General features: G+C 41.2%; 1 protein-coding gene and 2 long non-coding RNA genes across 5 annotated transcripts; 1 reads left to right on the forward strand and 2 right to left on the reverse strand.

The window, feature by feature from the left end:
• Nucleotides 1-37,100: 37,100 nt before the first annotated feature.
• Vav3 (vav guanine nucleotide exchange factor 3) lies at nucleotides 37,101-370,383 on the reverse strand. 2 transcript variants are annotated; one of them, XM_060392875.1, is made up of 28 exons: nucleotides 369,826-370,305; nucleotides 300,395-300,511; nucleotides 230,509-230,567; nucleotides 227,469-227,534; nucleotides 222,644-222,752; nucleotides 220,499-220,591; nucleotides 217,567-217,635; nucleotides 216,146-216,249; nucleotides 213,937-214,036; nucleotides 209,349-209,444; nucleotides 205,973-206,041; nucleotides 204,068-204,154; nucleotides 197,888-197,973; nucleotides 196,252-196,384; nucleotides 195,456-195,565; nucleotides 160,708-160,809; nucleotides 160,261-160,361; nucleotides 148,947-148,972; nucleotides 144,223-144,268; nucleotides 96,483-96,619; nucleotides 78,818-78,883; nucleotides 73,124-73,158; nucleotides 66,526-66,642; nucleotides 65,870-65,957; nucleotides 59,273-59,402; nucleotides 41,949-42,032; nucleotides 39,732-39,883; nucleotides 37,101-39,224 (listed from the first exon to the last, which is right to left on the reverse strand). In XM_060392875.1, the coding sequence occupies exons 1-28, from the start codon at nucleotides 370,027-370,029 to the stop codon at nucleotides 39,183-39,185; spliced, it is 2,628 nt and encodes an 875-aa protein (XP_060248858.1). In that variant the 5' UTR covers nucleotides 370,030-370,305; the 3' UTR covers nucleotides 37,101-39,182. The 2 variants fall into 2 exon arrangements, with proteins under 2 accessions (XP_060248858.1, XP_060248859.1); XM_060392876.1 differs by lacking the exon at nucleotides 41,949-42,032 and having other exon boundaries at nucleotides 369,826-370,383.
• LOC132656926 (uncharacterized) lies at nucleotides 368,278-369,273 on the forward strand. The gene is made up of 3 exons (XR_009594746.1): nucleotides 368,278-368,493; nucleotides 368,593-368,738; nucleotides 368,870-369,273. It is a non-coding gene; the product is annotated as an uncharacterized LOC132656926 (long non-coding RNA).
• Nucleotides 370,384-379,930: 9,547 nt separating the features above from the next.
• Nucleotides 379,931-479,215, reverse strand: LOC132657061 (uncharacterized). Of its 2 annotated transcripts, none has more exons than XR_009594903.1 (6): nucleotides 479,040-479,215; nucleotides 408,145-408,248; nucleotides 407,923-407,991; nucleotides 398,854-398,933; nucleotides 397,996-398,074; nucleotides 379,931-380,236 (listed from the first exon to the last, which is right to left on the reverse strand). It is a non-coding gene; the product is annotated as an uncharacterized LOC132657061 (long non-coding RNA). The 2 variants fall into 2 exon arrangements; XR_009594904.1 differs by lacking the exon at nucleotides 479,040-479,215 and adding an exon at nucleotides 444,734-444,825.
• Nucleotides 479,216-530,948: the final 51,733 nt, after the last annotated feature.

The raw sequence follows: 530,948 nt of genomic DNA on the forward strand, positions 1-530,948 counted from the left end.
CTTCACAAGCCAGCCCAAAGACTTAGTTGATTACAGATTCATTTAAACTGACACCCATCCAGATTAACCGTTACGGTCACCTGTGACTTGCATGCTGCTCCTGGGAACTCTAGCCTCAGTTCTTTCAAGGATTACAATGAATTAACATTAGCAGCAGAAGCTAATGACAATTAATTCATGCGTACAGTAATAAATCACTTTTTATTTTTCCTCCTTTCTGGCTATACAGCCTAGGCCTGCAAAATCATAGCAGACATGTGGCTTTCATATGTAGCCCTGTGGCTCGAGCCACGTGTTGTGCCCCACCACCAAGCCTCACACCTGGAGCCTGTTGTGGTCATTACATTCCTACAGGGATGAAGTGACAGGCAGGATTAAATGATTGCTCAGAGGAATCTGGTGTTGTGTGACAGAGTTTCACTCTCTCCACCCCAGGGATTATTCACAGCAAATTCCTCTACCACCCATTCTGCCCTCAAAATGGCTACAACATCTGGATTTCTGATACAGATATAAATAAAAAACTGTCTCTGGTTTTCTTTAGCTGTTTAAAAAAAAGTAAAGAAAGAAAGAAAAAGAAGAGAAAAGATTAAGGTATAAGTTTCTTGTTGTTTTTTTTTTAATTTTATTTTTCTTTATTAATTACACTTTACTCACTTTGTATCCCCCCCCATGGTTTCCTTTCTCCTCCCGTCCCAATCCCTCCCTTCCTCCACCCTCTGCATACATGCCCCTCCCCAAGTCCACTGATAGGGGAGGACTTCTTTTCCTTCCTTCTGATCCTAGTCAATTAGGTCTCATCAGGAGTGGCTGCCTTGTCCTCTTCTGTGATCTGGTAATGCTGCTTCCCCCTCAGGGGGAGGTAATTAAAGAGCAGGCCAATCAGTTCATGTCAGAGACAGTCCCTGTTCCTATTACAATGGAACCCACTTGGATACTGAACTGCCATGGGCTACATCTGTGCAGGGGTCTTAGGTTATCTCCATGCATAGTCCTTGTTTGGAATAGCAGTCTCAGGAAAGACCCCTGTGCTCAGATATTTTGGATCTGTTGCTCTCCTTATGGAGTTCCTGTCCTCTCCAGATCTTACTGTTTCCCACTTCTTTCCTAAGATTCCCTGCACTCTGCCCAAAGGTTGTCCATAAGTCTCAGCATCTACATTGATAGTCTGCAGGGCAGAGCTTTTCAGAGGTCCTCTGTGTCAGGCTCCTGACTTGTTCCCTCTTTTCTCCTTCTGATGTCCAGCCACTTTGCCTTTCTGGATTTTAGCAAGAGTCCTCCCTCTTGATTAGTTTCTTTAGGTGTACAGATTTTAGTAGGTTTATCCTATATTATATGTCTATATGAGTGAGTATATACCGTGTGCATCTTTCTGCTTGAGAAACACTTAAAGAAATGTTCAACCTCATTAGCCATCAGGGAATGCAAATCAAAACAACCCTAAGATTTCACCTTACACCCATCAGAATGGCTAAGATCTTGACCTCCCCTCCCCCCACAAGGGAGGAGCAGTCCTGTTAGGCCACAGAGGAGGGTTTTGCAGCCAGTCCTGAAGATACCTGATAAAACAAGATCGGATGAATGGGGAGGAGGTTCCCCCTATCAGTGGACTTGGAAAGGGGCACGGTGGAGATGAGGGAGGGAGGGTGGGATTGGGAGGGAATGAGGGAGCGGGATACAGCTGGGATACAGAGTTAATAAAATGTAACTGATAAGAAAAAAATAAAATTAAAAAAAAACACCTCAAGAGACAACACATGCTGGAGAGGTTGTGGAGAAAGGGGAACCCTCCTCCACTGGGAATGTAATCTTGTACAACCACTCTGGAAAGCAATTTGGTGCTTTCTTAGACAACTAGGAATAATGCTTCCTCAAGATCCAGCTATACCACTCCTAGGCATATATCCAAAAGTTTCTCAAGTACACAATAAGGACATTTGCTCAACCATGTTTATAGCAGCCTTATTTGTACTAGCCAGAAGCTGGAAACAGCCCAGATACCCCTCAGTGGAGGAGTGGATGCACAAAATGTGGTATATCTACACAATGGAATATTACTCAGCAATAAAAAACAAGGAAATCATGAAATTTGCAGGTAAATGGTGAGATCTGGAAAAGATCATCCTGAAGGTATAAGTTTCTTAACTTTATGAGAAAATATTTGATATTATTTACTTGATTTTTTCTTCTGTTTTTGAGATTATAACAAAACAATATCGTTTTCCCCTTCCCTTTCCTCCCTCCAAGCCCTCCCATACACCTTTTCTCTCTTTTCAAATCCATGTTCTCCTTTTTTATTAATTGTTATTACATGCACATAGGCACAGGCATATTAATGTATTCCATATTAATGTATATCCTGCTCAGCTTGTATAATGTTGTGTATATGTATATTTTCAGGTCTGACCAGTTGGTAGCAGATAAACATTAAAACTAGTAAGCTGGGCATGGTGACTGAGGCTTGTAGGACTTTTATAAGTTTGAGGCTAACCTGGGCTATACTGTCTGAGTCTAAAATTTCAAAGAGAGAGAGAGAGAGAACGAATTGTACAGTAGAACACCACGTTCACATCTATGATCATTTCTCTGGTAAAATAAATTAAATATCCTCATGGATGTAAATGACAAAATAAAAAAAAATCTAACAAAACAGAAAATTGCTACAAAAGTACATACTAAAACAAATGCTTCCAATAAGAAAATAATAATAAAGACACCAAAAGAATGTGAGGAAGAGATTAAGTAGGAAGCAAAGTCTCTGAAGCACCCTGCCTGCACATCAAAGATACCATCCCCTGGAGCAGTGGGTCTCAACCTATGGATTGCAATCACTTTGGCACATCCCTATCTCTGAAAATATTCATATTAAGACTCACAACAGTAGCAAAGTTATAGCTATGAAGTAGGGAAAAGAAAATTATAATTGGAGGTCACCGCAACACAAGGAGAACCATCACAACATGAGGAACTCTATTAAAGGGTCACAGCATTAGGAAGGCTGAGGACCACTGTTCTGGAGGCTCAAGGATTGCTTTCTACAGTTTCCCTTCTGGGGATGCTACACATTAACCTACAAGGGGGCAATGTGTCCTACTTTTTTTTTTTCCTCAGCACTGCTTCCAAAGAGGATTCCACCCAAAATCTGAGTGAGTTCTGTTACAGAACATTTGATCTCATTGTGAACCCTGGAGACTGTGAACTATAAATACAATGTGTCTCTAATTGTGGTAGGGCTCAATCTTTGATTCTAGAGCTTTTTGTTTAGTGTAAACACGGAGTTGTGGTGTGGCTCAGCACTAGCACACACCTTTAATCCAATGAACTTTCTATTTACTGGAAACAAGTACTTGTGGTGTGGCTGGGCCTTAGCACCTTCAATCCAAGAGCTTTCTATAAAGAATAAATAAAGTTAACCCTAAATCAAGAGATGGAGCAAGCAACCAGCTGGTGTGGATTACACAGATAGGAGGACATTGAGGAGGAAGTTATGTAAGACAGCATGGAATAGAAGAAGGAGCTTTTTCCTCTGGGACCTCAGCCTAGTAGGAAGACCTTTTTCCTTCTATAACTTTGGAAGAGTAGGAAGGTCAGCTGGGTGCTTTCTCTGCCTCTGAGCATCTGGCTCCTGAGTCTTTATTGGTAAAAATCAAGTGGTTTGGGATTTTGTTTTTAAAACCACATTCTTTCTTTCTTTTTCTAAGTAGATAAGATCAAAGATGTCACCTTTTTCCTTCCTGGAGGAAAAATATGAATCTGTGGGTAGCCATTTGTTCGATTCTTTTGTTGGGTCAAGCATTTTGATAAGTCATTGTGCCTAAGGCAAGGTGCAAGAGAGGAATGAACAAATAATGAAAAAGGGCTTGTTTTGTTTTCAAATACTCAGTAGCCAGAGCAGACTTCTGAGATGGATTGCATGGGGGTCTTTCGTAAGAGCCCTCCACCCAGTATTATTAGTAGAATACACAAAGATACCAAATGTGTAAATGTTCAAATGCTACATCTGGTGACCTGGTTTTTCTACCACTCTCTAATCCAGCAAATTCCACTAGAACTGTCTTCAATGACAAAATAGTTTCTTTCCAAGTAGTGCTGTTTCTTATGGGAGCTACATGCCATACCTGATTTCTGAATTCTTGAAATGTCACCAAGTTACACTTGAAGCATGTGACAAAGAAATAAAATTTTAAGACCTTTTTACTTATTTAATTACTTTCATGCTTAATAGAAACATTATTAATACATAATTAAAACATGGTTCATGTCTGCTGGCTGACAAGCTGGAGACTAGGGAAACAGTGTACTGGCCCAGGGGACTTTTGAGCATCCTGTATCAGTGGCACATCCCTTACTCACTAGGCTCTTGGCGTCTCAACAGAAGTGACTCTTCAGACCCTCCAATTTATATCTGAGGACCCCTTTTTAACATGGAGATGGTATTTTTAAACATACCTCTAAAAGAGTGATACATAGAAATCATTCCTACCTATGGGGTATAGTGCAAAATTTCAATGCTTGTATAGATGTAATGATCATATCAGAGTAACTGACTTATCCATCTCTTTAGGTATTTCTTTGTGTTGGGAGTAGTCAAAATCCTTTATACTTGTTACTTTGAAACATTCAGCTAAGTTTTCAGCCAGAGTCACCCTCGTGTGTCATATAGAACATTAGAAGCTATTCCCTAACTACCCTCTGAGATGCATTTCAATAGCACTCTAATTTCTCCTTTGAGATATTTTCACAGCTGGAATTTAGAAATTATATGCACAGCTCACTCATTACTTATTTTGTTTAATAAACAGAGTTTACTGAGAATATCCCCTGTGTCCCAGACACAGTTTCAGGCACTCAGGATGTATGTGTCAGTACAGAGAGCAGGTGCACTCTCTTCTCTCTGGTGTTCCAGAAACTGTAGGGAACTAGGGCATATGCCAGGGAGGAAGTAAATATGTGATGTACTAAACCATACGACCTTAGCAAGAAACCAAAGAGGCAGCATGAGGCTACGGAGTGAGGAAAGTGCTGTTTTAGATAGTTGGGGAGTCATTGTCGCGGGTGTTTGAGCCGAAATCCAGAGCAAACTATGGGATGAGAGTCCATAATGCCTCGAGGAGGAAGAAGTTCTGTGCAAGGGGCCTCAGAAAACACAAAGCACATTTAGAGACTCATGCAAGTGTGAGGGAACAGGTTGGACATGTCCTCTGTGCTGCATGAACATGGCCTCCATCAGAGTAAACTCTGAACCCCTACTTTGTGATTCTGTAGACGTAGTCCCCGACTCTAGACCCCAACATGCCAACTGAGCAATGTGACACTTGCCGAAGAATAGAAACTGACTAAAGGACTGCCAGTGTGAGAGACGACCTCATTCCCTGGCTTATCCAGGTCAGCTGCCTTCTATCTCTCTATGGACCAGCTGAGTGAAACCTGAACCCAAACCAGGGAAGACTTCAGTCTTCTGTGAAAGAATCCCCCTGTGAAATTTGACAGAATTAGTAACCAGAATGAGGCTTCCCTTGGAGGATATATGAGTTGTTGGGTTGAAAAATAACACAAGGTCAACTAGTCCAGATGCCACCAACTGCCTGAAAATTTCCAACCCTGCTTTAGACTGTCATTCTACCTCATAGGTTGCTCCATATTCTATGTGGAAGCCGATGCCAATGAGAGGAATGGTGCAGAAAACTCCTCACTTTCCCATTGCTTCCTGGGGCAGAGTTAAAGTAGACAGAGAGCAGCGTTGAGGAGGTGGATTAAGACATTCCCAAACAAAGTCCAATGCTTACACATCTCTCTCTATAGGAAAGTCTTCTGGGGAGACCAAAGTTTCTTCTTCTTTTTTTTAAGTTTTTAAGTTTATTTTTATTTTTTATAATTTATTCATTTTATATTCCAATTGTAGCCCCTCCCTTGTCTCTTCTAGGTCCTAATCTCCCTCCCTTCCTCTTTAATTTTTTTCTTTTTATTTATTTTTTATTAATTACAGTTTATTCACTTTGTACCTCAATGGTTGCCCTTCCCTCATTCCTTCCCAATCCCACCCCCTCTCCCTCTTATCCACCCATGCCTCTTCCCCAGACAAGTGATAGAGGAGGTCCTCCTCCCCTTTCCTCTGACCCTAGCCTATCAAGTCTCATCAGGAGTGGCTGCATTGTCTTCCTCTGTGGCCTGGTAAGGCTACTCCCCCACTAGGGGGAGATGATCAAAAAGTTCATGTCAAAGACAGTCCCTGACTATTTCTGACAGGAACTCAATGGCAGGCTCTTTGACCCCACCCCATGGGAGGAGCAGTCCTGCTAGGCCACAGAGGAGGACTTTGCAGCCAGTCCTGAAGATACCTGATAAAACAAGGTCAGATGAAAGGGGAGGAGGTCCTTCCCAATCAGTGGACTTGGAAAGGGACAGGGAGAAGATGAGGAAGGGAGGGAGGATTTGGGAGGGAATGAGGGAGCGGGATACAGATTTAATAAAATGTAACTAATAATAAAAATAAAAATAAATTAAAAACAGAAACAAAAAGACAATCCCTGTTCCCATTACCAGGGAGCCCACTTGGACAATGAGCTGTCATAGGCTACATCTGTGCAGGGGTTCTAGGTTATCTCCATGACTGGTTCTTGTTTGGAGTATCAGTCTCAGAAAAGACCCCTGTGTCCAGGTGTTTTTTTCTTTTTCCTCTCTCCTTGTAGAGCTCCTGTCCCCTCCAGCCAGGTCTTTCTACCTCCACCTTCTTTCATAAAATCCCCTGCACTCTGCCCAAAGTTTGGCAGCCTCTGATTGGATACCCTGCAGGCTAAAGTCTTTCAGAGTCCCTCCATGGTAGGTTCCTGTCCTGTTTCCTGTTTTCTCCCTCTTCCAATGTCCATTCCATTTGCCTTTCTGAATGAGAATTGACAATCTTACCCAGGGTCCTCTTTCTTGATTAGCTTCTTTAGGTTTTAGTATGTTTATGCTATATGTCTAATATCCACTAAAAAGTGAGCATATACCATGTGTATCTTTCTGCTTCTGGGATACCTCATTCAGAATGATCTTTTCTAGACCCCACCATTTGCATTATTTCATGATTACTTTGTTTTTAATTGCTGAGTAGTATTCCATTGTGTAAATGTACAACAATTTCTGTATCCATTCCTCCCTTGATGGACATCTGGGTTGTTTCCAGCTTCTGGCTATTACAAATAAAGCTGCTAGGAACATGGTTGAAAAAATGGCCTTGTTGTATACTTGAGCATCTTTTGGATACTTGCATAGGAGTGGTATAGCTGAATCTTGAGGTAGCACTATTCCTAATTGTCTGAGAAAGCACCACATTGATTTCCAAAGTGGTTGTACAAATTTACATTCCCACCAGCAATGGAGTAGGGTTCCTCTTTCTCCACATTCTCTCCAGCATGTGTTGTCACTTGAGCTTGCTTCTTCTTTTTTTTTTTTTTTTTTTTATCTTAGTCATCCTGGTGAGTGTAAGATGAAATCTCAGGGTTGTTTTGATTTGCATTTCCCTGATAGTTAAGGATGTTGAGCATTTCTTTAAGTGTTTCTCTGCCATTCAATATTCCTCTATTGAAAATTCTCTGTTTAACTCTGTACCTCATTTTTTAATTACATTACTTGATTTGTTGTTTTCATTATAGACCTTGAAAGAAAAATTCTCTACTTCATATGGAATAACAAGAAACCCAGAATTGCTAAAACAATCCTCTACAATAAAAGATCTTCTGGAGGTATCTCCATCCCTGATCCCAAGCTGTACTATAGAGCAACAGTAGTAAAAACTGCATGGTACTGGCATAGAAACCAGCTGGTGGATCAATGGAATTGAATAGAAGACCAGAAATAAACCCACACACTTATGGACACCTGATTTTTGACAAAGATGCCAAAACCATACAATGGAAAAAAGACAGCATCTTCAACAAATGGAGCTGGTCTAACTGGATATCTACGTGTAGAAAAATGCAAATAGATCCATACTTCTCACCCTGCACAAAACTAAAGTCCAAGTGGGTGAAAGACCTCAACATAAAACCAGACACACTAAATCGGTTAGAAGAAAAAGTGAGGAAGAGCCTTGATCTCATTGGCACAGGAGACAACTTCCTGAACAGAACACCAACAGCACAGGCTCTAAGATCAACAATCAATAAATGGGACCTCATGAAACTGAAAACCTTCTGTAGAGCAAAGGACACCATCATCAGAACAAAACGACCGCCTACAGACTGGGAAATATAAAAAACTAAAGAAGTTAAACAGCAACCAAAGTTTCCATCCAGACGGCGACCTTAATAAACCAACTTTGAAACATTCGGTGGAGGAATGCTAACTCTTTGCTGTTAGAACCAGAAGGAACAAAATAACCCTAGAGCCCAACCTCCGGATGTGACTTACACAAAGTGAAGGGAGTCTCAGCCGGGGTAGACATCACTCCTACAGGATCCATAGCGCTTGTCTCAAGGTTGCAGTATCTCCACTTCTCCATGTTTCTTGCCTCAGAGGCTACAACATACACGTGCCCCAGCCTCTCTTCTCAGTCCCCGTCTCTCTCTCTCTCTCTCTCTGTGTCTCTCTTTCTCGCTCTCTTTCTCTCTCTCCCCCCCCACCCCAGTTTTCTTTCCTTTGTATTGTGACACCATTTCCCACTTCCTCTCACCTCTCTGTTCAGAATCCTTGCCTGCATGTCTCATAAGCGCAAATGTTCTCTGTCATGTCATCTCCTCCTGCCCCTTTCCCCTGGTGACCTTCATCGCCTGCATGAAGCACAAAGTTAGAAATGTCCATCTCTAGCCCCAGCGGTATTGTCTGGCGCAATCCAGATCCATCCATCCTTTCCACCTGGCTACCGCATAAGCATCTCCTCTCAACTGAACTAATTATACATCTTGCTTGACCTGTATTCCTTACCTCATTCACATGGACATTAATCCTTAAAACACTCAAACCCTAGATTGCTCTGTCTCCCTGTATTGATGCTTCTCATTCTTGCCTACCATGCAGAAGTCCTGGAAGGAACAGAGTGTTCGGTTGCATAGAGGTTTGATAGAACCAGACACACTTGTCAAGCTTGGGGGAACCAGCAGTAAAATAAAGAGCAAACACTGATGTCAGGAGACAAAGCTTTGCCCTCACAGGTCAGATTGTCAGGACTTAAGTCAATGTACTGTCTTCAGCCCTTTTCCTAGCCAACTGCTTTTGCGTTTACCAATCCAGCTCAGATTCGCTGATTTTCTTCCACAGCTACTCTCTTTCCAATAACTGCAGGCATGTCAGTTCCACACCACAATCCCAGCACTTTATTTTCTCCACACCTGCACCTGGCCTGCTGCTTGCTCATGTAAGACATTTCCTAACCAAGCACATCGGCGCTGCTATAAACCCACAGTCCCCTGACTCAGCCATCTCCTCGCCACTGCCAGTTAACATTGCTGTCTCTATGGTCATATAATTTTACATTGCTCCCTCATACCCACTGTGAATCTTCCCCATCCGTTCTCCCATTAACCTCTCAGCTCTACCTACACTCCCATCATCACTTGCCACTTTGCAAAGAAAGCAGAGACTGTCCAATTGGAACAGCTTAAAACCATTCTCACAGATCTGTAAACTCATCTTCCCTGATCCCATCTTGTACAAATGGGAAAGATGTCCTTTTTTTCCTACCCAAGACCAATGGCTTCATGCTTACTCATTCAACAGCTAATTGCTGAATGTCTACACCAGCATTACAAACCAGCCTCGCCCCTGACTCCTTAAAGTGTTTCAGGACAATTAAACCTCACTTACCTGTTTTAAGTGCTGTAGACTTATCCTCACAGAAACCAGATCAAACCATCTGCCCACCAGGAGCTGTAATTTCAGAGGAATAAATGAGAATAAGCAAGATTGTGTGAAATAGATATTACACCGCAGAACAGTTGACTGATGCTGTGTGCTAAAAGTACTGAGAGTTTAGGGATGCCAACGGGAGAGCTTCACTGGAAATGTGGTGTTTCAGTGAAGGACTGCTTAGAATGAGGAGGAAAGCCAAGGTGATTCCCAGGAAAAGAGAGGAAGCTGCAGGCTTAGTTTTTGGTACCAGGAACTCACCTGCCCTGGAGGGAGAGAAGACTGAATTCAACATGGACCCACCATACCCAGAATATTGGCGATTACCACGTTAGAAGGACCTTGATTCAATGCCAGTGAAACAGGCATGTAATAAGGAGAGGACTAGCACTGACTATGTCAACGGGGGCACGCTTCAGTGATCTTGAGTTCCAGCATTCCGGACCGTGTCCTGTCAATCACACGTGCATAATACACACTTTCTTCTCTGAACAGCATGTTTTATTTCTGGTCTTGCATCCTTTTCTTCATGTGTGCTGTTGAGAGTCTGAGCATGTTGAAGAGCTGGAGTTAGGTGAGGAGTTAGAGGAGCACTCTAACATGGAGGATGACCCTTGCTCTGAGGTCAGGAGAGAAGAAAGTCTTCCCTCACTTAGGCCGTGTAACACATTTATTCATGTGCCATTTGATTACACCTCTGGTGGAAATAATCCTCGGGCTTAGTGTCCTGGTTAATAGAACGCCAGGTGTCACACTAAAGCTGTGGAGATGCTCTGGGAGCTGCCTGAGTAACGAAGGTCGTCTTCACCCTGTTGTCACTAGGCTTCAAATACATTTATTGTTCTGTTTCTCAGCTGTGCAAGTCCAATCCTGCCTTAAGCCCTAGCCATTCTCTTTTGGTAAGTTCTTTCTCTCTGACCTTTATGCTGCTGATAATCTGTTTGCCACCACTCCCCGACCACTGCTTGCTCTGAAGATGCTTAAGCCCACTTAAGTCTCACTTTCCTGAGAAACAATGCAGCCATCTATATCTATCTCTTCACTCCCTGGCAGTGTGTTTCTGTCTTCACAACAAATGTTCACAAAGAGCATCTGCTTCTGATTCCATTTCCTCACCTCTCCTTCTCTTCCAATAATTGTCACAACTGTCCTGTTCTCCCCCCACACACACACACCCATGAAGCTATCCTCACCATCAGCCTCCATATTGCCGCTTCCCATATTTGCTTTTAGTCTCTTACTAATAATTACAACAATTGGCTGAACTCTTCTCTGTACAGTCCTCTCTCTTGTTTTCCTTGTCACAGTGTTTGCTGCCCACCTCCACAACAGGCTTTTATTACTGATTCAAGTAAACTAGTCGATGCTGGACATAGCAAATGTTCTGCCTCAGACATTATTCTCTCAGTTTGTTGCCAGTGACTATATCTACCTCAAGGTTTTCAGTAACGTCTATGTGTAAACTAAAGATCTTGGTCTATGCTCTGATGCACTCGGATGTCACCAAAGGGGTCTGCAGGCACACATGCCACCCTCTATCTGTCACCTCTCTCTGCCTTCACTCTTAATAATTTGGCATTACAGATATTTTTGAGGCACCCCTCCTGACATAGGGAGAATGCAGCAGATGACCTTTGACTTTTCTCATTCTTTAACCCCTCACATCCACCCACATGTTACTTAAGTAGGACCTGGATGCACTCTCTAGTCTAGACTGTCCTAGTCTATGACTGGCATTGCTCTCCTGCGCTCTACTAAACATCTCTTACTGCACCTCCTTGCCTCCATCTTGACCTCCTCCATCCTTTATCCCTCTGCAGTCAGAGGAGAGTTTGTAAGGCGTACACAGGAATATGGTACTAATCTGTTTAAAGTCCTTTGGTGGTTCCCCAGGATTAAGGTTGAAGCACTCTTTCTCCAGATATATGCCTATAGTTGCCTCATCTTTCCCACTTCTACTGTGGTGAAAATGTGCATAAGCCTATGTCACTCGCCTACTTAAGAAACTTCCATCACACCTGAACCTCAGCAGGGCTTAATTGCATTCTCACATTTCGAAGACTCTATTCTCTAGCTCAGATCAACATTTTTAGTTTCTCAGAGCCTTCAACTTTTTCTCATCTCTATAGCTAATTAATTTAAATACTTTTCCATTAGATATTAAGATCAATAAGGTGGTAGTGAGTCCTGTTTTTTTTTGTTTTGTTTTGGTTTGGTTTTTGTTTGTTTGTTTGTTTGTTTGTTTTTGTTTTTGTGTACATCTGTAAGCCTACCGAGTAGCATATTGCTACATGTTTGGGGGATGCATGATTCACTTATAAAAAAAGTGCTCTTGAATGTCTGTCTCAGGTTCTATTCTTGTTACTGATGATACAAAATAATAACTCCTTTTTAGAAAAGGGACAAGACCTCTTCCTAATTTAAGAAATTAGGTCCTGCAGAGACAAACAGAGGAAAAGGGCTAAAATGTTAAAATATATAATGAATTTAATATATTTGGCACAATTTAAAATGGTACATTTTGTGCTCTTCTGCCAAGATAAATGGTGGTGGGAATGGAAAGCCATGTGCAAAGAAGAGGGTGGAGTTTTAAAGGAGTTCTCAGGAAAAATCTAAGAGAATTTTAGGAAAGATCTAGGTGAAAATAGAGAAGATAAAAAAAAAGAAAACCTAGGTAGAAACTTGGAGTAAGAGACCCCCAGCAAAGTGGGAAGCTTCAAGGTTCCTAGATAGGCATGCACCTTGATTCCTTAGTGTTGATGGGCCAGGTGGAGGCATATGTGTCTAGAGAAGGAGCCAGTAAGAGGTCAGTGCAAAGGGAAGATACATAAATGATGCACACGGGGCCTGGCATGTCTATGGAGCTTCATTAGGACAATGGAAGCTATTGGAGGGTTTCAGTGCAGGGACCTGAGTTTTAGCAATCTCTCTCAGATTATTCTGTTGTGATTACACTAAACAGAAGAAAATATAAGAGACAAAGGACCAGAGTAGGCCTCTGTAGTGATGCAGCTGACAGATAGTATTAGTTTCAAGCAGGGTGGTGGCAGAAAGACTTAATGAGCAGCAGACATTGAAGGGAGAGATGACAGCACTTATGGATAGATGGGACCTTGTAATCTTTCTTTAGAGGAGTCAGTCATAAGATTCAAAAGATGGGGGTTTGAGCCAATGGGTAGGAAGAATGGACATTAAGTGAGATGAAGAAAACCATAGAAGAGCTAGGCTTGGCTATACTAATTTAGGCAGTGTACTATAGTGAAGACATCTCATGGTGATCAGAGTTGCATTTTTAAATTAAGTTATCAGTTGTCAAAATGGATGATACATTTTAGGATTAGCCTCTTTCCTTTCTGACACAAGATTTTGGCTTCATTCCAAATCTCATAGATGCCATAAAATTTGGCCTACGAGGATATTTTACAGGAGTCTTGGAGCCAGATCTTTAGAACTGCTGCTGTCTAGATATTTACTCTGAGCATGTTTTTCCAAAATTCTAATAAGCAAAACACTCCTGGTTGTGCAGAAGGCTTGGAGCTACTTCTTTCCTCTAAAGCCTCCCAAACTCATAAGTATTAGACAAGGTTTTCTTGGACAGAGCATGTGCCAGGTCCTCTGATAAACCATCTGCTAGGAATCTGTCCCTCTATAACATTGAGCCAAGAGCTCCAGATGGGGCTGTGAAAGGACTCCAGTCTGGATGAAGAAGGCAAAGGGATAACTATGGGCATGCATTCAAATCATTGTGCTTGGGCCACCAAGGCCTTCGTCAGATAATATCCTTTCAGACTTTCTCAAAGTAGCAGAATATCTATTACCTAAGGATCTCTAAGCCCATGTAAGTCCCTAAAACAAATTCTGTGGGTAAATTGAGGGCAAATGTCCCCTTACAAGTAAAGTTTTGAAAAAAAAATTGCAAAATGCCAACCTAAAAAGAGACAAAAGCTTTACCTTAAGTCTACAATGAGTTGAAAACTTCTTCCCTCAAAATAACTTGCTTGCTAAGGGAAAAGATATGCAAATTTCTCAGACTCAGAAGTGCATCTGAGGAAAACAGCCAAGTTCTACAGACAGTCCATCACCCACCTTCAAGGTTTTAGGAGGCATCTTGGGTCGATTAAGAATCTTAATGCCTCAATTTGGGAAGATTCATTCTCTCCTCCAGGTGCCCACAGAGCCAAGGCTCTGGGTGAGTGCTCATGGCATCCTGGACCGTGCTTCATTTACTGTGTCCTTACTTGAATACAGCATAGTAATTCCTTATGTTCAGCACAAGAGTGATCAACAGATGAGCATCTGGGTTTCTTTGTCCTTAATCAGCTGAGAGGATCAATGTCTGATAAGTTCTCTGAGCCCTTTCTCACCAACACCAAAATGGGAAGAAACTTTCACAAAGGGGCACTTTGGTGACAATAATACACACTAGAAAGGTATGGTCAACATAGAAATTCCTTCATCTAGAATAGGTAGATAATGCTAGAAAAGTACAGAGGAAGTAATTTTTTAAGGGTATGAAAAGAATTTACTGTAAATGTTTAAAAGGTATTTAGAGTATGAGTCTCTGGGAAGTTCCCTGTGTTCAAATTTTCTTGTTCTGTTGCTCTCCTTGTGGAGTTCCTGTCCTCTCCAGCACTTGCTATTTCCCACTTCTTACATAAAATTCCATTCACTCTGCCCAACAGGGAACTTCCCAGAGACTCATACTCCAACCAAGGACTATTCATGGAGATAACCTAGAACCCCTGCACAGATGTAGCCCATGGCAGTTCGGTGTCCAAGTGGGTTACATAGTAATGGAAAGAGGGACTGCCTCTGACATAATCTGATTGGCCTGCTCTTTGATCACCTTCCCCTGAGGGGGGAGCAGCATTACCAGGCCACAGAAGATGACAATGCAGCCACTTCTGATGAGAACTGATAGTCTAAGATCAGAAAGAAGGAGAGGAGAACCTCCCCTATCAGTGGACTTGGGGAGGAGCATGCATGCAGAAAGGGGAGGAAGGGTGGGATCTGGAGGGGAGGAGGGAGGGGCTTATGGGGGGATACAAAATGAATAAAGTGTAATTAATAATAATAAGAAGAAAAAGAAAAAGAAAAAAAGGTATTTAGAAAGAATAGAGATATTCCAGAGATAATAAAAGTTCATACTACTTGAAGTTAGCTCTAGATTATGGAATTCTTTTTTTTTCCTCTCCCCCTCCCGTCCTGATCCCACCCTCCCTCCCCCTTCTTCACTAATATATATATATACACTATTATATATATACATATATATATGTATGTATATATACATATACATATGTATATATATATGCATATGCATGTGTATATGTATATATATTTCTTATGTTCATATATATGTATATGATTCTAAGAATCAGAACTCAGGTACTTATTCATGTATAGCAATTTCTCTTACCCCTTGACCCACCAAAATTACCAATTCCCCTCACATTCTGGAAATACTGGAAATTCTGACCTGCACCTAAATGTAAAAATAAATAATTGAAGAAAGGAAGGAAGGAAGGAAGGAAGGAAGGAAGGAAGGAAGGAAGAAAGAAAGAAAGAAAGAAAGAAAGAAAGAAAGAAAGAAAGAAAGAAAGAAAGAGTGCACTGAGAGAGAAAAACGTTGTGACTAGGCATGTTACTCATCATGATGTACATTAATAACGTGTCTGTGATTGTGGATGGCAGCAAAGCATCAGGTCACAGCAGAGTCAGCTCCTCTCAGGGCCACATGATAGTTGTGTGATCCTAAGATCACAAGACAGTTCTTTGTGCCTCAATCTCATCTCCAAATTGGGCCGCCATAGTTCATACTCTAAAACATAGTAAAGAGTAAATGACTCAATATACACAAAGCACTCTTCCCGGTGCCTGGAACAGAGTGAGCGTAGCATACCTGTCGCTACTATAGACTTATCAGCTCATTGCCATACTCGCAGGGTTCACTGTGCTTAGATTTCAGTATCTGTCACCAGGAAGCCAACTGTCACACATAGGCAGGACAGACGATCACAGAGCTCAGGTCGGACACATTTTAATCCCGATTGTGCTAGGGGAAATGGCCTGGGAGGACTTTCTGATTGTAGGATAAAGTGTGATTCCCCACGTACTTTTTTTGTCTCATGTAAAAACTGAAATTTAGTAGTAACATGCCCACCAAAAGAAGTAAAATTCAAACAATTTCGGCATCAGAAGTCAGGTAAAAACATGAATTGCTGTACTAGTTTCTTCCTAATTTGCCGATGTTCAGGATAAATACAGCAATTTTGTTTTCTTTTTTTTATTTTAATGTTTTATTAGTCTCAGCTACATGAAATTGCACATTTGTGGTCCAAATAAGATATAATATCAGCACTTTCCATAGAGGTCAGTTTATGATATGCCCTGGATCTTGGTGTTCTGAGACCCACGCTTTAATTGTTTTTTTTTCCATGCTTTATGCTCTGTAGGAAATTTATTAAAGGGCACATTTTAAAAGATGTATGCAAAATAAAGACATTTCGGGGCTGACCTTGGGTTGCATGAAGATTGAGTTTGCATAAAAACTCACAACGATTTTGTCTTGCCTATACATAACACTGCTAAGAATTGGACATGCCTCTTTTAGCCTCTCTTTTAAATTAACAGGGGTCTGAAGGGTGAATTTACTTACCCATAGTCACAGTTAGAAAGTATCAGAGTCAAAAATAGCTCTCCAGTCCCTCAGCCCCTATTCAGTTTCGCTTGTGTGAAAATCAAATCTCTATTGTCTGGAATCTTGTCAGGTTTTGTTCATAAGGAAGCCACAGGCATGGTGTCAAAGACCTCAGGTGTGAGCAGGTGGGATTTGAATTGAATGCTGAGATGCACTTTGCTAGAGTCTTTAACTTAGAGGCTTGACTCTGAGCAGAAGCCATGTCAAAAGTACTCATCTGTGTCTAAGACTGCTCAGACCCCCCTGATGAGTTACAACTACTGTCACAGACAAGAAATATGGAAGAAGAGGGCAGGAGGAGCATCTGCAGTGCCCACATGCAAGGTGCCTGGTGCCCACAGTCTTACAAAGAAGCACACAGGTTCAGAGATGTGGGCATCCGCAAAGACATGGTGAGTTGACATCATCATTGGGAGGTAGGCTTTCTTCTGGTCATCTTCCACGTTTTCCACCACTGTGTTGTGCTGGGAGAACCTAATGAGAGAAAACTTGAGCCCCAGGAAAACTCAGAGTTTGTGAAAGTCAATCCTCGTAAGAAGCATTATGGAAAAACAGCTTGCCCTGATTGGTCTAAGCCTGAGTATCTGAACCAATAACTGTGGAGCAAAAGAAAAAGCAGGTTTATCCAGATGGGCATACACAAATCAACCACTAATTCTGAAGCAGAAGATGATGCTCAATTCTCTCTAGCTAGCCACCAGAGGTCGGGACCCCTTCAGATGCCAATATCTACAACATCAAGGATCTAACAAAAAATTATATAATATTTGCATGTGTCCAATGAACATTATTCCACACACTTTAAAAGACTTCCTAAATTACTTGTAATACCAAATGCAATATGAATGCTATGTGGGTAGTTGTACTGTTTGATTTAGGGATAATAACAAGAAGAAAAGTTTGTACCTGGTCTGAACATATTCCTTTACAAATATATAACTTTATGATAATGCCCTTATATAACTTAATCATTCAACAACAAACATTTACTAAATATGTATTTTTTTTAAATTAACAGTTCATTAAAATTGGCCACTAATTTGGAGGGCCAGCAATGAATGAATGAATCAAGTGTCTAATATCCTAACAAAAGGTGAATTCATTTAGAAGGTAAAAGTGAAAAATAGTGGCTAGATGATTAGACAACAAATATATAAGGCAGTGTCTTATGTTTGGTTGTGCAAGAGTTTACTCAACAACTTCTCAGCTGACGGATATTTAGGTTCATCCTGAGTTTTCAGACTGACGTTCCCTTGCAATGAACATGTCTATGACTGTGTGTTTGTGTACATCCATGAATATGTTCCCAGGGTAATTTTTTAATGCTGTGTGGCAGAGTCCGGGTTCGTGGACGCTTGAATGGTCTTGATAAAATTTATTCAAAAAGTTTATTTCTAATGATTCATACCTTTGTCATCTTGTTAGGTATGCACCCATGAGAGTGTGTCTGTGTTTGTGAGTGTGTGTGTGTGTGTGTCTGTGTATGCAGAGATATACACACATATACATCTATGCTCCTTATTTATAAATATATGCTATATACATATATGATTTATATGCTAAACTATACTATGTAAGCTTCTCAGATAACATTTTATAGCAATGTTCTTAGAACACATGAAGAGATACAGCATGTTTGAATGTCTAAAATGCTGTTATTTTTACATTTCATGATATTATGGCACACAATACAAACTCCATCAGTGAAACACGAGGCTACCAAGGTACTTCCCTCAGGTCCCAGAAACGTAAGCTTTCTTTCCTACACAGGAAGAAAATCCTCTGTAGGTAGAAACTTTGAGAAATGAAGTTTTTAACAGATGTTGATATCTTTATTTACCTATGAGACTATATGAATTGCTGCACACTGTGCGCATGGAGGAGCTCCGGGAGGCTGAGGGTGCTTTGGACTCGTTAGAACTGGAGTCACTGGCAATTGTGTACCACCATGTTGGTACTGGGAACCAAATCCTGGTTCTCTACAAGAGTGCTATGGACACTTAACTGCTGAGCTATCTTTTCAGCCCCAAATTGTTTGATATTTTTTACCCGGGATCTTCCTCGTTCTGAAGGGGATCGTTATGGCAATTCATGGCAAGAATTTTATTCCACAGCTTAGAATAGTGAAAAGACCAAGAAGGAACAACAAGGCACTAAAGCAGACATCAGCAGATACTAATCAAGTGGGTTGATCAAGGACAAACAAATTACCCCAGAGGTGTTGTGACAGAACAATGACCTACCATTTCCACTGACAGACAAGAATCCAGGGATCTAGTTCTTAGCTATGGGAAATCCCAGCCTGCCATTGCCAACAGATGGGCAGGGAAATGAAGCTGAGCTTCTGCCTACCCTGTGCCAGAGGGAAATCTTGTTAATTCCCAGCACAAATCATTCCACATGGACTTTTTGCATTATTGAATGCCATTTCTCTGATTAAAATGGCTTGTTTTTCTCATTAGACTCATTTGATATTTAGAATGCTGTGACATTCAATGAAAACGCTAAAGTTGAATGAGGAAGAGGCAATATTCAATTTAATTTATTTAAGAAGTCCAGGAGTCTCTGTGTAGGCATTAACAAATTTTATGTGCTCTTCAATTAATTTTCCTAATGACAATGGGTTTATTTTTTTATTTAGTGTTTGTTTAACTTGATGACTCTTGATAAGAGCAGTGACTTTGGATTCATAGAATACTGTGGCTGCATTTTTAAAAACCTATGCCCTTATATTCTTTTTTAAATTAATTAATTCAATTTACATCTCGGTCATAGACCCCTCTCACCTCTACTCCCAGTCCCACCCTCCATCTCGAATCCTATCTCCCCTATTCCTCAGAATAGGGAAGCCCCCTACCCAGACACCCCAGCTCATCTATTTCACATGAGGACTGAGTTCTTCTTTCTCCCCTGTGTCCTTGTAGGGAAGTTCCATCAGGGGGAAGAGATAAAAAAGCAGGTAACATCATCTATGTCAAAGATATTCTCCACTCCCCTAACTAGTGGGCCAACACGAAGCCTAAGATGCCCGTCAGACTTGTCTTCTTGGGGTCTGTGCATTGTGGTATGTCTAGCTTGTACCATATGACTAAAATCTCCTTATAAGTGAGTATATACATGTGTGTTCTTCTTGGTCTGTTGCTACCTCACTCGGGATGATCTTTTCTAGTTCTATCCATTTGCCTGCAAATTTCAAAATTTCCTTGTTTATTCTTAAAAGGATAAAAATACAAATTAGATGTTAAACTTTCAAGCCATGTGATATTTTTTTCCCTTGTGTGGGCATCTACTATCTCTCTAACCTTCATGTGTAACTTGAACAGAGCCTGAATGGGCCCTGCAGAGTGATCTGTTTCGCCTCAGACACACTAACTGCAGTGAAGATGCCACTAATAATGACAGCTTTATCTTCCGTCTATACCTAGATCCAAGGTCTAGAGCAGGCATTTTCTGTTGGCCCCTAGATCCACTCTCTGTCTTTCCCAAGTCTGCTTTAAGCCCCAGGTGTGTAGGCTGCACCAACCAGAGTCCCATACCCTATAGCTAATGATTAAGTGTGGGAGGAAGGGAGGCAAGGAAGTCAGAGCCAAAGACTCTTGGTTTCAAAGTCTCTGGGGTTACAAGTTGGCAGTGAGCCACCTCAAGTTTCTCTTACAGCCCTCCATGCAGTCCCCTTGCTCCTGTGCCGATATTTGTCCTCCACTCTTCCTTGCCCAGGAGGCCTTACCAGGGTTCATTGTTTTTACCTGGCTCTGACTAAGCATCTGTGAACAATTCCTTTGTCAACTCTGCATTAGTTTTGGGATCTCACCAATGCAGTTCATGTATGTCTATCAAACAGCATGAAATGTAATCCCATAGATCACACACACACACATGCACACACACCACTCTTTCCCCATAATTCTAGCTCAAAATATAAACACTTGGCTACTTGGTAATTTATCTGTGTTTATTTTAAAAATTCTGGGATTTCATTTCAGAGATGTTTATTTCTTTTACAAGATATAATTGGTCATTATTTGCTGTCCTTTATAGTTCTAATCCAAGAGATGGATAATGAGATTTTGATAAACAGGTTACTCTCCAGCAAGGCAAAAGGTGATATGGAGGAAATGTCAAATAACCACAAATGCTGGTTTGATGTTGGAGAACAAGTAACTCGCCAGTACAGTGCATAAAGTATGTACAGTGCATAAAGTATAGTTAGTGTCACCAGCAAGAATTTTGTTTTTACCTTTACCTCTGTACAGTAACCATGTGAGAAGTATTGACTGAGGCTGTTGGCACATTTCACTCTGGCATCCAATAAAACACTGAATATTTTGCTGCTCTCTCCAATGTCCAGCAACATTGGAAACTACTGTGAAAACATAGGGGTATTTGGGGCTACGGGTATTGGAGTTAGTGAAGGTTATGAATGTTTTTATGGATAATTTCAGTGGCTCTGAGTGTGTCAGTCAGAGGAAGAGAGTCACCATGAATACTAGGAACTAGGGGACTTGTTTTTAGGAATTAGATTCCAAGACACAGCAGAAGTAAAGGGCTGGGAGAGAAGTTGGAAATGACTCCTAATCAGCCTGTGGCATTAATAAGGACTGACAGATTTCCGGAAGGTGTTTGCTGCCTCTGTGACCACCACCTCTAAAGACCCACAGAGTAATACTGGATCTAGGTACTGCCTTTGGTCCACAAACCAATTAGCAGAAAGAAGAGCTAGAAGTAAAGGCAAGTGGGGAAAAGCTAGAACTTGCTGGGCTCCTCTGTGTCAGTTATCTTACTAGCAGACCAAGCCCAGGGGAAATAGCCATTGCTTTCTTTCTAGCTTCCAGATCTCATGCAGGTTTCTTACATTTTCGCTTGGATCCTGAAAAGGCATGGAGAAAAGAATTCTGGGAAATGTGTTGCTTAAAGTAACCAAAGCCTAATGCATCATGGGTTGTTGGGTTAAGCAGGGATCTCTAGAGAAACAGAACTGATATAATGTATAAACCTATCTCATAAAAGAGGATTTATTGAATTGGCTTTCACAGTAAGTCCTGTATAGTCCAGCTGTCTGCATGCTGGATACACACAGAACCCTGCAGCTGTTTCAGATCGCAAAGCTCAATGCCTTTGCAGCCCTCATCTGGTGATGAAGGCCTGGCCCATTCTGAAAAGATGGTACTCACTCTGGTGTTAGTGAAGATAGCGGCGGCAGCAGCAAGCACCCTGGCTCAGGGAGATTCCAAGGAAGGAGAGCAATACCACATTCTCTTTCTATGTGGGGTTCCTGTTGGAAAGTGACCCAGACTCTGAGGATAGGCCTTACACTTCACATAATCTTCTCTGGATTTCATCTCTTCTAGATAATGCCAGAACCTGTCAAGCTGACAACCAAGAGCAACCATCACACTCTGATTCTCTTTGCCATCTTACTGTTGTCTTACATTTGTGTTTATTTTCTTACATTTTCCTTTTTTGTTTTATGCCTGTTTTTTTACATAATTACATTATTTCCCCCTTTCCATTCCTCCCTCCGTCTCATCCAAAAATTCCCTTTTCACTCTTTCTATATCTCCACAACTCTCAATTTGATAGTTCCTTCTTCCCCAATAATTATCATTACACATACGCACATGCATGCGCGCACACACACACACACACACACACATACACATACACACATACACACACAGAGAGAGAGAGAGAGAGAGAGAGAGAGAGAGAGGGAAAGGGATGAATACAAACTGCTGAGCCTTTTTGCTTGTTTTCTGGTTTTCAGGGCTGACCATTTTGTATTGGACAGCCAGTCAGGCAGCCCATCCCAGGGCAAGGCTAATTCTTCTTTCTTAGTAGTCATCAGTTTCCTGTAGTTCCTTGTCCAGGGCTGTGACCCCATAAGATTTTCCCCTTTCTAGCTATTAAAATTGCAATTGTTCAGATCTTGTTTATGCAACTATTTCTAAAAAAGACTTTCACAGAAGATCTCCTGGTATTCTGTTTTTTAGCATATTTAACACCTAAAGATAATAGCAAAACCAGGCTTATATGGAACATGATAAAATTATTTGAAAATATATAATCACTTCTTCTTAAAGATACAAAAAAATCTTATATATACTTTTATCCAACTTTTATTTACACATTTCTATCTGAATTACATGCTGTTTTGATTTTTTTGTGACTGAAATTCTGACATGTAAGATGTACTAATTGCTTTTATGTTACAGTAACAACAACAACAAAAACTTGACAGAAGCTAATTAAGAGAAGAAAGATCTATTTAAGGCCAGAGTTTCATGAATTTTAGCCCATCACTGCAGGTCTAGCATAATGGATTTGCTAAGTTCATGGCAGTTATGGCCTGTGGCAGAGATGATTCACTCAGCAGTTTTAGATATTAAAAAATGGATAGAAGTAAGCAGGCGTAAGGCTCTTACACTCAACCTCCACTTTACTTACGGTCTGCTACTAAAAGCTTAGTGAACTCCTCACTACCCACCAATCCAAAGTCAGGCATGTGAAAACAAGGGCCACCATCTAGGGTGCCAGGCTTCCAAACACAAACTTGTAAGGGAAATTTTACATTCGAACTTTCTTCCTATCATTCCTATAGGATCACAGCCATCTCAGGATGTGAAATGCCTTTAGTCCCCAAAGTATTAATAATGCCCCGATTGTTCAATGTCTTCTCTGAGACTAAAGAAAAGTACTTATCCACAGACACTTGTATTCCTTTCACAGTTACACACTTCTAGCACACAGCTGTACATGACAAATATCTCCCATTCCAAAGGGATGGCTACGAGGATAGCAAAGGAAAGCAAGACTGAAACCCAATACATCGCACTTTTAGGTCTTGCAACTCCATGTACGGGATCTAGATAATATTGTGTCAAGATGTGAACTTAAATGAGCTTAATCAGCCCCATTTTTGCGGCCCTACCACTTGTAGCACATATGGACTCTCTTTTCTCTTGTGCTGGATCTACTTAATATCTGGAGCAAATGCTGTATCGTGACAAAGATGCCAAATTTCTTTTATGCCCAATGTCATGAGGACTCCACTACAGCTTAAGCTCTACCTTCAAAGCCTTACACGTGGTTTGCTTAGGACACCCATGCAAAGAATTTATTTCTGATGCACATTGCCTGGACACACAGGTATTTTTCTAGAATCTGGTATAGGCCATTCTTATATAGAATGTCTAAAAATCTGTCACCAAGTGGACAGTGCCAAGTCCTGCCACCAACTTAAGAAATAGCCATGGGCCCATGGAGAAAAAGTGCCTGTCGTGAATCCTGACCTGTGTTTTGTCTTTAAGACACACATGGTAACGGAGAAAACCAACTCTCTCTAACTGGACCTCCACAAGAGCACAGGGGCATTTTACTAATAAATAAATAAATAAATAGATAGATAGATAGATAGATAGATAGATAGATAAATAAATAAATCTATATTACAAAATGATTTTATACATATCCATATATATATGCATATATGTATATATTCATATATGTGCAGTAATGTTTCAAAGATGTAGGCAGATCCCATTGGATCATGGTTTCGGTGACTTCTGAAGCTTGCATAGCCACACCTATGAAACAATTTCTTAGTTGGACCTATTTGAGATGTGAACATATCTTTCTTTTTTTAATTCTTATTTTTTATATTAATTACAGTTTATTCACTTTGTATCCCAGCTGTAGCCCCCTCCCTTACTCCCTCTCAATCCCACTCTCCATCCCTCATCTCCTCCCATGCCCCTCTCCAAGTCCACTGATAGGGGAGGTCCTCCTCCCCTTCCATCTGACCCTAGTCTATCAGGTCTCATCAGAACTGGCTGCATTGTCTTACTCTGTTGCCTGGCAAGGCTGCTCCCCACTCAGAGGGAGGTTGTTAAAGGGCTAGCCACTGAGTTCATGTCAGAGACAGTCCCTGTTCCCCTTACTCCCTAGGAACCCACTTGGATACTGAGCTACCGGGCTACATCTGAGCAGGGGTTCTAGGTTATCTCCATGAATGGTCCTTGGTTGGAGTATCAGATTCAGAAAAGACCCCTGTGCCCAGATATTTTGGTTCTGTTGCTCTCCTTGTGGAGCTCCTTTCCTCTCCAGGTCTTACTATCTCCCCCTTCTTTCCCAAGATTCCCTGCACTCTGTCCAAAGTTTGGTTATGAGCCTTAGCATCTGCTTTGATACCTTATTGGGTAGAGTCTTTCAGAGTCCCTCTGTGATAGGCTACTTTCCTGTTGCCTGTTTTCTCCTTCTTTCAGTGTCCATCCCATTTGTCTTTCTGAGTGAGGATTGAGCATCTTACCCAGGGTCCTCCATCTTGTTTAGCTTCTTTAGATATACAGATTTTTGTAGGTTTATCCTATATTATATGTCTAGTATCCACTTATAAGTGAGTATATACCATGTGTGTCTTTCTGTTTCTGGGATACCTCACCCAGGATGATCTTTTCTAGTTCCCACCATTTGCCTGAAAATTTCATGATTTCCTTGTTTTTAATTGCTGAGTAGTATTCCAGCGTGTAAGTGTACCACAATTTCCCTCCATTGATGGTGGAAATGTAAACTTGTACAACCACGTTGGAAATCAATTTGACTCTTTCTCAGACAATTAGGAATGGTGCTTCCTCAAGATCCAGCTATACCACTCCTAGGCATATATCCAACATATGCTCACGTATACAAGGACATTTGTTCAACCATGTTCGTAGCAGCTTTATTTGTAATAGACAGAAGCTGGAAACAACCCAGATGTCCCTCAATGGAGGAATGGATACAGAAATTGTGAACCTATCTTTTTAAACAAAAGACTTTCCAATGAGTTTGTATTTTTATACTCAGGACCTTTTTGTGAGTGGAGTCTTACCTTCAAGGAATTTGTTTCTATTGTTGTACCATAAAGTGTAGCATTTCCCTTCAACGGCACCGAGTTCTTTAATAATTACTGTCACTTTGTCCACATATTTACGTACACTACTTCTCTGGTCAAAGTCATGTTTTTAAGATCCTGTTCTCCTTCTGTCCACATTTTTCACTGTAAGCTGGGTAAAGCGGTGTATTAGTGACTTCTCTGATGCTACAGTAAAATATGATAATAAAAATTATCCTACAGACGAACTAAAGAGCATATTTTGTCTTAGGGTTTCAGAGGGATAGAGTCCATCGTGGCAGGAAACTAGGGCAACTTTGAGTCAGGAAGAACATGGCAACACAAGTAGGAAGCAGGCTGACCACACTTTCATCCACACACAGGAAGCAGAGAGAAAAACAAACAAAAAAACAGTGAGAGGGGTGTTGCTCTCTAACCTCAAAGCCCACCCCTAGTGGTGCATTTTAAGACCCCACCTTCTAAGTGTTCTGTAACATTCTCAAAGCGCACCATCAGCTGGGGGCTGAGTACTCACATGCCTGAGCCCGTGAGGGATATTTTTGATCCAAAGCACCACAAGCAGTAAGCAATACCCTTGACACAAGCCTGAGTGCTTTCCTGAAATTTCTTCTAACAAATAAGCTAGTCCATTATTCTTTGAAAAAAAAATTCATGTGTATAGGTGTGTCTTCTGCCTCTTTGTTTGCACATTATGCATGTACCTAGTGTCTGTGGAGGCCAGAAGGCAGTATGGCCTGGACAGTGATGACCTAGTATAGGAGTACAGGGAATTAAACTTGAGTCCTTTTGAGGAGGAGCCACTCTGCCTATCCATTGAGCCAGTTCTCTAACCAGTCCATTACTCCTGAGTTCAGTCTCGCTCAAAACATCAGGATAAAGTTAAAGTATAGCCGTATTATTTTCCATAACGTAACAAGAATTTCCTAGAGGCCATCTTCAAGGGGAGGCCTTGCTCCTGTCTGAAACTGCATAACTATGGTCTGAAGTGAAAGTTTCTGGTTTCTTCAAAGACTCAGTTTTGTCATGTGATGTCGTACTGCAAGCTGGGCATGTGATGTTTTGCAGGAGGTCGGTTTGTGAGGGGTCATGTGATGTTGTGCTGTGAGCTCTCTCATGTGAAGGATGTGACTTTGGCCAGCTGAGAACATCCGTGGGTGGACTTTGAGGAGAGGAGATACATAGAGGCTCATTGAAGCTTCGCTTTTTGGATAGACATTGCTGCTCTGATCTTCGTGTTTCAACAGTTGACTTTGCAGAGAGAAATGTTCCAGAGAACTCCTCTGGGCAATCCAACGGAGGCTTGCAGCTTTCACTGACTTGTGTTGATTCGTGTTGCTGCTTGGTGTTGGCCTTTGGACTGGACTGCTGGTATCCTGATGACTGAGTTTGATAGTCCCCTAAAGACCCATCAACCCTAATTATCAGGAAGTAGATAAAAAGATCTACAGCTCTCTTCCCTAATCTTCAATCTAAGATTGGAAGGGAGGTTTTAGAAGGTGTTTAAGGTGTTTAAGAACCCTAAACAAAGTAGATTTGGTGAAAAATCTAAGCCTGCAATGGTCTTTACTATCCATATTTACTATCCACATTTCTATTTGAGCTCTTGCCTTTCAAAATTCCCCAAAACCTTCTGTTAAATAGACCATGAAGCATCCTAAAGCTTTTCTAGTGTGCATCTCCAAACTTATCCAAACTCCTGCCATGAGCCATTTTTCAATGCCAAACAACTACACTTGGGCTTTTCACAATAATATTTCACTTCTTGATACCAACTTTCTGTAATTTTTGACAGAAACAACTTTAGGCTCATGGTTTCAGAGAAATTTCAGTATATCATGACAGGCATGCTGTCACCTTCTGATGCTTACCTCTAGCAGTCTCCTTTCATTGACAGGCTCTGCCTCCACTGGAAAAATAATACCTATTAGCTGATGACTTCGAATATACGGACTACATAGAGGGCAGCATTGGCAGCCATATGGAACATTAATGAGTGTCTAGATTTACCAGGTCATCTGCTTTCACTTACAGTAATACAAGTAAATTATATCCACACAGACCATTGCTATACCTATTTTGTTAGAAAATTAATTTCTTTGTTAGAAATAATCCCCTATGGACTAGGGATAAGATATTCTGTAAGTCTATTAGATGGTGATTGGGGCAGAAAAGACAAATCCATATCATTCCACACAGAATAATCCCTGACTTCTATGATGGAAATGACCCAGTGTAATCAAAAAGACGGCTGGTTGTCATTAGGAATGATGTCATTTCAGCACTTAAGGAAGATCCCTCCTATTTATAGGTTGGGCAAAAGTCAGAGACCCTGGTTAGATCAGCCCTGAAGGATAGATTTTTCACGTGGCAGAGGTCATACATGGCAACCTAAATAATCAAACTCTTGTCATAAAACTAGAGACACTATTATTTTTTATTTAATAAATGTATTACAAAATTAAAACTTTATATAATTGTGGGAAATTCTCCAGAACATTTAAAACAGGAAGTGTTGAAGGAAAAGAAATGATGTCACTAGTCAGTTCTTCAGAAACACTGGATTTCAGGAAAACACACGTGGCTACTAAGACTGAAAAAAGAACTTTTGATAAGGCTATTGTAGACTGTGACTTCTGGACTCTTTTACCTCTATAGGTCTATAACTAAATATCTGGTTCTGAATCCAAGAGTCAAGTAAATTAGCCATACGAAAGAGCTAGACAAAGAGGAGAGAGAGAGAGAGAGAGAAAGAAAGAGAGAAGTGACAAGCTAGAATCATCTTGGTACTTTTAATCCTGTCCACTTCCCATGCACTTGGCTGTGAGAACTGAGACTACTGCTTTTCTTCAGTTTTCCCAAAACCTATTTTAGCAGCTCTACTTAGGAGTGATAAAGCTGATGCAATTTTGGGAACGTAATTCTGTCTACCAAATTAATATGGCTCAGTACAGCACCACCTCAGAGAAAGAAGTTTGCTCCATTCCAAAAATCAATATATTGTGCCAGTGACATTCTAGAATCTCAATCCAAAGAGCCCCAAACAGCTTTAATGAAGCCGAAAGGATAGTGACAGTGAAGAGCAGAAGATATTTATTTTGAACACTAGCGTTATAATTATAGCATGCTAATGCTGTGGAGAGAAATAAGAAGGGCCCATGAGGGAACAGGACAAATGAGAAGTGACTTAGGGCAAAAAAGAGTTTGTTGCTAAGGAATGCCATCAAAACTGGGAACGGGAAAACACAGAAAATGTTTCAGAAAAAAAAAAAAAGAGCAGGTGGTCCCACCGCAAATGTTCTGTCAGGAGCTCACTACATTTTCTACAACTTACTATTGGAGTTGGAATTCACTACAAAGATTTTAATTTGTATTTCTCCAGTAAAGCTCACCATCAATCTGATAATTGCCAAATGCAGTGAGTGGTTAATCACAGCTCACCCCTCACTTATCTTCAGCATCCCATGACCAAATGAACATTCCCAGCTTCTTGAGAAACTATCTCCACTTGCCTTTTAAAATACCATCGTCTGCCTCTGATGTAATGTGTCTTATGAGAGTAAGTGCTTTGGATTTCTTAATGTTATTTTTTTTCTAGAATGTCATGGCAAGAAGGGACATGAGAGAGCAAAGCAGCTCATATTATGGTTCCATGTGTGCCTGTGCTGAGGGCTTGCTCCTCTTTCCTCTTTCATTCCATTCAGGTTCCCAAGCTACAGAATGGTAAAGCCTAGATTCAGGTCAAAGACACCCTTTTTAATTCTCTCTGAAAATGCCTTCCCTCACAGACACATCTGGATGTACACTTTAATAATCTCCTAGGTGCTTCCCAACTCAGTGAAGTTCACAGGCAAGATTGAACATCTCTAAAGGGTGGCAAACAGCAGCTAGTGTGATGAGAAAAAAAATAAGAACAAGATATTTTGGAAGCTAGGTGAAGCATTTTCTAGAAGGAAAGAGATCATCAGCAATTTAAATGCTGCTGAGAGATGACCTTTGGATGTGACTGTGTGAAAGCTTCTGAAGAAGGTTTTACAGAATATTGAAATCAAAAGTCAGAGGGGAGCAAATCTGAGTGACAACAAAAGAGCAGAAATCAATGATAGCAACTTAGGCAAGCTGTTTGGGGGAGTTTGATTTAGAGAGGATAAAAGTAAACCGTGGAGAGGACCAAGGGGGCTGTTCTTTTGTTTTAAGAAAGATATTTGTGTCCTATGGAAGATTTTGAGATAGAAATCAAGTTTTAATTGAAAAATAGAGAGAGGACAGTTTGCCATGATGTCCTGGAGCTCAGAGGGAATAGTTTTCACGAATAAGAGAAGTGGTGGTGGGCTTTGCAGAGCAAAGACACAGTTCCCATAGCAACGGCTGAGGATGCCAGAGCAGATATAAGTGGATGAGTAGGTGTGATGGGGAAAGTTGGTAGACAGTCTACTCTAATTTTTCTCCATTGCTGAAATATTGCTAATCTATTCTAAATAGTGAAGTACTCCAGAGCTGTCATTGGCTTGTATCTCCTCCTATAATCATTTGCTGAAAAAAATTCACTTAGTCCCATGACTTCAAACATACAGTACCCTAACTTCTCTTCTCAAAACTATTCAAGCTTTCTGACATTTGAACTTAATTTTGAACAGACAAATCAAGCTTAATATGTGTATAATGGATCGGTTTATTTATCATCTCCTACTTTCAGTCAGATGCTCACAACTAACTGTATGCATATAGCATCACTGCATATAGAAAGTATCATAAACCAAAAATGTTGGCATCATTTATACATTCTTTTTGGTCTCATACTTTTGAATGCACTGTTTGAATAAAAGTTAACACTGGATCCTCAGAGAACATGTTGAATGAACAAATAACAAAATTTCCAATGTATCTTTATCTTATAAATCTATATTTAAGTCATAGGCAAGACAATAATATAATATAATATAATATAATATAATATAATATAATATAATATAATATAATAATATAATATAATATAATATAATATAATATAATATAATATGAAGCATTGGAATTTCTTACCTGGGCTGTGCAGTAGCGATTATTCTGTTACCCTGGTTACAGTCTTGTCTCCCATAAGTGAAGCTTCCACTGAGTAAGAAGCTGATGATACTCTGAGTAAGCAGATAAAATCCTGTTTCTTTCTCCATTGTTGTAACATTTTTTTATTATTCTGCATCAAGATGCCCTAGTGACCATTGGCTGTCAACTTGATGCTACCCAGAATCCCCTGAAAAGAGCAATTCTATTTTCAGGTTGTTTTTTGAGTGTGTCTCTGAGAATTGCCATGATTGCTAACTGACACAGGAGAACCCGGGTCACTGCAGGTAGCACCATCCCTAGGCATTGGCCTAGGGGAGATCTAGATGAACTAGAGTGAGATGGACGAGATGGTGATGTTAAGAAGAAAGCAATTCAAACCTTCCGCTATTCAAAACTGCCCACTGAGTTTCATGGGTTCCACAGTTATTTGTCCCAGCTACAAATATGGTCCCGTATGAATGAACCATGGCTCAATTAGTGAGTGTCCTGATATTCAATGATAGCATGTGAAAACAGCTGGCACAAGATTACTGACATTGGTGCTCTGGTTCTAGGACCATGGGAACGGCCTCAGAGAGGGTTGGAATTCGTCTCCCAGCCTCCTGGCTTGTTAGCGGAAGAAGCAAGACTAGCCGAGACCTGGTTTGCTGTATTCCTCACCTCGGTACACTTTTCACCTCCTTGTTAGCTGTAGTGCAGAACTGCAGCAGAAAAATCCCAAGAATTTTGAAGCTAATGGTTTTAAAAATAGCTGCCCATGTGATCATAAAAGTTCATAAACAACAACAAAAACAAAAAGGAAATACTATCTACCTGAAACAGAGGAAAGGTTTCACTTCTGCTCTTGCATGATTTGAACTGTATTTGGAGCTGTGCAGAGAAGTCTCAAGAGAGAACATCAGATTTGCTTCAGGCCATTTCTGTTCATCAGCTTTGAATTGATGTTAAGAAGCTTAATGCATCATTCCAGTGTTCTATCTGTCCCTCCTGGATATCCATTCTATGTCCTATTCCGGGCAGAACCTTAAAAATGAGACAGAAAACTGAACCTAAATCAGACAATGAGTAGACCAGGTAAGCTGAATAAAGACAAAAGAAACATATTTTCAACACTACTTTGTATTCATTGCTTCAGATATTATTAATGCACATTTTCCCCCTTCAAACTACTAAAAGCAACAATATCTAATCATTAAGTGTAATAAATGCTGAGGGCAAAACCACCTTTCTGCAAAACCGCAGCACACTTTTTCTTCCTTCGAAGTATTTTGCAGGCCTAATTTGCACAGAATTTAGGAGTGTTTCATTAATTCATTTAAATAAAGTGCTTGTTCCTAATGAGCTCACTCACACAAAAGTACCCAGGAGCTTTCCCCCTGCTGGCAAGAGGGTGTGTGATCCTGACACTGACACATAAGGTGCAAAAAAAAAAAAAAAAAAAAAAAAAAAAAACAAAAAACAGGTAATTCTCTAGGGGGGTGAAGCTGGCCTGAAAAGCTGGCTAACACATAGGTAGAGCAGCACTGTCTCCAGGAGAGCTGGTTTTACCTACCAAAACTCAGTCTTTGGTCATACCCGCGGGGCAGAGTCAGACTGACAGATGCTCCACTTGTATTCTAATAGGTGAAACCTCTCTGAGGCTCACTCTCCTCTTCCCAGGCTGTTTGGCCCTTTTAATATCTATTAAAATAGCTGCATTTAAAAGTCTTTAATAATCTGAAAAAAATAAGGAAGAGAATAATTGTAAACTGTGCTCTGCTCACCAAATTTTTATGTCCAAGTGCTAACTCCTGGGTTCTCAGAATCTGACCTGCTTTTTTCACAGTCCATTTTGATGAGCCAGAATGGAGTAGCATCGGACTCTAATTCTCTGTGAGTTTATACCTGTATAAGAAGTGGGGGTTTGATCTCTCTCTTTCCCTCCTTCCTTCTTTGTCTCTCTCTCACACACTCTCTCTCTCCTTCCTTTTCTCTCTTTCTCACACACACACACAGAAAGAGAGAGGGGGGGGTAAAAATTAGATTTGTGCTGCAACAAGCCAAGAAACTCTAGGAGCAGGCTCTGCTCGTGTGCCTTTAGTGGGAGAATGGCTCTGTGCTAGGGAATCTGAACCTCGGATTTTAGCCTCTGGAACTTTCGGATGATGAGTTTCTATAGCTACTGAGGAGGCCCTAAAAATGCACGTGTTTAGGGGAAGGCATCAGTGCTGCTGTCACAAGTCTAGCTACACTTCCGCTGTGGATTTTCTGAAATGCAAATTAGTTCAGCTCATTCACAGCCTTATTAAGTCCCTCTCATGGTTCCTATTACTCTCCTCATGGCGGTAGCTACCATTGCCACTACTCCTCCGACCCCACAGAAAGATCTTAGACATTACCTTTTAGTCTTTTCTTTCTCATCCTCTCTAGCTGCTCTGGGCCCCCGAGGGTCTCCAAATGCTAAGCACTAGGATCTTTGTATTTTCCCTTTACCACTTAAATTAGGTTTCTGCAGGGGTTGGGGAGAAACACTCATGGAGACATCTGTGTTCCCCTATACCATATGACACTCTTCTCCTCCACCCTAACAGTAATACTCAGCATTGTCTCCCGTTATGTATTTTTCTGGTCTATTCCTGCTTACCCCTGTTTGTAATCGATAAAGGGATATAAGCTCCTCAAATATAGGAATTGTGTCAGGTTTGTGGCTGTGTCCTGAAACCTAGAACTGTACCGTACACAGAAGGAGCTCAAAGGTATATCTTTTGGATAAATGAGAGGAGGAATAAGTGATCATCCAGAACCTTATAGTTGAAACTTAAACTTATCAGAGCTTATAGTTTTGAATTTTCAATGCTCCCTTCCAAGGCATGCCCAGCGAATGTTTCCACTTTCCTTTCATGAATATGACAGAGCCCACTTCTTATCGATGGAGACATTTTCCTTCTTCCTACATTCTGAACCCCAAGAAGGGAATTTCCTAAGTGAGAAAGAACCAAAGGAGGGAGTCTTCCTGGGGAGACCTCCCCACCCTGACTCATCCTTGTACCTCTACAGAAACCGGTGTCAGGTGGGAGCACTATTCAGTAAATACAGATGGAAGAAGTTCTCAAGGGGCTGCTTTTTACTAAGATCTAACACATGTAACATATTATATACATAAATATATATATATATATATATTTTTTCAAAATAACCCATGTCTTTCTGCCAAATGTTCCCTTAGATTTTATGATGTTTTTGGCTTGCCTGTCCGCTGCAGACAGCCACCATGCAGGCCTCCGAGAATCCCGAGGTTGTCTTTGTGTACTCCTTCCCAGGAGAGGGAGCTGGATTTAACAACCCAGTGTGGAAGCGATCGATGTCACTTCTGAGAATAACGTAAGAATAGGAGCTGCCATCCGGTGCGCCCTCGCTCTTTTCCTCTCGGATGCTTATTTTAGAAGGAAGCTGCCGCAGTATGGGGCAGCAGGTCCACACAAGAGAACATGGGGACCTGTCCCCCACTCCCCACCCTGCCGTTCTACCTGCGCTGGGAAGTAACCGAAGCTCTGGCTAATATCTTGATTGAAGTGTCATTGGAGATCTTGAGCTGAAAAAAAATCAGCTAATCTACTCCCTGGTCCCTGACCCGCGGAAATGCCACAGTAGTAAATGGTGTCCTCAGCTGTGAAGTTTTGGGGTAATTTGTTACATAGCTGTAGATAACTAACACACCATGCTCTAGTAGAGCATTTGATTTGCACTCCACTTGTGCATAATTTTTAAGGCATTACTGATGGGAAGTTAACTCAAGATGTTTCCTCCAAAGGCCAAAAACACATTAAGAGAGAACTTTTGTTTCCTTATCTAAGTTAACAATTTGTAACACTTAGGTTTTGTGTTTATATTTAAAATAGTAGCCAAATTGCAATTAAAAAAAACTCATTTCCTTTTCGTCTGCCAGACCGTTCTCTTAACCATTTTACACATATGATCTTACCAGCTCTCTGTAGCCAGCTGCTGCTGTCATCCTATTATAACATGAGAGACACGGAGGATGGATAGTGTAACTGTTGCCAGCCTAGACAGTGGTAGAGGCAGCCAGCCCGGGTCTAAACTTAAACCCCTCACCACTCATTTGCTGGATCTTAGACGAAGAGATGGGTCAGATGAAAGAATGAGACATTCCAAAGCCTTAATAAAAAGCTTCAATGTCAGAAGATTCAGTTAACTAGAACTAGAGATTTTATTATTCAAAGATGATTAGATCAATCTTTCCTGGACTATCAGAATGATTATTTGAGATAACACACAATAAATGGCTGGTACACAAGGATTACCTTTTTCTTCTGAGAAGAGGTCACTCAGATCACTAACAAATCCATAAGAAATCTTTGATCAGACCCAGGAGTTGTGCTAGGGACTAGTCATATTCATCAACACATTCTGGCAGCAAAAGAGCCAAGAACTGTGATTCTGACAAAGTTGCACCTGATCTAGGATCCGGGCAGCTTCTACAGGGTGATTCTCCGAAGAAAAGCCAGAGGAACTGTAGAATCAACAGGGTGAGTCTCAGAAGAAAAGCCAGCAGAATCAACTAAAATAGTGGTTCTCAACCTTGTTAATGCTTCGACCCTTCAATATTGTTCTTCATGTTGTGGTGAACCGTAACCATAAAATTATGTTTGTTGCTACTCCATGACTCTAATTTTGCTATTGTTATGAATTGTAATGCAAAAATGTGTGCTTTCTAACGGTCTTAGGCAACTCCTGTGACAGGGTCAATCAGCTCCCAAAGAGTCATGACCTACAGGTTGAGAACCACTGAACTAGAAAATCAATCAAAACTATCTCAGAGGACTTTAGGGAATATTTATAAGACTTATAGTCAGGAAATCTAGTCTGAGCCTTTACTTTGCTAGGACCTTTTATCATCATGACATGGGCAGGCCAGATTCCAGCTTGGACACTGGGTTATTTTGGAGTTTGTCTTGCTCAGGACTCCTGAGATAGGATATGGGGTGACTTTGTATGCATTTTAACTTGGCGTGGGCAGTTCTTGCCATCTGGCTAAGCACCTGCAAAATTAATTGCAGTCATACTATGCTTAAAAATTCTGGAACTTTCTGACTAAGTCAGAATCTAGAGTGCTTCAAAGGAACTTCGTTTTTGTTTTTCTTTTTTTCTTTTTGTCAACCCGGCCCCCTCTCCCAAACCTCATCTAATCAATGGCGCCTAACGAGAGAGAGAGGATTCTTTGGGACCTCCATTTTGGCATTTGTTCGTTACTTAGAAGCACCACCTTCCAGAGCCTGCCAGACTAGACAGGTGTGTCACATTTTCATCAGAGTCCAAGCAATCCCACAAAAGCTAGCTTCAGTGTAACCTGAAGTGCCTCATGGATTGAGTTTAAATGAGTCTGAGCTGACTGAATACTCTGTCTTCTTAGTTAAAATCATGTGGTGCTGTTAAATGGCACTTCTGAGCTTGTTTGTGGTTTTGCATATTAATCTCCCTGAACATATATCTTTTAGCCTGCCTATCATTTGAATGCTGAAAATTAAGCCATGGGTAAGAAACAAAGCCTTCACTCTCCATTGTCCTCAGAACAAAAGCGGCAAGCTCATAATTTGGCATCTGTGTACATGTTTTGTGGCTCATGAAGCAAAAGAGAGAGCAAGATTTTTTTGAATACCTACTATGCAGCAGGGTTCATACAAATAGAAAATTTTCATATTCTGTTTCTTCTTCAGCTGTCATATAAGTTGATATTTATCATAAATGAAGAAACATGTACTCTGGAGAGTCAGTGGCACAGCTAGAACTTGAACACAGATCTAATTGAAATAGAAACTGTCTTCTTGGAACACCAGCTGATTCAGTTCTCTTCCCAGAGCGACTCACTTGGAACCTACAAACTTTCTACTTCAATCTAATAAGTAAACCTGAATTATGTTTAAGGAATTAAAAAGTTAACACAGTAACTACCCAAATGTCTACTTGATAATGACAGTGATGATGATGACCAAACTTGGCTCTGTCTGGATAAGATGGAGTTTTAGGGACTAGAAGGAGCAGACTAATTCTGAATTCTCTACACATTTTCAACCATCTAGGTCACTGCTTAGTATCAAATAGCTTTTTCTTGGCAATGACACTCTAATTTTTTTTTCTTTATAAAGTTTGGAAGGATGGGGCAGCCATTTTACTGACAATAGCCAAATGGTCCATGTCTTGTCACATGCTCACCAGCTGGAATGTTGTAACCTGATAAGGTACTTCAATTTCCTCATCTGAAATAGAGATGATTTGGGATAATGAGGTAGTTTTTATTGCACACAAAGGCGTCAGAATACCATGTAGAATACCAGCATATGGAATAGATGCTACTGGCAAATACAAAGTTTATCTTAGAAGTTCCCTGTATAAGATGACTTTGATAACAATTTTGAGCTAACCCCAACCAAAATCAGGGTTAGCACGTCTTGAAATAACGAGGTTGTGTATGTGGTACAAGACCATTCAAAGAAAAGAACCTTCAACCCCCAAGAAATCAGAGACTATTTTCACAGACTGCAAAAGACCTCGGGGTCCATCCTTAACATCACACAAGTGCACATACATACATACACACAAAAATAAATAAATAAAAAGAGAGACATCCTCTTAATGCAAGTAGTAACTATTTTATTGACATATTTACAAATATTACAAAGTAAACCACCATTCTAACTCACCATATTACACGGGGGCTACAAACAGGCACGACAAAGTCCATGGAAAACACTTACGTCTGTCTTTGGTATTAGAAATCTACACAGATCGTGACATTTAAAATCTTCAATACAAAGTATTAAATGTAGACAAAGTTCTCATTGGTAATGTCATGAAATGAGGCTCTTTATGTCCCCTGCTATGAAACTCTGAGGCCAATGAAATGCAACAGGAAGACCACATACCACTTGTGAGGCAGGGAGTCTATTGACCGAAATGAACAATACATGCTACAATACTGTACACAGGAGTGTTTCAATCTGTGGGAAGCTGTACTCTCCATAGCAACCCTTGCTGACAGTAACAGACAAAACATCCCCAAGACACAGATAAGACCTTACAGGTAGGAATCCATCCCAAGAGCAGAGCTTGCCAGCACAAGCTGACTGTACAGACATTTTATAAAATACATTTTCATGACCACATACACATATACAAAAGCTCAATGGTTCTGAAACACAATCACAGTTTACATAATTCTGAGGTAAAGGTCTCGAGTCTATTTAAAGGAGAAGTCCTCGCCCCCATGCATTGGGTCTCCTTGAGGGAGATGTGTCCACCAAACAAATTCTGGCACTCCTGTGAGCTGAGAGAGAACAAGCTGTCACAGCCCCCTCATGTCAGAGGTGACCAAAAATTTCTAGGTCATTTCTAAGATAAAAATACTTTTTTTTCTTTTGCCCAAGCATGAATATTTTTCTGAATCTTGTCATAGCACAGCTACTGCTATGAAAGAAAGAGTCCACCATGGAAGAGGCAAGTTAGTATCTTAACTTGACTGCCTCAAGTAGGAACTCCATACATCCCAGGAGGAAGATACTTAGACTCCTCACAGAGCACAGTGGAGGCTTGGTGAAAGAAACACACTGCAGAATGGATCTCCCGACTGAATAAGACATAGCTAAACGGCTTCAGAAGGAAAAATAGAGGAGCCTAGAGAACACAGAAGTCCCAGAAAGGTATTGAGGGCTAAGTGTGCTTGTCTTCCCAAATCCTCGAAAAAGCTCTTTTGTGCTACTATTAAAAAAAAAAGTGGAAATCAGCAAATATCCCCTGGGTCTTTCGAGGGGTAAGGAAAAATTTGTGTTAATAGCTATGACAGCTATATAATGACGTCCTATGCGTTACAGCCCTTCATCTGTCTCTGCAAACACCTCTACCTCTCTGGGATTCCTGGCAACTAAGCATGGTCTGCCTGGCCATAATTCTCTTGTCAAGCGTGACATTTCCAAAACACCCTATGAAATCATGAAAGTTGTGAGGCTTTAATACAAAGACACTTCCTTTCATGTGCTTTTCTTTTTCTTCTTTATAAAGAAGTGTGGAAATATAATCAGGACATCAAATGAATAATTAAAACCCTCTCTGTAATTTATCACTTATGATGCAAACCTGAGCATGAGCCTCTTTTATTTTATCATGAGTAACATCTGGGGATAAAAGTGTTTGCCAGGCAATGAGTCACCTGTTGAACAATTTAAGACGAGAAATGCTAGATCTTTCCAGCAAGCTGGATCTGTCCCAGATGGCAGAACTCTACTTTTTCTTCATGCTGGGAAAAAGCAAAATTAAACTTCTGTTTCTTTGTATCATCAAAAACTGTGAGAACAAAGTATATATGATGGAACATTTCCTAATGGCTGGCATCCATGGTGTCTGACCCAACGAAGTAAGAGAAAGATGATCCGATGTGTTTGCAGGGCTCTTTGGGGAAGAAAAGTGGTTGGTTTTTCCTGGTTCCTGTCAATGACAGACTGGCAGGCTGTTTCTTGCACTGCTCTAGGCAAGCCATTAATCTGTCAGTACCAGCATCTTTAGAAATCCCAGCATTAAGACTTAGGAGGAGAAAAAGGAGAATGTTCAACAGCCAGAAATGCTGCTTTTAAAACACTTCAGTTAACTCATAATGCGGTGCAGGCTTCTGTCGCTCTCTTCTTTGCAATTTCGGTGCAGGGTGAAAGACTGGGTTGTGTTTTACTCATCCTCTTCCACATATGTGGATGGAAACCAGCCCACCTAGGAGAGAAAAGCAACGGACATTTTAACCCCTCTGCTGTTTCAAAGGGTTCTATAGGCAGAGCAGTCCTCATGTTCTTAACACTCTAAGCTGGGGCTTTCTGCCCTCTGTAGGCAAGGAAGGTTGGCTTAACAGCTGGGATAGGCCATATAGAGACAGTGATAGCAACTATGGAATGAAATAAGCTTAAACAGGTTTCTCTGTAGAACAGAGGCACTCTACCCCATTCTTTCCGAGTGGGATCAGGAGCTTTGGGAAATGCGTGGTGCTTACATAAACTGCATGCCCTGGAACTTAACCACTGAAAAAAACCTGAAATGCTCTTCAACTTTTCCCATGCGCCAGTCCCTATTGTATTGACCCAACCCACTTCAAACAGCAACACATGCTCCCAGCCCCTAGCACCCAGACCACTGGGGGGGACAGGTCTACAGCACTACGGCTGCCAGTGACTGTCCAGTCCTCTCCTTCGTGAAGAGCAGACACGCGTATATGGAAAAGCTCACCCTGCCATTTACTTCTCCTCTCCACCAGCCGTTTGCACTCATCTTTGTGTAAATCTTCACCATGTCCCCTTTCAACAGGGAGAGCTCCCGCATGTCTCTTGCGCAGAAGTCATACCGAGCGATGGCAATGCCCAGTACTTTGGGACTTAGCACTGTAAAGAAACAATGCGGAGTCTGAGTCGGTGTGCCGTTGGTTGCAGCCAGCCATCAGAAGAGACCGCTGCCAGTGGTGCTATCAAATGCAGAGCCGTGACTTGGTTACAGATCTGTGATAATGACAGCGTGAGTTTGAAAGCAGCACAGTTGCTGTTTCAACCCAATCAGGTGTGATCAAGTTCATTCCTGACAGTAAAACAACCACTGTTATGCTTTCGACATTCTTCATACAAGCTTTTGTAAAACCAAAGCCAAACTAGCTAGCAACTTAAATGAGTATGTCAGTGAACGAGACAAGCTTCACCTAAACTGACAACTGAGGGCGCTGTACCCTGTGTCTCGCTGGAACCTCTGGGGTGAAGCTCTGTGATTTTCACCTGGTAACTTCTTTGGCCAAACTCAGAGCAAGTGAATTCTTGGCTCTGATTAAAGTCTGTCAAACCAACGTCATCCCTTCTGAGTAAGGGGCACTCCCCCCAACCCAGCCAAGCTTTTTGTTAGTTTAAACCGTCTTTGGATGAACTCAGTTATTGTTTCACATAAAATTTTATATATGTGAAGATGTGAAAGGGTTTTCATTGAAAGAATGCACAAACCTCTTCTTTTCAATAGAAACACTGACATCCAATCAGTGTTTATTGCAATGTCTAACCAAAATCCAGGCACAAAGGTATCATATCTTTTTGTTCCATTTTCTTTGTCTAAATATCCCTGGTGGCAGGAGAGGAGCCATCCCTGTCTGAAAGGGAAACTCCATTCAGGCTGCACATGTTTGTTGATCTCTAGCGCTTCGTTACAGGCTTGGTGGTAACTTTCACCTGTTGCTCTGTGGGGTCATAAAGCGTTTTCAATTATATGTTGCAGTGATTCTGAGAATCGCTCACCCGAGACTAGTGGGACTTTATAAATCTTAAATGGCAAAGAAGTTAAGTGTAAAAGAAAGCAACACACGGAAGCGCCATCCATCTGTATTATAACAGTTCCCAGTGCTCAGGTAGCTCATAACGACCCATGCTACCCTGGAAAGGTCCATCCACTTGGCAACAGGGGCCTCAGGCCTATCATTCATGGTGTTACAGTGACAGCCCCTTTTAAAGTCTCCAGGTGTCCATCATAAGATAAATGAACGGCAATAGTGTAGATTTCAGAACCGTAAAGGGAGGAAAAATAGGTCATTTTATTTTACCATTCAGGACACAAACCACTTTAATGGTTTCCTTACTGAAAATGGTCCCATTGCCAAGGCACTGTTCTTAAAGTCAGGGCACATAAAAACACCCCTGTGATGGAGAAGCCCAATTGTAGACCTAACGGTGCGACCTTGCACAGGCCTCTCTCAAGCTCTCTAGGCCACATTTTTCTCATCCATAAAATGAAAGGTTTATACTAGCTGGCTTCCAAGGTCTATTTCAGAATTCTATGTTCTATTGGGACTTACAGGTTAATTCTTAAAAAAAAAAAAAAAACAAAAAAAAAACAAAAAACACAAGAAGATGTACTTTATCTAGCCTCGGTGCCACATAGTCATTTAACTCTCCAGGTAATGGCGGAAATTCAGATCAAAATGCCTGGGCACCAGCTGAAGAGCTGGAGAATTGGTGGACACGGGGCATCATTTCAAGAAGAGCATACTGAATCATATTCTTCTCTTTGGAGGGAAGTTGAGATTTGGGGGTTCTTTTTATTTGCCTCATGGAAATGCACAAACACTGATTTTTCTCGACTATGACTCCTAGTCCTCAGAGAAGATGAATGATTTTTCAGAGCAGTTCATCTCTCTTTCCCATTCCCTCACTCATCTCCAACCTCTCCACACTGACACATGATAAAATATAAAATGTCATGTTGAAATTTATGGCATTAACACACACACAGAGACATGGAATGTCATGGCAAACAATGACTTTATGGCAGGGAAAAGTGAATTGCATGGTGGTAATGGAATGCTAGGGATTGAGTTTGAGGAGGTGTATTTACATGGGAAGCCATATGCAGAAGCCAAAATGTTGTATTTTCACACAAAAGTAAGTTATAGAGACATATAAAAGCAGTAAGCAGTACCTGACCAGAAAGGAGTGGAAGAAGGGGGGACAAAGCTGTAGTCTGGAGGAGTTACAAAAGAAAAGCCACAGAACAGAGGAGGGGCTTAGAGAGGGAAAGAAAAAGAAGCAAAAGAGCATGTAAGAGTTGGCACAAAAATCTCTCAATACAATGACTTTGTTGTTTGTAATCACAAGAAAAATGTCACATCCAACTTGGAATATCAAGCTGTGCTTTTACCCACTGTTCTCTTGTCACCACTTCTAAATGAGAAACATGCCAGACTTTTACAATTTGACTGACTCTAGCTCTGCAATTCAGAGCTGTCTATCATTTTACAGGCAAATAGCAAACTCACTCCATGTTCCCACCCAAGCCCCATCCATCCAAGGATGGCCTGATTCCCATTTTCTCACAATAACAGGAAGGAAAATTTATTAGTATAATTTATTAGTATAAATATGTTCCTAATCAAAAACAATATGAATATGTAACAGCTTACAAAAACAGTACAGGTAAGAGGTTATAGAAAGAACTGTGCCAATGAAACATAATGAAACCATGGAAAATCCAAGACATTTGTTAAGTTAAATTCAGACAATTTGTTAAGACTCTCCCTTATTCCTAATCAAACATGCATATCTCAGCTTATTTTTAATAGGGAAAATACAATTAGAAATGAAAATAACCCTGGATGTTCTCTTAAAAGCTCAAGTTGTAGAGAGGTACAGCAAAGATACTGGTACTTATCCACTCATTTTTTTTTTCACTCTATAGCTTTAATAATAAGAGTTGATTGTATTCATTATCAAATGGTCCTGAACTGTTATTACCACTGCTCAATAAATTAAGTATATCAATTATTTAACACATTTAACGATTTAACTAAAAGAAAGACATTAGTGCTCTCTTTTGCATCTGTGAAAGTCTGGATTCACATGACTTTTGGCCCTTATTCTTAATCTCAGCTGTAAAGTTCCCTTCAATAAGCATCAGGGTTCACATATCTCTAACATTTAACCTGTTGATTCTGTGGTGCCATTAACAACGGACAAGGAAGACGTGGGTTATAAACTTTATCCCAGTATTTGTTCTCTCTTTCATTCATCTGTAGAAAGTTGATTCCAACCATGTTCAGCCAGCGAGAAGAGTTCATTTCTTCAACTTCCTTAAATTTTGGTAAACTATACAGTGAGGTCCTGACCAAAGCTATTAAAGCAAAACTATCATGAAGGAACTTCTGGGGTCTTTCCTTTTAGCCCTTTATTCTACCTTGTTTCCTGGCATGCAAAAGCTGCCATTTGGTGCATTAAAAAGGGAAAATATTACCTCGAGGAAGACAGAATGATCTTGAAGGAACCTGAATTACTAAGATTTCACAGAGCACAGGTACCCCATCCTTTGATCTAGCTTTGAGCTATTCCTATGTTTTTATACCATGGACAAATGGAGCAACTTTTCTGATTAATCCAATAGTTTTGGGTTTTCTATAACTTGTACCTAGACCTAACCTAAAACACTAAAACACGGTCATCAAAGATGTAATAAGAATGGGCTGAGCAAACTTGGATGGGCCTGTATGTTTTCCCATATATCTCTTCTTAGGTAGTTGTCCGATGCCACACTGCTATCTGAAAGTGGGTTCTCTGGCATCTTAACAGCAGCAGCGACCTGCTAAGTAATTATCAGACTCCAGCCAAGCAAACTGACTGAGGGAATTGTGAGGAGGTCAGCTGTTTGTGAAATCATTGACTGTGGTGCCTTCACACACAGGGGGACGTATGTCTGACTCTTTTCTGTCATGAATAGGGTCACATATCTGTTGTTGCTGTTGTCGTTTTATTCCATCTGCTCACTCAGTTTAAAAAAAAAAAACAGTTACATGCCATCACAGCTAATTTTATAATATGACAAGTCCATTTACTACTGTGCAATAGATATGACAAATTCCACTCTCTCCTTCCTGTGTGTGTGTGTGTGTGTAAGGTGAGGAGGGATGAGGTATGGGTGTGCATGAACACAGAAGACAGGGTTTTGTCTTGTCCTATCACTCTCTACCTTGCTTCCTGAGACAGGGACTCTCACTGAACCTGGGGCAAAGGTACCAGTCAGGCAGCACATCCCATCAGTCCTGCTGTCTTCTGTCCCCAACAGTATGTGGTATGTAGGCTTACATGTGACCAGGTGCACATCGTAGATTTTTAGTAGGTGCTGAGAATCTGAACTCAGGTCCTCATGCTTACATAGCAAGTGCTTTTACCCACCGGGCAGTCTCCCAGCTCCATGTTTTCACTTTCTTGATGTCATGATGTAGCCACTGCCAGACTGAAGAGAGGATGACGTTTCTAACAAAGTAATTAGCCACGACTAACCTCACGCATGGCAAAACGTTTGGTGTCAAGATTCCTAGATTCCTACCTCATGTTTTCGAGAACGTAAATTAGAAGTCATGTTTTACACGCTGCACTGACAGGTAATAGGATTTTTGTCCTTGGACTGTTTTCTATTTGACACTTCTCTGGTCTAATTATATTCATAAAAAATAAAAGACTGTGTTTCTAAAAAAAAAAAAGTCTAATGAAGGTAATGTAAGCTAAGAATCTGAAATATCACAGGAGATAACTTATCTCTAAGGGAAGAAATGAGAAATCAATGAATACCATTAGGTGTCATTTAAATAACTTCAACTTCAACGGTAGGTAGATAAATTAGACATATAACCAGACTACAATGAAAGAAGAGAAAATGACTGAATTTAGGTAACGCTTTACTAAGGAATGTTGAGTCTATGTCAACAGCACTGTGGGGGTTACCCCTTTCTCTTATCTAACCTTAAGTACCTTAAAATTATTTTCATTCCAATCAAACAGCTAGAATTCAAAATTTCTTAACTTTGTTCTAAAGTGGTATAATTCTAAGGCACTGGAGAGGTGGCACAGTATAGCTAAGAGCTCTTGCTGCCCTTGTGGAAAACCCAAGTTTGGTTCCTGGCAGACATGTTGAGTGGCTCAAAACTGCTTATCGTTCCAGCTTCTAGGGGACCTGACACTGTCTTCTGGTCTCCATAGGTGCCAGCAACCACACATAAAAACCAACAGACAAATATATACATGATAAAAGTAAAATAAATATTTAAATGAAATAAAATGATATGTCCCAGCTAAATGAACCCAGTCCTATTTCAGATAACTGGGTTCAGCCCATCTGCTGGCCTTGTCACACTCATTCACTGCCCTGATTAACAAAACAAGTTCTCGCATAGACTTTGGCTCTCTTAGTTCGAGCCTTGACTTCAAATGTTTTCAATATCATTTCTATCAAGAACAGCATCATCTCAGATTTCACTTGTTGGGAACTAAACTTACCATCTTCCTCCTTGTAATTCTGCTGGCTAGTTTTATGCCAAATTGACACAGCTGGTTAGAGTCCTTTTAGAAAAAGGAACCCTATTTAAGAAAATGCACCTACCAGACGGGCCTATGGGCAAGACTGTGGTATATTTTTTTGATTGATGACTGATATAAGAGAGCTCAGCTCCCTGTAGATGGTACCACTCAAGGTGGTAGTTCTGAGTGCTTTATGAAAGAAGGCTGAGAAAGCCATGAGGAGCAAGTCAGTAAGCAGTGTTCCTCCAGCCTTTCTGCCAGTTCCTGCCTCCAGGTTCTTATCTTGAGTTCTTGTCCTTACCTCCCTCAGTGATGATAGACTACAAACTGAAAGGGGAAATGAACCCTTTCTTCCCCAGGTTACTTTTGATCATGGTGTCTTACTCCAGCAATAAAACAATCCTAATTAAAAAAATCTAACACAACCTACCTTTTTCTGTCCATGATTCCATTTTTTCTGACAGCCTTGAAAAAATCATACAGTTAGGCTTTTTCTGTCCAACCTCCAATTCAAGTATCTTCTTTTGCAATATCAGGTTAATTATTCCTTCCATAGAACTCAGCTCAGCTATCCCAGTCCATTTACATACACCATTCTAACTGTAAACAGCACCCATCTTGCCTGTTGTTTTCAACTTATTTTCTTTTCTTTTCTAAACGTTGCCTCTCAGCTACTTACCCTAAATGTAGGTTCTCTCATCCATTTGTTAAATTTTGAAGTTTAAACTCTTGGATGGAGTCACATGACAATTTATAAGTTCGTTCCTCTCCTTCTTCTAACCAACTCTTTCAGAAAGTTCACCGGTGAATTCTTTTTTCTAGACCAGCTTTGTACTTCTCCATGGCTTTCAGCTACATTTCCAACTGAGGACTTTGGTTTATTCTAGAATACTCCTATTCCTAGGCTCCCTTACTCAAAAGCCTAGATTAGACCCTAGATTCCCTGAATCTGTGATAACCAACTCAGATGCTGTCTTCCCTTTCTTGTCATCTCCTAGCCTTCTTGTGGGCATCCAGTCATGCCACAGCACTTCCATGCATATGTAGCTCCACTTAGATGCTGTTACTGAAAGACAAAGCCCACTTCTGCATCTCCCATAGGAGAGACCACAGTGCTATACAACAGCGTCCACCTAACAGTCAAGTATCTGTGGGAGCTAATGGAATAGCTGAGTATCCCATTCTGTAGTTCTGTATGTCTCCCCTTCCTGTTGGCTCAGCTCATCTTTCACTCAACTGCTCAATAAGACTTCCAAGAAAAAGTTGACAAGAAATAAAGGAAGGAAAGTTAAATACACTCAGGCTCTGCTCCCCAGGCTCTGTGAGGACTTTAACCCAGCAGCAGCATTCCAACAATAACTAACTCTTCTGTGATGCTGAGCAGTTCTTAAACTCCATAGGTCTCATCACATTAAACATACTGTTTGCCTGAGGACTCTTTTTAAAGTAAAAGGTTAATCAGTTTTTTTTCTGCCACTGAAATATACATCTCTCAGCCAAGCATTTTAAGGGTTGATAGGGATGATTTCCACTTCTCTATGCACTGTAGCATGATTTATCTCTCCCACTCTTCTTATATGTCAATTTTCTTTGCCTCTAGGACCTTGATTCTTGTGCATAGAACATTCAAAATCAGCATTTGAATGTTTTGGTACCTACCAAAGATAATATGCCAAGGTAAGAAAGTATGTGTTCACTTCAACTCAGGCATCTGATAATATATTTTGTTGAGTGGTTTAAATTATAAAATAGGTTTATCTCCATACTAGAAATATATACATCTATGTCTACTTACATACACAGATAAAAAAATTCTTCATTAAATTGCCCTGTCAGACAGTATTAAGATGCCTCAGTACAGGAATCACTGTCAGTTGCATGTTCTCAAACAGATTAGGAAAGGCCCAGGAAAGTGACATCCAAATAAGAGTGTTGATGGCTGTCATCTCCTGGACTCTCATTTCACTGCTTAATACCACAAGCAACCTTCCTGCCTACACTATTTTCAGAGCTTCCACAGCAGTCTCTCTGTCACTCACAGCAGTACGCATGCACACAATTTTAAATCAACAAGGAGTCCCTTTTCAGTGACATGCTCATTTGCTACGCACAAGCTTAAGATAAAGTATAATCTCTTTCTTTATTAAACCACTTTCATCTTCACATCAGAATGAAGGACACATTGGTGAGACCTCTGAGGCAGGTTATTGGACACATGTATGACACCTAACTCTTACTGGGATACCATTCAGGGAGCGCACTGCTAGCCAAACAAATGATTCATGGTTCAGTAGCATAATGCTTTCAGTTACAAAAGATGAAGTGTATACCAATACTACTTATCAACTGTTCCAGGTTAAATAAACACTGAATTGCTAGCATTCTCTCGTAAAAAAAAAAAATCTGTTGAATAAATTGGGAATGGAAAACCTGTGCCGAGCACAATAACCAAGTGGTAAATCATTAGTGGATGATTAGTGTATGATTGCAGTTCTGAGGCTTGACTGTGAAGAAAAAGGCACAGAACACAGAACTATTTTAATTTAAAGGAAAACAAACATACAAACAGGAACAGATTAACAAGAGGACTAGAAAAGAGTTTAAGAGATCAAGTCACCTTTTAAACTTTTAAAAAATTAATTAATTATTTATTACAATTTATTCAGTTTGTATCCCAGCTGTAGCCCCCTCCTGTTCCTCCCAGTCTTACCCTCCCTCCCTCTTCTCCTATGTCCCTTCCCTAATCCACTGATAGAAGATGACCTCCTCCATTTCAACCTGACCCTAGCCTATCAAATTTCATCAGGACTGGCTGCATCATCTTCCTCTGTGTCCTGGCAAGGCTGCATCCTTTCCCCCTCCCCAGAGGGAAGTGATTAAAGAGCCAGCCACTGAGTTCATAACAGAGACAGTCCCTGCTCCCCTTAGTAGGGAACCCACTTGGAAAGTGAGTAAGGGATCTAGGTCCTCTCCATGCATGGTCCTTGGTTGAGTATGGGTCTCTGCAAGCCCCCTGGGCCCAGCATTTTTGGCTCTGTTGGTCTCCTTGTGGAGTTCCTGTCCCCTCCAGGTCTTTCTATCTCCCTCTTCTTCCATAAGATTTCCTGCACTCTGCCAAAGTTTGGCTCTGAGTCTCAGTAGCTCCTTTGATACCCTGATGGGCAGAGTCTTTCAGAGGCTCCCTGTGTTAGGTTCCTGTTCTACTCCTGTTCCTTGTCTTCTCCTACTTCTGATGTCTATCCTGTTTGCCCTTCTGAGTGAGGTTTCAGCCTCTTCTCTAGGGTCCTCTTTGGTATTTATCTTCTTTAGGACTACAGATTTTACTTTGTTTATCCTAACTTTTTCAAGAACTGCTTTACGGCATTGTCGGCTACCTCGGTCAAACTATGACTGCTCATGAGTCAGCCAAACTGTATTCAATTTATAAAATCATTGAAGTTAGAAACTAAAAACAATTAATACTTTAAAAATTACCCAAAAGGGTAATTTTTAACTAATTTTTAAGCTAACACCTATTTATCTATTATCTATTTTACAGATCCTTTTCATAAGTGTTTGTTAATTATTGCTTGTTGCTTGAAACATGATCTAGCACTTTTAGTTTTAACCAGAACATAGATTCACATTAATTTACATAACAAAAATTTTTAGCAAGCTTTAAGCCAGTGTATTTATCAAAATACTGATCTGTGCTGACTGACCAGCAATGGCCAAGAGGGCTTCCTGAAGCCCTGAATTTAAGTGACATGCTTTGATGAACTGGAAATATTTTTAAATATTTTTTTATTTTGCCAAGAGAGTGTACAGATGGCCTGATGGCAGAAAACATGCTGAGAATTAGATGGATGTTTAATTTAAATTTGTTATCCTTACCCTAATTTTATTTTAGAACACAAACACTGTTTTGTAGACTTCCAATAATATACAATGACATATAATCAAAAACCTGTTTCTTTACCTTTCCACAAGAAAACAAACCAAAAACCTCCTGCTTAGTTAGTTACATGTTTTAGATCTTATTGCTAAAAAAAAAAAAAAAAAAAAAAGGATAACTCACATTTTGTTTCATTTAATTGAATGCTGACATGTGATAAGTGAAAAAAGTCTCTGTGGACACAACATTCAAAGAAGCAACAAAGAAAAGTTATGTCTAGGGTTGTTGAAAGAACTGAACAGGTGCCTGGTACTGAGTGCTCCACCATGAAAGCATAGTTATTAAGAAGAAAGGCTCTTTCCTATTATTACGAAAACTTAGGACAGTTCACCTTGGGAATTCAGGTTATTTATGAATGCATAGTTTATAGGGATTTAATTCTAGATCTGTTTTCTAAAAAAATATACTGGCTGACATTTATTAAATTAAGGTACAAGGACTACACTAAGATACTTAAGAAGATAAAATCAAACATGCGGAACCACTGACTTCAGAGGGGCTTATAAATTATTGAAGAAACAGACTCATATGGAAATTTCATACAGATATGAAAAGACTCCACATCAGAGAGTGAGATCTATAACAGATGCCAGGCTTCACTGATGCCAGAAGACAAAATAAAACCCTCCAATCTCCTAGCTATTTAGATTCAAAATCCTGTCACACTCAAGTCTTCTCTTTTTAAAATTTATTTATTTATTTTATTGATTACAATTTATTTACTTTGTATCTCAGCTGTAAGCCCTCTCCCAATCCTACCCTCCCTTCCTCTTCTCCTTCCATGCCCCTCCCCCAGCCCATTGATAGGGGAGGTCTTCCTTCCCTTCTCTCTTACCCTAGCCTATCAGGTCTCTTCAGGACTGGCTGCATTGTCTTCCTCTGTGGCCTGATAAGGTTGCTTCCCGCTCAGAGGGAGGTGATCAACGAGCTAGCCACTGAGTTCATGTCAGAGACAGCCCTGCTCCCCTTACTAGGGAACCTACTCTCAGCTGCCATCAGAAGAGGGAAAAAATAGGGAACAGGACAGGAGCCTACCACAGAGGGCCTCTGAAAGACTCTTAATAATTCATTTCATACCCAATGACTCACTTTTGACTAGATGATCTTCAAAATCTGTCACACAAATGGCTAAAGTTTGGTCCAAGTCACTACTACTTTCACCTCGATGCTGGCCTAATGAACCTCCTGGTGTTTTCATCTTCTTTTGTTTACTGAGTCCTTTCTTCCTGTGGTCTTTCCTCATCACAGAAACCAGAACAATCTTGTAAAAACTTAGAGTCGGTCTCTGGTCTCTCTCTCTCTTTTGTTTAAGTTTTTCCAAAGGCTTCCCACTTTCTTCAAAGGTCAAACTTGAAGCACCAAAGGATGTCACAGGGTCTGGCCTCACCTACTTCTTGTACCTTTTTCCAAATAGTCTGCCTCTTGCCCCTGGTAACATTGCTTACATCAGCATGTTCTTCCTGTGTACCATCTGTTCCCTCTCTTACCCTCCTGAGTGCATTTATACAAGTGTGATCTTCACAGTGACGCCTGCCCTGGCATTCTATAAGTCCATGAACACAGATCACGGCCCCATGTAACGAGAAAGAAAACAGCTTACTGTAGGAACAACATACAATTTAAAAACAGCTGGCTGACACTGATTAAATTATGAAGGTAATTAGGTAAGTAGAGAGAACATAATCTCCTAACCTCCCATTGTTCTCAATGACTCTTAGGTCAGCACAAATGATCTATGTTCTCTGTGACTATAGCAGCCTGCTCTACAGACAGATAGTGTGTGAGGACATTTATAGGAACATATTATGAAGAGATTCTTCTGGTCATATGAATGGCCTTTTTAGAAAGGAGGACTTTAGAGCACATGGTTGGTGTCAGCCTGGTTGACAGGTAGAATGAGAACTGCTAATCTATCTTCCTGCTTCACAGCTAAGGGGACCCTACTTCTACTCATCATACAACAAGCGCAGCTACAATCCCAAACCATTCTCTAACATGTTGAGCACCATTGCCTTGCTATGTTATTTTTCTAGAGCGCTTCTCAATTTCTAAGACCATATAATTATTTTCCAACCCATTATCTGCCTTTCCTACTAGCACATAAACTGCACAAGGGCAGATGTTCATCTGTTCCGCTCATATCCCCAGCAATTTAGATAGTGTTTGCCCTGCAGCCGAGTCTTGAAGAGGAGTGGATGGATGAATGACCTATGGAGGAAGATACTGGGCAAGATGTAGTAACTAAAGAAAAGACAAAATAAGTTCTTGGGTTAATTGAAGTCTGCAGCACTGCACTCTTTAAGAACAGATGGGGAGAAAGGGTAGGGGAAATTAATTAGAAAATAGTGACATGGTGTTGGGACATGTTTTTTGTTTGTTTGATTTTTTCCCCTTGGTTTTCTTTGTTTATAAATAGGCCTACTATGAAGCCCTAGCTAGCATGAAATTGGTAATATAGACCAAGCTGACCTCAAACTGCACTGGCAGTCTTCCAGCCTTGGTTTACAAAGTGCTGAGACTATAAGCACACCCCTCCATTTCCAGTGAATAATGACTTTTGCACTGGGGAAAATGAGTAAAGAGGTCATGTGATATCAAAACGCACTGTGCAAAGTTCTGACAAACTGGAGTGTATTCTCACAATAGCGGCTAGGATGGTTAAATATTTGGTAGTCACTCAAGTGATAAGGGGTAAAATAAGTATTTAAAAAAGGGAGGAGAAAGGTATACAGTAAGGAGAGGAAAACTGCATACTTAAAGAAAAGGTTATGATAGTTATTGTAAATGCATTAATTACTATATAGTATGTTCTGAGGTTATTATAGTACAATGAAGTGTGTGTGTGTGTGTGTGTGTGTACATTATGTACTGGCATAGAGTGTTGAAAAAAAATAGCTATGGTAGCTATACTGAGCCATAGTTACAGCTATGTAAGGAAAAGACTTAGTTTTGTTCAAAATACAAGGTAATGTGTTGTGTGGTAGTTAGAAATGAAGCGACCTCAGTGTTCGAGCAGAGACTGATAACCACCTTCTAAGAATGTAATAAAAGATAATTGTTTTAAAGGCTCCCCGCAGAGCTGACGAGGCTGGCAAGTTTGAGGTGCCTAGATACTGGAAGAGTTCTCCAGCATTCATACTTACTGTTAAGGCATTTAGGCTGGCTATATAGTGTAACCCCCAATAGGTGTGTGTACTACAGAATTGGCTGTAAATAAATAAATGCTAAATTTGGGGAAAAAAAGTGAATGAAAGAAAAAGGGAACAAAAGGATGGCTTGGCTGATGGTGTACTCAAGTTCTGAATGCTGTTAGGACAGAAGAAAGGTGCAGCGTTAATGCTTGCCATGTGCAAACTGAGAAATCCATAGCATAAGCATATCAGAGAAATATATCAGGCCAAAAAAGCTCTCAGCCTTTTCTTGCACAGCTAGAACCCTGATGGAATTTTTAGAAAGAAAAATGAAAATTTTCTCAACTCAGATAAATGTGTAAATGTGTACATTCTCCAGGCAAGAATGACTAGAGAAGTAAATCCTTGAATCAGGGCTAACACACGATTGCAATGCATTCAGTATGGGATGGTTACACGTATTAACTGCATTGAGGTCAGTTTTTAATTGAGAAATAAGACTTCTAGGAGAGGAAACTGCTAAGATAAGAAGTGGTAAGAACATAAATAATGCTTTTTGAGCCACGAAATATTAAAAGACAGCTTTGAATGGGGTTATCTAAATTTGCAGAATCTAGGTTTGCAAGCCATGTTCTTATGGGGTCCCGGAAGCAATTATTTATGCTTGGAGCCATCATGCTCAGAACAAAAATGCCTTAGAGAAGGCAGTGAAGCTCTTGAAGTGTATAGGTATAAAGGGGAGCCTAGTATGGCTTTGTCACAATGATGCACAGCCATGGTTGACCAGTTGCCTGAGAACTGAAAGCCTGTGGCTATCACGGGTGTGTGAGAGGGGGAAATACAAAAAATTCAGGAAGATATTAACAATTAACTTGTCCAATAGTGTATACAGTGAACTAAAGCCCAGGAAGTAGGACCAAAGTGCCAAGAGAAAGTAGAATGGTTTCACCAATGATTTAAAATTTGTCAAATGAAGCTAACACAAAACTTTCACACTGGGCAACAGCATAGGATGTACGGAAGTGGTGTCAGGAACAGCAGTAGTGATTGCTGGAGCCAAAGCACCCAACACTGCCCACGTGCCAGACGGTCCTCCAAGCTTCACACCTACTGAGTCTTTTAAGGCTCAGCATCAGAATTAAACACCAAGATGCAGAACTGTGTGGTGAGATCAACTAGAGAACTCTACAGAAACTAGGTATATCCTCTAAAGGAGTAGTAAACTTGCATCCTTCTGCGGAGACCTGTTTGATAGGGGCAACCTTTCACAGTGATTTTTTTTTCAGGGCTAAAGGCTTATGGAATATTCCACTAGAGATATCAATGTATATATAAAAGATATCAATGTATAAATCAATTGTGAATTTCACGTTTTGTCAATTGACAAATTACTGAGTATCAGTCAAGATTCTCTGATTCTTACATTCTGTACAGAGTATGTAAGGCCGTGTTTCAGACACACGGCTCTAGTGCTGCTTGGAAATCTGCCTTGCTTCACCGTGCTTTCTCTCAAGAGCAGGGTGCATTCCATGCTGGCAATACTGTAACACGCTGAAAGCACTTCATTGATTTGCAGCCTGGTTCTCCCAGAATGCCCATCTGCTTCATTTGTCCTGTCAGCACCAATAATGCAAAGTCTCTCTATTATCCCTTGAACAAACAAAAATTGAAATTGGTCTGAAAAATTTTAGAAAAGAGTTAAAATCAACACTATAGGATTGGCATGGGTCTAACAGTCTACCCATTGCCTACATAAAAATATTTCCAGTCTAGTCCTGCAGAATACTTTAAAGAATGAGAGGTCTTTGTAGATGCTATGGATCTGAAGTAGAGACCACATCTAGGCTGGACCCTATATCTAACTGTAACTGCTTTTCTAAATGAAAAGAGGGGGACACATAGAAAGGAGAGATGAAGATCCAGATCCAGCAGGATGGCGTGGCCCATCTACAAGTCAATGAATGCCAAGTATTACTCAGCTATTTAGAGCCTGAAGACACACAGACAATACTTTGACACTTGGCCTCTAGAACCCTTAGTAATATCTGTTGTTGTTTTTTTAAGTCACTATGTGGTAATTTTTATGGCAGTCCTGAGAAACTGATGGTAAATAAATCAAATATGAGATTAAAACTAATATTAAGGTTATCAAAATAAAGTTAGTTATCAAACACAAAATGATGACAAAAGACTGAGCATAAAAGAAAGCAATCCTAAAATGAGGGTGGGTGAATTCGGTCATGTTGAATCGCAAAGGCAGAAAGCTAAACAATTTCAAGTGTATACTTGAGTTTAAATGAATGTTATCTCTTACTATACTGTACTATAACTAATAAATGCTAGTGGATTGTCAGGTTATTTCAGGAATAAGGCAATAATAATATATAATGTTGAGACTAATAAATAAAAATGGCGGTAATGTCATTTACAGTGTTTTGCACTTAAACATCTTCACAACGCCACCTTGCTGTGGAGTTGTTAAAGCACACCACCACACATGATGCCACCCTCACACATGCTTTAACTTTATCTCAAATGACATTCTTCAAAAAAGTCTTGCTCCATACCGACAGGCTGAATAACCCATCTGTGACCGTGAGCTTGTATTCTTCGGCTGCAGGAGGCTTGTCAAATTCTCTATGATCTTATTTGTCTGTCGTGTGTTCCTGCCTTCCAGCTTTCCCTATTTACGGCTGTAGCTCCAGCATCTAGTGCAGGCTTGGCACATGGGAGTGATGGAATGAATAAACAGATGTAAGGAGCCCACAGCAAGACTTTTATTGTGAACCACTTGGTGCACAGGTGTTCTATGTGTCCCCAAGTTAGTGACCAGGCTCCTCTGCACCTGGAGCTGATGAAGAAGAGGATGCTACCACCTTCCTGTGACTCCTTTGAACATGGCCAGCAGATAGGGTTATCTGCACATTAACCATTTTTTTAACTCTAAAAATAATCCAGACTTAGGAAAGACACGAGAACAGCAAAACAATTCTCATATACTTCATCCACAGTACCTAAATATTAATGTCTCACAATGTTTGCTTTGCCGGTCTATGCTTGTTTTTGAGCCACCTGAGTACACACTGAAGAAATAATCCATTTTTACTGTCAAATACTTCAGTATGTTTTTCCTACAAAGACATTCAGTGTTCTAGCCAAAGTATAATTTTCGAAAGCAGAGGGTTGTGTTGAAATAACCTGGCTAGTTACTCTACAGAATAGATGCAAACTTAACTAATTGACCTCCTCATGTCCTTCATAGTAACATAAATACATACAAGATACATATATAAATACAAACAAAATGTTGTATGTTACTATATATGCGTGTGTTGTCTACCTAGTAAGAGCTCTATCCATCCTATGAAAGTATCATATCTCTGCATTTGCATTTGATCTGAAAAACATCATTAGACTTGCTCCTAATTACTTTGACATTTTCTCAAACCCAGACTGATTCTTTGTTAATGCCTTTCAATTCCTGTTTACCTGATGCGTCCTCGTGATCAGACTGAGATTACGCAGCTGCAGAGCAGGGATACTACCAAAGTGGTCCAAATAGATATCTACTTATCCCATTTTTGTAGACATTAACTTTGATCACTTGACCAAGATGTTGGTAATTTTATTTAATATTTGAGACGTTAGCATAAGAGATACTTCACCTTATATAACTGTGGTCACTAATTTTTAAAAATAGTGCAACTCTATTCTGGTTCCGACTTAATTTTGTGTGTGTATGTGTGTACATATATGTGTGTATACATATATGTACATATGTATATGTGTATATAAATACTTGTATACATATCTATTCATTATATATATATGTGTGTGTGTGTGAATTGGAGAAATGTTTACAGTTTGATTTGAGATCACAAATAGGAATTCCTACACTTCTAATTCCTGTAATGATCCAACAGAATTTTACTACACTTCCTCCTCTCATGCATAGAAAGAAATAAAATTAGGATGTGATTTCTTAAAGAACATAATATAATATCCAATCTCAATCCTTGGATGGGAAAGCGGAGGCTCAAACTGGTTAATTTGCCTAAGAGAACAGAACAGACCTGAAAATAACCAAACATTTATTGTTTACTGTAGAGTGAAAAAAAGTCACTTTAGTATCTTTCAAACATACAGGTATAGAGATACAACTAAAGGAACCAAAGGCAGACTGCTTAGGGCTATTTTCGATAATTATGGGATTTTTATACAGAGCCATACAATCTCTTCCACCAAACCACTGCAGTTTCTATGGAGGAAAACCAGTTCTCCGAGCTCTCTCTCCTCTCTTCTCTCCCTCCCCTTTCTATTTTTCTCCTCTTTTGGAAACATTAAAGTTAATAAGAAGACAACAAAAACAGTAGCATTTTGACACCCTGATAGATAGTCCAGAGACCGCAGAAGATGGCTTCATAGCCTGCATAATGTTCTCTGCCTGATTCTACAGACTCATGTTTAATTACAATCAGTACCTTTCTGCATATTAATTTTCATCTGCACACACTGTCTCAGCCATAATCTCATCATATTTTACGTACTTCAAAAATGAGCTAAGTCATTCTTTTCCAGGGTGACTATACAGCTTATAACCACTGCTATTACTAGTCAACCAGTTTCAACAGTGGACCTCACTTCTCTGCTCTCTGGAGAACACAAGAAGGTTCTGAACCTCCCCATTCCTTGCTCTGCATTCTACATCTGCCTTGAAAGTAATGAAGACAAGGGATCTCTGTCTAAATCTTTACCTTGGTGAAAGTTAGGTTTAGGTAGTGAGCAGCCATGAGATCAGAGCTGAAGACTAACAGTACCCTCGACCAGCCACTGTGCACAGAATGTGCAGCCTCTCGCTTCCTGCCTCCTAGGAACCACAAGATGTTTAAAAAAATACATGTCATGTTTTCATTAAGGGTTAACCCTAAATCAAGGCTTAATGTAATGTTAGTGAGACAAACTTATAAACCATCAAAGCATAAATCAGGCTGCCCTGTGGAGTTCAACTGTTAATTTATTCAACCCTTTGACATCTAGTGTGTAGTGTCAGAGTTGTTAGCAGCAGTGTTTGGGAGCCTCTTTGGAGGAGTTAGGTCAGTAGAGGAGGACTTTCACTTTTAGAGTCTGGCTCCACTTCATGCTGACTGCCTGATTCCTGTCAAGGTAGAGTAGGCAAGGGTCCCAGAACTGCCCTAGTCTCCCAGGACCATCTGCTGCCGTTCCTAACCTGTGAAGGACCGTATACCCTTAAACTGTAAGCCAACTAACTTTCGCTTTCTTAAGTTGCTTCTTGCCATATAATTTAGTCATAGAATCAAAGAAAGTTATGGATACAGTGTGATCATGGCCTACCAAATTCTGGATGCGTCTCCTCTGTTCCCCAATCCTCCCTAAGGCTCTGGAGAACCAAGTAAACTATTCAAAAATGACTCTACACACAGATGACCACTTCTACAGTTTGTGTTATGTTCACCCACTCGAAAGACAGAGAACAAGAAAAAGGTTTAAACTTAACGTTTATCTGAAAGGAGGTGTCATGTAACAAGAGCTCAGAAGTCACAATTTGAATAGGGTTTTTAACAAATTTTTAGGAAAACTACTTTTTTAAAGATAAACATCCATTTTGAACGATTAAAAAGCATGACCCGAATGAGAATCTAAGATCATTGGAAAATCTGGAGCAAAAAAAAAAAAAATAGATAAAATTGATAAAACAGATGAAATTGTAAAGGTATGTAAGTATTTAAGACAAAGTATGTTCCTGCTCCTCTCACTGCAAGGGTCTGGACATATGTCAATGATCACTGAGACAACCATAACACTTCACAAAAAGATTAACAAAAAGCAACTCTCAGCTAATGTGTCAAATGGCTTCCATATTGTTCTGAAGTTCACAGAACTGTACTAATGTTGAAAACCTGTGCATCACCTGTCTCCCTTTAGTGTAAGCTTTAAGGGAAGAAAAAAAAAAATTCAAGTTACATTCGACTGGTGTAAGCCCCTTTTGGAATTACCTCTTGATCTTCCAGTTGTGTTTAACTCAGGATTCTGACAGCGGTAAAAATAAATAAATAAATAGATAGATAGATAGATAGATAGATAGATAGATAGATAGATAGATAAATAAATAAAAAGTCATTTCTTCCCTCAGAGTAGTTTTTTTTTTTAAATAGATTTCTTAACAAAAGGAATAAAACTGCATTTGCCTTACATTTTTTTATTACAATGTTCTCGTTGTAGGCTGGCTCTATGTACAGGAACTTTACACAACCTGAAATGCTGTATGGCAGAGTTTATGACTTGGATTCACTGAATCTGGGATGCACTTTTTTTTTTTTGTCTGTGTGTTCGTTTGTAGTTGTCCTTTGTGATTATTTACAGTTCAATACACATTCTTCAAGAAAGTGGGCGATGTGTAGTTTAAAAAATACTAACAAAGTAGGTTAATCTTTTCAAAATGCTGGTTTGTAATAGGAACACTACCAGAGTTAGGAAACTAGACACAGTGGAACAGCTCGCTTGGATGCTATTCCTCAAACAGCATTACAGACACAAATGTGTATGAATTAAAGAGAGTTGGCTGATATACAATCCACTGAAAAGTACAAAACTTCACACATTAACATATCACTTTCACTCTGATGGCTGTTTTAACCCAGATATGTTTTTAATTTATCACAGAAACCTGTAACTAGAGATGCTCATGGACCCCTTTGTCCTTCTGACTCTGCTTAGCTTAGAAAAAGTGTCTGTTCGATGCATTAGCATATGAATTGGCTATATTTCAAAGTTCAGAATGAAGATATTGAATGTTATTTTGCTTCAACCCCTTAATATAAAAATATAAATTAAAAAATTATTTAAGAAATATGTTCTCTCAATTACAGTACTCACAGCTGTTGCCTGATCTATTAGGCCTCTGTCCGGCGGCATGTTCTGGCTCCTTGTATGGAAACTGTAGCGTCGTATCTAAGGTCCTGAACCCTTCTTTAAGAGAGTGGTGCTTGTAGTACTCCACAAGCTCCTTTAAGAGAGTGCATCAAACAGAAGTTTTGTTACTTTTGTTCTCAAATAAACTCCTTAATACATAATTATACATGACACAATGATGACCATTCTGAGTCTGACATTTCCACATATACAAAAGTATGGGAAAGAGCTATGCCTGCTGTCTGGATGGGCCTGATTCCCACCCCAGCCCCAGACACTGTCCTGTTTACTGGAGACATTTATCCATGTTGGTTGCTCTCTACTGTTCTTCAGGCATGCAAAGCATCCTGTCTGTCTTCAGATGCGGTCCTGAAAAGAAGCCATGCTAAACCTCTATCTCAGAGTAGTAATTATTGCTGTTGTTAGTGAGAGACGTGTCTTTCAGAGGAAAAATGAAAGGAACAGCTGTTTGCTTGACTCTGTAACAATTTCTACTTCCCCCCATTTTCTTTCAACTTGTCAGAAAAACAAACTTAATACTAAATGTACTTTTATACACACACACACACACACACACACACACACACACGAGCTGTTAAAGTCTGAGCACTGGTCAGCATCATGCCTGGTTTACACTGATGAAGGGTTAGAACACATCTCAGCTTCAGTGTCACCCAGTATCTACAGAAGGCAGCATGGTGGTTCTTCCTAATCGCTGTTTAGAAATAATTTGTCTTAAATATCTGGAAGCCTAATATAAGCTTCTACTATATTTCAAACTAAATCTCCAGGAAAATATTTTTCTGCGTATCACGGCTTCAGATTCTACACAAATCTGAATTCCTCTACTATGAACTGAAGTGGAGTTCTTCATCATGAAAGTGTTATCAGTGGCTGAACGTGGCAGATATAAAGTCTCTAATAAATAGTTGAAATGAAAATAAAAGCAAATTAATTTAAACAAAGCAGTCGATGCTTCTGCTGCAGCACCGTTTAAAAAGGATGGAAGAGCAACTCATTTCTTAAAAAAAAAAAAAAAGATAACATTGTCAATTGATCCGATACATCTCCTTGGTGGTGAGGTTAAAATTTTCTACAAGAAATCAATCAGGCCAGAACCCAACACAACATGAAGAAAAGGATCATCAATGATTTATCCTTTTCTGTCTAGCTCCGAAGTGCAGTGTACTGCATTGTGTTGGGGGTGCCAGGGGTCAGAAAAATGCTGAAGACAAGGTTCCTACTCTCCAGGAGTTCTTATCCCAGATAGGAAAGTGAAGGGCTATACGACTTCAAGGGCACAAAGAACTCTCTTTACCGTGTTCAAATGGGAAACAAAGGGAGACTTCAAGATGGAGGTGGCTCTGCTTAGGTCAAAGACCAGATTAAAAAACAACAACAAAAAAAAAACAACCCTCAATTGGTAGCAACGGGGAAGGGATTGTTTCAGGTGGGTATCTAGGGCTGAGAACAGAGACAAAGGTGACAAAGTGAAAATCCCCACCCTGGACTAGGGAGATTGCTCAGCAGATAGGGGCATTTGTTATAGAAGCATGAGAGTGAAAAGCTGAGCTGAAATTGCAGCCATCCATGTAGAAATCAGGCTATTGCCACACATGCGGCATGCCTGGGGTGGTGGAGACAGAGGGAATGCTGGGAGGTGCTGGCTGCCAGCCTAGCGCCAGGGTCTATTTGTGAATAGGGTGGCTAGAGAGGCAGAACATATAATCTGTATCTTGCTGTGGACTCTACATATTTGCACCTGTGCATAGAGCACGGACAATTTAATACACACACACACACACACACACACACACACACACACACACAACCTGTCATATTAATAAACTGAAGCAGCCTGATTTATCTAAATCACTGGAGAAAGCACATGAAGATTTTTTTCTTCAATTCCCACATTCGGAAAAGGTGGGCCATAAAACATTTCACACAGGTCACAGGTCAGGCTCGGTACATGGTAAAAATCAGGACAGCTAGCACTATTCTCTGCAGCAAGCCCTTACGTGGCTTCTCACATCTTAACCTAAGAGCCTCATGAGCTGTTGCTCAACCCACGGGTGCGTGGAACTTGGTAAAGTTAACCAAGTTGTATGCAGTCCGTATTACTACCCAGAGTGAGTCCTTTTAGCTGCATCAAGTTATTAAAAAAAGAGCGCTTGGCAAAGGTAAGTACAGAAAAGGGAGGCAGACAAAAGTCACTTTCCGTGACATACCAAGAACTCTGTTTTCTTAAACTTAAGATGCTACAGTCTTAGCAAAGGTTAATTCTATAATTTAAAAGTGTGTGTGTGTGTGTGTGTGTGTGTGTGTGTGTGTGTGTGTGTTTCTTCCTTGAGCCCAGAGAATGTGAGTGCTTGATGAAAGAATGATATTTGGAATCTTGACAAAAACAAGGGGCAAAAGAAACAAAACACCAAGGGCTGGAGAGATGACTCAGCGATTAAGAGCACTGACTGTTGTTCCTGAGGACCTGGGTTCAATTCCCAGTATGCACATGGCAGTTCACATCTGTCTGTAACTCCAAGATCTGACATCATCACACAAACACATGTGCAAGTAAAATACCAGTGAACATGAAACAAAAAATATATACATATATACAAAGAAAAGAAAGAAAGAAACACTAAGTAGAACATTGTGTCTTGGAGTTGGCTACCTATGTTAGAATATGGCATTTGTAATATACCTATTTTTTATATGGTTTGCCAAGAGTAGCTTGGAAGTTAAACTGTGCTTAATAAATATAATAATTTTCTTTTTGATGATATAATAAAAAGTTTAAGGAAAGCTGTTTGTATATGGCTTCAATGATACCAAGGAGCTGTTCTTTTAGTCTTGACACTTTAATTAAGATGCGCTATTTTCTTTGACAATATAAATATAAATCTGAAACAAATTGTGTAGTTCAATAGCTTTGAACTTCAATTTAACTTCATGAGAGAGAATATGAATTTTATAAATTTTGTTATAAATCATTATTATTAAGATTAATGTGAAGTTGGCTATAAACTATTGAATTATTGAACAGGAAAAAAAGGTTTTGTTGGTCATTTAGTATTTTTACAGAAGAGAAAAAAAAACCCACACTTTTAAGAACCAGGATCAGGCAATTTAGTAAACTGCAGATGGTCTTTAATACCTGGCTAAGCATGGAAGTATTTTAGTTACATTTTTCAGTCTTAGGCAGGTAAATCTTCCTAACATGCTCCTGAGTAGAATTAAGGAGCACCACTGTGGATCTTTTCCAATTCATGGCTTTATGCTCTCTGTATTTTAGTCTAATCCACCCCTGCTTTAGCAGTCATTGACTTTCAGGTACAACACGCAAATAAGATGACTCTAAACAAAAGAAATCTCTAAGCTTCCCTTATCTCAGCTGACACAGTGGTGTCAACAATCCAACCCTGAGAAATAATGAGTATGGGCCAGTCATTCCAATTACCAAGGAAACAGGCAATGGAGATAGCTTACAAACAGCATTTGGATATGGCTTGTCTGGCATACATGAAAACCAGGACAAAATTAATGCCTTGTAATCTGGAATCGGAAAGTCATTTAGGATTGGAACTTAATGACTGAGAAAAACAAAGATTTTGATTAACCAAGCTATTGGAATCCAAGGGAAGAAGTTCAGCTCCCAAGCATCAAATACAGCCTTCTCTGTGACTCCAGCTAATTTAAAAGAAGCTTTAGAGTCAGCTTGTGTTCTGTATCCTGCCTGATAAAAATTTTATTCATGGTATACAGTGATTCATATGCAGAAGAACACAATGTAATGCAGATCTTGAGATACTGAACACTCCTAAGAAATGGCTCAAGTCTCTACCCCAGCACTTACTAGGGTGGGAATAAGATGTGTCTGCTAGAGGTTGTCTGACTCTTATTTTTTTAAGACACCTCCTACATCTTGGAACCTCTTCTCATCTTCCAAAGGAATCTGTTACCTTAATACGAATCACCTCTCCTTGGCAAGTATCCACATGGCATTTTTTCCCAGATTAGGTCTGCAGGACACCACTATCTTGAGTTCTCTGGTGCACACGTATTTCCTAACTTGTGAACTACTTTTGGATCAATTGAGTCATTTATTTTGAAGCACCTTAACACTGACTGAGGTCTTTCAAAAGAAGGGTACATATCCTTCTTTGTGAATTTTACCTTAAACATTGTTCTTAATTCTATTAAACTGTTTTATTAGATTACAAGTCTCTCTTTTGGAAGAGTAATAGATTTTTATTTCAATTAAGCATTTAATTTAAAAAAAATATGAATGATGCATACATTTGGTATATCACTACTTCTCTGTTTATTGAATTTACTGAATAAATATCTTCAAAAATTAAAAATAAAGATTTGCAATAAATGTATTTAACACATGAACAGAAAGCAGGGCTAACTCTAACTAGCTCAGCAGCTTCTTCAGCAACTAAAAGCTATTTATTTACTAACCCTGGAAAAAGGCCTTTGTTTCTGACTTAAGGTTTTCTGTTCTTTGTGTTCATTCTTTCTTTACACAAATATCCTTAAGCTGCTTTCTTTTCTTTTTCATTTATGCAGCTCTGCTCATAATTCTTAATCACCTGCATATAATCTGGACTTCCCTATAAAAGATCTCCAGGTGTGGAAGGAAAAAAAAAATGAAAGAAGAAATTAACCCAGGCATGTGTATGTGAGACACAGATTTGTGTCACTTACTTGAACTCCCGACCTGTACCTTTACCTCTTTTTTGAGGAGACCAATGGATAAACTGTAGTGGTCTTCTTGCTACAAATTATTTAAATTGGAGTGCTTGGTGGCTTTAGTATAACCATGGCCTTACAAGAACTATAGCTCATGACAGTGCCACTGGCCTTTTGCATCCCTAACCTTCCCTGCTACAGGATTTCCCTGGGCTGAATCAAGGTGATAGGAGGTTGAATTGATTGGCCCCTTCCAGTGGCCATTTCTTTCATCCTTCTTGTTTGCCTTCTCTGATGGGAGTTTCTTTCACTACTTTCAATGTCAGGAGGGCGAGTAGTCATCTTTGGCCCTGCAGCATTTTTTTAAGGGTCACGTCAACTATAACACTGTGAAGAACCCTCATTACCGTCCAAGAAAGTTTGTTAGCTGAAAACTCCAGCTGCCATGTCTTGCAGAGATGTGGAATGCCCCATGCATGCTTTCATCATGTTGGAGCTCTGCCTGTCACTCATTATCTGTGTACCTACTTGTCACATCCTTCCCAGGTTTTTATTATATGAAGAACCTCTTCTGGTCAAGCTCTCTCTCTTTTTTCTCGCACAGGCTAAGGTGTAACAAAATGTAAGTTACTTCCAGCAGGGAGAATGCCTGGATCTTGGTCACCAATTTTGACAAGAGATTCCATTTTCCAAGAACTGGCCACACTGCCAGACCTTTGCTTTTTATTCCAAATATGTCATTCATGTCTACAGATTTCCTCCTATTTCCTCTTCTCTCAGCTCAAGATGTTTTTACTCCTTTAAAACACTCATCCCTATCTTAAAATGGTTTTTAGGCAATCAAGCTGGCTGGGTTTGTAAGTCTTCTTATGCTCAATTTTTAACTCATTTGTATTCCTAAGTGGTTTCTGTTATATGACAGGAAGGTATAGTATGTATCATTTGATTCATAGTTGCATCAGTGAGGTGCCTCTCTCAAAGCTAATCCAAGTTCCTAGCAGCTACAAATGTATCCTTCCTTAGTTCAAGAAACTACCTAAGTGAAAAAAGTAAATCTGAAGCCACACCTAAGAAGATGAGATTTCTTTACTGTTAACAATGTATGTATAATGATATGTATGTATTGTCTGTATGACATATGTTTAATATGCCTACTAATAAAATTATTGAGATACTTATAAATTATCAGAATTAATGACTACACTTGAACCACAAGATATGCTTCTCATTTCAATATAAAATTTCTATGTGATATCAACTGTTGTGTGTGGCAAAAATATAAAATTACTGATGCCTAATTATCTAATGTAATGAATGAGAACCATCATTATACAGACAATTTGTCATAGCATAAAATATAAATAAAATTTCAAATTGACTTTATATTATAATTTGTATGAAATCCATGTAAATGTAAGAGGTATTTTATTAGTTAAAACTTTTCTGACTCATAATTTATAATGACACAAAGTAGCTGAGTGGGGAGACAGAGGATGTAAAAAGAGGAAGGACATAGTAAAGATTTGTCATTTACCACTGAGACAACACCCATACTCAAACACCCACTCGAACAACTGAAAGTTATACTTGAGTTGGCTGTTGTTCTGAGATTCATGAGTGGTGCAGATTCTAAAATATTATATAAAACCTAGACGCCTCATTTACAATGAGCAATACCATCTGGGCAATGTAAAACTTCACTTAAAATTTTCAACCTAGAAAGTGAGGATTTTACAAAAGCCTACACTATAATGCTCTTTAAATAATTTTCAATGGGTAACATTGCTAAGAAACTATAGAGTTAAACTAACTTAACAGCAGAAAATGGGAATTAGAGATTGAAAAGAAATAATCAATGCTCACCATTAAGCTTTTAAATTTTCTATTTTCAGCAATGTGAAAAAAGCCATCTCTTGTTAAAATCTTGATGTGTTTTGCTTCATTATTGTACCTGTGGGCAATGAATAACTTATGAATATAAATGTGTTTTTAATCAGTAGAAATCAATAATTACCAGGGGGCATGCCCCAATAACACTACAGGAATTAATTCCGAAGACAAAAATATATACTTATGTCAATACAATGGTGACAGCTAATTAACAAAATGTATTTATTAGATGGGTGGAAGATACAACCAATGTTTGAAGTGAGGGAAGATTTGGATCTGACTAATCATCATGCTCAATATCCTTAGTAAGTTCAGCTTGAGAACACACACACAACAAAAACAACCAGTCTAGTGATTTGTGTTCTTAGAATCTACTAGAAATACACACACATCAAGTAAACAAAATATAATGTTATGAAAGAAATCTGTTATGCCAATTAGCAGCCTATGACACCCATTACTGCTTTCCTCACAGATATTTTCCAGTATTAATGAACTGTCTGGAGAAATGCATTATTTCCCCTGCAATTAGGACCTTGGTTTTCAACTTCAGTGTTATGTGTGTCACATGGTGTACACAATTATGAACACAGGGAATCTATTTCTACAAAAGCACTTGTCTTACTTACTTAATGCTGATTGCGTATTCTCCAGACTCTTTGCTCCTGTGCCTCACAAGGTAAGTACTATTCACCCTGTTAATAAGCTCCGTTTCTGCCTGCAATCTTTCCATTGGGCCAGCATACCTGTACAAACACAGAAAGACAGAAAAAAATTAGATAAATGTACCTGAAAACAGAGTCTAAATATGAGTACTTGTCATGGTTTAATGTGTGTGCTAATTACACTGCTTTAAATAATAATTTGGAAAATCTCTTTAATGTGTCTAAACACAAATATGGTAAAATATTAACATCAGCAAAATGAACAGTGCCTCAAGAACCAGTGAGCACCAGTAAATATGAAATAAACACAAGGAATAAAGACAAAGAGAAGAATCAGAAGGTACTAGATCAGAAAGATATTTAGGATGGTTGTGGGGTGGTTAAGAACAAACAGAGAGAAGAGTTATGGAGACATGCCCCTATGAGACACAGATGGATGACAGACAAACAGGCAGATACACACACACACACACACACACACACACACACTCACACACATAGAGTTCACTATTCCTATATATACTATCAAATCTCTTTTGAGGATCTACTAAAAATGACTGATATGATTTAAATTATTTTAAAATAATTTTTACTTAGATGTGAAATCAATTATCTTAGTTCATAATTTTGACAAATTTCTAAAGAAGTAAGCAATAATAAAGGACTCATTTTTAAAAGCAGGTACAACTGGAGTTCAAGTTTTCCTAAACTATATAGTCCTTAAGCACAGCTAAACTCCATCAAAACAATAACCACCATAGTAAAATACCTAAACTCTGGATTAAATTATTCCTGCATGACCCTTCACATACCACATAGCGGCAAGGTATATAAAAAAATCTGGAGCAATAGAAATTAAAAGGAAACTACATTTGACCAGTTTTTTTTTCAAGCTATTCATGAATTACATTCCAGAAAAGTATCTGACTCACACAATGATCATAAACACAGTATAAATATATGCCCTTAATCTACACTATTTATTTAAAATGTACACAGTAGACATTTCACAAAAGTTGGTAGAGGTGGACACAGCCACTCCTGTACCATGTCTAAAGAGAAGTTAGTGGCATTTTGTACCAATGACACCCTTTTTTAAGGCACTTGTGATCACTTATGACCTACTAGATTCTAGTAAGTCTGCTTCATGCTTAACTCATATGCCTCATCTCTTCCAACACCTTCATCTCTACTTTCTAACCTACTATATCTAGAGATTGTCAGCTTCCTTATGATGGTAAGGTCCTCTTAGACTGTGCTCTGGGAGGAATACACACTTCCATCAACACAGTTGATTTCTTTTTCAGGTTTAGAGACTCTTCCTGACTATCCATGTAAGGATCTGTCCTGCATCTCACGTAACTCTCACTCCATCATTCTGATCACACTGTACTGCTGTCTGGCAATCACCACAAATGGTGTATGTGTGTGTGTGTGTGTGTGTGTGTAAAAGCATAGTTTAAAAAGGGAATCTGCACTAAAATGAAAAGGCAGTAGTCTACCATGTGAGCATTCTGCTTCAAGGCCTGCATCAAATATTTAACCTGTTTTTTCATACATAGATATTTTAAATAACTGTGTTTATGCTACAATTCATTAACTTCTCTAACTCTGGGCATAAGGAATGAAAGCCACCTTTCTCCTGACGTGCACCCATGTTGTCACAGACTATTGTCTTTCTGTAACTTCTGCAAGCACAAGGCATCACTGGACCCATTTTTGAGCAGTGCAAGAGTTTTAAAGTATTTGACTTTTTTTTTTTTAGAAATAATTTTTATTTAATTGTTTTGTTGGAGCTTTTCTTCTTTTAGCTATTTATTTATTTTATGTACACCTGCATGCCAGAAGAGGGCATGCGACCACATTATAGATGGTTTTGAGCAACTATGTGGTTTCTGGGGATTGAACTCAGGACCTCTGGAAGAGCAGGCAGTGCTCTTAACGTCTGAGCCATCTCTCCAGCCCCAGTATTTGACTTGTAAAAAGGTAAGCACAGGAGTTTGTTTGGGCTGTTTTCTATCTATCTATCACAGTTCTTTCTAAATTCTCTACATAAACTCTCTAACAATATATTTGCAATGTTATATACTCTACTTGTAAATTTCTCACTCTTAATGCAATAGCTTCTGAGTTCCACACTCTCTCAAACTGCCTGATTCTTTCTGCCCTTTTTCTTCTCCATTCCCAGTTTCTACATTTTCATTTTCTTTGGATTAACAATTCTTCCTTAGGTTTCCTATAAACTGAATATTAACATATAATTTTTGAAGGAAAATTATAACTTATGGAAATATTTAATTTTACCCACCACTTAATTTGTAGAGTAGTTGGGTAGAGAATTCTAGGTGAAAAAAATGATTTTGCCTCTTAAATATAAAATTGTATTACATCATTATCTTTCAGCTTTTCATTCAATTTCATTTTAATTTCTGACTCATTGGATGTGACTGGATTTTTTGTTCCTTGGAGACTTCCAGATTCTGTATTTTCTATATTAGAAAATTTTAATGATAATGTAATTTCTTTTTGTTGGTTTGTTTGGTTTAGCTTCTCTGTGTGGTAATGTACGTTATTACACTTTCAGCAGCATCTCCAAATTGTAGACATGGCTTTCAACTCCAGGAAATTTTGTATTATTTCTTTATTTGTATTATTTTCTATTATTTAATTGGTGCCCTTGGACATTTTTTTTTTCTTTCTGGAGTTCTTATGAGTTGAATACTAGCAAATATTCATGTCAATTATCTAATTTAAAAAAAAACATTTCTCCCATGTTATTTCTTTCTTTAATGTTTTTGAAAATTGTTCTCAACCTTATTTTCCCAAGTTCCTTTACTACTTAATGTATAAAAGATTTCCAATTCCCAGATCATTCTTCTTAACAAAACATTTGTTATAAACTTCAAAGTTTCCCCCAAATGCCTGCTTTGTCTTTATTGCTTATTCACGCATAAAGACACAGAATCTAGGAATGACTAAAGGTCCTGTGTGTACAGGTCCAAAAGTACACCACTGGGTAGAAGTCTGCTAATTTGGCAGAAATCTTGTAATTGGGCTGGGGCACATCCAAATGTTAGGGGTTTAGTTTTTTACTGAGTTGATTCAGTCTCTTTAGAGTTCTCTAGACTCATTTCTGCATTCAAGGAAAGGGCACAATGTGAGAGAAAATGTTACCATGTCAGATCTAAGCTATATGAAGAAGATAGGGTTTTTAGCCTTAGACAGAAAGACTTTCCTAAATATGAGTGGTTTTCAGAATGGCATCTCCCCAGTCTCTGCTGGGCCTGGCCTTTCCAAGTCGAAGCCTTGTATGTTTCTGTTTTCCCGTGTAATACACATAACAGCACTGTCTCTTGGCAAAATGTAAAAAGACAGGTTGTTTAACTATTGGGAAAAGGCAACAGGGGCTTTGGCATCTACCATATTCAGACTTTCAAAGAGCTCCCAGTCTTCAGCGTCAGATCTCATCCCAGCATTTCATACATTTCATGCATAAAACATGGGCAATTGAAGACAGTCTTGTTGATTTTCTATTTCATTGCACGGTCTGTAGAAGTCATATTCACTTGATGGTATCAAACTACTTTTAAGATAAAAAAAATTAACAGATAATCTAAATGGATGAAATTGAGTCTCATATTCCTAAAACTCAAAGTTTTCATGAGTAGTTGATAATTTTGTTCCTATGTTGAAGATATTTCACATGAAACCACTTACTTGATTTGAATGAACTGTCTAGGTTGCTCAAGGAAAGAAACCGTAATTTAAAACTTTTACTCTGAAATGTCTTTGTTAATTCTTCTATCTAAGGAGTTTCCATTGTCTTGCCATCTGGATTTTTTTTTCAACCATTAGGAATAATGCTATTCTAACGGGTTATACCTTCAACAGAATTTCATGTCCTGGGAAGACTGCCTTAGCAAAAGAAGTAAGTACAAACCAGCCTATCCTCTTGTGTCCAGACAGTTTTCAAATTATTTAATAAAATCCATGTACTTGGTGACACTTGTACTTATTTTGAAAATTATTAAGCTTTTAATTATGAAATTTACTTGCATGGAAAAATCCTTAATTTCTATCATTAATATGCTTTTAACTACCACAGTAACAAAAACATTGGAAATTATCCTCAGAGATGTTAAAATGTAGCAAAGATTCCCAATCTGATTACAATTTCCTTGGCAAACTCAGTGTAACTACCACAGTAACAAAAACATTGGAAATTATCCTCAGAGATGTTAAAATGTAGCAAAGATTCCCAATCTGATTACAATTTCCTTGGCAAACTCAGTGCTGAAGCCAAGAAGAATAGAACAGAGAGTACAGATAATATGACAAGAAAGGCAGATGTGACAGCTGAGAAGTAGCAAGAGATCTGAAGATAATTCCATACACTTAAAAGAGCCTCTCAACCTCGCCTGGGCAGCAGGGTAGAGCTAGCCCTGGTAGTTTGGAGTGGGAGAGCTGCTGACGAGCTAGCCTGGGGCCATGAGAGTGGGAGAGCCACTGAGCTGACCATCTCAGATACCTCTTAGGCCTAGATCCAGGGCTGTGAATTGGCTTACCCCAACATCTACCCCATTGATGAACTTCTGGAGTGCCTGAAAGGGCTGTTCCTATACATCCTGTGTCATGGATCTATACAACCAGCCTATAGATCCTATGGTCCTATAGATCCATGACACAGGATCTATAGAATCTCCATGACACAGGACAGCGGGATATCTAGGTAGAGTCCCAGTGAAGTTTCAGTATGCATAGAGAAGGGGAAGCAAGAGTTCTCATACCAGACCAACAAGTCATTGAAACGAACATTTGCAATCAAAGAATTGTAAACAAAAGGGAATACTGTGGGACACAGCGACACACTACAGCTTCCCCAATAATTTTTTTTTCTTGGTAGGGGGCGGTTGCAATGGTGGTGAGTGGTTCAAGGGGAGGAAGAGATGACTGGGATTGGGATAGATGATGTGAAATTTACAAAGAACCAATGAAAAGTTTTTTTTTTTTAATGTCCTGGCCCTTTCTACAAATTGGCTATAGAACAAGGTAATCAGGAAAAAATATGCATCGCATTTATTAGATATTTAAATGCTATCCATATCCTGCAAACTGCTATATGCCCTCAAGATACCACATTCATGCACATATTCAAATGATGTATTTGAGAGCACAGACAAATACCAGAGAAAAGAGATTCATTCATCTTCAGAAAAGTCAAACACAAACCCAGGGAAACACACACAAATTGGTAAAATGCCCAGGCTTTGTATTTTGAGGGGTAAGACAGCAATGTACAAAGGGTACCATGTGTAGTTTTGATTTACATGCATGCGACTGGTTGCATGGCTTTACCTTTTCCTATCTCCTCAATAATGATGACAGTAATATCTTCAATGTAGGAATTTGGGGAAACTTTTTGTTACATGTAAAAATACATTCATCCAAGCCAAATGGAAAATGGTTTACAACGTCACATTTAATGTGAAATAAAGTATGTAATGTGGTAAGCGCATATAAAATATTCAGCATACATTACTTGTTATGGTATGATAAAGTCCTAACTACTCTGCTTTCTATGTGTAGCTTTAAAGTTGAACTAAAAATGAGAGAAAGAGAGAGAGGGGGAGAGAAACTATCCATCACTGTCTGTTGCCAACTTTGATTTTGCTAGTAAATATGCTCCATCTAGACCTGTTATATTTCTCCTAGATGAAACATCCCCTCCAGGAGGGAGTGAGGGGCTCCGGGGGCTCATGAAGTAAACTAAAGGTCACGCTTCTGGGAGAACAGGCCCCTTTCTAGCAGTCTGAGAAGGCACAGAAGGCATCGGGGAGGGAGCCTGGAGAGCTGAAGTGCAGAGAAGAGGTTCTTGGGCCCTTAAGCTGGCTCCAGGGTTCTCGGCTTTCCTTTCGGAAGAGGCCACCTGGGTTGAGGAGGGATTTTCCCCAATACTATTGCTTTTAAGTCATCCCTGTTGCTTGTAACTCCTCCTTTGAAATACTGGTAATGAAGTTCACTGAGCCGGACAGTGGTGGCTCAATCATTTCTCTGGCCTGTTATGGCCCATCCATGTCTGTGACGAGTAGATCTGTGTGCGCATACATCGTCCCAGGCAAAATATATCACAAAACAATATCCAAATCACACACAAATATATCTTATTTTCACACTTTACACTGGAAACGACAATTTTATATACTATCCTTTGGAAGTCATTCTTAATTTTAGGTGACATAATTTTTTTTTTCCCTCTCTGCTTCATGAGATTTATCTTCGCAAAATGTGAGATACATCAGCATATATCCCATTTCTTTCCGAGGCTCTTATAGACATTTATAGTCAAGTGCACGCACACCCACACACATACGAACACCATTAACTCATAATGATACAGACTAGCCAGCAACATACAAATTCATTTTCCTGTTTTGTTACATGCGAAAACACCTTTAGCCAGGACAAAAGGAAGAGAGCATGCCTTAAAACCACACATTGAAGGTGTCCTCGAGCTAGGAATATGGTATTTCAACTTAGCAACATAAACATTTTTAATACTTACCAGGGTTGGCAAGAATAATCTACTGGTTTAGGTACCTAGGACATAAAAAGGCAAAAATAGATTAAGTTTACTTAAGGGTAGCTTTCAGAAATCAATCATTAATTCAGTTCAGCTGAGTCAGCCCTATAAAAACCCTTAAATAGCACAGTCCCAGAACTATCTGCTGGTGAGTTTACATAGAATGAATCATAGTATATGTCAGATAAGTAGAAAATAGTTCATTCTGCTTTATTTCATTCTTTCATGCATTTCTCTACGATACCTTCAAGGGAAGAGATAGCAAAAAAAATATGATCTAGAAACTTTCAACATTTACTACAAGACAGTTTAGTCTGGCATAGATAACTAAAATAAAAATAGTATTAAGGAAACCAAGTAGCACTTCCCTTCCTTAAGACAGAAAAAAAAACCCCAAAACAAACAAACAAACAAACAAACAAAGACCTGTGAAATAAACAGTAATCACTAGATGTAGATGCTATTTTGTAATGCAAATTCTAAACTCTGATTTGAAAATCTTCCAACAAGAAAACATTTTATTCATTAAAACATCATGGAAAATATCCACAATTGCACAAGTGAAAAATATTACATTTTATGTGCAAATAAAGAAAGCATCTTCTAGCTGATGTCAACTAGAAAATGAAAAAAGCCAAAGAATGTATAGCAGTTGTAAGAAAAATAACCAATAAAGCACATACCACAGAAAAAGTGACTATTTACAAGCTATTGAGGAAAAAGTAGAATATAGATAGCCTGTTTTGAGTTTTAAAAACCGACATGAATCAGCCAACTTTTTGACAGACACATCCCAGGATGTTCCTGGGCCTTTTAAACTGGATGAGAGGGGGAAGGAAGGAAGAGAGGAGTTGGTAAGATCTCTCACGCCTTCTACCTGTGGTCTCTCCTTTGGCTGGTAAAGAATGGATATCCAAGAAATGAGAAGTGACATGTAATTTCACAACAAACCACTGAGGATATCCCATCCCAAAATTCCCTAGAAGAGCTTTGGCTTGTTCAGTGAACATATTCTGTCACGTGAGCTCTGCTGTTCCACTCTGTTCCGATTGCTGTAATGAAACATTGGTCCAAAGCAACTAAGGGAGGAAAGCATATTTATCTTCTATTCCCACATCATAATCCGTTACTTAGGAAAGTCGAGGCAGGCGCTCAAGGTGGAATGTTGAAGCAGAAACCAAGGAGTACTGCTGCCTGCTGGCTTGCTTTCTGACTCATGCTTAGCTAGGTTTTTGTTTGTTGGTTTGTTTTTTGGCTTTTTGTTTTGTTTTGTTTTGATACAGCTCATACTCACCTACCTAGATGGTGCTGCCCACAGAGGGCTGAACCCTCTCACATCCCTCATCAACCAAGACAATCTCCCACACAAAAGGCCACAGGCCAAGCTGAGCTGAGAAATTTTTAATTGAAGTTCTCTCTTCCCAGATTACTATAGGTTGTACCTATCTGACAATAATACAACCACCTTCTCACCTCAGATTCCTATAACCAGGATGGGATCCTATGGTTTCCCATACCTCATGTTCCTCCTAATTTCTCTTTACTATACTTTAAGACTTTGTTTTAACAGCCATTTCATTGCTTCACACTTAAGGCAGTAAATCACTTCTGGAAACCTTTTTATCCTTTCAGAATATGGTTCCTATAGTCCTCTAATGACATCGTCTTCCTTTATCATAGATGCTAAATTTCTTCTTTGGACAAGAAAGGCTTTTAAAAACTATTAGGACTACGTGTATGTATGACATATCTTCCTAACCAAGAAGTGTTTTGTAAAATTAGATGACACATTGATTAGGAGTTAAATTTCTAAGCCTACAGTGGTTTTCCTGTCACTTGTCTTGTTTTTGAACATACTATTTCTTTTTTATTGTTTCTGATATTGAAGTTTCATGTTTTAGAATCTCCATGTAGTTCTTTTATAATACTTCCAAGTTCTATTCTGAGGTTTCCTGTCTACTCATTCATTATGGATGAATACGTGTCCTGAACACAGTTACAATAGCCAATTTCTAAGTCTCTTTATACATTGATGTTGTAGATGAATGATATGCAGTCCTTCAGACTAAAGTTGTGGGTCCTTATATTCCCACAAAGCATGTTTCTTGTCTCAAGGCAGGAAGTTAACCTGGTTAAACTCTTAGCTTCAGATGGTCTTCTGTTATGAGCAGTGGATGATTTCTCAGTTAACTTCTTTTAGCCCCAGCTGAGGGGCTTACCAGCCTCACTATTCAACCAGGGATTTAGAGTTTATACACAGAACTTGGGGTTTCTCCTTTCTGGAACCCCATCCTTTCTGTTTTCTCTCACAACCACTATGGTGCCTCAAGTTCCAGATTCCAATTCTTTAAGGCAGAGAACTTCATACTTCGCAGCTTAAGTTTAGCCATGCCGAATGCTGTCTGTATTCAAACCAAGAAACGCAATAGCATTCCTATTTACACATCTCAGCCTTCTTGCTAGCTAGTAGCCTCGGGAAGCTTTTCATTCCTGGTTAGTATTTAACAATTTTTTTCATTATATTGGTTACCTGGGAATTACCAAAATGGTAGTTTACCCTGACTATCAGCAGGAGACGTGTGTTGCTTCCAGTTACCACCGTGGTTAGTATTGACTCCAATGATCAACACTTTTTGCAGTCATTTGTCTTTTCTCTCAGGTTGGGTTTAATGTCATCTTTAATATACCTAGTTTTTGATTAATTTTAAGTTATTCATCTTGATTTTGTTCTTTTTCTTTTTTCTTTTTGGTTTTTGTTGTTGTTGTTGTTGTTGTTATTGTTTTGTTTCTTTTTCATTAGAGACAGGGTTTTTTGTTGACAGGCTGGCTTTGAACTCACAGAGATCTGCCTGCCTCTGCCTCCAGGTGCTGGGATTAGAGGCGTGTGCAACATGCCCAGCTAGTTTTAAAATCACTTGTATCATCAATTCTGGAAAGTTCTTGGCCATGATTTATTTGAATATTCTCTACAGTTATCTTTAATCTCTTCTAGTTGATACGTTTGAATCTTATCATTTCATTCTGTTACAGAATCCATTGCCTCATCTCTCTGGACTCACTTTAGAAACTTCTTCAGATTTCTCTTCCAATTTTCCTCAGCCATGTCTGACAGGCCATCTAACATACCCATTAAGGCCTTTGCTTCAATTACTAGATCTGAGTCTTTTTTTAGACAAAAATCACATAGTATTGTAATCTCCTCTTACCTCCTTTTTAGTTTCCGGTTATATTAAAAATAGAATTTTGATTTAAGTATCTTCTCCTGTATCTTCTTCATGAATCTAACTCTTTTGTTTCTGTTAACCTTAGCCTGGGGTAGTCTGTTTCCTCATTAACTGCATGATTCTAACTGGTGGATTTATAACCCCCGGGACTTTTACCTGTAATGACCTTTTGAGGGCTATCTGTAAAGAGACTAAAACCAGACAAAATATGTATTTTTACTTGGGGAACAACTGTTTTAAATTATATGTCTTGCTAAGGATTATTTAGGTCACAGAGCTGGTGTGACTTCCAGCCCTACATTTGGATAACTTTTACACTTAAGTTTAGAAATCATTAAGGGTGATCATTCTCTCTCTCTCCTCTCTCTCTCTCTCTCTCTCTCTGTAATCTGTCCCAGAGTCGAGAGCAACAGAAGTAGCTCTTCTGTGCAGTTGAGTTTTACTGGAACATGCCCTAAAAACTGCCAGATTCACATTTATCTAAGTTTGCCTTATGTCCAAGCTTTGTCTCCAATCACTCTATTGCCGTATATTGTATATTAACTACCTCATCTACGTCCGGCCTTTTGTTCTCCAACCTGGATATTCCCACTAGAATGCCTCAGAACATTTGAAGAGACAGGAATAATGTACATAGAAAAACACTTTCAGCTTAGAATAGAATTCAGAGCACTACTCAAGGACCCCTGATTAACAGTGTTGGCCAGCGTCAAAGGGATACAGTGTTCAAGCTCATGCAACACCTTCCCCTCTTCAGTCTGTCTAATTCCTTTCATTCAGCTTGTTCTATAGCTAAAAATAAATCTATTATTTCATTACCTAAGCAGCTCACTTTAGTAGCTATTTATTTATTAACTTTGCGTTATAAGAGCACTCAGATTTACGTGGTTGTTTTACTCCTGAGTATGTATTGCTGTAGAATTCTTCAGTATCTTAAAATATCTGAATATGGTTTTCCTTCTAGGCATTTCTGGTAGGATTCTATAGCTTATTTAATATGCTAATTGCAAGCATCAAGGGAGCCACATTTACTTTTTCATCCTTTTGTTCATCCATTCAACACATGTAAATACATTTTAAAGCCAGACTATCTTGAAACCAAAACTCCTAAAACCCATGCAAGATGTTGTAAACAGAAAGTAGTGCTTTGTGTATCAAATGCTTATTAGGGTTCCCAAATGTCTGAATGTTAAAATCTAATTGCCACTTGCTGTTATGTAAACATTGCTGCTTATATTTGTACCTGTGAGATCCAAACTATCTCTTTGTAACAAATAGAACAGCAAATCTTTTTTTTTAATTCTATTTGCTTTTCAAAAATAATTAAGCTTGGATAAATGGTGTAAGATTACATTCTCAAATTAAAGGTGACAGATATTACACTTGTAATATCAAAAAGAATGTGCAGTTGAGAAATATAGAAGTCATGGGAGTATAACAAGAAAGACGTTTTAAGAATTTTGAGGGTATCTTCCCTTAAGTAATCATATTATTAAAGACATTTCATCACTTTGAATTCAGTAACTTTAAAATTGTGGGAAAATCATGATGTTAAAATAATGCTACTCCACTTATAAATGAATCAATACCACAAAGCATCAAGGAATACATTTTATATGTTATTTACCCATATTATTTGAGTAGTAGTCATTGTGGTAGTTTAAATGAAAATGGCCCACAGGCCCATAGGGAGTCACACTTCTAGGAGGTGTGGCCTTACTGGAGGAAATGTGCCTTGGTCTCTGCCTGTTGCTTGCCTGTCCAGATGAAGAACTCTCAGCTCATTCTCCAGCACCATCTCTGCCTGTGTGCTTCCTGCCATGATGATAATGGACTAGACTTCTGGAACTATAAGCCAGCCCCAATCACATGTTTCCTTTATAAGAGTTGCCATGGTCATGGTGTCCCTTCACAGCAATAAAACCATCACGAAGACAGTCATTCATTCCCCTTGGATCCATTTTCAGAAATTTTCATTATGATATTAAATAAACAGAAAAGACATTCTAAAGCATAGAAAATGTATTCAGAGACCCAGTTGAAGAATTTGTCAACTTTTCATTCTCTACAATACTTTCAAAGACACCGGCTTACGTGCAATGACTTTCTGTAACCTGAGTGACCAGGAATAAGTTAGACCGTTTAGCCTCAGTGAAAAAGACAAACTTGCCTAGTACATCCACTCTGTGGCTTTGGGTTACTTCTCCTAAAGACTTTTCAACAAGTTTGTAAATTCCAAGTTATGTTTCTATCTTGCATGTATCTCCCTAACATTTGAAGTATTTTAGCACAGATTAAAGTATATTCTGTGAGATCTCATGCAAGACTTGGCCTCCTATGAAAATATTAACAAAACCTATGAGCAGTCAACATCCTTTGCATCTTCTTGCACAATTAATCATAACATAAAAGGCAAAATAAAGCGAGAAGGAAGTGAAAAGTGAGAACTTACACACGGAGATGGTTTGACAGCATCACTGGGGAAAAATCCAACCTCTCCTGAAGCTAAGTTTCGTCCCTAAGTAAGAACAAAGAAACCATCACTGAGAACAAAATAATAGTGGCATGCTGTGGTTTATACAGTGTTGTTCAACTTAGAATCATCAGGTTGTTCACATTTTGCATTTAGTACTCAACACTAATTCATGGGCCCAGAAGAGGAAGCAAAGGCAGAGATGTTTTGTTTTGTTTTCTCCACTGTTGAAATTTCCATGTGGTTTTAGGTTATGATTATAAAATAACTAATATACTTGTCAACATTCGATTGTGAGACCTTTATATCTTTCAATAGTATGTGGAGAAGAAGCCTAAATAAAGTTTGATGCTTATGAAGTTCTCATTACATATCACAAAGTGTTCTCAGTTTTCATTAACTCTTGAATCAATCTTTTATGGTAGAGTCAATTACTATCTTCAGTTTTGTAGAAGACAGAAATGAAGCATACAGAAAGTAGAGAATGTCCCTGTGATCGTGATCGCAAAGATAACAAATAGCAGACCCAGAATTCAAACCCGGGCGTTCTAACTATAGCTCTCCACAACCTCTCTATACAAAGGAAAGGCTCATCAAAGAAGGGTCCTCCTATGACATCTAAATATTATCATAGGTGGTGTTATTTTACCAAAAGAAGTATGTACTTGTAAACTGCCTCAACACGAAAAACTGCTCATGAATTTGGGGATGAAAACACCATTAGAGAATTGGTACCATGGTATGAGAAACTCACCCATGGCCCCTTCATATCCTCTTAGCAACATACAAAGTAGTAGCACAAATTTAGCAGAATGGACAGCTATTATCAATACTGCATATTCACCTCCATGACTAGACCATGAGTTCTTCGATGTTTGCCAAAAGGTCTTAGTCATTTTTGTATAATACGATGTTGGGTGCATAGCAGGTATTCAATAAATATTTGTTAATTAAAGTATCTTTCTCTCAATCTGATAGTCCCAGACTATGAGCTCAAATTATGTCACATACAGTAAAATATACCACACTGCATCTTTTAGGTGCAGCTGCTGAAAAGGCATCATTCTGTTTCTATGCAAAGATATTCCTTCAGTGAAATTCTCTGACTTTTTTATGACATTTTAATAATGGCTGTGTGTTTGAGAATTTGTATACGTGGAGTGTGCAATGTCACAAAACAGAAAGGGTGGAAGTAAGACCATTGAATTGTATAGTTTATCAAGATATATTGACAACTACATTGTAAAATGATTTCCATTTTAAAACCAAGTGGGCTCTAAGAAATGCATGAATGGAAACAAGTCATCCTGGTTATTGAGGAAGAGACCAGAGCTTCATAGAGAACATCCTACATGAGGAAAACATAATTTTCCACACTAGCTTAGGACATCTTTAGGGTAAATAGTAACAAGTAATAATTAAGTCAGGAAAAAAGGTCTAAGTTGTGATTATTCTGGGTCTCAGTGATAGCAAACACATGTAGAGATCACATCAAGAGCCATACTGTTGGCCCACCATTCCCTTGTCTCAAACTTTTGTCCACTACTGTGCCAGAACCAAAAAGGAGTTTGCAGTTGAACTCTCTTCCTGCCAAGATGTCTCCTGGTGTACCGACTGAAGTCTTGCACAAGGCTGAGGGCCACATAGTAACATGTGAGACCAAGACTGTTGAAGGAAGTTCATGGACACATAGGACAACATGACCTGCCAGATGTTCAACAGTACAGCTGTGAAAAGAGATGGCTGACGAGCACTCCTGGAATAGATGCCCACACACAGTAACAAGATTCCATTTCCGAGTTTTGACTGACACGCTGAAAAATGCACTCATGTTAAAGAACATGAGTAACAAAAAGCAAAGCTCAAAGGCTGGCTAAGAAAGAGGATGCATAATGGGGTATAGACAGATCTTCCAGAAGTGAAGATAATTTTCTCTGCTGAAGAGAACTGTGTCCTTTTTAATCTCAGGTTATCTGGTGTCTGGGGTTTCTTTGCAGGGCTGCGGGGGTGGAGGGCTATATGTGCATATGTCCGAGATGTTCTTTTGATCAGAGAACCCGCTAAGCTAAGTCTGGGTGTTTTTGTGGAAAAAAAAAAAAACACCACAGTTTATTCTTTCTTACCTCACCTCAAGGACAGCACCAAAGTAGGTTTCACTGAACAGATTACCAATGATCAGTGTCAACTGTTTAAAGTTTTAAAAAATGTCTCCTAATGAAATACCCAAGACAGGTTTGATAGTACATGCCTTTAATCCCAGCAGTCTAGGAGGCATAGATATGCAGATCCTTGTGAGTTTGAGGCCAGCCTGGTCTACAAAGCAAGTCCAGGACAGCCAAGGCTACAAACCCTGTCTCAAAAAAGAAAAAAACAAACCAAACCAAACAACAAACAAACAAACAAGAAATACCCCAGTAGGGCAGTTACATCCCATCCGTGTAAGGGTCACACATGTTCCTTCAGACAGAGAGGGAAGAGGCATGGCAGCCTGTCTGAACAAAGGCGTGAAGTCAGAGCTCCTCTCTCACCCTGTAAGAAATTAGGCTTCGTTTTGGGAGGTAACTAGTGCTATATTCAAGGATTCCCATTTATTACGGAAACGGCAATTCTGAGACATTTGGAGGCTTCAAAACAAAGCAGCGTGTAGGCGGGATGTCTTAGGCTCCTTGGTGGATGTGTGTGGGATGCACATGGGTAATTCATTAATACTAATGGGTGGAGCAGCTGTCAATCCCCTACACACGGGTGGAAGTGCAGGCTGTAACTATGAAATAAACTATCCGAGAAGGCAATGATTCAGTGCACTTGATGGGATGATCTATCTGTGAGGGTTTACTAACCTTGATAAAAGACATATTTCTGAATTTTCTTATTTTATTCTTAGGTGAGCATTTTATTCTGCGTCAAATAATCAGCTTGTCATCTTTTTCTTATGTCTATTACAAAATGCCAGACATAAGGAATAATCTTTTAGTTATCTTCCTGTCTGGTATTTGTTCTGTAAGTTCTGTCAGTCGGGACAAGGTCAACTTGAAAACGCTCCTACTTTGTACTATGTCACTTGATAGGTACTATGCTGTCTCTGTATGCATTCATTCTGCAGGGACTCTTGCATCATACGATGGGACTTTTGTAAACTTAACATTACTAGCTGAGTCTCTTTATGGAATTCTTTCTCTGGAAAGAACCAGAGAAAATAGGTCATGAACTGCATATGGTGAGGAGAGAAGCAGCTCTATGACTCATTAAATAAACTGAAGCAGATGCAGGGAAAATATTAAAGTATAATTTATACGATAATAATGCTCTTTTTTGAAAAGCAGGTTGCTTCTGCAGAAAATATATTGAACTAAAATTATTGACAACTTCCCTGATATCCCTGAATATCACAAATGCAAATGCATAGTCAGGCTCTTACTTATTCCTAACTGACCCTAGGCTTTAACTATTCCTCATTTTTCTTCAAAAGACTCTACAGTGGATCATAATGAATTTAAACTATTTTAGATTTGCCAGTAGAAATAAACCTATAATCTACCTGTAGAGAGAAAAACATTAATGCATGCCAGGATGCCATAGCTAAAACTGCATTTTAAGCCCACAGACAAAAAAGGCTTAACATGACAGAGGATGTCCTCCAAAAATCTTAATCGTAAATTGCTTGGCTTCGAACTTTGTGGGGGGAAAAAAAAGAAGAACAAATTGCTTTAAGAAAAATATGCCATCTCTTCCCCGCGGCTCGTTTATCCCCCTAATACTATCTGGATTGGAGCTCCTGGAAGAGCTCGGAATGATTTCAAACAGATTTGGAAAGCCAAATGTAAAAAGTCTAGTTAATGGTTATTCATGAAAGGTGAGAAAATCTCCCCCATTACAGCACCCTGAATACTCAGAACGTATGCTTGATGGTGCTATAAGATGACTGGGCAGTTTATCTCACACGGCTGGTGGCCAGGGCAACTACCACTCTGCCCCGTCATGTTGCCGTGACCAGAGATAAACGGTTTCAGTACCAAAAGACAAGAATGTGTAGCAAGGCCATGACTTATTGGAATAAAGGTCAATAAACAGGGATTAATTTATTGGATAGACAGGTAGGTAGGAGATAGGCATCAGGTAGATTAGACAGATGAATAAAATAAATGTGAGCATTATTCTTATAGCCATTCTGATGGGCTTTGTAAAGACAAGTAATGAAACAAGTGGGCCAATCATGGGGGAGTGATCAGAAGGGAGACCAGTCGGAAACTGGCATTCACTAAAGTGTGACTCGTGGTTGCAGCCGTGGCCTCGTTCTACCTGTCATAATCTGTGGGACACATGTCCTGGCTAGTTCTTAAAATGCATACAAAGGTGGTGTCATAGGAAGGAGACACCAGAATAGCTTCCTTTGTTTCCTAGTCTGCTATAAAAAGCTGTGCCACTGTAGGCAAGTCAGCGGTGAGCAATATTGATGACAAGATTTCTCCTAAGTGCCACATCAGGTTGTTTCAAGGACTGAAGAATTAATATGCATGGAAATCATTTGAAGATGCTGTGTAGTTATTTTTCTCTTTCATCCACAATACTGTTTTTCAATTATTCTCGAATTATTCTTTTAAAATTTCACTGAAAATTGACCATCCGCGTGTTATTAAATAGAAATACCTGAATCTTTACATAACGCCATTATGTCCCCCTGTATTCAGGCAAATACAATAATTGACAAATAACCTGCACTTTTATCATCATTTTGATTTCAATGGCTAGTCTACATTCTGGAGAGTCCATTGCTTTACACAAAGTCTTCTTGTAAGCAAACACATTCTTTCATCATCCACTGTCTACTAAAGAGAGAGTGTAGATATTTTCCTTTCAATGAACACCAAGAGTTGTCAAATGCCACTGTGTATAGACAAATACTGAATGGTCACTGTGAAGACTACCAAAGGGCACATGTACACACACACACACACACACACAAACACACAAAGAACAAAACTGCCCACTTTATAGTTTTATATTCAAAAGGGTATGATACTTAATTTTGGCTAGTGTATGAATTTCAAAAGCTCATACAGTGAAATAAAGACTTGAAATTTCTATCTCTGGTGTTGCTCACTTCTAAAGAGCAATTTTCACTTACAGTTCTGCCAAACTTCATCCTTGGACATCATTATAGTTATTTTCAATTTTACATAAGATGATCATTGGGTCCAGTGATCAAAATATATGACAAAGTCCACAATTGTAAATGATAATTTTTTTCTCATTTATACAAAATTGTTTGTCTTCACTGCATCTCTGGAATTTTGGCTGGTGGAAGTGAAAGAATAAGAGCACTTAAAATCAAAAGTTGTAAAATGTATGCTGAGAAAAATAAACTACTGGAAAGCCAGAAGCTGCGTTTCTATACTTGCTAGATGTGAGACAAGCGTGATGGTGGCATATTCTCCCTGTTTTGTTTGAGGAATGTCTACAGAGAGCCTCTGTATTTCTCCAACAAGAAAGGGAGCTCCACCTCCATCACTTGTACCTTGAGGTTTTCCTCCTGACTCTTACTGGATATGTGGTACATGGAGGAATCCTGACTCTCTCACAACAGTGTTTTATTTCTGGTGAAATAAACAAGAAGTTCCTTTGATGGAAGAAAACTATTCGGCCAGCTAAATCCAATAATCACACAGATGGGCCAGAACTCAAGCTCTTGCTCAATCCAAAATCTGCAAAGAAGAGCAAGGTTCGGCTGCAGTTTGGAAAACAGCCTACTTGGAGAGAAGCTATATAACACCCAAATTCATCTAGGCTCAACAAAGAAAGGCCCAAAGAAATCTGTTGTTGTTTATTTTTTCTTTCTTTCTTTTTAATTGTTACCAACAAGAAACATGATTTCTTTTTTTTTTTTTGTAACCTTGGTGTATCTAATCAGAAGTAAGCATAAAGGACATGTCCTAAGTGCTGGTTTTACATGTTAAATGTTCATGCAACACTGGGTGTTTTTAAAGAAATTATTTTCTACTGCGAGCAGAATTGGCGCTTTAATGAAAAGTATGACATTCCAATGTGTACATTGCATTGTGCCGGGCATGCGCCAAGTATAAAGGAAGAGACACGCTCACTTTTTAAGACATGGTCACATTCGATAACGTCATTTTTTCACTTTTGGTATATTTTCATAGATTTCTATAGGCTTTTAGATCACAAAACCTTATGAAGTAATAATTTGTTGTGATGAGGGCATCTGAAGCCTGGTGTTCTGATCCTGGCCTTTTGAGCTTAAGTCACTCAAGTCTTTCGTAGTTTCAATATCCTCCTCTACGAAGCAAGAGAATTGCCCAAAATATTCCCAAGGTCCCCCACACTAGGCACCTTCTATAAGTTCAACAATTTCCTAATCAGTTACTGTGGCCCCAGAGTACCATGATCCAAATAATGGCAGGCATCAGTAATTTAACTGGACAGCATTTATGGATAGGAGATAAAGATTTCCTCCCCAACTTTCCATTTGAATACGTATGAAGTAACTGTTTACTAAAGCATATGGGATTGGCTTCCTTGGAATTAGATATGATCACTAATTCTTCAGAATATGAGTCATAAAATACTGAATTCAATATATTATGAATTCATAAATCATCTGCTCTAATACTTGAAGGGGATGTACATGTTCAGGCTCTACTGAACTTATGGTACGCAATCAACAGCCATGCCAGAGGCATTCCGGACTGATAGTCCACCGAATGTACTTTTTAATTGACACAGTCTTTCAGCAATTGTGTCAAAATGTAGCTTACTTGGCAGTAAAATAACATAAGAAAAGGACAGCAGTTTTTTTTTTTTAACTTTATCCCTAAAACGTTCTCTTTGACTTTCAAAAAATGAAAAAAAAGGGGGGGGTAGGACTAAACACCTGAATTTCTACTTTGGTTTAAGTAGCCTCCTCAAAGTCCAGGATAACCTATGCTTCGCCCTGCAGCAAATTCAGCAATGCAAGTAAGAAAACTAACCAACAGTATCCATCTCCAGAGTTAACAATTAGGGCCTCACCCACTGTGTCAGGCTTTGCCAATTCCCATAATACAGTCTGTACACTTGGAAACACGCCCACAAGCCCCGTTTATGATCTATTCAATCAAAGCCAGTTGGCAATTACCCAGGGAAAGTGTTTCTTACAAGCCTTTACTAATGTCTATTATCTTCTGTAATCATCTCTCCAGGGCCTTCCTTGCTCCATTACAGTCATATGCTGCCTATTTCTCCTTTCCTGTAATTAGGGACCATGATGCTCTCAAGGTCAAAATACTCGATATTTTGAGGCAAATACCTGTCAAAATAAAGGTCTGATGATTATAGGATATACTGACCAACTAAGAATAGCTTCATATCCACACACTCACAAGTTCAATTTTGCATTGATGGCTTCTCCTCGTTTTAGACAAGGGCTCGGAGACAGTGGAGAAGCACAGGTGAACCGAGGGACTTCTTAACATGGGCTCCCACCCTTGACAGGGGTGCTGTATAATCAGAACTAGGTCTTTGGCGTTGTGAAGAAATGTCTTGATGACAGGAATCTGACTTGGGAAAAATACCTGTCAGTCCTCACAGAGACTGAGACCCTGACTCTTGGCTGATAACCTCAAAGAACTGAGATGGCTTTATTTTGGATTTAGGAATCTGTTTTAACAACAGAGCTCTGATAACGTTTATAAATGATTCTTTAATGTTTCTATTTGCCTCTGACTAGGACACAGATGAACACCTGAATTTTAGATCAAGAGAGAAAACACACCGTTTTAGGAAATGCTCTTGGAGTTAACATTCCTGTGTGTTTTAGAACTATTTGGAATGTGTGGTCTTAATCCTTTGCACTAACTTCCACAGTTGCAAGGAGGGAGATTCAACTTCTCCCTTCTCCCTGCACCTCTCTCATCCCTCCCGACTACAGACTGTGGTAAATTCTCATTAAGCCAACTTCTTTTTCTGTAAACTATCGGCTTTGTACCATGCCACCTTGAGCTTGAATTCTGAGACATCTTAGGTCTTCCACAACCAAAGCAGCTCTGTGGAGAGAGCGCCTAGTCTCCACCCACATTGCACTTACAGCAGCCATTCCCTTCAGAATTTATCATTTTCACTTTGTATAGTTATGAGGAAAAAAGTTAAAAACCAATTCAGAAATCAAGTGTAGGAATAAAGTGAGTCTGTCAAAAACAGAAGATAAAATTGCCATAGTTGCCTAATATACAGTCTTGAAATCAAAAACAAACAAACAAAAAACAACAAAAAAAAAAGTAAGAAAGAGGAAACCATAATTCTCAAAATGATTTTGCCTTTACCCACTTCATGGAGAGGTCCATGAACTAATCAGGATGTGTGTGAAAACACTTTCATTCTTGAAAATAAAGATCATGGAAATGAATGATTTGTAGCTGTAAAGTATCATGACTATTTTCTACATTATTTAATTTTCATTGTGAATAAAATCACATATTTTTGTCACCGATTGCAGTTCCACACTTATAATTGCCTTTTGGTTCCAATTAGCTCACAAAATTCCCCCACTGGTACATTGGGTTATTCATAAATGACAATGGAGCAAAGAAAGGCCCATGATCTAGGACACAGGATGCTTATTGTTTCAAGATCTTTCAGCCTAAGAAGAAAACACATGGGAGCACTCTATTGTAGTAGAAACACAAGATGGTACATTTGCTTGCCTTTTCTCTTTTTCCCCTCCCTCTCTCCCTCCCTCCCTCCAGCCTCCTCTGCTCTCTGATATGTATAATCTGTGTATTTTCTATGAAAACCCTTTCTTATATGAAAAAGGCACTCCAGCATGAATGAGTTTCTGCCTTCCTGCCTTTACATATTATATTACTTAAAAGCAACAGGTTAGCTGCCACCAGTCAGATGGCGCAAACAGAAATGTTCTGTATGTTGTGAGACAATAGCCGTGCCTTACACCTGCACCAGGAAATGTAGCCTTAAGTGTCCAATTCCCTACTTGCTATTCATTTCATTTGAAGACAATTTTATATGGCTTTCAAGGAAAAGAAAAGACAAAGGAAGAAAGAAGACGCTGCCAAAATGAATCCCTTAGAAGGGAAAGCGGAGTGCATTTTCACAGCTCAATTGACAATTCATTGTTTGAAAGAAGTTATAATGAAAATGCAGAGAGCCACTTACTTCAATAGAAATTACTGTTGTGATAATAACAATGCAGAGGAGGCTAATATCTATTCAAAGAAAGAGAGTCCCTGATACATCCTGGAGAGTAATTTGTATGCTTTGGACATGATGTGTGTTGAAAACATGACAGTCTACAATAAAATCTGGCTTTCTGCATTAATGAGTGAAGTGACACACTTGAAAGGGAAAGTAGTTTAGAAAGTGAAATTTCTTGAAAATGTTCAAATAGGCCAAAGCTCTTAACCAGTACAAAAGTCCTTTTAAAAAATTCAAATCCAAATTCATTGTAGTAAGTACTTCAGATTTTAATCTACAGGCTAAACTCTGTGTGTTTTTAAAAAACAAAATTTACAAAAACCTCTTAGCAGAAATCCTCAAAATAATGCATCCCCTATTATGATCATTTGGATCATGAGGATTAGAAACTGGTGGTACTGTTTCTGGTCCTTCCAATATAAAACACAAAGCAAAAGCCACTGTAGGCAATTTTTATGCACTTGGATGGATGACTAAACAGACAGATGGACAGTCTGATGGATAGTGCTTGGTGACAACAATATGATATCACTGATTTATTTTACAGTGACTATTGCTATCCCCTACTTTTCCTTTAATAAAACTGGAGCCCTTACATGTTTAAGGCCATCACACTGGTAGATGACAGTCAATAAAACTCAGCAAAAGGAGCTCTGATTTCCTAAAATCTAGCATAGGAAAAAAAACATAAAACACTTAACTCACTTCTCTAGTGCTAATTATGTATAATCACAAACGAGCTGGGGTGAGGTACCAGAAGAGGTACATGAAGCTGTATTCTTTTTTTGTTGTTGTTGAAACTATATTCTTAAAGCAATTAGAAAATGCAATCCCTTAGAGGAACTCACATGTTGAAGGGAGCAAACTACAAAATATATGTTTTCTTTAAGCATGAAAATGAACAAAATATGTACATGGAGACCCTGTAAACATACCTACAAATACAGGACTTCAAATCAATCAAAAAAATATTCCTTATAACTGAGAACCAACAAGGGAGAAATACTCTAGTGTTTTGATTTTTAAATAAAACATAAAATTAAATTGGCCAGTTTTCTGCTGTGAACCTTCCATATGTCCAGTCTATAAAAGAAAAGTGTATTTAATCATGCCAGCCTCCTTGAAGACTTTGTAACATCTTTAACATTGTTTTGAAATACAGAAAACAAATATGTGAATTTCAGTATGAGGTCTGGGACAAGCATTTCTTTATTAAATGCTGACAATCTGAAAACACTCCCCTTATTTAGTCTTTTTCATAGCCAAAAGAATTGAGTTTGTTGGAACACCTTGGGCTTTTGGCAATGTATAAAAGGTTGGTTTTCAATCAATGAGCACATAAAGAGCTGGAGATTTACCATGGAATCTTACCAAGATGATCATCTACTCAGTGGCTCACATAAGATTTATTTGGGACTTAATGCAAGCCTGGGTTCAAACCAAGCCCACTGTATCCTAATTTTTGAAAAAGGGCTGCCTTTTGGTATTATAAAGTGGCACAGGTTCTTTTCATAAGTTTTATGAACACGACTGTTGTCTGCCCACCTTAAGTGACACACAGAATTAAGCTACATAGAATTTAAAAGACTGTATCCAAGCCACACAGCAATTTAGCCATTAGTAAATGACTTTATTCCAGGATTTCTCACTCTGCTACTGCTCCAATAAGTCCAGCTAAATATCCTTTAAATGATTTAGAGGCAGTCATAAGACAATGGTGGCACATGTTATGTCTGAGCCAGAAACACTAGGTGAATTTTTAACATATGCCTGACAATGGAAACTTATTACTAGTTGGCAGCAAGCATGAAAGAGTTCTCTAAAATTAGAGGATATAATGTTAGGCCAGTGAGAGTTCACACAGGGGCACAAGGGTTCCTGAACAGTGAATGCAGAGCTAGCGCTCAGTGCACAACTACTATCTGAAATAAACGTGCTAACCATTCTCCTCTGTTCTAAGCCTAACTGCTCTTCTTCCTAACCATAAGATCTGAATTCCACTAAGAAAGAAAAAGCCATAGACACATTTTGTCATTCGTGTCTCTCCTCATTTAGCCTATGATTCTCTTGAGTATTTCCAATGCCTTTTTAGCACGACACAAGAAAATCTTCGCACATCCAGACAGCTGAAGAGAAAATGAGAATTAAAAGCAATTTTCTTCTTGTATAGAAATAACAGACAGCAGCACAATATAGTTCAATGAGTTGGAGGTCACCGAGTCTGAATAGTCATTATTTTCAAATAAATAAATAAATAAATAAATAAATAAAATGTAAACATTATGAAAAATATTGAAAGCATCACCTAAACATACTATGCTGCAAAAACTAGTGAATTAAAAAAAATAAAAAGTATAATTCAGCTTTATGTGTCTAAGAAAAGTAGGGAAAAGAGAGGTTGGTTATAAAACATTACACCTACAATTCTCTCTTCAACAGAGTTAAATGCCTGTGAGTACATACTGTGCAGGCTCCTAGGTGTCCTGCTGAGCCATCCCCATGATCTTCACCATGGTCACAAACATACCACAGTTGAGGCACCACTTACATGCCTCAATAGCTCCAATATTTTGTGCTTAGCTTCACTATTTTCTATTGATGTTTCTGGATGAGGAATTTGCCTGGCTTTTAGCATCCACAAGGGTGGCTTACAAAGTAAGTTTATTCTTAGCACTGCTCAGACAAATCCCACAGTGTTTTCCGTCTGTGGTCCACTCTGACCTGGGTGTTCTCTGGAGAATTCTCTCTCCTGGTATTCAATTAGCATAATCTCCTTTCCTGTGTCTGAACTCCATGCTTAAACCAATGAAAGCACCAGCTCTGGATATAAAGCTCAAGGCCTGGCAGCTTCTGCCTTTGCATCCTCAATAGGCAGCTGCAAAATGTGAAATCTGATCCTGAGACCAGTGTGGTGAACAGAAGTCTAAAAAGTTCCCAAGGACGTATTTATGGTCTACACCTCCACAAACTTCCTGACGGGGTCCCATCCCAAGTCTTTACCATGGTATTCTAGCCACTGTTCAATATAAAATCCAGCAGAAGAGCCATCTTATTAACCTAGGACATTGTAAGAACCCACAAAACATTTTTTTATTGAAAATGGACTGAAATACTGTCAGAGACCTCATGACACTGAAGAAAATACATGTCAATTAGCATAAAGAAGTTTGCAGCCGTAAACATAAGCATCATCAAGCTTATTAGGGGAGCAGGAGCTTATTCAGTGGTAAGAAGACCTCAGAAGACACAGCACAGTATAAAAATTAAGAGCTTAGACTTGGGGTCAAGAATTTCTAGATATGGTTTCCAGTTCTGCCCAGTAACTACAAAACTTTAGCCAAGCTACTCAAATTTCAAGTGGCTCTGACTGACGATGTATAAAATGAGAATTACAACAGCAATTATTTTTTTCAGAATTTTCACTACTAATACGTGTTACTATATGTAAAATACACTTATATATCTACTTTGTATTAAAAAACTGTATAATTAGCATGAGTTGTTTGCTTATCCTTGTTACTACTATAATTTTTTAAAATGCCAAGTTCTGCCTGATAATAGAGATGGAAGCAAAAAGGCAAGACAGGATAACAAAACTATCACAAATGGGGCTTTTAGTAAAATGTCACAGAGTAGCACATGGAGATTGTTCTAGTTTTATGTTGCTGTGATAAAAAGCAAAAAGCAACTTGGGAACTTCAGTTTCCAATGATAGGTTACAGTCTATCACTGTAGGAAAGTCAAAGAGCTAGTCATATCACATCTACAATCAAGAACAGTGAAAACTGAATGTAGGCATGCTTACTTATTTTTTTATATTGAACTATCTGAGTTCTTCACTCTTAGACAGTTCAGAAACCCGCTGACTAGGGAATGATACTTCCTACGGTAGGCTGGGTTCCCATATATAAATTAACATAATGAAGACAATCCCCCAAAGTCATGCCCACAGGCCAGCTCAATCTCGACCATCCTCCATGGCGACTCTCTTCCCAGGTGATTCCGCGTTGTGGCAAGTTGGTAATTACAGGTAATCATCACAAGGATGATGAGGGTTACACGGTTAAATATGAGAATGGTGAGATAAGAAGTCAGAAAAATGGCAAGGTCATAGCATTGGTTCTGTGATTCATAAACACCTCTGTTAGGAAAAAGAAATATAAGCACTGTTTGCCAAGAAGGAAAACACTGAAAGACACCACTAGATTATGTAATCCTACCTGAATTTTGCAGGGTTATGGAAGATGGCTGTAGGAAACAAATTCTACAAGTGAAGATGGCAATTAAAAATAATCCCAGATATCACATGACATAAAAGTTAGGGCAAGTGTCATGATTCCGGAGAAAATTTTAGAGTGGAGATGGAGAAGAAGAAATACATTGCGGGTGACTGAGAAGCGGAACTAATGACCAAGAGTCATAAAGGAGAAAGTGAGAGGAGAGTTAGAATCTACAAAAATGCCAGACGTAAGTGTAGGAGGGTAATAAATTGGGTGTTTATGTTACTAGTCAATATGGATATATAACATTTGAGCAATATTACCAATTATTTTGACCTAAATGACATTTGTATGATATTCCACTGCTTATAAACAAAATAAACGTTCTTTGTAAACCCACGCAGAACATTTATCAAGACTGATAATTTCCTGGACCATAAGACAATTCTTAACTAATTTAAAGTGATCAAGTCATACAATCTGTATTCTTTTGAGAAATGAAAATAAATTAGAAATTAAGAACATACCAAACAAAACTGTTTAACTTGACTTTAATATAAACAGAAAGATCACTCATCTGTATAATTTTTTAGATACCAATGAGAGAGATCAATGTTTTTTAATCAAAGACATTAAGAACATATAGAAAATTCCTTAATACTTGGAAACCAAATAGCATATTTCCTAAATTCCCAGAAAAGGAAATGAAAGGGCAATTAGAAAGTATTCTGAGCAGACTGAAAGTAAAAACAAAGCATAGCAGAATCTAAGGAGGCAGCAAAAATAGTATTAAGAACCTGCAGTGCTATCTGCCTGTTAGAAAATGAAGCAAAATAAAATATGTGAATCAATAAATATGTGTTATCTTAAAAGGCTAAAAGCAAAAAAAGTTTTCAAACTGTTAATTAACCAAAAGCAAGGAGAAGAAAGTAAGAATAATGTTAGGAACAGAAATAAATGATCTAAGGAAAAAAAAGAGTGAGAGAGAGAGAGAAAAAAAAGCAAAGAAACCATAACCTGATTCTATGTTGAGAATAGCCGACATTATAGTCATCACGAGTGTCAGAATGAACCAAGGAGAGAATCCAAGGAAGAATGGATGGGGATAGTGGGGTAAAGGAAGTGACTCTATAAATACTAGACCAACAATTAATATTGTGAACATCAGGCCATTATATTTAATGACAGTTAAAATGCACACATTCTTAGAAAAAGACTAACTACCTTAACTCACGGAAGAATCATCAGGTAGAAGCATACACCTTTTTACTGATAAAGAAATTTACTTTGCACTTTGAAGAGACTGTCCTCCTTCCAGGGTTACGTCACACTCAGTGGTAAAGAACCGGATGCATTTCCCTCAGATCAGCAACACAGGAAAGATACACACTCTTTTCACTTCCACTTCACTCTTTACAGATGTTATAGCCAGTGCCACAAGGTAAGAAGAATAATTTAAAGGTATGTAGATCAGGAAAGACCAAGAAAACATAATTGTTTGCATAAAACCTCTCATGGGATATGGTGGGAAAAAAAACTCTAAGAACAACTGATATTAAGCATAGTTACAGAATAAAAACTCAACGTAGAAAAAAATTCACTGTAAACTGGAGAGATGACTTTGTGCATAAAAGCATGTGTTGTGCATGCATGAGGCTCTAAGCTCACATCCTCATAAACCACACAGAAAGCAGGGCATGGCCATGCAGATCTGTAACTCCAACACTGTGGGAGGTGGAGACAAGAGGACTGATGTGACTCAGTGGTTGGCAGCCTAGCTCCAGGTTCAGTGAAACATCTTGTCTCAAGGGAATAGAGCAAAGTGTGACAGGACAGGGCACTTACTGTTTTCCTAGGGCCTTCACTAGCATGAAGAGGTCCAAAGGCCTGCATGCACATGTGCACAATAAGCTAAATACATTCAATATGCTAAGTGAAAATATAGATTATATACATACTTCCATACAAAAAGAAAATATATATAATTATAAAATGCATAGTATTTTTTTTAATTACAAATTTATCAAGTCTCAAAGCAGAACCATGGTTGCCTTAGAGTAGTAAACAGGAGATCATCATTGGCGAACATAAAACCTACTTTAGACCATTGATCATAGTAATACACACACACACACACACACACACACACACACACACACTTCCAAATTATACATTGTAAGTACATAGGGTTTATCATATACCTCAAAGCTGCTGTTCTTTTTTCTAAGTGGCACTACTGATAAAAGTTAAGCATAGACTTCATACAGTACTAGTCTATGACTAGAACAAGAACAGAAGTGACTGAGTACAGACTACTTCCCCAGTGAGTTTGGCTTTGAGTGTAAGAGACAAAGAGGGGCTCACTCCTCATTCAGAAGGGCAAATACGATAGACAATGGAAGCAGGACAAGACAGGAAATGGGGCAGGAGCCTTCCACACCACAGACAGCCTCTGAAGGCTATACTGATCGAGGTATCGAAGCAGATGCTGAGACTCATAGCCAAACTTTGGACAGAGTGTAGGGAATCTTATGAAATAAGGGGGAGATATAAAGACCTGGAGGAGACAGGAGCTCCACAAGGAGAGGAACAGAACCAAAAAATCTGGACCCAGGGGTCTTTTTTGAGACTGATACTCCAACCAAGGACTATGCATGGAGATAACCTAGAACCCCTGTACTGATGTAGCCCATGGCAGCTCAGTGTCCCAGTGGGTTCCCTAGTAAGGGGAACAGGGGCTGTCTCTGGCATGAACTCAGTGGCTGACTCTCTGATCACCTCCCCCTGAATGGGGAGCAGCCTTACCAGGCCACAGAGAAGGACAATGCAGCCAGTCCTGATGAGACCTGATAGGCTAAGGTCAGATGGAAGTAGGAGAGGACCTCCCCTATGAGAGGGCTGGGGGAGGGGCATGAGAGGAGAAGAGGGAGAGAGGGCAGGATCAGGAAGGGCTGAGGGACAGGGCTACAGCCAGGGTACAAAGTGAATAAATTGCAATAAATAATAATAATTAAAAATTAAAAAAGAGACAAAGAGAATGAGGGAATGAGGGAAGCTGACAGAACAAACTGGACAAAAGGTCGAGTTCTATGTGTTTTTGAAACTCAAGGAGTGTGTACATATAAACATGCTATAGAAGAGAAGGAAGTTGAAAATTTAGGATAGAAAATTTAAGAAGAAAAGAGTCTGAATAAGGGGGACATTGTAGGTACAAATGAAAATGTTTTGTGTCTAGGTGGAAGGATGTAAGAGTCAACAGACTTAATTTGCTCCCCGCACCCCTTCCTATTGTGGGGAGGATGAGGAATGAGAAAAAGAAAAACTCAGGAAAAAGTGCTGGATTTTCAGGAAAGCAGTTGATTACAGTAGTTGAAATGGTGGTCAGGATAGTGTTATATCTAAGAACTTTATGAAGTGACAAGAGGACAGACAGACTTTCCTGTGCACAGTAGGCTATTTTGTCCTATGGCCCTTCTTTGCTTCCTTTCCCTTTAGCCAGGATCAAATTTCACTCACATGCCATTCTTCCTACTGAACCTCACCCCTTCCCCATTACCTTAAATATACAATACTTAATATATTCTTCAACTTTATTGGTAAATATCTCTATACCTATTAAAAAAGACACAGATTCTCTTAATGAATCATAACATTCTGCTACCCAGGTACATAAAATTTTAGCTCTATACCATATTTATCACAACAAAAATGATGGACTTATTAGGAAAAAGAGATTTCATCACCAGCTAATATCAATGAAATCAACTACCTTTTACATTTCATATATTTTATGAATAAATGTGTAGAGAGCCTCTAAGTCTTACAGGTACTGTGGGTGTGCAAAAAGTCAAATAGGGCCCCAAATGGCCACTGGCAAGTCAGGCAGGTATTTTCCAAGGATTGAACTCTTAATATATTAAACCATGCATATGAGATCATACCCATAGGTACGAGGTTTGGGAAAACGTTCCAGCCAAGTATGAATTTTTAATAAAAATGGTAATTATGACTCACAGCACTGACACTTTTTTTCTTTGGTGTTACAGCACTCACGGCCATGTTGACAGTGTAAACACAGGGAAGTTTAATAAACACTAACACCCACCATGCCATATAAGGTTTCTGAAGCTGAAGTATGTAATCAGTATCTACAGGCAAGAGTGTTGTGTATTCAATATTCAATCAGCCATTTGATCAAGACAGTCGTTGTCTGACGGTACCTGCCAGAAGGCGCTGTGTGCATCTCCTCTCAGGAGTTCAACAGTGTCCCCTGCCTGGAGATGCAGTGGAGGTCCTTCATGAAGAGCTGGGGGCGGGGTGCCAGCGTAGTTCCTAATGACCTGCATCCTCGGCAAACCTGAAAACAAACAACACACTATTTACCACAGATAAGGCGGTGGTGTGTGCAGGCTGCATGTGCTCTCACAAAAGGAAAAGTGGAGCCCATTATTAGCATTAAAATGTTTAATACCACCAGTCTCAGGAGGACATCTGAAGCAACCCAGATAGAATGCTGCTCAACTTCCTCATCACCTGAGATGGGGAGAGAATAAGACACTGATCCCCTGATCCCTCATACACCTTTCCTTCCCTCACTGTCAGTCTCTTTTTAGTTGAAAAAAAAAATTTTCTCTTTCAGCTGATGCCTGCTTCATAAACAACACATCACGTTTTGGAAAAGAATCAATTTTTTCATCAGCTCTACCCTTTCTGCCTGTTACTTTCCTCTTGGGTATTGGCTGATTTCATCACGAAGGAGGCTTACCCTTTCTGTGTGTGTATCACACTGCCCAGTAGAAGGTTCCTCTCTTAAGGTTATCTTTGTAATTCAAAAGCAAAAAGGTGATGGATGTGTGACTACAATTCTTGAGACATTTATATAGAGAAAGTGTCTGGGATCAAATTTAGGCTTGCAAAACAGATCCAACAAATGGAACATGTCTAAGCCAATAGCATCAACAATATTAAAAACACAGATCCATCCCTGTCTTGCATTTCTTTCAATGCGCAATGAGGGCGTCGGTTCAATATTTCATTTTAGAGAACAGGCAGCTTCAATTACATTGGGGCCTAATTGCACCGATACTTCTCACAAATGTATGACCTCACAGTCACTTTTTCATTTATAGATGAAGCTGCTCCCTCATAGAAGAGAAATTGCTCAGAGACATGACCATCTCTTACCCATTTAGGGGCATGAGCTATTGCTTATTACACTTGAGAAGTGTTTATTCCAACAATGGTGTGACGGGATGAAAGCACTGCACTCAGTATTTGGAGAACTAGTGACTATCATTCGGTTCTAGATATACCAGATACTTGTAAAATGCTGCATGAAATGCTCTAGCAAGGAGTTTATAGAGATCTCAAAATCCTTTGCAGTCATCACCTACTACTCAGTCAGAGCAGGGGATAAAAACATACGTTATTTTAAATGAAACAAAACAAAAGTGTTACTCGGGGCATCCTTATCAATCCAGTCAATGGAAAGCAAAGGGTTGAAATTCACTTGCCCTTCACTCCAGTTCAGTTGCTATGGCTGTGGAGGTAAAATATAAGTTGCTGCATCTCCTCTTGGCTTCAGTGCCACAGAGCCCCCGAAGGGATGGTGACTTTAACCCTGCATCTTCATGAAGAGTTTTCCTACCAGAAGTCATAAGGAAGCACACTAACACAAACAGCATATTTTATTATCCTTCCCCAAAAAATAGCATCCCAAGGTGAAACACTCATCAAACTTGTTTCCCACATGCTAACTGCCTTGAGAACTAAGAGTGTTTATTTTACAGTCTGTTAAATTGCTACTACCCAAAATGAAATCTGCCCCTCCTGTACACCTAACCAATGTCAAAAACTCAGCATGTGAAGAAGGACTTAGGAGAATGCAGAATTCTTCACATGCCGTCTGGCTCCCATGTTTTGGCTCAGATTTGTACTTAGTCTGTTTTCATTGAGAATCATCAATGCTTGGATAAGATCTAATTTAGTAGATTCCCTGGACAGTTTTGATTTTATACCATTTAAAAAAACATGCTAAAGGCAGGAAAGAATAGGTTTTAAGTCTGAAATAGCATCTGACCTTAAATAGCAAGGCCATAGAAGAGCTGTGACCTTCACTATACTATCTGTGTGACACCTAATGATAATGAGAGTTCTCTTACTGTCAACATGCCCAAGGTAGTCATTCTCAAGAAGAAATGATTAAAAATGCATCGATATTTAAGGAAACACATTAACTCTGATGTCAGTTCACTAAGTATACATTAGAGATTATAATATAAAAATGTCCAGTCTGCACACATGGCTATGAGAAGTCGGGTCCAAAGTGACGCTGCCTCGGGTCTATTTATATAGATTGGACTGCCATAACACATGTAAAAGAATAAGATCTAAAATAGGAAATAATACACAGGTGAACATGGGCTGACTACGAAAAATCTATGTTGCAAAGCGGCAATGAAGCACTTGGCCTGTATATAGTGTTATCTGTTCTTGTTTATTACTAATTCTATCTTGTCAACTATAACTTTCTTAAGGGAAGCTGATCTAACTGAACACTAACAGAGACACACTGCTCAGCTTGTTTCTAAAACGAAAATGTGTGGTTGAAATGAAAATGATAGGTTGGCCAGAAGAAGGCTCAGCCCATGTTATGTTCAAAAGGATGTTGTAACTAGTCTCAACGCATTCACAAACTAACTGGCAAATATAGGGTTCTTCAACTGACATGCTTTTTCTATGGGAATAAATTGCAACCATATGATAAACTAGAATTGTGTATTTTGTCATTCCCGGAATAATCTGTGGCTATTTGTTTCAAATGGTTAATACTTATCATTTCACCATTGTCTACTGTTAGAGCCATGGAACTACGGAGATCAAAGGATAAAAGAATGAAATGAGGGCAGATTGATGTAATAAAAATGGTCATTTTGTCCTTTACTTCTGATGCTAGCACAGGACAGGCATTCAACATTGGTATGAAGAATGACTGCTTTACAAAAGATCCCTTTATATTCCTTCCTTTAACAAAAGAAAGAAAGAAAGAAAGAAAGAAAGAAAGAAAGAAAGAAAGAAAGAAAGAAAGAAAGAAAGAGCAAAAAGTTCTAGTAACATTACCAGGAACATAATCACAGTAATTGAGATTAGAAATCATACTAAAAAGGAAAAGAGGAATGGGTTAAATTTTCACATCAGCACTCTACTATCAATTTAATACTTAGCACAATCTACTTCCACAGCAGGCACCACAATCTATAAATGAGATTAAGAACAGAGAGTAAATTACATTTACAGGTACTCACACTAAGATTAGGCATTGGCTATTGACTTAATGGAGGACCTTCTCACCTTAGAGCCTGCTGGACAGGCTCCAAACTCTCTTTAAAACTGACCAAAACAGAACACACCGTACACATCCCCATGGCATCTCCATCATTGTGGCATACAGTTTTTCAACAAGATTGTCTTATTGAAAGCTCTATCTCCCTGTTTGACTTATCTCCATTGACCTGCCTCCTTCCATCTGTAATTATGCTGAAGAAAGAAAATTTGTTTTGTAGATTAGTCTTTTAAATTCATTCAACCTAAAACCCCTGAAGCCTGAAAAAATAAAATGAAGGGCATCTGAGGCAGGCTCCCATCCTGTTCCCTCTCTTCTACTGCTTCCGGTATCTATCCTGTTTTCCCTTCTGAATGAGAATTAAGTATCTTCCCTAGGGTTCTCCTTGTTGTTTAGCTTCTTTAGGTCTGTAGATTTTATTATGTTTATCCTATTTTATATTATATGGCTATATGGCTAATATCCACTTATAAGTGAGTATATACCATGTGTGTCTTTCTGCTTCTGGGATACTTCACTCAGGATGATCTTTTCTAGTTCCATCCATTTGCCTGCAAATTTCATGATTTCCTTCCTTTTAACAGCTGAGTAGTATTCTGTTGAGTAAATGTACCACAGTTTCTGTATCCAGCAGGGGATCAAAGCAGATGCAGAGATTCACATCCAAGCTCTGGATAAAGCACAGGGAGCCTTATGGAAGAAATAGTGTACAGAAGGACGGGGGGGGGAAAACAGGAGCCCCACAAAGAGACCAAGAAAGAAAGAAAAAAAAAAAATATATATATATATATATATATATGTGGTCCCAGATACAACTGCAGAGACTGATGAATCAACCAAAGACCATACAAAGAGAGAACATAGACCCCCTGCTCAGATGTAGCCCATAGACAGCTCAGTCTCCATGTGGGTCCTCTAGTAAGGGGAGAAGAGAGTCTCTGACATTAACTGGGTTGCCTGCTCCTCGATCGATCACTTTTCCTTGGTGGTGCTTCCTAGCCAGCCCACAGAGGAAGAGGATTCAGGCAGTCCTGATGGGACCTGATGGGCTAGGGTCAGACAGTAGGGGAAAAGGAATTTCCCTATCAGTGGACTAGGGAAGAGGGTTAGGGGAGGAAGACAAAGACGGAGAAAGCACGGGAACAGGAAGAGATGAGGAAGGAGGTTATAACTGGGATACAAAGTGAATACATTGTATAATAATAATAATAATAATAATAATAATAATATAATAAAAAATTATTTCCCCATGTGCACTATATATCAAGGGCTTCTGAAATACAACAAAACAAAGAAACAGTAACTGTAAGAGAAGAAACAGATTTTTTTCCTCATTGCTAATAACCAGAAACAAATAGTCAATGTTTTTAAATGACCCAAATTATACACTTCACTGCACTATAAATCAACAACATACTCCAGAAAGCCACTTCTTTGTGGATTCAGTTTCTGCTCTCTTTCTGCTCCAGGATTACTAAAAGTGGAAACATTGGTGCAATCACAGGAACTCACACGAAGGTTTAAGGCTTCACACTACAACTTCCCTCAGGCACTGACAGCCAGGTAACCATGTGCAACTTTAACACATACATCTGGGCCATCTTGGAAATTCCCAAAACTTCATAGAATCAGCTATCTCTATCTAAAGGAGTATTATGAAATTGGCACAGCCAAAGTTAGAACTCCTGCCAAATATTTATTTTGGCTTGCTTTATTTACTCCCTACCACAAATTGTTACATTAAAAAAAGAAACCAACCAAACAAACAAACAAAAAAAAAAACACCCTAAATTTCTCTCTTTAAGCACACTTGTAATTGTGCTGTTTTATGACAAAAGCAAAAAAAACCCAAAAAACAAAACAACAACAACAAAAAAACACTCAACCCATCCTTATGCATGGGGAGATTTAGACATGAAAGAAATGGCATCATTATAATGGTCAAATTCCCTTTGACAACCATAAAGTTCTAGTTAAACAAAACTCATACAAGTACATGAAACACATAGGCTACACTAATAACACCAGCAGTGGCAGCAATAACAACCACAAAATGCAAGTGTCTTAAAGCAGAACCTGAAACTTCTTTCAAAATTGATTTCATCAAGAACTCTAAAGCGCTTTTTAAAAAATGTTAATTCTCAGTAGAGGCTTATTGGAAACCTGTTAGATAAAACCTATTTCATTGGCAATTTTCACTTAAACCCTCAAACTTCAGTGAATGCAAACGATACTAATCCATAGTGAAGAGTGGAGAGATGACCACCATCTAGGTTAGTATCCATTCACCATGCTGACAGCCCTGCCCAAAGGCAATGGCCTTCCCCAGGGCAATAACTTACAGGAGGATGCTGCCTAGTAGAGAAACAGGCTGCCAGTAATGTGCTAGCCTTTCACCAGTGAGGCCTAATTTAAAATATAAAGGTAGTCACATTTTTAAAAAAGTAATTAGTCATACAAGGTATCAGAGGATGTGCTTGGTGAATCCTGGGAAACTGATCACAGGTATATCCAACTCGCTCATTCATCAACAGTGTTTGAGTACCACTCAGTGCTGGGCAAGGAGGTTTTGACACAGAGCAAGAACAACATCCATGTCCTTATCCAGCCTGTGGTTCCTCTGTGGAACACACCAAGACTGTGGCTGAATACAAAAGCAACAGTGCACTAGGTCATGGATTCCCTGGTTGGGGTCGGGGACTTTCAAAGGCTATCCACAGAAGTTTTAGAGGAAAAAAAAAATCATGTTTTGAATAGTAAGTCCTAGGTAGGATCCTGAGATGTGTGTTTGGTTTTTTTGCTATTAGCTTCTTGGCTAGGACTTCTAAACGCTAGCTGGGCTTTGAAATCTCTTTCTTGTGGATACATGTCTGAAGCACATGACCAACTCACCATGATGAAACTTGCTTTTGAGACAATTACAGTGAGGTAAGTGGTGACTGGCATGATTCCAACAAAGATCTCTTTAAATCAGCATACAGGGCGCTGGTGAAATAGTTCAGTTGGTGAGAAAACTCTGTGCAAGCATGGGGACCTGCATGTGGGTCCCAAGCACCCAGATAAAGACACTGGGCATGGCTTCAAACCTGTAACAACAGCCCAGGGGCATGCAGTAAACGGGGATCACCAGGGCTTGCTGGCTACCCAACCTAACCACAACACAGCAGGTTCAGTGAGAGAGCCTGTCTTAGGAAAATAAAGCAGAGGAGTAAAGCAGAATACTTGATACCCTTCTCTGGGCTCTGCCCACCCACCTTCCACATACACAAACACCAAACACACAGGGGGGGGGGGAGGGGGGAGGGGAAAGTGGGAGGGGAAGAGAGAAAGAGAGGGAGATAGGAAGAGAGAGACAGGTCATACACACAGAAAAGATACACACACACAGAGAGAGAGAGAGAGAACATACACATATACACAGAAAGAGAAAGAGAGACTTACACATATACACGGAGGAAGGGAAGAAGAGAGGGAGAGAGAGAGAGAGAGAACACATATAAAGGTAATTGATTAATTCATCAACTCATCACTACCTGGGCCCCTCCTGGAACAATATTCAAATGAGTCTCTGTATACCTGGGCTGAGGGGGGATGCCGGACTGAGGGGAGAATGCTGGGCTGAGTGGGGACCACCTAGCTTCCCCATGGTCCATACCTTCCAGGTCTCTTTCCAAGACAGAGCTGATCCTTCCTGCACATACAGTCTTCTCTGAGAAAGAACACGAACCTCAGGATGGAAGCCTTCTGTTCTGACATAAGCAGGCAAGTTGGTGTAAAAAACTTGCCTTAAAAGAACTAATTGTTCAGTAGAGTCTTTCAGAGACCGTCTGTGGTAGGCTCCTCTCTTGTTCCCTGTCTTCTCCTGCTTCTGATGTCTATCACATTTGTTCTTCTGAATGAGGGTTGAACATCTTCTCTAGGGTCTTCCTTGTTTAGCTCCTTTATGAGTAAAGATTTTTAGTGTTTATCCTATATTATATGGCTAATACCCACTTATGAGTGAGTATACACCATGTGTGTCTTTCTGCTTCTGAGTTACCTCACTCAAGATGATCTTTTCTAGTTCCTACCATTTGCCTGCAAATTTCATGACTTCCTTGTTTTTAATAGCTGATTGAGGTACTGAAGCAGAGGCTGAGACTCATAGCCAAACTTTGGGCAAAGTGCAGGGAATTTTATCAAAGAAAGGGGAGACAGAAAGATCTGGAGAGGATATGACCTCCAAAAAGAGACCAACAGAGCCATAAAAACTGAGCCCTGGAGGCCCTGAAGAGAATGATACCCCAACCAAGGACAATGCATAGAGAGGACCTAAAACCCCAACTCAGATATAGCCCATAGACTCAAGTCTCCAAGCAGGGAGACTTGGTACTGTCTCTGGTGTGAACTCAGTGGCAGGCTCTCTCATAACTTCTTCCTTAGGGGAGGGGGTACAGCCTTTCCAAGCCACAGAGGAAGACCGTGCAGCCAGTCCTGATGAGACCTAATAGGCTATGGTCAAATAGAAGGGGAGGAGGACCTCCTCTATCAGTGGACTAGGGGAAGGGCATGGGAAAGAAGAGGGAGGGAGGCTGGGATTGGAAGGAGATGAAGGAGGGGGCCACTGCCAGGATAAAAATGGAATAAATTGTAATAAATGATAAAAATAAAAATTATTTTAAAAAAGAACTAATTGTTCACTGTGTACTTCCCATCAATGACTTAAAAAGAAAATCCAGAGAAACCCCTTTTGTAAACCATAATGCGTGAAATGAAGGAAATAGTCACTGCTCATATGCAAGCAAAGATCAGGCATAGGAGCCTTCTTCCAGCTTCATAAACAGATCAGTCACTCTCTGACACTGCCCACGGAAGTCTTAGTGAAATGTGAATTACAAGTGGAGGATATAATAACACCTTAAACTTATTTTTTAGTGGATTAAAAAGACATTATAGCCTACTGAATTTCAAAGAAGTATAACTTCCCATCCATTACTTTAACATTTCAGTGAAAATAGAACCTTATGTTTTTTCTAAAATCTTGATGTCTGACGAAAGGCCTGGGAGAACTTGCTGTGGACTCCTAGTGAACGTTCACTCCTAGGTAGGGGAGGGGTACAATTGGAGGAGTCTCTGAGCTGTCTCATTAGGCCTTTAAAGATCAAAAGGAACACTATCACATGACTTCAAACAATAGGCTCATCACCTAGTCTAACCACTACATGTTTCACGTGATAAAACTAAGAACCAAAGTGGTAAGAAGAGCAACTACATGTGTAGAAGCAGATAAAGCCAGAAGCACCATTGCTTTTTCTTCAGTTCACCTCCCTGTAGCTTGTCACTTTAAAACTGTGACACAGGGAATGAGGTTGTGGCTGAGCAATAGCTCCTGCCACTGACCATGCATGTTTTCCCCAAATCAACGAAGTATGTTTCTTCACCACTATTAAAATGAAGCTTTAACAGTCCACTCATATGAGACACCTCAAGTACCAAAGAACAAAATTGATTTAAAGGGGCTTTACAATTACCTATCTCCCCCCTCTTTGTTTTATGGGTCCATGCATTTATCTAACAACTTTACAAGCCACTTGCTCACAGGGATTGGCCCAGCCAATGGGAATACAGTTATATGTATGCCTAACCAGGCTTATTTCTCAAATCTCAAACACAGAGACATGCAGTAAAAGGAGGGTTATGTATTAATATTATAAAGAAGCAATTAGGAAAAGACAGTGGGCTGGAATTAATGGGCCATATGGGGACAGAGGGAGAGGACTTTCTTTAAGGAAAGATGAGCAGTCCAGGCTTAAGGCAGGAAGAGAAAACAGTAAGAATTAAGGGAAGAGGGACTAATGACCAGCCTCAACTGCTAACATGAAGGCTGAAATAAGAAAGCTCTATGGCAGGTGGTGCATGCCTTTAATCCCAGCACTTGGAAGGAAGAGGCAGGTGGACCTCTATGGGTTCAAGGCCAGCCTGGCCTACAGAGCAAGTTCTAGGACAGAGAGGGCTATACAGAGAAACCCTGTCTCAAAACAAAATAAAACAAACAGACAGACAAAAGGATGAGCTCTAAGAACTGAAAGGGCAGAATATGACTGGGAGGCCACGTGGAAGCAAAGGATGAAATCTAGCTTTGATAATACATGGCCTTTGGAGGTCTGCTTCACTTCAGTACTCCCTTCCCACACTGATCCCGTAAAACCATTTGGTATGTACTCACCAACCAAAGTGCTCCTGAGCTGGGTGCATTTTCTTCCTGACAAGTGTACGCTTACTTTTTGTACCCAACTCAATAAGGGAGGAAGCAAGAGTCAGAGGGCTCCTCCCACTCCTTATTTGTCTTTAAAGTCATATAGAAAGACTAATCTCCAGAGTGATGGTATTACTAGGCAGGCCATTTTGGATGTGATCACATTATAAGAGTATGATCTTCTTCAATTAAAGCTCAGGGAACACCAAGGGAGAGGCAGCAGAAAGACCGTAAACACCAGAGTATCTGCTAGGAGATAGTCAGGTTAATGGGTGTCCTCTTCAGTCTCTATGGTCTCTGCTAGTAGAAGTCTCTGCTTGAGAACCCCAACTATCCTCCCAGGAGCCTACCCCAGGGTCTCCAGCTTGTCACAGAGATACCCTTACCCTCATTTTCTCTTTTCTCTGCAGGCTTTCTGTCTTCTCGCACTCACTCTCCCCAGGTCTGATCTCCACCCTCTTAACTCTCTGCATCCCCTCTCCTACCTTGTTCCCTCTCTTCAGCCACTAACTCTGTCTGTTCTATCTCCTCTTCCCAGTGAGATTTATGCATCCTCCCTTGGATCCTCCTTGTTACTCATCTTCTTTGGGTTTGTGTCTCATAGTCTCCTTATCCTGTACTATATGGCTAAAACCACTTATAAGTGAGTACATACCATGTCTTTCTGGGTCTGGGTTACCTCACTCAGGATGATCTTTTCTAGTTCCATCGATTTGTATGCAAATTTCATGATTTCTTTGTTTTTAATAGCTGAGTAGTATTTCATTATGTAAATGTACCAGAGTTTCTTTTTCCATTCTTAGGTTGAGGGACATCTAGGTTGTTTCCAGATTACGGCTATTGTGAATAAAGCTGTTACAGACATAGTTGAATAAGTGTCCTTGTTGTATGGTGGAGGGGTAGGGAAAAAGAGTGGGACTGAGAGGGGAGGAGGGACGGGGCTACAACAAAGATGTAAAGTGAACTAAAAAAAAAAAAAAAAAAAAAAAACAAAAAACAGAGTAGCAGGGAGTTTTCGTAAGACTGTGTTTCCCAGAAGAGACAGCAGATAGACTGTAAAAACCAGAATATCGGTGAGTTTTCTGGAAGCCTGTGCCTCCTAGAAACACCAGAAGCTACACCCATAAAGTATTATCAACATAGCTGCCTAAAAAGGAGATGAGTAAGAACAACAGACTTGCTGAAGTGGACAGGAAAAAGACCATGGTACCACAAAAAAAAAAAAAAAAAAAAAAACCCTACACAAAAACCACGGGCAAGTATGGAAGGCTGAGAGAAGGAAAAATAGTGCGCCCCGAGAGAAAAAGCCTGTCAACTGGTTATCCAGTACTAAATGAAAAGCTTTGAAATTATGCATACAAACAACATTATACAGACTGAACAGGTGGTACTTAGGCATTTATGAGTGCGTGCGTGTGTGTGTCTGTATAACAATAATTAATAAAAAAAGGCCATGAATTTGAAAATGAGTAAGGAGAGGCATATGAGGTGGGTTGAAGGGAGGAAAGGTAAGGGGAACTGGTATGTTTAAAAAATAAAAGAAATACTTTAAGTTTGGTTTGAATATTCATTTTAGAAATGGTATTGATATTTACTTGTCCTTCAAAAGCTCAATATTTTCCTTTCCCTAACAATTAAAAATTGCTGATTTTTCTTAATCTTCCTCTTTTCCCACTTCACGTTTAATGGTTGGCCTCATTTTTTAACTATGTGTTTAGAGTCTCATCTTATTTTACATAAAGAATTTAATTATCCTTAAATATCAGCATTATATTACCGTTTTAGCTTGTTCAAATGAATCATAATAAGCTACCCCCATGAACAGATACACACTTCCTTTTAATTATCTGAAAAATACTATAGAAATGGTACTTGTATTTTTAAGGGTATAATAAAAACATAAAAGTAATAATAATGAAGGTGTAAACTCTGGACTACAAAGGGAAATATGTTGAAATACTAAGAAATTGTGCCAGAAAATCATGATTCACCTATAAAACATCTGCGCTGTAAAAGCAAGGTTTACAAAAAGGACTCCGAATTTGGAGTGGGTGGGAAGGATGGATCTGGCTCTGGGCTATAGTTACAGGGGGAGAGAAGGATGAAGGTGATGACAATACACTGCATGACATTCTCAATAAGAATATAATTTAAAACTGAATACACGTGTGTGTGTGTGTGTGTGTGTGTGTGTGTGTGTGTGTGTGTGTGTGTGTGTTTATACATGCCTCGGCATGAAGGGACAGCCTCTTAAAGGAGATGACATGAACTAAAGTTTGAAGATGTGAATTGATGCACATGAATGTGAGTTACTTGGGGTAGCCATTGTCTGTTACTCCCTCACTACATTATCATCATCAACATATGTTAGTGAGGAGGGTAGATGAATATTTTTAATAGCAAATTATTTCTGCAAACTTAAATACAGAAAAGGACAAAATGTGACCTCATGGTTTCACAAACAGAACACTAAGAATTCTAGTACTCTAATTTTGGTAAACGCTTTTATAGCCAGTTAATCCTTCTACCTCCTCTGAAGAGGACTGTGCTCATGTATAAAGAAGACATCCTGAGCTAGAACTTTTGGTTCTGCTTCACTTCGCAGTTAAAGCACCAGGGACTGTCTGACACAAAGTTCATACGCAAGCACAGGTTACAAAAGCACCTGAATATAAAATGCCATCTTCTAACATAGCCCCTCATTCTATAGTTGAACTACTGAGTCCTCGCTCGCATTGCTCACCATGAAAAATTGATGACCTGATTAGCAATGACCTTTTCCTGGCTTGGTACATAGTCTGGTGATTTCACTGCACATTTCTTGCTCTTCACTGAAGACAAACTCTCTCAAGGCAATGAACACAACTGTCCTTTGCTGGCCTTTTGTTGTTCATCCCACCATGGAAGTATGGCATACACTATACTGGATACAGAGATGGGCTAGGAGGGACAGTTATTCAAATGCAAAGAAGGCAGTTTTCTATAGTGTCAATGTGCATTCAATCCCTATCAAACTCAACCTGACAACATAAAGGTCTTATCAAGCTCAGGTGTGAGAGAAAAGAGGTGACTATTGTTTAGAACTGGGTATTTCCTTCGATACTGGCTACATGGAAAACCACTAGTAACTGTTTAGTTCCTTCAACAACACTTATTTACTGTGTCATTTCCACCTACTTTGGGAACTATAATCCTCTTGGAAAAAGCTAGGCATAGTATTTATTAATTTGTTTGTTTAGGTTATACCAGAAAAAAGTCATGTTTTCTCTCTGAAGCTGTAGAATATAATTAGTGATGGCAAAATCCTATACTTTCTTCTGTAAAAACATTTAATTACTTTTATTATTAAGAAATTACAAAAAAGGATTTCTGTGATTCATTCAACTTTGTGGTGCTAACCCCTAGCTGGACCACTAATAAAAATGCAATAACAATGCATGGTGATTTTAGGAGGAAAACACTTCTTGGTAGGGATCTAATGTGAATTTTATAACAGATACTCTAATGCCTCCTTTTCCTATCATCTCCAAGGACAGATGGCAATTGTTCTTTAAAGCACTTGTGTTTAAACACCAAAAATATAAATTGTGCCATTTACTGCTACTGTTTTATTATCAATTAAACAACCAAGAGAATAGGTTAAAAACAGAATTATGACAGAAATTCAGGGTGCTCATCGGAGGACTTGAAGGACTGTATTACTTCTCAAATTCTAAGAAATGTTAGAAGGTATTGCTTCAAAAATATGAACCCATAAGCCACTTATATGGTCTGGTGATTCCATTACCTATACCAGATATCTTTACTGGCTTCTAAATTGCTTCTGTTTCCCTTTTCTATCTCCTGAATAGACACATCCTTATAGAATATACATCTCTGCTTCTGTCGAATTTCAACAATACAAAATTGATGGTTTTGCACAAGACTGAGAACAAAAAGTTTGAGAGCGGTTTGAAAAGTTATAAGTACTTTTCTCCATGCACAGTGTTTTGGAGCCTATGCATATTTAAGACACATCCATCTTCAGGTTTGTTCCCTTGCTTGGCTCGTCACCGGATGCTTCACTTATTCATGAAATATGCTAGATACTAGACATGTGGCACTGAGCTAAGACCCTTACACACAGAATTTTGTAATTAGCAGAGGACAGAGAGGAATGAGTATGTCCTCGCTCACTTTATGTCAATGCTGTCAGAAGACAGCTAGGTGGCTGGAAAGCCCTGAGCAGAGAGACTGACACCAAGAAGATGGCCAATGTTGACAGTAGAAGACTCTCAGATAGAACTCACGTGTAAGCAGGCAGTAGTAAGACAGAAAGAAGTATATTTAACTGGAATCACATCCAAGAAGCCTCAGATCTCTGAGTGAATGACTCTCTCCATTGCAACTCCACAGTTCCGTGGTATGAGTAGAGAGGGCTGATTACCAGGCACAGAAGAAGACAATGCAGCCAGTTCTGAGGAGACCTGATAGACCAGGGTCAGATGGAAGGAGAGGAGGAGCATGGAAAAAGAAGAGGGAGGGAAGGTGAGGTTGAGAGGGTCCGAGGGAGGGCACTGCAACTGGGATACAAAGTGAATAAACTATGATTTTTTTAAAAAATAATTAATTAATTAAAAAAAAAGAATGACTGAATATCGGGCCACAGAAACTAACCTGCTTGGGCAAGGAGCACACAGACAAAACTAATGAGCAGAAAATTGGCAAAGATCAAAGGACTGAAGGTGGAATGAGAGAATGAGCTATATGGATTTAATGGAATGACTCTGGGTGAGGTCAAGGTTTCAAGGCTTCATGGCTAGCCCTACTATGTGGTTAAATAAGTAAAGGAAGAAAAAGTACTGTGACTATGAAAATGGAATCTTTTTAATTAGGATCTAATAAGGAAGAATGTTACATTAGATATTACTAGTGTAAAGTACATATGAATGCTTAAAATGTGTTTTCAAATTTTATTAAAAACTCTTTGATAAAGTACTATACTTCAAAGACTTTTAAATTGCTTTTAAAAGGGAGAGATGCAGCCTTTATTTACCATGAATGCTACAGGAAACACATAGTATAAATAGTATTTTCAATGAATAAAATTAACAAGCACGGCTTGCTATGTGCTAAAATATTGTTGCTGCAACTAACTTCATTTAAATTGCCACCATTTTATTTTTATCTGTGTTTGGTGTATAAGAGGCAATGATGACAGCGGAAAATATGCAACTGTTAATGAATGTGAGTTTCTATGAACTAATGTCCCTAGCTCCCTGTGTAGATGACAATGCCCCTTCCTCCTCTATAGCTTTGGTCACCTGTAACTGTCCTGTAATGAGCTTCCCAGAAAATGTCCCCAGAGAGAAAAAAAAAAAAATGACTAAAAGGCTTCTCCTCCCTCACCTCTAACCTCAGCAGAGCCTATAACACATTGCTCAAGCAAGAAAATAACTTCTTTGCCTCAGTAATTAAAGTAACATTTTATCTTATGAAACAAAGCAATCTAACAAAGGTTAAGTCAACATAGTATCAAAGTGACATTTGTGAGCAAATTCCACATCTCTGAAGTCACGGCCCCCAAATAAGGCTCTCTGTACATTTTTTAAGCAAAATTTCACACTACATAACCCACACTCTCTTAGCTTTTCCTTTTTTGTCTACCTTGGGTAAAGAGTAGTACGGAAGAGGAGGACTCAGAAAGAAGTGTTACACAGGAGGACTTCTTCCTTCCTGACACTGCGTGTGCGGAACTGCCTCGGGGTTTACATTCTCATAGCCCCACCAGTACTTCATATAACCTGGAGCGTGGTACTTCTGCTCTTTCCTGTCACTGACAGAAAGGTCAACCAAAGCTGCACGGGGCTTTGAGAGATAAAACAAAGCTCACGATTCCTGCAAACTGTGACAAGTCTCTGGGATTCATGGAACACATCTCATGATGAAAATTCTATTAATCAAAAACACGAAACAGAGCTGAAAATTGAAATAGCACTTTCATATTTGTTATTCAGTGTTGCTTGCTTCACAGGTGTGGTTAAAAATGTTCATCCAGGCACTTAAACCTTCAAACACTTGATCAGAATTTTCCAAGAGAGATGGCACATTAATTGCTGTTAGGATAGCTCACGGGAGAAACAGAACGAGAAACCTGCAGCGGGGGTCTTAGCTTTGACTTGAGTATTTGGAACTTACATGTGAATGTGAGACTATCTAAATGTCATTTTGCCTCAGTTCCCTTACTGGGCATCATTCTTCAATATCTACTTTTAATGGAAGAAAGCTCCCTCCTTTTTTTTTTTTTTTAAATAAGTGTACCAGGGTATACATGTAGGTTGCACAACTATAAAAACACTGAGAACAAAAGATTAGTTGTTTCAAAGTTACACAGTGGAAGAAAGAATGAGCATTGTATAAATGCATCAAAAATTGACTTTTGTAAACAAGGAAATACCAGTTAAGCAGATCACGTACGTGTCTAAGTACCCTATAGTTTTCAGCACTTTATCTCCAAAACAAAACAAAACACTGGGTTTCATCTTTAAATTACTAAAGAACATTGGCATTGTGCATATTTTTCATGAGAAGACACTGCATTTTTACACAATAACTATACATGTAGTATGACAGTCTTGAAAGCCACAGTAATGCAGGAGAAGTTAGGCTTTTAGGAAACACTGGGATGCTGGTGCGCATTAATTGCTACGTGGAGCAGAATAACCTGCTCTCTGTTATACTGAGGCTTCCTTTTATGTATATACTTAAACACACAACCAATTTTCTAGAAAAATCTACTGATTAGGTAAAGAAGGCACCAATGCGAACAAGGAGAGAGTGAGAGTCAAGCTTGACCCTTCTTGTCTCTGTCTTCACAATTTTAATTGGTAACTGCCCTGTGCCCTAGAATACCACCACATTTAGAAGGATAAACATCTTTGTTTCTTACCGACACCTCCACAGAGAAGGCTCTAAATGCCACTGTGCATCGTGGAAACCCCCCTCGCCAGCAATGGCCGAAATTAAAAATATTTGGCATCTAAAAGCTATTCCCACAGATAATGATTCATGTTTACTCTGCTCCCTCCCTTTCCCGCCCCTTCTCTTCTCCAGCATGTGCCCGTTTATTCCAGTTTCAGGTTCTAACACGTTGAACCGTGAGAAGCTTGGGAAGGGAGATCCCGTTCTCTGCATACCTCTCCCTTGTGGCTATTATTCCCCCAAATAACAGCGCCTGTACTGAGCACCACTTCCAAGGCGCTAAACTTCATCGTTTCTTTTTTCTGCAGTGCTGAGTTATATAATTGTTATTTTCATCTTAATTATCCCAAGTGAGTGGGAAGGCATTTCAAGATTTGGCTTTGAAACAAGTTAACTAGAAAAGAAACTCATTCACGTGCCTCATTCCTTAGGCATCCATTTATATCTTTACAGAAGGAAAAATACACACCGTGGCTCTCTCCAACAGACTGCTCCATTGGCTATAAGGAAGCATACCATCCAGTGGAGCTTGTAAAGTGAAGGAGCCCATGGGAGGTAAATTTTTTGTTGGTTCTTTAGGTTTTAGCTCTTTTTTTTTTTTTTTGTCCATCTTTTTCCTAAAGCTTACATTCCTTCCTATGTTTTATTTCTGTCAAAAGTGCCTTCTTTTTTTTTTTGGTACCTTGAATATTATTAATGTGCCAAACAGCATAGGCCTGCTCTGGATGACAAAATTTGCGGTCTAACAGAGACAGAGAAAAAGATTACACAACCAACAACAGCAAGACGTGGATGTAAAAAATGTAAAATTACTTTCAGACCAAATTCAGGATCACAGAAAAAGATCATTCATCATGACCAGGTTGGCTTCATTCCAGAGGCAGAAAGATCATTAAACAAATATTAATCAATACATATAGCTCATCAAATCAAAGACAAAATCCACATGATCACCTAAATAGACACATGAAAGGCCTTTGACAAACTTCACCATCCTTTCATGATAAAAGTCATGGAGAAGCTAGGGATGGAGTGAATTCACCTCAACATAGCAAAGATTATAATCATGATGCAAAGCATATCCACTAAGATCAGGAATACAACAATGTCCACTCTTTCTCTCCTTTCAATACAGTACTTGAAGTCTTACCCAGAGCAGTAAGATAAGAGATAGTAATAAAAGGAATACATATAGGAGAAGAAAAACTCAAAATGTTCCTGTTTGAAGATAAGAAATTCTACACACGAGACTCTGGCTCTCTAGCAAAGCCTCTTAGATCTGAAAAACACGTTCAGGGAAACAGTATGAAAGTAACACACAAAAATTAGTATTCTTCTTATATACCTATGACAAACAAATTGAAAAGGAAAAGAGGGACACAGTTCTATTCACACCAGCTCCCCCCTCCACACACACACACAGGTAAAAACATTCTGAATAGTCCTCTATAATGGGATCTGATGAAACTAAGATATTCCTAAAAAAAAAAAAAAAGTAAGTGAAGGACTACTCTACAGAGTGGGAGAAAATCTTTGCAAGCTATATTGCCAAAGGGGATTAATATTGTAAATACAAAAAAAAAAAAAAATCTTAACACCAAGGAAACAAACCACCCAATTAAAAAGTGGGCCTTAAATACGAATGGAATTCTGAGAATGGCTAATAAACATTTTTAAAGGTGTTAAACATCATTAGACATCAAAAGAAATGTAAATTGTGACTACTTTGAGATTCCATCTCACCCAGGTCAGAATATCAAATGATAAACAAATTCTAGGATTAAAAAGGGAAAAAGAAACCCTTACTTAGTCTAGTACAGCCACTAGAAAAATCAGTGTAGAGGTCCCTATGAAAGCTAGAAACAGAGCTACCATATGACCCAGCTCTACAATTCCTAGACATATGCCGAAAGAGATCTACATCTCATCCCCAAAGTAGTTGCTCAACCATGTTCATTGATGCTTTCTTAACAGTCTGTAGGAAATAAAACGAGCCTATATGTCCATTAACTGATGAATGATACTTCCTGAGTAAAATGACCTTAAAACAGTATTAAAATAATCAAAATTACTGAATTTAAAAAATGAAACAATGAATTTCTAAAACATCTGTAGGATTCTTTTTATTCTTTGCAGTCATTATGATATAAAAAAAACAACGTAATTCAACAGCAATTAAGAGATGGCTTCATTTACTCTAGACTATTCAACAGTAAGCTGAGAATTTAAAAAATAATGTTGTAAAAGACTGCTATGATATATGGAATCATGTCAATTAGGTTATTGGTGGGGAGGATGCAAATTACAGCAGGGTTAACAATGAGACACCATTTCTATTTTCAAAGCATGGAGAAGCCCAAAAAAACATCTATAATGACACATGACACAATGGCTGTTTTGCACTGTCAAATTATGAGTCATTTTATTGATGTAAATACAACCTGTGTCGTGAATTTTTCCCTTGGACATTTTGTGGAGCTTCGGAAGCCAGGAACTGAGCCGAAGACCTCACTCATCTCTACCACTAAGGTGCATTCTAGCCAAAGGTTATTTAAATTTTTTTTTGTTGGTGTTGATAGTGAACAAAATCCCTGTTGCCCAAATAATTAAGTTTAAAAAAAAATTGGTACCAAGCAGATCATGCATTCCCACGGCACAGCACCCAGCCCTTGGCTCTGATCCTCCCAGGCCCTCCGAGGCCATCACTGCAGTATCTACCTACCATGCCCAGGAAGGCATATATCTTTGTCCCACTGAATTCTCACAGCCTTCTGGATTCACATCATGAGAACTAGTAGATGAAATATAAATTATGCATCAATTCTGCTTCATCTCCACTCGACTATAAGCTTCTCAAGGTCAAACAACATAAATTATTCAATCCTTTATCCTGAGTATGGTGTTTGGTACCCAATAGTCTCTCAATAAATGCCTGCTGAATAAATGAAAGGCTGAATCACTGTTTATCATGGAACAATAAATTATTTAAAACAATTTTAATAAATTTAAGTATATTTCTTGGTTAATTTGCTTATATAAATATAAGCGTGGCATAGGATGTGGTGTGTGTGTTCATGTGTGTGTGTGTGTGTGTGTGTGTGTGTGTGCAATTTTATGTTGCTTTGGCATCGTTCTGAATTCAAGTTTAACTTGCTCACATCAGAGGTAGAAATCAGATGCTCTTGCCTCAGTTTCTAGGAGTGTGCCACATACAAATAGCTCATCTAGTGGCCAGAGATAAGAACTCAGAAGCATAAGAACGTCTCCTCTGAATTTTCCTACCTTCTCCTTTAAAAGACTACACAGTTCTTGCTTATGTCCTGATGAACCACAACCCATTACGTAAAATATACCACTGCTCTGCACCTGCCTGCCTCCAGGCCCAGAGTCATCCCGCTCCAGGCTTGGAGGATTTCATCTCTGACTCATCATGCCTTCTATCCTCCTTGCCCGGGATTTTCAAGTAACAAATCTTTCAAAGTCTTTTCTCTTTTAGTAGCATAATGAACTTGGGCTTCCTATCTGAAAAACTAAAGGCTGCCCCAGGCTCATTTTCCCTGAGGCATTCTGGAGAATGCATGGTTAGACTCCCCAGGGCCAGAGTGGTGATTAGAGAGTGTACCCTGAACCTGAGTTGCATGAGAGACACAGGGGTACCTACTAGTGTTAACAACTTTCCTGTGAAGGGATCCCATGGCTGGGATCTACCTGGAAACTAACTATGCAAGGCTTCCTTCCAAGAAGGTTCTTATGAAAGGAAGACAGTATACACTCTCATCTAGCCTCCTTTCATTCCCCATTAGGAAAGGGGTATTACCTACTCTGGTAGTTTAATCCTAAGTTTGATGGGGGCTCCCCCAAACAGCATGCTGTCAATTCTGTGTTACAAGTGAAGCCTGGCCTGGGCTCTAAGTTCTTAGAACAAAGATCGCTACACCCATGGTTTCATCCTATACCTACCCTACTCTAGCTTTAGGCAGACTAAGGTGACTACAGATAAAATAACGCTTTGTTAATTGCAAACAGCTTGTGCCATAAAAGAAGGTAACAACTATTTAGAAAGAGAGATTTGTTTAAAATAATAAGCATTACATAATGTACACAACACATGTTTCTTCACTTCATATGTATAGCCTCTATTTTTATGCACTTGTTTAAATAAATTAAAATAAATATCAGCAAATAACAAAGCTGGCATGTCAGACTTATTTAGAGAAGTTATTTTCTCTCCTGAATGAACAGCCATTATTTATATCTTCAAATCATTACTTGCCCACAAGCAAAAAATTTAACAGCTCTGTAAGCAAATGAAATTATAATTTCTAACATTAATAATTGCTTATATGGTATGATTCTGAAATTTCAAATGCAGAGCACTGTATTCGAGATTCTGCCATTTTAAAGTAATGAGTTGCTATGTGTTTTTCAGCATTGAAGCCACTTTGCAAAATGAGCCTGTCAACAAATTTGTACTCCCACACGTCATCGACACAAATAAGCATTCAGTCCCCTTTCTCCAAAAGATTGTATTTATATTAGAAATGTGACAACTCTTTGTAAGGAACCTAGAGTTAAATCTAAACCATGGGGGCGGGGACAGGAAACAACTGTATAAGAGACTACTTTCTCAGTTCTTACACTACTCAATTTTAGAGTTTCCCCAAAATGATTCTATAGGGGGAAAATGTATTTTCCTGACATGAAGACTCAGTACTGCTGGGGCTGACCCATATATTCAGAATCATTTTCAGAGCCCATATGCTGTTGCCTCTCAGTGCTCTCAGGGCACCTTTGTTATTTGATTAAAGGCACTAAGAGGTGAAGGGATTTTATTCAAGGACACTGACCTCAAAGCTTCTGAAGTCCCCAGTCTGACAAGAAGAACAGGTTACATAAGGATGTCTTGGCAGGGACATGTACTAACCCAACAGAAGCTCTGCCATTCAGCATGCTGCAGAGAAAAACGCTAACAGATGCACCTTCTGCCTGCCTGATGGGCAAAAAGGGACTTATGAGTAATGGGGAAGGAAACGCGGCTATAAGCTTCTAAGTCTATCCCATTACTACTTAAAATACAGCAGTTAGAAGCACTTGACGAATGGGCAGGAGTCAACCTGAGGGTGGAGCCTCTCCGCCACTGAGCCCTCCTGTTCCCAGCAGGGACCCGTGCACCTGCTGCAGCCCAGGCTTCAAAGGCTTCCCTTGTCTTCTTGATAGTGCCTGGGAGTTTAGATTATATAGTTCTTATCAGCTTAATGGCCTTCTAAATCTGCTCAAGAGTGTAAGTTTTACACTCTTGTCATGTTTGACTCTGTGGTTCTAGTCAGTCAGGATTTCTTGCAAATCTCCAAGGATGGTAATTCTCATTACAAAAAGGGTATCCAGGACACAGGGGTGTTTTCTGAGACTGATACTCCAACCAAGGACCATGTATGGAGATAACCTAGAACCCCTGCACAAATGTAGCCCATGGCAGCTCAGTGTCCAAGTGGTGCCCTAGTAAGGGGAACAGGGACTGCCTCTGACATGAACTGATTGGCCTGCTCTTTGATCACCTCGCCCTCAGGGGGGGGTGCAGCCTTACCAGACCAGACCACAGAGGAAGACAATGCAGCCAGTCCTGATGAGACCTAATAGACTAGAATCAGATAGAAGGGGAGGAGGACCTCCCTCATCAGTGGACTGGGGGAGGGGCATGGATGGAGGTTAGGAGGGGAGGAGGGAGGGAGTACAGGTGGGATACAAAAGTAATAAACTGTAATTAATAAAAATAAAAATAAAATATTATTTTTAAAAAAGGGTATCCAGAGACTTGGAAATAAACTTGCTCTTTGGAAATATGCAAACAATTTTTTTTGTGTGTCTAAGATTCATTTTATTAGTTTAAAATGTGTGTGTGGTATGTGGGCATGGGTTCCTATGAGGCCAGTTGGTTCCCATGGACCTAGAATTACAGGTGTTTGTGAGCTGCTGTGAATGGGTGCTGGCATCCAAACTCAGGTCCTCTGCAAGAGCAGTAAGTGGTCTCATGGCGAAGACATCTCAAGAGCCAGCAAAAGAAATTTCAATAAATGACCTTTTTCATCACTGAAAGAGCTGGACTGAGTTCAGTTTATTCCAGTTTATTTAAAAAAAAATACAACAACAACAACAAAAGGCAAGGACTGCATCAGCCCATACAAAATATTTCAGTTGTCCCTCCAAAGCTACTCAATAAAGACAAAGTGTTTTACTGGAAGGTTTGACAATATCTCCACAAACCTCTCACAATGACCTCCGAGCTTCCTGTAAACCCCATACCTTAAAGCGTCTCTGAGCTTTTTAATTAGAGGTAGGTGTGGGTTGAAAATAAACATAGTAAAGAAATAGCTTCATAAAATTCTCATTCACCCAAGATATTAAAGCCAGAGATAACACTTGGCAGATTTCCACACAACGTGATTTAAAATAATGGCCAACAAGGTCGTCAGAGCTCCAAAAGAATACTAATCTGAAAGAGTTTGCAAGTATTTTACTTTTGCTGAAAATTTTGATTCCCTTTCCTCTCTATGCTAGCGAATTCCTCCTTATAATGCCAGTGAGTAGTGTGACAATGAAATGCTGCTGCGGTTACTACTGAGTCTATAACACAGCCGTAAATAAGACTCTTATTGTTCCAGCTTGGCTCTGAGTGGGTGACAGAGAAAATTTCTTTTCAGTTAAAGACTCCTGCAAAACTTATCAAAATCACACTTTTTAAACATGCCACGCTCTGTACTGCTGTTTTTAGAACAGCAGTGCTCATTTTTCTTACACTCTGAAAAATATTAACAATGCTGGTAGATACTCATCAGTATAAAAATACAATTACATCCATCACGTACATATACTAATTCTCAAAGTTAACTGCCAATAAAATACAACTGTTGGTCTTATTATCAAGATATTTTTTATAGCTTTCTTGGTGTAGAGAAGAAATATGTATCAGCTTTACAAAAAGGTTAACTGATTTTCATAATATACTCCAACGTTACACTTTATAAATTCAATGGCACAGCTGCATTAAATGCATATTGACTGATCACATATTGTGTTCCTGATACTAAAGTCTAAATATTGAAGGACAAAGTTCCAGATAATAGTTTATAAAAGTTTGCAGAAAGTATCAAGCACCAAGTCAAACAACTTAAATCCCAGCACTCAGGAGGCAGAGGCAGGCAGATGTACAGAGTGAGTTCCAGGACAGCCAGGGCTATACACAGAGAAACCAGTTTCAAAAAACCAATGAGCAAAACAACAACAACAAAAACACAGAGTAAACAAACAAAAACCATATGGTGACAGTGGGGACCTGGTAAAGGAATCTACGTGGCCCAGCAGATGTGGGGTGCTCCAAAGGAGGTCTCCTGGACAAGGGGATATGGGAATACTAGAGCTGAGTTTAGATGGATGAGTGATACATAAATGGGAGTTAGCCAGATACAGAGGTCAAGTAAGCTTACTGCAGCCAAAAAACAAAAGCATGAGCTAAGACGTGGTGGCAAGAAAGAATTCAGTATTCATGAGAACTCATGAGAGTTCTGCTACTGCAAACACTCAGAGGAGCAAATGAGCAAGAATAAGATGCATACAAGGTAGTTCTCAGAGGCTTATACATTCTGAATCAAGAGACAGGTTCTGAGTACCACTTTATGACTGTAAACAGGAGAGAGGTACCCTCCCCACTTCAGCAATTATTCTTCCAACGGCCTGGAGAAGGCAATAAAGAGACTTAGGTTTGGATGAGTTGAGGTTATTATAATAGCCAATAAATTGAATAATAGTTTATAAATACTAGTGGTGTAGGAGGAGGGGAGGATTGGAAGAAAACAGAGTTTGGAAGGGGTCCATGCTAGACTTGGAAATAAGAGATGCGTTTTCTATGGAGAATTTAAAATAGGAAAACTAACTTTACTAAAGTTAATTTGAATGCTCTATGACTCTGGGCTATAAGTCTCCACTACATCACAGATAAAACATTTGTCCCCACTAGTGGGCAGACTATTCTTACTGTAGCCACCTGCCCTGGCAACCACTGCTGAGCACTAGGTAAACAGCAAGCACTAGCCTGCAGCCTCCTGCAGCAGAGGTTACAGGTACAGATCACGAAGCACGGCTCCCAAGTACACGTTCTCCAAGTTGGCTCTCTGATAGTCACACAACGGGACTGAGAGTGGGATCCAAACTAGACCTGGGAGCCCTGCCGTCATGTGGTCGTTTCTGCTGAGATCAGAGCCAACGCCTCATAGATCATCACCGACACCCCCAATCCTGACCCGGCGCCTGACCCACAGGAAGGGCATGGATCCCTGAGTTGTCTCACTGCACACCACCATCCCTTTCCCCACTAAGAACACACTGCTCTAAAGAGTGCAGCCTCTGCAGCATACTCACTCCGTGGAGAATCAGAAACCAAGGGTACCGATGGTCCCTACAGGCGGACCTGCTGAGGAGAGGAAGGAGTAAAGAAAGGGGGATGCGTTCTACCAGCAGCACACAGAAAGGAGACACTGCTGAAGAGCACTCCCAGGGATACCATGTTTGGGAGCATCACTTACCCTAAGGAAAACAGGCTTTTCCACATTTCCTCCTCACCCTTTCCTCTTCCTTCTAACTCCTCTGCCTTGTTTTTCCAGTGACTACAGAAAGATTGTGTAGCCCTCCCTAGGACAGGAACAGGGTTCCGCCCTCTGGTTTCCAAGCATACAATAAACCGATAGACCCCTGAATGTTCAACAAGCTACCAACTCATTCAACTGGCTAGTGACAGTCATAGCTTCGAAAGTGCTTAATCTCAAGGGGAGAAAAAAAGCAAGAGTTATCTTATCTTACCCTGGAGAATGTCACTGTTAGGCATGCCTTTTAGAAAGATCTGAGGGCCTTCCACTACAGGCAACCACCACCACAGGCAGCTGAAATCTGTGGTAGGACTATTTCCACAGTCAGCAGAGACTTTATTTATAATTATTTTTATTTTTATTAATTACAGTCTATTCACTTTGTATCCCCCCTGTACCTCCCTCCTCCCCTCCCAATCCCACACTCCCTCTTCGCCATCCATGTCCCTCTCCCAGTCCACTGAAAAGGGAGGTCCTCCTCCCCTTCCCTCTGATCCTAGTCTTTCAGGTCTTATCAAGAGTGGCTGCATTGTCTTCTTCTGTGGCCTTGTAAGGCTGCTCCCTCTCAGGGGGAGGTGATCAAAGAGCAGGCCATGTTCATGTCAGAGACAGTCCCCGTCCCCATTACTATGGAGGTCACTTGGACACTGAACTGCCATAGGCTACGTCTGTACAGGGGTCCCAGGCCATCTCCATGAGTGGTCCTTGAGTAGAGTATCAGTTTCAGAAAAGACCCCTGTGCCCAGACTTTTTGGAACTGTTGCTGTCCTTTTGGAGGTCCTGTCTTCTCCAGGTCTTACTATCTCCTCCTTCTTTCATAAGATTCCCTGCACTCTGCCCAAAGTTTGGCTATGAGTCTCAGCATCTGCCTCAATACCCTGCAGGGTAGAGCCTTTCAGAGGCCCTCTGTGGTAGGCTCCTGTCCTGTTCCATTTTCTCCCTCCTCCGATGTCCATCCTCTTTGCCTTTCTGAATGGGGATTGAACATCTTAGCCAGAGTCCTCCTTCCTGATTAACTTCCTTAGGTGTACAGATTTTGGTATGTTTATCCTATGTTGTAAGTCTAATATCCACTTGTGAGTGAGTATATACCCTGTGTGTCTTTCTGGTTCTAGGATACCTCACTCAGGATGATCTTTTCCAGTTCCCACCATTTACCTGCAAATTTCATGATTTTGTTGTTTTTTATCACTGAGTAATATTCCACTGTGTAGATATACCACAATTTCTGTATCCATTCCTCAACTGAGGGGCATCTGGGCTATTTCCAGCTTCTGGCTATTACAAATAAAGCTGCTACAAACATGGATGCGCAAATGTCCTTGTTGTATACTTAAGGTCTTTTGGAAATATGCCTAGGAGTGTATAGCTGGACATAAAACCAGACACACTAAACCTGTTAGAAGAAAAAGTGGGGAAGAGACTTGAACTCATTGGCACAGGAGACAATTTCCTGAACAGAACACCAACAGCACAGGCTCTAAGATCAACAATCAACAAATGGGACCTCATGAAACTGAAAAGCTTCTGTAAATCAAAGGACACTGTCATCAAAACAAAGCGACTGCCTAGAGATTGGGAAAGGATCTTCACCAACCCTATATCTGACAGAGGGCTAATATCCAGTATATATAAAGAACTAAAGAAGTTAAACAGCAACAAATCAAGTAATCCAATTTAAAAAATGGGGTACAAAGCTAAACAGAGAATTCTCAGAGGAATATCAAATGGAAGAGAAACACTTAAAGAAATGTTCGACGTCATTAGTCATCAGGGAAATTCAAATCAAAACGACCCTGTGATTGCACCTTACACTGATCAACTAGCTAAGATGAAAAGCTCAAGTGACAACACATGCTGGAGAGGATGTGGAGAAAGGGGAACCGTCCTTCACTGCTGGTGGGAATGTAAACTTGTACATCCACTTTAGAAATCAATCTGGCACTTTCTCAGACAATTAGGAATAGCACTTCCTCAAGATTCAGCAGAGACTTTTATCTTTGGTAGCAGGGCCATTTTATCAAATGCTCCCTGATGCACCTTCTCCAGGGCCCTTCTTAGAAGCAGGTGGCTGAGAGCTTTGTCTCCTTGCCTTAGGGAGCACTGCAGGGGAGAAAGCAGAAGCCAAGATTCCCTTTGCCCTCTATAATTACTGAGTTACAAAAGATGCTGCTGGGTGTTTCAGAGGAGAGGGAAAAGACAGGTGTTTCAGGGAGAGGCCCAGATGGAGAATGGGACAAAGGTATATGGGTCTCAGAGGAGGTGTTATTTCCTGCTCTGTGGCCTCCACATATTGGCATACAGGGCTTCCTAGGAAGCCTGACAAGCCTGGGATTTCAGCCATGAGATGCTCCTAAGCCAAGGCCACACTTTCCCACACTTGAGATGATAGTCTTAACATGGAAGGGGCAGAGATTCAAAGAAGTTAAGTGGATATATACAAATGAAATGTGGCTTTATTTCCTAGGTTCCTAAATATAAAAGAACTGAAATTCCTAACTAACTTCAGGAGTGTGTCTTTCTATGCCAGTGGTTCTCAACCTATGGGTCACAACACCTTTAAGGGGGTCGCTCATCAGGTATTCTACATATCATATATTTACATTATGACTCACAACAGTAGTAAAATTACAGTTATAAAGTAGCAACATAATAATCTTATGGTTGGAAGGTACCACAACATGAGGAACTGCATTAAAGGGTCACAGCATCAAGAAGACTGAGAGCCACTGGCCTAAATGGACTAAAAAAGCACCCTTGCCTCCTGAGACATGTGCTCCCTGCCCTCCTTGAAAATCCTTCAACAACTGGCCAGTGTATTTTCCATCTTTAAATATTCATCTACAGTAACCCTTAAAATACTCTATGGATTTCTGTGCCATACACACATATATTATCATAGAATAAGAATTAAAAATACTAGCTAACAGGAAGATAATGCAACCAGTCCTGATGATACCTGATAGGCTAGAGTCAAATAGAAGGGGGGGAGGATCTCCCCTATCAGTGGACTAAGGGAGGAGCATAAGGGGAGAAGAGGGAGGGATTGTGGGATTGGAAGGAGATAAGGAAGGGGGCCACAGCCAGGATACAAATTGAATAGATTGTAATAAATGATAAAAAATTATTCTAAAAGAAAAAAAAATACTAGCTAACATTTATAATGTGCTTATCTTGTGCCAGACCCTGTTCTAAGAGCTTCATCTTTCAAATGCAATGGAAACCCCAGGAAGCAGTATTCCTTTTAATGAAGAAGACACGGTCACTGAGCAGGTTAAGAAACTGAATTGAAGCTGAGAGATGCTTGCTCTGGAATCTGCAAAATTAGTTTCCAGACAAGCATGATATGTGAGGTACAAGGAAGAAGATATCTAGGAGTGTTGCCTCGATCCTAACAGAACTAGATACTTAAAAGCAGAATAGACAAGAGCAAAGCATGACCATTAACCTTGGTTGTCTGACACTCTAATGCGGTCCTGCCTTACTTACAGGTTTCAGCTTGCCTTTCAAAACTGCTTGATCCCAGGATTTTGAAGATGGCAGTATTGACAGTGAACAGGCATCCTGAGCAAAAAAAGTACAAATGGTACAGGGCAAGGCTCTACAAACTCTTCTCTCCTTAATTCATATAAGGTAGTTTGATGAGGTGGCTGCTAACATCCCTCCCAATGAAGAGAGAAAGTGAGAGCTCTATTCCCTAGGAACGTATGATAAATAAAGAAATGTTAAGCCCTACACCGGTGACACTAAACCATTTTTCCAGTTTCAATTTCTTCCTTCTTCTCCTTTCTCCTTCTCCCTCTTCCTTCCCTCCTTTGCTACTTTTGAGATATGTTCTCATACTATGTCACCCGGGCTGACCTCAAACTACAGCCCTCCAGACAGTGCCAGGCCCCCTTGCTAAGGTGACAAGCATGTGCCACCATGCTGAGCAAAAGCATTTAGATTATCAGGCTTCACACATACTGTAGGTGCTTGAAGAATGTAAGAGGATCCTCCCAGAAAAGGACAATGATACAGGGAGTATAATCCTACAAGGTCTCTATATTTGCCCAAAATATAAGCTAAGATTTTTTTCTAGAGATAACATAAATACATTTATTATAAAAAAGACTGCTACAGCTGAGTGGAGATGACTTGACCAATGACATTTCTGTTAGGACTGTGCACACATATACTACCAATAATAAATCACAAGACAGAAACACACTCAGTGTATGTAAACTATTTTAACCAGCACAACTGTGCCACAAACCCTCATTTTTACACACAAAAAAAAGCCATATAAAGAGCAAACAGCCGCCTTGCTGTCCTTGCTCAGGGTCATTTGCTAATAGTCCACAGTGATGTTATTTAATTTCAAAACCACAGCGAAGCCAAACTGAGGGAAGTGCAGATTCTGTAACATAAGCTCTCTTACCGTACTTGGGACTGACGTATCAAAATCCGAAGAAACTTGAGGCTGTTTACTGTGCCTACTCGCCCCAGTTTGCCACTGGAAGCCTTTCAGAGGAAACCTTCTCAGGCCTTCTAGTCAGCTTCAGCTGGCCCTCTCTCCTCTGAGACCTAGATTCTCACACAATAGCAAGGACTGTTTCTTCCCAGCAACCCTGGCTTCAAAGCCTTTTCTCTCTTTGGGATTTGCAACTAGGAGTGTTTCTCCTCTGCAACATGACCATGAGTATTTCTTTGCCCTTCTTAGTGCACATCCTTCATGACCTAAAAGTCTGCAGCTTCCACAGCTGTGGCTAGTCTGGATACAAAAAGAATAAGGTGTTCTAATGCAGTGAGCATTCCTTCCTAAAACTCCCATTCTATTTTAAAATGCTGACTCCTTTAACTGGGTATGAGAAAACATACAGTTTTCCTTCTGTATCTTTGGATTTTACATTCATGAATTCTACCAGTAATAGATTAAAAAAAAGAAAGAAAGAAAACATTCAGGAGGAAAACACTGTATCTCAATTGAGCATGCATAGACTTTGTTCCTTGCACTTATTCTCCCAAAATACAATAAACAGCCATAGCACATAGAATCTACATTGTACCTGATATTATGAAGAATCTAGAAACTATTTAACACATACGAGGAAGATGTGCATAGCTTATATGGAAACTGTGTTTACCGCTTTTGTTAAATGTGGACATGCTTTAAATTATCAGCATAGCTTCATTTATTGTGAGAACTGAAAGTAGTATAAACATATAGTACATTATACAGTCACTTTAAAACTCAATCCACAGTTATGTCACCAACATGTGCATGGACCTACAGAGTATGCAAAAAACAGGGAGAGGAGGTAGGGGGAGGAGAGAGAGAGGCAAATTGTCAATTTTTTTTTTTTTTTTTTTTTTTTTTTGCAGCAAGAGCAAACCACAAACAGGACCCTGGACAAGCTATTCCTTTGACTAGCTTGTGAAGGAAAAGGCGAAATGTTAGAAAAATCTGCATGATTAAGCAGGAATTTCTAATTGAGGTCAAGTCTATCCTCCGTAGTGACATAGGTTAAGCAGGGTTTCAGCTGGCAATGTCCTGTCATTGAGGCTTCTTGCAACAGTTCCCAAGCTACTTATCCAACATGATAATACTCATCTGCTTTTTGACAACAAGGGTGTAGGGGTGTCAGGATCTGTGAAGGACTCAGTGCTGACTATACAGAGGAGATCCCCAACAGACAAAGTCTAGCGCTGATAAGAAGTACAAAAGAATGCAGGGAGAAAGACACACTTGCAAAGCCAGTGTTCTTTAAAACTGAAGACAGAAAAGCTACCTACCTGTGCTTTGATTCTATTTCACCTTACTGAAACTTCCTCCAATTCTTCTCTGCCCCCTCTCCTTCTCTAAGCTATTTAGATTTTTAAAATGAGCCTCCCTAGGCATCCACAGCACCTTTTCTTTATCCCAGACTGATTAAAGAACAGAAAAAATTGTCCAGGCTGTTATAGCTGGATGTGGACCCTGTCCAATTCTTGTGATTCTCAGAAACCTCAGGCTACACCCTCAACCATATCCTGATAATGTCTTGGTCTCTCTCTTTGTGGTGTTTCTAATAGCAGAGACTAAACACCCAAAGAAAGAAACAAGAAAGGAAAATCCTCCTGATAGAGACAAAAAAAAAACCTCACTTTTAGGAGTTCCAGGAACTTCTTCCTGAATACGTTCCTACCACTTAACTGGTTGCTGGTGGTTTCTATGCAGGTTTTATTTTATTTTTTTAAAGTTTTATGATGTTGAAATTGGTACATCTCTTTTCTTACATGAGGTCTGTATGAGTATCTTTTCGTTTTTAATAGTTATTCTTTTCATTTATTGGTGATGCACTGTTTCCCATGCGTTTTTCCTATTGATAAACACTTTTGTAAGTTAGAAAATAACCAAAAAGATGTGAATACATAGTTGTAACAGGACGTTACTCTCCAGTAAACAGGTGTACCTGTGTGTGTGTGTGTGTGTGTGTGTGTGTGTGTGTGTGTGTGTGTGCGCGCGCGTGCGCGCGCGCGCGCGCGCGCTGCAGAGATGACATTGTAGCCACAGGGCTCATCTTAAAGAGCAGGTGAAAATAAGAACACCCAAATAATGCTATCACTGAGAGTTCAAGACACATGGGAAAATAAAGATGTCAGAGAGGGGTGTGAACTGTTAGCCTAAAATGCTGAAGCAAGAGAATCTACAGCCTGAACTACTTAACAGAACCATGTCTCCAAAAAATAAAAATAAAATATTTCATAAGTTGGCTCTTTTTATTTTATTTCATGGCTCTATAGTCATGGTTAGATTCCATTTTCATGGGCCGAGGCATTTCCTCAATTGCATAATCATTAACCTTGTGGTGTAAGTAAAGCATACATTTTCATACTATTCTACAGACGAGAAAGCCAAAGTTCATTAAAGAATTACATAGGAGGCCTTAATAATTACACAAATGGTTGGCTTGAAACAGATTTTCAAACTTTAAGTCTTTACAGTTTGCTGCAGGTCAGGGTACTGGGGCTGCTGGCCCTGTCCTTTGGTGCCAAGCTTTTCATTTGAAGTACTCCAAATAAATTATGACCACACGGGCAAAAAGCAACAGGGCTAAGAAACTGAACCAGCTTGATGTCAGCCAGGAGCTCAGGCTCTTACTCAGTACACTCTGCAGCTTGCTGTGCACTAGGTACAGAAATTTCCAGAACAGTTTACATTTACATAACACTGCACATTAACAGCCAAATTAAAACCTCCTCAAATGAGATTTTAAAAATCAGGGCGTTTTTTTTTTTCCTCCTTTTAAGAAATGTTACTTAAGAAATTGGCATGAATCATGAAGTATGTTTTTGTCCTGTGCCTCGATGATGATTAATGAACTCCTTTTGGAGAGGCGAGATCTGTACTTGGCATTGATAGTATAAACTTCTCTCTTCTGAAAAGCTTCTCCCAGGTAGGGAAAGCACTTACATAAGGCAGTGATTAATGAGATGCTGAAAATGTTGATTTAGTCCCAGATAGCAAAATTCTCCTCTCTGAAATCTAAATGCTTCACCAAAATTAATTTTAAGACTCACTACAAATGAGTGAAGTGCCAGTTCAAGCTGAAAATGCAACCCATGCTCAACCTGAGTCCATATGTTTCCCAATTTCTTCCTGTTTTCCTATGGATTAAAAAAAATATATCCCTGAACAGTTTGAGATTCCAAGAAGGTGTTGCCATTTCATTTTCTCAAAAACTATTGGCGAGGTTTGTTCTTGGATATTGCTTGAATTTAAGTGGAAGATGAATATAGTATTTAAAGATGGGATCTCTGAAGCATAGCATTCCATTTTTTAAAACGGCTGGTTTCTCTTTCAGGGCTGAAAGCCACAGGTGGTGGTGAAGAAATGTGTAGCCATTTGTAGCTGGATGAGCAGAGAGCACAGCAGAAACTTCCCAAACTCAAGCCTTGAAGCACAGACTTCCACATTGTTCTTTTTAAGGCTATGTCTACTACATGCTTCATGTGAAGCAGAAGCTGGAAATTGTATAACAATGACTAAAGCTGAGGTCATAGGTCTAGTTTTGTTCTTGAGAGCAGGGAGAAAATGAACATGAGAAGAGCCCATAACATTAAAGAGAACAATGGAAAGAGTTACTCTGAAGGCAAGGGGGCAGATATGCACCATTTCTCTTCCTACATCAAAAGAAGACTTAGGAAATGTATTAGTATTTTTCATATTTTATAAGCAAAAACATCTGATTTTCTAAATGCAGGCCACTAATATTCACTTAATAGTCATTATCTTCCTAGCTCCACAAAACATATATTGTGACAAATAATTGTACAAGATAACATGGTCGAATAAAACTATGGGTATAATATAAGGCGAAGCTGCAAAATACACAGGGTGGATTTTAAGCAACATATGAAAAAGATTGCATAAATGTATAAACAGATGAAAAACCACTGAAAACATTCTGATGCGCACTTTAGAGCTGATCAGAGAACACAGTCTATTACTGAAATTTTTTTGAAGTTTTTAAAAATTTTTTCACTTATTACAATTTATTCACTTTGTTTCCCAGCTATAGCCCCTTCCCTCATTCCCTCCCAATCCCACCCTTTCTCCGTCATCTCCTCCCATGCCCCTCTCCAAGGCCACTGAGACCTCCCCTTCCATTTGATCCTATCAGGTCTCATTAAGACTGGCTGCAATGTCTTCCTCTGTGACATGGTAAAGCTGCCCCCATTCCCCCTCATGGGGAGGTGATCAAAGAGCCAGCCACTGGGTCCACTTGGATACTGAGCTGCCATGGGCTACAGCTGTGCAGGGGTTCTAGGTTATCTCCATGCATTGTCCTTGGTTGGAGTATCAGGCTCAGAAAAGACTCCTGGGCCCAGATATTTTTGGTTCTGTTGTTCTCCTTGTGGAGCTCCTGTCCCCTCTAGGTCTTTCTATCTCCCCTTCTTTCATAAGATTCCCTGTACTCTGCCCAAAGTTTGGCCATGAGTCTCAGCATCTGCTTTGGGCCTGAAAATTAAAAAAGCAAGTTACAACAACAGAAAATAAACATAAATACCACTATAAAATCTTAACATTTTGATGACCAGATTAGACATAATAAGAGTATGTTAAAATTTCTAAACATAAAAAAATAAAAATTTAAGATCTTTGACAACCTGTAACTTTAAAATCTATATAGAAACAGACATGCTAGAAAATTTTCCAAATAGTTTAAAAGAATGTTATTTATATATGTATTTTTCTTAAAGATGTTTAAAGAACAAAATATTCTGGAGATAAAAATAGGTAAGACACAAATAGGTAATTCAAAATGAAGAATATATTAAATAGCCAGTAAAAAAAAATAAAAATACATATCTTATCAATCTCAGTCTAGCCAAATGCAGCATAATGCTCTCTTCACATGCATGGAGGCAGCAGCCAGCCACAGTTCCAGCAGGTTACAATTCTGAGGAAAACAACTGATACTCCTATTAGGGTACCTGGTTAGCATGTGTAAGGCCCTGAGTTTGATCCCAAGTATAACTCACAGAGACAGACAGGCAGATGGACAGAGAGACAGACAGACAGACAGATAGACACACACACACACACACACACACACACACAGAGTGACAGTACAGTAGAGTATATAACTATGATACCTAGAACGATAAGTGAATTCTTGACCTCATGATTTTTTGTGGTTAACAACAGATTTACTAACTCAGATAAGTGTCAAGACACTATTCTGTTCCTATCAAATAACTTACAGCAAAACATGTGCAGTGTCAATAACAAAATGCACATAACATATCCTCTTATGCCAATAATAATATAGCTATAGTGCAATGTAATATTAACAGTCTGATACAAACACATACACACACACACCCACACACACACACAAGCACAAAGAATTTATCTGCACTGACCCAGAAACTCTAACTTCATGACTCCATTCTTAAATAGCAATCAACCATATGGCTACATCTGCTCATGTCTTCTCATTTTTATAAAAATAAAAACTAGAAAGAATGATGTTCAACAATAAAACAAGCTAAAAATCAGTTCACATTTTGAAGATCCTTTAATAATTCAAGATACCCTGCAAATTATGGTGGGGATGATATTTTTCAGCGTAGCTGACCATGTTGTTTTTCTAGTTACAACTATTCCAAGGCTCAGTGGGCTCTTCTAGATATACCATACTCTTAATTCCCTGGTGCAGAATAACACATACCTTGCCCTGATTTTTATACACAGCTCTCCCTCTACTGCCCTGCACTTGTCACACATCTCAGCCCTTATCAGAGCTGTTCCCTACTGCTGCATTTATCTTACATCCACTGTCTTTCATCAACTCTCTACTGTGCTGTGCACCTCAGTTTAGACCTCATTCTCTCATCACCATGTACCCCTCACAAGTTCTTGCATTCACTGACCCAAATCTTCAATACTTCCTTTGCTCTGCCACCACCCCACTTCTATGGAAGCAAGAACACATTTTGTTCATTATTAAATTTAACCCCAAGCCTGCATGCTTGTCAAATTGTTGAACAAGTATGTTCAGAAAACAAAGTGACAAAAGCAGAACAGCAAACCTTGAGAAATACAGACATTTTGCAAACATGCTACTCTACACGAAAAAAAGAAGAGTGAAGAGTACAGTGAAAGTTTTGGTTTCTTTAAAAATTCGGTTATGTTATGTAAACAGGTTTTTTATTTTAAACCCAACTGTGGGATATAGAGCTGCTTTTAACACTGCAGATAATTGTCTCATAAGGGGCGTGGTCTTTGTCAGCTGATAGCAGCCTTCTGTGGCTTGGAGAGGGGCAGGGCATGGTCTTTGCCAGTTGCAGTTGGTTTAATTCTGAGGACTCTGAGAGGGTATAAATACCAGAGCACAGAGAGAGAGAAGGATGCTTTGAGGGATGCTCCAAGAAGGAAGAAGGCTGCTGCGTTTGCTGTTTTGCTGGAAGGCTGGATATCCGGATGACTGAGATTGGTACTGCCCCAAAAATCCTGATGACCCTAAACAGCTGAAAGTAACTAAAGAAAACTTTGCTCCTTTCACATCTAACCCTCTTTGTCTCCTACCTAGAGTTGGGGGCTGGTGGAAGGGAGGTAGAGGCTTACAGAACCTTTAATAAGATAAAGAGTTTGCCTACAGAAGAGAAACCATAAATAGGAGTCAAGAGGCATCTGAGAAAGTGGACTGCAGATATTTCTGCAGGGACCATTTTAGAAAATTTGCTCATCTTTTCTAAAACTTTTATAATAAATTCTAAATGCAAAAGTTTTGTCTACTAAAAAAGGTCAAATTATTTTAAAGCCTACCTCAACCCTTTAAGTCATAACTGAACAATGACTACTTATTCCATTTCTTCTCCTGCTATTGTTACTGGAAAGATAACACATCAAAACAACCACAAGGTAGTTTTCAGAACTGCATCATATATTTAGCTTATATATTAAACAGTTAATGCCTTAAAATATCTTTTTGAAAAACTCAGCTTCACTCAACTTTAATACATAGCCTGCCAGAAATCATCCTTTCTACTTCAAAACTGTTGAGCAGAGTGAGCTGTGCCAGTCATCCACCCAGCTTGTTTCTGAGCCAGGGTCTACCAGTTGTTTGTTTCAGAGTCTCTAATTAGCTTCCTTATCTTCTGTGAGGGATTCTTCTGGTGCTAAGTTTTAATCGTCCAAATTAATTGAAATACTGTAGCAATTTGAGATTAGCATTTTCAAAATTAACAAAGCATAAAATAAAATCAGCCATAAATCTGCTTGGTAACAGAAGCTACTAATGAACTCTGCAAAACAGACCAGATTCTATTGCTAATTTTCACTGTCCGATGCAGTGAGGCCTTAGGAAATAAGCTTTCCCTGTTCCAAGATAGTAGGGTGCACAGACCTTTCAGAGGTATTTTAGACTCACACAGAATGAGTATGTTTGGCACCTACCATATATTCATGATTCTGGGTAAACATCTTAAACTCAAGAATCCATGATGCTACCTCAATCCCATGATTTTGTCCTTTAAGTCTATAATTGCTAGGATGCCCTACTGCCTCCTTGGCTTGCATGCTCTGCTGAAGTAAACATCTACATTAGAAAGTACACACAGCAGAGGACTGCCACACAGCATCCGGCAATGCGTGGCAGGAATTGGGTTCCTTAGTTCAATAGTCTAAAGGGAATGGAATGCTGCTTCCAGATACTTGAGTTTGAAAATGGACACCTCCCCACCTGACCCTTCATCTAGCATCACCTTCCATGCTACATGAGGCTTCATGAAGCAGAATACAGCTAAATCATGCTCGGGTGTCACAATTATAGCAGGTAAGATGTTTAGGACAACCGTACAGACCAGTATGGAGCACGGGAAAGTGTGTGTAAGCATCAGCGATACTCATCACTTACGAGTCACTGTCTGCTAGTGTTGTGGGAAAGTGCTTCGTCTATTAATCCACTCGACCTTATTGTGACACAAGAAAATAGTTGCTACTTATCCCCATTTTAGAGGTGACAAACAGGGGTAAACTTTTCCAAGATTATACATCCACGCCCACCACTGCCAATGCGGAGCCCTCGTTGTAAACTGCAGACTCTGAAAATTCTGATCTAAGTGGAAATATAGAGAATAATGATTGGAAAGGGTTAAGTTTCAATGAGGAAGAGTGGGTCTAGGTGTAGGAGAATGCAGAGTGAGAAATAAATAACACAAAATCTTTTGGCAAAAGTCATGGAAATCTACTACTGTAGAATCTCATTCTCTCTTCTCTTTCTCTCAGTCTCTCACACACATACACACAAACACACACACACACACATGCATGCACTGACACACACTGACTAACAGAGACAAAGTTATGATCTGCCCTTCCTTTTCCTTATTCTTTCCTTTCTGTCACAGTTGCAGGCTATGGCCTAACTATAATAGACCCATGTCTTTGGTTTTCCTTCCTCTCTTCCAACATTTACGACACCTTTTTTTTTCCTATTTGTCTCCACAAAACAAGATATTTTAGGATCTTGTTTGATCTTGTTTAAGATCTTTGTTTGTTTATTTCCAATCAAATAAACCAATTTGTACTAACATTGGGTATGTAACAGTGGGACCACTGCCTTCTAAAAGGCCAGTTTCTGTGTTCATAGGAGAATAAACACGAAACAGAAGAATGCCAGCTTGATCTTTCAAGTACAAGGACATGGTTACAAGACCAGGTATGAGACAAGAAAACTGCTTCTCTTTTAGCATTGTTGCAAATTAAATAGCTACTATTTGTGATCAGCCTTTGCTGGTCTTCTCAGTTCCTAGTTTAGGCTATGTGCCTCCTGATTTACTTTAGAAGAACCTACAAGTAAAAGAAGCATGTAGGAGACATGAAAATGCCTGACACAGAACACTTAAGGATGACATGTCCGAAAAATGTTTTCTCCTTGTCCTTTTGTCTTTTCAAGTCTATGCACATCGAATTGAAATTAAAAAAAGAAAAAAAAAAGATGAATTCTCTACAGATAGGTTGGGTCAGTCCCTTCTCCACTCCACCATTATGGAAGGGGAGCACAGAAACTAGCCTGTCCCACCACGGGAAACTCTGACTACAGCCACGGCTGCAGGGATGAAAACCTGATCAAGATCAGGACAATTAAAGCCCTCCTCAGAGTCTCAGCAGACTGGAGAAGAAGCATTCTACTTTTCCTGGATGTTGAAAAATAATAACTAATATGCTATTTTTGACCAAAATTTTACATACTGTTTTCCTGTGTTCCAGTTAATATGATAAACCTATTTGTAAATAGAACTGTGGTAATAATATAAGCATACAGTAATTTATTGATGGCTTCTCTCCTAGGATCTGTTAAATATTACATAAAATACTATTATGGGGGTAATATGTTTTGATCCAATTGGTTTCTTCCGTCTAACAGTTGGGACCTCCATTCTGAAATGAGATTATCTGGCTCTTAGAAGGGGTTGGCCTATAACAAATTTCTGAAGTTTCTATTTTTATCTAGTATGGCATGGCACATAGTTTGTCTTTTCATATGGAGCAGTATTTAACTATCACGGCCACAGGTACAGAGAAGGAGACATGGGTCATATGGCTCATCATTGATAAAAGTGTTCGAAGTAGCTCACCATGTTTATGACTTCCTTTTCGGAATACTTTTCTAAACATTCAATAAATGCATACTTTATCTTCTAAAGATAACACTCTAATAAGATGATGCTAAAAGTTCATAAGTGAGCCATAAATGGGTTCTGTATATTATAGCACAAATATTCTGTTATCTCAGTAATCACATTACTGGTGTTGTTTGCCATCTAAAAGGACCACCCCCAAAGATGTTCACCTATGAATATTCACCTCCCTTTTGTTCCTATTCTAAAGGTACCGGTGCAGCATGAAAGACTGGCTTGGCAGGGCATGTACAGAACTGCCAGAAAGCAGTAGTGGTCCTTTGTGAACTCAGAATGAGCCTTGAAAAGGAGAAATAAATCCTCAAACCAAAAGAGATGTGAGCCAGGTGCTGTGATGTTCATTTCAGAAATCTGTTATCCTGGCAAAGGGAATTAGAAAGGTGGTCCTGAAAATAACTAGAAGGGGATCAACTGCCTCAGCGAAAACTAGTCTTATTGTTCATAGTTTAATAGAAGCTTGCAGGAAAATCAGCTATTTTAAAAACCAGAGCACACTCTCCAGCTTCGTTCACAGCTTGGATTTCTCATTTCTCTGCAATGAATCTTAATCACTGGGTTCTCCTTGCCCCATTTTGTTCAAGTTTATTCCTCCCGTCCTCCCGACGTGAAATATATTTTTACACATTAACAATTATGCTCCTATCATTTCAGATAGGATTTATATTTGATGAAAAATTAGTTTTGGAGGTGACAGAATAGACAGTAGCAGGAATGACTGATTAATATGAAAATATGACAATCTATGGAAACTTTCTTATTAATTGCAGACAAAGGCTCATTTACAAAAACTGTCAAAAAGGTGCATTTGTTTCCCTCATTTAAAAGAAAGTGGTCATTTTTAAAATGAGATTTTAGAGTTACAATTTTAAAAATACTGAATTGCTATTTTTTGTTCTCCTTACTGCTTTCTTCTTGGAACCTACAATATAAAATTTCTCCATTGAAAAAGTTGTTCTGTTTAAAATCAAATCTAAAGGAAGTCAGCAATTCTATTTAGAGCTGGAACACAATCCTTTGAAATTAAAGCAGCGAGGAGAACCATATTAAACTCCTATTCAGTACCATAAGCCAGCATAACAAAATGTTTATTTACATAAATGAAAAACATCTACACAGAAATCAGTTTAAAAGTAATGCAAGCTCACAGTGTTTTTTGTATTTTTCTAATTCATTTAGCTTATTTGCATGTATTATGTAATTAAAAATATTTTCCTATGTTTATAAGGCTATTTTCTAAGATACTATGTTACACTATAATGCAAAGAATCTTAATGTAGAATAGTACACAATGTTAATTTCCTTACAACTAATGTATATACATACACATTTATGCAGCTGAAACCTGGTGTTTTTATCTATTCCTTTCCTACCTAGAATACAAACATCGTAGAGAAGGACCATATTGTTTTTATAATTAACAACATGGCTGTTTTTAATGTCACACAAGACACACGGTTGGTGATGACAAATTACTTGCACCCTTTCTTCACATAGGACAGGAAGAGGGTCGATATTAGCCCTACTCATCTGGAAGAGAACATGATCATTGCTGAAGATGCATCTGCTAAGAAATGGTTAAGAAAGCTCCTAAGTATGTAAGAACAGCATTTCTGAGTCACATGCATCATTTCTATAATCAGGAAGGTAACAATGAGCGCACAAGCCATTGTTCTCTGAAAGGATTCATCCTCTTAGCCATTACTATGCAAGGTTATCACAATGCACATGGGCAGCTTAAGCTCACAGGAGAGGGAGCTACCAAAAAAACATTTTCTATCCTCTCCATCTGATCCTGAAGACAGAACAACAAAGAATAACAACCTACTTATTTAAAAATAAAAAAAAAAAAAACAAACTCATGACTGTGGACTTACATAGGAAGTTATGAGTTTCACAGATTTAATATACAAAAGTCTAAAAATAAAAACTTAGTAAAAAAGACCACATACTGTGGCATACAGACATAGTACATGCAAACAGAAATCAATCTGAAATCTCCAATACTTAGATAGGAGGAGATTTTTAAACCTAAGTATTAAAATTTAATTTGTAATTTTGACCTTGAGTGCCACTTGAGGTGAAAAATATTACAGCAGTGCTTGGATTTACTTGAAATTTATGATCTCATATTCTTGAAAAAGGCCCAGCACCTCCATGTTCCTGAAATAATTGATCAGTCTGTTACAAGTGTTGTTTTCCTGATACCAACATCTGTCTCAGGAAGAGAGGTACAAACTGATGAAAACATCCTGCTATATTTAATTGATTCAAAAGAGCTACCATAATTTGCATCTGACATATTATTACATTTATATAAGCAGTCAGGATTACGAATTAGTAAAAAATAATCTTAGCCCAGCACGGAACAAAGAAACACGGCAAAACCATTATGAACATGGTATATAAAGATAAGGGGAACACTGACATGAACTCGGTGGCTGGCTCTTTGACACCCCCCCCCCAAGGGAGGAGCTGCCTTGCCGGGATGCAGAGGAGGACATTGCAACCAGTCCTGATAAGACCTGATAAGCTAGGTTGGATGGAAGGGGAGGAGGACCTCCTCTATCTGAGGACTTGGAAGGAGACATGGGAGGAGATGAGGGAAGGAGGATAGGATTGGGAGGGAATGAGGGAGGCGGCTATAGCTGGGATGCAAAGTGAATAAAATGTAATCAATGTAAAAAAATAAAAATTTAATTAAAAAGATGAAAAAAATGATTAGGTATAATTACTAGTAGAGTGTTCTAAATGTGCAGACAAGCCACAGCATAAACATGTAGCTCTTGTCTTTATTGTATGCTAGAAATCCACCAAAAAAAAAGAAACCTTCATTTTTCAATGAGAGTTTTCATTGCCTATACTGAAATAGCAAACTCTTAAAAATTATACCCAAAACAAATCACTCTCAAACATCTCTCTTGGTTGTATCTTTTAGTAAAGATAATCAAAAGATTGCAAACATTGTTTAACAATCAGGAAATAAAGGAAAATGTGAATATTACTATGATTGTGCAACTTTCCGTTTATATTTTGAAAACAGGGTATCATGATGTAGCTCTGGATATCTTAGCACTCACTATGTAGACGAGGCTGGCCTTGAACTAACAGAGATCCAGTTTCTTCTGCCTCCCTAGTTCTGGGGTTATAGGAATTCACCAATATGCATGGCTGCAGCTTCTTAATTCAATATAAAATTGAATCTGTTTTCAAAGATTTAACTTGCAAATATTGACTCTCCACATAACAAAACATCCAATATTAAATAACTTTCTGTAGAACAAATTAATCAATATAATTATTGATACCAATTAGTATTTACTTTTTACGAAGCACTTTTAAAGGAACTTTTTAATGTACTACCTCACATCATGCTTACAACACCTGTGAGGCAGGTATTATTATGAGTTGTCTTTCATAAATATGAAAACCACAACACAAGAAAGGAAGCAAACTAAAAAAGGGTAAGGCTCCAAGCAAAGAGCCAAGTCTGCCCTACAGTGCAAACAACAGGTTTCAGAGCCACACTTCCCAACACTAGACCATATCATGCTTCATTACTACATCAGCAGGCAGAATGCACAAAATAAGAGTAATGGAATAGCAGGATACAGGTGATAAGGGCTGTGGGTAAGGGAGAGGATGGTCAACACAGAAGGAGAAGGAGGGAGATGGGACAAATGTCACCAGGGTTGTTTGATAAAACCTCAAGGATTTGTATTACTTTATACTTACCTAAGATCATCTGCATTACATATAAGTGTATATACACACAAGGATTAACAACATTCCCCACAAGAACCACAGATTAAAGCAAAACAAAACAAAACAGTACCAGGCATGAGGAATCTCCTTTAGAATGGTTAGTCAGGGTAGTCCACGTGACTCCCTGTCCTTAGTTGCTTTTCAGGATGTGAAAGTAAGCCGTAGGGGCTGAAAACACTACACACTAAGAACACAGGACCTAGGTTATCTGAGCTGGATATAACCTGAAAACCTCCTCCCTGTGGTCTAGCTTCCATGCTACCAGAATCACTTGGAAGCTGCCAAGGGAGTGGAGCAATGAATAGTCCTGCCCAGCTGTAACACCTATGAAACACGACAGTAACCAGCAAGCCAAGACAGCCACGAAAGTGAACTGAGTGGCACTCACATGCTGGTAGCAGCCAACTGCTGTTTAATCGGAATGACGGCCCACCAGGGAGAGAAACCATGCCTGGTAGAAACTTAGCTGACCTCCTAGGGCTGGTGAGGTCATCTACTATTGCCACTCTGCTATGCCCCCATAATTCTTAATGACATTCTAAATCTTATCCTTATGCTTATGCCCACAGATGAGTGCATTTACCACCTCTCACAAAAAAAAAAAAAAAAAAAAAAAACTTTTTTTTACAGCAACTGAAGACCATCACAGAGAACCACCACTGGACACAATACAGCAATCAATGGATCATGGGGAGCCAAGTCCAATGGATATATCTGTATCTCAGCTCTTGCCTCTAGAGCTCGGGGAACAACTCAAAAGAAAGGGCATAAATATTGTAAGAGCCAGAATACCAAGATGCCTGCTGTGGATCAGTCTCGAGGAAAAACGGCTGCGTAATCAGGACCCGAACAACAGCAGTATCAATAGACATACTAGCTGGGAAAGGGGAAAATCTTACCGGATCACACTCCTTAATAAGAAACCACAGGCAACAGATGTCTGCTTAGAGAGGGGGAGTTAGCCTCTCCCCATAGTTGGTCATCAGCCCGGAAGCCATATACACACAAATAACACAGAAAAGGTTGTGTTTATGTATATATTTGTGTATATATATGTACATATTTACATGATATTTATATATATATACATATGTACTGTGTAACAATAATAATTGAGAAGAAGAGCCTATTAATTTGGCAGAACCAACCACTTACACAATCAACATACTCCCACTAAATACTACAAATGAGGTTTTTTCTAAATGTCATCACAGAGACCTCTGCAGAGGATCTTGACTTGGGAAAGTCAGAACTATTAAAAAGTAAAATGGAACCCTATTTTTTTAATGGTATCAATTCTGTTCTGTTGTTAAAATTTTGGAAAAAGCTGAAGGGCAGAGGCTTGAGAGACGTTGGAGAAGGAAAGTGATGGGGTGGGGAGTTTGATATATTTTAACCAAAATGTCTTAAAAAATTAAAAGTAAGAGTCAACACCTAAGGAAAAAATAGTCATTCACTAATTCATGTAAAAAATAGTTGCTGAGTCTTTTGTACACGATTGACTCTGTATTAAAGGCCTTTACAATACAAAAGGCCCATGTGTGACTTAGTTTTGCACATAGCTCTGAAATTTGAACCTGATATAAGTAGGCACACTTGGTCCTTCCAATAGTTTAGTTTTCTACAGTTCACCCTTGTGGGCTTCTAAGAAACAATCAGTGACTTCTAACTCGGAGATGTTGATGATATCTGTTAGAAAAGGGGGTGGGGTGGTCAAAGAAACTTCCACGGCAAGAATACCAAGGGTTCAAAGATTTTTGTGGGTGTGTTGGTGTTCCCCTTCCCTCTACTAGGAGACTAGTCTAGTTAGAGGGTGGCCTCTTCAGTCTCTATGGCCTCTGCTATTTGGAGTCTCTGCTTAAGTTCCCCTTCACATGCTCCCAGGAGCCTAGGCTGACTTAGGTCACAGAGACAGCTCCACCCTCAGTTTCTCTTTTCTCTACAGGCCTTAAGTCCTCTTGCCCCCACACGAGGTCTGACCTCTACCCTTATTATTTCTCTGCACCTCCTCTCCTACCTTGTTCCCTCTCTTCAACCCCTACTTCTATTGTATCTCCCCTTTCCAGTGAGATTTATGCATCCTCCCTCGGATCCTACTTGTTACTCATCTTTTTTGGGTTTGTGCCTTGTGGTAGGTTTATCCTGTACTACATGGCTAATATCTGCTTATAAGAGAATATATACCATATCTGTCCTTCTGGGTCTGAGTTACCTCACTCAGGATGATCCATTTCACTGCAAATTTCATGATCTCCTTGTTTTTAATAGCTGAGTTTTCCATTGTGTAAATGTGCCACAGTCTCTTTATCCATTCTTCAGCTGAGGGACATCTGGGTTGTTTCCAGATTCTGGCTATTGGGGAGAGTGCCAACCCCTGACACTATGAAGGATACTCGTGTAAGCCTACAGACAGGAGCCTGTCAGAGTTGTCCTCTGAGAGGATCTACCCAGCAACACCTCACAATAGGTGCTGAGACTCACAGCCAAACATTGGGTGATATAGAGGGAGTCTTTTGGAAAAGTGGGAGGAAAGAGAAAAGGACCTGGAGGTGACAGGAGCTCTATAAGAAAGCCAACAGAGCCAACTAACCAGGGCCCCGAGTGGCTTGCTGAGACTGAAGCATCAACCATGGACTATGCTTGATCTGGACATAGACCCCCAAAATGTAGGTTCTGGACAGCTTAGGCTTCATTGTGAGTCCTCAAGTAAGGAGAGTGGGGACTGCGTCTGACACGGACTTTCCTGCCAACTTTTTCATCACTTCTCCCTGGAGGAGACTGCCTTACCAGGACACAAGGGAAGAGGACACCCTCAATCCTGATGTGACTTGATGAGCTGGGGTGGAAAGAAAGAGGGGGCTCCCCTTTTCTGAGGAATAGGGGAGAGGAGAAGGAGAGTGTGTGGACCTGGAGGTAAGGTGGGATGGGGCTATCACCAGTATGTAAAGTGAATAAAAAACAAACTAATTTAAAAAATAGAAAAACTGAAAAAAATACCAATGGCAAACACTGCTCCTAGGAAGCTGTGTGTTCATTCTGCCTTGGTTGTGTGGATACCTCTTTATACATCTTGGATAAACATCCCCCAAGAATTATGAAAATCTGCTGAACAGTCACGTCCCGCAGGATTACTCTGCATTTCACAGTCCACTCAATGGAATATCAAATTGATCACCAGACAGTTGTCAAACAAGGGTTCATTCTGAGCAAAACAACATGGCAGGTCAGCATAAGGTAGAGATGCAAAAGCAATCAAGCCAGATGCGTACCTCAGGCCTAAATCCAAAAGTAGCTAAAGGAAGGAACATGTAGAACCCCACTGCAACTTCAAACACAAGATCATCACCTGTCTGTTTCTTCGTAGGAAAGTGAAGAATGAGAGAGTGAGAAATATATGCACAAATCATATCACAGAAAAATATTTTATAATGTACAGAGCGCTTCTTGTATATTTGTAAATTTATTCTTCATGGAGTGCTTTAGGATAAAGTGGTATGGGTCTATTTTGTTACTGATCTACTAGGCTGTACTTTCTGAAAATTCACTATATTTTCCTTTAAATAATGGAAAGGGTTGTAGAACACTGCCTGTGAAGTAAATTGTGAAAAGTTAAATGTGCGTCTTCTGACACTATATATAAATGCATTTCTTGGGAGGGAAATAGACTAAAATGCCCACAGGGGAAAAAGAAATTTAAAAAAAACACTTTTAAAGGCTAGATTATTTTCCAAAATAGAAATACAACTCACACAAAACAATAAACATCACTTACACAATCAACACACTCCTACAAAATACAACAAATGAGGCATTTTCTAAGTGTCATCACAGAAACCCCTGCAGAGGATCTTGACTTGGGAAAGTCAGAACTATTAAAAAAAAAAAGAATCCTATGTTTTTTGTTGTTGTTGTTTTATTTTGTTTTTGTTTTTTTTAATGGCATCAGTTTTGTTCTGTAGTTGAAAGAGTTAAACCAATCTCAGGAGGTGAGTGAGTCAATTTCTAGCCAGAGGCAACAGGGCTTCCAAAATCTCTGTCATCTCATAAACCGGTGGGGGCAGCCTGGGTGTGGTTTCAGCTAAATGATGTTATACTTTGAAAAAGAAACTTTACAGTAGAAGAACAGTGCCGATGATGAGAACGCAAAGCCCAACGGTAATCCAGATTACTTTCCCGCAGGATTACTCTGCATTTCACAGTCCACTCAATGGAATATCAAATTCATGCATTTGAATGCTTTGGCTGGAAATCCCTTTTACACCTCCAAGGATAGGATCATGCACAGAACAACATGTTCAGTGACTGAACTGTGGAAGGCATTTCTTAATGGATGAAAAAAATAATTATTCTGAGATGACAGTAGGGCAAACTTCACAATGTTAGGAAAACAACTTTCCCCCCAGCGGAATCACTGGTTTCCAGAGCACACTTGTTCAAAGTCCTGACAACCATGTTCCTGATGTAAAGTCTATAGATAGAGAATGAGAAAACCTCGCCAAGTGGCGAGAGTAGCAGCTGCATGTTCTCTCTTGTCCTCTCGGAACAGTGGCAGTGAGCTAGTTGGTTTCTTACCTGATTTAGGAGGGAAATGGGGAGGGTGCTGGGTATGTAGCATTATGCAGGCACCCTGAGGCTGTTCAGTAAGCAAATAACCAGCTCAAATGTGGACAGCAGAGAGCACACAGGGCTGGAGGTTAGTCACCCAGGAATGATTTGCACTTTAGACCTACACCTCCTGGTCACAAGGTGTAGACCAAACTGTGGGAACAAAGGCCAGCAATGCAGCCGACTTTCCATATACTTTCATAATTACTTAACTGCGGTTATTATAGGATATATAACAAGAAACATACCTGGGTCCACCTGTCTGGGAGCTCGCCGGAGTCCGTTGGTCCGCTTCTGTGAGGCAAAGAAAAACAAAGCAACAAAAGACACATTGGTGATGAAATCGTAGCATGAAATCATTGTAGCACTGATGCTCTGGCAATGAATGTTGCCTTAGTTTTGATTAAAAACACGGCTACAAAAATGTGGGTATAATGTGTCTATTATAATTAATATGATTTCTCTGATAAATTAGGATATCACTACATCTTACAAGTCATTAACAAAAACAGAAATACTGTCATTTGCCTAATTTATGTATCATGACCCAATATTTCTTAAAGTCATGGGATTTTAGGATCTAGGAAGACAAACCCCAGAGATCCATTCTTGGTTAGAAAATATTCCCAGCAAAGAAATGTGAATTACAGCCTTAAGCAGATCTGTAAAAATTTTAAGGCAAGTGTTTCTGGGCCAGGCTGGATCTGTGACTGAAGAAGGCACACAATCTCACCAAAGACCCAGAATCTGGCTCCAGAAAACACTAAACTGGTAATGAGCTCTAATTACAGATGAACTGTATCTTGATACTTTCGGGAAAAATGCCTGCAGCTCATGAAGCATAAAAACAATTATTATAGGAAGGGAATTTATAAATAACAAACAAAACAAGAAGAAGAAGAAGAAGAAAAACTACACAACCATGAAAGCAAGACAAGAAATTTCTAAATCTGAGAATGTCTGGTTACCATTTGATTTCACAAGCATTGAATTCGTTGTTAATTATTATAGTAATCTCAGATCTCATGAAGGATTGATTTTTGTTTTAATTTTTGTTTTACAAGTAGATGAGAAGTTGTGTGTAGGACAGCTGAATCATTGAGATTTTCATGAGAGGAATTTTCTTTTCATATGTGTTAGAATTTGTCATTGTGTGGATAGAGACATGGTTTCATAAGAGGATTCCTTGATTTGAGAAACACACATAAGTGGTGGATTTTTCCCAGGGTGGCTTCTTGGGTTGGCTTCATTCATAAGTTAAATCATTAAAATGTTGAAATGGGGTCTTCTAACCTCCTCAAGGGGCTCAAAGCCATGTCTTAAAGATTGTAGGATTCTTAGGTAAAGCAAATTAGAGAAACTTTAAAAATGTCAATTTTTTTTTGTTTTCACCTCAACTACTTTCAAAATGTATTTTTAAAAGACTAATAAATTTATTAAATAAATTTATTAAAGTCTGCATGTAGTTTCTGCTGAGCAAGCAGGATATCTACCCTAGGAAAACCATTATAAAGAGCACTATAAGAGAAATTATTCCCCTGGCCTACTTGGTGGCCAAGATATAAAAGGGGAAGGCATGAGGGTTAAAGATATTTCTGAAAATATGAAAGAAAACTACTGTCAAACACAAATTCTTTTCTTACCAAAATTTTTATTTAATTTTTTTGAGCTTTCTACAGAAAGGCACTGAAAAAATGTACAAGAAGTGTATCATGCCAGTTTTTGATTCCCACCAACACCATCATCTTAACAACAGAAAGTGCCTTGAGTTTAAAGTTAAAGTAGGTGACACAAGGCAGTTAACGATCACATAGAAAAGGAGACTAACTTCAGAGTCAAAACATTTCTCCTCATCTTTCAGGGAAAATTATAATGGCAATTACTTTGTCAGGATGGTTGTGAGAGTTTATTTGTTTTAAACGTTTGGATCATTAAATGATTCCTTGGTGTCACTATCATTATGAACTTTGTGGGGTTGTAAAAGTGTAAGCTCACACAAGGATGTGTTCTGAGAAACTATAGCTTCTTGGTTTTGCTGTGGTTTTGAAGCAAGGCCTCACTGTGCTGTTGAAGCTGATCTTGAATCCACACCCCCAAGAGATCCTCTTGCTTCAGCCTCTCCAGGAGCTGAGACTACAGGCAACTTTCACCTCACCCCACTTGCATTCTTGATTATTTTATGTTCTTCCCCATGAAAAGTCATTTAAGTCAGATCACCCTAAAAACAGAAACTCTGCCTTATGAGAGGTAGGCAGTAAAACAAACTATATTCAAAGAAAATTCTTTACACAAGAGAAATCCCAACCAAACAAAGTGCATTTGGAGAAACTATGATTAACTACACTTTAAAAGTACCCAAAAAACAGTTTTGTTTTGTTTTGTTTTGTTTTTTTAACTGTAGAGACCCATCAAATATTTTTAAATCTTTCTGAAATACAGAATTCGATGTCCCTGGCTCCAATGCATTCCTCTCTCACCTATTTTCTCAAAAGCCTGGTCAGGGCTGGACAGACCTGATCTTCAGGTAGAAGATGGGAGGATAAGACACGTGCCTGGGGGCTCTCAAGTCCCAGGCTCAGGAGACAGGGGAGGTGGTCTCTGGAGTCTGACTGTTTTTTTATCTACTTGGGGGGTGGGGCAGGGAGGCAAACAATTTTATGAGAACTTGGTAATTCTGTCTTGCTTCACTATCTTGTCTTTTACTTTTTTTTTTTTTTAATATGTGTATTGTCTATAAATCTCCTGTTCTTCTTGCCCCTTTGTGGGAAAAATAACTAATTCTCTCTGTTCACTTTTACCAACAGCACACGCCTTTGTTGTATGGCGGTTACCTTTGGGCCTTCCACAACAAGGAATGCAATGTCGCTGAGTAGGCAGGGAGTAAAAAACTTGCCTTGCCTAGCGAGGAGGATCTGTGAAAACCTAGACTGCCTATGAGGTGAACACCCACGGCAAGCTACGCAGCTACGCAAGCCTATGAATCCTGTAGCTGAGGAAAAAAAAAAAAAAACGGACCTGCCCTCATGAAGTTAAATTTTAAAAGAAAAACTCATAATCCTACAATCATAGGAACTAAAAACAGAAACAGAGGAGAAATACAAGCCAGAGCAGGACAAACAGAAAGTTTACAAGAAGAAGCAAACTCTCGTATTCTTTGCTGTACTTCTGCCTAAAATGAAGCAGTGTCTGAGTGAACTGGCTAGCCTCGAAGCATGCTATAATCTACTATCCAGACAAAGTGGAGGTTATTAGCGAAGTTAAACATTAAATGAAAATTGCACATTCAAAAGTTAAGAAAATCACTACAGGACTGATTTTACATTTTAAAATTTCAACATGAAAATTAATTCCTTCTTATTAATAGGCTCACATATAATTTTAAGGGTATAAATGTGTCTGAGGGAATTATTTAATATCATGTGAGAATGATTAACTACTTCTTATTAGCACATTTTTCTTCTGCAAATACACCCACTTCACATCACTTCCTTGAAATAAAATGAAATCATTTTCTTTGGGGAAAAAATAACACAGATGTCTAATTGGATAAATTAAAGTAACTTTGAGGGGTAGTGCCGGACTCTACACACTATCTGTCTCAATAATCTAAGACCAGCATGCTTTGCAAGATCGTGTGGTGTATAGCCCTGATACAAGAACTTCCCCCCCGTCTGAGAAGCATGACAGAAATTTAGGGTAACTGGAATTAGCCTAAAATAAGTCATTACGTTCTTTTATTATTATTATTTTCCAGAAAATACTGTTACCTTATTATATGCTCCCGGTCTTAACTTTGGGTTATGACATTCACAAATAGGCAGTCTGAGCACTGCATCTAACACAAGGTTCCTCATGCCATGCCCTTGATCCCCTGCGTGCAGAATTTACACACTTAAGCTAAAGGAGACACAGGGATTTCTGAAGGCATTTCCCTGCATGTTCCATATTTTTACTAGATATATATATATTTATATACTACATTTACATATTTTTATGTATTTATATATTATATCTATATATATGTATATTTACTAGCTATATAGCTATTTTTACTAACTAGCTGATAAAAAAAGAAACATACGAATAAACTAAGCACATTTTTGCCTGGGGTTGTTTTATTTTACTGGGTTTTGTTTTTTTTTTTTTATTTTTGTTCTTTGGTGCTGAAACTGGAGGCATTTTAAAAAACAGATAATGGGAATGAATTAGACACTTCAGTAAACAGACTCAGTCATTCTTTCATTCTGAAATTCTCAAGTGACCTTGTTTGTTTTTTTACTCATTTCATATACATTTTATTTATTTATATTTATTTTCATATGCTTTTTAAAAATTTTTTGCTATGGTATTTTTGCAGTGTCAGGCAAATTTTCTGTAACTTTTGATTGACAGCCAAAATAACGATGGCCTGGGATCTGTCACATTTTACATTCTTTTCCATGTTTTGAAGTATCTCTATTCTGAGAGGTACGCTCGTGAACCACCTATTTTTAAGCCACGGGGCGTTAGGCTGTGTTAATCCAAAAGAAAATTTTACCAGAGCTTGATTTGATCAGAAAACACTGACCCAAGTTTGTGCTGAAAGAGGAAAACTACTAGAAATCTGAATCCATAGTCTTGGTAAAACTCTTACAAGTCACTCCTGGGCAGTGCAGCAACAGTTCATGGTGTTCTTCAATAGGCCTGCCAAATTCCTGAGAGGGAGGCCACCCTCCCCGGCACCCAGAGCCCCTCCTTCACGCATTACAAGGGTAAAATATCCACATTTATCCCCCACCTAAGGCTTCCAGACAACTGTGAAAATTCCTGATTACATTCGTGTTTTGACAAGCACCTGGTGGCCCCTCCATTTCAGTTTCACTCAATTCATCAGAAAAGGCACATTTAACACTGTAGGAGCTCAAGCCTGTTTCAGTTAGCAAACACCTTGAAACGCAAAGCTTACATTAAAAAGTTTAAACGTCAATCTTACCTCTGGTGGTTTGAATGGCCCTTGTTCTGAAACAAAGGTAAAAATTGGCATCGTCAGTGCAGGTCGTTGGGTTTGGTTAGCAGCCTTAGCCTGTCCTCTGCAGAGTGGCCAAACACTGCCGCTCTGTTTTCTTAACTGATACCTGTAATGTGTTTCCAGGGTCCCTCGGGCTGGGCTAGTAATTGTTTTGCAACCTGGATTCTCTTACCTTATTGGCCTGTCAGAGAAGTGACTCATACTTGTAAATGACTCCTGGGCTATGCTTAACTTTTTCAATTGTCTGTAAAGCAGTGGCAAGGCAGCCTCATAAAACTCCTTAAAACAAGGACTTGCACTAAATTTATACACACGATCCCGAGATGCAAGCCTTTCTTTCAACACATCTTATCTTAAGATCCAAACATGCTGTTTAATGATATTGTGGAGACTAGATCCTACAACTGCAGATTGAACACGGCACAGCATTCCCCATGAGAAAGTCTCCATTAGCTGGAAATAAAACTTACTTTTTTTTTAGGTAAACTATATTTTGTTTTACAGATAGGAACTTTTTTTAAACACCTCAGTCAGGATTCAATTCCAACGTTGTTTCGTCTTTACTTCACATATGTATTAATAGTCACAGCATTACAGTTTGGTTCTTAAAACTGATTCACACTTTAGTCATGAGACCTTCAGGGGAGCAGCCCAGTTGGGGGTGTGGGGTTGTGGAGTAAGAGCACACACTGCCACTGAAAACTGACAGTCAGTCTTTCTGCTTCCTTCCCCACATCTAACAGCATCTAAACATGTTATAACTTCTCCAGACAGAGTGAAAACTCCTCACCACTGTGAATGCATGCCTGCACTTTTCCCATCCAAAATAACCTCTACGAAAGGATCTGAGACTGATGCAACCAAAGAAAACATCAGGAGAGCAAGGGCAGGCCTGGATAGAGCTCTGTAGGACTTTTCCTTAAAAAGGCTGCAAGAACCCACGTGGCCAGAGTTCACAGGGAAAGCTCCTACCAGGACACCTGCCTGGCCAGAGCAGGCTGCTTACACAAGAAGACTGCCTGGGGCAAGGAACAGGAGGTCACTCTCTGGGCTTTCACTTTTTTTTTTTCTTTTCTTTCTTTTTTACTTTTTTTTTTTCCATTTTAAAGGACAACTCCGGATTAATGGGAATGGAAGCTCCATGAGCTGAAAGTCACCTTTTGGAGAAAAGCTAAGTTTGCCTCCCTTTGTCAATTTCAAACCCTATCACTCTAGCTTCACAGATGACTGGTTGTCTCCTGTAAAGGCATCTTTGCTAGGCCAGAAACCAACTTTTACACAGGACTGTTCCTGGACAGAAAGGCTAGCTCATGTCTGTTCCTCCCGTATAGAAACAGGTCTCAGGAGATAGAATACCCAAGCCCGAAGAGCTGGCTGGGAAGGGAGGCTATGACAGTTATCTTTTAGCCAGACTCAGACTCAGAAGGCTGGTTACTTGAACTTACAGTTTCTGGTTTGTTTCCCACCAAAGCTTCCACACCGTGTGTGTGTGTGGGGGGGGGGGGTGTTAGCAGTGGCTATGGCAGTGGGGTTGCATTCATGTGGATAAACTTACCTGTGTGTGGTGAAAAAGAGTTTGATACCTGGCAACTTCTTTCTTTATATTTTGACCCAGGGTCTCTCACTGAATCTAGACCTTGTCATTTCAGATAGGCAGGCTGGCTAGCTAGCAAGCTTGCAGGATTCACTTATCCCCATCTCTCTGCACTGGGTTACTCTGGTACACCACCACACTTGGCTCTTGTGTGGGTTCAGAACTGTTTTAAACTCAGAAGCTCATCCCTGCCCAACAAGCCTCCTTGCCCCAGCCATATCCCTACCTCCTGAGCTTGGTCCTTAGAAGTACACCTGAGGTCCCTGTTCACTGGTACCCTGAAAAACTTATATATCCCAGGATGTCCCGAACTACCGTCTTCTGCTGCGGGCAAGTTAGATGAATAACCGAAAGTACAGATCATGAGCTATATAGGAGCACTGAACAGGAGCAGAATTTTAGCTTTCTATATGAGGAGACTAAGCAAAGCACTGACATGGGGCCTTCTCACATCTTTCCAGTTTGGAGTTTATTACTGAATATGCACTTAATTTTAATTTTGAAATATCACTTATTTCTTCTGATTTTTTTGGTGTGGGGGTGCTTTGATGCCCTTGTGAAAAAGGTCTTCTACAACTCTTTTCAAATGTATCAGTGGTTGCATAAAAATTGCAAAAAAAAAGCATTGACAACTGTTTTGTGCAGCAGTGTCCATGACCCTCAGCTTCATGAGAGCTCTCTGGGTACTATTTGGAAAAAGAAAACAATGGGATTAAGGTTTCAACCTCAGGACAAAGATAACCACATCTCTTCCCCATGTGAGGAAGAGAAGGCCCTCCTTCAGAAGCTCTTCCCACCTCAAGATGTTGGACTGGCTACTAGACAGTCATTGCCTGGCAAAAGTGTTACCAACCACAGAATCCTGGAAGACATAAGTGTCCTGCATGGCTAGGATCATGCTCCTATCAATGAAGAAAAAATAAGACTAAGCTGACTCCGATTCTCAGTTGCTCTCTCTCCCTCATTTTCTCTCCTCCTCACACTTCCTGCTTGCTTTCATGGTAACAGAAAGAAACCTGCTTTCCTCATCATCCTTAGTTGGGCACTAAACATCACTTTAGTGTAAAGCGGGTAAGAAAACAGGAATGTGCTCAGAGCTGGAGCTCCGAAGTCACAGTCCTTATAGGGTCCTTGCCCTTCACTGTTTATGCCCATCCCCATGGCCACCAGGGACACAGACTCCTTACTTCCACAGACTTAGTAGAAGTAGCCAGTACTATGATCTCGCCCTGTTAGGTAAAGCACGCAAATATATGTTCTCAAAATGTGAGTTCTTATGTCATATTACGTGCTAAGTTTCTGGTTTAGGATCTATTGTGTTGAGAGATTTCTTAATCAGGGTCCTTCGCTAATACTTTTAAATTTTTGACAGTGCCAATAACATTAAACTGAACTGACTGCATTACAGTATTTATGTGAATCTTAATTCACATAAATATTAATTCAACAGCTCATTAACTTACCGTAACGCAAAGGTAACATTAGAGGAAAACCCAATTACTGCATTAGTTCAGTTATATTTCAAAGTAAAAGTTTATTCTGACTAGAAAAATGGAACAACTACCTTCCCTTGAAGTGTTCTGTGGGAAAGTTGATCTCATTTTGAAGCCTTCAGTCCCACCCTCTACTTTCTCTTGGTATGAATCCAAATCTACTGTGGCAGGAGTTTGTATTGCTAGAAAATTCTGTGGGCACATGGGCAACTATGTCTTCGATAATAAAGGCTAGTTATCATTAAGTGTTTGGCTGAATTCTGACCTAGAAGAAAGGTTGCTGGTTGAAAGATGATGAAAAGTCTCGTTTTCTTTCTCTCTGCGTCGCTCTCTTTTTCTCATGGGAACTTTCTTAGGCTAGTAATTCAATTCTTCAAGTTTCTAAAAGTTTTTAATCCTCAGCTTGTCCTTACCCTGCAGCCTACTTCTCTGGCTCCTATTGATCAAACTATAAAAACGCTCTTACCCTTTCAGGGACCTTTCTAGATGGTGACTTATAGGCCCTCAAGGGGTTTAAGCCTTGCATTCTTTCATCATGTCCCAACTGGCTTGATGTAATTCTGAGACGTGGTGTAACTAAGGTGCTTGGAGCCTTTGACGAACTCTACCACAGAAGCCAGCAGAGCTCACTGGGTGTATTTGGATATGATACATGATTTCCACTGAAGTTTTAGGTTCATATTCCATAATGTGCTTATTTAAATGCCAGATTCAGTCCTGATATATATATGTGTATATATATATATATATATTCATTCTTTTTACAACAGAAGTGGCTCTCAACTCATACCTTACTATACATTTTGTTTTGTCTTTTATCTGAAGTTCTATTTAAGATTAAACAAGGCAATTCCCAGTAAGATTAGTTGTCCCAAGAGAAGCCATATGAAAGCAATCACTGATGTTTTTATGGAAGGGACCTAGCTAGCATAACTAACATACTGTTGCTATGAAACGTGCAACAACCTTTACCAAAGTTTGGAAGATGATATGTGGTGCTATGCTCACTGCTCTGACCTACAACACATGCCATAAACGATACTTCATAGGGAGCTTTGATTTCAACACAAATCTAATCATGCAACAGTTTCCAATTCTTCTTCTTAAAAAAAACAAAAAACAATTACTGATGAATCACTAAGCTGACCCCAAGCGTCAAATGAAAGGTAAAATAGCTATTCTTGTATATAAAATTGTCTTGATGAATCAAAAGAGATGACTCATTTATACAAAAGGGTTAAGTGCCCTCACACAGAAGCAAAGTCACCTCTTGGTAATGAAATCACGGCTCGAGACTCAGTGTATGTTAAATTAACATGATCAAAGGCCTAGCGGTAGAAGACCGAAATAATATTTTACTCTACAAGTTTTACCTCATCTTGAAATATGCACTGCTATCTATAAAAAGAGCCTCTTTCAGATGCCAATTTGTGGTCCAGGCCCTGGGTAAGAATCTCACAGGTTTGAGCCAGCAGGATACTAAGGCAACTTCGTTCCCATTAGAGCTGGCTATAGCAGCAGCAGAAGTGGTATAAAGGAGCGATTAAACCAGATAAGCAGATGGGGATCTTGTCCAGTTAAATATCAGAGCAGCTGAAGCTTGGGTTGTTACTGAAGGAAAAGATATGTTAAACCAAGGTTGTCTGCGCTAAACCAAAGTTGTCTGCTCCAGCAATATCTGCATCCAATGCTACTCTCTTTGTTTAAACTAGAAGATGAAAAAAAAAAAAAGCCATATCGCTCACTGTCAGGGTAGGAGGGAAACAAAAAGGGGCTTAGTCATATAGTCATATGTCACATCCAAGGAATATGATAAATGACCCTGAAGTTTGCAGCCTGGGATTAACCCTTCCTCATGGAGTACTGTGAGAAGGAAACAGCACCCTAGAATTGCATCAGCTTTGCAGGAACTTGCTGAGAGTCCCCTGGAATGGCGCTCCTACCTATTCATTATGATTACTGGAAAGTTCTGGCACAGACTTCAGAGCCCGTGTGAGTGGTGATCATCAAGGCTTCTATGGAGAACACGCAGGAGTCGAGTTCAATAAAAGAGGCAGAGCAGAATTTCCTGCCTGGCCTTTATTTATGCCCGTGCAAATCCCCAGGCATTAAGATGCAAACTAAGTACCCAATCTTCAAATGTTTTTCCAAGTTGCACAGTTTGTCTTATGAAATGAAAATACAGAAAGGCAGGTTTTTCTCATACTTCAGATATGCTAAAAGCAATAATCCGTCATGATCACATATTAATATCAATAGATTGCTTCATTCAAAAATGCACTGCATTTTTTTGGTCAAGTAATTATTATTTCCACGGTGAACGAAGAGTCAATAGATTTAAAGGATAATAGAGCATGACATATAAAAGGTTTCTAAACCAAGAGAGGACAACATCTAAACAAAAAGGCCAACTTCCACAGTCAAAGGTGTGTGAGGCCTTTTAAAGCCCGCTGGCTAATGTTTAGGCACATACTGTGTTGTTGGGACTGTGTTTATTTTGAAAGAGTTCTATTGTGGGGAAGGTGATACTTGATTTGGATACTTTGACTTGGACTTGTTACAAATGGATGGATTCAAAAGATTAAAAAAAAAAAAAAAAAACTAGTCCCCACATTTTCCTTCCCTTCTACACCAAAGGCATGTAACCCCACCACAGAAAGTAAGAGAGAGCAATGCTTCTTGTGTGGTTAGCCCCAATCCTCCAACTAAGCTGAGGCTATGTATGCGCTTTTCAGGTATGTGTGATGGAAAATGATTGTTTCCAAGACATGTATGTAGGTAGGCACATATCATGCTGGTAGGCACAGATGAAACTGGACAGTGGTATCCATAGTGGGGGACCTGGTCTGGAGAACCAATGAATGCCCAGTAAACAGTGTGTGTTTGCTGAATTAAACTTTAAAGCTACTAGAGATAGGAGGATGGGTGGGACATCAGCTATCCCAGAACAGCCTAACCTTGGAAAATAAATGAGCTCTACTCTCTGAGCTAACTAAAGAACTAAATTCATATGATCAAGGTGATAGTCATGATTGGCAAGGAAGGGCAACAGGAAGTAAGAAAAAAAAAAGGATTGATTTTGGATTTGTACGGTGAAAAGAGGGAATTAAGAGGTAGAAACAAGAGCCAACTAAGAATTACTAATAATGAACTGACTGGGTGAGGAAGTAGATTCATATGGAAGAAGAGTTTTTTTGGCACCAGGTGTTCTTTGACCTGGTTCATTTTCTTGTTGCTCATTAACCTACCCCAGGGGTACTGCCTGGTAATCAATTGCTTAGGGCATAAGTCTGTCCTTGTGTAACTACCCAGAAAGGAATGTAAAATGTCTACTTAAAGTACAACCCAGTGATTCAGAGAATAAGGGTTTTTGTTTGTTTTTTAATTTCATTTGTGAACCATCTTATCAAGCTCTTGCCTCCACCTGCATGGAACCCAAGCCTGCATAAACTCCCATACCTATTGTTTCAAGATTTGAGATGATAGTGATATCCAGGGCTCAGGACCCTGACTCTGTCATCTGTCTGTCACCCTGGCTGGTTATCCATCCACACATCTATACACCATGTCTTCCCTGAGGTCAAAACACCAACTGCATATGGTTGATTCTAATTAGAGCGATCAGCCAGATGGCCATTATAATAAATGCGATAAATGCTATGATAAAGTTAATTACACAGTGCCAGGAAAACACAGACAACTGATAAACTAAGAAAGGCCAGGCATGCAGAGTACCAGAAAGTCTTCCAAGTGAGATAATATTTCCACTAAGTTTTCAAAACTGAATAGAACAAAGAAGAAAAGACTAAAAGAGAAACGAAGAGGACCCATGAGAAAACTAGTGGAAGAACTATGAATATACAGAAATTCAGTGTCAGTTGGAAGCTTAAGGGATGGACAAAAGAAAAACCACCAGAACTATATGTGCTGCTGGGGGAAAGCCTGAACAGGATTCTGTAGGAAACAGAAGCGAAGGTGAGTTGAGTGATACAGTGGATCTTAGTGGACTTCAAAACAATGCATTTTAAAAGATTTTAAAAGATCAGTTAGGAAAGTCTATATAATAAATAAGATGAAAGTAGACAGAAAAATAAAGACAGTGAAATTTCCATCTAAATCAATACTGTAGTAGAAGGTTCTAAACAAGATAGGAGAAAAAAATAGGTGAGTAAAGAGAGAGATGGGTCATCAGACTTACAAAAAGTTAAAACAAAATCACATTTTGGGATAAGGAAAATGGCTTTGTACTAGGTACTGGACGTTACGAGGGCAACTGGTAGGTGATATGGGAGCTGAAGATGAAGGCATTAAATCCAGAGTTCAGAAAAGACGTTAGATGCAGATGGAGCCAAGAATAATCTTCATGAGATTCGGGCCGCAATGTATGTGAAAGAAATAAGCCCGATCTTCAAAGGTGGCCTGTGGGATAACAGGGCATGAAAGAGAGCATCAAGGAGACCTGCTAACCATTTCTAATGGGGAAAAAGTGAGAGAGACAAGGCCTGTGCTGAGATGGCCAGAGGGTGCAAAGAGGATGTGGCCATGACAGCAAAGTAGGGAGGATTCTCTAGCCTTCAGTAGACCCCGGTCTGCCTCTCCTCCCCACTCCTTCTGTGAAAATGGCAGATACAAATAAAAACATGATGTTCCCCTTTCACAGCTGTCTATGGTTTATTACAGTGTCAGCACCCACATTCGTCCCTGCCCCTTAAACTCTAAATGTATTCCTGACTCACAATAGCCAGCCAGAACTTCCCTCTCTGCTTGAGAATGCGCGTAGACCGGGTTAAGCTTTCCAACTGGAAACCTCTACAAAGTAAGAATGAGTCTTGAGCCATGATTTATGTTATATGGGAAATGACTATTTAACTCGTTTAACTTCGCCTTAAATGAACACTACTGACTTTTTTAAGTTTGCCTACTAGGGTAATTTTCCTCAGTGTCAAGTTCACCAAGCAACACACTCCCCTCCATACAAAGCTCCGACTCCAGTAAAACATGCCTCTACCACCAAATGTATCTTGTTCTTGCTTCTCCCTTCCTTGAGCTCGTGTTGCCCCGGATACTGCAGAAGTTAGGGTAAATGAATTGCTATCCCTCTCTAAGCAATGAATCCTCAGTGCCAACCATGACATTCAGGGATTCTCAGCAGGCCAGAGAAGAGAACACAGCAGCTTGCCTGTAACCCCAACAGAGTATCTGTTCTATCACACTCACAGGCAGATCTACCGCCCTTAGATTGGTGCTCTATCCACAGCGGCTGCCTGCACTAGTCCAAGGATGCTTGCGAGTGATGTTTTCCAATTTTCAGGGGCACCTTCTGAGGGACAGGGGAGAAAAGTGCTGACGCAGTGATCATGTAAAGCCGCTTCATCCTGAAGATGAGGCCTCTAAGTTACAAAGCCTGGTCTGACTCAGGATGATCTTTCCTAGTTCCATCCATTTGCCTGCAAATTTCATGATTTCCTTGTTTTTAATTGCTGAGTAGTATTCCATTGTGTAAATGTATACACAATTTCTGAATACATTCCTCCATTGAGAGATATCTAGGTTGTTTCCAGATTCGGGCTAATATGAATAAAGCTGCTATGAACATAGTTGAGCAGATGTCCTTCCTGTATGGTTGAGCCTAGGAATGCTGGATCTGGATCTTGAGGCAGCACTATTCCTAATATTCTGAGAAAGTGCCAGATTGATTTCCAAAGTGGTTGTACAAGTTTATATTCCCACCAACAATGGAGGAGGGTTCCCCTTTCTCCACATCTTCTCCAGCATGTGTTGTCACTTGAGTTTTGGATAGTGTTCAGGGAATCTTATGGAAGAAGGGTGAGACAAAAAGACCTAGAGGGGACAGGAACTCTACAAAGAGACCAGCAGAGCCATAAAAATATCTGCCCAGGGAGGCATGCAGAGACTAATGTGCCAACCAAGGAAGATGCATGGAGAGGACCTAGACCCCCTGCTCAGATGTAGCCCACAGGCTACAAGTGGGTTCCCTAGTAAGGGGCACAGGGACTGTCTCTGACATGACCTCAGTGGCAGGCTCTTTGTTTACCTCTCCCTGGGGGGTGCAGCCTTGCCAGGCCAGAGAGGAAGAGGGTGCAGACAGTCCTGATGAGACCTGATAGGCTAGGGTCAGGTAGTAGGGGAAGAGGACCTCCCTTATCAGTGGACTAGGGAAGGAGCATAGAGGAAGAAGAGGTACAGAGGGTAAGATTGGCAGGAGATGATCGAGGGGGCTACAGCCAAGATACAAAGTGAATAAATTATAATAAATTTTAAAAGTTAAAAAAAAGAAAAAGAAAAGAAAGCCTGGTCTGAAGGAGAAGAGAAGTCTGCTAGGCCAATGCTTGACATTGCATTCTCCTAATTAACTATGAGAATTCAATGTCACTCACTCATCTTTTCAAAGTATGAAGCAGGAATGGTCATGAAGAAAAGAGGAGAAAGTCACAGATGTGGAAAATGGGGAAAAATGGGGATCAGCATGAGAGACTCAGGGTTCTATAAGAAAAAAAAGGCAACTTTTCCCAGCTTTAAGGTAAATTACAAAATAGTTCAAAGAATGCTGCTACTTCATAGTGGATGGGATCTAAATATCTCACTATCTGTGACCTGCAAGGCAGCTGCATTCTTATCTTCAGTTGCCTTATTGTCAACTGTTTCTGAGCCTGTTTACTCACTTTAACATAAGTGTTTCTGGATCAGAAGGCATCTAAGTCCTAGTTCGAAGGGCTTATATAGGGAGGACAGGTGTGGCCCCTAAGAACACCTGTTCCTCCCCAAGTAATTCAAGACACTCAAATCTAAAACTATGGGGCTTTTGAAAGAACTCTAGCCCATCATAAGCAAAGACCTTGTTCACTGAAGAGTGAGATGGGTAAGGATGAAACAATAAAACTTCATGTGGTTTTCAGATTGATAGTTGAAGAGTTACAGATATAACACATCATGTTATTGTTTGTTTCACCACTTTGTAAAATGTTCTGACCTTCAGACTAATGAAAACGGTAACCTTGTTTCGCTGAACCATCTTCAGCAAGTAGCAGAGGCCCTTTAAACTTACTATGGGAAGGGCTGTTCTAAAAACTAAAGAGTTTCTGTGCGATATGATGACAGTACCTAACACAGTGGAGGAACTCAGCAGCCGTCAACACCTTTGACAGCGTGCTTGTCCTTGCCTAGCACAGAGAATGGCACACAGGGCCCTCTGAAGGTGTCTATTGAAAGAGCAGAGGGACAGGGCTGTGATCTCAGCCCTCTGAAAGGCGTCACCTCGCTACAAGTGTCCATTCACTGAACTCAGCCCTGAAATAAGATATTCTCTGTTCTGCTCTTCTTCACATTATCCGAAATAATTCAATGTCCACCTTCTCCTCTGGGAAAATCAAAGGTTGACATGGCTACCTTTTGAACTCAAGCTGTTAAAGATCCTTTCTTGTGTTCAAAAACTCTTCCTGATTTTGAAAGGTCTTATTGATAAAACACAGAGGAACTCAGGGGAAAAGGACAAAGAGAGAGAAGAAGAAAGAGAAAGAAGAAAGAGGCCAGAAAAGAAAGAGAAGGAGACAGCTCTAGAGGAGCAGAGAGAGGCAAAGGCTACTGAATGCATAATTTGCAAGAGCTCATACAACAAGCACAGAGTGCTATTTTTAACAATGAAGCAGAAAATGTTTACATAAATCCAAAGGATATATGCTTTGTTCAATGTGGAAAATGATAATGCATTCAATTCATGAATTCTTGAATTAGTCTGTATAATGTTTGCTTCTGGAACCAATAACGAATCTGATCTAAATATTTAAGAGAAGAAAGAAAAAGTTTAAGAGCTCAAAATAGAAGAATATTTTGTTTTTCCTCTAGGTTTTATCACTAGTTGTATTGGTAGTATTCAAATAATTTGGCGATACAGCGGTAAATGACGAAAGTGCCAGGAAACCATCCAAGTGTACCCTGGAGACCTCTGCTTCCAAGTACAAATAAAAGTCAAATAAATATGAGATAGTTTAAAACCAAGCCATGTAGAAAAGTCACACAGAACTTAAACAGTTTTCTAATTGTGCTTATTAATGATGTATTCAAAAAAGATATGTTCTAATAAACACATATTAAAAGTAAATTGGGCCTTAATTATATTTAGCAAGTTTTATGTCCTCATTAGAAACAGAACCCCACGGTAAACATGACTTACCAACAGAATTAACTCTGCCACAATTGTCTACTCTTCCCAAACATTCTTTGTGTGCTTTTGCTCCGCACTTAAAGCATAAGTAGCCTTGATAAAATGTTCCCCTGCAAGGTAAAATTTGAGGACAGTGTATTAAAAAGTGCTAAGTTCAAGAAAAACCCTGTCCCAGAAAAAAAAAGTGCTAAGGGTTTTTTGTTTTTTTTTTTTTTATGTATAATAACTAGTGCAAGGAAAAGGAAAAGGAAATCACGATGCTGTCCAAAGTGCCATGAACACAGGGCAGAAGGTCACAATGGGAGTCTCGAGGAAACAGAACAGGCCCAAGGCTAGCCAGTGGGAAAGGAATATCTCCACTTCAGAACACTGCTGGGTGGACTACTAGAAAAGTCAGAAAGACTCAGCAACTGTCACAGTCCGTGTAAACTGGAAGACGGGCCTGAGAGAGCTCACCTCAGGAGCATCCGGCAGACTCTGCAGGACGTCACCCGAGTGAAGGTGTGCATCTTGAAGTCGTGGAAATTGGAGTCTGCGTAGTCTGGCCTTATGTTAGATCTGTGAAAAAGGAAAAGTCACTTCCTGAACAAAGTTTCACAACGGAGCAGCAGTCGAAGCACCTGAGAGCAAAGTGCATCCGAACTGCATCAGGAAGAGACGGGATTCAAGCTGAGAGGTGAGCCAAGTGTGTGCTGGCTTCCAAGCCAAAAGTCTGCTGGCATTAGAACCTTCACTGAAGGCCGGCTGTGTGGAGACCTGTGGCACAGGAGAGGACAGCAACCCGATACTTCTCAGAACTCCGAGTCATTGAGGACTCTGTGGTACGCCGCCTTTGTCAGCCTGCTGGAAACCAGAATCAGCTGGATATTCATGTTGGTTGTTTTTTTTCCCTTTACCACATCATGGGAATATAAATTAGCTGGTGAGATGTGGGGTAGGGCAGAGCGCAGTGTTTCCAGAGCTCACACCTAAGGAACTGCATGGATTGTGTGCGGGTCTCCAGAAAGGGCTGAAGTCATAGTATAGGTTTGCCAGCAATGCATCGATCTGTTCAGGAAAGTACGTCTTCCTTAACAATTTGCTTGCTTTACAGTCCAAGTAAAACTGAACTACACTGCTTCGTGTTTGGAATTGGACTTGTGGAATACACACAGGTACCCAAAACTATCATGTGTACCTCAAAGAAACACTTCAGTGAACACTCAGCGTATGCCCGACCTGGAGAAAACACCTGGCGTCCACTGCCTGTTTAACTTTCACATTAGTCTTGAATACCTGGCACAAATACCAGCACTAGCTCACAAATAAGGAAACAAGCTTTTCCTAAAGCAACGGCTTCGCCTAAAGTGATAGAAAGAGCTTCCATCCCAGTGTGTGTTCTCAGCCACTAAAGCTACAGTGAAAGAAGAAACTCGGCAATGCCTACATTCAAATTACTAGGGCTTTGAGGCCTGACAGGTACGTAGGAAACAGTGGCATGCAGACATTTCTAGAATACTGTTTGCAGTGTTTTCAATCCAGGCATGGCACAGACAAGAGTAAGGTAAGCTTTAAATGGATATGAATTAGAGGTAGACCTAGAAAGATAATATTTTCTGAAACGTTACACACAACTTGAGAGGCTGTAAGATATGTTTGAGATTCCGATGAGCTAGGATTTCCCCTTTTATAGAATACAGCATCTCTCAAGCTCACAGAGTCGCAGCGTAATGAAGCATAACACAGGCGGGCAGCCAGGCATCAATCTCTGAGGTACCAGGAGAAGCCTTATGAAAAAACATTCGCCAAGGCAATTGGAGTAGCACGCAGTGATGCAGAAGTGTCAGAGAGGTCAGCCTTCCCATCCATCTGCTGAATAGGAGCTGCTGAAAAGGAAATCAAATCTGGGTGCCAGCTGGGAGTTCTCTGCTCCGTGTTTCTGGTGACCTCTCTTTTTAGGAAAATGTTCCAGTGCATGACAAAAAGTAGAGCTATTCTGACTAAGGTGTTTGTGTGTGTGTGTGTGTGTGTGTGTGTCTGTCTGTCTGTCTGTCTGTGTGTGCATGTGTGTTGCTGATTAGAAATAATGGTGCCTTTCTTCATAAAATAATCTAGAAACAAAAGTCTCACACTGACTCCAGAAAGCTGGTCATTGAACACTGCATCAAAACCCACTGCTGTAGCTGACAACGGTTACTGTTCATTTTTTTTCTCTAAGCATCAAAATGACTCAGTCAAATATACATTGTCAAATTTATTCTGAAGCAATGCGTGTTCTAAAGTGAAGAAAATAAAATTTCCATCCCCGAGAACTTGAAAAGTTCATCCACCTGGAGTTTTCAATTCAATGTAGGTTTCCATCAGGTAGAAAATTGTGTTCCTAGATCTCCAAACAGGTAAGAGTTTCAATCAGTCTTCCTTGGACATGGTGGCACACCTTTCCCTTGGAATGAATCCAAGCTCTACATAGTATACATTTCTGTACATGTGCATATATGTACATATATGTGCGCTTATGTGCATACATAAGAACATGTATGTGTGCCATAGCTGTGTCTTAGTCATCAGTATTTAAAACTTTCACCAACTGGGAATAGGCTACCTTTTCAGAAGACAAAAAGCTGAAGGGAAAACTGCAGACACACCATGGGTGTTTTGTTTTAATCTTACGATTTAAAAAAAAAAAAGAGAGAGAGCGAGAACTCTGAAAATATTGTTAGCAGTAGTTGCCTTAAGGGAAAAGAAATTTGAAGTGGTAGAACAGAATGGTAGAGAAACTGTGACTTTTTTAAACTAAAGCTGAATATTATTTTTTCAAAGTTTCAAATCAAACATTAAAGAATAAACGTTAACTCCATGACCCTGGAACCGCTATGGAGGCACTATTGAATATAAAAGCACAGTCAAGGGGAGGAATCTGAAATTAGACCACCGGGGCTTAAATCCTCACTTGCAAATCAGAACAGAGTGACCTCAGGTGAGTTGGTGAGTTTAAAACAGGAATACTAATAGAATCACCTCAGAAGCAAAGCAATGCGCATACAGTGCTCAGGACATTGAGTCGGGGCTGGTGTGGAGTGTGGGCCACCACTAATGAAGAAGTGATATCAAGTTCACAGGACAGCAGTGTAGTCAGGATAATGCTTCCTGGGTGGTAAAGTTTCATGGATTGTCCCAATCAACTCCCTAAAGAATCTTCCTTCTCCTAGGACTTCCTCTTCAGGCGGCTGCTACCCAATAATGTCCTTTGGAGCACAAAGCCAAATATAATTGTTATTGTTATTATTTATTAATGTTATTTGAGGCAAGGTAGCTCATGTTGGCCTTGAACCTGCTTTGAGGATGAGGATGATCTTGGGTTTCTGATCCTTCTGCCTATACCTCTCAAGCGGCTAACAGATAAGTGCCACTGTGCCCATTACATGTGGTACTGGGGATCAAGCCCAGACTTCACTCACACAAGACTAGCACCCTTCCAACTTAGCTACATCGCCAGCCTAGAAGGAACTATTTATGTACAGCATGGAACAGAATTTCTCAAGAGACGTGTATGAAAAAGCCTGAAGAATTTGGTGAAGTCGACAACGTAGGTTAGAGTGGCTAGTTACCAGTGGAAAGGGAGACCGACCGCAATGACTGATTGCAGGTATCTGGGTTTCTACAATGTCTTGATACCCAATGGCAACTCGAAAAGACTTCTGAGGGGTTTTCCAACTGTGTACCTCCAAAAGACATTGCCATACAACACTAAACATTTGTATTCCTGCCTGCCCACGATATGACTGAGGACAGCTGAGGTCTCCTTTTCAACTTGTCGCTTCTTTAAAGTCAGCAAACATTCAACTAAAAGAACCCATGGCTAGGTATTTACAAATGCTATAATGGGAAAATGCGCGTATACTGTAACTTTTCCTGCATTTGTCTTCAAAAGCCTGCCTTTTGTCATAATGCAAGATACAAAAGAAAAACAAAACAATGAAATAAATTTCAGTTTGCTGTTATACTTGATATTTATTTTTCTAAACCCTTTCTTCTTCGTGACAAAGTAATATGCTCATGTACAAATCCTGTAGTTTCACTCACAACTATGTTTTAAATAGTATAGTTATGAATACAGCCATTAAAAAACCATTTTAGGGGCTGTGGAGATGGCTCAGTGTGCTATAATAGCACTTGCAGTGTAAGCATGGGGACCTGAGTTTTGATTCCCAGACCCGTGTGAAAGCATGTGCAGCCAAGAAAGAGTATCTATAACCCCAACATGGATGGAAGAGAAGGAGTCAGGATTACTGCTGGAGCTTGCTGGACACTCAGGCTTACCGAACAATGAGAACTGCAGGTTCCCTGAGAAACACTGACTCAAGAGAATAAAACAGATCCATCTCCTGTCCTCCTCTGCTCATGCCCTTGTAAATGCATACACACATGCGCACACTCACACACTCATGTGGGGATAAACAACTTTACGTTTAAAATTAACATTTTCTCCAATTTAGCCATAGACTGGTGTATAAACCACTGCAATATTAAAATAGTTTACAATACAGCAAGCAAATACTAGCAAAAGGAAATCATATTAAATGGTCATAACCAGTTGGTTACACAGGAAATATGATGCTCAGTTTATGATAACATTTTATCTCCTGCACTACAAATGTTGTGAATATTTAAATCTCCCTAGTGTAGTTTGACAATTATCCAAAATATATAAAGTAATGGCTCCATCACTGTGCTAAAAGTGAGAGATAAAAGCAGATGTTGGTGATTCAAAAAACAAAAACAAAAACCCCGAATACAATTGGCTTGTCTACCCAAAGTATACAGATATGGAAAAATGCTTGAGTAGATATGGATATTTTTATTCTTCAAATTCAGAAAACTTACATTCCAATTTTCCTTTTAAGAATGTTGATCAATCATAATTATTCTATTAAAGTATTTTACTCTCAAAATAATAAAACAGATGCTTCTACAATCCTTCTATTACCCTTTATTTAACCTCTGTTACTTACGCAGCAATAAACTGTTCAAAGCAATACTACTGAAATAACCTACCTTCCAGAAGGTGTTCTACAAATGTATTTTAGCTTCAAGATATATATTTATCTGTGACTCCTCAAAACTTTAAAAAATATGCATATTTAAAAATTATATTATTAAAAAGGAACTAAAAAGTATTGTTCATTTCACAAATGCCAAAGAATTTCAACCAAATGTTGAAATTCACAGGGTGTGGAAGTACACATGTGATGACCACAAAAGGCTAGGAAGGTGGATAGTAACATCAAGGGCATCCTGGGATACAAGAAACCCTGCTCCGTAAGAAGCAGCAGTGAGGTCTTACATGCTTCTGAAAACCATGATAATAAGCTAGATGTTACAGATAGTTCTACAATGTGATAATGGATATTGAGGAAGGAAGGAAGGAAGGAAGGAAGGAAGGAAGGAAGGAAGGAAGGAAGGAAGGAAGGAGAGAGAGAAAGAAAGAAAGAGAAAGAAAGAAGGAAAGAAAGAAAGGAAGGAAGGAAGGAAGGAAGAAAGAAAGAAAGAAAGAAAGAAAGAAAGAAAGAAAGAAAGAAAGAAAGAAAGAAAACAAAGCCAGGTGCAGTGGTACATGCCTGCAATCCTAACACTAATGAATCAGAGGCAGGGTTATCATATGCTTAAGGCTAGCCTGGGCTACATAGCAATGACCATACAAGTAAGTGCTACATAGCTACTTCTGTTTCCAAAAGGGGGATGGAGGACAAGAGCATACTTAATATAAAAAGATGCATATTTCAATTAATATAAATTAAGCAAAGTTCTTGGTCTCTATATTACTCAATATTGTTCCAAAAAAGCTAATCAATGAAATATGGCAAAGCAGATATGAAGAAAAGATGTTTGTAAAATACACAGAATACCCAAAGTTCTTATTTGGAAATGACACTGACGGCATTTATCAGCTGTAGGAGTTCCCTGGTAAAATTTTTGTGCTCACTCAAGTATACCAACACAACAAACTGTGCTATAGCACAACTATAATAAAAATTGCATGGTAGTGGCATGTATCAAAGACGCAGAAAACCCACATACCTATAGACACGTGATTTTTTACAAAGAAGCCAAACCCATACCATGGAAAAAAAGACTGCATCTTCAACAAATGGTGCTGGTCTATCTACATGTAGAAAAATGCAAATAGATCCATACTTATCACCCTGCACAAAATTAAAAGTCCAAGTGGATCAAAGGCCTCAAAATAAAACCAGACACACTAAATCTGCTAGAAGAAAAAGTGGGGAAGAGCCTTGACTTCATTGGCTCAGGAGACAACTTCCTGAACAGAACACAAACAGACCAGGCTCTAAGATCAACAATTAATAAATGGGATCTCATGAAACTAAAGAGCTTCTGTAAAGCAAAGGACAATGTCAAGAGTATAAAATGACCAGTCTGCAGCCTGGGAAAAGATCTTCACCAACCCTAAATCTGACAGAGGGCTAATATCAAGAATATATAAAGAACTGAAGAAGTTAAACACTAACAAAATTTAAAAAATGGGGTACAGAGTTAAACAGAATTCTCAACAGAGGAATACTGAATGTCAGAGAAACACTTAAAGAAATGCTCAATGTCCTTTGTTGTCAGGGAAATGCAAATGAAAATGACTCTGAGATTCCATCTTATGCCTATCAGAATGGCTAAAATAACACACTCAAGTGACAGCACATGCTGGAGAGGATGTGGAGAAAGGAGAACCCTCCTCCATTGCTGGTGGGAGTGCAAACTTGCACAACCACTTTGGAAATCAATCTGGCACTTCCCTAGAAAATTAGGAATAGTGCTACCTCAAGACCCATGATACCACTCCTGAATGTATACCTGAAAGACCCTCCACCATACAACAAGGACATTTTCTCAACTATGTTTATAGCAGCTTTATTTGTAATACCCCAAATTTGGAAACAACCTAGATGTCCCTCAACCGAAGAATGGATACAGAAACTGTGGTACACAATGGATTACGACTCAGATATTAAAAACAAAGAAACCATGGAATTTGCAGGCAAATGGATAGAACTAGAAAAGATCATCCTGAGTGAGGTAACCCAGAACCAGAAAGACACGCACGGTATATTCTCACTTACAAGTGGATATTAGCCATATAAAATAGAATAAACATGCTAAAATCTATAGACCTAAAGAAGATAAACAACAAGGAGGACCGTAGGGAGGATGTTTAATTCTCATTCAGAAGGCAAACAAGATAGACACCAGAAGTGGCAGAAGAGGAAGAGAGGGAACAGGATGGGAGCCTGCCATAGATGTCCTCTGAAAGACTCCACCCAGCAGGGAATCAAAACAGAGGCAGAGCCCCACAGTCAAACTTTGGGCAGAGCACAGAGAGTCTTATGGAAGAGTGGGTGGATAGAAGGACACAGTGGAGACAGAAGTTCAACAAAGAGACCAACAAACCCAAACAATTGGGCCCAAAGGGGCCGGCAAAGACTGATGCATCAAGCAAGGATCATGCATGGAGAGGACCTAGACCACCTGCTCAGATGTAGCCCGTAGGCAGCTCAGTCTCCAAGTGGGTTCCTTAGTAAGAGGAGCAGGGGCTGTCTCTGACATGAACTTGATTGCCTGCTCTTTGATTGCTTCCCCCTGGTGGGGTGGCCTTGCCAGGCCACAGAGGAAGAGGATGCAGGCAGTCTTGATGAGATTTCACAGGCTAGAGTATGATAGTATGATAGGAGGAGGAGCCCCCTCTCAGTGGACTAGGGAAGGCATATGGGAGAAGAAGAGAGGGAGGTGGGACTGGGAGGAGATAAGGGAAAGAAAAGAAACTAAGAAATGATAAAATTCCTTAAAATGGCATGTGGAGAAAGCTACGTGTAAATGTCCAGTGTTTACCAGCTCAAAATGGAGTAAGTGTATGCAGTGTCTCTAGCAAAATTCCTGCAGATTTCACAAATTTAAGGGTAGAGTACAACTGGTAATGCTCTTCTCTACATGATCAGCCTAAAGGGAAGTGAGTGCCCACTACAGATCACCTCTAAAGCAAATAGGGCCATTATGAGTGTAAAGGTGTTCACTTACATGAGTAATAGCAGTATTCTCCAAGAAGACTAAAGGTAGCTCAGATGCAGGCAGGCCCTAAAGGCCAAAAAAGACTTAAGGTTGTCTGAGTCAGAGCCTGACATACAAGATCCCTCATTCCCCACGGCCCCAAATGCACAAAACAGCAGTGAGCCAACTGGACCATTGATCATACTTATTAAAATGTTTCTTATACTCTTAGAACCACCAGCTAAAAACACCAGAAGAGGGACAGGAAGATGGCTCAGTGGGCACAACACTTATGGCCCAAGCCTGACCACCCAAGGTCAGCCTTTGGAACCCATGGTAGAAGAAGAATGCTGACAGAAAGTTTCTTCTGTATGTATGTATGTGGTGTGTGTGAGTGTGTACACATACATACGTGCATGCACAATTATGCTTTTGGCTCTTAAAGATCACAAGAGTTGACCCAGGTTGTCAAATCAGAAACAGTTCTAAAATCTCCAGATGTGTAGTAACATTCTTAACCTAAGGCTCGAAATTAAACCATCATTTTACATCCCAAATGTATGTTTTTCTATAATATATTTACACATACATATACATTCACATAAAACACTCAGAGGATGACTAAATGCTGATAATTCTTTTCACTAACTGAAAACTTCCAAAATAAAATCTAAATATTTAAAAATGGCTTACTCCGTGAAAGTGAAATTGAAGCCCCCAAGTCAAATACAGATAATACGTAATGCCAGTACATAATAGATAATACCAAAAAACATCTGCATGATCTCTCAGCGAACAATGCTCAGTTCTTGCTTGCTTGCTTCACAATGCATTCTGTTAACAACATGGAAAGCTAATTATGCTACTGGTTATTTGCAAGGACAAAGAAAATGAAAAAAACAATCAAGTCCTTAAAAAAACAATTAAAAATAACAGAGTTCAGGAGGAACTTATTCCTAAGGATCAATAAAAAGAAGAAAAGACAAAAAAAAAGAGAGATGTATGAATCACAAACAAGTTTAATTGCTTATATTCCAAATCATGCAATCTCTTCACTAAGGAAATTAATAAAGATATTTAAAAAATACCAGTAAAAAGAAGATAATGTTTGGTTCTGAAAAATAGTATTTTCCTATCTATTATATATTACATTCTTTCCTTTCATTTGAAGATGCTTTTACAGTAATTTCACATATACATCCGTCATTGTGTTTCAGTGACATTTCAAGAAAATTACTGAATGAAATGTAAACTCAGTTAAGCCTATAATAAATTTACAGTGGAAAAATGTCAGATTATGGGTAATTTGGCTTATATATTTTTTATAGACCTGATATGAGTTTTTGGCATCTAACATGTTTCTTCTATTTTTACTCTCCCAATTAAACACTCAGAGCTGTCATTGCTGAGGTAAAAGGCCAACACTCAGGAGTGGGGAGAAATAACAGGGACCCCATTTGTTGGTATCCACCTTGTGACTCAAATTATTGAGGACAAATAAAAATATACACATACACAGTTTATTGTTATTTTTTTTTGTTTGTTGTTGTTGTTTGTTTTTCAAGACAGGGTTTCTCTGTGTAGCCTTAGCTGTCCTGAACTCACTTTGTATATCAGGCTGGCCTTGAACTCACAGAGATCTGTCTGCTCTGCCTCCGTGAGGGCTGGGATTAAAGCATGTACCACCATACCGAGCTACATATGTACATTTTCATAAATATATTCTATTGATAAAATGATGGAAACACTATCTATATGCTGGATGCTGATTCTTTTTATTATTTTTGTCATCATAAATGACAAATAATGGAAAATTTAGAGACCTCATCAAGGTAGAGGGATATACATAAGGTCATATCTACCACCTTATAAAATGAATCTATGAGAATAAAGTTTCTCTTGTAATAACGACACTAAAACTTCTTCTTGCTAACAATACAATCCATTTACTCATATAGTCATCAAGTTAATTGAGAATTTGTTATGAGCCAGCCATTTTAGAACTCTGGGAATACAACAGTGAATTTATCTGTCTGACACATATAATCACAGATTTCCAGTTAAGCTAGGTTAGACTGCTTTATTTTCATTTTCCCAGGAAAATATATCATCTATTCTCATGTCAGTGAACACAAGAGAGGAAGGAAAACACAGAGAGAGGTATCTCAGTGTTCTTGTTTAAACAAGATGTCCTTACCTTGCTGTCTAGGGAAGGAGTGGCTTCTAAAGATTTTTGAGAATTCCCATATTCTCTGACCCAACAGACCAGTTACATAATTCAAACACCAGAGACAACATGAGAAATGCTTGGCTGGCACAGTAAGGTTAAGCTGTAGCAAAATTCAAATTATGCCCAATATAAAGTTGGCTATTAAAATGATGTGTCTGAGAAAGAAATTGATATTGTTAGCAGGAAACCTTAAGGAATAAAAGTAGTGGCAGTCTTTCTACAGCTTCTCTTTAAACGTCTAAAATAATTATGTATGAAAAATATTTTAATCAACATTTCATCTTTTATATACAAAGCCTGTTTTGTTTTGTTTTATTCTCCTAACCTACTTTTAAAAGGATTTTCTACATGAGCACTGAATTTATATTATTTCCACACTCCCTCTCCTCTACTCTTCCTGTACCCACCTCTCAAATCCATCAGCACTTCTTTATTATTTCTGTTACATAGGTCTGTATAGATACTTAGCTTATGTATGGAAGTTCACTATAAGTTGAGAAGGATTTCCGTAAATCTGTCATCACTTAAGGCCACTATAACCCACAAAAAAACCCAAAGTCATTCTTTGAAAGGAGAACTTTAAAATACTAAATCCATTTTAAAGGATTAAACCCATTACTAAAGGATAGTAATTATAAGTATAGTAATTTTTAAAGCTTACCAGATAAAATGGCCAGTAGCTGTATTTTTAAAAGATTTAAAATTTGTTTGCTTTAACTTTGTTATGAGTGTGTGTGTGTAAGCATGCTTGCACAGTGCCATGTGAATGCAGGTGAAACCGGAATGACGGCTAGATGTGGGCCATGTGACATGGCGCGAAATATGGGTCTTCTGGAAGGACAGGAAGCAGGCTTAACCACTGTGCTATCTAGCCACCCCTAAAAGACATATTTTAGAAGGTTTCGATTCCAGGCTCAGCAGACCATGTACGATATGAGATACTTTGTCTCTTTGAGCTGCCACAAGCCGAAGTGATAAGACTCATATTTGACAATGTGACAAAATAATTTGAACAGGAATTAGACTGCATTAGTCAGTTCTACCACAAGAATTAGACATTAATGAAGACAGGTATGAGAAGTCGGGTAGCTGTCTTGTTACGGAAGGACTGATGGGGGTTGGGGCAGAGGTAAAACAACACAGACTTGTGTTGGAGAGGAGCAGGAGGGACTGAGGATCTGGCGATTACCCTAGGCAAACACTTGTTTGGGGGAGCAAATTGCGATGCGTTGACCAAAGTTCTAGGGTAGATAAGAGAAACATGAATAGGTTCATTATTCAAAACCACAGTGATATATAGGAACTGAATTAGATCTAGACAGATAACTGGACAGTTAGCAGATTAATTAAGGTGATATGATTTGTCTCCAAACACCTGTCTGGCAACGTGTCTATCCTAGCATGTCCAATGTTCTTGGAACAGGGCACAGGCTGCTACAGATGTCTTGGTTTTAATGAGAATTGGCCTTTTTATGCTCATATATTTGGTCCCCAATTGGTGGAATGGTTTGAGAAGGATCAGGAGGTGTGGCCTTGTCGAAGAAGGTATGTCACTGGGGATGGGCTTTGATAATTCAAAAGCCCATGCTATTCGCAGTCAGCTCTTTCTTTCTGACTCTCACTTGGGGATCATATTTAAGCTCTCAGCTACTGCTTCAAGGCCATGCCTGCCTGTCTGTTCCCATGTTCCCTGCCATGACAGTTATGGGCTCAGCCTCTGAAGATGTAACCAAGGCCCCATCAAACACTTTCTTCTATAATCTGCCTTGGCCGTGGTGTCTCTTCACAGCAATAGAGAAGTAACAGATTAACAGCTGAATATAAGAACCAATGGCCAATGATCCAACCACAGTCTGAAAAGTGTCCCGAGGTGGAGCAATATAAAATGTGTAGAAAAGAGCTAAGAAACCTGATCACTCCCTTCTACAGAGCCATCAGACATGAAGGGGCGTGAGGCTTAACAGAGAAGGGATATGAGACCCGCCGAAAGAGTAGAAAAAGAAGGAGAGAAGCACAGTGCAAACGGTGCTTTCAAATTAAGAGCTGGTGAGTCCAAAACAGATGCAGACACAGCTATGCGCACACAACACCTATCTGTGAGAGAAAACGGCAGCGCCCTTGTGACTGCGCGAAGGCTGCCTAGGGAAAAGGGACCCTGAAGCTTCTGTGCAGTTTTTCTGAGCCAACAACCACCATAACATCCTCAAGCTGAAGTCTCAGCTAACCTTTACTCCCTTTAACCCCAGGGTGATGGAGAGACGTGGGGCATCCAAACTGTTTCTTTCTGTCTACATCCTACAAAATAGGGTGGTAAAAGTTCCCAAATACAACTAAGGAACATTAATTCCAACCTGAGAGGGAGCTGTGATTGCAAATAATGTCTACTTGGGACATGAAGGCAACTTAGTACTGTGAACCACAAACCTTGTGTTTCAATTAGGCATGCGATTCCAGTGAGGTTCCTATAAGTATGCCGGAAAGAATGAGTAGGAAAAGGGTATTTCAAGGCGGTCGATTTTCTGCGGAGTTAGTTGCGCAGACATTCAGACTGTGCAGATGCACAAGCCAGCCTCACTCCCTACCGTGAAGTATTGGATTGATCCTCCATGCCAGTCTTTCTGCTGAATGTTGCTTTTTACCCCCTCAAAACTAATTACATTAGAGAAACTCAGACTGAGATATTCTGCAAAAGCACACTTTCCTCACCATCCTTGTCAATGAACTTCAAATTGTCTTGTGATTTGGGACTTCCTCTTCTACACTGTCTATCCATTTTGAAATAATTTAAAGTCCCAAATGAGACAAAAAGCATACGGAAGAGCAGAGCTCAGGTGGCTACTCCTAAAGCAAAACTCACAACAGGCTGACTGGCACCATGATAATCTATCAAAAAAAAAGAAAAAATCTCAAAAGTGTTCTCAAGCCATCCAAGCAAATGGACTTCAAAACTATTTACCAAGTCCCTGCTATGCACTCTCTGGATAGCATACAATAGAAATAGGATTAAGACTGTGCCCTCTGAATTCGGTGTTCCAAGAGGGCTCAATCAAGCCCTCACAGCCTTCTAAGCACCAGCGTTAAGAGAGGCTGAGTGCCGGGGGAGAGCCTCGGGCTGTGCCCCATGCCACTATAAGAGCTCCCCGCAAGGTCTTGCTCTCTTCCCAGCACAATTTCTCAGACGTTCCAATTTGACCACAGCCTCGGGGTTCGTTCCTGACTTGTGTCTACGACATAGAGTGCTCCTGGGGCATTTTTCCCTAACCAAGTACCATACAGCCCATAAGAGTTCTGTGGCTGAGCAGGAGACACAGATTCATGGGTAAGAGGGCCTGTTGAGAGGTCTTAGAACTTGAGTTGAATGCCAGCACCTCCTTGGGAAGAAAAGCTCAGCATGGTTGGTAACATACTTGAGGGGGAGAAACAGGAGGATCTGAGGGGCTTGAAAGCTTCCAGGCTCCTGTTTAGTAAAAGGAATAAGGCAGAGATTGACAGAGCCTGGCACCAAACTCCTCCTCAGGCCTACAGGCACATGCATAACTCTCCCCACTCAACACACATGCGGACACATGTACACACACGTGTGCTCACATACATACATGTTCATTTCCCTCACCACACAAACACAAATGCTGCAGCCACACTCCACCCTTAAGCAAGCCCTCCCCTGTGACCTACCAGCTCCCACTTAGATCCCTCTTCTTCTTATCAGTCTGCAACTGAATTCTTCTGGGCCTGGGTCTCTTCAAAGAGAGTCAGTGGTGAAATAATAAATCACCGCACTCTTTGTGGCTTACTCCTGACAGAGTCTCTGCCTCAATTACAGATTAGATTGCTAGGAAAAATCTTTTGTTATAATAACACTGCTGAGCCAGGATTCCACGTGTCTGTGATATCCTGAAATGAGCATCATTTGTTCTAATGAGGTTAGTCCTTACGGCCATACTAGCGAGCTTCAGAACAGGGGGCCATTGCCAACGATGTGACTACAGGGTTAGAATTCTACCCCCAAGATCCAGAAAAAAGAGTTGCTGAAAATAATTTGATCACTAACGTTTAGGGATTTAACCAGTCTAAACACAGCATCAACAAATACTTGAAGGGATTAGGATTGTGGTTCCAGGATGCTTAGTATGTGAGGATTCCTAGAAGGTATCACAGAAGGAAAAGCCGAGAAGGTTCCACATCCCTTCCTAGACCCTCTGCCTCGTGGGTCTTTCGTCTGCTTTCTCACCTGCACCAGTGATAATATGACTTTATTCATAATAAACTGCATAAGGGTGTTTTCCTGAAATTCCGAGAGCTTTCCTAGCAACTGAAACAAGTGTAAAGACAAGATCATGGAACTCAGCTGACAGCAGTAGGTAAGTGAGACAAACGGGGGACAGTCTACTGCTTGTATATGGTATCTGTGATGCGTGGGGCGGGGGGGGGGGCAGAACCTGCAGGATCAGGGTGAGGTTCCAAGCAGATAATGTAAGGCCTGAATTGGAGGACAGCGTCTGACAGAGAGCCACTTGGTGCTGTGGTTTTATGTTCGTCCCTTAGACATTCATGTGCCAAAGGATTGGTCCCAGTGAGGCAGTATAAAAGGGGAGCAACCTTTAAGAGGTGGGACCTAGGGGGAGGTCACTGTATCTTTAAAAGGGAATAATGCTTTTTTGTTCTCTTGCCCAGAGGAAGTCACATGGGAAAGAGGTGTGGTAAACAAACCGAGAAGGTCCCGGAATCCCTCCAGCATCTGGTCTCACACTGCTATCTCTTCCACACGCATTCCTAACTTAGGGCTCGCTCTTATGACACTGATCCTGTTCCAGACATCATTTGCAAATGGTAGATTGTCACTTCTGTGTCTGAATGACTGTGACAAATCAAAGATCCCATGCTGCTCTTTGCCTACATACCATTAGATGTGTGACAGCTGAGCAGGTGCCAGCACCGTGTTCCTGAAACTCTAGAATTGGAGGACCCTGGATAAGATGATCAATCCTCACTCAAAAAGGCAAATGGATGGACACTGGAAGAGGGAAAACAGGGAACAGGACAGGAGCCTACCACAGAGAGCCTCTGAAAGACTCTATCCAATAGGGAATCAAAGCAGATGCTGAGACTCATAGCCAAACTTTGGGCAGAGTGCGGGAATCATATGAAAGAAGGGAAAGATAGAAAGACCTGGAATGGACAGGAGCTCCACAAAAAGAGTAACAGAACCAAAATATTTGGGCCCAGGGGTCATTTCTGAGACTGATACTCCAACTAAGAACCATTGCATGGAGATAACCTAGAACTCCTGTACAGATGTAGCCCATGGCAGCTTAGTGTCCCAGTGGGTACCCTAGTGAGGGGAACAGGGACTGTCACTGACATGAACTCATTGATTGGATCTTTGATCGCCTCCCCTGAGGGAGGAGCAGCCTTAACAGGCCACAAAGGAAAACAATGTAGCAGTCCTGATGAGACCTGATTGGCCAGGGTCAAATGAAAGGGGAGGAGGGCCTCCCCTATCATTGGACTTGGAGAGAGACATGGGAGGAAATAACGGAGGGAAAGTGGGATTGGTGGGGGGGAATGTGGGAGGGGGCTACAGCTGGGACACAAAGTGAATAAACTGTAAAATAAATTTAATTAAACCCACTCTTATTATAAAGTACCCAGATTCACAAATTTTGTGGCAAAGCTAATCAGACTAAGACACTGGTTGTAGATGTGGGGAGTCCCTTGCATTTTAGTGCCTGTAAGTAAAATACTCTGCACTGAGTTGTGTGTGAGAATAGAGGAACATTCTTTGTTTACTTTCTATCATATATGGAGCCCTCATATTGTTTGATATCCTGCTAGTCCTAAGATGATGCCTTGGCCTCAGGAATCATAACCAGTAAGAAATGACCCAAACAGGCTCCCAGACACTGTACAGAAATATTGGCCAGAATCCTGGGCCAATACTGTTTTGGTTAAAGTTTTACTGCTGTGAAGGGATACCATGACCACAGCAACTCTCATAGGTTTAATCCATTATTGTCATGGCAGGAAGCATGGTGGCATGCAGGCAGACATGGTGTGGAGAGGAAGGGGAGAGTTCTACATCCAGGTCAGCAGGCAACAGAAAGAGAATACCATGCTGGTACTCTCTAGGCACGGCTTGAGCATCAGAGACCCCAAAGTCCAGTGACACTCTTCCAACTCCAACAAAGCCACCTCTACTCCAACCAGGCCACACCCTCTAACAGTGCCACCTCCTGGGAGCTTATGGACGCTATTTTCTCTCAAACCAACACAAATCATAAGAAAGACCAAGCTCCCAACATCTGCCATCACTAGGCACTCAGGATATTTAGAGAACTCTGTCTACTGCATTACACGACTTTTCTCGTGTAACTTTACCGGCAGCACAGTAATCACTGTTAACTTCATTTACAGATTAAAAGCCCCATGCTTAGCAGGCTTCAGTAACTTTTTAGGGGTCACTAGACTAGAAAATCCAAGTTTCATGACTCAGTTGTTTCTTATTAAATTCCAAAGTTAATGCTTTCAACCTTTCTATGACCTTGAATTTAATAAAAGAGAATTTTAAGAGATCTATGTTCTAGAGTCCATCGCTGAGACTATGAGCAGAATAGCATCCCTACTTTCATGAGAACATCCCACAGAATGTCGAGATCTATGATCACACTAACCAATTGTCCTCACTGTAACCACAGGATACCTCATTTTAACCATCCCATCACAGTTCCATACCAGTTCTCTGAAAGACATTCAATATGACAAGGATTCTTGGGTCCATGTTTCTGGCTAGTGAAGTGAAGCTATATTAGAATGTGTGGCTTCCTAGAGCGGCCACAGTTTAGCAGACTAAACTCTCTCTGGTACACTGGTATCTCTCATGATACACTGGTATAATTAAATGTTGCTATCAGTCACTATACACAGGCTGCTTGCACTGCCCAACCCTCAGGACAATTAATGTTGTCTTACATATTTGGTACTTCTTTTGGTGACATAACTATTTTACCAATGTTATAAAATAAAAGCAAATATAATTCTTAATCAATAAGGAGCCTATATAAAGCCTAAATGAGTAAAACATGAAATGTTCTGCATTGCACCTAGCAGAAGGCAAGAAGAGATAAATTAATAGTGAACAGTATTATCCTGTTTGCATGTTACAAAGCACACCGTGAGATATTTTATCTCTATTTTGTGATTCCCAAATTATAGCTCAGTGAAGACAAGCAACTTGCCCAAGTTCATTAAGCAATTAATACACTCTGCTCTTATTCACTTCACAATACCAAGTACTTTGGAGATAATAATGTGGGTCATGAAGAAAAACATGGTTTAAGTAGGAAAATTATATCCCTACTGTTATCATCCCATCATAGGCTCAAAAGAGACCCATTTGCTTCAAGGCACCCTGAAGTGCTCACTCCACTTTGCTCCAAATCACCACTCCTGGTGATGAATATCCTCTTTCTTCTCTACCACTTTGAATGCTATCAATCCCTGTAGTTCAAGTCCCATCTCATTAGTCCATTTGTTGATTATCAGGGGGCTTGGGGGTGTGTAATTTTATAGTTCACACACACACACAGTTAATATGTCCAGTATATTAACCCCCTGAATGAAGCAGAGATGGCAAAATTTTCTCCCTTTCCGTGGGCTGTCTGCTCTGCTAATAGTTTCATTTGCTGCGGAAAAACATCTACGTTGCATGTAGTCCCTTTTGTTGATTCTAGGAGATAGTTCTTGAGCTAGTGAACTTTTGTTCACCAAGTTCTTATCTATACCTAGATCTTAAAGTATATCCCCTGCTTTATTCTAAGTCTTGAATAACAAGGAATTATTCCCTACCACCTCCAGAGAGAAGAGATAACAAGTCAGTGAAGCCGATCAAAGGTCCGAGGTCTAAAGGGCCCTCGGGAAGTCAGTCTGGTTACAGCCTCAGATATATCACACATGTGAAACTGCTGCTGGGTAAAGGCCACATTTCTAGCCTTGTCCAGCATCTCTTCTTGTTCTGAGGGCCATGAATGAGCATCAGTGGTTCCAGGGAGACAGGCAGATCTCATTTACATACTAGACAGAAAACTCCCAGGAGTCATCTTACAAAGCCGACCTAGTCCAAAGTTCATCCGAGTAGATGGAATGGTCTTAAGACCTGAACTAAGACAATGACATTGGGAATGAAAACAGTCAGAAATTAAAGACAAAGACAACCAAAAGAGTCACATGTACCTGGAGGTTGGTCCTGAAGAGTCACTCTTGCAAATAGCAGCTGAGTGCTTACAGGGCATACCCTGACAACAGGAAGACCACGAAAGAGGCAAACTAGTCTAATGGGATGTAACAGACTATTCATATTTTCCCTCTTCCTGACTGCTTCTGCATGAAACATGTCATCATGGACAGGGGCTTAAATTCTCCCAATGGTCAACTGAGTGGAAAAGCTAGATAATGCAGAATTGATCTTTCTCCAAAGATGGTACGAACTAAATGGAAGTGAAGAAAGGGGTGTGGTTCCCTACAGTAAGTCCACGGGATACTCCGTGTTTACCCACCACTGAACAAACTCTAAAGCTGGGTGAGCTTCAATAGGTGCTCAGAGGCCTGCTTTGCGGGCCTCCTGAGTAACAATTTGGCAAAGAAGTTTTAAGCCAATAGGGGAAAAAAAAAACCTTATGGAAATACAATCCCTTTTCCTGATAGCTTGAACTGGGAAGTATGTACTTGTAAATAGCAATTCTTGTAGACGAAGGTGAACACAAAAGGTTTCAAATTTAGGTTATTCCTAGACAAAAAAGAAATCTCTAATGAAAGAATGTATTATTATGCTAACAATATCCCAGTCTCAGAAATAAATGATGATATGTGACATCTTACCTCAGGGCTGTGGGGGGGAAATCGATGATCTTCTACAATTTGAGCTCTGATATTTGCAAAGTGCTTTGGGTTCAGAAGGGGGGAGGGAGGCATGAAAGGAGTACACAAACAGATACATAAATCAATCAGAAAGGGAAAGAGGGAAAAACTGCTCACAGAAGACAAACAAATCACTCAGGAGCAGAATTTTATTAAACTGTACTTATCTCTGCTCCTCACAAGGCAACACACAATAAGAATTCCCACAGAAGAGCCCTGGCTTGAAGACCATGCTCCTCATGGGACAGTGCTGACCATTAAGGGCTGGCCAGCTCCTTTGAGCTGCCCGGGGCGTGTCTCAAAACTGCCATTGAGAAAGGCAGTGATTTTTCAATCAGTTCTCTTTATCCAATAATTCTCTGGCTTCTTGTGCTTTTAATATCAGAAGGCTTCCTTCAAAAATCTAGTAATCGAGCTCCCTGGATCACACACGGGCTTTTTGATCAAGGGTTCATAGTTAATGCCCTGAGCTTTACAAGAGGATGCACCCTGTTGAAACAGCACACATTGTCAGTCTTATTTCCTCCAGAAGATTCTGAATGCTAACAGTATCTTCATTTATAATTAAACTGATGAAACTCATCCTGATTACTACATTACCACTGGGTGTATTTCCAAGGATAAAATGAAGCCTATTCAATACAGAGAATTTGAAGCAGAGAATCAGGGCTGGGACAGGAAAGCCTCAACAAACAGACCTGAATTAGTTACTTTTCTCGGTGCTGTGACAAACACCTGCCAAGAAGCAACTTGAGGGAAGAAGGGCTTATTCAAGGCACAGAGCATCATGGGGGGAAAACGATGCCAGCGGAAGAACCAGGTACCCGGTACACTGTGCCAACACTGAAGAGGAAGAAGGAGGTAAATGTCAGTCTCCTCTCACCCCTTTTTATTTAGTCTGGCACCTCAGCCCTTGGGAACTGTGCTGCCCACACTGTGGGTAGGTGGGTAGGCCCTTCCCCCCCCCACCCAGGTAAACTTTTCCGGAAGAAATACTCCTAGACACAGCCAGTGCGTGGCTTCACTGGGGTTCTAGGTCCTGCCAAGCTTACAAGGAAAACTGTTCAGTTACACACACTGAATAGGAATCACCTAATGATATCCAAAGACAATCAGAAAACCAGACCAAGGGAAACACATTGCAATTTCTAGGTAGACACTAAAAATAAAATATTCAATTACAGTATTACTTCTTTGTCCCAATTAACTTCTATACTCCCTCTGCTTTCTCTTGCCACACAGGACAAAGACAGGTCACAAATAATTTTCAACATTCTTTAGGTGATGAATGAGTGAAATTTCAGGGCCAAGTCCTGGGCTCACATCTTTCTTTAACCTTTTCTTTCTCCTTGTCTACTCTTTGAACTCCAGTATTTCAAAATATCTTTTCTATCCAGTTTCCTATCCTGCTTTTAGGCTAATGAATATGAGCTCCACACTTAAATCTTGGAGTCTTTCTCTTCTCATTACTATTCATCGCTAACATTATCCTCAGCTGCCTTACCTTTCCTCCAAATTATTAAGAATATTACTTATGCATAAATTAATCATTAGGCATTTAACCTCCAAACACCTTTATGAAATTGGATTTATTGGAAATTTTAAATAACTGTGAATCCTCACTTTCCAAATGAATTCAAAAACCAACTGCAAACAGTCTACTAATAAACATTTAAAATTAATATTTGATCATTTCCCCAACCAGTTATATTTTCAGATTTTCAAGCTACCAGTTCTGCTCACAATGGACAGCTAGCCATATTTTAAATTAAACATAAGCCCCTGGGAGCTAGCCTTTGTGGGCTTTGCACATCTAGACTCATGTCAATATCAAGAGTCAATACAAACCTAATACTAAAACACTCCATCTCTTAGGGTGAAATTCTATAAGACCAAGGATTCTCTTAAAGCATCAATACCCTTTTTAGAGTTAGTTTTTAAACTCCCAAAACAAACTCAATCAAAAGGAAGTTTCATTATAATTGAATAAGAAATTGAAACTTGGAATGTGCAATATGTTATGCAATTAAACACACAAGCAATTTAATTAAAGTTCTAGTTCACTTTAAATTTCATTGTACTCTGCAATTAGAATGTTTTATGCTACAGCCAAGTATTCTGGGGTCAGGAATGCCCTGCTGAATATAGGTCTGCACTGTCTAAGCAAGCCCTATGTTAATGTCAAACAGAGGGTGGGTACCAAATAATGCTGCTAATCTCCACTGAGGCTGAGTCTAATATTCACCCATTGTTTCTGGACAGGAACTAGAAATTTTTCCTGAGAGGGCTATGGAGTAATGGGTAGCCCCCACTCTAAAGAAAGGGTACTTTCTAGCGTAAGCTGGCCTTAAGGGGAGCGGGGAAACTGGACTATGGGCTGGCATGTAGTAGCTGATACTGTATGACTCCAGGGAAGCTGTCCTTCACATGAACCCATCCTGAGTCTAAGTGAGAAGTAAGTCTGGGGTCATCTAAGATGCAGATAATTCAGGGGGAAAAACAAGATGTTAACCGAACAAGCTACAAACAAGCTGAGGGAAGAGGAAGGTGGCATTCCTCTTGACCACTGTGTTTCCAAACCCAGCGCTTTCATTACACTTCCCCAGAGAAAATTCTTCAAGATTCTCCCATACATGTGTGAAAATATGTACGATGCCCCCTCTTTTACACAGAGGAAATATTTAACAAGACTATGCAAGACTCTTGCAGCTGTACCAACCGCAAGAGATGAATGATTAGCTGGTGTGAGCAAATACAATAGTATCATCAAGATAAGAAGGGATAACGCAGCTTAGGGGTCAATCAGGCAGTCATTATTATGTGAAGCATTCCTTTAATCTTGATGCCCTCCTAACTTGAAGAACTCAGACGAATCTGTAATTCATCGTTACTAACCCTCATCGCTCTGAAAGACATCCAGGTTGTGATAACTGGAAAACTTAACTGAAGCCCCTACCGCAATTAAACAGGCCAGGCATATTCTGTTTTAGTAAACTACACGTGACCTCGGGTTTAATTTGTGAAGTATGAAACATTATTTCTGAGCTTATCCAGCTTTTTGAATGTGCTGACAGCAGCAGATTTAATTTAAAATGCTACTGTTCAATGTGTCAAAGCTCAAACATTCTCTGGGAAGAGGCTTTAGCACATATATATTATTAATGTATATATTATTAATAATAATGTATTATTAATGTACGATCAAAGAACAGACCCCCCCAAGTTGATTCTGACCAATGATTCATCAGCCAAAGCCACAGAAATTAAATTTGGTGGATGTAGGCAAGGAAGGGGGCTTCATGACAGATGGTCTTGTTAGGAGAGGGAAAGAAACAGAATATAGGAAATCCATAGTTTGCTCTTTCCACTTTGGGTTCACAGTTTGGGACTACGGGTTAGAACCCTCAGGCTTATTGTGTGTGTGTGTGTGTGTGTGCGTGTGTGTGTGTGCTGTGTGTGTGTGTTAATATGGATGTTCACACATGTGTAGAAACCAAAGGTTGATATCAGAGTCTTCCTTGATCATTCTCCACATTGTTGTTTTTACTTAATTTTATTTATCATTACTGTGTGTGTGTGCTTGGGACATATTCTAATGCAGTTAGAGTGCAGAGTACAATTTCTGGGGGCCAGTTTGCTCCTTCCACTTTGGGTCCTAGGTATCCAACTCAGGTTGCCAAGCTTGTGTAGCAGACACTTTTACTTGCTAAGTCATCCTGCAGGCTTGACACACCTCAGTCTTTGAGACAGGATCTCTCACTGAACCTGGGGCTCACTGATTGGGCCAGGAGCTCCAGGATCTTCCTGTCTCTCCTCCCCTAGCTCTGGAGTGACAGACAGGCGATGCTGCATTCTTTGGGTGGGAGTGGGGTGAATCTGCACTTTAGACAGGGTATGCTGCAGTCAGGTTTTTTTTGCCTTGTGCTGAATCCTGGATTTCCAAACTTGGGTCCCCTCACTTGTACAGCTGGCACTGTAAACATTGCTCTATTTTTCACACCTCCCCAAACATCAGGTTCATTCCTCATTTACAGTTTGGGTGAGAATCTCTAGAGAAAAGAATGAGAACCTGTGTTAAGAAGTGGGAAGGATACAAGATCGGATCTGCTCAAAGGAGAGCCATGGCTCAGATGACTCTATGTCTACTGTCTGCTTTATTGTAGAAACAGACAAACTGGACCTATCATAAACCAGTGAAGCACTAATCCTTGGAATAGAATATTTATGGCAGTGAATGTCCACAATCTCATTAGTTTGATACAAGAAAAGGTGGGAAGAATAATATAGAAGTTTTTTTTTTATTTGCTATACAAACTTGATAAAAATAAGGTAGTATTATATTTAATAAAAAAATTATTTACAAAGCCCAATGTATGCTGTTTATGACCTCAGTTATTCAAAGAGCTGGCTGTTTTGTTTAGACAGAGAATGGTGTAATTGTAAAGATAGATGAAATACAAGGACTATGGAATCATAGAACACTGATACCTGGTGATATGGGATATGGAATATTCTCGTCACTTCTGAAGCAGGTAATACAAGTCCCTCAACTCCAGCATTTTCCCGGAGGAAGATGGCGGGAAGAGATGCTACTTTTCAAACACTTGGCAAAGCAGGGCAGACATATGGTTGGGAGGTCCATGTCCAGTCAAGCTCCCCACCAGGGAGAACCCTTTCAATGCTTTGTCCCAGGTTTATCCTGAAGGTGCATGATGGTGCACCATGCTATTCCTCCCTTCATCAGCAAGCATGGTGGGCACCCAGTGTCACCTAAGCACTAAATGAAAAAAGATATATATTTACTCCAGACTCATATTAATCCACCCTGATAACTGGCCAGGCTTTATTCTCATACCATGGGACCTTTCCTTCCTAATTCCTTTACTCCAAGACTTAACATTTCATTACTGAAACAAGTGGACGAATAAAAACACTATCGAACAAACAAACAAAAAATGATTTGCAGTGCCTATTAGGCTCAACCCTGTGGTTAAAATACAGCAACTCAAAATCATGATCTTAATTAACTTACAAGTTAATATTTTATCTCCTTTGCTCAAAGCAAATTCCTTGAAGCCAAAGTCAGATTTACCAATTGCTGTTGATCTGCACAATGTTAGCTATTATTTTATTTCAGGAAAAAAATACCAAATTCTTCTCTGTGAGCATCACTGAAAAGTTGATGTATTTAAATTATAAATCTTGTTGTTGATCTAGTGAACGAGTATATCACTCAAGAACACCTTGTGCTTATGAAACCGATTCAGAGCAACTTCATTCCCCAGAGAACAGAGGTAGGTATTCTTGCTGTAAATGAGGCAGCATGGAGAGCAGAAAACACCTAGGCTGAGATTAAGCTCAGCCTCTGCCATTTATTAACTGGGGGGTGTGGAGAGGAATGAAAACCACAAGCAAAATACTTAATCTTTCCTCTATTTCCTGCTTTTTCTTAAAGGGCTAATACCTTTCCAGCTACGTCGCAGGACTCTTTAAGCATCAAATGAGGTATTATCCCAAAACACTTTAGAAATTTAAAGCACTGTGTAATAGCAAGGAATTATCACTATATGCTACTGAAGTCTAAATACTCTACCTCAAAGATTTAAAATCGGATTCCTTCCTAACACGCTAAGAATCAAGATAATACAATGCTGTGAAAAGTTCAATCAGAAATCCCAAACTTTGTTCATAAACATCTCGACTATATCGAATCTGCAATTTTCTGCAATGGTAGAATCTAGCATTCCTTGTAACCTGCCCATAGTAGTGGACAGAGACTAAACAATTCATTTGTTTTTCCTTTGATCTCACTTAGCATTTAATTGGAGGAATTAAGGAAAGTTTCAAATTAAGTTTCTTTTCTTCTCTAAAGAAAATATGTATTAAGCACAGACTTGGGAAAATATCTACCCTCAAATATCCTAAAGGCAGCCATCTGCGAGAGGGCTTGAAGTGCTCTGCTTGGATTCAAGTAGTGGCACTCACTAGGTGTGATGGAGAAAACGTGGAATCACAGCACTTTAGAGGTAGAGACAGGCGGATCAGGGGTCCACATCATCCCTGGTAAGTTCAAGGCTAGCATGAGCTGTTGGAGACTCTGTCTCAAAAGCACAAGAACTATGACAATCAAAAGTTACACCTGAGTAAGGGCCACTGGCACCTTGCAAGGAAGCATTTTCCACAATGAGAACTGACCAAAGACAAAGCAAATAATTCCTCCAGAAGCCTCCTCATCACACAAGGCATGGGAGTACACACTTAACTTGGAAAGAGGCCCAAAGCACAATTCTTTGAAAAGTAAAAGTCTACCATTGCAAATGAGTCAAATGAGTGCGCCCACCACCATCACGGGCATGGGACATTATTATTATTATTATTATTATTATTATTATTATTATTATTATTGCCATTTTCCCTACATCAAAATAGCAGAGGGGAACCCGGGTTTTGCAATTCATCACTATTTTGCAGTCACATTCTAACACTGACGTGAAAATAGTATCCGTGGATGTGAACTATATAATATATAATTACCACACAAATTCCATTAGGGAGAACTTACCATGAGCATCCCCAGTGCCTAGAATGTTTCCCGGGGACTCACGTGATACTTGAAATACCTGACAAACTAATGCTCGGAGATGTACGGTTCAAACTGATAGTTGAAAGTTGTTTCAAAGACAACCTTCCAATCTCTCTAGCCAAACTGAACTTACCTCCTACACCACGCACAGAAAGAAACAAAGTTCCTCCCATTTCCACAGCTAAAACCAGCACTTTCCAAAAGCACCTTTATTTGTACCACATGGATAATTGTTTTATGACTCGATACTCTGAAAGTAGTGCTATTTAGTTGAGACTTTCCTGGTTTAATCACGCTGAATACTGTCGAATTCACCAAGTGACAATTATGTCATTTTCCTCCAGGAAACCATACGCCAAAATGACAGAGTACAACAACCAGTTTCATTGCATACTTATTCTTTGTGCTAGTCTCCAGGCACAGTCTAGAGGCACAGTCACCAGAGGAACAGGGCAACCTCTCCTGGTTGTGCTGTTATTGTCCATTAGTGAACGAAAATCAGCAGATCAAAGGCTCTGTTACAAAGACGCAGGGAACCAACGCTAATTCGGCTTAATAACATTATTTGCATTTCATCTTAACCAGAGTAAGGCTTATTTGCTGATGGAATTTTTGATAGCAATCCTTCACTTTTCCCCCTGACTGTCTGTGACTTCTCATCCTTTCTAAATATGTTCAGCTAAGGCCAGAAAAATGTCAAGAAGTCATTGAATGCAACCAGAGAAAAGGAAGTTCATCCCCACCCAGCAGAAACAGAGCTAGAGTACTGTTTAATATTTGCTAATCGTCTGACATGCATGAACTACTTTCCCATGTTTCTGGACAAAGAAGAGTACTAAAAAACTCCACTTTATGACAGCTGAGATTATTCTGAGCATTGTCCTGTCTTGCTTCTTTTTATTGCTGGTGGTATAATTCCCTATATTAACTTAACTGCCAAGTTTGAAAGACTGTAGATAATACATTAGATTCAGTGAGGTTGAACTGGCTTTAACACGGGAGATTAATGTGTATAGGTCATCTCTATGAGACTTAGCACCAACTAGTGGCAGCAAATCATGCCAGCCTGAATTCCATACCTGTAAACCAACTCTTCATACTAAAACTGGTCATGAAAGCCTTCTAAGTTTTATTTTTAATTGCATTTACTTATTCATTGTGTGTGTCTGTGTGCAAGCATATGCACATGTGTGTAGATGTCAGAGAAGAACTTGGGACTGGTTCTCTCCTTCCACCATATAGGTCCAGGGGATCGATTCTCAAGTTGTCAGGCTTGGTAGTAGACATCCGAATCATCTCACTGGCCCATGAAAGCCTTTTCAGGAGATGGAAAAAAAAGTACGAGGAACTAGAGGAAATCAGTTTCTTTAAGCAAATAATATTTGCTCTGACAAAGTACCCTGACCAAAAGCTGCTTATGGCCTGTCAATTCAGGAAAGTAAAAGGAACTCAAGCAACAAGTTGCATCAACATCTTAAGATGCACTCCAGAGCAGAGGGCCACAAACATACTGACTCTCCTCATTCAGGGTAGAGCACAGTGAATAGTGCTGCCCACAGCAGGCTGGGTCTCCCTACATCAACCATCAAGACAATTCCTCACACACATGCTTAAACAGTCTAGATAATTCCTCATTAAGGTTCTTCACAGATGATTCTATGCTGTAGAAGATGATAGCTCAAACTAACCACCACATAAATATGGACAGGTGAAAACTGAGAAAACTTTTAAGTTGGTATTTTGGTCATTATGCCAGTAAGCCTGACAGTTCCCATGAAGATGCTGACAAGCATCACGTATCCAGAAGAGACTAAGGCAGGTACCATCACATTGGAAATGCCTCTGTTTCCATCACCTGGAAACACAGTTACCCGAGGAGGCTCATTTTCTAGCCAATGCTACAATACTGGTGTCCTCTGTACTTTGCAGTTTTCCTCAGTGAGTTCCCCTGGAGAACATTTCAGGGTAAAAAACGGGCGCAAGGCCGTTCAAGCTAGGAAGACAATGCTTCAATAATACAAAGATCATCACCAATTAAGATCTTTGATTGGTCTGTCTGGCTGCTGCTCGGACAAAAGTTCAGAGAGATACTGTGCCTAGCCTGGATTCTGTGGGGCTCATCCACATTCTCCTTTCCAAAAACCCACAAATAATAACAAACTGGTTACCGAAACAAGTGATCTTGGCACTTTGAGCAGACATTTGTGCTATTCAATTGTATAGTAAAAACAATGCCAAAAAGACAATTCATTTAGGTTTGTTTTTGTTTCATTGGAGTGAAGAGCATTCCTGAGCTGAATCACCCCTACTATAGTAAACAAACAAATAATAACAAAATCACAAAGTCCTATAAAAGTTTGACCATACTTTGGTCCATGAGAGTTGAGACCTTTGACTATTGACACACATGCACTGCATTCTCAAGGTGTAAAGCATTTTACTTGTTCTCTGAGACAAGAATCAATAAGCACACTCTAGGGACCAAATATACAACCCCCAACCATTTAATTGGAACACATAATCATTCACTTGCATATTACCTGTTGCTGCATTAGTATTTAATGATAACAAAATCAAATGGTTCTGAAAACACTTAAGTAGCACGTTTACTCTCTGGCTTCCCATAAAATGTTGTCTGCCCTCTGATCTAAGAGCTAAAATTACACATACCCATTCATTCACTTGAGAAGATTCAAGCAGCCCAGGTTCTCTGATGAAGACAATGATGAAGAAAGAAGTTGGTGATGCAGGAGGAGGAAAAAGCATCAGAGCAGCTTTTGAATGGTCAGGCTACAGAAATCTCTCACAGAGCTTCATGCAGGTATAGGGAGGCAAGGCCAACCATGTGAAAGTATAAACACAGTCAGTCTTTCGCCTTGTCAAAATGAGGCTCCCCAGCTCTACAAACTCCACCCCCAGCCTCATTCTCTCCTTTATCACTAACAGTCACCCCTGACTACTCTGGGGTAGTGCTGCATCAGAGGCTGGCTTTTATGCTCCTTTCTCTTTAGGGAGTCACTCTACGACTGTCCCTGACATCCAGTGCACAGTCTAGAAATCTGAAATCGTGTCTGTGAAAATGATGTGTGGATCTGCTATCCTAGGGCTACGTCCTTCATCAAGCAATAACAAGTTCATGTTCTTCTGAGGTTTCTAGAACTTTCTTTGAAGTTGAGATGACACATGACATGGCTTTAATATTCTAACCTCAGGATCAATAGAGAGGTGCTCTTTTAGACCACCTCAGAAAGGATGAGGTGGGAAGCACGGGTCACTACAAGCCAGCAGAGAGAGTGGTCATACCATCAGTGCTGATGAGGGTGATGAGGAAACCTGCTGAGCAGTAAAAAGGATGGTGGCAGGACATGACACAGTCAGCATACAAAATCTAAAGCACATGGACGATATGTGATTAACACATGTGATTAACAGAGAAGAGGTAAAGCTTTTCTTCTGAATTTGACAGATAGAAAAGAAAAAAAAAAGTGATGCCAAAATGAGCCAGGAATGTGAAGAGAGAGACATGCATGGGAAAGCCGAGGGCTCTGAGCATCCCAGCTCTAGAATACAATTTGGGTGAAGCTCTGTTTAAATCTCCCAGGAAAAAGAGGCTGCACGTAGCATAAGCTGCAAATTATTTCTGCAGTTTTTAGCTCATGTGAGGATGAGATCAATGCTACTTAAAAGGCAGGCTGGATAATGTGAAAATTATCTGTCCTGCTTTGTTCCACACATCTTTCCCAAGCATCTACTCAGACTGTCACAAAGGAACCTATCTAATATCAGGTTACCTGTCCATAAAAATGCTTTGGAAGAAAGGCTGGGTCATATTTTAAAGCTAATCATGACATAAGACAAAATGACGTCAACTCCTCAAGTTACAGAAATAAATTAATGATGACTGATGAAGAGTTAGCAGTAGATATCTTCTTACTACACTGAAGAAGTCTCTTTATCCAGGAGACTTTTTAACATACTAAAATTCTATAAGCCATCAAGTCCTGTTTCTTGCTTTTATTAGTTATCATAAAATTATAAAAGTAAAAATTCTGAATTTTCATAAAAATAATTTTGAGCTTGAAATGTGAAAGAACACACATTTATACAATCTATACAGAAACTAAGTTTCAAGAAAACATTCTACCCTAGTAGAGTCTGAGTCTGAAGGAAATGCTAATTTATTTGACCTTTGATATTTAAAACTTTTCTTTTTAATTCTGTGGCATACGTGCTCTTTGTGTGTGTGTGCGTGCGTGTGTGTGTGTGTGTGTGTGTGTGTGTGTGTGTATGTGGCTTCAATTCCTCTGGGAAAGACAGAGTGAGTAAATTAAGAAGGTACGCTGGATCTCATGTTAAATGGTGCTCAGACTTACGGAGCTTTGTGGCTACCTCTTCAGCCATCCTCCTTCATGGCGGCAATTTTCTGTGAGCTCCTCCAGGGAGACTCAAAGTTCAGCAGCCACCTGTCCAGATGACTGGTGTGACACAAGTACTGTAGCCCACGCCCTCCCCCAACTCCATGCTCTCCATCTGCAGTCTCAGTCTCTTCTTGCCAAAATCATCAGTCCCGCTAGTTACTGAACAAATAATGTCTAAACAGAGACTGACTGACCTCTGTGCTCTTTTCCTTAGGCAAGTCCCTCAGCACTGTGCCAGCCAGCCGGACAGTTAAGAAATCTGAGATGGCGCCTTTGATAAATGGGCCTTGTGTATCTTCAAGGAAGTAAATGAGAACTGCTAAAATTTCAAGACTTGAGTTGAGCTGGTCAGGAGAAACCCAAAGCAACAGGATCTTTTCATTTTCTTTAATAAATGCTACAGAGGTCAATTCTGAACCTACCTTTTCCTACTATATCTAGTTCTCTTCCAGTTTTATCTCTTCTTTGTCTTTCTAGATCTTCCTTTAAAAACCTTTAAGACTGGGCATGTAGCACACAGCTGTACATCTGCAATCCCAGCACTTAGGAAGTTGGAGGTAACAGAATCAGGAGTTGAAGGTCAACATTGGCTATTAATGAGATTAAAGTCAACCTGAGCTATATAAGATATATATACATACATACATATATGAATGATCCCTGTGTATTAGTCACAGTAAAAACAAGCAAAATAATGAAATTTTAAAATGTCCATTTTAGATAAAAAGCTCTGAATGCAAGTGGATATTTCATACCCTCATGGTAAAGACAATCCTGTACACTGAGATAGCAAACTCAGCTGCAATGGCAAAGTACCAACAGTGCTCAACATCGCTGACATGATCCTGTGATCGCTGGTTTCCTAAGCTGGAAAATGCGTGGAATGTTTACTCATTTAAAGCTAATCAGAGAATCCACAAAAACCCAGGAAGCACAAGGGAATTGAGAAGACAGTGATAGTCTCTTTAAAAAAAAAAAAAAAAAAATAGGTACTCGCATCTACACAAAAGCCAGCTTAACTGAATACAAACACTTGTCATCCTATTTCTCAGATGACTAAATGGAATCATGGAAGACAATTGGCAACAAAAATCATTTCTGGAATAAACAAAAGCAATGCCTCACAACAAACACCCACTTAAGCATTAAAATGGATGCTTAAAGAAGGCCCCCAGCACTTCAGCTCTTAAGCATCATTTAGCTCCATGATCTCTTCTCCAACCTCAACAACAACCAGTACTACATCTTTTAGTTGGGAAAAGAGAGAAGACTCCTTTCTCCTTCCCCATCCAAGTGTGTCACTGCTGTCTCTCCATTCAGCTTTTTTCGAAGGAGGCTGCCAAATTCTGGCGTGGTTCACTGCAGATTCTAAATACTAGATGTGGTTGCGGCCAAAAAAAAGGTCAGAGGACACGCTGCTGAGCAAGGATTGGGGTGTGCTTGGGAAAGACAAAGGCTGAGATCTAGGTCGCCCCAAGAGGTGACTTGTGCGCAGTTCATCGCTGTTTACAGCCGTACATGCGCTCTCTGCCCTTTCCCCCAGTGTACCAAACAGACAGCAGGATGTCATTGTCTTAGAGGTGTTCGCAATTACTCTAAACAAAAAACAGCCTGATCATCCTGTAAGCAGGACCGTAAATACCAACTAGAAAACATTTCGTCAAATCTTAAAAAGATCAAGTCCACTGTTCAGCCACCATCATCCTCCTTAATGTTCCTCTAAGTCATAATCCATAGAGTTCCAGAAAGATAAGACTCAAAGCTGAGGCTAAGGACGCTGTGAAGAGCTGACCCATAGACCTCAGACATCTGGTGCCCTCTTCACTGTTAAAACACCACACGGCTCTTGGTCTTCGTTGCTCTCCTTGACTTAGAAAAGCCCAATGAGTGGAGATAATGGACAAAACGGAACTAATCTGACCCTAGGGCAAAATCTTAAGCATCAGGATTTACCCAGATTACTCTACTTCATGAAGAGCAAAGTAAGACCTGTCTTAGGAAGCTGGCAGCATGGTTATCAGAGCTTCCTGGGATAGCTAGCTTCAAAAGGAAGGGAGGCAGTTAAGATAATAAGTTAACATAAGCCTGATACCTTAATGAAATCCTGGTTTTATTTTGCCTCACATGTTTTAACTTTTGCTTACAGACCTCCTCAGGTTAAACTCTGAGTAATTCTACAGAAAAGCTTGTCCGCCTTCTACCGCACCACATAAGCTGCCAGCAGAACTCCTTAATACAGATGTGACGCCCACTCATGCTTCATTATATTAGTGAGGTATGTCAAAATAATTCAGACACGTAGAATGCCTGGTTCCCTGAAGTACAGAAGCCACTGTGTGCACACAGGAGCAATTCAAGTCTATCTATACCCTGCGTGCCCTGCTGACTGTATCTAAAATGCCACTTCCCTCCCTTCTTTCACAGCCACCTTGATTCAAAACCAGACACAAACCCCCATGAATCAGGTATGATAATCTCAACCTTGCTTGTCATGTCTAGTCATATGACCAAGTTCTGTCTCTGTCTCGATTTAAGAAAAACAACATGTTCTTAAAGGTTCATCAAAAGTGAGGGATTACCTTCTGCCACCTACTTGATAGACTTTACAGCTGGAATTCCAGTAGCTATTATACACTTTAAAGTGACCACCAAGGAAGACAGAAGCCAAATGCTGAAGACAGCAGACGAGAACGTGAGCCTGAAAGAGTGGTGATATCAAAGAGCCACCCTATCACACAGCTTCCGCCTACTGCAGATTCCTCTTTACATGAGAGGGAGTAAGCATTCAGTTTATCACCTATCTTGTATTAAGGATGAGCTATTTGGCTTAAGAAAATTGGATCAAATGTCACTGATATGTCTATCATGCAGGCCTAAGAGCCTGCCTCCTCTGAGACAAGACACTTAGCTGCCCTCCCCTGGAGAAACTCCTTCACTCAGAGGAAGCTTCTATGGCTGAAAGAAAAGATCAGAAAATCCTAGTCTTACATCTTCATCTTCCCACAAGACCAAAAGTTTGAGATCCATCCTGCCTCTGGATACAATCACTACCCCTAGCATCTTACGGTTCTGATATCAACCACACAATTTTAGGTGTCTCACTGAAGGAGCACAAGATATGTGAGCTTGCATTCTGGACCACAAACTGGACCAACATCACCCACTTAACACCTGTGCCCAAAATAAATGCAACCTGTACCATAGAGGCCATGCTAATGCAACCTTTAATACTACTGACCTTTTATGCTTGACTATTGTAATCAATGACCAAGCATACGTACTCTACTACTATGTCAGAAAGCGTTAACTTTGTGCTCTCAGCACATTAGGATCTTAAATATAAAATGCTACTGCTAGCAGCAGTAGCAACAGATATCACCCTCTGATCAATACATACCATACAGCTTACATTGCAGCATCTGGCTGGCATTTCCCTGAGACAGTATTTGCAATTCAAACTAAACATCGGTATCCCTATTTTACAGATGCAGGCACTGAGGTTTTCAGAGGATGAATGATTTAGCGAAGGCTGTAGGCAGCTACAGCTGTGATGACAGCAGAACCCAGACTTGGTTTAAGCTTAATTAAAAAAAAAAATCTATACAATCCCATCTTTCAAAATATAAGAGAGTCTTGAGCCAGCCAGATGGCTCAGCAAGTATGTTTTTCCTGCCAAAGTTGATGACCTGTGTTCCATTCCCCAGAGCCCACGTGGTAGAAGGACAAAAATCCATTCTTGATTGGATTCATTCTTGATTCTTCCATAGATAGTCTGTGTAGTGCATGTATGTACATGTGGCACATGTACACACACACAGTAAAAAAATAAAATATGTAAACCCAACCTTATCACACCTCAAGTTTGCATTAACACAAGCCTTTCTTTAAAAATCAGAACGAGCAGTAAAAACTTGATAGAATAGGTGAAGGAGTGGTAAACAAGACCAGAACACAATGAGACAAATCTCTGTAGTGTTTTTCTTTTAATTCCACCCTTTGTTAAAGGTTTCATTTCAGGGTGACCAATGTGTTTCTACAATAAGGGTCATAATGTACCTTCTTAATTTGTAAACATCAAAACTACAAAAAAAGCACCTAACAGTGTGTTCTCAGTCGCAACTCAGTGTGCCATTTCTTTTGAGCCAGGTCTGTGCATTTTCACGTCTTTGTTGAGCTTCTTCTTTAATAAAGGGAAGGGACATTTAACAAATTCAGGCCCAAAGCATTCGTTGAATATACCTGAAACTCAGCAAGGATTCAAACAATAAGTGAGTTTGAAATCAAGGGAAGACACCAGTGTTTATATGAGAAGGAAAGGATGTGAACACATGTGCATTTATGTGGGATTTTTATGAATAAAAATTTTTATAATTTATTTATTTTATAAATAAAACCGTGTGATTTAAGGATATATATTAAAACAAAGTAATTACAGGAAAGTTTTGTTCTTATAATTAAATTTCTTGAGCAGCTAAAAGGTAAAGTCTGAAAATATTCCTTGGCAAAGAATGTCAAAGGGAAGGTTTGAGCTCCCTCTTTCTTCTTTTTGAAGAAATTCACCAGGAAGCCGAGACCAGATGATCAGCCCACAGTCTGCCCTTGTGTCCCTGCTCAGAGCCTCTGCATGCATGCTACCAGCCATTAGTGGAGAACAGCTGCTGTGACTCACCAGTGACTTAAATAGTAGACACAAAGAATTCTTAAAAGTAGAAATGTAGGCTGGGGAGATGGCTCACTAAGGAAAGCACTTGCCAGCCAAGCATAATTGCCCAAGTGTGAATCCTCAATACAGAAAAAAAAGCTGGACAGAGGTGGCAACCAGCCTTTAATCTCAAGAGCTTGGGAGGCAGCAAGAGGGGATTCCAGTAGCATGGTAGTTAGCTGGTCTATCCAAGTCAGTGAGTTCTGGGTCCAACTCAGAGACTGATGTCACCTCTGGCCTACACACACACACACACACACACACACACACTTGTGTAAGTGCACACCACAAACACAAATAAAATTTAAAAATAGAAATACTCACAAAGCCATTTCAAACTGTTCCAGCCATTTTTTCTTTAAATCTTTTGTTTTGCAATAAAATTCTAACCCATTTTGTCCTTGGGTATGGATGAGGTAGAAGCCATAAGACCACTGTAAAAATGAATATTCTTCAAGTTAATAATTATCCTTTGTTTAAAACATACCTCCAAATTCACTGGAGCACCATCACAACCATCCACAAGAAACCTTAGAACTCTATCAGCATTAATACCGATGATTGTAAACAACTTCATATTGATGAGAAAAATCATTGTTACACATATATTGATCTTCGAAATTAGAAATGGTCAGATCAACTCTGCCACGACCCAATCAGAGCCCACAGGAGACTCTACCAAATCAATTTCTGAAAACTAAATGCCTGATTCTATTGTTAACTGCATCTCACACTGATATACACCTGACTCCAGATTTGCAGGTTCTGTATTCAAATACCCAGCAACTGCAGATGAAAACAAATATTAATTGCATCTGTACTAAACAGATGTACAGACTTTTTCCCCTTGTCATTATAGCTAAATACTATGGTGTAACAGCTGCTTACAGGAATTTAAATATTGTCTTAGGTAGTACAAAGAACCTACAGATGTTTTAAATTGTGTAGAAAGACATGCATAGTTATATGCAAACACCAAGCCATTTTGTATAAAGGCACCTGAATATTTGCAGATTTAGGTATCTGTAGTGGAGGGAGGGGTCTAGACACCAAGGGATGACTGCATTTGAATATTCAAAACTCTGCATAAATTACTGTTAGTAACATCCCCAGAAGTCACCTTTTTATTTTCTTTATCAGTGGTAGGATTGTTGGCTATCTTGTACTGCTGGAGATCTATTATTTCCTTCATCTCATAGTTATCACCTTTCCTTTTACAAACAATCACTGCCAAATCGAATAAGAAGATATGCCTGTGAAAGAGAGACAGTGTGGTTGACCGACAGCAACTGGCTTAGAAGCACATATATTTTTCACTGGCAGGACGTGACCGCGCCAACCAAGCATTCTTCCTTTGCATTAAGGACGACAAGGCAGGGCTGCACACCGGAAGCAAGGAAGCATGCAGGCCCACAGGAGCATGGCTTTCCTTCCCCACCCCGGAGGAGAAAAGGTGTCACCCATTCCCGTTGACCTCATTTTAACAAAAAGAAAGGGGGAATCATAAGAAAAGCAATACATACACTTTAGACTTGTTGAAAATACTCATTGAGATAGGCTATAAAGCTACTCATGAATAATTGCTCTCTTTTTTATTGAAACACTAAAAACCCAGAAAAATATTCACGACCAGGACAGTAGATCTTCTACAACCTTAATAGCAATCAATCAAAAGCCCGAGAACTGTTCATTCCTTTCACAAACAGGATATAAAACAAATTCCTAGGGTCCCCATCCAGGTGGAAATTACTCTCATCCTGGGTGAGCAAAACCACGCTGGGGGATGTGTGTAAATTGCCAAAGGTCACACTGATGATCTGGTGCAGAGTGAGATCACACCCAGGCTAACTTTAGAACCTGTGCCTTCACTTCTTATGTTGAGTGACACATTTTATTGGGTCACCTTAAGTGCAGCTTGGGTGTAAGAGAAAACTGCAAACCAGGAAAGTGATGGTTAAGTTTCTGTGTTAATTTTTTTTTCTTATTAAAAGCAATGCTAATTGGGGAAGGAAATGAACCTTCTAACCTTATCATCTAACCGCAATACATGTGTGCTTTTTAAAACTTTCAGTGATTAACAAGCGTATTCTTAACCAATGATTGTGACAATGACACAATCGAGGTGCTCAAACACTTCCCTCATCATCAAAGGCAAATGTGTGGTCCCTGAGAGTTGCTGGCAGAGTCAGGGTATCAAGGAGGAAGCAAGAGCTGATGCTGCCCCCTGCTGCCAGACAGTCTCCTCTGCAAAGATTCAGGAAACCACCACCAAAACATCAGTTTGGCAATCACCCTGCATAGTGGAGGAGTAAAGGCCAGTGGCACTAAGGACATTCAAGAACTCTGCCTAAAAATTTCCCTAAATAAAAGTATTACTAAATAATCCCCATTCGGCCTTCCTATTTAGGATGCTTTTCATTATTTTCAGTTAATTTTAAAATAAGTCCTTTTTTAAAAAGGCAGTCGTGGTTTTGCAGAAATTGTCTGGTGGCATTCCATAACGGAAATGCGTATTTTTCACCTGTCTTATTTTCTAAGGTTTCCATGTAAACCCCTAAAAACTTAGCAAATCAATAGAGCGAGGACTAGAAAATGAGGTGATCCATAATGCATTCATTAGGAAATGCAAGTGTCCACTGACTGGCCTGTCCCCTTGCCTGCCCGCGGCCACCCCATTTCAGAAAACCTGATTCCGGTGCCATCCTTCCTGTGACAGCCGCTGGTACTATTGAGTGCACCCCAGGCTCCCGTCTCACCTTTCCTGCTTCGTATGCTTGTCCAGTGTGGTTATTCGGATTTCACCATCTCCCTGAGGTCGTCCAAAGAGCAAGACCGGCTGGTTCTAAAACACAAATATATTTGTAAACATAAATCTGAAATGTGTGCCTGACCTTTTCACAATTACATAAAACTAGAAGTGAACATCAGTAAAGATGTTTTCTGGGACAACTACCCTACTATATTACAATTGATATCACCTTTAGTTATTTTAACACATTTGCTCTAAAACACATGGAACTTTGATACGAGATATGCTTCGAAAACCAATCTGTCCCTTGTAATTACAGTGGGCACGTTGTGACCACTACTTTTACGTATATATAATCTTAAAGAGAATGTTACCAGCGCTGGATCTGACCGGGAAGCCTGGCCCTCCTGAGGACTAGCTGTCATGGTACCACAAGACACTGTTCAAGCTTCCAAAGGAAGAAGGCAAAGGATAGTCCTGCTAAACTATGATGCCTGTGAACCACATCCATGACCAACATGCCACAGAAACCACAGGGATACAGTAGCAGCACACATAATTTGGCAGTAACCAACAGTTCTCTAATTGGGCTTAGGGCCCGCTCAACAATAGAAGAATCATGCCTGAGACTGGAAACCAATGCAGCCACCCAGGGTTAATTAATTTGTGGATCTTGGAAGAGAACCTACCACCCCTACTTTACTAAACCAACAAAATCCCTAATTACCCTCTAAGAAGTTGTCCTTAGACTCAGAGATAAATGTAGTTCTCAGCCCTCACTGATATATCTATAACACAACCCCTGCCCCTTGGGCTCAGGAACCATTGCAGAAGAGACAGGAAGATTATGAAAGTAAGAACAGCATGTTTTCTGTGGAATTATATCTCCTAAAATATCAGAGAAGATATCCCCATGAAGTTTCACCAGCATGGCCTCCTAAACATGAGTTGAATAAAGGCAATCAGACCTGCTAATGGGAAAGCAGGAAGCCTACATGGCCTCAAGCCTAGAGGGGAGGGAAAAAAAAAAAAACTACGTGTAATTAAGATGGAAAGGGAGGAGATATAGAAGGACCCTGTGAGAGCAGGAGCCACATGAGGAGACCAACAAAGCCAAAAAAAGCTGGGTTTAGGGGGACTGCAGAGACTGAACCAAAGACCATACATAGAAAGGACCTAGACCCCCTGCTCAAATGTAGCCCATAAAAAGCTCAGTTTTCATGTGGTTTACCTCCTAAGGGAGAAGAGTTAGTCTCTCACTAATGGGAACTCTGTTGCCCGTTCCTCGATCACTTCTACCTAGTAGGGCAACCTAGTCAGCCAGCAAAGGAAGAGGATCCAGGCAGTCCTTATGGACCTGATAGGCTAGGGTCAGACCGTACGGGAGGAGGACTTTCCCTATCAGTCAGTGCACTAGGGAAGAGGGATAGGGGAGAAAGGGAGAGGGTGGGTGGGACCAGGAAGAGATGAGGGAGAAGGCTACAATCAGAATACAAAGTGAGTAAATTGTAAATAATAATAATAATAATAATAATAAACATACCACAAAAATAAAATAAAAATTTAAATTAAATTAAAAAGAAATGCTGAGAGTAGGAAAAATAGTCCTCCTCAGGTTATTAGCACACTAATTGGTTATCCAATACCAAACGGTATTGGATATATATTTATAAATATTTATTTATATATATTGGATATATATCCATCCATATATATGTGTGTGTGTGTGTGTAACATTATAAAGACTGAGCATTTGCTCAACCATGTTCGTAGCAGCTTTATTCGAAAGAGCCAGAACCTGGAAACAACCCAGATGCCCCTCAATGGAGGAATGGATACAGAAGTTATTGTAATTTACACAATGGGATACTACTCAGCAATTAAAAACAAGAAAATCGTGAAATTTGCAGGCAAATGGTGGGATCTAGAAAAGATCATCCTGAATGAGGTATCCCAGAAAGAGAAAGACACACATGGTATATACTCACTTATAACTGGATAGTAGACATATAATATAGGCTAAACCTACAAAACTTTGTACACCTAAAGAAGCTAAGCAAGAAGGAGGACCCAGGGTAAGATGATCAATCCTCACACAGAAAGGCAAATTGAACAGACATCAGAAGAAAGAGAAAATAGGAAACAGGACAGGAGCCTACCACAGAGGGCCTCTGAAAGACTCTAACCAGCAGGGTATCAAAGCAGAGGCTGAGACTAATAGCCAAACTTTGGGGAGAGTGCAGGGAATCTTATGAAAGAAGAGGGAGATAATAAGACCTGGAAGGAACAGTAGCTCCACAAGGAGAGCAACAGAACCAAAATATCTGGGCCCAGGGGTCTTTCCTGAGACTGATACAACCAAGGACCATGCATGGAGATAACCTAAAACCCCTGCACAGATGTAGCCCATGGCAGCTCAGTATCCAAGTATGTTCCCTACTAAGGAGAACAGGGACTGTCTCTGACATGAACTTAATGTCTGCCTCTTTGATCACCAAGCCCTAATTGGAGAGCAGCCTTACCAGGCCACAGAGGAAGACAATACAGCCTGATGAGACCTTATAGGCTAGGGTCAGATAGAAGGGAAAGAGGACCTCCCCTATAGAGGACCTCCTCTATAACTTAGAGAGGGGGATGGGAGGAGATGAGGGAAGGAGGGTGGGATTGGGAGGAAATAAAGTAGGGGGGTGCAGCTGGGATACAAAGTGAATAAACTGTAATTAATATAAATTTTAAAAAGAAAAAATATATAAATAAATTAAATAAAAAAAGACTGAGTGGGTTGTATTCATACAACAATTAAAGAAAAAGAGACCAAGAATTTGAAAGAGAACAAGATACGTGCAGTGATTTAAAAGGGTTTGGAGGGAATAAAGCAAAGCAAATGTAATTACATTTTAATCTCAAAACTAAAACTATTATTTAAAAAGGGAAGTTAGATACCAAGAGAGAAATAACTGAAATTATACTAACCACAAGAAAATTCTGTAACTAATATCTGTCACACATGCAGGATAAAATGCCTTCAGTCTCTGTCTTCATAGAACACACCATGCACAGGAACATGAATGTTCACAGAAGCATGTAACTGCAGACAAATAATTGTCCCCGTTGCAGAGTATAGAAAGGGGAGATAATTTCAGCCAGAAATTCAGATGGCCTCCTTGAGCTAAATGCTCCAGGATGAAATTTTCTGTTGTAACAATTAAATGATATATTTTCACAAAGACAGGAATGCAAAATATTTTTAAACTATTACTGGAGACTTACAGTACTTGTTAAGGAAAAAGAATGAACCATAGATTATCAATGACATCTACTGACTTCATTCTAATAAAAGATATAGATGTGATTTCAAGAAAATGGTAAAATAATAAGCAAACACATTATTATTATATTTGTCATTATTTATTATTTATTTTGTTATTATTTATTATTTATTTTGTTATTATCTATTATTATTGTTATTCTCTTCCAGGAACAGAATAAAAACCTCATCTTAAAATTCACATAAGAATCTCAAGGGACAACTGGATAACTAAATGAGCTCTGAAAAACAACAAATGTGGATATTTCATACTCCCTGACTTCAAAACTTACTAAAAAGCCAGAATAGTTAAAATAGTATGCTATTGGCATAAAGACCAACAGATCGATAGACCTGGAATAGTAGCAATCCCAGAAATAAGACTCACATATTAACCACAATCGTTTCCAAAAAATACCGAGAACACTCAATGGGGAAAGCAAAGTTCTTGTAGAAATGGTGCTGGGGAAACTATACAGCTACAAGTAGAAGAATAAAGTCGGACCTTAGCTTCATACTACAGCTAAAAATAACTACCTACAGCAAAGATCTACGCATAAGAGCTGACACTATTAAGGCTTTACAAGAAAAGAGAGAAAAAGCTTTTTACAGAATTAAATTTAGCAATGAGTTCTTAGATGTGACATTAAAAGTGTAAGCAAGAAAGAAAAGGTGGGTAAGCTAGAGCTCACGGCATCACCCATGCTATCTGCAGAAGAAAGTCTCCATAAACACCCATATGACAAGGAACTGATGGGGATACATATATGTAAATACGTCCTACAAACATGCAAATGTGAGTGTTCATGCACCCACACCCCACACCGCATCAGGACTCAACATTAGCCAAGGTATTTAAATGGACATTTCTCGAAACCAGACACGTCCAGTGAACACACAAAGCAACATACAACACTATGACTCATTAGGAAAATTCAATGAAAGCCACAATCAGACACTATTTCACACCCATTTAGATATACATTTTGCACATGCGCTTAGAAAAGAAAATATTTTTTTAAAAAGAGACCTGAAAATTTGCCAAGTTCATGAAGAACCTGGAATCCATCTTTATCGCTAGTAAGGAGGCAAACTGGGGCAAGTGTGCTGTCGAGAATTGAAATTATTCAAAATTTAAAGCCACAGAACTACCGCACAGTTCAGGAATCCTGTGATATAACCAAAAGAAATGAAAGTGGGCACTCGAATGGACATTGGCACGCCCATATGCAGTAGCATTGCCTATGATACTCCAAGGGGGAAGCAAACAAATGTTCTCTGCATAAAAAGACACAGTGTGGGATATGCACAGACAGTGATACAGATAGCCTTAAGTAGGCAAAACCCACATTCTGCCACATGGATGGATGCCATGGCATGAGGCTGAATAAACTAAAATGGTCACAAGAGCACCAAGACTATATGGTTCTATACATCAGAGGCATCCAAGGTGCTGAATTCACAGGCAGAAAATATTTGGTGCCTGCGATTGCGGAGAGAACAGAGTGGGGAGTCTGTGCTCTGTCAATACGGTTTCACAGGATGAGAAGAGTTCTGGAGCTGGATAGAGGCAATGGGAATACAAGACTGTAAATATACTTAATATCATATGCACACATACATTTGTATAGGGGTCAATTTAATACTGCTGATATTATGACACTGTCAGTGCTATATAGCTGTTAAGGAAACTCTAGAAGACAAGGGATGATGGGAGGTTAGGGAGTGGGATTCCCTTTAGGTTGGACCTTGAAGGAATATGATAAACTATAATGGAGAAAAACTCTGGGCTCTTAGTAGAATATCTTCAACCACAAAAAGAGATAGAAAACTAGAGACTTACAAAAAAAAACATGGCATAACACCCATGATATAAAATATGTGAGTAATCATTCACTGGATGAGCTCAGAAAATTGTTTAAGTGCAGATCACTAAGTACTTTTAAATAGATGAATGTTAAAGACATCAGAAAAGTCTTGGCAAGTTTGGGAAGAAAGGTGACTTGGAAAACCACGGTTTTGAAACACAAAGAGATCATTTGGGGTTGCAGGAAAGCAGGTGACAGCACCATGAAGTGGGGAGGTGGCTGTACAAGTTCAGCAGGACTCAGAGCACAGCGGTGAAATCACCTTGCCAACAATGTCTCAGAGCCATTCTCTCTGCACGCTTCCCACTGGCAAATCCCGTCCTCCACTCATTCTCTCTAGAAACCATTTCAATAGCTACCTGGCTGCCTTCCTGTTGGGACTCCTTGAATTAAAGATATTAACAAGCCTGGAACACTCACAGGTAGAAGCTGCCCTATTTCCATGGCAGGAACAATGAAGCCTTAACCTATCTTTGGCCTAGAAGGTTATGTGATACAGTTGCCCATACCCTGAGACCTGAGAGCCCATCAACCCCTTCTGTCCTCACCACTTCTAGCAAGCCTTGCCTCTCAGCTCTCTTAACACGTAAAGTGCTACTTCCCCGTCTCTGGACTTTTCCCTGGATCACTAACCAGATAGATCTCCAGGCTTCTCATTCTTTCAGAATTTTGTCCCAGTTAAATTGTGTCCCAGTTAAAATGACAAGCGACTTGAAAGGACTTTTTCTAGCCATGTTACCTACACTGGGACTCTCTTTATTGTCCTCTGGGACTGTTGGGAGAAGGGGCAGAAAGAGCCTGAGGGAAAGAGGCAAGCAAGAGAGGCATCTGGACAATAACAAAGTCACAGATGACACCACATGAGTGTGAAGGCCAAAGAGAAATAGGAGGGAGAAAAACAACTTCCAACAGCCGAAAGTTGAAGGTATACTATCTTTTCCTCAACAACAGTTCTCAGAACGTCCCGCGATTTGGGGATGAGGGGAAGCTGGATAGGAGGATAATTACATACCAAATTTTCTATAGATAGCTGAAACTGCTTAATTTCACGAAGGGTCTCATTATCTCTTTTCACTTCATTCACATATTGTGCCAAGTCCTAAAGAATGGAGAGAAGGGTACAGAAAGAAGGCACAGGAAGATTAGAGATGCAAGCTGCTTTGAAAGAAAAACATATCATTAATCCCGTCAGTGACGAAAGTCACCACAATAACATCCCGATGACAATAAAATGAACACACAGTCACTCAAAGCTGCATCTCAAAGCCAATTTTAAAACGTGGGGTATGCAGCTGGGGACGTCTGAAGGGTTGTGGTCTATCACAACCCTGAGGAGAGTAAGGACGCTGCTGCCTTAAAAAAAAAAAAAAAAAAAAAAAAAAAGACCAAACAAAATCTGCAGCTATGCAAAGTCACAAGGAAAGTAGGTCAGGAGAATTTAAATTCCAGGAGCATGAATGGCCGCCCTTGACAGTGGCACATCTTTCCCCAGGTTAGATAAAGGGCGAAGGATCGGCAGCACAAAATTACATGTTGCCCTAGAAGACTGTCTTTTGAAACGAGTTAATGTCTTGTTAGCTCGAAAGAGCGCTCAGTCAAGACGGCTAGTTCAATTTCAGAGTGAAGAGAGGAGAAGCAAGGGAGTGGTGAAGGACCCGGCTGCACAAAACCGGCAAAGAGCGAGTAAAACCTTCAGCCAGGTTTCTCCATGTGCCTTCAACCACTTAAAAATGGCTTTAAAAAAAACACTGCAAAAGCATTACCTAATCCTCCCATACTGTATCTGGCTATTTTTACTTGGTGTGATGCACATTTTCCTGTTTTCTAAGCTTCCCCCCCTCCCCGCCCTTTAGCCTCTTTCACGCATCTGCAACAGGAACACAACTCTGCAAATAGCAATTCTTAACCATGTTCTCAGTGGAAGCTTGGCACAGATGACTTCTTTTTTTAATTTTAATTTTTATTTTTATACTAATTACAGTTTATTCACGTTGTATCCCAGCTGTAGCCCCCTCCCTGACTCCCTCCTTTCCTCATCTCCTCCCATGCCCCTCTCCAAGACTTCCCTAAGGACACAAAGTTTGTTTTTCTTCTAACCACGGTAAATGACCAAGTAATGGTCACGACACTCCCACTGTGATCATCCAAACAGAAGAGCCAATGCTGAGTCTGGCCCAGAGCACAGTTAAATAGCTAGACGATGCCCTGTCACTTCCTTTCAAAAACAAATGCTCAACTCTGTTTCAGTTACGACTCAAAGTCAAATGTGGAATGGGCTTTGAGACAGACATTCCTCGACAAGCCTACATCTATTATCTGGCCATCTGCCTTCTTGACTTTCAGGTTTAACTAGAAACAGAAACCCAAAGTGCAGCATCCACTGTGTGCAACCCAACAGAGGATCTTTCTGAGGAAAATGAAGCATGCTCGCGATCCTCAAGTCGGCCGCAGCCCTCTGCTTCTTCAGGCCAAGAGTTATAGAAGTAGCAAGGAGAAGAGTGTGAAACACAGTCGCTATCTAGAGTCACTCCTGGAAGCTATGCAAGTTAGCAAACCACACAAAAGCAGCTTTAGCATCCCTCTTGGTTTTACGACATTTTTGTCTGGCACTTAAATCCCTGTAAGAACTCCATTTCTGAGGCCGATGAAGGAAGAGTGCCCACAAGTTTGAGGCCACTTCGGGTTACATAGCAAGAACCAGGAAGTCTCAGTCTCAGAAAACCAGGCAATAGTGAATATTTCACTATTTCAGTAAGTCCGTTCGCTCTCCTCACCAATAAAAAGTGAGAATGTTAACAGCTTTGAGTGACTGTGTGTTCAGGTCAGGTCAGGGTATCACATATACGTGCTGGCAGCTTGGATGTCATCGTTTCCAGGCAGGAATATGATGAGCAAGTTCCCGCTGCAGCCGCCTCACCTTCATTGCGTCCAGAGCCAGCCTCAGGTTTGCCTTCTTGGTAGGATCATGGGTGTGTTTGACCAGTTCCTGTTTGGAAGACACAGGTTAGCAACGCTTTCTTTAAATTTGAAACCAACACTGAAGAGACAAGCACACAGAAGGTTTCAGACACTGCCATCAGTCTCTGCACAGTGTGATCATTTCCAGGTTCACAGACTCTTTTCTCAGCTGAACCCTACCGTCACCATTATAACTGTACTGTTTCCTGGATGTTCTGATGGACAGCCAGAGCTCAGGTGAATGGGTGCTTTCTACTCCCCTAAGACTGTTGATTCGAATACCACACCTCCATTTCAGGAACAAGAGGATGCTTTGTGGGTCATTGCTGTCACTGTTTTGCTCATATATCCTAAATTCCTGCATCCTCTTCGGTCTCAAATGGTTTCCTTTCTCTTAGAGAGTTGCTCTCACCCACATGTTCAGCCTTTTGTCCTTTTTTTACATATTCCACAAATTTGATCTCAACCACTGTCATATCAATTGTCAGCTAATGAGGCCATCTCTCTGCAGTCTATCTGCTCAGCTCAGATATCACAACCAATACCAGACTCACATGTCCAACTAAATAACAGTCTCACAGACCTCTAAGCTTAGTAAGTCCCAAACTTGCTCCAGCCTCATCCAAGATGAAGTGGCGACTGGAGGTGCTTGATTAAATAGCATCATTTCTGTTGGTGTAACACCTGAAGCCAAAACCTGAGTGGTATGCCAGGCTCTGACCTCCCCTTTTCTTCCCTATGTCTCCCTGATACTAAATTTGATTCTGCCCTGGACAGCACTTTCCTGGTGGTTCCCTAACACCGGCTCCTTGCCGTCTTTTCAAGCTGTTTATTCCTAAGTGTTTTTGAGAAAGTTCAGTCTCTCCTTCCAGTAGTCTGTCCACAGCTCTGATACCAAGCAGGTTTCTAAACTCTGTGTCAGGTCTTGTCTCTAGCGCCTGGTTAGACTTCTGTGACGTCCCCAGATGCTTCAGCTGTCACCCAATACCTCCTAGGAGTCATGCTCTGCGTCTGGAGTTTACAAATGGCTCTGAATCCGTTTCTCTCAGCTCCCACCCAGAAGATCTACTTTCAACCCACACTAAATAATCCACACTTCTCAAAGGTATTCATATGTAACCCATTGGACATGGTGTTTTCTTTTAGAAAGTTCCTCATCTTGTCTACCTGTCATACGCATGCTACTCCTTCAAAGCCCAAGCCACAGATTACCCCTCTCTAAAAAGGGGAGACAAAGCCTGCAGTTGGGTTCCCAGCACACTGAGGTGTAGTTACTGAGTCCTTTGTCTCTTCTGTGTACCCATCACATCGTGTTACACTTCAAAGGTTGCATTGGCTTGTTCTTCTAAATGGCGAGCCGTACTGGGGTGGGTCCTGTCATACAATGCATTCCTAATACTGTTTGGCACATTTAAAAAAGGAAGGGGGGAAAAAGAGCCCACTTGAAATTCTCTAAAGGCCCCAGTACTGGTTCTGTTTCTTGTTACAAATAGGACCTGCAGAAAGAGAGGGCTGCCAAGTATAAAAATCCACCAAAACTCTATTTTTATTCTCACTTTGTTAAACAAAATATTAAATCACTCTTAAAGTTTCCCAAACTCCCCATATAAAATATTTTAATTTCTCTTCTCTCATATATTATATCCTGAGTGCAGTTTCCCCTCCCTCCTCCTAGTCCCGTCTTGGCACCAGCACCTCCCCCACCCCATCCATTCCTCCTTTACTTCTCTTCAGAAAATGGCAGGCCTCCCATGGATATCAACCAAACATGGCTTATTAAGATGCAGTAAGACTAGACACCTCCCCCTGTATTTAGGCTGGATGATGCTTTTGGAAGGGGTCTCCAAAAGCAGGCAGAGGAGTCAGAGATAGCCCCTGCCCCTACTGTCAGGAGTGGCACAAGAAGACCAAGCAACACAACTGTAACATATATGCAGAGGGCCTTAGGTCAGACCCACGCCAGTTTCCCTGGTTGCCAGAAATATTTTAAATTTTGTGTCACTGTCGTAAAATCAACCAGCATCCAGAAGTGAATTCTCTGAGAAATCATGAGAGTGCAGTAGTAAGGAGAAAATCTACATGCTAATAACCATAGTTGTTCAGCAAATTCCTAGACACCAGACAAACACAAAATACTTAAAAAAAAAAATCTAAAATTTTTATCAACATAGAGTGCCCAAAATAAAGCTTCCTGTTAAAAAAAAAAATCATGGAATAACATGTATTCTTGAAATCTAAAATACAAGACAGCAGAAGAAAAATAGCAGCATAAGTCAGAAGTTTCAAAAACATATAATTGTGTTTCTTAGTTTTTGAGTCTACACAAAATCTTACAAGGATCCAAAGTGTCTTTTTCTTGATCTGAACCTTCTAAATTCTTCAATCAGTACTTCACTATATCAAAGTAACAAAATAAATTACAATCTTATTTTGGACCCATTTTTAGCTCCACGATGCCTTGAATTGCCTGAGTCGCCCTTATTATTTTTTCATAAAATCCAATTTGATTAAGTTGCTTTGAGTTTATGTCTCATAAATGTTTTAATGCATTTTTAAGGAATAATCAAGGTTTGAATTTTTCTGATTTCTCAGTAGAACCAAAATAGAAGTGACTAATAATTGCATGGCTACAGTTCAAGAAATTGAATATATAAGACGCACAAAGCGAAGACGACTCAGAATTCTATTCCACATGCAGGTAGTAGATCTTTTTAAAATGACATTCCTCGTGCATCATCTGGGCAGGAAGACCAATACAATAAGACATTTCTTTGGAGCAGAACTAATGAGCCTCCTGGTATAGCTATCAAATTAAATTTATAAGACTCTCCACCCTCATTAGAGGACTAACCGTGGAAACCATAAACTTTGTGGGTTATAGTAAGAATCTCCTCACAATAGATGTCGCCTTATTATATTTAGTGCAGTGAAAAAGCCATACAGCCCGTGACACAATCTTCACTTAATTATTGTGGTAAGCCAGAGAGTCTAATGCGGGTAATCTGATCAAATTAGTATGTTGACTCACTGGCAAATGATTATTGCTAACTCTGGAAGATGCTGTGGAAGGCATATTTGTACTTGCTTCACTCTTTTTTTTTTCTTCTTCTTCTTCTTATCCCGTTAAAGAACACAAAATGTGTCTTTTTAATGAAGACAGAATCCAGGTTTGTTTTTCGTTTGTTTGGTTGGTTTTCGCAAAGAGGAAGATAAAATGCCTAGCTGTCGCAGCCATCTCACTCAGCCCTGACTATCTGGACAATCGGCGGCACGGTGGATGCCCATGGTGTTCTGTGGGATCAACAGATGCACCGCAGAGTTGTGACAGTACAGACCTGAAGGAGGAGGTGGTACTTCAGCACACGCTGCATGGGCACGACCAGCAAATCACGCAGAGTGAATTTCCCGTTATTTGCTCTTTTGGAACATTCCTAATGCAACGGATTTCAAATTTTTGTTAGTTTACTCAAAGGGAGTCAAGAAAGCACGACAAATTGCAAAGTCCACAAGTATAATCCTTATAAAATATTTTTTGCTCTTTTCCTTGGCAATACTTATGTTCAAAAATATAGTCAGGTTTTTTTAAGCACTTATAGTATTTCAAATCGTAACTTGGATCAAATAGAAGACTTATGAGTAAAGATTATTTTTATAGCACATAATCCTATCCAGTTTTCCTTTGGAGCTCTACCTCCCGCGTTCCCCTCAGGCTTCTGAACCACAGAGTGGCAAACCTTCACTCATTAAGGCCATGTGGGCTTACCTAACATCATGCTTTGGCCTCATCAGTTCTATCCAAACACTCTTTCCAGTCTGCAGAAGAAACCACCATCCCCTTTCCAAAGCTTTCCACCAGGCTTTATGAAGAATTTCTGTCAAAACCATTTTATTTATCTCTTCCTCCCTCCCTCCTGTCTTCCCTCTTTTGTCTTTCCCTGTGTACGCATTTACCATGTAGCCACTTAACTATCATTGTAAAGAGTATCTGCCCCAGTAATACCTTTTGGATTAAAGACATGTCCCTTAAGCCTCTAAACAACAACAACAACTCTGTTTGCTCAATAAATATTTATTGAATTAAATGAGCTGGAATATTCAGTTGAACGTTAAAATATAAATGTGCTGCCATCGTTAATATTTTAAAGCCTCAGATTTTACATACTTAATCCTCTCAAAAAAATGCTTTATGCTGGGCATGCGGTACATGTCTATACTTCTAGCACCCAAGCGCCTGAGGCAGGAGGATTGATGTAAGTGTGAGGCTACCTAGTAAATCTTGTTATAAAACAAACAAAAAGTGTACTTTAAAAATAATATTGACTTCTTCACTCTTGATTGTAGCTGTGACCTTGGGGTAAATAATTTTAATTTGAAGTATTAACATACAAATGCCTAGCCATGTGACTTGGGCAAGTCACTGTTAGCTAAATACACCTTCGAGGAATTTTTCTTGATTAAATAATTTGAAGTGGGAAGACCCATCTTTAATCCTGACCTTTTGAGGGGGGAAGGTCCACCTTTAATCTAGGCCACATCTTCTGGTGGAAGCCTATATAAAGGACATGGAAAAGGGAAGCTTTTGTTCTTTGCCTGATTGCCCTCTCTTACTAGTCCAGTCTTTCACTGGAATTAGAGCCTACTTATTCAGGGTTTGAGTATACACTGTAGACAAGCTGGGATATCCATCTTCATGGACTGAAGAGCTACTAGATTCTTAGACTTTCCTTTGATAGCCAGCCATCGTTGAACTAGCTGGACCACCATCTGTAAACCATTCTAATAAATTCCCTTTTCATACAGGTTTCTAGATAGGTTTACAGAACCCTGAGTAATGCAGATTTTAGTGCCAGGAATGGGAAATAGATTCATTCTATCAAGTCTGTTCCTCTAGAGAATCCTATATAAATGGTATTATTCCAAAAGATGCCAAACAGCAAAATGGCAAAGAACATTGCTAGAGAAAAACCTCATGAGTTCAATATTCTTCATGTGCCAGACCAAGTGCTTCTTCAAAGTACAGAGTTACTTATAATATGTGGGCTATGAATTTGTTCCTTTGCCTACTCTTAGCTTTTCTCGCACCTTCAAAGGCATTATCAGGAGCTATGACATTAATGCCAGTGATTCTAATAACCATGATGACTTCATGAGTGTGTTTGACTACAGATCTAGGGGAAGCTGTGCTAGAAAAGAATATGCTGACTAGTTACCTGTGTCTCAATTAACACAGTTCATTTGGAAGATAAATGTTTCAATAGAGTTCCTGTATGTACATGGATTAACATGTGTTTGGAAGCCAAAAGACAACTGCAGGTGTTGTTTCTCTGGAGCCATCTTCCTTGGTTACGGGGTCTCTTATTGGTCTGGCACTCAGCAAGAAGGCTGTATCAGATGGCCAGCAAGCCTTGGGGATAGATGGGTTCTTCCCATCTTCCACTCCCAGAGGTAAAAGCATATTCATGTGCCATCACATCCAGCTTTTCATTGTGACTTCTGGAGACTGATCTGAGGGCCTCATGCTTGCACAGAAAGCTCTTCACTGACTGTGCTATCTCCCCAGCCCATGAGGTCAACAGCTTCCCTGTATCCGTAGATTACAAGTATTCCAGATCATGACTCTCAGCTAGGAGGTCAAATCATTACTATAAGGACCGGGTCTTCTCTCGCCATTGCATTTTAAGCTCCTTAGGATGGCAGAGTTCTTGTAACTCTGCATTTCCATTGGGATGTAGGCCGTCAGTGCAAGGGATGGAAATTTGAACATGTAAAATCAAAAAAGTTCACTTAAAGTGATTGGGGGCAGGGAGCAGAATCAGTTTGTTGAAGTTCCAAGCTCATGGGGAAAATACATTTTTGGCATCAACTATACTGCAGCTGGAGACTGGGGTATAAATTTTTATCATTGAAAGTAAAAAATAAAAAAAACCATAAGCAACGCTTCTTAAATAACCCCATCATACACTTGGCCTAAACCCAATCTTAACTGAAAGCACTATCATTGAGTTTAAGCTCAGGCTCAAAAGAAGGGACAGTCTCTTACCCCATTCCCTATGTTACCTTGATTCCAAAGTAGAAAAGACACACATACTCACGCATCAGAAAAATAACAACCAGAAAACATACACAGAAGCACTAACGAAAGAAAATGGAAACGACAGGCGTCAAGAGGAAGACAGCTTTCATAACATCCTGCGGGGCGCCCGTGTTACACTTTCTCATTAAATTCTCCCAAGTCAGGCCCTGCTCAAAAGTGGGACATCTGAGCCCAGCGAGAGGCAGCACGCTGAGCTGCAGCCTCTCACTTGCAGCCTTTCAACTCAGCCTGAGGCCTCTCCTCTCCCGAGACTGGCGCATCGTGGACAGGCTGTACAGTCCTGGGGTGCATGTCCTGTGCGGAGCTTTGACACTAATTCTGAGAGAGGAGCAGCCATTCAACAGGGCTGAGAGCCACAGAAGTCTGACAGACAACATGCTGACTCCCACCTCGAACCACAGTTTTATACCTTCATTTAAGAAAAAAAGAAAAAAAAAAGCTGCTTTAACTACCGTTCCACTCTGAACTAATAACATGAGCTGTAAAGTTTTATTTTATCATCATATCTATTTGAGTCAAGGTAGCCTAGACCTCTACACTTATGAGTGTCCTTTCTCTATGAAGAGCATTAACCTTTGGTGCCAATGATACTTTAAGGATGTCATTTACTGGTGACTAAACTGTCTCTAGATATAAGGTCACCGTCATCAAGGGACACTATGAAATACTCGGTACCCTGCCATTGTGCCTCCTAAGCAATAACGCCTTTCCATGGAAGATGGAAGTGATGGAATCATGCTCGCTGTGCTGAAACAAGAAAGGGCTATGATTTGAAAGGCTTTCCCCTCTTTTCTGTTCATCGTGGATAAACTAAACAAAGAAAGGGAGAACGGAGATACTGAAGTAGCAACAAAAAAATATCGTTAAAGATACTATTCCATATAACAACCATTTTTCAGAGGTTCTTTGAACATCTAAACTCTTATGGAATATAATTAATACATATAAAGTATGACTTTGGGGGAGTGGAGGGGTCCTGAGATACATATAAATACATTCACACATATGTGGATAGATATGTGTGCGTCTGTGTCTCTGTGTGTATGTGTGTATGTGTGTGTGTGTGTGTGTGTGTGTGTGTGTGTGCCTCTATGTGTCTGTGTCTGAGTATGGTCCACACCGGCCTCACACTTGCAATCCTTCTGCCTTGGCCCCTCAGGTGATGGGATTGTAGATGTTTATCACCATCCTCACCTCCCAAGCCATGACTTAGCAAAAGCCTCCAGTCTTACTATCTTTCCATCTATTCCTCTGAAGTGACTGTTCCAACTTACTCAGACAGCCTTCTCACAGTCACATGGAACTTTGTTTTTGTTTTGTTTTGTTTTGTTTTGTTTTTACATTTGTATGTCTGTCTACTCTTCTTTCTTATGGGCAATACCTATGTATTTTATACATGTGCAAATGCCTTATGCTATGCAAAAACCCTTGACATACACACACACACACACACACACACAGAGAGAGACAGAGACAGAGACAGAGACAGAGATGGAAAAACCCTATCTATCCTGTACCTCTCACTACGGAGGTAACTCACTCATGACCTCCCTACACCCAGCCTTTTCAACCACAGAATAAGAGAGTTATTAGAACACACATCACAGTAAAAAAGACCTAAGGAAAGAATGTCCTATAAAACCCACAGCCACAAAGTTAGGTTCTGCTCCCGCTACAATTACCACCATAGCTTTGACTAACAACATGGCCATCTTTTTAAATAGTTTATAAAACCGGAGTGAGGTTATATTTTGCACACATGAGGTAGAGGGATACACTGCTAAACTTTGTCTTTAAGTGATAAACAAATCATAGGAATGAAAAGGCACCTCCAACTTCAGTTTGACATCTTCTTTTGTCTTAGAGATGTAGTCTAGGTTAGAGATGGCCGACTCCACTCCACTGCAGTACTGCCCATAAATAACCAATCTGAAAGGAAGAAGATAAACCTGTAAGGCAGAAGGAAACAAGCAGAGGAAGAAAGAGGGAATGCCCAGATCTTTAAAGTCATACTCAGGGCTATAAAGCAGTAACAGGATTTTTAAAAGATTTATTTATTTTATTTTATTGGTACATACACTCACACATATGAACATGCTTGCACTTGTATGGGTACCACATCTACACAGGTACCCAAAGAGGCCACAAAAGCATGCTGGGTTCCCAGGAACTAAAGTTACTGGCAGCTATAATGTGGGACTTTGGGAACGGAACCTTGATCCTCTGCAAAGGCATCAAGTGTTCTCCACCCATGAGCATTCTCTCCGGCCCCGAGACTCTTTCTAACATACACTTCATGCAAAGTGAGGGCCATTCACATTGACAGTAGCGAAAGGACAATTTTGGTTCCAAATTAGAATAAGACTGAGTCCATGTATATTTTATAGAAGACAGATTTTACAATGCTGCTTAGTGACTGCTAATGTTATTTGAATATATATATATATATATCAAAAAATTCTTTAAGCTTTTATTGAAGATAAACTTTTTACTGTTTACTAATACTCAAGACAGTTATATTTTCTACTACAATTTTATTACAGTCGCCAGGACTCCACCCATTAATAAACCTTCCACTCCTTGCTGCATTTAATTACGGAACATACATCATCCGAGAAGTGGGAAGAGAGGCCTGAACCCCTCACACGGAGGATAACTCACACTGCACGGAGTCTGCCCCCCAAGGACATCTCCACATCCCAGATATCCTGCAAAGAGGCTATTAGCTCTGTTGTTCCTTTTATCTCTCCACTGGCTAAAAGTACTAATAAACTGTTAATGTTTATCAAGAGCTGACACAAAGCAATTCATTAGCCACTGCTTAGTGTTAGGAATTATGTTGCTTCGTTTAAAATGAGAGAGCAGTATATTTGAAGCCGGAAAAAAAAAAAAAGATATTCCATGTTAGGGGAAAGATACATAGATCTGTCTCTGTCTGTTTCTCTCTCTCTCTCTCTCTCTCTCTCTCTCTCTCTGTGTGTGTGTGTGTGTGTGTATACTTATATTTTCATGTGTATATATGTGTTTGTGTGTATAGATTTGTATATGTATTTGTGTGTGTGCATGTCTATATGCACTTGTGGTGTGTATGTATGTATGTGTGTCTGTTTGTGTGTATGTGTGTGTCTTTCTATATATGTATGTGTGCATGTATTTGTATGTTTGTGGTGTGTTTGTGTTGTGTGTATTTGTGTCTATCTGTGTCTCTCTGTGTGTGCATTTGTGTGTGTTTGTGTATGTGTCTCATATTAGTCTGGAGCTAAGCTGGCTGACCAGTAAGCCTCAAGGATCTGTCTGTGTCTGCTCCCTGCCCCCATGCCCAGGGTTGGGAATGTAAATTTTTATAAGGGTTCTGAAGACTCATCACATTCACATGGTAAACGTTTCTATCAAGCTTATCTCCCAGACCAAGAATTCACTGTCTTTGACTATAAATCTTATGTTCCATTTTTTTTTTCAAATTGTAAAATATTAGAGTAGCAACTCCTCTTTCCCATTACTACAGAGAGGAAAGGGAAGAGCCCAATCATCAATATGTTAGTGAAGATTACATCATTCAGGAGTGACAAGCCCCAAGGAAAAACCTTAGCCTGTTTGTTTCTCTGCCATGGAAAAATTTAAATGCTATACTGGGTATGCATTTAAAACTTTTTATTATGCATGTACAAGTGTTTGTCTGCATGTATACATGTGCATTGCATATAGATTTAGTGTCTACAAGCCAACGAGGACATTAGATCACCTGGAAGTGGAGTTAAAGATAGTTGTAAGTAGACATGGATACTGGGAATCGAACTTCTACAAGAACAATCAGTACTCTGAACTGCTGAACATCTCGCCAGCCTAGTATCATCATCATCGTCGTCGTCGTCAACAACATCTAAAGCTCAAACTACTTCCTTGAGATGACCCATGTGATGTTCTAATTTCTGTCTACAAGTATTTTAATAAACAAAAGAAATACATACTTCCATTTTAATACTAACATTTACTCTAATTCCAAACCAATACCCACACATGTTTAAATGCAAAAGTTACCTTTCCTTGTAGTTAATAAAAACTTGATACAAGTTCTGGTCATCTTTATTTACAATGGAATCATGGATCTCTTGCATCAAGCTCCGATGAACTTTTACAAGGTCCTTAGAAAAGAAAACATTGTAAAGAAAAATAAAAATCAGAAACAGAAACCACACCCCAACCAGAGTTTCCGCTGTGGCCAGACTCAGAGAGAAGAAGGATGAAGAGGGTAGAGGTAAAGGGTAGGAGGAAGCAGGAGAGGAGAAAGAAAGATATAGGCACGGTAAATAGTAATTTTAGTAGGAATAGAAATAGCAGTGTACAATGAAACCAGAAACTATCTTACTTGCTATTATAGGTGAATTTAGTCTTTGAATAAAAATATACACAGCTGTTTAATTTTATAATCATTGCAAATTTTTAAAACAGAACTAATCAAGTACTTACTGTTTTATTGATGGATTAAAGTAATGACTCATGTCCTTGGGACAGAGACGCAGATCTCTCCTTTGGTCAATTAGCGGTGTCCTAGTGCTAAGCTGACAACAATCAGACTAAATTGCTTGAAACCAGACAACTAATGACACAAAAATGTAGGAAAGAAATTATGCTAGACAGTTGACTACAGCAACTCAAAAGTCTGAATTTCATTTTTATTCTGATAAGCAAGTCATTTTCAGCAGCCAGGGAATGTGTGTCATAGTGTGGAAATGAGGAAATTTGAATCATGTTCTCAATTCTCCATTATCTCTTTCTATATACCTCAGAGCACAGAGAAACATGACAGCCACCTTGTTCTTTGTAGGCTGAAAACTGAAGATGAGTATGTCATCTCTAGTATTTTGCTGGGTAAGAGCCATAAGAGCGGGGACCATCGAACTAGGCGAATGAGCACAGTATGGGGGTTCAGAGAGGTTCCTACTTCCTAGAATGGCACGTTTGGGTTTTTAATGCGATGTCTCCATTTGCTATTGTGAGCATTTTCTTCTTATAGGACAATAACAAAGAAAAAGAAAGGAAATTGTGAATCTAAATGTAAGTTGAGGTAGACACAACCACAAGCAGATCTGACCGCCAATGGGCGAAGGGCAAAACGAAGGAATGGAGGAAGGCAAATGGCATTCCAGGGGCTACACCAGGGAATACCGAGACAAACAGCCAGACAGCGCCATCACGATTACTTAACTGAGAGCGCCGCTGCGTAGGACAAGGCGGGGATAAGATGTGCACCTTACCTATCCGTTCGTGCACAGCAGGCATTCCTAAACGACCTTGGGTTAAAGATGCCGTGGGAGTTTTTCAAAAGGGTACAGATATGAGAACTCGGGAAGCCAAGATTCACAGAAACCACAAGTAAAGTGATAAAGTGAGGTTCGTGAGCCCGCTAAAAAGTGAAGACTTCTTAGAAACCACACACCACCTGTCACAACTTTACTTACAGGAATGTTGATAAATACTGAATCGAATTCTGCTGCCGTCAGAAATCTTTTCAACGGTGCCATGAAATACTACCAGGAGACAAGAGAAAAGTCGCTTTAACTTAGCATAAGTTTGCCTACTCTACATGATGATTTTTTTTTTTTTTATCAACCGGCAAAATTTATTAAAGGTCAGTTATTTATTGCATTATAAATACAAATACTAGAAAATATTTTCTCTATATTGAAAACTTTGCACTAAACAGCTAAGCACACATTCTGTGACTAAAGCACTCGCCACACAAGCATGAATATCTGAGTTCAGATCCCCAGAATCCGTGAAAAATGCTGTGCAGATGTGGCAGGCACCTATAAACACAGCACTTAGAAGCTAAGTCAGGGATTCCTGGAGCAAGCAGACAGCTAGACTATCTGCAATCAGTGCTCAGGATTCTGCAAGCGACCCTGTCTCAACAAAGGAAGTGGAGAACAATAGAGGAAGACACATAACAAGAACTTCGCGCCTCCATTCACATGTACACACGTGCACATACATGTAAAGACACAAACACATGTGCATGCATATCGCACTCATATATAAGCAAACAAAGACATAAAAACAAGCTGGGACATTTAAATTACAAGACAAAATGCTTCTGAAAGTTAGAAAGAACACTGTTGACCAAGCAGGTAAGCAATGGCAGCTTCTGGAGATGTGCTTGAGGACACAGACTCCCAGGATGAATCATCTACTCTCGTAGTTTGTACACCGTTTCCATTCCTCACTCGAGACGTTAGCATCAAGCTTGTACCTTTCTTTCACTGTGAGGAATCTTCTTATCTGTCTAGATGACCCTTGCAGGAACCCCACTTGTCAGTTCCTTTCTTCCCAATCATCGTCACACCTCAAGATACTGTCATTATCAATAGCTGTGTATGCTTCTCAGATTAATTTCAAGCATCCTTCTCTCTGAACCCTACATCCAGCCTGCGAGGCTTTTTTTTTTTTAAGAAATTCTCTAACCCTACTGTGTCCAGTCTACTGGGTCTCACATCCTTCACGGCCTTGCTCCTCTCCCTACCTAGTCTTCAGCCCACTGTCCGAATGACTTCCCTCCCCCCCCCACCTTTCTTTCTCCCTCCCTTCTTCCACTCCTTCTTCCTCTTCCTCTTTCTTCTACTATATTTTTCTAAGAAATCAAACCACCACTGGCTATATCTAGCTTGCCATGTATTTTACAGATCCATAGACTATACTGATAGTTTAATTAAAAAAAAAAAAAAACATAAAGTACAATGGGTTCAGTAATGCTACAGGTCTACACAGTTTTCCTAATTAACTGACTCTTTCAGTGTCCTAAGCAACTCTTCTGTACCGTCCCTTTTCCAACAGCTAAAAAAACTTTCAACTGGTTCTCATTTTGCTAGCCTATAAATGTGGGAGTTACAGGGGTGGCCTAAGAACATGCCTTTCCTGCCATGACCTTATTTAGTACTGGAGACTAAAGGCCCTATCTGTACATAACAAACTTTCCTATCAACATAAGACTTGCATCTTTAATATCTGCCTCAATACATCCCAGTGGAAGTCTAAGTTTAACTGTCCAAGAGATTCATGACTTCTCTCCATCTTGTTAAATAGCATTACCATTCATGCATTCACACAGGCCAAAGTTTAGAAGCTATCTTTGCTTATTCCTTCTTTCACAATCCAATGCTGGGTCTAACGTGACAAATTATTCCAAAGTCTGACTTCCCCTATGGTCTCCTTCTGTATCACAATTTCTTGTCATCCTGATTATTATAATACCCTTCTATTTTCTCCTACTTCCCATTCTTGCTTCACAAGAGTCAGAGTGCAGTGATAAAGGCTTAAAAACCTTTAGCTTTTGTCCCTATATGACTTGGTAGCCCACCAGTTCTATGGCCTCCTCCTCAATCTCCCTCACCCCTTCTGTCTACTTCACTGGACCGCTGCTATTTCATAAAGCGTAAGTTAAATACTGCCCCCATCTGATGCTCCTAGTGAACCCCCTCTGGATAGCCTTTCTCCTGGAACTCTCTTCAGTAGAACATGTACGTGGCTTGTGCCCTCACCTTTCTCGGCTGACGAACTAAGTGCCATGTTCTTACAGAGAGGTCTTCTGTTATCAACCTCTATACGATATCTCTAACCCATGCCCAGCCATTCTCTCATCCTGATTTTCTTCAGGTAACTTCCTACCCAACTGGCATTCTTATTTGCTTCAGCCTAAACTTTGCCACAATGCAGAAAGTACCACAAGAATCTACAGTCTTCCTGTCTTTGCTGCTTATCATCAGTTCCTAAAACAGTGCCATTTAGAGGTCGAGATAGCAATAAATAGCTGTAGAATGTATAAATCTGCTTTGATATCTTTATATTTATTTGGGAGGCTTTTATTGAGACATAATTCATGGTTCTCACAACTCAGCTATTTAGTTTGCAGTCCAATGGCTCTTAGATGTTCAGAGCTTTGCAGCCACCACAATCAATTTTAAATCTGTTTGTCACATAAAACATCCCACAAACTTTAGTTACTGGTCATACACCATTTCTCCTCCCAAGCAACCCACCCTCCTCAATCCATATACACACTACTCTTCCCTAAAGTTCCAGGAAACTGTTTTTGTGTGTGCCTATTCTGGGTATATAGATGCTTAAATATTCCTCCTCTCAAACATAAGCATATATCTTTTAACTATAATTCCTACCACCAAAGGCTGTACTGATCCAAATTCTACTTGCTACTTGTATGACTTCTGTGTTTTTAGATTATATTTGTAAGTAAGTCCATGTCATATATGCTTTCCTGAGCCCGGCATTCAGTGCAAATCTTAGAATATACATTCACATATATACACTGCAAAAGGAGCTGGTCTAGCACATAGCTTATGCAAGACAACCTTGGGGCTTCAATACCTGATGACTTACTTTTTCTATTGACTCTAAAGTCTCTGTATATTTTTCTTCTGTCTGCTTAATTTCTGCTAGGCAACAACTCCGTATATCATTTTCTTGTGATTTCTGCAGATAGGAAGATAAAATTAAAACTATTTAGTTGAATTCATACAACAATTTATCTAGGAAAGATCAAAATCACTGAGGATTTCCCTTACACTTTCCATTCTAACAAAACATCACCAAAAGACACTTAGCTGCATTTGTGTCACATTTCGTTGGAGCTTTTCTTTTCCAATGCTATAAATAAAAGTTTTAAGTGATTAAGATAAGCTTCTAAAATAGATAGTCTACTTAATAAGTGTACCTCTTTTATTCAAATGTTAATAAATCTGGTAACACATGTAGTCTAGGCACTTCCTTCATAGACTGCAGATTTCACATGAACTGCAGAAATTACTACAAAATATTAAAATTACTTATTAAATACTTGAAAGGAATATGAGAGCTGATACAGCTCAGTGGTAGGGTTCATGCCTAAGATATATCAAGCCAAGGTATTAATTATCAACAACACACCACACACACATACACATACACAAACACTCATAAGTAAAATCCTCCAAACGTTGTTTTTGCACATTAGCATAACACTTGGTTCTTTCATTGAGTGTTAAAGTACACTCAAGTTCTTCAAAGTACACTAAAGTCAGAGAATCACAGACAAAACAGAATTCAGTTCTGACACTGATTCTGTCATTAGCTTTCTAACTACAGATAAGTTACTAAGTTTCTCTGTGACTTGGTTTTCACTTCTGTAAAACAGAAATACAGCACCAAAGCTAAAGAGTGACAAGTGACAGAAGCCATGTAAAGCGTTCTGCACCTTGCCAACGAGTCTACATTATTATTGTTGTTAATTATAGCTCAGCAACCGCCCAGAGCTGTGTGGTGAGGAAGACTGTCTTAGGGGAGAGGAGACCCTAAAGACCTGCTGCCATCAAAGCAGCTGATGACTCCAGGCGAGGCAAAGAGACGCACCTGAAAGCACCCTTGACGGTGCTGCCAGCGTAGCGAACCTCTCATGCATCAAGTTAAACACAGTTATTATATTTCCTAAATATAGACCGAGTGACTTACTCCCACCCCACGTCTGTGCCTCTGCTCCCCAGTGTGGAACCCACCAGCCTCCCTCGGTCCTTCATTAAAAGCCAGAGCACAGACAGCTGAGCTGACTCAAGAAATCCCCGAAGAAGCTAAGTCACCACCCAGCTCATGAAGAAGCCTTTAGGATAAAAGAATATGCTAATAAATGCCTGAGTGACTGACTTTTCACATTTTCAAATTATAGATGAGAAGACAGTTCAAAGCAGCTCTTTCTGGATGATAAAGAGAGATGCACAACACAGAAACTTTGAGAGCATACTAGTTATGCTAGTATCTGGAGAAGTAAAAAAAAAAAAAAAAAGACATTTCCTTGTTTAGCCTAGATCTGTGTCTAGGCCTGTTGTATCTCATTATACCTATGCCGTTTTAGTTGCTATCTCTGGGAGGCCTGCTCTTTTCTGAAGGGAAACAGAGAAACAGAGGATCTGGGGAGGAAGGGGAGGACACTAGGTGGAGTGGAGGGAGGGGAACTGTAGTTGGGATGCAATGTATGGGAGAGGAATAAAATAAAGAAAAGAAAAAAGAAAACAAGAGGGGAGAGTCACCTGTAAGAAGAGCTAATGAGTGAAAAGAAACAGGCACTGAAATACTAGGTTAAATTTAAAATGAAAAATACGTATGTTTTAGAAAAAGATGTACTTTCACAATTACAGTCTCATGATTTCCTGAGATCATACCCCATTGTCACTCTGCCATTATTCACCCAGTTAGCAGGGCAATGGCCTCTAAGACTCAACTTCCTCACTAGTGAAAGAAGAGATTAGGCCAGAAAGTCCTATGGGCATGTTGAAAAATAAAGAAGGAAGGAAGGAGAGAAGGAAGGAAGAGAAAAAGAAAAAAACATGCTTGCATCTCCAAATAAGTTCTCTCGCTATAAGTTATAAGCAATCAAGGAGTTTTTATGTAATATTCCAAGAGAAGTTAAATAATTGCATTAATTAGTCCTCTAACTAATCGCCTTCCTAATAAACCACTCCGAGTTACTTAAGGAAAAACAAGCAAATGCCCTACAGGCTGCTGAGCTTCCTCCGCCTTCATCAAGTCCTCGTAGACTTCTCCACCTTCATCCTCTCCGTACACACAGTCATAGAGGTCCTCTTCATCCTCCACGCGGGTCTCGCTGAAACAAGGAAGGCAGTGTAAAAGCTGTGCTCCGTTACACAGTGGACGCAACCCTGAGACCCGGACTGCAGGCCTCGGCTCAAAACAGACCGAAATCCCCCCACTGATCTTAGCAGAAAATCCAGAGATGAAGGAAAATGGAATTGGTAGAGAGAGTCAAGCGGCTCCCATTATGTAACTCCCTCTGTGACAAACAGTAGAATCCAGCAAGCAGGGCAGTGCTGGTTAAGACCTAACCGGATATTCATTTTCACAGAACCGTACTAATGATCATCTTGCAGCTAGTCAGAGCTCTGATTCTCTGAGTACTATCTGCCATATGATCTATGAAAAAAAAATGAATTTGGGGAACCAGAAAGTTACCAGACTTGCCAAAGGCAGAGTCTGGTCTATGGCAGAGCCTTGATCTCAAAAACATGTTTGTTTTACACTGAGCATTTTAATGGCCTCGTCACACTGCCTCCTCATTTGAGTATTCTGTAGCCTCAGCTTCGTTATGTTATTAAAGGAAACAGTGTGGCTAGGGCAGGAGAGTTGAGGAATAGCTGACGTAGTAAAAATCTGCTTGATAACAGCTCAGCTGCTGTAATGCTATTATAACTAATTTGGTTCTTTTCAAAACATGGTTCTAGAAGCCCACATAAAAGATACGTATACATCTTTCTACAACTAAACTGTCTTTATCTGAGTTAACTGTATTTTATTTTTAAAAGGGAAGCAAGCAAAAATCCATAAATATTTAAAATCTATTTTAAAGCCATTAAATACTGCATATGGGTTTCTTGGAAATATTTGTGCTTTCCAGTCCCCCACGAGCAATTGGACATTAACAGTGGCTGACCAGGGCACTGTTCCCAAGCCGCTCCTGTGAAACTATTAGCATTGTCGATCATTCCCATTTCCGTTACACTCTCCGGTTTTCCCTCCCAGTTCAAAGCTTCTATAAACGCCTTCTACTAACCCAACCCCCGAAGAATGGCCTTGAACAACACAGAGATGTTGCAATGAAACATTGTTCTCTCTGAGAAAGGAATCCAGCCCTTTAATATGGCCAGCCCCGAGTACCTCCCCTCAGCCTGTACAGGCTGAATGTTATAAACTGACACGAACAAAAGTAAGAACGCTGTAACTGTGTTGCTCTACCACTTGGAACATTTTTCAAAGCTGGTACAATCACAGCCTGTTTATGTTTGCCATGAAAGATTATTTGGAGGCATTTGACAGAAGTGAACTGTCAAAACCCAGAGAAAAGGAAGGTACATTAAAAGCGAGAGCCAAAGCTTGAGAGAAGTGTACTCTGAGAAAAATTCACTTCAGAAATACTTGTCCACCCACCAACCCATCTGCTCATCCATCCAGCGGATATTTATAAAAAGCTGACTGAATTCCACGCTCTGTAAGACTTTAGACATACAGATCAAAAACTCTCTCATTGAGGATCTGGACCAAAGTGTAAACTCATGCAAGTGTAACAATCTGAGCTTGAATATCCCCACAGCCTGCACGAAGCCTAGCATGTTAGCAAATCTGTAATCCCAGGGTTCTACAGTAAGAGGGGAGGCAGAGACAAGAAAATCCCCGCAAGTCTGTGGGCCATCTAGCTATCCTGTTAAAGTCAGTCTCAAATAAAGGGGAAGACAAGGTTGCTGTCTGATCTCCAAACACACATACATGACACCCATGCACTCACACACACACAAGTGCACACCCACATATAGTGCACACACATCATACACAATACACAAACACACATAAACTAGCCTATATGGAGAACGGCCCATAAATACACAATTCTATATATGTAATAAGGAAAATGAGCACAAACTAAAGGAGCGGGAAAGAGGAAAAATAACTAAAGAAAGTCAGAGAAGGCGTCAAAGAGGTATTATGGCTGAACTAGATTTCAAATATGTTAGCTTATTCAGTAGATAGCTGCTTTAGAAATACTATCTTAATGGAACTTCAAGACCAACGAGAGCAGCACACACCCAAATGAAGACAGAGGCAGTACTCCTGAAAAGGGCACGAGCATGAAAGTGGGAAAGTGTGCTGAACCACTGGAGGGAAGCCCTGAAACAAAACTAGAAAGAGTCATGTGCCTGGTGAACTCAACCTTAGCTGGGTATCTAAGAACCATAAGGGGCTTTACAGAGGAAAGAAGGTGGGAAGGAGAAGACAGACAGGGAATTGGAAGCCAAGAACCGTGAGGCTGAGAGGTGCAACTAAGGTAAAGGCTGATGAGGAGGGAGACAGGGAAAGTCTGGATTGTGACATCAGATACGGAGACCTTTTGGAATTACAGAGAGAGGAGAAAGAGTGAAAGATGTCTTTTAAGGTTAGCACTGAGGAGTCAGGCCATATTGGCAGCTCTGTGATTTCCATAGCAGGGCATTTGATGGGCTCTGGCTGGGAAACAGTGGGACAGTTACGTTGGTCTAGGCACTTTGTTTCATTATATGTCTTGGGTGAAGGTTGAGATGAAGTCTCGCCTTGCAGTCCTGGTGGTCCTGTGTCTGGGCATTTTGTGTAAACCCATCAAAATGCAGGGAAATCATCTGAGATCATGACAGAGTTAACTAAGATAACTGAACTGAGGAAGGGGCTGGCCAGAAGCCACATGGACTGTAATACCCACCCTGTCACTTTGAATTGAAGGCCTCCTCCTACTTGACACCTAACATTCCCTCCAAACGAAATCTTACCTAACAATAGCGCTTGTCAGAACAAGGTGGGCAAAGGCTACTTTAAAAAGTAGTAGGAACTAGTGACCATCAATGGGGTCCAATGACCATGTGGGGCTTTCAAAGGAACGTCACCCCAGCTCTAGACATAATATATCCTTCCTGATAACTGAACACGGCCAGTAACCTTACGGCCAAGTTATAAAAGACTGGTTTCACATTAATCGGATAATCAGCATCTATCTTACTTAATGGCAGTGCATTCTTACTCCAAATGCCGCTTAAAATAGAATGAGCTGCTGACGGCCCAGTTACGGCTTCTACAGGACTCGCCTCACCTGCTCTTCTATTAAGAGCTCCAGAACAGCACGTCACCATACACCTGGTCCCAGGACAGTGGTTAGGAGCCTCTGGTTTCAGGGTCTGAAACATCTGAGTTCAAAGACTACAGTGTGTGATACTGATATCATCTCTAACAAGTTAGTTTGGTATACAAATGTTTTTTTTTTTCATCAGATTACAACAATGGGAATTTAACACAGTAGTTACATGAGGTAATGCACAGAACATGTTGGCACACACATGAGCACAGAACACACTTTATTATAAATGATTAGATAGCTCAACTCTAATGCATAAGGCCTGGCAAACAGTAGGTGTCTAATGTTCTTCTGGCATTCACGTCACGCACCAGACACAGCTAACCTCTTCTTTTGTTCTCCTTTTTCATGTATAGGTGTATGTGGAATAGTTGCACACTCGTGTGCACGTTTGCATGTGCAAGGGTGTAGGTACGTGGGCGTATGTGTACAGGCGAGTATATGCGAGGGTATGTAGAGGGGTGAAGTTGATGTCTGAATCTTCCTTGATTGCTCCAACACCTTATCCATGGAGGGAGGGCCTCTCAATCAAATCTAGAGCTCACTCATATGGCTGGTGTCGTTATCCAGCTTGCCTGGAGGAACCCCCTGTCTCTGCTGTCTCAAGTTAAAATCACAGGTAAGCTCTTGCGCCTTCCCACTACTTCAAAAGGGTCCTGAGAATCCAAATTCAGAGCCCTTTGCTGGCACAGCTGCTTTAACCACTGAGCCATCTCTCCAGCTCATCGTAGTTTAAGGTTCTTAGAATACAGAAATGCACAGAGCTCCTGGCGTCACCACCTTGGGGTGAGGACACAGTCGGTAAATGCAGCAAGCCAACATCGTCTTAGCCAGAAATAAATGCTCTAAAGACACAGAGCAGGGTAAGGGTGTGGTGACGATTTTCACCAGGAAAGGTCTCTCTGTGAAGAGATGCCTAAGAAAGACTGCCGAGGAGTCCCTGATGCGAGCAGACAGTCAGTGTTAAACAGGGGAAGAACTGGATTCCCACTGATTCCAAGAATGGCCCTTGGAGCATAATCCATTTCTTATAATTCTGTGCAAACATGCCTGATCTATATCATAAAGTCCTCGAAGAGAGAGGAATCATGCTTTATATTTATTCATAATCTGCACAAGCCACTCAATCAGCAGAAGATAATCAGCCACAAGACCTTCTGCCCCTTCTGACTATTAAATAATAAAGCACAGAGGATCCTCTGCTTGGGATAAGCTCCATCTACTGACATTTCCCCGAATAACTCCAGCTGCATGCATCCTTCCCAGTGCTGACAGAGACGCACACACTTTCTGTCCTGCCACTCCACTCCAGGAGTAAACTTTATTTCCCTTTTGATTATTCCCTAATTGCATAATTCCAGTTTTATCTACCTCTCTATTCTGCCTTTGAGAAACTTCAAGTTTTGTGGTTTTTTTTTTTTTTTTTTTTTTACTTCTCTACAGTAAGTTTCTCTTCATAGGCACACAAAACAAGACCAGAAGCCAGTTGGAGCATGTTTTCTGTGAAATGTCCCATCGTCACTTTAAAGATAATTCTTATGCTGTCATAATCATCACATCACCTTTACCCCGCAGAGAGCTTCTCATAGTTCACATCTATGCTAAGAGCAAATTTGTGCAGTGGCTTAATTTTACCAAAAGTGTTTAACATACTCTATTAAGTCGGGAAGGCCTTTGTAGACGTCTTCATCATTTACACTTTCTTCAGTAGGGAAGGGCCTAGGGAGGAAATACATGGAAGAATAAGCAATCCGGGATGAGCATTTACCTCTAATTAAATAGTCAGATTGGCTGCCACTCAAACAAGTCATTGTATTTAATGATTTCTAGGGTTTCCCCAAAAGCAGTTGCCTGGGGTTCCCCTGGGGGGACTGCAACACCTGCCATCCCAAATCATCGCCAGCATTACAGTGAGTCCCTGCACACGCTTGTGACTGTCTGATCTCCCAGCTGACACATACCTGCAGGGTCACCCCATGGCACCCCTTGCCCCCCGCAGAGCCTAGTTCAGGGCCCAAGCAGCCCTACCCATGCCCTTGCCTTCAGCGCCCACCCTCGCTCCAACTGAAAGAACTGATCCAACAAAGACTATGGTGGTAAGCTGTGGTGTGTGTGTGTGTGTGTGTGTGTGTGTGTGTGTGTGTGTGTGGCTCTGATCACTTGTAAGGATGAAGATTATTAGAAAACAAAGATGTCATACATGTGATTTTGACCCCGCAGCAGATTTTCCTATTCAGACATCAGAATATTTAAGTAGTTTTTTTTTCCCCAGTGTTGGAGAAATGAACACAATAGACTTTAAATAGACTGGGAGTTGTTTTTTGTCCCCTATTTAAAAATAAAATTATATTTTCCCCACTCCTATCATTTGGCACCTTTGTTTGGCTCCGAACCTGTGTTGTTATGATCAAAATAATGCTTTAAAAGTATGCCTAATAAAATTACCATAGTAACTATATCGTAATAACAAATGCTCTACTTTTTGATAGTAAGCATATTTCATGTTTATAACAAGGATCTATCAAAATAATAAGTTTTGGTTATGAGTCTCAGTATCTGCTTTGATACACTGCTAGGTAGAGTTTTTCAGAGGCCCTCTGTGGTAGGCTCCTGTCCTGTTACTTGTTTTCTCCTATATCCAATGCCCATCCCATTTGTCTTTCTAAGTGAGGATTGATCATCTTACCTTGGGTCTTCCTTCTTGTTTATTTTCTTTAGGTGTATAGATTTCATTAGGTTTATCATATCTTATAAGTCTAAATAAGTGAGTATATACCATATGTGTTTTTCTCCTTCTGGAATACCTCACTCTACCTAGCAGTGTATCAAAGCAGATACTGAGACTCATAACCAAACCTTCAGTAGAGTGCAGGGAATCATATGAAAGAAGGGGGAGTTAATATGACCTGGAGAGGATAGGGGCTCCACAAGGACCAAATATATCTGGGCACAGGGGCCTTATATGAGACTGTTTCTCCAACCAAAGACCATGTATGGATACAACCTGGAACCTCTGCTCAGATGTTGCCCATGGTAGCTCAGTATCCAAGTGGGTTTCCCTAGTAAGGGGAACAGGGACTATTTCTGACAGGAACTCAATGGCAGGCTCTTTGACCTCCCCACTCCCCAAGGGAGAAGCAGCCCTGCTAGGCCACAGAGGAGGACTTTGCAGCCAGTCCTGAAGATACCTGATAAAACAGGGTCAGATGAAAGGGGAGGAGGTCCTCCCCAATCAGTGGACTTGGAAAGGGGCAGGGAGGAGATGAAGGAGGGAGAGTAGGATTAGGAGGGAATGAGGGAGCGGGATACAGCTGGGATACAGAGTTAATAAAATGTAACTAAAAATAATAAATAATAAAAATAATAGTAAGTTTTAAATAGTGACTAAAGAGTTTCATTGAAAATCATACTTCTGTTATATTTTTATTATTTAAAACAATTTAACTTTAAATTATGAATTAATTTAATTCTTAAGATAGCAAAGGGACCTACATTTTTTTTCAAATAAGTGAATATTTGTAACAAGCTTTCAGGGTTGTTCTTTTTTAATACAGGCATATTTTATCAGACTTTCATATCTATACAGGTGCATTATAGAAACTGATAGTGCACTACAGGAAATATAGATGACAAAAATCTCAAAAGGAAAAAGACTTCTAATGGGTATCCTTAATCAAAACTATATACAACATAGGGCATGACTGTTTCAAAATCTACTCCTTACGTATAATGATGCAAAATACAAACAGGCATGGACAGCTACTCATTGTTGGAGAGCAAATTAGAAGGAACTGAAGAATCAATCAGCTTAGAAGGTACTTCTATAGAAAACAGATAAAACCATGGCCCATTTCTGGGAAATGGTCTTCAGGAGGCCCTCCCTGAGACCATTGTGGTTGCATCCAGGAGCTAAGCTGCAGAGCCACTGATGAGTTCTCCTTCGATACACTCTTGGATCCCCTTTCTCAGAATATGCTATGAGCTTAGCAAAGAAAAATGAAGCCAAAACGGCAGAGACAGAGGCATACAAAGCCCTTTCATGGCTGGAGACTACACACAAAGCCTTGAAAAAAAATAACATTTCTGCTTCCAGGCGGCCTGGCTCTATCTTCATTTCCTGTATCTCATATTCTTTGCTGACTGCTCCAACTTAGGTAAGAAGACAGAATCTCAGACAGAAAAAGCTGGAACGGCAAACACCTCTCTACTTCCATGCTTACCAACTGTATTATACTCCGCTGCATGGAGATGGCATAGATAAACTGTCTACTTCCGAGCTCTCCATGCCTCACCCAGTTTTCAACACATACCCTTGTACGTCCATCTTTTAGCGCTGGTCTGATTGTTCCTTAAATTCATTAATGTCATGAGCTACTGGAATGGTCTCTTCTACAGGAATGACATACATTATATTTTTAAATATTTATGTATTAAAACATTTGCATTTGTTTTAATGAATTATATAGAAATGCTGAAGAATTTTTTAAAGGGGCCATGACCAGCGACAGCAAACTGAGAACAATTTTCAGCTATTGAGTCTTATTCGATTCTATCACTAAGTTCTTAATTGCTCAGTGAAGCTCAAATGTGCGTGTGGCACCAAACGTAAAGAGCCTCGCAGACAAGAACCATTCAAGAAATAGCATTGAAATGAATGACACGGGAGACGGGAAGCACAGCTGCATAGACTCACCTGATTCCTGTGGCCAAAGCAATTGGTGTGCGGGATAACCGAGACAGTGTTTCTATAACCTGAAGTAAAAAAAAGAGGAGAACGTCCATTGAGCATGAACTTACCAAGGCTTAACACTTTTCTCAAAAGCAACACATTCCCCATTCCATAATAACAATGGTGAAAAACATAAATTTAGAGATTTAAAAAGTGTAAAATGGAAAGAGTCATGACTGAGAAGCTTAAATGCCTGGATTATACCTGTGCTCCTTTTCTTTTAATTTTATGACTTAAATCAGCTTGTTGACACACATGAGTGACAGCCCTCTTCCAATAAATCAGGGAGTTAAATACATTAACCCCAAATACCCAGTACCTTATACTGAAGAATCTTAAAGATCACATAAATGTGTATTCCCCAGCATGTAACCCACTAGATATATGCAGCTTTTTAAGTTAGTTTTTTTTATTTTTTAATTTTAACTTTTTCTTCACAATGTATTCATTCTATATCCCAATTGAAGCCCCCTCCCTCAACTCCCCCAGTCCTACCCTCCCTTTTTCTTCCCCCATCTCCCTTCCCCTAGCCCATTGAAAGGGGGAGTTCTCCTCCATTGCCATCTGCCCATAGCTTGTTAATTCTCATCAGGACTGCCTGGATCCTCTTCCTCAGTGGCCTGGCAAGGCTGCATCACCAGGGGCGAGTGATCAAAGAGCAAGCAACTGAGTTCATGATAGAGGCAGGCTCTGCTCCCTTCACTAGGAGATCCACATGGACACTGGGTTGCCAGTCTGAGCAGGGGGTCGAGGGCCTCTACATACATTGTCCTACATTGGTGCATCAGTTCCTGCAGGATCCTCTGGGCTCAGATCTTTTAGTTTTGGTGGTCTCCCTGTGGGGTTCCTGTCTCTCCATGTCCCTCTATTTCCACCCCTCTCTTCCTAAACTAACAACCAACACCGAAGTTAAAATGTGTTGTTTTTTTTTTTAAATCATAAATTTCATTTCCATGCTATTCTAGCCAAATTTTGAGCACTCAGTCATCACAGTTTCTGCTGCATTTTGGACCACACAGATATCAGATGTTTCCACATCGCAGCAGGCTTCGCTGAGCAACAAAATGGTTTAGATTGCCAGACCTTGAGCCTGGTCACAGGAGCGCAAATCCAGGTTTCCCATTCATTAGCCAGGTAACTTTAAGCAACCACCTAAATTCACTAGTTTTGGTTTCTTCCTCTAGATAGGGTGTCAAATAATAGCTAATGATCTTCAGACTACTGTAAAGATTAAAAAACACAGTACATGCAAAATGGCTCAAGGCTAGCAATTCTTTATAATCGCCAATTTTAAAGAAATTGCTTCATTATACTTCAAGTGTGTTCAGGAATTTTTCTGCTCTAAATTACTCTTGATTATGCATTTCAAAAACTCTTCATGAAGACCTTTAGTGCCTAAGCCCAAGTGCTTTCTGCTAACAGTTTTAACATCTGTACCTGATAATTTTACTCCTCTTTCAATCATTTGTACCTAAAATCATCTTTGGCTGAGACTTACTGAGTGATCTACAATGCATTTTTCTCATTAATTCCATTTTTATGATAAATATAATTGCTCAAATTCTCAACATTAAGCACAAGAGCAGCGGTTCTCCTATGCCATTTATGGAAGAAAACACGTGTGTCTGGACTGAGGTGGCCCAGGAGTTATCTAAAAGTCCTCAGCTCCAGGACAGGAAAGTGAGCAAAGGTCACCAGCCCTCAGAGGATGCTGCTAAAGGGTACCAGTCACATGGATGGGGTCTCAAAACTTCTGGCTCAGGTGTGAGCTTACCTGGAGCCTTGTTCCCTAGTTTTCAGGTGAGCCCACCTTTGGTAGACTCTACGAAACATGGATAAGAACAGCTAATACTGCTGCATGAAGTTACTGGGAGAAAATGAGAGTGCTCACCAAATGCTTGTGGGCTTTTTTACTGTATAAAATAGAATTAACTACACAGGAAATTGTAGTTACATGTTGACTATAAACAGCAATGACCTGTCGTCCTGGATCCTTGGAAACTGTGACAGGAGGACGCGTGGCCTGTTAGCACTAGTAGAGAGGACACACATATCAATCAGTTCCGTGGAGGCACTCTACAGTGCAAACATAGCTCAAAATGACATGTTATATACAATTTGTATAGAGTTCTGTCAACTTAAAAATAAACCAGAAAATGTCCCAACATGTTTAACAAGAGCAAAGGACAGAGGATGCTTTAGGATGGTTGCTAAGGGGGGATAAAAGCCGGAGACCCAGAGACCAGGGGAGTAAAGCTATTGACCCCCAAATTCTGCAGTTTAACTATAACCTTCTGATGAGACACTAGGAAAGAAAAAGAGCTGAAGTCTGAAGATGCTAACATCATGTTTCTAAGTAAAAAGTCGAGTTTTGGAAAAACTCCTAGAATAATCTGAGAAGTATTCAGACCATTGGTTAAAGTAGAGTTTGAGACACACACTGTTGGGATGTGCCAACACTACAGAACCCCCAAGAATGCACTGCTTCTGTTTTATGCTGTGGTCTCAAGCCTTCTTAGCAAGAGAAACAACATTACTGCTATTTTAACGTGGAAACTTAATGTCAATTAATTTTTTCTTTGGAGGTAATTGTATCCTAGTGATAGATTTACAAAATACTTCACTTTTTTACTTTTACCTGGCAACACTCAGAACTACAGTCTTTTCCCATCCATGTGCCGGGAGCCCTTGCTGCAGAGGGAAAGCTGAACAACTTCCAGCTTGGTTTGTCATGTACACGTCCACCAGCAGAGGGAGCCAGACGATAGTTTATTACTTTAGTTCTACTGATAACCTTTGAGCACACTTTGAAAATTTAGCGGAAGCAACTCCTATGATTTAATGAAGGTTATTTATTACTATTCAACACTAGAAGATAACACAGATATAAATTCACGGTACATGAGGGTGTGGGGGAAAGACTGTGGTGATCTTAGAATGAGTGGCTGTGAGACCCCTCACTTTTATGCCATCCTATTTACACATCATTCTAATATTAGGTTTAGCCAAAACAACTAAAGGCTGTTTAGTCAAAGCGGTGTTGTTAGAACATCATCTATTCTACAAAGACAGTTTTTACAGGTTGAAAACAGACACGTACATAATTCAGTACTAGATCCGCAAATCCCCTACACGAATTCCCAGACCTGCCTGTCTGAAGCATACAAAGACAAAAGGAAACACTGAAAGACACTTAAAATAAAAGCATGTATATTCCATAGAACATGTTGATTTTTAAGAGGTTACTTCAAAATAATAATTACCGACATCAGTTCCCAAAAGAGGAAGGTGAGGTGGTAAGAATGTTGCAATAAGCTATACTAACTCCACATCCTGACCTTCCTCTCTGTACCCACATCCTCTATCCCATGGTAAGAAATGCATTTGTAAAGAAGTCAACTTCACATTTGAGGGCAACGTAAATTAGGCCTCCTGTGTCAGACAGGTGGGAGAAGTGAGCAAGGCCTCTCTGCCCACTTTAAATTGAGTATTACACCCCTAAAGCAATAGGATTATTGTGAGCATTTGTTGGGGGAAAGAGAATTCAGGAGAGTGAACAGAGGGTACAGGAAGTTGTGGGGAGCAGCAGCCAGTAGCCAAAGTCACCAAGAGATTTTCTCAATGCTCCAACAGTGCTCTAAGGTAGCCACAGTGGTACCATTAAAAGTGAGATGTGAGCTGTCCTTGGGAGCCATAGGTGAGTAGTATAATGTCATCCTTGGGAGCTTTGACTAAGCACAGTGATATTCTTGGGAGCTGTGGCTGAGCACAGTGATGTCCTTGGGAGCTGTGGCTGAGCACAGTGATGTCCTTGGGAGCTGTGGCTGAGCACAGTGAAGGGACTGGAAGAAAGAGAACTGTGAGCGATACAGAAGTCTGTCTGTTCAGATGTACACCTGGAAAGCCTATTTTAAAGTCCCCAAGTATCTTTGTTCAGATGAGGCCAGAGTTCCACAAGGCTGCTGGCTCCTCCAAGGCCCCTTCTCCCAAGCCTGGGTCTCATGTATCCTTTCTTAGATGATGGCTATAATTCTCCCCCAGCAGTTATCAGTTTATTTAAAACTTTCAAAATCAGCATTGAATATTTTTCAAAAGAACTAAGGATATTTCTTTCAAGTTAAACTATTAATATATAAAAGCTGTCACCCCCCACCTCTCTTGAGCTCTATTCAGAGGGGACCACAGCCAAGAATCTGCTGTAACTCTTTCATGCTCTTTTTATGTTTTCCTTTTCCTCCTCCTCCACCTCCTCCTCCTCCTTTTAATAAATGAGTTCCTAGCTTGATATGATGCCTCCTGTCTGTAATCCTAACACTTCAGAAGCTGAGACAGGAGAATTAGCACAACTTCAAGACTAACCTGTGCCATATAATGAGTTCTAAGGAAACGTAGATTACAGAATGTGACCCTGTCTCAAAAACAGATTTATCATAAAGCTCCTTTTTAAAATCTTTCTAAGATTGTTCTAAAACGTTCCGAGTCATGCTTCATCAGTAACAATCTATCACAACCATACCGCCAGGCAGAGAGGTACTTTATCCACTTTTAATACTGTGTGACACTCCAACATGTGTAAATAATCTAGTGATTTTGCCATTTTCCCATCTGCACGTGGATTACAGCACTCTGCTATGAGGCCAGCACTCACCATCCCTGCCAAATGCTTGCTCAATTACATGCAGGTTCTGCTGCAGGAAGGATAGTGAAATGGGGTGACTGCCTATGAGACAAGGGATGAAGAGCATTCTTTGAAGTGCTTGCGTGAACTTAGGCACGCCTGAGGGACTTGTGGGAATGAGCAAAGCATTCCGGTGGTGATTAGTCCGCTCTCCAACAACTGAAGATACCTTCAGGGCAAACAACCCAAACTGCTTCCTCCCTGTTTAAGTCTCGTAAGAGTCACCGAACATAAACTATCTGTTGCCCCAGTAGATGGAAGAGTTTGCCTTGCAAAAATCACTGTGAAGATCCTGGGTCACACAGGTCACTGCAATGTGAAAAGGGCTAGCCTGGCTCCAGTAGGGAAATACTAAACAACTGAAGAAGGAACTCACTGTCGAGGAATTTTAATCCTGCAACAGGGCCGCTCGGACAAGGATCACATCCAAAGACCTTCTAGGTCTCTGTGATACAGCTAGAATGCAGGCCTGCTCTGGATTACAGTATGATCTAGCCAGAAAGCAGAAATACCCTTGGTAAACACCTTTAATCCCAAACAGTGAAGGTAAGGTTAGTTTATAGACAGAAGTAGCCACGTTTAAAATTGGCATCTAATTGAGGAACAGACAAAGTGAGAGATCAGAGCAAGACTTGACAGAATGAGTCAGGGACAGAATACGCCCAACTCCCACAAGATCAGGACAGGAGAACCTACAGAAGAGCAGCACAGCGAGAGAAAAGAAGAATATTTTTACCAAGAGTTTTTTACTGGGGCAGTTTTACAGAGACGGGTTGCAGAGAGAATAAACTAGACCCAGTTGAAGATAGTCTGAGCCAAAGAATGAGAAGGAGCCAGAAAATTAAAATATATTGCCAGAATTAGTCTGAGGCTAGGCCGAGCAATTCATCAGAAGCCAAGAGAAGACAGTTTGAATTGGTCAGCTCGGAGAGGAGTTTGGGCCAGAACAGCTGAGTTGAAGCAGCAGAGAGAGTTCAGAAAGAGCTAGAAAGGCTTGGCAACAGCTCTCATCTCATGCCCTCCTCAGAGGACATAGAAATGACATTTACAACTGAGAGTAAATATTAATGTTAGGTATGGGACAGTGTCACTGAGCTCCTCAACCCTAAAGAGAACAAACAGCATGTGAAATCCCTGTACTTTTTCATTTGACAAAGACTTTTCATTGTCATTGACAAACTGTTTTACCACCAGTTTGTCAGTTTAAAGGCTATTACATAAAGCAAAACGCATTCCTGAATACAAACTTCCCCAAATTTTTTTTAAACTATTATCTTCAAGAGACTCCTGACGAGATCCAGTCTTTGCTTACTTGGCACATTAGTGTCACTGTTGCAACTGGCACTGAAGAAAGTGAGTGCAAAAATCAGCTCAGTGGTTCAGGAGAGCTGTATGGTCTCACACCACAGCCCATGTGAGCAGCTGTGGTGTGAGACCCAGGCGTGGCATCAAGGCTCCCTCAGGCTCAGAGCAAATGCCCCATGGAATAGAGACAAACACAGGATCGAAACGAGGTGACTGGGAACAGGGCCATCAGGGTGTTGGTCTGGGAGATTCAGACAAAGGCATTGGCCTTGAAGGAGAGGCCAGCTGTGATCTAAGTCAACCAAGGGAACGAGAATATTACCCTCAACTCCAGATTCCTGACAATGAGGCCCAGTTCTAAACCCAGCCAGATGGCGGGTTGCAGATTAGCGATATATTTCACCTTCAGTCTCCTAGGAAATCAAAAGAACTCATTACATTAATTTTCTTTGCAATTCCAATTTCACACAGTAAATTACCCCATTAGGACACACTGCAGCTCAGCGTCACTTCCAGCCACATGTTTTCAGAGATTTCCTTGAACACTGGCTGTTGCTCTGTCACTTTTTCCTGCAGGATGCTGTCAGGAAAAAAAAAAAAAATGCTCCTAGCACCATCTCCACTTGCCACACAAAGAAATGCAGCGAGAGGACACAGACAAGCATCCTTTCTGTTCAGGATTACAAACAATGGGAAATGAATTTCCATTGTTCTCTGGATCAGTGGATGTGTGTAGCTTAAATGGGTCAAATTTCCAGCCCGTGTAGCCCTCCCTCAGTGCTGGTAACAAATATATAAATTAGTTTTTTTCTGTCTCATTTCTTGTGTTAGAATAACTGCCAGTTTGTCTCTGCCTTCTAGTTCATCTCTCATTAAATTCCCCTTCCACTGGGCTTCCATAAAGGCTGAATGGCGTTTCTAAATCGTCACTGTGATACTCCCTCCCCTGCCCCTTGTGCACACCTGTGCCCCTCATGCACAGAGCTGCAACTGCTGAGCAGCACACTCCAGGGTCCCTATCCTCTCTGTCTCTCCAGCCCACTCCCCCACTTCTCTGACTTGTACCACACTAGGCTGGACCCAACCACATTGCCTACTGTGCTCCACGGAGGCCCCAGATTCCTACCTTCAGACAGTGTTTCTCCACCTGCCTAATGCCTCAATCATTTAATACAGTTCCTCCTCTTGTGGTGACCCCCAACCATAAAATCATTTTTATTGTTACTTTATAACTGTAATGTTGCCACTGTATGAACCATAATGTAAATACCTGTGTTTTCTGATGCTCTTAAGCAAAATCCCCGTGAAAGGGTTGTTTGACAACCCCCCCAAAAGGATTGCAACCCACATTTTGGGAACCATTGCTTTCGGTTATGAAGGACTATAATATTCTCAGTCTTAAAATTTTAGCAGGGGCATTCAAAATTAAGTGCCTCCCACTAAAAGATAAGGTGGAATGAAGAATATTGAGACCAATAATGCCAATGTCCTCACGCCAACTAAAACACTGTGAGAAACTTTTTTGTTTTTTTATACGGTGTTCTACCACCTTGATCCAAATGCCTGGCAAGGATAACCCGAATAAGAAACTCAGCTGTCCACTCGAAAAGAAACCATTTGGCAAATGTGATCTTATTTCCAAGTCACACACCCTGCCTTTAAGCTCAGGGTAGAGACAAAAACTACAGAGAATACAGAGCAGCTTTAGACAAGTTCAGTGATGAGAATTAAGCTGAACATCGGGAAAGGAACAGGATTTCCTTCAGGCCCCATCCCAGCAGGGCCGCGGTGGAGCCATGGAGGCTCTGGCAGGCAATAACATCATTACCAGCTGCTGCCGACACTCACAGGCTCACTTTCCCAGGGGCAAGGCCTACGCGTTCCTGTCTGGTCAGAGGTGTGTGATCTGAGAGAAATGAGGGGAAGTTCTGTAAGCTAAAGGGACTGGGGAATTTTAATGCGTATTCACAGATGCCCAACCATCACACAGGTGGGGCAAAGCCAACTCACTTTCAAAGTGAGTTGGCCATCGGTGATGACGGCCAGCTTGAAGTATGACGTGCAGACTGCCAAAAAGGAAAGGCAATGCCGGAGTGATGGGGTCTCACATGGAGAAGACTGTGGCACTGATTAGCAGTGGGAGGTGCCTAAGCAGAGTAAACCACCTAGCAGAAATGATGACTGCCAGGACAAGAGTAAAACATCAGCCACCCTCCAGCTAGATGGCTAACATTGGCCATTTTATAACCCGCTTGAAAGTGCTTGCTCTCATACTGCTCGATCAATAAAAACGCAGGCAAACTAATTCATCGTCACGTAGCTTCCACACCAAAAGAAGTCAGCACAAACATGGGAGCCACATACATAATTTAAAATTTTTAAAAGAAGCTTCATTAGAAAAACACTGAAGATTAATGTTTCACAAACATTTATTCAGTATCTCTGAAATATCATTCCAACCGGTCATCACTGTGCAATTCAAGCCAGTTTACATTCTTATCTTTTCCATAACCAATTTTCAAAGTCTCATGCGCAAACTGTAGTCACAGTTCATCTCAACTCGTCTCAATTACATCTTGAGCGCAGTGGCCACAGGTGGCTGGTGGCTCCTGTTCTGGAGAAGAGGGGTCCAGGTGAGATATTCACAGTGCTCAGACCACGATGGGAAAGGAAACCATGTTGCCAGTCACAAAAAGACTGTGCTGGAGCATGGTGTGAGGCTGGGGACATGGCTCTGTGGCTGAAGCGCTTCATGAGCGTGAGAACCTTAGTTCATATAGCCAGCACCTAAACCAGACACGCGTGTGTGTGCACACATGCACACACACACACACACACACAGTGAGGAGAGAGGGAAAAAAAAAAAAACCAAAAACCCCCTACCAAGAACTCATCATTCCAGATTTAGTCTGCCCTTTGCAATAGAAGCAGAGGAGGATACAGAGATCTGAGAAGCTGGTAGCAAGCCCCGTGAGGAGGAGGAAACTACCCCTCCATACAGGACACATCTATTGCCTACTTGCCCCACTCATAAATGCCACTTAAAAAAAACTCAGCCAATCCATCAGGCATCCAACTGGATACTAAGGATACTAATAAAACAGGATTTTCATGGAAACCAGTTTGATCCACCGCCTTTCTCCTTTTTTCACTTTTCTTAGTGTCAGCCTTGCCTCGGGCCATACCTAATCATATCAACTCGTACTTTCAACTTCCCGAATTACAGTTAATCAGCTTCGTAAAATTCTCTTGGATTGTGACTTATGCAAAAACCTGAAGGTTAGCTTTTACTCGTACTTAACTGCACTTCAAGGTGCCTTTTCTTTTTTCCATTCCACATCTTTGGTTTTCTCTCTCTAAGTAACTGTCACTGATTTGCATACAGAGATTTTGTTTTTTTATGAAACAGCATGATAATATCTGTGGCTTTAAAACTCTGTCATCCACGACCTTTAAATCCTTAGGCGATGTTTCCTTGTGATTCCCAGAAGGCTTCTTTTGCTGAACTCAGATCTTTTCCAATGAGAGGGGACCACTTTTTTTAGTCACTAGCCGCCCAGAGTATGAGTGATTAATCCAGGATAATCTGAATTTCCTTTAGGGTCTGAGTATTTACCAAGAACTGGATCAGAGACGATAATCCTCTCAGAGGATGTAGAAAAGTAGCTCATTGCTTAGGCTGCGGGACTAAGGGGAGGGAGCACATCACCCGCCTGCATTAATGGGGAAGCCTTGGCCACTTTTTCCTCTGACTTAATTTTTCATTTCATAGTCTGATTCATCTCAACCTTGGATGGGATGTTCTGACTGGAAGAACCTGTAGAGTTTACTTAGATGACAAAAGCTGTGAAACAATATTCCTGTCTTCCAAAGCTGCCTCTGAGGAACTTCTTTAGAGATGGACTCTGACACTGGATACACCCAATACTCTTTGTCTCAGTCAGACAAGATTCAGCTCCATCTTCCAACAGACAGTCTAAGAACGGGACAAAAATTCTTCATGGGTGATCACATGTATACAGACGAAGCCACTAAGATAGCTTACCTCTAAGCTATTAAGTTAGCCATACCCTTGAAATGCTTACCCTGATGGTACTCAAAGTATCCACGGTGCTAGTTGCAAACTTTTATGTATTGTAAGTAAACAAATTCCTTGGACAGAGAAGCAGGGTGGACCTACTTGGTACTGCGCCTACTGTGTGCTGACTACAATTCCATAGTTGTATACTGTGGTCTCACATTAGGTCTTTTTATTTGTATGACTGTCTGTTTCCTTTTTTTAATTTTTTTATTGTTTCTATGTATATGTGTAGGCAGGCACATGCCAAAGTGTGGGTGAGGAGGGTAGAGAACTTGTGGGTTCTCTTTCCATTGCATGGTTTCAGAGGACTGAACTCAGGACATCAGGAAAAGACACTCTGAACAGATGTAAACAGTCCCCAGGTGAGGCACATAACTTGGATCTTGATGTCCTGGAGATCTGGCAAGAGGGACTTTCTGAGTGGGATACTGAAAAGTAGAGACTGGGGGGAGTTCAAGTAAAATAACAATTGTGTTGATTAAGAAAGAAAGACCTGAAGGTTACTCCAAACCCATCAAACCCTGCCCACTTTGATCCTCACAGGACTCCTAACTCACATCCCACAATATTATACTTTTCATTGTTGAATACAGAACAAAAGCTCAACTGGGTAATCGATTGTTTGAAGCAAAGCAAAGCTAAGAGAAGAACCTAACGGCATTTTTCCAGTTCCCACCCCCCCACACACACACAAGTTCTTGGCATAAAACACTGTTTCAAAGTGGCTTATACAGAATAGCTTTGCCAACAGGACTGTCTCAAAACATCACACACAACAGTGCTCTGGACGCTGGCTGCAGCTGTGCCTTGTTATGAGACCACGGTTGGGTTTCTCTGGGCCTCAGACCCTCCTTTCCAACAAATAGTGGCTTCAGATAATAAAACTTGTATAATCCGCTTTCTGTCAGCCCTAAGGAAATAGCTGAAGCTGGATCCAATCCTTGCTTAAAGGTATAGAACTTAGGCACAAATGTGGGCACCTGTAGCCCTGCCCCTGAGAGGCTAAGGCAGAAGGAGCCTGTGAGTTCAAGACCACCCAGAGAGACAAGGAATAAAGGAGAGGGAGCAGAAAGGGGATAAAGGAGGATGGATATTACAGGAGGGAAGCTGAAGTCCAAGATCAGGCAACCTCAACTCTTCGGAGTCTGGGGAGGGCTCCCTTGGATGTAACACAAGGCAGTGAATTGCAAATAAAACATCAGTGAATAGAAGAGGACAAGAGCATGGGCTAGCCTCACTTGATAACAACCCACTCACCAGGTAACTCACTCCATGAGACCACACTCACCCTCCCAAAGGAGCATCCCCAGCATCCACAGTGACCTACCTACTTCTCATTAGCCCCGCCCCCTAAAGGTCCTACCACCTCTGCAACACCACACCGAAGAACAAGCCTCTAGCAAATGAACCTCTGGGGAGAAGAGTCCTAAGAAAAGTTACAGGTTTCTAATTTCAACTCTACCCAGCAAAGCGGCCACAGCTCTGGGCCTCACCAGTGAGCCCACAGGGCACAGTCTCACCAGCTGCGATTTTTAAGGAATATGTTCTTTTAGAAGCCAGGCCACGCACTGGTGCTGATGTGCTCGAGTATCAGTTGTTTCTACTCCTTAGCTATCCTCTAATTTTTATCTAATTTTTATCTGAATTCTTAAGCAATGACAATGACGTCATGGAAACAAACACAATTATTCTTAAGTTCTATTTTTTTAACACCTCAGATATTAAAATATCTCTCTTCTCTGTTGTTACCTGACTAATAATTCTCTGAAACTTTATTTCAGCACAACTCGCTAGAAAGACTCTTTCAACCAAATGGTTGTGTGGACTGGATTCCCTTGTGCTCGTAGGAGCCGGTGAATCGTGCAATTCTGGCATTGCTGCCATTTTTTTCACAGCCTTATGAGGAGTCTTAAAAGAACACCGCCATACAGGACACTTCTATGGAGGCTAGAGTCATAAGTCAGCTTCTATTTTAGGACTTAGTTGTTATCTTCATGTGTGTATCTTGATGTGTACATGCAGTGTTCCCTTCAGCTGGAGTCACAGGCGGTTGTGAACTACACACTGTGGGTTCTGGGGACTAAACTTGGGTCTTCCGGAAGAGCATCAAGCACTCCTGACTGCCGAATCATCGCGCCAGCATTTACTCCAGGTCCCTCCATCTAAAGAGCGTTCAAGAAGGCCTTTGGCCTTCCTGTGGCTCGCAGAAGAGGAAACAAACAGAGAAAAAGGAAGGACTTGCTCAGAGCTGACAAGGCCCCATCTCCCTGGCTTCCCTCCTGATTCCCAGCCAGGGGCTGCCTGTGTCTCCAATAAACAGGATATCCAAACAGGACATGCAGTGACAGGTTAGCAGCAGCAGCTATCTATTAAGCCACATGGCTAAGCAATTTCAGCTCTGTTTTCATTGCTTGATGCCTTGTTTAGTTGTTGCTTTACTTTGGTGACAGAATCTGACCATGCCCAGCTTGACATTTATTTTAATATATTGTTAGGTAATTAGTAATGAGTGTATATAAATTTGTAGTCCAGCAATATATTTTAATGAGAAATGCAAAAACAAAAAACAAAACAAACAAAAAACGTCTCTTCATTCTTACAACCAAGTAAATAGTTTTGAGGCTTTCTTTTGTTGTCATTTAAAATGAAATTTAATCAGATGCCAAGGACGGAGAGCATGATTGAAGGCATGCTTCACTATGTCTAAATCAGACACTTGTAATGAGATGGTTCTTTAAGAACAAGAGAGGACCTACTTGCTGATTTTCCTTTCCCTTCTTTTCTACTGAGTGGAGCATTGTACTCAAGTTACAGGAAGGAACAGGAAGTCAGCAGATGCCACTGCTCCCTCCAAAGTCACAGGCCTCTGACAGTGACTAATACAAAACAAGACTCAGACTTAATTCACTGAAATACAGTGCTCAGAGCATCAAAACAAATTTGACTGTTTGCACACTCCTGACAAATAATGACGAATTCAGAACCTATAGGCACATTTAATAGTGTCCTGAAATGGAGAGATTTCACAATGGCTGGAAGACTTACCTGACATACAACTTTTTTTTTCCTTTTTTAAAAATATTTTTATTTTTATTAATTACACTTTATTCACTTTGTATCCCCCTGTGGTTCCCTCCCTCCTCTAGTCCTGATCCCTCCCTTCCTCCAGCCTCTGCATGCATGCCCCTCCCCAAGTCCACTGATAGGGGAGGTCTTCTTTTCCTTCCTTCTGATCCTAGTCAATTAGGTCTCATCAGGACTGGCTGCATTGTCTTCTTCTGCTTCCCCCTCAGGGGGAGGTAATTAAAGAGCAGGCCAATCAATTCATGTCAAGACAGTCCCTGTTCCTATTACAGTGGAACCCACTTGGATACTGAACTGCCATGGGCTAAATCTGTGCATGGGTCTTAGGTTATCTCCATGCATGGTCCTTGGTTGGAGTATCAGTCTGAGGAAAGACCCCTGTGCTCAGATTTTTTGGTTCTGTTGCTCTCCTGTGGAGTTCTGGTCCTCTCCAGATCTTACTTAGCCATCAGAATGGCTAAGATAAAAAACTCAAGTAACAACACATGCTGGAGAGGTTGTAGAGAAAGGGGAACCCTCCTCCACTGCTGGTGGGAATGTAAACTTGTACAACCACTCTGGAAAGCAATATGGCGCTTCCTCAGACAACTAGGAATAGCGCTTCCTCAAGATCCAGCCATACCACTCCTAGGCATATACTCAAAAGAGGCTCAAGTACACAATAAGGACATTAGCTCAACCATGTTTGTAGCAGCTTTATTTGTAATAGCCAGAAGCTGGAAACAGCCCAGATGCCCCTCAACTGAAGAATGGATGCAGAAATTGTGGTCCATCTACACAATGGAATATTACTCAGCAATAAAAAAAAAAAAAAAAAAAAAAAAAAAAAAAAACAAAAAACAAGGAAATCATGAAATTTGTAGGTAAATGGTGGGATCTGGAAAAGATCGTCCTGAGTGAGCTATCCCAGAAGCAGAAAGACACACATGGTATATACTCACTCATATAGACATATAATATAGGGTAAATCTACTAAAATCTGCACACCTAAAGAAACTAATAAAGAGGGAGGACTCTTGCTAAAATGCCCAATCCCTATTCAAAAAGGCAAAGAGGATGGACATCAGAAGAAAGAGAAAGAGGGACATACAACTTTTTAAAACTTTCAGTACTAAAACTTTCAGTCTGTAATAGAAATACACAACATGTGCTAAGTGATATTACTCTTTTGAGCTGCCTATGTTCAAGGACAACCTCAAACACAGGAATTGCGAAGAAGAAGATGGGGCACGGGTAGCCCCAGGTGAAAGCACATTATCGAAAAATGCTCATAAAATAGAATTTAGAGCAGAGACTCTCATCCTTTTTTCAAATTGCTTTTAAAACTCAACATACTGTTTTGATAATAGCATTTTTTTTTCAAACTGGGATTCTAACAACAAAACCACAAAACAAAGGCCACTTTTTATGGTTGTTTAACTAGTAAGAGAGAAAGTGAACCATTGTTTTAAATTGTAGGTCATGTGCTTGGCCCCCTTTCGCCAACCTTACAATGAGAGCAGTTCATTACTGGCACTCCCATTAAAGTCAGCTGCCCTGACAAGTCACCTTCAATCCAGAACTCAGTGAAAAAGGCCTGACCCAGGACAGTCTAGATCTACTCTCACCTGAGATGATGCCCTGCCACAGCTTCTGAGACAGTTAGTATGAATTTGCAAATGGAAAGAATGGAGAATCACCTGGATTTGTGGGCATCCTGCACAGTAGCCTAGGATGGCCATAAACTCATGGCCATCCTCCTGCCTCTGGCTCTCTTGGGCTGAGTATTACAGGAGTACACAAGCACCCCTGGCCTTCCAGGTCTCGTTACACCTCATCCCTTCCACACACAGCTCCTTGCCCTATCATATTTAGCATGTGTTGAAGCACCATTGAGTTCTTCTGATGCAGGCCTACATCATGGTACAGCAGTCCTCGAGGTCAAAGGTCAAACAAAGTAAACCTCTCTTCTTATAAAGTACTCTGCCCCAGGTACTCTGGTACAACAACAAAAAAAGCAGGCTATGACACATTCTAATTGGCTAGAGCACACACTCTTATTTTCCATATGAAGATGATTTACATGTGTGTATGTGTACATGAATGTTTATGTATGTGTGTTTACGTGTATATGTGTGTGCGTGAGTGTGTAAGAGTGTATATGTTTACATGTGTGTGCATGTGTGTGAGTGTGTGTGTATGAATGTGTATGGGTGTGTATGTATGTGTGTATGTGTGTGTGTTTGTATGTGTGTGCATGTGTGTATGTGTATTTTAACTTCCCTATGAATAATGTTTCCTTAAGGTGCTCATGTGACTGAGTGAAATCTGCCCTAAAACCAAAAAGATTATTTTCCTATCATATTGTTCCCTCTCTAATCCTTAAGAAGCATGCAGAGATGGTCTTGTTAATTCTCTTCTTCTTATATGTTTCTTACATCATCCTTGGCACATGAGAGAGAGCCAAAGCCTTACAGCTGTCTTCTCTGAACTTTACTTCTTAAAGTTCCCCTTTGTCTAGCAAAGTTCAGCAACATTTGAGGAAGGAATCATCACAGTATGGCCTGGCTTCCCAGGAAAGGAACAGCACAGAAAGAATAAAGCATTTAACACAGTCAACGAAGAAGGTCATATTTCCAGGGAAAAACAAGGGGTGAAGTTTTAGAGGCAACTTTCTAATGTCTGGATAGTGTTTTATCGCTGTTGGGCATCATCTGTATTCCTGGTTCCTTAAAATACCTCTAGTTTATAGTGAAATAAAACTGAAAATATTTTATGAGAACTTATAATGTGCAAGGTCCTGTTTAAAGGTCTTAAGAAAAGCAGAAAGTATGAAATCAAAGAGAGATCTGGGGATTCAATCAAAAGAATTCATTCAAAGTGAATTTCAATAGGGAGAAAATATTTGAAATAAACAAATAGTATAACTCATCAGGGTTCTGAGGTCATGAGGAGAGCTGTCCCTGCTGTCCACCAGCTGCAGCACCTGGGAGAGCAGGCCATGTGCCTCATCTGGGCAGCACGGTAGGGCTGACCCAGGTGACCGGAGTGCAGGAAAGCTGTCCCTGCCCCTTTCTGGCTGCAGCATTAAGTGATCTAGACAGGACAGTGCAGGAGAGCTCACTTTTGTGGTGTGGGAACAGGAGAGCTGATGGACTCAGCTACCACCCAGGCCCAGATCCAGGGCTCTGAGTTGTTCAACCCCAACATCTACCTCATCTATGAACTTCTGGAGCACATGAAAGGGCTGGTCCAGAAGACACAAAGTTGCAGGATCTCTGTGACACAAAGCAACAATAGGATAACTGAGAGGAGTCCCAATAAGGTCCCAGTATTGATAGTGTAGCAGAAGCCAGAAGCCTCAAACCAGACAAATGACTCACTGCAGTGAACATTCGCAAGTAAAGACGTGTGGACAAAGGGTATATTGCGTGACACACTGTGACACTACAGCTTCCATGGCAACATTTTGTTTTGTTCTGCTTTGCTTTAATTTAATTGTTTTATTTTTATTTTCTTTTGTGGGGGAGGTTGCAAGCATGGAAGGCAGGTACAAAGGCATGGGGGGATGAGTGGGACTAGGGTGCATAATGTAAAATTCACAAAGAATCAATAAAAAATGTTTTAAAGTCACTCGGCCCTATCATCATAATTACAATAGATTTGTGCAAATTATTTTAAATACTATCCTTCCACCTTGTAAAATGTGCCCCTGGGCTCACACTGTTTGAGTACTTGGTTCCTAGCTGGTGACAGTATTTTGGAGGATGTAGAACCTAATTAGAGAAAGTTGGGCTTAAGGGTAAGAGCTTACTCAGCTTCCTGTGTAAGTTTCTCTCTGCTTCTTATCACCTAGCAAGATGTGAGAAAGCTGTTTCATATGTTTTCACTGCCAAGAACTCTGTCATGCTTTTCCTGTCGTGAAATCATTGCAAAAAAAAGAAAAAAGAAAAGAAAAAAAATCCTCCTTGGTCTAAGTTGCCTCTGCTGTGTGTTGTATCTCAGTGAGCAAAAGCAACACAGTAATACTAAATTTGCTCTCTGACCTTCTTTCCCCAAATGACCTACGTGTGAAATTGAGAATGAGAGGGGGTAAAAATATTAGAGAAATGTCCTTCTGTTTTTGTACACTGCAGCAAAGAAGACTATTTGCAACGATATTAATTATCTGGATTCCTTAAAGAATCTTCACTAGAAACCCTTTGAAGGTAGTCAAGCTATGACGCAAGAAACACAACAGTCTTCAAACAACACAATGTTTTGAGAAGTTTGTGTTTTCATGGAGACCATGCTTTCAGAAATAACTTCGCCCCTGTTAATATTTGACCATAAAAGAAAAGGTTGATTAAAAACTGAGACATTGCCAATAACAGGACAAAAACTTAACAGAGGAAAACTCCAACTCCAGCAGCTGGTCATGGTCTCAGCCCCTCAACTAAGCACCAGCCTCTAGAGCTGGCTAAAGTCACTGGAGAGGTGCAGGCATCCCTGACTTATGGGTGTCATTCCCACCCCTCCCGCTGTGGACCCTATTCTTCAGAACCTCACTATATCAGATGATCATATCCCAACCCGGCTTCTCCAAATACGTTTTTTTCTATTCATCCATGATATCCTGACATCAACCCACAGAGAGCAGGAAGGAGACCTCAGGAAATGGGTCAAAGACATCAGCAGGCAGATAGCCAGTCGGAAGAAAGAATGGGCAGAAAGGGAAAGGTAGTCTGGGAAACCACCAAGGCAGTAAAGGAAAACAGAACCACAAGAGAAAAGTATAAAGTGAGAGAATCATCAGAAACCAGCAGATAGACGGGGAAACATCATTGTCAAAATGGGAACGACACAGAGACAGTTTAACGTTGGAAAGTGCTTTTCCTCATGCTTGGTCCAAGTTAACAGTTGAACTTTTGGAGATGCTGATGGCCACATACAGAAGACAGAAGAACAAAAGATGGCAATGCTCTGGTTGCTTTATTCTAAAGCTCTGTGCCGAGCAATGCGCCCAAGGCCTCCTGTTCCTTACATTCATGGGTCACCTGAGTGGAGGGACAATCAGCCTTACACCCAGCTGTGTGGGGCGACAAGCCATTTGTACAAATGAAGCAGGTTACACTGTGCTCAAAATAGGATGACATTTTGAGGGAACCTCACAGATGATAGAAAAGTAGAGTATCTGGACAGGCATCAACACAGAATAACAGAAAATGGAGAGGAATACTTAGCAAAATAGAATTAATATAATCAGATTGGCAAAAAAAAGTCAAATATATGCTTGGTTTATACAAAAAAACCTAGATTAAATATTTCTGAAGCTTTTATAAGATTACAAACATCTGAGATGGGTTGAAGTTATAATGGAGCGTTTCAATAGATTGTGATTAATGAAAGAACAAAATTGCTACTCAGAAACGTAATCAAAAGCAAATATTATTGCTTGCAAAAGAAAATGCTATTAGCATCTAAACAACAGCTGCAAATCAATACGAAAACTATTAATAACACAAAGAAACATGGAAGCTCACACCCTCAAGAGAAGAGGACAAAGAGCAGTAAACCACTGTAAACCTTTTCAGTTCTCAGGAAGACTACTGTGCAGCAAGAACAATTCATGGTTCAGAAACTATAAACTGAAGGTTTTAAGACTTTTTAAGATGCAACAAGAAAACACTAACACTTTTTTAAATTAATATTGAACCTCTTAGGTTTTTTATCTTTTTTTTTTTACTTTTTTAAATTTTATTAATTACAGTTTATTCACTTTGTATCCCAGCTGTAGTCCCCTCCCCAACCTCTCCCAATCCCATCCTCCCTCTCTCTTCTTCTCTTATGCCACTCCCCCAGTTCAATGATAGGGGTGGTCTTCCTTCCCTTCCATCTGACCATAGTCTATCAGGTCTCATCAGTACTGGCTTCTTTGTCTTCCTCTGTGGCCTGGCAAGGCTGCTCCCCACTCAGGTGAGGTGATCCAAGAGAAATCTGTACACCTAAGGAAGCTAAGCAAGAAGGAGGACTTTGGGTAAGATCCTTAATCTTCATTCAGAAAGGCAAATGAGAAGGACATTGGAAGAGGGAGAAAACAGGGAACAGGACAGGAGCCTATCACAGAGGGCCTCTGAAAGACTTCACCTAGCAGGGTATCAAAACATATGCTGAGGTGCATAGCCAAACTTTGGGCAGAGTTCAGGGAACCTTATGAAAGATGGGGGAGATAGAAAGACCTGGAGGGAACAAGAGCTCCACAAAGGGAGCAACAGAACCAAAAAATCAGGGCACAGGGGCCTTTTCTGAGACAGATGCTCCAAATAGGGACTGTGCATAGAGATAACTTAGAACCCCTGCACAGAAGTAGCCCAAGGCAGCTCAGTATCCAAGAGGGTTCCCCAATAATAGGAACAGGGACCATCTCTAACACTTTTTTTAACAGTCATGGTTGTATTTCAAAAGCACAAAACTAATCAATGCTCACATTTCCTAATAAAATTCTGTTTTGAAAAAATTTTTAAATAATATAATTAACAGAAGTTAAGACAGAGGGGTAGCTCTCTGGGGTTAGCGTAAGAAATTACCTTAAACAAAGCTGAATAGATTACAGTTCTACCAATGAGCTCATTTGGGTGATGTTCTCATCTCTAGATCATATAGGTAGTACGTATGCACAATGAGAAATGATCTCAACGGAAAAACATATATAGTGCGGTGGCTTGAATGAAAAGTTACCCACGTAAGCGCCTGTGTTTGAAAACTTGATCCCCAGATTGTGCACGTTTAGGAAGGTAATAGAACCTTTAGGAGGTAGAGGAGGTGTGTCACCAAGGACAGTCTTTAAAATTGTACAGCCTCACCTTATTTCCTGTTCTCATTTTCTGCTTCCTGTGTATGGACTGAAATGTGATTAGCCAGCTTCCTGCTCCTCCCACCACGGCTTTCTTTTGACAGCTGTCATGCCTTCCTCACCATGATTGACTCTACACTCCTGGAACTATAAGACAAAACAAACTCTTTCTTCCTTATGTTGCTTTTGCCAGGGTATTGGATTGTAGCAATAGAAAAGTACCTAACACAGAAAGTACATTTGAGCCTTGTCCTCATGACTCTACTACAGTGCCTACATGTCCAGAGACTAAAGTGTCATTAGACCCCTAGTCTCCAAAGCAATATTCCTCCTGAGACAAGCATCAGGTCTTAAAATGTACAAGAGCTTCCAGAAGGCTAGGGAGGGGATCCTTCCAAGGAAAGGTTCCAGTCCCTCCCTCTAAGGAAGCTTAGTACTTAGTAGGGAATGAATGGTAAGTGTTTGGCAAATAAGGCTCAAAGACAGAAGGGGTCATGGGAAGTTCTAAAAGGACCCTGGAGGAAGATAACACTCCAACCATTGAAGCAGAAAGCTGGGAAGCCTTGCAGGGATAGTAACATGTGCCTTGGGCATGAAGGGCCCTGAAGAGAGGAGCATTCCAAAGCACAAAGGTAGGCGCATAGTCAGAAGCATAGGGTAGCCTGTTGCACAGCATGTTTGGGGACAGGGGGTGGTCATTAGCCATAGCAAGGCCCATGTGGCAAAAAGAAAGAAAAAAAAAAAAACAAAACACGACACTGAGTAAGCAGATTACAGGTAGATTCTTCCAAGCTGTGTCAGGAAAGGTAAGCTTTTTGCACTGTAGCATGGGGAGTCATCAACAGCTCAAAGAAAAATGGAAACAACTGAGATTAGAAACTACTGAATGGAAGGAAGACATGGGGGAATCAGAGAGACCAGAAAGCAAACGAAGAGGACCATCCGAGGGCTGGTGGGTGGACAATGAAGGAAAAAACCTTCTGGGGTTGCTCTCAGACCATCAGAGGATGTGGGTAATCAGACACGGCTGCATCTCTAAGAGCTGGAAGCATAGATGCATCTGTAGCTGTTCCAAGGAGAAACTGAACAAGAAAAAAATGATTTTAAAAAACAATCTGTCTGTTAACAAATGTCTCCCATGGGGGAGAAGTCTACTCTGTAACTCACAAGTTCATCTTGCGACCAAGACTTTGCCACCAGTGCCCCATGGGCTATCCAGGGAAGCTCTGGATACCTAGTCACACAAACACCAGGGGGCACAAAAGTCACTAAAATGGCATGAACCAACTCTCAGTTATACAAACTGTTCTGATCTGGTACCCTCTGGAGCCGAGCCCAGGGGTGAGAAGCAGGGCCTTCTCCTCTGACAGAAGCCAGTCTAAACAATGACAGCCTTCCAGATTTACAAGCAAAGTAGCTGTCCCACTCAATTGGGATCCCTCTAGAATGCAGCTGCATTCTCTCCGGTCAAAGTCTCCTCCCTCAGTCCACTGGAACTGCGCCCAGAGCGTTCTAACAGGAAATGCCAATATTGCTCTCAGCAGCGACTACCTGAGAACCACAAAGATCCAAAGTTTGAAACAAAGAAAAAGTGGAAAGGAAAGGAAAGGTAAATAAGCCATAATTATTACATGGTGGTATTATCTGGAATGGATAAAATATGAACTCAAATTACATGTATCTGAGGTTTAAGCACAAAAGTATCGAAAAACAAAATCAAAGGACTGTGTAGTCAATTCTAACATGTGTACATACCTATATATAAAATATGAGATGTAAACGTATGTACTATAAACAATATACTTAATGCTTTTGAGTACATAAGCAAGTAGTAAAAGTACACAATATCACAGGGTGGAAGCCAAGAACATTCTCCTGAAAGCAACTGTCTAATTAGCTGGTTTCTCAGTCCTCCTCGTGACTGACACTCCCTAATGGCAAGAGCTTTAAATGGAAGGTGACCAGCAGAGGAAAAAGCCTGTACTTGCTGTGCAAGCATGAGGATCTGAGCTCAGTCCCCAGCATCCGAGTAAAGAGCCTGATGTCAGCGCTGCAGAGATGGCTCAGCAATTAGGAACACTGGCTGCTCTTCCAGGGGACTCACACTTGGTTTTCAGCACCCACGTGATGACTCACAACCATCTGTAACTCCAGCTCCCAGAGATCTAATACATTTCTCTGGCCTCTTTGGGCACTGCACATACATGGTGCAGAGACATATGCACAGGCAAAATACCCATACAAATAAAACTAAAAATAAAGGAAGAAAAACATTTTTAAACTAGATCTACAGGGATATGCATGTAATCCCAAAACTATAAGGGCAGATAGTTCCCAAAGAACACGAGATTAACCTCTGGACTCCACATGCACACACACTCACACACACAAACACACTCACTCACACATGGACACACACACTCACACACACTGACACACACATGATGGACATACATGCTCACAGAGGAGACTTTGCCAGTCTCTCCTCAAGCATATGATTTTTTTTCTAACATGTTGGATCTTTGTACTCAAAATGTATATGAAAGTTTTGTTCCATTATATTTTATGACACTAGAATTGCTTTTTTAAAAAACACACATTTCTTACTGTGTAGGCTCTTTTGCTTGTTTTCCTAACTATTAGTGATCTCTGCTTTAACTCAAATATGAGAGGAGACAAAACTGACCTCTCTGTCATTGCCTCCAGCTGAAATAGCAAGCAGAGTCTCTCAATGAGCTAATTTTGTTTTCAAAAATTCAGCTTTATCTGCTTTTGCCGTTAAAATGTATCACTATCAACTTCTTAGCAACAGGAAATATTTCTCTTCTTTTTATAAAGATTCAAGATTTTTTAATTTTTGTTTTATATAACATATATTCTATTCACTCAATATATTATATATACTGAGAAGAAAGAATGAATCAAGGGCAAGAAATTCACATGACAGACAGTAAAAGGAAATGTCAGCTACATATAACACATTATTTCTTATGAAAAGAAGAGAAACCTGTGCATGCTTTAATCCCAGAACTAGGAAGGCAGAGGCAGGTGGATCTGTGTGCGCTGGAGGCCAGTCTGGTCAACATAGTGAATTCCAGGTCATTCAGAGCTATACGGTAAGACCTTGTCTAAAACAAATGATCTGAAACAAATATGTCAAAATGTTGGCTATTTCCTAAATCTTTTTTGATGAGAATATTAGTATCTCAAAATGGTATTTCTTGGAACAGCAGAAATATATCACTTTCAAATTCAAGCGGAAAAGTGAGGGTGGAGAATCTGTCATGCTTTTTGCATTGCCTTTGAACTAAACATACTGTCCAAGGACTTTCTGTAAACTGCTTTCTCGAGATGGAAGTATGATGACTGCTGAGTTAAATCTACAATGGCAGGTACAGAAACAATTGCCTTTCCTCCTTTCAAGTCCAAGGTGCTAGGCAAAAATAACTCATTTTCATTGTCATATACCCCATTATTTTCTTGCAGGCCTTTGTATCTAATACATTTAAAGTAAGAGGCAACGTAATTCTACATTTATTATGTGAAAGCATTTCTTTGTACCTATATAATAAGAAAGCATGACATCCTAATGCCTCAGATGACTACAGGACTTAAACGGCTTTGAGCAGAGTCATTCCACTACCCCCTGAAAGCCATGTGTGGGAAAGCATCACTGACTCAGGAGGCTGGAGAAACATGAAGTCAGGAAATAAGTTCCTCTCCTTGTATTCACTGTGGATGAAGGTCTCAGAGATGAAGAGCTCATCTTCAAATGTACTATAATGATGACTTCTGTTCTTATTTCAGTAGATGATGAAGTTCTAAAGACAAATGAGGTACCCAAGACACACAAGAAGATGTAAGTGATATGGCACATATATTCACTGACTTGGAACTGGGCGGCCATCACCAGGAAGGAAGGCAGACATTATGATACAACGAAAAATAAGACAGTAACTCTTCCTCGTGATGCAAATGTAGAAAAGAGATCATAAATCCACAAACCTATTTTAGACAGTGTTTAGTTCTATGAAGGAACTCTTCTTGTTGCTGAGCTATATTAGAAAAGAGAGCCACATTGAAGAGAAGGGGTTCTCTCTAAGGAGGAGTCACAGCAAAGAGGCCATGGTAGGGGGTATCCAGGGAAGGGGATCAAGAAGTGAAGTGGGAGGATTCTAAGTTCATTCTAGGAGGGCCAGATAACATCATGTTCACACAGTATAGTGGGTAGGCCATGTATCAGATCCTAAGAAAAGATCATGTCTGATGGCTACACAGCCTGGGAGGCAAGTTTACATGACTGGCTTGGCTGCCCTATAGAAACAGAATGAAGGAGAGTGAGAGCCAGTGAGAGAAAACTGTTAAGAGGCTGTTACAATAGCGTAGGCAAAGAATTATGTCGGTGTGGACAAATGGTTGGTGAATGGATACATCCCTTCCAGGATGAACAGTTTTGAACACTTACTGTGAACAAGGCACTATTCTAGATGGCGCAAAGCAGTGGAGGCTTCTTTGTTCTTATAAGCTCTTTCAGAGAGTCATAAAATATTGGATGATAAGATGTTATGAAGATAATAAATGAATTTACTCAATAGGGAGGATGGTTAGAACACAATGTAGAGGCTACTTAGACTACAAAACACAGTCAAGAATGGTTGTGTTGCTTTGGTTTGGTTTGGTTTGGTTGTTTGTTTTGTTCTAATCAAAGTTCTAATTGACAAGATGGTACAAGGAAGCCTAACAAAGGAGAAAGCTGAACAAATTCCAGGCAAATCCAGATCAATATGCTTACATATAACATTAAAGAATCAGAAATAAGCACTGTGGGGACCAATTGGTGGCAGAGCACTCGTCTAGCGAGCTGGCGAGTTTTATGACAACTTGAAACAAGCTTGAATCCTTTTGGAGGAGGAAACCTGGATTAAGAAAATGTCCCCACCAGATTAGTCTGTGGGTAAGGCTGTGGTACATTTTCTTGATCGGTGCTTGATGGCCCAGCACACTGTAGGCACTGCCATCTTGGGGCTGGTGGTCCTTGGTGCTATAAAAGCAGGCTGAGGAAGCCATAAGGACCAAGCCGGTAAGCAGCACTCCTTCATGGTTTCTACTTCAGTCCTTGCCTCCAGGTTCCTGAGCTGACTTCGTGAACTTTGGTATGGGACTATAAATGAAATAAATCATTTCCTCCCCAAGTCGCTTTTGGTCATGGTGTTTGAGCATAGCAATAGAAACCCTAACTAAAACATGTGTGAGTCTGGGCACTTCAAGGAAGAGAATAAAATTTCTTTTAAAAGTCAGGAGTCATGATTAGTTATAAACTGGCCTGTGATTTTACAGATTACAGAGGGTGCCATTTCCCGAAATAGAGGCTTAGGAAGAAGAATACCTATGAGTCTTCAAATTAGGTGGAGACTTCTTGAGAAAATAAATCTGAGGCCGTATGAAGCATATACAAAGTGGGCTTGCAGTGGTTATCAGAGATCCGAGATGCAAATCTGAGAACATCTGAACAGAAATAGTAAGTGAGCCCGCGGGATCACTTGAGACTGACTAGGTAGTCTCCGAAGCATGAAACAAGAACAGGGGATGGAATATAGAGCCAAAATCCACCACAGTTTAGAGGAAGAAAGGGGACGAGTGGACGAGGTAGGGGGAAAACCAGAAGACATCTTATATAGACTGATCCTGCTAAAAAGAAAATAACCTATGTTGAAATCTAACCCCCAACGCTTCTGTAGCTGGGAATAACACTTCTAAGAACCTGGCTGAGGTTGAATGGAGTCACAAGGGTGAGATTCTGATCAAATAGGAATGTTGCCCTATCAGAAGAGAAACCAAAGGCTGGGGGGAGGGGGGGTTCAGTTGATAAACTGCTGACCTAGCATGCACAAGATACTGGATCCAAGCCCCAGGACTTGATCCCTGGCTGCACAGTATCTCAAGAAGCCGCCCTGGTGTGCATAGCGAGCTCCCAATCAGCCTGGACCAGACTCAGACCCTGAGTGTCCTACCCTCTCTTCATATATAGCCCTATGGAAAAGCCATGTAGGTATACAGTGTAAAAGCCACTGTCACAAACAGGAGGCGAGCTCTCACCAGAAAACAACTTTATTAAGTCTTTGATTATGGACTTTACGCTTCTAGAACTATATGAATATGAATCCCGGCCAAGTAAGCCACTCCTGCTATGGTGCTTTGTTACAGCATCCCAAATGGACTTATACAGTATCATTTGGAGGAAATAGAGAGAAGACTTCAAGAGGGATGAAACAGTCTGCAATTCTGAAAAAAGGCTGACTGAGGAGAGAGAATGCCCTGGTATGGAGACTGAATGTCAAGAGGGCTGTTGTTGTATGAACTATTAGTGCCGTTAAGGAGGAAGATGCCATACCAGAACAGACTGGGTACAAAAAGCAATGTGATGAACTCCAGAGTCACAGGGGAACTACTTCAAGCAATGTTTCCGAGAGGCGTGACAAGAAGCATGACAAGAAAGACGGAGGCAGTGATGATGGCCTCATACAGAGATCAAAATATATGATGTCATATAAATTTTTCATACCACTATTCATGGTTTTCTGTGAGGTCACCAGAAGGATCAAAGGTTAATAAGGCTAGCACTTCAGGAAGCAAGTATAGTTGCCAAACAAAATATCTTACAGATGTTTCTTTTTTCCATAGTGTTTTTTTATTCACTATTTCACTCACTTCCAAGTCCTCCCAGGTCTTTCTTTCCATCCTGTTTACCTCCCCCTCCCCCCAAAAAAGAAGGGAGAAATGAAAAAGGGGGGAGGAACACATCCAATTTGTGTTGCCCAGCTACTCACTGGAGCATGGTCAAATGTCCAGTGGCCAGCCCCTTAAAGAAAACTGGGTCCTTCGCCACCCACACCCCACCAGCAGCTAGCAGCTGTGGAGGGCTACACCTCGGCATCCTTAGCACCATGTTTCACAGTTCTTGTTGGTGGCTCTTTGTCTAGGTTGTTACTTTTTTGAAGGGGTGTTGTAGAGGTAGGGGTTGTCACAGAAGCCTTCTATTCCCTCTTTCTCAGCTGTGAGTCTGCAGTCATCAATACCACGGCAAAAGCGGCTTCCTTGCCCGTTCAGCAGGAGCATGGATCATGGACTTGCACATAGTTTCTGAATACAGCACGGACCACAGACTTCCACATAGTCTCCGGCATTAGCACATGCCACGAACCTCAGAATGGTCACTGGTGGCAGTACAGATGACAGACATCAACACAACCCTCTTTGTGGCTGCATGGGCCAAACACACCATCATAAGGCCGCAAGTATCAACATGGCTTCAGGAAGCAGCGCAGGCCACTCTCGTCAACCTGGCTTTTTGTGGCAGTATTGTCCACATACATTAACATGGCTTCAGGTTGCAGCATAGGCCATGTATCTACATGGCCTTCAGTGGTAACATGAGCCTGGACATCAACACAGACCTCAGCTGCAATAGGACTATGGACCCAGGCACTGTCTTTGGTCATCATGGCCTCAGGTGGCAGCACAGGCCACTCAGATCAAAATCGTCCCTGGCAACAGCATGGTCCACAGACATCAACACAGCTTCAGGCTGCAGCATGGACTACACACATTCGTATGGCCTACAATGGTAACACAGCCCCTGGCAGCAGTAGGACCACTGAGATGTTTCCTGATTAAAACATTCAAGCATAAAATCTCTATCTGTGTGCACAGTGGCAGCATGTTTCACCTAAGCAACACTGTTAGCCACATTGCCCAAACTAGGGATAAGAAAAAAATGCCGTGAGCTGGAGAGAGGGCTCAGCAGTTCAGGGCACTGTCTGCTTTTCCAGAGGTCCTGAGTTCAGTTCCTACCAGCCACACAGTGGCTCACAACCTTCTATACTGGGATCTAATGCCCTCTTCTGGCATGTGGGTACAAATGCAGACAGAGCACTCATATACATTAAAAAAAATAAATACATCTTTGAAAGAAAAAGAAAAAATGCTATGAAGTTATTTAAATAAGTAATGCATTTTATAGTTCAATATAAGCCTATAGATTCTGTATGATTCCCAACAATGACTAGTCACAATGATGTGTGCATTAGGCCTGAGATAGAATTTTACTGAGAATTACTATATTATAAAGGCAGTATTTAGGAAAGGAAGGAAGGAAGGAAGGAAGGAAGGAAGGAAGGAAGGAAGGAAGGAAGGAAGGAGAGAGAAAGAAACAAAGAAAGAAGGGCAGAGTATGAAAGTAAAAGAGAACTATAAATGTCCTAGAGTATGGGATTCAGTGGGTTTTGTTTTGCTTTTAAAGATACAAAGTAAAAAAAATAAAAATAAAAAAATAAAAAAAAATAAAAAAATAAAGATACAAAGTAAGGGTATGAACAATGGCATGAAATTCTCAAAGACTTAATTTACAAGTATTTTTTTAAGAGCTCATGGATGCTCAGGAAGTCAAGAAATCTAGGTTCTGGCTTATAAAATCCACTGGTCACATATCTAAAAATGAGAGTCAACAAAGTCCCAAAGGTGCCAACATGACCCCTTCCCCTGATTTTGAAAATCCAGTTTTACTGTAATGAAGCTATGGCCACATCATTGGTGCTGAGACTCCTTTTCTACTAAAGTGTTGGTTTGACAAGTTGCAACAGAGACCTTGTGGCTCAAAAGGCTTAAGTATTTCCGAATTCATTTTTTACAGATAGAGTTTACCGGCTCTTGACTTAGATAACATGCCAAAGTGCAGGGCTGCCACACGACAGACAGGATCACATTATTTCCAACAATGGGCTTTCCTTCCCTTATACCTTCACCGTACAGTTTGCATCAACAAACAATAAAATCTGGAAGCAGGAAGTAAATAGGTGAAAACAGACATGAGAATTAACACAGTTGCCCTTTACCAGAGACTTCAGTGTGTGTTCTCGGCTTGCTGTTGGGAACTGACACCAAGGCCCTGCACATGTTAACCATGCACTGTGCCACTGAGCTACAACCACAGGCCTTACTCAGAAGCAATCTAGTTTCTTTCTCTGCTGACAGTAAACACTGACCAAAAACCAATGTGCTAATGAAAGGGTTTATTTGGCTTCCACTCTATCATCACAGAATCCAAGGTTGGAGCTTAAGCGGAAATTGAAGCAGAGGCCATGGAGAATTGCTACTGAATGGCTTACTCCTTGTGGCCTGCTCAGACTGCTTTCTTATACAACCCATGACCACCTTGCCTTGATGTAGAACCACCCACAATGGGCTGGGCCCTTCCATGTCCTTCATCATTCAACAAAATGCCCCAGTCGTCCCTACAGGCCAGTCTAATGGAATCAATTGAGGTCCCCTCTTCCCAACTGACTCTAGCTCATATCAACCTGACAAAAAATCACCAGCACAAAGTGCGGCACTGTGAAAAAAAAATGCCAAATTATTCCCCCACTTAGGAGGTTAATGGGGAAGGAAAGGTGACAGAGACCAACAATAAGAGAATTCTGACACTTTCTCATTCTCAAGTGAAAAATAAAACTACTCTCCCAAAGAAAATGCTTGTTCTGTGTACTGCTCTTCCCACAAACACTGTGTCCTTCCCTTCATCAGTGCCTTTGCAAGAATATAATTCTCAATCCCTTCCATCAAAATAGAGCAGCCTAACTCTCACAGGCATCCACCAAAGTCTCAGCTATCTCAGAGCCCAGCTATGTCACCAGAGTCCATCTCTCCAAGCGGGAGGCCAAAGCTTAGCCTCCCTTCTGGACTCACTGCCTCTCTGCCAACCCTGGCAATAGTGTAAGTCTTTGTCAGTGTATACACCAGGTCACAACACACAAGGCAGTAGATAGGAATCATTTCCTGTTCTCCTTTGTCCAATCAACAGTAACTGAAGATAGAGGCCTACGCCCTCTTAATGGGAACACAGCATCAGTCATCACAAGGTCCCTGGTAGTAAAAGTTCATTCCTGTTGTTTTATAGACTTAAAGGGTTTATTGATATGAAATGTATTTTCAACTGGAAACTATAATGTACCTTTAAGGCTGCTATTTATCTTCTTTTAATCCCAATGCCTACTTGTTTTGGAGAATCATTAAACCTTTGGTATTTTATTTGCACAGACATCTTAACAATAGGGGCTTTTCCATGCTGCAAGTTACAGTGAAGTTCAATGTCAGCATGAGCATTCTGAAGGAATAATGCCATCATACAACTGTAAGGTCATATTTCCCTTACTGCTCTGCCTTGTTACAACTGGCAAACAGCCCTCTTGACTGATGTCATGAGCTTCTTGGATTGACTCTCCTTTCAACCCAACTGAAGAATCAAGGGTGATTCCGGCACTTAAGCTTTCTAATACTCAATAGGTGGGTCAACTGTTCATTATAGCCAAAGCGTTCTCACAAAAGACTGTGCTGTACAGGCTACAAGGTGAGTCAGAGAAATTGCTGTGCATTAATCAGATGATTTCCTGAGATGGTCTGAAAGCAATGTTAATCAACAAATGGAATGCAAAGGGTATAATACCAGGCTGGTTTTGTATTTCAAAAGCTGGTAACAGTTTAATATCTAAGTACAAAAGAGTATTGCTTTTTCTATTTTTCGTATGAAAAGTGATACAAATTTTATTTATATCTACCACTTTTCTTATGACTTATAAAACGATCACTTCAAAATACTAATGATCTAAAGATTTAATTTGCTAAGAAGGTTTTTTTTAATAAAGATTAAGTATCATTAGCCCCAAAATGCTTCAAATTTTGAAATTTCTTGAACACAGCCACAGTAAGACAAGTGAAAAATCCCACAGTAGCCTCTGTTGATGGATCAAAATCAAAATGCAGTACACTATGGTAGTTTGCTTTCTATATTTGTGATAAATGACATAACCAAAGGCAACTTGGGGAAGAAAGAGTTTCTATGATCTTACATTTCCACGTCAGACTCTAGCACTGGGAGAAGCGGGGCAAGAACTGAAGCAGGGACTATGAAGGAACACTGTTTCGTGGTCTGCTCGCCACGGCTTACTCGGTTTGCTTTTTGTACCCACCATTACATGTCCAGGCATGGCCCCACCCGCAGTAAGCTGATCCCTCCCACATCCATCATTAATCAAGAAAATGCCCCACAAACTTTCCTACAAGCCAGTCTGATGGAGGCAATTCCTCAACTGACTTTTCTTCTCCCCAGAAATATCTAAGCTTATGTCAAGTTGGCAAAGAAAAGAAAAAGAAACCCTAACCAGGGCATACACTAATATCATATAGGATTACCTTCTTCTGGGTTCCATGTGTAAACATAAGATAATTTGGTGTTTCAGTCTGTGTCCCTTCCCCAAGTTATACCATTAGGTATATGAAGATTCTAAAATATTTAAATTGGAAACATTTCATGTCCCATGATTTTCAGAAAAGTATTATTCAAGCCATAGAAACTTTTTTCTTGTCTTCACTCCATTTTAATTTAAGTGATTTATCTCCGTTTTCATATCCTAAATAATCTATGATAACATCAAAGCTTTAGTAAACAAATATAAATAAGCTGTAATGAAGCCAAACTTTGGCAAAGAGAATCAGCACCCTGACAAGAATGGAAAGAAAATAGCTGTTTGTCAGTTCTTTCTGGCCTCTCTCAACTTATATACTTCTTCCTCAAGTGTTATCATCAATGGGCCTGTGTTCCCCAGATTTTACATATTCAGCCTGTCATATCTTTCTTACCTAGACCCAGTGATGACCCAGCATGTGGGGTAAATTTCATTCGGGTAGGTTTATAACCTTAAGGATCACATGTAAAGATGATGATTGAAGAACTGACTGGTCCAGGGTGAGAACTCCAGGAAGTAGATTAGCGTTGCCACAGCTGCCCATATCAGACACCATCAGAGCTCTTTCTACTTAATAAAGGATTTGGTTTCAACATCCTTTTCAACACTGCTCCAAAAAGCTGTTATGAGAAAATCAGAAATGGCCTATACCATGAACTGGATTTGAAGCCCCTGGATTACAATTGCTGAGGTTACACCCTTGACCCTATTTAATCATATATATATATATATATATATATATATATATATATATATATATATAACTATTGATGTCTATTAAGATATCATTATTTCTCTCAGTGACAAAATATTTTTAAAAGGTCTCTCCAGGAAGTAGAATCAACATTCAAATACAGAGCTAGAAGTCTGCTTGTTGGTGAATTTATTTGACATGTAGTTATGACCAATACAGCTTTAGAACTAGTGAGAAGGACCCTGATTTTCTGGGGCACTGGAGACAGGCCAAGTCTGGACTGGACACACCTGAAGAAAGGTAGAACTTTATGTCCTCCTGAACCAGGAGTATTCGGTGTATAAACTAGCCATGGCTGCAACACAGCTGTAGAAAATGGATTCCTGGAACACCCGGCACTGCTACCTAAGTTGCTCCAGGCAAGGCTTAAGCCATGTAAAGTTCCTGTCCCCCCCACCCCCAGCGAGAAAACCTAGAAGATGATACTGTTTAACTCCTGACTGGGTGAGTCTGTTAGTCTTCTATGACAGCTTAACAAATTCCCACTAACACAGTTTAAGGCCGGCCATACTTTGTATCTTCCTGCCTTTGAGTCAGACCCTGAAATGGGCTTCAGTTGAAGGTCCCTGGGAAGAACAGTGCTCCCTTTTGGAGGATCCAGTGAAGAACGATTTCCCAGCTCCCAGAGACAGCCCACAGCCTTTGCTCATGGCTGGGTGGCTCCATCTTCAAAGCCAACACTGTGGCACCTCTCTCTCTCCCCCTCCATCCTCCCTCTCCCTCTCTTTCTCATCTTGTGGGATAGGCTCTCTGCTGTTAAAGTTCCATGATCACAGTGGCCCTACCCAGAAAATCCAGCATCATCTCCACTTTTCAGGCCTTACACCTTTATCCCATCGTCAAACTTCCTTTTGCGATTGAACTCAGTCTCTAAGAGTACTTCTGCCCCAGTGACTAACTGGGCAAGATGACAGGATGACTACATAGTGTCTAAACATTCCTCAGCCATAACTCACATAGGTATGTATTAAAAAATTCCAAAAGGCAGCATTTTACAAATTATGGCTGCTGAAAAGCAGCACACACATACTCCTTTCTCCCTTCTAGACACACAAATCAGTCCATTTGCCAAGATAAGCCAATTACCCAGAAAAACACTGGTAAAACAGACAAATGATGTGTGGGAAGAAACGTAACAGGACAGCCACAAATCTACTGCATAGTCGGTCTCAGGGTGGATGAAAGGGCTGACGATGCTGTCTGCCACTGCTCTATTGTGTTTGAGATCTGGGATGGCACTTAGATCAGTGCTAGCCAAACAATTGTCCTTCAGCCATGTGCCATTGTTGTCTATACAGCCATTATGCAGTGGCATACTTTCAGCAAGGCATGTCAAAACAAAGCCATCAGAGGTTTTGTGCTGTAGTTCAGATCCTGAACATAAAGCCCAGACGCAACATTTGTTTATGGCAACTTATGTCTATTTCAAATAAACTACAACATTAAGTGCTAAGGATATTATGGTTTCTTTGTATTTCCTCTGCATAAACCACAGTCCTGTACAGTATTTCCTGTAAAATAATCACGTCATTTTTTTCTCAGAATGGGAACATTTGGCAGCTGCAATCACACATAGTCTATCAACTTTTACTTCATCTGCTTCAGTTCCATATTTCCACTCAAAGTTAAATAGATGATTTACAAAGTATCTTCACATTGTCAAATATTGTACAGTGGTTAAAATAGATACTAAACTTAGCTCTCTTTACTCACAACAAACAGGGGTCTTTCAGCTCATCCCTGGAACCGTTTCTGTCAGAAGGATCTCAGAGTCCGGATATCTGCTACTTCACATATCCATATGCCTTTAGTTTTATGTGAAGGACATAATAGTGGCAGAACAATACACAGAAGCCGCCTATGCCGATCCAGCAGCACAACTCATAACTTTGTAACCAAAGATTGACAGCCTCCTTCCAAAAGGATTTCTTGTTTTCCAAGTGTCTCACAGATTCAGGGGAAGCCAATTCTGTGACCTTGTTCCTTTCAACTTTTAACATTAAGTGGTTGTTTTCCATGCCATAGCCGGAAAAGACAACCAAGGAAGATAGTTTTCTCAAATTAGGTGTTTCTCAAGCATGAGGCCACTATTTATTTTGTAACTCATTTCTTTAAGGAGTGTAAGTAAACTGATCCCACAGGAAGGAAGGCTTATTTTGTACGTAAAATTGTATCTTTACTAATTCAAACCTAATTTGTTATTCCATAACTAGAGATCATAATTTCCTCTAAAATTTTTACTCAGTACAAGAAAGAGCAGATGTGGGGTCCAACCACAAAACTTTTAGGACAATCTTGCTAAAATAACAGATAAATGATAGAATTTGGAGTTTAGAGTATAGTGTTTATGCAATCTTAAAATAAAATATAAGAATTTTCAGTACTATATTTTAGCCTGAATATGTGAGTATGTGGGGAAATGATTCAAACGTTACACAGGAAATCCAAAACACCCAGATAATACCATCCTGAAGCTACTGTCTCAGAATTAACTCAAATGGAATTCAGTGAATTGCCCCGTGAGTATAACAAGAGGAAACAGAAGGAGATAAAAGTGGCAAGGCATGTGACCAAAGATGAGTTGAATTTCACATATACAGGAAGTTTAATAATTAAAAAGTATCTTTGTATATGTAATACAATGCAACTTTTCTACACTGTTTGTCCAGAACGGTCTCCTGCTTTATTATAGCTCATAAAGAAAGAATTAAATTTACTCTCTCATTCAATTGTTCTCTGTCCTTTGATTTTCATTCTCTTTATTTGGGGACTTTGATAAAGTCTGCTTTGCATATTTGAAAGCATATTTGTCTCACAGGAACAATGTAAGTTTGTTCACAGTGGACCTTAAGTTTTCTGTTTCTTTTTGAAAGATATCCTGGCTCTCAATGTCCTTCTTGTAGAGTTGTAGCCAGAACAACCACCAGAACTTAGACCAAATGCAGTATGCAGGTTCTGCTTAGTTTAGAGAAAGGCTGCTCTAAGCTGAAAAGTTCCTTAAACAATCACCAATGCAGAACCAAAATGAGGTACTCACATGTGACATTTTCAGCCCATGACAGCTTACTGAACTGTATCCCGAAGCTGATCTAAAACCAGATGAACTTATGAACAAATTAATGAGACAGGAAGGAAAGTGGGTCTTATATGCAACTGACGATAGAAGAAGAGGTGAAGAGAGGACAAGAGACTGGCAGCCATGGGACTGACTAGATACAACAGCAACACAGGAATGGCCATGATAACATAACTTACAACCTATTATCTCCTCTCAGAAACCAGCAAATTATAAAACAGAAATGGGTACACACAGCTGTAGCCCCACCTCAGGAATCTGAGGTAGATAGATTGTCATAAGTTGGAGACAAGCCTGGGTTACACAGAGAATACAAAGGCAGGCAGGTGTACACAGCAAGATGGAAGGAAGGAAGGAAGGAAGGAAGGAAGGAAGGAAGGAAGGAAGGAAGGAAGGAAGGAAGGAAGGGAGAAAGAGAGAGAAAAAGAAAGAAAAAGAAAAAAGAAAGGAAGAAAGAAAGAGAGGAGAGAGAAACAGAAAGAGAGAAAGAAAGAAAAGGAAAGGAAATGAAAAGAAAGGAAAGAGAGAAAATAAGAAAGAAAGAAGAGAAAAAGAAAGAGAGAAAAGAAACAGAAAGAGAAAGAAAAAGAGAGAAAAAGAAAGGAAGCAAGAAAGAGAGGAGAGAGAAAAAAGAGAAAGAAAAGAAAGGAAAGGAAAGGGAAAAGGAAAGGGAAAAGGGAAAAAAATGAAAAGAAGGGAAAAGGGAGAAGGAAGAAGGGAAGAGAAGGGAGAAGGGAGAAGGGAGGAGAAGGGAGAAGGGGGAGAAAGGAGTAGGGAGAAGGGGGGAGAAGGGAGGAAGGGGGAGAAGGGAGAAGGGGGAAGAAGGGAGGAGAGGGAAGGGGAGGAGAGGGGAGGGGAGGGGAGGGGAGGGAAGGGAAGGGAAGGGAAGGAAGAAAGAAAGAAGAAAATAAAGAAGGAAGGAAGGAAAAAAGGAAAAAGGAGAAATTAAAAATATATAGTTAAGTGGACTATAGTATAAGCAAATAGCATCTATAAATTGGTACTTGAATATAGTCATGCTGGGGAAAAAAAAAACTTCCACACTTTGATTTGTAATATATCAACTCTTTTTAGAAATTTTCATTTTGTTAATTAATTACTAAAATTGTCAGCTGATAAGACAGACAGCCTCTTGGGGTGATATTTCATGTGAAACCAACTAAAGAGCCCTCTTCTAATCTGAAATTCTATCTTTTACAATCCAATCTGAATACTCACTTTAAAAGAATACATTTACTTTCTGGTTACATAGTTCTGACTGTTCGCTGAAAAACACAAAAAACTGACCAACTGTTCCCGTTCTCATTCTGTAAACTAAGCCAGCAGCTTCGGAAGCAGAGCCGCCACCATTGCTGGATGGTGGCCATACGAACGTCTATGGCAGTATCTGTTTTGTGCATTTAGAATTTTTACTATGAAATGATTTTTTTGAAAGACTGACAAAATACTACAAAGTACTAGTAAGAAATACACAGAATTTGTTTAGCATCTAGAAAATCAGTGAAAATCAGTGAAGACAGAGATATATGGATGTGAGCAAAGGACAGAGCCTGCAAGTAAGCTGAAGTCATTTCAACCTATCAGATACTCAAACTGACTTACTAGATTGACAGTTTGTACAAAAGCAAAGAGGCAGCTGGCAAAGAGCTATGACATGACCCAAACTAATTTCCTCTCTGGAACCGAAATAAATATAACTCCATCAAAAATGGGGCTTATGAAACCACAAAACAGCCACTGATTAATTGACACATAATGAAAACTCTACATCAAACCTCAGAACAAGGCTGAGAACACAGCTCAGGGGCAGAGCACTTGCGTAGTCTTGGGGTTTGTTTTCCAGCACCTAAACAATAAGCAAAACATTCCAAAGTAATTTCAAAACTAACAGAACAGGCCTCAATGTCTTGGACAGCGTAAGACAGTAGTTGGAGAAAGTCTGATAAGCGACAAACAGAAATATGAAAACTGTGTCGTTGTTGCTAATCAACACTTAAAAATGTGGTTGTTACCCGACTCACAGAACAAAGCCTTATGTGTAACCACCTAAAGAACCCTCTAACAACTAAAGAGTTTTCTGTTTTCACACAGTAGACATTACAAAGCCCCAGTCATCTAAAACACTTAACTTACACTGAACACTATTTCCTCTATGTTAATTTTTATACTGATAGTTAGGAATTTAAACTTGGGGCTTTGTGCATGCTGGGCAAGCTCTTCCCAGGTGAACTACAGCGCCAACCCTCTTAGGAATTTAGTTCACAGCACATTTAGCCCCAGTCACATGGAAGAGGGCAGATGCTAGAACAGCCTCAAGTTCAATGCTAAAGACATTTCTAAGGGTATCCCAAGTTTGACTTCAAAATTGGTCACTATTTGTCATTATTTAAAGCTCTATTTATATCCTAAAGAAAATAACACAACATTTCTAGTAGAGATGAGACACTGACGAGCACTTATGTGACTATGAAATCAGGTACCTCACGGTGTGACTTTTACTAAAAGAACACAGCAAGGTTGGGTTCAGTGCAGGTAAAGACTGATCCACAAAATCCAGTGCAGTGTACTGAGTTGATGTGCTGCCTTCTCTGACTTAGTACACTGAAGCGTTGCTAACTGCCTACCAGGAAAATTGCTGTTTCCTTCACTGTTCAGTTCTAGAACATCCCTCCTAGGAAGCCTTCCCTAGCCGGGCTGGGTAAAACTCTACTTCCTGCTGGATTTTTTGGGAATGCATGCTTGTGTGTCTCCAGTAGTCCTTTCACTTCCTTCCCTCCATGGGCAAGACTCTGAGCTCTTGGATGGCAGAACAAGTTTGTCAGTCATATTTCATCAGACTCCTCCAACATCTTGTGCTGAATCTACCCCGTAAGGAGTGCTGAGAAGAGAATGACAGAAAGACATGGCTGTACTGCCTCGTAAGGCACAGCGAGAGGGAGTGAGTAAGACAGTCACCACGTAAGCCTTACTCCTTATCAAGCAACAACGCCGCCGTATAGTAGAACCACCTCCACACTGATCATCGCCTAAGTAAGCAGCATCTTACTTATGGTTTGATTTTAAAGAGGCCGAGGGGGAAGCGAGTGGAGAGCTTGAACGTATAAGAAAGCTGAGTTCTCACTCATGACAAAAGGTTGGCAAAGTCGTTTAAGATGAACAAATCAAAAGTACCCCACACCACTTAAAAACATAATGTTGAATGATGATGACACAGGTAAAAATAACTCCTGGGGGATGGAAAAATAGTCCAGGAAGCTACTGTATTTTTTTTAATTTTTAAAAAATCATAAGAAGTAAAAGATAAAACATAACAACATCTATTGTCTTATAATCTGAAGACTTTTTGCAATTATCTAAAAGATAAATAGGAAAGTATCATAAAAGTTAGTCTATAAATATCAATAAAATTGATCAAAAAGCAATAATATAAAATACCACTGTCAGAAATGAAGCGAGGATCATCTAGACACAAGAATCATAAAAAGAACTATGAACATCTATAAACCCATAAATTCATGATTAATAACAAAATGAACAAATTCTTGACAGATACAATAAACAGATAACAGAATGGCATCAGTGAAAATCTATTAATAATTAATTTTTAAATAAAACCTCAGTTCCAAATTGTATCACTAAACATTTAAGGAAGAAATAACAGTAATTTCTCTGTACTCTCTTCCAAAGACTAGAATCGTCAAGAACATACCCTAAACGTATCTTCCTGAAAAAGCCCTAAATGTTTTGCGGTGAGGAAGGAGATGTCTTTATATTCATAAATTAAAAAGTCACTTCTTTGATACACTAGTGTATCACTTTATTCCTCCTATAAAATACCTTGTTTAGAGTTGTATAAGGACCCTTTGGGGCTGGCATTACTTAGAGACACATGGCAGGCAGGGACCGGGGATAACGGACAGATACATCACACCTTTTCCCCAGTGCCCCAGACACATTAATGCTCCTTCCCAGGGTGCTTCACCACTGGCTCCTTTGTCAAGTACACTGTTTTGAGGACAAGCCCTTGTCTAACCAGATTTTACAGGCGTCCTCTAATCTATCAGGGAAATACTTCCTTGATGAAAGTCCTTATCATGTCCCAAGCAAATAAAGAAGCAATGTTGAATCAGGAGTTCTTTTAAGTACAGAATGGGACAAAGATGTCTAGGGATTAAAAAGCAGAATGTACAAAAAGAATAGAAGAGGAGAAAGCAAGGAATGTTTTAATTTCTCAAAGCAAATATTGTACTTGAACACACGCCCAACATGTTATGGTGACCCCTAACAGGCAGAGTAGAAAACATTACAACCATGGCGAGAACCATGAGATTTAAGAGGAAACAAATGCAACTCTCATTCAGTACGTGAATGCACTGGAACTAGAGTAAGGGGCAGTAAGGCCCCGAAGAGCTTCCTGCAGTGGTCCCTGTTAGAGGCTCTGGAAGATGGGATGACCAGCAGCAATGAGATTAAGGAGGAGTGGATGGATACCAAATGAAGACCACACAGGAAATGACAGGAGGCTCTTTATACACAGGGAAAAAAATGAATGTTACACTGTAAGAATGAATGTTGTAGGTTTTCCATTCACTCATGCACTGGGGGAAACGCTAAGCCATTCTGTTCAAAGGATGTGGTTGCATAGCAGTTACTACAAAACAATGGCTCCACCCTCAACAGACTGCACATCCCAGTAGGTGTAGGGGAAGGGAAGGAAGTAGAGAAAGAAACAATTGTGCAGGCACAGAAGATAGGTCTGATGAAACAACAATTCTCAAGAAAATAAAACAACATAAATGGCACAGGAACTGTGGGCATGGATTTGGGAGCAGACAGGGTTACTAATGTTTCACCTGTGCAGAAAGGATCTTTCTTCACTCCATCCCCACTGGCAAATGCACTTAAAAATTAGAAGTTGTCACTCTATTTGGTTAAAGATCACACTCCTACTTGAAACAGTTAAAATTAACATTGAAAACACGAATTTAATGGACATACTTTGCCTTGGTTGGCCAAGGTCTCATCAGGACTGTTTGGATCCTCTTCCTCTGTGGGCTGGCCAGGTTATCCCACCAGGGAGAAGTGATCAAGGAGCAGGCAACCGAGTTCATGTCAGAGACTGTCTATTCTCCCTTACTAAGGACCCTACATGGGAACTGAGCTGTCTGTAGGCTACATGTGAGAAGAGTGTCTGGATCCTCTCCATGCATGGTCTTTGGTTGATGCATCAGTCTCTGCAGTCCCCCTGGGCCCAACTTCTTTTTTGGCTTTGTTAGTCTTCGTGTGGAGATACTGCCCCTTCGGGTCCTTCTATATCCCCCTTTTTCCATAAGACTCCCCTGCGCTCTGTCTGAAGTTTGGCTGTGAGTCTCTGCATCTGCTTCGATCCCCTGCTGGGTGGACCCTTTTAGAGGGCATCTGTGGTGGGCTCCTGCCCTGTTCCCCGTCCTGTACTTCTGATGTCTATCCTACTTTCCCTTCTGAATGAGAATTAAGCATCTACCCAAGGGTCCTCCTTGCTGTTTAGCTTCTTTAGGTCTGTAAATTTTAGTATGTTTATCCTGAATTATATGGCTAATAGCCACTTACAAGTGAGTTTATACCATGTGCATCTTATTCTCCAGTCTTAACACTAAAATGACTAAGGCACTCTTTCATGTCTATGTCAGAACTGTCCACACTCCAAACACTGGGAACAGTGCTATTCTAATTTGCTAGTTACTACAAGTCATAAACAAACCGAATTCTGAATTCTAAGGAGTAAGAGTAAAGAGGGGGACCACAAGCCATCTCTTTAATCTTTGTGTTTCAGGTATGAATTCAATATAAATATTAATAAATTTCTTTTAGCTTTTCAATGTGTTATCTCAAAAAAAATTTAAATTACATACATGGGTTGCATTTATAGTCATATCTGAAGGAAACTATTTTTCAAAGCAATTTTATTACATATTAATTGATTTTTCCACTCTGTTGCTCATGCAACAAGAATCAATTTAGTAAGAATAAGAATAAGAAAATCACAGAGAATATGGAAAAAAATTATCTCCTATAACTGTTTATCCTCACGTGTGTATCTTCTGCTCCACACCTCTTTTTTTTTTTTTTTTCTAAGAATGTCTCTCCTCTGTCACAGACTGCTTTAAAACATTTAGTTCCAAAGGAAGTTACCAAATTCTAAATGAGCTCATTTCCCTAGACATCACTGAACAGCTGGGGAAGGGAGGTGGATGAGCAAACACTTTCTGCCCAGCTGGACCCCATGTGATAAGAGAGGATAGGCTAGCCTACACTTAGTAATCTGTGTCTCAAATAGATAAGTGTAAAGTTACGTTTTGTGGAAAAAACTGGAAACGCTTTCAGGGTTTTCGCCCACTGTGTGGACGCTGTCTTTGGTGTGGTCCAACATTAGGTTCAGGACCCTCTCTCCTAACATGTAACTTCCAACCATTCCACACGGAACGCTTGGGGCACACATATGAGAAAAGAGGTTCCAGGAGATCTGGTTTCTTCTTTAAGTTTCTAGTTATGCTGTGAGTATAGTTTTAAACATTTTTTTAACCTACTCTTCTTGTTCTGTATTTTTTCAGGCTCTTTGGAGAGGGCCTAAATTTAGGCCATTGTCATTATCTATCAGAAAGTTTCTCCCACCTGATTTTGGTAACTCTAACTCAGAAAAAAACTTCCTAAAGTGAAAAAAGCTATATTAACCTCAAGATCTACAGGCAGCCAAGCTCCTCTCATGAGGACTGTACATCAAGATCTATGATAGTCATGCTCCTCCCAGGAGGAGGACTATACATGAAGACCTACTGATAGCCCAATGAACAGCAACTGCCATTTGTACCAGTGCTGAACCAAACAGATTTCTATCATTGACAGCTCTGAGATGGCACTAACCCAGTATAGGTTTACATCACTTTCAAAATGGTAATTATTTGTATAGAGGAGAAAGGTATATATACATATTTTACAGGAAGAGGGATGGATACACTAGAAATCTTCCTAAAATGAGTAAGGAGGCACTCTGAAACCTCTACCCTGACAGAGAGTTTCAGAAGGGATGGGACATGGAGAACTGGAACTCATACCATATTGTCTGCAACAACTCCTCCATGCAGGCCATACTCTCCCCCATGTTGCTATTCTGGGCTCATAAAGCCAGACAGCAAATACTCATTATTGGCTCATGAAGCATTGTGTACAACCATGCACTAAAACATAAGCCTAGCAGAGGAAGGAGGTTTTGACTGTGGAGGTTCAAAGAAAAGAATTCTTCCTGGAGCAGGAGCAAAAGAGAATGCCACTACACTGGAAAGAGGGTGGGAAGCCAGGATTCAGGATGGATCTTCCTGACAAAAGGGTTTACTTTAACCATTTTTTCTTCCTTTGAACCAGTTATCAATCACTATAAGCTATTTACACTCAACAGATACGTCCTTTTCTGTTACATGTAAACACCGTATTACAGCTCGCCACAGTTATGGATTGCCGCATGGCAGGAAAGTGAGCCGCAGCCATGGTGAGCGTGCCCTCTTCTCTGTCCTGTACAGAAATGGGACTTGGATAGGAGGTACTGGCTGTCCTGCAGTCTAGGTGTTGGCCAGCAGCAGAAGCAGGAGTCAGCATCCAACATGAAAGCTGACACAGGGCACAGCAGGGAAGAAGTACAGAAAAGCTCAACCACAGGGAACCGACTATAGCTCCCACTCCTGAGGGAAAGAGACATGAGAGAGGGGGGAAGGTGGGGTGAACACGTGACTCAATCATTCCCATCCCATCAAGGGGCCTTAAATAGGTTCCTACTACCCTGCCTTAATTCATGAACACTGGGGAGGGGGTGGGCAGTATGCTTTGTTTTTGATAGTGAACTTTTATATTACCTGTAATTTATACCTTTGCCTACTGAGTTGGAAAGTGTTCTATTTATTTCAAACTTAGAGAAGAATCATGTTTTCATCTCTATTGGCAAAAGAAAATAAAACCAGCACATACATTACACTGGCTCTTGGTAAGTGTGCTTTAAATACACAGGAAGTCGAAAGGAAGCAAGTGCTCACTCCCACAGGATGCTGCCCCAAAGGGAACAGGCTCTGAAAAATAATTCCTGCTAGGTCAGGATGTGGCCGGAAATAAACAGATAATACACAAGATGTTTTTAACGTATCTGCTGTCCGTACCAGGCAGTAGCAACTAAGTATGCTTCAGTAAAGACACAAAATCTCCCCCACTTACAAATCATGGCATCAATCCAATACAGTGCTTTTTAAATATAATATTTAGGGCAAATACAGACACATTGATTTCCTTTTACTTATTTTGTGGATTTATATAAAAGGTTTCAGGTTTTACAAGCTACAACAAAATATAAGTGTAATCTCAGTTTTGATTACATTGCAGACCTTTTCCAAACCTGTCATTCTCACTGCAATGGCCAATTCCTGGAAAGGCAGAGCTCATATGGGTGAGCTACTATGCCTCCATCCCAGGATGATGGCGCTGAGCTGCTAATGGCAGAGTACGATTACCAGAGATTGGCACTGCTTATTTAAACAACTGACTGTCCAGATGGAGCGTGGAGGGAGTGCCATTTTCTCACTAAGAACGATAAAATTCCTAACTTCGAGCTTCTCTTTTTCATTTCCTGTTTCTTCATAGGCCTTTATCGACCTTCCAAAAGCAATTGTGACGTGGCTTTGCAGGCATTCTCCTGAAGGACCCTCCAATATCTTCTTACACACATGGTTTTTTTAAGCAAAATTGTTTTCTCCAAAAAATTCTTTACTCCCAACCGGGACATCTTCATAACTGCTCCTGCTTTTACACCTCACGCTGATTTGAGGAATCACAATTTTATCCACCAGGTTCCAATAGATAGCTGCAAGCCAGTGGTCACACAGAAGGCCCCGTTAAAGCCAATGGGTCACCCAGCAAAACCAGGTCATGAAAGTGGAAATGAGAGAGTAGCAGTTAGTGGGCAGAGGGACACTTGCTAGGAATAGGAAAACAGGAGTGATGTGAGGAGAGAGCAGCGGAAGATTTTCAAGTAAATTAATTTTAAAGTGGGAAAAAAAAAAACCAATGCAGCCACTCCTAATGAAACCTGATAAACTAGGATCAGAAGGAAGGGATTGGGGGAGGGGCATGGGTAGAGAAGCGGAAGGGAAGGTGGGATTGGGAGGGTGGGAGGGAGGGAGCTACAGAGGGGTTAAGAAGTTATTAAATTGTAATTAGTAAAAGTAAAAATTAAGAAAACCTTGTTTATTCTTAACCGTAAGAAAAAAAGATAAGATAAAAACTACATCCAATATAACCACTAAAAATATACACTCCAAGGGCTTAGTTTTACAAGGCTGTTATCTCTGATAAGACAGGACAATTACATGTTAAAGGGTAGCCTGAGCTACAAAAAAAAAAAAAAAAAAAAAAAAGAAAAGAAAGATAAGGAAAAACAAAACAAAGCCACATACACACACACCTATGGTAGAGGGGAGAACATTTTGGTAACACTTCCTTGTGAACTTCTAAAAACATCAGAATTTGCCCACTGGTTTGCAACTTCTTTTCAGTAATCCATCATGGGCCTACTTTTATGGGAAAGTTTTAATGCCGCTTTATTCTTCCTCGTAAAACATTTAAACAGCTGCAGGATTCTCCAGGCTACCCATCATTGAAAACTCATTTAGGCAACTTCTCCCTGGTGTGTGGCCATCCGAGTTACTATCTTTTATTACAAATTATTAAATTAACATTGCATCTCTCAACTGGTATCTAGGTGAGACTTTAGGGGTACTTATTTCCTTAGAGAAATCCTGAAGGTAAAGGGACAGAATAGAAACGGGGAGGGGGGAAGTCATTGGAAGGGAAAAGGGACCCTCCCGCTCCCCTCCACTGGCCTTCGTCCTCACCTTCCTGATTTTGCTCATGACTATGTTACAACATTTTCTTAATAAATTCTAATTTCACTTTCACCAACCTGTACAATTTTTTTCCTCTGCCCTATAAATTTCATTAGAGTAGAAGTCTCTAAAAAGGATTTCTCAGGTTGCTACAGCTCTCATTCCCGGCTGCTACAGAGAGCAGGACTTGCTGTCGTCAGACAGACCACAAACAGTTTCAACGATCTGGATACGTAACACCAATTTTACCAAAGGCAGTTTGCAAGAGACACTTTCAGAAGTATCTTCAGCCACACGAACACCAACATCTCACTCTACCTTTAACAACTCTCATTTCCATTCCTAACAACAGACTTTTAGATCTGATAAACATTAAACTTGGGGGGGGTTGATCTGTATTGATTTGGGCTATAATTATGAACAGCTGTAAACACATCTGTCAGCCGCCAATATTAATAAATATATTCAAGCATGTGCCCACACAGAAAAGTACTAGAGGTGAGAAAAGGTTGGTATTGGGGGAGGTTGTGTTTTGATGCAGGAGAGTAGTATCGGGGGATGTGCACTCTGGAATCTGAGAGTGTTCAAATCCCAGACCCGCCCTCTACGACACAGGTAAGCATGGCGAGTTACCTGACCATTATCGGTAAACCTGAGAAAACTGTAGAATAACTAAGAGGGCTAAATGTAACCTATAGAATCTCTCCCCCCACTCCCCCAGTGTGTGTGTGTGTGTGTGTGTGTGTGTGTGTGTGTGTGTGTGTGTGTATTTAGTGTTGAGCTCTCCCTCCCTTATTATCAGGACTTTAACCAGATAGATTCTCCATGTGCACAATCAAAGAAAACAGAACTGAGTAAAAGAACATCTGCAATCTTACGTCATCATCTTCTGAAGTCCCAGAACTTATCTTCAGGAAAAAAAAAATCATTGGTTTTGCAATTTGCACGCCTTCTTAAAACTGTGACCCAGATCCATGGAAAGTGATACTCAATCTTCATGGGGCTTTTAAGGTTGTCTTCACAAAATTTCAAAGACCTGTTTAACATTCATTTATCAATTTTCCAGGAGATAATTGTTTTACTATCACCCTTTAAGGCAATAACACTTTGACATTTGAAAAACAAAATCCGTCATTAAAAATGCTCTCTGACCAATACCATCCGTAAATGAATGAAGCAGGGAGGAAAAGATTTGCAAAGTCATTTCAGTCACTGTCATAAATATTTTCTTTTCCAAAACTTCAATAAACAGCTAGAACAAACCTAAATCCCTTGAGTTTTGTTACTCTAAAATGCTGTTCTTGAAGAAATTAAAATCTGACAAACAGGTACAACACTGTTAAGCAGCAACAACTAACATAATCGTTTTGAATATAAAACACCACTTCCCATGACAGTCGAAGACAGACCTTGTATTAATCCACATACACAGTCTAATAATTTAAGGGCCAACTTATGACTGTTTATATTTCCAAACTGTTGACACTAAATTTTCCACCCAAATGCCTACTTCAACATATCAGATACCAGGCAATCAAAAGAGTTAAAACTGCAAAAACCCCTTCTTAGGAAAACCGGGTCTCCTGACTAATTCCAACCATTTCCACTGCACCCAGTACCACTTCTACGTTCCTCTTTATGGTAAAGGAGAATGTGAGTTCCTGAATTGTGCACTCATCCGGTTACAGCTGAAGGGGAAACAAAGCCACATAGCCAACATCAACCCATCATCTACATCACATGATCTTCTCCTCTTCAGGCCATTGGCTTAGCATAGCTCTAGGTCAAGCCAAAACAGAATTCTGTTTCTCACATGGTCCAGCCTATGTATCTGATTTTTAAAGGGCCATGAATTGTAACAGCTACTGAACACTATGGTGTGATAGGTTCATGTTCTCTACAATTTTCCTGGGCTTTTAGCACTCTTTAACTCTTGTTTCTCCCTTGCAAAGATCCACCATGTATCTCTAACCCTAACTGAGGTCATGTGTGCAATACAAACTGTAACAGGAAGACAGGTTACATGTAAAGGAGGAGGAGCAGTATGTAAACAGAAATGCAGTGGAACTGTGCACCTGGCCTATACATTAGGTTAAAATATGTGTTTTGTCAATGAACTTTTTCCTAGAACAGATTTGTGCCCGGTGTTATGCTGAAGGCATCGCATACAATATTACGTGTTTTAATGGAAGCCATGCAAGATAGGTAAAATAATTCAACTTATTGTGAGGAGTCATTTTCTTTTCTAAACGAGTGTCCTTGAACAATTAGGTAGAATCATTATTAAAGCCTGGCTGCCTGCAGCTATCTCATCCTACAACCCATGTTCATGTAAATCAAAATTAATAAGGGTTTAGAGCAGCAAACATGGGCATCAAAGAGAAGCTGGCTGGCTGAGAGCAAAGGCTGCCAAAGGCTGCCTTGAGATGACTAAGTTGCTAACACACTGATTTTATTTTTATTTTTAGCTGAAACAAATAAATTGTCTTCTAAAGAAACACTAAAATAATGTGATATGAAATTGTACCTTGGTTGCTATAAAACCCCTTCCCTAAGTCTGAACACAAATCTTATGGCTGATTTGAAACTTTAAGATGTAAGACTATAGAAATTTATTTCCCATGACAACCCATGGTACAGGCTTAGTATAACAGGAGACACTATGTCCTGAAGAATTCTTCAGCACATCCTCAACTGCTCCTCCACTGTTATAGATGTGAGTTTGTTGTCTCCAGCCTTTTGGCAAATCTAGACTATTTTTCTTTTATTTTAACAAAACTAAAAGCTTTTGCCATAAAATATTCAGGATGAGTACAGAATGAAATGGAGAAACGGGTCGACTGGCTGTGCCTTTTTCTTATCTCTGAGAAAGAAAACTTTATTGGAAGGCTATGCTGTGCTTCCCCAGGGTGTGGCGTGAAGGAGGCTGGCTGCTCCTTAAAAAGCAGTGGGTGCTGGGAAGGGGAGAGAGCTTCACAGATCACAGGGGCAACCAACCTCTCAGAAGAGTGCACGCGGTGGTTAATGTGTGACTGACGTTCCCCAAATACAAAGCGCTTTTATTTGCTTAGTATATAATAGCAATACAGGTGATGAAAACTTATCCTGAACAAACTACACCCACGCTGGCTTCACAATAAAGCAAATAAGTTTATTCTGTTTTATTTAGGACTTTAGGAATTTTTGTCAATGTAGCAACCCACTATTTTTTTTAACATTTTTTTAAGATTTATTTATTTATTATTTATACAGTATTCTGCCTGTGTATGTGCCTACAGGCCAGAAGAGGGCAACAATTATCATTATAGATGGTTATGAGCCACCATGTGGTTGCTGGGAATTGAACTCAGGACCTTCATAGAGAAGAACAGCAAGTGCTCTTAACCTCTGAGCCATCTCTCCAGCCCCAGCAACCCACTATTAACTAAACTAACCATCCTTAAAGATGAACCACCCAATACAAGAAAATCCAATATAAGAAAATAATTCCCCTTAAACTTTTAATCAGGACATTTATTAAAAGCAAAATCTAAGACCAATTTGAAATTAATACTATTAAAAAATTCCTAGATGAGATTCCAGAAATGTGAGTCACAGCTAATAATATATGGGTTCATTTTCTGCGGAAATGACCTCCCATAAACAAGAACACTATGGCTAACTGGTGAAGGGCACTGGAAATTGCAGAATTTTTTTTGGCACATCAAGACAGTGCTTTAACCTTTTTTTGCAATGTTTGAATTATTTAAATGCTTTCTAAATGTGTTATTTGCATATTTGGGTACTTTTGTTTGGGGTCATTTGATTGTTTCTTTGCTCCTTTAGCCAGATAAAAATCTTAGAATTCATGACTTTAAGAACTCTTGAGGAACTCATGAAGTTAAACAGCAACAAATCAAGTAATCCAATTAAAAAATGGGGTACAGAGCTAAACAGAAAATTCTCAACAGAGGAATATCGAATGGCAGAGAAACACTTAAAGAAATGCTCAACATCCTTGGCCATCAGGGAAATGAAAATCAAAAGGACCCTGAGGTTTCACCTTACACCCATCAGAATAGCTAAGATCAAAAACTCAAGTGACAACACATGCTGGAGAGGATATGGAGAAAGGGTAACCCTCCTCCGCTGCTGGTGGGAATGTAAATTTGGACAACCACTTTGGAAATCAATCTGGTGCTTTCTCGGGCAATTAGGGATAGTGCTACCTCAAGATCTAGCTATACCACTCCTAGGCATATAACCAAAAGATGCTTAAGTATGCAGCAAGGACATTTGCTCAACCATGTTTGTAGCAGCTTTATTTGTAATAGCCAGAAGCTGGATGCCCCTCAGTTCAGGAATGGATGCAGAAATTGTGGTACATTTACTCAATGGAATACTACTCAGCAATTAAAAACAAGGAAATCATGAAAATTGCAAGCAAATGGGTGGAACTAGAAAAGATCATCCTGAGTGAGGTATCCCAGTAGCAGAAAGACACACAGGGTATATACTCACTTATAAGTGGATATTAGACATATAATCTAGGATAAACATACTAAAATTTGTACACCTAAAGAAACTAATCAAGAAGGAACACTCTGGATAAGATGCTCAATCCTCATTCAGAAAGGCAAAGAGGATGGACATAGGAAGCTGGAGAAGACAGGGAACAGGACAAGAGCCTGCCACAGAGGGCCTCTGAAAGACTCTACCCTGCAGGGTATCAAAGCAGATGCTGAGACTTAGAACCAAACTTTGAGCAGAGTGCAGGGAATCTTATGAAAGAAGGGGGAGGTAGAAAGACCTGGAGGACACAGGAGCTCCACAAGGAGAGCAACAGAACCAAAAGTTCTGGGCACAGGGGTCTTTTCTGAGACTGATACTCCAACCAAGGACTATTCATGGAGATAACCTAGAACCTCTGCACAGATGTAGCCCATGGCAGTTCAGTGTTCACATGGGTTCCCTACTATAGGCAACAGGGACTGTCTCTGACATGAACTGATTGGCATGCTCTTTGACCAATTTTCCCTCAAAGGGGTGCAGCCTTACCAGGCCACAGAGGAAGACAATACAGCCAGTCCTGATGAGACCTGATAGACTAGGATCAGAAGGAAGGGGAGGAGGACCTCCCCTATCAGTGGACTGGGGGAGGGGCACAGCTGGAGAAAAGGGAGGTAGGGTGAGGTTGGGAGGGGAGGGGGGAGGGAGCTACAGGTGGGATTGAAAGTGAATAAACTGTAATTAACAAAAATAAAAAATAAGTTTAAAAAAGAACTCTTGAGGAGTTTCTTGAATGACAGATCTCTGGGTCTTCTGTACATAAGTGCACACCATTCTCAATGGTTAATTCCATGCTGGAAGGTCACTGTCCTAATCCTCGTGTGCAATGTGAATGTGACAGCCCTTATGACATTTGAGTCTTGTGAAATGCTTAGTGAGTCCCTTCTATGATGAATGCAGGATGGCTTTAAGTTATAGGAAACTCAGCCTTTATTTTACACTGAAAGGCCAATAAAATAGACTCAACAGAAGCTCCTCAGAAATGGTTATCATCTTTGATAGGTTATCAGAAAATTAAAATCAAAATACATATAAAACTGTAGAAAGAACACTGAAACCAAAACAAGAAAACTTAAATATCAGGGGACCAGGAAGTACTGAATACAAGTAATGACACCAATTATGAATGAGGAGATAAAACAAATAGATTCTGTCATGGACTTCTTGGTGTTGGGGGTGGGTAAGTTTATAAATTACATACTATGCTGAGAGTATAAAATATAATGTGAAGCCTCACAGCCTCAAACTCAAATGCCAGTTCTAACCATATAGGAGCTCATGGCATTGTGTAGACTTTATGTGTGGTTAATTTGAGTTTGTGATCTTTTTCTATATTTGCAAGTTTCTTATAATAATGTTTACAAAGTTAAAAATAAAAAAATATTATCCTTGGACTTATGGGACATAATTATCAAGTATCATGTCTAGACACTGATTTGATTTTTGCTAAATACAAATTCAAATGGAATTTGCATGTAATCTGGGTATTAAGGGGTATCACAACAGAAGTATTATTTATTTGTGAGGCATGATAAAGAAGTTATACTCAGGCAGCTCAGCTAGGAGATGGCATCCCCCCCACACACACACACCAATTTCTTGGACCCGTTCTGACTCAGAAGCTTGCCATCTCCTGAACCAAACGATGATGTGTGACATACTCGTTTGCAAAATTTGAGATGTGGCATTCATTCCTCATTCAGAAAATCTGGATACACAGACAACCCCCCACCCACCACCAAGCCGTGCGGGCGGGGCAGGCGGAAGACACCCAGAGTCCCTGGGCACCATTAAGATGAGCAGGTGAGTGGTGGAGAAACGAAAGAGAAGCGGAACGGTGTAGGCAAGATGAAGAGAGGCGGAACTGGAGACTCGCGGACAGTGAGGAACAGCCCGATGTGAGCAGCCTGTGCTCTCATCCGAGGCCATGGTGAGGTCCTGGCCCATCCTGCCATGGAAGGTCATGCAGCAGCAGGGCCCTGTCTGCTCCATGTTACCGCCAAAGGCCACACGCATGTTCCCGGTCTGGACTGCTGCCTGGGGCCATGCTGATGACCGCGGGCCGTGCACAGCTGGCTTCACACCTCACCAGCTACAGCAGGTGGGAAGATGCCCTGCACCTCACCTGGGCAGTAGAGCATAGTTGGCCCGGGGGATGTGGGAGGGGAAGAGCCGGTCCCAAGGGCAGAAGAGCATGAAAGCTGGCTCTGTTCCCAGCAGACTGCGGCACGTGGGTGAGCTGGCCCTGGCCTTGGCCTGGGCAGTGCTGGAAAGCTGGCCCTGGCGGTGTAGGTGCAGAAGGCCTGGCCCCCATGGTGTTAGCACAGGACGGCTGGTGGGCTGACCAACTCGGCTACCATGCGAGCCCAGATCCAGGGCTTTGGGCTGACCCACCCCAACACCTACACCATCTATAAACTGCTGGAGCACATGAAGGGGCCAGTCCTGCAGAACCAAAGCTGCAGGATCTCCATGACAGGGGCAACAACAGGGCATCTGAGAGGAGTCCTAACTAGTCCCCACTATTAACAGTATATAGCAGAAGCCAGAGGCCACAAACCAGACCAATGACTCACGGCAATGAATGAACATTTGCAAGTAAAGCTGTCTGAGCAAAAAGGTATAGAATGTGACAAACGGTGACACATCACAGCTTCCATGGCAAGATTTTTTTTTTTAATCTTATTTTTGTTTTTTATTCTATCTTGAGAGGTAGATTACAAGGACAGAGGGCAAACACGGAAGAATGAGGAGATGAGTAGAGTTGGGGTACGTGATGTGAAATTCACAAAGGATCAATAAAATGTTTTTTAAAAGCTGTTATAATTATTTAAGAAAAGAGCCTTATTTCGTGAGCCATGAAGAACAAAGCATTTAGAAGACAAATGGCATGATGCCTATGTCTCAGCTCAGCAAATATGATATACTTAATAGATAATACATAGAACAAATGCAGTCATATATCTTTGAAAAAAAATGAACATCCGGGGCTAGAGAGATGGCTCTGTGATTAAGAGCACTGGCTGCTCTTCCAGAAAACCAAGGATGAATTCCCAGCACCCCATGGCAGTTTACAGCTGTCTGTAACTCCAGTTCCAGAAGCTCGGATGCCTTTGTATGGCCTCCATGAACGTCAAGAACCCAAGTGGTGCACACACACACACACACATATTCAGGCAAACACTCCTGCACATCAGGTAAAAATAATAAATCTCCTTAAAAACGGACACCTAAGTTGTCTGGATAGTGGCTTAATGGTTTAATGGCATCTCTTTCTGTTATTACATTTTCGAGTGATACACTAGTGTGTGTGCGTATTTGTATTCTTTCACTTGTAACTTAGTTTTTTCACAGTTTCACCAGATAAATGGATACCATAAACTTAAGGATATCTCATACATTTACCAGTGAACTAGTCTGCTATATATTTGACAGAATTTAAGAAAACTTGGAGACAAATACACTACTCTAGCGAGCGGCAAAATGATAGCATCTTTTTCTCTAATTAGCTTCTTTTCTATTCCTTCTTTCAATTATGTTTTTTTCTTTTAATCTGCTCCATTTTATTTATATGTATCCTCATATCTTAACTTATTGTATAAGTAAATAAAAACAAAATCGAGGAATTTTTTTCATTGTAAGAAAACAAGACTTAGAAGAATGTAAAAACAAACTTCATGCATTTGAAGGACCACCCACAGGATGATACACATCTGTAATGCCAGAACTTGGGAGATGAAGGCACAGGATCAGGAGTTCTAGGCCAACCTCAGCTACACAATGAGTTTGAGGCCAGCCAGGGCTACCCGAGACATTGGCCTTGTCTCAAAAACAAACAAACAAAACACATGTAAAGGGCCATCTTTATAAAAGACCTGAGAACTACTGGCTAAAAAAGGCCATGACTTATCATATGTGAGCATTTTCATTAGCCCCATAATTAATCACAGTAGTTCCTCATAACTAATTCCACAAAGGGAACTATTCCTACTTGGGATATATCTGCAAGATCACTAAGTCATTCAAAACTATAGAAAGGTTTCCAGCTATGAATCCAAGACAGTGTAGAAAAATGGTCACTGCACTTTGGTTGTACATTTAGATATCGAAACTTCTATTGCTTATTATGAAAGTCTCCAGGGCCAGGTGATGTACAACACATCTTTAATCCCAGAACTCAGGACTCAGAGGCAGATAGATCTCTGTGACCTATCTGTGAGTTCTGGGACAGCCTCATCTACACAGCAAATTTCAGGCTGGCCAGAGCTACATAATGGGACCTGGTCTCAAAAAATAAACTAAAATTCACTCAGGCAGCCTCTTGATCAAAATTCAAGTTAGCATAAAACCAAAATCCCTTTGGCTAGTTGGGATGGGGGTGGAGGTGCCGGTTGATAGTACGTCCATTTCATTATTAAATTTCATAGTGATTTTCCTGAAATATCATCTCTCTGAGAAACTGTACTTACTACCCAATAGTCAATAAATTCAAATATTCTCCTGCTTTTTTCCCAAAACATAAGCCTATCAGAAAAACATTAAAAGTTATTTCTCTGAAGAGTCCTCGTTAAGGTTGGCAGACTGAAGAAGCGGACTCCAAGTTTGCCTTCCATACACGTTTTTATTACTCTCCCCAATCCACATCCAATGCTAGCAACAACCACCAAAACCCTGCACCACACTAACAACTGCAGCATTTTCTATCTCCCCATACCCTAGAGCAAGCGTTCTATAGTGACCATCTTGCATAAGATAAACTACAAATGGGTGCTGAAAATGATTTAGCACGCGGTTTATATATACTCATAAGCAGCAAATATCCTCCAAATATGTCTTCATAGAAAAACAGGCCAAAGGGAGCAAGGAAAAACTTACCCCCAGAATCACCCAGCATAGTTCAGATGAAATCATCTGTATGCACTTACACACGCATCCACGAGCTCTACTCTGGGCTTTAATACATCCATTCTAACCTAACGGTTTCCGACTCCTCCATGAATTGACACCTTTGCTCCTCACACACAATTTTGATTCATCAGGATGGTTCATACTCAAAAGGCATTCTAACTGGCACTGCAGTGAGCCGGAGAAGGCTCCGTAATCAACAATGGAGACTTGGGTAGAAAACAGGTGACTCAGAAGCCTCCCCTGTCATGGCTCCACACAGCCGCAGAGGCTGCCAAGCACTACTGCCTGCAGCTGTCAGGTACATGCTTCTTCCTGGAGCACACTTCCTTCTAATTCCCTCAAGCAAGAGCATCTGTGCATTTTCATCCCTGCCAGCACCCCTATAATCCTGTAGATGCAAACAAGCCTTTAAAAGAAATGGAAATGAGAGGACATGGGAAATCCACACATGACCATCACAGCCAAAGGACCCGTTGCTTAGGGTTCTGCATTGCTGCTGCTGGTGTGGGCCAGCTACTGAGAGCTATTTCCCTGGAGGTCACCAACTATACTTGTGGATTTCTCATCCATCATTTGCAATAACTTACTAGACTCACCAAATGCCCTGTGGAACTTGGATAAACTACAACCTGGCTTATTTCATTGTGACAGAGTCAGGGACCTCTCAGCACAGCGGAGATGGGATGCCGTGCAGGAGGCTCACAGTGAGAATGTGGGGACTTGCTATAGCCTTGAAAATGCCAACAAATATTCCTTCAAAGACTCTGGTAATAGAAAAAGCAAGTCAGTTGAAAAGAAACAAGACCAATATTTGTAAGTACACTACAGGGACCAAGCTCCTGCCGAATACCAAGTAAGGAAATAAAACAAAAACATCAAAAAGGGGCTATAAGAAAGTTTAGAATAGGAAATTTTACTTAAAATCTGCTGAAGGAAAATACCTTTATACTGGGCCACTGAGTGTATTTACGGTAAGTGAATACAAATGCCTGTCCTGTTCCCCATCAATTTTAAGCTGCTGTCAGGTGCGCCTGTCCCTGCCCCATTGTTTCCCTTTCTGTAAACTCCCCTCCAGTCAGCAAGGAGTTAACGCTCCCTCTTCTGTTGCCCTCTCCTTGCTCACATCAACTCCTAAATACACAGAAGCTCTTCAACCATGCAACCTTCATGCATGGTTCAGCCTTCACTCTCAAAGGTCTGCACTGTTTTTCTGCCACAGTACTTCAGCTTCTTATGCGTTCTTCCTGCCGCTAGCATGACAACCACTCACCACAGCCTCCTCTCACTGACAGGGTGCTTGACTCAGGCATAGAGTTCATGCAGTTAAGCTCACATCTGCTAAAAAGCACTTAGCAAACCCCCAAAGTACACCTGAAAGGCCCTCAGTCTTATACTTTTGCTCAATTTCTGCTGGACCTCAAGACCCAGCCCATTTCCTTGCATCTTATATACTTGAGCTGCAAGGATTAACTGTGAGGCTCCAACATTCCAAGGGGATCCCATTTCTGTGTCTTCCTATAGGACATTCTTTCTAAGCAGAGGTGTCTTTTCACTTTTGCTTAGAAGCAAGGCAGTAAGTGATTAATATCTTAGACTAGACACACACTGGCTCATATTCATATGCCAATACCTCTGACCACCATATTCCTCAGTCATAAAACGGAGATAGTGCTAACATAATAGGGCTATTGTAGAGGAAGAACAAAATGGCTACACAGGCCATAAAATAAGGTAACTCCCTGGTAAAATGATTTGGCTGGTACAAACATCCTTCCTGCCCTGTCTAGACTCAGAGTAAGGATAAAATTCAAGGAATATTCTTTCACCCCACCTGGAGGACATGGCAGATCCCTTTCTTCTATGTTCCCACGCAGAGGACCTTTTCTGTCACCTGCTGTAGCACTGAGCATGTTATACCATAATCACTTATTACTTATTTCATTACATATATATATATATATATATATATATATATATATTGCTGTTGTGTTGAGACAGGGTTTCTCTGTGTAGCCTTCGGTGTCCTAGACTATCTTTGTAGACCAGGCTAGCCTTGAACTCAAAGGGATCTGCCTGCCTCTGCCTCGGCTAGGATTAAAGGCATGCACCACCACACCTGGCTTTTTTTCTTTCTCTTGTATGATATAATTTATTTCTTAAAAAGAAAACCAAACACACCTTTGTGCTAAAAGCCTCTTCAAGAGATCGTACATTACATGAACAACCTAGAGCCACAAAGAAACTCAAGTCATCACAGAGTGGGAATTACAATATCCAGCCACTGGGTTTTTAATGAGTGAGTATAAGTTAGGTATCATAAGTTGTATGTATGAATGTTTTTATAAACATGTAGTTTAGTATACTACTACTGTCTCTCTATGGAGAGAGAGAGAGAGAGTGTGTGTGTGTGTGATTTTTGTATACATAGTTACAGCCATATTACAAAATCAGTAGGATTTTTTTAAACTCTAACCAAAAGATGTACTGCTTTTTCGATGGAAGAACTTGGAAGTACAAGTTAATCTTAAATCCTCAAACCACATTTCTGCAGACAAACTTCTCAGTGGGTAGGCTGACAGGAGGTCCAGCATCAAAAGGGACAGCCCACATTTGCTCCTCTCTCTTTGAAATACCTTTCTCTCTCCCAAGCATGGGATCATCAGAAGTCTTTCTTTATGCCTTCCGGAAGCTTACAGTTCTAAGAGACTGTCCCTACCCCTGAATGCGGAGCATCCCAGAGGGAACAAAAGCTGAAGCCCAGGCACTCTTGGAGAAGACGGCACAGCTCACAGCCACCAAAGAGAAGCTGTCCCTGCAGAATGCAGTATGCACACATTGCCCTTGCTAAGGAGTGGCTGTTTGACAACCCAATGGGATTATACAGTTAAAAAAAAAAAAAAACTGATACCAACTTGGAGAACTAGCTCCAGGGGCCATACTGGAAAAGATAGAACCAGAATCTAATTAAAAAGCCCTCTGGGACCCATTTAAAACCTAAGTTAGAAGTGCAGTAATACAGTAATACTCTCGCCCTTCTCTCATGAGGTCTTAGCATTTCAGAGCGCTTCCTTTCCAGGCTTCCTTCAGTGGTTCAACCTTTCATTTTTATCTCCTCAGCAGCATTTACCACTGTAACTTTGTAATTATCTTGTTTGTTTCCCTTTCATTTGTTTTGATTCCTCAAATCAGTAACCTTAACAGCCAGAGACCTTGACTGCCTGCCATTGCAGAACAATGACACATCCCCTGGGTGCTACTAGTGCAGGAAGGATAGAAGAATGCCAAATGGCCCCTTATTCACAAAGAACACTTTCTGAGGCAGCAGCTGAGGTTAAACCACGATCTGTAAGTAGAACTAACCCCTGCAGTCTACCTGACTGTATAACCATCCCTTGTTGCAGTGATGGCGAGGCCTCACCCGTATGAGAGCTCTTGCTGGAGTCTTTGTGGGAGCTCAATGCTTTCTGGTGCAACATGTGTCTCTCTTCTACTCTTGCCTGCCATGAACAACTATAACCACCAACTGTGGCCCTAGCTTTCTTTCTCCATATAAGGCTCCAGAGCAAGCAGGTGCATTGATTTCTTCCTTCTCATCACTTCACAGACACATGATTCACTATTGTCATAGATTTCAGCCATCTCAGCAGCATCAGCCCTTAATATTTTGTTTTGTTTTGCCTGTCTTAGGTCAAGAACTTTCCCTTCTCAGTTGGACAGAGCACATTCATGGCATCTCTTTAGTGTAGACAGACTGCCAACATCACTACCTTTGTGGCTGGGGACCACTACAGTTCTCCCCACTTGTCTGTAGTTTTTGCTTAAAATGGCTTTAACTACCCAGTGTCTGAAAATATTTAATGGAAAATTCTAGAGAGAAACAATCAATAAGTTTTCTAATGTTAGCTATTCTGAGTAACATAACTTTTCGGGCCACACTAACTACTCCATCTTAGACCATGAATTATCCCTTCGTCCAATGTATCCACACTATATGTACTCCAACCCTGTTGGCTGATTGGTAGCCATCTTGGATATCAGCTTGACTGGCACTGTACTATAAGCTTATGTTTAAATAATTCTCATCTAGCTTCATAAAATCTCCAAAGGGCAAAAGCAATGACAGTGGCAATTTGGACATGCCAAAGAGAAACCATAGAGAGCCCCCTGTAAATGAAAAGGTGAAAGTCCTCAATTGAAAGGAAGAAAATAATATATTCTGAGGTTGCTAAAATCAATGACAAGAATGAAACCACACCTATGAAATTGTGAAGGAAAAAAGAGACATCCTAGTTTTGCTATGAAACATCACAGTATAGGTACTATATCTATAGCATGCAAATACTATAGATAGAAGGCATTAAATTTGTAAATATAACTATATATGTGAGAGGGGGTACTGAGTGTTCAGACATCCACTGGGGATACTGAATGTATCCCTCACAAGTACAGAAAACCTCAGTACTAAGTTTAAAAAAAAAAATGCTTGAACATAAGCGCAGTGATACCACAATTATCTACCTGCAAACAAGATGACTACTGAGTGGCTACATACACAGCCAAGATAATGCTGGACAAAGGGGTGATTTCCAATCCAGGTCAAACTGAGATAGCACTGGACTTTTTGACACCACTCAAAACAATCAATCATGGTTGTACCTAAGACTTCTTTGGAGTCTATTTAAGCAGAGAAATCGGAAAGAGCTTCTAACATTATTATCTAGCCTGACTGGCCCTCAATAATCCATATATCTTCAACTCTGTTCCTCTAGTTGGTTATGGACAAACTCAAAATGTATAAGTCCTTTCTGCAATTTACCACTTACCATGTCCTGATTATGCTCCAGCATTATTACCCAAACCATGGAAAGCAAAACTACAGGAGAAACACTGGATTCCAAAGTTCCCCTCACTCTTTGCTCCATCCTACTCAAACTACTCTATCCACAAAGACCAATCCAAACTCCTCAATTCAACTAGCATCATCGCCAGGGCCATTTTCACACAATGCACATACACATGTCACCTGGGACAAGGAAAGAAGAAACACACTTATACCTGATTTCATAATCTCAAGGAAAAAAGATGATCTGATGTGGCTAAGTCGGTTTTGTATGTTACAGAAGAGGAAAAGATCTTTGCCTTTGTCAGAAATAGGGACCAATCAGAGGCAAGTCAGAAGAAACCAGGTAGAAGAGGACAGAGTCTCTCAGAACCAACCAGATGCAAAGATTTGGAAATGTCACACTATATATGCAAATACTTATGACAGAAGGCATTAAATTTGTATATATAACTATATATGTATATAGATACAAATATATATATGTGTGTGTGTGTGTGTGTGTGTGTGTGTGTCCAGTATTCACTACTTAAGAGCAGGAGTACAGAGACCACAGCAAACCTGTGCCTTAAACATCAATCACCCAGGGCTGGGAGTATAGCTCAGTTGATAGAGTGCTTGCCTACCATGCAGAAAGTCCCGTGTTCTACTCCCAGCACCGGTGTGATGGTGCATTTCTATAATCCCAGCACCCAGGAAGGAGACCATGATGATTATTCTTGGATACACTGAGAATGTGAGACCAGCCTGCTATATGATATGATGACTTAAATTAAAGAAAAGGAAAGATAAAGAAAAAGGGCACAGGCCCTGGTTGGTCAGGGCTTTGTATAGGTTTTAAAGGGTTATTTTATTCTGGAGCTATGGATATTACTCTGAAGATTCATTTGGTATGACTTGGAACCGATGGGCAAAGGAATAAGTAATCATATCGATAAGAGCTTTCACAAGGCAGAAATAAGTAAGTATAGGTAAAGAAGAAGCATTGGTTACTGTGCACTTCCTGGCAGGATGAACGAACATGTGTACCCAAAAACAAGTGAGTTCAAAGAGGAAAGGAAGATCAGTGTTCACCCAATAAATGAGAAAGCCTACAGTAAGCATGGTTTCCAGTGGCGGCTCTGCTGTACCTCACAGAGCATGCTGTACTTCCCGCACTTCCTCAGCGTGAAAGTTTTCTTCCCAAGCTTCCTACTACTTCCCAGGACACTGAGGCTCCTTGGGATATTACCTAGGAAATGCTAATCTAGAAGTTTTCAACTCTATGAAGATTAGAGTTCTTGGTGGTTTATTTATTTACTTACTCATTTTTTATTTGGCTGCAAGACCATTAAAAAGTAGATCACTAAATGACAAACTTGAAATAACATGAAAGTATAAAGCAAATCTGCTTCAAACTTTGTGTATGGGGTAATATAAATGTGTGTGAGGGTTATGAGGAAAACTGACAACAGTGAGAGCTCTCTGAATGAGCAGCAATTAAAAATTAATTCAAAATTCAGTGTGCAACAAATCCACAGTGTCTCAGACAGTCCTCACCTATGTTGTGTCACACGGCTTTGCCGCCGCCTTCATTCTGAACACACACAGCAAACACATACTACAAAAATCATCATGCTATGCAACACCAACAAACACTCAGACATGTGTCATTTCAGATTCGAGATTGTTATTTCCATACATACACAGTGTACATTGTACACAGTGAACTTTCATTTTATGTAGCAGACATTGTCATATTTTTACTTTACATACAACGTTTTCTGCTTTTATAAAAAACAATGGTTTGATTTTGGAAAAACACAAACTTAAAATTTTCCTATATCATTCCTTAACATGTATTGAACTATATTGTCTTTGGATTGTACCTTTAGATGAACAAGCACATCCATATAATTAGTATACAAATATTCTTTCTTCTTTATTAAATGGTAAAAAATATGTAACAACAGAATTATTTTGGCATAAATTTGTGAATTATAACCATTCAATATTTGATTTTTATGTCTATTTTCTATGCCTATATACCTGGGATCATGGAAATTTTTCTTTTTCGTAATGAGGTTGTATGTAGAAAAGTTTAACAAACCCTGGCATAAAGAGCGACCTTTGCGTGGTCAGTTGCTGGAGTTCTACAAGCCATGGTAGGAATGGGAAATTTTCCGAGGCATTCAATACAGTTAAGGAAATGAAACAGGAGTAGACATTGCTGAAAAAGGTCAGCTCTGTCCCAAACTGAAGAAGAGAAATACAGGTAATGATTCAGGAACTGTGTTAACACACACACAGAGAGAGAGAGAGAGAGAGAGAGAGAGAGAGAGAGAGAGAGAGAGAAGGGGGTGGGGGAAAGACTGAAAGCTGTGCCCCACTTCTCTGACTAAATAAACAGAGAAAGGACCAGGGAAGGAGTGTTCCTTGTTATGAAGTAATCACTCCTGAGCAACTCCTCAGTTATAGAAAAACAAGCCAGCTTCTACTCTTCAAGGGGCAAAGTAAAGGAGGCTTTTGTTATGTGTTACTCACTAGACTGGAAGTAAGCAGCTCAAAGAAAAAGTCCAAAGTCTTCTGGAAGGAAGAAAAGGGAGATCTCACGTGTTGTTCTAGAACTGGAAGCTGGTTCCTGTGTGGGGTGTGCTTAAGAAAGGCCTGGCCCAAGCCTGCCAGTAGAAATGGATTCCAAGGATCCTCTGAACAGTCATTTGCAAAGGCAAGGAATCAGGTCTTCAGCAGGCTTGCTGCATAGGATAAGTTGTTATGGGGATGGCTGGGCTGAACAGTGATGGAAGCAAGGGCATTGGGTACCATCCCGGAAACCATGCCATACCACTGTGCTGCAGCACCAGACTGGTAGACACCACACAGATCAATTCCTTTGAGGGCTCTGAAAAGGCTAGAGCCTGGCAGACTACATAACCTCTGAAAGTTCTGAATAATTTAAGGTGGGTAAGACTTCAAAAGAGAGACGTGAGACTACTAGTAAGAGTGAAAGTCCTGACAAGTTACTGCAAGGGGAGAAGGATTCTATTTTTACAGTTCATCGTGGTTGCACAGACAGTTGTTGATCAATGTGCATGTGCTAGATAAGAAAGCTCTTTCAAGCTACCCAATATGAGGTCCCTGGAGCATCCACAACCAGGAAAGGCCCAGGAGCCTTTGGTTAGGCAGTTTCTTCTGACTGGGAAAGTTAGTCAAAGAGTCCCAGAAGATAACCCAATAAAGGCTCTCAAGTATCACGTGCAGGATGCTAGTGCAGATGCAAACTCTGAAAGGTGAGACTGTCAGTGTCTACTATGAGTGGAATAAGGAATGGGAATGTGGAGATGACTCAGTCATGCAGGTGTAAAGGGCTGGGAAGCCAGCCACGTTGTATCACAGACTACACAGATAAAGCTTCTTGGTCCATTGTGCATATACCCTGAGAAGTACGGGTCAAGATGGAAAGGCAGAAAGGTGAAAATGCACAAATTGTAGGAAGTAGCCTTAGCAACGGCACTAAATAAACCTATCACGAAGCATTATGGACTAGAGAGCCCCTTTAGCTCACAATGGAGGGTTAGCTTGATAGCAGCAGGTTCCTGTTAATAATCTGCAGGGGGTTGGGGAGAACAGGTGGCGATTTCTGCCCTACCCATCCTTTACCCTGGGTCTGTTCTGATGTAGCTACAACTTTAATTCATAACCTGGAAAGAAAACCTGATGAGCTTAATATAAGAGCTGTCTTCAGTGATGGTTGTACTGCAGAGGTCAATATCCAAGTCTCTACACAGTAAATCAATCAATCAATCAATAGACAGACAGACATTCAACAAAACACTCTTCTACAAGCCAAGGACAACACAGGTATAAATAAGTAAGAATTTCATCAGGCCAAACTGAGCTTGAACAAAAGTGTCATTACAGTCCTCTTTCTGGCCCTACACATGCCCACACCCAGGACTCTGAACCATTTGTACCTACCCACACTACCTCACTAATTATAGTTGGGAAGAATGACACAGATGCTGTCCAAAGTATAGGGATAACAAAAGACAAACATTTCCACATGCTTAAAACCATTCGAATTGTGAACCACAACAAATTCCATTAATTTCTGCCACTCTAGGTTGAGAAAACGAAAAGAAATTTGGCTCAAAAAAATAAAAACGAGGAACGCATTAGATGGAGTTATGGAAAAATCCACAGACACACATTCAGCTCTGGGCACAAGATGTCACCAGGCTCCCTGTAGGCTCTATTCCCTCTGAACCGGGATTACATGAAATGAAATGTGGAACTCAGATGCCTGTGGCTCCTCCAAGTCTCCAAGACCCACATGCGACACTTGTAAATCAGAGGAAGTGACAGCACGAAACATCCCAGATCCCACCGCATGGCAAAGAGATCACATCACAAACAATCCCAACGAAAGGCAGAAAGGGAAAAGCGGCATTCCCAAAGAGGATGTGGGGCCTGAGGCCACGGGAAAGGAAGAAAAGCGGCTGTGCAGAATACTGCTGAACGAACACGATTTATTTCCTAACCTCACCCCTCCAGTGATATCAGTTCTTACACTTAATTCAAAATTGAATTCCGGATCTTTACCAATGAATCTCAAACTTATTAAAAAAAAAAATAACAGTGTTATCCAGTCCCTGTGCCCCAAGTCCGTCATCCCAACTACTAGAAACACCTAGGCAGGTAGACAGCAAATCCAAGGCCAGCCTGCACTTCAGAATGAGTTCAAGGTCTACCTGGGGTAAGTTAGTGAGATCCTGCCTCAAAATTAGAAGGAGGGGGATAGGGAAGTAGCCGCCACGGTTGATAATATGGTGTGACAGCATGGTGAAGTAACCTTCTCACCTAGCATGTTAACACCCTAGGCTCTACCCCAGTACTGCAAAAGAAGAAAAGGGTAAAACCAAACAATGTTAGTGATAATCATAGCAGTGAATGAAGTAATAGCTAGTGTTTACTAGTTCTAACTTTACACCTATGTACTCACACTTGCCATAATTATTTTATTAAGTGTATACTGATCCTCAACTTATAAATTAGGAAATTGGACCTCGGGGAGGTTAAGTTAGTCCCTCGAGACCACAGCCTCATAAGGAACACAGAACTCAGACCAATATCCACTTCACAAACACTGTTCTTACAATCCTGATGGGACCTGATAGGCTAGGGTCAGACAGTAGGGGAGGAGGACTATCAGTGGACTAGGGAAGAAGGATAGTGGAGGAAGAGGGAGGGAGGCAGGGAGGGAAGGAGGAAGAAAGGGAGGGAAAGAGGGAGGGAGGGAGGATAAGACTGGGGAGACAAGGAAGGGGGCTACAACTGGATACAAAGTGAATAAATTGGAAGAAAGAGAAGAAAGAAGGAGAAGGAGAAAAAAAAAAACAAAAAAACACTGTTCTTAACCAAAACAGAACTCGGTCTATTCCAAGTTCTCCACTGATACACCCCTACAATGATAGTCTGGATTCCTCTTTATGTGTCTGTCCTGAACATTTGGAACAGGCTTCTGTAACAACCTTTGGGCAGGTGTGATTCCCTTTGATTCAAGAAAATGTATCAATGACCCCATACGTTCAAGGTGCTCTATCACCCCCAGGAACAAAGGATTCAGAGTCTGGGTCAAGGGAAGCAGGGGAAGCTGACTTGAATCACTCTTCTGGATAGGATAGAAGCCTCAGCCCAAGTCCTACGACCTGCTCAAAATGGCCTCATTAAATTAAAGAAAACCCCACATTCTCATGAGCCACAGATATACCAGCTGACAGCATTCGAACAGACACTTCCAAACAGCTTGAGTCCATCAAAATGGCAATCAGGGCAGAGTGATTGCAAATGCTTTTGGCAGGATTTAAATCGAGCAACTGTCCAGAACCTGCCGAAAAGTCTGAACAGAAGGGAACATGGAGTTTCCAGGAAAATTCCAGTCGTGGGGGATACTTTTTTTTTTCTAATTCATGTCTTAAGCAAAGAAACAAACAAGATTTTACTCATGATTGTTATAAAAAAGCCAGAAGGGAATCAGCATTTTGAAAAGTTAGAAAATAATGTATTTTTTTCAAAATATAAATTTCAAGACAAAGAGAAGCTACTTAAGAGGTCTAAGAGGACAGAGGAGCTTCTCCACAGAGCAAGCTGGCCTGAGAGGAGGAGCCTGCCTCTTTGTCAGCACCCTCAGAGTCACATCGGAGTCACCTTCTAATTTCAGGGACTCTGCTGGTTCCTGAAAGAGTCAAGTTACCATGCTCTGCCCTGGTCCACGCGTGAGATGCGTGTCTGCTAGGAGCCGGAAACAGACACCACTGTATCCTGGCACTTAACGCAGCATCCCAGCCTCTCTTTTAACAGATAAAACAAACTGTAATTAGATTTAATTAGAATTAGTGTTGGTGTTAGTTCAGAGCAAATTGAAGTGAATTGGCATTGAATAGAGAACTCAATACTAGGAACCAGAGAACTGCTGAAAGGCAAAATAATTACAAACCATCCCACAGCACTCAAGAGTATGTTCATCACCATTGCATGAAAGAAAATTATCATTCATCTGGGTTAACTGACATTTTCCCAGGATAACCTTAATTTCCAACAGCAAACACACCCATGTGAAGCCTCTGATTCAAAATATGTTCCTGAAACCAACACTAAACAAGAGGTTAGGCAAAGACTAGAGAACAGAATGGTGTCACAAGAAGGAAGGGCAGAGGGGGCAGCTACAAAGTATCTGCATCAGCCAGAACCTACAAAACCCATGTCTAGCTAAACTTAACTCACTTCAGCCGCCATTATCCCTGAAGCTTTCCTCCCTCACAGGTGAACCAATCCAAAGCTGGACCCGAAGTTAACAAGTCTCTTATGCTTTATAATAATAATAATAATAATAATAATAATAATAATAATAAATGTTGGTTTCTCCTACATGTTCAACCTCTTCCCTGACCAGAAAGTGAGACCCAAAACAAGAAAAGCAAAGAAGAGTTAAGAGGAGAGAGGCCAGGATGCCCCAGCCCATATCCTGTTCCCATCCCCAAGGCAGGTAGCCTTAATCTCACTGTCTAACCCTCTTTGCCTTGCTTTACCCATTCAAGAAACAGGCTACCTTCACAATGCTTCAGAGAATCACAGGAACAAGCACCCTGAAAACAACAAAGTACAGTAAAAATACAGGACGTTGTCATTATGATTATATTTCTAGACAGCAAAGCCACCAAATAAGTGTGAGTTCTAAACTTACTATCAGTAGAATCTGAAGCACTTCGACATGTATGTTGGCATGAGTGACCCACGGCAGCTGTGCAAGAGTCTCACCCCGGAATAAATGAAGACTCCCCATCGCTGCTTAGGGGTCATTCCTGTTTGACCTCCCACGTTCCATCTACTATAGCAGTTCAAGCAGTTCAGACATAGAGTGGTCCCTGATCAACACAGTCTCCTGAACTGAGCCATCGTTAAGGTCCCCACCTAGATGCAGAACCATAGATTTTATTACCCTTCCTCACGAGGATGTGGGGGTTTCTATCACTTCTCCATCCCCTATTTTTCTCATCATCAGATTCTTCCTAGGGGGTTCCACATTTTTGGGTAACAACTAGGGCTTTTGAACACAGGTTTAATTTGTGCTCTTTCTTGTTGGAGCCCCATCCACAAGAAACAGCAAGGCAACAACGCTTCTATCTCATTTTCTCTTTCATCCAGTTTACTTGACAAATCAGAGGCTGCCACGGTGGATAACACCAGCCTGTCGTTTTCTTCTCCTAATTTCTCTCTTTGGATGTCCAGTTCTCTTGGGGCTGACAGCTCAGCTTCAGCTGCGGGTCTCAGCTCTCACAAGAAGAGCTGTGTCACAGGTGCCCTAGCCTGCTTGAGATCCCCATCCCATACCATGGCGCTTTTAGGGACTGCTACCTATACCTCACTCCCACTCGTCAAGCAGGACTGCCACTCCACACTGCAGACCACAGGATAAGCACTCCAGGATTCCTCCTCTGGAGACCTCGCCTCTGAAGGCTCGGCTCTAACTACCTACCACACCACCCCCAGCAGGGACGCTGCAATTGCTATGACAATAAGGAGGCAGACTACTCCGTACCACACAGAAAAAGAAAGCCATGTCAAGACATTCCACCATCAGCTCAGCTTCGGCTGCCTGCCTCCTTGGTCGTGGGGTTGGGGGTGGGGGATACTCTTCCCAAATTCAGCTTCAGTTCCATTGTGAGCCTCTGACTAGGCCAAACATCATGGGAACTCTTTCCCTGGGGAACCTTGAGTACATGCTTACCTCTATCCCTCCAAGGGCAAACCAAATATAATTTCAGGAAAGTTCAACTTGGGGCAACAATGAGCTTTATTGCACCTAACTATAGAGAATAGGTGAGGGGTCACTTACAAGAGCAGGAATGACCTCAAAGCAGCAGTAATATGGAAAGTCTTACCAGAACGTATGACAACTTCCCCATGGCTGCACAAGGCCCATGTAATTAGAGCAGAATTACATACAATTGCCTGAGCAGTGCAGGCACGAAGGTCCTATACGTCAGGCGTGTGTCTAATATCCTCCTCCACTGCCTCCTTCTGTGAATTAACATCAACAGTCAACAAGCTTTCAAAGAGTCACAGCTGCTCTCATGAAGGTAATGGCTGTTCACACTGGAAAGGCAGCGCAGTACAGCAGGGCCTTACATACAATAACCAAGCACTCTACCACTGGGCTATATCCCCAGCCTTGTCCAAATCCTGTTCACATTCATATCCCCAACATTAGAAATTATTTTATCTCCGATTTAACACTATCTTCAATATCTTTATACTAAAAAAAAAAAATTAGAATTGGACAAATTAACTCAGGCTTATCACTCCCAAAGTAGGATCTATAATCAAGAAGAATATTCTCCACACAGCAGGATTGGGACAGGAACTACATCCATGTACATGCAAAGCACCAAGGAGCATGTGTCCTGTTACAGCCATGTAACCGTGTTTCTATTGTGACATAGTGGCAGAGAATCAGCCAGATGTGAGTTTAAACCCTTGATCTATCCCATACTAGATATGCGACTTGGGGGTGCACATTCCCTCATTGGCATAATGAGGAAAATACTGGTGCCCCACTCATTTGTCTGTTATGAGGATTAAAAGTTAATATATACATGAAAATTAAAAGAAAAAAAAGCATTGTATTCAGTAACTGTTTAATATAGTAACACAGCTACATCTCTCTGCCAGTTTATATTAGGCACAGCCTGAAGACAGATGACCAACACAGGCACCAGCAAAACCTGATGACTGTAGGAAAGGAAGTAAGAGTCCAAGTCCAAACCACCAAGCCAGGCTTGATTCATTTTTCAGTCTTAGCACTGTCAAAACATCTAAGTAACCAGAAATAGAATGCATTTGTCCAAAAGAAATAAAGAGTTCATTCCTTTACATTCAAGTTTTTAGAATCTTGATTTTCTTTCAAAGCTTCTATTGCCTCAGCAATCGAATAGGCCTAACTGCACTAAAACAAACCCATGCATGTTTTAAAAGCATTTCTATAGGTTTCCAATCTTTATCACCACGTCTTGTGAGCTTAAATGAGGGAAGTGGTGGCTCCATAATAAGTTGTAAAAAGTCAGGTTTTTTTTTTCATCTTTCATTTCCTTAAATTATTTTCATGTTTCCACTTCCTCAAAAGAGAATGGATGGGCTGGGGCCAAGACCAGAGAAGTATGAAAACAGGAACATCTCTCTCTCTCTCTCTCTCTCTCTCTCTCTCTCTCTCTCTCTCTCTCTCTTTCTCTCTCTCTCTCCTTCCAGAACAGCAACACACTATAGTGTCCACCATCTGGACTGCACTATTTTCGATGGTGGCACAGCACAGTCACAAACAAGCTGTCCTTTGCTTACTCATGGCCTGGTTTTCTGTCCCTTGTGCTACCTTCTTTAATCCTCCATCAGTTTACTTGTGACAGCTTGCCTGAGATAAAAAGCAATCCATGTTATTACCCCATCCATTTTCCTTCACATTGGCAAGAATTCTGAGACCCACAAGGCTGGGAACTGTTTGAAGATCCCAGAATGACTCCAGGTCCAAGTCTTCAACCTCCCCACATGAAAGAGCTACCCATCTTTGCTCTATGTCAGCATCAAATTTCTAATATTTCTGTGAAAGTTTTTTTTTCTAAGAAAACCTATCAAATGCTTAGGTTTTCTTATATAATCAAATATTACATCTTAGAAGTTAAGTAAAATGCCAATCTCAGACAGATATTTGGGAAGATACTAGTACCCAAATTAAAGAATAAGACTGGGGGCTGGAGGGATGGCTCAGTGGCTAAGAGCACTTGTTGTTCTTGCAGAAGATCAGGTACGATTCCTAGCACCCACATAGTAGCTCAAAGCCATCTGTAACTCCAGTTCCAGGGGCTCTGAGGGCTCCAGGCATATTTGTGGTGCACAGACATAAATGCAGGCAACACACTCATACAAACAAAGTAAAAACTTTTTGAAAGATGTATGAACTTAGTTTTTCCCTGCTCCCCCAACTCTTGCAGCTGAGGATCAAAACAATTAATTAAAAAGAAACTGTATCTGTATCGGTACCTTTCCGAAGTCACGAACATCAAATAGGTCAAATGCTTCAAAAAGTTCACTTTTCCTCATTCCAAACATCTCACAGCAGGCAGCCAGAAATGTCCGGATATTCTTCAGACAGAGAAACTGAGGAACAGAAAACAATAGTACAGTGAGTTTTTCTGAGTGTGGCCCATCTCTTCTGTCCTACACACACTACAGTAAGAGTATCAAGGATCTCTTATTCTATTTCCATGTGTATATAAGTCATAGAAAATAATCCCTTACATATATATATATATATATATATATATATATATATATATATGTCTAGTGTACATTGATCACATTCATCACCCATTGTGCTCTCTTGGCCCCCGCCACCACTTTCTAGTTCCCATCCTCTTCAGTTTTCATGTGCTTTTTAAATCTAGATCCTGCACAAACCCCTAAATTGAATAGTTTATGTTTTTATGTGGTGCCTGAAGAAGGGATCTGAAGAGCAAGGAGACAAGAGCAAGTAGAGCTTAACTAGAATGGACAGAAACAATTCCACTGATGGGGGACAGAGACAAACAAGGAATTACACTCCCACTGTGTGACATATGAGGTGGCAATGATTGTCCGGCAGTGATTGGCTATGTAAGTCTACAGCTAGGCATGGAATTCAGACCTAAGTCTTGGAGTCTTTGGAGCAGTGGTTCTCAGACTTCTTGTTGCTCCCTAACCCTCTAGTGGAGTTCCTCATGTTGTGGTGACCCCAACCACAAAACTGTTTTCATTGCTACTTCATAAATTGTAATTTTGTTACTGTTATGAATCATAATGTAAATATCTGTGTTTTCTGGTGGTCACAACCCACAGATTGAGAACCACTTCTTTAGGGTATAAGGAGAATTAACTGTGACACTGGCTGTGGCTTGGACCGGGAAGTCTTAGGAGATCAGGAAAAGGAAATCACAAAGGAGTCTGAGAAAGCGTGGCCACTGAGAAAGGAGGGTATTCAGAAGAACCAAGTAAAGCAGATAAGGAGACAAACTATGTCAGATGTCCAGGTGATCAGTAAGATAGCGATCAGCACTGCCTAGGGAACCCAGCAGTGAGTGTTATAGACTCCTTGACAGTAGTAGGTTCTATGGGGCCAGGGATGAAGGCAAAAAAACATTTTTTTTATTTTATATTTTTTTATTGTTTGTTATTATTAGATACATTTTATTAACTCTGTATCCCAGCTGTATCCCGCTCCCTCATTCCCTCCCAATCCCACCCTTCCCTCCCTCAGCTTCTCCCTGCCCCTTTCCAAGTCCACAGAATGGGGAGGACCTCCCCCCCTTTCGTCTGGCCCTGTTTTATCAGGAATCTGTTTTATCAGTCCTCCTCTGTGGCTTAGCAGAACTGCTCCTCCCTTGGGGGGTGGGGAGTCAAAGAGCCTGCCATTGAGTTCCTGTCAGAGATAGTCCCTGTTCCCCTTACTATGGGAAACCAATTGGTTATTAAAAAAAAAAAAAAAAAAAACTGTTTGGAGTAGATCTAGCTACACTAGAAAGAGAGAAAGCGAAGCCAGCAAAAGAGGCTGTTGAAACTGTAAAGAGAAATACTTGACAGAGAGCAGAAAGTTATCCAGAAACAGGCATTGTTATACATTGAAGCCCTTGAGCAAAGGGGAGGGGATCCTATGTGAAATGGGGAGGAGGCTGACCTTGGACAGGAGCATGCCCAGTTCACCCAGGCAACTGGAACAGGAGGTAGGCGGGAAGATGCAATTGACAATTCAAAACCCAAATGTTAGGGTTCACTCTTAATATCTAAAAGACACATATACCTACACACATATCTCAGAAGCAAATTAATTCTTGGTTTCTTTGTTTGTTTTTGAAAATTTCTTACACTGTCACCCAGGCTAACTTGGAACTAGAAATGTCGCCCAGACTGGCCTTGATCTCAAAGTAATCCTTCTGCCTCAGTTTCACAAGTGATCATTGATATTACAGGCAGAAGTGACCACTCTCACATAGTTTGGTAAATTAAATCTTTTGGAAATATGAGCTGCCATGACAAGCACTTTAAATTTTTATGTACTTCTGTACATAAAACTTTAAATAAATATAGTTTACTATATGTCAAATATACAAAAATAATTTCATAAACATATTTCCTGATGGTCAGTTTGGCCTGTAATCCCAAGTCACATGGGAAATAGAAGGGGTATCAGGAATTCAGGATCATTCTCAGCTGTACAGTGAGCTCAGGGTTAGCCTGGGCTACATGAGACCATCTCAAAACCAGACAACAACAAAACGAAACAACAACAACAAAAACTTATTCTCCAATGAGTGAGTAACATATTAGGTAATTATTGCCTCTTTGTTTTTATTTGTTTCCAAAGCACTGACTGTCAATCTTGCCTCTTGTTTTGGTTTCATGTATTTATAAATTTGGAGAAAGCTCATCTTGTTTAACTTAGATGAGTTTTACCCTTTGCAGGAATCATTCTCGGAGGCTTAAATATTTCAGGAAGGGTTAAAAACCACAAGGGAAGCATCATAAACCCTTTGAAATGCAAACAGCAGCCAATCAGTGCATGCAACAATGGCTGTCACTTTAAAGATTCATGAGACCTTTACAACACAGCACCAATCTGCATGTCGCTCCTGCACACAGAATCACTTATTTACAGATTAAAAGCCTTGCATTCTGCCAAGACTAGCAATAATTACTCTCTGGGGGATTATGCAATTGCTCTCTTGCAGTAGTTTTTTTTTTTTTTTTTTTTTTTTTTTTTACATAATTAAGTGAGGAGAGACTCATAGCTCAGCAAGGAACAAAGCATGGTTGCAAACACCACCCTCTGAAGATGTCTCATGAAACCCACATTTTCCCCATGTGTAGGAAAAGCTGCAGCAGGTTTCCACCAAAGGGCTTTGATCATGAAGTCAGAAAAGCAAGGCCCATCGCTCGAGGTCGAAACAGTTGAAAAACAGTCACGAAGCCTGTAAAACAGGCTTTGCATTTGCTGGAGCCGGTATTAACCTTACTTAACCTTCACAAGTTCAGTCCTATTAAGCTCAACAAGTGTTTGCTGGGTCTGAACAAACTCACTCGTGTGCTGTTGCTTTTCTGGGCAAGCCTCTAGCATGATTACCCTCTTTGATACCTGTTTTTAGCAACCATTTTTGAATGCCTGCCATATCATAGACACTGGAAAAGCTAAAAGGCTCTGCTCTACACTTTTTTAGTAATATTCCCGGAAGATTTTCATAGTGCTTCAAACTTTGGCTGAAAGCGCTATACTCTCCACTCTCCACTCCCGGGTGCTCTGCTGTGTGCACAAACAGGAATAGAGTTGAGGGACAGATGAGGTGGGCTGTGACATCATTATGGAGGTCCCAAACACAGCTGAGCCCACTAGCCTCCCTGCTTCAGTTCTATTCATTTAATTAAGATACAATTATATCACTTTCCCCATTTCCCTTTCTTCCCTCAAGCCCCTCCTATGTCACCTCACTCAAATTGATAGCATCTTTGTCTTTTATATCATTTTTACATGCGCTAGTATATAAATACAACCTGCTACGTCAATTTTTGTTTTTGTGTGTACATGTTTTCAAATCTGACCACTCTGTATTGGGTAACCAAGGAGCAGGCTCATGTCAGGAAAAAGCTAATTCTCTCTCTCTCTCTGGCATCATTACTTGCCTATAGTTCTTTGTGTGGGGTGGGACCCCGCGGGCTTTCTCCACTCTCCACATTAGCATGTCTATCGATACTGCCATTGTTCTTGTCTTGCTTACCCGGTCATTTCTAGAAGAGGCAGTCTCATGGCAGATGTAATACATTTTAAGATTTCTTCTCTCATATTGAGTTTTCTCAAGGGTCCAGGCTGAGTCTTAGAAGACATCCCACATTATTCATTTGTCTGATAATTCCCCATAAGAATTGATAACCTGTTCTTCCAGCATCTACACTGTTGAAGTCTAATTGGCAGAAATAACTCCTACTGTAAACTTCACACTTCATCACCTCGGAAGGCACAGAGTGTTGAGCTTTTACATCACTCAGCTAGTTCTAAGGTCCATCATTTGCTTAGGATGGTTGCTGGCCACCGCCCCGCCTCTCTGTACCTTGTTTTTATAGTCCTGCGTAGTCTGAATGTGAAACTGTGTTGTCCTGTGTCTGTCTTATTTCTAAACCATTTCTCACAATGGACATCACCGAACATCCTTGCCATCAGTTACTCCACTTGACACTGTAAAATAATGAATTTTTTCCAGATCTGTCTTCCTTCCTCATTTATTAACTGATACTCTTTTATTTTTTTTAAAAAAAAATGTTCCTATCTCTCTGGTAATTTTTTCTTTTGTATAAGAACTGATTTTCATAGGATCCTAGCTTTGTACCCGGAAGAACCTTCTCACTCATCCCTGAGCCCTTTTGACACACCTCTGCTTCATTTTGTGACCTCTCTTTCCTAAGCTGTCCACTTTACATTTTTTTTTGTGATCTGGTTCTGAAATCGACCGCTTCTCCAGGGAAGCCTACTTTCCTTTGTGCATGGTATTTAGAAAACACAAGTTGCATACAGCAACTCCTAGATTACAGCCAACAACAGTCTGTGAACCGACACCTTGACCTTAGATGCAAGTGACCTAGCACTTTCTATAGAAATAGCTCATTTAAACAGTACTGGCCCAGGAGGCCTCTAAGGTGCCCCTTGCACAATTCTATACTCTTCTTAGAGCGCCTAGGAGGCCAACATGCATCTCGAGTCTTTTCAAAAGAAGGGGGACTGGAGACCATTGAAGAAAACCTATTTTTAGAAACATTGTGGCTCATCCAACATCAGCCAGCACAAGTTTTCCTCCTGTCTACTTACTCGTAGGGATTCAAAGGAGTTTCCCGGTCTTCTGTATCACTGCAACAGCTTAAAACGATGCCTTCAGAGCGATAACTCACAGCACAAAACAGGCCCATCTTACTATTTCACAACAGTCTCTTACTTTTGACTAAAGGTTATCCAACTATTAGACCATCTCACGTATTTACGTGAGATCACTTTAGGTGGTCTCAGAATTTAAATATTTAGGAATTAAAACTAAAGAAATGGTTTTTCTTAATTTATATGTATCTACACAAGATGATTAGCTCATAAGGACAGATGGAATTCAAATAGCCATCTGTTCATTTTTTAAACATTAATGATCTACCTATTCTATTGTGTGCTAGACATTTCTGAAGATCTACAAGTAGATTCTAATTTATTAGTATATTTAAAAAGTTAATTGAAAGTACCAAAACTCGGGTCCGAAAAGTAATCAGAACCCAGACTCTCTCCTCTATACCTCATTGCAGTCTTCAGAGCACAGAAAAGAAATCTGGAATTGCACCAGAGGGTGGCAACTCCTATGCAAATGTGCAAAAGTTCTTTGAGGGTCCTAGAGTATGGAAATAACCTTCTGAAATGCCTGGTACACTATGCAACCTGAGGGGTAAAAGTCACTAAAGAGAAATGGCTGGTATTTGGATGGGGAAGGAAAAAGCCCAAGTTGGGGTGTGTGCAAGAAGAAGAGATAGGCATGGTCCATTGTGGGCAGAGGAAGTGGTTAGTTAACACTGGACACAGACCCGGAAGGGAAGCAGCAAGAGAGGCCTGAGGTGGAGAGCCTGCAGTTCCGCAGCACGCCAAATAGATCTCGGCTTTGCCCTAGAAGTGCTGAGGTCAAAGAGTGTTAGGTGAAAGGTGTAACTGAACTGCATTACAGTTTAAGTGTTTTGGCCAACTGTTCTCTTCCAGGTTCCACGAAAAAATACTGATACTATTTAGTCCTCACACTCAGGAAAAAAATCTGTTTTTCTTTTCTATCTACAGAGGCTGAGAGCTTTATTCAAATTTGCCAAAGTAATGAAGTCTAGATTCAAATCCAGACCTTCTGACTTCAGTACCCTCCTCCATAACTAAGTTATGCTGACTCCATGTTGCAGAGCACGAAGAAAAAAAATCACTTTCTTTTTAATCATGATTTGAGATAGATAGCCCACACAAAACAATTGGAACCACACTGTGTTGATCTAACAAGAGAGGACGATTATTGAGACTAGAAGGGTGGAAGCAGGAAAGGAAGGAACTATAGGTGACATGGAAAAGGTAAAAGACCTAAGATTGTGCCCATATCTCTAGTCACTAAACAGCCAGCCCTGGCCTTCGCTGAAACGGTCACAGCAAGTATGGTGTGAGATGTACAAAAGGCACTGACAGGCAGCGTCAGTTAATTCTATTCTTCATATCTGGAAAGGCCCCATAATTAGTGAGTCTGACCTCCCTCTCAGGAGTGAGTGCCCAGGGATGAGTGATGCATTCTAATAGCAAAAAGCCACCTTGCATTCACTTGCCCCTTTAATCTCCATGCCCCTGAACAAAGACATGAATAGATTACGCATTCAGAGTGGAGTGAGAGAAATGGCAAAAAACAGCACACTCAACAACTGTGTGTAACCTTCCAAAAATAAAGCAAAGCACCAACGAATCCTATGGAATCCTAAAATGATACATCAGGCCAAAGCAGTCTGGACCTCATAGTCCAGAGATAGTGCAAAGATGGTGGCTCTCAGTCAAAACTCCAGCACAAATGGGGGCAGTAGATCACACACCCCTGGCTGGGGAGCTTTGGTGGCCGAAGGCTGCTGGGGTAAAGAGAACCGGCTTTCTTCAGCAAAGGACAGCCTACCAGAGACGGTTCTCTCCTTCTCTGTGGGTGCCACGGACTAAACTCAAGTTGTCAGGCTGGAGGGCAAGCACCTTTACCCGCTGACCCATCTCCCTGCCCCCTACCTTTAATTAAATGGGGGAAATCATATACCCTCCTAGAAATTAAAAAGAAAAAGGAAACAGGTTTTTATCTGCCTGAGGACAGCATCTGTGCATTTTCCTTGTGGGTCAGCAGGTAGCAATAGGGTTTCACGGGCACTGTTCTGTGAAGAAAACTCAGCTTGACAGCATGGTTTATCTCCAAAGTACTTCATCTGGTCCCTAATAGGACACATATCCTCAAGGAGAGTGAGGAAGAAGGCAGACAGAGGGAAATGAGCCTCTTCAGTGCTAGCCCGGGACTCGAAACACTAGAACGATTCTCCTCCCAGTCCCAGACCTCAAGTTATTTCCAATATTTTTAAATCACTTACTCAGAATGTAGTAACAAACACCATTTAATGTCACAAAGTCGCTGTATAGTTTTGCTGCTGTTGTTCGTTTGTTCTTAACCTCTGAGGGCAAGGCCCATACCACCACCACGCATGTGTTGTCACGCGCGTGGAGGTCAGAGGAAGCCTTAGGCGCTGCTGTTCGCTCTCCACCTTTTGCGACACATTCCCTTGCTGCTCACTGTATGTACATCAGGTATCTGACCACTGGAGGGCTGAGATCACACACACTTGCTACAGGGTCTGGCTTTACATGGGTGCTAGGGAAGCAAACTCTAGGTTTTCATGTTTGCGCGTCAAGTGCTCTGCCCACTGGGCCATCTCCTTGGTCCATCAAAGTTTGTTTGTTTTATGTTTATTTAATGACAGTGTACATGCTTGGGAAGTGTAGTTCCACTGGAATGATTAAGCTCCTAAGTGCAGGGCTGACATGCAGATTATATATCATCTTCTTTGCTCTGCAGCACCTGGTTCACACCTGTTCTGGAAACAGGCATGCTGGATTGCAATATCCATTTGCCCAACTATTGTCCCAAAAAACAATAAACACTTTGAGAGCAGAGAATGTATGTACCTATGCACCCCAGGAGCCCTTCCAATAGCACCTGGAGTTCAATAAATGTCTGAATAGATATTGAAGCAGCTTGTTTACAGAAAAAGCAAACAAAGAAAAAAACAAAAACAAATTAATGACAAACCATCCTTTGGCCATCAGGAAATTTAGAGTGAAATTTTACATTACACTGTCATCATAGCCTTGTATCCATATGTCATTATAGCACTATATCTTTTTTATTATTATTATTAAGTTACTTCAAAACATTTTGAAGGAGTGGGAGAGATGGCTTGGAGGTTAAGAGCACCTATTGCTCTTCCAGAAGAAAAGATTTGGCTCCCACACCCTAACTAGGAGGCTCACAACTACTGCTAACTCTACCTCCAGAAATCTGATGCCCTCTTCTGGTTTCTATGTGCACCTGCATATACACAGGGTACACACAAATACAGACACACACACACACACACACACACACGCACGCACGCACACCTAGGTTAGAAACTGACTTCCCATCCAAGGCAGAAGCTCCTCAGAACAGTAGGCCACACAAGAAAACAAGTCTGTCATGGATCAGGAATAGAGTCACCTTCTTTGTGTCACCTCAAAAGAATGGAGGCTGGGGTAGTCCCTCCCTAAAATACAGCATTCACCATGAAGAATAACTCTTCTCCATAGTCTGTCATCTTTAAAGATAAGCCTAACAAATCTGCCTTTCACATATAATGGAAGCACACGTTACTGTATTTTGTGTTTTCTGTTGGTGTGTTTGCTGTTGTCTAAGTGTTTTTTTTAATAATTCCATACAATGTACCTTGATTGTATTTGCTCCCCCAACTCCCCCACTCATGCCTCACAGATTCACTCCCATCTCCCAATTCCAAATGGATTAGACTATCTCAATGTTAGACCTGAAATGCTGAAGCTCCTAGAAGAAAGAGTAGGAAATGCACTTCAGGCAATAGACTCAGGGAAGGACTTTCTGAACAAGGCTCCAGTTGCCAAGGGAATAGACCAGTAATCTACAAGGAGACTCTATACAATTAGAAACATTCTGAACATTCTGAATTTCAACCTTGTGGAAATACAAATTAAAGTGCTTTGAGATTTGCTCTTACTCTGGTTAGGAAGCCTACAATTAGGGAAACATAATTCCGTAGGCTCTGGAAAGTCGGCTTTGATCTCAATGCGTTCACCAGGAACTGAAATTTATATTTCTTTGCGTACACTAACATTACACTGACAGTAGTTGTAAAATACAGCGTGATTTTAATACATTATATCAGCAGTATGTAAGTGCCATGTTAAATGCTCCTTAGGACAGAATTAATTTATATCCTGAATGACCATAACACATAAAAAAGCAGGTTAATTCTGGCTTTTAATTGATTTTCTTTATATTAAAAAAGTCTATGCTTTGACATTTTATCCTTCTAGCTTTAGGATAAATGCTCCAAGTTCCAAAATTTGAATATTACATATTTTAAGAGAAATCTACTGCTAAGCACATGTCATATTATTTTCAGTTCAGAACTCTTGGTGTCTAATCACAAGAATTGTGGGCATGGGAGTCCCACTTTTGCACTGAGTCCTAAGATGCCTCAAGCCGCACACCGCGGCCACCACACTCAGATACTTGGTTGGTGACCCTGTGGGGGTTGATCTCTTTATCTGGGACCCAGATAAACTTTTCTGACAAGCCTGCTTAATTTCTGCTTGCTCATTTTTTCATGACAATAAAGTACAGATGATAAACCATTAAACTAGAAAAAAAATTACCAGTTTTACAAAACAGATTATCTGGGCTCTACCCAACCACTCTGCGACTCTGGTTCTGCCTAAAAAAATGGTGTGAAGATGATTTTTAAAATATTCTTAATGTCAAAAATCTTTATGAATTTCTGCATATGAAGAAAATGTGTTTCTTCAAGAGTAATGGCTGCGTTATAATCTTACAGCATTGTTAAATAAGACAGGGGGGACAGTGCTGTTAACCTGACACTGTAGGATTATCATCACTGTAAACGAAAGCTTCCGAGGTGCAATTAAGTGAAACGTAGCATTATAGAACGTAGCATTTCCCTACCTGAGTTCAACTTCAGAAGACAGTGCCATGTATAACTTTTCTCTGAAGTAACCAAAACAACAGCATATTACACTGCAATTCAGGTCAGCAGAATTCTTGACAAAAATCCTCAGTTAAAGCAAGCAAACCACCTTCCCCCACAGGACACTTCGAAGAGCCTGCTTTCTTTCTTTCTTTTTTTATTTAATACATTTTTAATTGAAATATAATTGTATCGCGTCCCTCCTTTTCTTCTTTTCCCTAAAGCCCTCCCATGTCCCCTCTCAATTGGATGGCCTGTTTTCTTTATTATTGTTACATTCTAACATAAGACATTCAGAGTTGGCTGAGGTTCTTGAAGATTAACTCTAGCACAAAAGTACTCATTTGTTATCTGTCATTGTTTTTCTGTGCTGTCACCCCATATCTGCTCTCATTTCTAACCTCTTATACTGTCTCTGTAGCTACACTCCTCCAAATTTAGCATGAAATTTTACATAAGTCAAAGGCAACATTATTGACATTTCTCAGTTGAGGACTTAGAACCATAAAAAGATCTCCCTGGTAGCTTTGCCATTAGCCTGGATTGGTTTTTTTCTTTTTTTTTTTTTTTGGAAGGGGGGGTTCCCATGGGGCCACTTTGGCCAACAATGGGATTAGATATAACCCATTCCTTGTACTGGAGGCCTCACTCGGTAATGAGAGATGTCCAGGAGTATTTGGGGAAGAGGAAAATGTAACCAGAATATACTGTAAAGAAAAAAAATAAAACATGAGCAAAAGAATGGTAAAGTTTTAAAAATGGGTTAAAAAAAAAAAGACCTTCCAAGTAAACCTAGCCAGTAAGTGGGGTGATATTAATGCAAATCTGCCTGACCTCAGAGACCATTCTGAATCTATAAACTAAATTACCTTCTCATAGCCACACCTTTATCATTGTTATAATTACTAACATATAAATCATACAGAGTTATATTTCTATGCTTTGTATGACTATTCTATGCATGTGGACATATGTGTGTATACATATATGTATACATATACATATATGCATATATATACATACACATAAGTGCATATATATAATTTGACTACACATACCATCTCTACTTCCTTCTCTTACCCTCTACTCTCTTCCTCCTCACTGAACTCCTAGCTCTCTTCTTATAATACAACATCTACTTTTGGATTTTTAAGATTCTACATATAGGTAAAAACAAGTAATACTTTCACCTGAACGTTTTCCATCTGTTTTTCTTAAAATGCTATTTTATTCATTTTTGTGACTGAAGAGTAGTCCAAATTGTAGATGCACCATGTTTCCTTTGTCTACTCTTCTGTTAATAGAAACCTATGCTAATTTCATAATTTGGCTATTATAAGTAGGACATCGATAAACACAGATATGCAGGTAATATGCTGACTTAAATTACTTTGATGATTATTCTTCTATGGTGCAGCTGGATTATGTAACAGTTATGTTTTTGTTTGTTTTTAGCAAGTTCCAAACTGTTTCCATGGTAAAAGTGCCACACGTCTTAACAGCAGAGTCAGGATTCGTATCCACACCGTTGTTTGCTCTCTCATTCTTCTCACCAGCAAGCAAGTGATGATGGGCAAACAGCAATGGCTGAAAACTCAATTCTCCCCCTGCACAACTGAGTGAATATTATCACAGGAATATGATTAAAATAATGCAGCATCTGAGAGAACTGTGGCCAGCATGAAGTGGATAAGGAGGCTCCCCAAGCAAGTATTGTGAAGGATGAGGACTATTCCAAAGAGAGGGAGAGAATGGAGAATGCTCCCTAACTCCTTGTCCAGGGAGCATTTCTTACATTAAATACTGCAGCAGGGTAAAAGAGCTTCAATAAGAGCCAGGCATGGTTAACAATGACATAATGACATACATCTTCCCTCAGAAATAGAGATAGGCACTGCAAATGGCCCAGTGAAGAAAATCACAGTTCATTGCAGAGGACACTAGAATTTTAAAATTATCTTTTAAGCTCTCTAAACCACATCGGCCTTGTAGGACTGAGGAGGCCTTTCATGCTATAGAAGCAGCCCTTGACTCAGGAAGTTGTTCGACCCAAAAAGCACCTTCAACTTGGTAGAAAAGTGGCTAAGTCGAGTGTCTGCAGATCCAAAAGGAGATTACAGAGTACGTCTGGAGAGCATAGAAGATAAAGTGTTTGCCAGAGATAAAGGGCATTTAGCTGATTAAAATGAAGCTCACTTGGAAATTTTGACTCAAAGACAGGATACTTAAGGAAACCAACTGTGGGAATTAACTTGGGGTAAAATACCCACTTCCTTGTATTACCTACTTTTAATTTTATTTCCTGACCACAGAGCTTTCCTTCTGGTTTATGCTCCAGGTTTTACCATCTCTATGATAGTAAATGATGTGCAGGATTTCTTCCTTGGCTCTGCATGACAACTTATCCAAGTCACTATACTGACTCGCTACTTATAATGTGTGAGTAAATCCATTTTTATTTAATAATTTGTTATAGTATTTCTACATTGATCTATTTATGAATCAATCATACCTCTGTCTATCTACACAGTAGGATATACTTTACTGATTTTACAACTCATTGTTTATGTGTTTTTTTTCTTATATTAGACTTCACTAGGAAGAACTGATAAGCAGGAGAATGAGTCAAAAAAAAAAACAAAAAAAAAAAAAAAAAAAAAAAAAAAGACAAAGGAATCTCTGTCCTGATTCTGGGCCTTGATTTCTTCTGTTTTGAGCCATTTTAAATGTCGGCATTAGTGGCCTCTCAGCTGGCTCCTTTCCCTTGTGCATTCCAGTCTGTGTTTAGCACTGAACTAAGTGATGTCCATCAGTACTACCAAGGATCATCTAGATCAGTGGCTCTCAACCTTCCTCAGGCGGCAACCGTCTAACACAACCACGTGTGTTGTGGTGACCTCCAACCATAAAATTGTTTTGTTGCTACTCCATGACTTTAATGTTGGTACTGTTATGAATCATAATGTAAGTATTTTCTTCCTGATGGTCTTAGGTGACTCATGTGAAAAGGTCCCTCAAAAGGGTCATGACCCACAGGTTGAGAACTACTGATCTAGATGGTTGTAGACGAAACCAGAAAGCCTCAACTAAAATCAGGAAGTGTAAAAATAAAACTTAGATATTGAGACATACAGCAAGAATTTTGGTCACATTATTTAACCTTAAGTGTCACTCTTCAAAGATAGGTAGACAGACAGACAGACAGATAAGTCACATGATATGTGTCCTCTGTTATTCTTTCACTGAACAAATGGGTTCATTTTTAGCACCGCAGTTTTACTTTATGACTTACTTGCAAGCAAGAGGCTACAATAACATTTTAAATGATTTTTTTTATTAATGACTTGTCTTACCTTACATACTAGCTTCAAGTTTGATTTTTGCATCTAGGAAAATATTGGTCCTAAGAGTATCCAAAAGAAAAACAAATTGCACAAGGAAAGTGTTTGATTTGCTTTTTCAGAGCCTGTACATTCTGAGCAGTTGTAGAAAACTACTTTTAAACAATTAAGCACCGAATATAATAACAGTCTTACGTTGGCCTACCTTTTTCCTAATTAAGTTATTACAGGTTAATTAATACCCCCACAAGATCACAGAATAATAAGAACTCCTATATGAAATAAATGCCAAATAAAAATAACACGCCATGATATTCAATGAACATACTAGTTCCATAAAGGATGTCTCACAGAGGCAAAGCTAAGTAATTCCCATAAGCCAGCTAGGTACATACAATGTGCTGACAGGGGCTGCCACACCATCATAGCTGCCAGTGTCCTCCCTTTAATACACTTACAAACGCCCAAAATATTTCCCATAAACTTCTAAAATTAGAACATAACATTTCAGGCACTTAGAGTTATCACTGCCCAAATGCCGAGCAGCAATTAAATGCTAATTAAAGTGAGTTTTCAGGCAGGGACTGCTCTGAGTGAAATGCTTAGCCAGTGGTAGTCTCACCACATAGAGCAAATTTGGAAACAAACAAAAATTCAATTTTCTCCTCTTAAAGAAGGAGAGGTAGATGGAGGGAAAAGAGGACATTTAAGACAGCACCTGATTACTGGGTCAGTTGTCCTCCTCCATGGTCATTTCTCCCTGCAGAAAGTTACAGACTAGCTCTGAGAAACCTCAATACCCTAAAATCTTAAGCAGCACACATCTCTTAACACATGAGGCTTCATGATTAGGAGCTTGGAAAACCCAAAGTAATTCCCAAGTCTTGGCAGACACTCCTCTAAAAAAAAGACAGAGGTGGACACAGGGATAATCCGATGGGGTGACGCTGTATAATTTAAGGTAATGGATATTTTCTTAATAATTCCTGAATTTTTGTAATGGCACACATCAAATACTACAGCATTGCCTGTAAGCTAAGAAACAGTTACTCAAAGGCATCTGAAGTTTCTGTCTATTTTGTTTAGATTTATCAATATATAAATATTGATAATACCATATATATGTATATATATATATACATATACATTCTTAATCCCTTCCCAGAAGCACTCCTAAAAAAAAAAGAGAGAGAATAAAAAGACACATCCTTGTGTCCTATCTGAAGTTGTCCTGTCTACAAGACATCTAAAATTTCTATCTTGCCTGATCCTTTTTTTTTTTTTCTTTTAGACAGGGTTTCATGTAGCCTAACTGGCCTCAAACTTACTATGCCCAATTATCCTTGACCTCTTGATTCTCCCACGTGCTGGGATTAGAGGCAGCATCTGAATTTCTTTGCGATATGTCAGTTTTGCTTTCTAATCCATGGGATAGCTATATTTGCTTTCACACAATAGGTGGTATCAACTTGGTATGGATCCAGCCCCTCTCTCTTCTCCATTGTCCAAGTGTCCAACAGAGCTCCCAGAAACCATTAGCTGAAAAAAAGCGATAACATGGAAAAGGTATCTGCCATCAACTCCATGAAGGAACAGTGAGTTTCTACAGTGGCCGGTAGCCCAATGGAGCAGGGCCTGGCCCGTGCACCAGCCGTGTGGAGAAGGGGCTTTGCATCAGTCACAGTCGTTTAGTATATATTCACATTATTAACATAAAGGTGACTCCCACAATGTAAAGCCTACAGGCTTTGGGGTTCCCAAGAGGCAACAGGAAAGCACTCTGCAGATTATATTTTTTGGGGACTCAAAGATCCAGATGTTCTCCAGCATTCAAAGTTGGTTAGTATTTTAAATATCCACTGTAAACACCCATTTCATAAAATGAGTAAGTAAAATGTTGATGGAAGAAAATGTGTAATGTATATGAATATAAAAGAGCTGGAGGTCAAGAATGACCTGGGTGAAATGCTATCTTTTGAACATGACACAATCTCTGTGTCAGGAACTCACAGTGCGATGGCTGCTTATACAAGACCTGCACAACAAGATGAAGCCAGTCAACATTCCAGCATGGGGTGTGGCTCACAAGTCCCCATCTCTAGCTAAGAATTTGATGGCTGACAGTTGATGGCTGTTGGGGAAGGAAGAGTTAGTTTTATTTAGGAATGTGGTCACTCATAGGCAGATCATGGTACAGTGGATGGCCCTACCCCTATTTGTATATGGTAAAACTAGGAATTCAATTTTAAAATGTTTTAAGTACTTGAAAAATATTTCATCTTTACAGCACACCGCAGAAGGGAGATGGAGAATTATCCCAATACATTTTGAAAAATACCATTACAGTGTGTACTCATGGTTACCAAAGCACAGGTAAGGTTCACAAAGCAGGCAGCCACATTTGAATGAAGGAGAAAGAGTTCAATCGTAGGCCTTCCTAAAGCAATATGATGTACTGAGGGTTGAATAAGGTTCTTTATAGTGTTTCTTCATTACCCTCTTGGGATCCTCTGAAACAGGCATCATTCCCATGTCCTAGGTGAGGTATAGACAGTTGGAGAGGTGAAGTAACTTGCCTGAAGCCAAGCTAATGACTGGTATAATCCATTTTGGAAAGCAGACGAAAAGTCTTACGTGGTTGCTTTGTGTTTTCCCAGAGCAGGTGGACAATTAACACAGGCTGCCTTTTGTCTGCATCATGGCTGGCCTGATCTTAGTTTTCTGAAACTTGACCTTGTCAGGAATCTCCTTAGGTCTTTTGATTGTACGTTCTCTCTAAATAAGCAACAGTGAAGACTATTATGGAATACTTGTGATCAGCCAGCATTTGTAACTAAAATCACTCCTGCTTCCTCTGCTTTTCTAGAAGCTCAGTTCTATGCTAGAAGCACTGCAAAGCAACATTCATAGAGATGTTTTAATAACTTTAAATAATTGCACATGAATAAAGATCCCTTTGTTGCATGGTAGACAAGCTACGGCGTTTAGGTAACTCACCGGAAATTAACAAGTTCTGGGAAGTTAAAACCTAATACAGCACAGTTTCAAGGGAAACCACAGTACACACCTGTCACTGCATACAAAGGGGATGCTGTCCGTGAATTCTTCTAGAATGCCTGCAACAATGGCTGAAAGATGTCAATGTTCTACCTACAAGTTCTCCAACGTATAACAGACAAAGAGGAGGGAAATTTTCTCTCCTGAATTCAAAATGGAATGTTATACCTTATAAAGCCTAACCTGTGAGTAGGACACACTGTACTTGTCCCACATCCAGTGGACTGGGTCTTCTGTCAAGGTTAACTCATGAGAGCAGGCTGATGAATATAATCTCCTTGTCTCAAAACTGCAAGCAGAACAGTGCTAGAGTAAAAACAGTGGTTGACGCTGCGTTTCCCTCCATTTCCTACAAATGGCCTTCTGAACTGGCTGTCTTCATCACAGCGTGGCATAACATCACGGCATGAAGTAGGCACGGCTCCGGCATCAAGTTACAACTTCCTAATAGTGACTTGGCAGTCTCTGACACCTGACCCGGACCCCCATCTTACACAGAACCATTCCTGGCAATGTTGTTCTGTAATTAGGCTCCCAGGAAAACAGAACCTATGAGCCCTTTCTTCGCTTACATTTTTAATGAGTGCTTGTCTTGCCCTACTGTTTTATGTAAATAAGGCTTTCAAAAGGTTCTTCCTTGTGCCAGAGACTCAGTTAATAACTGTGTCACCCACTTACAAATAAAATCAAGGGCTGACAAGAAGTAAAGTTTATTAGACTATAAATGTGTAACAGGCCAGACAAAACTAAGAAAATATGACTGGAAAAGCAGGCAAAATGACCAAAGAAAAATCATTAGAATAGGCTGAGCACCTGCTGTGTCCCAGGCACCATAGACTGGAATTTCATAGGAGGCAAGTAATTCTGCTCCTCCCCCTCCCCATAACCTACTAGTTATGATCTTTGATCTATGATTCTGAAACTAGGCACCATTACACTCCGGAGCTTCAAAACAATGTTCTGAGACCAGTGCAGGCTATTTTGTATTTCCAAAGGCACTGCAGGAAGGTCCAACATCTGTCAGACACTGACTGGCAGCTGGAATTACCACACAGTTCCAGTATAAGCTCGGTGCATGCCTTTGGGGGACATATTTTTGTAAAGTTGGACGTTATGAACTGCTGTTTTGTATGAGTAACTACAGAACACTTGATGCAGAAAAGAGAATAAGGGTAATACTGTTCCAAGACGGATTAGGGGTTAAATAGAAAAGTCAGAGACATGAATGTTCTGTAAACAGTAAAGTTTCCCCTAGGGAACAGGAGGCTAGTCCAGGGGTCAAATAAAAGTTTGAGCCACTCTTCTGTGACACCCCCAATACGACTAAAGGGCATTTTATGTTATCCACGTAATACATGGAGATACAATTGTCTCCATATATGTTTTTCTCATTCTTACATAAACTTTACTCATCTTTCATCCTGTGTCATTTGTCTAGTATGGTAATTGCTTTTATAAGCAATTTTGTGATGTTTGTTTCACACTTGGGATGAATAATGTTTTTATTTTGCGTAAATCCCTTCTTTTCTATCCTCTATCGCCACATATAGAATCAATGCTAAATAATCCAACATGAGAGACTTCTGGCTGAAACTCCTTTATAATTTTAAACTGTAAGCAGATTGTGATTATTATTTTCTCTTGCATTCGATGCATTTCAGAACACTCTGCGGTCTTCTATGTTTAAACCTTCAAGAAAACATTTATCCCAGAAGCCTTGAATTATTAAACAAAAACTTCAGGGTGGGGGAAAAAAAAGCTGTGAAATGTTATCCTGTATGTATACCATGGCCATTGTATTCATGAACAAACATAGCTGCAGTTATCTGCATAAGATATTGTTACCTGTCAACCTTCCATCATGGTGGGTGACAGGTCATGAGGTCCCCCACCCCTCCCTGGGCATCCAACAGCAGTTAATGGTGGCTGGGAAAGAGAGAGTTGTTTTCTTCAGTGGTGTGGCCATGATCATACAAGCAGCCATTATTAAACTCAATGGGTCACAAGAAATATGAAATTATGCCTTGTATGCCACTGCTCATGAAGCTGTACATCTTATGCTGTAGAGATACATCAGGGATTACATGCATGCATGCAGGGAGAGCGATCAGAATCCAGTAAAATGTAAAAATTCAAAAATATATTTCACTGGCATAACTGTGAGAAGACAATTTGCTTATGTATATTCATAAGTATGCTTGCCAAACCAAATACATAATTTATGAATTTCCTAGCCATGGATACCAATGTTACTATACGAGGGATCTCAGTGGCTGACATGGCCGGGCAGAGAATGAAAAGGCAGAGCTAAATGATATCATTTGTCAGTGTGAAACAGTTCTAACTGCCCTGCAGAGCTTGAGGTGGGCCTCCATCCTTCTCCCCAAGATGGGTGATAGACAGGAAGGGGGAAAAAACATTAAAATCAAGACATGGTGATGTTATTGAGAGAAAAAGAAGAACATAAGGATATTTGGGGATAAAGAAAAATTCTGGGCAGCTGAACACAGCTTTGATTTTTCAGAAGAAATACTGCATCTCAAAAGAGAACTGGGACAGCAGGAAATGTCTGCAGGTGTCACAAGTTTAACCAAAGTGGACCGAACTATTTTTGAAGTAAGAAATGCTCAGGAAGTGGGTATCTGCCAGGACTGTATTCTTTCCCCCAAACTCTCTAGCCACTCCTCATTGTGTCATCCAAGGATGGAAGCAGAATGGAATACAGGTAACAGTGAGGGCTCCAAAGGCAAAAGCACACACGGGCTGGCTTTCAGCTATAGAGGACAATCTCTCCAACATCAGATAAAGGACAATACCAGTCGCTCAAGGTGGAATGGCAAATAATACTCCCAAGATACTACAGGATCCAAGACTTCAGCTCATGACTTCAGCTAATGGGGATATAAGCAATCCCTTTAAGTTTGTTCAAGAACTCCGTCTGCGGGCTGGAGAGATGGCTCAATGGTTAAGAGCACTGTCTGCTCTTCCAGAGGTCCTGAGTTCACTTCCCAGCAACCACATGGTGACTCACAACCATCTATACTGGGATCTGAAGCCTTCTTCTGGCAAGCAGGCATACATATACATAAAAAGAGCACTCATATACATATAAAAATAAATCAATCCTTTTTAAAAAGAAGAACTCCTGCCTAGCAGAAAAAAAAAAAAAAATGCTATCTTAGCATTCGCAGTCATCACAAAATAAGCATGGGAAAACTAAGCCCCTCTGTGCCCAGATCCAGTGCCTGTGTATATATAATGCAGTTTGCCTCACTGTCCTCCTCGATGGCCTTGGCATCACTACTGACCCCTGCTCCTAGTCATATCCAACGTGACCCTTTACCAGCTGTCTCAAGTGACTCTAGAAAGACATCCCTAATCCAAAATCCGAAATGCTGCAACACTCAGAGCACTTAAGCAAACTTTCTTGATTAGGACTTCTGGATTTGGGGATGCTAAACCACTAAAGTCTGTGCAACCCCTGACACTTCAAAATAAGGAATAGTTCTTATTGGAGATGATCGACTATTTTCCTCTGCTTTCCTTATTATCTCTGCTAGTGCCTCTGTCCCATATAAACTTTAACCAGACCCTGTTCTAGAATTCTCTATACATGCCCTTCCTCTTTCCTGTAAACAATAAACACAGACTAAGTAAGTGCTTGTGGACTTCTCTTCATTCAAGGTCACCAAATATGCACTAAGTAAACATCGCCTCTACAAAAGGCATCTACCTTTGTTCAAGATACTGTGTTTTCAGTTGCTTAAAAATTGAGGTAACACACAGTTTTAGGTTGGTTTCTATTGCTTTCATAAACATCATAACTAGGGCTAGAGAGATGGCTCAGAGGTTAAGAGCACTGGCTGCTCTTCCAGAGGTCCTGAGTTCAATTCCCAGCACCACATAGTGGCTCATAACAATCTACAGTGAAATATGATCCCCTCTTCCAATGCACAGGCACACATGAAGGCAGAATGTTGTGTAAATAATAAATAAATCAATGTTAAAAAAATCATAACTAAAACCAACTTGAAGAGAAAAGGGTTTATTTGGTTTACACATCACTGAGGAAAGTTAGGGCAAGAACTCAAAGCAGGAACTGAAAATCAGGAACTGAAGCAGAAGCCATGGAGGAATGGTGTTTAATGGCTTTTTCCCCCATGCCTTCCTTGCTCAGCCTGCTTTCTTATACAACACAGGACCGCTACCTAGGGGTGATACCTTTCTGGGGTCTGTCTCCTTATGGCTAGAACACACACCAAAGCAAACTCCACAACTGAGATGGCTTGTCTGTTTCTTAATGATTACAAAAGGAAAGAAAGAGAGTAAGCTAAAAAGGAAATGAAGGAGGAAAAGGAGGGAGCACAAAAGGGGAGGAGTGATGGGAAGGCAGGTATGTTCAAATATGTGGTACAAACTAATGTCTGTGGAACTGCACATTACATTCTTAAGGAAAGCTTTAGTAGCTATTGTGGTGGGGATTCTTATAACCAAAATGAAAACCACTTTTTAAATTACAAACATCCTACGGGAGGCCACTTTCACAAAACATGCCAGACATACTCGAAGGGTTGGTTACTAGTTGCAAAACAGGACATCTATCAGAACACCACACTGGAACATAGAGGCTCCGTTCCCTAAAGAAGTATGTGGCACAACACTAAAGCAGGCTACCAGCATTGCCCTCGCCTTCAGGAAGGTGTGCCCAAAACTGGTGTGTATTTTCTGATTAACACTATTTAGGAAATATGCTGACTGAAAGACCTGTGATTATGTCTAACAACAAGTGTAGTCATCGATTGTGAAGTTCCCCGACTTCAAGATAAAACGAATTTTTGCTAAAGTTAAGAAAATAATATTTCAGTTCAAGGATGAAGAACTATTAATTTCTGCACGGCAATTAAGTTTTAATATTCCTAAAGATCATATTACATGATTTCTTTCCTTCTCCAAAGGGTCTTCCTTCTGCAGCTTAAACACCCAGTTTTTTCCTAGCACTTAAATCATAAAATAACCGACCATGTTGGTCTCAACACACCCTCACCGCACAAAGGAGTTCAGGGATGTATTGTTTAACTAAAGGAATGAGACAAAATGTCAATGTAGTTCTCAAGGAACCAAAGGAATCCACAACTAGAAAATACTGAGTACTTACGTGTCATAATTAGTACCTATGAAACACCTTTATGAATTTACACTTTAAGTGCAATTCTCACGTAAAAAGCACCATTATCATGCCTACAAGGATCCCACAGTCGCTCTGACCACTCAAGAACAAGAGCCTTTAGTCATCCCAGACAGGTTCCTTGTAATTGGGGTATAAGACAGAGAACATCCCTTACTCAATTCAGCGAGTACCAGAACGAATAACAATCCCATCTTTTGGGGGGATGTAGACAGAGGTAGAATGCTTACTTAGCGTGATCAAGGCCCTGTGTTCAATCACCAGTAGTACACAGGATATTTTTATTAAATATAATGAATAAATAAAAATATTTTCAAAGATCTATACACAACTATTTAGCATCTTCTGGTAGCTTACCCTGGGCCTTGTGTGAATTGCCCAGGTACGTATTCACTGTAACTTCCTGAGGAAGGGAAGTATTCTATCCATTTTACAGAGAAAGGAACTGAAGCTTAGAGAATTTAGCAACTGTCCCAAGACCACCTAGCTTTAGGAATGATGCTGAAGTCCAAAGCTGCAGTCTGATTCTATGCGCAGTTTTAATCTTCCTGCTGTCTTAAGCAGACCACCACATTATAGTTACAGCATTTTTAACACAATGGCAGCCCCTTATTTCATTTTTCTATGAACCACCATGTCAGGCTTCCTAACTCTGTCCCCAAACTACTCAGAGCATGGCCTATTAGGTCCCAGGGACAAAATATCTCAGAATAATGAAATATCAAAGCCCCCCCCCCAAATGTTTTTAAATGTAGTATCACAAAAACAAACAAACAAAAAATTCTAGGAAGTTAACAGTTTTTACTTAGATGCCACAAATGTCACAAGATGTAACTGCTCACTCAAATCAGCATTTGCAAAAGTTTAATTTTGGTTAGATACTTTTTAATCTAAAAGGATCCACCATATATCCAGTCGCCATAAAGAATTACAACCAACTTCAGATCAAATAACTTACTAATAGCCAAATAATTTTAAGATCAAAATTTTGTAGAAAACCATACATAACTTGATAACAAAATGACTTGAAGTAGGAAGCAAGCACGATGGCTCAAGTATCTCATATGACGCAGCAAAGATTCCAAATACAAGAGGGTCTAGCGGTGGTTCTCAGCCTCCCTAACGCTGTGACCCTTTAACTCAGCATGTTGTGGTGACCCTCAAGCACAAAATCATTTCATTGATCCTTCATATCTGTAATTTTACTGGTGTAATGAATCATAATGTAGGTATCTGATATGCAGGATGTCTGACATAAGACTGCTCTAGCGGATCAAACACACCATTCTAGCTTTCCGGTAGTCAGTTCCCCATGCAAAGAAATGGTGGGAAGCAAAAACGTACCTGGGAAGAAAAAAAATTCATGTCAAAAAAGGTCCCGCACCATGCCCTCTGCAGGAGGGACTATACTTTGTACAGTTTTACCTGAGGAGAAAAAGTAAGTCCACACACAAGATTTAGCCATGGTTTTCCAACAACCACTGGTGTTTGAGTGAAACGCAGAAACAGTCTAAGTGACCCAGCATTGAGTGGTCATTAAACCCACAGGGAATTCTGAAGTGGGCGCTCAAATATATAGCGCAAACCACACACACTACAAACATACATACACGCATACACATATCTCAAGATTTAGAAATACGTTTCTTATACTGAAGCAATTGATAAGGCCCAAATAACATATCCCTGCAAGCTTAAGTGTTAGGCTCTTGAACATAAAGACATAGCCCATCAAGTAAGACTGGAGAGGAGTCATATTCTCCCCCAACAAAAATAACCAATAGTGGAGACAGATGTAAGGCCAGTGTTCACACACACTGTTTCTGGCTAAAGTTCCCGAGCTCATCCCTTTATTGCTGAGGTGGCATCCCAGATGGCAGCATCCTGGGGTCCCAGCCTTCTGATTCCTGAAATAATCACAATAATGGCAAGCATTTTCCCCATACCATTCTCTACTATGTCTTCTTGAAATTTTTTTTTCCTTCCTGATTTTAGGTATGAAGAAAGACTATGATCTCTAGAGGATAAGACTGCAGATTACCTTTCTTCTTGTTTGTATTTTCTGACCTTTAAAAATAATACATACTGCAGGTGTGACATGAGAGCTAGTTCAGGGATGGGGACGTTCAAGAGTTAAATTTTAGCTCGCCTTTATTTATTCTCTCTAATCTCTCTCTAGGTCTTTGGTAAATATAAATTATGCATGCTTTTCTAACGGCATTTCAAATCTTGGTTTCCTGCTTTCCATGTTGAAAGGAAAAAGACAGACGATGGAACATAATCGTAGGAGTCGGGGTATCATTGATAGAAAGGGAATCAGAAAAGGTGGTTAAAAATGTTTACAACCACCAATGTCACACATACCCCATAAAATATTCACTACATTACTCTGGTGGTATTTACACAGGGAAGACCTTCCTGGCACATCTCAGCAAAATAGGGATAGTTGATATATACAGATACAAAACTGATATTTCCATGTACCTCATCCCGAAGCAATTAAGTATTGTTTGAAGAATAAAACTAAGAAAGAAAAAGCATCACTGAAGTTCAATCTAACACTACAGCCCAGAATTATTATGGTTATTATTAACTGCACACACTGAACAACTAAGTTCAGGCAGTATCATAAGCACATGTTTGACTCCTCCTCTAAGCCTCACCATTCCAAGATACTAGCACATCCGCCCTCATCTTTGCGGATGAGGAAGGAACTGTGATGGTGATAAGAGTCAGTAGAACACCTGAGGTCACGCGGCTAGTAAGAGGTGTCACCGGAATTTATAGGCAGACCTCTCTAATTCTAAAGACTGCCAACACTCAATCTGAACTTTTCCACACCCGGGAATGAAGACAAGACAAAGCCAGTAACTCCTCTGGGCCATCAGTTATTAAAATACTTACAGAAACATAAATCATAAAGTTCCCTTCCAGAAGCTAGGGAAGGCAACCACAGGCTTCCATTGGGTGATAGCAGCTTTCTGACTACCCTTCAGAAATCAGCAAGCCAATCATGTTCAATGCTACACACTCTTTGTTTTCTCTTAGCCAGTGGTTTTTAGCCTGTGGGTCATGCACGATTCTTTGGGGGACAAATCACTTTCACAGGGGGTGCATATCAGATATTTACATTACAATTCACAACAGTAGCAAAATTACAGTTATGAAGTAGCAACCATGAAATAATTTCATGGCTGGGGTCACCACAACATGAGGAACCATATTAAAGGGGCACAGCATTAGGAAGGTTGAGGACCACAGCTAGTAGGAGCCTGTATTAGTGACAGCTGACAGCAAGAGAAAAGTCAGAATTAAAATACGGAAGCGTCACAGTAGTAGCCCTTATTCCAGAAAAACGTTAAGTTGGATTTAATACATTATGACCAACCACAGTAAATCTTAAGATACGCAATACGAATACCATAAAATTTCATCTTAAGTTAGAAAAACTAAAGCTCCGGCTTTGAAAGGTTATTCTGTGAGTCACGTGAAATTCACTTAGGCAGATCCTCTATTCAGCTGTGCTATATCATCAGACAAAAACAAACAAACAAACTATGCCTCGGGACTGCCTCTCCTGAACCTAGCAACAGTCCTCTTTTCCTACCTTCCTCAACGCAGCGGGAATGTATAAGCATGCAACGTAGCATAAAGCAGGAAATGCAACTCAGCTAAAGTGGGAAACTTTTCAAAGTGTTCCTTTCCTTTATAGACATAATACGTAAAAGCTAAAGACGTCCCATTTCGGGTGTGATGCTCTAAAACTCCTCACCCTTGCACACTGTCCAGTGATGGATTGCTTTGTTAATTACCATCTGCTCAAGGAGAAGTTTCTCTGAGGAGGGTTGAGCGATGTTTTGTTCTACGTATACAGCAACAGGTCATTCAGAGCATTTATTGCTATGTTCCTTTAGCAAAATAATAGTACCAGGTTCCCTTGGGGCCCATAAGTTATCTAGTCTCAGGTTCTTGGCCACTTTAGCAATGTCAAGCATGGGCTCCACCTCATGAAATAAGCCTGTGAGTTTATCAAAGCCCTGCCTGCAAGGCTTAGGGACCTATGTAAAAGAGAAGAAGCCAGGCTTGGTGGCACATGCCTTTAATCCCAGCAGATGTGGGTGTATCTCTGCGTTCAAGGCCAGCCTGGTCTACAGAGCTAGTTCTGGGACAGCCAGAGCAGCACAGGAAAGCCCTGAATCAAAAGACAAAAGGAGGGGGCCGGGCAGAAAAAGCCAGAAGTGGCAGATGACAGCAAGGAAACAGCATCTTCCAGACACAAGAGGACTGTTAACACTCATGAGTTCACAGAACCAATGAGGGCACACAAAAGACCTGCACTGAGAAGAAAAAGCGAACACAAAAGTCCTTCCAAAAACCAAGAAGCGATTTAAAATTGATGCCCCTGCTGGCAAAGGGAAGATCAGTTTTCTCCAAATACATTTATCACAACACTTTAAGGGAGGCCCCAGACCCAGGAGTAGTTTGCCAACACAAAATAGGCACTGTAATGGAAGTTTGGTCTCTTTAAAAACAAAAACAAACTCAGTTATGTTATATAAACATGTTCTTGTTTTAATCCCAAGTGTGGGATTTTAGTTTGTCCTTCAATTTGTCAACAGCTGATAACTGCCTCGTTCCAGGGCGTGGTCTTTGCCAGTTGGAGTTTGTTGAATTCTGAGGCATTTGAGGAGCACAAACACAAGAACCCAGCAAAAGAGGGAGTGGCATCTTGGAGGAGACAGACAAGAACGGTTTGCTGCCTTTGTTGGTTTGCTGGTTACCTGGACTGATGGATATCCTGACAACTGAGACTGATATTGCCCCAAAAAGAAGCTAATGAACCTAGCAGGCTGGAAGAGGTCTATGTCCCTTCTCCCACTAACCTTTCTCTCCTCCCTGGGGTTGGAAGGGATTGTGGTGGAGAAGGGAGGCAGAGGCTTTAAGGAACCTCCAAATAAAATAGAGTTTAAGAAAACTAACACCTACAAGACTCCACTGATTTTTGTTTTGTTTTGTTTTGATCTTATTGATCTTCTTTTTGTACTTGTCTGTCTGTTTTAAGTTTGTGTGTGTGTGTGTGTGTGTGTGTGTGTGTGCATGTGTTTTGGTTTTGCTGTTTTTCTTGTTTTTTTTTTATGAAGGGAGACTGCCTGTTGCATGAGCAAGCCCTAAGTTGGGTGGGGAGGATTTTGGAGGAGCCAGAGAGGAGAAAGAACATAATCAAACTGCATTATGTGAAAAGATTTTTTTTTAAGAAATAAAGATTTTTAAAAGCTGGAAAATACAGATAATTATAAATTGTAAAAGTTGCTTGTAATATTACAAACAGTCACATACATAATTGTATGATAGTCTCGGGTTTGTTTGTTTGTTTTTTTAATTTTGCATGTTTATAGGTGAACGCATATGTGGGTGCAGACACACTGTGTGCCTGTGGCTGTGGAGGCCAGAGGTCAACATCCCACCTTAGTTTTTGAGAACAGATCTCTCACAGGCTAATAAGTCCCTAATTCAGACAGGGCTGGCCAGCAAGCACTAGAAATCTGCCTGTCTCCACCTTCTCGGCGCTATGACTTTTCTGGGCTGCCCCATCAAGTTCTGTTATTCCTGTATAAAACATAAAGATGTGTGTTCTGGGAATAAAACTCAGGTCCTTGTGTTTAAGCGGTAAGAATCACCTTACTGCTTACTGACATAGCTATCTTCCTAGCCTTATGCTATGTGCGTGTGTGTGCGCGCGCGCACCTGAGTGTGCATGTTACAGATGAAGAAATAATTAGCTGAATCCATCAGGTTGGCAACAGTATAGCAAGTTCAAGGCCAGGCTGGGCTACATAATGACACTCAAGGAAAAAGGAAAGGAAAAGAAGGAAAGAAGGAGGGAGGGAGGGAAGGAAGTTGAACATAAGCAAGGGGCAGATAGAAAAACAAAAAAACTAAAATTACTGAGCCTCTCTGCACCTCTATGAACAAAAATAATTCAGAATTTACTACAGCAGGGCATGTAACCTACTTTGAAAACTGTTTCAGTTGTTTTTAATCTCACACAATGGTTCAAATAAATGAATAATGCACAAACCAGGTCATTTTAAAGTATATCTGCTTTCTTATACGTTAAAAATGAAACGGTTATGCTGATGCAATAAGCCACCACAGAGCTGGCTACTGTAGGGAAAGAAATAAAAAGTGATACTATTACCATCCAGGTGCAAATTAGCTGTTAGCAAGCCGCCCATGTGAGAATGAAACAGCCATTATAAACCATCGAATAGCTTCCAATTGTGCCTCACTGTCAAGGAGGATATAAAATTAAACTTTGCACTGCCTGAGATTAATAACCTTTATCTATGATGTTAATGTAGACAGTTGAACAGGCCTTGTAGATTCTTCTGTCTTCAATCATGTTATCTTGACACAAATATAATAAATTTACTAAAAACAGTATCGATTTAGATTTTTGTAAAAAAAAAAAATGTAATTGATCTTAATAAAGAGACTCAGGAGCCACAAAGCATTAATAACAGGGAGCAGCTTGACTGGGACTAAGCAACTTTGAAGTTAAAAAGAAATCATATACCAAGTCAGGAGAGAGAGAATTTTCCTATGAAGAATGAAAGCTTTGGGTAATCTGGACCACATATGGAAAACATAGCTGGAATTATTATGTCCTAAAAATCATTTTTTGACACAGAACTAACGATTCCAAAGACAGACTAATGTTTTCAAATACAAATCCATCTGTTGTCTATTTATTCTGTACCCCACGACTAAGCCAAGCTTGGATAACCTCAGACTTCAAACCAGCCTAAGAAATACCACCTAGGGGAAATGGTGACTAAAACTCAGTACCTACATGGCTGGTTTTCTTTTTCTTTTTCCAGCCGCACTATATCTGGACCATATACCCAGAACTCCTGTGGTTTTCTTACAGCTATAACTGGATTACAGTCCATCAAGAACGCAAGCGTAAGCCTGTCGTTGTTGAGGGCATACTGTCTACAGTCTAACTCTATTTTTAATGTTTTCAATTTTTAATGATGTTTAAAATGGCTTGGCAGCCAAATGTATAAACCAAAAGCAAAGGAAATGTTTAGGAAGACATTTACAAGCTAATGTTCCCCAGAGAAAAGTGAGAAGGTCACAGATATGAAATACTGGCACAGAATATGCCTCAGCTGAAGTGTGAACACACAATTTGATGCTCCTCAAATTTCTGTGTGCAGGGTGTATACAAAATTAAGAATCCAAAATGAAATCACACTGCTAATCAAAACCAAAATTTGCATGCTCTAATTTATGATCAGATAACTAAAGCAATGCTTTCCCAACCTGAAGAACCCAATTTATGCCACCAGAAAGAAATGTACTCAGTCTTAAAACTCTGCATAAATTTCCAAGGATAGATCTCATTGAATTTTAGCAATGCTGGCATATAAGTACACAGAAGGATATGCCTATATCAAAACAAGGATGTCTGAAATCTCTAGCTCCATGCTGGCAACACAGTCACTTACCAACCCATACACAGAAACCCTGAACCTGAGTGGAAAAAAAAAAGTACCATTAATTTGTTTTTAATTTAACTAGGATTCTTATAATGTTTAGGGCTTTGGATTGTTTTCATAAAAAAATGTAAATGTCAAATTGCTTATATACTCCCCACAGTGACAGACCTTAGGTGGGTATAAATAGCTAACTGGTGGTAAAATCTCAGCAAGAAGAGACACTCTCAGCCGTGTCTGCAGACCCAGACAAAATCATGTGCATAGAGGGATTCCGGGGCCATCTGGCACTAAATAAATAAATAAATAAATAAATAAAGGAACAAACAAACAAACAACAACAAAAACCTTTCAGTTTATCTGCCAAGGGTGATGTTCTCGGCCAGCCCATTGGAGTTCACAGCCTGGTTACTCTGGAGGCTCCTGTCCCTCCTGTGCTAACCAGCTCCAGCCATGTGATTAGTGGGTAAATTACCTGTGTCCTGATGCTTCCACCTTGAAAGGATTTAAACAATCTCCTCCCGTGACAGGAGTGAAAGAAGAAAGCTCCCGTGCATGAAAGTACTCTGCAGCCTGCCACGTGCACACAAATGGAAAGGGTCCCTGCTCTAAGAGGAAGGATTTTGTCTCCTCCAGCTGTCTCTCTCCAGGGTAGGCTACAATTGGTGAAGCACTGAGAGTTTGAGATATAACAACCAAACCCAACCTCCATAATTAAAGTCACCTCAGCCAAAAGCGCAGCACTGGCTTAACAGGGGCACAGGCCAGCACACAATTCTAGACAGTGTGAGGAGAGAAAGGGGAGACAGGACCGCGAGTGGCCGTGGGAAAGTGTGTAGGTGAGACCTCAAAACCTAAAGGAGGGAGGCGCTTCCAACCGTAAGCGCATGAACAGAGCTGCAGAACGGAGCCCACTCAGAGCACGTAAGACCTAGCAGTGTCCATGGAGACCCAACCAGCAACCATCTTCAACAGCGAGTGGACAAGAAACAAGAACTCTTCAGACAACAGGGGCTGCACACAACGAGAAAGACGTTTAAACATCATCCATAAAACAAGACAGTGGTTAGACAGATGCAAGGGTCTTAACAAAATACCACTGTGGAAAAATTTTGACAGTGATTTTAAGATGCTCTCAAAGAAACAGAATTTGAGGCTGATGAGAAAGGTTACATGGCATGTTAAATCTCAGTCAGCTCATTTCCTAATCTTAACCCTCTGGCCCATTTTCAATGAAACACAAAGGTCCCCAAATTAGAACAACAGTTTCTCATAAGCCAAGACTGGTGTGCCTATGGCTGACACCACCACATAGTTGAGGCCACAGAGGTCTCAGATGAGCCACTTGGGGATGGAAAAGTACAGGTCCCATCCAGTGTAAGCCAGAGTGACTTAAAATCTCTTCCTCAGTTTCTTCCTCAGTCAGGTAAAACAATCCCTCTTCACGGTCAATTTTTCTTCCCTTCTCCTCTTTTTCTTTGAGGCTTAAACATGGAAGAAAATTCTAGAACCTTTCAGCAGTACATAAATGTTCACCAAGGGGGGACCCCTCCACATGTTCTTCCAGCTGATGAGCTCCAAGCGCAGGGCCTCTGCTGTACTCTCACTGCAAAGGCCAAGCTCAGCCCCTGGCATGCACAGGAATGCAGTAACTCTTTGGTTATTTAATGAGCATCAAATGCAAAGCAATACATCACTGAAGTATTATATGCATTATGTACCCATTGCATTATGTGCCGTGCATTCCCTTGGCTCTGGAATCTGAAGTGGCAAAAAGAAAAAGTGGGAAGGGCCATTGCCTTCATGGAGTCTACAGCTATAATGGCTGTGGTAGGGAAACATGGCAAAATGGAATCCCAGAGGCTATTCTGTACGGCACTGAGAAGGGAGTGTCCAACCTGGTCTAGAAGATTGGAGAGACATCAAGACAAGCAGCCATTATCAATTACTTCTATAATTCTCCAGAGTAATACAAAGTGCCAATAAGTCAATGTTTATTGATATGGATGAGGTAATTTTATTATCTCATACAGCATAATAAAAGGAAAAAGTTATTGCACAAAAAAATTAAAAAAAATGAGTTCAAGTAATACTGAATGAGTGCTACCTAGCAGAGATAGAAATATATAACCAAGTTTTATCATAAAAGCTTTGATTACTACAAGAAATCTATGAAGTTTCAGATCTTTCTTTGCAAAGGATTTAGCAGTTCAGGAACAATGTACATGTCTCCCAGTTTCAGAATGTATCCCAAGTTCTACCTTGTGCTAATGGAAATTTCAAAACTCAAGCCAAGTTAGAAAATATTTCCTGAGGTCCTCCTCTGTATAAAATATCAAGTAAGATACAGAAGAATAAAGTAAAAACTTTAGTACATCAAGGCATATATAATCCAAGTGACATAAACACCATAGGAGTTTCATAAATGAAATTATACAAAGACATCACAAGTTGTCATTCCCTAGCAAATAAATACTGAAAAAAGAAAATCCACGTTTCATGGAGACTTCAGGCTTTGCATCTTTTTTTTTTTTGGTCCTCCAACAACCAGCGTGGAGGACCTAGAATGCCATCAAGAGCCTGCAATGGCAGTCTCAACAGGCAGTGAGGGAACAAATGGAATGAAATTTGCACATGAAGCAAGGCAAGCAACATTGGATGAGTGCTGCACAAAATCTTCAGGCAGAATAAGAACCTAGGGCCATAAATGACCATTAGGAAAAACTAGGATAAGGATAACGAAAAAGTGAGGTGATAGAAAGTTTGAGGCAATGATGGAAAGACGGTGCAAATGAAACAAAAATACGATACAAATGTTGGTGAGGGTCATATTACCCCAAGGGGTTACCATTAAGCTGAGGCATGCAGACTTTGCTGAGCTGACTACACACTCATCAGTGCTTCTGCTGAGGAAAATGCAATTAGAACCTGTCCATTGGTGGAGTCCTGCAGTGGTGGAACAGAGAGTCTTCTGGGAAGGCCAGGCATAAGGAAAACAAGAGCTAAGGCAGCGCCTCTTCAGCAGAAATGACACAGCAGCTCAGGAACACCAACAAACAAACTGCCCTCAAGGTTCCCCGGAAACCACCCGGCAGCCAGATAACGTGTTCGGCACTCACCACACACCAGAGGCCACATAAGCTCTTTCGAGAATATTTAGGCATGATCGTCCAAACAATTCCACAGGGTGTGAATTTTACTGGTGGGGACCGTACCTGACTCCGTTTCTGGAGCTGGACCACTAAACTGTGAGGTTGTGAAGGGACTCTAAGTTCTTAGACATTTTCAAAGCTAAGTAGCCAAGAGAATGATGACGCCGTCAGTCAAATCAAAGAACACAGTTTCAGATGTGTTGCTTAAAGTTACAGAACAGCCTAGGACATATGTCCACCTGTCAGGAAAGAAAAGTCCAAATCCAAGCTGGACTGAGCGTTAAGGGTAGGGTGTGGTACACAGGCCCAAGAAGTGACTAAATACAGTAATAGGATGTGACACCATTCAATTAGCCAATCAACGATGTTTTGTGAAGACCTTTCCTGCTCTAGGTTTCAGGCTAAACTGAGGAAGTAAGACAGAAAGTTTCTGTCCTTGAGTAACTTACAAGTTTGGATACAGGGAAGGGAATTAATAGGACCTAAATATGCACCCTTCGCAGTGTGTGTATATATTATGGGCGCATCAAACGTGTGGGTCACAAAGACAACACAGGAATTGAGAAAGGCCATGCTGGAAGCCAAAACCCTACAAAGGGAGATGAAAACCCAAATAAGATTTCAACACAGGGTCTGAACTAGATGCCAAAATGTTCGCGGCAGCAATTCTGCTAGCATCTGTTGAAGGGGATTCGGGAGTCCTGATCTTCTTTAACATGTCTGCACCAACATGGACCAGCTTTTGGTTCTCTCTAAAAACAGAATGATTCTCAACAAAGCCTGGATTGGATGGAGGCTGACCTGAAATAGAAGATGCAGAAGAAACAGAAGCTGGTTGTCACATCATACCTCAGAAGTGCTTTCTCAGTGCATCTGAATGTTAAGTGATTGGGCATTTTGATGAAAAAGAAGAAAGAGAGAGGTCATGAAAATGAGCCACAAAGACAAAATGACCAGCTGTACGTGATTTCTATGAGCTTTTAAAGGCAATGAAGCTTTTATTGCAAACACATAAAATCCTTCTAAGGTATATATATTTTTAATTTATTTATTTTTATTTCATGTGCATTGGTACTTTGCCTGCATGTTTATCCGTGTGAGGGTATTGGCTCCCCTGAAACTGAAGCTACAGACAGTGGTGAGCTGCAGTCTCCACGGTAGGAATTGAACCCAGGTCCTCTGGAAGAACAGCCATCACTCTTAACCACTGAGTCATCTCCCCAGCCCTTAGGGTTTATTTTTAAATGCATCTCCACATCTATATGTGTCAAATGACAAAACAACACAGAAGCATATGTCACACAATGCACTAACAGCAGTGAACTGGGTAGAAGCAGTCACTGTTTATAAATTCACACTTTAAGGGATTGGCGATGGCTAAGAGGTGAAGAGCACTTGCTGCTCTTCCCAAGGGTTCCAGTTCAAATACCGGCACCCACATGTCACCTAAAAACCAGTTCCACAGGATCTGATGATCCCTTCTGACCTCCAAAGGCACTACATTCATGTGGTGTATGGACAGACATGCAGGCAAAACACCCATACCATCAATTCTTTTTTAAAAAAAATCAATCTTTAAGAAATAAAATAAATTTATACTTAAGAAAATTAAAAATAGATGAACTGTACAAGATTGGAAATACACCTCTGAACAAATATACCTGTGGCAAGGGATGAAAGCTCTATTGAGCAGCATCAGGCGTTTATAGAGAGGATTTAATGCAACTGTTATGAGAATCAAATTTACTATGAAGGTATCACACAGCTTGCGGCAATTTAAGTATCTGATGTTATTAAAGAGGAGTGTAATGTTCATTGATTCTGTAATAATTCTACTGTGTGGTTCCAAAGAACCTATTTTAATGAAGTTTCCATGTGGCAAATTAGTTTTGAGAGTTGACCTTGTAACCTAACCTGTTCTTATTGCACTTTGGAAACTTTCTATAATCCTGGGTAAATCAGACATCTTAAAGTCTGACTTAGCCTGAGAATTTATCTTTCCAGTATTACTGTGTTAAAGATAAGACATGAAGGCCGGGGAAGGCTCAATAATTGTCCCACCCTGAAGGACATAAATGTTGGGGAGATGAATAGATGCTCACATGGAAGGATGGATGAATGGGCAGAGAGAGAGAGAGAGAAGAATGTATACCTTCAAAATGCAGTTGACTGCTATCCCTAGCAGGGTATAAACACCGTCACACACTCACAGAACTCTGGAGCAAATAACGGGTATCAAACTCTTCTCCAACAATTATTTTGTAAAGAAAGAAAGACAGAATCTCACAGCACAAAATATCCTAGAACTGCCAACCAGATTATCACACAAGTGTGTCAGCACATCCCTCAACCATTGCCTTATAAGGGAGGGCATTTTGTGCGTCTTCTGTGCTCTGAAGTCAGATACTCCATTTGTGTAATTTCCTCTAAATACTATAAAATGCTGCAAGCATATTTTAATTTATTTTCACACAGACAAGTAGCAGCCTGCTTACACAGAGATCTAGAGAATGTTCATTGCCATACATGTGTAAAAATAATCTCTTAACATTCAAACCATCATAAAATCACAGTGAACCATGGTTTGGTTTGATGCCCAAAATGAGACTTCAAAAGGACACAAAAAGTTAAAAAGAAACAGAATCAATGTTCTAGAAACAGAAGTCAGAAACATAAAACTTTATTATGTAACAAAGGTAAGTCTTTTTAAAGTCAGTGAAGAGATGGAAACTGATTCTGGTTTTCAAAAGTACGATGACTTTTGGAATCACTCCTTGAAATTCACTTGAAAGGGCTGAAAGAGAAAACGCAGTGGTGATGGTCTTTCATGCCTGGTCTTATCTCCACGGTACAGACGCTGCTGAGCTGCCTTTGGTCTCCACCAACCAAACAGGAAGCACTTACGCTGTCTTCCCAGAACATGGTGTGTGAAAACTTCAAAATCCATAACCCACTAAAACAGGAACACAGGCCAGGGCTTTGCTGAACTGTATCACTGTGCAGTGTATAATGGTGCAATGACAAGGGACGAATTAAACCAAGGATCAATTAGGAGTCGGATAGGAGAGTGAGTGAAAATGCAGTTGACTGCTATCCCTAGCAGGGTATAAACACCGTCACACATTCACAGAACTCTGGAGCAAATAACAGGTATCAAACTCTTCTCCAACAATTATTTTGTAAAGAAAGAAAGACAGAATCTCACAGCACAAAATATCCTAGAACTGCCAACCAGATTATCACACAAGTGTGTCAGCACATCCCTCAACCGTTGCCTTATAAGGGAGGGCATTTTGTACGTCTTCTGTGCTCTGAAGTCAGATCCTCCATTTGTATCGCTATATACGTACTTCTATATCAGAAAATTCTATCCAACTAGTTTTCATTCCCCCAAGCTATTTCTTTCTCATAAAGAAGCTCCCCAGCTACTCCTTGTAGTTCACTAAGAGTCTATTTTATTTTACTTATAAATTTTATGCGATTCTGAGGATAAACCGAGGCTTTGTACATGCTGAACCACCACTCTACCATGCAACATCTGAAGCGTGTTGTTTATAAAATAGGCAGATATGTGAGTAGCATGGAATCCTTATTAACTTTTTAATTAATATTGGATTTTGTACAGACACCATCATAAAGCATTTTAATTAGGTTCTGTCTCTGATACAATCCGTCCTCACTATGCTCCCCGGGATTATTTAGAGCTATACTCCAATTATATTATTCTGCTCTGTAAAAGCCATCAATGCCTTTTGAATTCCACAAAGCTGGAGTTCTATGCATGGCCCCTCTGGCTCCTGGCTTGCAAATCCCCCTCGGGCTAACTTCTTCCATGGCCTCACCTTCCTATTCTGATACACTGGGCAAATTCATATATATAACATCACTCCACATCAATGCTACAACCTCATTACAACCCTTCCACAAAGACACACACATCAAGGGTTGGAGAGATGGTTCAGCGGGTAGTATACTCACTGAACAAGCACAAAGTCCTGAGTTCAAAGCCCCAAGACCCATGTAAAGCCAGGCACAGCAATACACATTTATAATTTAAGCTTTCCTATAACAAGAAGAGGAAGAGACAGAATAACTCCAAGACTCTCACAGTCTCACAGGCCAGGTAACCTGGTGTACACAGGTATAAACAAGAGACCCTACTCAATCAGGGTAGACATGGGTGCTGGTCCTCTGACCTCTGCATGTGCACGCCAGCATGAACACACACACATACACGTGCACACACACACACACACACATGCACACACACACAGGTTGGGGGAAGGTGGGAAAGAGAGGGAGGGGAAGGAAGGGAAGATGGAGGAAAGAGACAGACACACAAACAGACAGAGGCAGAGAAAGCACGCTTCTCAGGCCTTACCCATTGCCTGGTACCTGCTGCATAGACCATCTATACAGCGGATCCTGGAGGGGTAAGTGTGAAAATCTACCCTCCCACACACACACAATTCTAAAACTCTGAGTGACAAAAAGCTAGAAACCACCTAGAATGTTTGCCTGAAAAGCTAAATCCTAGAGATACACATAAAACATGGCCACTAGAATGATGCTAGAAGATGCAGAAACGTTCCCACTACTCGAGCATGGAACCTGTCATCCTTCAGGCAGCAAAACCTACTTTAAAAAAAAAAACAAAAAAAAAATACAACAACAACAACAAAAAAAACCACACACACTTTAATGAAAATTATGACCGTGAAAAGCCCATAGTATCTAAAATGATTTTTAAATTATAAAAAAATGATTCTAGATAAATATAGTACTTCCGTGGCAAAAGCGCCTACTCTAACATTCTGGAATAATTTGAAAGTAAGTGGTGACTGTGTACATATGGGTTTTGCTTTTAAAATCTACAAAGTCCTATAAGGCGATAGTCAAAATAAGAATTAAAAATATTACTGCAGTCCCATGCTCCCATGCTAGTCAACAGAATAATCTTAACTTAATTAGTTATTTCTTGTCTTCAATTTTTCTGCTACAAGCAGCCCTTTCACAAGCCTTACGAACATGATTCACAGAATAAGCTATAATCTTGTGAAAAAAAGCTTCAATGTTTATGACATCCATGAATTAAATATTTAATCTATGTGAGTTCTCAAGTGAATGAGAAAAAAGCTACAGAAAAAAAAGCATCTGTTCATATATCATATGACCATACTCCAGCCGGCAAATTAATCACCATGCTATCCCACACACCACCTCAGGAACTGCCTGCTTCAAACTATATGACAAAATGTATGTATCTGTCTAACTGCCAAAATCAAAGTCCCCCCGAGAGCAGAAATAAATGTTTGGGTTTTTTGTTTGCTTGTTTTGTGTTCTTAGATGTTTCAGCACCCAAGGGAAAAAATATATATATGTATCTTGTTTTATCGAGGGAGAACGAAAAGGGATCCTGAAGGCAAATTTTACCAAAGTGAAAAACTAACAGAAATAGCAACACACTAAGTACCCTGGGCTATCTGTGTTGCAAGTAGAGCTTTATGTGGTGCTGTGTCTACACAAGTGCCCAATAAACTTACATTGTATGGAATAATGTGTAGTAATAGCTTAACTTTTGTTCCTGCAACACATACAAGAAGGTAATTTCCCAACCATCACTACTAACTTAATTTCAAAGACTATTATGAAAATATTATAAGCCTAGGAGATGACTGCCAATGAAGTGCTTCCGTAAATATAAAGACCTAGGTTTTGGATCCCAGCACCCATGTAAAAGCTGAGCAAAGTTGCATGTCTAACTTTGGAGCCAGAGAAGGAGAACGGAGGCAGAGGGATCTCTGGAGCTCATTGACCAGCCCTCCAATGGAAACCCATGAACCCCCAGGTTCAATAAAAGACATTATTCCCAAAAGTAAGATGCAGAACAATTTATGAAGAGATATAATGTCAATCCTGGCCTCCAAGAACATATGTATGCTCACAAGAACATATGTATGCACATACAAAGCAAAAATTATATTGACATATTGATGACATTTTACTGGCCTTATTGGGGTGTGATTGATATGCAACAAGCCACAACATAAAAGTATTGGTCTGATGAAGTTTCCCAAGTACACAGATCTGGAAACCCACCATCAAAAATGAGGTTGTGAACATTCCCATCACCTTGAACCATTCACTCACAGTTTTCCACACCACCTTCTCTTGTCCTTCCTCCGTCCTCACATATCTCCTGCAGGTACTAATCAATCTCCTCTTTGCCATTCTTGATAGTTTCCATTTTCTAGGCTTTTATAGAAATAGACTCAGTTCTCTTTCGGGGGTTGGCTGACTGCTTGACCTACTCCCCAGCCAGTAACCACTCCCAGAGTATAGGAGGCCTTACCTCATCATCTCCAGAACTTGCTATGATGTGAATATTTTTACCCTCCAGAATTCATATATTGAACTCTTCACGTCCCCAAGTTGGTGGTTATACCATGTGAATGTGCAATCATGAGTGAGATTAGCAGCTACAAAAAACAGACCCAAGGGAACACATCCAATCCACCCCATCACCCATCACCATATAAGGGCACAGCAAAAGGATACTATAGATATATAAATCAGAAATCAGGCCTGCCACAGGGACCAAATCTAGCTGCATCTTTATCTTAGACTTAGCCTCCTAAAATAGGAGATATATATTCTGTTGTTTTTAAGCCATCAAGACCATGACACTGTGTTAGAATAACACAAACAGACAAACATAACTCCACCTTTCATAATTTGTCTTTTCAGAACATTTCCCAGAGCATTAGACTCTACAATACAAAGAATGGATGTAGCCGTGGATGCAACTTCTATTTTACATCCTAATCTCCACAAATTCTTACCAGTCAAAAGTGAAATTTGTGGACATTCATCACACTTTTAAACACAAAGAATCTTAAAATTCTAGAGTGTAGAAGCTGCTCAATGTGTAAGAGTAGTGTGTAGAGACGGCTCAGCAGTAAGAGCCATTGCTTCTCTTGCATACGACCTGAGTTCAATTGCCATGTTAGGAGATTCCAAACCACATGTAACTTCAGCTCCAGGGAACTGATGCCTTTTCCTGGCCACTTTAAGCACCTGCACACAGTAGTAAATATTCACACACATACACACACACACACACACAAATAAAATAAAGATGAATAAAAAGCAACCCAGTGCACAGCACCATTATTGTCAGTCTTCAGGCCTATATAATCAATAAGGTGCTTTAAAGTCTTACCACATAAAGAACCTTGAACGTTATTACATGATAGCAGGATGATAATCGATTTTACTTTCTAGTAAACATAACAATAACAAATACTACCAATCTTCAAAATTAGGAAAGAAATCTCTTGCATCAAAACCGAAATGCTATCTCCTAGTTACCACTCATTTTTACCACCTTCTGAGCACGTAACCACCCAAACGAGCTTCTACCTTTGAATTTCTTGTCATTTTCTTTAAGTACAATGCACACGAAAGAACTTCAATAGAGCCACATGGTTTCTATTGACAGCAGCTATAAGCAGTACCTTCAAATCTATTTGCAAAGTTGATACCAGAGCAAAAAGTTTGTCCTATTTTTTTTTTTTATAGAATACATAGCACAAAAACAGCTTGGATTATATGTTGCTTGAAAGTTCTTATCTTACTAAACGTTAAATAGTTGCAGAGGAGTATAAGAAAATTAAAGATAAGAGAGAATTCTGGGAAATGGTACAAAATCAGATCGTTCCAGGCCAAAGCTACTCCTAACGCTATACCCAAATGAAGTATGTTTATGTGGTCATCAGAATATTCAAATAGGATATGTACCAATCATAATATCAATGACTGAAGAGAGATAAAGAGACTGCACACACCTAAAATGAATAAAATATTATGATAAGGAGTAATGTAGAGAAGTGCTAAACCTAACACAGAATGCAAGACTCAAAAAAACAGAAAAGTGCCTTTTGTGTGAGTCTATCCATATCAAGTCTAAAGCACAAAAACTAATATTTAAGTATTAAAAATAAGAATAAACTCATTACTTTTTAAAATTTGCTCACTAGAAATTCTGAATATAGGGGCTGGGGAGAGGGAGTGCTACACAAGCATGAAGATCTGAGTTTAAACCTCCGTAAAAAGCCCCCATATAAAAAGCTGAGTATGATCATGATCACGTGCGCGCATATAACCTCAGTACTGAGGGAGGGGACAGAGTCATGAGGATCACCAGCCTTACTCCAGGGTCAGTGAGAGACCTTGCTCAAAAGAAGTACAGCATGATAGAGCAAGGAACCCACCATCTTCCTCTGACATCCACCTGTGCACACATGGGCACAGTACTCATAGCACATGCACAGTACACGTAAGCACATATGCACATGCACACATATCCACACAGAATTCTGAACACCAGTGTCCTCAGAATCAGTTCACATTAATTAGTTGATGGCCCAGGATGAGGATTAAGTGAGGAAGAATTCTAAGGCTCATCTACCCTTTTCCTGTAACGGCTAAAAAACTAAAGTGAAACTTAAAAACTGAGTCTTTCTACTTAAGAAAAGAATAAAGGAAGCATTCTATGCATGAAGTAGCATTACTATAATAACCACATGTAAGAATAGTTCCATTTTTATCACAGAAATTTGGCATCCAACTGTGACCAGATCAAAATAAGAAAGCACTACCTCTGGGCTCAGGCTATCTTACGTGAACAAGAAATATAGGACAGCTTTTGAGAAAAAGCAACTTCTTAATTCTAATTCAAAAACTTGGATTTATTCAAGGACAGTTTCAAAAGGAATACCTACTCAAAACTCTAAGAATGCTATGGTTTCATCTTTAAGATACTAACATCCTTTAGAACTAGAAAGAATAATGTCTAATGCTCCTATTAGCCAGGCTTGGCAAAGTGCACCTGTGGTGCTAACATTGTGAGTGGAGACAGAAGTTCAAAGTAATTCTTGGCTTCAAGGCCAGTTCAAACCCAGCCTGGTATATATAATGTTTCAAATCAAACAAACAAACATGTATTCTTTTAAATGTCTTCATGGAAATACTGAAAATGTAATTTTTTTTCTCAATGTCATCTTTAAGACAAGGAACAGACATAGCTCTTCTTAGCTTAAAAATATAAGCTTTTCACTGCCTGGAAGGAATCTTGAGTTGTGAGGTTGTACACCAAAATCCTCTAAGCAGAGTGAAATTTTCATCTCTCTATGACAACTCACACTAAACTGGACAGACCGTGTCCAGAACCTTCACACGTGAAATGAATCTTTTTGTCTTTTAGCTAAGATGATCATAATAACGATTCCTTATGAACCCCTAATTGTTTCAGGCAAAGATGTATCTCAAAGACTGCTATAGGGAAAATAGATTTCTATCCAATCAAAAACAAATAGTTCTGCTAAAAACACGTAACAATAAAACCAACAAACCAAAACTCTAAACAGAAATCCAAAGTGCCAAAGATGTGATGACGCTTAACCAATAAAATTCTTTTAAGTGCCTCATTCAGAAAATTTCAGAATGTTTACTCTTGGGGGAAGTTTGTAAGCTAGCAGGTTCTCACAGCAAGAAAGAGATAGTGATGTAGTTGGCATCAAAGAATGAAGAAGGAACTAAAAGGAAAGGAAAGTCTGTGCTGTGGCTCTGGGATGCAGGAGGGCAGAAATCCCGAGCATTTAGTTGCACTAGCACCCCTCACACACTGGTAATAAGCTCTAAATTCCCTCTGTCACTTTCCTTCCTAAAATAGTCTTTCTTCTCACAGATCAAGCTAACTGGTGAAGTATAAGCTTACTTGGCCAGCATCTGTATCAGTCACATCTTCCAGTGAGAACATGTTTGGGAATCTACCTCTGGTTATCATTCCTAAGATCTTCTTCCTTTTGTCCAAACCGAAGTGGGTACTTCTAATTATTCTTGTGTATTAAGAATGAATTTGATGGCAAGAGGTTATTGCTGAAGTTACCACATACTTAAGTTATAGAACATGGAGGAATCAAACTCGTGACCACTCAAAGGCTTCATCTCTACTTGTTTGGGATTCTACTTGTTTGTTTTCATAACGCTGGAAGGTGCTATGCATGCTACTTAAGAAGAAAAGTAATCATCAATATCACCTACCTGTGAACCCCTGTGAGTTATAACTTGTCTGTAAGCTACATCCACTAGTGTAATAGTGGCACAAAGGTTATAAAAGTAATCAACCACTTTCTGATCGGCTCCAAGGCCAGCTCCATGAGATGAAACCCATCCTTTAAACTGTTAACAGGGCCAAGAACCTGTGCCTAAATAGGTCATAGGCCATGGGAAGAATATAATACTACAACTCTATCAAATGGACATAGTATTGAACTGACTCCTGATTACCCTTTTATACCCATAGATTAATGCATCTCTCAACCTTCATCCAAAAAGTTTCTATCTGCAATACATGATGATGAACCCATAATCAATAACCAGAGACCGTCAACAATCAGAGGCTGTAGAATGCCCAGCCCCAGATGGCACATGTACATCATACCCCTGCTCTAGGGATCACTTCAGAAGAGATAACAGAAAGCGTGTAAAAGACAGAGCGGGTTGATGACTGCTTCAGACCCAGTGGGGCAGCTGACATATGAGTTTGCAGCAGTTGTAACAGCATACCTAAGACCTGTACAAGCCCAAGCCAAACCAAGCCTCAGCATGGAAAGGGGAGATGGGCACAAAGTCGCACCCGAGCAGAGAATTACTGATAATGGATGACTGCTGGCACATGCAGAGCCAGTTTTAAAAGGGTGTGCCCCTAGGGAGACAACTAAGCTCCAGTGCAAGGCCACACACCCAACACACTGAGCAGCTCAACTAGGACTTAACGAGTTTAAAGAGAGAAAAAGAGGACCCGACGCCGGGTAGGTAAGGAAGGAGGGTACTTCTGGGGAGAGTTGGGGGAGGGGTGAACGTGTTCAAAGCACACTGTACAAAATTCTCAAGGAGCAAAATTTTAAATTGTATAAATATATAAATCTGAAAATAATATGAATAACCAACTAATATCTTAATATAACTTATAGCACTTTTAAATAGTATAGACTGGGACAAAGAAATTTAGCTCAGGAAGAATTCTATATTTAATAGTTAATTGTGAATTAAACTAGGATGGAATTCTATTGCAACCAAAAAGGCTAATCAGATTCTACGTCAGAGTTTATAAACAAGAGGTCCAAATACTAACGTTTTTTTTTCTTTGTGACTATACAAAAACTTGATCATCTAGACAAATGAAAATTACAGTATACACCAGTTACCACCCCACCTTTGATTAGCCTGAGTTTGCAACTTGTTTTTAATTGATTCATGCATTTGCTTAATTGACTGTAAGGAAACCATAGCTGGCTTGGGAGTCATAAATGAGTCAGAGTTCCTATCCTTAAGCAGCTGTGGCCTAGTAGCAAGTTCTTGCACTTGGCCTGAATTTCAAGTTGGAGAATTTGTGACACAGAGCCAAAGCAATCATCTAGCCAGGGCAATAAGAACATCCTGAGAGTAGGCATCTCTGCACTCTCTTCCAAAAGTCAGAATTTAGGAATTTAGGCTTCATCTCAAACAACAGAGACAATATACCTGGGTCGCGTTCCACTCATTCCCAGACGGAGCTTTGGCTCCGTACTTGTCATCCCATTTAAGGAAGCAACAGCCCCTAAGGTGCCTCTTACTACTTTCTCAATGCTGTCAATCAGGTTCCAAAAGGTTGTGGGAAATGGAAGGCCCTGAACAGCTCCTCCAGTGCCGCACCTTCAAACAAGGTGGGTGAGGTGGCCACAAGGGTGGAGAGAGTCTATATAAATCAGCCTCCCTCCTCCCAAACCTCCTCACTCATGTTACTGCTCTGCTTTAACCAAAATCACACACCAGACAACACACACGCACACACACACACAGATCATAGTCTTTAGAGAAGTGAAAATAGATACCACAAGCTACATGATCCTTCACATAAGACGTAGCACTACTAAGGTGTTGCTTCTGATAGATGGGGTCAGTGTGTGACTAAGTGGCCCTTCTACGATGGTGCTGAAACACTCCAGCAATTCCACAATGAGTGTGGCCAGAGACTGCAGCTGTTAAGATCAGCACAAAAGGTTTTCTTCAAACCAAACTTCCTTCTCTGCCTGCCAACTACCACCATGTCACTTCCTTCCTACTGGGCTCTCTGCTTTCTGGGGACAAGGCCATGAGATTCTTACACATAACACTATTGCTATATTTTCTACCCTTGGGATAGCCCCGAAAGCATGCCACAAATTTATGTTGACTGCAAAGTAAGCACGGAACACCCACCACCCACAGACAATTACTTCTCAGCCTTAGCTATCTACCTCCCAGACAGCCTGCTGGAACTTTGCATACTCAGCCTGTCTAAATACACCACATCCAAAAGGCCATCCGGTTCATGATGAGGTTCCCAACTGTAACAGCTACATAAAATTCTAAGACCCTGGATGAGGCTCACACTCATTAAGATAATATAATGTATCAGCAGTAACAGGCATAATTTATCAGTACTTTATCACTTACCAGTATAAGGTATAACACAATGCAGGCATAAGGCATAAAACATCCTCTTAAAAAAAAAAATTAATGAACTCTATTCCAAAACTTACACTTACAATTAAAGATACTTTTACTTATTTGTTTTTCAGAAATAAATAAGTAAATAAAGCTGACGTGCCCAAGTTCTTAAGTTAGCACCCTCCCTCAATAAGAAGCTGAAATTAGAAAAAGAAAATCCCGGTGCCTCCATTTCCTTCCTTTTAAACATCACAAAAGCTACCGTCACACAGGGCACGTTAGCAATCTTCTTGACATACACATCTGGCAGGGCGCCAAGCCTTACTCTTCACTGAGGGAGCCGAGGAGTAGACTAGAGCTACAACCAGAACATCAATCACTAGGTGGGTGGCGGGGTAAAGAGAGTGAAAATACAGAAAGTGTCAAGAAAAAAAGAGGGGGAGCGCTGCCAGAGACCTAGCTAGCCAAGCAGAGGGGGAAACTACTGCCAAGGAAAACCAGGCAGGACAGACGCAGAGGCCCTCAGGAATCCTGGCCCTGTGAGGGTCTAGCAGAACCAGAAGTTGCTTCAGGAATGAGTCCTCAAAGCAGAAATATCTCTTCCCAGGAATATCTGTTCCCAGCAGATGCGGAAGATCGAGGAGGAGAGGAACAAGGGGAAGCACTGTGGAAGGAGGGCCAGCCCTGTCCTGGAAGGATAATGTGTACCATGGGGAAGTGACTGGGATATTAAAGCAATTTAGATGAGCTCTGTAGAGGAACTGGCTGTCCTCCTCCAGGTTTCTTGTTTTGGATAGGCCCACATTTGTGTGCCATTATCTCTGGACACTGAACCCATAACACACTCAAGTGTTTTCACATCCCTCTGAGTTATGAAGCTTTAATCACCTCCACAGCTGAAACTACAAGCCATTTAATAAGTATTTATGAAACAAAAAAATAATGAGAAGGGATGGTTCGTTCTTGCTGCAAAATGAGGTTTCCTTAGTGTGACCTCGGCAAAACTATGACCTTGCATATGTTAATCAGCTCACCAGGAAAAGAATAAGGAATGAGTGTGGGTGGTGAGGGCCACCCTTTGCTGTCTTTAAAGTCATTTGGACCTGATATGTTTTAGTTCTCCATGAGCACATTCGTTTTCTAGGCTTTTCTTCCCAAGACTCCTTTTCCACCTTCTATAATTTGAGACTCTAATGTCTTCTCTGCAAAGACACCGCAAAAATGCTCCTCCAGCTCCAAGTCTCAAACACTCAAAAGTAGATGGCTCAGCAACCCTCTTTCTCTTCAGGAACCAAGAGGCAGATGTGAGACAGAGTCGGAAGTAAGGAGCAGACCAGCATGTGCCTTTTCTGCAGGGAGGAAGAACCTGGAGAGAACCCCAGAGAGGCCCACACATGCTGCTCACAGAGAGAAATCACCTCTCTTCTGGACAAGAATCAACAAAAGCTAGGAATGTCACTCTACTGGATGTCCTCATCATAATAACAGAAAGCCTAAGCACACATAGACTCTGTAACGGTCACTTGAATTTTTTTTTCTTACCCATTAAGGCCGTGGGCTATTGGAAGTATGGCTGTCTCCCAGGGAAGAGAGATCACTTTAAAAAAGAGAAATAAAGAAAAAAAAATCCCTTCCCCACTAAGGATAAGATGGTCATTTCCTGCCTGACCACTGTCCTTTTGGTAGCCTCTCTGGATAACTGGGGAGAGCCCTGAACAGAACAGTGAACATAAATCCTAATACAATGCAAAAGCAAAATGTAGCTGAGAGCCTCCTGAGAGTCTTGGTTTCTGTGATGATTTCAATGTGAAATGCTCTCCCACAAGACCACATGCTTGAGAGCTGTCCCTAGCTACTGGTGCTGTCTGAAGAGGTTATGTACTCTTTGGGGCTGTGGTCTGGCTAGCAGAAGGGAGTCACTGAGGGACAACTTCAGGGTAATTTACTTCTGGTTTAAGCCCCAAGCCTTCTGGTTTCTTCTGGATGTGACAAGTAGCCACTGCAAGTCCATGCCACCATGAGCTGACGAGCTCTGTTGCCATGCCTTCACTGCCATGGATTAAAATTCACTTAAACCGTGAACCAAAATCTATCTTTCCTTCTTAAAGCAGTTTTGATCAGGGAGGCAAGTGCCTCTGACCAGTAGAGAACAGAGATGGATAAATGAAATCTTCTTTCCTGGGACTGGGGAAGTTAGTTCAGTTGATACATTGCCTGTCTCAGTAACATGGGGAACAGAGGCCACTTTAAAAATACTAGGAATAGGGGTGATCACCTACAACCCCAGCTCTAGGAACAGAGAGACAGAAGGGTCCCTGGCATTGCGTAGCCAGCCAGCCTAGCCTACTTGATAAGGTCCAAACCAATGAGAAACCCTGTCTCAAAGGGAGGGGGGGACGTTTCTGAGGATGACACCTGGGATTGTCTTCTACCCCCATAAAGTTATTTCATTGCTACTTCACAACTGTAATTTTGCTATTGTTGTGAATCATAATATAAATGCATAATATGCAGGATATCTGATATGCAATCGCCATAGGGGTCATGACACACAGGTTGAAAACCACTGTAGTAGAGAAAGTGAAATGGAAAAGAAAGCACAAGGAGGAAGAGAAAGCACAAGGAGGCATTACAGAAGTGAAGATTACTGTTCAAGTCAGGTATTCCAGGCCGCCCCCCACTTCTCAGGGGTGTAATGAGGTACCCTTCTGCACTCCCATCTCCAGGAGGAAAAGAAAGAAATTTTCATTTGACTATCCCTGACCGTCAATGGATAAAGAGCCCATCACTCAAACATTCTACAAAACTGCCTAGAACCTCCCAACAAGGAACCATAGTGAGCGACGCTCAGAGCAGAAAGAAGATGGGAAGGGAGAAATAGAGGATGAGAAACCCGTGATAAGTTGCATTTCAAAAGTGCCTGTGCAGTTCATAGGAACCTATCAGGAACTAGTGACTGCTGTGGCTGGAATTTAAAAGGGGGGGATTTTCAAGTGATGCTCAAGAGGTAGCCAGCACCAGGGCCTCTCCACTCTCTTTTTCTATCTCCTATAGTCACTAAGCTGGCGTGACTGCTGGTGCCTGGGAAGAGATGTAGGGGCTTTTGTCTCTGTCATTTGTTTTCTTTTTGCTTTTTTTGTTTTAGGGTTTTATTTTTCTCTTTCTTTTTTTGCTTTTTTGTTTTTGTTTCTGTTTGTTTGTTTTTGTATCTGTAATTGAGAAAGCAGAATTCTTTCGGAACACTGGACCATAATTCAGCTTAGTCTTAAGTTTTATATCTTTCACTTTTGAAAAATCTAAAAAGTGTCGAGGGCACCAGGTGATGGTACCACATGCCTTCAATCCCAGAACGTGGGAGACAGAAGCTGATCCCTGAGTTCAAGGCCAGCCTGGTAAACAGAGTAAGTTCCAGGACAGCCAGGAATACACTGAGAAAGCCTGTATTGAGAGAGAGAGAGACACGGAGAAGAGACAGGGAGACAGAGAGAGAATGTGAAGACAAGGAATACCACCAAATGTAAAAAGTCAGGCCTGAAGAGTGGCCCCAATACCCAGCATGGCACACACCTATATTATTATAAAGGAAGGGGGAAGAAAGGAGGAAGAAATTGACAGATAGACTGATAAACAGAAAGGGGAGACAAAATAGAAAAAAAGAAAAGAACTTCAGGACATTTGTAAGATAGACAAATACAAAAAGGACTACAATACCACTGGTTTCTGCTTTGCCAGGCTGTCTGCGATACCACACCAGTTTTCCAAGTATCCATGAGTAGATAATTGGATAAACTCTATGAAAAACTAACAAGCAAAAGTTATTTAACTTCAAAAAGAAACCAAATTCTGTCATATATTACAGCATGGATGGGCCTTAAGGATATTATCCTAACTGAATGGCCAAATATATTTGAAGCATCATAAATAGTTGAATCTACAGACACAGAGAGGAGAATAGTGGTTGCCAGGAGCTAGTGGGGAGAGAGATTATAGTTGAATATGTACAGAATTTCAGCTGAGGAAGATGTTAAAGTACTAAAAACAAATAATGGTGGCTGCACAGCACAGCAAGTGTGCTTGATGACACAGAAATGTGACTTACATTTTGGTTAACGTTGGTTAGTGTTGGTTAACGTAACCATAATCATTATGATTCCGTTGTATTTGAACACAGTGAAAACAAGCAAAACTCTACACTGAGTCAGCTAGGAGACAGCTCCTAAGGAGGCTAATCTAGGCCCTAAGCATTTGCTTACTGTGTCTTTCAAAACTTAGCAGTCTGCAACCCTAGTCTCTAAGGACCCTGGGCATGGAACCTTTCTTTGCTAGCATGCAACTTCCACATTTCCCATCTCCCTGGTCACACCTAAGCCCATGTTTCTGTCACTCAGGGGCAGAACATGACCTGAGCTCTGCCTCCAGCTCATCTCCACCACAGTCTTTCACAAGCAGGTATTCTGAGTCGCAGGCCACAGACTCTGTTGCAACTGCCTTTTGCTATGTTATTGCTCTGCATTTAAATTAAAAAAACAAAAAACAAAAAAACCCTGCTTCCTGAGGAAGGCCATCTCAGAGACCTCCCATTTCCACCAAGCCAGCCCAAGCAGATGCCAGGACGGCCCTCAACCTGCAGTGCTATGTAGCCACCCCAAGATATGAGCATTCCTGAACATTTTAGAAGACAGATCTTCAGCACTTTTGTTTTCTGCCAGAAGTCGGATATGCCCTCTCATGTTGAATGCTTCTCCACAGATCCTACGTTCATGCAGAAAGACTCCAGGGCGCTCCCTTACCTTCTACTTCAGATCACCTCTGCAAAAGAATGCCCATGGTTCACTTCTTCTCTTTTCTGTAACAGACAACTGCTTTTCTAATATTCTAAAGTATTCCCCAATATTGTATAGTCTAATATCTCCCGTAGGAGGCAGAACTGCAAAGTTATGAGTTCGCCCTCAGGCAGATTCATTATTCAGACAAATTTTGTCAGCCTTCACTTCCAGTGTTAGGGGATCCCAACCAGGAGGTCACCCCCAGGAGTCGAAAGCCAGCCAGGCCTAAGCTGCCTCAAGACCTCGTTTCCCCTTTTCACGGTATGTTCACAAATGCACACTGTTCTTCTAGCCTAGGTTTCTCAGTCTGCTGCCACTGCTTTCCTAATATGACCAAGTCGCTCTTGTTTCTCCTTCATTTCCTAAGAAAACATGACCTTTAAAATCTGGGTGTTGCAAGCATACCCCTTTTTAAATAATCTTCTCAATGTTGAGTTTACAAATATCGCACTGACTCATCTGCCTTTCTCAACTTAAGAATGTTCTACATAATTTTTTTCTTCTTTTTTTCCTTTTATAAAACAGGGGTCTCACTATATAGACAGGGTCTCACTATATAGCCTGGCCTTAAATGCCCAGAGATCTACCTGCCTCTGCCTCCCAAGAGCTGGCATTAAAGGTATATGCCACCATACCCAGACAAATAATTCTTAAGTAAGAATAGCACCATTTCTTCTGAATTATAAATAAAATGTAAAGATCTTCTCTGGGTGCAGCTACAGTCCCATAATCTAACTGGCAGACTTACATAATCAAAAACCCACAGAAAATATGACTCGTGCTTCACTGGCAAAGCTGAAGTTCCAGGATCTAATGGCCAGAGCGTTTGTAATTAGCAAACCTACTACAAATGCAAGCTGTGCTTCACTAGGGAGGAACTTCCGCTACAGTTAGAAATATTTCCCTTCCTATACATAGTTCAGCTTCTTCTGGTCCTCGTCTCTGAGACCGGCTCAGACGGAAAGATGCTTCCTTGGCTGGCTCTGTGTTGGTGAGGTGAGCTCTAAGACAGGTGGTCTATCAAGATCTTACAGATAAACTACCAGATTGCATAAAAGTCATCCCTCCAGGCCCTTCCTTTGCCCCAGGGTGACATTAAACACATGTGTTAAAGTTAATTTATCACTTCCTTCCTTGCCTTGTTTTTCAAAACTTAAAGGAAGGGCCTGGCCTGACACAACAGCACTCCTGAAATGTCACTTCTGCACTTTGCAGCCCTGGCTTGTGACCTACACCACGGTACAGTGAGAATGTCAAATCTGTTCTATTTTGAAGGACTATGGAGGTCCACTCTCTTTCACTACCTCATCTGAAATGTCAGTGCTGAAATGAGCCTCTGGCCAGCATCAGCTCATCCAGTACCGGCAGAGGCTGATGCTCATCACAAACAGCTGTGCCTAGAGATGACCATTTGCCTGTAGCCTTGGCTGCCATCAGCTTTCCCATCCCCCAAGGTCAAAAGAAATATCCCCCTTTTTCTACTGAGTGAAAAATCTAGTGGGCAGTAGATACAAAATAATGGGCCGAAATGTGTTTTAACTGATAAAAGCTCATCTTGATGAAGAAGGTCCCCCCCTTGACCCAGCCCACACCCACCACTGTATAAGCAAACAAACAAAAATAAGATCAGTATTATAAACTCTGCACTTGAAGAAGAGACCTGTTCCACTTAGATGTCCGTATAGATGAGACTAGACCAGAAAACCATCATCTCTACAGGCAAGTCGGTCTCAGAGCCAAGACCCCAGGAAAATAAGAAATATACTCCCAAGTATATCCTAAGATGCTCACAGAAGGTCTACATGTGAAGCTAAGGAGAGAACACCTCCTCTTAAACAGACCTCTCTGGCAGCCCTGGTTCTGTGCTGGGTTGTCAGAGCCTAAGCACCGATTATGTGTTCGATGAGCGCTGCCAAATGGATGCAGCAAACGACCAACCCCACTCCCAACAGAACAAAATGCAGTTTTGAGCTTGCACACGTTTAAAGTGTACTATAAGACAACTTGTCCTTCTGGGACATGCAGACCCAAAGGGCTGGAGATCTCCAGTGAGAGGAAATGTACCGGGCATAGTCTAATCTCTCAGGAATGCTCATCTTCACCATTAAGTCCTCCTGCTATGCTATTTGACTCAAGATGGTTCTCCGGCCAGCCTCCTGGTTATATTATCATAGGTCTTAGATGAAGAATGTTGGCTAAGATGAGAGGTGATGAGATACTAAATAAACTATGCTTTCTGCGAGTGTTTGTGCTCGCTTCGGACTTGTCTTCGCTGACATGAAAGATTATGTTTGTTTAAAAAAAAAAGAGGCAAGATCCTATTCAATTAAGTGTACTCCAGTTTTTAAAGTACCCTTGAAAATAATACACACATACATAGTTTCAGAGCAATCTGAAGTCACACTTTTAACAAATTATACCTAAAATCGCCTTCCTTGCCTGCGTTTATCGGGAGTAATAACAATAATCAGTGAACGTTCGGTTAAGCACTCCCAAGTATGTATTTGGTGTTGATGCTAAACTTTATGCGGGTTTCCAGGAATCATTGGTCAATAAAATGTAAGTGACCCCTTCTCTCATAAGGCCAGAATGAAACAATTATTTGTAAGGTAAGTTGTATAAAAGGAGAATTTCAAAGTTAGGAAATAAAAATAAAAGGCCAAGTCCTGGATCCAGGAAAAAAATGAAACGGGGGTTAAAAGCTCTGGGTAGGAAAATCACCTAGTGTGGCTGCTGCAGAATTCATTAAGAGATGGGACTGCAGAGGGCAGAGGATGACGTGGCCAGACCGCAGAGGTCCTTCACCCTCAGAGCACTGTATTTACAGGGGATCGATCAGTCACATTGGTTTTGGAAAAGGGCTTTTTCGTATTTTAAGGTTACTGATGATTCATTTGAGAGAGTAGACTGTAGTAAAGTCTAATATCCAGAGGGACAAATAACTAGGAGGCAATGGTTCAAGAGAAAGATGGAGACCACAGGAGAGCTAACAGCAGGTTATAAAGGCTGAGTACTAAGAATACCTTGTGTGGATAAAGTACTTGACAGGTGAGCTAATTGGACTCCACTTTACAGTTGAGAAAACTTAGAATCTAACGGGATAGATTCAAAGTCATTCAGCAAATGGGTAGCAGAAACTGGAAAGGAGTCAAAATAACATCAAAGACTTAAGTCTAGGGAAAGGTGCCCTTTCCAGCCTGCTGGAACTATTTTGTTGGCTCTTGTTTTTCTGTTACCTGCCTAGCAGTATATTGACAAAAGCTGTGAAAATGTTAACCTCTGACCTAGAAATTTCACCTTGGACAATAAAGCTGAAGGAAACAAGGCAAGAAGTAATTAGTGTAGGAACATGGTAAGGAGTCCTGATGTCTACAAGAGAAAACCGGAAGTACCTGAGAGGGGCTGGTTCCAAACGTGGAAAGCATATTAATAAGGAGGCAGTTCTTCATTCCTACAGGTCCATACTTCTCCCTGGCCATTTCCTGTGTGGCTTTGAGAAAGATACTGAGTGAAGCAATATACATTCTCCTGCTGTCTCTCAACAACCTAGAAGAAGAAGCCCTGGCAATAGTAACCATCCTAGTTCTTAGAGGGAGGCAGCAGTGCCTTTGCCAATTGCCTGAGAATTTACCAAGTAGAAGGTTCTGAGCAAGTTCCCTGAGGTACATTAGCTCCTCCTTGTAATGGCCTTAGGAGCAGCTGCCCTGGAGGCAAAGCTGAAGGGACAGAGAGTTGAAGGAGCCTGCTCTCCATTGCAATCTCTTCAGCAGTAGGGCCAAACGCCGAATACATGCGCTGTGTCTTTTCTGGTTATCGTATACTTGGCCAAGTATAGTGAGGCTCAGGGATCGTCCAGCCAGCTTGTAAATGCAGCTGTTCCAACTCAAGATTAGAGGGTCGTTTGTGGGTTTTGTTGTGCAATAGCTGCCACGCGTAAAATTAACGGCCGATAAATCAACAGATAAAAACATCAGTGAAATCATTTTAAAACTACACTCAGTGAGCTGCTGGAAGAGCATAAAGCTAAAAGCAAAGCAGAGAAGTTTGCCGCAGATCTTCAGAATGTCGTTCAGAAGAACGGCAGGAAGAGCCCTGGGCCACGTGATAAGTAATGGCATGGGACAGAGAAGAGGAAGAATCATCCATGACTGCTAAGTGTCCACTATGGTCCTCATGCATCCACGTTCATCTGCTCTTTCCAAAAGCATTCTGCACTTAAGAACTGTCGCCATTTTATAGCAAGAAAAGAGAGACACTGAGCATTTTAGGGATTTTATCACAGGTACTCACTACTCCGGTGTGACCTGAATCTAGATTTGTTGATGCTAAGGTCCACATTCTTTCATTATAACATGATGACCCCCGAGGAAAGGACATTGTCTTTGTTGTCCTTAAGAAACACAACATTATCACCTTCTTGCCTAATGGGTATCAAGAACAATTAGTCACTCAGTAGACACTCATGCTGCAGCAGGTACAGACCTAAGAACAAAGGTTGTAAGGCAAACAGTCCCCAGGTTCACAGAACTCACAATGCACAAGAAAAACTTATGATGGTGCCAATGCGAATGAACGTTCATGTCTTCAAGAATTTGGGACACCTTGCTGTTTGGATTAACACAACAAAATCTTGGCCTTCTCAGGAATTCCATGATTCTAAATGGCCGATATTCCAGATAACTGAGATTTTGCTCGTTTAAGTCCGATCTCTGAGGTCATGGTTTTCTTTATTTAATAATTTTTCAATGCTCTGTCATTTCTGCCAGGAGGCTCTGGGATTCAAAGTTAAAGACCTTAAATGTCTACTCTTACTGTGTCCCAAAATGAAAAAAAAAAACAAATAAGCAAAGGAGAAAAAAAGATGTAATTCACTGGTTTAATTACTAACTGGAACACTCTAATGTGTGTGCATGAGATATTAGTCTGTATGTCTGTATTGCACACAGACACTCCTGCTTGTGCAGGGACCAGGAGTTGAAGTCTAAGGTTACCTCTATCACCCTCAACCTTGCTTTTTGAGACATTCTCCCACTGCACCTCGAGATCACCCTTTTGGACATGTCAACCAATCAACAATCCCCTACAATCTGCCCTTCCCTCTCTGCCTACCCTCCAACTCCAGCACTGGGTTACATTCTGAATGGCTTTCACATGGGTCTTGGGAACCCAAATTCAGGTTATAATGCTTGCACACCAAGCACTTTACCCACTGAGAAATTTCTCTAGCCCTAACCTCCCACCCCCGAGCATCATCTCAAGTAGCACAGGCTGGCCTCAAACTCACTGTTTAGTTGAACACATTGAAATCCTAATCTCCCTGCCTCTACTTCCCAGGTGCTCATTTTACAGGCATGCTGTACCACGTCTGGCTTATTTCCTAATCTTTATAAACATGTTTTTTAAACTAAATAAGCTGGGCGGTGGTGGTGGTGCTCATCTTTAATCCCAGCACTGGGGAGGCTGAGGCAGGTGACTCTCTAAGTTTGAAGCCAGCCTGGTCAACAGATTGAGTTCCAGGAGAGCCAGGACTATACAGAGAGACCCTATCTCAAAAACTAAGAAACAAACAAACAAAAAAGCCTATATAAGCATGAGTTAAATAAAGCTTTCCTGAGGTCTAGGCCATTACTAATCCTAGAAAAGGTAGGGACTGTGGTTCAGAGAACCTGGGTCAGGGCTTTGGCAAGCCAAGCGATCTTGATCAAATCTCTACACCCACCAGAAGCCTGAGGCTGCTCACCGTACAAACAAATTGCTGGGCTAGAATTACCTCTAAAGAATTTCCAGACCCGTGTTGCCTATAATATGAACAACAGCGAATGGCTGTGATGGTCCACTGTAACAGCGCTTCTTCCCGGCACCTTGTGCAGTTCACGAAAGGCTGGTGCAGCCTCCATAGTCCAACATGAAAATGACTCCGAGTTCTCAAGCCCACAATTTATAGTTTTGAAACTTTCAGCTATCCCTCCTTCCTACTTTAACTTTCAGTCTATCACTTCCCTTGTCCTTAAATGGGCTTAATGAAAATGAATGGAATCTATATCTTTGTAGCTTCCCAGGCCATGTGCTGAACTGAACACATCATACACATTACTGCAATTACTTTAGTCATATCAACACTTCAACTGCATGTCATCACCTCCATTTTGTAAATATGAAAACCAAAGATCCAATCAATTAAGCTGCCCAGGATGGTAAGCAGCAGAGCTATGACTCAAAGCCAAGTTATATCACAGGCAATGCAAGGTCTACTACAATCTGTTGCTTTGAACACTTATTAGAACAGTTAGTTAATTAAAAATCTTCCAGTTGAAGTCATAATCTAAGGCCTCTAAAGACTGACACAAATGATGTGTAGTTTGATAAACAGAGTTTAATAAATATATTTTATTTCTTCCTCTATCAAGAGGTAAGAATGTTTTCATTATTATTTTCTAAATACATTATTTTTTTCATCAAGCAAATTTGTGTAAGCCCCTGGAAGGTGGTACTTTAGGTAGCAAGAATGAGCAAGAATGTCAAAAGGCTTACTGTTAACCAGATAGGTAAGACATTTGCATCCTTTGCTATCCTGACATTGCTGAGCCATTTATTAAAAATGACAGGGAAAACAAATCCTTACCAAGCTAGACATGCAAGAATCCTGGTAGATTGTTTTCATCTTTCTCATTATTTGTCTCTTCACTGCAGTCTTAAATAGAACCATGTATTCAAAAGGCTTGAGAATTCAATAAGGATATAACTGTCTGAGCTACTGCATAAGTAGACTCTAGCCTCTCTACCGGGCTAACACTGATTGGAGCACTTTCTCTTCTTAAACCATCTCTGGGAGAACTTACAGCTTTGTGCTAGTGCTATGCTGAGCTGCATACCTCAAGCCCTGCTCTGCCCTGGTGGAGGAGGACAGTTGCTGCATTTTACTGGCTCTCTGAAGGCAAAATGCAGAGTGGCCCCAAACCCTCAGCCATCACAATTCACGTAAATACAAACGTTTCTGTCTGTGTCTGATTGACATAACACTTACTTTCCTTAGTTAACAAATTGCTTTATCATATTTGAAAGTCAAACGCCAGAAAAATCTAACATCTCCTGCTGAACCTACATCTTGGAGTATCAATAAGTAACACAATTATTCTAGAGCCACCCCTCTACTAGACATTACATATGTGATCAAGAGAAAGTTGATTACATTACAGTCCCAACCATAAAAACACTGCGAAACTGAGCAGATGCTCTGAGGGGCTCGTGAGAGGAAACAGGCAGCCTGGGAACACTGACTGAGACCTCCTGGGTCATTGCCTATGCTCACTCAGTCACACTACTAGACTCTGGAGACCAGAAATCAGAAAAAGTGCCACTACCACAGCACCCTATTTCTCATAATCACAGTTCTCACAGCAGCTGGAACTCTCCGGGATGCTGATTTATTAACTGTCCCCTTCAACACCAAAACTCATTCATAAGTGTCAGGAGGGGGAAATGTGTGCTCTCAAGTAACTTGCAAAATTCACAACAGTCACTACTTCTCTAACTGTAGTAACGGTCTGTCACCATGTGGAAAGTAGGCTAGGGCAGGCTGGGGACAAGTTAAGATTCCTGAAGACAAGGTGGTGATGGTAATGATAAGCAGGGTCTAGGGTAGAGTTGGGGACTCGGGGTATCTGGCATTGAGAATGTGGAGTTTGTGGTGGCTGAGGATTTCTGAGTAGAGCTCTGCATTTGAACACATTCTGTACTTGAAAAATCAAGAAAAAGCCACCAGTCTGTTGTGGACACTATGAAGAAGTAGAGAAAAACAACAAAAAGTTACAGGGAATCTAGGGGTTGGGGGGGGCCTGAAAAGGCCAATGTGAATGGATTCAGGGGTACCCAGCCAAGACTGGGCCAGGGACAGAGGAGATGTCCAACAGCCAAACAGCCACATGGATAATGAATGGCTCAGTGGGTGAGAGGAAGTGGGAGGTGACAAACCTGAACGGGGTGTGGGGGGGGCACTCTCTCCTTTCAGCACCTTACCTTAGACATCTACTGAGCAGTTTCCATCCGCTTTCCAGATGTTTACTTGACTATCCTGAGGCCACTGCCCATACACAAAAGTTAGCTGCTTCTATGTCTTCAATGCCAAATGCAAACGATTATTAAGGACATTTCATCATTGCTCACTCCTGCCTTCCCACTCAGCTTGCTTTCTCAACCTTCTTCCTCTCTAGTAACCACTTGTATTTCCATCTTCTTCCTGATCTTCTCTGCCTTGACCAGCTGCATGCATTTCTGCACCAGGCTTGCACTATCCAACGATTTCCTTCCTTTCTGCATTCTTGTAAAAGCCTGACTCTGAGGTCAAACCTATTCTCCCCCTGCCACCCAAACGCAGACATGTCATATGACTTATCTCTATGCTTTCTGTGCCCTGTACATATCAAGTTCTGGACAAAGTCTATGGAAAGAAACACTCTAAACTATACATACACACACACACACACACACACACACAAGGAAATTAATTTTGTGACACTAGTGTCACAGAAAATGAAACAAAGCATTACCTGTCCACCAAACAATTATCTGACTACTCTAACTGGCTCCCTTGTCCTGTTACATTGAGGGTGAGTTTGCAGTCAAATGCAGGATGCAGAAAACTAGGGGCAGGAACTGAATTTTACTTCCCTTTGAGTTTTCAGGGTCTACCACAAAGTCTAATACTCAGCAGACAACTTGATAGTTTAATTAATCAGCTCACAGGCACTGGCTACCGTGAAAATAAAGCCAAACAGAAAGCAGGTAGCCCCAAAACTATCATCACTATAGAGATAGTATCATTTTAGATAAACGTTCAATGCAAAAATCAGTGTTATGTCCCATTTGCAGAGCACGCCTTGCCATTGGCAAACACTTTCCCAGACATTTGCTCATGCAGATCACCAGATAGCCACAGAATTTGGCAGCAGGAATAAGAAATTTTGCTGAATTTGGAAGTAGGACAGTTGGACTCAAACCTTGTCTTCACCACTTCCTGTCAGTATGACCTTGAAAAAAGCCCTTCAGCCCGGGGCACATCTCAATTTCCTCCTTTGTGGAGTAGTGATAAGATCATTCTCTTCCTGCCTTACAGACTTAAGAGGATGGGGAGGGATGACGGCCTACTGTGTACCAAATCTCCTAATGTATGGCTTAATTCTCACCCCAGTCCTACAAAGCTGGGTTTCGCTACTTCTTGCTCATAACAAGAGGAAAACTGGGATTAAAAAGTAAAACAACTTCCCCAAGGTCATCCATTGGAATTCAGCCACTTCTGCTTAACCCTTGATCTTCATAAAACAATAACGTCTTCTAAGTGAGGCCGCATCTACAGTTGCTGATACTGTTCTAAGTATATTGGTGGAGACAAAGAGAAACAGTTGCTGGCTAAGGTCATGGAGCGTGTCAGCGACAAGGCTGGGATGAGAAGCCAGCTTTCCCAATCCCTGACCTTTTGAAGCCCTTTCATTTAACTCAGGAAAAGACATGAAGAAATGCAGTGCTCATTTATTCAGACCAGCTGTTCCAAATCTATTTTAAGATGAGCACTTTGAAAATCATGGAAGGTTGGTATCAAGTGTGTCATTAAATATTCCATATTAATTGACCCTTTAGAGAATTCCCACATGAACAGCGCATGCTGTTAGCTTCCTATGATGGGAGCAGCTCAAAGGGCAGCCACACTTCTGCAACACATACTTTGAAAGGACACTCAGCAGCACAAAACACAATTCTAGTATGTTTTTCTCATGAGAATCAAAAACAATGACATTTTACTCATCATTGGTCTGTCCACTAAATGTCAAAGACAAGAAGAAAAAAAAAAAGGTCGAACTATAGATTAGCTTTGCCCACAGCACTATGCAAAACCTGACCTCATGAGCAGTCGGGTTTGCAGGAAGTGAGACAGGACCTGCAGAATAATACCACATAATAGCTAATAATGGGTATATGGATTAATAAATATAGCTACCCCACCGAGGAGAGAGGGGACCATGTCATAGCATTCACTTAAAGCAGTGCTGGTCCTGGATCCCAGGGCAATATAGACATGCCTAACTCAGAATTAAACCATGTACTCTGGCCAAGCTGTCACAAAGCACCGTCTTAACTGGCTCTCATTAATTTCCTTCATTTCCCTGTATGACTGTATTCTCTTTGCCTGTCAAACACCTGCCAAAGGTCTGGCCCCACTTTACTCTGAATACTGAGATAAATCAGTATCAAATCATCCAAACACAGCATTTGATACCTGGAACCAACATAACAATTCAATATCTGACAATCATATAGTGTCATTATCAACACCGGCAGGCCAATCAGAGAACACTCCGATGAGGCGGCATCACAGACAGCAACACAATGGGCAAGAGAAGTCCCCATTTCATTTCATGCTCAGCTGTGCCAACTGCCTTAGTGGGAGGACTCAGTTCACTGTAGGTGTTCTAACGCAAACCTTGGCTCCGCTATGAACCACTCTTAGTACACACTGCTAAATCCAGTTTGGCCTCAGAGTACCTGCCTCTTTGAGTAAGACAATATGTGACCAGAACCCACCTCCTCAGTAAAGCAGTGCCTCCTCCTTGGGCAGGCTCCTGAGGAAGTGGTGGTGATGGTTATTATAAATACTTTTCATTATGGTGGCACACGCCTTTCATCCCAGTACTTTGGAGGCAGAGGCAGGCATATCTCTGTGAGTTCAAGGCCAGCCTGGTCTACAAAGCAAGTCAAGGACAGCCTGGGCTTGATACACAGAGAAACCCTGTCTTGGAGGGGGAAAAAAAGCTGTTTACATCTGGTGTAGTATGCACTGTGGCCAGTTGCAGAGCCAGGTCACTCAGGCAGGATGCTTTCTGGTTAGCTCTATGTTAGAGAATAGGAGAGCTCAAGACATGACAGGTTCCTACTTTCAAAAAAATCTACTCAGTTGTAAAGTGGAAGGATAATGTTACCGGCAATCAGCAGTGACACGGAATGGATGGGTATCTGAGGTTTATACTAGCACGGATAAAGCTGAATGTGTCTTATAAAATTCATGTAGTTACTTTTGAAAGAACAGTAAACAAGGAGTCATCATTTTCTACCCAGCAATGAATGCTTGCTTACTTATGTGTGACTGTTAATTGTGATTTCTTGTGTAAACTTCCAAAGACACATTATCAGTAAATTAGTCTATGGCAGTTTCGAGCAAGTCACAGCATGGCAGGGAGATAAATTAAAAAAAAAAAAAAAGTTGCAAAACAATGCATGTTGCACTGCACCATTAAACACCAGGTTCTTGCACAAAGCAGCATGCATTCAGCCACACCTAGGAGGGCAGTGAGGAAAGACCCCTGACTCAAAGGGATGCTTGACAGAATCTTCAAGCAGGTGAGAAAGAACTCTGGAAGTAGACAAAGTGGTATGCAAATTTCATACCAACATTTGAAAGCACAATTTATCCCCAAAGCATAAGAGTCAGGAGTACAGTGGACTGAGCCCTGCAAGATGGAACTGGACCAGATCATGGGTTCTAGCAAGCTCTCTAAGGATTCTGGAGTTAACCTGAGGCCAACCAGGAACTATCAAGCAGTTATAAGGAAGCCTATACCGCTTACCTACTCCAGGTCCAAACCAGAGTGGCTCTTCATTATACTCAGTGCTCATCAGGGCATCTTTGTGATCTTACCACGAAAGCATACCCTGAATCAAATAAGGCGAACAGCAGGAGTGCTCGCAAATGGAAAGATGCAGAAGAGAACAAACGATGAAAGAGAGGGTGAGAGAAAGGCTGAAAGAGAAATAGTTTTGTTGGGTTTTTGTTTTTCTTCAGGACTGAACACTCACTCACAGTGCAAGAGAGAATGTACCACCTATGGATAAAGAGGCAGGGAGAGGCAGAGCTAAAGAAAGGCTTCCTCTGATTTTGTCTATGTCTTTGTAGAACAGGAAGCAAGGGCCTCAGTTAAAAAGAAGAATGGAGGGGAAGGAAATGATAGAGGCTACATAAAAGGCAAGAAAATGTACTAAGGAGTCATTGTGTATAGTCAAAAAATAAATGACTAGAACAGTTATCAAACTATTTAGTGTCAAAACTCCTTTACATTCCTTAAAAAAAAAACTTGACTTCTAAGATCTTTCAGCAGCTTGTGTTTGAGGGAGTTATATATCTATCAGTGTTTACTATATTCAGATTCAAAACTGAGAGATCTTTATACACAAGTACATAGTCCACTGTGAGTTACAGCAATGGCATCAGTGGTAATATGCAACCTTCAGAAAACTCCAGTGCAGATATGTGAGGAAATGAGAATTTAAAAAGAAGATGCTATATTAATATTATAAAGTGTTGGGCCTTAAAGAACTCATAAAAGCCTCTGCATCTGCCTGAAGTTCCAGGGCTTTGAGAACACCAAGTTTAGATTAATAAAAACTGACACGATAAGGTAGATTACAGCACTCATGAGTTTTAGGAACCATGAGCTTCAGGTGAGAAGAATCCCTGTGCCATGGTTTTCCTTCATCACCTTTAGCAGCTCAACTGTAGACAGGAAACAAGTAACATGCTAGATTAAGCCAGGGTTGTGTTTACCCAAGGGAGCAAGATAAATAAGCGAAGCCAAGGAAGTCCTCGGAAGAGTTCTGGAGAGTGAGCTGTGTAGGAAGCAAAGCCATGACAGCGGTGAAGAGGCGGCAGAAGCAAAGAGTTCAAAAGATCACTGGATTTTAGGTATTAGCGGAATAAGCCAGAAAGAAGGGGGTAGTGACAGAGTGGGATGCTTGAAACTGAGACACCGGAGGGTAACTGGTAAGAACCGGTTCAACACCCCAAATTGAACATGATCTCCTCCAGCCACCTGGAGCCTGAAACCTCAGGCTCTGCCTAGGTCAGATCCATTCTGTCCACTTTCAGGGGTCCACATGGCACATCCACTGCTTGTCTTAACTTCTCCTTAGGCTTCTCTATTCCTCTCCAGCCATCTACTCAACCCCTGTTCTGGCCTCACCCTCTCCTGACCCAGCTCCACCTACACTCCTGTCCATGCCCAATATTGCCACAGCTAATCCATCCTGAGTGCTGTGAAGATTTCTACCATGTCCAGACTTCACCCAAAAAGTGACTGGAACAATGGAGGCCAATACAAGTTGCCAGTGCAAACTCAGGGTGATAAATTAACACCATGGATGCCATGGGATGATCCAGAGAATAGACTATGACTTGAAATACAGCAAAGGTGAAAACGCAAACATGCAAAAGGGATGTTTAGATAAAAAAGAGCTAGCAAAGAAAACAGAGCAAGAATAAGAGCCATAAGAGAAACAGAAGGAAGCGGTGTGTGTATGGAAGAGTAAGGCTCACTGGGAAGGCAGTGGTCAAAGGGCTTGTCCATTTCTTATCTTAACTACTTCCCTAGGTTTCTATCCCCCCCCCAGCCATCTATTCACCCCCTTGTTCTGGCCTCACCCTTTCCTGACCAGCCACAGAATTTATGAATATGATGAAAGTAGGGAAGATCTAATAAGTCATACACTGGATAAATCTCATTTACATGACAATCTCTCCCTTTGCACACACACACAAAATAGAAATGAAAGGACTCTCAATGTCCTCACCCCATGACATCCATGGGACTGTACTTTACAGAGGAAGCTTCAGGTCCTATGAAACCCTAGCATGCCACCAACTAGGCCATTAGAACAAATGTTTATGCTAAGTGTGCTGCAGGAAAAGGCGATGCTCAGCATAGACTTTACAATTACAAAGGCAGATGATTCAAAAAAACAAATTATAAAAAAAAAATTTAAAGGTAACTGACTTCTGGAAAGATGAAATAGTGATATTATTCTCATTATTCTAAGTGAACCAGAAATGCAACCAAGACACCACTGTTTTTGGACACTGAGAGCTTTTTGTCCCTCCATTTTCTTAAACCTAATAATGTATATACATCACCACTTTATGTTGGAGACACACACAGCAATGCCTGAAGTAATACAATTACAGGGTTTTTTAATGTGTGGTTATGTACAATAGAAATAAAGTTCTCTTTATGTAACTCTTAAAAGACAGTAACATAGAAATGAAACTGGGTGTTAGTGGGTTGGAAGGTAGCCCTGGGTACAACAGTCACTCATTTTTTTTTTAATTTAAACAAATGCCACACCATTAATTCTCTGCTTACATGACAATATTATGTATAAAAATGTGGAAAGCAGTAACATTCGTGTTGAAATGGTATTCAGAAGAAAAGCCCTTAGGAACATAGTTAATTAATATTATTTATGTTTGCTCACAGGCAAGTACTGTTTCGCACATATGCATATACATGTACAGGGATACCATACATACAATTGGCATAACTTCTTACTTTTGAAACAGTTTCATATGGAGAACTCCTGATCTTCCTACCTTCAATTCCCAAATCCTGGAGTTACAGGTATAAACCACAACACCTGGTTTAAAAATCTGTATAAATCCAAAATCACTTTAGCAGATATAAAATAAACCCTATATACTGAGAAAATAACTTCCTTTTTTTAAACCCTTTTCCCCCTACTAGCTACTACCTCAACTTCTTATCTCTTTTAAACAAAACTAACCTCAAAGAAACGTTTACACCTACCATCCCATCCTCTCCTAATTTCTCTTTTCCTCCAATATGGTGTTTGCCTTCCAGACTATCAAATTTCTCTTCTGTGAAGGTCACCAAGGAACTTTAGACCATGTAAATCAATATGATCCTTGATCCATCAGCAGCATTTGACACATCAGATCACTTTTTTCTCCAAGCACTTTATTCTCTTCTTAGAACCCAGTTCTGTGGGTTACTTCCTAACCCAAGGTCATCCACTCAGTTCTCCTCCTGAACCTCCATGACAGATGCATCTCTTACGCTCACTCAGACTTTGTTCTTTCACCACTACTCAGTAGATACTATCATCCAACTCATTATTTCAAATGTCACCTACACTTTGCCGGCTGCAAATTTTTCATCTACCTCTTCCATTTCTCCAATGACCTGCTCAATCTCTTCCTCTGGTTGGCTACTGGGCATTTAAGTATGACAGCTTCTGGTCTTCATCCCTTTCTTCAACATATCCAAAAACTATTTATCTCTAGATTTCTCTGTCTCTGAAAACAGCAACTCTATCATCCCAGCAGCTCAGGCCAGACTCTGCGACTCATCCTTGGTTCCCTCCCACCTTCTTCTCTTACCTCTCAGCTAAGCACACCAGTGTAGCCAGCTGGTCTCTACCCTCAAAATGCATACAGAACTCTATTATTTCACCATCTGCTGCTCCTGTTCTGCTCATGGCTGCCAGACCTTTTGTCTGAATGGCAGCCCTGGCCCAACTCTTCCATCCCTGCAAAACAGTAGCCAGAGTGACCTTGCTAGAAAAGATAAGTTAGGTCACATCATGACTTCACTCAGACCATCACATGGAGTCCCATTTCACTCAGGGTGAAAGTCAAAAGTCAATATAAGGACCCACGAGAACCCATTGTCTCCCCAGACTCATCCCATTCTATCCCACCATCACTCTCCTTTAGCTACACTGGCCTTTCTGCTATTCTAGTGTGCCTGGTGCTAACTGCCTCTGGGCCTTCCCACTTGTTGAGAAAATTCTTTTGTTTTGGTTTTTGGTTGGTTGGTTGGTTGGTTTGGTTTCAGACATCTACATTCCTACATTGCCTGGCTCTCTTCAGATTTCTGCCTAATTATTACCTCCTCAAAGAAGGCTCTCTTATATAACCTGCCTTTTCTAAAATGACATTCCTCTCTGTTCTCTTACCTGGCTTCAGATGTCCTCACTACACATTCTATCACATAATCATCGATTTCTTTATGGTCTGTCTCCTCCACCACCACGTGTGTCTCATTAATGCAACAGCTCTGTGGCATCTGTTTGGTACTTTAAGCCACGTAAGAACAAATAATCACTTATTGAAGGAACTCTGCAAGAATGAACAATCCATCTTAAGACAATGCAAAGTTTATCCAGGCTGTATATAATGGTCATAATATGAATACCATTCTAGGACACACAGTGGCCCAAATAAATAAAATGATACTATTAAAATAATCTCATCAATCACAAAACTCTGATTAGTTTTATGCATTGATGGGGAGACCTTCTTAGCCACTAAAAATGCAATCAAGTCGCTGAGCCCATCCCATTTTCACAAGAGCATGATGATCAATAGAGTTCCTCAATGAACCACTAATGTGCTTTATGTTCTGACCATAACATTGTTTGTTATGGTTTATTTGAAAAATAAATTGTTTATTTGAAAAATAAATCTGTTTAATATATATAGACACAAAAGTATTGAATTTTCAATGGTCAAAGATCAATTTAACTTTAATCTTTATAATAAACTGTGTTAAATATAAAACAAATATGACATTTATCTTTTTTGTTTTGTTTTAGCCAAGGCTGGCCTTGAACTTACTTCATAGCTAAGGATGACTTTGATATCCTGGTCCCCTCTGCCTGCATTTCCTAAGTGCCAAGTACTATAATAACAGGCATGTTCTGCCATAGCCATGTAGAATCCTTAAGCCATTATGAATAGGAACAAAATCTACATTACTATTTCCTAAGTATTTGTTTCTTAATTAAAAATCATCATCTTATAAAGTTGGTGAGACCAGAAAGATGCCGTGGTCCACAGGTACGAAGAACAACAAGCAAGAGGTGTGAGCCATTTCTGTTTTCATTTTGAAGAAGACTAGTTTAGCTTATGAATACTGCAAGATTCAAACCTATAACTGAACAATGATTGTTTGCAGTGTTATTTGTGTTTTAATGCAAACAAGGCAGAAGGCTGACAAAGAGGGAATGAAATAACATCTCACAAACTAGAATAAACACCCTCATTAAAAGGGGCTACTAGTTTTATAGTCTATTTCGGAAAAGTACATACATACACACACAGAGACAGAGGCAGTAGGCAAAACAACAAAGTCCCCTTTGTTGGCATTTGTCAAAACATTTTCAGAATACCCAAAACTCCCAATTACGACATTCTAAGTTATCTCCTCCTATGGAAGATCATGTGTCATAAGGAACTAGTATATTTCAAATTAATATCCCCATCAGAAGTCAGGTATAGAAGTAGTGACTCTTGGAAATAACAACAACAACAAAAGCCTACAAGTACTAGGAATAGCATCTGTAACTTCCAAAGAGCAAGTTCTGCTGGAATACAGGTCACTATTAGCAAAGCACAGTTTGCAGCTGGATGTGTAAACAGAGGAAAATATGGTTCTATAAAAGGTAGTTTATGTAACTTAGGGGAGGAAGCCAAACAAACCCTTCCTAAAGAGATGGGGACCTGGAGGGTATCAGGAAGTGTGAAAGAGTAGATGCTTAGGGGAAAAAATGGGAATGCCCTCAGGACAGGAGACACCAAATACACTAAGGCTTTAGCTTCTTCTTCACACACTATGAGGACAGCTGACAGCGTAGGAACCCCATAACTAGGAACAATCAGAGCCTTCCTCAAGAAAGTTACATGAGGCAGAAATACTTGCACAAAGAAACTTGTAGATCTTTTAGTTATATCCTAATACCCATATTAATATGACAATAGTAGAAATAACACTTTAGGTAATTTTGCTAATTTTGCTAATACTGAACATTTACTAAGTATACAGTATGTGCTGAGTAGTGTAGGCATGTTAAATAGGTCACCTTGTTTCACAAAAGCGTTTGCTAAGCCTCATTTAATGATATAATGACAACGTGTATTATGCAAATGAATATAGCTAGCTCTCAGCTCTCAACCTCTCTGCAGTGGAGCCAAGAATCAGTAAGGAAACAAAATCAGTAAGGAAACAAAAACTAGCTTTCCAGGACCACGGCTGAGAAGAAGTCTTCTCTCCAAGTTCATCACAAGAGAAATAGCAGCATTTGCAACCTTTCTGGCTTTCACTCAGAGACGGGCTGTTTTTAAAACTCAAAATAAAAATCTAAAGAGTCATTTCACTGCCCTACTCACCTCATTACAACCTGGTGGTTTACTGATACCAGCGTAATAATTCCTGGAGGGTAAGTATGTTGGCATGTTCACTGTAGCCTCAACATGGAACAGAACTCTTAGAGAATCGTGCCTACTTCACTTCATTAATAATGCTGATAATGATCCTCGTCATTAAGCGGATTACATTATAGATAACACAGTTTAAGAGAAGAAAGAGGAAAACATCATTGTCAAGACTCCATCCATTGTTAGCAGTCAAATAAGGGTTTGAGGGTCAAAGAACACCCAGCTGTCCAAAAGAAAAAAAGGAAAAGAAGGGGAGGGAGGGAGGGAGGGAGGGAGGGAAGGAAGGAAGGAAGGAAGGAAGGAAGGAAGGAAGGAAGGAAGGAAGGAAGGAAGGATCGAGCTTGATAATTAAGGACAACTTTAATGAGTAACTGCTGGAAATTCCGAACACTGAACTTTGGGGTGATGTGCGCGCCGCACATGGTGTCAAAGCATCTGAATCCATGCTGTTGCTGGTCAAGTGGAGCTGGGGCTCTAGGAACAGGCTCCTATGCACCGCATGACCTTGTTCCCAACAGCAGCTCTGACAGTGTGGAAACAACTACTCGACGCCTCCACAACACACCTGTAGCTGCCACAACTGTGGGAAAGCACACAGAATCAGCAATCACGCACCAATCAGGTTTGTAAGAATGTCTAAAATAATTAATCCTTACTGCCAATACACGTGGCGCTCACCACATACATGTCTGCTTTGTTCTCGGGGATTGCCCACCAACAGGTTGAAGTCAGGAGGTGAAGAACCTGAAGCAAGGCGCAGCCCTGATGAAATGCTGACAACCAGAGCCGAGTGTGGGTGCTCCTGCTTTAAATACGAGACTATTAAACGGCATAGGGTCGTATCCTTCTGCAAGGACACAGCTCTGGGTAAGTGGCTGAGGCTCTCTATCATACAGGGCTAGGGCTAAAATGTGTCATTAGAAGGGCTCTTTCCCTTTTAGGTTCAAAGGTTTCTTTTTCTCTTTCCTTTCTTTCTTCCTTTCTTTATTTTGTGAAAGAGAAAACAGAAGTTCTGAGTTGCGTTCAACATCCTCTGAACAGAAACTTTCCGAGAGGACCAAAAGAGCAGCCCTGCACTGCAAGGTGACTTTCGAGCTGCCTCGGAGGAACCCAGTGCCTTCTAGGCCTTCCAGGGCTGCATTTTAACCAAGAGCCCCAAAGAGGTAGCTCCAAGCAAGGCTAAGGCCACGGGAGTCCCCGTGCCCCCACGCTACCTGAGCACCAGACCCAAAGAACGAAAGCAGAATCTCCAGAGAAACTTCTCACTTCCTGTCACTCACTGCTGAGGGAGGCTGGACTGGCTCCTCCGCTCACGTTTTCAGAGAAGCTGTAAACACAACCTTTCAGCTTGCCAGCGGGCCACTGGGGCGGGTTGGGGGAGGGGGGGCTGGTGGCGGGGCTTTCTGAAGCATCTCTGTGTCCCGCTCCTCTTTCTAACTCTGACCAGGATCACTTCTGTGCAGATAACGGTACCAAACGCCCTCCACTTCCTACAGTCCTCATGTATGGCACGGTTCCTCTTTCCAGAACGTGGGGATCAAATGCAAAACAAAAAACAAGTCAAAGCAAAATTACTCCATCACTTCATTTCATCCCTTCTCATCATTATTTTAGAGGCTGATCGCTCTTTGTTAACACACACACAGACACACACTCACTCACTCACGGGAGGGGGAGGGGCAGAAAGGTGAAATGCGCTGTAAGATAACTTATTTCTTCCCGCCTCCCAGAAACCATTAGGATTCCACACACCCTCTCCGGGCGCAAGGCTTCAGTGTTCGGCTGAGAAGCTAAACCGTTTCAAGGCAAGTAAGGAAAAGCCCCCAGCCTGAGAGCCCAGAGGCAGGGCAAGCTGAGCGCACCTAGATGTTTGCATTTACACAAAGAAATTATCCGGATGATTAATGGGAGCCTGGGACGCTCTGGCGACGGGGTCGCGGGCTGGCCTCCATACCTGGGACATCTGAGGCCTCAGGTTGATCTCCTTCAGGTTGATGGAGTGTGCCCGCAGGTTGTTAAGCAGCTGGCAGAGCAGGACTCCATCGCGGAGGGTCTGCGCCAGGTCGAACACCTGCGCCGAGTCCCAGGTCACCCGATGGTTGGCGGGGAGTACTTTGCAGTGGATGAGCCACTGAGCGCACTGCTTCCACGGCTCCATGCCCGACGGCTCTGGGACCCGGCCCGGTAGGGACGGGCGGCGACGCCGAGGTGGCCGCCGCGGAGCTTCAGCGCCGCGCCGACGCCAGTCGCCGGGGCCCCTCGGTGGCTCCGCTTCTCCGGAGCGGGCGCCGCTGCCGGCGGCTCCGGGGCGCCGCGTGGGACTCGCCTCGGGTCCCCGCCCGGATGCGCCGCGGCCCGGCCGCCGCTGCAGCAGCGAGGGCTGCGCGCTCTCCGTGCGCCCCGGCCGGGTCGGCGGCGGACTGGCTTCCGACTCGCGAGCCCGGCGCCCCGCGACTGAGCATGCCCAGCGCGCCGGGCTGCTCTGTGCGCTCCCCGAGTCCCCGGACGCGCGGGTGCGAGCGCGCCCGCTGCCCTGGCTGGGGGTCGGGGCCGAGGGCGGGGCGGCTGGGGGAGGAGCGGGCCGAGCGGGGGCGGCGGCCACAAAGGGGATCCCGGCGCCCCCGCCCCGCCCGCGAACCCTCGGATGCGCTGGGCGCTGGCTTGCACAAGCCGGGGCGTCCAGAGATCAGCCCATCGCCGCGGCTTGCTAGGATGTGTGGCTGAACACGGAGTAACACCGGGGTGTCCCCCGGGACACCCTGCGCAACGAACGCGATTTAAATTAAGAGGCTCAACTGGGACACAGGGATCTTAGAGAAGTGAGCTGTTAGCTCTGCGCGTCTGGAGAACACAACATAGAAAGTTTGCGATCGGGGCCCCTCGTTCCGCCTCCTCCGGGTCCACCCTCAGCCCCTTCCTCCAAGTGAGTTACTTCTGAGGATGTTTTGACATCCGAAAAGCGTGTGGGGTGGGGACAGCCGCAGCCTCGAGCCTGTGTGTAGAGAGGTGGTTTTCACATTTCGCTCCGGCTCTGAACTGTTCACTCACGCAGCCCTGCGCCTTTTGCTGAGCCTCAAAAACCTGCCTGAGAAAAACAGGCCGGTGACACAGAGGCGACGAATGCGCATGCGTGGGTCACTTGCCACCAGGTTTGAGCTCAAATTGCTTCAGCGCTGAGAGACTCCAGGTCAGGATATTCGGAGAACGCCTTGGAAAGTGGCCCCCCAACACCACCACTTCAACTCTGCTCACGGGGACACAAAGCACCCCCTGTCTTTTTAATTCCCGCTGCCCTTCAAAGCCTGTGCTTAATTTATTTGTAGCAAGATTTTACCACGCTGAACTCTGACAGCTCCCTGTAGTTCCTCACCACAATATATAATCCAGTTTGGTGTGTGTGTGTGTGTGTGTGGTTTCATTAGATATTTGTAGCTCAAGTTTTATATTGTGGATCATCTTGATATTATAAGCAGTACAAAACTGTAACTTTAAAAAAAAATACTTGATCTGTTGGGTTCTTTTCTGCGTGACTATTACCAGCTTAGCCTGCTGTGTACACAGCCAGCCTTAAACAATAAATCAGCCTGAGGATTTCCTTTCCTCGCACGCATCCGTCCCCAGGAACTTCCTCTGTGCTCACTGTGAGTCCATCAATAGCACAATGTTTCCTAGACCACAATAGGTTTGAAAGCTTGAAACTTTAGGAGTACCAAACCTTAGCAATACTGTGACACCGTAACTGTAGAGTGCATCGCAGACATGAAGATTATCAACAGTAATGTTCTAATAAAACCAAACATTGTAATCATATATTGTAGTAGAAGTTATAGAAACATATGGGCGGGGGCTGGAGAGATGGCTCAGAGGTTAAGAGCACTGACTGCTCTTCTGAAGGTCCTGAGTTCAATTCCCAGCAACCACATGGTGGCTCACAGCCATCTATAATGAGTTCTGGTGCATAATAAGATCTGGTGTATACATAATAAATAAATAAATAAAATCTTAAAAAAAAAAGAACTACTAAAAAAAAAAAAGAAAAAGAAACATATGGGCTTTTGCTTTCTAGAATTTTCCGTGTGGTAGTTTTGATTGGCTGTTGGCTGCCACTTTAGAAAAAGCCAGAATGCAAAACCATCCAGAAGAGGCAAGTACTGTAGGCCATGCTACACATACATTTTAACAAACAAAACACACCTGGCTATTAAGACATGGTCCTGCATAAAGAGACATGGCACTTGAAAAAAATTACAAAGAAAAATAGGCAAAGTCAAAATATGCATCCCTTTTTAGCATCAGATCACCCTTGAACACTGTAAAAAAAATTCCAAAACCTAGATCATATGTACCATGCCGGCAAACAAACCTGAATTTAGAATCTCAGTGAAGCTGCTTTCGGACAACCCTGGGCAACTTGTATTCCACTAACCTTCATTTTCCACACCTATAAAATGGCCCTTGCCTCGTTGGGTTGTCAAGATCAAATGACTCCATGCCTTGCTATATGGAATGAAGGTGTAGACAGGAGTATCATGTGGACCTCGTAAGATTCTCAGGCACTCTCCAGACTGCATGAATAAGACCCCGAACTGTAACAGGATCCCCTGGTAACATATGTATTACCATCAAAAGCTGCAAGGCCTTGACAGAAGGAGGGGAGTTTGCGGTGCCTGTCTCAGGAAGAGCTTCGTAAACACCGCTCATGCCCCTGTGCATGCACAAAAAAAAAAAAAGCAGCAAAGACCAAATAAATCTTTTACTTTTAGGTTTTTATGTATCACAGTTAACATATAAAATATTACTTCAGAGCATAATACTCAAATATTAATCCAGAATGTGTCTAGAAGGACAGGGGAGGTAGCTGGAGACCTCCGCGGGGAATGAAGAGGAGTCGCGGGCCTCTTCAGCTAAGTGAGGAGCTAAATGGCAAGAGGTGGTGGCGAGTGTCTGGAACCGGGGCAACAGCAATTGGGACTGGGAAGGACGGCTCAGTGGTAGAGGCCCTGCTTCAGATGTGCAAAGCCCTGTACTTCATATGCACACACACACACGCACGCACGCGCACCTGAGCTGCGTTCTCCTTTTAAAATTCAGTCTCTCCTGGTGATTTGGAAGACACTGGCAACTGTTTCTTACCTCCAGATATGGTCCCTTATTGGCATATGAGGAAGGGGGACACTCCATCACTTTCTCACTGCCCACTGGTCAAGGCCTCTACAGGAAACTTTATACACATTATCTGCAACAAGATGCAGCGCCCTCCCCAAGACACCTTATTGATGAAGACAAGGCCCAAGAGATCAAAGGTGCTAAGCACTTTTGCTCCTATTACAGATTTAAGGAAGGCCAGGTTGCATGCCTCCATCTGCACTGTTTCTCTTCAGAGGTGCAGCGCCCCACTTGGTGACGTCTACTGACTTAGATGTATCTCTCCCTAGTAGACTACGCCAGTGGAAACACTCGACTTCAAGTTCTCAGAGCTAGCCTGGGTGCTTCTTGGTGCTTGTTGCTCCTTGGACTCTGAATAAATATCAGCCACTTAGCTCCGTGAATGAATGCCCAAACTAAAGGATCACGTTAGCCCTCTGCTCTCTCTCGTACACTTCTCTCCTTACAACACTCTGCCTTCCCGGTTGTGAAAACATCAGGAATGAAACAAACACATCAGCGTTCTTTGTGCAAAACACACGGAATTGAACTTTTTCTTTCCTTTCGGGACTTTGAGGGTGTCTAGGGTGAGAAGCCTATTTTCTGCTTCTTTCCTGTAGTGTTATGCTTCTTTGGCCATGCCTTATTACTAAAGTATGAAAGCAAGCAGATAGGTGGAGTCCTGAGCATCAGAAAAGGCAGCAGGTGACGGATATTATGTGCTAAGCCCCCTTTCTATGCTCCAAATCTCAGGACAATCAGGAACATGGTGACATTAGTTAGTTCTCTCATTGCTGTCACAAAATAGCTGACAAGAAGCAGTTTTAAAAATGGGAAGGTTCTTTTCCAATACACAGTTCAAGATGCAGTTTGTCAGAGAGGGGGAAGGCAGGAGCTAGAAGCCAGTTAGTCACTTTTCATTCCATAGTCAGGAAGTTGGGTGAGAACAGGAAGTGGGTCCAGGCTGAAAAACCGCAAGGCCTTCCTCTGTTGACTCACTTCCTCTAGCAAGGCCTTCCTCTGTTGACTCACTTCCTCTAGCAAGGCCTTCCTAAAAATGTCTACAACCTTCCCAAGCAGTGCCACTAGCTGGGAACTAAAGTTTGAAATACATGAGCCTATGGGGGGTAGGGTTCATATTACATGTAAACCATAACATTTTCTAGTGGGCCTCCAAAAGCTCATGACCATCTCATGGTGGAAAATGCAGTCATTCCAACTTCCAAAATCATCATGTTCTTTAACATTCTCAACACTCTCCAAAAGTTCAAATTCTCTTCTGAGGCTCCAGACAATCTCTTAATTGTGAGCCCTTGTAAGACCGAAAAGCAAGTTACATACTTCCAACGTATAAGATGCAGGGAAACATTCCCTGGTAAAGTAAAGGTAAGAATGATGGCCCAGCAAATAATAACTGGAAAAAAAAGAAGAGTGAAATTCAACAATGAAAAACCAAATTTTGCTGCTCCACGTCCAGCATCTAGGGTTAAAGATAGCATTGTCTGGGATTCGAATGATTTGGGCAGCCCTGTCCCTCATGGTCTTCACCTCTAGCACATTCAGCCTCTCTCTTTAGCCAGCTCCACCACATGCCTGCAAGCCTCCTTGACATAGGTCCCTTTGGTTCTGGCATCGCCAACATTCTAAGGCCTCCAATGCAATGCAACAGCTTCATGCAGTGGCCTATCAGGGCACCTTGTAAGGAAGGACTTGGACCCTGTCACACATTTTCTGGCCTGGAAAGTGATCTATAATCATAATCAAGATTCCATGACCACTCACTCACTCTGCATCTTTCACGTCTACAAAACAATTTTCATGCAGACAATGCTACCAAATTCTGCCGGTCGCTTGAGATGGTGCCTGGCCCCATTAGACCACAGCTGTGTATTGACTCTGAAGAAATGTGTTCCTGGGATATTTCCCTTTGAACCTATGTTCGGTGGCGTTCCCACCTTATGCCCTTTTTCTTCTCTCTCTTTGTGTTCAAGATGGATCATCACCTCTGATGTTGATGAGATGTGAAAGTTGCGTCTTGCCTCGGGAAACCGTTCCTGTTGTCCAGAGCACTGCTTTTTCTCGTTCGTGGAGCTGACCTCTTTAACAATCACTGAGGCTATGTCATCTCCACTCCCCTTGTGCAAAATTTCAACCTTTTTCATAATCCTTTTATCACAAAACTCCACGTTTTTCTTTCTTTTTTTTTTTTTTTTTTTGATCCCTTATTTGCTCTTTCACTGTGGACCCGAATGAAAACACCAGGTAGGAGAGAGAAAGGGTTAGTGAGTAGGGGAGGGGGCACAGTTCTCTTAGCTACTCCCTGCTGGTTAGGGTCCTCTGGTTCCTTGGAGCCAGTCCAATCCTCCTTTCAGGAGATCTCCAACTTCTTGTCTCACTGCATCAACAGCAACCAGAAGCCGCAGCAGGGAAGCAGCAGCCTCGTTCTTTCTGGGGCCACCCCAACACTCTCTGAGCTCTGGCATTAATTCTCTCTCCAGAGTCCTCAGATTTAAACTATCTGAGGAGCAAAGCGCTCCTCTCAGAGCCCACATGAGGCAAATAGTTTGCTACTGTGGACTATCTCATTCCTATATCCCACACCTGGGATTAAAACAAAAACATGTTCATATCCACAACAGTGTTTAAATCTAACCTCACTCCACTTCTCAAGATGTGGGCAAATTCGGTAAGGTTTTTGCCAGAATACCACATGAATGGCCCTTAGCCACAATTCCTGATAGAGTCCTTGTTCCCTCCTGAAACCTCTGCTTGCATTTCTTTCAGTGTTCTAGTCTTCCGAGCTCCCACCATAGTGGTCCACTAAGCTCTGCATACAGCATGTGAGGACTTTTCCAAGCCATCCCAAACTCTTCAGTATGCTCTCTGCAAACCAGTTCTAAAGGCCTAAGAACCCATTTCTTTCAATAATGATATCACTATTTGGTATCATTTTCTGTATTAGTTTCTTTTCTCATTGCTGGAACAAAATACCTGTCGAGAAGTGATTTCAGGAAAGAAGGGTTTTCTCTGGCTCCCACTTCAAGTGGATGCGGTCCACTGTGGCAGGAGAGGCATGATGGCAGGAGCTGGGAGCCTGCTGGCCACACTGTGCTCCACAGTAAAGAAGATATGTGTGAACAGAAAGGGGAGACAGACTATAAAACCTCAGATCTCAGCCTTACTTAGAACCTCTAGCAAGAGTCCACAAAGTAATGGTTCCACAGCCTTCCTAAATACTATCACCAGCTGGGAGTTGAGTATTCAAACATGTGCGTTCACGGAGACGTTTCTCATTCAAACTGTAACAGTCGTGATTGAAGAACTCACTAGGTTGTACAACGGGGCTTAAAGTATGTAAAGACTATGACAAAGGATGTGAGAGCCATATGAATCCATTGCTGGCCACATCTTTATTGCCGCCCAGTTTTCATTTTCTCTCTCTTTCAACTCTCCAGTTTACGAAAACATCCAAATCCATCTCCTGAGATTACAAAACCCTTATTTAACAGTTCTCCATGTTTTGTGTGTTTCTTATAACTAGAGAAGTAGGACATGGTTATTATATAGCATATGATGGGATAAGTCAATGTCTGAAGGAACCACAGATGCAAGGATGTATTATAAGCTTCAGATTGAAATCAAGATGTTGGCTTTCTGGGGTAATGTTCTTCAACTACAGTCAAATGTGTATGTTTTCACATTAACAGAAGGATGTGGGCTTTATTTATTTATTTATTTATTTATTTATTTATTTATTTTTGAAAATTCTGTACTGACTCTAAAATAAAACCCAGAAGACTATTGTGATATAGGGTAATGCTGGAATTGGATTACTACTGTGGATCCTTTAAGCAATGTGTCCCGGTCAGTGTGTATCCACAAAGTAAGTTCAACTGATGCAGCATCTTGATAGAGTCATGGGAATTTTCTGACCCATCGGTGTCTGGATAGTAATAGTATCAGCTACAACAAAATGGCAGTATTTTTTTAATTTAAAGTGACATTTGACATCTAACAAAGGGAATTTTCTTGGGGTATATTATAACACAAGTAACCTCCAAACAAGAGCTTTGAAAGGAAGATGAGAACATGACTGTGATTCTATATGTGATGCAAGGGATGGACTCATAAAACACCAGCTGGACTAGCCGATGTTCAAGTAATTGATGCAATTGTTCTCCCTCCCTTCACAGTGGAAAGAGGTGGGAAGAAAATGTTTCTCTCACCAAGGAAATTGGGGCTCATCTGGGCCCCTTCAGAGTCTGTTTCTTATGCTGCAACCCTCAAGCTGTAGCTATATATTAGTACACTGTCTACATTAGGAATGATATGCATATACATTACATTTTAAATATGGCTAAAGGGGACTGAGCTTACAAGAAGCAGCTTTGTGCATCCAATCAGCAGCTAAGGATAATAAACATTATCAAATATTTACATTTTATTTGCATCTTGGTAAAAACAAGTTACCAAATAGAGCGCCCTTCACATTGAGATGGCGAATATTAAAATCCGATGAAAAGAAACGTTAACAGGAAGTTCTTGGTGTCTTTGTCTCTACAAAAGCTAGTGCATACCGCGACTATTACTTTGCTTTTTGTAGAATTGTCTCCTTAAATGCCTGATGCTACAGCTGCCACATCTCTTCCAATCACCAAATACTTCCTCCCTGAAGTCCCTGGAAGAAGATCGCAACATCTAGTAGAAGATGGGTAGGTGGGTGGATGGATGCACCTATGTATTTATGTATATGCATAGATGGATGGGTGGACAGATGGACGGATGGAAGGATGGGTGGGTGGATGGATGTACAGTTGAATGGATGTATGGATGAATGAATGGATGGATGGATGGATAGATGGGTGAAAATATGAGATGAACAAAGATACAAAGTGTGGGAATATAATAATGCTGAGGGGAAAGAAACTCCACTTACTCTTTCTACATGTTACTGTAATGGTGTGCTTTTCCACTGGTGCCCCAGTTCCCCAAATAGAAACTCTGAGACTTTATTATTTATTAATAAATGCCTAGCCCATAAGCTTTGGCTCATTCCCCAATTAGCTCATAACTTATTTTATCCATTTATTCTGTTCTTTGTGTGCCACATGTCTGGTTACCTCTCCTCAGTGTCATGTGTCTATCTTCCTCAGAGTCCAAACCTCCCTCTGGCTCTATCCCAGAGTTCATCTCTCTCTGATAGAACTCCAACCTTCTATTTCCTGCCTCAGCTAATAGGTAGGCTACCAGCTCTTTATTGACAGGTGATGCTTCCATATGGTACATAAAAGATTCTCTCTATACATGTTACCGCATTTATTCTGGCCACTTACAATGTTCTTGGCAAAAAATAAAGTGATACTATAAAACTAATTGGCTTTATCTTTGTGAAGCTAGTTCAGAAGTAGGAAATCCCTGCATGCCATCTCCATTTTAAAAATATCTTCAGTTCTGTAACCTCAACTGCTAAAATACACGATGACACAGTGTATGGTAATGGTTAGATTCATTACTCATGTCTGATGTTCAAAAATGATCACTGTAGCAGGTATTCATGGAGTAAATTGCAATCACTGGCAACTATTGACCTGAAGCTTTATGTGTAGTGTTTCATTTGATTTTCTGAAGCTCTCTGCAGTAATGGCATTATGGGGCTTATTTTTCAGTTGAGAAAGCTAAGGATAAGAAAGCTCAGCTATCTTCTCTGAATAAAGGCGGCTGATAAAGAGCAGAGCCAGCCTCCAGATACTAAGATCCTAACATTTAACCAGGATGCCACTCTGCCTCCTTGGGGATTTAGGGCACAGACCCATTCAGAAGACACTATAAGCAAACCGGTAAGATGATTGGGGGGGGGGTCACTGTTTGCTTGTTTCGCTTATTAGAAAGCCTTCACTGTCCTTGTTCAATTCACGATTATAAAGGAGCACATCATATGATGGGATAGCTCGCTGTTGAGCACTTGCCTAGCATGTGGGAGACCTTGGCTTTGCCCTAGCACTGCCAAAGCAAAGGAAAAGAGCAGAGAGAAACCTTCTGAACAGAATCACCATGCAAACATCTTCTGTTGGCTGCCTTGTAAAATTACACGCTAGAGCCAAAAGGGATGGTGAGTGCCAGAAGCCCCAGACTGAAGAGGGTGAGGCAGGGTTGAGTCCAGGAGTTTGGGACCACGGTTGGAATCATAGCAAGAACCCTTCTTCATTTGAAAAACTACATTTGGGGGGCTAAGCGAGCACAGTTCAGCAGCAGAGTGCTTGCCTAGCATTGCATAGGGCTCTGGGTTCAGTTCCAGCACCTCTAATATGGGCTTTACCACAACCTCCCTTTCCATTTCTTAAATTATTTTTCAGGTTGGCGTATAAAGTACTAAGTGGATTTCATCATCGTATCTTTGTAAGTTTGCGTCTTTACATTTTGTTCTTATTCATCCCCTGTCCCTGCTGTCCTCCCATGTCCCTGCACCCAACTGAGCTTGTCTGCTTCCCCCTCCAATTAGTTCCCCCGCTTTTGCTTTAACAAGACAATTTAAGTGTGTATGTACTCATTAATAAAGAGTAGTTTTAAATTTTATTATTATAGGTGAACTCTTCCCTTCTTTCTTTGCAAGCATTAGGAAACTTTAGATGCTTTCTTAAAATTTCTTTAAGCATGCTATTTATACTTTTCCTGGTAGCTCTTTGGTTATGCCCTGCCAAGTCTGAGGCCGATTATGGTTTTGAAACACTGTCGTCTCTTTGATGACCAGAACAATGACAACACAGGAGTAATTCAGTGCAGATCGGTGAGCTTTTCTAGGAACAAATGTGAGAAAGCTACAAAGCACCAGGAATGGAAACAGAATGCATGTGTGTACACACATACACACACACATGCTCACACATGCACACGAAGACTCACACCACAGGCACTCATACATTTCTGTTGACTGTACGCTCCAATTGTAATCTGTGTACTAGATTACCTGGAAGTCATGCATTTTTTATTTTTAATCTTACATATAAGATAGAAGAGGAACATTTCCTGACTGCTCCGAGGTAATGCTCTGTCCAGCCAGAAGGAAAAACTGTCCCCTCTTCTGCTTCAATCCCTGTGTTGTGCTTCAGATGGAAGGTCTAAGCTGTTCTTACAAAAGTCTCCAAGATTCAGGAAGCAGCTCATGTGTTCAGCAATCTTTCTTTTTCTTCTTTCTGACATATCACAGGAGCCAAAAGCCAGATCTATGTAAATCAGAGTAAAACACCACAGTATAAGGAAGAAGGATAAGTCTGGAGATGATCACTCTAAAACATAATAATAATTCAAATTATTTTAAGTGGAGAATAAAACAGAATTGGCAGACATAAAGAAAATGATTTTTGATCGTTTGATTGTTTGTGGTTCTGAGGTTGAACCGAAGGCCTCACACATACTATTTAAGTGCTTTGCACTGACATCTACACCTCTCCCTGACACTTTAATTTAAATACTTAAAATTCTGTACAATATAGGAAAGATAATCCTTCAAGATGAGGGAATTATTGTCCCTTACACCTCCCAGCTGTCTCTATCTGTCAAATCTAATTTGCTTACCTTACTTTGAATGTTTCCAGTATCTTCTAGAGTATGGAAATACCCCTTTATGTTTTGTGTGTGGTTATGAGTGAAAAGTAAAACAGAAGCTGGGCATGGTGGTGTGTGCCTATAATCCTAGCACCCAGGGAGGCAGAGACAGGCACATCTCTGTGAGTTCAAGGCCAGCCTGCTCTATAAATAGAGTCCAGGACAGCCAAGGCTACTCAGAGAGACCCTGTCTTGGAATATTAAAAAAATAAATAAATAAAAATAAAAGAGAAAAACAGAATTCTATGTCGAGTATTTGTGAAAATCTATGGAAAACAGTACAAATTAGGCACTCTAGACATTTCTCTGTTGTGGCATTTATTTTCATTCTTAGTGCCAATTGATTATGGCTGCTGAAACTAGATTCAGCTTAGGAGAAAACATTGGGCTGGAACTACTGGTAGACTTTCTGCATGAGGTCAGCTACAGGCCAGTCAATGGAAACTGTCATCTTTTAGAACCCTGACATATCCAAATCATGTTCCTTTCCCTCTGTCTACTTTGTCACTGTAAAGGCCACATATCAGGAATAACTTTTGTGCTGGCCACAAGTAATGTTACAGTCATGAAATTTGACAATGTTAAAAAAAAAAGGTGAGGACACTAATGTAAAATGTTGTAGGTGACTCAACTAAAAATACAAGAAAGCAACCAATTAAACATGGGCTAAGACCTGAACAGAAATTTCTCAAAAGAAAATATACAAATGATCTCTTTTTAAAAATAGGATAAACCTACTAAAATCTGTACATCTAAAGAAACTAATCAAGGGAGAGGACCCTGACTAAAATGCTCAATCCCCATCCCGAAAGGCAAAGAGGATGGACATCAGAAGAAGAAGAAAACAGGAAACAACCTAGAAACCTGCCACAAAGGGCCTCTGAAAGGCTCTACTCTGCAGACTATCAAAGCAGATGCTGAGACTTATGGCCAACTGTTGGGAAGAGTGCATGGAATCTTATGTAAGAAGTGGGAAACAGTAAGATCTGGAGAGGACAGGAACCCCACAAGGAGAGCAACAGAACCAGAAAATTTGAACACAAGGGTCTTCCCAGAGACTCATATGCCAACCAAGTACCAGGCATGGAGATAACCTAGAACCCCTGTACAGATGTAGCACATGGCAGTTTAGTGTCCAAGTGGGTTACATAGTAATGGGAAGAGGGACTGCCTCTGACATAATCTGATTGGCCTGCTCTTTGATCACCTCCCCCTAAGTGGGGAGCAGCCTTACCAGGCCACAGAAGATGACAATGCAGCCACTCCTGATGAGATCTGATAGACTAAGATCAGAAGAAAGGAGAGGAAGACCTCCCTTATCAGTGGACTTGGGGAGGGGCATGCGTGAAGAAGGGGGAGGGAGGGTTGGACTGGGAGGGGAGGAGGGAGGGGCTTATGGGGGGATACAAAGTGATAAAGTGTAATTAATAAAATAAAATTAAAAAAAATCTTAATATTACTAAGTGGGGACATGCATACTATTGCACAATAAACTTTCCTAGTAGAATGACTCTCATCAAAAGAGCAAAAGTAGAAAGGCTCTTATGGTAGCTGAATTGCAGGGACCCAAGTTCCATGCCCAGGTGCCGCCAAGCAAAACAGCCAGATGTGTTAGTACTCATTTCTGTCCCGAGAGAGAGAGAGAGAGAGAGAGAGAGAGAGACAGAGAGAGAGACAGAGAGAGAGAAATCCCTTAGGTTACCTGGCCAGATAGTCTACCTTACTTGGTGAGTTCCAAGCCAATAAGAGACCCCATCTCAAACAAACAAACAAACAACCCAAGCAAAACAAAACACAAACAAACAAACAAAAAAACCAAAGCCTGAAGAAGGACACCCGAGATTGGCCTCAGGCCTCTACATGTCTGCACACACATGTAGTCACATGTACCTGCAGACACATGAACACACACAAGGCAAAAGATAAGTGTCGGCGGCATGTGCACAAAAAGAAACTTTTCGCACCGTTCACAGAAGTGTAAGTTACGATACCCATCACAGAAAGCACTGTGGTGATTCCCCACATCACCAAGATTCAAACCGCTGGGGCGAGGGACCTGCAACCCAGTGGCAGAGCCCTCCTGACACATGCCATGTACACGGCCCTGATTTTAATCCCCAGAACTACAAAAGGAAAAAAAAAAAAAAAGCTGAAACCTCAGCAGCCCAACTATCTCATCCAGATATACCACACCTGGACATATATTCAAAGAAAATGAAGTCATCATGGCTCAAATACACCTACATATCTGTATTCACTGCAGCATAATTCGTAATAGCCAAGATATGGATTCAACCTGCCTATTCATGACGATGGGTAAAAGGCTGTAGTGTATGTGCTCTCTCTCTCTCTTTCTCCAAAAAGAAGGAAATACTGTCATTTGTCACATATGTATTTTCTATAATGAATATAGTAACCTACATTTCCAGCAACAGTGTGAAGGTTTTACGCACATACCACCATGTGCATAAAATGACAGCGGGGAAACTGCAGATATTGTCCGATGTGAAATAACCCCAGCACAGAAAGACAATCCGCTTGAACTTACTCATGTGTATAACCTGGAAGACGGAGAGAGTGGTGGAATCTGGAAGACTGGTAAACAGTAGGATGTGTTTGCCAGAGGAGGGGCAAGGGTGTGCAGTCAAAAGTGGGAGGATATTTATCGTCAATGGACACTTGGTTAGGCAGGATGAATGATCTCTGAGTCACCATTACAAAACATGATGACTGTGGTTAGTAATAACACACTGCGTATGTGACAGCTGTGGTGGAATCAAGCCTAGGCCTTCTTACCGAAAATTACAAACATATTAGGTGATAGGTATGTTAATTAACTTGGTTTTATCATTGTTCCATATACATGTATCAAAACACACTGCACAGAGTAAATAGATATTTTTTCTTTGTCATAGGTCTTTGTGTGTGGTGTCTATGTATGCATGCTTTATTTTTTGTCTGTTTGTTTTTAGTTTACTTTTTAGTTATATCCCAATCCTGGCCCCTCCTTCGTCTGCTCCCAGTCAGTCCCACCGTCCTTACCTCTTTCCCCATTCCCCTCCCCTAGATCTCAGAAAGGGGAAGTCCTCCTCCTCTACCAACTGACCCCAGCCTAACATCCTCTTCCTCTGCGGCCTGGAAAGGCCACCCCACTTGGAGGAAATTATTAAAGAGAAGGCAATAGAGTCCATTCAGAGACAGCCCCTGCTCCCCTTACTAGAATCCACATGGAGACTGGGCTGCCTATTGGCTACATCTGAGCAGGGGGCCTAGGTCCATTCATGCATGGTCCTTGGTTGGTGCGTCAGTCTCCATAGGTCCCCTGGGCTCCAATTTTTTGGCTCTGTTGGTCTTCTGAAGCTCCTGTCCTCTCTGGGACCTTTTATCCCCACCCCTACCCCCACCCCCGCACTCTTCCATAAGACTCCCTGCACTCTGCCCAAAGTTTAGCTCTGAGTCTCAGCATTTGCTTCAATCCCCTGCTGGGTGGAGTCTTTCAGAGGACATTTATGGTAGGCTCCTCTTCTGTTCCCTCTCAACTACTTCTTGTGTCTTTTCTATTTGCCCTTTTGAATGAGAATTGAGCATCCTCCCTAGGGTCTTCCTTGTTACTTAGCTTCTTTAGAAGTATGGATTGTAGTATAGTTTCCGGTATTATATAGATAATATCTGCTTATAAGTGAGGAGATGCCATGAGTGTCTTTTTGGGTCTGCGTTACCTCACTCAGGATGATCTTTTCCAGATCTATCCATTTGCCTGCAAATTTCATGATGTCCTTGTTTTTAATAACTGAATAATACTCCACTGTGTAGATGTACCACAGTTTCTTTATCCATTCTTCGGTTGAGGGACATCTAGGTTGTTCCCAGTTTCTGGCTATTACGAATAAAGCCACTATGAACATAGTTGAGCACATGTCCTTGTTCTATGGAACATCTTTTGGGAATATGCCCAGGAGTAGTATAGCTGGATCTTGTGGTAGAGCTGTTCCTAATTTTCTGAGAAAGTGCAAGATTGATTTCCAACAGGGTTTCTCTGTGTAGCCTTGGCTGTCCTAGAACTCACTCTAAAGACCAGGCTGGCCTCGAACTCACAGAGGTCCATCTGCCTCTGCCTCCCCGAGTGCTGAGATTACAGGCGTGCACCACCCCTCCCGGTGGTGTATGTATGTATGTATGTATGTATGTTCTTATACATATGAGTGATCTTGCCCATGTGAGTGCGTGTGTTGGGGTGACTTTCCTTCACGTTGTGTGAAGGTGTGTCTGTTTTTTCAACTGTTAATTTTGTACTGGCAGAAAGCTAAGTGCCAGCCGGATCTTGGTATTGTCATTTCTATGGCCCATCACCAGCCTTACCTTCATAAAGACTGGTTCTTCCAAATAGGATGAGATGCTTTCAGAGGGTCTGACAACTCTCAAAGCCTAGAGGCAGTCTAGAGTTGTCTTCCTGCTGATTGGTTGTAAGAAAGAGCTAATGGCCAATAGCTGGGCAGAGGAAAAGCAGCAGAACTTCCGGGCAAAGAGAGAGAGTCACCGGGGAGAAGAAAGTGAAAGCAGATATTTGAGAGCTGACAAGGAGAGAACAGGCAAGGGGCCACACCACAGCAGGGTGTGCGCTAGTTAGTTGGGTTAAGTTTCGAAGCTAGCTGGGAGACTGCCCAAGCGAAAGCCTCTGCGTCATTATTTACGCCGCTGGAGGGACGGAGACGGCCCCCCTCTATTCACGTGTGGAGCCCAAGGCTGACTTCAGGAGTCCTCCTTTAGAGTGCTCTAGGTTAGTCCTCCAGGTAGCCTCTCAATTGAGCCTAGAGTTTGCCACAGCTGGTGTGTCCCTGCTTGCCTTCCAAGCCCTGGAATTACAGGAGGCACCCCAAACCCACCTGGCATTTACCTGGATTCTGGGGATACAAAATGTCCTCAGAGCCTCAGCTTCCACAGCAAGCACGTGTTCCACTGAGCTATCGCCTCAGCCCAATACATAGAATCTTTGTCAACTGTAACTTAATATAGCTGGGAAGAGGGGAAAGGTCTTCAAAATATTGAAATTGTTGACTCATCTAGAGAATTCACAATGAGAGCTTTATCCTCCAGATATTAAAAGACCTCCCCAAGCTCTTCCTCTTCTGAGGTTAGTAGCTCACTGTCTCTTGGGGGCAATTGCCATGAGCCACCGAGGAAGACAAGTAATCATGAGGCACAGAGCAAGGAAGGTGGTCTCCCAGCCAGCCACCACTGATCGCTCTTAGAGGGACTGAAGTACAGATCTGAGTGAATGAGATTCTGTTCTATCTGATAATGCCCTTCATTTTGACCTGAGGAAAGCATATGGCCTTCTGGCTGCTTGCTGTAGTGTGCAAGGGAGTGTGACCCTTTATTTCTCTTTGAACCACCAGCTTAGTTTTGTTGTTGTTTGTTTGTTTGTTTGTTTGTTTTTATTTGGGGGGCAATCTTTCAAAGGGATTTGCCTGCCTCTGCCTTCCTGAGCACAGCATTAAAGCATTAAAGATGTGCGCCACCAGGTCCAACTCAGCTTAATTTTTAGTAAAAGTGAAAAGGGGAAAGACACTCCTGACCCACAGCCAGCCTTCTCTGATGCTAATGATGATCATAAAGGTCTCTTTAAAAGACTGCCCTGAGACTACAGGTTTTATGACAGGGATCAGCAGATATCAATGATTGCTTTCCATTACAACTTTCTGTCCCCGTGGTTAATAACTCAGCTATTCTTTAATAACACAGACAGCAATAGTTTCAATAAAGATTTTTAAAATGTTCTTTATGTCTAAAGAGCCAGGAAGTTGTGTCAGTGAAGAGAGACTTAATCTCTTCCAAAGTAATTTATTTTTGAGGTTGGCTTTAACCACCCTCTTTCAAGTCCTCTGCATTTGCAGTTGCAGACAGTATCTTGCTGTTCAGAGAAACTACTCGGAAGGAGAGTTGGATTTACAAATGCAGCCTGTGTGTGATGCCGTATTTTCTGGTTCCACGTTCTCCGCAACATCCTCACCCTTGTCAGATGGACCGGGTAAGACCCAAGCTTTGAGTTCTACCTTCCAGTGCGTCTTCAAGAATGAGCTGAGCAAAGTCAATTTGCAACAGGATCTGAAAACAAATTGGCATCTCATCCCAGTCACAAGCTGTGGCAAATTAGAGCAGCTGTTTGACCTTGATAACATGGTGCTTACGGATTCCATTTCTGCAGCGGCCTTGGAAGCCTTGCTTATAGAACCTGTGCTCTGTAACCACAAAATCTGGCCTTAACCTGAGCCTTGACTATAGCCACTGTCTGTTAAGCATGACTTGGGGGCAGGGTAACTCAGTTGGGCTCGAACAGCCCCCATGACCTACATTCAACACGTGCAAGCCCAGAAAATATAAACTCGAGAGAGCCTGATGACTAGTGGGTCATCCCATTAGCACCCATCCTGTACTGATCATGTTCTACAAGTTGTAGTTAGATTAGTGGGGGAATCTTTAAGGGGATAACTAGTCCAGGTCATCTGACAACTTCCAAACGCACACCAACTACTTACTGAATGGATGAAGAATTAATGGTGTTAGAAGTGTTCCTATGGGCTATGTCTAGTCTCTAAGCCACAAAAAAAAAAAAAAAAAAAAAAAACCTGCACATTGGTTTTAGCATTTTTTCCCCACATATTGGACCTGATGCAAGGCACAAATACAACTTGTAGGTAGTGTAATTCACTAAGCTAGAGAACACAGTCATACCAAAATGTTAGAGCACATAAAATATTTTAGTTCACTCTTGATGTTCAAATGTTACTATAATTACCTTAAACAAATCAAAATGTGGTAAAAACAAAATGGTGCTTAACAGAAATCATAGAATGTGTCTCTCTATAGTTCAAAATCACACCCTATTACAGAACGTGCAGTTTGAAGCTGTTCAGGGTGGTTTTCTCTTGAATTCCTGAGCTGTGATTTGCATGAGAGATGCAGGTCCTTCCAGATATTCATAGTTAACTTAGTCGCCAGTCTGGTGAGGGCATCATGAAAGAGAATGGTGATGAGCAATTTGTTATCTCTCAAGTTTTAGAATTAAAATCATCACGGCTCATTCCAAGAAAGGTCAAACCACTTAGCGAAACATGAGAAAGAGGATACATCTTGACGGCTCTTATAGAAATACTTTCTTACGTTTTTTTTAAATTCATCTTTGGAGATTAAATGACCGCTGACATATATTTGAGTTGCTGTCCTTTGTATAGTGTCCAGGATTGTATTGTCTGAAAAGTATTTGGTATCATATCATGAGCCAGAAACTGAACCGTAAGTTTTAACACATTTCATTGTACATGACTGGCAGAGTATATATAATGTCCCAATTTTACAGGCTAGGGTGGAGGTTCAGAAAAGTAGACAGTGTTTATAACAGCTGAACTGTTAAAAATAAGATTTCTGGAACTTTCTTTGAGCCACAAATTAGAATATTTTGGGGGTATATAGGAATCAAATTAGTATTATGAATCATTTTAAAATAGCATTCCTGAGTAATGTTTCTTTCTGTTTTGCCATTCATAATGAAATTTTTAAACCTTTTTCAAAAAATGGATGGAATAGTTACTAAATCCCCACTTTGAAGTTACTGACCAAAGCTGTAGGTACCTTTGTAAATTGTTTAGATTTTGCAATGTGACACTGTATTTCATCTACATGGAGTGAAACATCTAGGTGGTTCTTTAAAATCATTGAATTTGAAAACCGAGTATGGTGGCTTACTCCTATAATCTCTGCACCTGAGAGACAGAAACAGGAAATGAAGAATTCCAGACCATCCTTAGCAACATCCTGAGTCCAAAGCCAACCTGGCTTGCATGAGGCACTGTCTCAAAAGAGGTGTTGATATCCAGTGAAGTACAACTTTCTCGTTTTACAGACCCGCTGGGATTACAGAGATAGGAAAACACAAGAAATGTAACATTGAGTAGGGTTTGCTTTTCACTAAACTGTAGCTAATGTGTCCTTGCAGGTTTGGAGGTTTTTGTTTGTTTGTTTGTTGGTATTGACATGCACCAGGCTGAGAACTAAAATGTATATAAACATACACAGATGGTCATTCCGTTAAAGATATGTACAATTCAGAAGATTAAATGGGGACTGGGGAAATGGCTCAGTCAGTAAAATGCTTGCTACACAAGCATGGGGGTTTCTGAGTTTGAGGCTCCAGCACCCATGTAATCCTAGCACTGGAGAGGTAGACACAGGAGAATACCTGCAGCTCAGTGGTCAGCTAGTCTTGTTGATTCAGCGTTGTCCAGTCTTAGGGAGAGACCCTGTCTAAAGAAACAAAGTATAGAGTGATAGTGGAACAACCAACATTGACCTCTGGCCTCCACATACACACTTTCCCACACGTGTGCACATGCGTACATATATGACACACACACAGCGAAGTGGAAGCTTCTGGTTTCCTTGACTCGGTTTTATCCTGTCATGTTTTGCTACAAGCTGGGCACATGCTGTTTTACTGGAGGTTGGCTTGTGAGAGGGCATGTGATGCTTTGCTCTCTCGTGCCAGGGGCGTGACTTTGGCCAGCTGAGAACATCCTGGGTGGACTCTGAGGAGAGGAGGTATACAGAGGACTGTGAGCAATGAGACATCACTTTTTGGATAGACATCGTTGCTCTGGTCTTTGTGGTTCAGCACTTGACTTCGCAGAAGGACATTCTAGAGAACTTCCAACTGAGTCTTGCGGCTTTCACTGACTTGTCTGGATCTTCTGAATCCTTTTGCTGCTTGATGTTGGCCTTTGACTGGACTGTTAGTGTCCTGATAACTGAGTTTGGTACTCCCCTAAAGATATTTCAACCCTAATCAGCAGGAAGTAGATAAAAGAGATCTTCAGCCCTTTTTCCTACTAATCTGCTACCTAAAGTCAGGGGTTGGAAGGGAGGTAAAGGTGTTTAAGAACCTTAAATAAAGTAGATTTGGTGAAAAAAATCTAAGCCTAAAACACAGAAAAGAAGGTACAACGTGTATTTATAATGGCTAGGTCGTATTTCAAAATTGCCTGTGAGCAAAGACCAAAAATGAGTAATGCGGACAATAAATCCAACAGTATATTAGAAAGTAAGAGAGCACAGAATGCAGTGTGTTTATGGAAGAGATAAGACTTGACTGGACCTCTCACAAAAGCTGTTTCTAAGGGAAGGATAACTCGAGCAGAAACCACAGCACCTACAATGTACAAATTGATTTTGAAGAGCTGGGAAACAGCTGGCAAGCTAGCCCAGAGGCAACCTGCCAAGGGGGCCCAGACTGTGGAAGTTCTCAAAAGATCATGAAAACCTTCGAGGTTGAACAAGGAGAGCAGGGCGTTGTAAAGAGAGAAGAAAGATGACAAGTGATAAGTTAAGGGTTTTCACTGTGTTTCTGGAAAAGGTCACGTCAGGAGGCAGGGCAGCCATTCGGAAGTGAGTTCTTTAAGTCAGGTATAAGACGAAAAGGGTAAATTATTGAGTGACAGTCAAATGGACAGGGGAGGGGGAGTAACAGGAGAAAACATGAAAAAAAAAACCCATGGATTTTCATAACTGGGTATTTGGAAGAACTGAGTATAGGCAATCCTTAAGACAGCAGAAGGTAGGAGACAGGATGAGAGTCAGTGCGGCAGGGCTGGGGTTTAGACTCATTAGCATAGAGAAAGGTGGTAGCAGTGATGTGTGATCAAGGGCAGAACTCACGGGAAAGCAATTACCAAGTCTGGGGTACTGCTCACGTGAGGGATGACAGGAAAGAGTCAGAACTGTATTGGAGATCAACCTGGATATGATACATCACCCACTCCACGTCAGTGACCGCCAAAGGATAGCTTCCATGCCAGTCCCTTGGCGATGTCCCTTATACCCTTGACCGTCCTTTATGGCCCTGACTGATGTTAAATGACGGAAACCACCACCACCACGTCATTTCTTTAGTGATTTCTAGAAAATAAACTAGGGCCAATTCCAAGTCAACATCTGACTTTCCGAGCCCGGAAGTCTTTAAATTTGGTCTTTAAAGAAACCTAGATATTAACATGTGCACTCAGACACACATAAAAGCAAACAACGTCTGTTTCCTGAAATACTGATTTAGGTCTTTAAGAAAGGGTTCATGCAGGTGCAGGTGTGTTGGCCCATAATTCCTCCTCCCCAGAGAACTAGGACCTCTTGAAGCTCCTCGGCTTTAGGTGGGTCCCAACTCTGCTTGGGAAGTTCATTTTCTTTGTCTGATTCTGTGGTTCCCCTCCCTGGATTCTAAATTGGTCTGTGATAATGAATCCATAGTAAGCAAATACTTGTTAACATTCTATATTTTTCTCATGCTGGAGGAACCGTGGTAAAGACAGACAGACATGTTTATCTGTCTGGAGTTGGCCGAGCCCTCTGACGTTGCTCAGTGATTGGTGACTGTGAAAGCACAAAGCCCAAGGAAAGCATAACTGTAGGAAGCACGTTTGCTACCCAGCAGGGCTGCCTTGTTGAGCACTGGAACTCTGTCCATGCTAAGCTGCCCTTCAAGTTGTCATCAGGTCAGTAACAGTCCCCACTTCTCTAAGGAACCTCTCCGGTAACTCCAATGACACCAGCTGCAACCCCTTATCCCTCACCAGTGATACGCCTCGGGGTTTTCTCCTGCCATGATGTCCCTAGGACAGGCCTGCCTGCATTACCCCAAAAGCTGTCACTTGCTGGTGGATTTTGTCTGTCTGAGTGCCACTGAGAAAAATGAGTCCCCAGGAAACTCTCAGAATCCATTTGCACCTCCCTCTTGACCTAGTCTCAATTCTGAGCCCATAAAGAAGAATGTAAAAATCAAAGGTACTAATTGCAGGCAGAGCAGGAAATACTCAAGCTTCCTTACTTCCTCTGGTACATAGGTCACAACATGCTTCAGAAGCTAAGACAGAAGAGAAGTACACAAAATATGAATAACAGATCAGGGCTTAGAATACAGCTCCAGCTGGGTGGATTCTCCTGCAATCTTACCCTCCTCCCCAGGTAGTAAGAGGTAAAATGAACTATGCTGAAAGCTTACTTTACTCCTCCTCCTCCTCCTCTGCCCCACATCTCCACTTCCCTCTACCCATTCACTCCCCTTCCCCTCTACCCAAGCCCCCTCCTCCCCTTCTCATAGAGCATGTTTATTCATTTAGATTCACTTAGAAGGAAATACTTTTTTAAAAAATAAGATTTTAGTACCCCAAAGGATACCTTCCTAGCCACCATGATACTTGTGAGAGAATGAATCACTTTTTTATTTAACAGAGGTTCTCAAGAAAGAAGTATTATCCAGAGGCATTAGGCTTAAATCAGGGAAACAAATTCCGTAGAAAGTTTGAGGATTTGATCTTGTTCTTTTAGGAGTTCAGAAGTATAAATACTTATTTACATGCAAATGCAATTGTTACTATCTTATTTCATCTCCCCCTTTTTGTCTCTTTCATAAAAGTGATATAATGAGAAAATTCTTTTATTATTAGGATTTCTTTTAAAGAGAGACATCATCCACTGCAGGAAGAGGAAGAAAGTACCAAGTGGTAGATATTATCTCAGTGTACAACAGAGATATCTTTGGCTCAGTAGTCAGGAAAAGTAATCCATTTTGCTTAAACATTAAAATCAATTTTATAGCTTTCCTGGCTCCATGACATGTCAGTTTTTCATCAAGATTTGTTTTCATGGTAGAATTTAAAATGTTCACAGAATGAGATTTAAAAAGGGTTTTCATCCATAAGGAAAAGCTAGTACCCCCCTCCCCACCATCTGCACCTCAAATTCCCACCAACATTTGGGATTATCAGAACTTGCTTTGTTTTGGACATAAACTTATAACTTCAATTGAATAAGAAGTAGTCAAGAATGAAGACTTTTAAACCCAGCGACTTCTGTACAGAAGACAAGGACCAAGACGACACATTCACTACCCTCTCACAACCTAATTATCACAGAGGACAAAATACACAAGAACTTTCAACAGAGAGTTACAAGGAATGATGAAGACATACAGTCATTGCTAAACAATGTATTCTCAGAATAAAAGCGAGTTTTGTATAGTTTCTTGGTGAATAATAATCATACCAGTCTTGATGAAATCATATGTGTAAAATATCTAGAGTCCTGAGTCTATCCAAACCAGAAGAAAAATGTTCTTCCTTAAAACCAAAGAAATTTGTTCTTCCTTAAAATAAACAAACAAACTGGTTCCAGTCACTGTCCATCCAAATTGTCTAACATCCAAGAGCAGCTGACAAGCCCTCAGTGCCAAGTCAGATCTCTATCTACTCCTGCCTTCCTGCATTGGCTGTAAAACCTAGGAAATTTTGGGGGTGGGAGGGTGGGTGTTCTTTGCCTGTTGACTGATCAAATTGGAATCGCTTATTTCTAAAATACTTTCTAGCTCAAAACACTACATACATTCCTTCTGTCCATCAGACTCCAAGCGTGAAATATCTCCCTGCATTAGTTCATCAAAATCATCGCCAAGCTGCCTTTGCTGGTGTATCTTACCTTATCTTTGTCTCAGCTATGGTCTACACTCTTCCCAGGCCATCTATGTCTTACCTTATCACATTTCCTAACTCTGAACCCTCAGAGGTTACTACCGTCTGTCCTGTTGCACATGCTTCATAAAAGAGTTAGGTGTTATTTAAATAAAGGTCTTGAGGATACCGACATTCCTCATTGCTCACCGTTACCTGGATGCCTAAGATTTCCACCATCTCCCGTCTGCCTCTTTCCTCTCCTCTCTGGCTGCTCTCATGTCAGTTCCCATTTTCTCTCATTCATGTGTCAGATACCTGTGTATGTTGTTCAGAATCCACATTCCTGTTCTGGAGGGTTGATTTTATTAAGCGTTTTAATTAAACCTTATGTGGGAGTTAGGCATTAATAAACCACACAGGGTCATACCGCTGAACCATTAAATAGCAGCATGAGTATCCAAACTAGGTCTGTCTTATATCAGAATCCAAGATCAGGGCGGAATGCCTGCCATCACCCATCTCTCCTGATTTCTTGTGTGATACACCTATTCTTTCCCTCTGTTCTAGTCAGAATTAGCATGGCAAAAATACCTTCACAGAGACACAATTGCTGGCTAAGAAACTACTAAGCAGTTGTCTGTGTGGCTCAACGGGTACTGTACTCAGTTGCTAACCACAAGGTCAGTGGCTCATTGCCATCCTTACATGTGAAACATGGGCTGCTGAGCAGAGGGAGATGGCTCAGACGGTGCCTTCTCCCAAGACTGAAAACCTGAGAGTTCTAGGAACTCACATGGTAAAGAGAGAAACAACACACACACACACACACACACACACACACACACGGGGTGGGTGGGGGGATTCTCCCCCTTGAGATTCAACATTTTCTTTGAATGATTAACAGCAACTCAAGTAGCTACTTAGGTAACTGTTTCTCCCAGATGTGATCCATTTCAAGGGTCTAACAAGAGACCATTGTCTGGACATTTTTTTTTGGGGGGGGGCGGGGAGGTAGCTGTTTTTTTTTTTTTAGAACCAAAACTTTTACAAACATTCATATTTATTGAGCAATAAATCCAATAGCTGAGGTTGTCACCAGTTTATGAAAACATGAACTCTAGTAAGTGTTGGTAGAGATTCATTAGTCGAAAAAATTAAATCTAAGCTTTCTGATCCCGTTGGTAAGAACAATGGAATGATGAGCAATCTGTGACAATGACTGGTGAAAATGTTAGTGGCCTGTGAACCACAAAACTCTACCAAGAAATCAGAACCTGGGCTTGAAAGACAGCTCAAGGGTTAAGACCCAGATTCAGTTCTCAGCATCCATAGGATGGCTCCCAGCCATCTGCAACACCACTTCCAGGGGCTCCTACTCCCTCTTCTCGCCTCCACAGGCATCAGGCATGTATATGATACACAGGCATACATGCAGGCAAAACAAAATCCTTTTTGAAAAGAAGCCAGAACATTATAACTTTTTCCCAAGTTCCAGGAAAACGTGTGAAATCATTATGGAAAATTTGCCGGTTTAAGCAAGTTTCATTATTTTGCTTAGTGACCACGAAACATATGAAATCTATATATTAAGGCTGGAAGCCTTAATACTCTTTTGATGTACATAAAATTCAAGCTGAGTCCACTTGCTTCCTTATAAAGAAACCAACAAATATCCTAACATAGGACATTCAGATAAAACGAAAAGCATGCTTTGTTACATAAAATGTATGCTAACTTGACCCTTGATCTTGCTTAAAATTGGAATTATGTAATACTGTACAAATTCAATAATACTATACAAACTTGGAAATCTGATATCCTGCAGATTTGATCCTATTTAAAGATTTTCTTTGGTGGAACATAGCACAAAATGTGACCACATTATTGTTATATGAACAACAAAGTAAAGAACTCCAGCATCTCATGCCTCTTTAGCATTCAAATATTTTCCTCCTATATAATCTATGCACAAAAAATATTACACAAAATGTTTCATAATTTATATGGATAATTTTATATAATGAGAATACATTCTAAATCTAAATAATAAATACAAAATAAATTATATGTGTACATTTATAGGGAATCTATGTTAAACACAAATAAGAATTCTATATCAGGCATTTCATATGTATTCTTTCCATTTTTATGTATATACTTTTACAATAAATATTTTCCTTACACTGTTTTATCATTTGTTTTAAAGTGTTTTATTCATTCTTTAATAATTTCATACAATGTATTTTCATCATATTCACCACCTCACTCCTCATTTAACTCCTCCCAGATACATCCTCACCTCCCTATACCTCTACTTTGTTTTAATTCTTTCTTTTAAGAATTTTTCTTGTTTCTTTTAATTCAATAATCCATGGACTCCCATTTGTGCTGTTTACCTCTCATGGATGTAGAGCCATCCACTAAAGCATGTTTGACCTACCAGGAGCAACACCCTTAAAAAATGACAGTCCCTACACCCAAGAAGTCTGTAGTTCTGTGGTTAGTAGCAGGCCCTCTAGACGCCATCTCTCCCCCATGCTAGAATGTTGGCTGGCTCACTGCTATGTGAGCAGCCACAGCAGCTGTGCATTGCTGTGCCCTGGGGCAACAGTAGAAATGGAAAAGGTCCATACTTACGTGTTTAAAAGTTATGATCCAAACCAGTAGTTGAATACAATATGCCCTGTGCCTTTACCTTGAAATATGCTTTCATGACTAACAATGCAAATTGGAAACGGAGGGTGGGGGTGGGGGGAGGTTCTCTTCAGAATGTGGAAGTTCAGGATGATCCAGCCTGGTCCTGGCCCTGACCCACATTTTCTTCTCCCCAGAGTCTGGGTTCTCCCACCCCACAGCAGCCCCAGTCATGTGCAGATTAACCCAGCTCAGCTGACCACAACCATCTCTAAGGCCTGAGAATGGACACTCCAGTAGTTTGTCAGCCCTCAAGAAGGGAGGAAGGTTGCAGAGAGATCCATGAAGGCCTCAGACAAGTATGGAAGAGTGTTATCAGGGTATATGAGAGCCTTAGGTGCTGGAAGTGTAGGAGAGAGGACACACACTCAACGAGAGCCCACTCCTTGGGCCAGTGGTCTCTGCCCTTAGGTCTGTGTTGGTGTAAGACGAGGGACATTGGAAGAGAGACCAGGATGGCTTTCAAGCACAGCCCATCACAGGGGCCATTCTGCTTGCCTCTGGAGAAAGACCTAAGAGAATCTTTGCCTGAGAGAATGTTAACAAGCTTGTCTGAAATGGAAGCCAAGACCGTGGACAACCAGGATTTAAGGAGGGAAGACATGAAAGATAGAGCATGACTATCCTGAGGACAGAGCCAAGAGATGAAAGAAACAGCAAGGCCATGTTAAGAACCCAGGAAATGTTTGCTGGAAAGAGGCCTTTGGACCAAAGCGGAACTCTGTTGACAGAGTCTGAACCTAGGTGACTCAAGATCATCTTAGATTAATTTAGATAGAACAGACTAAGGAGAAATTAACTTTCCAGAACTTTCACAAGTTCCGAGGAGGTCTCTAGATTGTCAGACTGCATAGACAGACTAGGCCTAGACAGTGCTGATCTGAGGAGGGACTGCTGTGTGTAACATTTACAGAAAACTCTGTTTCAGTGAAGAAACTTGAGTGCTTTTTTTTTTTTTATTTGGCAAAAATAAATACTCTGTTAAATGGATAGTTTAATACCATGAAGTGAATACTTTTTAAACGAGTGACAAAACAAACATTTTAAAAGGTTATATATCAGAGATGCCAAAATCAGAGATTAAAAACAGGGCCCTGAATTCCTTGGCAAGGCACTAAGTCCCTGAACTAACTCTCCCTCCTCTCCTTTCAAGATACTAAAATTTTTCCAGCTGAAGCTAAGGGTTTCCAATAATTTCACAAAATGGTTTTTCAGATTGAACCCTGAGATAAAGACCATCTGCATTGTTACATAATAAAATATGCCTCTGCAGCAATTTGGGGAGGGGACGCTATTTCCTTTCGTAGAACAGAACAAAAAGCCACAAAGGGATGGATTGGCTCCAGCACAATACACTGTTCTTTCATTTAACTGAGCATTGTGTTTTAGCTGTAACAAACATGACCGTGAAAACACCAAGGGGCAGGGTCTGTCTCCATTATATTTTCAGTCCCCAACAACAGTTCCTATAAGAAAGTGAACAAATACTACTTATTACCTGCAATTCGTTTCTTAAACTCGTATAAGGAACATCAACGTCTTTATAGACAATTCATCTTTTCTGCTCAAAGTACCACTGTCAGAAGCTTTAGGTGCAGACCGTTGCCTTGGGTCCGTCCTATCATGGGGAGGATATTGGCTGTATTTTGCCTAAACTACTTCCTATCATGTTCATTGCAATTTATCGTGTGAAAAGACCTGTTTACAGGAGAAAGGATACCCCCAAAATGTGATTATAAACAAAAAAGGCATTAAAATAGAGCTAGATTCCTATAGCTATAAAAACATGGAGGGGAGAAAAGCCCTGGTGTCTAGGGTGGGAAAGAGGAAGGATCAGCAGGCGGGATGGAAGTTTACCAGGAAGGGAAGGTAGATAGAAGAATGTGAAAGAATATGAATAGCATGCGTAACAAAAACTCAGATATCTGCACGCACACCCACACCGCTAAGTTTTATAGACCAAAACATTGTATACAGTGAAAGAAGGAGTTTTACGGACCTAAATAGCTGGAAATAGGGCTAGAAAAACAGGAACACACTAGATGGGACTGTGAAGGGTCCAGAGCCCCATAGTAGACTGTCCTCAAAGCTGTGCCTGAAGGTGAAAACATTTCATCAGGAGAATCTGCTGTCTTACTAATGAGAGCCATCACGGTTAATCCTCAGTGTCAGTTTGATTGACTCAAAGTCACCTGGTAGATGCAGCCTTAGGTGTGTCTGTGACAGTATTTATCTTGGGAGAGAAGAATGCAGGAGGCACCATTTCAGGAACTGAATTTAAAAAAGAGAGAGAGAGAGAGCGCCAAATGAGCAGCAGCATTCATCTTTGCTTTTTTTTTTTTCCTTATCAGTTACATTTTATTAACTCTGTATCCCAGCTGTATCCCGCTCCCTCATTCCCTCCCAATCCCACCCTCCCTCCCTCATCTCCACCCTGCCCCTTTCCAAGTCCACTGATTGGGGGGACCTCCTCCCCATTCATCTGATCCTGTTTTATCAGGTATCTTCAGGACTGGCTGCAAAGTCCTCCTCTGTGGCCTAACAGGACTGCTCCTCCCTTAGGGGTGGGGAGGTCAAAGAGCCAGCCATTGAGTTCCTGTTAGAAATAGTCCTGTTCCCCTTACTATGGGAAACCAATTGGTTACTGAGCTACCCACGGGCTACATCTGAGCAGAGGTTCTAGGTTATATCCATACATGGTCCTTGGTTGAATGTCAGTCTCAGAAAAGACCCTGTGCCCAGATATATTTGGTCCTTGTGGAGCTCCTATCCTTTCCCCATCATACTAACTCCCCTTCTTTCATATGATTCCCTGTACTCTGCCAAAGGTTTGGTTATGAGTCTTTGTATCTGCTTTGAAAACACTGCTAGTTAGAGTCTTTCAGATGCCTTCAGTAGACTCCTGTCATACGTTCAATGCACATCCCATCTGTCTTTCTCAACGAGGATTGATCATCTTACCCCATGTCCGCTCAATTGATTATCTTTTTAGGTGTATAGATTTCATTATGTTTATCATATCTTATAGGTCTATATAAGTGAGTATATACCGTGTTTGTCCTTCTCCTTCTGGGATATTTCACTCAGAATGATCTTTTCCACCAACAACTGCATACGGCTGCCACCACGCCTGCGGGGCAAATGGGAATACAGCCTCAAACTGAGCCAAATAAACCCTCTTCCTCAGCTTGCTCTTGTCAGACCCTTTTTTTGTCACACCAACGAGAAGAGTATTTAACACAGATCCGTAGTGGAATTCGGAGTGTACTGAATTCCGCTTTATGAACATTTTAGAAAATTCCACAGCCACCTCAGAGAAAACACACTTAGGATTTTGCTGTACCTGGCTTCCCAGAGGAAGAAAGTTGGACAAAGCCACCCTGTTTTTAAAAAAATCTTTTTTTTTTTTTTTTTTTTTTTTTTTTTTTTGTAACTAATGCGGGTAAACAGGAGCTTTTGTTGAAACAGAGGCAGAGAGACTTCAGGACAGGCAGTCGCCCAGCAGTTTCTTAGTATAAGGCTATACTTGCCCAGGGCGAAATGACTAACGCAGACTTTGGGGCTGCGTGGGCAGCTATGAATGGCACAGAGGCTCAAGCATGAGGCTGTGGGTTACAAGATACCTAAAACCCCTCTAGGCACAAACCTGGAGCTTACGGGTTCCCACAAGCCCCTGCCCTGCCATGCCCAGAGCAGAATACAGCTGCCACTCTGCCCTTCCACCAGCAATGTTTAAACAGTCATCTGGCTTCATTTAAAAAAAATAATGCAAGTTAAAACCATACTTTATTAGCCAATGTTGCTTTTAGAGCAGATTTCTTATTTTCACTCGAGGCCATGAGGTAACTAAATGGAAAAGAAGTCATAATACAGAGGTTATGGGGAAGTTGACATAGGAGGCTCTTCCTCTTTCCATTTGTTACTGTAGGTTATGAGGCATCATTTCCCCTCCCCCACCCACAAGACAGGGTTTCTCTGCGGAGCCTTGTCTGTCCTGGACTTGCTTTGTAGACCAGGCTAGCCTCAAACTCACAGAGATCCGCCTGCCTCTGCCTCCCTGAGTGCTGGGATTCTGGGTATGCATCACTGTGCTGGCCATTTCCTCTCTTCTAATGACTCCTTTAGGCATATCCCAGGCCCACAGCGTAAGCGTCAGTAGGAGAGGCTGTGTAGGTGTCCAGCCCAGGGCATACGTGTCAAGCTAACGATTGTGTGGAGTGACAGAAAAATAAGAAATGGTTATTGTCTCTATCTCTGCCCCCGCCCCATCTCTCCCCTTCCTTCCCTTTGTCTCCTTTTCTTTGCCTTAAGGCTTAGTTTCTGTCATTGGCACCCAAGCAGTCCTAAATGATGCCTCGCAATTCACGCATATCAGCAATCTTTCCACCTAGTTTCACCATCCTTGATGTAGCCAAAAGGGAACCACAGACAAGAGAGAGAATTTGGCGGGAATACTAGGTTTATAGCTTTATAGAAAGATCACTAAAAATTTACAAAATACTTCAAAATGGCATGAGGTAATGAGAAAAGAGATGGCAGAGACTGGATGTGAATGAAAAACTCTACAAGCATGGGCCAAGGGACAGTGTTGTGTACTGATCCAGTTGTGAGAAAAAGGCTAAGAAGTCACCTGAGTGAGGCCTGTGTCAAGGATTAGTTATGTCAACACTGGGACTCGGGTAAGGGCCACATAAAAGATGGAACCCGCGCACTAAGGTGGCATTTAGGAAATATTCAGGGTGATGTCAAGCGGATGCTGCAGAACACCCCGGGGAAACGGCCACAACAACAAGGAGGGCAAGGTAGTTTTGCCATAGCAGAAGCTGAGGGTGATTAATTCGGCCACTGCAGGAGCCTCCCTGCATTTCTGACTTGGTATCCCAGCTGGCTCTTTTCCCAGAGGGAAGGGGAGGTTCCTGTGGCAGCCAGGAGCCTTAGAGGTTAGGCTCTTCCGTGAGCGGCTCATCTCCTGAGGCTGCAGCTTCCTGTTCAGACAGCAGGACCCTAGCGCTTCACATTCTGGAGTGTCTAGGGACAGCTCAGTGGGCCTCAGGTCTAAATCTCACTTCCTGTAGGACAGCTGTGGGGCACAAGTGTCATTTCCTGGGGTTGCTGTGAGGGTAAATGAGATGACGCAGATAACGCGTTTAGTAGAGTCACACACTTGCTAAATGCTCAGCAGCTCAGCAAAGCTAGAGAATACGAGCCAGCTGACAGGTCTAATGATGGGACTGAGGGCAGTTCCAATCCCTTCGTCTTTGCTCTCCAAGTCCTATCCAGCATAAGATGTTTTCTTTCACCTAAGTGCCTGTTGCTAGGCTATGCACTCCTTGGACCCACTGTGTGATCCTGGAAGGCTCCCACTGCAGGTAGAGGAGTCAGGAAGGGTTTGGCTCTTCTAGGAGAGGGTAGGGAGCACCTGGCAGCCAAGCGGCAGCTGATTCAAACAAATGGTATTTGGATAAGATGGAGGGAGTCATCGAGGAGCCTGCCCCCTGCCTGCCGGAAACTGGCTCCTCTCTTCATTCATCCCAGCTGCCATCTTTCATCACCAGCCTCCCCCAGATGTAGCAGCCAACGCATTCTCACAGAATCCCCTCCCACACCAGGAACATGTTGAGACTCCAGTGTCTGCTCCAAGCCCTCCTGGGAAAGCGGGGTCCGTTTATGAGAAGCAGAGAGGCAGCATGATGAATGGGTGGGACAAGGGTTAGTATTTGTTTTCTCAGACAGCCAGAGAAGAACTAAGTTTGTTATTTAGGAAGTTTGGGGATTGCGGTAAAAGGCAAAGCTTGCGTAGAAAGATGGCTAGGATCCATGTTCACGAGCAAAAGCCAAAAGTTGCCACGGCTAACAGTGCTGGACAGGAGAACCCTCCACTTAGACAGTTGCTTCCAATGAGTCATTGTCAAGGCAGTGTTGTCTCCCACATCAACCAAGCAACACTGGACACAATGGCAATTAACCGCTCTCATTCAAAGCCAGAACATAACCCCAGGGGGAAATTACAGTTCATTTGGATAGCTGCACTCCATTGTTTAAAGCATGAGAAATTCTAAATGTCCTCTTTAGGAATGCTCCCATCCAGCTGTTTTTACATCAACAAAAAGCCTCGTTGGAGACAAAGCTGGAAGCTCTTCTGCCATCACAGAGCCCCATAGAAAATGGCTGGCGGGAAGTCAGTGGTGCTGAGTTCTCACCTCCCTCAACATGGGTCCCTGGAGGAGCTTGGGTGCTTATTTCCAGTGGCTTCTTACCCAAAACCTAATAACAACACCCACCTTGGGTGCACAGACAAGAAAAGAAGGCTATTGTTTTCTAGGAGTGTCCCATCCTATATGAGTACTTCACAGCATTGTCTAACAGGAAGCCCTCGGAGGTTGCTGGCTCAGAGCCAGCTGGTGGAGGGGCTTAGATCCAAATCTTCCTCACTTGTTTGTAGCCATCATACAATAGAGGTAGAAGGACATTGTTCATCATCATGAGACCCCAGATTTATATTTATATCCACAGTATCTGACACATAATGGGTATAGTACTCAATAAATATTTTCTTTTGAACATTGGTCTTCCTTCTTTAATGGAAGACACACTTAATTCTTAGTGTATTCCATCTCAAACTAGTCAATGTAAAGTATTCCACCTTGGTAGCTCTCTCTCTACAATTCTAGAAGTGAGATTTTAGTAGAAAAGAGAAATTAGAAAACACAAAAATAAACTTTTTCAGTTAACCAGTAGGAGAACATAAAAATTGTTTCAAATTCATATGGCCGTTTGATGGTGATGGGTTTCCTGGCAGCCTCTTAAATATTCTCAGATTCAAAGACGGAAAAGAATAAAAGACAATGCACTGACTCACATAGGATGCAACCTTGGTGGGAAGGCACACAAGGTCTAGACAGTGGCAACCAGAAGGTGGAACCTGAGTGCCAATCACCTACATCCTGGTCCAGCCTATGGTGCCTTCTCACTCCAGGTGTGAACACAGGTATCAGACTTTCTTAGTGCCTCACTCTTGTGTGTCTCTGAGGATGGAACTTTATTATCTCTATTTCAGTTGTGATAACTGGCTCAGAGGAGTACAGCATTTGCATAATATCAGAGAGTCACTGAACAGCATCTCTGGGTCCTAACTGGCTTCAGACGACTAATGTCTGTTTTGTAGTGACGTGTTTAGCCTCTTATGAAAGTTCAGGAACCTTCCTGACTAAGTGAGGTAATGGCCAGCACAGTTTGTACTTCTGGTACAAATCAAACCACAGCTGAAAGAGACAAAGCCTGGGCTAAAACCAATGATTCACTGCCTACCTTGTGAAAGACACTGGTGATTCTGGGTCAAAGTCTAATGAGCGGATGTGCGCATAGCAATTAGCTGTGCAAGCACCCTGGCTGGCAATCTTGGCAGATCAGCTCTAATTGTCATAGAAACTGGACTCCTCTCTGCCCTGCAGGAGAATTCCACGTGGATGATGCAGGATGGAGAAGGCTGCTAAGGATTTCCCTTTCTCCCCAAAGCTGGAATTCTGCACCTTTAGCACTTCCAGCAAGAACTAACGCAGAAAAGGTCAGGTGGATGACAAATACTGGGACATTGCCTTTCAATCATTTCTACCACTTTGAAACATCTGGTAACAGCTCACAATGATAAAAACCCTGAGAAAGGTAACTCAGTCAAGTGTCTATCATGTAACTGTGAGGACCTGAGCTCAATCCCCCAGAACACATGTAAGACCACATACATACCCATGAGTGGCAAAGATAGGCAGGTCCCTTGGGCTTGCTGGCCAGCCAATGTAGCCAAAACAGTAAGAGACTTTGTCTCAAAAGTAGATAGATAGAAAGATAGATAGATAGATAGATAGATAGATAGATAGATAGATAGAAAGATAGATGAGAGAAAGATAAGTGGTGAGTGGTGATTGATGAAGACACCTGACATTCACCTCAGACGTTTATACCCATGTTCAAACACATGCATGTATACACACATACACACACCTAAAAAAGGACCAGGTAAAATTAAATTTGCTTATTTCCTTTTCTCCATTAGTAAGACTTATCCTTTATAACCAAGGAGAATGAGGTCGATGGAACCTCTGAAGACATCCCATTACAATGCTGTTTTAGTTCTGAAAGTGTTCAGAAATCTTCATAATCCTCTGAGAAACAGAACAAAGCATTATTAGCCTAATCAGCAGTCCACTTGAGTGGGAAGGTAAGGGGCAGAGAATTTAGGAAACGAAAATTGACAGAGCGACTGATATAAGCAGGACATTTTATTTCAATTGCACAGCTCTATGCTCTACTTACCATCTCCACTTTATAAGAAGGAAACCAGGGTCCAGAGAAGAAGAATAACCAGCCCTCTGTCTCACAGATAGGACTCAGAGCCAAGACTGCCCAACTCTACAACCTCTGTTCTCAAAGGTCAAGTGCATTTATGTGCATCCACATTTAGAACTGCATCCCATTACTGTGGGCAAATACCTGAGGGAATTAATTTTTTAAAAGAAAAGGCTTAGAGGCTGGAAAGGTGGCTCGGTGGTTGTGAGTACTTGCTGTTCTTGCAGAGGATGCGGGTTCAATTCCCAGCACTCACACAGCAGCTCACGTCCATTTGTAACCCTAATTCTGGGGAAATCTGATACTGTCTTCTGGTCTCTGCAGCACCAGGCAGGCACATGATATACATATAACCATGCAAGCCAAATATTCAGACACATGTAATAAAAATAAACCTGTATTTTAAAAACAGGAAAAAAAATCTGAGTTGGTCTCACTGTTTTGGAGGTTTTATAGTGTGGTTGGCCCACTGCTTTGGAGCCTACGGTGAAGCAGGGAAATATGCAAAAACCACCGCCTTCTGGATAGAGAAGAGGTGGGAGAGCCAAGCATCTCAGCATCCCATCAAGGGCATTTCCCCAGTGACCAGAACTCACATGAGGCTCCATTTAAAGACTGCCATATCTCAATAGCACCATGCACTGGGAACCAAGCTGGGGACATTTATCCAAACCTCTGGCACAATAAATTACGAGGAGAACAAGGAAGTTTCCACTGATGGGGACCCAAACTAACCTTGAATTCTGCTTCTCCTCTCCCATCTCTGTACCCTCTTAGCAACCATTCTGTTCTTAATGTAGGTCAGATAAGTATATAGTGACAAAGAAAATAGGACCTATGATAGATTGACCCTAAAGTCATACCACAGGTGAGCTTAGAGTTCACCCAATAGGCTCATCCCAAACCTATTCCATTATGCTGCTGTAAGTGAGGTGGCTGACAGGAGTTCCGGGCATTGTGAGAGTCTAAATTATTGAAGAGAAATTCAGTGACGTTCGCAATATCCTACTTAGGCAGGGGAATGTGCTGATGAATCTGCAAAAGTTCTTGGTGACAGACTGAAGTGTTTTAAAATTTTCTTTGTGTGTTAGCTTGCCATGGCCATATAACAAACTCCACTACACCATTTCTTGACCATGTGTTGACCTTTTTAATTAAGCAAATATATGTGGTTTTTCAAGATAGAAGGTTTCTCTGTGTAGCCTTGGCTATCCTGGACTTACTTTGTAGACCAGGCTGGCCTCGAACTCACACAGATCCACCTGCCTCTGCCTCCCCAAGTGCTGGGATTACAGGTATGTACCACCAGTCCCAGCAAAATATATATATATATATATATATATCCTCATTTCTTTCTGGCTCAGAATTTACCTTCACAAGAACATAAATGTGGCACTATGAATGATGAAAAAAAAAAACAAAACAAAACACCTCAAAGACTTGAGTTTCGACTCTCTAATTTGGATCAAGGTGAAGCTTGGCATCAGTTTGTGTCCATGCAACAATCAGAACAAGATGACCTCTGTGCCCCTGTATGGAAGTATGTTCATTCACTCAGTGACTAAATATAAATACATGTGTATTGCCCAGAACTCCAGTGTTTGATGACGCTATCAACAGTATCACTACCTCTAACACTGTATGTATATTAAACACAGGCCACTGTGTTGTAGTCTGCGATAGAGATATGGACATAGATTTGGTCCCCTGGACCCTACTCCATGAGAAAGTCAGAAGAAGAAGAGGGGAGAGGTATACAGTCACCATTTACTGCACAGTTACCACGAGGTTTCTGCCATCACCTGTCGTAATGTACATGTCCTGACTAGTTTTATGTCAACTTGACACATGCTAGAGTCATCTGAAAGTAGGAACGTCAGTGAAGAAAATTCTATGACATTTTCTTAATTACAAAATTAATGGGGAGGGCCCTGCCCATGGTGGGTGGTTCAATCTCAGGGCTGGTGGTCCTGGGTTCCTTAAGAAAGCAGGCTGAGCAAGCCACGTGAGCAAGCCAGTAAGCGGCACTTTTCCATGGCCTCTGCATCCGCTCCTGCCTCCAGGGTCCTGCCCTGTTTGAGTTCCTGCACTGACTTCCATCAGTGATGAACAGTGCTGTGGAGGTATAAACCAAATAAATCCTTTCTTCCCCAAGTAGCTTTGGTTGTGTTCTTTCATTATAGCAATAATAACCCTAACTAAGACAACAGGAAACGAGATCATCTTAATGATGCCAACAAACCTGCCTGAAATGGGGATTTTTTTTTTTACTTCAATCTTCTATTTTGAAAACTATCAAATCTACAGTCAAGTAGAAAGAAAATCACAACGATTATGGTATTGATCCAGATCAAGGAACTTCTCCCCTAATTGTCACATGTCTTTTAAGAAAAGCTAATATGTAAAACTTATGTCATCACTTGACACTCAAGAAATGTGTGATTCAGGATCAGGGATGTAGCTAGGAGTTACCTAGCATGTGAGTCACATAAAGAGCTGTTTAAAGTATTGATTCAAGTTATATTTTAAAACCACCATGAGTTATATGTTGACTGGGCTTGTGTTTATTTGTTTGTTTTTGTTTTTGTCTTCTCTCATGATGAGTAGTGAGACTCACTAGAAAGGCAGACCAGTTCTCGATAAAAGGAAATAAAATTAGCAATTCCACAAATGTGGAGCAGTGAACTCTCATTTTGCTGGATCATCTGTGACTCTAGAGGGACTAATTTGAGGAGTGGCTGAAAAGTCCCATCTCCCCTAAGTTTTCTTTGTCAGCTTTTCAGGCAGGATGAGAGCTTCCTATTCTGATCTGGAACTTCAACCCTTTCAGCAGGTGACAACTGTGGATGCATTAAGTTCAGGCAGGGCTGCTGATGAAGAACTTGTGACCTTAATATGAAGTTCATTTAAGAGAATCATCCTGATAGTCTTTGTGAACTGTGCTCTAAGGGAAATACTACACACAAGGAAAAAAAACATCTAGTGAGTCCCTCCTGTGCTGCTAACCTCAAGACGATGGAAAGAGCTGCATCTTTTCTCTCTGATGTGGAAGCCTCTAGCCACATGTTACCTTTGAGCACTTGGAAACTGGCCAGTTTTGTAAGAGAAGCAAATTTTAATTTTAATTTATTTGAATAATTACACGTGTCTAGAGGGTGTTTTTTGAATAATGAAACTTTATATAAATGTGAAGATATCTGAGGCTCTACATTTTTATATATACCTGGCATAAGAATATAGTAACAACAGCTCCTAGTAAGGGGGATAAAAGACAGAGTGCAGGTTGAGCTTGAGTCAGAAATGGTGTCAGCTTGCCAATTTACAGAAATCTAGCCCCGCCCTAAAGTAGCTGTGGGTTTAAAAGCCAGATACTTAGGGAAATTGATTTAACTGTAAGTAGAAATGGTATAACATTCAGCTTCCAGAAATGGCTTTAACATTTGAGTTAGAAGTAACAATTAGACGTTTTCAGCTCCTGAAATTCAAATATTTGCTCCAATTTCTTACTCTATTCCATATCTTTACTCATATAGTCACTTTCCCACTGCTGTTCCTTGCTATCTTTTCTCAAAAGACAGGTAGCTAGAAATAAAGAGCTAAGCATATATAGCCTACCATAGAGCTCTGTGCCCTCCAAACAATGAGGAGGCACTTTAACATCACTGTTATGCTCCACTGTCCTCCCAATTATAGCTCTGTCTGGGAGACTAAAGCTTTGCCATCAGATGAGAATTTGGTAAGTGAAAGTGGGAAGCATGAGAACGTGAGCTTCATACCTGATAGGGTAGGGTGTGAGGAAGCAACTGTTCAGCAACAGGGACTGCATATTTCCTCCAAATATTAAACTGCACCAAAAATTAGAAAGACAAAACAGACATTAGCATGGTTTCAAAGCAATGGTGCACAAAACTCCTGGTATATAGGATTTAACCATTCAATGCAGACAATCAAACTAGCTTTATTGATCAGCAAGGAGAACTGGGAAGACAAATACTTACAAAGCCAAGTGTTCCTCACGTCATTCTGCAATTCTGTTGATTGATGGCCTCGACCGAATAGTAGTACACCATCAGGCATCTGAAGCTGCTCCTCTGCCAAATTCCTGAAAGAAAAAAAAAATAAGTCTAGGCGGAGAAATTATTCTCAGTCATACTCAGCAGAAAAGAGCATCTGAAATCCATTTCCCACTGTCTGGATAAGTTGGCCCAGCGCAGGGTTATAGATAAGATCATTGGCATGCATCTGACATTGGACTGTCAGGACATTGGAATGTACAGAAGCAGTTAAGCAATGCTATCCACAAGCTCCAACCATCTAGAGCTGGGTACGAAGAGAGCAGGTGACCATAAGCACACAGTCGCACTAGTTTGTAGTCTACACCTGTTACCATTCTCTACACCCATAACACACTCTTAGTTATTCTCTATTGAAATGACTTACACTATCAATACAATAAACTTGATCATTTGGTGCCAAAATTAGCAGATTTTAAAGCCTGGGAGCGAGAGGGAAAGACCTCTTCTTGTACACATGCACACACTTATTTTACAAAGGAGCATTAGTGGAAGGATGTAAGATCCAGAAGCTAGGGAAAGGAGCTAAGATACAGCGTCTTCTGGACAAGGCACAGCCATCCCGTTCCAGACTCATAGCAGCTGCAGATGCTTGCATTGGATCTGCACAAGAACAAGCCTACCAACAGTGAGCTGTGGCTGGAGGAGCCCTACCTTTCTCTTCCAGACTATTGGCTATGACAGATTCAGGACATAGGTGAGGGGAGTCATTGCCTTCAGTTGAGAATCCACCGATTACCCCACCAGGCTCTGATAGGTACTTCCAACCCAGGGGTCACACACATGGCTCTGGCTAAACTAAATTGGTCATAAAACAATAAAAAAAAAAGGTTATGAATCTGGGATACAGGGAGATAAGAAAGATAAGAAAGAGTGATACAGAGAATAGACAAAATATATATAATGAAATTAACACCTCAAATTTAAAAATAAATAATTTGTTAATTAAAAATAAATAGAAATTAAAACTAAAAAAAAAGGAATACAAAATAAAACTGCCCAAATTTTATGACAACTTTGAAGGTAGTTTAAAGAGATCACAAGTAAATGTAATGTAAAAATGATACACTACATTTTTTTTTGAAAACCTTAATGAAACTGATGATTTCCTTGAAAAGTTGAAACAAAAATGAACCAAAAACTATGAACCCAATAATAGATCCAAGAAAAAGTTCAAAATTCTTAGTCAATAGCGACAAACTAATGAGACAGTTTTTACTATTTATTTTTTTCAAGAGCTCCAAGAGCACATCGGTCATTACTAGTGAATGTATAAATTACGTTTATCAACTCCTAACATAGTATGATTACAGTGTAGGATATACATAGTTTATGTCTTTCATGTTCAGAACAACTTTGTGATAGAAATTATTTCCAAGTTTACAGGAAATTCAGATAGTGAGAAATCAAACAATGAGCTTGAGAAACTTTACAGTATAAATGAAGCTGATTTATTGGCAATTAATTTAAGCAGAAAAACTAAGAGACATTAATTGCAACCTGTATACATCACTGGAATTCTGATTTAAATGAAAAGTGTAGATAAACACTGGTATTATATTGAATGCTTATCAGGCATTGTTATTAAGAAGTTATTTTAAGGACAATAATGTGGCTTGTGGTAGAGGACTGTTTACTAAGTGAAAGTCACACGGTTTGGTCTTTAGCAACACACAAACACACACTACACACACTACACACACACCAATACAACATTATAAACTGGTAGATCTGTAGATGTGGGGAAAAGCATCATGACTATTTCTCTTAAACTTATCTGTCAGGTGAACATATTGAAACACTTACAGATGAAATGTCATCTTGGCTGAGACTTGTTTTTAAAAAAAAAAAAAAAAAAAAAAAAAAAAAAAACATCTACCAGAGAGAAGTGTTTGGAAGGACAGATAGGAAGCAAGATTGCTCACGAACTGACAGTTACAGGAACTGAGTGATGGGTAGATGGGATTATAGAACTGTATTTGCATATGCTCATTTTCCATAATGAAATTACGGTAAAGCTATAAAAATTAAAATGCTATACTGTGACATAGACGGAGTTAGATGAATTGATGAACTGGAGTAGACGGTTCAGAAAAAGGTAACAATGGGGATACACCTCAGTGGTGGAATGAATGCCCGGCACACACAAGGGCCTCAGTACCATGAAAAGAAATAAAATGGAGCTATCCAAATGTATATATTTCACACAGGAAAATGGTAAGTAAGTATAATTTCAGAAAAAACATTGACGTGTAAATTTTTGAAAAAAGGCTAGCATTTTTTCTTCAGTAAAATTCAACTTAAGTTTATCATTATCAAAAATTAAGTGCAAGCATATTAAATAACTATAAATTTTAAATCTATATATCTTATATCTGAACAAAGACAATCGAAGTACAAAAGCAATAAAAGAAAAGCGAAAACTCAAAAGGTCTCCATATAACATGATTATGGCAGACAGCGAGTCATACAGCAAACTGAAAAAGAATAACACAGGGCAAAAATGTCTAGTAAATGGAAAATTATTCCCTTTCTCTCTGCCTCTCTCCTTGTCTCCCTCTCACTCTCCCCACCCATGTGTGTGTTTGTGTCTACACGAACCCATGTGTGGGCCTCAGAGGACATCTTGCAGCAGTCAATTCCCTTTCCACCATGTAGACTGCGGGGCTCAAACTCAGGCTGTCAGGTTTGGCAGCAAGTGCATTTACCCTCTGAGACTTCTCATCAGCCCAGAGAAATAGTCTTAAAATATTACACACTGGATCCAAACTGAAATGAAACTATAAAGCCACCACAGAGCACTGGCAAATAATACAATTAGGCAAAGAATGTGACTATTTATACAACTCACAAAAATTAAGACGTCTGCCAAACTTTAGGCAAAGTGCAGTGGATCTTATGAAAGAAGGGGGAGATAGAAAGACCTGGAGAAGATGGGAGCTCCACAAGGAGAGCAACAGAACAAAAAAATCTGGGCACAGGAGTCTTTTGTGAGACTGAAACTCCAAACAAGGACCATGCATGGAGATAACCAAAACCCCTGCACAGATGTAGCCCATGGCAGCTCAGTGTCCAAGAGGGTCCCTTAGTAATCAGTACAAGGGACTGTCTCTGACATGAACTCATGGGCTGGCTCTTTGATCACCTCCACCTAAAGGGGGAGCAGCCTTACCAGTCCACAGAGGAAGACAATGAAGCCACTCCTGATGAGACCTGATAGGCTAGGGTCAGATAGAAGGGGAGGAGGACCTCCCCTATCATTGGACTGGGGGAGGGGCATAGGAGAAGAGTGAGGAAAGGTGGGATTGGGAGGGGTTGGGGAGGGGACTGCAGCTGGGATACAAAGCGAATACACTGTAATTAATAAAAATAAAGTAATTTTTTAAAATCATGTTTTAGCAAATATTTGCTGAAACCAAAATGTCCCCATTGTATTAAGTCATATTTAGACAGCAGACCACTCATATCACTGTATGCATAGGAAAAAAAAACAGAAAGCAATTATCTAACTGTTCTTCAGGTAAAACATGAATTAAATCAATGCAAACATTATAGATGCTTTTTAACAAAGTGAAATTTTCTTGTTAATTTACTAGATGACATATAATATATAAAACTTGTGAGCAAATGCAGAAAAAGATGAAAAAACAATTTCACTACCCTTAGCTGCACACATATCAAACATCTGTCTAAGCATCCTCTGAGTCTAACTGGTCACGAACAAGCCAAGGAGAAGCAGCTATCCGTGCTGGGTACAGGTGAGAATTTTAGAAGCCAGGAAGTGAAATGACATCACTGCTGAAGAGCCAACTCACACTAGAGCAAAGGCCGCCTGAGCTAAAGGCCCCTAAGATACTATTTCCTGGGAGGGAAGAAATTTAGGCCATGGGCTACAGCTGTTTGAAGAATGAGAGAGCCATTCCTGGATAAGGAAAACAAAAACCTTGGTATTGAGGCAGTTCTTAGACAGATATAGAATACAAGCCTTACACAGAACTTCATACCAAGAAGTGATAGAGAATTATTTATACCTAAAAAATGCAACAAGCTTTCTTGTGCAGCCATGCAGTACAGCACAGCTCAAGAAAAGAGAGAGTCAATCCAAGAACCCACAAAATAAACATACACTCCATTCTAGATTCGCAAACCTGACTCCATGAGGCTGCAGACTCAAAAAAGGGGGGAGGGGACGGTCCCACCGAGTGTCCAGTGTGCTGATTGGAGAGCTGGAGGGCTATCAAGTGGCTCTTAGTTAACCTACAGAATAATTTCTTAACGGCTGTATGCTATCTACGAAAGCCTGTTGAACATGACAGCCAGGGATCTCGACAGACGGGGGAAGTCGACTGATTTCTCTTGCTGAATTATTTTACACGGAATTCAGAACGCTTCACTTCAGAGTCAACCAGAGAGAAATGAATTTGCCTGTGTTTTGTTCAAGAACAGCTGCTAGTTGCTTTGTTTATCGCATACAGAGACCAGATCGATTTCTCCCACTGCACTGGATTGTTTTTCTACGTCAGGGTCTTTTAAGATGCATCTTTGGCATGCTGCATTTGCAGGGCGGGGAGGAGCAGGTGCGCAGGTTGTTTTCTCCGGGGCAGCTCCTTCAGAAGCCTGTGGTATTGAGCTGCATCTCTACAAGAATAACATGCAGTTGCTCTCTCCTGCAATCCTATTGGGTAGTGATATCTCCTGTTAAAAGGACCACTTATGTCATTTATTCTCCGCAGTATGGAACAATATTTTTTTTTAGCTTTTAATGTGCCAGAAGTAACAGACATCCTTAGTAAAGTGCTAGGACATGTCTCACTTCAGATTCTTCACAGACGGTGCTACAGGGCCCAGAGGAGGCTACAGTCTCCTCACACCCACTTCCCACCCAACACAAACTTGTTTTTTTGAGGTAAGTGAGTGTCTCTAACCTTAATGGATTAACCTAATGGTTGGCTCAAATTCATGGGATATACGGTTACAGAAAGTAGTGAGAGCTATCTGGGGAGTGGAGAAAACCATAAGAGCGCAAAGCTGCAAAGCAGAAACCTACCAAAGGCTCATTGTATAAATAGCACACAGTAGAAAGGGCCTTCATTAGAAACATAATCTTTTACCCACGTGTGTTTAGAGCTGGAATTAAGTAAATGTAGCCATTCAGCTCTCAACAGGGATTTCAGTCAGGAGCTGGAGTCAGACCACCTAAAGGCCTTCCAGCAAGGGAATGTTTCTTTTAACTAAATGGCTTTGTGTATCTGTACCACCTAAAACTGGATCTGTAGCCTTCCATGAAATTTTGGCAGCTCCCATGAAATGAACATTCATAGGGAGCCAGCTTTGATTTATCAGCCACCTACACACAGCCTGAATCATAGTCCCTAATTACAACTGAGGCCAGTAACTCTATCACAGCTACTAATCTCATATGAAATACGCAGTGTTTCTAGACGTAGCCACAGAGGAGAAAGATAAAAACTTTCTTCCTGACACTGGGCAGTGGGGGCTCACCCCTTTAAGCCCAGCATTTGGGAGGCAGAAACAGGTGAATATCTGAGTTCAAGGCCAGCCTAATCTACAGAGCAAGTCCCAGGACTACACAGTACTACAAGCCAGGGCTCCACAGAGAAAACCTGTCTTGAAAAAATCACACTAAAGTTTTTTTTTTCTCCCTGATAAAAAGCATTGTTATTAAGTTCAAAAATTCTGACCTTTTCCCTGCTATTTTTATTAATATATATGTATGTCTATGCACTATTCTTTCTGGTGCCTCATAGCCGTAACACACACACACACACACACACACACACACACACACACACGTGCGCGCACACACTAAATGCAAAAAGGACTTTCTAGCTTCCCAAATCATTACCAAGTTTTATTCAAAAAGTATTTATCCTCTTAGACTAGGAACTGTACTAGAGGGCAGCGACAAAATAGCAAACAAAACAGGTAGGACTCCTGGCTCTCTGCAGTCAGCAGAGGTGACATTCATGCAGTTTCCAGAGTGCATTCACCACTCAACGGTGCTAGTTAAGACACACAGTTACCAATGGTAGGATTAGAAAACGTGGTGAGACATTGTATGTTTCCTAAAATTAGGAAATTGAATCCTTTCAGCTTGGAAGTGTACCCTCACCCAGAGTCCCTCACAGGGACCTCGTTGGCAGGTGTGTCGTCATGCTCGCACTGCATAGTACCAAAGATCACTTTAGGGAGCCAAGGCTGTTTTGGGTGTACACTTCTGGGGAGTCTCCGACGCAGTCAGAGCGATCCTTTGACACTAAGGGCCCACCTCTTGAGAGTACCGATGAAATTATTATTTGTACCTCACAAACTGAGATACAGGGAGGGCACATAACTTAGCTACAATCACAGCACCAGCAGTGATCACTCACTCCCGAGGCATCTAGCCCAGAGGGTTGTACAGACACCCTTGGGTATGGGCTGAATCCATGGGGCCAGCATTCCCATTCCTGCTTCCCCCACGGTGTTCATTACACTGCCTTGATGGTGGATGGCCCGGTATTCCTGGCTAAGTTTGATAACTGAAAACTTCTCTCAAATAGTCAAGATTTTTATCTAGAATTAAAATAATCTTTAGTGATTTCCTAAGGTTATCCTCAGCATGAGTCAAAGAAATGATGAAAATTGATATTATTGAAACTTAAAGTTGATAAAAAGAATACAGAACTGACTATGAATGGAGAGATATGGGTTTAATTTTTTCTTCTACCATTGCCAAGCTGTGTTGACAATTTATTTCTCCATCTCAAGGCTGCTTTTGCACAAAGAGACATTTAAATTAGATTCTCACTAATAATCTTTCCAGTTCAAAACTTCTGTGGTCCAGATATCTACTTTGTGAAGCATAATTCATCTCTCATTTTCCTTTTTCCTCTAAGGAGAGACTATTAACATTTTTCCCTGACGATACCCGGACATTGGAAAGTCTCAGGGTGTGAAGGAACTATTTTCTTCAGCTGCAGCCTGTCAGGCAAATGCCCTAATTGCCCTATGAAAAATTTTACTGCAAATCCAGATTGTTCTCCATCCTTCTATATCACTCCGAAATCTCCCGAGAAACCAAACTAATAGGCTGTGCAGACAGTGCTTGACTTATGCTGGTTCAACGGGCTTGTTTTCAGTCTTACAGTGAAATGAAAGCCTGCCCACAAAGTCGTCCTGTTTTTCCAGTTCAGCCCAGTATTCAATAAATTACCCCTATAATCAATACATTATCATAAAATGGGCTTTTATTACAGCTTTTCCAACTGTTCAACACTGCTAAGGTTGGCTGAGCCAAGTTTTGATGTTCTGCGGCTTAGATGTAGGAAATGTATTTTCCATTTATAACATTTCATCTTACATTTGATTTGCTGGCAAATGACCCACTATAAATCGAAGAGCATCTCTTTAGAGGGAATTGGGTCCTGTGACTATGGAGGTCTCAAGGTCCCATGATATGCTGTCCGGAAACTGGACAACCAGTGAACCCTAGTATAATTCACTCAAATCCTCTTGTCAGAGAGCAGAAGCTAATGGTATCACCTCCAGCCCAAGACCAATGCCTAAGAATCATTGGGCTGCTGCTATCAGTCTGGACGGCTGAAAGGACATGGGCACACGAGGTCGAGGACAGAAGTTGAATGCCTTCTCAGTAAAACTGAGAACTGTTTTTCCTCTGTCTTTCTGTTGTAGGGAGATCCTCGGTGCATGGGATGATGCCTGTTCACATGGGTGCAGTCTACTTACTGACTGAAATGTTGGAATCTCCTGCAGACACCCTCACAGTCATACCCCGAGTCCATCCTGTGCCGTGTGCCACCATTTTTCATCTGCTTAATCATTTGGGTACAGCAGCCTAATCTTCAGAGCCTCTCTCGTTATCAATAGCAACAATCCTCCCTACCTACTCCAACCTCAGGTGCCATGTGGCTTTCTGCTCCCCAAGAGGCAGGGCAGGGGTCTGGCATCAGGTATATTCTAAGCACCTCATATTTATCAGTTCAGAGTGTGGGAGGCAATGGGCATTTCCTCCATCTGTCTGCACCTGCCCTATCTCCTCTCACTAATTTGTAGCAAGAGTAGAGGAGGTGTTGAAAATGAACTGGAATTGCACAGGAGATGCTGGAGACACGAGTGTCCCCTTTCTTGGCACAGCAACCCTAACGGTCTCATTTAGAGGATCTTGTTTGCCTTTATTCTATCCTGACAACACTAGTATTTAATAGAACCTAGGAGTTTTTGAGCTACTGGCTTTCATCTGTAACATAACTCAAGGGGCTATGGCCTTGGGTTTTGTTCCCTAAAGGATTGTACGTAAAGCTTGCTTCCCAGGGTAACATGGTGAAAGGAGATACAGAACTTCTAAGAAGTGGGAAGTGATTGGGCCATGATTGCCCTTCTGAGGAGATTAAGGCTATTCTCTTCATGTAAGAGTGGATTATTACAAAAGTGTAAACCTGGATTCTCCATGCTCACGTGCCTCCTGTGTCACGTGACCTCCTTCTATGCTCACTGGCTTCCCCTTCTGCTTCACTACTGTGTTGTGTCATAGCCCAGGCAGCTCTGGTATGTTGGTGCCAACCTGACTAGGTTTTCTAACCACTATAACCATGAGCTAAACAAATCATGTTCCTTTATAAGCTAACCACCCTCAGAGATATCCAGTTATAGCAACATAAAATGGCCACAAAATACTGTGTAAACTAGAATATATCATGAGACAATTAAAATTGCCCAGAATTAATTAGTTGTGTTCAACTATGAATGTATTTCTGTTCACCAAATGTATACTCAACTGGAAAAAGAAAGCTACATTTACGAAGCATATTTCTTCACCTAAACCTATCATAGTCATGAATTAATTTTAGGTTATATAGTAATGGGAAGAGGGACTGCCTCTGACATAATCTGATTGGCCTGCTCTTTGATCACCTCCCCCTGAGGGGGAAGCAGCCTTACCAGGCCACAGAAGATGACAATTCAGCCACTCCTGATGTGATCTGATAGACTAAGATCAGAAGGAAGGAGAAGAGGACCTCCCTTATCAGTGGACTTGGGGAGGAGCATGTGTGAGGAAGGAGGAGGGAGGAGGGGACTGGGAGGGGAGGATGGAGGGGCTTATAGGGGGATACAAAGTGAATAAGGTGTAATTAATAAAATTAAATTAAATTTTAAAAAAAGAAAGGTGCATGCCTTTAATCCTGGCACTTGGGAGGCAGAGGCAGGCAGATCTCTGTGAGTTAAAGAAAGGCCTATTCTACAGAGTGAGTTCCAAGACAGCCAGAGCTTCACAAAGAAACCCTGTCTTGAAAAACAAACAAACAAAAAAAAAGAGAGAAAGAGAAAAAAAAAACTAGGGTATGAAATATAGTGTGTCTGAGGTCACAGAAGTCAGTCTTCCAAGTTCTGAACGAGTCTTCCTCGTTCAGAGCTGGTATTACCTCTCCCAAGTCCATTGGCTTATCATGTATCAAATAACTTTCATATGACTTTGGTGTATCAAAATAGGGCACACAGATGCTTACAGTATCAGGCAATGTAGGAGAATCCCAAGGCCACATGTGAAAACAAGAATGGGCTAAAAAGAGAAGCCAGTGCTGCAAAGGAGCTGCTGAGGAGGGCTCCTTCCATAGCTCACTCTCATGAGGGCACCTCAGTTTGTGCTTCAACTGCTTAGCGTCCTGGAGCGTGCCCCTGTCATGTCATGCCAGGCCCGAAAGACTTGCTCCTCTTCCAGCCTGTAAATGCCAGCCTAACCTCCAGATTGCTAGAGTTGAGATGTCATTACCTTCTGAAAACTACTATTGGTCGGATCTTATGTGATACCAATACCTCACCTTTTACTTCATAGTATATAGTGATTGCTACTGTACCTGCCTTTTACATATCTAGACCAGCTACAAACGTGACCATATTAGATATTGCATCAAATAATATATACGATTATATGTTATATAGGATACGACACATATAAAATATAAACAATGCAGCACAATCAAATATTATGTGATACAGTGTATAAATAACATATTCTTAATTTATATTTAAATATTTATAACCCGTTGGTGAAGGTTGACTTTTAGCTTCGGATATCCATATCTGAGAGAGGGAACTGAGAATTTAAGGGAAAGTACAAAAGGATAGTGGCATGTCTGTGTCCCTGAGTGTAATTTCCACTGATCTCAGAAGCAGACAATGAGACAGAACAGCTCTGCCAAGTCTATGATTTATCTAGCCCAAACCTCCATGCCTTCATATCTTAAGCCCTTAAAACAGAATTGATAACAACAACAAAAACCTAGTAGCTTTTAGCCAAAACATTATTATTGTAACAACACCCACCCTGGACTCTGCTGTAGTATTATTCCCAGTAGAAAATGGTCCTGGTTCTCCATGTGAAGACTTCTGGTGGCCAAACATTATAAACTAACTTAGCTCCTTGCATCACTATGCGACAAAGAAGGAATGGCCACCAAATAAAGTGGTAAAGGCCTGAAGATAAAGTCCTCCGCCATTCAGATGTATCCACACAGTCCCTGGAAATTGTCAGTCCATAGCTGTCTAGTCTCCAGCTGGGAGGCTAAGCCTATCTCTCCACCCACAACTGCTCCAGCTGCCGGTGACAGCCAGTGAGTCACACTGCCCAGAGATAAGAGCCCTGCTGAGGCAAAGCCAAATGCCCTGGGAATGCTTATCATCTTTTTCTCACACCACAAATGCTCGGCTTGGCTGGCTCCATCCGGCGTTTCAGCACCTGAGAAGTTTCAAGGGTAGCCTCTCAGGCTGTCTGCAGAGGCTTCTGAATCTTATGAGACACTCATCGTGAGGGCCAGGGGTCAGTGCACACTGGTGACAGAAGCCTACACCAATAAGCCTTGTGTAAGGCTGGGGAGGCAAACGGCATAGTGTCCAGCATTACACTGTAGTAGTGAGAGAAAGTGTAATAAAATGGTATAGCAAACAGTCAATAAATATCTTACATGTTAGAGAAGCATAGAGACAGTCATTGCTCAGGTTGGGGGCTTGGAAAGCAGGAGAGAACAAGGAAGAAGAGAGACAGGAGCTGTCCCCAGATACTCCGATAAGAATGACCCAGAGGACAAAGCCAGCCACAAAAGTCGCACAGTGTAGCATTTCATTTTATTATGAAATATCCAAAATAAACATATGGATGGAGACAGAAAGTTCGTCAGTGTCTCCAGAGGCTGAGGAGAAGGAGAATGCGGAGCGATTGCTAATATGCTGCTGTTTAATTAAAGGTGGAGACAGTCCGAGACTTGACTGCAGAATAGTTTAAAACCAAACTCAAATCTCCAACCTTAAGTGACTTCATTATATGGTACTTTAAGTATGTGTCAATACAACTTCTTCAAAATCTTCTGAGGTCTTGAGTCTTTAAAGTAAGTATTTGTTCATTTGTGTTGTTTCTATACTACTTTATCTTGTTCTAAGCACCCAGAAAGGGGGGAGAGGGGGTGGAGAGATGGCTCGGTGGTTAAGATCACTTACTGCTCTTCTGGAGGACCTGAATAGGGTTTCCAGAACCCACCTCGGCAGATGACAAAAGTCTGTAACTCCAGATTCAGGAAATCTGTCCCTTCTGGCCTCCAAGGGCATCTGTGCTCACGTGACCTACACATGATTTTTAAAGTAATGAAACATAAATATTTAAATATTGAGAAAAATCCAATTCATTGTCATTTCAGCTTTTCAAGGTTGACAGATAATAAAGTTCTCCAGCAGTGTAGTGACATGAACACAAGCTTCCCGTCCTAGCCCGCAATATGATCAAGACACCAAGGCTTGCAGTGTCCTGGATTCTGAGGAGAAAGTAGTGGCTCTTCAGAGAAAATTCTTGCCCATCAGAGGAATTCCATTTCAGTGAAAGAAAGGCCAGAAAAATGTCAGGCAGTTCCCTGGACTCTGAGGTGAACCCAGCGGTAGAGATGATGTGTTCTAGGATTATGTAAGTAGGGGCTGGATCATCCTCGGTTATCATACAGTGCGAAGTTATGTTGAATGGGATGAAATTCAAGGTGAAAGGTAAGCAAAGGGAGTAGACTAGATAACAGTAACCCTAAGACACCACAGCAAAAGCCAGACTGAACTGTGTTTGCAAGCACTACCTTGGTAAAAACTAGCTGCATGGTAGCAAACTCCACACCAAGAGTTCAGGAAGTTCCCTCTGCCTTCAGTGGGAAGGGGAAAGAAATGAGCGTTTGCTGGGCAACCATCCAGCCCACTGCAACATGGAGGTGGCGGGTGCCAGTGGTGGTGTCCTGAGCCGCTGAAGAGAGGATTATGGTGTGGACACTGAAGCCATGGGGTATGCCATGCACAGGAAGAGTCTTAGGAGCAACAGCACACAGTTTTCCTTTCAACAGGAGCCATGCAAGCACAACAAAAAGCTATGAAAAGTTCCCTACCTCTTTATGGACTCAGGCATAAAACTGTTTCAGCTGCTATTGGGTAACAAAGTTTTCTATTTGCTCCTTATTGCAAGAGGTTGGCTTTTTAGTCACTGATATACCCAATCCCACAACCAAATAGCCCTATTTCGTTCAAAATTCAGGTTTCTCTCCTTGGTTTAAGACTGATAGAGCGAGTGGAAAGCCTGGGGTGGGAGGATGGCAATAGTCATGACGCCCTTGGTTCCTGGCCGCCTGCCCATCAGTTAGGCTGCTCTGGCTTCTCTGGATGAAGCAGAGAAAAGGATAATAGAAGGGATTGGGAACGTGGAGACAAAGGACAAAGTGACTGACACCACTTTAACTTTGTTGGTGTTCCTTTGATATTCGAGTTCGCAGTGGATAAAGTAGACTGGAGTTGACATATGCTTAAAGTAGCCTTCCTCACTGGTGAACAGTTAGGAATTCCTCAGACACATCACCTTCTCGTTTTACTGACTTAGTTTTCTCACTTCTGGTTCCTTCCCGGAAACCTGTTTTCTCCCCAGTTGTGTACAAGTCCCTTCTGAACCTTTCCTCTCACTTCACAGTCTGTTGGGGTCCCATTACCATCTCATTAGTCCCAGACCCAGCATTAGTCTCAGTGTCCTCAAGGACTCCAGGGGACACAAGCTCTCCCGGTATGGTGTTCTTGACACTCTTCCCATTGGGCCTAATGAAAACCAACCCCTTCTCCACAGAGAACTGAGACCATGGGACATCAACAATTCTCTGCTATCCTAGGGTGCTTACTCCCTCACACTCAGGACGCTCTTCCTTTCTGGAAAATTAGTCCTCTCCCAGAATACCAGATGATAACCCCACATGCCCCACCCCACCCAAAGCCACTTTCTTCAACCAAAAGAGATTGTTCTCAAACCACAGCAATGGGCAGTTTCAACAGCAAAGGCATGATATGATTATATGCTTCTTCTCTGTGCCAAGCACAGAGAACAGGACAGGACAGTCATCCCACGTGTTCAAAAGGCTGAGTCAAGAGGAGGGCAAATGAGTTCAGGACTAGCCTGGACAACCTGTTAAAAACAAAAAGGCTGGAAAGGGGCCCCATGACACAACTTGAATTTCAAACCATTCAGAATGTATTTGAAAAAACAAACACAATATCATGTTTGTCTTTGTCTGGCCTCTGATAGATATTGGAGGGATATTTATGAACTTGATAGAATATAGAGTTTATGATATACACATTGAATTGAATATAACATACTTTATGTAGTCAATACAATACACATTGTCTTTTACAAAGAAAAGGCTCTGGGAGGTGTTTCCAGATGTGCCCCTCTGACTGACTGTTCTTGCTTCTTCCTGACATTGGTAATTACTATTTTTATAATTTTCCATCTTGCTCTGCTTGCTAACAAGCTTGTAGTTAACTAATTATTTTATCTTTTGGCTGGTTCAGTGCTCTTTCATCTATTTTCAGAGGAACCAAACATTTTTTTTTCTAACTAGTTTACCTTATATTGCTTTATGTAATTTTAGAAATCAGATATGGTATAAATAAATCTATTTTGACCCATTTTTCTTGCTCTAGAGCAGTGGTTCTCAACCTGTGGGTCACAGCCCCTTTGGAAGATCTCTCTCTCTCCAAAAATATTTACATGACAATTTCATAAAAGTAGCAAAATTACAGTGATAAAGTAGCAATTAGATAATTTTATGGTTGGAGGTCATCACAACATGAGAAACTGCATTAAAGGATCATAACCTCTGATGGCTGACAACCACTGAAGTATAATGATGATCTATATATGATTGGCGGCCAGTTCTTCAGATGGATGTGTCCACTGCAGAGTGGAAATATCTTAACAGGAAACAGAGGCCATTTTGTTTCCGGGAGACCTATCTGTGCTCACCTGGAAATATGTGCCTTATTTCCTCAACTAGGGTGAACACCATTCAAGGTTAAAAAAAAAAAGAGGGGGGCTTCAACCCCTTTAAAGAAACACAGAAGTAACACCACACAAACACACACACATACACACACACACACACACACACACACACGGGCAGAGAGAACCTTCTAGCACACAGTAATTGCAGAGAAGATACTGGAAAAGAGAAGAAAGAAACTGAGCAGTGGAGAAGCAGGAGCAGGGTCAGGGAAAGAGGACTAAGGACTAGCCTGTGGAGAGAAATGAAGACCAGAAAGGAGGCGAGGAAGGGAGGAAATGGGAAAGAAGAAACACTTGACACCATTAATTCACTGAAAAAAAGTGTATTAAATGCTTTCTTTGTGACAGGAACTGATATTATACTAATGAATAAGACTGCAAAGTGTGTGCTCTTACGCTGTTTACAATTTGAAACAGAAAAAAAAAAAAAGTCTCCTACTCCCAACAAGTTACAGCGTGTGGATGTGAGAGGACTTCTCCGAGCAGATGTGTTCTCAATGGGAGTGGATCATGAGAAATACTCTGACTCAGACGTTCCAAGCCAGCTGTAAGCAGAGCCAGAAAGAAGCAGCAGCCAGCAAGCTCCAGGTGGAGAACAGAATGAAGGCAGCAGCTGGTGGCAGTGAGATTCTGGGGTGGCTAAGGAAGAGGCAGAGACTCTCCAGAGCCTCTCAGATCTGAGCAAGGATTCCCAAGTCCTTCAGTACGGAGATAGCTGCACCAGAGGAAAACCTGCTTAGACCTCATGACAGTATAGTCTGACTTGTATTGTCAAAAACTGATTTTCTGGTGTGGAAAACAAAGGACGACAGGTGGACACAGGTGTAGAAAGATGGATGGAGGCTCCTCTATGAGCTGTGATGAAGAGATGAAGAGATGAAGAGAAGATTGGTGTGACCATGGGAGCAGACAGGAGTGGTCAGGAGTGGACATAGGCAAGGAGGATCTGCAAATACTGGTTACTGGTGGCAGGTGGCTGAGAGAGATATATGAACCAAGAACAATGCTTAGACTTCTAACCTAAGCCTCAGAGAGATGGGAAAGTTTGTCTTCTTAGAAAGATAAGCATGAAGAAGGAAGTTAGGGATGCTGTGCAAAAGGAGAATCCCGAACTCAGTGTCTGTCTTCCCTTATTTTTGATGACCCCTTGAAAAACTAGCATAGATACACCAAGTGAAGCTGACTGCATGGACTCGCATCCCAAGTGAAGGCTGGGCTTGAGGTACAATTTGGAGAGCTGTTGGGAAAATTAAAGACTTAGGACTGGGTGAGTTTACATAGGCGGCGTAGCAGGTAAAGGGCCTGGGAACAAATTCTGAAGGTCTTAGGGAATCATGGCAAAAGACACTGGAAAGCGGTTGCTAAAAAGGTCTGGTGGCCAGGAAAAATGACATCACCTTGAGTATTTCAAATAGAAAAATTTTATGTGGGAATGTAATGCACAAATCCACTGAAAAATACAGAACAGGATAGGCTGTTCTCTGGTTTATTGCTAGGTTTTAGAAAATTATGAAAGTGCAAAAAATCTCTTAGAAGTATTGATTGGTAGGAGAATGCTGGAGATATCTATAAACCTCCAGTGTGGAGATGAAATGATGCCACCCCCTCTCTGTCCGTCTGTCTCTGTCTCCTTCTTTGTGTATCTCTGTCTGTCTCTATCTCTCTGTTTCTGTCTCTGTCTTTGTATGTTTCTCTCTGTGTCTCTCTCTGTCTCTGTCTCTGTCTGTGTCTCTCTGTCTCTGTCTCTGTCTCTGTCTCTTCCTTCCTTCCCTCCCTCCTCCCAAATCTCACACAGATGCCTTTGTTGGTGGACCTAAAGCACGACCCTGCTGGAAGAAATGCTGGGTAATGCAGTTTTCAAGACTCAAAACCCGTAAGATATGGAGTTTGTGAAAGGGTGTGGACTGGGGTTACACCCAAACAAAAGCCAAGGCAACCACAGCTACAATAATACCAAGCACATCCGGGCGTGGCAGCAGATGTAGGGCCTCTGACACTCAGGAAAGTGTGTGTGTGTGTGTGTGTGTGTGTGTGTGTGTGTGTGTGTGTGTGAATCTGACTCCTCTGGGCTTTCTGATGGCTCAGGAGCATCCAGGCTCCTTTCTGTCCAACTCTTACTGCACAGAATGCCAAAATTGATTTCTCTTCTTCTGACAAAGTCCCTCTCTGACAACCATTTTTCCATTTCCTTTGTATTAAAAAAAAAAAAAAAAAAAAAAAAAAAAACCTTTCCTGAAATCGTGGGATTTCAGTGACAAGCTGATTTGAATCTTTCCAACTTCAGCAGTTATCATTTGACCACCTGCTTCTCTGAACAGGGATCACTCAATCAAGGGTTTGTATAATGAGCAAACAAAATATTTACCTAGAGAAAAAGAAGGCAGGTCCAATACTGTTTTTAATAACATCTTAATTTCTAGCACAGTGTAGTATCACCTAAGAAGAAAAGGCTTTGGTTCGGGGTAGCAAACTGAAAGTCATTGTCAAGCATTTGACTCTGAGGATTCCACAGCCTTGTTACAAAATGCTAACATCTCTGTGGTGTGTGTGTGTGTGTGTGTGTGTGTGTGTGTGTGTGTTTGAGCAGTTAAGAGTGCTTGCTGCTCCTCCAGAGGGTTCCCAGCATCCACATGTCAACTTACAACCAACCATACACAACCCTAATTCTTTATAATCCAACACTCTCTTCTGACCTCTGTGGACACTGGCACACACTCAAATGCGTTTGCATACACGCAGGCAAAACATTCGCACACACAAAAGAAAAAATAAGTCTATTTTTAAAATCACACATGGTTATAACCTGTGTGTTTGGGTCTTTAGTGGAACTGTGAGCTTCTGGAAGAGAAGGATGTTACATCACCTATCTCCTCTCCCTTCATCTCTGATGTCACCTGGTAAATATTGACTGAACGATGAAACCAGTAATTACATAAAAACTGAAACAAGAAAGCACAGCTGTCAGCCTCTATCCCAGAGCAAAGCTCACACTTTCAATTGTTGGTAAGCTTCAAGAAGGAAATAAAAAGGACACCTTGAAGGTCAAAGAAGGTTTGTGCCTGCTCGAGGAATCTCTGGGGTGGGGTGGGGGGGTGTTGGCCTTCTGACTGCAATTGAGTGAGTGCCTTCCATCTCAGGACACAGCAGCTACACACAAGGATTGTATTCACCTTTTTTGTTATGAAATGTGAAGTATAAATTTTATAAACAGACCTCTAAGCAAATCACACACCTTCAAACAAAATTAAGTTAGCACATCTCAGATTACAAAGTTTATTGTTTCCATGTTTGCTTGTATATTCCACAAGCCCCTCATACACAGATTGCATGGATGTGCTCAGGGATATAGATGTTGTCAGCTTGGAAATGTTTCGGTCACCCTAGATAGTGTGCTCCTAAATGCATTACAACCTGATTTTAAAAGGAAGCAGAGAGCCCTCAGTGCCACACTCTTGATGTGCACTTTTTAATGCCCTCTTCCTTCCTTCCTTCCTTCCTTCCTTCCTTCCTTCCTTCTCTCTCTCTCTCTTTCTTCCTTTCTTTTTAAAGATTTAGTGTTTATGAGTGCCCTATCTGCATGTACACCTGCATGCCAGAAGAGGGCATCAGATCCCGTTACAGATGTGATTGCTGGGAATTGAACTCAGAACCTCTGGAAAAGCCAACAGTGCTCTTAACCACTGAGTCATCTCTCTAGCTGCCAAAAGTGAATATTAGCCATATAATACAGTATAACTATACTACAACCCACAGACCTAAAGAAGCTAAGTAACAAGGAGGACCCTAGGGAGGATGCTTAATTCTCATTCAGAAGGGCAAACAGAATAGACACAGGAAGCAACTGAAGAGAGGGAACACGATGGAAGCTTACCATAGATGTCCTCTGAAAGACTCCACCCAGCAGGGGATAGAAGCTAAGACTCACAGTCAAACTTTGGATAGGCTGGGTCAGATGGTAGGGGGGAGGGCTCCCCCTCTTTTAAGGACTAGGGATGGGGTAGGAGGGAAGAAGGAAGGAGGGTGAGACTGGGAGGAGACGAGGGAGGGAGCTACAATTGAGATGTAAAGTGAATAAATTATAAAAATATATTAAAATTTAAAGAAATAAAAATTTTAAAAGCCCGTGTCATATTGGCTCAAGATTAGCGTAGTTGAGCTGTCCAATGCTGTAGCTACAGTTTCAGCTCTATAGAATAAACTTTCGAGAAACAAAAAATTAATACTCAATACCTGTAGTGAGCTTCAGGTCCTGGAGCTGGCGATGAGTCTTTCTCACAAGAAATGCAAGTGAAACAAGCATTTAGACAGCCCTGGCTTTATGCAGACTGGTGAGCATACCCACTCCCAATCTCTTCCTCTCCATCCCCCACCCACGCTCCTGTCTCCTACACAAGTATGCATACACACAGTAGTGGAACTCTGTCCTCTGCCCATGATATTGCTGTTGCCATATTGACATCGGAGCAGCTGTGACTACCCAAGAAGGTGAGGCCTGTTAACATAACCCCATAGAACAGCGGTTCTCAACCTCTGGGCCACGACCCCCAAGCCAGCTACTCCACATATCAGATATTTGCATTACAGTCATAACAGTATCAAAATTACAGTTATGAAGCAGCAACAAAGTAATTTTATGGTGGGGGGGTGGGGTCACCTCAACATGAGGAACTGTGCTAAAGGGTCACAGCTTTAGCGAGGTTGAGAACCACTCACACAGAAGAAGACGGAAGTTCATCACCTTAGACTCCAGCCACTACTCCCTCCCTTCACGGAGTCCTGCCTTAGCTGGGGTGCAGGCAGGCATGAGGGGAAGGTGGTCACCCCCTCTTCTGAGCTTGTCAGTAATTCGGTTGCCCAGGAGTCACTCATGTTCTTGTGAGTAACTTCTTACCCATGCTCTTATAAATAGCTACGGTAAAGTCAATAATTCACCAAGCTGAATTTGGATAGAATCAGTTCTTTGGTCTGTAAGTGCTCCATCTGGGGTAAATGCATGTTTCTGTAAATCTTCCAAAGAAGAGTTAGGCAACAAATTGGCACCGAGTCTCAACAGTGGGAATTATGGATGGTGTCTGGCTCTTTAGACCTTACATAGGAAATAACAGCCCGTGCCCTGACTAACCAGCAGAATGATGGGCGTGTCTGTGAACATCAATAGTGTGACTGCTATTCTGGTATGTGTGAAAGGATTGTAGAGCACAGATAAAGCAGCAACTTCTTCTTGAGGGAGTTGTGAGGAAAAGGGCATGAAAACCTGCAGAGAGGAGGAAACTTGAGCTGGAGCATAACGGATAAGCAGAAGTGGCTGAGCAAGCAAAAGATGGGAGAGCGTTTATTTCATTCTATCACTGTATCATGAGCTCAAGTCCTGAGGCCCAGCTGCCGCTTACAATTCCTACGTCTGTAGGCAAGTTTCCCTCTCGTCGGCACTTCAGTTCCCTTATCTCAACACGGCATGGATGACAGCATATTTTGTTAAGTTTCTTGTGAGGATTAAATACAGTAGTGTCTGTCAAGTGCTCAGAAGAGTATAGCACGTAGAAAAGTGAGATGGTTGCTGCTGTTGCTGCAGCTGCAGCTGCTGCTGCTGCTGCTGCTGCTGCTGCTGCTGCTGCTGCTGCTATTACTGTTTGGTTGTAGTCAAAACTGTTCATTTCTGTTAAGTAAAATTTTGTATTATGCCTATGAAGGGCTCAAGTCTACCTTTATGCCCATGCATGACAACTGAAAACCCCTGCTCTAAAGAAAATGGAGTGAAAACACAGCAACCAGAGGCATACACGTAACATATTAGCCAGCTACACGCTCAGGTGAACAATGGACTTGTCCCCTGTGTTGCAAGCAGAACACTCAGCCCGTCAGAGCTTTTGGGGGAATTTATCAGGAAACAGTTCATTGCTACTTGCAAGAAGAAGGATCTCGGGTCTGACGAGCATACTTAAGTACTTTGTGCCAATCAAGCCAGCATCCTTTCTAAGAATGCTCTTTTTTTAATGGCTATTTTTTGCCTCCCGTCTTTAAGAAAGGAAGATAGCTTAACACATCAAAGCATTGTTCATTCTGTATGCGTTGCCCTGGAGTAATCTTCTCCATGAATATTTCATGAAATAGACTCCCCGGAATGAGAGTGTAGACTGAAGGTCAGAAAGGGTGAGTCACAGCTGATGTTGGAAGACTCATCTGAAACCATTGTTGACACGTTCAGATACTGTCTATAATGGAGACAAAGGATTCTATGCCCTGCAGCAGAGGTCTAGAGAAAGAATTTTAGCAAGGCAACCACCTTAAAACAAAAATCCCTGCAGTATCTGGAGCCAGTCCCCTACTCCATTAATATTGAGCTCCCAATTTTCTATTTCCTCCTGAGTAATTGTCAGATGACTCTCAGTCATAACTTAGATTGCTGCATACTTCCTCCCACTAGGATTGGACCAACACCACAAAATTTTAGTGACAATCTTACAGTTTATGGAAATTTCTAGCTAAGCTATTGGTCTGCTCTTATGGAATAAGAACAGTGGAAAGCTTGCAGGAGGTGAGATAAAAAAAAAAATGGGCAGCTGTTTGCCTCACCCTCCCTAGGATGTTAATGTGCATTCTGACAGTGAGTCATAGCCAGTCAGCTGGCTGTGTACAATAGTGAGCCTGGAGCCTTGTGCACACATTTCTTTTTTTTATCAGAATAGACAATGGTTGCCATCCTTTGTTCAGATTTTAAAAGGATAAAAGAAGAAAAAGAAAAGAAAAAGAAAGGGGGAAAAGGAAGAGAAGGAGGCGAAACTATAATTGTAACCCAAATGATAGAATAAATAAATCTTGTTCTGATTTTGTATTATTGATAAATCAGAACTCTTCTTCTACATCTCTTACCAAAGCACTAAAGCAGTCCTCAAATGTGGCCCTAGATGATCAGCTTGGACATCATCTGGGGACTCGAGATATGCAAATTTCCTAACAGTTGCCAACCAATCAAAAAGATAAAATGTTATCTAGAAATTGGTATATTTGACAAACCCCACAGGTAATTCTGGTACACACTAAAGCTTCAGAGCTATTGCTCCAGCTGTGTGAAAATTTGTCTTTAAGAGAGTTACATTGAGTCTCAAAATGTTAATATCAAATACCCATTTTGTTGAATCTTCCTGTACAAGTCAACTTACCTATTCCCAATCCTCTGGTAGCTCCTCTAAGTGATGAAATAAAAATTTCTTACCTTGGTCTACAAAGACCCTACAAGCTGGCCATTGTCTAGTTTTAACTCCCTCCTGCACACACAACACTGCCGATCCACAGTGTACATCTTAATTCTATTCTATGCACATGCCTTATAGACCTCTTTCCTTATATCACACTCTTTCTCAGTTCTCCAATATACAATGAGATTCTGTAGCCTTAACATTCCCATGTGTTCTTGATCACATGTCTCTAAGAGTACCCATTAAGTTATTTCACAGTTTTTCCTCCTATCCATCTCTCTAAAGAATGAGATAAAGACTGTAAATCATGAGCAAAGGCATTATCTGTTCTGTCTTTGTAATTGCCTGCCCCTATAAAACATCTGACATGTTCCTTATATAATTACTCCATACCGGCATCACTCACAGAAGGAGATTTTATGCATTTATACATTCCATTCTAAGGGAGAAACATCTGTGGCCAAGGAAAAAGCTCATATGATCGAATTCTTATCAATGAGGTGAAAGTCTGTGTGGGTAGATACTTAATAATAGAAAAACCAAGTGCTTCTGGCTTAGGGATCATGAGATTTGATTCTGTCATTTGTTTGCCTTGAGGAAAATAAACCGCTGGGTCTCAGAATCCTTCACTATAGAATGGAAGGAAACCTGGAAAAAAACATCTGTCCTATCTGTAAGGACATGAAAATCCTGTTTACCATAAAGGAGATGTTTAAAATCTCATGTCCTTATCCATCGTTTTGTTTATATTAGCCATTATCTGAAATGCTAAGGCATAGAAGAATATAAAGGTCTCATCCATCACTAAATGCAGAAGGCACTGGGGAAGAAGGAAGGAAGGAAGGAAGGAAGGAAGGAAGGAAGGAAGGAAGGAAGGAAGGAAGGAAGGAAGGAAGGAAAAGAAGCCCATCTCTTGAAAGCATCAGCAAGGACAACCCAGGGGATCCAAGATGGCAGCACCAATTGCACACTGTGTCTGATCAGCAGGGCAGCAGTGACTGCACAGCAACCAACAGACTGAACTGTGGGCCCCAAAACACCAGTGACTGTGTTTCCCAGGTGAGAGGAAACCCCACAGTGAGGGAAACAAGCAGGTTTGACCTCAGGTCATCCAGCTAATCCCCAGAAAAGTTCTTGGGTTCCCACAGGCGTGTGGTATCCAGAACCTAGCCACAAGCCTAAACACTATGCTTGCTGTCCCAGGCAGAACTGTGGGCCTCAAAACACCAGAAACTGGGTCAAGATACAACCCAGTCAAGATACAACCCCATGGTGAGGGAAACAAATGGGTCCAAATGTAAATCATCTGACTAATTCCCAGAAAAGTTCCCGGGTTTCACAGGTTCAGGGTCTCCAGTGTCTACCCACAAGCCTGCATGCTGTGCTCACCAGCCAGGGAATACCTTCTGGGTATGGGGCACAAAATTCAAACCTCAGGCCTCCTGATGCCTGGGAGCCATGGGAACAGCCTCAGATGCCTCTCCAAAGCTCAATCCATCTCCCTAGGGATACCAACCAAACTTCTGAGCTCTCTGGTTCTCCAAGATGACTGAGCTCAGCAAACACAGTGTCTGAGCATAGTGTTCTGGGCAGCTGCAGCTCATTAACCTCAGAACATGAAAGCCAGGAATGAGGCACCTATCTCCAGGATTTCCCCTGGTGAGAGGAGAGCCCCTGGACTCCTGAAGAGTCCAGTTAGTCCACAGGATCATACTCCTGAGGAGAGCCTTGGAAATTCCCTGAGAACCACCTGCCATACACAACATATACCATACACACCAATCTGAGGAGTGATCCTTCTACATCCAGCTTCCTGCCCAGGGCTCTTCCCATACCGCACCCCACCCCCAGGACATCAGCACGCACCAGAAACTCCCATCCAATGCCAGAGACTACCAGACAGCTGAAGGCCAGAGTAAAAACACAATCAACAAAAGCCAAAGCAATATGGCATCTCCAGAACCCAGTTATCCAAAGGCAGGCAGCCCTGATATCCTAACACAACTGAAACAAGAAAACGACCTTAAATCTATGCTTATGAAGATGTTAACAGAGGAAACAAATGATACATGTAAAAAAATACAGGAAGATGCTGTCAAACAGACTGAGTCCATTAGAGAGTCCTGTAAAGAGGAAATTAATAAATCACTCAAAGAAATACAGGAAAACACAGTCGGGTGCAGGAAATCAATAAGATGGTTCTAGATCTGAATACGGAAATAGAAACAATAAAGAAAGCACAAACTGAGGCAATTCTGGAAAAAGAGAACTTAGCAAAAAGAACAGGACTACAGAGGTAAGCATCTCCAACAAAATACAAAAGAATTTTAGGTGTAGAAGATACAATGAGATAAATGAATGTCTTTGTCAAAGAAAATGTTAAATCTAAAATATTCCTGACACAAAACGTCCAAGAAATCAAGGACACCATGAAAAGATGAAACCTAAGAATAATAGGAATGGAAGAAAACAAAGATTCCTGTTTCCAAGACCCAAAAAATATTTTCAAAAAATAATAGATGATAATTTCCCCCAATTAAAAGAAAAAAATTGCTTATAAGCATACAAGAGGCCTACAGAACACTTAATAGATTAGACCAGAAGAGAAAATCCTCCTACCACATAATAAAACACTAAATGTATAGAACAAAGAAAAAATATTAAAAGGTGTAAGGGGAAAAGGTCAAGTAACATATAATGGCAAAACTATCAGAATCACATCTTATTTCTCAACAGAGACTATGAAAGCCAGAAGGGCCTAGACAGATATCATGCAGACCCTAAGAGAACACAGCTATCAGCCCTGACTACTATACCCAGCAAAATTCTCAATCATTATAGATGGAGAAAACAAGATATTCCATGACAAAAACAAATTTAAAAAGTTCATACCCACAAATCCAACCCAAATCCAACTCAGGAAAACACAGGAAATAAATAAGTTCACTACTGCAAATAAATGAAATAAATGAATGTCCTGCAAAGCTAAAAATAGACAAGCCCATAAACACACTACCACAACAAACATCAAAATTAAAGGAACAAATAGTCATTGGTCATTAATTTCTCTCAATATCAATGGACTCAACTCTCCAATAAAAAGACACAGACTAACAGATATTGCATGAACAAGACCCAATATTTTGATGCATACAAGAAACACACCACCTCAACCACAAATATACACATTACCTCAGAATAAAGGGCTGGAAGAAAGTTTGCAAGCAAAGGGACCCAAAGAGCAAGCAGGCATAGACATTCTAATATCTAATAAAATAGACTTTCAACTGAAATTAATCAAAAGAGATGAGAAAGGACACTTCACACTCATCAAAGGAAAATTCCACGAAGTTGTCATCTCATTTCTGAACATCTATGCCCTCAATACAAGCACCCACATTTGTAAAAGAAACATTAATAAAGCTTAAACCACACATTAATGCCCACACATTAATTGTGGGAGACTTCAACACCCAACTCTCATCAAAGGACAGATCAGTGAAATAGAAGCTAAACTATGAAATAATGACACTAACGAATGTCATGAATCAAATGGACCTACCAGACATCTATATAACTTTTCACCCAAACACAATATACCTTTTTCTTAGTACCTCACAAAACCTTCTCCAAAACTGACCATGTAATAGGTCACAAAGCAAGCACCAACAGATGCAAGAAGATTGAAATAATACTTTTTATCCTATCAGACCACCATGGATTAAACCTGGACCTCAACAAGAAAAAGAACAAAAAGCCTACACACACATGGAAACTGAACAACTCCCTACTCAATGACAACTCGGCCAGGGAAGAAATAAAGAAATAAATTAAGGACTTCCTAAAATTCAATGAAAATGAAGGCACAACATGCTCAACCTTAAGGGACACACTGAAAGCAGTGCTAAGAGGAAAGTTCATAGCACTAAGTGCCTTCAAGAAGAAATTCAAAACATCTTATATAAGTAACTTAATGGGTCACCTGAAAGTCCTGGGGGCAAGGGATCGGGGAGAAACAGACACACCCAAGAGGAATAGATAGCAGGAAACAATCAAAGTCAGGGCTGAAATCAATAAATTAGAAACAAAGAGAACAATTCAATCTACAGATTCACTGCAATCCACATCAAAATACCAATACAATTCTTTACAAACCTTGAAAGGAAAATTCTCAACTTCATATAGAAAAACAAAAAACCCAGAGCTGCCAAAATGATCCTGTACAACAACAGATCTTCTGGAGGTATCCCATCCCTGATCTCAAGCTGTATTACAGAGCAACAATAGCAAAAACTGCATGGTACTGGCATAGAAACAGACTGGAAGATCAATGGAATCGAATGGAAGACTCAAAAATAAACCCACACACCTACAGGTACTTGATCTTTTACAAAGAAGCCAAAACCATACAATGGAAAACAGATAGCATCTTCAACAAATGGTGTTGGTCTAACTGGATGCAGAAAATTGCAAATAGATCCATACTTACATCCTGCACAAAACTAACGTCCAAGTGAATCAAAGACCTTAACAAAAAAACAGACACACTAAATCTACTAGAAGAAAAATTGGGGAAGAGCTTTGAACTCATTGGCACAGGAGACAACATCCTGAACAAAACACCAACAGCACAGGCTTTAAGATCAACAATTAATAAATGGGACCTCAAAAGCTTCTGTAAAGCAAAAGACACTGTCAACAGAACAAAACGACAGCCTACAGAATGGGAAAAGATCTTCAGCAACCCAAATCCAACAGAGGGCTAATATCCAGAATATATAAAGAACTTAAGAAATTAAACTACAACAAACCAAATAATACAAACAAAAATAGGGTACAGAACTAAACAGAGAATTCTCAACACAGAAATATCAAATGGTGGAGAAACATTTAAAGAAATGCCCAATATTTTTAGTCATCAGGGAAATGCAAATTAAAATGACTCTGAGATTCCATCTTATACTCACCAGAATGGCTAAGATCAAAAACTCAAGTGACAACATATGCTAGAGAGGATGTGGAGAAAAGGGAACCCTCCTCTATTGCTGGTGGGAGTGCAAACTTGTACAACTACTTTGGAAATCAATCCGGCACTTTCTCAGGAAATTGGGAATAATGCTACCTCAATACCCAGCTATCCTACTCCTGGGTGTACACCTGAAATATGCTTCACCATACAACAAGGACATTTTCTCAACTATGTTTATAGCAGCTTTATTCATAATAGCCAGAATCTGGAAACAACCTAGATCTCCCTCAACTGAGGAACGGTTACAGAAATTATGGTACATTTACAAATGGAATCCTACTTAGCAATTAAAAACAAGGAAATCATGAAATTTGCAGGCAAATAGATGAAACTAGAAAAGATCATCCTGAGTGAGATAACCCAGAACCACAAAGACACGCATGGTCTATACTCACTTATAAGCAGATGTTAGTCATATAATGCGGGATAACCATACTACAATTCACAGACTTAAAGAAGCTAAATAACAAGGAGGACCCTGGGGAGGATGTTTAATTCTCATTCAGAAAGGCAAACATGACAGACACAGGAAGTGGTTGAAGAGAGGAAACACAACCAGACTTTGGGCAGAGCACAGGTAGTGGTGGGACAGAGTGGGGGAATAGAGATGGGGGGCAGGAGCTCCTTAGAAGAGCCAACAAATCTGGACCCAGGGAGGGCCTGCGGAGACTGCTTTACCAACCAAGGACCTAGGTCCCCCTGCTCAGATGTAGCCAAGAGGCAGCTCAGTCTCCACGCGTTTCCCATAGTAAGGGGAGCAGGGGCTGTCTCTGATGTGAACTCTGTTGCCAGCTCTTTGATCACTTCCCCTTGGTGGGTTGGCCTGGCCAGAGAGGAGTCAGTCAATAATAATGAGACTTGATAGGCGGGTCAGGTGGTAGGGGAGAAGGGCTCCCCCTTCGATAGGGAGATGGAGGGGAAACGAAGGAGGAAGGGTAGGACAGGGAGAAGATGAGGGAGGGGGCTACAATCAGGATGTAAGGTGAATAAATTATTTTTTAAAAGTTATATTAAAAAGAAAGAGAAAACATCAGCAATGTGTTTCGACCCAGGGAAACCTCCTACGGATACTTGCTCTATAGAGGAGGTGGGATTTTCTCCCATCTCTGCCTCCTACCTCCCGCTCTGCCTCGTGAACAACATGAAGGCAACGAAGAGGTCTTGTCATTGTGGTTTTCTTTCTAATATCCTTTTACATATTTTCTGTCTTCATGCTCCATTGCTAGGAGAGTGGCAGCCTGCCAACTAGGTTTATTACCATCCTCCCAAGGGCCTTGTGTACAATTGTACCAAGGTTCAGGTTACTTGTAGTCAGGTTATCGGGCTACTTTCAACTCTAGGCTTTTTGGCAGGTGTAGGAAACTGGGCAGCGTCTTCAGCTCTCAATCTGCTCTGTCAAGTGCGGTTGATGCTTAAGGGTGAACAAAAAAAAAAACAAAAAAAAAAAAAACAAAAAAAAACCGTGAAGTTGACTCAGTCTCTGCAAATTCTAGTCAAACTTGTCAGCAGTTTAAAAAACTTAGTCATTAAAAAAATTAAGCTTAATGCTTTTGGTAAGCTCATCTGTAATGTCCTGTTTTACAACCTTTCAGCCTGTTTTGACAGCCCTGTTCAGACTCTATTAATCATGTGATGTGATGACTTGTCTTTTATTTTTTTTTTTTTCAGTTTTTAAGGTGCTTTGAGGAAAGCCTGTCTGCCTAGTACTTTAAGCCATTCTCACTCTGAAGGGAACTGCGTCATCAGTACAGACTTCACTGTGTTAATAATGAACATAGATAGGAGCCAGGCAGGCTTGACCTGTATTGAGGATGGTGAGCAAAGAGCTTCTAAGCAAAACAGAGTGGAAATAAAGAAAATAAGGAAGAAGAGAGGCTGTGAGGAGAGAGAAGAAAATGAGAAGATGGGGCAAACCTTCCATGAGGCCACCATGAACAGGATGCATCAAGAGACCAAGGCAATACCTCTAGGAAGGGCTCAAATGCACAGGACAGAGAATAGATAGGACTGCCAGAGCACAGAAGGAGTGAGCATCCATGACAGAGAATGCCTTACCAAGAGAAGTGTCTTATCTGAGGCAGAGCCCTCAGAGAACTGGCTGTGTTGGAGTATAGGATGGTTTTAAAGAGAATGGCCATCCATAGGCCCATATGTTTGAATAGTTAGACATGGTTGGTGGAACTGTTTGGGAAGAATGAAGAGGTTGTTGGAAAAGGTGTGTCACTGGGGCTGTGCTTTGAGGTTTCAAAAGAGTTACACCATTCCTTGTGTGCCCTCTCTGCCTTCTGTTTGCAGATCAAGATGTGAGCTCTCAGCTGCTCTTACGACCATGCCTTCGCATTGCCCTCATGGACTCTAACGCTGTGGAACTATAAAAGAATCCTTCCTTTCATAGGTTGCCTTGGTCATGGTGTTTTACCACAATAACAGCAACAAAAATACTAACACGGAGTATCTATGATATCAGTTTTAGGCTGTCACTAAGAAGCAGGCTTAAGGTCCCCATGAAATTTGTTTCTTCCCTGATAAGAATGGTCAGCTTAGCTTAGGCTTGGCATAACATGAAGAAAACAGTCCTCCTGGAAGAGTCAGTTGGCTTATTAAATTATGTGGTCTAATATAAGGTAGAATTCTAAAATTACATTCCCCTATCTACTCCCAGAAAGTATCTTCAACCCAACACAGGCTTTACCCTCTGGTAAGGACACTGAACAGCAGAGAAACCCCAAAACAATTGAGGGGAAGCTCCCTTTTCACTGTATGGTGCCAGCAAAGATATGCATAAACTCCCACTTGTCAGCTGGTGGCTCTCGGGCTCTAGTAACTCAATGAGACTCTATTCTACTGGCTGGCAATTTCCATGGACTCTGGACCACATCTGGCTTGGGATAGGGGTGTCAAGCCCCCTCCCATGCTGTAATTGCTTCTTCCTGACTCAAGATGGATCATCTAACCATCAATGTTGGTTCCTCACAGTAGTAATCCAAACATTTAATTTGGCCCATTCCCTTAATACTCACTATCTCTAGCCAATAAGCCAACAAAATAAAACTGTTATTGATGTATTTACCAGAGACTGGGGCAACACAAGAGACATGTAACAGAGCAGAAACAAAATCCAATGCAACCTCCACTTGGTTCCTAACAGTCTCTTGGTCATTTCTCTGAGTTTGACTCTGGTTTTCAATTCTATTCTTAACCATTTTCTCTCTTGTCTTTGTCTCCCATACTTGCAAATCTACTGAAGAGAATGTAATGGATCTCATTTGTCACTCCATGTCACTAGTCCATGTTGTCAGGAACACATCCATGACAAGAAGGAAGTCATAACCTTAGCACGTGAACACTTAGGTCTCCTTCACCAGCAAGTCCACACTCCCAGTGATGGTTTTAGTTAAGCATTGTTTATTTGGTGATTACTTCAGACTACTACGACAAATGTAACAAGATGTTCACACAACACTTCTAACCATTCACTAATTATAATTCTAATAACTTGATTTTCAATCAGAAGTGACTAAGTAAATTCATCATGTGTGAGTCTTGCAGAAGGATACTGGCAATACTTAGCAGGAACCACAAATGATTTTCATTACATCACCTATGTGCCGAAACCAAAACAAACCAAAACAAAAAAACTGCAATTATTTAGTCTCATATTCTTCTGCCCTACTCTACTGACTGGAGCAGGTTGAATTAACTCATTGTTTTGTCTGGTTTAAATATTAATTTGTATTCATAATTTAGAAGTTATAGAGTATGTTTAAAGAGCAAGGCTAAATCTTCCCTAAAGTTCTTTCCCTCTGTTTCCTTATTCAGATAGTATCTGGGTATACTATCTGATAGTATAGTATAGGGGTATTATAGGGATAGATAGTATAGGGGTATTTTCTGTGTTCTTTGATACCAGAAAAAAAAAGTACCCTAGAATAATATGTTGGCTTCCTCCTTTGGTCTCTGGAGCAGACTCCATGATACTCTGTTCTTGCTGGCACCCACTGATACAGAGGCCACTAGCTCACTCAGTCTTAACTCCTAGCTTGGCTAAGCCCTGAGTCCTTGGCTGAATAAGCTCCATCTTGGTTCCCACTGGCTGATTATCTCTAAGCAGTCATTATAGCCCCTATCCAGCCCCTAGTCTTACAGTCCACCCTGGGTTTTGCTGCAAAATTTCCTCATTCCTTCACAGCAAACTCATCAAAGTCTCACTGGCCTCACTGGACTCCTGGCAAGGACAGTGGTATTCTAGAAAGTGCCAACAAGACATTTTAAAATATTGAAATTATTTTAAATTTTGCTATAATTTTAAATAATTTTAAATCTGATCTGATCACCCATCAGATTATTAGTTTATATTATGCCCAAACACCCCGTCCTTAGAGTCCCAAAGAGGAATCGGTAAGGAGAAACAGGAGCTTGCTGAAGGCTATCTGTGCCCTCAACTTGCAAAGTGCACAGCAAATTGGGATGCACATTTAATTCTTTCATTTTCTTTTTTTTTTTCCTCTCTCTCTTTTCTGTCTCTTTTCTCCTCTGGATGTAGAAATCTTTCATTTGCTATGTACATGCCCTGCAGCCACTGAGCTACACACTCATGCTTGACGGCAGAGGAGAGAGGAAATGTTTGTCTATACCATGAGACACAGTGTCATCTGGGTCATCCAGGCTGCACCGTATGATCCAGAGAGGGAAGTGGCCAGAGACATGTAACAATGACTTCCTCCTTTGTACCACAGCCCTGTTTGCAGGAACGTGCAAAAAGATAAAGCCCACATATTCAGGAAGACAAAAGAGAAATGTCTGTTAACAATTTAAAGAATTTATTTACATTTCAGAACAACTATTTTAAAATATGCTAATGAGCTGTAGCTCAGTTGGGGAGGCGCTTGCCTAAAATACCAAGTCCTTGGATCAGGAGCTAGCGCCTCATGAAAGCCAACTATGGTGGTGCATGCCTGCAGTCTCAGCATTTGATAGATGGGGGCAAGAGGATCAGCAGCTCAAGGTTATGCTCTGCTACACAGCAAATCTCAGGCCAGCCTGAGCTCCATGAGGCCCTGTCTCAAAAATAGTCAAAAAACTTTAGTCATTTTTCATATGGAAAATAATTTTCTGGAAAGAAAGCAAGATAAAGACTATGAGAATGTAAATCACAAATACTTTAAAATATAGCAGGTGTGATGCTGGACAATCTGTTTTCCTGTTTGAAGTGTGTGTGTGTGTGTGTGTGTGTGTGTGTGTGTGTGTGTGTGTGGTGTTGCTGCTATCATGCAGCAAATTTAATATTTTAGTTGTAAATAAAGGACTTAAAATAAATTTTAAAAATTTCCCCTAAAAATTATTCATTCAGTCACCAAATATTTCTTGAGCACTTCATGTTTCTGTTTGTCTTAGTTAGGTTTCTATTGCTGTGATGAAACACTATGACCAAAGCTACTTGGGAAGGAAAGGGTTCCCTTGGCTCACACTTCTACAACACTGTTCACCCATGAAGGAAGTCAGGACAGGAACTCAAACAGGGCAGGAACCTGCAGGCAGGAGCTGATACAGAGGCCATGGAAGGATGCTACTTACTGGCTTGTTCCTCATGGCTTGCTCAGCCTGCTTTTTTATAGGACCCAGAACCAGCCCAAGGATGGAACCATCCACAATGGGCTGAGCCCTCCACTATTAATCAATTAAAAAAATGCCCTGCTATCCTACCCCTACTGTTCCACAAGGCTCCCATGGCTGTCTGAAGTTTGGTTGTGAAGCTCATCATCTGTTTTGATATGCTGTGGGTGGAGTCTTACAGTGACTAAAGCACCAACCAAAGCTCATGCATGGGCTGGACCTAGACCCTATACACAATGCAGCTGATGGGCAGCTTAGTCTTCATACGGGTTCCCTAGTAAGTGGAGCAGGGGCTGTCTCCAACACGGACTCAATCACTTCCTGCTGATGGGGCTGCCTTGCTGGGCTCAGTGGAAGAGGATACTCTCAGTCCTGATGCGACTTGATATACTGGGGTGGGTTGGTAGGGGAGTGAGGCTCCCCTTTTCTGAGGAGAAGGAAAGGGAGGATAGGGCAAGAAAGGTAGGAAGGTGGGATTGGGAGGAGCAGAAGGAGGAGGCTATGATTGGGATGTAAAGTAAATAAATAAACAGGAAGGAGAAAGAAAGAAAGAAGGAAGGAAGGAAGGAAGGAAGGAAGGAAGGAAGGAAGGAAGGAAGGAAAGAAGGAAAGAAGGAAGGAAGGAAGGAAGGAAAGAAGGAAAGAAGGAAAGAAGGAAAGAAGAAAGAAGGAAAAAAGGAAAAAAGAGAGAAAGAAAATGCCCTGCAAGCTTAGCTTCAGCCTGATCTTATGGAGGCATTTTCTCAGTTGAGGCTCCCTTCTCTCAGATGACTAGCTTGTATAGAGTTGACATAAAACTGCCCAGTACACTAGTGCTCTAAATACTGTGGGTTATGCTGACAACAGAGTCTTCACCCCTATAGGGTTTTGCATTCTGACAGAAAAGGGAGGGGGAAAGTGGCTTCAAATTAAACTAATTTGAGCTTAAATAAATTATGAAAAGAATTTACAATTTAAGTATGGAAAGAATAATATATCCTAATATAGCCTAGTATCACACAAATATAACATATACTGAAAGTATAATATCTCTATAAATTATATATATATATATAGTATGCATAAGAATGTTGTATATCAGTACTATGGTACTATTACAATTAATCAAGCAATGACATGAAAAATTTCCAAAATAACATTCCAAAATGCTCTACCGTGTAGAGCATCTCTTGACACACACGTGCTCATGTGCACATGCACACACATACCCTTCTTTATGTGTTTCTCTTTCTGGAGGACTATATAAGTCACTGGTAACAGTGGCTCCTTTGGAAGACACATTCTGAGTAATTGAAGGACAGAGGGAGGAAGCAGATTCGCTTGAGATATTTGAATTTTGGGTTATTCTATCTACCTTAAAATAAATAACATTTTTTCTAGGGTTCATGACCTCACTATCCCTGGGAAATTGGCTATGTTTCCAGTACCAGGCATGATTTTCCTCTTGTTGGGTGGGCCCAAAGTCCAAATAGAGAGCTGTTGGTTGCCAACAGTATGTGAGTGCTACTTCCTGCATCATTATGCATATCTTGCCACACTGGTGATGGTTGTGGTTCATAGATGTTGCAGCTGGGAGGGACTGTGGCTTCTCCTTGATATGTGCTTGTATTTGGTTGAGGATTTTTGCATCTGTATTCATGAAGGATATTGGTCTGTAGAATCCATTACTCTCAATTTGCTAGACTAGCATAATTCTTTAACACATTCTAATCTTATTTCTGTACCCACAGAGAAAGTGCGGCTACCATCCCTCCTCAGAAAAGCCTTTCTTCACAGCAAGAGAAGACTGTCACAGAGAAGCTGGGTAAATGCAGAAATCAACAGACTGTGAGGCGCCCGGCTCCGGTAGATACATCTACACTGCAGCTCCTGTGTCTGCGTCTTAGAGAACACTGCAGAAGAAGTCATGGAAAGACTGTAAGATCCAGAGAGCAGGAGCTCTGCCGTGAAATAGTTTCTCCTGGAAATGGATACATAGACAAGACCTAAATGACAATATCGATGGGTTTAATGAGAAAGGGGAAAATTCCATGGGGTCCTTTGCCTAGGCAAAGAACAACAGGCAACTCATGACTACTTTAAGATGGACAGTTAGCTTTTCCTGGGATGAGCCCTGGGTTGGCTAATACAGAACGGTCAGCCCTGAAATCATATGCACACTAATAGAAAAATGGATCCAGCAGGTTGTATTTGTTTATATTTGTGCATACATATACATATGCATGTATGTATAATCAATAAAAAAGAGTCTATCAAGTTGAGAATGGAAGGAGTTCTAGAGAAGGCACCTGAAGGGCTAGAGGAAGGAAATGGGAGGAAGAAGTGGTGTCATTATATTTCAATTAAAAGTGTGTTTTTAAAAATTAAGTATACAAAGATATATTTTTATAATGTTATTTTATTCAGTTATGAAGAAAGAAATCTGATATTTTTCAGGGAAATAGGCTTAACTTGAAATCATCATATTAAGCAAAATAATCCAGACTCGGAAAACAAATATCACATTCTCTCTCTCGCTCTCTCATTTGTACATCCTAGATCTCATAGAATGGTATAAAACTATATATATATGACATGACAACAGAAGTGAAGTTGGAGGAAGAAAAAGACTGACAGGTGTGGAGAGGGAAGAGAGGACAGGGCGGGATATGGGGTTAAACGCTTGAAATAATTTGTCTTTATGAAACCCCACACCAAGCACAATAAACACATGATGATAAATACATTTTGAATAAATTTAAAAGAAAAACATATTTTAAAAAGTTCTAACTAGGTATGTGAACCATGCAGCCTGGACCATATTTTCTGATGTTCTCATGCATATCATTGTATTTGCTCACATTTGCCCCTGTTACCCTCTTTTGTCTGCACCCCCTTTCCTCTGGTGCCCTTTCTCTCCTCTAAGTGTTCCGCATTACGGAAACAAGTATTTAAAGGTAATTTGGCTATCTATCCTGTCACTTCTATTAATATTGTTATAATGAGCATCAATTTTCTATACAATGCTATATTTGGAGGATGCTCAGGGTCTAGCCCCAGACACAGAAAACTTAGACTCCGATTATCCTTCCCTACCTTTCACTCAGCAACTGCTTACTAAGCTAAAATTTTGAGAGACAGAGAAACAAGAAAAGCTACTTTAAGAATCTGAAGGAAAAAAAGAATCTTTGAGTAAGAAGAAACTCCTCAGTGTCAATAAGTCCAATAAGAGTGAAAACCTCTTTAACAGGGAGGCTCCTTTTTACTAGCAGATACACCCTGTTGAAGGATCCCTCCTTCCAGGGACAGTGTGGGTCACCTGGAAGATCTGCGGAGATAACAGACCCTGGGTGGAGAGCTATGACTGCCAGCCATATGCCTTCCTCTGCCTCCTTTTTCGCTTTCAGAGTTCTAACACATTTTCTGGATGCTCCCCACAGAAAAGCATCTCAGTGTGCTGTGTCTCCAGTCAGTTTGCCTTGGATTTATAATCCTCCTGAGAAAGCACTGGGAAGGCCTGAGAGGGTCTATGCTTCCCTTTTCTTTGAAGCCACGTTTCAAATGAGCAAGCTTAAGAGCTCAACTCTTGTTCTACTGAAATGGTTGTTTCATCCGCCCTCTGAAAACCCTGGCTTGCTTCTTTCTTTTCCTTTTGTTTGTTTGTTCTTTTGAGATAGGGACTCCTGTAGCCCAGGCTGGCCCCAAAATCACTATGTAAATGAGCCTGACCTTGAACTTTTGGTCATGCCTCTGCCCTTGACAGGTGTGCACTCGTGCCCAGATTTATACCATGCTGGGGGTCCACCCTAGTGCTTCAAGCACACGGCAACCACCCCATCCACTGAGCACCCTGACATCCAGCCCCTGACATCATTTTTCAGCATGTGGGTCAGCTGCAGGAAGCAAAAGAGCTTCAGAGGTCGTAGGACACGCTAGAGGCAAAGATTGCTGAAAGCACTTCCACCCTTTTCTTCCTTGTGAGGGCATCCAGCTCCTCCTGTTTGGCAGGAGGGGATGTCTGGGGAGGGACACTTCCTTCCTCCCCTCCCCGTGGTGGATGGCAGAGGGGGCTGCGCTTCCTCCCTCCGCCTGCACCCTCACTGCCTTTTATGTGCTTCAGCTGTGCCACCAGGCTGGCAAGCCTGATCCCACCTTCATACTTATCTAATCCTTTTACGGGGCTTTAAGCCACTGGACTGAAGCAGTTCCCAGCTGCGACAACACTCCAGGAAAGGACATGACCCTTGCTACAGTAAAACACAAGACCACAGACAGAGCTGGCTACACATCGCTGAGCCGAAGTTTAAATAATTTACCCAGGGCCCCACTCACTCTAGACATGGGGCTGCACCCACGCAGCAGAAGCTGGTTGCTCACCGAAGGCACCATGCCGGGCTGAGCCAGCGCTAGGGTTGCAAAGGAAGTTGGTAGACCTTTTGCCATGGCAACGCATCTTTCCGCACTTTCTGGGCGCAATGAAGATGGGTGGAGCCAAGTTTTTCTGGCTTACAAACAGTAACCGAAGTTTTACTACAGGCAGCAGTTGCCTTGTTTGGGGTGGGGGTCAGCCTCCTGTTGAAAGAGGCAGGGCCCTGCGGTAACCCCAAAGTTTCAAACATGTTTTCTCCTGAAGAGATAATTGCTGCCTGCAGCTGTACGCTGCAGCCTCTCCTCCGCGCGCTTCTCTGTGGCTCTGGCATGTGTCGTGCTGCAGCCCGTGGCAGCTGCTTCTCGGGGCAGGAGATTCCAGCGGGTGAGGAATGTGTACTACGCAAACCATGGCAACCAGAAACACCAACATCTCCGGCACCCCTGAAAACGGGTGGTGCGGCTTAGGCAGCGAAGGCCACGTGGTAGAGCCCGTAACAGAACCAGTGTAGGTCCTGAGAATGTTCCGATTCACTCACCAAGAGATGGTGTGCTGAGGTGGTCAGAGACACTGGCGCTGGGGCCAGCCTGGGTTTGGACCCTGGTTCTAACCCTTGGTAATTGTTTTACCTTGAGCAAGGGCTGGGATAGCTCTGGTGTTTCCTTTTCCTCGTTTGGAGAAAACATCTCTTGAGGCTGTTACAGATATTGAGTTAGTACAGTAACATAGAGCGTTGTCTGGTGCAGACTAACACTGAAAGGCCTTATCAGTTCAGAGAGGTCCGTTATTTGTAAGTCTCTGATGTACAACATTCTAGACACACAGCAACCTCTCCCAAGTGGCTGGGAACATCTTTTCTTGGGTGTCTCCAAAGTTCTTCTGTCCCTCTGTGTCCAGCACCAAAGTTGCAATTGCTCCCCAGTCAATCAACCCAGGTCCTCCCCGGTGCTCTCTGCCTCGTTGGGCCCCAGCCTCCCCTCACTGCACAATCTCTGCTGCAGGCATCCATCTGGGCTTTGACCAAAGCAGTTCTGGCCCTTCTTTACCACTTCACCTCATTTTCTCCCCAATCTGTTCTCCACGCAGCACCAAGAGTGGTGCTTATGACGTCTTCATCCGACATACAAACATGCTTGATGCCAAAAATTCTTCAACAGCCTCCCAAGATTCCTAGCATAAAACCTGATGTCCTTACCAAGCCCTACATGCCTGCCCTGCCTTTTGCGTCCAGCCACATCAGCTTAATTTAGGTCCCTTAGCATAACTCAAGCCATCCTGTGCACCTCTGTTCCCCGTCCCTAGTTTTCTTTCTAAGCCAAGTTTGTAATTAGATACACTTTGATATCTCTATATTCCTGTAGGCTAAAAGATCTAGGAGACGCAATGACTTAGGACAGTAAGCAGCCCATGGATAGGGGCTCAGTATTCCTAGAACTCTGTTTTTTTCTTATTAATTTCCTTATTTACTCACTTTACATCTGAATCGAAGCCCCCTCCATCCTCTCCTCCCAGTTCCATCCTTGCATCTTCTTCCCCTGCTTCCCTCTCCCCTTCTCCCCTCAGAAAAGGGGGGCCCTGCCCCATCCCAACCTGCCCCATCACGTCAAGTTGCATCCAGACTGAGCACACTCTAGAACTCCTTTATCAAATTGAAGACATACATGTTTAATACTTCTCCAACCAATCATTGTCTCATTTTGCCTTGATGTAAGCCTTAATGTCGAGTGTCACTGTCCTACTCTCATATGCATGGGTACACGCTAGGGAACACAGATTTGTTGAAGATCATAAAGAGGATGAATAGAAAAATTTAAGGTTAAGAATCTCCACTGAAAATCGAACCCCCTCTTAGGGGAGCTTCCCCTTAATGGTACTGAGCTGTGCAAAACCTCTGTCAGGAGTACACACACTAGCTGCACCCAGTCTGAACTGCTCTGAGTCACAGGCCCCGTATGCATGCCTCTAATGGAGAACCACTGCTGTCCTCCAGATAGCCCCTCCCTGTTCATACAGGCTCACCTGAAAGGAAGAGGGACAAACGTTTGCTAAATGGAAAGTTAAGCCACTGCTCTTAAGTACCCAAGGCCTTAAGACATCCCTGTAATTTCCTGCCCTATCCCCACAGAGATCACCCAAGCACCATCATCTCCCCTCATCCAACACCTCCCCCCCAAAAAAACACTTCAGCTTGCCCAACAGTAATGAGGAGGGGATCTGACACAAAGCTGCTCAGAAAGAGATGGCAGTTGACAAAAGAGGCTGACGAGCCATCCTGGGAACAGTGCAGAGTTTTTCAGAAGCCCAGTGTCATCACAACGGACCTCATAAGAGAAAGGCACAGTGTTCAGCCAATGGGGTATGAGGTTAGGACAATGTGGTCGCAAGCCAAAGAATGTGGGTATGTCCTAAAAGTGGTAGAAGGCAGGAAATAGGTCTCTAGAGCCTGCAAGAGAATAGCCCTGCCAAGTTTAATCCCTGAAGATTCACTTCTGACTTTTGGCCCCAAAACCATAAAATGATAACTTTGTGTAGCTTGAGAGTGTGTGCCTGTGTGCATTTGGGCATGTGTAAGCATGTGCGTGTGAGTTCGTGCGTGCGTGCAATTTGCAGCAGTAGCCACAGGAAACATACATGTCTGGCTTATGCTTTCTTCCCACTCTGTAATCATTCCATTACCTGAAGCCAACAGGAAGCCAGCTGGCTGTGAAGCAGGAGAAGGCTCGGGAAAGGGTCCAGACAAATGTGCTCTGCCTACCGGAACCCCTTTGGTGTGCTGTGGAATCCAGCATGTTCACATTCACAAAGCCCGTCTTTCTGAATTCTGGTTTCAATTCCTTTGTAGTGTGTGTACATCTTTCTCCTAAGTGTATTCCAATTTAAGTGTGGGAAGAATGACAAATTTAAACCACTCAGAGTGACAGGAACGTGTGTACAGCACTCACTCTCTCCTGACCCCTTCAAATTTCACTGCTTATGCCTTAGAACCAAGAATGGCTTTGGGCCAAAAAAAAAAAACAAAAAACAAAAAAACAAAAAAAAAAAACTGTCATGAAATACTCATATGATTTTATAGATATTTTTTAGATTTTATTTTTTACTGTTTTATTATCATGTGGATCAAAACAGGCGCCATTAGCTCATCTTTCACAGTGACAGCAGCAACGAAACAGTCTATAAACTGAAAGCATGTCATACAGACAGATGTCACCAAGCTATCATGGGTGTGGGCCTCTGAGTGGCTCCCTTCTGAGTCACACCCCACCAGTGTGACTTGGCAGTTCATCTGGTCCCATCAGCTCTGTGGCTGAAAAGAAAAAAAAAATTGGGCCATTGCACCACAACAAAAGGACATTCACTGAAAAGACAGCAACTGAGAAAAGTGTGAGCCCCAGTGGTCTCAAACGCCCGAAGAAAATTTGTCCTTGCAGTGTGTTGGGGCTAGAGGCAGGTAGATCCACTGCACAGCACAGACTCTACCAGAAGCCCACCAGAGAAACTTTGAAGAATCCAACCAGCCAGAGGAAAGTGGATGAAAGCCACTGATGGAGAGGACATGAGGACTGGGGGAAAGGTTGTTTTCTACATTTACCAGCATTTAAAAAGGGAGGGGATGAGAATCTCAAAAAAAAATCAACAAGTAAATATTCATTTATGAAATATTATTTTGCCTACCTGATTTGAGAATAGGTAGGACTCACATGTTATGAAGGTAAGATTCTACTGGACACACACACACACAAACACACATGGGGAGGTGGTTATTGAAGTTGGATGATGGACCCATAAGAATGCAAGTTAGACTCTGAGATTTCACCTTACACCCATCAAAATGGCTAAGATCAAAAACTCAAGTGGAGAGGATGTGAAGAAAGGGGAACCCTTCTCCATTGCTGGTGGGAATGTAACCTTGTATAACCACTTTGGAAATCAATCTGGCACTTTCTCAGACAATTAGGAATAGTGTTTCCTCGAGATCCAGCTATTCCACTCCTAGGCATATATCCAAAATATGCTCAAGTATACAAGGATATTTGCTCAACCATGTTTGCAGCAGCTTTATTTGTAATAGCCAGAAACTGGAAACAACCTAGATGTCCCTCAATGGAGGAATGGATACAGAAGATGCTCAATCCTCAGTCAGAAGGACAAATGTGATAGACATTGGAAGCAGGAGAAGACAGGACAGGAGCTTACCACAGAGGGCCTCTGAAAGACTCTACTGATACAGGAATTGAAACAGAGGCTGAGACTCATAGCCAAACTTTGGGGAGAATATAGGGAATCTTATGAAAAAAGGCAGAGATAGAAAGACCTGGAGGGGACAGGAGTTCCAAAAGGAAACCAACAGAGCCATAAAAACAGCCCTGGTGTCCCTGAGGAGAATGGTACCCCAACCAAGGACAATGCATGGAGAGGACCTAAAACCCTGGCTCAGATGTAGGCCATAGCTCAGTCTCCAAGTGAGGTCCCTAGTAAAGGGGAGCAGGGATTGTCTCTGGCATGAACTCAGTGACAGGCTCTCTCATCACCTCCCCCTGGGGGTTTCAGCCTTGCCAGGCCACAGAGGAAGACATTACAAGCAGTCCTGATGAGACATGATAGGCTAGGGTCAAATAGAAGGAGAAGAGGACCTCCCTATGAGTGCACTAGGGGAGAGGTATAGGGGGAGAATAGAGAGGGATGGTGGGATTGGGAGGAGATGAGGGAGGGGACCACTGTCAGGATATAAATTTAATAAACTGTAATAAATAATAATAATAAGTCACCAAAAAAAGAAGGAAGGAAGGAAGGAAGGAAGGAAGGAAGGAAGAAAGAAAGAAAGAAAGAAAGAAAGAAAGAAAGAAAGAAAAGAAAGAAAACAACCAAAAAACTACCCAACCCCCTTTAAGGGAAATAGAACATTATTTTCTTAGAGTTTATTCCTATTGAATTGGGGGTGTAGGGTACTTTTGGGGGCCCAAATAAAATTGAAAAAAAAAGAACAAAAAAAAAAAAAAAAGAAAGCATGCTAGTTAGTCTCTTTAAAAACTTAACTATGTGAGCAGAGACTGAAGAAATGTCCAACTATTCTGGCCCAAGCTGAGACCTACTCCATGGGAGAGAGCCAACCCCTGACACTATTAACTATGCTCTGCTATGCTTACAGATGGGAGCCTAGCATAGCTGTCCTCTGAGAAGCTCCTCCCACCAGCAGATTGAAACAGAGGCTAAAACCCACAGCCAAACACTGGACAAAGCATAGGACCTGTAGGGAACAGGATCTCCACACGAAGACCAACAGAGCCAACGAACCAGGGCCCAGAGCGGTCTGTGGAGACTGAAGCACCAACCGAGGACCATGCATGGACTGGATCTAGACCCCCTACAAGGGTGCAGCTGTTGGGCAGCTCCGGCTTCATGTGGGATCCCTAGTAAGGGAAATGGGGGTTGTCTCTGACATGCACTCTGTTGCCTGCTTTTGGGTCACTTCCTCCTGGCAGGGCTGCCACACCAGGCCACAGGGCAAGAAAATGTGCTCAGTCCTGATGCAACTTGATGTGCTGTAATGGGAGGGGGGCTCCCCTCTAAGGAGAAGGGGAGGGAGGATAGGGGGAAGAGGGTGGGGCTGCAGAGAGAGGAGGGAGGAGGCTAAGATCGGGATGTAAAGTGAATAGATTAACTTTAAAAATTAACTATGTGTTTTAAATTTTTCACAAAACAGATAATGCTGCTCTCATTTAGGGCATGTTTTTCTCTTCCTGATTGCTTTATAAAATTCCTCTCCAGGTTTCATTGGAGCTCTTTGTCTAGGAAGCTGAAAACTCTGCTCCCTGTGATTATCTGTGCTTCTGTGAAAAGTGAACATCTGGTCTCTGGAAGGGTGGTGGCATCCAGACTGGGCCACCTGGAAACTAGGGGTGAAAAATCCATGAAGTTCCACCCTTCACCGAAACATGGTACTGGATCCACTTCATGGAATCAGCTCACGTGCAGTAGATGGCTGCTGGCACCCAAAGGGTACCCAGACCCTAATGCAATATCCCTCCAACCAAAGCCACAGCAGAGGGCTCAGCTCCAGGGAAACCAGGCTGAAGACACAATAACCTCTGAGTGCCACCACCTTCCTGGGCTAAAGAATAAATATCTTTCAGGTTTGGAGAATATCGACTGAGCTGGCTACAACTGAGTCATCTCAGTAACTTTAACTCCGTGAAGAAAAATTCTGAAAAGACGAAATCATCTTTGAGCACTGTGGCTTCAACACTGACACCCTCTGCCACTGAGAGCAAGTAAAACGGAGATGTGGTCACTTTCTTCTTAAGGCCGGTTTGGGCAGAGTGCATGGAATCTTATGTAAGAAGTGGGAAATAGTAGGTTATGGAAAGGACAGGAACCCCACAAGGAGAGCAACAGAACTAGAAGATTTGAACACAGGGGTCTTCCCAGAGACCCATACTCCAACCAAGTACCAGGCATGGGGATAACCTAGAACCCCTGAGTAGATGTAATCCATGGCAGTTTAGTGTCTAAGTGGGTTACATCGTAATGGGAAGAGGGACTGCCTCCAACACAATCTGATAGGCCTGCTCTTTGATCACCTCCCCCTGAGGGGAGAGCAGCCTTACCAGGCCACAGAAGATGACAATGCAACCACTCCTGATGAGAACTGATAGACTAAGATCAGACGAAAGGAGAGGAGGACCTCCCCTATCAGTGGACTTGGGGAGGGGCATGCATGAAGAAGGGGGAGGGAGGGTGAGGTCGGGAGGGGAGGAGGGAGGGCTTATGGGGGGATACAAAGTGAATAGTGTAAAAAATAATAAAAAATGGAAAAAAAGCAAGGCAAAGCTTTGCTTTCTAGAGAATAGAAAGACAGTCAAGACTCGTGCTGTTAATGGGCTGACTTTCAGGACTCTCAGGACATATCAGGACATATCAGTGAAGTAGAACACAAAGAAAAAGGAGAATTACCCCAACCCTGCTGTGGAACGCTGAAAATCGCAAGGGCCCTATGCTCCTCTATAGCCTGATTCTGTTACAGCAGGGAGGGCAGGTGGGGCAGTGAGGAAGTAAGCTGGATGGTGGGGGGGCTGTGCCATGCCTTATTCTCCTGAAGCCCTGCCCCCCATTTCTTTTCCTTCTTAACAGCTGGCCCAAAGGGCCTAAACTTAGCCAGGGGGAGGTGTAGGAAACTAGATAGCGCATTCTATGGTTGGATAGGAAGTACTGGGCTCAATGTGTTTAAGGTTAAGATTAATTCCACACTTCCTCTGAATCTATTTTTAAAAACACAGCAGAGGATGGCATATGCTCTCTTCTGACAAAATGACACCCGATCAAAGGGTAAACATGAGCTGCATGTCAGACCCTCTGACTCCTGCCCTGGCCCTTGCCTACAGAATCAGAAAAGGCATTTTACGTAATTAAAATTTCTCCCTTAAAACGTGGCTGCTTCTATTTATTGAGAAATCTCTGTAGTGACAACAGCCAGAGGAATCAGTTGGTCAGTGGCTGAATTGAGAGGAGCCAGAACACAGGAAAAACACCAGCAGGAGTTCTGTTGCTAAGGGCCTGCCTCCGACTGCAAGAGGGAACATGAGCTTCAAGTCTGAACCTTGATGCCTGAGAGCAGAAATCTACCTGCTGCCTGGGTGGGAGAATCAATTTTTTCTCATTTGCAGTGACCATCCTCATTAATGTTGGCTTGTTATTATTCCCTGAGCTCTGCAAACAGGAGCGCCCATTCTATAGAGCCACTCATTAGGGCTGATTTAATTGAATTTGAGGAGAAAAAGTAATGGCTGCTAGGGAAGCGAGGACTGAGGTTCCCGGGGAGCCTGGTTTCCTGGTGACTTGCAAGTGTGGCTTTTCCCAGCCGGCATATACAGAGGGGAAATTAACACAGCCCATGCATTACTCTTGTTTCTTTAGTGTCCACAACCATCATCCACACACCATCTTGGCCAGTTCTAATGTTCCCTTAAGCTATGGTCCCTTTGAGGTTTGCATGAAGGTTTGTTTGATGCCCCACAGGTCCAAGAGAAGTTCCAATTAACTCAAGACCTCTCTTGTACGGAGAAAATCAGTTCAGAGGTCGGCAGGTCAAAGAGCCTAACAATTCCGCATTCCAACTGGTGCTCCGGAGTTCTTTTAAGCGCCTCGGGGTGGAAAGTGGTGTGTCTCTGAACAGGATACAGTGGTTAAAGCTGTTCCTGGCCATGGCCTTTCCCCATGTTCAGATAATTTTAGTGTTCTTAAACTGAGTTGGGCTTTCTGCTCTGAGGGACAAGGACAATAGTGCCGAGGAAGACACGAAGTTCTGTGCTTTGGGAGACTAGGATCCAGTAGAGGGAGGTAGACCTTGACCGTGAAACCAACTCAATGACCTGAAGGAAAGTGTGTTGACTATTCATGCCCTCTTACCTACTCAAGCAACAGGGAATGGGCTCCCTTTGTAAACTACGTAACCTCTTAAACTCTCAAGGCAGGAAAGTGTCTAGGCCCCCACCTGAGGTGGTCCCCCTAACTGTCATTTCCTAACCACTGTAACTGTCATCCCAGCCCCAAAGGCGAGAGTGCCCAGACCCCACCCTAGGCGAAAAATCCCACCAATCCTGAGCTCCCCCAAGCTTGGAACTTGAAATCCCACCAGTCTTCACCCTGGAAAGCTCTGCCCCTTAAGAAATCCTGTATAAAGCCCTGCCTGCTGCTCAGTTCCCTGCTCTCTTCTCCTGGGAGAGGGGGCAACCACCCTGGATTTGTCTATCCCAATAAATCTCTTTTACAATCTCTTTTATGATATTTGCTGTCCCGTGTGACTCTCTCATCAGGAGAAGCCAAGAAGAAAAGAAGGGAAGCTCCTCAGCAACTCAGCTCAGCTGGGGATGCCCTCCTTTGGGAGTGTCAACACTGATGAAGACAAAAGGCGAAGAGGAGCTGTTACACTGTAGCACTCCAGCTCAGCCCGGTCTGGCCTCACTCAGGGCAGTGAAGACTCTTCTAAAGAGTCTTCTAAAGAGCTGTACAGTTCCTGGACTCCGGTATCTGAGGATGACCTTCCATTCCGCAGAGCTGTGTGGTTCCCGGGCTCTGAAGTCCCAGGGTACCTTTCCGTCTGAATAGGAGCCCCAACAACGTGTCACAAGGAAAATCAACAAGGTGATGCAGTCCACAACTTCCAGGCAGGTTTGTTGGGCCAGATATTCAGGGACTAGCGAGGCTACCATGCAGGACGGCGAAATCCCTGGTGGGTAACAAGTTCAAAGGCTGTGAGGCAGTAGCAAACATGGCCAGTCCAAGGGGGTGGGGGGCAGCAGGGCGGGAGCACAGAGAGCACTGAGGAGGGGCTGTGAGACCCACACAGGGCCAAACTCGGCAGGACCTTCTTGAGCAATCTGGCTTCATCCTGGTCTCTTGGGTTTGAGATTGTCCTCAGGGTGATAGGGAAGCAGTGGTAAGCGGAAGGCCTTCAACAGGAGGGGGCATGACCCCTCTAGGTAGGGGGAATGGGGAGTGGAAGTAATGAATGAGACTGGTTGTGGAGGGATTGTGGCACAGCCAAAACACTAACAGTGAGTGACCACCACACGGAGGTGCTCCAGGCACTGTCCTGAGCTCTCTGTAGGCAGGACTTTGTTCATTTTTCCTAACATGCATTTGAGAAGTTGAGACTAAACCCTAACATCACAAAGGGTGGAACAGGCAACCAGATGAATCCACACTATGTAACTCAGTGGGGAGGGGAAAGTCCATTTAAGACAAGGAGACACTTCCTTTTTGCTATCTCTATGCTTCTGAGGCAGCCCTGGGATTGAAAATTATTTGTTCCAGCAATTTTGATTTAATTTTTTTAAATTTTATTATGAGGGTATGGGAAGGAGGGTTTTATAGGTAAACACCAATGGGAAAATAGGAAGTAGCACAGACAAAAGAGAGAATGCTCTCATGTTGTCCCTCGTCTTAGTCAGGTTTTCCATGGCTGTGATAAAACACCATGACCAAAAGCAAATTGGGGAAGAAAGGGTTTATTGGGTTCACATATCCAGGGTCACAGTCCATAGAGGGAATCCAAAGGAGGAACTCCAAACAGGGCAGGAACTTGGAGGCAGGAGCTGATGCAGAGGCCATGGAATAGGGCTTCTTACTGTCTTGCTACCTCAGGATTTGCTCAGTCTGCTTTCTTATAGCTTCCAGGACCACCAGCTCAGGTGTGGCACAGCCTACAGTGAGCTGGGCCCTTACACTAACTATCAATCAAAGTAATACAACACAGGCTTTCCCACAGTTTTCTCAACTGAGATTTCCTTCTCCAAAATGACTAACTTGCATGAAGTTAGTACCTAGGACACTTGACATAACAAAGGCATCACTGTTTCAATAACTTCCTTTTTTGTACATCCCCAAGATTTTACATTAGTTAATATCACAAATAGAAAACGTTACAGATTTAAAACTCCCATAGTCTTTACAAGTTCAAAATACTTTAAAACGTCAGTCACCAAAAATCCAAGGTCACTTTGAACCTCTAAAACTTCCAAAGCCTTTGATGTGGGAGACTTGGGAGAAAGAGCTGCCTGTACGCTAGAGACTTGTACTTAGTAAAGAGCCGGGTTTCAGCAGGAAAAGGAAGTGGAACAAATGATCTGGGACAAACAAGAGTGGGTGAGGGTGGGTCTCGAGAATGAGGATTCGGGAGGACCCGCTGAAATGGCTGGCAGAGGGCTCAAAACTGGGAGGATGAGTCAGGAGCTAAAGTGAACAAAACAACACAAGAGTAAGAGTCTGCGGGAGCATGTGAGCTCAACTGGCTTTCATCCTGGGTGGTGGCCCAGTAGGATGGGGATGCAGAGCAGGAAACTACATGGGCTATGGATCTAGACCGGACCTGGGCCCGGAAGTCCCTCTACGCCCCAGTGCCGTTAGCCTCTTCTGTGTATCTCACCTACTCCTTCCAGCCCTTTATTCCTCAAGCCTGGGCTCCCATTCATGCACCCTTTATGACTCTACGTCAAAAACATGACTGAACTTGAACAAATGATCTGAGCAAATTAATTCTACGTTATAATGAGAATGGCAAAAATACGTTCTAACATCGTATAGCACCCAGCCTGGCGATGTCTGATCCCAAGGGAACAAATCCCAGCAGCAGAAGCCACGAGCCCATTATCCAGATCAAGATTATCCATCCCTGGACAGTGTGTCAGAGAACTGAAATAAGGAAGAGTAGGAGACTAGAGTAGGGAGAGAAGGGAACGAAATGTGAACCAGATGCCACCTCCCCTTTCCCATCCAGTTAGCGCTGCCTAGTTTAGAGACAGAACGGATCAAGAGGCAGGTGTGAAAGCCTGTTACCCATGCCACCTTTGCTAGTAGGCTGCCCATAGGGAAATGGGCTCAGAGATAGAGAGACAGTACTAACAATAAAAGGACTGTTGGAGGCTTCAAGGAATGGGTTCTTCTCTAACGAAAAGAAGCACGTGCTGCCAGATCTTGAAGGGTTCCCCAGAGGTCCACATGGCAAAGAGTTAGTCTCCAGTATGGAAGGGTAAGTATAAAGCCTTTAAGAGGGAGAACACGGTGTGCAGCATGGTCATCACGAGGGTCCCCTAAAAACTTGAGTAGAGACTATCACTGACTCTGTTGCCTTCCTTTGGATCCTTTTCCCCTATCGGAGCTGCCTTGTCTGGCTTCAGGAGAAGAAGATGGGCGTATTCCTGCCGTGACTTGAGGTGCCAGGGAGGACTGGTACCCCTGAAGGGGCCTTCCCTATTCTGAGAATGAGAGAGAGAATTTGGGGGGAGGGGTGTGAGGGCAAGACTGGGAGGAGAGAAGGGAGGGGGCTGGGATCAGGCTATAAAGTGATTAAATAAATAAAATATTTGTAAAAGAAAAAAATAAAGAGGTAACACACAATGGGATGTCTTCAGATCATTGGAAGTATGCCCTGGAAGGGTATACTAGGTCCCAAACCTTTCCCCTTGCCTATCTTTTGCATCCAAGCCAAAGGGCAGGCCATTTGTTCTGCTGCATGTTACTCAACATTGCCAACCAGCATACAACCAGGGACCTATAAGCATGAATGAGCACAAAGTAAACCTTAGTTCTCTTTATGAATTGATTTTCTTTGCTAGTTGTCATAGTAACAGCAGACTGTTGCCAACACAAAGCCCATGAGGAGGAAATGCCCTTTCAAGCTTTGAACATTGTCATGGAAGGATGCAGTCCTTGTAACTGCTACAACGTTTTTGTGTCCATGAAGGGAGAGCCGAAGAAATACAAACTTGACCTGGAGTGCCATTAGGTTATCCTTACCCAATACGAGAACCTAAATGATTTAATGGTGAAGTCATTTTTTAGTTAGGTATTCAATTACTTAGAGAAAAACCCAACTTACAGTCAATCATTCATTCCTCAGAGCAGGAAACATGGAGGACAGTGCTTAGGCAACAGGAGCACATCTCTAGTGGTGACACTTGAGGTTCACGGCATATTTAAATGTGGGGGGGAGGGAGAGAAGAAAGATATCCTTTGACCGGCAGCCTTCAATGACCTGAAGAAATGAACATAACCTCCCAATAGTTGTGTTAAGAAATAATAACTGTGGAGGCTGAAGAGATGACTCAGTGGACAAGAGTACAGCTGCACATAGGTGAGGACCTGTGTTCAAATCCCCAGCACCCACACAAAAGCCAGGCTTAGTTGTACATGCCTATAACTCCAGGTCTGGGGACAGACAATCTAGCCAGGTTCGGTGAGAGGCTGTTTCCTGTGAGTGAGGCAGAGCCTTACTAAGAGCTCCAATGCACTAGCTCCTCTGGCCTCCACATTCCCTTATGTGGCTGTGAGCGCTTGCACACGTGTGTTTATAGATGCACACATCTCACACACATGACACACAACAAAAGAATAAAGGAGATGTGACTGAGTGCTGCTGGCAACTCCAGCACCTTAAGACCCAGTACTACCCCCAGAAAACCAGGCTCACTGCCATGTAACCGTCTCCCAGTAGGAAAAGGAGCCCATTCCATAGCCACAAACTGTATATAATCCTCAGTCTTAAGGAGCAGAAATCATGATAGAAACGACAGAATACTAGAACTCCACATCTGAGAAAAGGCAAAGATTCTCTACACAAAACATTTTACTTTACAGACACTAAAATAAGTTGCCTGATCATTTCCTATGGGCAGTAATAAGATTTTTAAGGTGAACAAAACTTTTACTTTTTATTATATAACAGTTTCTTTGATAACCTTTAAGCCATCTATTTTTCAGATGACAGCTTTTTTACCAGTCTCCTAGCATGTCAAATTCGCTTTGCAAATGTTTATTGAATGATATGGAAGAAATCAAATCATGTATGCAAAAAATAAAGTTGTCTGACTCCCATATGCACTCAAGATATCGACATGCACAGGTATCCTAGGCTGACATCCAAGGTGCCATGTCTTGGAACTATCATCAACATAAAACCATCCTTCACATGAACAATAATTACACTATTGTAAAAAGCGTGCTTTACCCTTTAAACAAGTGAGCATATGTGAATTAACCATTTAGAAAGCTGTCTGCCTCCACCAAATCCTTCTACCCTGATCACTGGCTTCTGTGTGTTCAGCTTTCCAGTACACTAGCAAACTGCATTAAACCAGTCCAAAGAGGAGAGGTTTGTTTAAGCTGAGGGTTTCTTGGGTTTCTGTTCACAGACTGTTGGTCCTTGGTCTAGGGTCCCCTGGCTTCTGGTGAGGCAAAGGAAGCCACTCACCTCATAGCAGCCAGGTAGCAAAAGAAAGGAGGAGGAACAGGTCATACCCAAACATCCCTCCAGGCTCATGCCCTCAGGCCTTGCTTTCATTACTAGCTCTACTATCTGTACCACTAGTGCAACAGTACACAAACAAAACAAACAGCGTATGAGATATTGAGGAATCTTTAAGACCCAAATGGTGATGCTCTCCCAACTCTAATGTGGAAGGGACCTTCTCAACAGGAGACCAGGGAGAGCCCCACCCCAAACACCAGCCCTGCCTTTTTATCTTTCTCATTTCCCACAACCCTCACAAGTCAAAAGTCCCAACAGCTGAAAGGAAGACTAGGCTTACACAAAATTCTTGGAGTTTTTAGTAAGCAACACGGATCTATTTCCTACCAAAAACTGACACTTGAACTTTGGCAAGGTGAACTGGAATGAACTTAAAAAGTTTTGATATATCCAGAGCCAAGATGACTTACAGAGGGAACAAAAGGCCCTACAATGATCTTGCACTTTTTAATGACCACAATCCTTTTCCAGATCCATTATGCAGTGATTTTTTTTTCAAGGGTAAAAGGAAGTATGGAAATAAGATGTAAGGACAAATATTTTAGGAAGAATCAATAGGCTGATTTACATTAAGCAAAACCAGAATTTATACTGAAAAGACAGAGGATGTCTTGAGACAATAAAACACATCTGCATCTTTTACAGAAACAACCTCTGATGGGATTTATGTGTAATCGTTGCTTAGAAAGACCTTTGCTGTCTTTGGAGGAAAAGCGGGATAAAGTTGGATAATGTATTTGATGAAATATATAAAATGTATTTGAAGAAAGTGTAGATTTGCCTGAAAGGCAAATCATTTTATTCAAATAATGATGAGTGAGTTTTTAGCCAGGTTGCGGTAAAGGGCCACTGTTAAGTAGTAACCCTCTTTGCTTGAAACAGGTGTAAAAGACAAAAATCAAAAAATTAGAAAGAGCAAGAATATCTACTTTGTTCTGTCTCCCTAATATTTTCCTAAGAGGTGTGGATTTTTTAAAGATTAACTAAATTTCTGTAAACAACAACCAAACATAACAATAGACAGCATCTCCAATCCTCTGAGACACAGGCTGAATTTACATTTCCAAGTGAAAAACACGTGTTTGAGAGATGATTTGTTGCTATTTAAACTGGGAGAGTAGAGCAAAACTTCTGAGTTTTCACCGCTTACACAGCTATACTTTCTCCATTCATAATGACGGCACTGCGCAGTCTTAATAATGCCAAAAGTTCTTGGAGATATTAGGGGGGGAATCCACTTAGCAGGAAAAATAAAAGAGTCATTGAATGAGTGCATGTTAAATCATATAAGTAAGGCAGTCTCAAACTGGTGCTCTTATGACAGAGTAGAAAACATTAGGACCAGATGAATCGCTCTTTTAGTCTTCTGAAAACACTGCTGATGTATGTTGGAATGAGATTCAACACCAAATAAAATAAAATAGTGACTTTTTCTCTAGAAAACTCGCTAAGAACAAGAATAAGAGCAACAGAGCTAGTTTTAAAATGTAGGGCAAGTAGATCGTGAGCTTAACACAGAGAAGAAATTGCTTGCAGATGTTTTGATGGGTGAAAGGATGAAGTCTGGGTGACGTGGTTGGATGTTTTTAAAGGCAAACCTATGACACAATTCAACTTCAACTTTCAACTTCAACCATCCTTTGAAGAATCTCAAGAAACAAAGTGTACATAAATTCTTGCTTTTATGGCCCTGATTAAAAATCGCCTAATTGAAATTGACTCAAAAGTAAATTGTCATGGCTGGGTGACGGCTTGCCTCGAGCATTCAAGCAGAATGCTTGACCCACAATCTAAAATGTTGAGTTTAATCCCCAGGACCCACGTAAAACCAAATTCTGTCGTGTGTCAAAAGGTGGGAGACAGAGACTGGAAGGCTCTAATTAAGCTTGGAGACAGCTACTCTAGCTTACAAAGGGCGTCAAAAGACACATCAAACAAGGTAGAAGGTAAGGCCCACCATCCAAGGTTGCATTTTACTGCCACATATACACCATGGCACACGTGAATCTACATGCACACATGTGCACACACACAAATACACAAAATGGAGAAAGGGGAAAAGCAAAGAGGGAGGGATCGAAGGAGGGAGGGAGAGAAAAACATGGAGAAAAAGAGAGATTAAAATAAAATAAGTTGCCAAAAAATGGTTCTCAACCTGTGGTTCGTGACCCTTTGAGGGTCAAACCACCCTTTCATAGGGGTCACCTAAGACCATTGGAAAATATAGGTACTTACATTACAGTTCATAACTAGCAAAATTACAGTCATGAAGCAGCAATTAAAATAATTTTGTGGTTGGGGTCACCACAACATAAGGAACTCTATCAAAGGGTCACAGCATTAGGCAAGTTGAGAACCACTGCATTTGATACATACAAACTCTTTCCACCTTTCTGTATCTTGAAAATTTTTGTGATTAAGTCTAAAGTTCATTAGTTAAATGAAATATACTTGAAATCAAAATGCATGAAGACTAACAAATTCAACATCCCCTTAGCTGGTGCCCAAAGGGGACCCGTGCCACTCAGAGTCTTCCTAACACTTGGCTGAAAGTCAACAATGAAACTGATCATTTCAGGCTTATAAGGGTTTATATATTTTAGCCATTTGATTGGAAGTAAAAGTCCTGAGAAATAGAGACATGAATATATCTTCACTGTAGAAAAGTAAACAAAGGCACTTTCAGGTTCATGTTTATCCCAAATAGTCAATATTTGTGAATAAACTTCTAGAAGCAACTGGTATATGCCCAGCTCTCTGTCACATATATGTGTCCAAAAGATTTATACTCTTAAAAAAAAAGCAAGACTTAAAATACATCTATGGGGATGGAGAGATGGCTCAGAGGTTAAGAGCACTGACTGCTCTTCCAGAGGACCTGAGTTCAATTCCCAGCACCCACATGGCAGCTCACAACTGTCTGTAACTCCACACATGACATACACAGCCAAACACCAATGTACATTAAATAAAAGTAAATTAAAAAAATAATAATAAAATACATCTATGATAATTTTTACTGTGTAATCTACAAAACTAAAGTACCATAAGAACTATAGGGAATATTAAATTAGTAGAATAGTGGATACCCAAAGGTATCCATGTCTTCATGCGCAGGAAGGAACTATATTGCCTTCCATGGCAAACAGTACTTTGTAAACATGATTAAGACTCTTTAGAGTAAAGGGTCACCTGGATTCCTCAGTCCAGTGTACTTATGGTACTCGAAAGGAGAATTAAAAGAGGAAAACAGTAAGTTAGTGTTAAAAAAGATAAAATGACAGAAGAGAGCTCGCTGTTGTGGTGTGGGGTTACAAGCAAAGCATGTGAGAAGCCTCTAGAAACACCAAAGAAATAGGTTTTCCGTGGAGCCTCCCCAAGCTGTACAGCCTGATGAGCATTTTCGACTTGTAAGTCTATAAAGCAGTGGTTCTCAACTTTTATAATACTGTGACCCTTAAATACAGTTCTTCGTGTAAAACTCAAAGGATGACATATGCTGGAGAGGTCGTGGAGAAAGGAGAACCCTCCTGCATTGCTGGTGGGAATATAAACTTGTACAACCACTTTGGAAATCAATCTGGTGCTTTCTCAGAAAATTAGCAATAGTGCTACCTCAAGATCCAACTATACCACTCCTGGGCATATACCCAAAAGATGCTCAACCATACAACAAGGACATTTGTTTAACTATGTTCATAGCAGCTTTATTTGTAATAGCCAGAAGATGGAAACAACCTAGATGTCCCTCAACTGAAGAATAGATACAGAAAATGTGATGATACGTTTACACAATGGAATACTACTCAGCAACTAAAAACAAGGAAATCATGAAATTCACAGGCAAATGGATAGAACTAGAAAAGATCATCCTGAGTGAGGTAACCCAGAAGCAGAAAAACACACATGGTATATATTCATTTATAAGTGGATATTAGACATATCATAGGGGATAAACATACTAAAATCTATAGTCCTAAAGATGCTAAAAAAACAAGGAGGACCCTAGGAAAGAAGCTTAATCCTCATTCAGAAAGGCAAACAGGATAAACATCGGAAGTAGAAGACAGGGAACAGGACAGGAGTCTTCCACAAAGGGCCTCTGAAAGATTCTACCCATCAGGGTATTAAAGCAGATGCTGAGACTTATAGCCAAACTTTGGGCCGAGTGCAGGGAATCTTATGGAAGAAGGGGGAGACAGAAAGACCTGGAAGGGACAGGAGCTCCACAAAGAGACCAATAGAGCCAAAAAATCCTGGGCCAAGTGGCACCTGCAGAGACCAATACTCCAACCAAGGACCAAGCATGGAGAGGACCTAGACCCCCTGCTCAGCTGTAGCCCATAGGCAGCTCAGCCTCCAAGTGGGTACCCTAGTAAGGGGATCAGAGGTTGTCTCTGACATAAACTCAGTGGCTGGCTCTTTGATCACCTCCCTGGGAGTTGGTGGGTGGGGAGATGCAGTCTTGCCAGGCCACAGAGGAAGATGATGCAGCCAGCCCTGATGAGACCTGATAGGCTAGGGTCAGATAGAAGGGAGGAAGACCACTTCTATCAGGTAACTAGGAAGAAGGGGAGAAGGAGAGAAGGGGACAAGAGGGAGTGTGGGTGGGACTGGGAGGAGACTAGGGAAGGAGCTAGAGCTGATATACAAAGTGAATAAATTATAATAAATAATAAAATTTTAAAAAGCAAGGAGTGGAAGTCTGAGCAAGTTTTGTGTTTTCTGTAACTATGGTCTCTAAATGATCACAGCAGAGACGTGCTGGCTACCCGTCATTTCTGCCTCTCCTTACTCCTAGGACCACAGCTAGTCTGCACTTCAGCCTCCTTTCCTTTTCAGTAGTGTGACTGAGCTTTGGCCAATGGAATAGGCAAACATAATGTGGTCCAGTCTATATCTGGCCCATTAAAAACTGCATGATCCCTGTACTCACTGTGTCTCTTCTTTTGTTAAAGCTGTTGAATAGAAAGAAATCTATGACTATATCAGAGGGCAGAAGCACAAGACAGCCATGACAGCCCCAAAAACATATAGAAAGCCATCAGCTGGGCATATACTCCTTTGATGGACTTTGTAGTAGCAAGAGTTAAACCTCTATTTAATTAAGTGATGGTATATGTTTGTAATATTATAATATTAATAAATAGTATTAAATAACTGATATTCGATGATATATCTGATTACAGCAGCTAGCATTCTTTACCTAATAACACAAGCATACAGCTCTTTTTTAATTTATTATTTTTATATTAATCACAGGTTATTTACTTTGTATCCCAGCCGTAGCCCCCTCTCTCTTCCCTCCCTGGCCCTTTCCAAGTCCACAAATAGGGAAGGACCTCCTCCCCTTCTATCTGACCCTAGCTTATCAAGTCTCTTCAGGACTGGCTGCAATGTCCTCTTCTGTGGCCTAGCAAGGCTGCTACTCCCTCAGAAGGGGGCGGGGGAGTTGAAGAGTTCGCCATTGAGTTTATGTCAGAAATAGTCCCTGTTCCCCTTATTAGAGAACCCATTTGGATACTGAGCTACCATGGGCTATATCTGAGCAGGGGTTCTAGGTAATATCCATACGTGGTCCTTGGTTGGAGAAACAGTCTCATGAAAGGCCCCTGTGCCCTGATATATTTGGTCTTTGTGGAGCTCATGTACTCTCCAGGTCTTATTAACTCCCCCTTCTTTCATATGATTCCCTGCACTCTGCTGAAGGTTTGGTTATGAGTCTTAATATCGGCTTTGATACACTGCTAGGTAGAGTCTTTCAGAGGCCCTCTGTGGTAGGCTCCTGTCCTGTTATCTGTTTTCTCCTACATCCAATGTCCATCCCATTTGTCTTTCTAAGTGAGGATTGGTCATCTTACTCTGAGTCCTCTTTCTTGTTTATCTTCTTTAGGTGTATAGATTTCAGTATATTTATCCTATCTTATAGGTCTATATAAGTGAGTATATCCCATGTGTATCTTTCACAAGCATACATCTTTTGATCTAATGGTTAATAATATTTTAACAGTTCTCATGCACACTGAATTTGCTACATTTCAAAGCATGAGGACTAGCACACAAGCCAAACCATTGTGACAGCATGCAGTGAATGTGGTGAGACACTTAGAAAGATGACACTTATGACCCTGTACTAAAAGGATGTGTCTCATTAATACACAACAAAGTTCAAGAGATGGAGAAATGCCAAGATTCCAGAATGCATTGGTAAAACCCTACCTGTGGTTAGATAATTCTAAGAACTTGCACAAACTAAAAATATTTACTTGGATTGAAAATATCAAGAATGCAAAGGAAATGGCCATGTCACGTACTTCTCAGAGCACTAAGCTGGGTGTATGCCACCGTCTTCCAAATAGACACCAAAAATGCGTAGTAAAGTTCCATCAGGTCAGTAACATCAGCAGCCATTACATACTTCCTTCTGCTAAAGACTAAGTTCCTGGCCATCCTTCCCCTTCCTGCTGGTGACCTCATCTCTCAGAGGCACAGGAAACCACAACGGGACTGAAGTCCCGGGCCTGATTCTGAAAAGTAAGAAGAGTGTGGCTGGTGATCGGATGTCACAGGAAGTGGCTGTGTGGCTTGGAGTCTGCAGCGGAAGAAAGAATGCTGTAAAGTGTTGGACACGCAGGGCAGAATTAATTATTTTAGAGTGAAGTTAAGTATGGCCAAATATTCTGAAGAAACAGTCGGCACTAAAGGCTTCATATATTTTAAATGTATGAAATTCTATGTATCCTGTTCTTTATGTGTGGAGCAGCGATTGAAGAGATCAGTGATATTTTACTAAAGCCCTACAACACCTCAGACCTAAAAGTATACAGTGAAAAAGGAAGGAGGGAGAGAGAGAGGAAAAAAGGGTGGGAGGGAGGGAGGGAGGGAGGGAGGGAGGGAAGGAAAAAGATGCATAAAACTAAGAGTCAATATCTATGAGCATAGGCTTGGGGAGGTAGAAATGGTACAGATTTTTATTTTTTTCTATAAAAATATATATCAGAAATTCGAACTTTCCAAAGTTACTCCACACCAATTAAAGCTCAACTAAGTGGTATTTGTATGCGATCCTGATTACATGGTACAAGCACAGCATCATCTTAGTAGGTGACAGAAACAGCTACTCCACTTCTGCTTCCAGTGTTTCCATCATAAAGATAAAATATTAAACAATATTTAATATGACAGTAAGGATTAAAGAGCCTCAAGCCAGGAGAGAGATTTTCAGAGTTTTCCTGGTATTTGTTGGTTGGATTTGGTTTTGAGGTTTTTGGTTTGGTTGGGTAGGGTTTTTGTTTTCTGAGCCAGGGGCTGAGCCTAGGGCCTTGTACTCTACCACTAAGCTAAACTGATGTTTTTAATGCACTGGGCTCAAAACGGGTTCAAGAAAGCAGACCAACACATATTTGTCAGTGTCTCCACTAGAACCCACTAAAATACAATAAATGTATAAAAATATAGTCCGAAAAATAACTGGGCCCCACTGGATAGTCTTAAAATAGTGCTTGCTCATTGAAAACCTTCCGGTAAGGTTGGGAGTTCATTCTCCCTGAGCCAACAATACCCTCTTTTCTATCACCATTTGTATCTGTGTTCTCTGCCTACACCTAATCCTCTCAATTTCTTCCTCCTTTTCCTCCTCCTCCTCTTTTTTCTCCTATCTCTACCACCTCTTTCCTTGTCTCTCTTTCCCTTTTATAGTTTGTCAGTTCCCTTTAATTCTAATCTGTCTTCCATTCCCTATACCCCTGTAAATAATAATAAATGAACAAATAATTATAATAATAATTATTAATGATAATTAATAATCAAGAACAAAGGAAATCCTCCTGAAGCAAGGCAGGGCTCCCCTTCCTTAAGAACCAAAATGGACGGCAGGCAGCGAAAGCACCATTGGGTAGGGCACTGTCAGCAACTAGGACATTGAGGTACACTACAGACCCTGTCGGCTAAGAGTAAACTCTTCTTCTGGGCCTTGATATTCAGCCAGGAAGTTAAAAATCCATTTCCCAGACTGACAGCGTGTGTGACAGGCTGGATAGATTGAACACAGCAAAGAGAAAGCAATAACAATGACAGACTCAATTAGACACACCAGCCTGTGACATTCACGGTGGCCTATGTCATCCAGACTCCATCTGTCTCCAGCACAGGGCAAAAAGACAAGGTAAATTTAAAAAAGAAAAGAAAAGAGAAAAAGAAAAGAAAGAAGTTCTGGCTTGTATCCTTCCCCTCTTTTATGATAGCATTAATCTCTGCTATTCGCTTGGTGTTGAGTATTGTTTTTTTGCTCATAAAGTTGTCTTTCCTACCACAGAGAAGCATAAATTACAGGTCCGAGTGAAGATTTTGCTGATGGCTCAATATATTTCTTCCAACATTCTGTTTAGAGCCTATGAAAATAACCTCAGGAAGACGGATCGGTGGACCCACTAAGCACACCATGATAAGGCCTTGGAGGAGTCTAATGTCTCTGTTGGCTGAGATGTCTAGGTTATACAGTGATATCAACTATAAGGATCAAATGTAAGGATCTTACTAAAACACAGGCAACTTCTGTTCGTATTGCATGTCCGTCTCAGACTGGGGATGACGGCAGCCTGCATTGCCTTCACTCCAGAATGCAGGCTACTGCTGCCACGGGGACAGTACAATCTTACGGAAAAGAAACATGACAAGAATGCAGCATGTTGAGGCTCTGTCCTGGGGTGACATACTGCACTCCTGACCTGCCCAACTTGTCATCAGCTACGGTGACCAGAGCGCCAGCTAACATGGCACAACAGAAGTTTCTTCCATGTGAAGAAACCACAGGGAGCAGAAATGAAGTATCAGGCAGACTGAAATAAAGTTCACTTCCTTGTCTGACCTGAATGAACTTCTACCCTGACTAGTGGACCACAGTGACATTTGGGAACCTAAGGGATTAATGCCAGCTTGGGGACAGTTACAGTACTTCCAAAAAACCTGGGGGGGCGGGGGGGCAGGAAGCTATTTGTAGAGGGCTTACAATGAAAAGCTATAAAAATGTCAAAGGATTCTTCCGTCAGAAGGCAAGCCTCCCCTTCTAGTCAAGGATTCCAGATGTAAGATTAGGTTCAAGTCTGGAAACGGAATGCTCTTAACCAACTGTGATCAAATCTCCACTCACAGACCTATAAAGCTCCTATTCATTTGTCCTATAAATGTCTTGAGGGTGTTATGATCCATTAATCATCCGAAGAAGTATCTGTTGTCAGGCTCTTCTGATTACCACTAATCAGTATCACTTTGTCAACAACTGCTGTCACCTCCCCTCTATCTGAAATCCATCAACCACGTTTACACTGAGGAGCCCGTTTCCGCAGCAGCAGCTGCAGCTGCTGACCCCAGGCTGCAAAGCCACACTGCAAAGCTTTTCAAGAAAAAACCTGGAGCCCTGCCTGATGGCCTTACAACCAATGTAATAAAGGTTGAGCATCCATATCCCAAATACTTGAGTTGAGAGTGTTTGGGACTTAGGATTTTGGAATATTTACAAATGTCTAATGAACTATTTGAATTACGAGATGGATTCTGAACACAAAATTCATTTATGTTCTGTTGGCACCTTACACAACTAGCCCAAACATAAGTATATATTTCTGGTACAACTCGATTTTGACATAATACACATGTGAAATCAATTGTGGAATTTTCTAATGTGGCTTGCTTTTGTGATTTAAAAAGATTAGATTCTGGAGCATCTTAATCTCCAAGATGTGGGTTTTGGAATAAGGATACTCAACATCCTCTGAGACTTTGATAAGACCAAAAAAAAAAAAAAAAAAAAAAAAGAGTGTACTGCTTTCTAGGCCTGCCATGGATCACTGTGGACTGGGTGGCTAAAAAAAAGAAAATTACCATCATAACTGCAGCTCTGAAATCTAGAAACCAAATTAAGGTATGATTGCTTTCTCCTGAGGCCTAATTCCTTATCGCACAAATAAATGGGTGCCTCCTCATTATGTCCCCAGATGGTCCCTCTGTGTGTCAGCCTGGTGTCTTTCCCTCTTTCATCACCAGGTCTATTTGAAAAGGGCCCCATTTTTATGGCTTCATTTAACATAATGAACTATTTAGAAACTATTCAAATCAAATTACCGTTAAAGGCTGTGTCTTCACATATAGCCATATTGAGACCCGGGAATTAAAAATATAAATTTGGGGAGAGCACAGCTCAGTCCGTAACAATCTTTTTAAAATAACATCTTGACTTTCACAAATCATCACTACCCCAACCGCTTCATTTCCACTTTTTCCTTTTTATTTACTATAATTTATTCACTTTTTATCCCAGCTGTAGCCCCCTCTCTCATCCCCTTCCAGCCCCACCCTTCCTCCTCCTTCTCCTCCCATTCCTCTTCCCCAGTCCTCTGATGTCTCATCAGGACTGGCTGCATTGTCTTTCTCTGTGGGCTGGGAGAGCAGGGGCAGTCTCTAGTAGGAACTCAGTGGCTGGCTCTTTGATCACCTCCCCCTGAGGAGGGGGCAGCCTTCGTTCCCATTTTTAAGGCTTTATTAACCCTCTCTTCATAAGTGTTAGTCACATTAAAATCTATTCTAGGTGATCCTTTCTAGCAGGAAATAGATCATACACTGGTGCGAAATTGTTAAAATTGCTACAAAGGTCATACCCAGAACTGAGGAAAGCATGTAGTTGTCTGTAAAGCTGCAGCAGCTCTGAGGGAGCTGCTGAAGAAGTTCGTGTTGTTCTGTCACTACTTCTGATGGAAGAAGATTGATCCTCATTTCACTTCCTCCTAAATCCCCCATGAGTGCCTTTCATTGTCCTACTCTAAATAAGCACACTGCTGGCAAAGGATTCTGGGAACTATATCCCTAGTCTTCCAGCCTCTCTCATACAGGAGGAGATCATGAAAGATACTAGATGTGGACAGGCAAACATACATTTATTTCCAGAAATAACTGTCACAAAATGAAGGATTAAATGAAAGAAAAGGAGATCATGAAATCCTAAAAACTGAGAGTTCAAAACACAAGAGAAATAAAAGAATTTTCCAAAACGGTGACAAAGGAAAAAAGCAGACAACTGCTGTGCCACGTGTTCACAGACTTCCCAGTCCAAGTTAGGAGAAAGGACGGAGGGATTGAAGAAAAAATGCAGGGATAGACCCCTGCCTGTGTTGAGAGAATTTTAACAGCTCTCTTGGAAAGACAAGGAAGAATTAAAGATAAGCACCGAGACAATCATTAACTCCAGGTCACGGGTGAGCCAGCCTGAGGATGAAGCATGGGAGAGTTGGCCTTGCCAGTCCTCTGCTGTGATGTAGTGTAGGTGCAGGGGTAATGGTCACCCCAAAATCTGTATCATTTGCGAACGATACAGTCCTGCTGTTCCAAAGCTGCAGGATCTCCATGACACACGACAACAGGATAACCAGGAGGAGTCATGTGAAGATCCAATATTGATGGTGTCACAGAAGCCAGAGGCCTCAACCAGACCAATCACTCATTGCAATGAACATTTGCAAGTGAAGATGTGTGGACAGAAGGATATAACTGGGATACTGTGACACACTACAGCTTCCGTGATGAGATGTTTTCCAATGCTTTGTTTTTTGTTGTTGCTGCTGCGTGTGTGTGTGTGTGTGTGTGTGTGTGTGTGTGTGTGTGTTTTATTGGGGGGGAGTTACAAAGGTAAAGGGTGGACATGAGGGAATGGGGAGATGAGCTAGACTGGGATACATGTGAAACTCACAAAGAATCAATAAAAGCATTTTTTTAAAAAAAAAAAAAAAGCCAGCCTCTTTAAGAAATGACAACCATCCCTTATTCATCATAATCCCATTATAATACTAAATATTCTCCATCCCAGAAGTGTCTCTGGTCAGCATCTTTGAACATGTATTGTGTCAAGAAGCATGACCTTGAACTGAGCATGCTCAGCAGAGTACTGGCGCCTACCTGCAGTGGCAAGCCCTTCCAACATGAATGCGGGAGCATCTCCCAGGAAAATCCATTGCCTGCTGAGCTCAGAGACACTACTCTGGAGTATCCCCTAGCTCTCTTTTCTTGCAGCAAGTACTAAGGCATTCATCATTCTCTGCTCTCTTGGGTACACTTGTCTATGTGCCCACCTAGGGCTGGACATACACTATTGCAGGGCTGAGCTGGAAAAGCAGCTTCTATTCTCATGGTGTACTTGTCCTCTACGAGGTTTACTCTCTGTCTGCCAACCTAGGCCTGGTCCTGGAAGCTTCTAGCCTCCAGGCAATCGAACCTAGGCCTAGAATGTTTTCTGTCTCTGAGACTTACTGCTGAACATGCTCACCTTCTCTTGGTTTTACTGAGCTCTGAGGTCTCCGGTTCAACTCAAGTGTTCTGGCTCAAACTCCTCCCCCAGCTGACTTATTCAAACTGGCTTCTCTCTTAGCCTCTGAATTGCTCTGCTTGGTCTCAAACTAACTCCAGCAATCTGCTCTAATCTCCTGGTTCCTTCTCATTCTCTGGCTCATTCAGACTTCACCCGAGTTCTCTCTCTCTCTGCAACTTATCTCTGTATTACTGTCCAGGTAAAACTGCCTCCTCCCTCTCTCTCGGCATTGCCCATTAAGTAGCTTCCCTTTCTCTCTTCTCATGAGAGTTGGGCCTATCCTGTTTTGTCAGGTCTTCCTCTGATTCGTTACTCTTTTCTGCCAGTCAATTAGACATCACTTTCAAACACCGGAGCTTCCTTCTACAAACTAACTTTACCTTCATTGTTTGGGATTAAACGTATGTTTAACCACGCCTGAACCTAAGCTTTTCTTTACCTGAAACTTGCTGCATACCAGGCTGGCCTTGAACTCAGATCTGTTTGCCTCTGTCTCTTGGATTAAAGGCATGTTCGTATTCCAATTGGATCACACAGACCTAGAAGATCTTTGGATGTGATCTCTTGCCAGAACAGCCACGTTCTGAATTAACATTCCTCTATACTAGGCTCTAGCATTTGTACCTCTGATATATCCAGGCAATGCTAATCCAGCTGTTCCTGGGGTCACGCTTAAAGCCCACAGTTCCAGAGCTTTCCTAGGCACCAGACACCCAGCATAGACCATACCCACCTTGCCTCAAATACTTGCCAGAGTGTGTGGTTCACTCCAGTAGATTAATGAAGAATTATTAGCACACTAAGAAGCTTCAAAAATTCAACATAGTAATGGGATATAGTGTGATACATCACGATATATATAGATATAGATATATAGATATATATTCTGATGTAGTTAATGTATCTAGCTCTCCAAACAATATGTTTCTAAAATTATTTTTCTCTTTTAATTAACACATAGTAACAGGTTTCTCTATGGTATTTTTCAAACTTAGCTCTGGTTGATCCACCCCCACCCATCCTCTCCCCCATCTCCCCGCCCCTCCCCACTCGTTCCTTTCCAGCCCCAGCACTTCCCTTTCCATTTTCACAGTAAGTGAACGAGCGTGTTCTATTACTCTGCCACCCCCTCCCTGAAAGTCTCGTTTTCCAACTCATGAGCACCTTTCTGGTTCCATGACTTCTACCCACCCTAACTCCCATTCATACACAAAAATACGTGCGTGTACAAAATGGAAAGTAGCATCTGTGAGTGAGTGGGAACATACCAGTTTTGCCTTTCTGTCACGAATGATCTCATTTAATATATTTTCCAGTTTTATTCATTTTCCTGCAAAATTCATAATACATTTTCACAGGTGTATAATACTCCACTATGCAAATGCACCACAATTGTGTTACCCATTCATCTGACTTATCTGTTGATGACACGGAAGCTGATGCTTACTTCCTTGCTATCATGGAGAGAGCATCAACACGTGTGGACACACAAGCAGCTCGGTGGCAGGACAGAGTTCTTTGAGTATGCGCTCATGAGCAGTACAGCTGGATCTTATGGAAAATGTATCTTTAAAGAAACCTCCACACTAGTTTTCATAGCGGCTGTACCAGTCTACCAACAGGAAGCAACATCCTCACAAAATTTTGTCACCTCATTTCTCGATCATAGCCGTTCTGATGGAGTTTTTGACAGGAATACATTTAACCTTCCTTCTAAGCCTTTTGAGATATGCACAGCACAACAGCTACTTATGTAACCCTTTTGTACAATAGTGTCCTGGAGCACCCTGTTCCTATCCAACGGAAGCCCAGTACCCACTGATCAACCTTTCGCCAAACCTCCCCCCCAATCTCCCCAGCCACAGGTGACCACCATTTTTCCACCCAGGCCTATGAGACCAACATTTTCTATTCCACATATAAATGACATCCTACGATCACAAGATAGTTGTCTTTCCATCCCTGACTTATTTCATTTCACATAATAATCTCAAGTTCCACACATGTTGTCACAAATGGCGAGTCCATTCATATGGACGGCTAAGTAGTAATTCAAAATGTATACCACATTTTTTTTATCCATTTCCTATCGATCCATTGGGTCATTGATGAATAGTCAAGTCACTTCTGTTTCTTGGTTGTTGTAAATAGTGTCGGAATAAGCAAGGGAGCACACACGTCTCTCTGGTTTACTGATACCATTTCCTCTGGATACATACTCAGGAGTGGGCCAGCTGGGTCACCCAGGAGTTCTATATTTTTTAATGTGTACGAGTGTATTGTCTGCATATGTGTCCCCATGCCAGGTGTGTGCAGTATCCCAGAGGCCAGGAGAGTGCCATATCCCCCGAGATTGGAGTTCGACAGTTTGGAGCCTCCATTGTGGGTGCTGCAATTGAACCCTTAATGCTCTGAATCTCTGAAACATCTTTCTAGCCATTTTTAGTTCCCACCAGCAGCTGGCAAAAGTCACCGTTTGCTCTGTATTCTCAGCAGCATTTAGTGTTCTCCAGCCGGGTTCTAAAAATACTTTACCTTCTCATATGTGTGTGGTCACGTGTCATCATTTTGATTTGCAGTATTGCCTAATACAGCATCTTCACACGAGCTCCTTCGCGTATATTTTATTTGGAATATCTGGACAAGCACACTTTTAAACAGTCCTTTTGGGTGAGCCTGAAAACCAGACACAGTGGGGGCCCTTTCAGACGCGCCATCTTTTACTTCCCGCCTCTATTTGGTTATTCGGTTTTTACCATAGTATCCTCGACAGAGTGGAAACCCTCTCCTCGTTACTAACACCCCAGCTTGAGATTGTGTCAGTTACTTATCTATCAGCACTGCGTGTGAGTAGAAGAATAGTCTATTGACAGAAGCTTCCCTACCCACGAGGATGGGCTCAGGGCTTATAGCAGCAACTTAGAGACTCCTACAATTTGATGGATTCTTACAACATGTGAGTCCAATGGTTCGTTATGGTAATCTTGTCTGTAGTACCAGGCTCTGTGCAGGCAAGGATATTTGGTATGGTAATTTCAGTTCATAAGTCAAGACACATTTTATTTTTTTGATTAAAAAAAGGTGTATAAATCCTCACTTAGAAAGACAAATGGGATGTGCATTGGACGTATGACAGGAGTCTACAGCAGAAGGCATCTGAAAGGCTCTACCTAACAGTGTTTCAAAACAGATACTAAGACTCATAACCAAGCCTTCGGCAGAAGGGGAATTAGTATGATGTGGAAAGAACAGGAGCTCCACAAGGACCAAATATATCCAGGCACAGGGGTCTTTTCTGAGACTGACACTCCACCAAGGACCGTGTATGGATATAACCTAGAACCTTTGCTGGATGAAGCCCGTGGTAGCTCAGTAACCAATTGGTTTCCCATAGTAAGGGGAACAGGGACTATTTCTGACAAGAATTCAATGGCAGACTCTTTGACCTCCCCACCCCCCAAGGGAGGAGCAGTCCTGCTAGGCCACAGAGGAGGACTCTGGAGATGCCTGATAAAACAGGGTCAGATGAAAGGGGAGGAGGTCCTCCCAATCAGTGGACATAGAAAGGGGCAGGGAGGAGGTGAGGGAGGGAGGGTGGGGTTGGGAGGGAATGAGGGAGCAGGATACACCTGGGACACAGAGTTAATAAAATGTAACTAATAATAAAAAAATAAAATTTATTAAAAAAAAGGTGTATATCCACGTGAAAAGAACAGACCAGATGATTCAGTTTAGATTAGGGTTATACCTAAGTACAAAACAGATAAATAACAGTACAATGAAGAGCGTCGATGATAGCATTGCTCTGGCTACTCTTTACTATAAGAACTTTTCTATTTCTCAAGCTTTAGATGTCTTGGAGTGTGTGCCACCCACACTTCCTAGAGACTTACCAATTCCTAACATTCCCAAGAGCTTCAAAGCACATTATCACTTTCATAGAGTAGGGGGTCCATTGTCTCTTCACTCCTTTTCACCAGCAACAGTGTGTGCTGGTGAAATACCCGGATCTTCAGGGGGACCTGGAGAGAACAGGGACTCTGCTCCCCTTTTGTCTTTTCTTTGTTTGTTTGTTTGTTTGTTTTTCTTACTTTGAAAGTTAGAATAAGCAATCATCACCACCACCATTATCACCACCATCATAACCATGGGCTGGATATGTTATGCATTCTTAAGTACCTTAATGATCATGAACTGCCCTTTCTCTACTTGCTCCTCATTCAAGGTCAGCATTACTGGCAACCAACCTCTCTCAGTTACTCTCTCATACTCTGCAGCTCTGGGGGAGGGGATTATCAGAGTTTTCCCACTTAATTCCATTAAATTATGTGGTTACTATCCCTCTTAAAACCTTCAATAGCCACCTCTATGTTGTTCATTTTGTTTGTTTGTTTTGTGTTGTTCTTTCAAACAGGACCTCCTGTACCTCAACATGGCCTTGAACTCACAATGTAACTGAGATTGGTCTTGAAATTATGATCCCCCTACATCTATATCTATCCCAACTTCTGGAAACAAAGGCATGCTTTCCACACCTGGCTCTGGGTTACAGTAGCTGTGAGAAATGCATACCTGCCAACTCTTGACAACTGGCTATTTTTGGCTGCAGTGACGAGTTAAGCTATGACCTTCTTCAAGTCACAAAGATTTCTTCATGCCTAAATTCATCCTCTGGTAAAAATACTGACCCACTTCTATAAAACACAGTGAGTATTAGATAACAGACTGTTCTGAAAATGTCAGACCCCATAAACATTTTTATTAATGTACTAAGCTATAAATATACATATTGAAAGAAGCAAACCTTAGTTTTTACTTATAAAATGCCAGCTTAAATACTTTAATATTGCTACCTATATTTTCCTATATAATACTAGATTTAAAAAAAATCTAAGATTTCATTTTGTCTAAAAATAGCTAACACATATGAACAGAACCTTTCGGTTTCACTTCATTTAATTGCCCTAATGGTTACATCAATGGATTTTTTTTTTTAGAATTTTATACTAGAGAATCTTAAATATAATCATACTCTTACATAAAGTGTGAATATAATTTTATAAGAGCATTTAACAATCTTTCTATCTAAAAAGTACATACTTCCTACTACTTCAAATGCTTAGTAGAAGTGGGTTTTTAAGGATGCCTTCCTTCAAGTGAGATGAAATCTTTTAAATAGCAAACCTTTGGTCTGTACATTTTACGTGATAGTCTTTTAGCTACTTCATGACAGCTATAAAAGCTGCCCAGAGCTTTTTCATCTTCTACTTCCTAGCTCCTTCCTTAATTTCTAACACAGCATGTTCTCCTGAACTCAAGCTTTATCATGTTTGCCCCCTCAGGACACGTCCAGTTTCTCTAGGTACACAGCAGAAAGTGCTGGCGACCACCTGTGGAGAATCATACCAGCCTGCCTCCCTGCCGTGCGTCACCCTCCCATGCAGTCGCTGCAGACAATACTAAGATGCTCCCTCGAAGGGCCTGCCTCACTCCTCGCCTTCCAGTCAAGAGCTTCAGCTGCAGACAATTGGAACACTCTAGATCAACTGTCTCTATCCCTCTGGGGGTCGCATCTCAGATATCCTGAATATCAGATGTTTACCTTACGGTCCATAGCAGCACAAAATTACAGTTATGAAGTGTTAACAAAATAATTTTATGGTTGAGGGGGTCACCAGAATATGAGGAAGTGTATGAAAGGGTCGCAGTATCAGGAAGGTTGAAAACCACTGCTCTAGGTCTTGCAACCCTCCTAAGCATTCTGCCTGCTGAAGTCCCTGGTACCAAATGCAGGTGCCATCAGTGACCACTAGAATAGCATCCAGCCCCTGTACCAGCAGCAGCAATGCAAACCTCCCTATGCCGAAAGCTCCTTGCCCATTTGTAGTTCATCCACTTGACTGCATATTAGGGATCCCTGAGGACCTCTGACAACAGCAAGTGTTTGTGTCCTATCCACAGAGGCTCGGGTAGAATCAGACTGCCTAGGGCTTGCATGGTGCCTTAAGAAAGCAAACAGCAAAAGTCTTCACGTGCAATGAGGACTGAAAATCAGTGAGCAAACCCAGATTCATCCAGAGGGTATGCTTATCCATTGGGACACATTTTCCCACTCATGCTCCTGTGATTTAAGCGTCAACTATTCCCTGCAAGCTCTTATGCTAAAGACTGATGGTGATGGTGTTTGGAGACCTTGTGGAACCTTCAGAGTGGGTCACTAGCAGTTGGTGAAGTTGATAGCCAATCCACTTTCTCCAGCCTATACTTCCAGGGAATGTCATAAATTATACAAACAGCTCCTACCACAACAGCCTGAGCCCTGCCACTGTGCCTTCCCGTCCCTGAAACTGTGAGCTAACATAAATCCTCCCCTCAGCTGCTTCTTGTCTGGAATTTGGTACTGCAATGAGACTGCTTGGTCAGTAGATGGTTCCCTGGTCATGTTCCACCAATACTCCTGGTTGTTAGTGTAGGCATCCGTTACTGAATGAACAAATCATCCCAGATTCCCTTCAGACATTCATCTTTGGAGAGAGACAACCTCTCCTTTTCATCCTTCGCCATAGGCTTTGGGTTGATCTTTGTGTTTATCTCCACCTGATGGACATGGAATGCCTTCACAGACTGTTTGTACGGACTGGCTTCCCCTTCTTCCTTAACCAGCCATTCCCTCTCAAGTCCATATTCAGACCTTATTGCCATTCAGAAAATCTCTCCTTAGATATTCCTCCCACAGTCCTTTTCCAACTGCCCTCTACAGCTTGCAGTCTTTCCCCCTCCCTTCTTAGATCTCTTGCTTAGGCACACTTCAAGATGCAGTGGTTTTCATTCTCAACACTCATTTTTGCCATCTCCTGTCTATGCCTCAACTCACATCGCTCTCCTTTCTCACCCAGTGTGTCACCGACATTACCTTGTCGAGGGACGTCTGCAAGCCTCTGAATATTTTAATACTTCACAGTACTGCTTTCTTGAAGTCATTTCCTCTCCCAGCCACACTCCCATAGCTTACCTCTCATACCACTGACCACTGCTTTTACAGTGTCCTTTTCAGGCTCATCCTCTGCCAACAGACTTAAATTGTGTCAGTCCCTTAATCACATTAAAGTAAGTGTAATCCTGCCCATTGCTTCAACTATTGTTTTTAAGCAGATAATCTCTAAAACTACATCTTCACTCCAGACCTTTATTTTAATTATGAAGTGAATTTACAAATATGTCATAGCTCTATCAAATCCAATGCATTCAAAATATAAGCCATTGTCATCTCATAGTAACTGAATTCTTCTGCAAAGTTATCTGACCCAGGTTCCAAATTTGACTTGAAGAACTCCCGACGGACTAGGAAAATGACTCAGTGATAAAGTGCTTGCCCTGCAAGTGAGAACCAGAGTTCTGATCTCTAGAACCCACATAAAAGCCAAGCAGGCAAGGTAGTCTTCTGTAATCTCAGTACTGAAGAGACCGAAGCAGGGAGACTCCTGGGCAAGCTGCCTGGCTAGACTGCAGAAATCGGTGAGCCTCGTGCTCAGCAAGATGCCCTGACTGAATAAAAAAGAAAGTAATCAAGGAAGACCCCCGCCCCCAGTATCAACTTCATGACCGCACATTCACTCCATGCAAACACACACACGTGGCTACGCGCATGCAAACATGTATATACACCATGAAATATACAAATGGAAAATAAACATTCACTAAGAACACCAACATAAATGAACAAAAGCTAGCTAGTGACCACTCTGCTTGGTGTCATCTGAGCAGCGCCCTTTTTGGAATGTACAGCCCCAAATGATTTCTTTCCTAGATCCCGTAACTAGGCACAAACACTTTTTCACCCTGATGTTAAAAATAAATTAATTAATTAAATTTAAAAAACAGGTCATAAGTTCATCTTCCCTCTTCTACATCAAAGCAATCACCACATCTCATTAACTCCCCTTTTTTAAAACTTCCTATTCAAAGACACCTATTTAGCATTTTCTAACTCCCAGGTGTGGTTCTAGATTCTGGAGACAATATGCCAAACAAGGAAACTGCAGCTTTGCTCTTACCATCTCCATAACCAACATCTGACAGAGTTCAATGAGGAAAGCAGACCCGTGGAGAGACTGACCTCATGCCGCTGTGGGAGGTGGCTGGCTGGCTTGTAAACAGCTGTTGCTTCTGCCTGTGGTGCTGGCTTGAGGTCAACAGGGTGGGCAGGGAGGAAGAAAATACGGGCAGGAAGTAGAGAGCGAGGACCAGCTTAACCTGATGTGAATAAGCTGGAACTCAAGAGCACAAACGAAAATGAGCGTCAGTCTGCAGCCACCACCAAGCGCTCTGCTTCCACAGCGTGGGGGACCTACAGCAGGAGCCGACGCCCTCCGTCCTCAGTCTAAACCCTTCTCCGGCTCGGGAACTGGAGAAACGGAAGAGGCTTCTGAGCCCCAGGTGCTCCCTTGTGCCAAGAATCTGAACCAGCACATCACTGACTCTAAGCGTGAGCTGTAGTGTTGCCTGACCCTACACCGACTTTCCATATAAACATGGCTGCTTCTTCATGTCCCCCTGACCAATCTTGTGCGTGCGTGCGTGCACGCACGTGCGTGAGTGCACTCTTTGCCATGTGGTCCTGTCCTGGAACTCAGCATGTAGACAAGGCCTGCCTCTGCCTCCTAAGGGCTGGGATCAAAGGCATGCACCATCACTCCCAACTTGTAGAAATATTTTTCAGGACTCAAAAGTCAACAGGGAAGAGAACTTTTGGAAATCTGTTCCCAGTTTAGCTAATCTAACCAAGACAAAGCTGCTCACTGCAGCATCTCTCCCCGGAGGCCTGAGACTCTCTACCTCTGATTTGCCCCATTCTCACCGTGGTTCTTAGGAGATAGTTCTAAACTCTGATCAGGTCGCTGACCAGCTCAGATCCGTGCTATCTGTCCATCAGCAACAGCACAGCACAGAAGTCCTTTGCTCCGAAGTCGTTAGGCGTGACTAAAAGAGAGAGTAAAACCAAACTAATAGCTGTTTTTAAAAATGCATTTTTCAGAGATCGAATGTTTGTTGCCACCTCTGCCTTTTCAGCCCTGCATCCCAATGGGCATCTCTAGCAGATAGTACTTGAAGAGGACAGAGGGCTGAGTGACCAGTGCGCTGATCTGCCCGGATGTTGCTGGCCCATGAATGAAGTCTGAAGTTGCTGGGGACAGCGCCCCGCTGTGGAGCTACCACATTTCCTCTCACTTTGCAGGGACAGGATTAGGCACTGGCTTCCTGACAGAAAGACCTGGGCTGGGGAGAAGAGCAGCGGCTTCTCTTGAATTTCACACCCACTGAGAGCAAACACAGATGGCTCTGCACATCCTCATGCCTTCAGAGAAGATATATCTCACAAGTCTCAAGCTGAAGTGTTATTGGCCGCCTTAAAAAGGTTAAGAGGACCATCCCCTGTGACAAACTATAGGCCAAGATGACAAAAATCGCTACTAAGGGAGCTTGATTACTTACACTGTAATGGTGGTTGGGGAAATACTGCCCCCAACCAGTAAATATTTTAACGTCTCTCTGTTTATCTTCTTCAGAACAGGAGTCCCTTTCAACAGCACCACGTCCCCACCCTCATTCAACTATGTCATCCATCCTTTTGAAAAAATATGAAAGCTCTTCCTTTGACCCACAAATACACAGAACACTAAGGAAAGCCCTTCCTGGTAATTACTGAGACACAGCTCACATTATGTTTTGCTGAAAAGCAAATTTGAAAACTGTATCAGAGACACAAACAGTTTGCTGTGCTGTCTTGCTTGACACTCTGGAACTCAGGAACATGCATGAACAGTTCCAAGCTTTGCTTATATCATTAGAGACCATTTAAAGGCAAATACAGTGCAGCCTTGCAGAATATCCTAAATGCTGCTGGTGTCCTTGTGACCATTTCATTCAGAAAATACCACTTCTAGGAAATTATTTCCAAAAAATTAATCGCTGTACACAAAGCTTTTCAAGATAGTCACCTTGTAAGTATGGGGATCTGTGAATTAATATCTCATAATAAAAAAGTAACCTTTCTCTCTCTCTCTCTGTTCCATACACACACACACAATATGTATTGTTATAGTGTTCATTAGGGTAGGTAGAATACATGGGGATAAAAAGGAGAATATTCTGGTGATAGATGTTCTACTTTTAAATGAATTATTAGTTCACACACAGCAACTTAGTTGGCTAGGTAAGTGCTGGTCTAGACTCAGGTGATGGGAAAACTGGCATCAAGTGCCTTCAAGTACGTCTGTTCACACTGAGGCTGGGATCAACTTGATCTCTGCACATGACCTCCATGTATTCATAATTTAAGAATGAGTAAAGACTTTTTAAAGACTTAAATCCCTCCTCCTAACTCCAAAGTGTTTGTGAACCCTCTGATGGGTTGAGAGTGAGAGGGTTGACTGAGTGAGAGGGTTGACTTTTAGAACAGCCTGTAGGGAATTCATAATGTGCGCAGAAGAAATGAATTTTGAGCAGTGGATTCACCCAGGCAACAAAGCATCAAAGGTGAACATGAATCTAAGTCACAACAGGTTTCCCTTATTGGTCTTCACAACTCAATACATGGAGACAGGTTTATATGAGAAAAAGCTTTGACCTTTGTAGCACTCTTTTTTTAATAACTCTACTCTATTTGGGGTGTTTAGGCCTCAACCTCCCAACCCTTACTTGGGAGAGAAAAGGTTAGTGGGGAGAGCGGGCCCAGACCCTTTACTTCTCCCGGGTCTATATCAGTCTCCTTCAACCACAGACACATCTAGCAGGCTCCTCCATGCCACAACATTTCTCTCTGGCTGTCCGCTCCAAACTGCCACACCATCTCTGGTCTCTGGTCTCTCTAAACTGCTATGCACCACACACCAACACCAAACGCCACCCCTTCTCTTTCTCAGCTCTCATATTTATACTCTGAGTCCAAGACCACACCCCTCTCTGTGCCACATGTGAAAGGCCATTGCCAGCTGGCAAAAGCCAAAAGCCACACACTCTACAGGAGACAATTAACAGGTGTGGACAAACTATAGCCCAACTAAAATACCACACTTGGGATGAAAACAAAAACATGTTTACATAACATAACTGAGTTTACAAAGAAACCAAAACTTCCATTACAGACCTCCGGCTCCTTCCTGGAGAGGAGATGTCACAAAGGTGATGGTGAATAAAGGAATGTGACAAAAGTCCAGCAGAGATGAAAGCCCAGAGGGGCTGCCAGATCCTCCACACAATCAATAGTGACATCCACTGACTGGCATGAACAACCGTGCTTAGAGAGCAAATTTATGATTAATTGAGTAGATCATAGAAGAACTGTCTGCGTGTGACTGGCATTTGGATCTCTAGGTTAACAGACAAAAGCATTCATCTTTCTCCGCCGCCTTCAAAGCTGTTCTCCATCAGCAGCCGGCTCCAGGGTTTGTTCAGAACGTAACCAATTACGGCCTCCAAGGGAGACTTCAGTTCCTATGCTACCTAAGAATAGCACAGTTCATGCTTGGGAACAAGCAAGCCCATTCGAGAGTTCTCAGGGATCCTGGGGAGTAAAGATGCCGAGGAAACCTAGATGCTGTTAATTTAGCCAGGAATATTCAAGAGGCAATCTAACCTGAGTATGAGTGTGAGGATGGCCAACCCTGAAAACCTGTAGATGGGAGGAGGCAGGATAGCCTTCCGGAATTACTAAACTGTCCAGTATACACCTGATATAAGAATAACTATATCCAGAACACAAATGAAGTGACCTCTGGGACAATACCACAAACTGATAGCGCATGAAAAAACTGACTCTGTGGGCTTCAGGGAAATTCATAATATGAGACATTAAGAACTACTTTTGAACTTTACTCATGAGAAGCTCAAAAGATATAAGAAAGAAAATTCAGCTCCTTGAGGAAAATAGACACGATTTGGTTGTTTGGAGTGCTTAACTGTGACAAGTGATCATGCTTCTAAAATCATACTATGAAAGCCAATTAAGCCACGCCCTTTCCAAACACTGGCAGGTGGGATTCTGTGCCCACATCCAGCACTTCTCTTCACTTCAGGTACAGAAGACGGAGTGACCTGACGGTGTTGTGGGGAAGAGTGAGAATGGGCACAGCAAAAATTACACATGTGACTTAGAGATAAGGCGTACCTCACTGAAAGGTGACAGCCCATCCCAAGTTCCTGTCTAATGCCTTACATGAGAGAAATTCTCCGGATTTTCTTATCCTTGTCTTATGTACAGAGACCTAAAAGACAAAGCAGTACCCTCTCCTGGAGTGTTTATGACTGGGACGTGCAATTTTAATCTTGAAAACTTCTTGTTGAATGGGCTCTTCAACCCCCAGAGTAGAAGAATGAAGCAGAGAGCAAGCCAGGCAAAGAGTAATGTCCTATCCTTCCTGAGTGTGACAACATCTGTGTTTAGGATAAGAGTCTAAGAGGGGGATTTAAGAAGCACACCCAGAAAGTGGTACCACAGAAAGAATGCCATGTGTGAAGTTAATATGTGACTAGAATGAGTAGTTAATGGCATCCTTTCAAAGGTGGTTATATACTTTATTATCTAATCTATAACTTCAACATCAAAGGGGACCTGTTAATATTTATAGCAAATAATAGACATAACACGAGGACTGTCCCAGACAAGTCATAAGGCTTTAATGATGTAATTGTCCCTCAGTTCTACAGCCCATAGGCTCCTACTGTACTATACAAAAGAACAGAACAAAATTTAAATGTAGCATGAACTACAATCTTCTAAATAAATACACTTAAGTATATTTTTTGTTTTTTTTTTTAAACAGGCCTAGTGAATACCAGACTAAATGCTCAAAATCCAGGTTTTTAGAATGACTTTTTAAAATGGAGTGTCATCCAATGTGTTGATTGAACCAAAGTGTTAAAGAAAATATAGTGATACATCTCCATTGTGTAAGGTTCTAATTTAAAAACCTTGCCCAGAGGACCTTAAAGATAATTAACTTCTAGAAGTTTATGGTAAAGTGATTTGTAACATAATTTATATAAAGGAGCATTTTATTTATTTAGCCAATGTTTATATTAATATTTGGGAACATAACCCCTTTTCATCAATGGTAGAAAGGTTTACAGCTACATCTTGACAGGTGCCAACATAGACAGGTCCTTAATGGCTCAACCAAATCAAAGCCAGATCACAATTATTTCTACAGCAGTGTGAGCCAATCATCCATCTTGTCATTCATCAAACTGACCGAATTCAAATTATGGGACGAAGACGCTTCAAAGACTTTAAAAAAAAAAAAAAAAACAGCCCTTGAGAAGGGGCCAGGCTTCAGCTTCCCAAGTCACCTATCTGCTTTGTGGAAGGTTTCTCTGTGTGTCTGTTTCCTCACCATAATTATTTTCAAAAATAAAATACATAATATTTTCAGGATTACATCAGGAGTAGAAGCATTGTTTTTGGTTTTTGGTTTTATTCCGAAATCTTTATTAAGGCAGCATGATAGAAATGGGCCAGCAGCTCAAACCTTGTGGCCTGAGGAAAGACCTGTGTCCATAGGCCTGCCCTCTCTCCAGAAAGCTCAGTCACCTCCGCAGCACCCATCCCCACTCAAGGAGAGGAAGGCATGAGCCCATCCCAGGCTGCAGCAGCTCCCGGGCCACAAAGCAGAGTAGAAGCATTGCTGTCAGCCCAGTTGCATCAATGATCCAAGACCTCTTTGAAGTTAGAGTGCTTGAGGAAGGAGTCAGGGAAAGTCAATGCCTTGTTGCTGAAAGGCAAACAAAAGGAATGTGTTTAAGACAGGAGCTCTCAAAGGCTCCCATTATCCCAGCCATTCTGAAAGCCCATCAGAGGAAAGTTTGTGAGCGAGCACTCGGGCCCTGGACACACTTCTAAATCTGCACTCACAGATTTGCCACATCTTCCTCTAAAACCTCTTTTATTTGTTCATTTGGTTGGTTGGTTGGTTGGTTTTTGGTTTTTGTTTGTTTGTTTGTTTGTTTGTTTGTTGTTTGTTTGTTTGTTTTTGAAGCAGGGTTTCTCTGTTTTAGCCTTAGCTGTTCTGGAACTCACTCTGTAGACCAGGCTGGCCTCAAACTCAGAGATTCGCCTGCCTCTGCCTCCCAAGTGCTGAGATCAAAGGCCTGCGCCACCACTACACAAACCTTTGTTCTCTATTCTCTTCTAGCTCTACGGACTGGGAACTGAGCTCTGTCTAGAATCCTGAAAGGAGAGAGAACCTGAGTTTTCACCAAATGATCTGTTTAAGACTAAAACTTGGAACAATCACCAAACATAAACTTCTAGCTGCCAAAAGACAACTATATAAAGCCCAAGAGTAAGAAGTGTGCTTCTGAGACGCTTCTCTGGGGCTAGCTGTATGAACATATCACCAATGTCGCTATACTGTTGTTGGATGATGACAGAACACCCTTCAAGTTCAAGGTGAACAGGCCCCTTTTACAAGCACAAAGTGCGGATAGAATCCTAAAGTTGCTTTAGGACTCACCTAAGAGCACATGATTCCACAGTCATGGAACTGAGTCTCTCTGCTTCATCTTAGACCAGACGGACTGTGGCCTCCTAGGAGATATTGGCATATGAAGGGCCTTGGCTTAACAATAATGCAGTGACATCGGCTACCAGGAAGGACCTTCCCAGGCCTGGCTGCTCATTTGGTACCTGAGAATTTAAGAGCTCGCAAAGCAGGGAAGAGCAGCTGTGCTGCTCGGAACCAGTGAGACACCTCAAAGTCACATCAGCAAGATGGATAAAATACCTGCAGGTGTGGCTTGATAATCTAGGCTCCGGAAGTAATATCATGTTTTCTTTCTTTTCCCTCCAAGTTTTTGTGAGTTTATGAATGATGTTTTTAGATACAATTATATTCAGAAGACTTCTGTTTTGATTACAGTCTTTCCTTTTTATCTCCAATTGCCAAAACAAAGACAAAATAGAGGATATATGAATACTGTTATTGTAACTAAAAATATATCAAGCAAAAGGACAAAGACTAACAGGTAAAGGGGATTATTTTGCAAACAGAATTGTGGGCCATTTAGAACCGACATTTGTCATCTTTATATATGATAATTCATGCATTTTAGAACAAGCTTCCTTCAGAAATATCCCATCAAAACAGTTTATAAAGATCATGCTCTGTAAAGTAGAACTAGCAATTACTATTACAGATTCTACAATGTGGCTGCTTCTTCGTTTAAACGTGCCTACGTCGCATGTGTTAGGAAAAGGTTGATTACCTGTCTGAGGTAGTTTCTCCTGCTTCGATAAACACCATGACCAAAAGCAGCTTAGGGAGGAGAGGGTTTAGTTCATCTTTCAGCTCACACATCCATCATCCAGGGACGCAGGAGCTCCAGGCAGCAACTGGAAACTAGAACCAAATGCTATACAGAGGCCATGGAGGAGTGCTGTTTACTGCTTTGCTCCTCATGGCCTGCTCATCCTGCTTTTTTATACCATCCTGGACTTCCTGCCAGGGATGGTACCACCCACAATGGGTGGGGCCCTTCTAAATCATTCACTAATCAAGGTAACTCTACAGCTTACCTCCAGGCCAATCTTATGGAGGCATTTTCTCAGCTAAGATCTCCTCTTCCCAGATATCTCTAGGTTTGTGTTGAGCTGACAAAAACCAACCATCACAGTCCCTAAGTGAAGGAGTAACAGCACTAAAAGGAAAAAAACAAAAACTCTGAGTTGTATCTACTCGGTATTGGCATTAGAAAATTTATCCAGAAATGGACTAAAAGGTGTCAGAGTCAATTGATTATTAAATGAAAGGGCAATGATACAAGCTAGCCCGACATCATTAGAAACCTTTTTATACAGCTTTAAAGTACACTTAAACCTCTGCTCTGTGTGATCTGATGCACAAATGTTTTTATTCTGAAAGACTGACGCCCTTCTCAATGGACCGTGACGAACAACATTTGACAGCCAGTATTACAGAGGCTCGTCTCGGGCCTTTTACAATGAGTGGGTATATTGTGATGAAACATACCCACTCAGGTCTTTGCAGACTTACTTAGCCTAGCATGCATGGACTATTTTGGACATCAGCACATTTGGGTGTGTAGAAATGATGACCTAGAATGAGGTTTATATAGAAAGACACCTGGTTTCAACATTAAAAACCCAGTGCACTGACTTCCTGAGAAGCAGCTTACACCATTTGCTTTGAAAAGCAGCAAGGCCCAAAGGCTGCGTCAACAACTGAGACTCCAGGGAGGCTGCTTAGATCAGTAAACAGCAGCCTGATGACAAGCCGTCAAAGGGATGCTGCATGTAGAAGTCCAGTGTGTAACCGGGTGAGTCCCGACATCATTCCCCGATGGTGCCGCCTACTCTTCCCCACTCCTCCATGTTCCTCTCCATCCGCCGAAATTTGAGATTGAGTAGGTTCAAGAGATCGACTAGGGCAAAATTAATTAGCTAATAAAAACCCATATTCCATTTGATCTTCTAATTCAAACATTTGACCTTAAGGAAATGAAAGCGCATTTAGGAAGAGAATTCGAGACTGGAGTGAAAACTAATCTCCTTTTCAGTACAGAAAGTGACAATTCCCTCGCTCCTTTGTGCAGTGACTTGGAGAGGAAATGAGATGGTCAGAGAATCAGAGAAGTCTGGCATCCATATATAAATTCACTCTGAGCTGGCTTCCTATCTGAATTCTTCCCCCTCTTCCCTCCAAGTCCTTTGCATCACATCCCCACCAATAGAAGGTCAGGATGGCCTGAGGAGACGCCGCCTTCTGGCAAAGGCTTGCAGTACCAGCATAAAGGGCCTGTGTTCAATCCCCACATCCTGTGTAAAAAGGCCATATGCGATGTTCATTTGCAACCCCAGCGCTGGGGAGGTTCACTAGCCAGCCAGGCTAATCTAGCTGGTGATTTCCAGGCCACTGGAAGACTCTGAATCAAGACTCAAGATAGATGGTACCTGAAGAAGCCAAGATTAACCTCTGGCTTTCACTTGCATATGTATATTCATGTGCTACACACACACACATGAACACATGCACACACATTAGAAATAAATAAATAATAAAACCACTTTAAAAATGCAGCAAGAAGAAGGTATAACAGAATCTTCTTTGAACACCACGAAATAACAGCACTGGTAGTCCTGAGTACTAACTAAGCTTTGGGGTGGCCTGCCTCCAAACTGACATCAGCTTTAACGTGTGACAGATAGGACTAAGAGAAGAAGGACCTGAGAAAGGAAAAAGCAGGAAGAGAAGAGGGAAGCACGGCATCCTTGATCACTGTTCCTCTCTCTGGCGACCTACAATAGCTCTCCTGCTCTTCCCATCCCGTCAGCCATCCATCTCCCACTATCTATTCTTATTCCCAGGGACTGTGCTGCAAATCCTGAGATTACGGATGACAGCCACTCAGAGACATAAACAGCTACACCTGTGATCGGGCCATTACCAAATAAAACCCTAGAAATTTTCAAACTCCTCTAATGGGTACCCTCCTGTCACCTAAATTTTTCTTTAGGAAGTTGCAATGCCTCCCTTCAACACCATTCAAAAATGAGAAGTGAAATTTAAAAGTAGGAGACCAGTTGCCCAGCTCTAATCTTATGCCACCTATATGACCGAGATGAATTCCTATTTATCCCAATCTTGTCTCTTTTTTTTTTTTCAATGCAGTTTGTTCAGGAACCTTGAACAATCATCTGACCCTGGAGAAAGCCAACTCACAGCTTAAATAGCCTCTGGGTAGCCAACCCCAGCGTGCCACGTAGGCAATGCAGATAGGTCCACATACATGGAAGCAAGCCAGATCCTCGGCCTTAGCCAAATGTGGAGTTGTTCATGACAGAGAGCACTCACCATCGGGAAGGTGGAAGGCAGAAACCAGCTCCATCTTTCAGGCGCGGCATTTCGCAGCTCTCTACAGTTCCCCCTTTTTGTTTTAGACGCATCAGGCAAGAGTAGAGGTCTGATCTCTGATATTAGAAATAAATTGGGACTTTGTACCGATGTTCATTTAGGTGTCATCCACCCAAAGAGCATCAGACCTGTCCGATACCTTTTTCTCAGAGGCGGGACCTGGGGCATCAACCCGCATGCAATCAGACATGCTCTTCTCTGGATCCAAAGCGGCTGACCCTGAGTGCAGGCTTAGCCTCGCATCCTGAGCGTAACATTTTAGCTCCCATGCTTGGGGAGACTGTCCTGCTTCAATGGCTGTAAAGGCCTGAATGGTCATGGCTGCATTACGCTGTTGTGAGACTCTAATCTTGCATATACACCACAGGCAAACCAAGGAGACCAACACCAGAAGGCCTGCTAACGCTCCCATGCCCTCCCATTCCTTCAGATGATTCATGGCTGCAGCAATCCATGATGATAATCCTGTGGCTAGTCCTGCGTCCACTCTGGTAGAATTTACCATGACAATGGCCACTCTCAGCTGCTCCATCATAGTATCGAATTCTCCAGTCCAATTACCTAAAATATAGCTAGACAATTGTTTAGACAGATTTGCAGCATGGGAAAAATTCTCATGTTGTATGCTAGTGACACAAAGTCCAGCATACTTTCATTGACAGCCAAGTTGAGCGATTTGCCATAGGGTATCAATTTGCTCCTGCATGAGGTCAATCCTCTGATTGAACACCATCAAGCCTCCTTTTAGTTGAGCATTAATTCCTTTTTGTACATCTAAGGCATGAGCTACATTGGCTAAAAGATTATTCAGGGTCTGAGCAGTCTGCACAGTATGACTCATGGCTAATGCCGCGGTGGTAGCTCCAACAGCCACCAATGAGATGGCAGTAACAATGGCGGCTGTAATTCCAAGATCCCTTTTCTGTCTGAAGAGAGTCATAGCGTGAGGGGCATCCACGGGCACAGGCACCCATCGAGGCATGCGAGTAACCAGGGCATACCGGAGGGAGGGTGAGATTGGGAGGGGAAGAGGGAGGGGCTTATGGGGGGATGCAGAATGAATAAAGTGTAATTGATGAAAAATTTAAAAAAAAAAAGGAAAAAAAAGATAATTTAAGAACCTTAAATGACTTTCAAAAGTGGAGGAAAACATGGAGTTAGTCAATTTACATGGAGCACGTCTCGCCCCTGGGGGCAATGGTCTCCCGAACCTACTCAGACCTCTGACACCACCACTGCTAGTTCGAGAACTGATGCAGGATGTTCCAACGAGGGGGTTAAGGCTTCTCATAATATTTCCTATAAGCCCACACCTGTTTGTTTATATCCCCCATTTTTATTCATTATTAGCCAGATAGAGCCAAATAATTGTGGTAATGATACTTGCTTTTTTACCCAATGCTGGAATCTTGTCTCTTTTTGAGGACAGCATACCTACAAGGCCAAAAGTTGTTCAACAAGTGGGCTGGCCAAAACTGACTAAATGCAAGATAGCTACAAGAGTGCAAGAGTGGCAGCAGGCAGCCTGTAGCTTCATTCTAATCTCATCTCATGCTAAATGGCACCATCACAGTACGGTGACAGTTAATAACTGGCATGATAACAACCAGGAAGAACCATTAAAGAAGCAATATAACATAGGATAAACCTACTAAAATCTGTACATCTAAAGAAACTAATCAAGAGAGAGGACCCTGATTAAAACGCTCAATCCCCATCCCGAAAGGTCAAGAGGATGGACATCAGAAGAAAATAGGAAACAACCTAGGAACCTGCCACAGAGGACCTCTGAAAGGCTTTGCCCTGCAGCCTATCAAAGCAGATGCTGAGACTTATGACCAACTGTTGGGCAGAGTGCATGGAATCTTATGTAAGAAGTGGGAAATAGTAAGAGCTGGAGAGGACAGGAACCACACAAGGAGAGCAACAGAACCAGAAAATTTGAACACAGGGGTCTTCCCAGAGACTCATACTCCAACCAAGTACCATGCATGGAGATAACCTAGAACCCCTGCACAGATGTAGCACATGGCAGTTTAGTGTCCAAGTGGGTTCCATAGTAATGGGAAGAGGGACTGCCTCTGACATGAACTGATTGGCCTGCTCTTTGATCACCTCTCCCTGAGGGGAGAGCAGCCTTACCAGGCCACAGAAGATGACAATGCAGCCACTACTCCTGATGAGATCTGATAGACTAAGATCAGAAGGAAGGAGAGGAAGACCTCCCTATCAGGGGACTTGGGGAGGGGCATGTGTGAAGAAGGCGGAGGGAGGGTGAGATTGGGAGGGGAGGAGAGAGGGGCTTATGGGGGGATACAAAGTGAATAAAGTGTAATTAATAAAATAAAAAATGGGAGAAAAAAGAAGATGCAAAATAGCCCCTAGCCCCCTCAGTACCCATAATTCCTTGAGATATCTTTGTGCCATTCTTCCCATCACTCACACTCACTGGGAAAGTTCTCTTTAAGATGTACAGAAGAAAAAACAATCACCTCACAAACTGCTCTTTGCTATCAAGAAATATCTACTATTCTTTCTATCTCAGTAGCCCATATCTATTCTAGTCCTGTATAGGCATATGATAGTATCTATAATATTGATATGCCTGGTGGTATGGGAGGGCATGGGATGGGATGGGAAGGGATAGAGGAACCCATGATTCCCATCTATTTCAGGCACCCTGTGAGTCAGTCACGCTTTTTCTTTTTCATGTCTCATGTCTCTCCCCCACCCCCTCTTTTGGTGGTGGTGGTACGAGAACCCAGTTTCTCAGGCATGTTGAGGATGTGCTCTATCTTTCTGCTTCTGGATTACCTCACTCAGAATGATCTTTTCTAGTTCCCATCATTTGCCTGCAAATTTCATGATTTCTTTGTTTTTTAATTGCTAAGTAGTATTCTATTGTGTAAATGTACCACAATTCCTGTATCTATTCTTCAGTTGAGGGACATCTAGATTGTTTCCAGTTTCTGGCTATTATGAATAAAGCTGCTATGAACATGGCTGAGCAAATGTCCTTGATGTATGGTTTATTATCTTTCAGATATATGCCCAGGAGTGCTATAGTTAGATCTTATACTCACTTATAAGTGAATATTAGCCATATATTTTAGGATAAACATACTAAAATCTATAGTTCTAAAAAAGCTAAACAAGAGGGCTCTAGAAAAGAGACTGAAACCTCACGTAGAAGGGCAAACAGAATAGACACTGGAAATAGGAGAAGAAAAAGAATAGGACAGGAGCCTTCCACAGGAGACCTTTTAAACACTCTAACCACCAGGGTACCAAAGGAGATACAGAGACACATAGCCAAACCTTGGGCAGAGTGCAGGAAATCTTACGGAAGAAGAGGGAGATAGAAAGACCTGGAAGGGAATTGTTCTTTCAATGTCTGTACAGAATTGTGTTGGTAATTTGTGTTGGGAATTGCACTGAATCTGTAGATTGCTTTTGGCAGGATGGCCATTTTCACTGTTAACCCTACCCATCCATGAACATGGGAGATCTTTCCATCTTCTGATATCTTCTTCAATTTCTTTTTTCAGAGACTTGAATTTATTTTTAACAGGTCTTTCACTTGCTTAGTTAAAGTCACACCAGGTACTTTATGTTATTAGTGGCTATGGTGAAAGATGTTGTTTCCCTAATTTCTTTCTCAGCCCTTTTGTTTTTCATATACAAGGGGGCTACTGATTTTTTTTTTGAGTTAGTTTTTTATCCAGCCACTTTGTTGAAGGTATTTATCAGCTGTAAGAGTTCCCTGATTGAATTTTTGGGGTGTATGCTATCATATCATCTGCAAATAGTGATACTTTGACTTCTTTCTTTCCAATTTGTATCTCCTTGATTTCCTTTAGTTGTCTTATTGCTCTAGCTAGGACTTCAAGTACCATGTTGAAGAGATATGGAGACAGTGGGCAGCCTTGCCTTGTTCCTTATTTCAGTGAGATTGATTTAAGTTTCTCTCCCTTTAGTTCGATGTTGGCTATAGGCTTGCTGTATATTGTCTTTACTATGTTTAGGCAAGTGTCTTTTATTCCTGATCTCTCCAAGACTTTAAACATGAACAGGTATTGGATTTTGTCAAATGCTTTTTCGGCATCTAAGGAGATGATCATGTGGTTTTTCTCCTTCAGTTTGTTTATATGGTAAAATACATTGCTGGATTTCTGTATATTGAACCACCTCTACATGCCTGGGATGAAGCCTATTTGGTCATGGTGGATGATATCTTTTATGTGTTCTTGATTTGGTTTGCAAGTATTTTACTGAGTATTTTTGCATCAATGTTCATAAGTAAGATACGTCTTAAGTTCTCTTTTTTGTTGGGTCTTTGTGTGGTTTAGATATCAAGGTGACTGTGGTTTTATAGAATGAGTTTGGTAGTGTTTCTTCTGTTTCTATTTTGGGGAGTAGTTTGAAGAGAATTGGAGTTAGCTTTTCTTTGAAGGTCTGGTAGAATTCTGCACTGAAATCATCTGGCACTGGGCTTTTTTTGGAAGGGAGACTTTTGATGACTGCTTCCATTTCCTTGGGGGATATAGGACTATTCAATCTATTTACCTGATTTTGATTTAATTTTGGCAAATGGACTCTATCTAGAAAATTGTCCATTTCATTTAGAATTTCAAATTTTGTGGACTATATGCTTTTGTAGTAAGACCTAAAGATTGTTTGGATTTTCTCAGTGTCTGTTGTTATATCCCCCTTTTCATTTCTGATTTTGCTGATTTGGATAGTTTCTCTTTTCCTTTTACTTAGTTTGGCTAAATGTTTGTCTATCTTGTTGATTTTCTCAAAGAATTAGCTCTTGGTCTCATTGACTCTTTGAATTGTTTTCTTTGTGATGTTGGCATCAGTAAGTAACAGCAAGGTGGAAAGATCAGAATATAGTATAGCTTACGTGTACGTGTCAGGACAAAAGTTTAGGCGTGATGTAAGAAGGGAAATGGGTGATGTAATTGATAGAAAACGTTCTGAGGGAAGATGGTGGTGACCAGCGTGAAATTCATTGATTTCAGCTCTGAGTTTATTTCCAATCGTCTACTCCTCTTGGGTGTGTCTACTTTTTTTCTAGGGCTTTTAGATGTACCATTAAGTTGCTTGTATATGATGTCTCACACTTCTTTCTGGAGGCACTTAGTGCTATGAACTTTCCTCTTAGCACTGCTTTCATTGTGTCCCATAAGTTTGGGTAAGTTGAGCCTTCATTTTCATTGAATTTTAGGAAGTCTCTAATTTCTTTCTTCATTTCTTCCCTGACCAAGCTGTCATTGAGTACAGAGTTGTGTAGTTTCCATGTCTTTGTAGGCTTTTTGTTACTTCTGTTGTTGAGGTCTAGTTTTAGGCCATGGTGGTCTGATAAGATACAAGGGATTATTTTGATCTTCCTGTATCTGTTGAAGCTACTTTGTATCCAACTATATGGTCTATTCTTGAGAAGGTTCCATGAGGTGCAAGTTTGGAGTTTCAGATCCTGTGCCTCTCAGACACGGTGCACGCTGGTCACTGCCATCTTCCCTCAGAACGTTTTCTATCAATTACATCACCCATTTTCCTTCTTACATCACGCCTAAACTTTTGTCCTGACACGCACACATAAGCTATACTATATTCTGATCTTTCCACCTTGCTGTTACTGACTGATGCCAACATTACAACCCACCATCTTATATGGAGAACTTCAGAATTTTGTCACACACATGGATAGTTTTCAATCTCCATATTATCATGTACAGAACAGTGCCCAATGAAGTTGTATCGAAATCCTGGATTGTTCTGGTGCAAATATTCATTCTCATTCTACTTCCAACAGTCTGATGTAAAGAACATGGGAGTTCTAACTGAGCATTTGATTCTGAAGCTCCAGCAACGTAAAGATCCTGTTACTAGCCTGAGTCTTATCTTTCTATGAACCAGCAGGGGCCCTAGGTGGTGCATCAATTATTCAAAAGGTCAGGGCCATTCATGGCCTCAACAACAGTCTCTAATTAAATGGTACAGTCCCTGCAAGATGCCTCTTCCCACTCAACCAGAGAATTTAATCAGTCAGCATTCTCCTGTTTACTTAGTCACCTGTATGTTCCTTTGATATTCTTTTTGTTCATTATTCCTATTTCCATGCAATCTATTTAAGGCCTCGTTATGTATTCATCAATACCACTCTTACAACCTAACTCCCTATATGTTTCCTCTTGAAATCTGTTCTTGCATAAATCTATTATCTAAGTTGTAAATTTGGTCATAGCGTTCCGATGCTTCATCATTTTTCTAGAGAACCTAATCTTTGCAATGAGGTGAGAAAAAGAATCAAGACTAATAAGTAATAGCAGAGAAAAGTTATCATTACTTTTAAGTGTCATAACACAATAAACTGAAGAACTATTATAAGTCATTAACATGGCAAGTTATACACATCGTATACAGAAGTTAGTAGCTTCCTTGTGAACTGGTTATAAGCCAGATGAAATTGAAGCAATGTTCATATGGCAAAATAGACTGTAAAACTAGAAATAAACTTTAAACTGAAAGTGCAGAAGACAATACATTGAAGATCAAGCTATACCTGGTTAGAGAGATCTGATATCCTACTATTAACTGCCATGAATTTGCATCTGCCCATTGAGTGCAGCTGAATCAAAAATTCAGGGAGAATGGAATGAGGTGCCACAGAGATGGCAACTATTCCATTCCAGTATATGTTCTTCAAATACTTTTTTTAAAAAAAAACTCCCAAGCTCATGCTGGGAACTTGGCCACTTAGAACATTTATTCTCTGGGATATATATATATATATATATATATATATATATATATATATATATATATATATATTTCTAAGTTTCAAGATTGATCAGGATGTTCTGGAACCCAGTGCAGCCAATGAGTTGTAAGTACAAATGTTCTATGTCACCTGGCAAGAAAAAGTTCCTCAATGACAGCCAGTACGTCTCATTTGCCTTATAACTCCTATGTCATCCTCCAGGTGCTATGGCTGGCCTTGAGGATGATGAGGCAGAGGCCAAATTTTGAGGGTGGAAAAGTGACAGTATAGAAAATACCTGTATTCTGTTAACCAGTGTTGTGCCTAAGGCTAGGCTCTAAAACTCTTAGGTTGAGCCCATGCAGGCTTGGGGATTTTAGGTGTGCCTGGTTCTGATGGATAAACTACACAAAGAGAGTGAATGAACTGAAATTAGTGAACAGTCAAAAAATCTTTTAAGACTGATTAGGTCTGACAGCTAGAGGGAACAGAACAGGCACAGAATGTGTGCCCTGACCCAATCCTGGAAGCGGGGGAAGGTGAAGAAAGCCCAATCTATGCTCCATAACAATCAGCACCTCTTTCCTTTAGACCCCATAAAAGCAGCCCCAGCGAATAAGCTGGGTCTTTGGCTAGTCTGTTGCTCTTGAAAGCATACTCCAGCCTATACTGCCACTTTGCTTTGAAATTAAGTTTCCTTGCTACTTTGCAATCTGTGCACATTTGCTTCAATTCCTTGAGTAAGATGTCAGGCAGGATCTGGAAACAGCCATTGCAGGGACCAGAAACCAGTAACAATAGGAAGAAGGAGGAAGGATTTCTCCCACAGCTCTCAAAGGAAGCATGACATCGCCATGACGACATCTGATTTCAGGCCAACAGCCTCCAAAACTGCAAAGCTATAAATTTCTATTGTTTGTAATCCAGTTTCAGTGCTTCATCGTTCAGTCCTGGAGGCTAACACAGTCCCTATCCTCAGTGTAAGAAGGGACAAACATACACAAGTAAGGTAGAAAGACAAAATAAAATAAAATAATAACATGTAAAAGAGTAGTGATAACTTTACTAAGGATCCAGACAGAGGAGAATTGGAGCAAATTCACAGATGCAATGAGTTGACTTTGAGCACAGGATGGCTACAATAAACCACCTGAGGAAGGAAAGTATATTCACCTGACGTCACCCCAGCACAGCTGCTGCAAAGCCTGGAAGGCATAAGACAGCACGGTGGAGCCAAAACGCAATGAATCACTACCGGTGTGTTATTTGAGAGAAAGGTCAGGTACCAAACCCAGCCACAACAACAAAGATTCAAAATGCAAGGGTTGTAGGTTATCTCTATGAATAGTCCTTGGTTGGAGTATGAGTCTCTGGGAAGTTCCCTGTGTTCAAATTTTCTTGTTCTGTTGCTCCCCTGCACAAATGTAGCCCATGGCAGTTCAGTGTCCAAGTGGGTTCCATAGTAATGGGAAGAGGGACTGCCTCTGACATAATCTGATTGGCCTGCTCTTTGATCACCTCCCCCTGAGGGGGGAGCAGCCTTACCAGGCCACAGAAGATGACAATGCAGCCACTCCTGATGAGAACTGATAGACTAAGATCAGAAAGGAGAGGGGGACCTCCCCTATCAGTGGACTTGGGGAGGGGCATGCGTGAAGAAGGGGGAGGGAGGGTAGGATCGGGTGGGGAGGAGGAAAGGGCTTATGGGGGGGATACAAAGTGAATAAAGTGTAATTAATAAAAATTAAATAAATTTTTTTTTAAAAAATGCAAGGGTTGGATGCTGCAGCCCTTAAACGCTGCCTATGGCACTTGGGAGGCTGTGCCATGAAGGTTAGAATTTGTTCATTCCATGACGGAGAGGACTGAGAGTCTCTGGACATCATTTGACCAGATTGGAAAGGTCACTCCCTGTGCAAGCAAGTTCAGTAGTTGGGGCAGATTTTAGGTGTCAAGCCTAACAGAGGCTTGACAATTTTTTTACTAGGCTAACAATTTTTTCTATCTTCCCATCATCGGTCCTAAAGGGACCATCAGACATCGAGTATTACAAAGAAAAGAGATCAGTCCCTTTTTTTTATGGCCTGGGTTGGTTAGACTAAATAGTATAAATAAAAGAAAATGCAAAAAAAACCCACTTAGTATAAAAACATCTTTGTAATTATTTCAGCTTCCCTCTCCCACAATACATCCTAAGAAAAATCTCTATGAGGCAGGTAAAAAAAAAAAAAGTTTCCCTCATCTGATTTTTTATAGTATTTTATAGTATTCTAATTTACACTATGGCACTTCACAAGGGGGATAGTTTATAGAATAGTTTCCTAATATATTTCTCTGCAAAGTATCACATCCCATACCTGAGCATGCCTTGGGGGTGAAGCTCAAGTTTTCTACAGGGTACTGGGCTGTTTGGTGAGGCATCAGTTCTCTTAAGAATGAGTGGCACATTAGATTAAGCTACTTCTGGGTCACTTTCAACTCAACTTGCCATTACTCCGTGGCTATTGACAATTTCCTTGTGCTGAAATCCAATTTGTTCTATAGTCAATATTTCATTTTATTATTGATTTGTTTAAAAGGGGAAGGAAATTTCACTCATAATTAAATGATAAAACTGAGCAATAAGGATTGAGCTTTTTCTCTTTAACTTACATAAGGGTCATTCATTTCCCAGGCCAACTGAGAGAGATTTCTTAATGCCGATATGCATAGAGCCATTGGCCCCAGCATCACACTCAGTAAGTAGTGTGGCTTCTTTCAGCTCTGTACGCTATAGGATGGATAGCAACTTATAATATTCCTAACTTTTTCTCCAGAAATGGGAAGAAGCATTTTACTCTCTCATCTGTCATCACTGGTGCGTGGCGGGCGGGGGGGGGGGGGTGAGCAAAGGGCAAACAGAGTTAATGTAGAAGGGAATTCAAGGAGCACATGCCTGTCACCTCCATGGTAGCCAGAAAGAGAACTGGCTCAATTGAAAATGTTAGATAAAAAAGAAAAAAAAAGAGAAAAAAACTAAAAAACATTAAAATAAATAAATAAATTGAAAAGAAAAAAGAAAAAACAAAAGAAAATAAAATGAGTGTTAGAGCTGGTCACTGAGTTCATGTCAGAGATAGCCTCCATACCCCTTACTAGGGAACCCACTTGGAAACTGAGCAGCCAATGGGCTTCCTTTGAACAGGGGGTCTAGGTCCTCTCCATGCATGGTTCTTGGTTGGAGTATCTGTCTCTGCAGGAGCCCTGGGCCCAGGTATCAGTAGCCCACTCTTTGATCACCATCCCCTTGGGGGTACAGCCTTGCCAGGCCACAGAGGAAGGTGATGCAGACAGCCTTTATGAGACCTGATAAGCTAGGGTCAGATAGAAGGGAAGGAGGTCCTCCTCTATCAGGGGACTAGAGAACAGGCATAGGGGGAAAAGAAGGAGGGTGGGTGGGGCTGGGAGGAGATGGGGGAGGGGGCTGCAGGAGAGATACAAAGTGAATAAATTGTGATAAATCAATATATAAATAAAATTAAATTAAAAAAAAGAAAAAGAAAGTGAGTGTTAGAGGCAGAACAAAGTCCTGAAAGAAATCTCTACAGGAAAGAGAAAGAGAGAGAGAATGGATTAGCATAAAGATACACCATCAAGTGGAAGAGCATTGAGAGCAAGCGTTCCACCAGTTGGGAAAATGGTGCCCTTGGCAGTCCACCAGCCATGGACACAGTGTCCTTGGGACTTGAAGCCAATCTCTGAAATGCAGACATGTGCCTGAGCAAGTGTCCAAGCCAGGTGATTACTACTGACTGTCAACTTGACATATTTTAGTCACCCAGGAAGAGAGCCTCAGTGAGGAACTGTCTAGATTAGTCTGGCATGTGGGCACACCCATGAGGGCCTTTTGTGGCTGGAGTAATTGGGGTAGGAAGACCCAGCCTAAAGATGGGTCTACATTTAGGGCCCTGGACTGTACAAGAGCAGCTAGAGAAAGCAAGCTAAGAACAAATGTGCATGCATTCACCATCCCTCCGCTCCTGACTGTGGATGGGACTGGCTGCCTCAACCTCCGACCTTCTTGACTTTTCAACTTTAAGGAACAATTATCTGGAATTGTGAGCCAAAATAAACCCTTTCCCTGCCAAGTTGCTTTTGTCAGGTGTTTTATCACAGCAAAAGGAAACAAAACCAGGACACCCAAGAGTCATATGTATTGAGAGCTCAGCTTGCTCCCTCCTGGCACCAGCCTCAACATCAAAGTCAAGTCATGCCACAGCATGTAAAGGTGCCTGTTACCCCCAAGCGGCCCATGGGGCAGTCAAATGTTCTAAATATGTGATCGTCTTAAAACCTTGTATTACTTCAAGACAATAAGGAATACCGTACTTCAAGACAATAAGGAATACCGTAGTATTGACAATGCTACAGAAAATGATCTATTGATGGCATGACTAAAAGAATCACTCAACAAAGAATGGTTAATCAATAAAATATTATAAAATCCTTCCATTTGAACCACAGATTTTTAGAGATGGAAACAGCCACATTGTATTGTGATACGTTGTATCACAAATGTTACTTTGGCCCCATTTCCAAGAAAATTATGAATACATTCACTAGATCCACTAATGTTCTAAAGCTTTTCTTTGTATTTTTCTATCAAAAATTTCCTTGAATATATGCTAAATGAAATAAACATGTACAAATTTTGGCAATTTTTTAAAAAGCCTAATTGATAAACATTTGGTAGTTCTGAGTCTTTTCAACAAAGCTGTATCCCAGTGTACCCCCTAGATCCTTCCTGATCACATGTATCATCACATGGAAAGAAGAAGAGGGAGGAGAAAGGCAGAGATCTGCAAAACTAGGTGGCAAGAGTAATGATCTTTTGTTCATTATGTCTTAATTTTCCTTAGTTGCAGAAAACCATTAGATGGATTCAGGATAGGCAAGGACTGAAGTAAAGAGATGTCAATTGTTCTTCAGAATAGTAAGATTCTTGTGGGGAAAGAATCTAAGAATGGAATAGAAGCTGAGGGCGGGTACAAAAACATGATGGAACAGAAGGCAGGAATGGTCAGGAAAAAGACAGCAGGGAAATTGCCATTTGTGGGCATGGCTGTTGGGGCAGGGAATAAGCTTAAGTAAGATCCTACTTAAAATTGCCCTCTGGGCTACATGAAGCCACACAAATCTGACTTCAGCCTTCACCATTTGTCACCAACAGCAAAATTCTGCAACGTATTTCACAAAACTTAGGAAAAGAAATTGCTCCCTTCAGGCTGACCAAGAGCAAAGAGAACAGGATATTTGTTAGGAGCTGGGAGTCCCTGTGACGTCCATGGCAGACAGGGAAAAGAACCAAAAAGAGGTGAAAATGAAAACTCAGCAGGACTTGCTCAGTCATACTGGGTCAAAACTTAGAGTGTGATCTCATGGTTTAATTTTCTTACTTTCTTTTTGGTTTTTAGAAATAGGTCTTCTCTGTTTAACAGAGCCCTGGTTATTCTAGTCTCGCTTTGTAGACCAGGCTGACCTCGAACTCACAGAGATCTGCCTGGTTTAATTTTCTTACACATTTAAACACAGTAAACTTTGGGGGAAAATATCTACTTGATTATCTCCATGTGAGAATTCTCATAACAAAGCTTCAGGAATGGCTATATTGAAATTCCCTCAAAAAAATCTACTGTTATAGAAAAGTCCCTGAGACTTTTATTACAGGGATAACTTCTATTGACTGGGAAGCAGGGCTTAGGGCTGGGACCTACAGAAGAAGACTTTAAAATAAACATAAGGATAGACTCTACGGATAGAGGATACAAAGTCCATGGGGCTTCTTTCAGAAGGATAAATTCTATTCACTGAGACACAAAGCCAAGGATTAGGGCCTAAGCTGTTCCCAGAAGTTTGTGAAAATTCACGTTCCAAAATCCTTCAGTACTATGGGAAGCAGTGTGTATTTCTCTTTTTGGTTTGATATGGGTGTTGGGCTTCAGACCTGCTCAAGCAGCTGAGGTGCCTTTTGAACCAAGGCAGACCTGGCCTCCAGGTTCTCCCAGAATCCCCCCAGTCCCTATCTGTTACAGGGCATTTCCTGCATACCCCACCCTCTACCCTGAACTCTCCAGCCTGGGAGTAGGGGGAACCCCCCCTCAGAGGCTCTTTTCTATATAATCCAGACATTTTGGTTCCTGAGCTCTCTGTTTTTCTTCTCTTTCTCTTTCTGAATTCTCTCTCTCTCTCTCTCTCTCTCTCTCTCTCTCTGTGTGTGTGTGTGTGTGTGTGTGTGTCCTTTCTCTCTCCTCTCTCTGTGCCTGTACTTTCTCTTCCCCCACTTTCCTGCCTCCTCCTGCATGGCTGCTTCTCTGATCCCTTTTGGGACCAGTGAACCCTCCAAGAACTGCTCCCAAATAAACCTGCATTTAAATCTTTAACATGTCTTGAATTGGCTCATTTCGCTGGCAGAAAGAATGATAAACTATCACTGGGGGTTCAAGACAATTTTATTTAGCTTCATTAAGCATGTCTTCTTACATCATAGCAGCCAAGATGAACTGGGAAATTTAATGCAAATAGACAAAATAACCAATTCCCTGCTACTGCCTAATAATAAACACCAACCCAGTTTTCCATAACTAAGCATTTCTTCTATTTTCTATATCAGTATTTGGTAGTCATGGCATTTTAAAATGAGGCTGTTTTCTGAGTGTTTTACTTCCTATGCTCAAAAAGGGATATGAGATGTGGCTTTCCTTTTCTCATCACAGGAGTAGTCGCCTCAAACAATCTGAACCATCCAAACTGCAGAATGAAACATGGTTTTAGAAATACTGTAAATGCATCTCAGAGCTGGCAAATTGGAAATTCAAAACCGAGCTGAGAGCAGAAATCCTGAACAGGAAGCAGGGACCAAACCCTGGAGGAAGAGTTTGCAAAACCCTGGAGACAACTGGAGTAAAATCCACAATGCCCAGGAAAGAAAAGCACACTCCGAGTCCTACCCAACACAGAGAAACACTTGGAGAGCACTGCATACAGGGGAAATCTCAACCACACTCAGGATAAAGGTAGTGAGCAACAAAAGACCCCAATCTGCAGGAATAGACCCTGAACCTGTACCTGATGCTGGTACAGAAGAGAAAATCTAGCCTCTCCTGAGATCTCACAGCCACTGAGGACTCTCATGGGACAGTCTAAATTCACCCCAACTGTATGAAGCAAGACCTCACAAAGAAAATGCGAGGTCTCTCCAAACACTTCCTCAAAGTCAGTGATGGCAGCAGGGTGAAGTTTCCGAAACTCCCAAGCAAAGCAAGCTAAAATGATTATGTCCCTCTTTCAGATGCTGGCCAGAATCTCAGGATGCTTTTCTTGGTACTTTCGGTTCTTTACTTTCTCTAGAGCTTCCCTTTCCACCATGGGGCTGCTTGTCTGTCGTGTGTCTGACCTCCATGTTCACTTAAATGGCCGAGATTCCTTTCCTTCTCTCTTCACTTCCAGCTCTCTGGCTGAGGTTTACAGTTTGCCTACCCCGCAGCACTTTTTCTCTTCTACATGCTGATAAAATTGTTCTTCAGGTTGACAAATACTCAACACCAAAAGAAGACCCACTAGGGTGGCCTTGAAAGTAATCCTGAGGACAACTGCAGAAAGCCTTGAATAGTCTGCTACAACTCTGGGTGTAGTATGGTTACTGTGAATCTTAAAGATTTGCCCTAATTTTCCCCCAGTGCCTCCCACTAGCAAACCAAGTAGCCAGCGGACATAGGAACTTAGTAAACAAGGTACTGGTAATCAGCTTCTTGCATTACATAGTAAGGAGGAGAAGGAACAAAGATAAGTTCCTGTCAGTCAGACAAATGACCAAGACAGCCATAGTTTTTCCTTAGCACTATAGTAATAGAAACTCTTCTCATGGAGAAATAATGAACAGAGCTTCTGTTGACCTTGATTAAACCTGTAACAGGGTGTTAAACCACTGAAATTTTGAAGGAATGCGATCCTTTTACACAACCTAGATTGACTTTAATGGACACAAAAATTGGTACCAGAAGTGGGATTCTGCCTCAACAAAAGCCCAGAAGATACGACACTGGCTTGGAGGTCTGTGGGTCAGCAAAAGGAAAACTATACTCAGAGGCTGAAATGGTTATTTATTTTACACAACGAGAAGCATTGGGTAAAACTGTCACTATAGTAACCTGAAAAGCAGATCACCTGTCAAGTGAATTTATATGCCTTAGTGAAGAGTTCAGAAAACAAAATGTTAGCTGTACATTTTGGTTACAGCTGGCTGCTTCCAACAAGGAGCCAGAGGGCTGAAATGAGCTCAGATATTTGATCATTTCGTGGAAAAGTGAGAAAGTAAACAGAGTCCACAAATTCAAGAACTCATACAATGCGGAAGGCAACTGTTTCTCAACTCCAAAGAGTCTAGACAAAAGGTAACACTGAGGATGTTGGGGCACAGCAAAGGACAATTAAAACTGTGCTTTAGGACAAACACTCAGAATAGGCATGTGTTCAGAGTTTGATACCTCCGAACTCATTAAGGTAGCAGCTGCAGTAGATACGAATTAGCAATGTGATAACCAACAAGTGTTTTCACTGGGAACTCAGCAAAAAGATATTGTGTTAGGACCAAATAAAACAATGATGATGCACACAGCAGATTTTATATGAAAGAGGTTTATTAGATGGAGATGAAGAGAGAGAGAGAAGGAGAGAGTGAGATATGATGGGGGGAAGAGAGGGGCATCCTGACAGAGAAAGGGGAGAGAGCAAGAGAGGAGAGGGCAAGAGCCAAGAGAAAGACAAAGTGGTGGGTGGCCCTTTAAAGGAGCAAGACAACCATGCCTGCCAGGTATGGCTACCTGGCCGTCAACACGTGATGACATCATAGGTTGCTAGACAACCCAGAAGCAGGCTGCCAAAATACTAACATACTGTGTCTGTGAATTAGTGAATTTTTGAAAAAATGCAGATACATATCTGTGTTCATATACACATACAAACCTACATATATGTGTGTATGTTTTACTTAAAAAATAAGGTAATTGTTGGAAGAAAGGGATAGTATTAGAAATAAGATTTATTTCAATGTAAGTTATTTCATGGCTTAGTTTTTTTAAAAAAATATATACTGTTTTATGTATCTAAGATAGATAATTAAGTTTGAAAAACTGGAAAATGAACATGAAATGAAACAAATGAATTTTGTGTATATGAAGTTGGTTGTATAACTTTCACATTAATAATGAGATGATTAGAGAAAAAATGTTCATTCACGTGAACTAGGTATATTTTAATAATAATTATCTAGTTGGGTATATTCTATGGATAAGAATCAAGTTGTGAGAAACAAACCTTATTCAGTAGTCTTATTTTCAAGATGATATTGCTGTTATTATTTTGAAACCAATTACTATCTTCTATAGGATAAAGTCAATAAAGTCTTATGTTAATATTTTCATAAAAATTCTCATGGCAACACTGTTACGATGCATACTGGCACGGCAGCGAGGGGGCACCATGGTAGACTGTGCCAAGGTGAACGGCCTGAGAACTTACCATGCAACAGACGTGGTGTAAGAAGTTTATGGGGGGAGGGGGGAGGGCCTGGAAAAGGGGTAAAAAAGCAAGTGAGCCATGAGGGCAGAAAGAGAGGGGGCAGGGAGGGAGGGAAAGGAGGCCGCTAGAACAGAGAGAGAGGGAGATCCGGAACAGAGGGAGCAGAGAGAAGCTGGAACAGAGAGAACGCTGGGTGGCAGGGGTCCTTGAATCCAGCAGACACTTACATGGCTGGCAGTGGCAGGTGAGGACATGAGATGTGGCTAGTACCCTGGAGGCAGGCCAGCAGAATCACCTATACACTAACAAACACTTTTTTTAAGAAATTAATCAACCCTGGATGTAAAGTTGGGATTGAAAATATCAGTTGGGCTCATGTGGTCCCTGGCTCCATGTTGGAGCACATCTCTTGCACATCTGTCCCACAGTAGCCAAGATGACAACATTCTTCTTTATTCAGTAAGAAAGCCTCCACCTAATCTGGGAGTGGTGGTGCACACCTGTGAACCCAGCACTCTGGGAGGTGGAGGCAGGTGGATCTCTGTGTGTTCAAGGCCAGCCTGGTCTACAAAGTGAGTCAGGAGAGCCAAGGCTACACAGAGAAAACCCTGTCCTGAAAAAAAAAAAGAAAAAGAAAAAGAAAAGAAAAGAAAAAAAAAGGAGAGAAAGCTTTCACCTATGCCCAAGCTGGAATATGTAAATGGCATCAAAATAGCCCAGTCCTTAGATGTATGGAATTGTACCACACTAGTGATGAAACACTAGCCCACTAGCCCCTCCTTTTATGGACTGGGACTAATAAAAATAAATTAACAGGGACAGTCAGGTAACTGTAATACAGGAAAGCTGTTAGCATAGCGGAAGAGTTTCCAAAGCCTTTGTCTAGACTTTCCACATGTATGCTTTCTTCTGAGACGATCAAAGCAGAAAGCCAACAAGAAAAGACAGTGAGGAAGCAATATGGCTTCCTGTCTTTGTTAATGAGAAATCTCTTTGTTCATAGCAGAAGGCTGTGTATTTTACCCCAATCTTCCGCAAAGAGATGTAATATCCAGCTAGCTCTGTGGAGTGCTGAAGATGATCTTGGAGCAGTGCTGTGTCATAGAACCATCTTATAAATGCCATGTTGTTAAATTTCAGAATGTGACCCGGTAAATTAGCTATCCGAAGCCTTTCAACCTAATCCTTGAGCACTAAGTCTGAAAGGCGTGTGCAACTGGATCCTTTGGCTGAAGATATTGTCCATTGTAATATATCAGGGCAAGAGATCGGTTAAAGAATTTTGAAGAGCCACACATATTTTTTCTACCACCACTTTTTTTCTGCCACATACGTGTTTTGTAGACCACATTTTTCAAGGAGTATACATAGACCACGTCAACTAGACTGCAGGAAATAAATGAAGGTCTACACAGTAGTTATGTTAACTGTTGCCATCTTGATGTCACTTGTCATATTTGCATTTCTACACACATCTATGGAGCTAATTCTTGCCCGTAAGCTCAAATAGACATCTACAATGAGAAGACTAAAGGTAAAATAATGACTTATTCATACCCCAAAACATCATGCATAACTCCATAGAGAAAGATTGGCAAGACCAATACATTAGACAATATAATTTAGAAACTTTTAAAAAACAGTTGACATGACATTTCAAAGAAGGCATTTAATCTGCTACCTCCTGTATTCAAGGGAAGTTAAGTATTAGTAAATAAAATTTTAATGATATATGTTCTATTGTCTACAAACTTAATCTTGCTTTGTATATGTGTTATTAAAGCCAAGAAGAGTAGCAAAGTATAATAAAAAATTAATAATTTCCATATATGAATTTATTTTAAAACACATAAAAGCACACATATTACCTTTGGAATTAAAACCAAAAACAATTTCTAGTCTTTCTATATATTTTTGGGAGTCTTAAAACAGGGTTTCCCTGGCTGTCCTGGAATTTGCACTGTAGATAGGCTGGCCTTGAACTCGGAGATGCTGCCTGCCTCTACCTCCTAAGTGCTGGGATCAAAGGTGCACACCACCATCACCCAGCGTTATTTTTTAATAATGACTGGAATTATGTTTTATAGTGTGAGGTTAGATCTGCAGGACAGCTGAGCAACTGACCCTGAGAGGTTCGTATATTCTGCACCCTTATCCTTGCTTCCACATTTCCTCCTACTAGTCCTATTCGCTTCCGTCCACAGTGCACATTAAAGCACTGTTCTTTGTGTTATATGTTTCCACAAGTCATAAGCATGTTTGTCTTATACTTTCTACTGAATTGCCTCACCACACTAAAAATCCACTATAGTTCACCTGTTCATCTCTTTTCCCCTCCTACGTCTCAGGAAACTCTCTGTACTTTTGCTTTTCCAAAACATCATATAGAATTATACAAGGTGTAGACTCTTCAAATTGGCTTTTCAGTTAGGTTCTTCTATGTCTTTTCATGACCTGATAACTCAGTTTCTATTGATGAGCAGTAGCTTTATAGCATGGATACAGCATAGTGTTTGTTCATTTATCCATAATGGAAACTTTGGTAGCTTCCATTTTGGGTTAAAAATAAATAAAGTTTTAGACGCATCAGGCAAGAGTAGAGGTCTGATCTCTGATATTAGAAATAAATTGGGACTTTGTACTGATGTTCATTTAGGTGTCATCCACCCAAAGAGCATCAGACCCATCCGATACCTTTTTCTCAGAGGCGGAACCTGGGGCATCAACCCGCATGCAATCAGACATGCTCTTCTCTGGGTCCAAAGCGGCTGACCCTGAGTGCAGTGGTTTCCGCCTTCCACCTTCCCGATGGAGAGTGCTCTCTGTCACAAACAACTCCACATTTGGCTAAGGCCGAGGATCTGGCTTGCTTCCGTGTATGTGGACCTGTCTGCATTGCCCACGTGGCATGCTGGGGTTGGCTACCCAGAGGCTATTTAAGCTGTGGCTGGCTTTCCCCAGGGTCAGATGATTGTTCAAGGTTCCTGAATAAACTGCATTGAAAAAATAAATAAATAAATAAATAAATAAATAAATAAAGTTACATGAGAAAGTAAGGAAATAAAAGAAAGAGAATATCAGTAAGAACTTCTACTTTTAAGAAAAATTATTCTTCTTTAAATGTATTTATTTATCATGCATACAAATCTGCATGTATGCCTTTACATCAGAAGAGGGCACCAGATCTCATCATAGATGGTTGTGAGCCACCATGTGGTTGTTGGAAGTGAACTCAGGACCTCTGGAAAAGCAGACAGTGCTCTTAACCTCTGAGCCATCTCTCCACCCCCCTGAATTTCTACTTTTGTTCTATTTTCAAATATCCATTTTTCTTAGCTGTGTCTTTGGAAACCAGGGGAGAAAGTAAACAAAAAACATGAAACTGTCTAAATAGTGAACATAAAACTTTGTTGTGAGAATTTGTGAATGGCCTAAACAAATTAAGATGTGTCCTACAGACTTGAATAAAAATATTTAATACATAATAAACAAATTCAGATTTACTTAGGTACTTGAAGTTTTCAAAAATGTACAGATAAATGTACAGAAAGAAAACAACTAATTTAGTGCAAATTTCAGGGTAGCTGCCACTGAGGAGTGGGTTAATGGGAGAAGGTTCCTAGGGGCCTTCTAGGCTTTTATGATGTTCTATTTCTTAAGCTGGAGCATGAGTACGCAGTAATTTATTTTATCTTTCATCCAACTGTGTACTTAGTGTCATGCACTTCCTACTGTACATTTTAAAAACAGAAATTTGGGGGCTGGGGCTAGAGCTCCGTGGCATGGCACTCACTTCGCTTGCGTGAAGACCTAAGTTCAATTCTTAATACCACAGATGGGGAAAAAAAATAAAGAGGAAAAACAAAAGGATATTTTCATAAAAATATTAGTAAATGATTTCCTCAAACTGTCAAGTAGCCTAGGGCTGTCTTGAAAATTCCTGATTGATGGTAGCTTTTTAGACTTGTAATGAACAGGGAGTTAGGCCCTCAGTCTTTTTTTTTTTTTTTCACATCCCATTCCACTGTCTTGTAGAAGTACCTGATACAAGAAAAATCAATGAATAAACAAAACCTTGTTAGTTCTCTATAATGGCACTCAAACAAGCCAAAGCCAATAATTCTCATGTTCAGAACTACACTTCTCATGCTCATCTATCTCCAAGCCCTGACGGTATTCCCTTTATTTCCTGCCCATTGTCGAGTGGATTTCCTTTCAGCTGAAATGGGTGACTCATTTCCTCATATATGTTTAATGAAGTTATCAGCAAAAACCTTCCTCAGCGTTCAGCCTGGCTTATGCCTCACTTAATGTCTAATTAACATACCTAATTCTATTTGAAGAAAACACCATTCATTAAAATACCAAATCTGACAGAAGAGCCCAACACCATTCTTGGCATTTCGCTTGTATCTACACCAAGCAAAATGTGGGAGCCTAATTCTGCCACTGGACTTGAGCAGCATAACAGAGCTTGAGAGTTTTCTCTGGAGTCAGTGAAGAGACACCGTCAGAGGAGGGAGGAAAATGAGTCAGTGACACAGGCACCAACAGTGATTTCCAGTATACTAAATAGTGTGCAGGCTTGAATGACAACCGCCCCCATGGGCTCGTATACTGGCATACTTGGCCTCCAGCTAGAGGAACTGTTTGGGAAGGATTGGGAAATGCAGTCTTGTCTTCACAAGGGATAGGGGGAGTTTGAGGTTCCAAAAGCTTGCTCCATTTCAAGCTATCTCTCTACATAGCCCTGTCCACCTTCTCCTTTTATATTAAGAATGTAAGCTCTCGCTTACTGCTCCAGCACCATGCCTGCCTGCCACCATGCTCATCACCATGATGGTCATGGACTCACCCACTAAAACATGAAAGCTCAATAAGCACTTTCTTCTATAAGTTGTCTTGGTCATGGTGTCTCCTCACAGCAATAGAAAAGCAACAAAGATAAATGTGTTTCATTGTGACATCTCACAAATACATCTTTTCCTCTTATGCATATTCTCTTACCAAGCTACCCTCCCTTAATACCTCTTTTCCCCCATACTGCAGGCCCCTTGTCCCCCAAATAGTCAACCCTCTGCTTTTTCATATCTCTCTCTCTCTCTCTCTCTCTCTCTCTTTCACACACACACAAAGATGACTGAATAAATGTAATTTTTAAGAACTCGTGGAATAGAAGAAGAAACTGAGATAAAAAAATAAAAGCATTAAAAACTTTATTGAATGAAATTACAGCAAAAATTTTACTAAGCAAGGAAAGTAATGGGCGCTCAAACACAAGAGACATTTAAAACACTAAATGATTAAATAAGAAAACACACTAGCGTCAACTAGCCAAAACTCTAAAACAAAGCAATAATATTAAGAGCCACAGGGTTGTAGAGATGGCTCGGTGGATGAGGTACTTGTGGCAAAGCATGAGGACTGAAGTTCAGATCCCCAACATCCATGTAAAAGTTAAGGGCAGCAGCTCATATCTGTAACCCTAGACTAGCGGGCAGAGACAGGCAGGTCCCTGGAAGTTTGTCAGCCATCCCAGACAACACAGTGGGTCCCAGGCTCAGAGGAGACTCAGTCTCAAAAAAATAAGTGAAAACTGATAGAAGACACCCAAAGTCAAACTCTGCCCAACACACACGGGTGAGCATACATCATGTATATGTACACACACAGGCACACACCACACATAAAAGAAAGAGAAAAGGAAATTTTTGTAAGACAGAAACATTAATCCTACCTAAAAAGGCAAACACATTGGAATAATATTACAATTTTAAACAGAAACCCCAACATCTAAGAAAGCCCAGGACAATATATATCAAGCTGCAAAAGTGGAAGGAAAGCTGCCAACCAAGTTTCCTACATCCCGCGACACTGACTTTTAAAGAAGATGAGGACATCTGGAAATTTTAAGACAGGCACAAACTAAAGCAACTCATGACCACCAAGCCAGCTATGCAGAGAACACTTGAGCAAAGCTAGTCCTAAATGCAAAGGAGAAAGAAAATAGTGTCAGTCAAGAATGCGTTAAAAAAACAATAACTTTCATAAAAAGAAATGGAAAAAAAAACTAGAAAATACTCTGTCTTCCTCATTGTTCAGCATGGTAAACCAACAAACAGAATAAGGAGGAAAGGAAAGAACAAATTATATATAACACAACCAGCCAGGAAAAAACATTACCAACTAATCTCTAAGAATCAGAGAACCTCGCTCAATAATAGCTCTAAATGTACAATACTGTGAGAATGTGAAAAAAAATCTCATAATGAAGCCAATTATTTGTACACTAACTAAAAACTTAATTGGAAAAAAATAAGAAAAGATGAAGTGTTGTAGCAATTTCTTTCTGGGTCCTCCAAAACTGGAATCTTCCGGGTAAATGTGCAAGTAGCCACTGCCCACCAGCACTGTCCTCACTTTGGCAGCTCCTCATCTTTGCACCCAAGGGGGAGGTCCCTGTTGGGCACACTTGGCTTTGCAGTCTATGGTTTAGGCATGTTCCCTCACTAAGACTCCCCAGTTCACACACCCTGAAGCGACTAGGGTGTATCCAGAGTTGGAAACAGCACAGTAGTAAGATCTTTGTAGGAGGATATGTCTCCACTTTCAAAACCACGTAAGCACTAAACGCTTTGCGGTAAGGTGTGCCTGAGGATGTCACATGGCTGGCTGGCCCTCCAGAGACCTCATTCTCTATAGCACGAAAGCCCATGGCAGACAGATGACCGTGGATTTTGATCAACTGCTAAACTGAAGCTCTTTGTCATCAACCGCCAGGGTTATTCTCGGCTGATGGTGGCAGCTCCTAGCCACCAAGGATGAGGTTACCTCCCCATGAACACTTCGGTACTAAACCAAACCTCCAGATGCCTGCGCTTTTAAGTGTTCAACCTCTAGCCCTCACACTCTTCATGACTTCCGCCCATTGTTCTCTTACCCCTCTTCCCCGACACCTGGAGCAGGTTGATTTCATGTTCTCTAACTTGTGGTGGTTCAGGTTGATTTCATGTTCTCTAACTTGTGGTGGTTCAGGCACCTGGGGTAGCTGTATTTCAGGTAGGTTTCCTCTCAAGATGGCATCCAACCACAGCCTGCCGGGAGGAGTGTCAAAATGGAGGGCTTCTCAGCTGCTGATCTAACCCATCAAATGTGTCCCTGCCTCACCCAAACTTGAAATTAAGCCTTAAAAGAGCTATGGGGTTTTCCTGTAGGCAAGTCTGCCAGTCCCTTTTCACTGGTCCCAGGTGGCTTAAAGTTCAGATAAAGTGTCTTCTTCCCAACCCCCTCAGAGCATAGAATGGATAGAATTATGCTAAGCTTGGCTGACTTTTTTTTTTTTTTCAGTAGGGTCTGTGCACACTTTTCAGCTGTGCTATCGTGCCCTGTGATGGTCAGTCTGGGTTACCAACCTGGAATCAACTAAGAGATGAGCTGATGGACACATCTGTGAGGAATTCTCCTGAGCAGGTTGCTTGAATTGGTTAGGCCCCACACTGTGTGAGCAATGCCTTCTGGTAGCAACACACATAAAAGGAGTTCGGAGGGAGAAGCTGTGCTTTTTGCCTCATTGCCTTTTTGTCTAGCTGGTGAGATCATCTGTCCTGTTGATGCCACCACCGACACTGTTGTTGGGTTCCTTCCCTCATATCAGAACCCACTTTCTTTGGGCTTCCAATGTGGACTGAAGACCACTGGCTCTCCAGGAATCCTCCTGCCTTGTGGACTGAGCAGCTACTGGGTGCTTGGCCTCTCCAGTGTTAAGACTGATGGACTACCAGATGATATTTTATGAGACAATATTTCCTAGATCCTCTTCTAACATATATATTCATTCTATCAGTTCTGCTCCTCTAGAGAATCCTGATGCTTTGTGCATTTTTCAGTGCTCTTCCCTGATTCCTTTTTTGAGGGACACAGTCTATTATTTCTTATCCCATCCCCTCATTATCACATCACGTGGCAACATCATCTTCTAATCTGCCATCTTACCTGAGTTGGTACTCAGGTACTCAATAAACTATAACTTCCTACAGGGATATTCTTCCCAGTCCATTCCCTTCTCATACCGACGCTGGCCTTCTCCTCACTTCTTCTCCTTCATCGTTATTTCCCAAGAGACTAAAAGATAGACTTTGGAACTAGAATGTCCCACATTCTAACCCTGACTCTGTCAATTAATTAATAAGGGTATAACTTTAAACAATATGTGTGCTTTCTCTATGCCCAGAGAAATAACAAAAACATCCATTTCTAAAGATGCTCTTCAGGTAGCTCACAGCAATAAGCCATCTATTATTCCTCCATTCTCAGTTCTAATTCTTGGTGGTGGCCCCGTGTTCTCATCTCTGGAATTAGGAATAAGGTTGTCTTTCAAGTCCTGCAATTTATATTAAGAAAGAAATTAATATATTGAGCCCCTAGGTCAGGTTACCTTTTAACCAAAAGAAATCTAATGAGCGGGCATGTTGGGACTGAGTATTTGGAAAAGGAAGATTCCCCTGGTCATACTCTCAGCACTCGTGATTTGAAGTAGTTTAATAACTAACTGCTCCTGATACCGGAGAGGCACCCAACAGCTGCTCCGAGCTCTCAGACACCAGCATGTTTCCATTCATTTTCTTTAAAGAACAAACGCTGACAGGCCTCCAGCCATACTTCTTTGACACAAGTCCCTCTTTGTTGTCTTGTTTTTTCTATTTTTACCTGACTATTAATTTGACAAAATACTATCTCTAATTAAACATCCTGGGGCCAGGAAAAAAAAAAAGGCTCAGTGCATACACGAGCTTGTCTTCAAGCCTGGTGACACAAATTCATTCCCAAGGATCCACAAAGTAGAGACAGCTGACCTCAAGTTCGCCTCTGACCTTCACACACGCACAGCAAAGGAAAAGCAATGAAGTGTGGGGAATAAAGGAAATTATACATGTGAGGTTCTAGAACACAGTCTCTGACATTTGGAAAGTACTCAATAATTATAAATAATCATTACCACCACCACAGCAGTATGTGTGAAAAACAAAGGAAAAGTGTCCTATTCTACCAGGAATGTATAAAAATGAAAGTGCTAATTGGTAAAGAAAGATAAGAAACAATTAACCCACCTATATTTTCTTAGTTGGGGTTTCTATTGCTGAGGAAACACAACAACCAAAAAGCAAGATGGAGAGGAAAGGGCTTGTTTGGCTTACACTCCCTCATTGTAGTCCATCATTGAAGGAAGTCAGGACAGGACTCAAACAGGGCAGGAACCTGGAGGCAGAAGCTGACTGAGAGGCCATGGGGGGGGGGAGGTGCTGCTTACTGGCTTGCTCCTCTTGGCTTCCTCAGCCTGCTTTCTTATAGAACCCAGGACCACCATCTCAGGGATGGCCCCACCCACAGTATGCTGGACCCTCCCTCATCAATCACTGAGATCCAGCCCCACAGCTGGATCTTATAGAGGTATTTTCTCAATTGAAGGTCCCTTCTTTCAGATAACAAAACCGTGTCTCAGGTTGACATAAAACTAGCCAGGATATATGTTTAATAGCTACTCTTGCTAGATACCAAGACACAAGCTTGAGTAATACCTATATGCTCGCTTTCAGTAGCCTAGAATCTTGTTGCAAAGGTAGCTGAAGCCAAACCTATTATCTACACCACAGGAAGAATAGGTCAGTGAAATTATTTTTCTCTCTCACTGATGAGTGAAGCTAGCTAGAAAATCATCAAAGGGAAGGAAGGGGATATTTATTCATGAAAGGCAGAAAAGGCTCAGGGCAAGGGCAGTCCAGGCAAGCTCTGGCAGAGAGAAGAAGCAGGGAGCCGTCTCTTTGCCAGGAATCTGGATGTGGGTGTAGAAGAGACAAGAGAAAAGGCTCCAGAGGCAAAACTGGACAAAGCTGGAAGGGCCCCGGATGCTTCTAGAGCTTTAGCTTGGTCTGGGGATGACAGAGTAAGTGGGAAGCAGAAGAGTCTGTGGCTATCACTGCTTCAGAGCAATGAGTATAGAAAGACGGAGGTCCAGAGAGAGGGCATGCTGCTGGTAAACTTCAAAGCAACAGGCGACGGAGGAAAAGAAGACAGGGCACCAAGGATAACCATTAGGTTCCTAGTATGAAACCGGCTGTGTATTTTAAGAGTTCAGGAGGTACAGTGGCCACGTGGGCTGGGAGAGAGAGCTGGGGTGTGCATAAGGCCCAGGTAACAGGAAGCCAGGAAGCGCTGGCAGTTCTGAGCTGCCAGACTGGGAGTTGGAAAACTGAGGGTAATTGCCAGAGGCTGTAGGGTGGCACTGGTGGACAGAATTAAGAAGTTAGAGGTAGGAAAGGGCAACGGCTAGCTTCTTCTCCCCCTGGGAACCCAACTTCCACTTCACAGGCCAGTGATAAAGTCCTGTAACTCTCCATACGGCGGCCCAAGCCCACATCCAAACTTTGTCTTGCCCACAAACACGCCGGTTTAAGCTCTGCAGGCTGAATGTGCTGCAGAGATGAAAGGTGGAAATGTGTTGCCCTGCATTAGAGTCTCTGGCATCTGTGTGCTTAATCTTCAATGTTCCCAATTAAATCATGAGGAAATAATTATGCAAACTGTAATTTCACCATCCACAGGGAAATGATCACTGCATTATCCTTGAGGGGTTTGTATCAGAGCATCTAAAAGCCTTAGATAGGGAGCTAATTTAATTTTGGTTCCCCCCTCATGCTAAGATTTCATACTCTGGGGTAATATATACAAAATATGGAAAACATGCCTAGTCTCTAGGTCAAGAATACCAACGTGCTTATTAATGAGCAGGAAGATGGCTTTCATATTCCTTCTTACATTGCTAACGTTCTTCCATGAATGTTAATCTCTTTTATTCTTAGAGATAATATGGATTTTTTAAAAAAGGTCTAAAAACTAAGCTATAGTCAAGGCAGCATGTGTCTTGGGAAGTGTTGCTTTTGTGTGTGTGTCGCTTACAACACTTCAAATCACAGAACTTTATTGCCGAGTGAAATCATTTCAAGGAACCTCACCTACGTGAGTATCATCAGTGGCAGCCCAGGGCCCACAGAGACCCACACTCTCTAGTCCACCCCTCTGTCCTTCCATGGAGACACCATCCTTTATCCATTCGTTTAAAAAGACAAGAATTGTCTCCAAATGTTAACTCTATATTCAAGCCTCCCTGTGTTTGTCTATCTAGCTTTACCTTCTCTTCTCTGTTGGGTTATAAACCCGCCACCCTTCAGACACACACTACCTTTTTTGACCATGCCTCCCACTCAAGCTCCCTCCTCTTCCCTTCATAGCCAAACAAACAAACAAACACCTCTTGAATGAATGGCTCCCTCACCATCCGTTCTTCCTTCCTTCCCTTTATTCCTGCCATCTGGAGCCTGTGGCTGCCACTTCAGTGAACTATTCTTTCGGAAGTCACCGGAGATCTCAGCCCTGGAAAAACCAAAGGAGCTTGTCCTTTGCAGACATATCTGCCAACTCCTACTCCTTGGCAATGTGATACAAGCCCATTCCGAGCATCTTTCCAGCTCAGTCTCAGAAGCCGGCAATTGACGGGCCAAGAACATTAAAGTCAGGAGCGCTGGGCTGATCAGCTGAGGCACAGAGGAGAGGCACAGGCATCTCCCACCACCAGCAGCCTGCAGCCATCACCCCTGTATAGAAATCTTGTATTCTCTTCTCTCACTGATTCATTCAATATCTGTTTATCAAACACAAATTCTGTACCGGGTAACGTGTTTGCCACCCTGGGACACTGGTATAAAGCGGCTTTCTGTCTGTCCTGCCTCCAGCCACGTCCCCTCCAGCTTCTCTTTCTCTTGGGAGGAGGGAGCAGTTCAGGGGGTTCCTTCTGACTAAACTCCACCCTCTGTCCTTTTGGGAGACATTCCTCTGAGCATGGTGTGCAACTGGTGGTGGTCTATATTTCTTTATAAATTTATTCTAATTTTAATTGCACGTATTCGAGTATCATGTGGGTGTGTGCATACGAATACAGGTGCCCGTCGTAGACAGAAGATAAAGTCAGAACCCCGGGAGTGAAGTCGGAGGTATTATGAGCTAGTACTGGATATGAGTGTTCAGAACTGAACTCGGGTCCTTTACAAAAACAGTGTGGGCTCCCCAGCCCCTTAGTCTATCTGTCTAATGAAAGCTGCCAGTCCCCCACGAGAGCCACACAGTAAAACTGTGATTTCCTAGAACGTACACTTTCTGTTTTCACATATGCTGTCCTCTCCCTCCGGACCCCCTCCACCTGCCTTCTGTGTACAGTAACATTCTCTTCTTCTTTCCAAGACTAAGCAGAAAGTCCATCTCCCTCATGATGCTCATCTTCCTCGTGACCCCTCATTGCCACCCCCTGCATCCTGTTCTCATAGCTTCTCAATGTGTTATCACTCCTATCACCACCTTCTATTCAATTGGTCCTCTTTCCTCTCAGCCTTCCTCATAAAGGATCTTTTTTTTTTTTCAATGCAGTTTATTCAGGAACCTTGAACAATCATCTGACCCTGGGGAAAGCCAGCCCACAGCTTAAATAGCCTCTGGGTAGCCAACCTCAGCATGCCACGTGGGCAATGCAGATAGGTCCACATACATGGAAGCAAGCCAGATCCTCGGCCTTAGCCAAATGTGGAGTTGTTCGTGACAGAGAGCATTCACCATCGGGAAGGTGGAAGGCAGAAACCAGCTCCATCTTTAAGGAATAGCATTCCGCAGCTCTCTACAGTTCCCCCTTTTTGTTTTAGACGCATCAGGCAAGAGTAGAGGTCTGATCTCTGATATTAGAAATAAATTTGGACTTTGTACCGATGTTCATTTAGGTGTCATCCACCCAAAGAGCATCAGACCTGTCCGATACCTTTTTCTCAGAGGCGGGACCTGGGGCATCAACCCGCATGCAATCAGACATGCTCTTCTCTGGATCCAAAGCGGCTGACCCTGAGTGCAGGCTTAGCCTCGCATCCTGAGCGTAACATTTTAGCTTTTTATGGTAGCCAACCATGCTTGGGGAGACTGTCCTGCTTCAATGGCTGTAAAGGCCTGAATGATCATGGCTGCATTACGCTGTTGTGAGACTCTAATCTTGCATATATACCACAGGCAAACCAAGGAGACCAACACCAGAAGGCCTGCTAACGCTCCCATGCCCGCCCATTCCTTCAGATGATTCATGGCTGCAGCAATCCATGATGATAATCCTGTGGCTAGTCCTGCGTCCACTCTGGTAGAATTTACCATGACAATGGCCACTCTCAGCTGCTCCATCGTAGTATCGAATTCTCCAGTCCAATTACCTAAAATATAGCTAGACAATTGTTTAGACAGATTTGCAGCACGGGAAAAATTCTCATGTTGTATGATGGTGACTCAAAGTCCAGCATACTTCCATTGACAGCCAAGTTGAGCAATTTGCCATAGGGTATCAATTTGCTCCTGCACGAGGTCAATCCTCTGATTGAACACAATCAAGCCTCCTTTTAGTTGAGCATTAATTCCTTTTTGTACATCTAAGGCATGAGCTACATTGGCTAAGAGATTATTTAGGGTCTGAGCAGTCTGCATAGTATGACTCATGGCTAATGCCGCGGTGGTAGCTCCAACAGCCACCAATGAGATGGCAGTAACAATGGTGGGTGTAGTTCCAAGATCCCTTTTCTGTCTGAAGAGAGTCATAGCGTGAGGGGCATCCACGGGCACAGGCACCCAGCAAGGCATGCGAGTAACCAGGGCATACCTAAATTCGCTAGCATTCCAGCATTGGGCCAAAAAGCAAGTATCATTACCACAATTACTTGGCTCTATCTGGCTATCAATGAATAGAAATGGGGGTTATAAACAAACAGGTGTGGACTTATAGGATATATTATGAGAAGCCTTAACCCCCTCGTTGGAACATCCTGCATCAGTTCTAGAACGAGCAGTGGTGGTGTCCGAGGTCTGAGTAGGTTCAGGAGACCATTGCCCCCAGGGGCGAGACGTGCTCCATGTAAATTGACTAACTCCATGTTTTCCTCCACTTTTGAAAGTCATTTAAGGTTCTTAAATTATCTTTTCTTTTTTTTCTTTTTTAATTTTTTGTCAATTACACTTTATTCATTCTGCATCCCCCCATAAGACCCTCCCTCTCCTCCCCTCCCAATCCCACCCTCCCTCCCCTTTCTGCATGCATGCCTCTCCCCAAGTCCACTGATAGGGGAGGTTCTCCTCTCCTTTCTGATCTTAGTCCATCAGTTCACATCAAAAGTGGCTGCATTGTCCTCTACTATGGCCTGGTAAGGCTGCTCCCCCCCAGGGGGAGGTGATCAAAGAGCAGGCCAGTCAGATTATGTCAGAGGCAGTCCCTCTTCCCATTACTATGTAGCCCACTTGAAGACTGAGATGCCATGGGCTACATCTGTGCAGGGGTTCTAGGTTATCTTCATGAATAGTCCTTGGTTGGAGTATGAGTCTCTGGGAAGTTCCCTGTGTTCAAATTTTCTTGTTCTGTTGCTCTCTTTGTGGAGACCCTGTCCTCTCCAGCTCTTACTATTTCCCACTTCTTACATAAAATACCATTCACTCTGCCCAACAGTTGGCCATCAGGCTCAGCATCTGCTTTGAGACGCCAAAACCATACAATGGAAAAAAGACAGCATCTTCAACAAATGGTGCTGGTCCAACTGGATGTCTACATGTAGAAAAATGAAAATAGATCCACACTTATCACCCTGCACAAAACTGAAGTCCAAGTGGATTAAAGACCTCAACATAAAACCAGACACGTTAAATTGGCTAGAAAAAAAAGTGGGGAATACCCTAGAACTCATTGGTACAGGAGAAAACTTCCTGAACAGAACACCAACAGCACAGGCTCTAAGAACAACAATCAATAAATGGGACCTCATGAAATTGAAAAGCTTCTGTAAAGCAAAGGACACAGTCATCAAAACAAAGCGACTGCCTACAGATTGGGAAAGAATCATCACCAACCCTTTATCTGACAAAGGACTCATATCCAGTATATATAAAGAACTAAAGAAGCTGAAAAGCAGCAAACCAAGTAATCCACTTAAAAAATGGGGAACAGAGCTAAACAGAGAATTCTCGACAGAGAAATATCAAATGGCAGAGAAGCACTTAAAGAAATGTTCAACCTCATTAGCCATTAGGGAAATGCAAATCAAAACAACCCTGAGATTTCACCTTACAGCCATGAGAATGGCCAAGATCAAAAACTCAAGTGACAACACATGCTGGAGAGGTTGTGGAGAAAGGGGAACCCTCCTCCACTGCTGGTGGGAATGTAAACTTGTACAACCACTCTGGAAATCAATCTGGGCTTTCTCAGACAACTAGGAATAGCGCTTCCTCAAGATCCAGCCATACCACTCCTGGGCATATATCCAAAAGAGGCTCAAGTACACAAAAAGGACATTTGCTCAACCATGTTTGTAGCAGCTTTATTTGTAATAGCCAGAAGCTGGAAACAACCAAGATGCCCCTCAACTGAAGAATGGATGCAGAAATTGTGGTACATCTATACAATGGAATGTTACTCAGCAGTGAAAAATAAGGAAATCATGAAATTTGCAGGTAAATGGTGGGACCTGGAAAGGATCATCCTGAGTGAGTTGTCCCAGAAGCAAAAAGACACACACGGTATATACTCACTCATATAGACATACAACATAGGACAAACCCACTAAAATCTGTGCATCTAAAGAAACTAAGCAAGAGAGAGGACCCTAACTAAAATGCTCAATCCCCATCCGGAAAGGCAAAGAGGATGGACATCCGAAGAAGAAGAAAACAGGAAACAACCTAGGAACCTACCACAGAGGGCCTCTGAAAGCCTCTGCCCTCATAAAGGATCTTTATGCATGCTGATCCCTTTGAGAATCTCTGATATTCAGTTATTGGTTGAATTAATGGCTATGTTGTTGCTGGTACCATAAACACTTGCTACAATGTGCCCCCAGCAACAGAGGATTTTCTGGGTTGATTTCTTTACAACTGTCTACCTCTCACTTCTTCTAGTCTATTTGTGGACCTCAAATAGAAAGGAAAAAAAAATCTGACCTCTTTTCTCATCCCTCAGGCTCCTCTTTATTAAGCTGAAACTGAAAATACTAAGCCACAGAAAGATTTTGAGTCTAGACTCCTCCTGCTGCACATTTAAATAAAGAGGCCAGATTTCTTTTCATGAAATTTGATTCATTCCTTCATAACGGGATAAAGATTAACTTTAGGGAAACAGCGCATACAACCAGAGGTAATTCAATGACTAATGAGCTGTTCCATAATTGTTTAATTGGTTATTCTTCATTTAAAGGGCACAACCTCCGTGTTCTACAATGCTGAACTTCCTTTCATTCTTGGCAAGCATGCCATTGTACAGTGATCTCTGCACAGCCCTCTTTGAAAAGCGTGCCTTCCGCTCATCCTATTCCTGTCATTTGAAAAGAGCCATGCCCACCCACACTAGACTTCATTGAGACGGAGTTAAAGTCGACACAAAGAAATATAGGTCATCACTCTGCCCCCAGGACACGGGGAGACTCCTGCTGCTTGCCCACCCCACTCACTGAGTCTCCCACTTGGTGCCTGAGATCCCTCTGTGCCAGCGGTCCTCAACCTTCCTAATGCTGTGGCCCTTTAATGCAGTTCCTCCTGTTGTGGTGACCCCCAACCATAATATTATTCCATTGCTACCTCGTAACTGTAATTTTGCTACTGTTCTGAATTGTAATGTAAATGTCTGCTATGCAGGACATCTGAACCACTGCTCCACTCTCTCATGTTTTGGGGCTGTGTTCAGCCCCTGTGTCCTCCTGGTCAAATGGAATCCTAAATTAGGGATTCTGTCAGGACTCCCCAAGAGCTGATCTGAGCGTTCCTCTGGTTTTCCGAGCTGCCTTCTTGCTGCTCACCCAGTATCCGCTGGCCACCAGCATCCTGCTTCAGGCCACAGAAAATCATCCTAGGAACACGGGCTTAAGAAGACCCGGAAGGAGAAGGGGCTGATGGGATGTCATGCCACCTCACATCCTTAGTACAGTTGATCTCTCACATGTTCCAAATTCTCCTTCAAGGCTTTTTTTCATCAAGCCTCTGTCTCACAACAATCTTCACAGCGTGCCTCCCCTATTCTAATATTATCTCCTGTGAAAACACACTTTTCCCATACAAAGTAAAGGTGAGATGTGGCTGTCCCAAGTGCCCACTCTCCTTTGAGGCCATTGACCCACAGGAACCCTCCTTTAAAATCCCTGCCCCACCGAAGTTCCTGCCATCTGACCATGCCTTGCCCTGACATCAACATTGTTCCTCAAAATTACTCATCTGCTTCCTCACCTACACATTGAAGATATTAGATACCTTGTTAAAGTTATTTTCATAAAACTATGTTTGTTTCTCAGTTTCTCTTTTAACCCGGCTATCACACAAATAATCGACTCTTTTATATTTGCCTAATAATAAGCTTCACAACACAATAACTGAGCAGTTATTACTCTATTCTTAACCCTCTAAGCTAATTTGGCTGCCTTCCAGCATGTGTCCCAGAGATACTTGTACTTTGTAGCTTCTGTTGCTGAGCTCTCTTCTGGTCCCTCCTGGACATCTCCAGTGGCTGAATCTTCTACTTCCTTTTTCTAACTCCTCCCCTGGCTAGCAGGAAGTCCAGTCCTATTCTCTCTGGCAGTAAGCTGCTTTGTTGTCATATCAGGGGACAATTAGGGAGCAGTGTTTACACACATTGAAACAGGAGATTCTAAGAACAAGGACTGCAACCAGATATGTAAGTACAGAAATCAGCATTTGAATTACACAACAACCTTGTGCCTACAATACCTGGATCAATAGACACTGTTATAACTGGGGCAGAGGGTGTAGCTCAATGGTAGAGCACTGACTGACTATTCACAAAGCTCTGTACTCCATCCCTAACATTGCTTCTCCTACCAAAAAGCAAGGCTTCACCCCAAACCATTTCTCTGTTAAATTTATAACTCAAACTCTCTGCCTACTGCAACTCTTTCCTTTCAATTGATCTGCCAACAATTACCACTACCCTTGTTCTTAAATTCTTTGGGACCTCTGATTCATGGGTCCACACACTACCCTACTTATCTTTTCTGGTTGCCCCTGTCTCCACTCTGATTCATGAACCACATTTCATACTTCCTCCCCAGAGTTCCAGTGTCTCTTCATTTCTGGATTTTCCAGCAATTGCTTAGTGAAACCCTAGGTAAACTCAGAACCTTCTCTTTTGTGGTTCCCCCAGAGAACAAATCAGGTTCTGGAGAAGAAAATCTCACCCGTGCATTCCCCTCACCTTTTCCTAGTGGCAAGAGTTGCCCTCTGTCCTTGCCTGAGGAGGGCACTGCCCCAACTGCCAGCTGCCCCTCTTCGCCCAACTCCTCCTTCCTTTCCTCTCTCATCTCCTACTAATGACCAGCCAGCATCCTTGCCCCCTGCCTCAACTCACTCCTTGGGTGATCATCTGGCTTCATAGCTTTAAATAGCATCAAATGCCAAATGGTGCAGTTAGAATTCCACAACTGCCGACATGAAATTTTGACCATCAGCAGGCTTCTTTCTTTCCTTCTTTCTTTCTTTTTTTTTCTTTCTTCCTTCTTTCCTCCCTTCCTTCCTTCTTTCCTTCCTTCCTTCCTTCCTTCCTTCCTTGCTTGCTTGCTTACTTTCTTTTTAAATCCCTAACACAGTGGCTCCAAATGTAAACCACTTGGAGCTGATGTTAAAAAAAAAAAAAAAAAGAAGGAAAGAAAAAAGGAAAAAAAAAGATATAACCCAGATTGGTTTCAACCTCTCAATATTTCTGTTTGGACCTCAAATATTTCCATACCCAAAAATTAATTCTCTGGCTCTCTGGTCTATTAATCATATGACCTCTTCATCTGTTTTATAAGCAATTTTTTCATTCTTTCTTGGGCCAAAAGCCTAGACTCACTCTTAGCAATTTTTCATCCTCTATCTAGCCAGCCTGCTCTGTCTTAGAAGGGCCCTGAAAAACACTGTGCTTCATTTACAGTTCTTTGATCTCAACTACGAATATCTGTATACAATGTTTAAAGGGAAAGCAATCTGCAGTGATTCTTGTCCTAGGCTAAACACTAATCACCTATGAGGCCCAGGCTGTGTCCCACCCTCTAAGGTTGTGACTCCTTTGCTCTGGGATATCAGAAGAGAACTTTAAAAGTCTTACCTACCTCCAGCTGGGTGTGGTGTTTGATTGAACATTCTCACCAGCCTACTTTACCTTAAGCTAAGCGGTTTTGTTGTTATTGTTTTTAAAGCCACTCCAGGGAGTTCTTGTGGGGCCAAGTATTCAAGTCACTGTGCTAAGAAGTTAAAATAACTTTTTTTAAAAAATAAAAATAATTAATACTAATCAACATTTAAATGCTAAGCAGATTTGGGTATCACACACAAAAACAATATACCAAATGTCAAAATAAATAATAATTAAAACTTTGATGCTATGTAAACATACCCTAGCCTCTTCACTTTAATCTTTTCTGATCTTTGATTTTTCATTCTTGGTTAAAACCTTTTGACTTTCAGCTGTTGATCTTTTGCTGAGAGCATCTTCTTCCCACCTCAGAAAAGCACTCATTCTCTTGCCCTGCTGAGTATTTCCACTTCAAGGGCAGATTTTCGCCCCCTATACATTTTGAGGAAATGAGCTGAAAAGAAAAGAAACTGAAAACATGGCTGCTGCCACTGGCAGAGCTGAGGGAATTTAACAATTGAACAAGGTCAGTTTTATCACCTTGACTTTCTTTTTTAATTTCCTAGTGTTTTTTTGTTTTTGTTTGTTTGTTTGTTTTCTCCACAGCATCTAGACTCATCGGAGTTCCTCATCGGAGCTTACTGTTCCAGATGCAGGTCTAGCGTCTGTTAACGAGAAGAACCTCCTTTTCTCTTTCACCATGTGTACTGGAGCATGGGCGTGTGGGTGTACTCACGTATGTGTGCATGCGTGTGTAGAAGCCAGAAGTCAATATCGGGTGTCTTCCTCAATCGCTCACCTTTGTTTTTGAGACAGGGTCTCTCCTTTAGCTCAAGGATTCAGCTAAACAGGCTGGCCAGCAAGCCCCAGGGATCGGCCTGTCTCTGGCACTGGGGCACACAGATACTCACAGCTGTGCCTGGGTGTTGGAAATCTGAACTCAGGTCCTCAGCCTTGTGCAGTAGGCCCTTTACCAACAAGCCCTCCTCCATTTTTGTTTCTTGTAAAACATGTCAACCAGAGCACTCCACAAAATCAACAAAGACTACTCCTGCAGAGAAAAAAAGAAAATCCCAGAATGGATGAGAGAAAACTAAATTTGGGGAACATTTTATTAATTTCTTATTTTATTTTTATTTCTGCACTTTGTGTCAGAAGCTTGAGTTACAATGACATGTCTCAGATGATTTCGGGAAATGAAAAAAACAATTTACCCACATAAATATCCCAGAAATATTTTCCACAGTTGTGAACATGTACCTACAGTTTGGTACATCAGCAGCCTTGTTTGTTCTTTCAATCATGTCTAATTTCACTTCTAAAATATGGCATCTTTCTGGTTTTGGAAAAATGTCTTTAAAAAGCAGGAACAAGCCCTTCCCTTCAGTGGAGCACATGAAAGGCCTCTCTGTCGCCTCCTCTCCTGGAATGGTAACAGGCTGATCCTAATTTCACTCCTCTAAATAGGGTACTGGTGGTTTGAGCAGGAAATCTAAATCCGGCCTCAGAGGTGGCCCAGTGATTTTCCAGGTCAAGGCAAAGGGAAAAAGCAAAGCTGGAAGGCTTTGCTGTCTTCTCCCCAGGTACCCACAGGCGCCGGCACTCCCTGGGAGAAGTCTGCCACCTAGTGGCGCACAGAGGCCACTGCCACTTCGTGCGGGGACAAACCCTTTCTGGCCTCAAGAAATAACTGAGTGGGAACATGTTGGATCCCATAAATGCGTACAATGACTGAGTGTTATTCTTAAATGACAAGCTTACAAAAATAAGTGTTTTTACAGCCAAATATAGCAGAGCTTCATGGCCCAAACCTGTTAATAGGCCGATTAATAGAATAAATAGTATCCACCAGGTGGCGGGGGCATTGGAAACCAAGAAACAAAATGTTCGCTTCCACTAACGGAAACCGTGAGGTACCACCACACACAAGTCATCTTGTCAAAGAGTGTCGTGTAAAAGAGAGTGTTTTTATTCAACAGCCCTCTCATTCTGACAGCAACCTGTGTGTCCAGGGCGCTCTCTCCCCCTCTACATGGTAAAAGTGTGAGGCGGGGGGTACACACAGCCTCTGTCACAATGATGAAAGTCACATGCATGTAACAAATAATCCATATTGTCTTTTGGAAATGACTGATACAGCCACCCGATACCGATGAGATCAGAGCTAGAGCCCAGGCGGGGTCGTCTGGCTCTCTTCCGCTTTCTTCTTTTCATGTCATTTGTCGCATTTTTCCAGGTTATACTAAAGGAAGCTATTAATTTCTATTAAAGAGATACAGGCACGGTGTGTATTTGATAGCACGGCCCAGACCCGCCCTTTCCCAACTCGAGGCTTGCTTTCTGGCTGCAGCTCTGATAGATGGGCTGTGGGGAAGGGGGTGGAATTTTTCTCTGTTGGCTCTTCTACCTCCATGCTGCCTGTCGAGCTGTCTGCTGCAAAACCACACTGCCACATATCGGTGACGCTGAGGGCTTTGGATGCTCAGAATCATCTGTTTGTTTATGTTAAACAAGTGAAAGTAACGACCCCTTCTGGGCACAGAGCTCCATGCCACATGGCACCAGAGGCTTCCTCCGAGGCACAGAGCACCAAACGAGAGAGTTTGAGATTTAGTCTCTCTCTACTGTTCCTTGCAGCTTATCTCCATCCACGCGTTAGCTCTTCTTTCCCTCTGAGGTGTTTAAATGTGGAAATGAAAGTCATTTTCAGAGAAAGGCTCTTCCGTCTTCGGGAACACCCACACTGCCTGTAGAGTAGACACCAGGGATCCCAGGGAAGTGAGAGGAGGGGTCCTCTCCACATCGCAGAAGAAAGGGGTGAGCCCAGTGCTTGGCAAGGAGACAGAGATGGCCGGGTTCTCATCCTGTGCTGTCTCAGCTAAGCCCATTCCAAGCGCGGCACAGTAGCTGGAATGAAATACATGGAGTCAGAAAAGACCCTGTGCCCAGATATATTTGGTCCTTGTGGAGCTCCTATCCTTTCCCCATCAGACTAACTTCCCTTCTTTCTTATGATTCCCTGTACTCTGCCAAAGGGTTGGTCATGAGTCTTTGCTTTGAAAACACTGCTAGTTAGAGTCTTTCAGATGCGCTCAGTAGACTCCTGTCATACGTTCAATGCACATCCCATCTGTCTTTCTAAATGAAGATTGATCATCTTAAGAACCTCCACTCAGATGTAGCCTGTGGTAGCTCAGTAACCAATTGGTTTCCCAAAGTGAGGGGAACAGGGACTATTTCTAACAGGAACTCAATGACTGGCTCTTTGGTCTCCCCACCCCCGAAGGGAGGAGCAGTCCTGTTAGACCACAGAGGAGGGCTTTGCAGCCAGTCCTGAAGATACCTGATAAAACAGGATCAGATGAATGGGGAGGAGGTCCCCCCTATCAGTGGACTTGGAAAGGGGCACGGTGGAGATGAGGGAGGGAGGGAGGGAGGGACTGGGAGGGAATGAGGGATCGGGACATGGCTGGGATACAGAGTTAATAAAATGTAACTGATAAAAAAAAATAAAATAAAATAAAAGATAAAAATATAAAAAAAAAAAAGAAATACATGGAGTCTGGGATAAAAGGTTTCTGCATTGACTGAGGTCAACAGTGACTGCTGTCTGGATAGGCCAAGATCCCCACATCACCGCCTCGGGTGTAAAGTGACATGGGAGCTCCTGATCGAGTTCAAACTGGTTACATGACAGTGTCACACACAAACATCCGTGTGGGCACCTGCTTCAAGATGACATACCGGATGGAGGATGTGTTTCTTCAGGGGACACGTAGGTGTGAAAGGAACTTTTATTCACCTTGTTTCAATTGTTGTCTCGGAGGCTTACTGCCTCTGTCTGCTAACCTAGGCCTAGTCCTGGAAGCTTCTAGACTCCGTACAATCTAACCTAGACCTAGAACGCTTTCAGTCTCTAAGACTTACTGCTTAGTAACCTCACCCTTTCTAGTTCTTTCTGAGCTTTGGGCTGGCTGGCTCAACTCAGCTGCTCTGGCTCAACCTCTCCCAGCTGATTTATTCAATCTGACTTCTCTCTTGGCCCCTGACTTACTATGTCTGGTCTCTAACTCCAACAATCTTTTCCAATCTTCTGGTTTCCTGACTGTAACAATGAAGGTAGAGTTAGTTTGTAAAAAGAAGCACCTATATTTGAAAATGATGTCTAATTGAGTGGCAGAAAAAGTGATGAATCAGAGAACAAATTAACAGAATAGGATACACCCAACTCTCAGGAGAAGAGAGAGGAAAGGGGAGCTACTTATGGGCAATGCAGAGAGAGGGAGGAAGCAATTTTACCAGGAGAGTTTTACAGAGAGAGGTTGAATGATAGAACAAGCTACACACCCGTGAAGGCATAACAAGCCAGAGAATGAGGAGCCAGAAGATTAGAGCAGATTGCTGTAGTTTGAGGCCAAGCAGAGCAATTCGGGGGTCAAGAGACAAGTTAGATTGAATAAGTCAGCTGGGAAAGGTTGAGCCAGAACAGCTGAGTTGAACCAGCCCCAGAACAGCTGAGTTGAACCAGCCAGCCGAGAGCTCAGAAAGAACAAGAAAGGGTGAGCTTATTAAGCAGTAAGTCTTAGAGGCTGAAAACGTTCTAGGCCTAGGGTTAGATTGTACGGAGGCTAAGAGCTTCCAGGACTAGGCCTAGGTTAGCAGACAGAGGCAGTAAGCCTCCAAGACAACAACAACTGAAACAGGAAAATAAAAGTTAGGATTCATACTAACCTGCCCCGAGCCATGACTATGGCTGTTCTGTAGAATCTACATAAAGAGATGAGTACAACCTCGTCGGAAGATACAGGTGCCTGGGGAACACCAGGAGTCTGTGACAGGTTTGGTTTGAAGGGTCCTTCAGAATGCATCAAAATCCCTGAACAGCTCTGTCCCAGCCCCACCCTTATTCCTGACAAAATAAAACTGCCTGTTGGTTGTTTTTGTGGAAGTCAATTCAAAATAGGTCAGTGTCAAACTTAGAATAAGAGAATGAGAGAGTTGTTTCCAATATTGCAGACTTTGTGCGAAAAAAACACACTGAGGGCAGATACAAAGCAACCAGTGAGGACAACTATAGCCCGTGAGCACTGTACAAGTGAGAGTCTCTGTGGTTCATATGGGGGAAATGCAGATTTGAATGTGCTTAAGTTAATTCTCTTTAAAATTTTACTCTCTTCCTGGAGATGGAGAGACTACCCAGGGAACAGGCTGACGGGGGGGGGGGGGAGCAGGAGAGTAGGGAACCATGATCTTGCTTAGGGGAACATCACCAAGGAACCTCTGCTATTGCAGAGCCAGGAAGGAGGAAAGAACTGTACAGATAACAACCTTCCTAAAGCCTTCCGCCTGTCCTGCATGACGACCCCCCACACTCATTACCCACCAGTCGTCTGCAGGAGCCTGGCCTCCTTCAGGCTCCTTCTTCTTGCAGCCCCTGCCCCTGCCCCTATGCTCTTCCCAACATCAGTAAGGCCTGTGGCCATCCATCTCCACAGTCTTGTTCATTTTTTACGAATAAGATTCTCTACTTAGGCTTAATTTGCATCAATTGCTCAACTGCTTATTCATAAACTTGCTTGCACTCTGTTTCACACGATTCCAAGATGAAAACACTCCTCCCCAAGATGTTGCCATGCTAATCTTGCAAGCCCACCGTCTTTCTTGGTACCCTGAGTACCATGTGAAGCAGTCTCTCGTGCCTAATGTGGGCTATGATAGCTGCTCAGGAAATGCAAAAGATTGAGAAAGACTCTACGGAAGCCGGTGTGAAAAGCATTGTTTCAGCCACTGTCTGTGGTATAAATGTATGGCACCAAAAAAAAAAAGTATTATTTATTTTCAAAATGAGTGTCCTAGTTAGTTCTGTCAACTGTCAAAGCAAAGAGTCGCCTAAGATGGAAATCTTTTTCTTTTTTATTAATCAAAGGTTATTTACTTTGTATCCTAGCTGTAGCCCCCTCTCTCCTTCCCTCCTAATCCTGCCCTCCCTCCCTTTTCTCCTCACATGCCCCTCCCCAACTCCACTGATAGGTGAGGTACTCCTCCCCTTCCCTCTGACCCCAGCCTATCAGGTCTCATCAGGACTGGCTGCATTGTCTTCCTCTGTGGCCTGGCAAGGCTGCTCCCCCTTCAGGGGGAGGTGATCAAAGAGCCAGCTACTGAGTTCATATCAGAGACAGCCCCTGTTGCCCTTACTAGGGTACCCACTTGGAGACTGAGCTGCCATGGGCTACATCTGAGCAAGGGTTCTAGGTTATATCCATGAATGGTCCTTGGTTAGAGAATCAGTCTCAGAAAAGACCCCTGGGTCCAGATTTTTTGGTTCTGTTCCTTTCCTTGTGGAGCTCCCATCCTCTCCAGGTCTTTCTATCTCCCCCTTCTTTCATAAGATTCCCTGCACTCTGCCCAAAGTTTGGTTTTGAGTCTCAGCATCTGCTTTAATACCCTCCAGGGTAGAGTCTTTCAGAGGCCATCTGTGGTAGGCTCCTGTCTTTTTCCTTGTTTTCATCTTCTTCCAAGGTCTATCCTGCTTGCCTTTCTGAATGA

Source organism: Meriones unguiculatus, chromosome 10 (genome assembly GCF_030254825.1).
Source record: "Meriones unguiculatus strain TT.TT164.6M chromosome 10, Bangor_MerUng_6.1, whole genome shotgun sequence".
Lineage (NCBI taxonomy): Eukaryota > Metazoa > Chordata > Mammalia > Rodentia > Muridae > Meriones > Meriones unguiculatus.

Excerpts from the sequence above, each read along its gene's own strand:
- Vav3 (XM_060392875.1), bottom strand. The coding sequence starts at position 370,029 with ATGGAGCCGTGGAAGCAGTGCGCTCAGTGGCTCATCCACTGCAAAGTA. Across the intron at positions 206,042-209,348 it reads AGTACCACCTCCTCCTTCAG|GAACTGGTCAAACACACCCA; the intron begins GTCTGTACTGTC and ends TCTTCCAAACAG. Across the intron at positions 160,362-160,707 it reads GTCTGCCGGATGCTCCTGAG|GGGAACATTTTATCAAGGCT; the intron begins GTGAGCTCTCTC and ends TTTACCTTGCAG.